We start from the raw sequence: 575,835 nt of genomic DNA on the forward strand, positions 1-575,835 counted from the left end.
GAGGAGCCGCTGGGTTGGGTTTGGTGACGGGCTGCAATGCAAGGACAAATGTCAGAGCTGTGAGAAGAAGCTACAACCTTTCCAACTGCACTGGGATGTAAGTCTCCCCGGTTAAAAAAAGGGAGTGCCACGTTTTTTTGCCAACACCTCCTGTAAAAACAAAAACCTCGGGGCAGGAAGGCACCAGGGCACTGCTACTGAGCACCGCCAGCAAGCTGTGGGGGCTCATCGGGCACCACCCGGGGCAAGGGGGCAACCCACTGTTTTTTATTTCACAGAAAGTCGGGTTTTCTTTATTCTGGGCTGAGACAGGGGCAGGCGCTAGGCAAGCTACCGGGGAGGGTGGGGAGGGCCAACATGGCGGCCGGACCAAGCCGCCTCACGCAGGGGAGGGGTGGGAGGGGGGCGGGCAGCGTGCTGATTGGGCAGCGCTCCCTCCACTTCCCGCCTGCTCGGGGAGGAGCGGGCGGGCGCATGCGCAGGCGGAACGGGCGCTGAAATTCAAACGGCGGAGCGGTTGGGGCGGGCTGAGGCAGGTTGAGGTGTCGGCGATGGACCCCTTCACCGAGGTGCGCCCGGGGACGGCGGGGGGTGGCTGCCGGTACTGCCGGGCCTTTGGGCGGCCGCCTTTCTCTTGGCCTTCCCAAAGCAGCCGGCGGCTCGTTAGAAAGCCGTCCTCTCTGGCTCCGCTGCCTCTCGAGATGGGGAACTTCAGTTTGCAGGCGAGCTTCCTCGTTTTTTAAAAAATGACAAAAAAAAACCTCGTAGTTATCATAATAATACGGTGCGTTTGGGGTGTGTGCTTGTGTTATGGGGTGGCTGGGGTTGGATGCCCTGAGTCTATGTGAGGGCTGGGGGCTTGGTGAGGATGCTGCGCTTTGCTCTGGTCGTATGTCAGGCAGATGGGAAGCCAGAGAGCGGACTTCTAACAACTCAAATAAATGTCGTAGGGAAAACGATTGGCCACGAGTCCACAGACTACTTAACCAAAAGCTAAATTAATTTTTAAAACTGAATTATTGGGAAAAAAAAAAAAGGTCAATTATGTTGGTGAAATAGTCTTTCCTCCCCTTGAAAGCCATCTACACATCAGATTGCCATGCCTGTAGTAAATTAGGTGCCTGTAAAGGTGGACTGTACAGATTTGACTTAAAGAAACTCGAGGTAAGGTGTTGATCTGTCCTGCCAAGGCAGGTTTGTGCCACCTCCTTGTAAGGTTTGCCAAGCGTAAACATCTACAGACTGCTTCCTTAATAGGAAGCGAGTGACATGATGAGGCTAGTCTTAAATAAAACGGCAAGTCCAGAATACTGAGTCAGGTTTGAAATGGTTTTGCATGCTGGGAAATATTCCAACCTCGGCACGCCCTTTGTGTAGATAACTGGCTTTGAAAAGCTAGGACCAACACAGAGGCCACTCCTTAGTGTAAACTTCATTCAAATGTTTGCTAGTATTGCCAAATGCCTAAGATGTTGTCTTGTCAAGAACATCTGTGCTGTGGAGGACACTCCTGTTATTTAAAAATCTGACCAATATTAACATATTTAAATCCAAGTTTGTTAACATTCCTCAAAAAGGTTTTCTGCAAAGGAAACTTTATTGCCACCTACTATAAAGTATCTATGTCCAGATTTTTTTTTTTAAATATGGCCTTTCTTAGCTTAACTACTAATTTTTGTATGCACATAACTTTATTCTTCTGTTTGCAGTGAGCTGGTGAGGCATTGTAAGTGGTGCTTATGTAAAGCAGTGTAATTCAACTCTTAACTGACCAAAATAAGCATGCTGTTAATTCAGTTTTCAGTCACTTGACCTTACAGTTAAAAAACAAACAAAAAAAACAATTTGTTAGTCTCAATCACTTCAAGCTTAAATCTTTCTGCAAAATACAGTGCAATGCTTTTGAACCAGACAATTTCTAAAGTAACGTTTCTTTTGATTAATCTTGGAAGCAAGGTGTCAGCTAAACTGTTCATATGGAATGCTGAGGAGATGGTAGATGGTTTTTTAGAATCACAATAAGTACATCATTTGTGACTTTCAGTTGGTAGTTGATCATATAATTCACTTTCTTGTACAAAGGTCTTAGTTTGGTAGAACAAATCCTAGTGTGCTGGATAACTAAAGAGAAAAAAATGATGCAGTTGCTTGAGAAAAGATTTGCATATGTGAAGTCTGAGAGTAGCTGTTCCTTCAGTGCCGTGGATAAACTTGCTCCCTTTGCTTCATTTTGCTTGCAAAGCCAGGGTAGTTGCAGCGCACTCTTGTAGTCACACGGGGGCCTCTGTCTTCTCTAAGACTGCTAAGTACAGTTCTTAGATGTACCTTAACACATACATATTGTTTTTTGTTTTTGTTTTTTTTTTTTTCTTCAAAGGCAAGACTGTCAGCATTTAAAGTGGGAAGATGTTTTCTCATTTTTAGAAGGTGCTTTTGCAATGCACGCCGTGAATCCTCTAAGTATGACATTATAGCTTTCAAATTCCTAGATATAAAGAAATAGGTATGTCCTACTCTTGAGTTGTTGGCTGTCATCAGAACACACAGAATATACTGATAGTAAATGCCTTTATGATGAACTTGAAAAGTAAGTCTTAAGTTCTGGTAACTGGCTTACTCATCGTGTGTAATAGCAGAGTTTGAATTATGGCAGTTGCACGGAAAACTTGAGGTGGAAAAAGCCAATGAGATTTGGAGATCAACAAGAGAGGCATGCATTCCTGTGAAATGACATCCGCCTTGTAGCAACTGAAACTCCAATTCACTCAACTACCCCAGGAAAGGAATGCAACTGCATTTGAATAGAACTGTAGAAACACTGTTTTGGAAGATGTACTCAAATTTGTGCAAGAAGCACTGTTAATCTGTACAGCCTATGTTTTATTTGTGTGTATCATTTGAATGCTTTGTAGCTCAGCCTTTTGAGGGTTGGAGGAAGAAAACTGGACACAACTGCATGCAACTTGTAGTGAAGGCACTCCTGGCACTTTGTGTTTCTGGTTTTATTAAAAATTTTCCCCCCACTTTCTTTGGAAGCTAGGGAAGAGGCTTTCTCAGAAAACTGTTGAGATTGATGTTCTGTTTGTCCTTTGTAGCCCTACAATGAAACATTGTGTAAGACTTCAGCCTTAGATGCTAAAAAATGCGAAATGTGTATTTAATTGCTATGTGACAGGGTAGATAATGGCTGGCACAGTCCGTACAATAATTTATGTGCCACCAAAAAAGTGCAGTTTATATGCTTCCCTTTAAAGGCAATTGGTTTGACCACACAGTTTCTTGTCTCAGAGTGCCTTGAAACCTAGATCAAAGTAGTAACTAAGCATTATTTAGATTACCTTGATTTATAAATGCAGTATAAAAAAAATATTATTTCAAACTTGGGTGCTATAAGGAATTACTCTCTGCTAGTGTAGAAGAACATTCATAGAAACAGTTATTTCATATGGAATATGATTATACTATGCCAAGTTCCAAAAGGTAGGGAATGAAAGAACTTCTTAAAGTTTAATTGACACCTTGTTGCAAATTTTCCTGCACAAAACAGATTGTGATAAATCTCCTGTACATTTAGAGAGACAGCTATGACATTAACTATTTCTCAAAAAGAAGTTCACCTTTGATTTAGATGGCGTAATAGCCACTTTTTTCCTGTATTTTAACAACCTGTTATTTTTCTTATGGACTATTCAGAACCACTTTAATCTTTTTTCTTTTTTTTTCCTTTTTGTTGTTAGAGGGTTAGTGCCCATCAGGTCAGTGTTCAAGAAATGCTTGAGCGTATCTTCAGCAACATGTTGAAGACAACTATTCAGACTTGACCATTCGATACTATCATATGGTGGTTCAGTGAAAAAATGGAATTACTATCTAATGTTTCTGATTACTTCAGGGTCTATAAAAGCCTCTTTTCTCCATTTTTTGCCATTGCTTGTCTCTCTAGCTTGATTTTCTTTGAAAACCAAGTTAATGAGAGACACTCATTGATTTAATAACTGGAATTTGGAATCTATTGGGTAGCTGCATCTGTTCTTAATTTAACAGAGATGTCTCAAACTTTCATCAGTTTTTGTGAAATTGTGTGGCTAGGTGATAAGACCCAAATCAATGAAGGAAGTGTTGGAGCCTGGTATCTGGTAGGCTGAAACCCTTCAGATAGCCTACAAACATGAACTGGCTGACCAGATAGGAAGAAGGTAGCTTGGAATTTGCTGCAGTGTGAGCTAACTCTTATCTAACTTCCTGAGAATGGGAGAAGCTGTGTGTGTTGCAATGGTGACACAGAAGTGTGGAGATCAGGGCTTATTGCAGTGAGGAATGGGAGGAAGTCAGAAAAACCGTATCGATGACAGTGTAGAAAACGTTTGTTTTGTTCCCTCTTCAGGAGGAGGTAGGGATAGCTAATCAGGAAATCAAACTTTAAATGTTTCTGTCACATTGCAGTACAGTGGATCAGTTATCAGCAGCTGAGAGCCATATCTGTCTTAGTGTAATTATTATACATTTCTAGTGTTGTGGATCTTGGTATATGCTTATGACAGTAAAAATTGAAATATTTTTAGTTTGAACTGTTACCAGTAAAAACACTGGAGTGTATAGTAACATGATTTACTGACTCAGAAACTGCTTGAACGAACCCGAGCAAGGCGAGAGAACCTGCAGAAGAAAATGGCTGGGCGGCCCAACATGGGAGCAAGACCTACAGTGCAGACCAAGAGAGTCAGAGAGCCTCTACTAGAAACTGGTAACCAGGCATCTTTTCCTGGTGAAGAAGGTAATTTTATGAAGTTTTTTGTAGGATGTCTCTTGATGCTAGTCTCATTTTTATTTTGTTTTGATGGCAAGTGAAAACCCTTCAGTGGTTATTGTAAAGTAAACAGCAATGAATGCAGTTACCTGAGGGAATATGGCTAATGTTTACTTAACCTGAAAGCTGCTGCTCTAAATAATTAGTAAGCTATTTAAAAAAATCATATAATGCCAAAGATCATGCCAGATTTTGAAAGGCCTATTAGATTATTCATCTTAACTTTGTTTGCATTGCAGTTTTGTACAGTCTGAGAATGTTTTGATTATTTGAATGCTAATTTGCTTGAATACTCCCACCTATACAGCGAAACCTAATACAAAACCATCACCATCTAAGAGGCTCTGCTCAAGCAATACAGAGACTCAGGCTTCCAGTATAGAGAATGTACAGCCTGTTCCTTCAAATTCCACAAGCCATCATTCTCCTGGGATGACTTCAGAGTCGCACATAACTGCATCTAACAGAGCTTCATTGGCTCAGCCTCTTGAGAAAGGACAAACAAACACCAAGTCAGAAACTCCTGCAGCCCTTTCAGTCAAAACACGTATGCAGAAACTGGCAGAACAGCGACGCTGCTGGGATAGTGAGGGTATGTTTCTAGTACTAGTGTCTTTCAGTGTTTGTATAGATAATAAAGTGTGGTAGTAGACAATTTTTTGTGTGCGTGAGAATGTTGGTGTTTTCATACAGAATTCTAGTAGGCAGAACTGGAAAAGGCCTAAAATAACGAAGCTGACTACAGCTGAATTTTAGACATTTTGCTACTAGCATGAAGCTCATCACAACAGTGATGTAATACTAGTAAACTACTTGGTTGAAAGTGTTGGCTTTGCAATGAACTTTGACTTGATTAGTCTCAGTGCTTTCAACAGCATTTAACTGTTGATAAACTCAACAAAGAGCGAAATGCAAATAATATATTAAATGCAAATAATTTATCAATATAATTTATTAGGAAAATGTGTGTTCTTTTCCAGATCCCTCTGAATGCACTTCTCTGTCCCCCCTCCAGTCAAAAGACCTGCCTGTTTCTCCACCGAAGCAGACACCTAATGCTCTGGGGAGCAATACTCCTATTGGGAGAAGGGGCCGTTTAGCTAACCTTGCTGCTACAATTGGCTCCTGGGAAGATGACCTAAGTCATCCATCTGCAAAGCAAAACAATGCACAAGAACAGCCTGGCACTACTTGTTTATCCAAATTGTCCACTACAAGTGGAGCATCTGCTAGAATCAATAGTAGCAGTGTAAAGCAGGAAGCTGCATCCTGTTCTCAAAGGCTTGTTGAGGCTTCTATTAATAAACCAGCAAGCTCAAAGATAGCGGTGAGTGTCTGATTAATTGCTGATTAATAAGTGATTTGAGTACTGGGGGGACAAGTGTTAACTCATACCTGTTTAATCTGAATGTTGCTAACAAACTTAAATGTTTAGCATGAGCAGTCTTAGCTAATTTACAGCTTTTCCTGTATTGCAATCCCATGTTCTTTTCTTAACAGCAGACCTGAAGCAGCTTAGACTTGCTTTTTTTTGAGACTGAAACTGAGTGTATGAGCCTTGTAAATTTTGATATCAAAGTAATCAATTGCTGCCCTTTTGATTATCAGAAGGGGTTTCTTAAAGTAACAAATAACCTTTGGGGGTTTCACTATAACTTCGTGTAGTTAACTGTCTGAAACTCTAAATATTAATGCTGTATAGAAATTCAGACAGCCTGCTGAAATTAATAGTGCCAAATGCTTATTCTTCCTTTTATGAAATGGCGATAATAATGCCTTATCCTGTTTAGGGAAACATGAGAAACTACCTGACCTAGCTGGCAAAAAAAATAATGGAATCAAATACTGGAACAATTTGAAACACTGGATCAAGATGCTTTAAACATTGTACAACATTGTTTGTCAGTTCTTTCTATTTGTGATGGAATATAAAACATAGTGTGCTGTGCAGAATGTTTCCTTTCATTTTCATCCTCAGAGAATGATTGTACAGTCACACTTTAATGTTACTCCTTCTATTTTTCTGGTTAAGGATTCAAATAATTTTATAACACAATCCTCGAGCATCACTGTTCTCACTCCTAAGGAATCTGAAGTACAACGGCCACTAATAGAGAAACCCTGCAGCCCTCAGAAAACTGAAAAACTTACGCAACCAGTAAAATCAACTTTGTCTCAACCAGTTCAGTCCAAAGAAGAGCCAGTCAAAGGAACACATGTGCAACTCGAACCTAAGGATAAACCCACAACACCAGGTAAGCTGTCTTTCAGCTGCAATGAATCCTTGTTCAAACCACCTGTGTTGGAAAAACTACATGCTAGTTAACTTATGGTAACAGAGCACGAAATGTACGCTATCTGATATAACTCCAGGAAAGTACTGAAGGAGTCTATGATAATTAGAAGTTGTACAGCTTCCATATTTTGCAAGGGTATTTTTTGATGTATTTTTAATAACTCTTGAAAGCAAAAACAATCCAACTCTTCTTTATGTAAAAATATATACCACTAACATTAATTCAGACTATTTAAAACTTATTTGCAACTGTTGGTTATAACAAGTATCCTGTAGATAAGAAATAAAAGAGAGCATGTGTATGTTAGAAGAAATCAAAAGTAAATACTTCCCTTCTTGATGGCCATGTAGATACTCTAATTTTGTATAGTATCTTTCCTTTCAGTGACAGCACTGGTGTTAGAACAAGTGACCTTCCCTCGTTTTACATTCAACTGCTTGCTGGGTTAGAAATGTAGACTGGCAGCCTGAACTCCTTGAAATAAGGGCTAGTAGAGCAAGTGCGTGTCTCTAGATATGCAGACTATGAAAGATAAGCTCGATAAAATGAAGTGGATTTCAAACAATGTATCCCCCTTATGTTGTAGGATGCTTGTTCAGATGAAAGATGTAAATGAAGTTGGTTTAGGGGAAATACTGGAAAAAACAGACCAATTGGAGTAATAAACTGGTGTATTGGATGTGGAACTTAGAAAGAGAAGGACATCTATTTGCTCTGATTTGCTGCTTTAATAACTTCAGTGTTCTCTTATAGTAGTGACTGGCACTTCAAGTTTGGCTTTTAGAAAATGTCTCCTTTAGAGCTCTTAGTATTGTATCTTAATTGTTTCATTGAGAACCTTCAGTGGGATATAAAACTGTTGTGACTTCCGTTTGAGTTTCTTTTAAGCAAGATAACTGTTCCTGCAGGGGGATCAGGAATTAAGCCCTTCCTGGAACGCTTTGGAGAACGCTGTCAAGAGCATAGTGCACGCAGTCCTGCTACGAATACACCAGGGTACAGAACACCCATTGTCACTCCAAATACACGGACAATCCAGGAAAGGCTTCTCAAACAAAATGAAAATTCCTCTACTGCCAGTTTAGCGCTTCAGCTTAAGCAGGTATGACTTGCTACCTTCATAGCTTGTACTTAAGCTTGAGGAAGATTCCACCTGCCTGAGGAATATGAACTGTCTCAATGTCTTAAACCTGTCAACTTTTCACCTATCCCCTTTTATCTACTTAGGAACGTGAACGAGAACTTGCATGTATTCGTGGCCGGTTTGACAGGGGCAATCTATGGGGCGCAGAGAGAAGTGAAAGTTCGAAGAGAAAACTTCCAGAAGCTAAAATGGTAATGTGCTAGCTGCATGCATCAGAAGATGTGTGAATTGCTTTTACGTGTTCTGAACATGGAGGTAGAGGCACAAATGTAGATAAGATGAAAATCTAAGCTTTATAAGTACCCAGGCTACACAAGACTGCTCCTCAAGTACACTGTATGATAATAAATGAAGCACTGGATTTTTTCCTCTAATAGAATCAGTTAGAGACAAGTGATACTGACTTGAGCTGAATAGTTATTTTTGATGGCTAGTGTGCTACTACTTATAATCTTATGTAAGAAATGTGCGCTTATTTTTAATATATAAATATTATGTCTTCCCCACCCCAAAAAAGACCATCCTAGAAGCTCTTCACACAACCACTCAATTTCGTATTTACTACTTCATCTGACTTTCTTATTTAGGGTCTTTCTTGATATTGGATAGGTAACCTTTTTTTTTTTTTATTCTAGCAGGTACTACAACGTGTTTGTCTCAGGCAGTATTTGTTAGTCACTTTGAACACTGGCACCTGAACATACTATATTCTTGTTTTTTTGCAGGATAGCCCATCTCAAGCTAGTCCAAAACGTTCTCCTCGTTCCCATGCCACTGCTTCTGGATCAGCTGAAGACATACCAGCAGATGACAGGCCACCAAAGTCTCCCAGTGTAGAATCTTCAGGTGAGAACTGTCACTGTCTATCTGTGGTTAATACTGGACTGAAGCATTGCCCTTAGCATTCATACGTGGATAAAGAGAGTAGTAGTACCGATGTCTGGAACTGGACCTCAGTATGACCTTATTTGGTTGCTGATTTGCCTAAGTCTCCTCATAAAAATCTTCTCATACAATGGCATTCTGTACCCCTGTACTGCTTGAAGGGTTGGCAAGGCAGACTGCCTTTGCCTTTTTCTCAGTAGGTTTACTGATGTTTCACATCTTCATGTATGCTGAGTTTAGTGCGTGAGAAGGGCCAGTTACAGACTTCATTTACACTGTACCTGAGTATCTGAACTTACACAAACTCTTCCCTTGTCAGTATCCTGTTATGACATTAATTATTTTAGTAGGAGATATAAAAAAAAAAAATTGAGAAGCTTATGACATCCCATCTGATGTTGAGTGAGAGCCCTGAGTTCTTCGAAAACAGTGAACTTCTTTAAATGCTGCTTATACACTTTATGGGCAAACAGGCTCTCAAACACGTGTCTATAAATGCAGGATAATATGCTGCTTTTAGGTTGGGCTTGCGCGTGGAGTTTTTTGTTGTAATTCCATTTTGCTGGAGTGGTTGCACTCTGCTATGGCTTCAGCATTTTTCTCATGCTATCAATTTTCTGATGATACAGAAGTTTAGCTGCGCTGGTTGTGGAGGATGTGTATTCTGGTACTCGTTTTGACAGCAGTGTAACTTGACTTAGCAGTGTTTTTGTAAGTTGTCAGCTACATTAAGAATCTTCCAAATCTCAGTACTTTAAATACGTAAAACAAAAGGCTAGACAATCTTTACTGACTTCTTTGAACTTCTCAGATGCTCCTAAATGTGAAGAGACTGATAATTCCAGTCCTGTGGAGACAACTCAGCCAAAGAGCCCTGTAAAAGCGGTATCTGTCTCTCAACTTGAACAACTTGCTGAGAAACGGAATGGTTTGTATTGATTAGATGCATATTAATGTGCTTAGCTATCTGTTCTCACTTGTCCACCAGTGTTAATGTCTTTCAGGTCTGAATAATGAATTCTCTACATTTGCTGACACATGTATATGCTTTGTAATTGGTTTCCTGACTTGTTTTATGTAAATCTGTCATAATTTTTGTCTTCAATAAATACCAAAACTGATGGTAAACATCTGGGAAAGGACATCAATAACTAGTGTACTATGGGAGACTGCAGTTTCAGATTTGCTTGAGTTGAAATGTTGAAACTTGTCTAACAAGAGCATCTCTGTTTTGCTTCTCTGTACCCCCATTGGGGAATTATGCAGCTTAAGGGCTAATAGTAAGTAAAATGAGGATGGAAGTAAAATTTAGGATTCTACTTGCCTGACTATAGTGCTTTTAAATTGATCTTGCTTGAAAAGTGAAAATGGTTGGTTTGTTCTGTCAACTCTTTAGTCTTATATAAACAGAAATACTGTCTTGATGCTACTAATATTTCTTTAAACATCCCTTTTCAGATGATGTATGTGAAGGTGAAATGAGTGTGGATGATGAAATGAATAGCTCAAAAGTGATAAGTGAAATCTTTGAAATTCTTCAAGAGGATGGTCCAGATATAGAAAAGCTGAAGAAAGAAATGAGCATGAACCTAGAAGGTGAAAGTGATGAGGATGAGCAGGAAGAGTCACTAAATATTTCATCAATGTCTCTGTTAACTCCTCTAGTGGAATCTGTTGGTCCAGAGGTGAGAGCTCTTGGGAGGTGGGGAAGGGCTTCTTTGTTTTCAAGAGATGTGATGCTTGCTTGTGAATGGTTATGTTTTAGTGTATTGTGATACCTGGGCAAATACTAAAGTCAAATGATGCTTTGCTAGTGACAGCATAATAAGTTAAAACTTCTGAAGTGTTTTTTTTTCCTCTGGAAATAAAATAGCACCTGCTATGCTAAACAAGTGATTTAGCTTTTGCTAAATCAAGCTTTAATATATAGATCTATTACTCACACTGGACTTGTATGCATGCATTCAATGAAGCAGTTACTAGCAAAGATCTTAATTATTTAACTGGACTAGTTTGAGAGCTAATGGTGAAAAGTGCTGGAAGTTCATCTATTAGCATCTTTAAAAAACAAAAACAGTGCCCCCTTCATCCTAGGAAATATTTGTAAACTATCTGCTTAAATAATATTCTGCTTCCTCTAAAAGTACTGCATATATGTAATCATAAAACTTATAAAGGTAGGAGGAAATACGTCATGATTAACATGAACAGATATTTGTAATATAACTTTTTCATCTCCCTAGGCCTTTGTTTCTTCTTCTAAGTCAACCGGTGGAGATAGCAGTGTCAGTGATGTAAGTCTGAAGTCTGATAAGTTCCAAAGGACTAAAGTCCCCAGGGCAGAATCTGGAGACAGTATTAGCTCTACGTCAGAAGATCGCAACCTCCTGTATAGGTAATAAAATAGAAAAGATTCTGTAAGTACATGAGTTAAGATGCCGCATGGCATTTTTTAACTCTTCTAGTGGAAGATTTAAACTGCTTAAACTACAAAAGAAGCTTCTTAAAGTTCTCAGCCTTTACCAAAGGTCACCTCTGTGACCTGTTGCTTAAATTTAAAATGAGTTAAGTACTTTTCTTTTTAAACTGTTTAATCACAATGGAAAATACTGACTGATGTATGTATGTAGGTGCATAAATAAAAGTGTGTATGTATAAAAATGCTTGGCAAGTGTGCAAAATGCATTTAACACTGTTCCTTGTTTTAAAAGTGTTGATGCATATAGATCTCAAAGACTTAAAGAAGTTGATCGTCCTTCAATAAAGCAAGTCATTGTTCGCAAAGAAGATGTTGCTTCCAAACTAGAAACAAAAAAGAATGGGCCATCTGATCAAATCAATGTCAAAAAGAAGATGCAGGTATCTAATGTTTTTAAAATCTTTCTGCTGATGTAATATTTCTTAACCTAATTCAACCTTCAAATGGCCAGAACACTTGCTGTTTCAAGTAGTATGTTAAATTAGGTTGTTGTGCATAAAGGCTTAATAGCATGGGATCATACAACATAACTTGATGAGCTAATGCATCCTTTAATAGGATCACGCTATAAAGTACTTGTCTGAAAAAAACAAGACATTGTTTTGAAAAGAGGATGGGGAATTATGTTTTGTCGTCTCTGATTCAGGCAGGATTCACAGCCACGTTCTTTCAGTAGGCAATGTTCTGATCTTCACTGGTGCCTCATCGTGTATGCTGCTGATTTTCTTTCTGTTTAGCTGCTGCCGCCAGTGGTCAAACGGAAAACTATCCTGGATATAACACACATACTCACCACCATATTTAAATTACCTCTGGGGTAGAATAAAGTTGAGCTGGAATTATTTGTTTGCAGAAGTAAAACTGTAAGCTGCAAGGTTTCTTGTGGTTTACTTCTGTAACTTTTCTGAAGCATAGCCAAAATGTAAGTCTCAAGGCATTCAGCTTCATTTTTTTGACATAACTGTAAAGCTGTTTCTTTCTAATTATTTCAATCCATGTTTTACTATAGGAGCTTAATAATGAGATTAACATGCAGCAGACAGTGATTTATCAAGCCAGCCAAGCTCTGAATTGCTGTTTTGATGAAGAACATGGAAAAGGGTCTCAAGAGGAAGCGGAAGCAGAGAGACTACTTCTCTTTGCAAGTAGGTTTTCAGATGCAAGTCAGATTTTTTTTTTAGTTCTTCTCAGAAGAACTGTAGTCTAAAAAATCCATTTATGATGTTACTTGCCTATCTATAGCTCTTAATGTGGAAAAAGAGGTGAAAATATCTATTGTCTCAATTTTTACAGTAGGCAGGGAAATACTTCTGATCTTTCTTGTCCCAAATATTCCTACTTCTTTGAAAGGTGATTAACATTTATGTTGCATTTTGCATACCTGTGGTTTAAAAAAAAAAGTTTATGTTCAGTACTACTGACCGTCTTACAACTACAATTCATGAATTTCTCTACACAGCTGAGAAGAGAACTGCTTTGTTGGAAGAATTAAATAAACTGAAGAGTGAGGGACCTCTTCTTAAAAGGAATAAAGCTGCTTCCACATCTTCTGAGTTTACTCCATCCAGGGGATCTGTTTCTATTTCAGAGATGCGTCTACCTCTAAAAGCAGACTTTGTTTGTGGCACAGTTCAAAAACCAGGTAAGAGTAGCAACTGAAAGTTACACACCTTCTCTCCAGTGTTTCCCCAATTTTCCTACATAGATTTGCTTTATTCTTCTTGTTTGCTTTTTTTTCTTGTCCTATGTGTTGGTGCTCCTCAGAACTCTGGGTGCAATGGAAAACTTAGCAAGTACACTTAATCAGTCTGTTTTTGGCTAAGTTTGCAATATATTTTTTTTTTTTTCACCCTGGTCTCCTTAGTGTCATCATCTTCTGGCTTGTGATGCTCAAAAGACATTAGAGTGACTTTCACCAGCCCAGTCTTAAAGAACCACGGAAACTTATTTTTCTAACTTGTTGGGAAGGAAGTAAAACTTTTGTTTCAGGCGTTTCTTACTGCCTTGGGATTTTTCCATGGATGCAAGTCTAGTACTAAATATCATTATGTAAATTCTGACTTCTGAGGTGCTCTGAAACAGTGACTAAATATTTTCTTGTCCTGTTAACACCCCAAAATACTCTAATTTATAAATATCAGTTATCTATTATCTGCTATATTTAAGTCATTAAGGTGGGTATTTTTTCTTTTGTTTTGGAATAGTATCTGGGAATCATAAAATCATTAGGGTTGGAAAAGACTTCCAAGATCACCTGGTCCAGCCATCATCCTACTACCACTGTCACCAACTAAACCATGTGCCTCAGCACCATGTCCAACCTTTCCTTGAACACTCCCAGGGACGGTGACTCCACCACCTCCCTGGGCAACCTGTTCCAATGCTTGACCACTCTTCTGAGAAGAATATCTTTGTTCCAGGATAGTCTCTGGACCTTAGTAAGCTTCTTTGTCAAGTGATTGTTTAAAGAATCTGCACGGCTGCAATGAGTGCTTTTTTTGTAATGATGTTGTGAAACTTGATTGTAGCTGGGTTCTAACAGGGTCGTACTTCTTACTTCACTAAAATTTGAGAGCAAAAGTCATTGGACATTTCTTATTTAATACTTGTTCCAGAACTTCTTATGAATTCGTATGTAGCATTTCTTGCTTTCTTTTTAATTATGCTATCAAATATATATTTGAAGATACTAAAAATATATTTTATATTACAAAAAACATAGATTATGTCTGGTATTCCCATTTAACCTTCTGACACCGGTATAGTTTTTGTTGTATGAGAGAATTTATCTGCGTTTATAGAAAAATCTCTTCAATGGAAAACAAACAGAAGTTTATTTTCAGTAATTCTTGCAACTGAATTGCCTAAACAAACAACTAAGAATTACTTGTCATCAAAATTGTATTCTGGAAGTGCAGCATTTGCTATATACTGTGCACCAGAATAAACTCTATGAATCATTATCTCCAAAGAGAATGTCAGATATAAAGCTTACAAACTGATGCTTACTGGACTGCAGACCACTTGTTCTGAAAGCTGACTTGTCCTACGTAACAGACCAACCAAGCTGTTTTGTTTTTAACATGACATTATTCAATGCATCAACTTGGTGCACAAACACCAAACCTTCAAGTCATCTGACACTACTGAGATATGCTCTTGTAGTCTTTTTCCTTATGTGAAAAGTTAGGGAAATTGATTGCCTTGACAACAAGCTCATTCACAGGACTGAAAATTATGCGAATGGGCAAAAAAAGTAAAAGCTGATGTGTGGTTAAGCTGGTAGGCCTAGGGAATAATGAACTAAGATTAATTTCTCAGTCTGACTGAAAGATCTTCCTCTTATGTACTGGGTAGTATAGGTCTGGCCTGAGAAGCACCAGGCCATAATGCACTTGTGAATTCTGTGAAGATGACTTCAGTAGTGGACACATTAGGAAAATAACTTGTTTTCAGAATTATTTTTTTAAGTGAATCTCAACTAAATACAAATTTGGAATACGAATGAAACAGAGGCATGTTTAATGGCAGTGTGGTACTCTAGATTTCTTTGGATACTTGGACAACTTTTGCTAACAAAACCATCTAAATCTGAAATATATTTACAGAAGCAGCAAACTACTACTATGTGATAATACTGAGATCTGGAGCAGAAAATATAGTTGCAACTCCATTAGCAAGCACCACCAGCTCCCTGACTGGAGATGCTCTTACTTTTACTACAACGTTTACTATGTAAGTATAAGTGTAAAGACACTTCTGGAGCCACTTCCATCTCTGATGGAGCATATATAAATATTTTCAATAACATTTTTATATAAGAATGCTTTATTCCCCAAACAAATAGGGTGAGGCCTTGTGATATGAGTGTTTCTAGACTTAAGAAATAGCTAGAATGTACTCTTGAAATGAGTAATCTAGATTTATTCCACCATTCATCAGCTAATTTGTCTATTGCTTTTTCTATGATTGTTAGCCCCTAGAACCTCTAATGATGAATAAATTGCTCTCTGAGATAGTGTTTCTTCTGCAGCAACTAACACTTTATATAGTTATTTGGTTTTGGTGTCTCAAAAATAGTATTGTTAAAACTAAAGCTTCAATTCTCAAATGTTAGCTAAAAGGATGTAAATTCAAATGGCTGGTTTGTTTAAAAAAAAAAAAGACAACAACAAAAAACCACTTCACTTTTAAAGTCCAGTACACTCATTTAGAAAGCAGTTTTTCTCTGTGGAAATGTGGGCCAGCAGTGGACTGAAGGAGTGCATTTTGAGAAATGGTAAATGTATTCTTTTTACCCCTTATCCCTCCTTCACTTTTGTTCTTGGAGTTCTAGAAAGCATCTTGAGGTAGTAAACCTTGGGGTTTTAGGAATAGCAATGCTGCTTGCACTGGGGAGTAGTATTGCAGAAGTGAAAGGATTTCAGACATCCCTATTGACCTGTAGGAATGAACAAACAAGGGCTTACTAGTAAGAGTGATAGCGCTGACTAATAGCCAAACTAAGCTTCTCTGAGTAGAACCTAGATATTCCTAGTTACTCCTTGCAGAGTTTTAGGGAACAGGAGGAGGGAAGAAGCAATGAGTAACACTTAATAACAACAAAAAAGCCTTCTTTGTTGCAGTCTGCGGTTTAACTTGTTTTCCACTTCTCCCTTTTAGGCATGATGTGTCAAATGACTTTGAAATAAATCTAGAAGTTTACAGTTTGGTATGTATCAGGCTCTGTCAAGAGGATACATAAGGGAGAATGATATGTCATGCTTTCTTAATACCTTCTTGCCTTACAGGTGCAGAGAAAAGAAGTTGTAAGCATAGATAAAAGGAAAAAGGCAAATAAATCTAAGGTAAATGGAACATGAAAATCACTATGTTGTATTTCAACAGAAGGTACACTAAGATGACTGCAGTTTTCAGGGATAAACTGACTAATAGTTTTAGACAATCTGTTGCTTTCACTCTTCTTGTTCTTTTATGTAACATCTGCAATAACAGATGGGTTAAAGAGTCCTGCAGCTATTAGTGGATTGGACCTTCAGCATTTTGAATCTGAAATCCATTTGGGGAGACAGTCTTATTAATTCTGCAAAATGCTGTGCTTTGCAGACTTTTTATTTAATAAGTGTGGTTGCCCTTGATAACGATTTACCCTTATTCTCCATTTTACTTAAATTCCATAAGTCAGTATGCCCTACCCTGCAGTTTGATTTGTCTTAAAAGTTCTATTGATCAACTACAATGTTTTTTTTTCTTTCCAGCGTTAAGTAAAAGCAATAGGTGCTTATTTCTAAAGCAAATGTTTTAATAGTGCATTGGAAGTAAATGCTTCAGCCTTCGTAGCACACACACTTCAACTGCTCGTGCTTCATTAAAAAGCTTCACTAAGGCTTTGTGACCCAAAACAAGCCAGCACCTCACTAGAGGTGACTTTCTGCTTGCCATTCCAACAGTTGGGCACATAGTGCTTTGACAGTTTTAGGTCCCATTTCCTCCTTGTTAAGATGTCTCACTGTAAAAATGAGGAACTTGAGCATCCTCCAAAGAAAATGGGATTAATGCTTAAAATCCTGTCTCTGAGAACAGTACATTCCTTAAATTTTTACTTCCATATTGCAGTGAAAATGTGCTTCCACCTATCCCCCAATAAAACCAGTTTGAAGTCTGGGGTTTTTCTATCCTGTGTCTTAGTTCACAGAAATCTTCACTTAATACTGAATGTTTTTGTGGCACTCAAGGTAAGTAGCTAATGTGGGGCTGATGGCATACTGTAGCTGCTTTTTGACAATATTATTGTATTTGTCTTTCAGGTTCAAGAATAGATGCATACATAATTCTAGTTCATTTTTAATATACAGTCTCATTTCAGACTTGGGGACTTTCACCTGGAAGTATAGATAACGTACAGCAGTAGCACACTGAACATCTCTGTACTTGTTAATATCTATCTTTAATAAGCAAATGTAACTTTGAAGCCATGCTGCAAAAAAGAAAAAGGTCTACCAACATTGTTTTCTCAGATACATGTTAAGTATGCGATAGACTAGTATAAACTTTTCTGCAGTACATCTTTGATGCATAGAATTTTTTCCACGGAAAGTCACTACAGTCACTTTGGGTTCAAAAAACAAGACTTATAAAAACAGCTAGTATGTGTTCAAAATTGATTTAGATGATAAGCCTTAAAGTCTAATTTTCATGTTAATGTAATGGACAACGTAAGTAGCATGAAATCCAAATGCATTCATTGTGTGTTTTTTTTTTTTTTTTTTTTGCAGGTTATCACTCCAAAGAGATTATTAACATCTATTACCTCGGTAAGTATGAATGTAATACTGTAACAGGCTCTAAATACAACTACTTCCAAAGGCTGTATTCCCATACTTAATAAGATTGTGCCTATAACAGGCTTCTTGTGTCCCTTACTTGAACCTAAACTGTGCAGCTTTCTGCCAAAGTCTTCAGCATCAGCTCAAGAAATAGGTAATAGCTCTGAATAGATGATGCTGGAAATATGCAGTTAGTGCATGTTTATCTGGATTTAATTTTTTTCAATTACTTCAAATCTAGTTTCTCTCAATGTATCTTAGTGTTCTGTAGAATTCTCAAACTATTTTCCCTCTAAGCTTTTGTTTTTCTCTCTTTCTAGAAAAGCACCCTTCTTACTCCAGGTAAGCAGAATCTAAGCATGTTATATCAAGATAAATAATAACATTACTATCAAAAGTGGTGTATTAATAAATGATACTTGTACCATGATAATTATATTTAACGAATGCAGAATTAGGCCAGTTTGCAAGTTACAATTGCTAAATATTATATCTAAGTTACTATTCTTGGAACTTCTTTGCAAAACCAAAATCATGCATCTGATACCAGATACTGTAGTTTAAATTCTGTTCCTGAAGTGATGGAATCAGATGAATTTTAAGATGTAAACTAGAGCCTCATATCAACAAAGTAATATAGAGAAAACTTGGAGATTCTTGAAAATATGAACAGATTACCAAGTATTTTTATGTAGTGTTTTTAACATGTTTTTCTGACGCTTGGGAAGAAGGAGAATAGCATCTATGAGTTTCTCTGACCACTTAAAAATGGGTTATACATTTGCCTACTTTAAGTTTGACATACTTGAGCTAGCTTTAGTACAAAATCGTAGCAATAAGGAGCTCATGAGCTAACTGAGATGTCTACAATGCTGCTGCAACTAGTCTGATCCCTGTGTCTAAGCCATGTGGCTTGTTCCTATTGGTACAGAAATGCAAGCATGCGAGTTCTGGAAGACTGCAGTGTGTTGACTTCCAAATCTCTTGACCTCTTCTCGAGTCCCTGTTGCACAGTATGTGTGCTTTGTGGTATGCCCTAGAGTGTGCTCTGTCCCCATCACATCTCTTAAAGTGAATTATCTTATCCTTTGCAAATGTTTCAAAGCTTTTTAACAACAACAAAAAAGGTCTGCTGTTGAGCAATGGGGTATATAAAGATCCTGTCTGAATGTGCTGCTGGGCTGTACTGCAAAGAGTGCTTCTTTTGCAGTACTGAATAGGGCATTTATACAGTAGTACATACGTGGCCACTTACACACTGCAGCATCTCAGTTGCATGTTGTATTACAACTTGCCTTGAACTTTTCTCCACAGCCATGGCCAGTCCAGGTGGCCCTAATGCAGTACGCACTACTAATTTCATCCTTGTTGGATCCCACAAGCTATCATTGTCTTCTGTAGGAAATGCCAAATTTGCATTGGAAAAGGTAATGGAAATTACTGTTTACTAATCTAAAGATAATCACATACTATTAGAATTAAATGAAATGAATGAGCCTGAGTTTACTGTTTCCAGGCAAAATTACTGCTCTAGAAATGAAATCATTACATAGATGTTTGTGTGCGTGTATGTATCTATATAAACATACACAGGTTTTACTTATATTAACTTCAGATGACTGAACTGTCTTTTTGAGATGCAACAGAAAAAAACTTCGTTATGACAGGTGTTGGCTCTTCTCTGTTGCCCAACGTATGGTATATCTGTGCAAAGACAGTGAATGTGTTTGGTTACTGATTGCTGTTACTGACAAAATTAATGTATGCAGGTACATAGTCTTCATGTTGCTTGTTGCTTTTACTATCAAATATTAAATACTGTATTATTAAGTATCTAAGTATATTTAGTATGTTTAATAATGAAGTTACTCCCAGGTGAATATAGTTAGGAGTATAAGTTTCTTTAGGAGTACAAGTTTCTTCTCTCATCCCAATTAAATCTGTAGAAACAAACTATCTTTATTTTTTGAGAGCCATTATCAAGTTTTATACCTTAGTTCCCTGTCTAAACAATGTTTATTGGCTCTTACCATTAAAGGTTATAAAAAAAAAAAAAAATACATTCTTGCATTCATTGTAAACTCTAACCTTATAACATCTTGCACCTAAATGCTATTTTAATAGGTGTTTATGCCAGCAGCTATTCTAAGCTAATTCAAATTAATTTTGAAGCTGCAACAGATTATGCTAGTACTAAATTGCAACTTTATCCAAATGGCCGTGTCAGAAGAAATTTTCTTCTAGACTAATTAGCTTATTGTGATGATAGTAGTATTGCAATTATAGCTTCAGACAAGAGATGACACAAGAATGGTTGTTTGTGCACAAGATTAAAAACGAGATCAGAATAATCCAAATTTGCTCTTCAGATTTACTTATATGTATAGAAGCAGACTCCTTTACTGAAACAGTCGTCTGCAGACCATATAGTTGAATTGTACTGCTACTATATGTGTAGCAGCTCTGTTTCTTCAGCACAAACATTCCCCTTACCAAGACAGATCTCATAGATCACACAGATCTCGTTTTGCATGTGACTTGGTTATTGAAAACCCATTGCTCTGGGTGTCATGGAAAACAGCTTTTACTTTATACTTGGCAATGTAGATTTGAGCCTTTTTAGTTTACTCTTTAGGACAGAACACTGGGCTGGATGAGTAAACTTATAGTATAAACACAATGTTCAAATAGGATTCTTGAGAAAACATGAAAATGTGATTTGGTTAATTTCTTCCAGGTGCATGATTTAAACAGTTGTGAATAAGAATTTCCCATTTTCAGTTAGCTTTTCCGTGAAATTATGACCTCTGCAAAGCTTCAGTTTTGCTGTGGCCTGTGCTTGCACTGAACAGCTGCTCTTAAACTTGGCTCCACTCATTTCTAATATGAAATAAACTGCCAACTCAATGGGTTTTGAGTTTCATGCTTCCCAGTTATGTCATGCACAGCTAAAATTCAGAGTAGATCAGATCAAAATTCACTTATGTAACACTTCTTCCCTCCCCCCCCCAAAAAAAAACCAAAAACCAACCAACCAAAAAAACAACCTTTAACCTTGTACTGACCGCATTGAGCGTGTTTCTTTTTTCCATAGATGAATTTTGAAGGGGAGGAAAGAGAACTATTGAGCTATATGTTCCAGGACAAGGTTGCTACAATTGCTTAGTTTATAACTAAATAGGAAACTGCTTCCTGATGCATGTTGCTTACATCTGTCTGCCCTCTACTCTCTTGCAGTTCTTAAAAATTCTAATGAATACTTAATGTCTTTGTAAGCACTTTTTTTAAAACAAGATGCTGGGAGCCTTAAAAAAGAAATACAAAGAATTTGACTTCTTGTATTGTACAATGCTAAGGATGCTGACAGAACTCAGTTAAGACCCCTAGGGCTTTTCCTTAACTAGCTTGTCTCTTGTCTTCCTAGTTGACTAGACAAGGGCTTCTCTTCAAAACATATCAATGTCTCTCTGAAAATTTGTTAGCCAGGAAATTTAAGCCAGTTTCTTGTTGAGCTGTATGGAGCTTAAAATTAGCCAATTTTAACTGTGTTGACCGAGATTGATAGAAAATCCACTAGCAGCCTAAATACTGGTTTAACTCAACTTGTTGAAGAAAACTGACATTGCTCAGGAGCTAAATCTTTTTCCTTATTTGGTCAAGACCTTGCTTGAATACAACTTTTAAGCAAACTTTAAGCAAAAAGTGATCATAAAGAACTAAAGTTTTAAAAGTACTAAGCCCATCAAAATGAGGTTCTTATCTGTATACAAATACGCAGTTGAAATATTTTGCCTGGTATACGTATTTTTGGGGTTTTAGGAATTATGTAAATTAATGTGCTTAAAAGAAATAATTGTTCTTTAATCTCTGAAAATAGCTTTATGTAGCTAACTCTGCGTGGATCTCGGAAGAAAAAGGATTTTATATGTTTTCTCACAAAATTAAGGTGTAAGCTTAATGCCTATCACCTTCTACTTGTAATTCAAGCTCTCTTAAGAAAATTACTTTTTTTGCAAAATTTGAGGGTTATCTTGAGTCTCATTGCAGATTATCTTCCTTGACAGTAAGCCAACTTATTTTTATGGTGTATATATGAATGACCATACCAGAAAGCAAGCTAGGCTAGTCATGGACTTCAGTTTTCTCTTCATTTAGCTGTTTATTCAACATATTGCTTTTTTCTCACTACTTTCACCCTACTTCATTTTGAAAGGGATATATTGTTGACTAGAATGTAATGCATACACTACATGCACAGGAGGATGTTCTGAGACCTTTTTTAATTAGTGATGGTGTTGTAGGCTCTGCATAACTGAAATGTTCAATTTACTATACAACAGTTTTACTTTACTGTCACACAACTCTTAGTAAACTCTTCATAATCCAAGTAAGTGTTTCTGTGTGACACAAAATAGAAAGGAATCCAGAACACACAAAATTGGGGAATTGATAAAATAAAATTCCTTAAGGCCCTCATTCAGAAATGCATTTTATTGCACGTTGGAGTGTTTGCAACACTTCCTGATGGAATATGTATGACTGTCACACACCTTGAGTGACAGTCAGGAACTACTTTTACTTTCTCTCCTGCCAGGCATTGTTTTATTGTACAAATATTTTTCTGAATAGGCACTACAACATCAGTATCTACCAGAAATGCTTATGTCATCCAAGTACCAATCCTGTTTAAACCCACTTTGTTTTTTAAGCAGCTTAATGTCAAACTGAGGCAGAAGCTTGTAGGATGTGGACTGCTGCCATGTGTTTTTTATAACCTTGCTTGTTGGTTTATAACCAACATCCAACATGCCTGTTGCTTCTAGACAGAGGCATGCTTGTGCATATATCCTGAGCAAACTAATAAATCTTAAAGCTTGTCAATGAACTTGAAAGAATTGTTGATTATTACTGTCCTGCTTGATCACTGCTTTCTGGCTACGGATCCTCAGAACAAGACAGAGCTAACTTTCTGGTGCAGGTGACTTGCTTGAGCTGGTAGAGTAGATGTTGAGAGGTGTCAAATTCAAATTATTAATTGTTTTACTTTTTGCAGGTTCCTGTTTTGTCTCCTTTGGAAGGTCATATTTATCTAAAGTTAAAATGCCAAGTGGACTCTTCTGTGGAGGAAAAAGGGTTCTTGGTAAGATATTCACTTCAAATTCCTTCCTTGGAAATAAGTCTGACTAAATATAGTCACTATTTTAACTTCACACATGCATTTGTGGTAGTGAATCTTAACTAAGATTTATTTTTCTTCCTGAACTAAGTCCCCACACTTTCCTAGTTTATATTCTAACGCAGCATAAATTAAAGCTATCTTTAGTACTGTTGCCTCTTACTAAAATTTTCGTTGGTGTGTTTTTATTGTAAACAGTTTCCCTGTTACTCTGAACTTGAGTTAACTTCCTTTTTGCTGTAGTCTGTGTGTCATGAGATGAGATTCTAATTTCCCTGCCAGAAACTCTTATAAGGCATCTTAGATTCTTTTTGGTCTTGTAAAAATTATTTCTATCAAAAGAGGTTTTCCTCATTGTTTGAACATACTTTAACTTAACAAGGAAGCTACGCTACTTTTTGTGAAACATCTTAAGCAGTTCTCTCTTTAAAGCTGGACTTGCATAAAGAGCACCTGAGCCTAATGGATGGCGCTGTTAAGCTTGTATCCATCAGATGGCAGTAAATGTGCTATGAAAATAATTCAGCAAAACATTAAACTTTACTGTTACTCTAGTGTATTCATAAGGCAAAATTTCTTTACTTTTTTTTCAAGCAGTTCTGTCTCCTTTCCTTTTACGTAATGAAGTCTCTTCAACTTTGATTAGATGCAAACATTTAACAAGATTGTTTGCTATCCCATATTTTTGTGCATGGATTATAAAGCATGTGTTTACTTTTACTATACAATATGTGAGACCTGGAGAATGGTGTGCATATTAAATTTTTCAGAGTGAGGGTTTGCAAACACCCTGTGCCATTAAAAAATATATAGTATGAATTACAAAGAGGGGAAAACACAACACTTTAATTGGAAGAAAGTGCTCTGTGCAAGTTCAAGAGGGATCAGGGATAGAAGGTAGATACTAAACTTTCCATTTCAATACAAAGGAAATGGGCCTTGAAATTGATGTAATACAGCATCTAATAAAATATACTGCCAACACAAACAATTAAAATTGATTTCTAATTTCTTTTAAACTGACTGGACTCCTGAATGTAGCCTGCAGAATAGCCAGACATACACTTCATAATCCTGACCTGTAAGTCAAAGATGACTCATATACCTAATCATAATAATTTGTGTTATACTAGTGCATGTCTTGTGAACTCTTCAGAAAGTATCTTCTATAAATAACCCTCCGTTGTATTAAAATGATAGGAATGATTACTATGGTCAGTATTAAAATCTAGTCATTTAAAGTAGCTGGGATAGGTGCATTTTGAGCTGAAGGCTGCAAACTTAAGAGTAATAGTGTAAGCTCGTTTTCTATGCTGTCTGGAAAACATACTAATAGAAGTTTCTCCCAGTATATCATTTCCTGCTTTTAAGTTTACTGCGATGAAGGGTTGTACTTGCAGAACCACTCTGTAGGGAAAATAGCTGAGTACAGACCAAGCTGAAGGTGATAATATTTTTCCTTTTTTTTTTTTTTTTTAAAGACTATGTTTGAAGATGTTAGTGGATTTGGAGCATGGCATAGGCGCTGGTGTGTACTTTCTGGAAACTGTATATCTTACTGGACGTACCCAGATGATGAAAAACGAAAGGTAATGCTGTTTATAAAGATCAAGCCTATAAAGTTCTGTAGTACGCTATGCAATTCACTGATCACTTTTAAAGACAGCAAATACTTTAGGTTTCAGGTAACTATATGCAAAGCATGAGATTCAAGCTCTTAAAGTTTTTTGGGGAATGGAGGAGACTTGTCATAAATATGACCTAAACCAGGGCAAACTTAGAAATTGACCATATCTGGTGGGGAAGAAGAAAATTGGAGGAAAATCCATATTCAATTTTCCTCTTAGTTTTATGGCTTTCCATTATATTTGTCAAGACTAATCTAGAGATTACTTAATTGAAATCGATCAGGGTTGTACAGCAAGTTGCATCCAGCTGGCCTAATCTTTATACCGAACACTGACTTTAGTATTCAATATGGTGAAGAATGAGACTGGACAATCCTTCTATATTGTAAAAGCATAGATGTAATTACAGACTATCTTGTTTACCATTGTTTTCTTGCAGCTCCCACACTAGCTGAAACTGGTAGGTTTAAATAGTTCTTGCAGAAACTCATGGTATTGTCTGGCTAATGCACCAAATCAGAGGTTCATCTGTCAGTAAAGTGAACTTTCTTCTCTCTTTAGCCTGTTCCTGCAGTGTGTACTGAAATCTTTCCAGTTGCTTTTAAGAGTTGCTTTCAAGAGGCTTTTTTTCTGACTCACTTAAGCAATTTGCCATTAAACATTTGCTTGTTTGTTGGCAGAACACTTTCTTTCCCAAATTCTGTGGTGAGCTCTGGTCCTTTTGGGTCTTCTATGCAGATTCAGCTGCCTGAGTTTAATTTCTTCCCTGCTAACAGAGGAAGACCATATGCTGGTAGTTGACAATGCCAAAATATATCAACGTACTCTTTCCTTGCCAGGAGACAGGAAAAATCTCTGCCTACTGTAATTAAAAAGGCAAAAAATTGATCAAGAAAAAGCTTCCTGTTCTGCTTTTGTGCACAAGAAAACTGCTTTGATATGTCTTAGATTGATCTGTTCTTGAAAATGTTATAGACTTGTCGCTGTAACTGAGAAAGGTATACTTAAAGAATAACATAGATGTGCTCTTATTTATCATCTACAGCAATATTAAACTCTCTCCTTATATGCCTGCCTCTCCTTACCCCTGCTATGTTTGTTCTATTATGCAAAGATGCATGTAGCTCAGAAATACCAGTGTTGGACAATGATTGCTTTAAATTATGATATGTTTTTTAGATAAGCTTTTCAGATTGGGTATATATGTATATCTATGGGAACTGTTTCTTAATATTCATTGAGATGGAGCTATCCTTTTTTCTTGTAACCTAGGTTGTATTAACTGTCTCTGGAATAGCATAATGAACATGCCTAATAAATAGCAAGCTTTTCTCCTAACCAGGAACTGCTTGTGATGTTTCCGTGGTGAGGTATTCTGTAGGTGTGATAAATTGGAGACAAGGTCTGTAACTAACTTTAGGCATGCAGCTGAGCCTCCCTCTGTAGTCAGTGGGAAGAAATAACTGCCTTGGAAACTGAAATGCTCCCTGAAGAGGTCTAGCCACTAACTACAGAGGGAGCTAAAGCACCTGAACTCTCCACTTAAGTGCCTTAGTTGCGTGTTTGAAGGTGAATCCATATATTTACAGGTTTTGATGAGAATGATACAAACATTCCTGAAGTGCCTGCCTTCCGTAGGCTTTAGTAGAGCTTGCTCTATTGGCTTGGATTTTATTACCAATCACTCCTGAACTTTTGAGTTTAAAAGCAAGTTTCTCTTGAAAGGAAAAAAGAAAAGGGTGAATATATTTTTCTGGTCTAAGGCTCTGGTAAGGATGGATTTGTTAACTGTATTGTATGTGACAGAGCAGGGCCTATTTCATTGTCTGTGTTATCTTGCTTCCCCTATTCTACTTTTCACATTGAAAAGAGCAATAATAGACTTCTATTTATTTGGGTGGGGGGTGGAATTCACTTCATATGGAAAGATTGTCAGAGCCATACGTTCAGAGTTAGTCTTCAGAACAATATTCTTAACTGATGATTAACTTCAATTTCAGCATCCTTTGGGCCGTATAAACTTGGCTAACTGCACTAATCGTCAGATTGAACCTGCCAACAGGGAGTTCTGTGCCCGTCCCAACACTTTTGAACTGATAACTGTCCGTCCGCAGAGGGAAGATGATAGAGAGACACTTGTTAGCCAGTGCAGAGACACACTCTGTGTTACAAAGTGAGTGGATAAAATCATGGTTTGTGTAGGCTGTGGGAGGGAGGGTGTTGGGGGGGCCATGTCTTGCCTTGTGTGATGGTTTTAATGATGTAGCCTTACAACTCTGGTGTGCCAATGCAAAGATCGTTAAAATCCTAAGATTTCTGGATGATACTTAAGCTGTCTTGATCACTTTTAATCATGTTTTGTCTTACTGTCCCATTTCTTTCTTCTGAGAACAAAGAACTTGACATTTCTCGAAGTGGAAATGGCAGATAGCTTGGCAGCACTCTGCAGAATTCTAGAATATTTTATTTCATTTTTCCCCTGCTATTTGGGATTCCATAGATCAGATTTTTCGGAACAATTGTGGGGGAAGGCATCTAACTCGTGTTCTTCGCTTTTTAGGAATTGGCTGTCTGCTGATACTAAAGAAGAGCGTAACCTTTGGATGCAAAAGCTAAACCAAGTTCTTGTTGATCTTCGTATGTGGCAACCTGATGCTTGCTATAAACCAATTGGAAAGCTTTAAGCACTGGAAGGGGAATATGAAGAAAATATATACATGCAAAAGGTCACATGAACTACGCAAAGAAAAAAGTTAAATGAAACTTTGTGGAAAGTTCTCTGGATCACTTCAGCTTTAAATTTGAGGGTACATACCTTTTATATAGGACTCTTATGCAGTATTTTTCTCTCACTTTAAGAGTTTTAAAACTTTTTTCCTAGCTTTTGAGTGTGGTAGGAAGCAATTAGCTGTTTCTAAATATGCTAAATATTTATATAACTCCTTTTTTTAGAAGTCTCTGGCTAAGTACATTCTCTTCTTGAAATAACTAAATTATTGGAGGAAATCGCACTTCTGGAGAATGAGGAGGGTGGGGAAAGCTAGTGAATACACAAGCTTACTAGTTAACTCAGCTCCTTGAAAGAAACATTAGCTCAGAGTTATATCAGAAGGATGGTGCTGAAGAAGGAATTTTAATGTTGGAGCATTTCTTATAATGATCAGGCAAAGTAGTTAATAGCAAACTTTATTCTACAACATGCAGCATAAGTATTTCTTGCTTTCACAATGTCCTTTTCTTCTGGTCAGAACAAAAGATATGCACAATATTCATACTTCTTTGTATTAGATTTTTATGCCGTTTCTCATACCAACCTGGTATGGATGCATGTATGCTATATGGTTTACAGGTATGGAATTATGTATGCAGTACATTGCACTTTGATAGAAATGAAAGGTCTTGAATATTTTTGTTAGGACTACTATATAAAAATTAGTTCTAGGTTTGTGTATGTCAGTATGTATTAGAACTCATGATTTGTACAAGCTTGAATTCTACTCGATTTGAGAACCAGAAATAGATTATAAAATTGCTTTTTCTGTAAGACACTATAAAGCTGTTATCTACCAACTAATATTCTTGCCATAAGTATGGATCTTCTGCCCCGCCATAGACATGTCCGTAAATGCAGACAAAAAGAATACTTCAGACCCATCATTTCAAATGGCAGAACTAGTCAGTTGATGTTCCTGCAGTTTTCAAAGCTTTTCACTGGCTTAGTGAAATACTATCTCATTACCCCACTATTGCACATGCAGTAGTGGAATACTGGTAAGTTGTTATTCCTGTTGTATATTCACACTTGAAACACTAAATTCTGTTATCTTAAACTGTTTTCATCCAGCCACTTTTGTACTTTTGCCTTTAAACCTAGTTTTCTTTTTCAGATGTTCTTAAATATTTCCAAATTATGTATTGAAATATATTTTATCCCTTTAAAATAAATAATAACTTTATGTAACTTCTCCTAATGTCATCTGTGCATTTGAGACGCTAGTCTGAAGACAAAAAGCTAGACTCCATGTGGTGTTTGGGAAATTCTATTCAGTATGTATATCCAAAAATACCTCCTGATTTGGGAATATAATGCAACATCTTAGGGGTAGCTAGCACCAGACTGTTTATGGGCAGTTACCATGAATATGGTTGGAACATACATGGGTGTAGAAGCAGCTAGACATGAGCGGTTCATTGAGTGTGATGAGGAAAGATGGTTCTCGTCTCACATAGTAAAGACATGGCAGCAGAGTAGCAATGGTACATGAACAGTGGCAGTGCAAATTTCATCCGTGGATTCTTGGTAGGCTGAGTTATGAAGCAAGAGTCTATAGAAAGGAGTGACATGCTTTCATTTGGACTGTATTTTCAATTTGGACTATTATCCATTGTAGAAACCTATGTGTTTTATTATTGCTGAAAATGGAAAAAATATCAAGGAAATGTATGAACTTTAACAGGTGATGCAAGTTTGAAAACCTGACCTGAACATAAATTGTCAGTGACCAAATGTACTGCTGCAGTCAGCAGAAGCACGTGACACCTGCTTAGCAACAAGCCTCCATTTACACCTCTACTGGCTTGCACTAATGCCTACCTCCTCTCTCACATCTCCCAATTCCTTCAAGGGTGAGCTGTGGAAAAATTTTTTCAAAAATGTTGTCAGGGATCATCTGTTTTCTGAGCACTGCAAGATAGGCATGAGGGAGTAAGGAAAATGCAGATGTGAGGGAGAGGGTTAATTGAGGGTTTTTTTTCTGCAAGTGTATTAGAACCTTGATGAATGTTGAAAGCGGAGAGACTACAGAACAACAGTTCAGTTTTAACTTGTACTCTACCATAACATTAAAAAATGATTGTGCTGTCTGAATCCCAGAATTCTCGAGGTCTTGCATGTTTGTATTTTTTTTTTCCTGAAGTGGAAAGCCAAATACAGCTACAGGGTTTGAAAAGTTTGGGATGGAAATCTCACTAAGATGTGAGAGCTTTCAGCTCAATAGGTTAGAGTTTTCTCATATTTGTTGTTGATCCTTTTGTAGTAGGCCAGGTCAATTGAATTCAAATAGCTTCATGTAGATGTAGCTCTATAACCCAAAAATAGTTTCTCTGATACTCTCAGATTGCAAAGCATTAAGTTGTTATAAAATAGTCGAACAGAAAAACAACAGCAAAAGCCTCCTGTGTTTAGTGCATTGAAACAATGTGCTGTAAGGCATTGATGAAATCCCCCTGTGTCCACATTGTTCAACTATGTGGGGGGGATGCCCAAGATAAGACATTCCTTCTTAAAAATCTGTACTATTAATAAAGCTTGATTTCATGGTGCTATACCTAGCTTTCCAAGAGCAATTTTTTTCTTTTATTCAGGCATTTGTCGTCGTCATCCTAAGCATCAGGAGATGGTTAAATTAGGGAAATAGACTAGAATACATAGCTCACTGCTGCTTTAGATTAAGCTTTGTCAGAACCAGCTGTTTAAAATGGGGTGTTTAAGTTACCACTGCTGCTCAAAAAGCATTTGGGCATGCAGATCTTCCACTATTTTTTGTATTTTTGAAACAACAGATGTAGTACTTGTAAAAGGTGGTGGCATAATACACCCCAAGTTCATCTTTACTGGCAAATAGTTACTGCATTATTTACAAATTAAGTTTCTGTGTACTGCCTGATCTTAAAGCTGAATTGCAGAGTTTGCTGCTGAGGCATGACATGGTTCGATTAGTGCTCCTGCAGCCAATGGCAAACCCATTTTGTGAAGTCCCTCAAAGACCATATCAAGCATGGAGTAATTACACTGCTAGGGCAAGTCTAAGAGCTTTGGGGATTTCAGGCCTCTCTCGCCTTTTTATAAATTTAGAACATCCTCTTAGTCTTCTTTTTTTCCATTATGCACAATTTCAAGATGCCTACTAATAAGAAATTCTACAAATGAATATGCTTTGCTCTGGGCAATGAAGCTTATTTTAACTGAGGAAATTTGAGTCTTACTAGCTTTTAAAACTCTTAATTGGCATTATCAAAGCCTAAACTCAATTGGGATGCAGTAATGGCTTGAAAATTTGGCTTCTAAACGTCTAAACGCAGTGTTCTCTTCCCTCCTTTGATTGCCACGTTTCTGTGTTTTGGTATAAAGGAAATTATCCAGTATGAGTCTGGAGGTATTGTCCTTGCTGTAAATTGTAAAACAATGTGGATGCACTTGCTTTTTGTCCTGCTTTTGCTTTTAATGACAGTAAGAAACCTGACTTGGAAAGCGTATATTGAATGCTGTGCTATTTGGCAGAGATTTTTGTACAGCAAGCAGGTATGTTTCCTCTTCTAGAACTAAAGGGAATAATAGAATCATATCACAAGTCGGAAGGGACCCATAAGGATCATTGAGTCCAACTCCTGGCACCGCACAGGTCTACCCAAAATTTTAGACCATGAGACTAAGTGCACAGTACAAATGCTTCTAAAATTCTGACTGGCTTGGTGCAGTGACTACTTCTCTGGGGAGCCTGTCCCATGTGTGACCAATAGCAGAGGCATGTCTGAAGATGACTGAGTTGAAACTGTTTCTTGGGAGACAATGGCTATTTTGGCAACATCTGAATGCCTTGAATGAAGTGGGACATGATAGTAAGTATCATTCAATTAAAGAATGCATTCCCTCTTGGTTTCCTAAAGATGAGTATTTCCCCAAACGTTAGTGGTTGTCCCACAAGAATTTAATCTTAGTAAAAGATGCTGCACTGACTGCACTTTAAAAAGAAATACAAAAAAATAGAGTATCTAGGATTTGCTTCAAAACAGTATTTGCAAGTACTCCTCTGCCTCTTCAAACTACAGAGCAGATGTGGCTCCTGCAGATGTGGTCAGTGTGCTTGGGCCCGCGCACAGCCAGGCCGTCTGTCTGTCCTGCAGCCTCAGAGCTGGGTCACAGCCGATGCAGCCATATACACAGGCATGTTCAGAACAAAAGAAATAGACAGAGTATAACTGAGCCCTGGCTAATTTTGATGGCTTTAGTCATGCTGTGTTAACACTTCCTATTTACCATATTTTTCCATGTGTAATTAGTACTATTTTATGCTGTCTCATCCCTTTATCACCAGTAGGGCTACTAGTACAGCTGTATCTAATTTTGTTTGGGTATTCTGTGGTGGTGTGTTTTTATTTTTTGTTGTGTTCTTGTTTGCCTTTTTCTAGAAGTATTGGGTGAGCTGGTGAAATAAATACTTTTAATTCTCAACCTTTAATACTACGTGTAAAGTAGAGCAGGTAAGAGCTGCCCATTACCTTCAGCGATTCCTTAGGTCATACCTGCAAAATGGTGGGACTTATTGTGCATATTGCATTTATTATGAAGCTAAAGAGTAGGGATGTGTTAAAGCTTTAAAAAGCAAGCTGTGTTAAATACTTGAAGGGTGGTCAAGTTACGAGCTTGTTAATGGTGGGAAAGGGAACCTGTGCTCAGTCAAGCTGAACTACTGCTGCCAGGCAAATCTAACATCTAGTGTCTTGTTATTCCTCGCACGTTTTAATAAGCAAATAGCAGCAATATAGCAAATAACATATTGACAGTTGAGGTAATTACATGTATACAACTCATAGCAACAAGATTAGGTTGGGTTCCCCCTCCCACCCCTTTTGGGATCAAATTAACTGTTGAAAGGTACAAATGGAAAGCCCAAAAATACGGTTCTGCAGGGAAAACAATGAGGTAGGGCTGCGGGGTTGCTGTACGTGGAAACAATCGCATTATGCATTTGCAAACCAGTACAATGAATGGTCTAGCTGGCAGGTATCCTTTGATTTTATTTTATTTTTGTAGCTCCAAAGAAAAAGCTCAGTCTACTTGTACAGGTGGGTGACTTTGCAGTTAAGATACAGCACTGAAAAGAATGCTGCTATGCTAACTTCAGCACTACCGTCTCTTTGTACTGCTATTTTGAATAACAACAAAAAAAAATAAGAGTGGCTCTTGTGCCCTCTGTTTTCTTTTGTTTTGGTCTCTAATCATGGAATGTACCAGGAAGCACCCCTGTAAACCGTGGCTCTGGCAGTTTGGGAGTCAGTGTCCACCTTGATCTTTGAATATAGCTTCAATCTGGTCATTGAATGGATTCTCCTTTCCAAGCACTTGAGGCCATTCATGTAGTGCCTTCTGCCAGGTAATGCTTGTTCCCAGGGCTGCAGCAATCTGTGAACAGCACATATGAGAAATTATCAATTTCTCGTGCCTGTATAATTCAGTGGCTTTATACCAGTCCCCATTAGAAGGCAGACTCCCCTCCATAAACATGTGATGGAGCGTAACCTCTAGCTAAAGAAAATACTCTATTCCAGCTGCTTGAAGAGGTGAAAATCCATTTGAACAGTAAAATAAGGTGAGGATTACATATCTGCACTTTCCTGACCAGAGCAAAAACTGGATTTATCAACAAGAGCTCATTTCTGGTAAAATGGTCGGGGGGATTCCAAAAAGGTGTGTTTTTTGTTGTTGTGGTTTTTTTTGTTTGTTTGTTTTTTGTTTTGTTTTGTTTTTTTTTTGTTTTTAAGATCAAATGTGAAGCCTAACATTGAATAACCCTTTTTAAGTTACTTATCATAGAAGGAAAACGTGACCGTATGTGTAGCTCGCAAGCATAAAGTTCTACTCTCTGTTACAGTTGTGTTTTGTCTTTGCAAAAGAGTTGTAAATTATTTTTTATCAATTACAGGAAAATAAAGATATACAAGCAGACAATCAGGTCTAATGAGAGTCTTCAACTATTTCCTGATGCCTACAGTGCATGGTCAACAAACTTCTTCTGTTCAAAAGCCATAGGGTCTCACTTTTTTCCTCTGGAGCATTATGAAAGTATTTCAAAAGCACTGCTTAGATATAAGGTATAAATCTCTTGCTAGTCCAAAGGAATTCATGCTCTTGAATTCCTCTGATACTTCTAATAACTATTCTCTTTGCTATCCTGTAAGGAAACCCCAGGTGCTAGGAAAAAGAGGCCCAATTATATCCAGGTTCAAAACTAACCACCTCTGATTCTCTATGTCCACACCGGCTGCTGGCTGTCTTCAGAGCCTTTTCTCATGAGACCTGAAGAAAATTGTAAAATAGCTTTTCTCCTCGCTATCAGAACTGCTCTAGCCTTCACAGAGTGTTTGCCCTGGAAGTTATGCACTGAAGAGAAATTGTATGTACTATTTTGCCAGGGTGAAAATCATCAAGGGTAAGAGAAAGGGAAAGAGAATAGCCTGATTCTCCTTTAACCAAATTTTCACACCCTTCTAACACATTTTTGTTTCAACTTCTGACCTACGGTTATATTTTGCCTATACAGTAACTTTACTTTCAAGTCTAAAACTCATGCTAACATTGATTATAATTACAAGGCTCAAATAGAGCTAACAAAGCCTTCGTACGAAGGCCCAAGATGGATTTATGCAATCAAACTATTTGAACCCTGTTTCAGAGTTTCAGAAAGAGACTGGAACCTTTGGGGAAATTTTATGTGCTTTTTTATGCTGTGCATTTGAAAAAAAGCTGTAATGATGGGCCAGGAGAAGAAAACTTTATTCAGAGCTAATGTACAGAGAGCCACATTTGCAGGGTGGAAGCTCTTGGACTCTTGTCATTTGCAGCCTTGTTAAGCTATCAGACATTAGGCAGGGGAGAGGGATAGGGGAGATTTTGTAACGTGGCATTTTTTTTCTTGGTACAAATTCCTAACTTGACCAAACAAGCTTCTGGGCCGCTCAGTGGCTGCCAGGCGGTTGAGACCTGTGTCAGAGTGGTCCTTTTAGGCATGGGAGTCTCCAAACCTCCCTCACAAGTCCCTAAGTCTTCCTTATGTTTTTAGCAGGATGACTTTTTTTTTCTTTTTTTTTTTTTTTTTAACAAAACCAAACCCACTATCTTTGCATGTTGTACCCCCCTGAAAGAGTGAAAGAGTATCACAGGAGATAAACTCTACAGTGTTCACGCTGCTGTTGATTACAATTTAAGATGTGCTTGGAATGCCCTAAATAACATAGGTCCTGCTCAGACACCTGCTCACATGGTGCTGATAATTTGCAGTGGATGAGAAGTGAGGCACAGAGAAAGGTTCATGACTCACGGAATCTTTTCTTTAGGTCCTTTTTAAATTCCAAACAGCTTGTGTTTTTGCACCAGTTAAATTTATTTTTATTTTTTGCATTTTTTAATTTGAATCTTAATTAAAAATTGTTCGGGATTTTATTTATTTGTTAAAGGAAATATTGCCTATTTCTTATAGAGTCCTGGATGACTGTGACTTTGAGGTGGCTGTGTTATTTTAGCAGCTTTTGGTTGTTTTTTCCTTCTGTACCAAAATGGGGATGGGAATGTTTCTCAGCAAAGAGTAAATACACAACTAATCTGATGTGTTTTGTTTCATTTTTTTTTTTTTCTCTTTCCTGGTTATAATGTGCTTTCCTAAGACTTAAAAAAGGAAAAAGGGAGAATCTAATCACACTCAAGCTGTGCTTTCCTGCAAGTACATAATCATTAAGAATCTTCCAAGCATCCCTGTTTCCAGTTTGTGATGCTCAGGGCTTTTGCGCTCTCAATGGTAACTTCATAAAAGCAAGAAATGAAGCCATTTGCACAGGATCCTCTTGAAATACATGGTCGTGTCATACAAACAAAGCAATCAGCTGTTCCAGAGAGAAGCAATGTCCTTGAAGCCATCTGGCACTCAGGATGGTTTGCAGTGAGATTTGTAGGAAGGAAAAGCTGCTGAAAGCTCCTGGGCTCCCCCTTTAGTCAAGGGGAAGAAATTTCTTCCAAGGACAGTCAAGCAGAACTTGGGGGAGCACTGTCTCAGAGATGACTTTAGAGGGATGTTGGGAGGACTCAGGCATCATGCTTTTAGGAGTTAAAAGCAAATGGTGCGACTTTCATCCACTTACAGCTTGATCTGGGTGTTTTAGTTTTTAAACTTAAGAGAAATACAGATACGCCAAGAATGAGTAATCTCCAGTTTTGCAGCTTAACGAAAACACGCAGGAAAATGCTCTTCTTCCTGTAGGAATGTCCCCTAATGAAATATAGGCCTGGGCTGGGCTAAACACGAGTGCTTAGTGTTTATTCCTTCCTTCAAGGGTTCTTAGATCAAAATACTCTCTGTGAACACTATGGAGACTTTTTTTTTTTTTTTTTCCTAAGTGTTCCAGCCTAGCCTTTTTGATGCATGAAAAAACAGAATAGGTCTGATGGGACAAATGGATGGTTGCCACCTTGCATTTTTTCCTCATCCTTCTCTTTGCAGTGATTTATCCATGGCTGTCTGTTAGGAAGGTTCAATTCCCTTCCACTCTACTGCATAATTGGAGTGATGGTCTGTTGGATATATGTGCTGACGCCTGTTTACAAAAGTGGATTATTTCTTCAATTAATGAGATGCCAGATGAATGGCAGGTGAAATCCAGGGCAGATATCAGACTTCTCCTGCCAAGTAGTGCATAGTAACAAAGGGGGAGCATGGTGTTTCTCCAGCTCACCTTGGCACAGAGTGGCACTGTGCTTCTCATACCCCATGCTCAGTTTTTCTGCATCTGAAGGCAAGAGCTAAAATGTGTATATTTTCCTTAGGGTGCTGCTCAGTTCAAATATTCATGACTGTTTCACTAATGCTTTGAGATCTTTGAGAAAAGTGCTGTAAAAAAGATTGAGTTAGAACTTATCAGTCATATTTGTTGGGCTATGTGTGACAAGTGGGGAATAGCAGCAAAGATGGAAGTAAAAGATCCCCTTCACTTGACAAGCATCAGCTCTTGTGCTAGGCAGCACTAGATGGTATTAAAGCTGTATCTGGCCAGAGGCATTCATGTTGGTATAACGTAAAACTTTAAATAAAACTTGCATGGGGAGTGAGTGAGTTGTTTATCATCTCTCTCAAGCGTACTCTTAAATATCACGCTGTGCTCACACTTCCCCTTCCTTGTCCCAAGAGCCACTCTTTCTCAGTCCCAACAGCACTGTGTTGATAACAGACTTCCCTATAATACCAGGAAAAGAAAAATGGATTTAAAGCAGTGGATGTTTGGATAAGGCTAATTAATAATTCCTAGAAGGGCAATAACTCACTTGAAGTGAGGCATATCTACAGCTGGCACCTTAACTGTATGGGAAAATGTACCTATAAAAGTATTAACGTCATCTGAACAGCAGGAGGGGGAGATGGTAACAACTGCAGGATGCCAGGCCCAGGGGGAGTGAAATACAGCAGCATGTGGCCAGGGCCTGCAGCCTGCTGCGCCAGGAGCTGCGCCCGTCTTGGTAGCTGCTCTTCCATGCCCTTCCGCAGCTTTCTTTTGGCTTAGGAAGGGTCCCTTGCAGCAGCTGGTGGGGTGCAGGGCATATATGCAAGAGCCTGGAGGGGAAGCTGTGGCCCAGTGAGCTCGGCTCCCTCAGTGGCTGGTTACTGGTGGCTATGGGAAGCCTCAGGCGAGCCTCAGGGTATTGGGGTAAGGCATAAAAATAGCACAAAGATCTTCCCTGTTCTGCTCCAGCCTCCTTCTGTGTATTTTCCCCAGGTGGCAGAAGTGGGAATGGGGTTTGTTTCATCACAGCTTTCACTCCTGTTTCATTTGCCAAGTTTTCTCTAATTGCTTCCTTTTAAAAGGCCTGCACCAAAAATATCCAGACACACTTCCCCCATGTCCTCAGGCTCTAAGCCCATGCTTTCCCACAGCTTCCTCATGGTACTGCTTGGTAGCCAAGCAGGCATTATTTCTGCTATGAAGGGGCCCCTCTGTGACCAGGAAATTATTCTGACATGGCAAAGGTGAGGCAGCCAGCATGGATGTAAAAGACAGCAATGAAAGCACTTATGCTTTGGATGTCCCTACGCCTTTCCCCACGGGCTGAAGAGGCAGTCAACAGAGAATATGTGTGGGGTTGGCTCCCATCATTAAATCGCCTCAGAAATTCAGTCTGTGCTTTTGGGCACAGGGGTTGGCCCATTGTGGCACTGTTTTCTGGGCAGTCATACAGTTTTACTTAGGACCATACCAGGAAGATGGGCCACTCTTTTGTTTCCACTTTAATATTTCAAATATGAATTTATTTTCAACTGTGTACATACCTGAAACCTGAAGCTAGCCTATAGAAAATGCATTGCGTTGCTTGTAGCTGATTGCATGACGTGCTCTCCCAAAGCATTGTGCAGGTTCAGAAAAAAGTACTCTGAAAGTGAGCATGGTGGGAACAGGGCAAACGTTGCACAAGGTCATCAAAGTGAGGAGTTACAGCCGAGCAGCTGTTTCTCCTTCCCTTTCATTCATTTCTGACTACAAACTTTCTCCTGCCACCCATCCCTGGAGGCCAAGGAATCAGGAGAGAAGTGCTTCATCATGCAGCTGCAGCACATAAAGCAGTTTATAGGTATGGCTTCAAAACAAAAGCTCTGTTCCAGGCTAGGATGAGGGGCATCCATGGCCTTGGAGGCTGAGGATGTGGGATGTAGGGGCATGGACGTGGGCAGGATCTTCACCATGGTCATATTTATGGGTAGGGACAGGGTCAGGGTCTCTCTCCTGAAAAGAACCTCTCCTCTTCCCCGCTGCAGGACACATGGGCACTGCAGGCAGTGTGAGCAGCCAACCCAACACAGGCGCTGGCATCCCTCCTGCTCTGCAACCCCTCACCTCGGGTCTGGATTTTACCTGGCTGGGGTGGAAGCCATCAACCGGCTCGATCAGCTGCCAGGGCTCGCCGCCCATCTTGCGCCACTCCTCAGCCGCTGCAAAGCACACAAGCAGAGAGGTTACGGCACCGCACTCCTCCTCCCAATGCCCCCGCTACTTTTAAGCTCACAACGGCTCTGCATGAAGATTATGATAATTTATATGAAGTTGTCAGAGCCAATACTGCATGCAATCCCTCTCTCCTTGGGCAGTATTTAAGCTTTTATTGTTTTTTTAGTGTTTTATTTTTTTTTTTAAATCTGCAATATTTATGCAAGGAAGTGCTTTGAACATAAATGCTTGTAAAAGAATTCGCTTTCCCTCCTAAGACTGATGCTGTAGTGAGTAAAGCTATAAATTATTTAATACTGATTTAATACTTTTGTATTTCCCATTTGAGTTGCAGCTTCAGCGGAGCAAAAAAAATATATGTGCGTACATATATATATATGATGAAAAGCTAAATAAAACAGTGATTTTTAGAGAAATAGAGGGTAACACAGTGTTTGCCGGGGCTGATGTCTGCAGGAATAAGATGTCATTTTCAGTTACTTTTCTTCTGAGTGATCTTTTTCAACTCCAACAGAATAACCTTTTGAATTACATAAGCATGACATTCAATGCAAATGCTGCTCTACTGTAAGCCCTGTAAGCCCCAGAGCCATTAGAGAAGTAAAAAGCTTGCTTTCTTCAAAAGGGCTGTAGAGCGATCAAATGCGGGCCTGGTGGATATAGCATTAACAGACTGTAAACTTTATATCTTTTTTTTTATAATGACAGATTAAGAATTCTTAATAGTGTTATGCAGGCAGCCCATCATGAGAAAAATGTTCTCATTTCAAGTGCTACAGTTCTGATCTGGGACCAGCTCTGCTGGCTTGACTCTGGCTGTTGTGTCAAGAAGCGATGCCTGGGCGATCATTCTGACTTTGATTTCACAGATTGGTGGTGTTCCCGCTTTAACTATAGAAATGTACTTGTGATGCTGTATTCAACAGCAAAATAACTTCTTTCAAGGCACAGGGCTTGAAGGTCTGCTTCAAAATTGCATGATACTGGACGTGAAAACATTTTCATCCTATTTTACACCAGGGAGTACACGCGCTCACAACATACACACGGTGTGAACTAGCCCCTAACCCCTTGTATGATGTTATACACTGTGTATGAGGCTGTGTGCTGTAAAACACACTCAGTAGACGCTACTGTTCCAGTCCAGAAATAGCAAGTAAGTGAGGTTTCTATCAACAAAGGTCAATTTATTCCATTATACTTGACCTCCAAAAATCCTAGAGCAATTCTGGGACAAATAGGCACTGAGTAGAGCTGGAGATTGCCTTAGAAGTGCCCATTGCCTAGGCTGGACTACAATAGAGCTTACTCACATCCCCACAAGAAAAAGCAACCCACACCCTGTATTTATTGCGCCCCTTTATAGAAACACTAAGCACTTGAGCCAAAGGCAGCATCTGAGCTTGCCTGTCCATCTAAACCTAGAATAAATGCTGGTATACCCAGTTTTCATTCCAAGGAGATTAGCAGCTGCTATGTACACATGCACAGGCCCGCCTGGAGTCAGTGTCCTCATGACAGCATGCAACCACCGCTAAATATTTGATGCCTGGAGAGTCTAGGGGAGGATCTGCGCTTGCTTCAGAAAGAGACCAGGAAAGTAGGTCAGCAGCCTCAGCTCGCTTCTGAGCGCGCTCACGAACAGCTTTACTGAGGGGAAGCTCACATGGTTGGCACCAGGGCTGCAGGAAACTTCGCAAAGTGTCTGTCAGAGCCGATGTTTGTATGTGCATGTGTGATTTTGTTTACCTCATTTATTTAACGCGATGTAATCAAGAACAGCAAATTATATTAAGATGTTTCTTTTCGTGAAAGCAAATAAATTACCTGAAGTTAGCAATTGAACTTATTAAAGTAATTTGCCTACCCAGCAGGTAGTTTGTTCCAAACCCTAATGACTTGTTAAATATTAAGTAGCTGATACAAAACCCACAAAGAGACTTGGACATCCTGAAACTCTGTGCTATGATAGCTAACTTGCAGTGAGGTCTGTGTCTCCAAGCTAAGGTAGAAAAACTCCCTCTCCCATCCTCTTCTTTACCTCTTCCCCTGTGTGGTCTGCATGAGACCCAGACCCAGCTTCATGAACTGTGTTGTACAGAATAAAACAATTTTGTGAGTTTTGATGTGATTTGGCTGCAGCTGAAAATTTCACAATAATCTTCGGTGCCTCGGCAGCTTCATGCTTCCAAGGACACCCAGACACTGATGGGGAGAGGTGTCAGAGATGTACACTTTGAAGTACTGCCAGGCTGCTTCTGTCCCTTCATGGCTCCAGATTTAGCTGTCTACATTCTGGGATTTAAATTATCATTAAAAAAATAAAAAATAAAAGAACATACGGTCCCCAGGCAAATTTTTTTTCAAGCAGGACCTCTCTTTGTGAATACCAATATAAGGAAATGCAGATCATTTTTTATTATTGTTATGTATTCTTTACAGAATCTAAAAATTAATGGTATTCAGGAGGCCCCTAGGGTGGCTGGGGCTGGAGCTTCTGCCCCATGCGCTAAGGGGTTTGCTCTGGGGAAGAGGTGGCTTCAGGGAGCAGCTGCCTGTGGCCCCCAGTGCCCACAGGAAGGTGACAAGGGGACAGGGCCAGGCTCTTCACAGCAGTACAAGGTGTGTGTGTGTGGGGGGGCAAGAGGCAATGTTGAAACACAGGAGGTTCAGGCTGGATGTAGGAAAAAAGCTGTTTTCCTGCTTTTCCATCACTGTCTACCTGCTTGAATACATTGCCCACCTCAGTCCCTCACCCCATGCTGATCCTTTGCTTAAAATGGAGGACCAAGCATACATATTCTTTTGTTTTGTTTTGTTTTGTTTTGTTTTTGTTTTTGTTTTTTTCTTCCCTTAAAATGTCAGTTACAGAAGGAAGTGAGTTAGGTAATGCACTTATCTAATGTCACTTAAGATCACATAAGGATGAGTTTTGTAAGGTCCTCGAGTCAATGCTGCAGAGGTATTCTGGTGCTTGAGGAAGCACAGGAAGGAAGCCAGTTCTTATTGGGAGAGATGCTTTTGAAAACACTGAGCTAAGGGAGGGCAGCTGTGTTACTCAGGGAGGAAAACTGGCCAAGAAAAATTTGTCTTCTGGAGGCAGTGCCACCAGGGTCACCCAGGCTGCCTTGGTACAGAGCTAACATGTACAGAGGGCATGAACAGCCCAGCACGGGACTGAAAGCTGCCTGAGAGAAGGAGAGAAAAGCAACTTACTTTGTCTCAGTGGAAAATCCATGTAGAAAACATCGAAGTTGGCAAATTTCTCAGATCTCGCTATTTCTTTCAGGACATCGGAAAGTTGTAAGGCTCTCTGAAAAAATCAAGCAATTTGATGTCAATTCATTGCTACTCATGCTGCTTTGAGTGGGCTTTGGTTTTGTCTCTGATGTGCAGGCAGGAATTTGAAAGCTAATATACCCCTGTAACTGGGGGAAAGGAGAATCAGAGTTCTTTATCATGACACAGACATGCACCAGATATCCTCTGCCTTTGGGCTACCCAGCTTGCGATGCCATGTGCCATTGCAGATTTGTACCGAGACCTCATCTGAGATAATACGATGAACACAGCATCCAGTTATTTTACCACACACCCCACCTAGCAGCAGCTCTAGTCCTGTATAATCATTCAGGCTCTCTCATTTTCAGAGGCCTCTTGACAAGTAGCAGCCCCGTCATTTCCAATCCTCTTAAAGAAAACAGAAACTTTCTGCAGAGGATAAATGTTCCTCCTTTCCCATTATCCTTCCTGCTGCTGCGTTGTGGGTACTGGCACTCAGCTAGCCAGACCACATTCTGCTCTTACTTTCAGTGGAGTAAATTAGCTCCGTCAGCCACAGATGTAACTGATATATACAGTGTAATTTCTACAGCCTAACAGAGATCAGGATCTCCTAAATATTTAACAAGTGCAGTTTGGATGATAACATAGACAATTATTTTCAGACAGGAAGCCAGGAGGAAGATTAATTCATGCCCTGCAGACACAGAAATTGTACATGGACAGCAGTTACATGTGCTGTATGTCCTGTGGTGTAGGTAACATATAAGCTGCAGTTCTGTAAAGATTTGGGAATCTTCTTAATAAGTCAAGAGGGATGGGGCATAAAATGAAACCTGTATGTAAACCTTGGTGAAATTAAGGCCATATTTTCTGTTTACTGAATGCATACATTAGTATGACAATGCACAGAGATGGCACCTTTGACTATGTCTGCTTACTGGTTCTTTTACATGGCTGCAGGGGGGAGGGTTAAAAATCAGGGAATAAGTGCCTGCTATGATGTGCCACCAGGTTTTTAGTGTCAGCTTTAAAGGACACCTGTGTCTGGCTGCTCCCACTCCTGCCTGCAGCCCGGGTGCTCCTTGGCCGTGCCACCTGGTGATTAAGGCCACAGCGATGTGCCTGAGGGAGATCAGCACAAAGCCCTGACAGAGACGGGGCCAGGATCTTGCTCTCAGGGGCTGCTCCAGCTGCCGGCAAAATCTGTGCCATTGGCACTCCGTGCTAGCAACTACCTTCTCCATAAGCAGTGTCTTCCTTACCAGGCACATTTTCTCCTCAAAGAGCAGGACCCTGAATGTTTTTTGTCTGAGGGAGATCACATCCCCCAGGAATGAATTTGGACAGCTGAGGGATCACCACAGGAGCTCATTTGCAAAGCCTGCAGCTTAACTGTGCTGCTCTGAGTGCCTGCGAGGTGTTTCAAAGGGTGGGCATGGAAGTTTCCACAGCTTTGGAAGAAAAAAAAAAAAAGAACTGATGTCTTTCATTTGGGCTATCAGGCTTAGGCCAAGAAACCATTAATCATATAAAAGACAAAAGCAAAAATTATATCACTGCATAGATTCAATTTAAACTTTATCTTGACGTGGAATTGTTGCATGTTTCTTTTGTCATCTTACATCTAAACTATCCCTTTTGTTGCCTTACATCTAGACCATGAGTTTTCATCTGTTCTGGTGATTGTGAAAGGATTTGGGGGGTCCTGTGCTCCTCAGTGAAGACACTTTGATGTACAACACAAGACACCTTGTATTTAGGAAGAATTTCTACATGGAGGGGGCGGTCAGGCATTGGAAGGGCCTGCCCTGCCAAGTGGTGAGGTCTCCATCCCTGAAGGTATTTAAGAGTTGTGTGGGTACAGCATGAGGGCATGGCTGAGTGAAGGGACTCGGCAGGTCAGGCTTGTGGTTGGACTTGATGATCTTGAAGGTCTTTTCCAACCTAGATGATCCTATCATTCTATAAAATGTACAGGGGCAAGAGGGTGGACTTATGTGACCACTGCAGAGTTGGTATTCCTCCTTACCTCTGAGGTCAGGTTCCTGAGGGTCTTGTTGGGAGTCAGCCAGCCATTGCAGGGGCTCACCTAGGTGGGCAGAGGAGACAGCACATTATCAGTGGGCAGGTGGAGAGCAGAGGAGACCAGAGGGATGCTCCTAAGGCAGCCCTTACCTTGAGGCAGTTGAGGAAAGAGTAAAGCTGGCTGTAGGTGATGTCTCTGTTCAGCTGCCCTGCGAAACACAGAGAGGGAAGCTTTGCATGGCCAATGGCCAAAGGCACCACCATCACTTTTCTTAGTGGCTCCACGTGTCCCTCCCCATGCATCAGAGCCCCAGGTGAGGAGAGGCACCCTACCACGACCATGCATGTGGGTCTGGGAGGTGCTGGTATGCCATCCCTTTGCACATCTCTCACTCTCCAAAAAAAACACAGGCATTGCACAGCCAAAAGAAAGGCTGAAGGTGAGTGTGTGTACCTTGAGCTTTGCATCTGTCTCAGAGAGGACAGCCTTACAAGGGAGAAACAATTTTGCTGTCACTGAGGGATGTGGATGCATTTCTGTGGGTGAGCAAACTCAAGCACCAAGTTTTTGTAGCTACAAATAGGATGAGTAGAGGGAGAATTCAATCCTTCCTGGAAAGGCCATATCTGGACAACGCAATTATTCTGCTGAACGTGCTGCTTGCTGATGCTTCCCACCCCTCAGGGAGCAATGTGTTTGTGGGCAGCAACCTTTCTTTCTGCTCTCCCTTGTCCTGGTGTAAAGGAGGAGTAAGGCACTACCTGAAATCCAAACCAAGGGGCTCCAGCTCTTGTGTGCTCTGGGTGTTTTCTTTCCATCCTCACGGCTCAGTCCCCTTGACACCCAGCTGACATTCCCTGAAATTCACTGCTGCACAGTAACCTTGCTTGCTAAGAAAAATACCCATTTTATCAATCCTTTTGCTTCTTTGGTGACTACAGCCAGGATGGAGATTAAATGGACACTCAGTTAGTTCTCTGAGTTTGTGGCACACTGAGCATCCCATCAGACTTCTTTATTTTTGCAGGGCTGAAACGTGTAGTTTTTGTCATTGCTGTTTCAGGAACTGCAGAGTATGACATCACCCAAATTAAACAGGCTCCTCAGGCTGCTTTGTAGGATCTCCACTGTACAGGTGCAACTCCTGCCTATCTTACCCTGCAGCAGTATCCATTCCTCACAGAAATGATTAGGGATCTCAAAGATCAAGGGTTGGTGGGAATGTCCCAAAACCACATGGCCCCAAAGGGTCAGGCTCTGAGATGGGCTGTGGGGAGGAGTGGGGAGCAAAGGGCTGCAGCAGCTGATGGGTTTGGCTGACGTGAGCCCAGGTGGGTATTTTGGCTGAAACCCAGAGCAATGTCTCGTGGTGCTTGACTGGCTGCCTAGCAGGGAAACCTCCTCACAACCCATCAGAGGATCTGCCAGAAGTGATATCTTGCTGCAGAATGCTGCTTAGGATTAATTGGTTCCCTCCAAGGCAAATGAAGCCCTCTGAAAAATTGCCAACTGGTCCTATAGCTAACCGCTCCCGGTTTGGCTTGTGCCAAAAATGCTACGTGTTATCTCTGATAATTAGATATCCAGTAGAGGAACTGCCCCTGTGATAAACATGCACTCAAGCAAAGAAGTGTATTTATGTGACTGAAAAATAATTATCACAGGTTCACTCTGTGCCAGAAGGGATGGGAGCTTTCTTTTTTTTTTTTTTTTCTTTTTTTCTTTTCTGTTTTCACTTGATAATAATATGGTGCTTATTAGAGAAAATGTGATGATCAATCAAGAAAACAACAGAAATGGATACCTCAGACTTCCTAAGAGGCATGTACTTTAGAGGGATAAAATAACATGTAGAATATTAAGAAGAATCTATGGGGCCATTGGCAATGATTAACCTTGGGAAACCAGGCACAGTGCTTCTTCAAAGCTCTAATACCCTGTGGTTGCCAAATCCATCTGCAGATGTAATCTACCATTTTAATGATGTACATTAGCTTTTCTTTCTCTCTCCATTTACTGATGAGGACTAATATGGCAACAACTTCCCACTTACTCAGATGCACTGGAGATTCATTTACCCAGAGACAAAAGGAACATGCTTTTGGTCTAAAACTTGACAGCAGAATGGCCTCGCTGTTTTCTTATGTCTCCACTTAAATGGAGAAGGTTGAACATACTTGCTTGTATAAAAGCAGGTTTTGGTAGCAGGATGAAATATTTCACATTCTTTCTTTATTGACTTTGGGGTGGTAGGAATTTGTAGAGAAGGGGTTCTGGAACATCCCCAAACCTGCCACCCCATAAACATCCCAGTTCTCCATGGATATGCGCCCACACTGACCCCAGAGGCACAGACACCAGCCTAACCACAGTGCAGGATGTGTTAATGCAACTCCACCAAGATGATGTTCCTCTTTGCTGTTTGACATAGCATGAGCAAATGGCCAGTCAATGGTCAGACATGCAGCTTCTCTGCATGTGCCCTCAGTATGCTCTGAGGAGACAGACTCCCAAAGTTAGCCTCCAAATCCCTGCAAACACTGCCTCAAGGAACCTTATGGCAACTGCCCTCTGAGAGAAAGACCCAAGATGTGTCTATACATGGCGTGACGTTTCAGTTGTCACACCTGTGTGCAGCGTAGGAGGTGCCAGACACCCAGAGCTTGTGGAAAAATTATTCCTTTAGCATCTACTCAGTCTTTTGCAACTCCCTGGATTAATTCTGTCCCAGTCCACACCCAAGACACCCATCAGTCAGTGAGTGGAGCTGTTCACCAGATGTCAAGCTCTACCTGTAACAAGACCCAGGATGAAGCATGTTCAGGCTGCCCACAATTTGGGTCCAAGGCTGAAGCAGAACATCTTGTCTTGCGCATCCACAGCATGTGTTGAGCCTGGTTTGGAGCTGATTGGGTCTGGCTGGTGGGGGCAGGGGGCATGGGCACCATAGGGATCTGCCCTCTAGGTGCTCTATTCTGCACTGGGGATGACTCTCTTACTTCTACTGCACAGCCAATATCAGCTCATATTTTCCAGATCTCCTCTACTCTGTCAGGTTTGCTTGAAATATGTCAACAGATCCATAAATTATTCAGGGACAGAAGGAAACATGAGCAGGCAGATAGCTGAGAGAACCCTGCAACATCTCATATTTACCTAGAGGATGGTATCTGTCATGCAGATTATCCCAGAGGAAGCGTCCATCCACCAAGCCTGTTAAAATCACGTGGCTGCCGTTCGGAAGCCGTGAGTCCAGGTAACGCAGAGCTTGCATGACATTGGAGAGCATTTCTTTGGGGGTCGTCATGTGAGCCAGGGTGTCATGGTTCCTGCAGAAGGAGAGGACACAAACAGGTCATTGTGTCAGGTAATACAGTGCCACCAAACAGGCACCTGAAATTAAAGTGTTTTCTTGTCTTCTGTTCTTACATGTTAGGTTAGCTTAATGAAACCTTATAGAAGTGATGCTGATGTGCTTTAATCCCTTGTTCTTATTGCCAAAACAAAAAGTGATGCAGAAATCTCCCTCAGTGTAAAAAACAAAAGCCTTCTCCCTGTTAAAAACACAGGCAGACATGCAACCCTTCATGCAACCCATTTTTGTGGAGTGACCTCCATGTAGGAGAAAAGCCTTAGCTCTCTTCCCAGTTTCATGGTAGAGTAATCCCATTGTTTGGAATGAGTTAGTCTTTATTTACACTGCCAAGCGGTGAATCAGAGCTATGAAGCAAACTATGACTATATTGGTTTCTCATGGTGCTGAGATCCATGTAGAACCACTAGAGAGCCTCACTCTTTGCAGCCGTTGCAGACCATCTCAAGCCACTTGCTACAAATCCAGAAAATTGCCAGTTTCTAGTCATTAAAAGAACATGCTCTTTTTGCTGACTGCAACGATACCGACCACAGCATACTTGTCAAACTCCAGTCTGGGACTGGTCTGATGTCTATGCAAAGTTTCAGCAGGAAAAGGAATCCCCAGACTACTGCACCTGGTGGTTTTATTTTAGCCTCTGTGATTCAACCAGGGGGAACCAGTGCTGTTCTGCACACATGGCTTCAGGGTGAGGGGTGCCCCAGAACAGATGCAAGGATGGCTTCCCCCACTACTTGCTGTGTGTACCTCACATTCAGCATCCTGTTCAATTATGCCAGGTAGGAATATCTAAGGTAGCTTTGCCTCCCACATCTTGTACACCTCCTACCACCATGCTGCAAGAGAGCAGTGAGAGGTCCAAATGAATGTAGGAGACTGGAGGGAGAAGGAGGAGGTATTGAAGCTAAAATAGTCCTCAGAAATGCCCACTAGGATGCAGGAGCTGTGACAGTGTCCCATATGGACTAAATGCCCATATTTTATAGCTTGCCAGTGGGCCTGAACCTCTCCAAGCCAGACTCTCACACTCTGGTTTGTCCTTCCCTTGCACGTAGATGTAAATGCTGAAGGACAATAAAATCTTGAAGTTGAAATAAATTTCAGCTTGTGTAAGAAAAACAAACAAACTCCCCCAGGCTACCTAGAGAACCCTGATCTAGTTATATTATTGAAACAACCACTTTATTATATAAAGGGCACATGTGTACTCTCCCCTTAGAGCTATTGCCATGTGTCTGCAAAGGGTGATGAAGAAGAGGGTGAAAGCATTCCCAGTGAGGTAAACCTGTCCTAGCAGGAGCCAAGGGCTGGGGAAATGAGGCTGGTCCTGCTGTGGTGGTGAGACTCAGCTTGACCAAGGTTTTCAGAGACAAAGGGCTTTATCTGGAAGCCTTCATCCTAAGAGCATGCTCAAGTCTTCCATGTGGTACAGGAGGATGGAGACCTTTCCCTAGAGAAGTCCTTTGAGCTCCATGCCCCCAACCTATGGCTTTCCCATGGGTAAGAGAAAGGCGAACTCCATGTGGGGATGACTGAGATGTTGGGAAATCAAGCGGGATTGCTTGTTGGTGAATGCCCTCCAAAAGCAGGAGCCTTCACAAGCTTTGCTGTTTTGTCTTGAGGACTAGACATCTAGAAATGGTTGTCCTCTGGGGTAACCGAGTTCCCTGTGGGAGAACTGCATTCCTCTAATTAGGATTTGGGGTTCTTTAGCTGCTGTATTTTGCATGCAATATAATAATTAGACATGTTCCCTGGGCCTAGAAACTTATCTTGATGCAGAATGTGCTTCTACAGCATTTGAGAATTTCTGGTCAGGGAGAACTGAAAAACAGCATTAAGATTCAAGCTCATGCTTGTCACAGACAGCCACCTGAGCAAGGTACTTTTGAGATAAGACTGTGGTTTTGCCCTTAAATTACTTCATTTTTGCCTACAGGTGTTGTGGCACTCAATTTCAAAATACTGCTCTAATGTAAGGCAGCTACGGCAAGCAAACACATCAGCGGGAGATGAAATTAATATGACATTCATAGCTCCACAACCTCTTGTCATCCTCTACTGAAGTCACACAGGTGTTCCCATGCATTTCTTCACATTTCCTCTCTGTGCCAGGCTTTGAAATTAAAACCAGCCAAGAAGCAAGCTGTCTTGTAGGCACATGCATTTTGGCTTGTGCAATAAGGGAGGCAGCACCAGGGATGGCTTCTGCACACCTGGGACCTCTGTAAGCTGATGTTTGCCACCACTCTTCGTGTCAGCACATAAGCAAACAGCCATCAATGGTAGGGTACTTGGCTGCACAGAGACCTTCTCCAGCACCTGGCACCACCACATCCTGCAGGGCAGGTCTGGTCTCACACCACCAATCCAAATAAATCCTCCCCAGACCATGTTTCATCCTCAGTGCTGCTTTCTAATCACATCTGTAACACTCCCAGTGTTTGGGCCACTGGCATACGGGGCCACCAGGTGCACGTGTGGTTTTCATTGAGAGCTCACGTGCCCATATGCATGCATGCACATATGCACATACATACACATACACAACTGCAAAGCTGGGAAAGAGAGGCTGGAGACGCAGTGCCTTACCCCAAATGCAACTAACACACAGTAACTGCACAGCATCTGGGGCTGCTGGCGTTATTTTCTTGTTGCTTTTTTTTGTTGTTGTTCCAGGTCCATGTGTCCCACATGGTGTCCCACATTTACACCTCAGTGGGCTGAGAGATACCGTTGCCATCTGTCTTTATTTTTCTAACCCCTCTGTTTGGACTCCACAGTGTGGAGACTACTGGGAACATACAACGCATGCTGCCAATTTCATTATCTTTTTCCTCTACGAGCATCCATGTAACACATCACCCCGCTCTTCACATGGGATGAAATACTGGCATTTTATCAATTCTTTGGCTAAAAGCTGTGCTCAGCACATTGCTCTCTGAAGGCAAAACACAGGATATGACCAGAAGGGCTCTATTACTGCCCTTTAAAGCTGTCCTTGAAAAGATTTTTATTTGTCTAGCTTTAGGTTTAAAGTCAGGTTCATCAGATGCTCCACATCCTCTGTAACCTCTGTGGGTATTATCAGAGCCAGACAATGACTGGATCCTCAAAAATCCCTCTCTGCTACCCACCCCACTCAATGAAAACAGTGTGTTTCTATAGGAGCTGCAGCACCTTTCCTTGCTGGAGTCACAGGGATCACCACAGCCACAGCTTCTTTTGATGATATGGGTGTTGTGGAGAAAAACAGACAGCAAAGAGAATTGGAGCAGACAAGAGTGTCTTTGCCAGGTAATAGGCACTGGGATAAAACAACAAGTGGCATTTTGAGTAATACTGTTTTGAAACACACAAATGGATGATGCAAGGCCAAAATGGTTTAAATTTTGTGGAGAGATTCTCTTTTTCTTTAGGCAAGAATAGAAAGCAGGGTTAGACGCAGGGGAAGCGAAAGGATTAACCTGAAGCATGAGGAGTTAATCAGAGGGAAGAGCAGTGACTTTAGCAAAACAGCAGAGTCGAAATACATGCTCAACAGAGCCTGGCCCACGCCTGTAAGAAGACACTTCTGAAGTCTTGTGGCAGGGTTTATCACCTTGGAGGTGGTTGTAGCAATACTCCAGAAGCTTCTGGATAACCAGATGCCCAGGACAACCATGCTAGCAGGCAGCAGGAGGCCTGGAGGGATGGCTGTGACTGCTTTTCCCACTCGGCTCAACAATAAACTTGCTGATAAGCAAAGTTTTAGGCAACTGAAAATGTTTTTTTTTAGAGGCAAAGCCTGAGAGCCTTAATAATAGCTCCAACTTAATTACACAACTTGCAGGTGAGACTTTAAAAGCTCTGAAAGGAGATTTAGCTGCATTGGCATCATTTAATAAAATGTTTTGAGTGTTTTGAAAGTGTCCATGTTAATCAGATTTATTAATTTGTCTGTCCAGGTTTTGGCTGGGATAGAGTCAATTGTCTTCCCAGTAGCTGCTATGGTGCTGTGTTCTGGATTTAGGATAAGAACAACAACACATCCATCTTTTAGCTGCTGCAGAGACAAGCGCTTGTACAGAGACAAGGCTTTCAGCTCCTGGTGCTACCGTGCCAGTGAGGAGACTGGGGGTGCACCAGAAGCTGGGAGGGGATGCAGCCAGGACTGCTGGCACACACTGACCACAGGAATGTCCCATACCCTATGGGCTCATGCTCAGCAATAAAACTAGGGTGGCTGCCACTCAGAGAATGGCTGGGCATTGGTCAGCAGGTGGTGAGCAATTGCATTGTGCATCACTTGTTTTAATATGTATATATTTATTCATTTTTCTTTATATTTTTTTTTCTTCCTTATTAAATGGTCCTTATCTAATCCCAGGAATTCTTGCACTTTTCAATTTTATCCCCCATCCCACTTTATGGTGTTGGAGCAAGCAAACGACTGTGTGGTGTTTCGCTGTCTGCAGCGTTAAACCACATCACTGGCTAAAAAGGCAATCTGAAGCTCCATCAAGGTGAAAATAATGTTAGGCCGACAAAGTGTCCATTCGGACCACTTGCAAAACCAAAGCTGGAGCGTGGGTGCACTGTGCATTGGCCTGGTTGAAAGGTGGCTTGTGTGTGAACTTCCTGGGCTGTGGATTTCTCACTATGGGAGGAAGAGAAGCATCAAAATGGTGACCTCTGTGTGCCCCTGAGAGCGTTGTTAACAGGTAGTGCCAGAACTGTTAGTTTGGAAAGCTTCAGTTCATTCTCCTGCTGAGCTTGTGATAGGAGTAAAGCCAGAAAGACAAAAAACTTTATGAGAGCACAATGAAAGCTGCAGGCAGTGTGCTCAGAGGCAGGGTGAAATTAAACCTCAACAGAGGACCACACTGTGGTTCTTCAGAAAAGGTAGGCCTGTAACGCTACCTTGTCTGATGGGAGATGATACACTGAATAAAATGGATATACATGCTCATAATGCTCTATTTTTTTCCTCCTGTTGCTTTCATTTCATCTACTTTGCAAGAAATATTAAGCTTCAAACATGCCTTTGGTCATTTTATCACTGTGAAAGAAAGACGGACAAGCTCTGAATAAGGACAGGTAGGTGGCAACAACAGATACAGGTAAGGATATAACCAGTATTTTTAGCAGAAAAATAAGAATGAAGCAAAGATCAGCAGCAAAGAAAAGTGCCATTAAGGGTAGGCTTTGAGCAATGAGACAGAAATGTCCAAAAAGCCAGGAGTACTCTAAAGAAGCCAAATTTATGACCATATAAATGTTAGTACTGATTAGACCTTACCCGTTGCAGACGTCATTCCCAATTGTAGCATAGATAACTATGGCTGGATTGTCCAACAGCTGGTTTCTGGCCAAGCTGAAAGATAAATCAGCAGCATATTAATGGGCAAATATATTCTCAATGTCTGAATCACACACTATGTGCATTGGAAGTAGCTTGATCAATTTTGGCCAATGCTCAGATGACTATGGTTCTAGGCTATTTTTTTTTCCTATAATTTTGTATTTTAATCCATATTCTTACATATTATTTTTTTCCCTTGTCCCTCTTACCCCCTCATGGACTTGTCTTTTTCACTGTTTTTCTTGCTGGATTTCTAGCTTTGCAGTATTCAGAAGCCAAATCAAGCAGCTCCATTTCAGGGCAAAGCCATAAATCAAGTTGGGAGGTTTTTAGTTAGAGTTGGGAGAAGAAGACTATGTGGGGCTGACAACTAAGTTTATGTGTAGGATTGGGCTCAAGATCAAATCAGGATGTGGCTTGCAGTTCAGAAAGGAAGGATTCATTAATACTTTCTCTGCAGCAGAGAACTATAAATCTCTTAGGATGTGAACTACATCAGCATGGAGAAGGCTAAGTTAAATGCAACCATCCCACGGCTGACCCAAATTATTCTGAAAAGGAGAGCTGCTGCCTCTCCCTATCTGGTAGCTACTCAATCATACCCATATGGAGACAACACAGCAGGCCTGGCCGTGTCTATCCACATTGCTGGGGAGTCAGGGAGACCCCCCCAAAAAAAACAAATTTAAAGAAAGACTTAGCCTCTTCCCTAAAATCACTGGAAATACTACATTGTCTTAGGGTCAAGGCCCTGGGGATGGTGAGACCCACATCCAAAAACAGCTTTTCTTCTGTTGATGAATGTTGATATCAGAGAAGAGACCGACAGTACTTAGGGCAGAATGGCCAAGTGAAGCTCTGCTTCTTGAGACACTTCTGGATAACACATTCATTACAGGGCTCTGCTTCTTCCATTTGAGGGTGTAGGACCCCAGACACAGTTCTGTACCTGCAGTCAGTCTTCAAATCCCATCAAACACTCACCTTTTCATTAAATTGAGGAGATTTCTTGAAGAACCACCTGATCACATGCAGTGGGAATAAGAGGAATAGTACAACACTGTTACAGTGACAAACAAAATGAAAAGCAAAACCCAATTTCATTGCACATTTCTAAGAATGTAGGAGTATTTTATTTTATTTTATTTTATTTTATTTTATTTTATTTTATTTTATTTTATTTTATTTTATTAAATAAAAATTGAGCAACAGGTAATCTCTAACTTTTTTGGGTGCCAGCATTAGGAAGTGAAGCCAAATCCAGTGACCTGCTACCTGTCACATGAGTTTCACGTATCAGACTGTAGAAAAGCAAATACTTTTACGTGCTGGGTTGTTTGGATCTGGCTTTTAATCCAGATCTGGCAGCTTCTTCCCATCTGTTGAACACAGTAGTCTCTTGTAAACCAGCCAACCTAACTTGTCAACAGTCAATCTACTTTTAACTTTCCCTATAAATTGCAAAAGGAACTGTTCTCACTCCTCTAACAGAGTAAGTGTCTCACAACTATGTCACGTTGGGAGAGATTCAAGCCCTAAACATAGGCACCAAGTGCCATTTTTGACATCTCAAAGTATCCAGGACACCTGCAGCAGGGTTGGCAGATACAACACAGGATGCCTTAGAGATTGTGCACTTCTGGAGAGACAGCTGGAGGTAGGAAAGATATTGTAATGCAACTTAAATGGCACTACACACCAACATTGGGGTGTCTATTGCTCTTGCCACCAGTGGCAGACTTACAAAAAATAGTATTTGGCCAGCTGCAGCCCTCCGGATTATTTACATTTAAATAGAAATTCACCCAAATGGTTGGATGCAAATCTCTCCTCCTCCAGGAAAAGAACTAGCTAAACCTAAGCATCTGTGAATATCGATCGTGTTTCATTTATGTCTTGAATCAGAAAAGCATTTCTTAATCAGAAAAGCTTTTATGCGTAAAATTTACTAGTGGCACTTCGAAGGCTGTGCATACACATCCCAGCAATACACAGCATGCAAATCAAACTCCATCACCTGCAGTGCAGGAGTGACAGCAAAGAAGCAGCCAGAAAAGAAATAATGCTTTGTTCAAGATTAGACCAAGACCATGACTGCAAGCAGCTCACCCCACAGCAGCATACAGAAACACAAACTTCAGGCGCAGGCCTTACGCTCTGTACTTGTTTCTATTTTGCAGTATCTTCATTCTCTATCCTCTTTTCTCACTCATTCTCTTCTTGTTTTACACCCCTGTTCTCTGCTCAGCTCCACTCTGGTCTCTCTCCTCCTCTTTTCTGCATTGTGCCTTGAAGCTTGCTTTGAGGAGCAAATCCTGTCCCCCCGCAGCTCTTATGGGGAACGTTGTGGGCAGAACATCATTAAATCTCCGCCAGATTGGTGTTGGGAAAAGATCTAAGAGATAAACCCCTGAGGTAGCAATAATACACTTTGCATTTTAATAGTGGTGCCTTTGTTACTATCGCTGACAGTGATGCCAACTGCATATATCAAGGATTCCTTTATGTTTTAAATAATCCAGTTCTTCCAAGCTAAAAATGAACGTATCTCTCTGTTGCCTCTCTCTTGAGGACTGCTACTCCATACAAAATCCAGTCCTCCTGTTGAGAAGCTCTTTTCAGCTGAATAAGAGCCCCACACAGTCCTTAGAAAATATGGCTTGGAACAGAACCACTGCTAGCTGATTTTTTTTCCGTTTAATATCCCTTTTTCAGATCAAATTCAGCATCCCTTTGTTAAGCCACTCTGCTGCATGAGTCCCTGGACTGAGGCTGCAGTGCTAGCACAAATAAATTAATCAGGATCTCTGGAAATTAAAGATGCATATACAAAAGGTAAGAGGCTCTTCTTGGGTAGGTATTACCTCCACAAGCGTAGGTAGTTATGAGCATCTCAGTGGAAAGCATTGGCACAGCTATAAATCAAGTCAAAGGATAAAGAAAATGAAGGGCTTTCTTAGAGAAGTGTTTTAATGGGTAAATTGAGTCATCAAGGAAATGCTTATGGTCCAGGATGTAATTTCTCATGAACAAATTCAAGAGAGAAAGAAGAGACCAGGCAGAGTAAGTATTTGAAGTTCAGCTACCTTTGCACTGTGGAAAGTCCCCCACCTCCTCCTGGACCTCTCCTGCCCCCCTCTCTGTTGCTTTTCAAACTTTTTTGGACCAGTGGCATTTATTAGTTTTGGTGAGGAATCAGGGATGGTTTTACTTCCACTTGTGAATAAACCCAAGTTTCATGAGCCTTGAAATATTTCTGAGGTGTGCAGAGCTGCTGACAAGGAGCAGTGCTGACCTGCACAGATGTGACTGGGTCCAGATAGCACCAAAACTGCTGCGTGTCTGAGAAGGGCTCCTTGCTTACTAATCTTTAGATCCTATCTGCCGTGAAAGCAATTGGAAATGCAAAGATGCAAAGAAAAAAGTCTCCAGTTTTCCCCAGATGAACTCTGGGCTGACTAGAATTTCCAAAACAGCAGAAATTATATATTATATGTTATATATCATATATATATGTATATTTATATTATTTCTTAATTGGTTTTGAAGCCACAATGAGCTATCTGGTTCTTGATTGCTCAATGAGCTATGGCATGTATTAACAAAGCTTAATTTTTTCTGGTCAAGGACAAGAATCCCAAAGAGACAGATCAGCCTATGAGTGGCAAAGAAGTATATAATATACCCACATTCTGAAATAACGTATGGTATCCATATATCTCAAGAAAACCATACATGATAATTATAAAATTGTTCTGTAATTATTTAGAAATTCATAAAGTATTCACTTTCTCCATATTTACTTAATATTTATTATTATTATTATTATTATTATTATTATTATTATTATTATTATTATTATTATTATTATTATTATTATTATTAAATATTCTAGCAACTGATTTTACTGTCAGGATGCATCTTGATAGAAGCAAGGGGTTTTCAGCAGGTGATGGAGGACATTCAGAAGAACTTTCAAACCCCACACCTGAGCATTCATATCCGTCCCTCACACCTTGGGATCTCTTTCAGTCAGTCAAAAACCAGAAATAACACATGGTCTGCAAGCCTGTGTGAAGATGCCAGGAGGCAAGACAATTAAACCATGCTGAAAACAATGAACAAATAAATTCAAATGTTGATGGAGAATGTTGATTAGGAATGTGAGCTGCTTGCTGTGCATCCACAGCCCCCCTGCTGACTCCCAGCTCCAGCACCTCTCCCTTTGCATCTCTTTGAGGAAGAAGTATTTTTGGAGGAAAATCCAGCTTTCCCAGCTGTGGCTATGTCAGGCTGGTGGTTGGCTTTTAGCTTCACTGACAACGACAGTGCCCGTTTAAATCCTCCCATTCTGGGAAACTATTATGCCAAACAAGGCAAGAAATTTGAACCTTTACAGCACTGTGTCAATGTGATGATTAAGATAAGATACTGAGGGAAGATACTCTGTGATTTTTCTATCACTTGTAATTTTCTTCAGATACTTTTGCCGTGACACAGACTCACCTCCTTTTATATCCTGCAGACGTCTGCAGTGAAAGCGTGAGAGAGAAGCGTGTAAAAAGGAATGGTGCATACAATAAGACCCCTCTCCCCCACGCCCCCATTTTTTTTTGTTTTGTTTTAAGTGTAAGGGGGAACTGGGAAGAAGGAAGAAGGGAAAGCATATCTCCTATTAAATTAAAGACAACAGAACAGGGTGATAGGGTATCAGGCACTGAGGTTAACTGCCTATAGATGATAAGAACTGTTGACCTCATCTTTTTCGGCCTTTTGTTATCCCCTCACCAGAAGGGGTAGATACCTGAGGGACTGTGGTCACAGAAGCCACCAACCCCAGTGCCCCGCGTCTGACAGACGAGGTGAGAAGTACCCATAGCCATCCAAAATATCAAAGACATTGCCATATATTAGTGCAAAAAGACAGCAAGTCAGAAATACATGTGCCTCGGGATGGAGGAAGGTGTATGGATGCATTGCCAGTGGCCTAGGTGCTGGCACCCGAGGGGAACTCTGATGAAAAAGCCCACCTGAGCCTGCAAGGGATCCTTGCACAATACTACCTGCTTGGACAACATCTTCAGCACTGTGAGACATCTGGCTCATGGAGCTGGGGGTCAGGGCAGACCCCTTCTGATCCTAAATCTGGCAGAAAACCTAATGCCCAGCATTTAACACGTTTCAGTATAACACTAGAAACGAGTGCAACTGTACTCCTCACTTGTGGCCAATATGACTCATCACTGGTGAGGAAATATATTCCAGAAACTCAAACTATCCGCCTAAGGAGATTAAATTTTCCCTAACTTTTGCAGCCAGTTTTCTGAAGAATTAAAATTAAATACATGCAAACACAATGTGGTAATCACAGAATGATCAAGTATCTTTTAAACCCACTGTTGGGGACATCACTTAATCCGACACACAATAGTTAACATCATAAGCCTTAATTTCAAAGGGAGATCTCATCCCTTCATGCAACCACTTTGGCAGATTTAATCAAACTCTGTCTTGAAACAGCTCTGGGCTTCTTTTTACCCCCACTCCTCTGTTTTGAGGGCTATTCTAGGTTTTCTCTCTTAGGTAATAACCTTTATTAATGTTCCCACTACAAATAGAGGTATGATTAATGAAAAGCCATGCTCTTGTACCAGAAGTGTCCTTCAGTTTAAACCATTCTTCTCTCCTTGTGGTGTTTATGCCTTGAAGTATTCAAAACCAGGACTGCAATCCCTTTTAATCTTTGTTTTGCTGAATTGCCAAAGTATTTTAACATTCCTTCAGACATCTCTATTGCTGTTGGGCTCAGGAGCATGTCTCCTTTCTCAAACCCAGTGCTTTTCTGCTTAGCTGTCTTTTTACCCACATTTTATTTCTTGTATTAATCTTCCTTTTCTTCACTTACATGAACATTTCCTGTGAGGTACTGTATAAGAAGAGCCTTTCCTTATTTCCGGGTAGATTAGGCCTGCTGCGTATAACCTTGCCAACACAGACTGCTATTTTATAGGAAGGTGTTAAGCCAGCCTCACAAAATTAATTATTGACAAAACAGTGCTAAGTTTTGTCCTCATTTACCTTTGTGTCCTTGATTACTTCTTCAAAATCTGGTTTACATGCACACAAAGCTGCCTGCACCACTGACTGCTGCAGTTTTGCAGAAGGATGATGGTTTTTCAACAAAGGCCTTGCAGGACATCACAGACACCCTTGCTGTGAGGCTCTGGACAGTTTCGTGCCTGCTGTGCTTGCTGGTGTGGCAGTCCTGTGAGCCTCCCTGTGTTACTGTGGGGTGCAGCGTAGGAACCCCAGCATCCCCAATGGGGGTGCAGAGAAGGGGTGTGCAAGGAAGAAGGCACCATGCCATAGCCTCCAGAGGAGGTGGGGTCAGGCCTCTTAGCTCTGTCACTACCGGCAACACCCCTCACATTCCCCATTTTGGTCACCAGGGAAAAAAATAACTAGACTTACAGTGGGGTACACTGATCTTTAGTTCAGTGGAAGTCCTTAGTAAAAGCACAGATAAAAGCAACCAAGGAAGGATGCTGAGTTAAATAAGTGATGGTCACTACTTTTTTCACAAGGCATGCATGCAATTTGGAAAGGTTTTCTCTTTGTTTCTGGAAGATGTTCATTAAAGCCACATCAAATTGTGGGACTTATAAGATTAAAAAAAAAAAAAAAAAAGTGGAATATGTTAACTTACCATTTTGGGAAATGTTCTGTAAGTCTCTGTGATTACAGCGATTTCTCCTGCGTAAACGTAGATATAGAGAGTCTGTCCAGCCTCTGAAATAAATTGAGAAAACGCAAGCCACTAAACTTTTATGTGTATGAAAACAAGTCCAATGTTTAAAAAGTTTGTTCTTGTCTCTGAACAACACTGTGCACCAGTTATGCATATACTTCCATTTTACATTTTCTTTTTTTTTTTTTTTTTTTTTTTTTTTTTTTTTTTTGAGGTCATAAAATTATTTCATTTTGAATAACACGGCCTAAAATGGAAGCCCCAACATTCTCTGAGAAACTATAAATGGTTGGAGAGTTTTGTTTGGATTGTTCATCCTGGATGCTTTCACCCTAATCTTTCAGGCTAGGTGTTTAAGAACCTTTTTCTTATACATCATTTATCAAAACAATCCTGTTGATTGCTCACTAATTGACTTTTCAATTGGCTGCTGTGGAAGAAGAAATAAAGGAGAAGAAATATTGTCAGGGCATTCATTTCCCAGTGCCATAAATCTTGGGTGGATTGATCAGAAGACAGGTTAAATTTGATTTTGGTTAGTTTTCTCCATTACTTTGCACTGTCAAGAAAAATTAAAATGCAATGAAAAGGATAACAGCCCACAGGGAAGCTGATGGGAAGGCCACGCTCCGAGTCCCAAGTACCTGGCCATGGCTATTGCTGTTGATCTTGTGTTTGAACTTAGGCACCGAAGAAATCAGATAACTGAAATACCATGGCTCAAGAACAGCCAACTTTGGCAAATGCAGAGGAACATGACAATGATAAGTTTTGAAACCAGCAATAAAAAGTAACTACCTACATAGAAACATATGATAAGACTAACTAGTAAGCAAGCAGTAGGCTATGCTAGGAATGTGGGAGGTCTTTGTCTTTCAGCATAGCAGGCAGGGTGATGAGGAGAAGCAAACAAAACTTCTTGGCCAGAGCATACACTTCTTAGCTAATCCGTGGCATCCCTCTTCAGTGACTTTTGGGGAAAGGATGGGCACAGCCTGCATCAGTTTGCATCTCTGTTTCTGCAGGCTCAGTGTAAATGGGAGCCTTCTGCAAGTTGTCCTCTCCCACAGCACATTGCCCACTGGTCTCCTCTAGATTTCATCTTTGTGCTGTGAGATTTTGAGCTGCTTCTCTTTAAAATGCAAAAAACCTTCCAAGCAGTCTTCCTTTATTTTCTTCCAGGCACGGAAGAGTTTAAAAAATAGATGAAAAAATCAGCACTGGTCCAAAGTCAGCTGGCAATGCCATGGTCAGCACTAAGCTCCTGTCACTTGCCAACTTCAGATCCTTTGCAGCCCAGTTAAGTACTGTCTATAGAGCAGCTGGATATTGTAATTGATCTGTAAAGGCTGATTTTGTTGCTATCTCTGAGTGAGGAGCCTGCACAGATCTTCTCTGTTTGGCTTGTCAGGTAGTATACAACTTTAAAACACACACCCTGTGAATGTAACTGCAGCTGGGAGTCCGGTTTATGCACAAGCAGAAAAGAGGAAGCAGAAAGAACAAGTGTATGGTGCAGCAGATATCTTTCCTGGAAGACAGCATGCTGTGCTAATTTTCTAGTTCTGTTGGTAAAGGGCCTCTGTAGACTTGCCCCATGCTTGGTTTGGCATTTCACTGTATTCATGACCTGTCCTAGACATATCAAATAAAAAATACCTAGAACCCAGGCCAGACCAGGCACTTTTGAGGTATTGTACCCTTTAGATCTGGCAGGAGGCACGGGCCTCTTAATGCTAGCCAAAAAGATGACTGAAAAATACTTTTTTTTTTTTCTCTTTTACTTCACAGTTCAAAATGCCAACATTTCAAGGTGTTTTCTTTATGTTTGTTTTATTTTCCTTACCTTCTGGCTGAGACTTAGACTTTTTTTCTCTCCATCTATTCCAGTAGTCTTCCCCATCCACATGAAGCAATTCAACAAGGTAAATCAAGTCACATACTTTTCCCTTATTCTTTTGCAACTTCCCTCTCAATGTGAAAAAAATAAAACAAAACAAAACAAAAGAACGGGGAAGAAAGATCACCTTTCCCCCCAAAAGGAACACCATCAAAATAACCTCAGGTTATCATTTATTCTACTGTTTCAACACCAGAAAGGAAACAGGATGAAAAGGAGAGGAAAAAAATAAAAAATTTTAAAAAAGGCAAATGCTGATTTTGTTAGTTTCAGCAATGCTTATTTCTCCCTGCCCCAGAAGTTTGAGATATATTTTTTTTTTACTATTTTTTTTCTTTCTTCTTCCTTCTAAGGACAGAGTAATGTCCATATATTTAAGATTTTTAAAATATGGCTAGATTACCTTGATTTCAGAAATCAAGCTTACTGGTGTTTTTTGTCTTTCCTTCCAAGCACCATTAGTCTCACAATGTTTTGAGGGCCTTCAGACTTGTTACAGCTCACCCTCCCCATCCATTAGCTTACCCAATGGTGGAGTTCAGGAACCCAGTGATCTCTGAGAACTGGGGCCAGTCAAGCTCGTCAGTGAAAGCCATAGGGAGGTTAGCAAATGATTTCTGAAAGAGAAAATTTTAAAATCAGCCTGGTTTCATATTCACAGCCCCAAACCAATAATTGTAACAATAGGTATAGTGGTAATTATTTACGCACATACTTAAGAAGTTGAGTCTTGCCTGACAGGCATACCTGGGGCACACAGAGGTGGCTGAATTGCATCTATTGGCACCCTTTGATTTTGGAGGGGTCCAAAACTCCTCCTGAGGTGTAGCACATGCTGCAGGTGCACACTGTCAAGGCAGCAGCTCTTTGCTGCAGCAATCTCAAAGGTGGGTCCACCTGGACACAGGAAGAGTAGACAGCACGGTGTCCCCAGCCTCTACTGCAGATGGAGGGGAAGGCATGGATGATGCTGAATGCAGTCCAAACTCCCTTGCTCTCTCCAACATCATAAACCATGAGCATCCAGCTTTTAAAAACCTCTAATTGGTCCTTACTGCAAATGTCCTCTTTTCCTGCTTTTGCTGGTATTACTCCCTAATGCTTTTTTTTTTTTTTTTTTGGTATTTATTTTAAGTGACCGCCTCTGCAAAAGCCTCAATGCAGATGCAAGCTCGGCTGCACATTCGAAACACTGTGCCCAGTTCATCTCCACTTTGATTTGTGAAAGTGCCAAAACTGGTGAAAGGCGAGAAAAATGGCCTCACGAAATTGTGTTGCTGCACAAGGACAAGAACATGGAGTAAATTTGCAGCTTCTCCTAGTCTGGACTAGGCTCACAAAGAAAAATGCATAAATCCAGTGTACTCAAACTGAAAAACTGTTGATGAAAAAGGTAATAACCAAAAGAAGGTCAACACATAAAATAAGAGAAATTACAGGCTGGTTTAATTGGTGTAATTTATTAGCTTCATTTTCTTTTAAATCCATTGTAGGTTTTCCTTAAGCCCGCACTGCTATCAACAGCAAGCAGGCGGTAATTCTTCCTCCAAGAGGGTCAGAGGTAACTGAGAACTAAATCCTGGTGTCCCCAAAAAGTCCTCATTCTCACAAAATTATCATTTATGTGAACAGGAGTTTAGCTTGAGTATATGGCTACAGGCTTTGTATGTAAGAGGCTGGAGGAAGATGGTGGGAAAGGGGAGGAGAGAAAACAAGGGGGGAGAGAAGGAACGAGGGGGGATGAAATCCTAAAGCTGAGCTCTGAGAAGCCTGATGCAAGCAGATGCCAGTGTAAAGCATGTAACAGTGCATTTGACCTACTTATGGTAGATCTGCATTAGTTACCAGGGTGAAAATGGGTCTGGTTTAATATCTTTCAGTTGATTCTCTCTCATATATATGTGCATGTGTCCTTAGCTGTATCTGTATATGCGCACACACACATACACATATATGTACACACACATACATACATATTTTAAAGACTGGAGGGAACTTCCAAACCTGCCTTCTTCAAATGTGATAACTTTGTGTACAAACAGGCCCTTAATCGAAGGGCTAATTAGAAATGGAGGGGTACAGCACGGCTTGGCCATTTGGAGTATTTGGATTATTTAAAGGCAACTGAAACATTGAAATAAGAGACTTAACATAGAGAGCAAGCTGTAGATACGGTCTCTTACCAGTCACAGAATGTCAGCATGTATGTGTATACAGAGAGACCAAAACAGATTAAATATTTTTTTTTAATCAAATTCTTCTATGACCAAGCCTCTCATTATTTCCATTAGCACTCCACGATAATGTTTTCCTTGGACAAGGCCCACAGTAATTTTCAATTTTTTTTTCCTTCTCCTGCAAACTTAGCTTAAATATGAATTAGCCAGAATCTACTTGAGTTGCAAATGGCTTTGAAAAGAAACGTTTGAGCCCAGAATTATAGCTGCATTTGAAAACTATATATACGTTTGGCATTGACACTGCTCCAGCAAAGCACTTAAAGCCAGACTTTTCAAGATATTTCAGAACTGAAACGTGAAGATGAGTATTTAATGGAAATTTAACAAGAATGCTAGACCATGAACTCACTGGGTTTTAATTTGGAAAGCACAGTCTAACAGACTGCATTTTGCTTAATCTCAGATGCAAATGTGACCCACACTAGAGATGGATCCATGCTGACTTTTAGTTCAAAACTTCTGAGCATAGCCTTGTTTAAACACCATTCTTTAGATTATTCTGGCTGAGAAACCATGCTTCAGCCTACGTGTCATATTTCAGCAGAGAATGATTAGAAAGTTTTCCCAACATAGCTTCAAATGCTGTATTTTAGTCTCAAATGCTCCAGATGGGTCTCACTTTGAAGGAACCTTCTCACCTCCTAGATGTGTCCCAGCTTGAGATACATCTCCCCAAACCCTCCTGCTTCTCTTGCACCAGGCAGCCAAAGCCATGGCTGATGCTAAAGGCATGCACCAAGCTGTGCTGGACAAAGTTATCTTAAATGGAAGACTGCTCAGCGCTGCCACACCAAGAGGTTTTTAAAATACAGCCTAAAAAGGACCCTGGAAACGTAACGCTCATATGAGCCTTTAGAAATGGCAGTTGCAGAAATTGTGAATGTGCTGAAGTAACCCTTAAATTGAAGGAGAATTAGGTGTTTGTTTTTATAGTATTTTTAATGATGTTCAAAATCTCTTTATAGCATTCAGTAGCTCAGATAGTATTCTAAGTGTAAAAATAAGCAGACCTTAAAGCTTGTGAGGAGAGAGCATCCTATCTTTTTATAAACCATGTATTACATTTATACTTTCTCTGTGAAGTTGCAAGGGATATAAATGTGGAATTAGTAAAATTTCCTTATTTCCTCCAATATACAGCATCTTAGTTATCACAGTGCTAGTTGGGAGAAACTTGCCTGCAAATCACTGGATTTAGAAAAAAAGCTAGAGAACACTTTTAAAAAGATTTTCACAGATCAAATTGCTGTAATTTCTAACAGGGGGAGGGAGGGAAAAGAATTCAAAGAGATAAGTGATCAGGATATCCTGAACTCACTTTTAACTCACTTATAAAGAAATTATGGTGGGATTTTTTATTTTTCACGGGAAATATATAGTATGAACCCATTATTTAAATGAAACCTGGAAATCTTTTGAGTTTGTGGGCAAGTAGACATTTTGTGGATATAGTGGATTACAGACAGATGTGGGAGTTATTTTTCTCTTTATTTAGCATGAAATAGAGATCCAAGAGTGTTTAAACGCATCTTCCTAGAAAGGGTATCTCCAGCACATTTATAAATGTATTGCTTTTATCTCCAGATAAAATGATCTCTAAAATGAGATCTAAATGTAAGCTCCTATCCCAGACGAACAACAGAAAAATGCTGCATTTAGTAGCTATTTGGAAGTCAATTGTAAGCAGATGGACAGAGCAGCAGGAGTGCAATATCCATTGCTAGACACACTAGTGTTTTTAACATTAGCTTTCCACAAAAACCATCATCCACAGACAAAACCAACAGTATATCTTCTGCTTTGTTAAACCTCATAAAAAGCATGTCTACTGCATTAGTCTTTATTTTTAGTGTCAGAATTTTTGCGTCAAAGGAATGAGCATTCAGCTCAATTCTTGCTGAACTTTTCTACAGGAGAAAGGGCTGGTAAACCCAAGACCAGTTGACAAGAAGGAAGCTAAAATAAGGGTGACTCAGCCCCTTCTTACATCTGAGTAACTCCCTCCCTCTAATTGTGCAATGACTGTTTGGGGATTTAACGGTGTGATGGGAGGTTGAGAACGGAGCCATGTGCTCTGCTGCTTCTACAGGAGCATGCAGGCAGGTATCCTCAGTGATGGTCCTAAGGTTATTTTCTCAGTGTTGCTGCACCTCAGCCAGATACTCATAGGGTACATTTTGAGACTTGACAGCACCATGTTGGTCAAAAACACTGCAACTGAGGTACCTGTGACTTCCCCTAAAGCTACACAGGGTAGTTTTTTTTGTTGTTGTTGGCTTTAACTTTCAGATCTGGAGAAATAACATGTCTATCTGAGTATAGCTTTCAAAGATGTGCCCACCTTGTAATGAATACTCTCCACAGTGAGTAGAGTCTCCATATGCTTTTGGGATGAAGAAAGTACTCTAAGGGAGATGATAACTTTATTTGTGACTGGTTCCCAGCTTGACAGAGAAATCCAAAGCCCAGTATAGAACAGCTTTCCATATAACAGCTTCCCAGCAGTGGTCTATGAGAATACAGAGTAGGGATCTGAATTCCAAAACTGTTCAGCACCAAATTAGGTGCCCATCTGGTCACTCCCCTGCTGATCAGCCGGTTACCCAAATGACACCCTGAGCCCACTTCAGTGAGAAAATTTCTCTTTCGTATTCTCATTCTTCCCTTGTTCAACTTTGCTGCTCCTTTGCATGGTAGCATAATCAGGAGAAGCACCCATTTTGCAGAGCCTCTTAACTGAATTCTCAGCTTCTCTCTCATAAAATTATTTCCCCACCTAATTAGCTCTAAAGCAGGAATTAACAGCTGCTGCTGATGTGGTGCTGATTAACAAGAGGGCCTGCAGAATTGTTAAAGTGCAAATTTTACTTTACAGTTGTATATGTAAGCACTTGTATACGTGAACAAGTGTAAGGATAAATATGAAATATAAAAAACAGATAAATATAGAGAAAATAAGTAACACAATATTAAATTTCATAAATTTGAATTAAGAGGCACACAAAGCTTTCCCTGGAACATGGTAAAATTCTTGGGGGGGGAAGCCCTATTCGCTTTTCCATGCAGAGGGCTGAGATGCCATTGAAATGGAAATTAAAGCTTTGAACTGACTCTAGTATTGACTGTAGAGGAAGCCATCTGATCAACTAATTTTTCAATGTGTCTTATCAAAGAAATTTTGGCAGAATCAAAGTGAAGTATCTTGATCTTGATAGCACCAGTGAACAACAGGTAGATGAGGCTAACACATTATCCTCATAGAGCCTGAACATCAGATTATTGCTGTGGTCCCAAACTGAGGATGGTTTCTCTGCAATTAGGATGTAGACACTCCATGCTCTCTCTGGTCACAAAACCAGCCCTAGATGTACTCAGAAATTCCCCTCAAGGAAGACTTAGTACTGAGAAAAAATGGGTGCCTATTGACCATGAAAGGTGCACTTTGACTAGCTTCAAATCACACTGCTAGCTCTTGGCTTTTACAGGGATGGAAAACCATGACCTGCTGCTTTAACCCTTTCATTTTTCCATTTGAAAGAGGGAGACAATGAGAGAGAGAAGAGGGAAAGAGGATGACAGGAAGGAAGGGACACTTCTCATGCAGACATTTCTCTGCAAAGTGTTTGCATGCAACAGTACTCCCCACTTTCATTCTTCCCTTGCTTTGAAGAAATATCTGGAATAATTTTTCAAATGCTCAAAAATAACTGTTTTCCTTTTTAATTTTAATTTGTTAATTAAACCTGCACATGAAGGACATTTGCCAACAGGATTTAACACGAGAAAGAAATATTGCACCTACAAGACCCCAGAGGAGGGTAGGCTGCTGCTATTGCTATTCCACACACACAAGGAGTGAGACGCAGAGGGCAAGCAAGAGAAGGAGGCAGCAGCAAAGTCTGAATTAGCTTAGAAATTTCTTTGTTAACAATTTTGTGCACAGGTGACAACTTTCTTAGTTAGGGTGAGCTGCAAATTAAGTAATATTTTAGAGCTCAAACACTTGTTCATTTACAGCACTGAACTCTGTATCTCTACATTAACTGTTGTATTTTTGCCAGGTCAGTAGGAAAGTTCGCAAACAGCTGTATTTAGCTTCTCCAATTCCTGGAGTGATGAAGAAAACCTAGAGGGAAATGTCTCTGTCCTCACTCATTCCCCTGGTGCAGGGCTTTAGCTCTAACTTAGAATCATGGAACCATGGAATCATTTTGGTTGGAAAAGACCCATAAGATCATCGAGTCCAACCATCATGTAACACTGCAAATCCACCACTAAACCATGTCTCTAAGCACAACATCCTCCAGGGTTGGGGACTCCATCTCCCTGGGAAGCCCCTTCCAATGTCTGACCACCATTTCTGTGAAGAAATTCTTTCTGACATCTAATCTAAACCTCCCTTGACATGACTTGAGGCACCCTTCCTGTGGGGAAAAAAAAACAACACTTCTTTTCCAGATGGCACTTGCTCTTCCCAGCAAGCCAGCCAACTGGATTTTAATACTGAGATAAGTTTTTGGATTTTGCAAAGAGAGAGCCACACAAGTTGCTCAATGTCCATCAGATTGTAACAACGGGCACCAAAACCCACTTTGTGATCTGCTCTCCAGCTCCAGACCTCGAAGCTTCTGGCTCTGCATGCCATGACCAGCTCTCGGTCCATACAACTAGTGGACCAGCAAGAAAAGATGAGCAAGTTTCAAGGAAGAGAAATGCTTTCTAAACCCTCATATATGTGATAATAAAATGCTGACTAGTCTGAAATTATTTTTGCCTACGTGGCTCTACCACCGGTGTTACTGCCAGAATCATCATCACCATCAGTGTTATTACCGTCTTTATTAGACAAGATAATATCAATTACCATTAGTGCTAATTTATTATGCTCATCATCAGCTCTGTCATCAGTGTCATTCATCTCATCATTGCTCATAAATGTATAACAAAGAAAAACAACTGCTAATTGGCAATATTTAAATCAGCTCAGCTCTGGGAGCAAAAGAAGGAGAATGCATGAAACTCTCAAACCTCCAAAAGCACCATCACTTGCTGAAATTTTGGAATAAGGATTGTTTTCATGAAATTTTCAAGATCACTTTTCCACAGAGGCCAATGGAGGAGTAGCAGGTGTTCCCCAGGGATAACGGGCAGAGGCAATCTGCTCATCCATGCAACAGGGCCCTCATACAGGGAAAGACTGTTGGGAATTGGCATACAGGACGTGGACATGTGCCCGTGGAACAATTGTTCCATTTGAGCTTGCTTTAAGCAACCCGGGGTAGGCCTTAGAAAATCTCAGGGCCTGCTGTAGCTGAGCAAACCAAGCTACCAGAGTAACTGTGAGAAGCTCCCACGGTAATGACTCTCACATCGCCCAATTAAGGAACTCAGAAAAATACTGTTACCAGCAGCTGGCTTCAAGGACAAGGTCTATGTGACTGCTAATCACATGGGGGTTGTTTTCTTGCAGGTGGGGTTGTTTTCTTGTAACTGTTTGTCTGAGTGCTTTTGACCAATGATCTTGTGTGAGACACTGTCCGCCCCTGTTAAGTTCACTATAAAAGATAGGCTATTCGGGCAATAAAATGGAGCTTGCTGATCACTCATATTGAGTGCGCTTGTCTTCCTTCCGTCGACAACAAATGTCCTCGCAACAAAAGACAACACAGTCCTCCCTGGCCAGGGAGCCACACCAGCTCTGGGTAGTGGGGCTCGTGGGAGTGAACAGCAACAAAGGACGGGAGCATGCCTGTGAATTTCTCTCTCCCCCTTCCAATTACTCTTTGCTTGAATGATCTTTTCTCCTGTTATATCATTCACATCAGTGACCTGCAACAGCTGAATCTCAGCGTAATTCACAGCCAGGCACATTTTGTTGAAATAGAAAGTGTTGGAATACTGTCCATAGACGTCACTGTGCTGGTGATACTCTACAGTTGTTACAGAAACCATTTCCTTTAGGACAAGTCTATTGCAAACCCGTGTGACCCCCACACCTCTGCAGACATATTTGTGCAACAAGCCTCAGAGCCTGCATGCTTGAGTTCCCCATCCTATTTCATATATGCCAATGATGAGGGAAAACAGCCCCGAACACGTATTTCAAAACCAGACGCCTCGATCCGTGGCAGAGGGGAGAAAGCAAGCAGCAGTTTTGACAAACTGGGTGCAATTTCTCACCGCTGACATCTGCGTGACGGTCATCCACTCAGGGGGGATGTGGAAATGCGCACCGGCTGAGTCTCCCAACAGCACAACACCTCGTGAGTCCGCACCTAATAAACACACTTGATTAATGGCATGAAATGGCCCTGGCAGGTATAGCACCCCTATAAGCACAATGAGGCAGAGCATGGAGAGCAGTGCTTGAAGAGCAGCAGCAGTAGCAGCTGATGGAGTCTGAGTACACCACCCTTTGTATGGCCAAAATGTTCAAGCCCTGCAATGGGATTTTCACACCACCTGCAGGAAAAAAAAAAAAAAAAAAAAAAAAAAAGGAAAAAAAACCACCACAAAAAAAAAGGCAACCCTAGGGCAACACCTGGGTACCCTGGGTACTGGGCATGAATACATGAATAGCAGGGAGAGAACTTGCTAATCAGAAAAAAAATCTTCGTTGTTCTCAAGGATGTTATTTCAGCACAGGCTCTGCTGTTCAGCCAACGTTTATTTTTACTACCCATAGAATATGTATGAAAAATACTTAAACATTTAGTTAAATGGGATTACTCAGGAAAGCACTCAGAGCTCTTTATAGCAGGACTTGGTGGTGGATGCACTACTCACACAAGCATTTCTGCTGGAACAATCTGGCAGTTTGGTAATTATGTATATATTATATATATATAATCAAACTTCTTCATAAATTTGAAGATCGCCTTTCACTGAAAAAAGTTGGAAAGGCTTGCCAGGCAATGACTCACGTTCAGGGCTTTGGTGCAAATGTCAGGCAAGGTGAGCAGCCAGTGGTGGTTTAGTGAGGGTGTTCTTTGTGTGCATGCACACTCCCACACACCCACACTGCTGTCTGGGAGATAAGGTTAGCAGAAGCACTGCTGTGGGTCCACCTGGGCACACATGAACACCCAACTGCTTCCTCAGTTGGGCTCAGTCAGAGGCAATGACTCCATTTGCTGGTGTCCCTGATCTATGTATTTCAACATAATAACCACACTAGCTTTTAACAGAACATTACCAGCAGCCTGTGCTGTTCACAGGTTCTTTCTGCCCATCTTCAAGATTAAACAAGAAAAAAGGATGTGTGCTATTTTCCTTTCTCATAAAGTTGTGAAACCCATTTTCTTTCCCCTACATTGGTAATGACCATGCAAATACTAAAATATTTATGAAATGAATACAAAATACAAATTGCTTCTTGCACTGACTGTAAAGATTCACCTTTGCAGAATTTCTTCTCGTAGGGAATTCCATCCTTTGGATCCACGCCCTGTTGGAGGAAAGAAAAGGCAGATGAAAGTCTCTATCAAGTGCCTGAAAAATGCTAGTGCAAAACAGAGACTGAGAAGTTATGTCTTGAATGTTTGCCTGTAGGAAGCATTGCATCATAATAGCGACACTTTCCATTAACTTATTCTAATAAGTGTGTATACATTTTAATTATAATAGCTATAATTTAAATAATCATAAACATCAATAAACAATCTCTCATATCTGCTTACTCTGTTTCCTTATAGTTTAATAAATACAGTTTTATTACTTGGAATATCCAAGACAGTAAATACATGGAATAATCCAAATCAGTTGATAAACCAGAATAATAAAAAATCCACCCATTTATGGACTAATTCAAAAGGAGGGGAAAAAAAAAAAAAAAAAAAAAAAAAAAGGTAATCAGGAAAGAATTTGAAAAGGCAACTTCTTTTACTTACCCATATGCCATTGCAGTTAGAGTCACTTTTCACATCCCAATTATCAGGACTAAAACAGAGTTACAAAAGGTATACAGTGTTACAGAAAATAAAGAAAAAAGAGGCTTTGAAGGAAATCAGATCATTTGTGCCATTTTCTATGGAGAATGGCAAATAATTAGAAATTCCTTTCTGCACAGAATGGTGTTTATTTTCCATTTGAGTCCAGGAGAGGTAATTTTTCTTGCAAAATGAAATAATCATTTGAAGTCAGTACAGGAGGATGTCAAATGCAACTTACCCATTCAGTTTGCATTTCCACTTTGGAGAAGTGAATGGGGACGACTTTTGCAGAAGACCTGTCCTTTTTTCCCACCCTTTTCCTTCTTTTTGATTTTTTGTTGAAATTCACCAAACCCCTGACTCCAAATTCATGAGGGCTGGAGCACAGCCTCCCTCTTGGTGCTGATGACAAGCATGGTACGCACAAAACACATCAGATTTTCACCCCTCAGGCTAATACACTCCCATCCCTGGTCTCAACCATCCCCTCTCATCTCCATCACAGTGAAATTAAGCACAAAGCAGTGGTGTCCCCTCCCAGAGTTTTGCCAAAAACAAATATGGAACTCATTCTTCACAATGCCACAAGTATTAGAAATAATTAAATTATTTAAAATATTTAAAAGCTTTACCGTCTGCCAGGATACACGGTTGTGTTTCTGTCATCGCAGTCTCTGCCTCGCCAGTGATAGCCCCGCAATGTCTAAAAGCCAGGAGAAGCACACAAATAGGATGGTCGTTGTTACCCTGGCACTTTGAATTTAAGATATGTAAAATGAAAATCTAACTCAAGGTGCAGGAATAAAGCCCACTAAATGGGTTGTATTCCAGAACCTAAGCTTTAAAAAATGACACCTTGCGCACTTTGGTGCTAAAATAAAACAAACTGGCAATTTTCTTATATATTCTTTTTAACTTGATGTTACTTTACCTCGTTCAAATTCAATAAACAGACCACTTTGCAGCAGAGCAATTTGCTTTTGCAGGGAGCCCAGCTTTGTGTGTACATCTCCCCAAATGACATAAATGAATGATTTTTTTTCATCCAGAAAAAAAAAAGAGGAAAAAACTCTTTAGATTTCACTCATTTTCACATGAATGAATAAGGCTTTGCAGAAAGTAGGAGGAATCTCATATACATTCTCATTATCAAGGGATTATTGTACCAAAGGAAAGGCTTTGCTTACTGGGAAAGTACTAAATTTATCTCCATCAAAATCTTCAAAAGGTAGTTTGTTTCTTATGACACTGCAAAAACAAAAACAACAAACACTGTGTTAACAGATGGAAGAAAACCTATTCAGGAAAAAAAAAAAAAAAAAAAAAAGTGTTCAGAATAGATGATAGCTTCCATGCTCTTCACAGCTCCACATTCAGTTTTAGTTCCGTGCTTGTACCTCAGCAAAGCGATTCTGCCCAAAGGAGCAAATCCAGATTTCTTTCAATATCTGCTGAGTGAGCACCAGAGGAGAAGCTGATGGACTCCTGTGTAGCTGCGATATTGAATCCTCAGTGTCTAGAACAAGCTGGGGCATCAAATCTGCAGTAAAAGTAACTATCACTTTTGGACATAAATACCAAACTCAGCCTGGCACATCTTGCAATCTGCTAGATATGTAGTATTAACAGAAGTCTTCTACCTGGGAAAGAACTGCAGAATGGGGTTTTATGATGATGGAAGCCTTCTTCTCTTACAAATAAATGGCTTACACTCATTCTGATATGTATCCTTCATCTCCTTACGCCATCTCTCTTCTGTTGTGACAGGCCTAGAAGACTTGCCATTTGCATACCAAGTTGCACAAACAAATGCTTATATTGTCAGGTAAAAAATATGCTTTAGGAGAAATAACCCAGATGATGTCCTTGGCCCTTCTTCGAAACTCTGACTCTAAGCTAGCAGTGACATGAAGCTGTTCTTATTTCATATTAATTGGTATTCCTCACAGAGTTATGTAGCTGCTGCTTGCCCTCAGCTCAGTAGAGTATGGCTTTTGGTGTTGAGCTGTGGGCAGCACAACTTGGTGAATAACACAACGGAGACATTTCTGTGACTCAAGAAGTCTCAGGAGAAAAACAGCTCACACTTGGAGATGTGGTATCTTTGTGTGTATGAAGTGAGGGCTCAAACCTACATAAGAGTATATTTGTACTCTCAGAACTGCTAACTATATGTATGCAAATATTTTAAGTATTGCAAAAGCACAGGGATCTCTCCAAGCACTCTCACCTGCCTGAACCCTCTGCAAGCCCCCTTTGTACTGCCTGGACAGTGGTCATGTGAAGAAGGAAAGAAACAGCAGTAAAGCATAGGGAGATTTGTTAAGCTGAGAATTTTCTTTTTGAAAGAAAGGAATGTACCATACTCTGTTATTGGTTGAGGACTGAAAACTTTATACGTACTATTTAATCTTCTCACATAGGTTAGCCAGAAGAGGAAAGGCACATAGATTTGAGAACCTCGTGGTGCTTTTCTGGAGGGGAAGAAGATAAAAGATGAATACATTAGTTCATAGAGGCCGCATGGCTTCGGATATTGTAACAGCCAAATTCAGAGCTACATCATGTTTTCTGCCTAATAACATCTGAAAACACAAAAAACTCCACTAAAGATGCTACATGCCAGAGGATTTGAGGATTTAGATGTGACACAGCAGTCAACTTTGGGATTTCAACTGAACATTTCACAAACCAACAACGCTTATTTTCAGAAAGCTGTAAAGCTAAACAGAAGAAGCTCTCACGAAGCTGTCTCCTGTCATGTACCAAAGTTACTTTTGTCACCTCTCATAAAAACCGCAGTTCTCATGTTGGATAAACACAACAGTGTCTGACACTTAGTGCAGAACTAGTGAATGGGAGCACACATTGAGGCTAAAAGGCTGGTTTCTGCACACTTGGTGGGGAGCTTTGGATAAGCCAAAACTCAAAAGTAACCCCAAAAAGGGGAGAAATAGGAGGATCCAGTGTTTGCATAGAATGTCCTTGATTTTTCATGAGATTTTTTTACTTGGGAATCTCATAACTAACTTTTATCTTGGCCAGCCCTGCAAGCTGTAAAAGGCAGCTGCTGCAGGATAAACTCTTTCATCATTAGTACACCATAACTGTGGGCCAATCCAGGAAGCTTCAGGAGAGAGAGACCTTCCTAGTTAATTCTCAGGTTACAGAACACCGTGCTGCATTGGAGATCAACCCCACAAACGTGCTGCTAATGTGGTTTCATAAGTTCAGGTAGTCTTTAAACACCAAGTGTTCAGGTGGCCAATAAATACAGAGGGATAGTCAGTGCACAGTCTAATTAACTGTACTCACTAAGGCTGTATTCAGCATGTAAATATGATACAGTTGAGCAGATGGACATACTCATTACTTTATGCAAAGGAGGGTAATTATTTATATTGCCATAGCACTTCTATCCTTGGGCCAATCCCTTGTGTTACACACTTTGCATACAGAAGAAAAGTAAGATGGTTCTTGTGCTAATGAGATTACAACCCAAATCTAACATAAAACAGAACATAAGTGTTGGATACAACTCAGAAGAGGACACTGAAAGACTGTTAATTGCCATGAGGGGCAGTAACATCAGCATATAAAGTTCTGAATGATGGAGGGCTCTGAGGTGTCACTGCAGGGCAGAGGCAGTGCTGCAGCGGTGGTCAGGGCACCGCCCTGCAGCTCCAGCAAAGGCAGGAAGGTGTTCGCTTGGATAGGCAACAAGGAGTGTTGGAGATGAGAGTCCCACTCTGTTCAGAGCAGGAAGAAAAAAGGAGGACTCAGGGGAGCCAAGAGACAAGAAACCTGCAGAAAACCCCAGCTAACTCTCCTCAGCTCTGTCAAACTCAAATGACATGGGGAGACAGTGGCAGGATGAGGGGGGAATGGTTTTATACTAAAAAGAAGGAAGATTTAGGTTAGATGCTGGTTGGAAATCCTTTACTCAGAGGGTGGTGAGGCACTAGCACAGGTTGCCCAGAGAAGCTGTGGATGCCCCATCCCTGGTGTTCAAGGCCAGGCTGGATGAGGTCTTGGGCAAGAGGAATGCAGCCCTTCACTTCACACTTGGTCCTCCCTCTGCAAATATCATGCTTTTACCTTGCCACCACATTGTTTGCCATCTAACCAACCACATAGCTTAGTGGCATGATTTTAGTGGAGGTTTTAATTCCGTCTCTTCTACTGTGCAATGACAGTGCCCAGGTGTGGAGGTTGTACGTGCCTATGCACATATGGCCAGGTAGGCAGTGACTGGGAGGCACAAAAGCAGGACGCCAGTTTTCTCAAAGTGCTTTGCAAACCAAACCTCTGTACACCTTCCTGGAAAGAAGAAAGAAAGCACTTCCCCCACTTCCTCCATGTAGGACTAATCCCAGGGCTGCCTAGAAAAACACTAGAGGCTCTTAAAGCTTTCCATCATGTTAAGATTTGCGCTGTCTTCATTTGAGCTGTTGGCTTCTCACTTCAGCCTAAATCACAGCAAGCAAAGTCTTTGAAGTTAAGTCATCCAGAGCCGAAACTCTGCCAGAAATACAAACTACACAGCTTCCAAGAAATAAATTAATAAAGCAGACCTCCTTTTATTCTGCTCTCAGGCTTCACTTAAAGTTTACCCTTCGCTGTAAGTAGAATAAAACCTTTCCTGCCTTTTTCTCAGCTAGTCATGAAAACTGCTGCCAACTAGAGCTCTATTAGCTTCAAACGGAGACAATCCTGCAGCCCCAGCAGACTGCCCAGCTTTGGCATGATGGTGTCCTGGGAGAAGTATGGGCTATGCTGAACTGGGCTTTGAGGACTAGCTGCAGAAGTTGTCTGCAGCAGCTGCTGGGTCCCCAGCCTTTGCGTCCTCACAGTAAGCAGGGCGTAACTCTTTGACTCTGCTTACATGGCCTTAAAAGGCAGCAAAGGAGCACAGGGATAATTTTTGTGTGCACATGTAAGAGAGAAGAGCACAGGCGAGCAGACATTCCTAGCCAAGCCATGCTAAAATTGCAGAACATGTCTTAGGGAAGAGGCAGGCTACTTTCTTTGAGTAGCCTGAGTGGGTGAGCAAGAGGCTGGTTCATGATCTGATCTGCCTTACAATTCTCTTTTGGCTCCCTCTGTGGCTTCCCACTTCTCTTGCTGCAGAGGCATGAGTTACAGGCAACATGTAGTCACTACAGGACTGTACGCATGGAGCTTACTCTCATTAAATGCTAATGCCACAACTCTTCTGCCTGAAGTATTTTTTTCTCTGTTGTTGCTGAAATATTCCTCTTCGTGTCTTCTCCATCCATAAGAAAAGTTAGTGCTGGAGGTGCTTACAGTGATTGATAACACAACTTTTTTTCAATACCTACTAGCATTCCATAATGACATTTCAGTAATTATTTTAATTGGTTTTATATATATATAAAAAAAAAAAAAGCCCCTGATGTTTGTTGGTATTTGTTTTAAAGCAGCCAGATGGCTTACTACATTTAATGAATGGAGATACTTATTAGATATTTGGATTGTAGCCTTTTTTAACAGAACTCTACATCTGGCAAATACCTTTTCTTTTTCCCAGACCTACAATGTTCTTAAGAAATGCCCAGTAAATACGATGGCCCTGGCAACCAGGCTGACCTCCCATCCTCCTTGCCAACAGCCATAATCACTTCTGTTTTATGCACACCTGCATACAGCTGCCAAGCAGAGCTGGGGACAGTTAGCTTGCAAGAAATTTTCCAGAAAGCTGGAGGGTCCTTTCCCCAAACACATCACAGTACAAAAGAACCCAGAACAGTGGCTGTGGGAAGAATGCACAGATATAACTTGTTGCCCTCCAACATGGGCCAAAGCTCAAAAGAGACCCAGTGAATGCTTTTCTACCTTCTCTGGCCTGGATGCAGAGATGTCCTACCACAGGCAGGGGGTTCTCGGATCCTCCAGCTTTCATTACACGTTGCCATTCTAGGCTATGGGGCTTATGCAGGGCAATACACACTGTGCTCTCCTGGTGACATTCCTTTCTGCTTCTTACTACATTGCTTTTCTGGGTTTCAGATGAAATTAACTTCAACCCAGGTGAAAGGGAAGCTGCAAGAGACACTTATGCCCTTAGTGTTATTTTAAGTTTTCTAGCTTTTAAATGTGTTTCTAAAAGGATCATTTCAAGAAACACACTAGGAATAACTGCAGGAGAAGCCCAAGCAATGACATGCTATTTGTTTTAATCTGAACTGACCTCATATTGTGCAGTTATGTAGGCTTAGAAATACACTGAAGCCCAGCTCCGCCACACTGTATTTAGCCAGGGCACAGCTTGCTCATCCTTCCTGCTGGTAACAGGCAAGTAGAAGCTGAAAGAGGCCAAGGGCACAGCAACAGAGAACAAGGAGGCACAGAGGCATTGCGGAGCAGCTTTGAGGACACAGGAGAGCGTTAGCAAGTTGGAAGAGACCCCATTGTGCCAAGAACTAATACCAACCTACCTTGGAAAGCCCAAAGGACATGGTATGGATGGCCCATGGAGGCCAGCCACAGCCTGCCACACGATGAATGCAGCCTGGCATGCCAAGGGTAGAAAAGAGAAGGGATCGCCCTCCTGATTCCAGCTTGTGGAGCGCATGCAAAGGAGGTAAGGAGCCTTGCATCCTGGGAAGCCGCAGTTGCACATCGATCCCTCTCCATCCCCACACCTGTGCCCAGGCTCAGTCCGACAGCGAGGTCCTCCTTGACTCAGTGTCACTGAGTGCTGTAGGCATTAGCACACGGACTTGGGAAGGGGATTAGGAATGGCATGTAATTTGAGTGGAAATCTCAAGCCATCAGAAGCACAGCACCAAACAGGAAGGAAAATGAATAAGATCCTGCTGTTTGCTGTTCTGCAGGAACTGAGACCCATCTCTCCAGTGCATTGTTTATTTCCCTGGCATCACAATTTGGCAATTGCCCGAAGGCTAATTAGGCACCTCAATTTTCATTTTTTGTGAGTAGCATCACAGTGAGGGTTCAGGAAGAAGCAACATCAATAATTTCTTCACAGAGAACAAAAAACATTTGTTCTAGGTTAAGTGCATGAAGACAACTGGAAGCAAACTTTCATAAATTAGAATAAAAGCTGCTCTTCTCTTCTCTGCCACTGAGAAGAGATCTACTATAATCTGCAAAACTGACGGAGGCAGAAAATTTCCAATCCCAGCTTTCAAGTTTAGAGGCACAGAAAGGAAAAACTAAGTAGAATTTGCATTTAGGCCATTGCCTGAATTTCAGACAACTCCAAAGAGCACTCACTGTGCTCTGAGGCAGCAAGGCAGCTCACGAGACTTCCCCCTACAAATGGCCACAAGGGCAAGGCAGGGATAGCAAAGGGGAAGCTTGAAATGAGGAGGAGCTGAGGCTCAGCAATGATAAACACTGACAGAAGTTTGAAGGAAGGATGCATCTCTGGGAGTAAGGTCACAGCACAAGGCTGAGTGGAAAATACCTAACTTTGAAAAAAAAATCTAAACAAAATGTGTATATGCTTGTATTTTTCACAAGTGAGTGTCTCAGTGCGGAGCTGCACTATGGAGCCAACAGATGCAATGTCCTCAGCTGCTGCACAAATTTCCTCTCTGTAATCTCCCTCTCCTTCTTTCCAGTCTCACTTGATAGAGATGATCCTACACAAGCTAGGAGCAAGTCAGCATCCAATTCTATGATGATCAGATGGGTTCACAATTAGACAAAATAAGCAAGGACCTTGGTAAAATGCAAATACAGTGTAAAACACCCTAGTGCCATGGATTTCTTACCAGATCCTTGGAAGTCTTCAAAATCCTTTTTGCTTTCCATATTGCAGTACTCAGCCCCACCTAGGAAAGCAAGAAAAAAAAGAGAGAAAACAAAACAACAACAACAACAAAAAAACAACAAACAGATCAGCTTCACAGTATCTCAGCATTTTCTCCCCTTTTTTATTTTTATTAGTCACAGCACAAAAATGATGTATGAGTTCACAAACGCATCATCTTCTACTTTTTATTGGACTAACAATCAATTATCTGATCACCCAATATGAAAATCCATTGGCAAGAGTTCATTTATTTTGCTCCAGGGCATCATTTATTTCCTGAGGGATAGTCCAGATCAGGATATGAATTTCAGCTTTTAAATTGACTGCATCACGTGAGCTGTAGAAAACCAGCTTCTCCATGATTCCTGCAGAAAAGTAACCCATTCGTTAGATGGTCGGAAAAGGGTTATGTTTGTGTTGCCTTGCTGTGGTAGAGTATGGTCTTGCACGCATGGGGGCTATCCTCATCTGAGGTTCATCCCAGCAGAGAAACAGCCAGAGTGCAGGACAAGAAGGAATAACACCTGAAAGGCAAATCTCCTGGTTGGACTCTAGGAATGTCATCTCTTCATTCTGGGAATACCTGTCCTGGAGGGAAAGTACTTGCTGACAACAGCAAGAATTGCCTTGCTGCTGGGTCATGTAAAATTGCATTGAAGGACTGTTTTAGGATTCTTTCAAAATGAGGATAATTGCATTTAAACAGAAAGGAAGAATGGGAGGACTATTGAAAACAGGGCTAGAAAAGACCTTGGAAAGGCACCCTTGAAAATCGAACATCAGTTGGCCATTATGAGGCCACGGAACACAAAGACATCAGCTACCAGTGATAACTCAATTCCCCAAGCTCCCCCCCAGGTAACACATATCCTCCTCAAAGGAGGAGAGGAAATTTCTCGCAAAACACACCAACTGCAAGTGCAAGGGACAGCCAGGAACCTGCGGCCAGCAGGAAGATGGCCATGCCACGTACAGTGTGGCAGGGCTGTGGTTGAACGTGCACCATCTGATGGTTACCACAGCTGGGGACTGCCAAGCACTGAGAAACGTCCCTGGGGAGCAGCAGGGATACCACACTCATGAGGAAACCCTGTTAATATGACAGACAGCAGCTGGGTGCCCCAAGATGATCTCAGCTTGCAGATTTGTGTGCAAACTTCAGGCAAAAGCATTTGCTTTTGGTGAATTATCATCACCGTGCTTCCTCCTGCTGCTCCATTCTCCTTTTTGGACAACATTATTCCATCTCAATGATGATAGATCCCATATACTGCTCTGCTTTTATAAGGCTATCTTGGCAAACAGTAATATCTATGTAGACTTGGTCTGCATGAAGGCTACTGCCTTTTCCCTCAGCATTTAGCTGAAAGAAGGCTGAAAGTACCGCTCATTTACCCTCGTTCAGAAAAAAAGAACTGCTTTTGTTCTGTGGGCTTTGATGTTTGGTTTAAAAAAAAAAAATAATAATCAATTACTTCTGAAATTCTCTCAAATGGAAAGAAAAAAAAAAAACATACCGGTGTGTAACAAACATATTAGCACTTTGATTCTTATCAAAATGGTTAGTAAGGACAAAATGTTCTGTCAAAAGATGACCTCTTATCAGTTCCTCCTACAGCCCAGCCTACAGTATAAAGTACTAAAGTATTTTTAAAAGAAAGAGAATATCCCTTAAGTGACAGCACCTTAGTGAACAGCGTGCATGCCAGCTTGGAATATTAAAGCAGCATATATTTGCATTTCAAGTAACCATTATCAACATTTTTTACTGTGGATAAAATTTAGCATGTCATGATAATTGATGTAGGCAATCATCAAAGCAAATTAATTAAGTGAGAGATTCAAGGGTCAAAAATTTATGGTTAACAATAGAAAAGCATAAGGAAAAATAAGAACAAGCAGCAAGGAACACAGACTTCTAAATGCTTTATACATATGTAAACCATCTTTGTGTCTCTAGTCTTATAAAAATGTGGGTATGTCACAAATAATAGATGAGAGATGCTAGGAAGGAGCCAAGATAATGGTTTCTAGTTCCATCCCACTGGGCAAGTTCTGTCCCCAAAATCAAACGTATATCTTGCATTTGCAACAGTGTGTGCTGCCAGTTGCTGTCGTTTCTGCAATAAAAGACATTGATGCTCAGATGAGGAAACTGGCTTAAAATAGAATACAATGCATGAAAAGTTTCCAAGGAGGTAAGGCTCATCAAACCCTTTCTGCTGGGCAGGAAGGGAGAAATGTTTCCTGCTCTTGGCAGCAATGCATCAGCACACAGTTTAGACAGCTACAGCAATACAGTGCTGAGAAAGTGTAAGAGAAAGGACAGGACTGGGCTCCCAGGGCTCTGGCAGCTGATGGACATGGGTGTGTGGAGCCCAGAAATCAGCCAGCCCCATCCACCCAAATCAGCTCAGCCTGGCCAGCTGATTGCTGCCATAGTGCATAAGGTGGCCATGCCATGGATGAGGCTAGGATGTGGGGTGGTCACTGGGATTTCAGTCACTGCCTTCCTTTAATGCCCTCCACAGAGCCCTGGTATTCCCAGCTTTATTATTATTATTATTTGTAAACAGATCTATTCCTCATCATAAACAAGTACACAAAGCAACTTTAACTGTCTCTCATTTATCATCCTTGTTAGCCCGCTCTATCCTGGCTGGATAGGATAGCAGATATTTACAAAACATTCCAACAGTTCCCTTTCTAACTCCTTTTCATCATCTTTTTACCAGGAATAGGCATATCAAGGTACAAAAACATTGCAGAGCTCGTTAAGCAGCACCAGCAAAAATAGGATTTGTTCTATAGCTCCCACCTTTCATCCTGCAGAGGCTTTAAGGGGAATCATTACAATGGCATGGGACAGACAAACCAAATTACACATGCTCAGAAATCAAAATAGGGACCTTCTGTGCAAGCCCAGATCTAAAACATGCAAGGCTTGACTCTGAGCTTTCTCCTCCATGGAGAACTAATTTGATTTCCAGCCCTTTTAATCCACTTGTTTCTTTTAGACTTGGACTCTGTGTGTTCTGGGAGCAACATTTGGATTTATTTTTTCTCCTTGGCCTCTGCAAAACATAGAGCTGGCCTCCATGAGCAACACCTTGACCTCACACTCTTGCCTGCCATTCTCCTGCCCCAAACACTGGTTTCTTTCACGGAAGGTTAGGATTCTGGTGTTTTAGTTTTGCATTTCATTTTCTGCTAATGAATGAGAGCAGAGGCAATGGTGAGAGAAAAGTGAAAGGGGAGAAACAAGTGCTGCCTTCTTTAGCTTGCCTGTCAGATGTTTCTTCAGGGCTCAGTTCTGACTGCAGCAGAAACACTTCATGTTTCAGAAGGCTTTGCCTATCTCCAAAAAGGAGATCTGGCTTCCCAGGACCCTAGCCCACCTCCGAACATCTTGCTTTATGGCCTATGGCTGCAAAGCAAGGAAACAGGGCACAGAGACAAGATTTGCCTTTGGCTGGCAGCTTGGTCTCCTCAGGAACACAGAAGCACTCCCGCCCCACAGCTTGGTTCTGCTCCACCACCTGGTACATGGTTTGTGTTTTCACTCAAAAAGGTAGAGGAATGAGAGAAAGTAGTAACTAGTAGCAGTGTTTTTATTCAATGAAACTCTAAACAGCTGCTTTCCCTAGTCAGACTTTGTTGGCTTCTAGTTTGTAAAATCTGAGCTGTAGCTGAGAGATCCCAAGCTGGAAACCTAGAAGAGCATGCCTCTCTTCATTTGGCTGAAGTGTGTGTGCACGCACTTGCTTGGACAGTCACCCAGGCAGACACGAGCAGTTTTGGACACTTCTTTATGACCAGGACTGCCACTCTCAATCTAGCCCAACTGTTTGTATCCTTTTCTTTTTTCATAACCATCTTTTGCAAGAGGCTCCTAGCAAGGCCACGGACACATCCCTATTCAAATGTGTGAAATACCTTCATTTTAGTTCTCATTTCCCTAGAAACAAAACTTCCGTTGACTCCACTGCATTGGCTTTGTAACATGACCAAAGTGCTCAGCCAGTCCATGTCACCCAGAAAAACTATGAATCCCAGCCACAGTACTCAGATGAAAGCTGCACAACCAGGCTTGCTGCAAAGATCAGGCTGCCCACAGTAATGTCCATGAGGGATGTGTCTTTTGTTTTGTTCAAAGTGAAAGGTCTGACAGTGGGAACGTGAACCAGCACCAGCGCTTGTGGCAATGAAGCTTACTTTGGTAGAATAAAATGACATTAGCATAAATATGTATATTTTTGCTGATACAAGATGACTCCCAGTAAATTTCTGCTACTGGAGATGAAGATAAAGTCTGCAGTCACAAGGCCTCTAATAATCTGGAGCAAAAAAGGCACTCTGAAGGGCAGAAAGAAGAATGAAGGCTCCTTCCAGCACCAACTGTTCAGGAGACTGGCAGCAGCAGGACACCAGTGCTGAAATCAAGCCATTATTCTAGCCCCAACAAAATCAATTTAAGTATTGCCATTTAACTGAATAGGCCAGCTGGCTTAACACAATCTAGGGAGAAATTGAGATGAGCTTCCTGCAAATCTGCTCCCCACCTGGACCAGAACATGAGGATGGCAGGCAGCACCAAAGCCTTCACCCTATTTCAGCCCTTTTCACTTGGTGAAGGAAAATCCCTGTCACAGGACCCAGTGCAGAAAGCCCTCCACCATTGGAGCTGATGAACATTTTTAGCTAAAACAATATCCTGTCATCCTAAACCAAGTAGCTTGGATAGATGTAGCCACTGGCAGCACTTCTGTGCAGTACTGCAGCCATCATTAGACTATTCTCTGTTGATGCAGCTGTAGCCACAAGGCATGTTACAGCAACTGTAGATGCTGCCCAGACCTCAGCTGCCAATGGCAAACCTACATGTCACTTCAACTGCACCATGTTATTTGGCCTCCTGACTTGGAGGAGTCCCCAGAGCCACTTTTCTCATACAACATGGAAAGGACAGCCTCTGGTAGCACAAGAAACATACAGCAGGAGAGCCTACCCTTGCACCTGCCCTTCTAGCCCTGGTCTATGGGCCACTGGTGGCAATGAGGTGGGGTCACGGGACCCCACACCAAGTGAAATCTGCTCACAGCACTGCACAGCCATGCTGGTGATCTGCACCAACACCTCATCATCCTTCCAGTTCTCCCCACCAACATCAGGGTCTGCTCCCAAAACAACCCTCTTTCAGCCCTGGGGCTGCCCTGCCAGGCAGCTTGCTGATGAGGCTCTGCCCTCCAGCTCCTTGCTGAGAGCTTTGCTCCGTGGAAAGAGAGCAGTGGTTTTTATTCACAGTTGGAGCCAAGTCTCCTAGAATAATCACAGAGCACTAATGGCTCCGGGCAGGTTGGCAAAAAATTAATTTCAGCTAATTTGTCAGAGACTGGGGAAGTGATATAGTGCATATACCACTTACATGGTATGCAACGTCTCAATTATGCAGATAGTTTGCTGGGTCTCTGAAGACATGGCTCTTTCTGTGATACATGTGATCTCAACTAGAGCAACATCACAGAAACGTATCAAAATAAACTAGACTGAAAAAGCAGCTAAGTGTTGATATTTACCATGTTAAAGACAATTAAAACCAGAACATTATACTGCTTTATAAGGGCAAGTAGCTCAGCTTGCATTTCACTCCCTTTGCCAGTACAAACACAATAGTAATTCTTGGAAAATGTGCATCCAAAAGTCTAAATGAATAAATGAAGTACCTGAAAAATCGATATTGTTGAACAAAGCAGTCATTAGTATTAAAGTCTTGCTCAAATACTTGGCAGGGGACTGAGCCAGCACTTGCAGGCTCATATAACTGAAGTGATCAATCAAATTACAAACCAAAGGAGCAAATGTGAGGTAAACTGCATTTTATGCATCTGTGTCTCTGACTGTATATTAATTTTTTTTTTTCCCCCCACCTGTAATTCATCTTTACCCAGTCTGACTTGTTACAGAGTTACTGTGGGCAATTTATCAACCACTTGAGCATGAATTCAGAGCCCTGCTCTTCTTCCATCTCACTGTGCTGTCTGGGGGCACCAAACGTGCTAAGATGGAGACTAAAGCCTGGGTAAAGAAATCATTTTGTTAATAGAGCTCCCTTAATCCTGGTGAGAAGCAAATATGCCTTGACAGAAAGTGGGATATAACCACCATTTGGAAGGGAGAGCTTTTCCTGATGCACAGCCACAAAGCAAAACAAAACAAAAAAACAGGGAGGATGGGTAAGAATACCCTGATTTTGGTGCAAAGGTTTATGACAAACTCCTAAAACTGGCTAAAAAGCTGCCCTTGCTTGCTAAAACATCCATTCCCCTTGGCTTGGCCTCTTTTGTGCCTGTGCAGGGCTAGCTGTGACCTTTAGAAATTGCCCTGAGCTTCACGGTCTGCCAAATCAGGAAAAATTTTTTGCTTACACGGAGAGCCCAAACCCCTCTTTAACTGAAGTTCATTGCCTGCATCCTCTGTCACCCCAAGAGGTGGCTTGCACTTCTGCCCCAGGCAGAAGTCAGGATGCAGGATGGTTTCAACTTCTTTTTGTTCCCCGGACACAAGCAAGGAAGTCCATATGAAAAAATCCATGTCTGGGGCTGGCACTGCAGTGTACGTGCAGCCACGGGTGCCACAGCTGTCCTGCTGCTTGCTCTGCTACACTGGGAAAGCCTGCTAGGCTCTCACCTCCAGCCTGAGGACTCCTCAGGCTGTTCTTGTATAACAAGAACAAAAATGTAAAAAAAAAAAAAAAAAAGAAAAAAAAAAAAGAGAGAGACTGTACGGTCACTGACAAGGTCTCTGCTGCTATAACAAGTGAAGAGGAGGAAAAAACCTATGCAATTATCGGGGCAGAAACTCTTGGAGACTAAAGAAAATTTGTGGGATGAATAAAGACCTGGCTGTCATTAATAGAGCACCTGCAACAGGGCAGATCTGCTGTGCTTTGGGAAGGGTGGAAAGAGCCATGAACTGTTTTACCAGTTCAGATGGAGAATTTCTGAAGAAACATGTTTGATGAAGTTTGGGCAATGTCCTGGTTGAATCAGGTCAGTGTGGGCCCTCTCTTCTCCAGCACATATTTTCTTTCATCCCTGCCTGGTTGCACCCCCGTATATCTTTATGCTAACATGGTACAGGGCACAGAAGTCATATGGGGCACCCACCTGTTATAACATAAACGCTATTGTCATTCTTGGAATACAAGTGTTTCTGCAGCTCTTAATATTAGGTGAACTAAATCTATCCTGGAGATGAACCACAGCTCATTGAAGCCCATAAAAAGGCTCTCACTGATTTCAGTGGCTGCGAGGCAAGACCCTGTGTAAAAATACCTTATGCAAACCTTTAGAAATCAGGGAGAAATTTATCCAGATGCAGGAAAAATATTTCCACAAATAGACTTCTCAGTGAATCACTTGTTTTTTTTTTTGACATTGCCAGACAGCCACTATTGCTGTCAGGTTTCAGTGCGAACTGGGCTGCATGGTGACTGAAAGCAACCACCACAACCAAGTGTATCTGTTTGCACACCTGTGCATTTGCGTTTGTGTTTGAGTGTCACAGAGCTCTGACACACAGTCAAGTCCCCATGGCATAATAACTATCCATCCCCACTGCCGTTGTAACTGCATACATCCCTAGCCTGTGGTAAAAGGTTGTGCAAGTTAGCTTAAACCTCTCCCACAGCAGACCAAGCCAAGTCAAATAACCCCACATTTGTGGTGGGAAGCTAGGGCCCACGCAGGCTGTCACAGCTGATCAGACGATGCAGGATAACTTCTTGTGCCACGGTAACATAGGGGTATAGGTGAACTGCAGCTGAGTATCAGCTTGGGGGCTATTGTGCTGCTTAACAATAAAGTCTGGAGATAATGAGTTTTTTCGGTCTACTCTCTGTCTCTGACCAGGCTAGTAAAAGGAAGGTTGGCACTGCAATTCCCACTTCCTAACAGCCACATTACTGACACTCCAAACAGCATGCTGTGTACCTTCCATTCAGACAGGCATTTTCTGAAAGCATCTGTATTAAAAATGTTTATTCCCCCTCCCCCCCAAACAATACACATGGCCTGAAAGCCTCTGTACTTCTCAATCCCAGCTTAAGCAGCCGTCCACAGCTCACAACTTTGAAAGAAGTCAAAAAGCAACTCACCTTGGGAGGAGGGTAAAGATGACAAAGTGGTTGTCCTGGATCCTGTTTACACAGCCTCAAGGAATGGCAGACCACATCAGCATTCATTTCCCTGTCTATGCTAAATGAAATGGTGCAAAAAGAGAGACAATTATGTTCTTTTGGGTGCTTAGAAGCAGAAGCTATTCCCATGGGAAGCTAAATCTCAGAACTACATGACAGCCTCAGTGCACTTCATCATAGCCCATAACCACTGCTCCGTATACTGTTAGACTGTAAATAACTTTCTGCCATGGTATCCTACTCAGCATTTAAAATTGGATGATAAAAAAGCACTGCACTTGACATGCAGCACCTGAACCAAATGCATTATGACTCTTCTGTTTTTTAATCAATCAAAAGTCTGACAAAAATTTAAAGGTTAAAGTTAATGCATATGCAACTTGGCACATATGAATGTTCAGTCATTAACTCAGAAAAATAACCAGAAATCCTTCAAAGATCCTTAACCTTTAATCACCAAGCGCAAGTGCTAGGACTGTTTCCTTCTTTTTGGGACACACCTCTGGGCCAATCAAGAATTAAATTAAAATGTTTAATTGGAGCACTTCTTCCTGTAAGCACTTTCAGTCCCTTGGCTAGTTTTAAAAATAAAAATAAAAACCCTAGGGAGGGAGAAGGTCTAACAAAGGCTCTGTTAATTAAACTAAGAACTTTCAAAGGGGAATAAAATGATCTATGTTATTTTTCTTTAATCACTTACATTACTTAGTGGGCTTCCCCAAGAGTGTGTATCAAGGTCAGGGCTAAGAGCATGTAGGGGCTGACAATTAGAAAGCTTGATTAAAGATAAAAGGGAAAATGAGAGACAAGTGTTAACATAGTGGGACTCTGTCAAACCTGTCTTGCACACACAGGTTATTCAGATTCCTCCATCAGCCAAACAAGCTGAATTTCAAAATGTAATTACATCAGGTGGGCCTGATCTGAGAGGCAAATGCAGCATGAAAGTGGTTAGCAGCAGCAGCCTGTATTTATTCACTCAGGAACAGCTGTGCCAAATACCGAGCTGGAATTGCTCTCAAGCATTTCTGCTTTAGAAACCAGGTGATTTTAGGAATGAAAACCCTGCATTTCAATCTGACAGTGCATCCATACTTCTGAAAGCACAAACTAAGCCAGGACTCAAGAAGATACAGGTATACTTACAGCTCAGCTATGTGAGGTCCATAAAGTTCAGCAAGGACGTAACAGAAACCTTGCAGTTTTTCTAGAAAACATAAGTTTTTAAAGTAACTCAGCACAGTGAAACTGGTTTTATGATAGTCAAAAAACAGCAGGATTTGCTTTAGGTGAATGATGATTTATCTAAGAGAAATGCATGTGACCCTGACTTCAGCATAGAACCAGAGAATGGATGAAATTCTGAATTTCTGACCTAGGCTGGGACATGAAGCCCTTCTCTGGCTTTAGGCAAGCTACATGGAAAGGACTGAAACGGATAACAAGCACTTGCTAAATGTTCGGAGTGTTGCATCATGTGAAAGCTGAAACAAATCATGTATGCTGCAGCATTTTCTGAGCAGTTTAAGCAAACTGTGACAGGCTTACAAGAAGAAAGAAAACAAATAGATAAAGTGCAGCAAGCGATGAAGGACTTCATGCTACTGCTTGAGCTGCCTCCGTGTCTCTGGGGGATTTTGCAAGGTAGAAGATGCTGTTTTGTATAGAGCAGGAGTAATAACATTCACACAAATATTTGACACTTTGCATGTTGGTCCCTTTCACAGTCTCCAGCCACGTGCTGTCTCAGGGGTCTTTTTTGAATCTGGGTGCAATGTGCCCTTCATGCCCTGCAGAAGACAGCTCATCAGAGGTTTCTTTGAGGTACTGTTGTAAAAAAGCAGCCCCTCCACCACTTCACAACCCCAGGGAGGAGACTGTGTTTCCCAGCCTGAGCAGCCAGGAGCTGGCTAACCATGCACACATCCTGCAGAGGAGGTGCTATGCCCTGCCAGGGCAGCACTGCTGCTGGTAGGAGCCACCAAGAGGCTGGGTTGCACCAGCAACCTCACAGCTGGTGAAATTCCTGAGAGAAGTCATTTCCTCTTGCCCATCCATGACCCTGGCTGTGCTCACCCCAGAGAAATGAGAACATGGCCCTGGAAGGTGCAGGAGGGCACGGAAGCATTATTTCCCCAGCACCCTCCTACTCATTCAGTGTTGCAGACAGCTCTTGTAACAGCAGCAGCTGATTTTTCTTATCCCATGCCAGATATTTTATTTCAATCAAGTTATTAGCTTCATTTCTTTGCCTTTTTTGCTGCATAATTCCTCTCTATTGGCTTTTTAGGAGCTATCTGTGAGTCAAAAATTGGTCTCCTGGCTGGAATTAGATTTTATTCTTGTTCACCTAAAAGGAAAGGCATCATAGACATCAATAACCCCACATTTGGTATCGTTTCTGAATACAGCACCCTTGGATGAGGCTGGGCACCTGTCTCCCTCCGGCTTTGAGGTGGTTGGCCAGAAGTAAATATATTTCCTTCTGCGCTGCTTCAGGGAAGAAATCCCCTAACTTCCCTGTTCTTACATGATAAAACCTTTTTTTTTTTTTCCTCTATAGCTTTGTAGTGTTAGAAATACAATTCCTGGCTGAGTCCCAATGGATAAATATTTGCAGGAAAGATGGTATTAATCATGTTGCCATTTCCACTCAAGCTCTAAGGTGTTTACACAGCAGTGGTTGACAGAAGCAGAGCATGACTTGGAGGCAACACCAAGACAGACAGTCTCAAAGCACATTTTGGATATCAGACACCTCTCTTTCATCCAACAGACAACCAGGATCCAGGCAAACACATATTCTTGCTAACATCCCTTTTACCACAAATACTGCCCGTTCCTCCAGACCTGGCATTTCTGTCTGCTCCTTCACTGGTGTTACTATTAATACTTTCATAGTTTTATTGTCGCTCAAATCACGTACATGGCACATACAAATATTTTCTTGCCAGCACGACTGTGTCTTGTTCTACACAGCCTATGGGATTGAGAAGGAGTGATGGGTGCTGAATTCCTCTCTTTTTCTTTAACTATTTTTGTTTTTGAATAGCATGTAACGTCACTGAAGATCTGATCCAACTCCCCTTTATTGCAATCAAAATTATAAGAGGCCCTTTAACAAAAAAAAAAAAAAAAAAAAAAAAAAGTGCTTATTCCCTTTTTGTCCCTGGAAAAATTCTCATTGCCATTGATTTGTCACAGTTATTCTTAAAAGTAATTGTAGGCATGTGTCTAATAATGAAATGGTTCCTTCAGCAGAAATGGCACGGCCTGATTTAATAGGCTTGCTCCTCATGAGTATCCAAGCTTTTCTATTGTTTCAAGGAGCGAGAGGAAGCTGATGAATCCTGCTGGGCTGCAGAGTTCACCTCCTAGGGGAGGATAAATTGGGTTACACAGTAGCTCCTGCACAATCCCTAGGATTTTTCACTCCTTTCAAGTTCAGGGTCATTTTTTTCTATTGGGTGTATCCATGCATCTCATAGAAGGTAACTGGATTATACAGATTTAGCTAAAGGGATAATAGGATTTTATGTGTGTAAAGAATGGCAGTTGAAAAGAAATATCTTGACATGTCAGCTGAACACAGTCCATGGAGTGAATCATGATCATAGACCTAGCATGTCACGTTTTAAAGAAGAAAATTGTGTTTTAATATCAGGATCAGCGCTTCTAATTGCAACTTCATGGTTATGTGCCTATAATTTAAAACACTGAGGATATTACTTATGGAATAGAAATAAGATAAGCATCATTCTGTCAATGAATGAATTCCAGTAATTACCTCCCCGCCCCATCCTGTATCAGGAAATAATGTCTTGGAAAGGAAGGAATTAATATTCTACATGCATCTTCTGTGAAACGGAGGTCTATCAAGATGGTTTCTCAGAGATACAATTCATGAAGGCCTATAAAAATGGCTCTTTAATGTAGAATCCTAAGCCACCTTTTTGCATTCATAAAGTTAAAAAGATGACATTAATGTGAGATCTAGCTACTTAAATAGTTGTAGGATGGGTCTGTGAAGCACAAAGCTATTTTGGTATTCAAACTGTTCTCTATTTAGAGACGTGCTTGGACAGAGAGACTCCCTTGGGATAAAATAAGAGAAAGAAAAGGGGGAGTCTACATATATTCATATGGAATAGCTCTCACTTTTGAAATTTTTTCTCATCAGTTACATTTCAATAGCTTTTCTGTGCAGACCAAATGGTTCACATCTTACCGCTGTCAACCTCAGCTAATTTTTATGATTTTACAATAGTGGCTTCCTATCCATGCTGAAAATATTTTAATCTTCTCAGTTGCTATAAAGACCCGTATCAACAAGAAAGAGGAGTGGCTGGACATACATCGAATCTGACTATTTTTAAGCTGTTAACAAAGAGACAAAGGGGAGACAAAGAGCAGGGAGAAAGGGACTGACAGGCATGTGGGCATAATACAATCCCATTCACTGTAGCTCTGGGACAAAATCCCAGCTCCACTGAAGCCACGTCTTTCCTGCAGATAGCACCTGGCTATCTTTCAGCCACATTGATTTTAGATGCTGCACGAGAAGTGGCTAAGGCTTTTTCAGACTCAATGTGTGAATTTTTAATTAACAGAGAAATACAGCAGTACTGATGTAACATATGGCACATTATTTGGTACTTACCAGGTATGTAGTTGCACAGTCTCTCCACGGCTGCCTTTACTGTACTGTTGTGCCACTGTGCAAGCTGTTCAATCACAGAGACCACAAGCACACATCCTTCAAACAAACAAACAAACAAACAAACAGAGTGAATACAGTTATCCCCATTGTGTGATGAAGCACCCTGTGCCATACTTCAGGTGTCATTGGGCATTTAATTTCTTGATATGCTCCATGGCAGATGAGTGCTTGGGGGAGTGAATAACTGTAAATTTCTGACTTTATTCAAAAACATGTAGGTTATCAGAGAGACATATCGATGTAAAAGGAAAGCACAGAACAGCCTGGCTTTTACAGCACCAAACATGGCTTTTAAATAAAGGATTTTCTATCCTTTCAAGGATGAAAACCAAGGAGTGCAGTGGAGAGCTGCAGCTTACAGCTGTCAGCTTTGCCTCCTGCCCTCCTGGTACCTTTCACACGAAAAAGGACACACATCTGTACCTGATGGGACTTCTTGTTCACACAAGCCACACAGAAAGCTACCAAAACTAGAAAATGAATGGGTGATATGGCTGCCTGCAAAAGAAATGTCATGGACCAGACGTGTGTGCCGACAGCCATGGGGCATCACAACCACTGTGGCACCATTTCTTCACAGGCTTTCCTCTGAAGCCCAGTGGTGTTTGGCATGCGTAGGGCCATTAGGCCCAGCTAGCCATTGCCTAAAGCCAGAATGCCACAGGGTTCTTTCTGCTCTCCCACGGTGGTAAAGAAAACATTTCCTCTGAACTACAGAGGTGATCATTTCACATCACTAATCTTGCTGCAAGCAGGAATAAAGCTTATCTGCTCCTTGTAGTGGGTACAGCTGAGACCTAAGAGCTTGCACATCATAGTAAGGTGTTTCCTGAGGTGTGAAGCACTAATTTTCTGATACTTTTAAGATGAAGAAGCTTCAGTGTCATCTGCATATACAGATAATTCCAAATTCACACAATGACCATAACCCTCTAATTTCAGGCAGATTTTAAATTGCTGTGAGTCAGCATTGCACTCTCCATTTCTGCAGTGGCTCCATCCTTTTATTAAACAAGCAAACAAACAAAAATTCGGTGATGTCAACTCTAACAAAAATAGTTACACTTCACAGCTATTGGGGAGAGTGAGGTCCCAGCATGGACTCAGAGCCTACGTAACACAGCTGGGTATCCCAGACAGCCAGGAGACAGGGAGCCAGAAGGGAGCCACTCTCACTCAAAATCCTCTGCAGAATGATTTATAAAGGATGCCATTGCCTCTCATCAGCCTGGAAGAATAGGAGAGTATATGGAGACAGATTCAACCAAGAGAAAACCCCAAAACAAGTCATTCCTTCTTCTCTCAACCCTGCAAAACACACAAGCTAGCCTGAGCAACACTCATAATCCAACAGGTTGTCCTGAGGATAAAAATACCCTTGGTGCTTCACTTTCCTCTGGAATACAAAAAGACCGCCTCCACTGAAGATATAAGACATTTTCTCTCTCATATTTGTCAAAGTACTGCAGAGGGGGGAAAAATAGCTATTTTTGGTCCAGCTCTGCCAAACAGAAACAGAATTCTCAATCACAAAAACAATCATTCAGGTAGCCCTACTCAGGAAGAGGTTTCCTGGCAATTAAATGGAAATTTTTCATGTTTATTAAGTCAGTCAGGCACTTCTGTGTCTACTGAACCAGGCCCAAGGGGAGATTTGCTTTGCCTGAGAATTAACAGAGTCATTGCTGAGATGGTGAAGTACTTAATGCAGTACCTTGGGCTACTGGATGCTATATGAATATAAATAACAATAATAGCCTGGCAACTTGGGAAAAACCCACGGAGCTGTACTTCAGGGTGCTTGGTCTCATAATGCCATTTTTACTGTCACACAGAGGATGCTATAACCCCTCCCTGCTGCAGGCACCCATCAGCCACAACTTCATTCTTCGAGTGCTCTCCTTGAATGCAGTTTCTCCAGATGAAACACTACACGTGACAGGAAAAGCAGGTGAAGAAAGACTTGACTGATTTTCAAGGGGGTCTGCACTTCCAGTTAGAGGTGTCCTTTGCCTCAGATGCTGTGGCTCTCTGCTCCTTCTGGTCTGCTGGCACTTCTTGTTGTCCCACCACAGGCCATGCCCATGGTGACTACAGAACCTTTCCTCTAGACTGAGGTCATCAGGAGCAGCTCTTGGCTTGGAGACTGTAAGTTACTCAGGAAAAGGAGAAACGTGTAAGGACTTACTCCAGTCCAGGAAGTCAACCCCACCCATGCTCCCTGATTTTTGGATAAAAAACACACTCCCCCCCCGGGAGCAATTCAGATTTATTCTCTAGGAGAACCTGTGTCCTGTGTTGAGTTATAGGTAAAGCCTCAAGGGGTTAGTGTCCATAAGCTGAAGTTAACTTAGACTATCCTTGCTCCTACTACAAATCCTTGTTTCTCATCATATAGGGCATCTTCCTCTGGATTTAGTGGTAGGAAAAGGATTCATGGCTGGCTGCAGCAGAAGAAGCCACTACCCCCTAACAAAATCAACAGAAATGTCCCTGCATGCTAAATAAACAAATAATCAGAAATGCTAACAAGTTATCCTAACCATTAATAGCTCTTAATCCTGTAGGCTAAAAATGTAAAATAGCTAAAAATGACAGGGGGAAATCATATGTCTCTGACTGTGGAAATCTCACTGCCATAATTAAGTATGATTACTTGTGTGTGAGAGTATAAACTTCTTAATTCTCTGGGATCTGTAAAAAAAGCACTTCCAGATCTGGACAGTCATTAGCAACTATTGCTTGCTTTTAATTTACTAGATATTTACATGTAATTTATTTCTCATTATGGGCTGGGCACATATAAAGCAATGTATCGTAAAATGGCTGGGGTTGGAAGGGACCTTAAAGATCATACAGTTCCAACACCCTGCCATGGGCAGGGACACCTTCTACCTGACCAGGTTGTCCAAAGCCCCGTTCGACTTGAACACCTCCAGGGATGGGGCATCCACAGCTTCTCTGGGCAACCTGTCCCAGTGTCTCACCACCGTAAGCAAAGAATTTCCTTCTAGGATCTAATCTAAATCTCCCCTCTTTTAGTTTAAAATCATTCCCACTTGTCCTATCACTATCTGCCCATGTAAAAAGTCACTCTTCATCTTTTTATAGCCCCCTCTAGGTACTGAAAGGACATGGTGAGGTCTCCCCAGAGCCTTCTCTTCTCCAGGCTGAACAGCCCCAGCTCTCTCAGACTTTCTTCACAGGAGAGGTGCTCCAGCCTTCTGATTATCCTCATGAGAGCTCTTGCACTCTAAGTGTCCTTAAAGAGTTGCCAGCTCTGATCAGTTGCCCTGTCACCAAGGTCAGCGTCCCATGGGGTCTCACCCACTAATTCTTTAAACAGGTGGGATTTTGGTCTCCTAATGTTCATGGTCCTGACTTCGCTCTTTGCCAGGCCCATATTCCTCAAGATCACAAACTCAGCCATGGTGTGGTTGCTGCAGCCCAGGCTGCCTCCAGTCTCAGCCTTGTTAACAAGTTGGTCTGTGCTGTGGAGCACCAGCAACACTTCTCCTCTGGTTGGTTTGCCACCAACCTGGGCCTTGAAGTTACCCTTAGTGCACCGCAGGAGTCTCCTGGGTTGCTCATGGCCTGCTGTGCTGCTCTCCCAGCAGACGTCCAGGGGTCGAGGTCACCATCAAGATGAGAGCCTGCAGGCACAATGCTCCTTGTAGCTGAAGCAGGAAGGCCTCAGCAACAGGCTCCCCTCGGCCAGGCAGCTGCCCAGAATGCTCCTGCCCTACTTGCTCAGGTGCACCCCATCCAGTGTCAGCATGCCCGGTCTCTCAAAGGTGCATCTGAGATCACAGAACCCAAACCTGAGTATGGTATTAGCCATGCAGCGTATCATTCACCTGATCCGTCCACCTCCTTCTTTTGGGGTCCCAGTCTCCAACTGGGAGGATAGAGAATACTACCTGTGCTCCTGATCCCTTCAACATCTTTCAGAGGGACACAGAACCCTTTTTGATATTTCACAGTCACTTCACTGTGGCCTTATTCGACCCTACATGAAAAAGTAGGGATAGGTTTTATTCCCTTGGCTTTACTAGGCTTGGTAGCGTCTTTGTGATATCGTGACTGTGGGTTCCCAGCAGGCAGAAAACATCTCTGGAGAGATTGTCCGGATGGCAAATTGGTGCTTCAGCGCCTCTCAGCAAGGAATCTCCAGTTACTAATACCCTTCACCCTAGAGCAGCTTCCTGGAGTTCCCTGCAGTGTAGGGTCTGGTCTGGGTCTGGATAGATAGGCTTCATAATTAAAGATTATGAAAAGCTCAACTTTTCTTTTTTTTTGTAGTTGCATATGAATTTTGTTAGAAACAAGTTTCAAGAAATTGACTTTGCTGTCACACTTCAATAACAACAGGTTTCAATACCTTGCCAGGCTGAAGGATGTTTTCTCTGGAAGAAATTCATTGGTGGTGTAATGCCTACCAGCCATTAGAGACTTTGGTATTAATAAAACACTTGTCTCTTTTAGTGGTAGTTTGTCCCATCTGCTATTAATTTCTGAAGAGATAAGAGAAAGCCATAACCATTTTACTCAGCAGCAGTAATCTGAAAACACACGTCAGGAAGTACTTCTTCCCGAGTATTTGAAAATAGCATGTAATAATAAAATGATGTTTCCAATATGCTTGGAAAAAAATAATAATCATACCCCAATAATAAAATCAGAGCTAGAGAGATTCATTTCTTAGCCACAAAGCCTCTGGCAGTTTGAACAGACTATTTAACTTAATCCACTTCTGCTGCACATGTTTGAAAGGATCTGTAATTAGAATTATACCTGCGGATGTCAAGGAGTGTCTGGATGCTGAGAGATGCTTTTGTAAGTTTTGGATTTGTGGATATTTTTGTCCAGTAAAATGGATTTCTGGCACCTAGCACATCATCCTTTGCCATTTTTTGCTCAAGCTCGTGAGTGTTGGAGCCTTTTCTTGCCCATCTAGCCATATCAGCATTCCCCAGCTATAAATTAGCTGTACCCCTGAAGCACAAGAAGAAATAAGCCAAGAAAAGTGGCCTTGGACACAAATAGCTCTCCATAAGCCCTACCCACTAGGCTGTGGTTGCCCTGCCTGCTCCCGTGGTGCAGGAGCTGGAGCCTTAGTTGGTGAACTGGCAAACCTCTGCCTCAAATACCTGTCTGCAGCAGCAAAGCACCTGTAAAAACAAATCCACCTATCACATTCCTGGTTCTATACAGAAGATTAAGGTTTTCATGAAACGTGGGCTTCACTTCTTCCATTTCGGATGATCATTTCATGTTGTGGGTTCCAGTACATCTTTTAAAATGAATCATACAGAGGTGGAGTTCCCAGAGGTAGTCTACAAAGTGTATTGGACCATACTGTGACTTCTCATGCTGATGCTAATGTTCTGGAGTAAAAACACTTCTTTCCGAATTTGCCTAATCCAGGTCCAGTTCAACCCAAAATAAGGCATTCCTATTTGAAATGAGTGTGGGGAGCTAATTAGAAGTCAGCAGGTCTACTGTTTTCTTCCCTGAGATGGGGAACAAAACTGTACATGGGTACTCCAGGTGCAGACAGACCATGGATATTCAATGTCCCAGTACAGGAAAGATTTTTTTTCTACTATATATACCTTTTCTAATACTTCCCCACACCCATTTTGCATTCTGCTGCTGCTTCTGAACACTGAGCTGATACCTTCAAAGAACAACCCATTGAAATCTCTGGATTTCCTTCCAACATGCAAATAGTCAGCTCAACAGATAGGTGTATAGGCAAAGTCAGGATTGTTATTTTCCCATGTGATCCACAGCATTTGTTGCTTTGAAAGACTATTTAGAAAGGGATGTGACTATGAAAGTCTTTTAACTCAGACTTTGTTTTTTATTCCATTTACAGTTAGAGTTATTGTATTTCATAGAGATACTGATGTTATGGAATATAATTATAGGCATCTGTATTCTAATATGTTGGCGTATACAAAACCTTTTTTCACCTAAATTTGCCAAGTGTCATAAAATATCCTGAAAATGCTAAATGATATAGTACTACCAAACGTGACACTGGGCATAAAATTACATATAGTATACTGGGTAAAGATATTTTTGAAATTTTGATGTCAATATAGCAGTATCTCAAGTGTATCATAGCTCTGTAACAAAAATAGCTAACCCTAGAATATCAATTATCATTTCTGTTGTTCATGCCTCTGCAGCTCATGCAACAGCAGTGAGACACTTTAGACCCTGAGCTTCAGAGCTCTACTCATTCATTATTGTTTCCTTAAGATGTCCTATGAGGACTCTGATACCGTTACGCTGGTACAGAAAATTTAGTTTCCATCTAGTGGAACACTCTGGTATCTATACCTGCCAGCTAAACGCATCCCTGGTGTTTCCTGTAGTATACTTTAAAGAGCCCTATTTAACTAGATCTATAACCCCAGGCATTTCCAATTGAAAATTAATTAATTAAAAAAATGTATGCGTGCCATTAACATATTTTTCATTTTCAAATCTGGGAAGAGTATTAGAAATGTACTGAAGCCTGAATGGTGGCAGAGGCAGTTTTATTATCTCTTGACATTGGGACTGTTCCCTTGTCCAGTGCCAAACAGTGAGCCACATGGATAATTTCATTCAGTCTGCAGAGATTTGACCATTTTAAGATCTGGAATGCACAAAACTTGTTTCAAATGTACAGTTCCTAAAATCACTGAAAATTATTGCCTTAAATATATATGCAGGTTGTTCTGAAGTTCTGTGTAGGGCTAACATATGAACAGTAGTGGGAGGCACATATATTGGGGCAATCAGCAACCAAACAGACAATACTAAATAAGTAAGATTATTAAAGAAAGCATATACTAAAGGCAATCGTCAGTGACATACAAGACTACCCACGTCTGTATATGCACATATAGATATATGTATGTGTATTTACACCCAAATGTACGTATATAGGTAGGTATGCGAAGCACACCTTTTTATTGAGATCAGTAGATATATTTACATTTTATAGTCATAAACTTTCAATAGGATTTGGGGTGATCTTGAAAATTAAATTTTTACCATCAGTTGTTAAAAAATAGAAATTGTTGTAGAAAATATTTCCTTTTTAAGAGTTGCTTTCATATCTTCCTCACTACTCATGCCTGTGGTTTTTCTGTCTGATGAACAATCATAGCAAAAAAGGCTGCAGTTAAATATGCTATTTGTTGCTGATCATCAGACCAAGTTTTGCTGCTGTGTTAACTGACCAATGTCAGTGAAGGGAACAGAGGTGCTGCAGCTTCATACCGAGTTAACTGCAATCGAAACCAAGCCCAGACTTTCCCCAGACAATATGTGCACAGCCGCTTTGTCTGAGCATGGTGATGAAAAGCCTCCAGCCCCCTTTGGTGAATTCCATAAAGTTTTGGGGAGCTCTGAATGCCACTGGTCCTGCTGCCACTCTGGGCATATTTCATCCCCATGTCCATGCACAGAGGTGAGCTGCTGGGTACATCGACTATCACACAAATCAACACAGGTGAAAACCAGTGTTTTGTACAGCTGGGCAGCTCTGAAACGTGCATTTTTTAATGTAACCAGAGCTGAAAATATGTTTGAAAACCACACACCCTCATATGTTAGGAATTATGTTCTCATGGGTGGACGGAAGAGGTAACCCATGAAGGTTACTGAGAATGGCATTATATTGAGCACAAAGGCGGTGAAATTTGCTTCCCTGGCTGCTGACCCACAGGATCTCGCTTTGCTAGCGAAGAAGATGGAAAGCGTTGCTGTCTGGGTGTATCGAGCACTCCCTGACTAATAGCCTCATTCCAAAAAGGGCAGCCAAAGTTAATCGGCAAAAGGAGCAAGGCAGCCTGCTGCTGGGGAGAAAATAAATAAACTCTGCTATTTGCAAATGATGCTTGCAGTCACAGAAGAGAGAGCCAGAAATGCCGTCCGGGAAGAAGCCATCCTACACACACCTCTAGTCTAGCAGCTAACCAATGGTGTCTGTGCTGTTCCTAAGGGATAGAGCTGTTAAGACCTCTAATGAGGTCTTCTACAGCCTCCTCAGGAACTGATGACAGTGCTTACTTATTGTTACCATTAGTACACACTCTTCCTAACCTGAATGCCCCTAATCTGAATAGTATGTATTTCCATTATTTATTGTTGTGTCTGTTAGGATCCTGGAGGATAAATCACCCCTTTAATGTTTTTGAGGACAGATTTAACATCTTTTCTCAAGTTTGTCCTCTCTAGACTAATTAACTCCAATTTATTCAATCATGCTTTATAGTTTATGTTTGTTTTCCTCTGAAATCTCCAGTCACTCTGCTTCATTCCTGATGGACAGCCCCAAAAGGGAATGCAGAAATTCCTCAGGGGCTTTGTCAGTGCTGGGAAAGGTAGTGGGTTACTTCATATGTCTTGCAAGCTAACTCCTGTTCACACATCTTGGTGTCTGCAGTGTGTGTGTTCACCCTGACAGCATGCCATCATTGTGCCACTACAAGCCCAAATGATCTTCCCTGGGGATGCTACCTAGCCAGCCATTCCTCATCCGCATACCTGTGTTGAAATGACTTTTTTTTTTTTTTTTTTTTTTTGGGGGGGGGCAACCACTCCAAGTTTTCAAGACTGTTTTGAATTTAATCCTGCCCTACACTATACTTGCAAGCCTTCTCAGTTTTATCTAAGCTATTAATTTAATAGCACTCTATTATCCAGGCTAAACAAAATATGGAATGATACTACATTCAAAGTTGAGGTCTAAGAAAGATCTGATTTTGTACATCCTTCCGCATAGAGGGTGAGCTATTTGTAATTACTCTGTGAACAAGGCCATACACCAGTTTTATTCCACTGCGTAGAAACTTACTGAGGTGGTGCCAAAAGCCTTACTAAAATCAAGCATCTACTGCTTCTTCTGTGTCTACATGTTGTTATCCTGTCATCAAAGAAAATTAGGTTGTTCTGACACTGATTCTCCATGATAAATCAAGTTAGGCTCTTATTCATATTTATTTTTGAAAGGTGCTTTGAAAAAATTTTGATTAATTACTGCATGAATTTTCCAGGAACTGATGCTTAACTGACTGATCTACAGTTCCCCAAATTTCATTTTTTTCACCATTTGGAAGAGATGAATGTAGCAGTTCCTTCCTATCTTTCAGCATCTCCCCTGTTTTCCAGGGCAACTTCTGCCTCTCCTGAGTGTGGCTCAGACACTTCTGGACGAATTTGACTTTGCTAGAGTACAGGACAACTTGCAGACACTTTAATTGCTCTGTCATAATTCAGAAGGGGAATAAAAGCTTTACAACTTTTTCAGAAATAGTATATAAATAATGAACATCGTCTTACATGTAAAGAAATATTAACATTGGCATTACTAGTTACTGGGATTACTGTACTATCTTTGGGTACATTAGTACTAGCTTAAGTAAACATTTACTTGCCTCGTGAAATGGGTGGTATTTTCCTCATTTAACAGATGGGAAATGTCAAAGGCCTGAGCTGGGTATTCAAAGGTCACACATACTTAATTCTTGAGAGAAAAACACACAGCATCTTGCTCTCCGGATGCCCCAACGAAACTCTCAGGCTGCTTCTAGCAAGAGGTTTTCTAGGTCTTGTCCTGAAGAAACCCCTTGAGACATATTGCCAGTTAACAACAAACCCAGAAACTAAAACCAAATCTAAAATCCAGCTCCCAAAACAGTGCACAGACCGTAAACTCGCTGTCTTTGCATGAGCAAAAAGCATCTTCATGGGTATTCACATAGAGGAAAACATATGAAAGCCATTTCACCTGTCATTGGGACAAAGAAGAAGCGTACATCACATGCAAGGCCTGCAAGAAGACTAGAGGGAGAACCTGAGCTGGTTTCACTACATGCAAAAGAGGGAGCATTTCCTCAGCCTGGGGAGGCAGGAGACAGTTTCATAGATGGAGAAAAGAGACTGTCAGGTGCTGGGAAGCTTTCTCTGAAGACAGGGCAAAGGAAAGACCATGTGGAAGCTCTGCTCTCTAGTACCTATTTAAAAGTAGGTTGGAGATGTTTAGGAACTACGTAGGAACACTAGATCTGATCTCAAGGCCAAGAGGGTTATCACCAGGTTCTTTCCCTCTTTCTTCTATAATTCTAAAAGGCAGCAGCATTAAATCCCTTTCTAGGGGGATTATATATATAATATATATATTCTATATATTTTTTATACCAAGTCAATTGTGAAAAGTCGTTCTTTGAATTAAGCAGACTTTTTTTTTAATAATAATTATTTTTTCCCCAAGAAAATGCGTCAAAAATGACCCAACCATTTCCCCAGTATGACCAGAACATCCTGGGGGAGATGGTGCCTACCCAGGGAGTGCCGCTAGCAAGGGGAGCAGAAAAAGGGTGACCAAATTGTAACACATTCAGCTGGGGTACCAGAGCTGTACTTCACTCTCCCATCATATAATTTCTGCATACTTCTTCGAGGTGGGTTTTACTTTCAGTGGAAAGAGTTTATGGAAAATATTTTCTGTGTTTTGTAACTGAAAGAGCATCTATTTTGTCACTGGCATTGTCTATTAACTTAGTAATCTCTGTCATGTGAGTTGAGCACACAGAGCAGTGCTCAGAAATGACTATTCAATGTGCAGACACCTCATTTCACTTAAAAGAAAAAAAATGAGACAAATGTTTTCAAAAGATTAGTCCCCTGACCAAGCATTTAATTGAGAAAGTCCATTTCTTCAAGAAAACTCCTCTATGTTTCGCAGTGGGTGTCTCTAATGTTAAAAATACTGCCTTGGTCTATATGGCCAAAAAGTCAGAGAAAGTTCTCACAGCCCTCTTCTGATGCCTTCCCAGACAGAAAACTGAGCTAACAGTGTCTGTGGTCAAGCTGTTGAAAGGAAATTATACTTGCCCTCCCAGAGATGTGGTGCATCTCGACTTCATTTCTGCTCCTAGGAGGGCTGGTCACCAAACCAGATGATACCCCTGTTCCAGTGCAACCAACACCCCTGTCCTCTTTGTGAAAGGGAAGAGGCACAGGCAGCTTGTCCTCCTTTCCAAGAGATAGCCAAAAAAGCAGCTAACCCACAAATCCCTGGGGTGATTGCTGGGGTGCCTGTGGTCACCAGCCTTGCCCTGTGATGCTTCAGTGCCCCGCAGACTTCTCTCTTGTGGTTTACAGGAGTGGTGAAGGTCTCTGGGGGTCATTTAGGGTTTTTGTGCATCAATGGGGCAACTAGGTGCTCATGAAGTAGCTGGAAAGGGCAGACAACATTTGGAGCTGAAATTTAAAAATTCAGCTGTAATAATCCCAGGGGAAGCATGCTCACCTCTTCCTCCATGCCATTAAAAATGCTGCTGACTAAAGATCTGGCCATTAAAAAGCACCATCTCCCTCTCACTACCTGCTCCAGCAGCAGTGGTCCCAGGCAGCCATTTCTGCTTTTCACCACTTGCTTTCATTTTCTGGCTGGCGGCTGAGCCCTGGCTGGAGCTACTCAAGTCCATGACTTCGCTCTGCTTTCCATTCACCCTGCCTCAGCACTGCTCAGATCCGCACTTTGGGTGGCTTGGGAGCGTGGGAAACAAACAAACAACAACAACAAAATTTCAATCAAGCTTAGAATTATTTCTAATTGTGCTCCTTGAGACACAATGAAAATTATTTTTGCTTGAAATATTGCCTTCTGAGGCATGGAGAACTGCAACGTGATTTATTAAAAATGCCCTGAAAGCTAAAAAAAAGACAGTGTAAAACATTGGGTCATAAAGTTAAGTGATGGATGTGGTTGATACATTTGTGTGCATGCAAGATGTAAGCCGCCACATCCCTCTAGGCATACAGAGTGTCACACCGACAGCCCTTCTGACGCAGAGATACCCCCAGGTCACGCTGACCAGTCACCAGTTCTGCTTTGGGAAGAAATTAGTCAGGGGTGTCAGGGCTGCACAATGCTCCCAGCCACAGCTGCTGTGGAGATCCCCACAGGCACGTTGGCTCTGTGGGAGGGGGCTGCCAAAACGCACCCCCCCCACCTCAGCTGGGCTGCCACAGTCCTGTTCAGGGAGCACATGGGAAGTGCAGGATACACTCATGAGAAGGAGAGATGGGAGGAAGGAGCCCTGGCAGTTTGTTGGCTGCACAGCAGGAGATGGGACTACCCTGATGTCCCCCCCTGCTGGCATCCCTTGGCCCCAAAACCAGCACAGGGATCAGCCATGCCGCCAGGTCCTGGGGAATTTCAGCTGCAGCATGCAAGCACCTTGGACAACAACCTTCCAGGCATTTATCTGTGGCCCAAGCGAGGATCAGCTACTCTCAGGAGTGGTCTCCTGGGAAAGGGAATCACCGAGGAGACCCTACATGAGCCAGGGGACAGCGTGTCCTCCCGTGGCTACACACCACCCAGCCTGACCCACCGCCAGCATCGGGAACTGTCGCCAGTTTTCCAGGTCCCAGACTTATAAACGCTGAAGCCACAGCTTCAGACACCATTCCCTGTAGAGCAAAAAACCGTGAACTTTGGGAAGCAGCCGCTCAAAAACAAAATCATAAAATAACTCCAGACACCACGCTGGCCTTGCAACATCTTAAGTGATAATTTCGCCAAAGGCTTTGGGTATTTTGCAGTACAGCTGTAGGAACAGATAAAGGAGTGATTTACGACATGCACAGCAGTGCTCCGCTCACCGGTGCAGTAACAAATGAAGTAGCCGGCCGGGCAAACAGAGCCTGCATACATACCGACACAGGTGTGTCTTTTGTACAGCCCGGAGGGGAGCAAAGGGGGCGGTGAGTCGTCTCCGCTGGGCAGAGGGGAGAAAGAGGCAGCCTTCAGCAGCAGCAGCAGCCAGAGGATGCAGAATAAATTAAGAAATGTCTGCCTAGAGGCCCTCATCCTAAGGAAAGAGAGAGAAAAAAAACAAAACAAACAACAATCAGATGGGAAGAGCGCACGTGCGCCTGCATTCCCTTAATGCGCGGGGAGCATCCTGCATCCCTATCACACTGGCAGCTCCCGCGGGGGGTAAAATACGATGCAGGGCTGCTCCCCAGTCTGCCCCTATGGAATGCAGGGAGCACCCCACACTCGCCCCATGGCTGTGGTGAGGGGGCTATGTCCCTGCAGCTCTTGCTGCCCTCCACACCCCCCCATGGCCTGCAGCCCCACCTGCAGCTCTTCCCAACCTGCCGGCCTGGCGGGACAAAGAGGGTTGCCTGAGCAGCTCTGGCTCAGTGCTCTCGCTTCTCCTGCACCAGCAGTGGGTGACTAACGACCTTAAAACCACAGCAGCTGCCGGAGCCACTCAGCATTAATAACGCAAGACACTCCCCTGAGCAACTAGTGTTGCAAAAAGAAAACAACCCACAAAACCCTTCCTCCCCCCCCTGGGCCCAGCACTCCTCTGCCCTCCTCCGCTCAGATAAATAAATAAATAAATACTCTCCTTCTGCTTCTTTAGAGCAGGGTTTCTGTACAGGAGGATGGGATAAAAATAAAATAAAATTAAAAACAAAAACAAAACAAAACAAAAAAAAACAGAAAGAGGCTGCCGGCAGCAGAGACCAGGTCAGGAGGATGGGCTGGCAGCTGCTGGCACGATGGCAACAGTGGGAGCGAAGTGAGCTGCACATCTGGGAGTGGGCTGGGGCAGCCCTGCTCCCACCAGCCTTGTGAACATCCCTCAGCTGCCTGTGAGGTTTGGAAATGCTGATCTGTCCCTGCTCAGGCAGGCACAACAGCTAAAGGGTTTTCCTGCCTGTGCTGTTGTTCTTGAGGACGAGGCTGCAGCCAGCCATTCCCTGGCCTGAAGACTCATGGTCGGCTCTCCCAGATGTGGGCAGGCTTTTGTTGCAGGACGCTGAAGTGCAATGAGGAGCCTGTCTCCTTTGGCACCTCTACAGACTTCTCAGGCATAATTAAAGCAGGCTCGTAAATGGCGCTGTAAAGGGAAACACGGATAATATAAATCAGCAGTTTCTCATCTTTAAAATCAATGATTCCCTACCAAATCCTCAGCCAGTCCTGCAGATCAATATGACGCCACAGCAATTGTGTCATCTCTAGTATTTAACATGGCTTTTGTGAATGGTTTCTTAAGACTTCTCTTCAGCAGGAGCCCAACCTAAGGCGCTTTCAGAGATGGTCACTAAAAGCCTGCCTCAGCTCTGGGGAACAATTTGCCTTGTGGTCCATGGTTTTGTAATCCAGTGGCTCTGGAAAAAAAAAAAAAAAGTTAACAATTTCAATATGAGTACGTATCACTGTATATATTCATTCCCTAAACCAAGACATTGGCTTGCAAATGTATGTTTTTCCTTTTTTTAGGGAAAAAAAATACACCCAAAATAGAGCTAATAGCTGTTGCTGAGCTTTGCAGGCCTGTTCCTGCTTATCGTTCTTCATATAGCTAGCAATGTTCAGAGCAGCTCCCTCTTTTTTTTTTTTTTTTTTTTTTTTTTTTTAAATAGCAGATAAACAAAAATCATAGTGCAAAGTACCTTATCCATATGCCAGCCCTACTGAAATCTGCAGGATGTTTTTCTTAACGCTGTAAAAACTTGCTATAAAAAGCCGCTGTGCTACAGTGACTGCAGCTCCATTAAACCCTTTTTAACATACATATCACTTGGTTCCCGATGACACTTTGAAGTCCTTTAAAATTGTGCGTATTGGCTCATGAGTGCTTGCTGCTAAAGCAGAGTGCTAATAATAGACAAGGAAAAAAATCTCGCTAGCACTGAGGTCTTTGGAATGGTTTCCACTTTATCACTGTAGTGAAACACAAATCCAAACAGCAGTACTTAGAAAGTATACAGCCAGCTCCCAAGCTGCTCCCTGATGTGTAAACCTGCACAGCATACTGCTCTATCCCCTCATCGGTGGGGTTATTTTCTTGCATTTGAGGTTCAAAAGAGTGGTGAGATAACCCAGAATTACGTGTAATGCAGTGCTGTTTTTTTTACTAGACCTCATGCATTTGTGAAGCTCTTACACCAATTACAGAAAAATTTGAAGCTTTAGAAATATGCAATTTGATCAGACAAACAGGGGATACGCACGTGTAGAATTAGAAACCAGCTGGGAATTTGACCCCTCCCAATGTTAAATCTTTCTTTCTCCCTCTTAAATCAGATAGCAAGGCCTGCCTCTTGCCAGGTTGGCTTTGGCAAAGGAACAAGTGATGTTGTCTCTTCTTAGCATCATACATAAATGAGAGGTTAATGGGAGGTAAAATAAAACACATCAAATCTGTCCCAAAGGAAGGGATTTGATCATAAACACTTCTATTACATTTGTGCGTAACATCTAAGCCAGGAAAAAGAGAGATGGGACAAACCTGGCTCAGGAGGTGCTGCCCTCCTCCAATACTGGGTGTGCTGGCCTTCTGCACACATAGGGGTCACCCTGCTTGACACAGGAGATGATTACATCCTTCCAGGTTATGCTTCCTGGGGATTTGTAGAGTACAAGGAGGTTCACAGAGCTAACACCAGTTGCCTGACTCCCACACGCAGGCCAGCAGTAAATGTGGTGCATGGGGGACACCACCTAAAGAGGGCTTTGGCTGCCAACAGATGACAGGCCCCAGAGAAGGTCACGAGGACTAATGGACGATTACACGCCCCACTTGGTATCTCCTGACTCAAGCTCTCTATTTGCACCCCCAAGCCTCTCTGAATTTAGGCCAATCTGAGAGAAATGTACACACATGCCAGGCTGCCAAAAAACCCGAGGCAAAGCAGATGAAGCAGAGCAGAATCCAACCTAAATTTCTGTGAGTGCAGAGGACACAGCGGCAGTGTGTGTGCACATCTAGTGAAGAAATACAATCTCCGTGGTGGGTCCTAAGAGCAGGAGTGTGGTTTCTGGGGTCCGAAGGCCCCATAACACTCTTTCATTGCTTGTACTTCAATATGAGCTAGAGGATGGGTAAAGTTTCAGCCTCCCCTGTTGTTGCCCCTGATAGAGATGCAATGAAACAGATTTAGGTCTTCTGATCTTCTGAATAATGGCTTAAACACCACTGCCAGAGCTCTTGAAGGAAACAGTCTCCCCAAAGGGGATCCTTCATGTGATTGCCACTAAAAGTGCAAAATGAGATGCAAGGAGGGAGTTATTCTCAGTGTTGCTTTCTGTAATGGGTCCCTGAAGACCTGTTTATGTGCATGGCAGACACACTGAAAAAAGACCATGAAAAGAAAAGGGGATGGAAAATACTCACTTGAGGCCACGAAATGGGACAAATAGGCATCAGTATATATGTCACCTGTCAGAAGTAGAGATTGATCAGTTGGAAAAGGGATATGCTCCCTTGAAATATGGAATAGACATCTTACGAAAGGAGATCAGCTGGCACTGCATATTTATCTACCCTATTATGTCCAAGTCACTGCACACATTACTGCACTTTTTTATACTGTTTGGTTAGATTTTGTTACATATTTATTTTTAAGATATATATATATATATATGTATATATATATATTTTTTCTTCTGTCACATTCATGCAAGCATTTTTATGATGACTAACTGTTATTTTGGGAGGTCTTCTCCCTGTCTCTCTCTCTGTCTCTTTCTCCTTATTTGACATGTTGTTCAGTTCTTAAGGGAATAGACATATGCGTTGTATTTTTCTGGCTGAAGAGATAAAACCTGCAGGAAGAAGCCTTTAGATCAAAGATCCTCTCAGTCCCTTCTCTTCCTTTTATTTTCCAAACGCTGTCCTTTGTGCCCTTTGACGCTGAGGTTCCCTCTGGTTCTTTGTGTTGTTATTTTTCATTGCTGCTCTCAGGATTTCTTGATTGTCATAATCAGTTCCACGGTTGGTGCATTATCACTGGCATGGATGAACATTTCCAAAGCCCCATGTGGATTTGCTTCTGCACCACATCCAGCTGAGTCATTCCCTCTGCCCCAGTTTCCTTATCAGTTGCTGCTTGCAGTTCAAGTTATGCATCTATTTCAGAGTCTCTCTCAATCTCATTGTCATTCAAAGCTGCAGGGAAAGCATTTAAAGCAATATTTTCCTACACTCCTATCTGAAAATTTGTTCCAAGCTATTGCCAAGCTGTAGCTGAGATGATTATCCTTTATTCTGCAACCTTTAATGAAATTAACTGTCCCAGCTTGCAAGAGCCATTGATATCTATGCATTTGGAAATGTAAGTCACTGACTGCCTACTTCAGCTTTGGATATAGCAAAATGTGGAAACAAGACTCAACAAGACTCTTAGGACTTTTAGACAGGGAACCATGAAAAATACAGCTTCATTACTGGTGTTGCATTTTCTTGCTTGATTAACCTAAGTCCAAAAAAAAAAAAAAAAACACAAACTTGCCTGTTGTGTTCTCACTATGTACAAATGTCACTATAAATTCACGAGTAATCTTACCGATGTAAATTTTTTTTTCCTTTCAAGTTGTGTGGGCACAATTTTGAGCCTGTTCATGTCTAAATAAGACCTAATTCTTGCCATCACCTAGACAAAAGAAACAAATCTGCTAAGTAGGGGGCAAGCAGGTACGGCACTGCTACTGAGAAAGGATTAATTAGAAGGGCTTAGTTGGAGCACTTAGGTAATAGAGTAACTAAGAGCCAGATGTAAATACAACTCATTCAGTCTGGGTCAGACTCTGCAGTGCCCTGCAATTTGGGTACTCATTTAAATCCAGAAGAAGTAAGAGCCAAGCATTACCAACTCAGCATGATGGCATTTTTCTCCCATTATTGCTTGGCCATAAATAGCTTGTAGCTCACTCAGCAAGCCAGAATCCAGCCTCCCGCACCAATTGCTGCGGAGCTATCGCTGTTGTGTTTGGTTTTGTCAGAAATGCAACCACCCATTAGACACAAGGGTTGGCGCCGATTGAGGGCATGTTGGTGGGGGAAAGCTCGCCCCAGGTGCTGCCAGGTTTGAGGTGTTTACAATGGGAGAGCACAATGTCAAAGGAGAAGAAAAATAAATGTTGGATGACATTTGCTCTGTTTGATCTTTCCTCTGATCACACAAACCAAAGGCATGCAGCTCCACAGCCTCTGCATCTCAACACAGAGTGTGTGCCAAAAACAAAAGGTAATTATTCCCAGTGTTTGGGTTAGGGTACACAGCAAATGGCATAGGAGGCATTTTTAGCGCACACCACATTTCACAAGATTATCTAAATATATTATTTGAGGCTTACACTGGGACTTCTTTGCTCAGAAATGGGACCTGTGCAACAAAAGTACCATTGATGGCACTTTTCAGCTCAATAATAGGAGGAACGTTGGGTTTGAAGGATGTTTTTGTCTTTTCAAAGAGATGTTTTGCTGATTTGCTTCAACATTAAAAGACCTGCAGGTGAGCTGGACAGTTTCCATCAGCAAAATGACCCTACAGGGACAGCATCCATCATCCATAGATAAATACACCAAGGCAGCACAAGCTGATTCTTCAAGTATTAATTAAGCAAGTGACTGGTCAGCCAGCCACGAACAGAATTTTCTTTCTTTGTAGGTACGTCAGGCTGCATGAAAGTACTCAATGCACCTGGAGGACTGCAAGTTCACCAGCTCAGATGAGCTAGGGGTAAGGTTATGGCCAGTGAAGCTTGCACCCTTCCTCACTGCCACTCTTTGGTGTTAGACAAACCAGACTCAGGCACCAGGTCAGCCCTTTGCTCTTGATCTTTTGGATTTATCACCGAAAATTCCCAAAGGACTTATTTGCAACAGTCTGCCTTTTCCTTTATAGCAGATTTTATGCTGATGTACTATCCTGACATCAGAGGTTGAGCCTTGCATATATATGAGAAGATGACATGGGCAGCTGGTTTTAATTACCACCATTTGTAGCCACCTCACCGTAAAGCAGAAATATGCCTCTCCGAAGTAGCTCTGTGTTAGGAGAAGCTTTCTTCCATCTTTCTGCTGCTTTACCCTGGCTGGACATCCCCCAGATTCATCTCTTTCTTGCTTTGGAATCAGTATGTACATCACTGTATTGTCATTTTTCTGGCCAATTCCCAAATTTGGGACATTAGGGAAAAACAGCTAAACACCACAGTACTTGTTCAGGCTCTTTCGGTCAGGACTGGTCAGGCATATAGCTGGCCTTGATGCAAATCTGACGAGTTAATTCCCCCCAGAAGGGACTGGGAGCTGGGTACCACAGGCACGACTCCTGCCTTCACAACTAGGAATAGCCCTGCAAGAACCAAAACCAGGGACACAAGGATTATAAAACCACATAAGTGAGGGAGAAAGCATGACATTTGTTTTCCTCTCAAGATGTCCCCTGAGTGCAGGATATCTCACCTGTTCTCCGATCCCTCAGCACACATGGGAGTCATTAAATCCTCCACCAGGACACTGTCCTTTGTGCGCGGTGGGATGGCTGACTGTTTGGCTGACTCTCATTACTGGCCTTCTGCGGTCTTTTGCAGCTGATTTAACTAGCTGGTTCAATGAAACATAAATAGCATTTCAGAGAAATATGCACTGTGTTAAAATACCTTTCTGATGTCTTTCTGTTCACACTCTGGATGCATAAAAAAGAGCTATAATACCCAGCGGTGAGTTACTGAATCCTGTTAGAAACCTGATATATGCCCAATGCAACGTTTATTAAATATGAGGGGTATGACCATATGCATTAGCAAAGTCTAGCCAACTAAATTGTTCAGACAAGAAGAGCAGACAATCTTCTGCCTTGCAAATCAATTGCTCTAACACAATGAAGTGCTCCAAGCCTGCTGATGCTGGGCCCAACTCTTTTTTCCTGCATAGATATGCACAGCCACAATAACGTGTTGGCTGGGCTTTCCTGATCATCTTTCTTCTTTTAATTTTACATCAAGATGCTGGACAGTGCAGCAGGTGAGAAGGATTATCCAGGTCTGATCCTAAACTCTCTTCTCTTTGCCTAAATGACATAAGGTAAAAGCCACACAGCCAGATAATTGAGAGGGGAAGAATCAGGAGTGTTACTGAAGCACGGCATGGAAGTAGCATCTCCCTCCTCTTTCTGGCTTAGAAAATAAATGAGTAGGTTTTGGAGTATTTGTGGATTTTGTCTCCTGGCTATTTATTTGCCACCATTCATCATGTAGACTCAGCGCTTATATATATTAAAAGTAATGGACATAAATTAACAAGCCTCAAGGGTGTTAAATAACCTCCAACAAACCTCCTTCCCCTCATGGGAGTCATTTCTCACAATGCACATACCCAAGTAAACATCTTGGTCTGACACTACGCCCAGAAGACCAACAAAACAGGGACTGAGTGACCTTCACACAGAGAGCTTCACCACCCGGAGGAGAAGTGAGCCTCTCCTGTGCTTCTGAGACTGAACAAAGTGGCTCTTTCAGCCGTACAGAGGTAGCAGGCAGACACCCCAGCAGCAAGTCTGCCACTCCTCACCGATTTCCCATCACATAAAGCCAAGGAAGAAGCCACATCAGGATTTCTGGAGATCACCTGAGCACAAAGCAGCAGCTGGACCCCAAGAAACGTGAGGCAGCATTTACCAGGAAGCAGAAATTATAGCAATCATCAAACTGTGTACACTCAAACCTATTCCATCCCTGTGCATGCTACATGGTTGCGCTGCTCTCTGGGCAGCCGTGATGCTGGAGATGCCCAGCAGTGAGACTGAATAAGCCTGCCTTCAAGCAATACAGCAGCAGTGGTGTCTGTGCAAGCCCAGATAAAAGATAACATGTGAGAGTGACAGGGAATTTCATTTTGTTTGAGGAGCTGTGCAGGCAGTAGACCAAAGTTTCTTTTGGTCTGGGGCAGAAGAGTAGCATGGCATACAGGTGTGCCATCAGCACGGGGTCACCAAGAGGGTTGGTAGCCACAATAAAGATATTAGTGCAGCTATCCAGTGATCTCAGTATCTTGATCTCACTTGGGTTTTATTTCCACCCAAGCCTTCTCCCTTTTCACCCTCTGTCAAGCAGAGGGAGGAGCATTTCTTCTTCCCCACCCTCATGCAGACCCAGGTACCTCGAGAGAGCTGCCATCCCAGTGAGGTTTTCAGGGGAGGCAGAGCCAAAATCCTGCCTTGGGAATCCTCTGGAAAGAGTGCTTCCTTGACCCAAAGGCCTGATGTGAAAGCCAAAGTGAAAACTGGTTAAGAAATTTTAATGAACCTGTGTTGCAAGTTCCTGAGCACATAGTGGTGGGGAAGTGAGAAGAGGTAGTAAAGCTAGGGTCACATTCCTTTCCCAAAATTACCAGCTGGGTGTGGACATCTCAGTGTTTGGTTCTCTAATCCCCTCCTGACAGCTGGGTTTTGGCACATACGCAGCACTGACCTTCTGAAAAATACATCCCAGTGAAGCCTTTTAAGATGAACAGCCAAAACCTAGAAGCATTGCCGTAGCAAAAGTTGCAGACGGAGATTAGGAACTATTGGATGACAAATGGGAATGTTGGCCAATTTTTTTAAGATACAGAAATAAAGTATTTTTCTTTTCTCTGAAACTGGTGTCATTTCCAGCCCTTCAAAACTAGAGAACACTTGCCCTAGATCTATTTGGTGCATCACACTATTTTAGGCAATAATTCGTGATGAAAAATTCATAATTTATGTGTCTACATCATTTCTTTGCTTTAATCCTACATTCAGCAGTTTCTTTTGATGACTAGCAAAAATAACTATCATCAATGCAGATGAAGGTAAGCTGTAACTTTTATCCCAAACTCTGTCTATATTTATCAGGCTTGTCTTTTCAGAGAGGTGACCCCGTCCTGCTCCTGCCAAGCACATCGGCTGCTGCAGTGTCTCCCAAGCCCTCACTTTTCTTGTGCACCTGTGATAGCATCCGCTGTGCTCCCTCGCACCTCCAAGGAGGATACACTTCACTGTAGGACTCCCCTTGCAGGGTGGGCTTGTTTTCTGCAGAGGATCCTAAGCATTTCTACTGGGATGCAGGAGGGAGGGTGCTCTGGGACACAACTCCTCCAGGTTTGTCTGTGGCTCTCTGGAGAGCATCAGGAAACAAAGTCAAAGGTGCATTCCTGTGACCCGTGGTTTTCACTCCCCACAACACAGTCAGTGAGTAGCCAGGCCCAAGGAAAGTGTGCTGTTGTTCCAGAAAACCTTACCTGAATGTGTGAGATTATGGAGCCCAAGTGAAAATGAATCATTCCCTTCCTCTCAGCAAGGTAAAGCTTCCCAAGTATGTGCTGAAATGCTGTTTTGGATTTGCAATAGGAAGAGTACCCAGCAAATCTTCCAACCCTATCCCCCCAAAAAAAAGTCTAGCATGTTTTACAGCACTGAATTGCTGGGACCCAAGACCTCAGCCATGAAAATCTGACCTACCAATCACCACAGTTTACACAGCACACACGTTACGGACGCTTTCCATCTTCACCTTTACTTCAGGCAGTGCTCTCTTTGGCTGGGTGCAGTCACTCCATTGTGAGGCCTGGCCTGCAGGGCTTGGCTGGTGGGACTCAGCCCCTCCGGCCATCCGGGGCCACCCATTTCCACAGCTTCCCTTCACACCCTGACTCTCTCACTAGGTATCTGCGAGAGGGAGGAAAAACCCTTCCAAGGGAAGCCACTTACTGTATTTCAGAGAATGGCTCATTTTGCCTGCATGCAGGTATTTCATCACTTAAAACTGCTTCTTCCTGTGTGTGGGCACTTGGGACATGCCACAGAGCAATGCTGCCGCAGCATAAACATGTGCTTTCAGCGTTTTCGGAGAAGGGCAAGGTGCAGGCAGAATTACAGGCTGCTTTTGCTGAAGGAAGACTGCAGGCAGACAGGTGTGAGCACACACTGGGTACATCCTGGGAGAAGAGACAACCATCTAGAAAAGACATTCACGGGGACAGAAAAACACGGAAGCAGGCTTTTTTTCCCCATGACTAAAGGAAGAAGATGTTATCTGTTAGTTTACCTATCTGCAATAGTTAATTCAAGGGCTTTCATGATTTTGTGCCGTCTCCACAATACAAAAGGAAGGAGAGATTCAATGTGTATTGAAAAGGACAATAATCTTGAAACACCTTATTGTGCAAGAATAAGAGCAAGCCTCCCATTTGAGGGGCCAGACAGGATCAGTCTTACTCAATTTTAAAAGTTAGTTTTGGTGCTAAAAATATGCCATTTTCATGGCTGTACCTCTCCCTCATGAACTAGATAGGCAAATATAAACAAATACATTTCTTTACATCCAGCACTGCCCCGAGAGATGCAAGGGGCACCACGCTAGCCATCCTGAAGCACAGCGGTGGCGGCAGAGCTACGTGGCTCTGGCTCAGGGTGCTGGGCAGCGTGGGACCAGCTCCTGCAGTAAATGTCCTTGCCAAGGTTGGCTGGGCTTGCCAGTGGCTGCCCGGGTGGGAGAGGCAGGATGCGGCCGTCCCTGCAGGGAAGCCGTGAGTGCAGGGATGGTGCATCTAGGGTGGTGGCAGATGGTGGCACTGAGCACGGTCTCACTGCAAGAAAGAGGGTGAATCCGTAGCATCGATGGGCAAAAAATGCAATGTATTAGATGCACTGGTGAAAATACGGTTTGGGTTTCCCAATTATCACTGCCGCACAAGATCCCATAGCTCCCCTCTGCTGGGGATTTGCAAAGATGTGTGCCTTGCCAAAGTCAGCTGACATCCTGCAGGATCAGGCCCTAGACTGCACATAAATCAGTTACAGGTGCTTGAATTAAGAGAATTAATTAATAAGACCTTCCCATCCCCTGGAGGCACAGACCACAATGCATTCGGTAGGGTACAAGCCAGCGGGAGACACTATTAATCCTGTGTTTGTCCCCGGTGTGACGGGCTGCTCAGAGCCATTCTTTGTGCTCATGGCAGGGGAATCGCCGGGACAGAACAGACCTCCTTCTGCCCGGGCACAGGGAACGGCTCATGCGAGACATTAAATCTCCTGATGCCTTCTGTAAATCTCAGGGTCCTCCTCAGGAGTTATTCAGCACCTGTCACTCCAAGCCTGCACACCTGTTTTATCATCCTCGCACCTACCTCTGTCTTTCTGAGTTGAATATTTATTATCTTCATTGTAACAGCAGAATCAAATCCTCTTTTGCTTTCATATCACAGCTACTTCCTTGAAGATAAGCATACTTGTCTCCCCAAAAGATTAACTGCTGGGTTTTTGTTCCAGAATATTTCAGGACTAAATCGCAGCCTGGCTCAAATCCTTCTCACATGAGGGAAGGAAAAGAACATTTAGCATCTTCGGCTGGGGTGCCCAAATAAATTCTGGACCAAACTGCAGCCAGTGCTGCACTTCTGGCTCCTGTTAGATGACACTGCCATGGGGCTACAGCATAGTCCAAGCACGAACTGGGTGCACTCATCTCGGCATTTTCCATTCACGGCCTGCTGGAAGAAGGCATGGCGCATTACGGAGCTGGCTGAGCAACAGGGACCGTTGCCCGACAGAGCCTACGTCAGCGGGCTTGGGAAGCTGTGAAACTGCAAAGGTGGCTGATGGAAATGGGCCTTCACTGACACTTTCAGGATCCTGGAAAATGCCTTTTTAATGTGCTAATGTATCAGCAAGAGAATTACTAGTCCGTTAACAACTGGCGAGCATCTCTGAGTTCTAATCACACCCTACTCTCATTTTTTTTCCCTTCTCTGATGCCTGGCATAAAATTGTGCTCCTACAGCACCTTGGATGCCTTGATATGCCATTACTAGGAGCAGACAGTCTCATTCGCATCAGGAACTTGGCCAGCCGGGCAGTGACCTCTATGCCTTTCCCTCTCTTACAACATGGGAAGTGCAGCTGTGGCCCCATCCCACCGTGCTGGGGCCCGAATGGATGCTGGCATGGATGACATGGATGCTGGCAGCAGTGGGAATTGCTTTCTCCTCCCCAGATGGCCATAACTGAGGGTCTAGTAAGCCTCATCACAATGCAAGAAGGTGGCAACTGCTCCCCTACATCTCCTGCTGGCTTGATGGGATTGGTCTTCATGGTATAAGACTCCAGGGAACTAAACAGCACAAAGCACTGGAAAATGGACAGCAGGCAGTAATGCCCCACTGATGAGGGCTTGCTGGGCATGGCAGCAGCTTGGTGCCCATCCTAGGGTGGATTGGACACCATGTAGGGCCATCAAGAGCAAGTTGGTGCTCAGGCCCAAGCTGACCACACCACCACTACTGTCTGTGCCTCATTTCTCTGCTCTGCATGAACAAAATTGTTAAATCCACACCACTTTCTTTTTTTTTTTTCCCACCAGGGTGAAGTATCCAAATGAATACTTGCTAGTCACTTGACTAATGAGCTTAATTCAGAAACCTGTCTTCAAAAGCCTGTTGCCAAGAAGCCCCTTGAAGTCTGGGAGTATAAAAGTTTGATTAAAACCAAGCTATACAATGAAGGCAGTCACTGCTTGTTCTTTTTTTTCCTCCATGAGCACAGCTTTGATTCATGGCTATGGCCATTCCTTCATATGCTGCAAAACTGGGGAGGGGGGAGGTTGGATTACTTTCTTCATCAAACCAGCTTGCCAGAAAAAAATATTTGGGTGAAAATAATGCAATTCATTCTCTTGTACTTACTGTTGAGGGACTTGTAGTGTGCACCTTATTTTTCAAGCCAGCGGTACAGGCAGGTGGGATGGTTTTCTTCTGATTATGCAGGTTTGGAGTTAGAGGTTCTGGGGCTATGCAGAGACCAGCATTTTTAATCTGAAGGAGGGTATCAAGACTTCTGCAATTTGGCTTGTTTCCTGGAAGAAAAAAAAAAAAAGAAAAAAAAAAAAAAAAGAAAGAAAAAGTCCCACAATGTATAATTTCTAATAGATGGTGAAAAACAATCTGCAAAAATCATATTTTGTTTCAGTTGTAACTTTTTACTATGCTTTAAATCTTAGAAATAAACAAAGGCCTGTAACTCTACAACTTTTCCAAAGGAGACCGCGATCCTTAGCACCCTGAGCAGCAGGTTTTGGCTGCTTTAGCTTCTCAGGTTCCCTCCCAAAGCAACAGCTCAGCTAAATTCATATGTGTTGCCCCAATATTCCCCGCGTACGTTCCCCTCCATGCATCCCCACCAATCTACTGACCTCCACCAGCATGCCCCTGGCTCTGATTATTCTCCATACCTTCTCATCTGGATGCTGCCCACTGGAGCCCTGGTCACGGTCAAGCTGCAAATGTGCTGGGTTTAGACTTTTTTTGGGGGAAAGGGACATGGAGGCACTTGTACCCTGTGTGTGTATGCATCCACCTAGGAGTTGGTGGATTTGATAAGGAATTGGAGGCTGGGAAATGACAAACTCTTACGGGTTGTATGAAAATTAACATGGAGGACTCTGTGAGGGTCCTCACCAAAGGAAAAGCTTTGGCTGAAAGCATAACCTCATATGATGTTGAAGAAGCCAACTGCAAGCTCATTTCAACCCCTTGGCCTCAGTTTTGAGGGGAGCTTGAACTGTATTGGAAACCTGAGAAGTACAAGACTTGCGTTTGATGTGAAAGCTGGCTCTGCTGGACAACATTTGGGCAATTTGTGATCGGTGCGGTGGTAGAGAGATGTAAGGTGTCACTGCATCCACCCTGGGACAGCAAGGCAGAAAACCCAGGGCTTTGAGGAAGGACTGAGGCTGACAGAGGGTATCGTGAGTTGAACAATATGCGCAAGTAAAAAAGGAAAAAAAAGAAAAAAAGAAAAACGAGCAGATATAATCCTACTGTCGCTGTTTAAATGTCATCCTGCTGGCAGAGGAACCTTTCACATGTTCCCCTGCTCACAGCTCCAAGCTACTGAGATGCACCAGGCTTCTGCTGCCTGCAGGGAGGAAGGGGGGAGCAGGCGCCTGGCGGAGGGAGCTGTGCCCTGGGAGAACCCTGTGGATGAGCCATTTTCGTCCGGGAAAGATGCAAGCGGTCAGCAGCTCTGCACAGCATGCTGCTTCTCCCTCCACAGCCACCAGCATCCTCAGTGTCCTCGTTTTAAGCACTTACAGAAGACTTTGGTTTTTGAAGCCCGGCAGATCCCTATGTCGCTTGTCCTGGCTTTGTGTGGGCTGCTTGGTGGGACAGCAAAACTCTTTGCGGATGTCCTCACCCCCTGGGGAAGGTGACATCAAATCCGAGACGTTTCAAGAGAAACTGAGAGGATATGGATGTAACAAATGCTGCCTCTTATTAAGCAAAAGACAACCATCCTTCCTCCCCCCACAGCAACCCAATGGAGTCCCAAAACACAATCAGTTTAGGCTGAACACTGGGCTGCCGACGAGATTAAAATTAGACTCACGAGCTTTCATCAAGGGAGAGTTTAACTGCGGTGCTCAATCAGGCTGCAAAATCCTCTAATGACAATTGAAATAAAGTCATTCAAGACACATCCTTACGTGTCGCATAAAAGAAAGTCTGCCCTTGTCTGCATCACTTGGCAAAGTTATATTTGGTGTCTCTTTTGCCTTCCCCTCCCTGTGTGCACTGCTGACTCGGGACCGTATCCTCCCCAGGCTGAAAGTCAAGGCCAGAGTTCTCCTTGGGACAGGCTGCTCTGGGTCCCCTGGCTCCGTGACTGTCCTATGGGCCACGTCTCATAGGAAATGGCCGATAAACAGGAGACAAATAAGATGGGAGATGGGTTTGGTGTATGGCTCTTTCAGGACAGTATAAACCCACAAAAGCTATTGAGCCCCACATGACAACTTGAGGGCTATTTCAGAGAAATTATATGTTGGAAAAAATGCATCAGTTTAGAAAACCCTTCTATTTCCAATTGCTCCACATGGAGAAGAAAGATGGCTAAGGAAATGTTTCCTGTGCCCTGTGCATGTCTCTGCAAGCTAAGCATCACCAGGACAGCTCTGCTTGTCAGAGACCTCCAAGGCCTCTCAGCTCGAAGGGAACAGAAAATGTAAATACATGTCACTAAATGGGTTTGGAGCTGCCTCCATTTCTTTTAACCTTGCCCTCATGAGGCTGCTGCAGAACTGAGCTCCCTGAATCAGCACTTTGAAATCACCTTGCAATAAAAATTCATGCCTTTTCCAACATCCGTTTTACACATGGTCCTGCCCCAACAAAACTGCACATTTGACACCATTCTCCTTTCAAGTTTCAGCCTGATTTCAAGCTGAAAGGGGTACCCCTTTTGATCATTTACCTCTGTGTAAGTCCCAAAGGCATGTGAAGCATCTGGAGTGGCACTGAATAATCAGGCAATGTCTCTGTCAGCTTCCTGAAGTAACCAGTGGCACCCAGCCCAGTTCCACATCACACAGAGAAGTGATTACTTGCTTTGCCTGCAAGCATGTCATGAAAACCCAGCAACTGGTAAAATTGCCTTTCTGCTCACACAACCCTCATCCAGCCAGGTCCATCAGCACACACCTAAATTTAGGTGCCTGTTCATCAAACTGAAATCAAGTCTCTTCGGCTGCATGGGGATAAACCTAAGTGCTTTGTTAATCAGGGAACTTGTGTAAGCCATGTGGATGTTTAATATTCAAATATAATTATCATCTAGTGAGGGAGCACGGAGCGAGTCTCGTCCTGATTTAGCAAGCTCTGGGGAAAGCAATGACAACTCAGCCAGTGTACATGACACAGGCTCTGTCCTACAAATGTCTTCCAGATCTTGCAGGGTTTTTCTCCTCAGCACCACGCAGAGGTCCTGGGGATGTGAAATCCTTTTTATTTCCAGCTCCTTGATGCTCCTGCAAAGGGAAGAGCTCTTTTCTTAGGTCAGGTGCTCACAGTTCCAAGTTTGTTTCTGACACATAAGATGTCCAGAGGTGAGTAAGGGCAAGATTTAAGGGCTAGACTCTTTATTATTATTATTATTATTTTTTTTTTTTTTTCATTCCCTCTCAAGAGGAACAAAACCTGGGTAAAATCTCACATTCATCTTATTACACTCCTTACATGAATGACTTCCACGACAGTGAAGCTACTGGCATTTACCTGTCAGCAATAAATAAGCAGTAGCAGCAACAAAAGAGAGGAAGGCAGGGATACAGCATTAAAAGAGTGTTTGTCTCCTCCAGACACCCTCCATTTCTGGTTACTGCACAGGATGATCAGCTTCCACCACTGCAGAACTGGGCACACCAGAGACACCACAGCCCTGTGCAACAACAAGCAATGACAGACGAGCATTCAGGGACATTTTGTGCACATGCCACCCTTCCTCCCTGTCAGGAGGAGATTTTTGGTCTTCCACCCTTGCATCCCTCCTCCTTTTATGAGCTTTTCAGTGGCTGGCTATGAGGCTGCTGTGGGCACTAGAGCGCCCTTGTGGCTCGGCTGCCTGCCAAAGATGGGTGGGCAGTGGATCCCACCAGATTCCCACACAAGCCTGCACATTCCCATACACACGTGACTTGCCTGCATTACTGGGAACTACTGATGTGAGAGAAATGCTGGTAACAAGCACCCCGAGTGAGCAAAATGCTGTCCTGGATAGGGCAAGAAGAAGATTTATCAAATAAAATAACCAAGATCTTGCACGGTAATTTTGCAACCCAAAAGACAGTCATCACCTACCTGCCTCTTTGTAAGAGAATGTTATTTTCTCTGCAAGTAGTAATGTTTAATAGAAGTGTACTTCATGCTAAAAAAAAAAAAAAAAAAAAGCTTCTGAAAAGAAGTCATGAAAGTCATGAGAGCTCACTCTTTCCATGACACATAGCTTTCTTTTGTGCAGGATTACTTAGCATTGCCGCTCTCCTCCTTGTCCTTACAAGCAGGACAAACAGCTGACATAAGATGCATATTCTTCTTGATTCATGTTTTCTTGTAAAGGAATATATTAACTTCCAAAGGAAAAGTCACTTCCAAAACAGGAGCTAAATTTTTTTAATTCTCTTTTTAATTCTCTTTTCCCTTTATAGCTTTTACAAGCAATTACCCTGCTAATGTTTTGAAATTATATGCAAAACTTCAACAGTTTTGTGGGATTTTTTTTTTTGCTGCTGCTGAAGCTCTTTGAATTGGAAGCCTTAAAAGCTTTTCCAGAACACACAACAGCACGAGCAAATGAATTTGCCATTTTCATTCTTGTTTTTATTTAAATGAATGGGAAGCAACGGGATACTTGTTCATCATTAAACTTTTTTTTTTTTTTGACTTTCATAATGGTGAAGAAAGCTTGTATGACAGCTCTAGAAACTGAAGGCAGGATTTGTGTTTGCACCGTGACCCTTCAGAGTGCTGTGGGAGTGCTCTTAAAATAGCTGCATGGGCTACTACGCCAACGCATCGCTCAAGCCTCTTCTCTCTTATTGCACAGGCAGGACACGTGGGGGGTGACAAATTTAGCATGCCTGCAATTTGGGGCACTCACCTTTGTGGGGGAGCCAAGTCTAACCTTTTCCTCCTGCTCAATTCGTCCTCAGGGGGAAGGTTTTTGTTTGCTCCTTTCTGATTCTCACACAGACGTGTTCCTGCTAAGATCTCCACATTTGATTGCCCCTGAGCAGGCAATGTTTGGCTCTCACCACTTAGAAGAGAAAGGTGTTTCTTTTGACAATGAGCAATACCCATCTGAAGCGCTAGCTCTGCAGTCTGTAAATAAAAAGCAAAGGTTATGCACAGCCAAGTCACCCAGATGGGTCAGAGAGATTAATAAAGCAACTTGGATTCTCTGTTCTGCTCTGAGCCTTGTCTTCAGGCAGCCATCAGTGTCTGGTAAAGAAATGTGTTCCTAACTCCATCCCCTCCTCCAAGACTCCTCCCAGATTCCCTGCAGCAGGCAGTGCCTTGCTTCCACTCATTCCTAACCCATCTACCTTTGCTATAGTCTGACAAAGCTTCACAGAATAAAATATCTCAACCTCCTACATCTCACACTGTACATCTCTATTCTCACTTGTATTGAATTTTCTCTCAGGCTGTGGTCTATCCTAACTTTCTACTCCAGCATTTAACTCAGTTTCTTTTTTCCTTACTTTACCAATTTATGCCTCCTGATAAATCAAGACATTCACAGAATACTGCAAGTACAACTTCAGGAAGGTACCTTCCTTAGGACTCTCCTGCCTGAACTCAATACCATGGTCTCCTCATCCTCTGTATAGTTGCACCTGAAGGACATAATTTCTCTTCTCACCTGGTATGAGGTCAGTCACGATGACTGCCCCAGACAGCTGGATGGAGCAAAGGCCACCTCAGCTAAGGTCCTCTGTGTCCATCTAAACTGGAACCACCCTCTAGGTTCCTCTCTAGCACCAGCTCTGATAAAACCCCTAAACCCCTTCAGTCTTTTTAGGCTGTGTCTGAGCAGGAGAGGAACCTTCACAAACAAAAATCTGTCTTCAGCTGTAAGTGCTGGTGGGTTCCTCTAGATCTCGACCCAGCACTTAATGAGGGACTGAACTTGGTGAAATACCTAGAAGAAAAGAAAGAGCAGGAGGGAACCCTCTCCATAGAGTAAACGGAAGCACAGGTACAGGTACAAGGCAGCAGCCTTGAACTGACCATGAGAACGTCACTGCAGTTTGATTTCATATTTCTGAAAGGCTCCTTGTTACAGGAAGGCTTGTGTACCTATGGCAAGTGGGGATCTCTGGACTCACCTTATCCTTGTCACCACAAACGAATAATTAAATTAAATCAGATGCAGGTGAGAAAGATCCAGCCTTTCTCTCTCCTCTTTGGAACAAACACTTGAGAATTGCTAGCAACCATAAAGAATAAAAGACAACTTCAGAAGAAAAACAAAGTTCCAAGAATCATCACAACTCAGATTTTTATTCAACAGCAAAGTTGAAGGGAATATTGTTTTCTCCCTCCAGGGCAAATGTTCCAAATGGAAATTAAGTAAAAATATTGCCCCCCCCCCCCCCCCCCCCCCCCAAAGTACTCACAATGAAATTAGTTTTCTTTAAATATATTTGTTTGGCAAAATAAAATAAAAAATTAGAACCCGTACAAAAAAAAAATCCCTTGCAAATTCTTAACGCTGTAGCAATGACAACAATGTAAACCTGAATGTTTGGCAGTTATAATTAATTTGTGGAAATTACTATTGAACTTTGGATGAAGAAAATAAAAATCACTTTGAATAGCAACAAGCCAATTTTAGAGGCAATTGAGGCTTAGGGAATGCTACAGGGACAGGACACAATGGTGGCTTCATACACAGTTTGTACTAGTGATCTGCTAGTGTAGGGCTATTTAAGAGCTGGGAGGAAACGAAGTTAAAAGCTGTTGCAGCATTGCAGCGTATGGTACAGCAAAAACCTGCAGACTTTCCATTGTGGGAGCCGATCAGTTGGGTGAAGGCTGGTGACGAGAATTGAGATGGCAGTGGAAAGAACAATGACAGTGACGAATGGCGTGAGTACTGGGAAGCAGTTAACATTTTTTTGTCATTGCATTGGATTCAGTTGTGAGCAGACTCTTGGGAGTGCCTGGGGAAATCTTCTGCTTACAGTAGCTGCTTCTGCTCCCTACCTCCCCCCTCCTTCCAGTTAAAGCCTCTGCCCTGCCAAGTGGGTGTCACAGGCATGCAGTTTGATAACATCATCCTTTAGTTAAGAATGTCTATTCCAGTATTAAAAATGTAAAAAAAGTCCTTGGGAGGGTGCTTCTTAGTGGCAGTCTTTGCCTTAAGCAAGGCCACTGGCCTGCAATTAAAAGTTAATTAAAGCAATGTGGATTTGGATGAGCAATAGGGAAGATGGGAATGGGGAAGGATGGGATGCAGGGAACAGGGAGGAATGCAAGTGTTTCTACATTCCTCCCCAAAGCCAGAATCCAAGGTGCACAATCGGTTTTTCTTTTTTTCTCACAAACTCTTCTTTTCTTTTCTTTTCTTTTCTTTTCTTTTCTTTTCTTTTCTTTTCTTTTCTTTTCTTTTCTTTTCTTTTCTTTTCTTTTCTTTTCTTTTCTTTTCTTTTCTTTTCTTTTCTTTTCTTTTCTTTTCTTTTCTTTTCTTTTCTTTTCTTTAATATCTCTCCAGTTATAATATTTCCAGTTTGAAGCAAGTTTCAATGGTGCCTCAGTTACAGTCATAAACAAAGTCGTAGTTGCTGGGCTCCTTTGGGATAGGTGGGGGAGCATCTGGGATCTGTATGTTTTCCAAGTCAAGGAGGCGTAGCTTTATCTCCATGCTGAGCAGCGTGTCTAAGTCGTTCCGCGTTAGATCACTCAACATATCCTTCCCAAGAAGGGCGTTCAGCCCATCGGTCCATACACAATACTGCATGGGGAAAATATAAAAATTATCATTAATAGACTTTCTGAACATAAATTGTTTGTCTGGCTTGGTCCTTCACAGTTACTGCTCCTTCAGGGATGTACACAGAGACCTAAAATGAGGTTGATTCATTCTACCAGCTTGTATCATGAAGAAGGCATGTTCCACTGATGTGCTCTGGAAATAGGTAAAGAACTCCCTTAAACTGAGAAGAAATGACAACATGTAGGTGGTTGGACAGTTATGTATCTCCTCCAAGCTTCTTGTTCTCAACAGTTATGGGAGAAAGAATGATACCTAACCTAGGACACTGAACATCTGGAGATGCCTCCTTCTCCCCATCTTTATCTTTGCCAAGTACTTAGAAGAGAGCCTGATGATTCTACACCGAACTTTTAATTCCAAGACTTTTAATTCTAAGTTAGGTGAGGTGAATACCAGCCAAAATTCACCTTTACTCTTTCCATAAGAAATCCTCTACCAACTATCTAATTTACAGCAAAACAAGCCATAGTAAGGTGGTGTCAACTGACATGTGTGGGAATAGGCTCTCATTGACATACCCATGCCTACTTTACCACTATTTCACAGAGCACAAAATAACATACTGCAAAAACTGCAGTCAGTCAATGCTGCATCCTTCACGAAAATTAAATGCCAAGCTACCCGGTGTAATTCCAAATGCTGCAAATGCTGAATTGGCCTCTAAAATCCCTTCTCTTTGTTGTTAACTTTTTCCTAATAGGAGGTTCTTTCCCAGTGACTGACAGCTTGAGATAAACATGGTCTGAATATTTTAAATATACAACAAAACAGTTGGAGATTGGTGATCTACAGTCAACTTAAATCAGATAAGTCCCTTTCATTTATTACTATAAGCCATTTATGCAACTATGAACAGAAGTACTCAAACGCTACCATCTAAAAATAAAGATTGCAATCATGAACTTGTGTCCTAGTTTGCAGGAGAGAATTAAATCAACCGTAACTACATTTTTATCTTACAAATACTTCTGCTAGATTTCATGCCAAAAAAATGGATTTTAAATTTAGCTGACCATTTGCTACATGATATCGACAAGTTTAAAGATAGTCACAGTTGACTTCATCCTACAGCAGAAATGAAGATTATTTTTAAGACAGAGAGAAAACCCCCTCTTGGGGTATGTCTTCATCTAGAAAAAGGGCATGTGTTTAAAATAGGATAGTTAACACGCTTCAACATCCAATGTGAAATCCGACCCATTTAAGTCAGTAATGAAACAGGAGCAGAGCTAGGATTTCACCCAGGGTGTTGGAAAGCCATGATGCAGCTTTAGTATGAAATTAGCTGTCTAGGAAAGACTTGATGGTTCAGACTGTCCTGCTCACAGTACTAAGGAAGCAATTACCTTGCCTGTTCTAGGCCCCCAAAGTATGTCACTGAAGACTTTTAAAGTATGCAGCTTTTGTGGAGTGTATGCAGAATATCAGGAAAAGAGCTATCCTAGAAATGTAATTACTTTAAAATGTACTACTTTTATTTATTTTTTACTATCTACTTAAAATCTTTATTAGGGAAAGTTTCCCCGGTATTCATTTTAAGAAAAGGAACAGAAAGGCAAAAGGCTCTGCTCAGGTTACAGAAGTGCAGTGCATCCATTCAACAGATGCAGCACCTGATGTAAATCGTCTATCACCTGCTCAGTGAGTATGGCCAGCACTTTCTCTGGGGAGGAATCGCAGTGAGCCAGAAAGCAGAACTACAGTTCTTTCCTCTTCCAGATATAACTCATTCAGGGCCCACAGAAACCAAATTCTGGCCACAATTCAGATGAGTACAATGGCCTGGAAAAGGGGCTTCCTCTCTAATCTCCATGTTGGCAAGTGCATCTAATTAAACTCCTGCACATTTTGAGCAGAGAGAAATCCTAATGAGATGGTGGAAAAACAGAGGCACTCATTCAGAAGCTTTTTTCTTTTTAATATGCAAAACAGACTAAGAGCCACTGAAAAATTAATTTACTACAGATTCATTTTCATAAAATTCCAATGAAACCTAATTATAGCCTCTCTCATCAGTTTCTCTGTCAAAAATCAAGGATAAGATTAATCCACCTTTTTGCTGTGTAGTTGAAACCAGCTATTAGTATTCAAATGAAAAACAAATACAATGGAGTGATCTCACAGTGCTGAATTCTCTGGCTAGCCGTAAGCTCCAACAGATGGCTAAGGGTATTGTCAAATTTAAGTGTGCAAGTGCAAGGTCCAAATCTCAACGACAGTGGTTCTGTAATGAGATTTTATTAAGGAAATACCTTGGGAGTCCTGCAGCAGAACCAGACAACCAGAAAGGTTGTGCAGGTTCCATTCTCGAAGGTTTTCCAGATCCATCTGGATACAGCCCCAAGCAACCTGATCTGAGCTCACTGCTGACCTGCTCTGAGCAAGAGGTTGAACAGGGGACCTCCCAAGGTCTCTTACAATCTGAATTATCCTACAATCCTAGTTCAACTTTAGTTTTTAGGTCACACTCTATTCCCAATTCAAATCTCTCTACAATCACAAGGACTGCAGAAGTATTTGAAAAAAATCACCCAGTAAGTCTGACCTTACAGATTTCATGTACCAACATAGTGCGCTAATATTTCTGGCACTTCATGCAAAGCTATCCATATCATGAGATGTCACCTATCAAATTTCCCGAGTTGACAACATGGCTAAACTAGCACTTTTATCAACAAGCATCTCAGTCACTTTGATGAAGAATCATGAGCTTCAGAACAACTTATTTGCTTTTCCTCATGGGTGTTCCCTCTGTATACTTGTAATTTTTACTATAATTGCAACTCACTCCTCTGTAGGCCATGAAAAAGTACAGGGGAAGGGAGATGCCCGTTGGGAAATGTTCACTTGGGAACTGTGAAGTAGCAGCAGAGATTTCTGCCTTTAGTCCCTTTTTTGAGCATATTCATTTTGTTTCAAAGAAGCTGCATATGATCAAAAAGAGAAATAGAGATAATAGGTGTGTTATCACAATCACTAGCAAGGGGTTACTACATCTCACAATGCTACTGCCCATCAGTAGAATGCAGTAGCAGTTTTTGAACATTTAGAACATTAAAATACACTTGAAACCTTAAGCTATGTTTGCCAGAGAAGTAGCTGAAAAATTTGTTGATTTTCATGACCAACGGCTCTTACGAACTGAAACAGACTAGAATTTAATTTCTGGAGAATTTATATCAGAAAGCCTCTAACATACATCCAGTTTAAAAGATGAAGACGATCGTGTTTGGCTTAAACTTACAGTTCTAATGGTGCATTATGCCTGAATCCTACTGCTCGTTTCTCTTGGATGAAAATTTACCAGCAAATCTTTCTCTGGAATGGACATACTTGAAAATGACACTCAAATATTAATACCCAGGAAAATCCAAATGAGCATAACCTCATTTCTTCTCCTAAAATTAACTTTTATTTGAAGGTTTTTATCCAGAATTGCAAATGTTGAAGCTGTGTAACTAAATATACTTCACTTGTAATGCAATTTCATGCACTTTAATAACACTACAGTATAATGCAGCTAAATGCAGTCTTCTGTGTTTCATCATCTCAAGGCAGTGTCCTGAACTGAGACCACATGTGACACCATAAAATAATTGTGCAGATGAAAAACTAACTCCTGTGACTTTGCAGACAAGAATGGAAAACTTTACTGCTTCTTTACTTTTTTAATATAGGTACTCTGCTAAATCTTTATTTGGAAATTCCAAGTTCTTGGAGTGAATCACTTGTGATGATTCCACATCATTAGATAAATTAGTTCCATCATCTTCCAAAAGGCAATGATGTTGTCTATTTTGTTATCAAGTAAGAGAAAGGAGCAGGGGGGAGACTGCCATTGTGCCTTGCTATTTGTATTTACACTGCCTTTATGCAAGTGAGACTGATTGCAAATTCCTTTTGCATCAATCTATGGAGATGCAAGAGAAAGGACATTCTGTGATCACCTGTCATAAATGGTCTTAAGCAACATGAAATGAAGAAAATGGGGATATGCTGTTCTGGAGAACACAAATCATTGGCTGAAATTGAGACCTAGAGATGGTATAACTTCCCCTGATTATATTGGTACGATCAAGATGAGCTGAGGACAGCAGTGATTCATGAACAGCTTGCCTGTGCATATCATTGGCGTTGAAATAAAGTTCACCAAAGTGAACACACAGCAAAATACTCCAATGTCTAAAGCAGACCAGACAAGGGGAAATCTTTATTGCACCAGGAAAAGATGAACAAGGTCTGTGTAACTGTGAGGTCTGCACCCAAGCTCTTTTCTTACTCTTATAGTATGCATTTCAGTAGGGCTTAGAAATATTGTCCTGGAATTCAGATCCCACGGTGCTCTGTGGCATTTAAATAGAAAACACGTAGCCCAGGATATGCATGAAAATTGCAGAAGGTCTTGCTCACATACTAATCCCTGTGCTTTCAGGTTGTTTTGAGATATGACACAGGTTCAGATTGTCCTGTACTCTGTGACAGGATGACCTTTCTTATGTTCTTTAAAATCTGGCTGCTACCACAAGGGAACTAAGAAGGCTTCAAAGAAGTTTCTGCACCCTTAACTTGACTTACCTCATGCTTGTCCGGAGCAATGAAATTCAACTGGCCACTTGAATCATACAATATAGAGAACGCAAGCTCTAGCACTTCCTGGAATAAGAAAAAGGAACGTATGTTAATGCACCACGAGAAGCAATCAAGCATTGAGATCTTTCTTTCTTTACTACCCCTTGTTCCCCAAAACAAGTGAGAAAATAGGTTATGATACTCCCCTTACCTGGCCAAAGGTGCAGGAGTACCAGACCACTGCACAACAAGAAGCCCAACACAGATGCTTCAAGTGAAGCTAACTCACCTTGCCTATTGCTGACTGCTACTCACTTGGTCACAGATTACTTTGAATTCATATTTGAGCTAGATGATGTTGAGGACTAAAATCAATATAATCCACAAAAGTACACATATAACAAACTCTCTGTGAAGACCCATGGTTTCTTCAATTTGCATGGATTGACTTGCAAACTAGCAAAGTTCTGTAGGTTTGATTCCCTACGTCAAAAATCTTGTCAGGACAGTTAATCTTCTGATATATACTGATGTTTTTGTTCACTGCTGGAAATCTGTGAAATTATTCATTCTCAGGAGATTTCTGTCATTTTGTCTTTACCTGAATGAGAATCAGCAGACTCAAACTGAACAATCTGGCTTACTTGGTTGTGAAGACCAAAATTAATCTTGGGAGAGGATAAATCATCATTTTTCTCCTCAGCACTAAAGATGGAATTTTAAAGGTTGCCAAAGTGAATTCATTAAGCATAGGTCTTCCCTAAAAGGCACCTGGAGCTAGGTTCCTATGGGGAAACACAACCAATTTGAATAAATAATGAAATTTCACCGTCCAGCAGTAAGCACGTAATGTTATAATGGTTACTGCACACATCACTACAAGCGCTGCTGCAAGAATTTCACAACCTGTAAGCTAGCTGATACAGAAATAATTACTTTGTGGGGAAAAAAATATGGCTCCAGCAAGAGAATGCTGACTCAGAACTACTTTGATCTGTATCATAAGTCCTATTCCTTAAGCCTCTTGGCTTCCTGAGGCTCACAATCCCAATACCGGTCACCTTCACTGACTCTCAGCTGACAACAGGCCCTGCACACCAGCAGCAACAAGAGCATTGATTCTTATATTTACTACACCTAGTTTTAAAACCGAAGATTTGACTGCAGGAACTGCAGCATATGTGTTGGTCTGGATTCCTAACCTGATCTCGTGATTCAAAACTGGCACAGATTCTTGGATTTCAGTAAGGGTTACTTCATTTTTGAGCATGTCTGATTAAGAGCAGAATCTGAATCATAAAAACTTGTAATCCTTAGGGATAATCTTGGCTGATCAGAGATCAGGATCTCATGGGAAATGCTGTTGGTTTCCTTGAATTTAGTTATTAGGTCCAATTTGCTGTATTGCCAAGCCACAGGAGACAAGTCCGTGCCCAAGGAAGCTGCAGCTACTAATACTGTTGGTGCATTAAGCAAACAAATTGCTCATGTTTCACATAGCCTTTTGGAGTTTTAGGCATGTCTCTCAGCCACACCTTATTAAGAGCGATATCCCTCATTACACAAACAAATTTACCTCTGCCCACACAAACCTGGCATTATCTCCTCACAGAGTGTTATAAATTACTGACATCAGAACATGCCAAGTCATGTAACTGAGGTTGTGAAAATGAAATACATCATTGCAAAAAGGGCTTTTACTACTCTACTATGAAGCTCCTGAATTTCACGAAGGTCAACAGTCCTACAGGCCTCATCTCTGAATATTTGTCCTTTGAGGAATTTTAAAGGACTGAAGATCTTTATCTCAAAAAAAGGTAAAGAGAAAATTCCTGCCTGAAAGAGGAACATCCCAGGGACACCCAGGTTTGGTCATTCCCAGTCAAGTAGACAGAAAGGCCTAGACTGAAGGCGCCAAACTTCCTTTTATGTGGGAAAGTGGAAGTTTGGCAGCCCTGGCTCCAGTTCAGCTTCTTTGTTGGCTGCTGTTGGGACTAAAGACTCATGGATTGCAGCTTCCAGGCTCCGGCATCTCTATCACCTCAGGCACAGCAAACCATCAAGGGAAAATGGAAGCCTAAGGAGCTGGAGTTGCCAGTTAGCCCTCCACACCGACAGTGGTCTCAGTAGTTGAGCTGGCTGACCTGTGGCTGACCACCCACATGGTTTTGTTATGTTCTCATCAACGACAGGTGAGGATTTTGAGGAATGAGCAGTTCCTAAAGGAAAAGTATTAAGTCTCCATTAGCCGTCTGTGGCTTTCTCTTCTGTTTTCTGTCCTACTTGTCAATTTTTCTCAAAGTCAATTTCCACTCCAGCCTCTTACACCAGATCTAGATCTCTTGGTCTCTGGTCTTCCTCCCCTATCATTTCTTCCTTCCAGGAGAATCAGTTCCTTCCTTCTTTGTTTTGCTTTACTTCTCCCCACCTCAACCTGACGAACTCACTCCTTTGACATTTCTAACTCCTTCCACCCTTGCACATTTCAGACATCTGTCCTTCCTTAGATGCTTGCAAGAGGAAATGGCACTGGGACCCACAATGTGCCTCTCTTTTGAGGCATGTTCATGGAAACAGGAAAAAAGAGGCCTCACCTGGTTGCTGGACATTTCAGTTCCACAGGGAATTGAATTTCAATTGGTTTCGATTTCACAGGGAAAGCTATTGCAGGTGGTATGAGGAGAAACATGCTCTTCCACTCCCCAGACTTCTCCCCCTCTCCTTCAATCTCTGATATAAGCCAATAGAAGACACACTATTTATGATAAACTGATATCTTAAGTCTCTATAGCTGATTGATCCTATGCAGCTGTAATGATCTCAGTACTTCTCCCTACTCTGTTGTCAACAGCCTCAGCCAATGTCTTTTGCCAAAGGCTGAGATAACAGCCATGTTAAGTTTACTTGCCAGAGTCAGAAGAACCTCTTCAGAGAATTACATATACATGCAGTGGCAGGGCATTTGTTCAACCAACATGAAATAAAAGGGAAGCTGCAAAGGAACAGGGAAGTGAGCAGAATCAGTTCTGCTGAATAAAAAGGCATCAAGTCTGAAGCCTGCTGCATCAGCAAATACAGGTTGAAAGAAGAATATATACAAATACACAGCAACATTTTATCCAAATTATTCTCTCAAGCTTTGTTTTGAATGCTGTGAAATCTAGTATATTTCATGTCCTTGAAATTCATTAATATTACCCAAGAAAAGATGACTTCGAATTTAAGAACACAAGATGAACAATGATGGACTCGGGTCTGGTCCTATCATGCTGTTCCAGCTTCATAAGCATGCAAATTCCAACTCAGTTTAACTCTTATTTATTTCTAAATGATCCCACTGGAAGAAGAATAGCCATGTGCCAGAAAATGATGAGATGCTGAAGCCTTTGTTATGGACATTCTGCCAGTTCCAGCTATATTCAGAGCAGTGGCATTCTGCCATTCTATTTTCTTTGCAGCCAATAAATAAACATTAAGGTGGTCTATATATATATATACACCTTATACATACATACACACACACACACACACACAGAAAGCGCCAAATGAAAAGACCTTTCAAAAAATACATCACCAAGTGTGAAATTCCAAAAAGGGAAAGGTTTCATACACCAAAATCAGCCAAATTGCATTCCATGCTGGGCTTTTTCCTTTTCATCTCACTGTCCACATTAACTTGGTACTCAGCAAACAATGATGTGTTATTCCTATGATGCTGGTTAAATTGTTGCAATATTGTACAACAGCTGTGGATGCAGATGTGCTACCTACCAACTCCTGATCTTCACATCCCCAGCCAGAAGTTTACACCAGTCCAAAGCTATTTTACCGAAGGAAATGGGGCAATGCTGATAGCTGAGAACAAAATGATCTGCAGCTCTGCTATTTAGCATTATATACTATCTAGACATTATTGCTCCATAAAGACGACACATTTCTGTCACTGACACCCACTGCTTTCGTTGCTCCTATCTTTCCTCTTTGTGAGGACATATGAGAGCTAAGACAAGGAAGCACTAAAAATACTTTATATGCATCATATAAATGCCCCAGCAAAATGCTGTTGATGGTTCATCTGTAACTTGAGGCATGAGTTGTATGCAATCTATTGTGTATGTGTGTCAGTGCTCTGATTCCAAAAATTAACAAGGAAGATACTCCTGGGACTTTTTTCCTCGTTTGGCTTGACTTTTTTTTTCATTTCTGACCGTGTAAAGTTAATGCTGAAAAGAGATGACGGTATCCTGATAGATCTAAAGCATCTTTCCTTGTGTTTCTTATACATGAACAATTGAGATGTTCTGTGTATCTCTCTCCAGCCATAGTTAAGGCAAGAAAGGTCAGCAATGAAGCTGCAACAGTGGTGTGACATAGTTTTGACAGTGTCCTTTCATTTTCTATAGCTCCTCTCAGAATTGTTTTCTCCAGATTTTATTTGAATACTAGGTGCGTGCATTTTGTTTTCAAAGTCTCGAAGCAGGAACTCTTACCTTTGGAATTTTGTCCACCAAAATCTCTTTCTAGTTGGACCTCAAACTCCTCAATTTCAGGTAACTAGAAACTGACTCAAATCCTCTAATCCATCTCACAGAGCTCAGGGTGTGGTTCTAGGTCAGACTGAATATCATTAGAATCTCATTCTTACTTATAAGGTCAGAAAGCACAACCCAATGGAAATTAATATATATCATACTATATGGTATGAATACCTTTACCATCAAATAAGTGAGACTTTGCTAGTAATTCAATTTCTTCTTGCTGTGATGGCAATTGTTACTAACAAAACGTGCAAGATTCAACTTGAGTCTTAGCTTAAGCTGAGTCTGAAATTCTGAAAGGTAGCATAAATCTAATTGAAGCTGACCACCATGTCTCCTATTTTTTTTCCAAATACATTGCTGAACACATCCTTATTCACTTCATTAACTGCCTAGCATCGACCGTACATCCTTTTGTTGGCATCAATTTTTTTACCTGAATGGATTTGAAGTTATCAACAGCTGGACATTAATTGCAATTTTGGCATATGCCTGTGCTCACTGTATGTCAGCTCATTGGAGAATACAGCCTGAACAAGCTAGTTATTTATCAGAGACAACATAAGAGTAGGTACCAACAGTCACTGCTGCTCTGCTCTATAGCAGCAGTCAAAACCGCTTGACTTTAGAGGTAGAAGGCATCACTGTTAAAGACTATCCTAATGTGCTCTGGGCATATCGCAACGCACATCTGTCACAGAATGAGTAAAGGAGAATAGGCTGTCCTAATAATTTAACTCAGATGGGCTGAAGTGTGTGTGTGTATACTGAAAGGTGGCAGGCTGGAATGAAAAATATCTGTATTAGTTTAGGGAAGGTCAAGTTGACAAGCTTTGTATTCCAGGGTATGTATTTATAAGAGTTTGAGAAACATACCTTGTTTTGTTTAAGAGCTCCTTTCTCCTTCATGTGAGGGCAGTCTTTCCCAGTCACAACAGCTTTTATATCTGCCACTGGCACTGCATTAAAAAATCCAAAAGTGATGATGAAACAAAACAAAACAAAACAACAAACAGGAAAAACAAACAAACAAACAAAGAAACAGAAAATGAGTTATAACCAAGATGTGTAAAAGCTACAGAATCTAAAAAGAGGCAAGACCAGCATGTTAAAACTGTATACAAACACACACACCACCATTTTCAGTCTGTTCTAAGAAATAAATCTGTAAGAACAACTAGAACAGGCATCAGTGGTTCCTGACAAAATTTCAAGCATCAAGCAATTTGCTTGGCAAAGAAGGACCTGGGAGTATTGGTGGATAGTCAGCTGAATATGAGCCAGCAGTGTGCTCACGTGGCCAAGAAGGCCAACAGCATCCTGGCTTGCATAAGAAACAGTGTGGCCAGTAGGTCTAGGGAAGTGATTGTCCCCCTGTACTCTGCTCTGGTGAGACTGTACCTCAAGTACTGTGTTCAGTTTTGGGCCCCTCACTACAAGAAGGACATCGAGGTGCTCGAAAGAGTCCAGAGAAGGGCAACGATGCTGGTGAGGGGTCTGGAGAACAAGTCTTATGAGGAGAGGCTGAGGGAGCTGGGGTTGTTCAGCCTGGAGAAGAGGAGGCTCAGGGGCGACCTTATCGCTCTCTACAGGTACCTTAAAGGAGGCTGTAGGAAGGTGCCAGGATGAGCGGGAATGGGCTAAAGTTGCACCAGGGGAGGTTTAGGTTGGATATTAGGAAGAACTTCTTTACTGAAGGGGTTGTTAGGCATTGGAATGGGCTGCCAAGGGAAGTGGTGTAGTCACCATCCCTGGAGGTCTTTAAAAGACGTTTAGGTGTAGAACTTAGTGATATGGTTTAGTGGAGGACTGGTTAGTGTTAGGTCAGAGGTTGGACTAGGTGATCTTGGAGGTCTCTTCCAACCTAGATGATTCTGTGATAAAAAGATGGTATTTGCTTGCCTGTTGAGATTTGAGGGTGATGGAGCACTGGAACAGGCTGCCCATGGAGGTTGTGGGGTGTCCTTCTGTGGAGATATTTAAGACCCATCCGGATGCCTGCCTGTGCAGCCTGCTCTAAGGAACCTGCTTTGTCAGGGGGGTTGAACCCGATGATCTTTCGAGGTCCCTTCCAACCCCTTCAATTCTGTGATTCTGTGATTACCTTGGGAAAAAGCTTCTCATCTAAACATGTACCTGCATCTTGATAGTTTTTATGTGTACTCGGTGTACTTGTGTACATAGCATACACTGATCACTCTCTTACTTAATGTACTATGCCTGCCCACTTTTTGCTCTTCCCCAGACATCTGGAGAGAGGATCCTGGGCATGTTGGACCCTTGATCTCACTTGATACTGCTGTCCTTCTGTTATTGCCTCTTTAAGTTTCTCAAATATAAATATGTTTTTTTCTTACTGCCATCAGCATTTTAGTCACTTCTAGTACTAACAGGAATGAGGACTAGCAAGGCTTATAACAACCCGTTCCAACTGCTTTAAGAAGAATTATCAGAAATCATTAAAAAAAAAAAAAAAAAAGTTATAAAAAGTTTTGGAAGCTGCTGTCACCCAGACTCACTCAGAGAGTAAACATCATGAGGTCATTAAAACATCAAGACAAATTTCTCTAAGCTTCAAGTGGAAGTCAATTTTCCAACTGTAATTACATTACAGAGAATCTATACAATCCACAATACAATACTGTCAGCAAGAAATAAAATTTCTACAAACTATAAATTATCTATAAATTATTCATTATCATTGCAACTTCAGGAAAGGAACATATATATAGAACAGCATAATAATACGAAAGCCTGAGACTTCAAATGGTACCAGAAGATGACTACAAGATCCTGGAGGGTATAAGCACAGGTTCAGTGTGCTCACAACGGATAGAGCCCTGAAAAAGAGGGCAGATGCTTTCTGTTCCAGCTGGAACAGTTTGTTTAACTGTGCCAACCTGAAGAGAGAAATGACATTCACAGAAGTAAAAACGTCTACAAAAAAATAAAAAATAAAATCAAGAACAACAAAACACAAAACAAACAACAACAACAAAAACAAACAAACAACAAAACAACAAACAAACAGAAACAACCAAAACCAACCAACCAAACAACAAACCAGCCACCATTTATTTTTGGAAATAGACACTAGTTATTCAGGCTGGGCAAGGAGCACACAAAATGTCCTATGCTACTTCTCTCAGCCCTCCAGTTTCTTACACACTTCTTTTCTTTTATCTGTTGACCTGTCCACAAGTACTGACAATCTTAACCATCAGCAAAAGTGAGAAAAGTGAAATCTAAAGGCACATCCTTCCCCAGAGATGGAAACCACCACATTTGGTGGACATGGAGAACATTAAACATCATATTCAGACCTTCAGAGCTCAAAATTCAGTATATACCTATCCAAAGAACAACTAAGTATTTTTTTGAAAATATTCTGTAAAATTCCCAAGCCAGTTTGGCTCGACTTGTTTAAAATAGTGCCACTTTATAATATCACATCTTGTAATATTCTCAACTCTGTTTTATTAAACTTTAATGTGGGTAAATCTTACATCTTTCACAGCCTGAAAAGTCTGAGAAATGTAAGAAATAACCGTATCTTCCTCAAACTACATCAGGACTTGCACTGCCAGCAGGCATGCACAGGGAACACATGGGTCTGATCCACTGGTTCCTAAAGCAGGATCCTGCTGTCCCAATGGGATTGTGACATTCCCAAGTAGTTTCAAGAGCATGTGCGAAACGCAAATGCAAAGTGAAGCCTGCAGTCCAGGTAGGGGTTTTGAGCATGGAAATATGCTCAATGCAACCAAATCTGGGAACTGCTGGTCCAGGAACTGTGCCTGCAATTCAAGTGTGACCTTCATTCTTTTTCTGCCATTCTCATACTACTGTAACTTTCAAGGGCAATTTCCCTAAGCCTTGTCCAGTAAAATAGTGTCTTCTAGTGCCAATGCAGCAATTTGAGAACCTGTACTACATTTTGCCAAGACTGCAGTAAAAGCCTGAAACATCCTGGAGGAAGGTACTAAAAACAAGTGAATTTGACCGTGAACTGTCAGGGCTCCAGCAGTAGACAGGTTCTTCCTTACCTCCCAGTCTGTGTCTGGGAGCACTTAGAAATTTTAAAAGGTGCTGCCTGCAGATAGGTTGGGGGACCAGAGAAGAGAAACAATTCTCTGTTTTACTAACACACAGAAAAGTTCAAATCACTGATTCTCTCCTTTCTCAGTTTGCAGGCCGGAGAAACTTCTGTCATCTGCAAAATTATTCTTTCTGTCATTTCATGAAAGAAATAGAACCACCAACTTGAATACTTGTGCAAGTGTGTCTGATTTGATAATGCTGAGAATGGCATTTATTACTAATGGCAATTCAGAAAAGAACAACTAAAAAGGATTCTTATTCAATGCTTGATTTCTTGATGTCATTTTGTGGTGATGGAAACTACACTGGTCATTGTCTCAGTCATCAAAAAAAAACTTTCCTGGGACTGCAGGTTGAACCTCTACAAATCATGTTGAAGGACTAAGGAGAACTTTTCATGAGAGCATGATTTTCTGAAGGGCTCCAAAATGACTTTGGTCCCTACAAAATATCCCAAGAAATCTCATGGCAGGAGGTGTCACAAAGGCATGTCCCCTGTTACAAACTAACTGTGAGGTCCTATCAATACCACTCACAGCAATCAATGTGTTGTCTTTAAGTCCACTTGCCATGATAATGAAAAAGACCTCTGTTTTCCATGTCACTAGATTGCTTGCAGCAAAAGAAACAGCTGTCTCCATGGACAGGAAGCACTTCTGAATATGCCAAAGTATTTTAATGTGACATCTGCAGTTAGATGAGGAATGAAAATAAACTGTGTTCCTCCCCATGAAAAGCACGACATTTCCAAGCTGAATGAAAGTATAAGCTCATTGGGAAGCTGAGCTCAGTCCTCATACATGCTTGCCAAAACCAGAACAGCAGTGTTTGAATGCACGAGTAAATGTCCTCTGCTATGTATCTTCATGAACAGAGTTGTTGATAATGTCCTGTATTAAGAAAAATCCACTACCACTTATAAAGAGCTTGAAAGAAGCAAAAGTAGCACAATCCCTGTGCATGACTTACGTTTATCTTGCAATGAATCATGAGGGACTTCTCCCTGGGGACTTTCTTCTAAGTCTCCATAGTGCAACACCTTATGATTCGGCGAAAGTCGACAATACCAAAATTTGTCTGTTAAAATAAAGGCATTAAAACAAGGTCACTGACATGTCTTCATTAGCATTATCAACTGGATACTCAAATGAGGCACTACAAGGAAGGACTGTCCCCCCCCCCCCGCTTTTTTGAAGAAGAAATATTTCTTATGTATGAAAAGCAGGGCAGGGACTTTGCCCAGTAATTTCACTTGCTTAAACATAGCTGGCATTCATTTACCATTTCTGTTTTGATTTTGCCACTGGTTCCAAGAACAAATACTAGCAAGAAGCAGCTGACTTAGTTTTACATGATATTTTGTTACCCATGATATGCATCCTAGGTAAGTAACCACTGCATTTAGCAGCTAAATTTAACACACCCATAAAAGGTTCATTATTTTGAACCCCCTATGTGAGAATTAAGCCCTGCCAGATGTCATCTGTTGCACATCCAAATATTGATACATTTGAAATACTCCATAACTTAAGAAAATTTTGACTCATGTCTTTTTGTAGTTGAGAGAACACTCCCATATTTATGGGGAGAATGAACACAACAAACACGCAAAGATTTTAAAAACATTAAGTCCATTGTCTTCTAGATAACTCAGTGGTTGGTGTGCTCACAAATGGGCATGTATCACATTCCTCTTTGCATTTTAGCCCTTCCTAGGAGATGTATACTTATGCTTCCTGCCAACTCCTGTTTCTCAGGATATAACTGCCCTTAGTGCTATTTGTTAAAATCTATCCCCTGAAGAACATCAGCTTTGCAGAGCAGGGCTACCACGCTGCCTAGCAGGCAAGGGTGGTGCTTGCCAATTCCCTTTCTGAAACAGCAAGAACAAGGTTACCTTTTCTTGTCAGGGCACTTTCTATTTAATAAATAGATCACAATGCTAAGCTGTCAAAAATACAGTCTTGTTACAGCCAAGCTATAAATCTCCAGAAGCTTAGAGCAAGGCGAGACGTTGAAGTGCTGGGGGGGGCTTCTCTGCCTCTGTGCTCCTCTCGCTGCAGGTAGCACTGATGCTGTGCCAAGCAGCAGCCGAAGGGAGAGTTTAGGGGAAATGCTAGCACTGACAAAGCCCCATCATGCTGCTGTCGCCAGGAGCGGATGAAGCCACAGCTGGGATAAACGCAGGAGGAGCTGTACAGTCACCAGTCTGGTGTTAGCAAAGCAAGGACTTCTTCGCTCCTTCAGTAAAATCTTCACAGACCCTACTCCTTTTTAAGGACCCTCGGAAGTACCCTAGCCAGCCATTTTAAAATACAATGCACTATAACACAGAGAAAGGCAATTCAGTTTGAATGTCAAAAGTGGGGTGCCATACAGCTTTTTAGAAGATTTTGTCAAAATGCAAAAATGTTTGGAGAAAATAAACCACACATTTCCAACCACTTATTGAGTGTTCAGGCCCTTCTTCTGACAAGTTCCAAAAGACCTTACTAACCACTGGCAAAAGGTCAACACAGTGATGGGGAAGATTCTGTTTACTTGCTTCAAAGACATATGCACTACTAAAAGGTGTGTGGGTAGGAGAGCCTGAGATGATGATTCTGTGATGCATAGAAAAAGAGCTGCTGAAATATAAGCATTCCAGGACCGTAAGCAGCACGTACCATATTGCACAGCATGGGGTCAAGAGGAAAATCCCACTTACAAAGCATTTGTAGGGATTTGAAACAAGAGCAAGCAGGAGCATTCATTCAGTAGATTGTCATCTGAAGAATACACACAAAAGCAGTTTGTCGGGCAGCTTGTGCATCAGAAACTTTGTGCATGTGAAACTTTTCTAGATTCAGAAATTTTACAGAGAACTCTACCAGAAGCATTTCAAAACCTGACACTTAAAAAATATATTCTGTTAAACCTGATGATAGACCATCTTGCGCCTTGTCTACCACAGAAAAGCCTCTAGTGATTGTAGCAGGAGGCTACATACCTAGCTTTAACTGCAACTTCGGTGTTTCCAAGACTGTTCAGGACAATATATCCTTCTGACACTAAGATTACAACTACCATTTTTTCCCTAATAAAAGCCAACTTGGTCTCACTACTTTGTCAATAACCTGGTGAAGATGATGATATAACTGGATAAAGTAAAGTAAAATATTATGAATTCCTTTTGACTTAGTGTGGGGCTATAGTTTTTATTGAGGGTTTGTAAAAGGTTTCTTCTTCAGCCTCCTAAGAGTTAGACCATTTTGGTAACCTTGTTCCCATTTCAACCCCCTGCTCCAATAACAAAAGGAGAAAAGGCCCAGTGAAAATTTCTGTACTTCATTTTCACAAAGAGGTGATTTTATCATAAGAAAGCCTTGCTCTGAAGGCTTGAGAAGCCTCTTACAGCAATTCCCCATAACCCAAGGTTAATTAAATAACTAATAGCCGTAGAGTGAAGCTTGAAGCACGTCCAGTGCAATCCTCCTGTGGGCTCACTAATAACTGCCATCGCACCACAGCGTGGCTGTCAGGGGGAAAGCCCTTAAATGAAACCTATAAATGGAACTAATGAGGTTCCCTCAGTCGCAGCCACTGAGCGACCGCAGCAGCCAGGCTGAGCAGGGCAGACAGCACACCAGTGATGGGGCATAACCATTCTTGCCTTCCCGGAGCCTCTACAACCACCTCAGCCTTAGCCAGCTGGGGTTCTTCTTTTCCTCTATGTGACGTTACAGTTTATCAGACAATAACCTACTTATGCGAGATCACGGCGCCTTGGAGGGGAGCAGCTCTGAATGGGATGTATGTTATTTTACTAGTACAGGTGCTGAATGCAATTTTGTTGGAAGTGGAGTATATAAAGTAATGCTGCAGTCAAAATAAATATCGTATGAAATTGTTCCCACTGACAAGAAGGGTGAAAGAAGCCTTAATTACACAAGAGCATGTGGGAGGTGGCGAGCATTTACTTTCAGCTCCAAATAGATAAACCAAAAAAACATGTAGAAGAAAAAAGAAAACCCTGAACTCTTCTCTACTATGATTAGAGAGTAGTGCTTATAAAACAATGAAGAACTACTGACCAAAACCTCCAGAGCTCTTAAATACAAATCTGCTAAGCTGAAGTGCCACGAATTCTCAACAGCCCCTGCACTCCTCAACAGAGATCTGTGTGTATGTGTACACACTGAAGGAGGAGTGGATGCTGAACACTGAGTCTTTAGATACAATGTGATTTCATCACAATTTTCAGGCACTAGCATTTAATGTTGCCACTGAGTTATCTATCTCTTAGTTCACTGACCTCTGATGCAATCAAATTCAAGTGCTAGAGATTCTTCTTTGGGAAACTGTAGTAGTCATTCTGTTGTGATTTTTTATTTGTTTGTTTGTTTTGATTTGTTTTTTAAGCCTGAAAAAGTTTTAAACATTTAAGCTTCAAACAATTGTTAAAACAGCTAGTGGGTTAAACATATCCTAGCACATTGTTAAAACAAGGTTAAAAAAATCCTGAATAGCAAAACCAGCTACCAGTTTGGATAGAAGAGTAATATTCAAAACTGTGACCAAATAGTAGGGCACAGAACATTTTGATGTTGGGCTACAGAGTGTGTGGCCATTCATATGGTATTTCCACGTGCATTAATGGCCAATGACTCATACACCCTTAACAATGCTATCCCGAGTGAAGAATTGAGGTGGTTAGTACAGAAGTGCTGTAGAGTTAGACCTCTGGAGAGAAAATAGCTCAGATGTCCAATGAAAAAAGTCTGTGAGCATACCTTTTATCCCAGGATATGTTCCAGATTACTAAAAAATGAAAGGTGGGTTGTTTTTTGTTTTTTAAAGAAAGGCTTGATCACACATTTAGCAAAGGGAACACACGTGTAATAATGTCAGTAAAACCTTCCAAATTTGGATGTAGCTTTTAGATACATGTTTGTGGACTCACCCTTTCTCTTTCACTGTGCTGTTTCTCTAAGATACTTACCACAGTGACACACTGTCACTCTAACTGGTCTTAGCTGGTTAGATGAAAGCCAACAAGTTCTGAAAAGGCTTGGCGATTAATTGGCTTGTGGTAATGCCAGAGGCACTCTGGTTAACCAGTTCCTCTCAGCATGTCACATACTTGAACAATATTATTTTTATGGGAGTGTGGGAGGGTGGAACAAAGTAGCAGCAGTAGCTTTTTGCAGAAAAAAAGACAAAGTGTGTTCTCATTCAAAAGTGTGAGTCACTTATCCTAGCAAGAGATGGAAAACTTGTCTTTGCTTGATTTTTTTAATTTAAGTTTTCTCTTTCCAGGTTACTAAAAAAAATATTCTGCCTTGTGTTTTAATATAGTAGTGTGCATCATCAGGCTTTCTTTCCCTTCCAAATATAACTGTACAAGAAACCTTGTCTTCGACTGCAAAACCACTTCGATAACATGCAATTTCTCTATAATCTTTTATAAAGCTAACAGGGGAATTTATTTCCAAGAGTACACTCAGCAACAAACTACAAATATACTGGATGACAGCTACAGAAGTATCTATTATTTCCAATAAAATGTCTTGATCTGCTACTTAGCTTTACTGGAAAAAATAACATTTAGGGTTATAAATAGCTTTGTAGGCTTTCGATTTAGTCTTCACCCCTTTCTTTCAGGAATTACCAAAGGAAGGAGAACAATGAAAAGGGCTGTCTGTCAGCTGATGTCCACAATCAGAGAACAAAGTGGGGACTTGCAGAGCTAGTCAATGAACAGTGACCAGAACAGCAGACCAGATTTTACTGTTTCATTTCCTATTGATTAAGAATGCCTAATAAAAACAGGAGTTAGTACTGCAGTTCAACCATGAAATGTTGCAAGGCAAAGGCCATGTACTCTTTGAAAGTGGCAAGGATCCTGCTGGGACGATAATACATGTAGTATTTCTGGATTTCGGCTGCAGAGAGACCCTGATGAACAATAATCCCGTGCTGGAATACAAAAGGCAGAGATCTGACTGCAGATACTTCACCGCTTAACCTTCAGCTCCGCTCCCTGAAAAGAATCACCTGTTGGACTGGATGTGTTCCAATGCCTTGTATGTAAGAAATGTTTTTCACCTCCTCTCAGAAGGTCGTAAGAGGATGCAATCTCCCTCCTTGTTTGTTTTTGTTTTGTTTTGTTTTGTTTGTTTTTTTTGTTTTGTTTTTGTAAGTCAATTGTTTCGACTTACTGTGACTAACCATGTGTGTCCTACCAAATGTTCAAACAACAGTCTAAATGGAATTTATTGTGGAATAATGCCAGTTAATTATTTTTTAAACAGGCAATTTAATGCTTTCAGCTTCTCCTCTGTAGGCAACGTTCAGGTTCCTCTTGTGTAATCTGTAGATTTGCAACATTTGTCCCAAGATTGTCTCAAGAGAAAAAAGAATTATAGGAGATGTAAACGGATCAGTACACATAGAGGTAGAACAGCTACCTGATCTCACTACTCTTACAAGGGAGGTTGCCACCTAACGGGCAAACCGTGATGCCTCACAGCATTCCCCATTCCTGTTTTGGCACAAAGTCAACCTGGATGGACCATGGCCATGCTCCACAGCAAGTGAGCTGGGGCAGTGGGCAGGTGATGGGGCTCCTGCTGATCCTCTCAGTAAGCACAGGGCACATGTACTGTGTGTGGGGTGGGTTAGGGGATAAGAGATGGGGAGGTACGGTAAAGGTAAGAGAAGGCACATTCAGGAGTTTGGGACTTGTACCATTTCTAGTAGGACATACAGGGGAGTTATCTGAAAGCTGGTCTGCCTTGATGTTTATCATCATTTGCTATGCCTCTGGTCCTTCACTTTAGCTCATCTTCTAGTTCTTGATATCATGGCAGGCCTGGTTTAGAGCTTGCTCTGGTTGGGGTACAGGCAACACTGAAGGAAAGAGGCGAGTTTCAATAGAGCTTCTTCCACTTTGTGTCAACTGCAACTATTTGCTATATGGACTATGCCAGGCACTGTACATACCTTAAAAGGGACGCTTCCCAGTTAACCAGTTTATAAACCAAACATGTTTGTGTTTACAATGCTTTTCTTGTTCATTGGATTACATAGTGTTAGACCTTGGTGAGTTTTGTCATCTTTAGTAATGGTTGTTGTGTCTTTTCCCTCCCTTTTTCCCAGGGGGATACCTTACACTTTCACTTCAGGGAATAGAGGAAGACTGACATAAGGTACACACAACTCTAGGGCATGTGGAAACATGCCCTTCTAAATGAACATTTATCGGACAAAGTGAAAAAAAATCCAAACCAGTAACCACCAAACCAAACCAAACCAAACCAAACCAAACCAAACCAAACCAAACCAAACCACCTTCAGAGAAGGTAAGTAAGCTCTTTGAGGCATGGAAACAAATATTTTGTTTCCAAAGAATCATGAACTCTTTTGGCCCTGAATAAACAAGACATCGAAGCAATCTGGTGGCCCATACAGTTCACTCCAAGGCATAGTACACAGTAACGTTCTTAACTGTGGACCATAAGATCAAGTTGCTATTATTCTTTTTCTTTTGTTTATTATTATTTTCAGGTCCACTCAAATAAGTTGAACCAATTTACATCTTCTACGGTTTTTGATCCTATGAATTACGGACTTACAACAGCTTAAGATAAAATAGTCTATCTTCTACTTGGAGATTTGCCAAAACAAGTAGGTTTGCCACAGACCCTGCTCCTTCCCTAGAATTTCAGTCATTTGGATTAAGGTTCTGAAAAGAATAAAATAAAAAACAAACAAACAAACAAAAAAAAACAACAGTACTGATAGCCAAACAAAACTATACATTACTTCAGCTAGTTTCACTCCACAAAGATGTTGCTGAAGGGAAACACATATCATGCCTTCTTATGAAATCTGTACAGAAGTCATGGTAGAATATTAATGTTCTTTCCCTAAATTCTGCTCCAAGTGCTTTATAGGTGTTTGTAGTCTTGACAGAGAGTAAATAAAGCTGCATCATATTTTTCCGCAACTTGACCCTTTGATAAAGGCTTGGAATTTTCCAAAATAACCACTCAACATTAAGGAAAATTGCCTGCTTGTTTCTTAGAAATCAGGCACTGCGGGGATTCTTCCTTCTGTGAGGAAAGCAACTTTTCTCAATTGATTTGAAGGTCTCAAATATGGCAGTACTTTGGCAGTACTTAGCTTTTGTAACTTTCTATTTTTCATTGCATTTGCAGTTGGGAAACAAACAGCAATCTGAATCTTGACAAAATAAGGGTTCTAAAGGGATTTTTTGGGATAAAATTCTAATTAATCTGCTCAATTTATACTATATACCCATTATTTTGTTTTAAGAAAGAAGCATGCCCCCCTATGAGGGGAAAAAGAACCATAAAGAGTTTAATTGTAAAAAACGAGCTGTAAATCTAGTACTGAGCAATGACTCATAGGATTGGGAAAAAGAATCTTCTCATGTCAATCATTATTCATCTGAATGTAAACAAATTACTGATCTAAGTGGTTTTTAAAAGTACATTTGAACTCCATAATATATTTAATGTATATGGTAATTCATGGCAAAAACTAAGGACAGGCAGTACCAGAGGGAAAGGTACAAAATGAGCTCATCACATGTATAAAAGTACTGAACATCTGTTATTTGTTTAGTAATATAATTTAAATAAACCTACAAGAAAATAAATGATCCAACTCTGAGACACTCAAATTGTGGATACACAAAGTTATATGTGCTATTCCTGCAGAGGTAGAAATTTTATTCTGAGAGAACAAGGAAACTGGACACCGAGGCAAAAATGGAAATACTACGTTCAGACTGCTGCTTGAGATTTTCATCAAATGCTGAACTTATTCCAGATGAAACCAAAACCAGTTCCAGTGAAACAAAGAAGATTCTACAATTGCAACCACGAGATTCTTTCAGATGTTCCCTAGTAAAATCAGTCAAGACAGCAATAAAACCAAGCTTCTTGTTAGTAAGAGCAGTACTCATCATCTCAACTTTTAGACAGAAGTGATAATAAAAAGTCAGACCCGGAAGTCTCAGCTGTACCTTGTCGACGTCGACTGTTGAGTTTCCTAAAGCAGGTACCCTCCACAAGTCGATTAAGACGTTGCTGCTTGATCAGTTCTAAGATCTCAGGCTGAATCTTCTCTTTTAGTTCCCTTGGGAGGAAAGAAAATAGACACTTTTGAGATTCAATCGAAATCCATCCTCTTTCCTCTAAGGTTGAGAGTCTCACAAGATGTTTCTGTCCAAAGGAGTCAACAGTGAGAGGCATGCCCAGGTCAGAATCTAGCCTGCTCCAGAAAAAAAAAAAAAAAAAAAAAAAGTTATGTTATAGCAAGGCATGGGAGTCAGGGTATCTCTGTTCTAGACATCTCCCCACTACAGCATCAGTGTATGACTCAGACAAGTAACTTACTTGTTTCTCAGTTTATGCATCTAAAAATAACACTTCCTATAAAGCATCAACAAGCTTTCTCTGCAGCAAATAATGCTCTTTCATTGCAGGAACATTGTGAAGCTTATTTGAGGGTCTGTCACCTTTTGTTGCACAATCTTCTGCTAGTATACTTTACTAGCATTTAGGACAATACAAGAAGGCTAAAACACACTTTGAAATAGCAAGAAAAAACAGCAATGAGCAATGCCAATGAGCCAAAACCATTACCAGTGCTATATGATTCTTATTGATCCTATGCAGTTCAATTAATTCATTTCTAGCAGAATTGAGTGGAAGAGTAGCCCATGATGGGGACTGCTCAAAGATCAAGTTTTACCCTTGCCCGGGAGTGCAGAAACCTGCAGTGCATTTAGAAATGTTATTATATATCCTTTAGGAAATCTATTTTCTTCATCCTACTTTGATAAAAGAGTTAAAAGTGTCAAGAACTAGGTGGAAAAAATATGCGGGTAATATTTAAAGCTTGAGTTCATATACCATCACATGGATTCAGAGGTGTCTGAATTCATCAGTTATATCCTCACTTAGATTCATTAAGAATACATAAAAGACAGGTTGAAACATCAACTTGACAGTAAGCCTGGTAAGATTAAAAAAATAACTGAATGTGTAGATGGTTTATAAAATATGAAGTGTGTCAGAACCATAATTTTGCCTTGCTGTGCACAGTAGGTAATACCAAAAATCATTCTGTCTGGCAGTATGTTCCAGCAGTCATCATCAAAAGAAAGCAAAGCTGTGCTATTCCATCGATAAAATAAAAATGTGTCACTTAGGAAGTTTGGTCTCTGCTGATTTCCACATTCACGTGGATCCTGTACCTTTAATCTGCCAACACCCCATTGAAACCACTGGAAGTTCTCTGTTAGAGACATCAGGGCTTTAAACAGAAATGCCATCATTCTCCCAAGTATTAACAAAATGGCTGGAGTACTTGATGCATAACCCACAGCATATTCACAAGCTGGGAAAATATGGCTGGTCAAAAAGCAAGCAAGCATTGTAACTATAGAAACAGGCCACCTTTCGGAAATGTACTCTAAGTCCTTTAGGATAATTTCAAACACTATGGTTTTCTTATTGAGAACTAAGGCAGGAAAACACTGAATAGTTAAATACTATGATCAGAACAATTTTGTGCTTGAATAAATGTCTTGCCTTTCAGAACTGTTGTGCTTCCCCACTCTTCAGGTAAAAGCTGGGAGCAGGGGCAGAGGAAAACCATGTTAAAACACAGTGCAGATTACTGAACGGTCTAAGCTATAGGCTTTGTCTCTAGCTGGATTGAATTCAAACATTCAAAATTGATAAAAACATCAGTGTGATGTTTAGGTAGTTTAATTTAGAAATTAGATGACTGTCATTAAAGAGGTGTTAAAGATATCATAAGATTATAGTTATAAGACACTACTGAAAAGAAAAAAAGAAAGAATGGGTCATCCAGCACATTAACATCTGGTTATTAAAACCCGGAGTATTCCTTCTTCTGTCCTCTAGAGTCCCATCTGCCCTTTACAAATCATAAGAAGAGAAGGATTTCTAACCAATCCAAAAATAAACAGGTAATCCCCTCCGAAGTACTTCAGTGTCTAAGACAGACTTTCCACAGGAGAAAGGAAGGTAGGAAAGAAGGGAAGCCTTTTGACTCTTTGCTGATGTGCCAGAGCTCTTTTTGCCTCTTTGCTGATCTGCATTGTATTTGTCTTCACAACAGAGAAGCTCAGAGGTAGTACTTTCTTCAGTTTTACAGTCCCCATGCTTGAGCACACAGAGGAACAAAGAGCTAAGGGAAGATCATAAATGCAAATATATTTTTGGAAAAATTTATTTATTCTCCTTCAGATGACATCAACTGAACAGTTTGTGCCTTGTGAAGAGAGAGAACAAACGAGGAAAGTCTAAGGCTTTAAAAATTGCTGTTAGCTTCCTCCCGTGTTCCTGTGATGTAAGAATGACAAAAGTCAGTGGGCTGATATGACAGAAGGGTTGAGGGAACTACAGAGTAATATATGATCAGTAATTTTCTGATCTCACTGGTCTCAGCACTATAGGCAAAATCCTGCTATCAGTTACATGCTTTTAAGATAACAGACCTGTCTTCAAATCTGAAAACTATTGGATTATTTTTTTAATTATTCAGACGAAACTAGCTCTTCTTCAGTACTAGTTCAAACCAGCAAGTTTCCATATGGACAACAGAACTTTATCGAGTATTAAACCATCCCTATTTCCACATAATGTGTCAAGGAGATCTCTGGTTCTCTACAGGCTAGGATTCCTTCCTAGACACCTTCTTCCACAGCCATTGCATATAAACCAGTGACATTTTATAGTTTTGTTGTGCAGTGGTGGTTTGGTTGATCTGTAATGATCCCAAGCTCATGAATGCTTTCTGTGCTGTACGACTTCTTCCTTTCGCTCTGAAAAAATGAGCTCCATGTGAAACAATGATCGTATAAAAGAAACAATTACTTGTTGAAAAAAAATGTTGCTGCATTTACAGGGATCTAGAGCAGTACTTTCCAACTTACATTCAAGTCCAACTTAACTGAAACTTCCCTCATCCAGCAGCTTGAAAACTCAGAACATCAGTACTTCACACAAAGAACAACAAAAGAAAGACTTTTATCATGTTAAAGGCAGGAAAAAACATCATCTGACTGCCATACGCTCAAGCAGAATTAAACAAGGCCCACTGACTTTACATTCAGCTGTGCACAATCTCTTTTAGCATATCTGTAAGGCTTTAAAATATACAGCACAGCCACGATTGCTCTCTTCACTCACGGTCTCTTTTCCTACAATGGGACCATGATTCTGTACTTCTATAAGTCGTGTCATCTGTGCAATTTGAGAGAGTTCAGTACACGGAATCAAATCAAACGGGAAAATGAAAGAACCGTTTCTTTTCACTGTCAAGAATAAGTGATCATGGATGCAATCAAAATGCAAATGCATACAGCCAAATCTCTGCAAATGCAGTTGTGATTGCTTAAACACCTTATCGATTTAGTTAGCCTCTATAGCCTTTAGGCTTAGCCTTTGTCCAGAATCTGGTAACATTTCATTTGCTTTTAACTATTTGAGTTAGCTGTTTCATTCATTCCATGATAGGGAAGGAAATTCTGCACTGTGGCAGCAACTAACCAGAGCAATACTGCAAATAAAGAGCTTGCAAAAGGCACTAGCAAGTTTAGTAGCTAGGCAATGCTGCATGAGAATATAAATAGCTGACCTGTATCATAGTTAAACAGTTGACTCATAGGGGAGGAAGCAAGGAAAACGAGAAGCTTTGGTGACAAGCTTAGCACTACTGAGTGGCTTGGAACCACTAAACATTGCAGGGGAATGGCAGGGGATTTCTGAGCAGTGTAATGATGCAAAACTGACTGGAACCATTTGTAACTGTTTAACTGATGCATTACTATGAGTGACATCAGTTCTAATTGGGCATTAAGTCCTATCTTCTAATACATTGAAAACATAAAAGAAGCATTCTCCCTTTGATCCACATTGGTATGATTAAAATTTAAGTGTGTAATTCCACTTAGTTTACGCTTCCGCTGTTGCCCGACTGCCCTTGGATGAATGTGTCCCTGGAGCTCGTACTTAGATATATCTATATCCTTTAGAAATAAATCAAAATGAGCATCTTGCATCTGAATTCTCAAATTCCCTAGTCCAAATCCTTCTGTACTGCTTTGCCTTGTAAAGGAGATTTGGAAAATCATGAGCCATTATACTTCAAACACAGTCAAGATTTCATGACATTTCAACTGATGCTTCTGGAATCCTCACTATTTCTCTGCTGATCTCAAAAGGTTCCTGCTATTCTCAGCACATCCTTTGTGCACTGCGGAGTCTGAACCTGTCCTGTGCCATTTGTTCAGCCATAAGCCTTGGTCCAAAGCCAAGTACAGCCTCCATTTTTGATATAACAGAACAAAGGATATTTTGAGCAGCAGGCAGGAGCTGTGGTGGCAATATTAGCATTTGATTCTTCGCAGTAAACAACAGAGAAATGAGAATCCCATTGTCTTTCTGCCAGAATTGATGTTATCATTTACAAATAAATAATGGCTTTTCATTAACACCAAAGATTATGCTATCAATAAAGACAGTAATACGTAACCCCACTCTTCTAGAGTCAGTCCTCTTGTTCTTAACATCTTGTCTGGCTCAGAGAAGTGGCATCTACAATTTTTAAAGGCCCTTGGACAGAAGACAAAGTTTTAAAAAATACAAATGAAAAAAGTCATTCCTGACAACAATCTCATAAAAAGGCTCATAAACACAATCATACAAAGCCAGGAAATATCAGAGCATTGTTTTTTACAAGTAAGACAGGTGAGACCCTATAGGGATAAATCTGGTTTAATTGAACTCAAAGAAAAAGTTGGGAGTCCCAGCAGAAGAAAACATACACACATTGTGCAGATAGATGCTGCACTACTGCTTTTGAGCACAGCTCCCTGGACAGCTTTCTCACTTCAGTTTCCCCTGAAGAGCTGACAAACATCATTCACATTTGTTAATACTTCCATGCAAAAATAGGTTAGGAGAGAAGACAGTACTTACAGAATTGGACGAGACTGGAAATCTTCCTGGTTCATTCTTTCAGACTGGCGTATTTTCAGTATTTCTGTGTAACTGAGATTCTGAAGCTTGCTCTTGAACTGATCCAGTGAGCTAGGCTTGGTAGTGAGTGCTCTCATTATCTGTTCTTTCACTACCTGCATTACCTGTGGATGACAAAGAAGAGAAAAGAAAACCTGTGTTAACACCTTCTGTGTTTTTGTCTCAAATATTATTGTGTGTCGGACTAAGGTTTCCAGGTTGTATTGGGTTTATGGGCATCTGTAGAGAAGTTCCCCTGTGGCCTGTGGAGAGGCCCCTGGTGGAGCAGGCTGTCCCCCTGAAGCCCATGGGTCCCACATGGAGCAGATCTCCACGCTGCAGCCCCCCCATGGGTGGAGGAGCCCCCGGTGGAGCAGGTGGATGTGGCCTGGAAGAGGCTGCGGCCCATGGAGAGCCCCCGCAGGAGCAGGCCCCAGGCCGGAGCTGCAGCCCGTGGAGAGGAGCCCACACAGGAGCAGGGGGGCTGGGGAGAGCTGCCCACCCATGGGGGACCCGTGCTGGAGCAGTTTGCTCCTGGGGGATGGATGGACCCCGTGGGATGGAGCCATGTGGGAGCAGTGCTTGAAGAGCTGCTGCCTGTGGGCAGCCCTCGCAGGCTCAGTTGGGGAAGAACGGCATCTTGTGGGAGGGACCCCACGGGGAGCAGGGGCAGAGAGGGACCGTGAGGGAGAGGCAGAGAGGAAGCATCAGGGACTGTCTGCAGATCCCATTTCTTGTGCTGTTCGGGGGGAGGAGGTGGAAGAATTGAGATTGAAGTTGAGCCTGGGAAGAAGGAGGGGTGGAAGGAAGGTGGTTTTAGTTTTTTGTTTGGTTAGTTGGTTGTTTTTATTTTGGTTCTCACTGCCCTACTCTGTTATAATTGCCGTAAATTAAATTAATCTTCCCCAAGTTGAGTTTGTTCTGACTGTGACTGCAATGGGTGAGCGATCTTTGTGTCCTTATCTTAGCCCATGAGCTGCTTCATTGTTTTTTCTCCTCCTTGTCTTGCTGAGGAGGGGGAGTGAGCGAGCAGCTTGGTTGGCACCTGGCAGCCAGCTGAGTCCAGCCCACCACCTAGGTACAGAAGATTAGTATTATCTGGTCTCAAGTCAATTTCTCAGTAGCATAACCAGAAAATTAGCCAACTTCTGGCAAGGCAACACAGCTTACAGCAAAAGCCCATCTGCTCTGTAACAAGAAAACTATTATTTTGGGGGACTGGTGGGGCAAGGGTCATTTATCACTTCACAGTCTCCTGACAGCTGAACTCTGATCACCAGTTACAGGACTGTAAATCCCATTCGGTCTGTGGCTCGTGTGCTCATGGCAGCAGTAGCCTGGCTCTCTTGGATTCTGAGCTGAGATGATAGCCCTGTCATGTCGGAGACAGGCACGCATACAACAATGTATTTGTAACAGCATAAAAAAGCTGTGAAGTCCTAAGTTGCTGAGAGCGCAGATGAACATCCTGATTTCTGCCAGCTTGACCCAGGTGATGTGTACCAGCCAGTAGATACTGCAGAGAGTTTTTTCAGGTCTTACAACTCTCCTACTGGGCCTTACAGGTGTTCTCCTGACTAAAGGGCAGTAGTGATAAGCCACAAACTGTGATCTGTTGTTTCCTTCATTACTGTCATGGTGAAAGGAGGGAGGGTCTGGCCATGTGACTGTCCTTGTGATCATTATTACTTGCTATCCAAGCACTTCCAGTTCTCTCTCCCTGTTCTGCCTTGTGGCTAAGTTGCTTCAGTCCTCAGCAAGTTTATCATGAATCTCCATGGTCTCTCAGATGGAGAGAGATCTGTGTGTCCAGTTCTAGGCTCCCCAGCACAAGAGAAAGACAGACATACTGGGGAGAGTCCAGCAAAGGGCCACCAAGATGATGAAGGAACTGGAGAATCTCTCCAATGTGGAAAGGCTGTGAGAGTTAGGACTGTTCAGCCCAGAGAAGAGAAAATTCAGGAAGATCTCAGAGTGTATAAATATCTGATGGGAGGGTGCAAAGAGGAGGGAGACAGGTTCTTTTCAGTGGTGTCCAGTGAAAGGACAAGAAGGGAACACAAACTGAAACACAGGAGGTTCCTACTGAACATCAGGAAACACTTTTTCACAGGCTGCCCAGAGAGGTTGTGGAGTCTCCCTCCTTGGAGCTACCCAAAAGCCACATGGTCCTGGGCATGCAGCTCTAGGTGGCCCTGCTTCAGCAGGGGGGTTGGACCAGCTGACTTCCAGAGGTCCCTTCCAACCTCAACCTTTTGGTAATCCTGTGAGAGCTCTACACTGCAGGCACATTACTATCATATACAGTGAAGGAAAGAGAAGTTGATTAGTCAGAAGAGAGAGAGAGAGAAATTTGCCAGGGATATTACAGGATTGTTTTTGAAATAATGCCATAAACAATGCAAACCAAAAATGAGAATGAAGGATGTCTGGGCAACAGCCATCAATCTGCATAATAATTATTTTATCAGAGAAAACTGCTGAGACACAGTTAACTAAGAGGAATTGCTTGGCTTTACTTCAAATAATTACATATCAGAGATTACTGTCTCTCTCTCCAAATTCTGGATTCATTTCTTTGGTGCTGGTGCAAATCACACACCTTGAAACACTTATCCAATGCTGTGCTAAAGTTGGCTGAAAACACGGTGTCAGTTTCAGAAAGGCCTATTCCACCCAAATCCAAAATCTAGAAAGCAGTACAAAATGGCAACCACTGCCATGGTATGAAAGCAGACATGACAGAAATTAACAGCTACACAGAGGCCAAGATCTTTTTCTTCTCCATTCATTTTCCTTTGTTCTTCCACCTTCATCGTGTATCTTAAAACAGAAGCTCAGGCCCTTAGAGGTTCCCTAATCATTCTGGAAACTTAACATATGAATATTCCATTGGTTCACATGTAGTCTTAGTCTTGTAACTGTCATTGCCTTTGCTATGTTTTTTATTTTTTGCTTCCTGAGAAATAAATTATGTCCTAGATGTGATCTAAACACTCTTTTTAGCTGTGGCCACCAATTGAAAGTAAGCAATTAAAAAATGGAAGACAGTCTCCTTCCTTACTACAGGGGCAACATCCATTCCAGAGATCTACTTCAAGAAGAGAAAGATATTTCTCAAAAAGCTGTTGGCCCGACTGGAAAGCAAATGCCTTCACCACATTTCCTTGCATCCTTGCAATTAAGATGCTACTTCAGTAAATCTTGGAAATCTGGCCCAGACAAAGCAGAGATCCTCTCCGTCTACTCTTACAAATCTAGTAGGTACATTGCTGTGTGTTTGAGCAAGTCTAAAACTTGGTTTGATGGTAAAAAAACAACTTTGAGTTCTATACTCTTCAGCTATGCACTGTGCCTTTTATAATAGAGAAATATCTGTTTTCAGATGGTGGCCATGCACAGCCAAACCCTTCTGAATAGCTCCTTAGCCTGTGAGAACCTGCTACTTCCCCATCTGAAATATAAACTCCTCTTGACTGCCACCTGATTGCTTAGAGGTAGTAATGCCTCCTTGACTACATTACAGTGCACTCACCAGATCATAGCAATCTAAGCAATAAACATGCTGTCACACCTCAGAAACTACAAACAGCAAGGCCAAGCAAACATAACACCTGAATGTTGACGAATTGCTACCCCATCCAATGAGATTCGTGACATTCTCCTAGTGGTATCACTGGGTCTTGTTTTAATAACCAAAGGGCTTAGGAAACACAACAAAAGAAACAACCTTAAAGGAATAGTGGAGAAAACTTAAGCAGACAACCTTAGCAATAAGCTGGATGTTTAAAATTATCTTCTCTCCTGCTCTTTCTGCCTTCTTGGCAATGACTACTAATTGCTGCTAATTAATTGTAATTTATATTTCATATAGTTATACATTATTAATTGCAATTAATTACTATTATTAGCAACCATACTGGTACTATGAAGGGAAAAGAGGGGAGAGACTGGAAACCAAGCTTTCCTATTGAGAACACAGTACCTCCTAATACTAACGTCTAAGCTTCCAGCGAACTGTGCTTAACTTTTCACTGTCGTAGAGAGTATGACATTCAACTGCTGGCTTCACTTCCACTTTCTCAGGCCTGCTGAGAAGTTGCACCAGACAAGTTTACTACACATGGTTTTATACTCAGGCTGCAGTCATCAATTCTGTACTATCATAAAAAAAAAAAAAAAAAAAAAAAAAAAAAAAAGAGTGCAGAAATTCAGACATTTAATTCAGACACTTACATCCCACTGCTCATGGGATCAAACTCTCTATCTGCTAGAAAGCAACAAATTATTGCCATTTCAAACAAATAGGCAGAGTATAACTGCTAAACTAAGCATACTACACTGCTGTGCTAACTACTACCACCACACTGCCCTGGTTTTTCAGCACTAAACCAGAGCTGCGAGCAAACATAGTCCTGTAATCAGGGCTACGGGTGCTCTCAGTTATGCTTAGCTGCAAAATCTTGTACAGACCCTTGTCTCCTTTCTCTGGTACTCTGTGTTGTGGTTAACATGCAAACAATGCAAATTCCTCTTCTTCACTATGATCTGGAAAGTTATTCTCAGGGTATCATCAAAGAGCTACTTGGTTTATTGGCTGCCCTTCTCCCCAGACAGAAGGAAGGAAGCGTATGCCCCAGGCCCAGCACATAAGGGGGTGATCAATTGCCTTGTAATGTTTATAGCCAACAATATTTAACTAGCTGGCCAAAATGGCAAAGCTGTTGGTTGCAGTGCGTCTCCTGAGTATTTGGGAACCACTGCCAAGATCCTCTAATCTGTCTGAATAATTTCTAAAGCTGAGTTGCCAGCCCTTGATTACTGCTGTATGAAAGACAGCATCAACCCTTCCTCCGTGTGTATCTGAAGTTACAATGAAATTAAAGGTATGCTCTACTCAGTGTAATTACACATAAACACTGTAGACAGTTCATTTAATTACATTACACTTTGCTTCTCTTACTGAGAGATGAGGGTTTCAGAGGGCACGTTTGCTTTCATTCATGTCCTTTTTATCTGATGACCTTTTGTGTGGTATGAGAATCCCAAGCTCTGCATTATGACTAAGACAGGTAAATTCACTGAAGACAGTAAGGGAAAGACAGTAGAGGGAAAAAACAACAACCACAACAAACAAACAACAACAACAAAAAAAACTTCTCTTTCATTTCTCTGGCTGATATCACCATAACATTGAACTATGCATTTTTTTTTGTTAAACTGTTTTTGTCTAGCTTTGTATTTTGCTTATTTGACCTAATCTGTCATATCACATTCTGATTATTTTGCCTCTCCAGCACTTCCTCCTCTTTTGTTCTTTCTTCTCACTCTGTCTCTTGCCACAAGGACTTTTATCTATGCAAATAAAGCTCATGCCTTTAAGGATTGTGGAGAAGTCTGAACACTTAGGCTGTACAATGAGGAAACAAAATAAAAAGTGAGAAGGCATCAATGTAAAGAAGAGGAAGTTGTCAGAGCCTGACACCCAACTATACTGCAACCTTTTCACTGACTACATTTCAGCAACTTGTCTGCAACTATAAGCAGCACAAAATGGCCACCTCTCTATTCTGCTATACCATGACATACCATACCAGTGCAAAAGCTTGTCCTTAGCATGACCTGAGAAGACTGGCTGCCATCTAAGACATCCTACCACTACCTGCAAGGCTTCTGGAAATTTAAGTCTGAGCTTTCCACTCAGCAGAAATCCTCTTTCTACAAACTTGCAGCACCAATCTTCTCAGAAATCACCCCCAGAACATCCCAGAAAGCTGCAGATTCACAACAATCCACCTGCAGAACAAGAGGTAGAAGATGAACGCTTCTTATAACTTCCCCACAACATCACTGCTTCTTTTGAATTAGCATGCCTTTTCACATGTAATGCCCCTCTTACAGGTCATTCAAGAAAGATGCAAAGACTGTCACAGAAGCACTGTGTTGCACTTTTACTGTCTTGGGGCATGTGTTACACTGATTGCTGCTTGGTAGTGTACTCAGGTATGTGTGTCTGTTGGTATGTTCTGCTAAATGATTGCCATTAATCTGACAATCTACCTTCCTTCTGCATGGTCAAGACTCAGATTTAAGTCACGAGTCCAACAATGATCTACTGGGTTTGGTGCTTTCGTAATTTGGCTCAGAATAAGCAAGTTCTGCAAAGTGTGATTCCTGTCTCTTTGCAGCGTATGATAGAAGACAACTCACTGGACAGTGCTATATCCAGAGACACCCCCCTTCTGCAACCAGACTGGAAGAATCTGAGATGTGAGACATTTTAAGGCTGTATTCATTGGCTTTTACATGTGACCACTTAAAAAAAAAATCAACAAGACAACAACCAGAAAACTAGTGGGACGACCTGTCTTTGCAATTCATACCTTGCTTCCTTCCTATCTAAACATTCCTGAAAAGAAACAGCTCCATTTGTACAATGTAAAAAAAGGAAGAAGAAAATATGATACGGTTATTGAGATCCAGCTCGATCATTTTAGTCACAAAGGGATTTCCTTCAGTTAAATCAACAGTGCAGGCAAAAAATAAGGTTGTAGAATGAAATGGCCAAATCATTCTTAATGAACAGTGCTTACTGACAAAGGAAGCCATAAAGAAAATCTAATTCTGAAGGGAAAGGAAATGACTTCAGTTTTCAAGCAACCTGTCAACCACTTTAATGAAAACTTTACATATTTAAAGTGTGCTCCATGTAATTCAAGACAATTTTTTAGGCTATTCCAACAGAAGAATTGTCTTAACTAGATCAATGGTTATATTTCCAGACTACTCAGAAGAGTAATCCTGAGAGACTTCAAGGTCCTTGTAAGAAAATTTAATGCTATTCTTTGTTTTCCTGTCTCCACATATTGCAATCTGTGACTTCACTACACTAGTACATTGGTCACAGCCTGCAGCAAGCTTTCACTCTGCATTATTTTAGTATATTAATCCAAACATGCCATCCTACACAAGTAAATTTAAGCTCAGTGTTGGTACAATCTAAACATTGATAAGAGACACCAAAATCACAGATCATTTGTTCTATTACAGTCTGCATACTTTGGAATTATAAAAAACTAACAAAACAAACAAACAAACAATCCTGAACCTAAAGCAACAACAATAACAAAAAACAGTTTTCAATCTTCTTAACTATTGCAGCATACAAGGACAGTAGCTGGAGCAAATGATAAAGAGGCAACTCTAAGCCAGCTGCATGTATACAATGACAGGAATAATTAAGTTGATCCATTTTCAGGCAGTGGGATGAGGAAGTGGCTGTCAGAAGATTTAGCAGGTATAAGCTCTGATACATTTTTATCTCTTCATTTTCTGCAGAATTTAAAATCCACTGTGAAAAAACAAATTGTTGGGGTTTTGGCTTTCCTTTCTTTCCTTTCGTTTGTGAGTATACTTTTCTAGTATGAACCAAGACATTTTTCTGTCTACAGGAAAGAAACTTGAAACAATGCAATGGTTTTGATCAAGCTGAGAAGCCTGTTTCCATGTGGTATCACTATCATTATTAAGTTCAGCAATGACCATCATTTTACAGGAAAACCTAGTATGAACAAATGAGCATACCCAGCAGATGTGATAATGGAGCTGAGAGGTAGGAGATGTGATAGCTGTTCTACACAATTTGTTTAAAAGGCTTATAGCAGGTACTTGGAAGCTCAGTGCTGTAGTAATAGATTTCTTCAATGTGAAACCTTGTTCATTGCCTCAGAAACCAAAAAATACCTCTCTTCTGATGAGGAAGAGTAAAAAGAATGTGGAGGAGCCTGACCTGGATCCTGAGGTCCAACCCAGATCTTCCTTCCTCAGTGATGAAGGAAGAAAGGCTGAAGCAAAGCCAACACATTTCAGAGTGGTTTTGATTTTTCCAGCTTTTTCTATTCCCTTGACTAATTAATCAGAGATGTGGGAGACCAGGCTGATACCACACAGTTTCTGGGAACTGATATGCTGAGACTGTCATTAATCAAAGACTACACAAGAGGGGATAGGGGATTCATTACATTCCTCCAGGGGCTCCAGGCTTGTAAGAAGGGAAGAACAACAGCCTCAGGGTCACAAGAACAAGACTGGTGAGCACTCTGAAACATGGTGAGAAATGGGGGCTGAGAACAAGGCAAGGAAGAGGGCAGAGAAGAGATTGAATATAAAGGAGCTGATGTAAAAATGTTCATTCCCTTGGGGGAAAAAAAAAAAAAAGAAAAAAAAAAAAGGCTAATTCTGCTATTGGATGTGAGCATTTTGTAAAGTTGCACAGCTTCAGTGACAATGGGCCACTAATTGCTGCATCCCCAGGATACCCCTCCTCTACAAGAAGAGCCTGTGGTCACAGCTTCACTTGCCACTTTCCGAAGTAGCTCCCAGAATTCTGTTAGTTGCACCGATCATTTTTCCCTTGGATATCTACATCCTGATAGGGAAGCACTAGGTATCTGGGAGGCCTCCAGTTATTTTTCAATATTAAAACTGATTTGCTCAATTAAAGACAAGAACAAAGGAAGAGGCTTTGGCTGGGAGCAAAAAACAGCTTGAATTTGATTGGGGAAAAAGACAAAAGCCTACCAAAGAAATTCCACTGAAGGGTAATATAAGGCTAGAGGAATGAACAAGAAAATACTTTTAACAATGACTGTTAACAGACAGAAGTAGACAAAGGAAACAGAAAGGCAGCTAGTAGGAAAGATGCTATAAACAAGGAAAAGTGACCAGACCAGAAACAGGGGTTCTAGCAGGGAGTATTAGCATGTGGAGAAAAGCATTTGGGTGATGATTTGCAACAAAATAAATGAAAGGATGGAAAAGTTTGAAGAAGAAAAATGAGAGGGAGAGACTGTGGCTCTGATAGATGTTGCATTTCAGTAGAAAATGAAGACTGAAGGTAAAAGATGAGTTAAAAGGAAATGGGAGAAGAGCAAAAGATGAAGGAAATGATACACTTATTATAATGTCATGGCTCAGAAAGCAGTTCTCTGAAGGAAAACCTTCCTTAAGGACTGGCCTGAGGAAGCTGTGGGCAAAACTGATAGTAATAGAAAGGGAAGGGAACAGTGGTCCTTTACATAGTTGAAATGCAAGTGGATTTAGAATCGTCATCAAAGAGTACATAAACACAGTCCATAAAGTATTCAAACCTTTTGGTAAACGACAATGTAGAAGCTGTCCACTGGCTTCTTGCAGGGTAGAAACCATATCCTAACCTCATGGCTGAGGGTTCAGTCCAAAACAGACCCAACGATGCTTACCTAAACATGCAAGTCAAATACTAAATATTTGGGTTCTATTAGGCTGAAACAGGATTGACTTATAGATAGGAGATGTCCTCCCTACACTTAATATTTGCAGAATACTATTTGCATCAGAAATAAGGAACATGTTTATTTCCTTTTTGTGCTTCACACCCTAAAGTAAGCAAAGGAAGAAATGAATGAGTGCTGTGTGACAAAGCTTTTCCACCCCAGTAAAATGATGTGCAAAGTTAATATGACAGTTTTTGTAAACTTACTTGTCAGTTAATTAAAGTCTTAGGTCAACTAATATTACATTATTTCCCACAATGTCTGACAACCTCCTTTGGCAAAATGAAACATGCACAAAATCATTGGTGGGTGGCATTTAATCCAGGGCTTTTCACAGACAAAATGCACTGATCTCCTCAAACAAAATGTTAAGCGAGGGGAGGGGGAAAAATTAGGAGATATTTGTATTCTTAGTCAGATATCAATGTAACAATTAACATGTCAAATAACATGCTTGTGAATTCTAAAGGCAAGTAATATGAATTACCCATGATTAGGAACATACACATGAGTATTTTTTCCCTTACAATACATGATTAAATTAAAGGACTTACACTAAGTGAAAATTAATATACTTGCAAACAGCTCATTCTACAGAAGGAAAGCAAGGATAAAATTCAAATAGGTAGTTTTCCCCATAGGAAAGTGTTTAAAAACAAATACCAACAACAAACACCAAAAGAACCACCACCAACAACAAAAATACAACCTGAAGTTTTGGGTATTGATGATGAATAAAAAAAAAGACTAAGTGGACTGAAACACAGGAAAAGCTGGGGAGAGAAATTTTTAAAAAGGGATCAGAAGAAGCTAGAAACATTGCTCAGTACATCTGATAAACATGAAAAATTCAGAACAACATGGGTGCAATAGCTCAGGTGGAATATTGACTTCAATATTAGCCTGTTGGTGAGCTGGATTGTCCCTAATCTTCTGGGCGAATCGGAGACGCACCAGCTAGCACAAAGCACCAGGCAATATAGTATATTCCCATATATGCTTTTCAGAGAAAAGGAAATTTGCCTATGAAAAATGTTAATCTTGACTAAACTCGTTATGCAAAAGCACTGTAGTTTTGACCAGCTTTGCAAACACTTCTGTGGTTCTTCAGCAAGTCTAAAAGTTGGTCCACCACTCAAACTGTAAGCACCCAAGTAAGGAATTTCAAAGTACTATCTCATTTTTATCTGTTATTCACATGAACAAAGGAAAAGAAATTGATAGGTAGAAGTCAGAAGCTTCAGCTTTTGTTGTTCTAGGCTTTAGTTAAATGGCATTCACCACTTCAATGATACCTTTTTTGACTTTTCTTTTTTTTTAAGGGCAAAGCTTTAAAAGTTTCTGCTGAATAAAACCTATTAGAAGGACTGAAAATGTGTTTTGGGCTTAAATTAGAGAACTACATTATTCGCGTAGGTTTTCCTGATGAATGTGGGAGCCAAATGTTCACTAAAACCATGTAGGACCATTTAATTCAATCCACTCACGTGGTTGTCCTCCCAGTTATGGTAACTGACTGGGCTAAACACCTAGTAGCCATACAAAAAGGCAGTCGTGCAGATTTACTTTTCCTCTGAATGAACTTACATCTCAATATGCACCATAATTTACAACAAATAGACTGTAATAATTTTTAGGTAAACCCTTGTTTTCACATTCATGTCACTGAAGAAAGCAGTGAGCTGTAAAACATGTCTACAGAACCGTTTCAAGTGATAGCTGTATTGGTATCAGTAAGTCCAGTCAGTGCCACAAGAATAAAAATAGTTACATGAATTAACTGAATGATTCACAAAAATACGTGAAACAATGTAAAGATTAAATGCACCATGACTTGTTAGATGTTAGCTCTAAAAATTATTCTGTAAATCCTGAGCTCACAAATTACTGACTTGACAGATTGTAATAAGTGCTGTCAGGACTATTACCAACCAAGAGGTTTGCTTGGATCTGACAAACACACACAAAACGTCTATATGCTGGGATAAAAAAGGGAAAAAATGTTTTCATTGCCATTTAAAAATGTTCTGAAATTATTATATATATATATTTTAAATTCTGAATTTGTGCAGTCTAGTTCAATGTGATCTTTGCCTTGCGTAGTTATATCATTACTGTACTGCTCATATGAATAACAAGAACAATGCATATTTTTTTCCCCCTTGAGTTATGGCACGTAACCAAGCATATAAAGAATTCAACAGAATTCAACTAGACTATTCTTAGAAGAAGAAAAAGCACGGATGACATGTTTTGCCATACCTCATTCTAAAAAATGCACTGGAATCGTTTATGGCTTCAGAGACCTGATTTTTGATTGATGCAAAGGAGCAATCTTTTCTCCCCCAGATCAAAGGAAAGCTTTTCTGAGATCTATATGCAGCACAGGAAAATAAACTACTCCCCGGGATAGATAACAGTGATTTATCTCACACGTAATACTAACATCAACTGTTCCAAAGCATTCAATCACCTCACCTTGATTACAAAACCAATCCGCTAGTTAGGGAAATTAGGAATGGAACAAACCTCTGAGGTTACCCAATCCTTTTCTTCAGGAATGAGATACTCTTCCATGAGCACAGGGCAAGCCCTCTACAGCTATATGTAATCTTAACTAAGACATACCAATAACCATCAGACCTGTGTGGACTGCTTTCTCTGCCCCAACCTCTTTCACTATGTGTATCGGAAGCACCTGGAAGTCATACTTTTTTCTTCCAGTGAATACGTCAATACTACATTTCCATTTTCTTTCTTTTTTTTTTTTTTTTTTTTTCTCCTGTTCCCTTTACTGATGTTAAATAAGGAACAAGGAAAAATTTCTCACAGAAAGATTAAGACAAGACTGCAGTATTTGGTTTCATGGCTACTTCCAACTATTGACTGGAAACTACCAACAACATGCACAGAAACACGTATCTCTGGAAACGCATCAATCCTGTCTAGGATGGTAAACAGTGTCTTAAAATAGTGTTAATCTGTAGCTAACTAGTGAGTTATAGATGGAGGAAAACTTACAATCTCAGTGATAAAAGACCCTTTCTCTTGTAACTTGAATGTTATCACTGCACTCCCTTCCATATGATCATAAATCACTGCACTTCTTTCCACACTGTCAGTAATCTACAATTCTAATGAGCCAGCACACTCCTCCTTTCCCACAACTCCATGTCTATTTACTCTGTGTTTTGGGGCAGGAGCTGTTTTTAGAATTAAATGCAAGCTATTTGTTTTCCTTTGAAAGGCTAGAGTCGAATTCTGTGCACTCCAGATTGCAGAAGTCAACAACACCAACAAAAAAAGACTCATTCTGAAATTCCCCCACTGCCTCATGCACGATTATACAAAGGATTTGCTTCAGTAAATTTGCCTGAGTTGAGAAAGAAGCCAAATGGCAAACATCGACATCATGATAGAACATAGTCCAGGGGCACAGGCATAGTGTGTCCAGACACCTGCATCATATTTTGGTAATGAGAAATCTAGGACTGAGGTGAAGGATACGAGGATGCTATTTCTCTTTTGAATCCTCTGCTGTACTGTGTGAATAAGAGTGCAGCATGTGAGGCAATGAATGCAGAAAGTTCTCTCAAAATCTTATGCTATTTTATCCTACTGGAAGGCAGACAGAAAGGGAGAGAAAATTCCTGTAAGGGAAATTAGTAGAATTGATGCAACCTGTGTTTCTCTGTATGAAGTGCTCATAGAGGCAGTAGGATAGAGTCAAGGGGAAACCACTGCATAGTCACAACATGCAGCGGGTGGGAACAGGCTGGAGGTATGGAGCTTGTAAAGCCAGGGAAAGGTGGTGACAGTGGAACTTGGAAATGACTATGTGAAAAACAGTCAAGTCCAGAGACTGTTAAGAGCAGACAAGCATCTCTGGCATTTTCTTTAAACAGACTCCTCTTTTACTACCAGGTATTACCGGGTTTCCACTGAGAAAATGAGATTTCAGAGTGTTTTCTGGGCACCTCCAAGTGCCCAGAAGAACGCAAAATGCAGATGTCTGCAGTGTCACTGCCCCACACCTCCACACAGCCAGTTCAATGAGAGCTGTTTTCCCTTGGAAACCCACTTCTTGTTTTTAGTATTTTCTGTTTAATTCCTGCGGCAGAGTGGGTTTTCTCTGGCCTGCCTTTCATTTTCTCTTCCCCCTCCCACCTCTTTCTAGAGTTACAAGCAGCTCCCAGGATCACACTTGATGAACCCAAATATCCCAGCAGAAGCCACACGCAGAAGCATGCGACATTCTGTTGCAGAGGAGAGACAGGACGGGGAGAGCCTTATAACGGTGCTATTATAGTAGGAGAGAGAAAAACAGCAGCTCCCCACAGCAGCTGTGAACTGGGCGAAATGCCCAGGGGCCCAGCGGCGACAGGGAGCGGGAGCCAGGCTGCTGGTTCCCAGGCAGGAGCGAGCCAGGGAGGCAGAAGAGATGGGGGGCACCGGCATGGGGAGGAGATTTACCTCCTGCCACCTCACTTGCCACCAGCACCCACGTCTTCAAATACACCTTCTGCATCAGCTTCCTCAGTCTCATCTCTGTTGGGGGAGGACCATGGGTCAGGATACATCTGTGCTGGGCCTCGTTTGGTAGGGTTCAGTGATTTACAGGGACACAGAATGCTAGGGGGGTGCTTTGAATAAATTAAATATATATATATAATATTTTATTTATGTTTATATTATATTTATATATATATATATATTTTTTTTTTTTAATAATCCGTGTCCAGAACTGACTGATCCATGGTTTTTGACACCCTCTATGCTGCACAGAGGCCCTGCAAGCTTCTTTTGCACATTATCAGTTTCTACCAAGCTACATATGACCTTAGCACAGCTGGTGCTGCAACTCAACAGCCATCACCTACCAAGTAGGCAAAAATGATGGCTGCTGGACTGCCAGCCTATGGAGAGCACGAGGCAGCCAGTTGCTATTACAGTTGGTACAGGTAGAAATAAGAAGCTTCTATCCTGATCCAGCACTGATCACTATCACTGTATCCAAGTCCTGTATCAACATTAAAGTAGGGCACATATTTGGTACATGTTAAAGCATTACTGAATTAGAGTGAAATTAATTCTGACACCCTGTAGGGCTCCCTTGCACCATATAAACCAGTGCTGTCTTGGGAATCCAACTTGCATCTGCATCATACATCACATTGTCTCTGCCGTAGCATGGGTAGGAAAGCATTTATTGTTTTTAGTTCATGACAAGAGTGTAAGATCCTTCCAGCCTTTAAAATGCACCAGTTCATCAGATAAAAGGACTTATGTAGGTGCAAACCACTATTATTAGCTGTGTTCCCATTTTTGAAAACTGTCAGAAGGAAATAGAGGGGAAAAAGCTACCTATTAGAGCTCCACAGGAAAGCAATAAACTATTCCAATAGAAATCTGGTCTAAGTAGCATCCTGTTAAAAAGAAAAGGTGTTTTGAGGTGACAGCACCAAGGTCTTAAGAACAGCAAATTGCTCGTTACCTTGTACATAAACAAGTCATCAGAAGTGCTGTTTTATACAGACACCTCAGTGTAATGCAGGGTAAGATTCAAAGACAGGTAAATATTTCCTGATGAAGACAGAATTCTAGTTTTCTTATTGAGTGTTCACAGTAAATCTACCTACGCACAGCTCTTGATATAGACTCTGGCCTGCACCGCAGCAAGGACGAACGTGGGGGATCCTTTCGTGGCTGGGCACGATGTAGAAGCCTTTCATTTCCCAAACAACCAGCTACCTGCCCTCCCTGAAGCTGTGCTTTTCATGCATCTTCAGTACACTGCTCATAAAGCTCACAAATCCTAAATTTCTGATAACCACATGAAAAATACAGGCAGTAACAACGTCTCTCCAAATTACCAGTTGGCATCACCAACAGAGATAGCAACCAGCAAGTTTGAATTCGAATACTTCCTAATTAGGATGTTAAAAAATACAACCGATGTAGCTGCTCATTTGGAAAACCTCTCTTAGCCCAGGTGCACTGTTTTCTTTTCAAGAAAGTGCCAAGGAGAAAACAAGGCAGCAAATTCCCTAATAGCATATCGTCCCCACAGCTCCTGTGAGCTTCCCCAGGCCAGCTTCCCCATCTGCACACCTCAGGCCAGCTTTTCACTGTGTGCAGAGCAGTCCCCAGCGGCTGCAAAGGAAAGATGTGGCTTGAAGAAAGGTGAGAAAAGTGCCACTGGCAGGTTTTGCATGAGAGGCAGAGTAAGCATAACTTCACCCACTGAGAGAAGAAAAACAGAACAGCTCGCCATGCACAAGGGGAGTTTTAATCTGTGGGTAATATCATGTAGTTTGTCTGTCAGCAAAAAATCCCTAATTTACACCATTTTAAGGTCTGCTTTCCAGTGCCACATGGTGATTATCAAAAAGAGATAACAGAGACAATGAGATCAAACTGACCGCTGGTGTTGCTGTCATCAAGCTGAGTTGAATAGGAAATAATTCAACATCTTCAAAATTTAAGCTCTATGTTCCCCACCTCCTTGCAAAGTAGGATAAAACTTGAGGACAGAGAAGCAGATTAAAGGACTGAAAAGAAGTATTTCTGTCTAGATTGAAGCATCTGAGAAAAGCCACTGAACACTGTGCTTAAGAACCTGGCAACTGCCCTGTTGAGAAGTCAATATATGCCAAGAGACAGCGAGTGGTGGCAGAAGAACAATCAATCCACAGGGGCTATTGCAAATTAGCCTTTCTACATGTATGCATAGCTCTAACACGTAAGAGCCTTGAATCTGGATTGCTATTGCAATAACATGTTTACCACAGATATAATCAATTAATTTGGATGATTTTTTTTTTCTTTTATCAACCTGCTGTTCACAGAAGTAGTCCAGTAAAATCTATTTTGAGGTGGTTTTGCTAACATGGGCTAGTTTTTAAGACACCTAAAACATTTATCTAAAGAAGTTAGATATCTCACTTTGAAATAAAAATATTAAAAAAATTATCATCAACCTCCTCCTCAAAGCACTTTAACAGAAGCCTTATTTATTGTTGGATTTCTGTAATACTGCAGCCCACGTATTATTTGTCATTTTCCTCTTTTTGGTCAATTTCTCATTTTAATCCTTTTCCTTATGCTTGTACCTCCAGACCTACTTAAAATATAGAAAACCACAAGCAAGGAATAATCAGTAAAAAGATGGCATCAGGAAAATTTCTGCATTTTAGGACTAGGGCTACTTAGACAATCAGTAACAAATTGACAGTTGTGCATCAGATATTCTTTTCTCACTGTTGGAGCAGCTATAGAACAGACTGGAAAAAAATCAGTAAACCCAACAACAATCAGTTTCAAATGGGTCTTACACACCAGTCGTCAAACAGCTGCCAATGACAGCACTTTCATACCTATCTAACAGTAATTGTGGGAAACAGTGAAAAGAGGTGAAACTGAGCAACAAAATCTGCACACGGGTAAGAGGTTTCTTATGGTAGAAAACATCTCCAGAGAGATGAGTTATACCTACCAAACACATCCACAATGCACAAAGCTGTGAAGTTAAAATGCTGCCAACATCCAGTAAGCTTTAGGGAGCGTGGGGCATCTGGGTGTGAGTTCAGACTATGTGCCATATGGGTTTGGGATGACCTCTGGCAGGAAAGTGGCTGCAGCTCTGGGATTAGGGACAGGAGACACAGACCAGGCACATCTCTCACCCCACCAAGAAGCTCCTTCTGCTTCGGCTTCCTGAGGGTGTTCACCATCACCTGCTGCCCCGAACTGAGATGCTGGTGATGAGGAGGGAGCATAAATCAATAGCCAAACGCTGCCGAGAAGAAAAAATATCTCAACAGACAGCTTAAAATTCAAACCTCTGAGCACAGCAAGCGGAGCAGCCTGCAGATGGAGGCAGCTCCGGCAGCTGAAGAGAGGCTGGGGGGAGGCTCTGGCAGAGAGGCTGGTGTGGGAGTTGTGCTCAAGCACTGAAGGGCTGTGGGCAGGTGGGAGGAACCTCGCTGTGCTCGGGGAGGGGAAGGAGACGAGAGGGAACAGGAGCCCTATTGTGATGTGCCTATGGTGGGGAATATAGAGGATGTAAATTACCATATTTTTTCCTCTGTGTTGTGTGTGTCTGATTTAAGAAGTCCGCTGATGGAGGGTGTTACTGGATCAGACTAATCTCAGGCTCCGAGTACATAAAATGAGTACATTTTTACTGCCGGGGAAAATTATTGTTAGGGCTCAGTGCCTCTTCAGGAAGCGCATCCTCTCCAGAACCCAGCCTGCCTGCGAGGGTCGGGGGTTCTGCAGCTGTAGCATCTTCCCCATGCCCCACCAGCCCCCACATCATTTACATCCAAGTGCTGCATGCAGCTGGAGAGCTGCTGGGCACCCTCCATGCATTTCTTCACAGCGATGCCTAAGAGGGCATCCGGAAGCCAGTCCCCCTTAGCCACAGGTAAAACCTTGGGTCACCCTCCTTTTGCTGCAGCTCCCAGCCTGCCCCTTCAAACCACCCCTATCCACTGTTTCTCCTGCGGTCCTGGCCCATCCTGGTCCTCTCCTTCCACTCCAGGGGCTCAAGATAGTACTGGAAGCTCCTGTATGTCTGAGATGCTTGCTCTTCCTGGACTGTTTTTATTCTGACTGTCAAAGAGATGCTCTTCATTCCCTCAATCCCCTAGCTGGGAGAAGAGAGAGAAGGACTTCCATGGGGATCTGGAAGTCTTGAGTGGTGAGAGGGATGGACATCAGCTGGAGCAAAGGTATTAACCACATGCTGTCCACTGCAATGTATGCAAATAGAAAGCACATGCACTTGGAAAGAGAAAACCACTTCTTGTGGAGCAGCAGAGCCTGGTGGCATTCTGCATCTCCATCTGCCAACAGAAAAAGGGAGACCCTTTGAGCTACAGGCTCCCCCAAGCACCCCTTCCCCAAGCACACCAGCCTGACATGAATTGTTGTCTAAAACCATGTTTGCTGGGCACGTGGACTTGTCCTCCCTCAGTGCTGTGCTTTTCCTGAGGCACTTTGCTTCTCCTCAGGCAAAAGCCATGCTTGAAACATGCCACATGCATAACAGCAGTGCCCCTATCGCTCTCCTTCCTGTTGTTCCTTCTCTGAAATCAGAAAAGCAAAGCTGCTATTCTGAATGAATGTTGCATAAGTAGGTGTGACAGAGATGTGTAATTTTTTTCTTCCTTAATCATGAGGAAATTTGTTTTCAAGTGCAAACTTGGCACACACATTGGTTGTACAAAACAAGTGTGGCTGCAGCACTGACATCTCTGACACAGACGTGGATGCCCTGCTGAGCAGCCTCGGTTTGTAAAAGAGTTTCTCTTTGGTATACAGAGAACATTTTGTTCCCAAGGACTGCAAAATATCTTATCCTAAAGGAGCTCAGCAGTGTGCGCCACAGGTTTTTCCCCTTCGTTTTACATTTCCTTGATAGAGTATAACAAGCTTCAGGCTCCACTGGACAGAAAACAGAATGCTAGACAGGACAGACAACTCTCCATTTCAAAGAGTTTATAAACCTGCATATTTAAAGACATCTTTCAGACTTACTAAATTTACTGCTTGGAAGGAGCAGGTGTTAAATTTCCAGTTTTCATCTTATCAGAAGCAATAAGAGGGGAAAGCTTTTCCATTCCTGAGATGCTCAAAGATTTGCCCAGCTGAGACCACTTCTTACTTTAGACTTCTGAGTACAATGTAAATGTGTCTAAGTACAGCTTAGAAGGAAATCTGTTCTGTGCAAGCACATTTCTCTCCATACTTGTAACTGTGCCCTACAGAAGCCAAGATGGCATCTGTGTGAGGCACAAGAAGGATCAACTTTGATGTTATCACTTGTCCTCTACCAGAAATCTCCATGATTTTATCCAACCATCCCATCTGCACAGGTAACACAAATAACTCGTATTTTGGTTAACTTAACTGGTTAAGCAATATTCCCTGTATCTTTACAGAAACAATAAGCAATAATGTTTTCTTTCACTTCCACTTAGAAGGAAACCTCCAAACAGAGGTGGACATCAAGCCTAAGTCCATCCCAAGAGAGGCAAAGATCAGTCTTGATCTAGTAACAGGTTTCCTAGACAACAGAATAGCAGAACTTGAAGGTCCCCTCTCATCACATAGCTTTGTAGGCCTGGAAACAATGAGGCCAAGGGCATTAAAAGACTGTGATTCCTGACTTTTAAGGGCTGGCAGTGCTTACCTCAAGTCATGCAGAGTCAAGAGGCATTAAAATGACAATGGACCCCAGGACATTTGGATTGGACATCAATCAGGCAGACTGCTTTCTAGTCACAGGCATGATTTTAGTCACATGTATTTTTAAACTTCCTAATTCCCCACAGAAATAGGATTTTGATAACATACACGTCTTTCCCAGAGTGGCATTAAGATTTTATAACCACTCCTGTAAGTGGACTGCATAATTTGATCGTGGCTTCATCCCTCCTGGACAGAGGGGCCCTGGTAAGCTCATGCAGAACCACTTATTTGCTGTACTGTCACACACATATCCTTTACGTACACAACAGACTAATGGTAGATGGTAGAAATATCTAGAAGGTGTAAGAAAAGAAGAGATGAAAGGCAAAAGGCAAAGTGAGTTCAGATAACTTAGGTCATTCAGCTTATCTGCTTGCTCACCTAAAGCTGCACTACTGCAAAGGAGCCCATTCCCCCACTGTATATCATGAGAACTAAAGTCCATAAATATAGATAAGCTTTATACCTTGCAGGATACAGTAATCATTTCACATGACTCCTCGTCCATGCACTTGGGAAATTCAGAAAATATCAGAAGGAAGGACAGCTTTCATCCTCATCTGTGCTGGAGAATCGCCTGAAGCATCCCCCGACAGCTGGGGCAACCTGCACTCAGCTATGCTGTGACTCGGGTTCCCATAGTTGCACGAGGGTGAGTGGAAAAGGTCACTAAAGGGGATAGGTATGGTTTAAAGTACAGGTATACCTCAGTTGGGTAAACAGGTGAGATACTGTGACAACCTTGTCTATATGCAGCACTGGTACATCTATGCCAGTTTTCCAGGCCCCACCTTGCTCATGTCCAGACACCACAGACTGTTGGTATGTACAAGGCATTTCTCTCTCGGCCCCTACAGCTCCTGTTCATGTGCGATAGCATCAATAGGCAGCAGCGAAATCATTTCTTCTCTCAAGCACATGGCAAATCCTACCCCCTTTCAGCGCCAGTTCTGCATGACATCAATCCTCCTTTCATCAGTCCCATGGTGCTCTCCTTTTGCCCTCCTCCTGGGAATTGCCAGGGTTCCATAATCAATTGAGCAATGGCTACATATCACTATTTGCGGCAAGTATTTACCCCAGCTGGGCCCAACAACAGCCAATCCCCATCCTTAAGAAAGCTGGTGGCATTACCTCAGTCAGGGAAGGAAATTTGGGAAATTTGGCTGCTCTGGGGAAACTTAGAAAAAAGACCCTGTCACAAACGTGCTGCCAAGCCACCCTGCTTATTGCAGCAGACAAATTACCTCCTGATTAATTCTGTCCCAACAAAAGTCTGCAAGGGCTGCCAGGCAGCAGCAACATTTGTTTAATCAGAGCCTCTGGAAAATTAAACGCTTTTGGTGCCTGGGATAGATATCACTTTCCTCCCCCTCTCTTGCTCTCTTCCCCAACCACGGAGTCAGAGCCATTCTCCTCCTCTGCAGCACTGTGAAGAATGGAATACAGATGAACAATTTAGAGCCAATAAATCAATCTTGTTTTACTTATTCTTGCTTCTTCCATGGCTTTCCTCCCACTGCTGTCCCCTGCCATACAAATACACATACATATAAATACTGCTTTGGCTAGGTCAGCGTGTTTTTTTTTCACCTTTTGTCCCACAGCAGATAACAAATTAACCTCATCAATAGCAAGACTCCCACCATGCCTTCTGCACGCTGGCTGTTACTACATTGTCTGCCTTCACACTGGCCTCTTGTGAACTGAACTCCCACTTGGACACAAAGGACAGCTATGAATTTTACGGTGTACTGCCCCCTTCTAAATAGATCTGTCTTTATAAAACACAATGTTTAGATAAGACCAATCAAGGAAGACTGACTTGGGGAAGATGCAAGTAAAAGGTTTTTCCTAATGCTCTTTGGAATACCCGTCTGGTAGGAGATCTGGGGAACACAACTGGCTAATTTGATTGCAGAATATGCCCTGCAAGGCTGTGCTGCACAAAACTATCATACTTTTGAGAGAGAGTCACGAATTGTACTTCAGTTCTAGTTGAAAATTAAGCAATTATTTTGTTGCTAAAATAGAAATATTCCATCTTTTGCTCTTTGTTGTGTGTGTTAAGAAAATCACTAGCAAAAAGCAGTTGCTTTCTCCATCCTCCCAGTAAGAGAAATAACCTATATCTGGGCTTGGAGGGACACAAAACACACCCAGCTTGGAAAGGAAAGGATTTTGCTTTTGAGGGGGGAAGTAAGGCAGATGAGAGTAATGGGGATCCACAACTTGCTAAAGAGCTGTTCACAGCAAATAGTGGGAATAGAGACATTTGTTTCTGTCAATATGGAACCTATCCCAGGGGCTTTTATGATGTTCTTTTACCAACTTGTTATGCCTTTTTTTTCTTTTTTTAAAGTCCTAAATTGCTATTTCATTTTACACATCTATCATTAAATGAATATAATAAATGAATTTAATGAATAAAATTAAATGAATTAAATAAAAATGGGGTATGTCACAGATATGTCCACAGCACCCTAATTCAGAAAGAATTAAAATAGAATTTACAGCGATTTTTACTGCGAGAGAGTTGTTATGAGCTCCTCAGGAAGGAAAGGAATGCACAGATCTGTTCTTTCTGTGCAACCTCAAATGTGTCAGAGCAGTAAAATAAATGATGCTATTTCAGGCATATTGTGCTGTATTATTTTTGGTAGTTCCCAGCAGTTTGGTAAAACAAGAAACATGAACCAACACCATGAGAGGTTCTGTTACACTTTCTATAACCAGTACCACACACGAATTTTTGCCGGTGATGACAATATTTACGATCTCAGGTGTATGATTGACATGTGCTTATTTTATTGCTGTCACCAGAGATATCTGCAATAAGAAAATAATTCCAGATAGCAGTTCATCTGAAATGTGGGGATGTGGCTTTGTAAACATGACAGGGAGCACCAAGGCCTGTATGTTAATTGTTGTAAAGGTCGCGTTAACAAACTTCAGTGGGCACTGGTGAGGGACACTTCAGCCAAAAGCTCCTTATGCTTGCTAGCAACTACACAGATTATATATGCACCAGAAGTGTACAGTCCTCTCACTCATAAACACAGAAACTGGAGAAGAAAAAGGAGAAAAAGGAAAGGAAAATCACAACGGCAAAGAATTCCCACAGGAGAGACATATCCACTGGGCAAAGTGATGATCACTAAATCACATTATAGAGCAGGACTGCCCTAATTTTTAACATTTTCTGCTACAACTGCTATAATACATTTAGCAAAACTCTCTTTTGGACTAAATATGCTTAGCTCTACTGAGTACAATCAATGGCATTAATTTATTCCAACAAAGTTCTGGCCAGTTTTTAAGGGATCAGCTAAAAGTATGTTATCTACTTTGTAGAGGCTTTGCTACAAGTATAAGCAACCACACTGAGGGAAAACTCTAGGGAACAGGCCACAGAACTTTGTTTTATATTTATGCTTTCAACAGGAATGCCATGTCAAATATATCTTGTTGTAAAAATCCTTTTCTTCCTGTCCTTGTCTGACCTGAAATTGCACCCAGCAGGTGAACGAGGCAAGCATCTTCTCTTTTGCAGCCACTGTTAATGTCCAGCTATGGCCCATGTTCCAGAGCGCTGTGGCCAAAGGAAAGGGAAAATTGACTACCTCTATTACAGGAGAGCAGACCAAATTTTGCTCTCTAGCTTAAGAAAATCACAGTGCAATGCATACTAAACTCTACTAAACTCTTTTTTTTTTTTTTATTTTATTTTATTTTTAAAACTATTATATTAGCTGCCATAGCCTAATTTCACCTTCTCCAGTCTTCTTTGCAGTTTGGCATACAAGATTCAGAGCTTTTAATTTCTGAAGGGACCATTAGATCAACTAGCCTGATCTCCTCCCTAAAAAGGTTGTTTTATTCTGGAGTTACATATGCACTGAATAGATCTCTAATACATCTTGGACTAGCATCTGGCTAAGATTTGCAGACACTGAGAGTTAGGGAATCCACCACTTATATGACTAATTTAAACAGCCTTTGTATCTCCATTCTTCTGATTCAAAAATAACCCCTAAGAGCTTATAATGGGCTTCTGCAATTGTATTCAACAGAAATGAAGTGGCAAAAATGCACGAAAACTAGGAAAATTATAACAAAATGGAAAAAAAACTTGACATTCTGGCCTAAGGATTTAGGAATGATCCTAATCAAATTTCTCTCCTTCGCATCCATATATATTAACTTATGGCTCCATGTCCTAAACTGTGTACAAGACGATTCCCAAATAATTCCCTTCTCCCTAGTCATAATTGCCTACAAGAAGAACGGAGTCTTCTGTGAGGAAAGGAGGATCATTAAGACTTTTGCAATTATGTAGCCACAAATTCATAACATCACTTTCCTTACCATATGCGCAATAGTAAAATTAACCTGAAATAATCTTAACAAGGATTATTAGGCAGGGTTAAAAACATCAATAACAACAACAAAAACAATTAATGCCAAGCTGTACCATTAAGTACTGAAACCCATTAATTTTTATTTTGGGTGTAGGAAATGCATCCAGATGAAGATATTTGTCTAAAGTCCAAATTATAGAACTGATTAGCAGAAAGGAATTGATACATACCTAGACACATGGCACATATAACATGCAGGGCCCAATTTAGATACTTTTAAGACTTAGCCATAGGTGGGAGTGCATTCATGCTGAAAGCGTGGTTTTACTGTGGGAACATATTCAAGATGCAGATGCTGCCTTAGGCAGCTTTTCTTCCCACACAAATCCCTCTTTGCCAACACTTGAATCAATCTGCATGGATGCACAGTGCTGAGATAGAGTAATGCAGGTTCACACATGCTTCTTACATTTGCTGCAAACCTGCTCTGTAACATCCTTCTCCTGATTCTTTGCTACAAAAGTGGCATGGTGTGTTTTCTCAGGTTAGATAGTCGTCAGAGTTTTGGAGGATTGTAAAATGAACCTCAAAATCCAAAACTGAGCTAGCTGCAGTTTTTGCCCATACACCTGCAGATTCACTAAGTGGTTGTGTGAGCCAAGTCAAAGCATGTTAATAACATGACTGGCAGTGGGCATTTCACACTGTGTATGGAAAAATGTAGGTCTGGAGCCTGATGACATAATAATGTGCTTGAATCGCTTTGCTCTGCTTAGAGAGAACTTGATAGATAGATTGGCTCTTGACAAATCCCAGCCATGATTTGTCAAATGTCTAAATGCCCAGAGACAAAATATAGGTACATATATATTTGTGTTCTCTAATGTAGGTATCACTTTCAATATGCCACATTCAAATATGCTATCTGTGCATCCACCCTTACCAGATGTACACTTTTTTTTGTGTTCCTGTTACTATTTTGCAATATGATTTTCACTCTTCAGATACCAAACTACTGTCTATACTCTCAGCATTTCTTCCTTCATTTGAGATTTCCAAGACTGTTTTTGGAGCTCATGGAATCCTAAAAAAAAAAAAAAAAAAAAAAAAAAAGCACCACAATGTGCTGCCAAGTAAGTAACCTCTTGACATTTTCACTCATGTATCAATCCTACCAGTTTAAAGTCTATTCCACAAGCTTCCCAGGAAAAAGGGCACACAATTTCCCTTCCTACCCACTCCACCATCCTGTTTCTGCTGCCTAGACCAAATACATGAGAAAGAGAGAACTCTCCCAACCGTCATCATGTTTTTTATGTGATGGTATGTTGCCACATATGCTGATTGCCAAGTAAGCAAGGAACATACTGTCCATGCTGAAAAAAAAAAGGTGTATTTTTGATTCGACAAAAAATAAAGTAGAACACATACATGAGGAAGCAGAACTCACAAGGCAGCTGTACAGGAGCTCCATATGAGTGGCACTGGACTGCCTCTGAGGCAAAGTCTTGGGTCCTGGCCTCTTGACTTTTATGCCCTTCCTTCAACATGCAGGATATTATAGAATCCACTGTTTCCCATGGTGTAAATGGAGCCCAGCAAATGTTCAACCACTTAGATGACTGAATTCTGTGGAGTCCCGCTAATTCTCACTATAAATTCATTATGAATATTTAAAAAATAGGTTTAAGTTTATGAAAATATGCAAACTACAGTAAACAGATATCAAAAATATACTTATCTGGGCATACAGACGAGGAAAGACCTTGAACCACGCTCTGTAGCACATACTGCCGCCCAGCAGTCATGAGAGTACAACTTCACCTCTCAAGGCCAACAACTAGCCTCAACTAGCCAACAAATGGTCAGCTTCCTGAAGCACTATGAAAGATTGGAACTCATTAAGGAGGAAAGATGAGATGCAATGTAATCTTTCTTAACTATTTTTTTCTTAAATAATTCTTGCTTACTGAACTTGTATTACTTTCACTAGTGAGCACCCCTAGTGTCGTGTTCCAGAAAACCAACTAAGCATCATTATGTTTCTTGTTACTCTTGAAAAGATTTTTGTGGATTGAGCTTACAGCTGACATGGCTTGCATATATGATAGATTCCTATTGTTCTAGGATCCCTAGGAATAACATTGTTTGACTCCTCTTTAAAAAAAAAGATGAATAGAAAGCATGTGCTGGTTCTGTAACTGATAACTATGTTTCTGTCTTAGCGATAATGTACAAGTGACTTTTACCTTTATTCATGAGCACTGAATCTCCTATTCAAAGTCTTTTACATAGTCTCATATCCAATCTACTGCTCATTGCTCTCCATCTCTTTTGGCATATGGAGCAGATTAGCAAACACTTGTCATTTGCCAATTTGAGGAGATCTGCTGTGTAGCTGTCTGGACTGTGACCCACGTTTCCTGCTTTATTTTTTGCAGTTCCCTATGACTGCAATAGCCTGCACTCAAACATAGGAATGCATTTGTAAGCAATCCGCTTATAAAACCAGATCAACAGAATTTTGGAGAATCCATGTTTTTGTTCCTAAAAACATCATCATTACAATTCACATGATTACTATACCTGAACTATAACCAATATCAGCCTATCAGAAAATGGAGTATTATTCACATCCAGGTTACTTGAGATGCTGTTCTACTTCAAGTGTCACTTAACACAGACTTAATGTATCATGCCAAAGGGCAGCCTTCACTTTACTAGTAGACATTCTGCTTCATTTTCCTCATCCCAGGGAGGACTGCCAGTACTGAGTAGGGGACAATGTTCCTTCTGGGTGCAGCTGGCATCATGAGCTGTTAGAGAACAGTGGGAACATATAACCTGGAACAAGTAGCTAAAGTCTGTAATGAACAAAAGGGCAAATTTTGCAGTCAAATTTACCCAGACACTCTGATTTTAGTGAGACTATCCAGAAAAGTAAAGGAGTTTATCTGAATGGATTGGTGCTCAACTGCTCTTAGCACATAAGTACTCTGTGAAGGGAATAATTGGGAGGAAATTAACAAAACCAGAAGAAGGCGACATTTTGGCTATATATCAGACAAGTAATGTCAGGTTGTGGAATCATCTTCCAAGACAAACAGAAGAAACAGCCTAAGCTACTTAAAAATTAACTGCAGAAGTTACATGGTAAGTTCCATGCTCACTGAGGACTGGGCAACATGACCCAAGAAACCTTTTGTCATCCACAGTGAACATAATTCTATCCTGATTACAGATGTAAAACATATTAAGCTTATGTAAAAATGTAATTAATTATATTCTACTTTGGGTACATGGCTTATTTAATGGGATGTCTCCAAGGAAAGCAATTTAGTAGTGCAGCCAATAACATTGTCAGCTGTTTAACTGGGACAGATTAGCATAAATTCAACTTAATAGGCACATGTGTAGCTTAGACCAAGTAATTGTACATCACAGTACAATTCTACAATCCAGAAGTTTTAAAACCACTGCATTAGCCTACAAAGTAAGTACATAAATGAAATACCTGACCAACAGAATGTGTTGTTTTAATTGCAGAGGTGTATTTTTCATTTCTATCATATTTCTTTGATATATTTCCTTGCTATTTCAAGTCTTTTTAAATCTTTAATATTTTCATAGTCTCTTTGGTATAAGCATTTACCCAAATGAGCAACTTTCTGCCTTGCAAGAACTGTTTCATTACTGTATTGAAACCCATGCCATGTTATCACCCCCATCTAAAAAAAGGTGGTGGATGACTGCTGCACTTCAGCAGTCTCCCAGACGTATTCAGATTCTGATACAATTGCTTCTAGTAATCCTCTCTAAACTATGGAAAATTACAGTACCACATTTTCCAGATGTTCCTGCTCCTCAGCAAGATGAAAGAGCCATCCAAATATTACTCTGTCAGCCCACAGATCTGGACAAATATTACTATTTTCTGTAGAGAAAAGAAGGGGCCTAGGCTTTGTTTAATGGCATGAGCAATCCGTTAAGAACCGGTGATCCAGAACCCAGAGAAACACATTACTGTAAGAATGACTCAAGAAGTAATCATCAAAACATACTCACAAATACAGCACAGAAAGGCATTAATTCAAAATGACTTATCACCTCATAAAGTCACCATATAGAACAAGCCATGTGCTGGGGCATCTGTGTAGTCTGCTACCTGTCTCCTATGCCAATCCTTGTTGGAAAAGTTTTTCATGCTCTAAGTCATTATAGGAAAGTTTTCTTCTAACCTTAGATGTGGACACCCGATTTTCTGCAGCCTGGCAGTATCAGATTCCGTACAGTTAACTTTTAATAGTCAACACGTAGGTTGTTGATGTAATTTTTGTATCTATTTTTCCTCAAGAACATGACAGCCAGAAGTCCAGTCTATGAATGACTATGGAAGACAATGATCAATGGTATCTCAAGCTTACTCTTCAATAAACCCCTATTTGTTCTCCAGATTAATCACAGATGACCTTGGAGATAACATGGTGATGGCAGGGGAGTCTGTGGCCTAGGTCTGCTAAGGATGGCATAAACAAATACTCATGTTTTCAAGAGTAGGGTATCTCTACAGAGAAAGCACATGAAAGACATCACTCTCCTTCTCTCCTGAAAATCACTAGCAGGAGACAGAGTTAAAAGGGGTTAGGTTTCAAGTATTTATAGGACTCTCACAACATGCCTGTGACTTCTAGCTGCCACGATGGGAGGACAAGGAGTACCTGCAGATCCCATGTTACATCTGCCCAGCCTATGTGGATGTCATGGATCTGGTCATGGAGCTGGTCATGACACTCGACCCCAAAATCTAGGCACCTAGTTAGGTCCCACAATGACTACAAATAGTACTCAATTTCCTGATAACTACTTCTGAGGTGCTCAGGGGATCTTGGAAAGAGACACATCCCCTTGTAATAGAAGACCAGATCTTTAAAAACCCAGAACCAAACCAGAGTATGGTGGCATGCTAGAATATTATACATTTCCTCATTTTATAAAAATGTTATACACAAACTTTTACTTGAAAGCAACACTAAAAAAAATAATAATAATAATAAAAAAAAAACACTGTGAACATGAGGTTCTGAAAAAACAAGAATGTCTCCAAAGCAATCTTTGGATTGTATCCCAAGACTCATCTTACTCTGGGTTATCCACAAGGTATTACAGTATTTCAAGCACCCTCTCACCCTAGGTCATTGAAAAGAGATTTCACTGTCTTCCATGTTTACCTGTAGACTGAATGGCCGACTACCGTACTCCTGAAGAAGAGGTATAATGGGTAGGTTAAATAAGTTAAGTGAGGGGGAAAGTATACAGATCTGCAGTGGTAATTTAATACCCTGCCAAACAGGACAAGAACTTGTAGGATTGGTCTATACCACTTAAAAATTCAGAGTAGGGAGTGGATCCATTTAACTGAATCAGGAGAAAAACATACCAAGTAAGTAATAATTCCGTGTTCGTCTGTTTCTTTCCAGGCTTGAAAGTTATGATAATTCATAGCATACAAAATAGGTTATAGGCAACAGATGTTAAGTGCAAAAGACCCCTGAATTAAATGAATTTAAGGTTCCTTCCAATCCAAACCATTCTGTGATTCTGTGAGTTTTGCTTTAGTGTCACAACCTACCCTCCAAGTCTATATTTTTACCATTTATCATCTGACAGGTTTCCAGCTGCTGAGTTTCTATTATCACTTAAGCATTTCATTTTTTTATAATTATTTTCCAAATCAGGATGACCAATCTTTAATTGTACATTTGTATAAATATTCAATCAGCTCACAGTATGTGAGATTATGTAGTTTAGGACACAATTTCTGGTAAGCATTTAATTCTTTCAAATCGTATTACATTTTAAATAAAAACTATAGCTGAAAAATCAGGCTTCTATCCAGATGTGATTAAAAACATCCTGAAAACAACTGTTTTTAAAATTATAATCACAAATTACTTTTACAAGGACTTTGGAAAGAGGGTAAAAGCAAAATGTGTACGTGCCTGCGTGCACATTCATATGTGTGAGATATTTTTTAAAAATGCCATGAAAACCCTAAACACCTTATTTGCTCATCCTTCACAAAAATCACATATCCGGATAAATTGGAAGTCAATCCATAGAGAAACATGAGGAACCACACTGTGAGGTGTACTTAAAATAAAACAAACAAAAAAATTCAACTGTTTCTATTATAAACCAGTTTCCATTATAATACTATCACTATTCTGGGCAAAAGTAATTTAAGTGGGTGAAGCAGGACTGGGAACAATACTTGGAATTATTATTTGAAGTCAATTGATGTAACCTGCCAGTTGGCTTTAGCCATGGCATTGTTTTTTAAACTTCGAATAAAAATACAAATCTGTATTTTTTCCTTCAAAAATGTTGTGAAGTGTTACCTAAATCCAGGTCTCCTTAGGCTTCAAGCAGTTACAGAAAACATTAAAAAAAAAAGTATATCTTTGTGAAAATCCCCCTCACCTTTGCCTTGAAATTGTAACTACTTCAAGTTCAATTTAGAACATTAGCAAGGAGTAGTGATTTCTGCATTTCCTGTACGATTTCTGCATTTCCTGTATGACATTTCCTGTCCCATACGATTGCGTGTGTGAGGTGCGAGCAGGTGGGTGACCTGGTCCGCATGGTGGCGGAGCTCAAGGAGGAGGTGGAGAGGTTGAGGGACATCAGGGAGTGTGAGCGAGAGATAGACTTGTGGAGTAACTCCCAGCAGGGCCTCAAGGAGAGGTACCGAGGTGAGACACCCCAAATGGGGGTGGACCCCCTGCCCTGTAGCCGTAGGGCAGAGGGGGGGAATCTGGGACTTGAGGAGGAATGGAAACAGGTCCCTGCTCGACATCACAGGCGATGCCCTCCCCTTCCGGCCCCGCCTTCCCAGGTGCCCTTACGCAACAGGTTTGAGGCCCTGGAGCTCAACAGACCAGTAGCTGAGGAAGAGGTAGCAAGTGTTCCCAGGAGGATGCCTAGGGCGAGGAGGTCGACTCCACACCTCAGGACTGCCTCCATCAAGAAAGACAGGAGGGTTATTGTTGTTGGAGACTCTATTTTTAGGGGAACAGAGGGCCCTATTTGTCGGCCTGACCCTACCCGTAGGGAAGTCTGCTGCCTCCCTGGGGCCAGGGTCAGGGACGTTGCCAGGAAGCTTCCCAACCTGGTACGCCACTCTGATTATTATCCTCTTTTGATAGTCCAGGCGGGCAGTGACAACATTGAAGAGAGAAGTCTGAAGGCTATCAAACGAGACTTTAGGGGGCTGGGTTGGTCAGTGGATGGAGCGGGAGTGCAGGTGGTGTTTTCATCCATCCCTACGGTGGCAGAGAGGGGTACAGAGAGGACACGGAAAGCCCACCTGTTAAACACGTGGCTCCGGGGCTGGTGCCAACGCAGAAATCTTGGGTTTTTCAATCATGGGGCACTTTACTCAGCACCTGGCCTGATGGCCACAGATGGGTCCCTATCTTTTAGGGGAAAAAGGATCCTGGGCCAGGAGCTGGCAAGGCTCATTGAGAGAGCTTTAAACTAGGTAGGAAGGGGGATGGGGCTGAAGCAAGGATTGTTGGGGCTGTGTCAGGGGGAACAATGGCAAGGCCGGCGGATAAGGCAATGGCCCAGCTGAAGTGCATCTACACCAATGCACGCAGCATGAGTAACAAACAGGAGGAGCTGGAAGCCATCATGCAGCAGGCAGGCTACGACTTGGTTGCCATCACGGAGACGTGGTGAGACCAGTCTCATGACTGGAGTGCTGCAATGCCTGGCTATAAGCTCTTTAGAAGGGACAGGCAGCACAGAAGGGGTGGTGGTGTGGCTCTCTATATTAGAGAGTCTTTCGATGTTGTAGAACTCGAGGCTGGGAATGACAAGGTTGAGTCCCTTTGGGTTAGGATCGGCAGGGACAACAAGGCTAGTGTCCTGGTCGGGGTCTGCTATAGACCGCCGAACCAGGAAGAGGAGACGGATGAGGAGTTCTATAGGCAGCTGACAGAAGTTGCGAAATCTTCAGCGCTTGTACTCGTGGGGGACTTCAACTTCCCTGACATATCCTGGAAGCACAACACAGCCCTGAGAAAGCAGTCTAGGAGGTTTCTGGAGAGCGTGGAAGATAGCTTCCTGACGCAGCTGGTTAGTGAACCTACCAGGGGTGGTGCCCCGCTAGACCTTCTCTTCACAAACAGAGAAGGACTGGTGGAGGATGTGATTGTCGGGAGCTGTCTTGGGCAGAGTGACCACGAAATGGTGGAGTTCACTGTTCTTGGCGAGGCCAGGAAGGGGACCAGTAAAACCGCTATATTGGACTTTCGGAGGGCTGACTTTGAGCTGCTCAGGACACTGGTTGGTGGAGTCCCTTGGGAGGCGGTTCTGAAGGGCAGAGGGGTCCAGGAAGGCTGGGCGCTCTTCAAGAGGGAAATCTTAATGGCACAGGAACAGTCTGTCCCCATGTGCCCAAAGACGAGCTGGAGGGGAAGAAGACCGGCCTGGCTCAACAGAGAATTGTGGCTTGATCTTAGGAGAAAAAAGAGGGTTTATAATCTTTGGAAAAGTGGGCAGGCCACTAGGGAGGACTTTAAGGATGTAGTGAGGCTGTGCAGGGACAAAATTAGGAAGGCCAAAGCTCATCTGGAGCTCAATCTGGCTACTGCCGTTAAAGATAACAAAAAACATTTCCATAAATACATCAACAAAAAAAAGGAGGACTAAGGAGAATCTCCATCCTTTACTGGATGCGGGGGGAAACTTAGTTACAAGAGATGAGGAAAAGGCGGAGGTGCTCAATGCCTTCTTTGCCTCAGTCTTTAGCGGCAATACCAGTTGTTCTCTGGATACTCAGTACCCTGAGCTGGTGGAAGGGGATGGGGAGCGGGATGTGGCCCTCACTATCCACGAACAACTGGTTGGTGACCTGGTACGGCACTTGGATGTGCACAAGTCGATGGGGCCAGATGGGATCCACCCAAGGGTACTGAGAGAACTGGCAGAGGAGCTGGCCAAGCCACTGTCCATCATTTATCAGCAGTCCTGGCGATCGGGGGAGGTCCCAGTTGACTGGCGGCTGGCAAATGTGACGCCCATCTACAAGAAGGGCCGGAGGGCAGACCCGGGAAACTACAGGCCTGTCAGTTTGACCTCAGTACCAGGGAAGCTCATGGAGCAGATCCTCCTGAGAGTCATCACGCAGCACTTGCAGGGCAAGCAGGCGATCATGCCCAGTCAACATGGGTTTATGAAAGGCAGGTCCTGCTTGACGAACCTGATCTCCTTCTATGACAAAGTGACGCGCTGGGTGGACGAGGGAAAGGCTGTGGATGTGGTCTACCTTGACTTCAGCAAGGCTTTTGACACCATCTCCCACAGCATTCTCCTCAAGAAACTGGCTGCTCTTGGCTTGGACTGGCGCACGCTTCGTTGGGTTAGAAACTGGCCAGGCCCAAAGAGTCGTGGTAAATGGAGTCAAGTCCAGTTGGAGGCCGGTCACTAGTGGCATTCCCCAGGGCTCGGTGCTGGGGCCGGTCCTCTTTAATATCTTCATCGATGATCTGGACGAGGGCATCGAGTGCACCCTCAGTAAGTTTGCAGATGACACCAAGTTAGGTGCGTGTGTCGATCTGCTTGAGGGTAGGAAGACTCTGCAGGAGGATCTGGATAGGCTGCACCGATGGGCTGAGGTCAACTGCATGAAGTTCAACAAGGCCAAGTGCCAGGTCCTGCACCTGGGGTGCAATAACCCCAAGCAGAGCTACAGGCTGGGAGATGAGTGGTTGGAGAGCTGCCAGGCAGAGAAGGACCTGGGAGTGATGGTGGATAGTCAGCTGTGTGCTCAGGTGGCCAAGAAGGCCAACGGCATCCTGGCTTGTATAAGAAACAGTGTGACCAGCAGGGCTAGGGAGGTGATCGTCCCCCTGTACTCGGCTCTGGTGAGGCTGCACCTCGAGTACTGTGTTCAGTTTTGGGCCCCTCGCTACAAGAAGGACATCGAGGTGCTTGAGCGGGTTCAGAGAAGGGCGATGAAGCTGGTGAGGGGCCTGGAGAACAAGTCCTACGAGGAGCGGCTGAGGGAGCTGGGCTTGTTCAGCCTGGAGAAAAGGAGGCTCAGGGGTGACCTTATCGCTCTTTACAGATACCTTAAAGGAGGCTGTAGCGAGGTGGGGGTTGGTCTATTCTCCCACGTACCTGGTGACAGGACGAGGGGGAATGGGCTTAAGTTGCGCCAGGGGAGTTTTAGGTTGGATGTTAGGAAGAACTTCTTTACCGAAAGGGTTGTTAGACACTGGAACAGTCTGCCCAGGGAAGTGGTGGAGTCACCATCCCTGGAAGTCTTTAAAAGACGTTTAGATGTAGAGCTTAGGGATATGGTTTAGTGGGGACTGTTAGCGTTAGGTCAGAGGTTGGACTCGATGATCTTGAGGTCTCTTCCAACCTAAAAATTCTGTGATTCTGTGTGTTATTTTTCCAAAAAGTGGCATTGTTAAAGGAAAAAAAAAAAAAAAAAAAAAAAAAAAAAAAAAAGAAGAAAGTGAGGGGGGAGGAATGGGACCCCCATTTCTACTATTCACCAGTACCCACCCGTCTGCTGGCTGCAGCAGGTATAAATGAACACTAAAACTGGGCACCATCCATCTGGCTTTTCAAAGAAGCTGGTAGATGAGAATCAAGTGAATTGGCTCAGATCCTGATTTAAAGCTTCACCCATCTGAAATCCTGGTCCTGATAATTAAAACACTATAGAAGGTAGGACCTAGCTATTTGAAAGACTTCTCCCCGTGCCTCAGAAAGAGTATGATCAAGGGATAATGTGAGACCAGAGAACACTGATCGCAGTCATACATCCTGCAGAGGTTATTGAACACAGCAGGTTTTTCAGGATGTCCTAAAAATTCTTATATTAGCACCTCAATGCCTTGACAGAAGGTGTACTAGAAACAAAAGGTAAGAGAAAAGCTGAAAGAAATGTATAACCTGATAACCGCTCCATGCTGCAGTATATGGAAAAAGTCTCTCTGACTTACGTATGAATATGTAATTTACTGTCTAGGAAATTTTGGAAACATTATACTTAAAACTGAAAGAAAAAATTTGAGCTGCACATTTTCCTGTGAACATAGGGAGAAAGGTTTTCTGGCATCTGATTGATAACTTACACTTATTTCCACTTAGGCTAAGATTTTGATTAGCCACCTCTCACCTAAATTTCTATTAAATAACCCTTCCTGAGACCCCATATTGCCCTCCTAGTATTTATTTTCCATTGCCTTTCCTAATGTTTTCTGTCCTTAACTGAAGTCTTTCAAAGTGCTTTCTTCTGGTAGAATAAAAGCCACACTGAAAGCCTTCAAATACAATACATAGGACCCAGGAAGAAAAATAAGTAGAGCTGCTGAACGTACGTATCAAACCCATGACACGTACATTCATGCAGACATAAACTTAACTGAACAAATGCGTGCTGATCTCTGAAACACTCACTGGATCATTCAGCTGCTGCCTCTACACTAAAGAAGTGTTGCCCTCTGGACTCCACACGGAAAAAGGGATGCTATTAAAAATTCAAAGAGAAGGCAGGGTTGTTTTTGCCAGTTTGTGAATTTGTTGAAAAAGTGACCTTTCAACACCTGTGGGAAACTGAGCTTACATTTTTTATACCATCGATATATGTGCTAATTTAGAGCAAGTTACAGCCAGTATGTGTTTCTAGAAATAATAAAACCTCAGACCCTGGTTGGACAGCAATTTGAAAACAGACTGCTGAAGGACAGAGGGATGTTGCTATTGACTCCTCTAGAAGAGCTCCTTCTTTGAAGTTGTATCTTTTAATTATATATCACTACAGTGGCATCAGATTTTCAAAGAAATAAGGGAACAAGAGTATCACATTGGTTTGAATACTAAATGTCTTCAATAATTTTTCTCTTACATGTTTTGCTTACAGTGCCTAAGACCTACAAACTACTTCAAACTAATCAGAAGTAACTCATCTGTTTCCATTTAGAATGGTTTCCTCAAAAATCTGTTTAATTTGGCAGCAATTTTCAAGGGGGAAAACATGCAACTTTGACAGCAATACTGATGACGCAAACCATGCCCAAGTCCTACAGGGTTACATTCTCCTATTGAACCGTAAAGACCATTAGTATTAATAGAGGCTATGAACATGCAGTTCCCTCAACACATCAATACAGCACTGCTGTAAGGGAAAGAAAGGGCATCACAAAGGAGTGCAGTGCCTGTTTCCATATGCATTACTCAGAGGTCAAGGTCTTCAGAACTAATAGGCTGGAGGCTCATGCTTACAGACTTAGCTTGGCTTTCTAGAGGGTTTGGAGAAAGTCAGCTTTCGAGAATGACATATTAACTCTGCTCAAATTTGATGAAGACACCTTTCAGAATGGATATACTGCTGTAGGTTGCAATAATCTCGTCCATGAGCATCTCTTACGTAAACAAACGAAAGACTTCTTAAAAGCAGGTGGGCAATTTGCTCTTTAATCTTTTCTCTAGTTCCTTTTTCTTTTGGATTTTATTAACTGAAGATTCTTACCTTAGTATTTCCATTAGATATAAAATTACCAAAAAATGTTCCAAAAAGAGGTCAACTCATACTAATGTTTCTGTCATTCATTATCCAGATATAGGGCAAGAGTACACTGCCTGCTGTAAATGTAGGTCAAAGACTCATCACCACAGATGCCAACAAAATAAACCCTAATGACGTTCCATTTATACAGTTTAATCCTCTTTCTTTAAAACAAACAAACAAAAACAAAGAAACAAACAAACAAAAAAAAAGAGAAACAAAACAAAAGCAAATAAGGGATGAGTCACTCTGGGATTTAAATCTGCACAACTAAGTAATTCATCATACACTATTCTGGAAGCATAGTGTACTTTAGGAAAGAAACTGAATGTTAAATAATGGGACTCAGCAAAAAAACAAGATGGGTATTGTTCATGTTGGAGTGTAGAAAAGGAATGTGATTTCTCATTATTGATCATATGTAGGAGACTGCACTTTTGTAAAGCAATCTGGTGAAGAAATGTAAAGCCCAATAAAAGAAGAGCTTTGTCCAAAAACTACAAGTAATGAACATATAGTAAATATTATCTACATATTGGAAAGTGCATGTGAAACGTTTCTATAATTAAATTCTAAAGAGACAGTGGAACATGCTTCTTTATCCTCTTATCCTCATCTGTGATTGAACAAGTGGGTATCAAAAATAAAAATAGGCATTTTTCAGCTCCAACCAGGCAAAAGCTCATCTCTCAGTTCTGCTATTACAGTGCCCATAGCAACATATTTACTGATACAGAAGCAGATTAGTGATTAACCTAGGAAAACATTCACTCAGTGTGATGCATGACATGATTTGACAGAAGGAGATGAAAAATCATTGTCCCAAGAAAATACTATGGAGGATGTACACGCCTCTCGCTAATGTATCACAGAAAAACTGCCACCGGAATGGACCTTGGAAGGTTCATCTTGTCCAGACCCACTGCTCCTGTATACCACCATACATACATGTAGGCTTGCACATTAATTCTATACACATGTAGAATTACACACTGCAATTTAAATGGTCATTCATGCAATGTGCTTACTTGTATCATCAATGGATAATGTGTTTTGTTTTGTTTTGTTTTGTTTTTTAGTTGGCAATTTAGGCATTCCTTTTAATTGTGGGAGTTTTGACTTAAAATTAATTAGAATTAAAACTACCCACTTTTTCCTCTTTTAGTTATTCTGATCCCACAATCATACATTAGGAGCAATTTTAATGATTTGCAAAAGGAAAACGTTACAGAAAAAATGACATTTATTTAAAGTGCAGTAACTACTCTGAACTAGAGTTGGCACATATATTCTGGAAAGGCTTTTAAGATGCTTTACGTGACTACATCCACTGTAGAGGATCACTTTCTACTTTTTAAGTTTATTTAATGCTCATCTAACTTTTCTGAGGCTTCATCAGTCTTACTGTTGTCATTCCAAATGATCTCTGCCACGGCTATTATGATATGCTGCATCCAACACTGATGGTTCTGTATTATTATCTACTAGAAAACACAAATTTCTCTCCTAAAAACAATCAAATAAACAACAGCATCAACAAAAGAAACATCAGAGAAGTCTGCAATTATCCTTAGATATACGAGTGACTCTAGCCCTTGTAAACTGTCCACATCACCACCCATAGAGTTATGACAATTAACAGCAGCTGAAGTTTTGACTGGCTTTTTGGAATACTTTGATGTTGCTTTCTCTGAATGAAACTCTTACCTCTCTTCTTACAGGTCAGGTTTAAGAAAAAGGACTGCAATAACACAATGATGAAAATGTCATGAACTTTACTTCAAATGAGAGAGCAAGGAAATGGTAGCTTACAGGTCACTAAGCTTCTCGGTTGTACACAGCAGTGACAACTGCCATCACATTGCATTATACTCTTACAGGGTGCCTCTTTTCTCCTTCTCTGAGTGACACAAATTGGTATTTTATTCCTCTGTTGAATCTATGTCATGAGAAATGAGATTTCAAACCAGAGCAGACTCTGATTTCAGGCACAGCTTGAGACATAAGTATTTAAAACAATGTATTTATACAATGTATGAATCCATATTTATACATTATACATGAGAAAAAAAAATCTAACAAAACACTTGAAACTTGTTCAGCAGCAGGATGGTCTATTCAGTGTAAAAACATTTAGCACACTGTATTTAGCTTCTTTTGTAACTTGCACACTTCATCCCATGCATCTAGGCATGACAGGTGAAGTGCACCAAGCTCTGGGAGGCAGACAGGGATGGCAGTAGGAACAGAGCGAGTTGTGTGGGGTTCAGCTTCAAACAGAACAGGCAACAGCATGCACACATACAAAGAAAGCTTGTTGACCTCTCCTTGTATTTGTGAATTTACTGGCCTACAACTCAGAAGCCAAGATTCTTCCAGCTTGTTCTTTCAGCAAACCAAGGCAGAACTTCAGTGTGTGAAAAGAACAGCTTTGAATGAAACGATGTAACTTCTACAAGACACACAGGAGATTTGCTAACATTTAAAAATGCTTAAAAAAATAAATCAAGGCAATAGACGTGCTGTCTCTCTAGAAATGGCACTTTCAGTCTGGTAACGTTCTGCAGCTCAGACAGAAATCTCCTCTTGACAACTCTTTGTGCCCTACTACTTACGGTTTGTCTAGTTAAACTATTATTGAACATAATTATTATACAAAGTAATGACAATTATCTCAAAAAATCCTAAGATATTTGCATGGCCCTTTTCACAGCCCTGTTTTTTCAAGCTCTTGTCGCATAAAAAACACTTGGTCTATCTTGGGAAAAATGCTTTCAACTAGGTCACATCTCTGCTTAGTTTTTGCCATCTTAGCTATGCCAGTTACTTGCAAAAAAGACCAGACCAAACAAAACAACAATAAAAACTGCACCCAGTTGTTCTGGGCAAAATCCCTAATGCAGATGTAGCTATAACAACAGAAGAACTTTCATCATCTGGGTTGATTGTGTAATTACACAGAGATTACATAGAAGAACAGCATAAAATGCCTTCAAATGGCATATGCTGTGTCTGCCCCAAGAGATACACAGCTCTGCTGACTGATGAGACTTTGGAATGAACCTGCACCGTAGGCAAACGCTTTGAGGGAACAGATTACGAAGTCTGAGATGTTCCTTTAAAAAGCAATTCCTGATATTATGCCTGTAAATCAACATTTTTGCAAATGAGACAGTGATTGTGCTGGCTGGCTGATGCCTGAAATTCATAATCCTGAGATTTAGGCTGCCCTCAAAAGGGTCATAAAAGCCAAAAACATAATCATGACAAATATAAGTATCTGCCTATTTGACTGCCATTTATTGATAAGCCTTCTGTAGCTGTTACAGATTTTTGGCAGAACCTCTATTTGCACAGAAGATCCCCCAAATGATACTAGTCCTCCAGGTTCTAGTCCTCAACTTGAACGTTAGCCCGTTACTCCTCATGATGTACAAGTTCTTTGTGGCTTCTTCATAAGCTTTCCTTGCCGTTCAAGTCCACCATGGTCTCCTGGCTCTCTGAAGACCACTGTAAACTGTATTAAATTACCTGACACAGACTGAGCAAGAGAGAGAGGTTCTTGCTGTCATTTGGTGTGTGGAATATATATATACAGTATTTTCTATAGTTACATATTGTTCATTTGTTCCTAGTTGTTTTGGCAGGTTTTCCTTTCAAATTATTTCTTCTAGGCTCTTAATCTTCATCTCCACTTGCCAAAGAAAAATGGTGAACAAGGCACACAGCTCTCAGCAGGAGCAGGAGCAACACTCTGAACGAGGAGAACAGCAAAGCTGACAGCTGTGCTTTTCTGCACTGAGCACAGTGGGTAAATCAATACCCCGGCAGCCCTGCTGCCATCTGTGGAGTTTCTGGAGCAGACAGGTTATTTATAGAAACTTGTTTGCACAAAGCCAATATTTACCTGTCGGTGCTGTCAAAATTTGCAATCCATCTTTGCTGTTACTCTGCTGTTTTTCATGTCAAGAGTGGAATTTTCCAAAGGAAAATACTGTAACGTTCCCCCCCCCTTAAATGTTCCCTTCCTGCGAGGATTGGTTACATTAATTGTTGCAGCAGGAATGCATCTGGTTTCCATGGGGCTTTGGGGATCCTCCAGAATGCTGGAAAGCTTAAGGGATGTCAACTCTGAGGAGCCCATTTCTTTGTCCTGTTCCAGCAGCAGCAGCATGGCATTTCCCTGCCAAGGCCAAACTGAGATTTTACATTACCAAAAACAACTCTTCCCCCCCCCCCCCCCCCCAATCAACAAAAAGGTTTCCTTTTTGAAAGTTTGGCTACTGTTGCTACTGTAGTAAACATAGCTATTATTTTCAAGCAGAGGAGAAGTTTTCAAGCAAAATGGCAGTGCATTTGCCTTCATAAATGAGCTAAATTTTTACAGCCAAGTCTCAGGAATGAAATGCACAGGTGATCTCAAGCCTGGCTGACATTTCCACCACCAAACGACAGCCATGCCTAAGACTATATGAAGGTGGCAAGAAAGAGTAACTAACCTCTGGTTTCTGTCCCAGTTGCTTCAGGTCAGAAGCTGGGTTGCACCACCAGGACAGCATTAGGTAGTGGGACTGGCTTCTGCCAGTACCTTTGGGTGGCTAAGCAGAGGCTGCTGCTCCAAAGGACTATTCTCAGAGATAAAGTTCAATTGAAAGTTGCGATCAAACCCAGCAAAATAAATTTACATCACTTTCCATTTTAGCTAGTACAAGAACATAACTGATACCATAAACAAACTCCTGAGAGGAATTTGGGTCAAACCTAAACAACCTGTCACCTCTCTATGGGTCAGCACTCTGCCATATAATCTATTGGCAATCTACATTTCCTGAAAACTCAAAGGACAGGGATGGAGAAAGCAGGGCAGGGCTTAAAGCAGGAGCAGTAGAAGCATTTTGCAATAAATCATATAAGGAATAAAGATTAAATTATTCTATTGGATGAGGAATGTACTGTGTGATTTTACACTAATGTATGTAGGACACCAGGAAAATACATGCCGGTCTAAGAGCCATCTAAGTGATGAGGGGAGCAGGTGAATTAGAACACCAAAGTGCATCAGAAAGTCTCTTAGATTGGCTTTTGTTTGTTTTAATATTAATTATCATGCCCTATGACTTAAACAGCTTCCTAGCCAAGGGCTAGGATGCAGAGTAGAGCCAGAAAATAGCAGGGAAATTTCTCACTTTTGTTTTCTCCACTGAGACTCGCAAAAAGAATCCTCTTTATATAGCGTGGTTTCAAATGGTTTTTGAATATTGTTTAAAGAGCATGCCAAAGATACAACAAAGTAATTCCTCCTCTTAGATAAGGTCTACGAACTCCCCCCAGGGTAAATATTAGAGAGCTTGCAAGAAAACTGCTTGTTAGACAAACGGAGCCACAGATGTGACTTTTATCTAGCATGCCAAGCAGGGATGTTACATGCAAGGCAGAGATGCCCCAATTGTGGAAAGTAACGTTTTTAACAGAGACATTCCTCCAAAACAAGAGGATTCTAGACCTTTTATTTATTTAGAGCATTTTCTGGTCTTGTCTCCTGCAGTAGGAGTCCATTTTTATTTTTTTTCAATAGAAAACAAAAACATTGAGATCTGATAATGTTCAGGATCTCACAGGATTGGTCTACTGATGACAAAAGATCTTAGAATATGCAGAGCATATCCACAACTGCTTAACTGTTCTTTCCCTTAACACATAAGAGCATCTAAGAGTATGCTATGGGACCTCTAGGGTTTAAAGTTTTTCTGCACTCAAACCAATCCACAGCCAGAGCACAGTACTGTTCTTTCAATTTCTTTATATTCTAAGTTTTATACCTGCAATGCCAATGCTTCAATTGTGCTTTCCCAGATCTGGTTTAGCTATCACTGTGCTACTGCTCCATGCTGATCTGATAAATATTTGTCCTATCGTGCCAGAAAGCAAACAAAGACCCTAGCCCAAGCCTTTGCTAGTGAAACCACACCTCATTTGTTAAGCTTTGACAGAGGTCACAGCAATAGGAATACTCCTTAAAAGAAGAGAAGATTCAAGGTAATAGCAATGAGAAAAGACAGGTTGAGTTTAAGTACTGTACCGGAGTTTGGTATGTCCATGGATAGCCAGGAATTCTTTTTAAAAATAGGTTAAATATTACCAATTTCCACTGCTTGAGTAGAGCTGAGTTAAAAACTTGGCAGAGACTATTTCTGGATACTACGTGAAGGTTATTTTCTCACTTAAAATACCAAAAAACAACTGAAAGTAGGCCATTCCTTTAATTTATGCACTGTGTCAACATTTAGGTTGCATTGATCTGACTGCTGACTGCCACAAATGCCTTTGTATGACCTTGAACACATCACTTAATCCTTCCATACATTCATTCTTTCTCCCCAGCACTGAAGACTGGCAACTGCTACATCTAAGACGTGGATGGGAGAAGGCACACTCAGGGCTTAAATCAATGCCACTTTGGACTAAGATGCTAAGGTGCAGTAGTACAACTGGAAATGATGGGTATTTTTGCTTTCCTTTGTATTACCTAGGAACTTCATTTAAGAAATGTAATCCTCAGATATGAGACTATTTCGTTTAAGAAATGAAATGTATCTTGGGACACTGCAAGATCCCAAGATCAACAGTCCCCTTGACCTATACCATGGCATATTATGTAGACAGCTTTGTTTTCTACGTAGACCTACATGGCTTAAAGGACATTGAGAAATGTATCCTGCAACATGCAATGAGACACATGGAAGAGAAGTTTAATGGTCTCTCCTGCTCTGATGTCTATTACTGAGTTGCAGGGATATGACCTGGGTGATCCACGTGATTCTTTTCAGTCCAATGTTCATTAATCTTTTTTCTTGAGCCTGATTTAAAAAAAAAAAAAAAAAAAAAAAAAAAAAAAAAAAGAAGAAAAAAAAAAACAAACAAGGAAGAAAACTCTGATTGCAGCCTTCAGCATACTTAAGTGATTAGGGTAATGAGGAAGAGACCATTTTATAAAACAATTCAGAGATTCTTCCTTCCTTTCCTTCAAATTTCAGAATGCAGCTGGTTTCAGCCTCCCAGCTGGCAAAGAGGGGACTCCTTGCTGTAAATACTCTGCTTAATCTGGGGACTTCTCAATCAGACGCAGCTGAAGTAGTGGCATGATTATAGGCCTTGGTCAAGTGTCGCAATTCAAGATGATTTATATTAATCAGAATTCTCTAGAATCAATGCAAAACAAATCCAACACAACCACAGACCTTGAAAAAAGTCTTTCTGAGCCAACCACTCTTTCCTTTGTTTGAGTACACCCTCTTGACAGATGGTAGTCAAGTGACCAGACGGTCACAATGGCAAAGGACCAGCACACAGACTGGCCCTCAGAAACATCACTGGGATGTGGTAAGGACATCCTGTAAATTCCCTTTTGGTGTTCACAGGTTGGTTTTGACCTTAAGGAAACTTATCATTTTGCAAATTTCAGTATGCTGGTGCTGTTACTAGTTGTGAAGAGTTCCAAGGTGTCATCCGTTGTCCTCCATGACAAACTAACCTGTCTGTCTGTCTCCGCTGTTACTGAGCCATGAAATGAAGTGCTTACACTAAGACATAGATGTGCCAAATCTCCTGATTCATGAAGGAATAAACTAATATACATAGAGTATTTCGAATCCAGCTTAAACCCCAATCCACAAGCAATTTACAGGGTAAAGAAAAAGGTGGTGGCAGGGGAGGAGGCGGTTGGAGGTGATTTGGCTGACTCCACCTAGCTTTCATGGCACTGAGGTAAAAGAGCCAAATGCTTTCTTGCTCTGACTGCTTTCGTGAAGGCAACTTCTTTCTCTCAGTGGTATTTAACTTCTGATGCCTCGCAGCAAAGCACCAGTCTCTGCTTGGCTGGTCTGTGGTACCGAAGCACCTGCACACTGGTAGCATAGAAGGAAGGATGCGGGAAAAGAAAGAAAGAGAAAAGAGAAAGAAAAACAAAAGGGGAAAGTTACTGCAGTCGAATTATGTAGAAAAATAAGGGGAATTTGTACTAGGTTACAATCTGTCTCTCACACTGGATATTACCTATCTTTCTGGACTTAAAGGTGGTACCATTTGTGGAAAGTGATTTGTTCAAATGTCATTAAACAAATAATCTGTTTTAAAACCTTTTAGAAGTCTAGTGTGTAGGGAAAGGAAGGGGCATTTCAGTATATCCACCCTAGAGCAAATTTCAGATGACCACATGGTTTGATGCCTTGCTTTCACTTCCAACAAACAAAACTCAACTTTGCTGGCCAAATACAAGCAATGGCCCCAAAACATAAGCAACAAGCTCCAGAACAGCCTGTAAGGAATCCAGAGTGCCCCTTCCCATGATAAAGGCTGCCCACGCAGGCTCTATCAGAAGATGTGCATTTTTTGCTCGCAAATATGACCAGGGCCATTAAATTCTCCTCATTAGCTACATTTTCCACTGTGTCTTTGCACAGGCGTGGATAGGCTGAGAGAGGCAGGGCATTGGAGCCTCCTTTATTCTGCGCAGGACAATGTATAAGCCTGGGGAATGGAGAGGGTGTTTTTAATTAATCCAACATAAACAAAACCGCCTGAAAACATAGCAAAGAACAGAGGCTCAGCCTTCTGTAGGTCAAACCCAAGGGCTACATTCATACCCTGGGGCAACTTCATTATCCTTAGCTGAGCTGCACAAGGGATTAATTTAGCCCTCAGAAAAGGGTCAAGAGAAACTGGGAGAGGAACAGAACAACCCATTAATAAGAGCTCTAAAGATACATGCTCACAGAGTAGTTCAAATTCCTCCTGTTGGTTGCTGTTTTTAGTGTGAGCAGTACATATAGTAACACTACATTTCTATTCTGTTCCCTCTGCTGTTGTCAAAGCCCATTCTTCTATTGTGTATTCTCAAATGGCTTTTAGTTTAAATCATTTATAGTCTCAGAACCCGTAAGATACAGCTAAGTACTCTGAGACTTGTTCACCTACTTGAATTCTTTTCTTTTGCTTTCTTTTAATAAATTCTCAAAATGTATCTGTAAGCTGGAGAACTTTTTTTTTTTTTTTTTTAATTAAACTGCCTTCTGTTTTATAGCTAATTGTTTCAGTTGTAGGCTTCAAGTAGTGTTCATATTCCAGAAAGATAAAGCTGTCAGGTTCTAAATGTGACTGTGTACCTTAGGTCTAAAAATGTGCAGGAACCCATTATTGCATCAGCTATTAGGCTAGAAAAAGAAAAAGGGGGGTGGAAGGGCAAAGTATTAACAGTAGAAACACTGTAGGACTCAGCATTTTTTATCCTCATGGGGCACACTTTTTGTAGTGTATTTTTACATTTCCCAATCTTTTCTTCCTTAAAGACAATTATTATTTGGACAACACAGTGAAGATGCTACACCAGCTTTTAATCATTTTGATGAACTAAAGCATCCCAAAGTAACTGGAAACAACTGTAAAATGTAGGTGATACAGAAATTAGTCAAATACCTTTTCCAATACCAGCATTTGCAGGTAAGAAGCTGGAAAAGGTCTTTGCAACAGCCATCTAATTGAAGCTGAGCTACCTACTGCTTTCAAAACAATTCACTGAGCCTCTTCTTGCTCTCTCTTCTTTTCTGGGGGTTGCCCCATTCCTCTCTCCCACAGGACCCAACCTGCAAGCTTCCCATGGCACAGCAGGCCTACATCTTTCTTTGAGAGGGGATACATGCACAGGAAGAAGACACATTGGCTCTGGCCACGGTGCAGGGCCACCCCAGTCACCTAGCTGGCTCACCAAGCTGGCATCACTGGTCTAGTCCTAAACATCAACAAGGCCCAGATATTGCCGGTCATGTGTTTTCACACATGCAATGAAGTACTTTCAGAGTCTTTCAGGGCTGAATTTGACTGCTCTAGAACAGATGAATTTGAGTTTTGAAGAAAAATGGCCCCCATTTGAACCCAGTGGGTCAGAAACAAGTTTAACTGAACATCAGGAGCAATTTCAGGGTTTGCACATACCGCTGTTTTTTCATGCTTCTCTACAAAGCCGCTTTTGTTAAAGGAAATTTCACATCTCTTTTAAGCAACTAGAATCTTGATGCTTTAATTATAAAAGTGCCCTTAGCTAATATAATGAGTTTACATTGGTAAACAGGATTTGCACTTTATTTCAGGCCACTTGCAAGGAAATCCTAACCATAGGGGCTCTAGTCTATTTTTTCTTGCTCTGAACCACATTATTGGATCTTCAGCATATTTTCTACCTGCAGCATATCACTATGTCAGGACAGCATTTTTTCTCATGCATGTCACAGATGGAGAGCCAGGGTGCAAGAGTGAAGTTTTCTTCCTTGGTTCAAGGTGGCAGAAAAAGTCTGTGGTAGATGGAGGAACTGAAGCAGACTGTGTCAGCCTGACTTAGTCAAAAGCCACACCATGAGATGGTGCTTTCTCCCCTGCTGCTTCTCAGAGATAGCGAGCCTCCCAAATATAAATAATACCTTCTTGTTCAAGGTTGGTCTTGGTATTTCCATTCTGGACATGGCATGAATGTTTGCTCTTCCCTTCACAACGCAGACTGCCAGCTACAGCAAATCTTGGCTTGCAGTTCTGCCTTCTCCATCATTAACTCTTCTTTGCCCTCAAACACTGCCGGGACTTGCCCTCTTGGCTTCTGCTGAGTACTTCGCAGCCGTCGTGCTGCTCTGGCCACACACATGGTGATTCTGACTTCACATTGCCAGATCTTTAGAGACAAGCCTCTACTGCTTTTCCCGGTTTCAAGCAAATGTAGTAAAGATCTCAGGAAGAGATGACTTTTCTTGCCAATTACATAACTTATATGTAAATTTAGTATATACATAGAAGGTAGCTACCCTTCTAGCTACTATCACATGCATCTTTGTAGATTATTTGTATGATATGCCTAGAGGGTACCTTCTGATAGAAAATCAATTTGGCCACTATTGAATTTATTATGTCTGTCTAATACTAACCTGGAGCAAATCTAAGTGATCACTGATGTCAGTGGAAAGCTACTGGAAGACATCCATGAATATCTATGATCTCATTCCTGATACCTGCAGGTATATCATACCTGATACCTGTTAGAAACAGGGCCATGGGTTTTATAGAATATCCATGTATTTATTCTTCTGATTTCCTTTATCTTAGGAATAGATTTCTAAAATAAAATTGTGGGAGAAATGCAAGTGATTTAGTATTTAAAAAGAGAATCACCTAATTCTGAAGGTTTATTAAGAGCATTTCATTTTATGGGTTTGCACTGTGATGTGCCTAAAAAGTACCTCCCTTTGTCTTCCTTTCTAGTTCCAATCTGGAACACATAGGGTAGGATGGATGTCTGTACCAGAGGTGTTGTAACCAACTCATGCTGATACTTCAGCGAAATCATTAAAGGCTACCATGAAGTATTCTCTCCTCGCGTGCCCTGTGGCAAGGCAAGCCTTAATGAACAATGCACCCAGGGAAAATGTAGACTCCAGATCAGTGAGCATAGCCAAGAGGCTGTAGACGAAAGCTCTGTTTCATGATGCTAACTGAAGTTTCACCAGAGGTGGGATTACTAAGTAGGGATACTTTTCATCATTACTCCAGTAAGGCCAACATTAAAAGATCCAAAAAAGGGAAGAATGACATCCCAGCGTTACATTGAATGGAACAACCAGACCAGCAAACTCATTTTAAAGAAAATCTAACAACACTTAATCGTCAAACAGGTTAAGTTGCTTTCTATTTAAAGACCAGGAAGACCATTGAGGCTCTTGATGAGTCCAACACCACTGACTGCAGGGGGGTGGATTATCATGCTTAGAAATCAGTGGTTACAGATCCCGAATTACCACAGGAATTAAGAGCAGAGCAGATAGAATTTCACTCAAGTGCTCAAATGCTGCTGTCAAACACGCAGGAGTTTAATCTTCCTCTCCATCAGCCCTGAAAATACACACTAAATAATAGTAGAAAATCTGCTCTCTTTCTTCCTTTTCATGCTCATTACCAAAGCCTTTTATAGGTAAAATGTTTTCAGAACTCAACTTCTCAAGGTTGATACCAGCAGGAAAATAACTTGAATGGTATGTAGCATCTTTAGGCTGTTATACTGCCTTGTTTTACTCATATGTTTGTCAGTACAGTGTATGTATTAATTTAGGTACTTTTTTTTTCTTTTAAAGAAGTCTTTCAAATCTGCCTAGAATCATAGGAAAAACAAAAATAACCTGGCAAGACAAGTGTTTTGCATGTTCTATAGAAATTCACATTTCCAGGGAAGAGCTTGTGAATTGCATTAGTATGAAGTCTTCTAGGACTACAGGACTAATCAAAAGGTGAATTATTACTAGACTATTTATTACATCTATATGCACAACATGTATATTTCCTCTTTCTTTTTACATCAGCAGTGTCAGGAATACTTGTTATCTCCTCCTACTTCATACAACTGGATTTTACAATAATTTCTAATTGGATTTTTGCATACTAGTGCCATCTTAAAAAAAATAAATTAAAAAATCTCCTTTCCCCAAATCTAAGGGACTCAGCTTTCCAAAGAACCTCAAATACTTTTCAAAGAGGCTCAAATCACATTTGGTAGCACACGCATATTGGATTGATCCCACTGAATTACATAAAATGGCTCCTATGTGTAGTTCTGCTTAGCACAATAGGGAACTAGAGAATTTGTTATTAAGCAGGCTGCTCCTAGATATAAATTAAATGTATTTTGGTTAATTATCTCCACTCTCTATCTATCTATCTCTCTCACACACACAGAGAGAACTGAAGAAATAGAAAACTGAAGAGTAGCACCTATAACTAAGGTATTTATTATATATATAACAAACCAGCAGTCTCTTTGCTATCATATTAAGACTGTACCAGTCCACTAGAGAATTAAAATAAAAGTAAAATGTTACAGCTAGAGTTAAAGAGCTAAGCATACACAACAAGGCTTGATTATCAACCTTTTATGATCTAAAGTACATACATGCTTCTGCTGAGTCAATGTAATTTTAAAAGTAGTTTATCCTTAAAAAAAAAAAAAAAAAAAAAAAAAAAAAGATTTCCTACACCTTTAAGGCTTTTAATAGGCGTCAATGAAGAGGAAAAAACCTTACTCTGCTGTCCTACTGTTCGCTGCAGGTAAGAGGAGCTTGCAGGTTTTCAGCAAAATCTCTGCTGTCACTTGACAAAACTGAAATTATCAACAGGGGACAACTGCAAGGCAGCAAGATAAATCAGTGCTATTACAGAATGACTTGAAATGATGAAACAACTTGATTGACTGTGCTGCTGGACTGTATCAACCAACTTGGCTACAAGTATGTTTTTCTCTTCCTTTCTCCCTGCATCCTGAGAGCAAGGCAAGTAGCAAGCTGTTACCCCTGGTGGAAAAAACATTCTTTTTTTTTTTTATATATTGGTAATCAGTACCATCGTTTCTTTTGCTACTGACACACACAGATGCCTTTGACATCTTTTGTTTTCCTTAGGAAGATGTGCCTTTTGTCTTCCTGCATGGTATAATTTGGCCACTTCATTCCACCAGAAAGGTGACCCCTTGATCCCCGGATGCAAACCTGGGATCACTGAAACTGGTGAGAGTCACACTGCTTGCTTCAACACAGCCCAAGTCTCACCTCCTGCACTGGCGTTCCTTTTAAACAGCTCCTGAATTTGGACCCCGGGCACAATGTTCATATAAGCAACAAATGCTACTGAGGTGACTGGAATTGGACAGTTAGACCGCTCTGCTTTGACCCACAGCTCCCACACAACCTACTGCATTCACCTTTCACAGAGGGCCTTGTGGCATCAGTCACAGCTTGATGCTCCAGACGGGCTGTGTCTTCAGAGATGTGCATCCCCCTTATTAGGTTACGTGGTTTGCTAGTACTAGTGATGCAGAAGCATGGATGGGGACAACAGATCAAGGGGCATAATCCAAAAGGATCTGGATTCAGGTCCAGGTGTCTCTCTATGCAGGAGACTGTGAGGAAATGTGTACATTTCTTTACAATCACCAGAATACTGTGATTATCTTTGGCAGCCCATTATTGCAAACTGCAACAACCTCTGGGATTTTGGTGCAGTAAAGCCTCTAAATCACAGCTCAGGCAAACTTCCTGGAACAAGTAGCTACTGAGCTCTGGTGTTTAAGTTTAAAATCATATAATTAGCTGGGGGCTTTCCTATACTTGTCCACTTTACAAATCTGTCACGTATCTCTTTGACTGAAAAAACAAGTTTCTTTCAATTACCAGTACTCAGTAATACTTAACAGAAAGGTGACTATCTCCTTGGTTGAAACCTGGCAGCAAAGTGCTTTATAATCGAGAAAACCCAACACACATCTAGCAATTGTTTCTCTTATCAAATCAATGATAAATCCTAGTGCTCAGATCTGTATGTCTGAAACTCTTGATATTTACCCCACCAAATAAACTCTTGATTACAAGCTTCTAGCTTTTACCATAAATATTTTTAAAAGTCAAAGTCATGAATTTCACTTGGGGCTACAATCTTTTGCAGTGAAAACCCTTACGGGAATGGGTGAAAAGTTCAGTCTGGAGCAGAGGCCCATGAGTTTTGAATGGTGGAAATCCTGCATGCAAAGGTGGGTTGATATATAATTTCATCATGCACGAACAAGCAAAACTTATTTTGTTTGTGAGACTCTCCTTGTACTTTTCTGTAGCAGTACAAAACAGCACAACTCCACTTGCAATTGGATACGTGACTTAAATACATTTTAAAGCACAACCCCCAGACATTTTGTTGTTATTTGAGATGGGGTGTTAATTTGAACAGGGGACTTAAAAAAGGTAAGTTAGGAAGTGAAAACAAAGGAATTTATCTGGGGAAATGACAGTGAATAAACTTTCCCACACTTTCACTAAATATTTAACTGGCTTATAATAGCATTTAAAAGGCAGAAAAAATCAGGAATCAATATTAAGATATATATAGATAGATACTTCCAACTTCTTGTTGCTGTTGCAAAACCATCAGAGGTATTTCTAACTCAAGCCCTTGCCTATATACTTTATGCACCAAAGCAGCTAGCTGTAAAGTGGGAGGTTTTCATGGACATCACTACAGCTCTGGCAGCTATATTTCAAAGCATGATGAGAGTCTGAACAGGCAGTGAAGACCCTTACATCAGGGAAGCTCACCTTTCTGCAGGCTGAGCAGAGCTTCTGTTAGCCACATGGGAGAATTCTACCCTACAAAATGTGTGTGGGGAAGAAGGGGAGGAAAAGGTCCCTTGTGAAGGCACAGAGACAGGAGAGAAGACAGGTTGATCGATGGCTCTTCCCTGTGGCCAGAGCCAAAGATATATTTTAACACCTTGTGTTGAAGACAGGGACTCTGAATTAGTTTTCCTACAGAACAAGGTTCTTCCAGCCGCAGCATTCCTTGGCACTGTGGTGAATTATCAGATGCAGAGGTGCCTACCTAGCCAGGGTGACAAAAACTGGGACAGGCTCCCCTTGGAGGGGGTTCAGGCCATTGGCTCCAGCATGGTCTAGCACATCCTGGCTTGCTGAAAGCCAAGGGCTGTGCTGTGCCTTGTAGTGCTGAGGCATGGGCACGACAGAGCCAAATGCACACCTTGACGCCCCTGGGCCTTCTGTCCTTGATCTGCACGGAGGGCAGACAGGCTCTGCAAAGTTCCTCTGCTGTTTATACACAGGACAGCAAGAAACACAAATAGCTGCATTTCTACCTCTGCAGATACCTAAAGGGACAGTTAAGGCAGTCCTTTGGGAAGCACTCACTGATAAACCTATGACAGTTTACAGCTTTGCCAGGTAAGGCAAATGGAAAGACACTACACTTTGATGAGAGGCGTCAAAGGCAGCATAAGATAACACCATCCTTCACAGTGGCTTCCATTAGACACCCAGCAGAAAATCCACCCTAAAGTTAGAAGCTTATTAACTTTCATAGCAAACGAAGCTATATTTTTAGAGATCTGGAAAATCTATAGTTGTTTATGTTTTCAAGTCTGCATAATTACCTGGGTGAGACAAACAAATAAAGAAACGTTCTGTTGCTTCTGAGCAGGAGATCTGCAGCTTACCCTGCAAGTCTTCCCTTCGTTTCCGAGATCCGTGGGTGCGTGTCTTTTATAAATGTGAACTCATTCAAATCTTTTCACCATTTCCCCCACTTTTTTTTTTTTTATATCCATTTCATTCTCACAGGTGTCAGAATAAAGTGACAGCTTTGATCTTAGTGGTGATAACCATATGTGGGTAGATACTTTTCCATGAAATACAGCCTGGGAGTGGATCCAGGGGTCAAGCCAGAAGGTTACATATATTTGAAAATCTAGTTTAAAAGAAAATCCCTTTGTGTGGCTTCTAATATGTCTTTGGATGTGAATCTTGAAATACCTATCTGTGAAATCTGCTCTCTGTATAACGATGTTCCAAGTCTTAAGAAAATTGAAGTTCAAAGAGAAGGGAAGACTAAAAGAGTAGGGTTTGTAGCTATGGAACAAGCGTTTTCTTTGCCACATCAAAAGCACTGATAAAAGCAGTCCACCAACTCTGGATAAGAGCATATTATTTGATGTATTAATTTGACAGCGTGCTAACATTAATATGAACATTAATATGAAGATCTCCTTTTTCACCCCATGACAAGATTGATTTTGTGCATTATAGAGGAGTTTAAAAGACCCAAACTACAGCTAATCAAAATTCTAGTTTATATGAAGGTCATTTATTTCCCTTGAGGTCTGACTTTTGCATCTTTTTTTTTTTTTAAACCATTTAATGCTTAAGTAGAGAAACAATTTGTGTGAAATCCACAAAGAAGGCAATCTATGTACTACGGGCTTTTCAAACTGCTACAGATTTATTGCAGTATGTATGGGCTCTGCAAGTTACTGATGCCAAGGGCGCATAATTCAATTCATGTTTTCATTTTCAGAGTGAATGTCATGTCTCCTGCTATATCTCATCATAATTTTATTTGGGTAAGGTATGTATTTGTATGATGCTACACTAGGAAGAGGGAGTCTGAAAGCAAAAAGTCCAGTTAAACAGCCTCTGATTTTGGATTTAAAAAAAAAAAAAAAAAAGTGTCTCCCTTATGTAAAGCCGATCTCTCTTCCCATCATGATTCTACTTACAAAGACTTGGCCCTAAGAATGGCTTGTAGCTCCTCATGATGGGGAGCTTCCTTAACAGGAGAGAAAAACATCAGGAGTGAAAGAACACATGGCAGAGCAGGAGGACATTTGCCCTCAGTGAAGTAGGTGAGGACCTGGATGCTCTAAGGGAGCAGATAAAAATTTCTGCTTGTGGCCATCACTGTCAATGCTCCCATCTCCTTCCCAGGGAGCAGCAAGTGGAGCAGGATGTGAATTTATTACAGTAATTCCAATTCTCTAGAAGGTATCAAGTCAAAATGTGAAAGGAAGTTTCTAATTTCTTGTTTTTAGATTTTTGCAGTTAAGAAGAGGGAAAAGTTTTTTGGTTTTTGCTTGCTTGTTTTTAAAGAGACAAAATAAACAAGCACCTTAAAATAATCACACTAGGATGGGGACAGACATGCTTCTAGGGGCCTGTGCTGGGCTACACTATTTGCAAACGATAACATACGTGAGGTAGTGACACACGATTCCTCTTTACGAGACCATTACTGAAATCCTGCCAAAAATCTTTCTGTATGCCACTTAGTGCTTCAAGACAATGAAAGAGTAATGACAGGTCTGTAAAATCTGCTAGGATTGACAGTTCTTATTGTTCTGAAAACTTTTTGTGACACACAGGAGTTTGCAGATTAGTGCTGCACAATGTTGAACAAAATGGGTGTCAAGCAAATCAATGGGCTTTTCACGATTCACTCGTCTTTGTTTTACTGCTGTTCCATTTTTATTCTGCACTCTGTGTTGCTTTGTTGTCTGTACTTGCCATCTGAGATGCGTGTGTGTGTGTACTGAGCAGGGAGAGCGAGCTTTCTGTGACTTGCCACAATGTTCAATGTAAGCCACATCCTGGCATGGAGTAACTTTTTCCAGACACAAACAAAAATAAGGAAATGTTCATATCTGAGCTTTTAGACTCATTCAGATTTATCACTGCCTGTGATTCCTTTGAACATACCAACCTCAGAAACACCTAAAGGACAGCATTTGGCTTGTAGTTTGCAGAAGAACTCTACCTACTTAATTGAATAATTGGGTGAAAATAAAAATACAGCTGAGGGAAAACTGAAGACTGATGGCTCTAGCATCTGTTTAACTAGAACACAAATGAGAACCATGTCTGTTCTGAAATGGAAGGGGGGTTAAGATCAAGGGAAATGGTGAAATATGCCAGTTTAGTATCTGTGGATGTACAGAAAGTGAAGAGCCATCACCCAAGGTGTTACTTTCTCATCAAAGCAAACCTCTCTTCTAGCTTTCTGCTCTGCATTTCCAGTACAGACAAGCAGATGGGATGAGGCTCTCTGAGTAGACAAAGGACAGATAACCTGTTAAGTTTAACGTGCAATGAACAAGCCAAAAGATGTGCACTACCCATTCTACTCTGGTTTTCAACATTGCTGTTGCTGAGGTAAAGGGAGAGGAAAATTAACCTGTTGCCTTTCAAAAACCTTGCTCTTCCAAGAAAAACTTAAGCTTAAGACTGAAGATCAGATCAGTGTCTGGTGGCTTCTAGTGTAAGTCAATGGAGGTATGCCAATTTGGTCTGGCACCAAGTATTTTAGAAGACATATGAGCCCATCAAAGCAAGTGTTTTTCAATGCAACCAATTAAAGCTACCCCAAGATAGCATTTTTCAGCTTCTGCGTCCTCCCAACTGCTGCCAGCATGCCACAGCTCTCACTGAAGCCTACTCACTCCTCTGTTGCTGGAACTCTTATAGCCCGGGAATCTGAAATACTTCTCCCACATAGATCATCCCCAAGCATTAATGACAAGCAACTGTTCTCTGCACCATCAGGTCAAAAAATCTCATGCAAATGTGGCTTTGATTGCAGCACAAATTTTTCTACCTCCGGCACTACTGTGGTTTGAAGCCCTCAGACAGACTGGTATAATGCACCATACAACGCTTAGCAGTTATAGGCTCTCCCTCTCCCTCCCCATTGCCCTCCTTTTATCTGCTAATGCACAGGGATAGACAAGTAAACAAACCTCTTTAAACAAGGTTATGGGAGATATAGGAACAGTCAGATAGTATTTGTCTAATGTGAGTGACTGAACTCAAGAGGTTTGTATTGTTTGAGCTATATCCCTGCAGCATTAACAAGAACTAAAATATCATATTAAAGTTGCAGTGACCTTAAAAGATAACATTCTCCTAGGCTCCTACATTATCAATCAGAAAATAAAGCAGAAGGTAGGAGATATAGGAAAAAAAAAATCAGAAAGATGCAATGGAGCTTCATTTTAATGTGTATCTAATGACCAGTCTGGAGCCAGAGACAAACCATGCCCAGATGTGCAGGAGTCCAAGCTCTCCCTCAGCATTTTATGGAGTATCTCAGCCTAGATGAAAACATGCACCTCTAGGATGAGGAGTGGGCACATCTCTTTGCCTAGACTGCTGTACATGATAGGATCTTCAGCTACATCAGTGCTGAGTAAATATAAGTGTATACTAGTCTCAGGGGAAGGTGACAGAGCAGCCAAATATCTATTTCAAAAAATTTATTTTTGTCACTTCCGTCACTGCTAAACAAAAATAAGTTCTGCAGTAAGCGCTAACAGTTCTCTCTCTTTTGCACAGATTAGGAAAAATACATTGCTTTTAAGTTCAGTGCCAAAGGATGCCTGGGGCCATCATTTCAATAAAAGGCGACCCCAATATCCCTGGAAAACACAGGGAGAGTGACCTGCACCCACATCTCCAGAAAAGGCAGCAAGTCAAACTTAACGAGGGGTTCTCCTGCTTTAGTTACACATCAGGTTTAACACTTGAAAGTACACAGAGGAGCTTACTATACCCTTCCACAGCAGACACTTTCAGTGATTCGATGCACTGATTTCCACATTCTGTATTTCTCTAATTTAATTTGGTCAAATGGTTCTTTAAAACCCTAACAATTCCTTTCTGCATCGACATCTGAGGTGGTGATGATTCCTTCAACAGAAGGAATAAGCTCGCACACACCTTCTTGCCACAACTTGCAAGGCAGCACCTCTAAAGCAAAGCTGACCAGCTAAGCCTTCTCCAGAAAGCACACCTTCAGCATGAGATTTCCAGGCAGCAATGCCACTTCCCAGCAGCTCCCAGCACCGGGAAAGGAAGTTTTGCATTTATTTCTAAAATGAGCACAACACACTGAAAACGGATCCCTAAAAGGCAGTCAGCTTCATCTGATTTGTACACCTGGTTTGGTTACTATAAAATTCCTTACACCCATTGACTAGCTCAGGCACAGAGTAAAAATAGAGAAACTTTTTTCTACATCTTTTTGCTCCTGTCCTCCCTCCTATGTGCTTTTACAAACCAGCTAAGATGAGAGCAGCCTCTGAGAAGGTTAAGCAGAGTCATTCACCAGCTCTGTACAGCAAAGCACTGAGTCTTATGGCAAATACCTGATAAAAGACAAACAATGTTGAACCAAATTCATAGCTGGTGTAACTCAAGTAACCCCAGAGGGCTACGTAGGGACAGATTTGCACCCTCCCACCCCCCACCCTTCTAAATGTACTGTTTCTGCTTTACAGAAGCAAATGCAGAGTCCCGACAGGCGAGGGAATCAACTTCTATCACATTCTGCAATGGTCAATAAGGAAACTCTTCCACACTTACCATGCACTCACCTGTTTCATCAACAAGCAAGAAAGCTTTTGAATTCCATACCTTTTTAAAAGTCTCCTCCAACAGAGAAATGAAAAAGAAAAAAGAAGAGAGAGGGCAGGAAAAGCAACGATTGTCTGTGCTGAGAACAGCAAGGCATAGTGAGCAACTCGTGCTTCCTTGGCCCAGTGTCTGAACAAGCGCTTTACAAACCATTGCAATAATGCACCTGTTATCATGATACACTGACAGTACAAGCGCCGGCGACTGCACATGGACACCTTGGAGTTTTGTGTCGGCACAATTTTGTTCCATGTGGCTCGCTCTCCATTTCAAACCCAGAGGGGATCCTGAAACGCCTCCGAGAATAGAGCATCCTTGCACAGACTCATCTTAATTAGGTTAAACAACCACCCAAGGCAAAGCAAACAGCTAACTAGTTTGTCCAATGCCTGGAACCATTAGTAAGAACACAGCTGACTGACTACGTGTGCAACAAAACCAGGAGACCCTTCCCGCTATCTGTGGTTGCTGCTAATTTCCTTTTGCTGCTCCTTGACCGATGACACTGCTTATTGATCCGCACTCGGGCTGCGCCAGCAAGGTAAAGTACAGGGATTTACTTACAGAGATCCCGTAGCTCCATCCTTCCCGATGACAAATTCGCCTCCCACACGACAGCGAGCGAGTGACTTAATGCTGCTTTCTGCGGAAGGCACAATGTGCGCGAGCGGCAGATGGTCTCCGACGAGGCTCTCTAATGAGATCCGTCCTCAGCATAGCCATGTGGGAGGAGGGACCCCCCCCTTTGCACACCTTTGCTCGCCGGTCCCAGCACTGCCGGGTGAGCGTGTAGCTTTGCTTATGTTGCGGGTGCCCACGGCTGGTCGGGCTCCCATTGGCACGGCGGGGCCACGGCAGCCAATGGCAGCCGGCTCCCATTTTGGGGAAACTCCTGCCCATTTATTTTGCAGCTCCGGAGACCATATTTCCCAGGGAGAGCGCCGCTCTCCCAGCATCAGCCAGGAGGAAAAAAAAAAAAAGAAAAAGAAAGCAAGGAAAAAGAAAGAAAAAAAATAATCGCAGCTCCCTGTCTCCGCATGTCCCCCCCTCCTGACTCGGATTCCCCAGGACCCGCAGGGAATGAGGCAGAGGCGGTGGGGATGCAGCACCCGCGTCCACCTTGGCAGGGGAGCTCGCGGAGCTCCACAATTACTCGCTCCATCGCCATGGAAACTGCCTGGATGCAGCGGGCTGGGTTTGCCGAGCACATCTGCTGCCAGCCTCATAATCAACTGCAATCTCGCCGCTCTCCTCCGCTCTCACTGCTGGTTTCATTGCGAGTTTGCCTTCCGTTTTCATGGGCGCTGGGAAAGTGCACGCAGGCAGAGCTGTGCACACGTTGGCTTTCTCCTTGTGCAAACACGGCTATGCACAGACGTACCCCAGGGGCACTCACTTGTACATGAGTGTGTGCTAGGGAGGCAAACTCCCTGCGTACCCAGACACTGTCCCATTACCCCTATTTCCAGTTTGAGTAATGGGCCAACACGAGCCCAGATTACTGTACAGGCCATCAAATGCTACATTTCACTCTCGAGTTCCTTAAACTAAGCCTGTCCAAATTAGGATCAAAACTGACACCACTATTATGAAGCTCACCAAGCAATCTGCTGTTTTGTTCACAATCTTCCAAAATTGCACTCAACATCCACAGGAGGCTACCTGAGCCCTCACGCGACCTGCTCTCCGCTGGGAGTCCCTGTTCTGCCCAGGGCTGATGAAGCAGGCCACCAGGAGACCTTCAGGCTCAAAAGGGTTTTTGTCCATAGACATAAATCTCTGTCCTACCCCCTGACAATACTAGAAAGGAGAGACAACTAGGTCAGAAGAGGGGAGGAAGCAACAGCTGAGAGAGAGGAGATCAATAGGCCAGCAGTGAGGTCAGCAAAGAGATCTGGCAGTTTGGGGCAATTTTGGCTGCTCTTCAGACTTTCTTTGGGGCACCCAAACACATTATTCACTGACTCCATCTTCTGTTACTGAATCTGTAAAATGAGAATAATATCTAAATACATCCCTTTATATTACAGGGCTAAAACCAGAAAGACTATGAGATACTGACATACTATTGTAATGGTGTTAGAGAAGAATTTCAGATGAAAAAAAAAAAAGGAAAACGTGTTCCTTTGTCATGAACATTTACTTTCATTTATTTAACTTAAAGAAGAACAAAAAATGAAGACCACTGGGGGGGGGAAAAATGCTGTATTGTTCTAATAAGAGAAATCCACTGCATTAACCACTGTAAGGAGCGTCGTTTTAAAACCCAGCCTGACAGAGCCCTGCAGGTGGACTCCCAGATCTCCTTGTATAATGAAGGCCACCTCTGGTTAAATTTCTTTTGCCAGCCTCCTGCGGGCCTAATCTGAAGTCCGGGCAGGTCTTTGAAGCCTGTGAGTCTAGTGCTCAAGAGCAAGGCCAAGAACAGAGAGAGATGCACCAGGAGATGTGTCTTCTCGAGGAATCTCTCACTCAATTCTCATTTTTGACTTATAAATGAGTTTGGAAGAGAACCATGTTTTTTAAACAGATCAGGATGTCCTAAGGATTCACTTCTTGCAATGCTGTACTTCTGGCTTTTCATTTTCCTTTAAAGAAGCATGACCTACTGCTTCCTGCAGCATGGTCTCTGTAATCACTACCCTGAGCCTGAAGGCTTTTGTGGTCACTACTTTAGTTCTGAAGCCTTAAACTGTGGAAAGACATTCATGTGCATTTCAGGGGAAGGGAAAGCTAATTAAAAACCCTAGATTTGCTGTCAGGACTGACTGGAAAATAAAAGTTTCTTTCCAGTTCCATCCCTCTCCCCTGCTCCTTCTACCCAAATCACACAGGAGAGAGGGTGGTTTTAGGATGTGGAGCGTACCCCATCATTTTTGTGTGAATGATAATGCAGCTCAGCCGATTCAATGTTCAGTTTGCTAGCTCTAATTGCTGTGTCTTATGGACTGAAAGTGTTGTCAACATGTAGAGCTTAAAATAGTCACACAAACCATAAATACATAAAATGACAGAAAAAAACAACTGTAATACTCCTAGTGGGTCTCAACACTGACATTTGTTTTTTAAACCAATATTAAATTGGAGAGCTTCCTAATCAAATAAATTGCTCCTTTCTGCTGTATGATACCCAGAGTTCAAAACCCTCCATTAGGTTTTGTTTATCAAAGCACTACTCTGAACAAATGTAATGATTATCAGTGCCACTTTGACGTATCTGAGAAACCTCTCCTTGGCCCAGTTTCCAAAACTCTTCATCTTCATTTGACCCACTGACAGGGAGAAAACTGCACCCCAGATTAGGGCAACCAGTCAGGAACTTGGACGACCAATTTTTAAGGCCTTTCCCTGCCATAGGAAAGGAGGAGAAGTGACAGAGATGGCTGCTTCTGACAGCAGCAAGCTGCTCGAGTTAACTGCAGGAAACCTCACCCTTTGCCACACTCATTCTTAGTAATCCCTCCTGCAAATTGCATTACCTTTCCTCCCAAGGTTGTGGTGTAAAAATAAACAGATTAAGAATTTGCTGCACTCTGAAGCAGGACAGGGTGCAAATGCATAAGAAATCTTTATAGGAGATCAAAAATTCAAGGCTAGAAAAATTCAGGCAATTTCAAAGACACATAATAAAGTAGATTTGTGAAAAATCTTCTAAGACTGTGAGATAAAATGAAGATGTTCAACTGAAAGGCTCAACAATTTCCAGGAAGGCTTCACACCAAAGATGCTTCTTGCCAATTTGACAGCCACTCTCAGAAGGATGCTGTCACGGGCAGAGACCTGTTTTTGTGTGGGAGCTGAGGAACAATCAATGGTGATATAATGCTTACTCATCCTTCCAGATTGTGGGTTTTACTTTTTTTTTATTCTAGATACCTACATGGAGAAGATGGCTAACCTACTAAAACTAAGTCACAGACTTGCTGGTCGGCCCCCAGTGACTCCTCATCCAAGATCATAAATTACCTGCCAATTTGCAGTGAGTTTTCTGGCTCTTCAAAAGTCCATTTGTAGAAGCAGCTGACTTACACCAGGAACTGCCAGTCCTATTCACTTATCCCAGGAATACCTACAGATTGCCTTTTCACACAAAGCAGAAGTTAGGACCCAGTCTGTACTGGGTTCCAAGTACAGAAAAATACTTCTGAATACTTCTGAAAAGCATTTCAGAAACTTTTAAGCATGTATTTCACATTTAGCTCAGTTTCACACAAAATCTAGTATCATAAAATCTTATGCCTCCTTTACCATCACTTTATTTCAAGCATTCAGGTTTTTTGTTCTATTTTTTTGTTTGTTTAAATGTTAATGCAACTGAAATAAGCTTTTGTGAATCTGCACGAAGGAAAAATGAAAATGCTGGGCCACAGTATAAAGAAATGTCTATCCTTTCTGCCACTGAAGACAGCCTTACTACTAAACACACAGCTAATCTGACTAGGAAACCTCAGTGACATCTAAGCTGCTGAAAACACTGTCAGGAACACAGCTTTGCAAATCAGATTAGACATGACCTTCAGAGGTGATCTGCCACCGTATAACCCAGGAAGGTCTATACGAATTACAAAACATAGAACCTTTCGTTCTGCAAAGCATGGACTGCTTTGATTTCTACCATCCAGGCACTAATGTGTATGTTCAGTATTCACTACTTCCACTTGTATTTTGAACACAGGGAGCATTCAAGTCTCTTCCTGCATCACTGGACAAGCCCCCCCCCCCCCCCTCTTCTGAGGATGCACACATATGTTAAAAGATAGATGCTGCCTGGGGGTTTGATGGAGCACTCAGGGTGGTAAAACAGGGACTGCTGCAGCAGTGAAATATTGGTTGTGCAGTGTATCACTTTCAGTCCACTGCATTCACTCTAAATCATATCACTCTGCCTTTATGATGCAGGAAGGTGGGGTAAAGACAATCTCTACCCGTTACATATGAATGAAATCAGACCTTTGGAGGTTCGTATGATGGTCTTGGACATAGACAGCAACAGTTTGGATGATGACTGTCTTAGGGGTTTTGAATCTGCAATACTTCATGTTCTTTGATAACCAAAGTTCTTCAGCTAAGCCAAAGACAGCCTACAATCAATCCCAAAATTGGCTACAGGAACTGACAGGAATATTTCTCAGTTTTCCTATTGCTAAATGATTACACACAGTCTGGATGGTGAAAGGAGACTTCCCAGTCTAGACAGCACAACTGTAGGCTCCGTTTCCACCTCTAATGTTAACTCCACACTATCATATAAAGCAACCTTAAAAAACACAAGCCCCTGCAGTCATCTGCAATGTTTGAGTCTTGCCATTTCAAGCATACGTAGCAGCCATATAGCATGAGAGGGCACTTTAGAATTTCAAATCAATTACAATAAATTATGGCACTAGACAGAAAAAGGTTTCACATCATCAACTTCAAGATTCCTTACACAGCCCTCCAAGTACACAACTGCAAAGGCCACAATTATTACCTTGTTCTATTTTTAAAATTCCTATATATTTACCCTATGAGAGTGCTCTCTGCCTAGTCTATCACATTGGGGTTAGCATTTCCCTGCTCCATCCTCTCCCATTTTGTTCAAGCGCTTGTTTGTTTGTATCAAAAATCCTTTGACACTTTGCTGAGAGAACTTTCCATCATGTCATCTTAATCTCAGTTCTTTCATTCACTCACTTGGTGAGGAGTACACATGACCAGGACAGAACAATTTCATTTCACTCAATCGTTATACCCACAATATTCTTCTACGTTTAACTACTTCTCCAGCATTTGCTTTGCAGAGCCTGCCAGACAAGAGACACAAGCTGGATTTATCTGCAATCCAAACTGAGACTTTCCTTTAATGCTTCCTCTCCGCAGGGTGGGAACTGAGAAATGAACATTGTGCTACCACCTCTGCTGAAATGGAGCATGCCACATACAGATTTGGTCTTGCCTCTCTTACACGCAAGCATGCTCCCTTCCATCTTATTCATTAGGGCATTATATTTTTCCAGAAGATGCTGATTAAATCTCTGCTTGATCATATAAGTTGACAACAGAACAATTTATTTTACTTTTCATCTTTTAATAAAATCAGAGAACAATAGGAAGGACAAAAAAAAAGCAAAAAATTATCCAACTCAGGTATCTGAATGTACTCTGATGATGTCATGGTTCACCTTTTAAATAGTCATATATGATTTTTTTTAATACTTCAATAACAAACAGGTACTTAGAAACTACTTAAACAGGAGATTAGTTACCCCACTGACTGCAGCAGTCCATGTATCAGGGCATCTGCTTCACGGGAAGGTAAAATCTGTTCACACAATTCATGCTCCCTTTTGCTCATGGAGAAGAGGTTAGTACTGTGAGACCTGCACACAACTTTAGAAATGGCGCAATGACATTAGTGAACATCTCTGGATTTCTAAAAGCCCTGTATACACTTGTCTAGACACTCTGGAAAAAGAAATTAGGATTTTTATTCAGGAGAATTTTCTACATGTGTGTTTTAATTTCAAAAGCTTCTGCTCTGTGTTATTTAGGAATAACACCCAGACACACTGCCTTTAGAGGAACTGTGCCAGTGTGATTATGAACATTAAGAACCGAATGACAATGCTGGTTGATGATGTTTCAAAAAAGAGTGTACTGTAAACAGTTCGATTAAAATTCTCTCTGCCCTGGTTCACCTTCTCAGCTGCTGTTCAAAGACCTCACAATCATTATTTTAAGAGCTGTTGGTGGGGGCCTGGCCACCATGTATCCTATTCATTGCACACTACTTTTGCATTGCAGACTCACATGGAAGGGTGTCAGAAGGCCCTGCAGGTGCACAAAGGGATTGCCAAAACTGTCCTTAATGAGAAGAAAACACAAGTCTAATCTCCAGGTTCAGCAAGCACCCAACACACTTTCTTGTGAAGAACAAACTCCATCTGCTTCCACCTCACATGTGCATGAAAGGGAAAATAATGCTCACGTAAACTGAAAACAGTTAGGACTGTTTTCCACATTGTTATTTTTTGCAAGTATATTCTGATAAGAGCAATTTACCAAGTGGATGCTAGCTTTAGCTAGGGATAGCGATACCCTCCACACCACCACAAGGCAATTCAGAGCTCACAAAATGAGCTGCTGCCCCTCCTGTGCCAAGCCCCGGTAGAACACCTTTGTTTCCGCAGCATTCAGAGCCTCCCAAGGTTAAGCTAGGGTTTGCAAACACCCCCTTCTCAAAGGCACTAACAGCCACTTTTGCAGTCCTTCCCCATGTACGTGGAAGCATGCAGCCAAATATACATACCCCAAACACGTGGTGCTTGCACAACAGAAGTGTGCCCACACACGCCCATTCACAGCCATGGGTAGTATAAATAGCCTGGCTTTATAAATAGGCTTGCTTAAATGAAGTCTCTTGCTTAAATAAATCTCACATAAATACCCTTTCTCTTTTGTTGCCTAGTGCATCTCATTTTTTAGTCTGGAAAGTGGCAACCCTGTCAGAATGACTGGAGAAACAACGCATAATAATCAAGCAAATTAAGACCCCATGTGGAAAATCAGCAGGTCTGAAGGACAGGTGAGCGCAGTGTCCTGATGTAACATACCACTGGTGAAGGCTTTCTGAAAAGGAGAAAAGGCAGGCAATTTTTTCTTTTTCTTTTTTTTTTTTTTTTGGCTTGGTGATATCAAGATAAATAATTATTAGTAAGAGAGGCAATGAGAAATTGCGAACAATCAGGGGAGATGCTTGAGCCCTAAAGCAGCAGCCCACACAAAACCAAAGTTATAAAAATAAACCTCACATTCTCAGTTGGAAGGGGAAAGAAAGGAAAAATATATTAGGAAAGGAAAAGTCACTTTCTCTTTTCTCTGCATCTTTGGAAGTTCACCAGGTGTCTGTCCATACCCCTCACTGTGTTCGTGTCTGTATTCATCTGTATGTTTTTATGGACATTTTCTACCTTATCCTTTTCAAAACATTTCAAGTATCAGTTAAGACTGTTTTCTCTGAAGATGGGTAGGAAGGACCTGCTGTCGGAAAGGACTCTCTGAACCTCCCTCCAGCAACCCTACTTCACATTCAGCCCACACACCAGGCCCAGCTCTATCAGTGTTCTGGCTCGTTTTGTCAGGACTGTTGCATCTGCTCATAACTTCCTTCCCACTAATGAGTCTCTCGCTAATCGATCTGCAGAGTGCGTGTTTCTGCAGTCTCAATCATCCACTTACTAAAGATGCCATCAATACCGCAGCATGGCCATGCTTGCCATCCCAGAGACAAATCCCAGCAAATCCCACCTTGTACTTCATCTCTACGTTGAACCCCTGTTCCCCAAAACAATGGGATTTCTTAGACTTACAGGTCTTTTTGCTGTTCACCCTGTGCTCATTTGCCACCAGGAGGGCACTCAGCAAGAATTTTTATTCTACTGGATGTATCAATGATTTGATTGGTGCAGCAGCAAGCAGCTTGCTAGAATCATTCAGTCTTTTGTTCTTTGCCATTCTTGACTGCAGATGCAGACATCAAAAATTAAAAGAGCACTTACAGGAATATTATGTCATTAATTTCCTAGGAAAGTTTTACTCACTGCTTTGTGGGTGTTTTGTTGCTGCTAATATTTTCAGCCTTTCATACACATACACACACACATGCTGATAAAAGCCAATGCTAAAAAATGGAATCAGAGAATGGCTTGGGTTAGAAGGGACCTTAAAGACCACCTAATTCCAATGCCCTGCCATGGGCAAAGACACCTCCCACTAGATCAGGCTGTTCAATGCTCCATCCAACCTGGCCTTGAACATTTCCAGGGACCGGGCATCCACAGCTTCTCTGGGCAACCTGTCCCAGTGCCTCACCACCTTCACCGTAACGAATTTCTTCCTTATATCTAATCAAAATCTACACCCTTCTAGTTTAAAACCATTATTCCTTGTCCTATCACTACACCCCTGACAAAGCATCCCTTCCCCAGCTTTTCTGTAGGCCCCCTTTAGATACAGGAAGGCCACTGTAAGGTCTCCCTAGAGCCTTCTCTCCTCTAGGCTGAACAACCCCAACTCCCTCTGCCTGTCTTCATAGGGGAGGTGCTCTAGCCCCTTGATCATCTTTGTGACCTTTCTCTGGACTCTCTCTAGTACATCTGTGTCCTTCTTGGCTGAGGGCCCTACAACTGAATACAGCACTCCAGGTGGGGTCTCACATGAGCAGAGAGGAGCAGAGGGGGGCAATCACCTCCTTCAACCTGGTGGCCACGCTTCTTTTGGTGCGGCCAGGATACGGTTGACTTTCTGGGCTGTGAGCTGGCTCATGTCACACTTCTATACCTCTGAGAAGATCAGACTTTGTAAACTCATACTATTTATATCACCCCTACCCCTTATAACTAAGGAGGGAAAAAGCCAATACTGATGAATCTAAGGTTGTTTTACTATAACCTTTTCACAATGTCAGAAAACAAGATAATATCCACTCCTGCCCAAAATACAGCTGGTATCGTTACGTCTTCCAAAGAGACTATACATCCCAACTGCAGTGAAAAATAAAGTTTCTTTGGATGATGTACTGGAGTCCCACGGCTTTCTGAACTGACTTCTGAACAGTCAGTCCTAGCTTTTTAACAGGTCCGTCGAAATATGTGAGATTGTGTTTCAAAACTGTGTTCAATGTATCATGCTCAACTTCTTTCAAAGCATTTTTTGGATCCAAATTTCTGCATAGGTCTGAAGGACCAGCGAACCCATCAACTACAAGCCTTGCTGCAGCAGAGAGGCAACACAGGGAGGAAAAGGTGGGCTTCTGGCAGAGCTCTGCCCTCAGCTGGTGCACCAGGTAAGAGGGAGAAGACAGACTGACAGATGGAACTTGATCTTTCTTTAACTTGTTCTGATGCAGCAAATGGTAGAAAGAGAGAGGAATAGACAGACCTGGGTGTTTTCTGTTCCCTCCCCCCAGTTATTTTATCCTTGTGGATGCAGATGAGTATACAGATGAGTACAGATGAGTGTACTCCCTGCTCCTTTGAAGACCGTAGGTGGAATCATTACTTCAAAAGCAAAGAGACAAATTTATAAAGGTCAGGCAATGCAGAGGCAATTGCAAAAGTGGATACAAACTCCAAGTTTTGTGTCTTCTCCCTTCAATTCCCAGGCAATTAAACACAAACATATTTACAGTGCTAAGCCAGTAGTATTTCTACCTGTTACATTGCTACTTTATACAAGGCTGTAGCATTCTCATTCCATTAATGCTTTCCTGTGAAGCATTTCAGAATTGTTAAAAATAAAAAATAAAAGAGAGAGAGGTTTAAAAAGACTTCAGACTTCCTTAATCGTGCAGGGATATATTTTCAAAGCAGTATGCCAGGAGTATTCCACGTGATTTCCATTCATGTTAAAATTAGAGTCACCAGAATAAACCCCATATGCTGCTTTGAAAAGGTACTGCAACATGTCCAAGGAAAATTTCCACAGCTTAATGGTGCTTGCACGTTTTTTATGTCTGCTTTTCTTCCTTTGATTCCTGAATATATTTTTAACAGCTCTTAATTTATTTCGTTTTTAATAGCACTTTGTACTACTTAGAAAAATAGAAGCGATTTGCTGGTTATCTTGGTCCTTCTCTGCAGCCTTCTTATTTTGAACTTATTAGTTTAATCAGAATAGGTTTGCTCTGTAGGATGCAAAGCTTCCAATATCACTCTGTTTTGATACTGTCACTGTAGACAACCTTTTTTGTTGGAACTGCAGCCCACAGTGACATCTGGCTGCTTTCTGTACCTGAGCTGTCCTATCTAGTGGGGCTTACTATTTTTGAGTCAGATTGAAACTAGATTTCAAATTTGGGCAGTGGGGAACTGTTTTGGGAAAAGGCTGGGGCACTGTCTCTCCTTGGCAGTAACAGCACCGCTGCTTGTACCGAAGCCAGGCAGTGTGAAGGTACCTGCTTCTAGATCCAAGTCTGGATCCTAGATCCAGACTCGCACATGGATCTTACACCCAATCCAGAGCACCTGTAACATCTGTGACAGCTGCAGGAGCCTGCCCAAAGCCAGCTGCAGTACTAGGCTTGCTGTGAGTACAGCTTGTCCCAGTTTATCTTCATCATCACAGCAAGCACAGTGTGTGCTGTGGTTGTGTATGTACAAACTGACAAATGCTGCTTGACTATTAAATTCATCATTTATGACTATAGCCTTCCTTGTTATTTAAAGATAGAAAAATTTTAACCAAAATTTCAGTTTCTGATAGTTCCAGTTCTCTTGTCCTTGCTCTCTTATGTTTGCTGTTTACTAAAGCTGCACATAAGAGACTGACCAGGAAGACAGTATGAATGCCATCTCTTCCTTTTTAACTTATCCTTTCTCATTACTGTCCCAAGTCCAACCCATTGTCGCTTCAGAAACCTACAACAAAAATGTAGCAAACACCATATCCAAGCATTTTGTTACTTTAACCTTTAAAGGATGCAAACAAAGGGAAGAAAATCTTGCTCAAGTGTGGAAGGTGCTTCCACCACAGGAAAAAAAAAAAAAAAAGGTAAAGGAAAAGGAAAAGGGAAAAGGGAAAAATGTCTTCTTGCTAACAGAATAGTGCATCAGGACAGGAGAAAAGAAACGAAGAAAGGGTTGTCCTGTCTTTAAAGCACTGACAAGTGAGGTGCAGATGAATTTCTCAACTCCACCACTGATTCTGCAGGCAACATGATGCAAAATGTCGCTTATCTATTCTTGTTATCCAACTAAAAAATTATTTATATCACTGTTCCTTTCTCCCTTTTAACCATTTGTATGTTCTGTCTCTTTAGATGGCACTGTCCTTTGGCCAGAAACCTGTGCACAAAAGAAATAAACTTCCCCGGAGAGCAGAGCAGCATAGAACAAATAGTTAGATCCTACAAATAATGGAAGTTTAGCTTAAAAAAAAAAAAAAAATTACAAAACTACCAAAAAAAAAAAATCCCAGACCATTAGTAGCCAGCCATCATTTTACAATGTTACACATGTTGGCTTCTCTAAGCATTAGGTCTCAAACACATGAACAGGGTACTCTGGTTAGATATTACTACGTTAGCAGAGCTGCAGTAGTGGCCAATGGTAAATATTTACTAAAATATACTTATCTAACTGTTACCAAGAAATTTTTTAGGAAACACTTTTAACCTCTCATGTATAAGGAGCTTGACCTGAGTCATAACAGGTCAGCTGTCAGAACTACAAGCTAAAACTACTTCGGAGGGGTTACTACAGTTAATATGGAAAGCTTGAGTAGTGGCATTTGGCTAGTGCACCTAACACAAAGTAGATCTTCTGCATTTTCTTTAACATTAGAAAAATGTTACGAGATTGGTTAATGCTGTATGTATCTGTGTTAGTTTTAGTGATGATTAACAATATGATTTACCGTTTCTCCATTTCCTACTTGATAAGGTGGCTCCGTTTGGTCAATCTCTCCTCTTTACTGGGGCACAAAACTGGACACACTACTCCAGATGCTGCCTCTCAAGTGCCAAATGGGGGGAACAGTCACTTACTTTGACCTGCTTGCTATGCTTTAGCTAATGGAACCGAGCATGCAGATAGCATACATCACACCAGGGTGCACTGCTGATTCATGGTACTCATCAAAACAGGGACCATCCTACAAGCAAAGACCTACAATTATATGCACAAAACATGAAATTAGTCTGAGCCCTCTGTTTGCATTGACAATCACATATCCTCAGCTTGCTGTGGTGCAGAAATTCATATCAAAGCCCTAGCCTTGGTAAAAATCAATACTAGGTACTGAAGTATTACTCTAGTACTAAAATCAAGAAGCGTAGAGAAGGAAATTAGAATCATCAAATTCTTTCAAATTATAATAACTGAAGCAAATTGAGCAGCTATGAAACATTCTGTTCTCTACAGCTTAAAAGCAACAAGCCAATAAAAACAAACAAACAAACAAACAAACAAAAAGAAACAAACAACAAAAAAACCTAACTCATGCAAAACTAAGTAAGTTTTATAGAGAGACTGTCCTTTTCTTTCTAAGTAGAAACACCAGTTTAAAGATTTTCCTTTAGCTGGTACCTTTGAGATTTTAGACAGCAAAGGGCCATTTAGACCATGTATATATCCTAAGTCATTTACAGGCTGCACACATACAATACTTCCTACCTGAAGTTTATATCACGGATTCATGGAGATAGTTCTTTTCTTTAAGTAAATTAAACCTTACCACCTACGTGAAATTAGGATGGATAAAGGCATATTCAGTTCTCTGTTATTGCTATTAAAATGTTGTGTTTATGCAGTTACTCATGAGTGAAGCCTTTTTTGTTCTGATAGCTACATCCTCAGGAATAAGAATCATGTCTGTGCATGCAATTTTGACTTTAAGGTTTTAATGCTGTCTTTCAGATTTCTACCTCTGCTGAAATGGACAGCTGCCAGTAGACACTACCCTGGCTTCACGGGCTGGCTTCCAATATTCTACAACCTCCATAGGTCTTTTCTGGTTTCACGACAGGAGATGTGGCAGTGCAAAGTAGTCAGCAGACACCCCATCTTCAAAAAGTGAGAAAAGTCATTAACACCCTCCTTATGTCAGGTGGAAACAGCTTTAAGAGACAAGCCATTGCTCTCAAGGAAAGGGGAGAGACAGAAGGAAAGACTGGGGAATAAATCCTGTTGGAGACCTGGGTATTGACCAGGGAGAGAGGCTACAGGAAGCTTGACTTAGAGAGAAATCCAGTAAGATTTGTCAGTGTTGTGTTGTTTTTTTCCCCCTAAAAATATCCAGTCACTAGTTTATGCACGTGCTTTAAAAGACAAACAAACACATACAGACTTTAAAATGCAGAACAAGTATCTGTTACATGGCAATCAGATAAATTTAGATTTATACATATATATTTATATATCCAGGAAGAAAACTGACCTTTAGCAACTTCTAAATTCCTAACTTACATAGAAGAGAGTTCTTGGAAGGAATCTGCAAATCTTGACAGCTACAAGATTACATCCTTCATCTCACATCTGATTTTGCAAAAATAGGGATGTTCCATTTTCCTGCTTGGTGACTTTTGAGATGTTATTTTCACTATGAAGGGATGATCAATCGCGTCTGAAAAGGTTGACAGCATAATAATGATACAGTGGGATCTGCAGCTTCCTTTGGATCTTTGGTTAAGTGACAACTACAAAAAAGTTCCAGGCCACCTTTACTAGTCCATATAAAATGCATACAACTGCGACTTCTAAGTCCTTGCTGCTGAGGTTCTTATACCAGCAACACAACAAAGATCAGCCACTATCTCTGAGACAGAAAACTGATGCTTGAAATCTGAAGATACATCTCTAGAGAGAAAAATTACCATAAAATTCAAAGCATGTGTGAAAGCTATTTCCCCAGATACTTCCATTCTTCCAGACACAGACTTGACATTCTTGATGCAAGGATGGTTCTCAAGCATTTTAGTTTCACGGTCATGGCATTAATATCTTCCACTGACACAGCAAGATCTTTAATCAGCTGCACTAGTGTCTTTCTCAAGGATATAACATAGAGTTTGTTTTTTGACTTTTTACCTGTCTGTGTTGTTTGGGTTAATATACTTGCATACTAAATCTCTCTCCATTCCTGCACTCATCTTCTAAGGTGATATTCCTCAACTTTCACATGCATTCCCTGGGGCCTTGTTTCTCTGCTTGTCATGACCAACATGTAACGGTAAATTTGAGGATGTAGGAGCCTATCAAAAAATTCTCTTCAAGTCATCAGTAAACCCACTGCATCTTCCATATGGCTGTCCAGATCAATAGTGTAGAGGTGAAAGGTCAAAGAAGGATGGGACATAGTGCCTTGAGAAGGATGGAGATACTTTCCTCTATTTTGCTGTGAATGGATAAATGGCAGAACCCAAGCTCACACATATCAGCTTCACTACCAATCCTAAAAATCTTGAGCCCCAAAACTCTGTGGGGCAAAACCTCACACTTCCTTCAGAAAGACTTTCAAAGTCTCTCTGTCAATGCCATGACCAGACAGGAGAACTACATTTGGTATACAAATGGCAGCAAAGCTACAGGGACACAGACGTATATCCAGCCCCTGCAAGCTTCACACAGCCTGTGCAGGACTAACTGTTGTATCTTCACTGCTGCCAGTACCCTTGGTAGCCTAAGGAAAACCAGCAGAGGCAGGTACCTCCCCCGTTGGCCCTGTGTGTGCAGTACAGACACAGCTGAGAAAACAAGAGAAGGAGAGAGAGCACACCCACACCCGCACCCCATCTCCTCCTCCTGCTCGCTCCCTCTCCCAGCAGCCCTCCCCTCCCAAATGCCTCTATCACAGCCGAGCCAACCACTCCCCATTTACAGTGGCACATTGGGTAACAGGAGTGTTTTTTCAGATGCCGGCCAGTTACCTCATCTGCTAAAAATAGAGGCAGCATGCAGCAGACTGATTGGCAAATGCCTTTTTAATGGTGACTGACGTATTCCATCAAGACGAGAGACGTAAATTCCAAACAAGGAAGGGCATTTGTGTAAGGACAGATGAGACAAAAACAACAAAAAGCCCTGGCTTTGCTTATGAGACACGTATGAAAGATTTTTACTGCTCTTTTCAACCACAGTGCTATTTAGATTACAATTACTTAAAGTGAAACAGCAATAACATGAGCTCTTCTGCTGCTCTAAGAAAAGCTATAAAAATCTCATTGTCAGCTGCATCTTTCGTCGCGATAACCTCATTTCAACTGAAACAAAATCTTTGAGACATCACCTCCCCCCCTTTCTCTTTTTTATTTGCCTATAATAAGGTCTATAGTCTAGGGAGCTCTCGGGCTGAAATCCATGCATTGTGATTCACAAAATGAAAATCTGGTATTATATGCCCACTGACATTCACATCAGCAGCAACTCATGCAGCAAAAAGCCATATGCCATGCACCTCTGATTTAACTGTGCTACAAAAACATATCCTAGAAAGAAGAAATAAAAATACAGAGACAAGAGTGGTTCCCAGGATCTGATTATTATCTACACTTTAAGTCAAGACTGACAGGGGCAATATCACAAAATATGCTGCTTTGGTGACAGTTTCAGTTAGGTTATAGCATTTATCTCAGCAACTAACACAAGCGAAGAATTCTTTCCCAGTGGAAAACATTCTTACAGAACACAAAACAAGTGGTTAGCACAGATAACCTACACTCAGCTTTTCTCCTCTGGTTATCCAGCTTTCCACTCAATCATCTTTTTGAAGGTTGAGATGTTTATTAGCTTGATCAGCACTCACAGAGATGAAAATGAAGAACACTTTGAAAATCTTAAGTACCAACAGTTTTAAAAATTGCCATCTACAGGGTGTTAAGCAGATCTGCATGTGTTTTACAGTAACTCACAGATTTCATTAGAAAGCAAGGAGATAAAATCCACTCTACCAATGAAGACAAGATTTTCATAAATAAGAGATTTGACTGTTGAAACCAAGGGTGACTTTCATCACTGATGAATGGATAAGTCAAAAAACTTTCTGACCAAGGAATAGATTTTACTTTTTTTTTTTTTTTTCCTTTTTTCCTTCCTCTTAACCAAATAATAAGAGATGCTTTGCTCACACATCCTTTCATTTCTTTAATTTCTGTTTGAAGAATCCATCTCTTTTTATATATTTTTTTTCCATACTGGAAAATAAATTCACAAAATTTCAGCTTTAAAATGCTTTTCCTTTTAAAGCCTATTACCTCCATGAAATTGTTGTATATGTGATCACTGGAGAAACATAGTTCAGCTAGGATAATAACAAGATATGACCCTGCTATTAAAGACTTGCAAAGCAATCTGGCAAAGACAGGAAGTAGTAAAGATACTACTTTTAATGAAAAAAAAATATCTTTAAACTAGTAAATCAGCTCATGAGCTATGAAGTGCAGAGAAAGGGTGAGTGCATCTCTCCTTTCCGCTTCATTATCCAGCATAAGAATTTATATTCCACAAATTACCTCTAATGTTTTTTAAATGTATTTGCATTCTTGAAAGTGATAATGAACACTGAAAAAAATCTCAAAAGGAAGTGATTAGCTACATTTAAAAACACAATATACTTGTTCATTTCCTTTGAGTTTGACAGTCACAACCTTTGGGGTATGAATATTTAAACTTAGATCCGATTTTTACAGACAGATCCCTCAGTAAATGGACAACTGTATCTTCAGAGTCTTAAACACCCCTCCTCAAGGTTCATGCAGCCAGAAGCAGCAGACAAACTCACTTTGACAAACACAGTGGGACACATTTTGAGATCTGACAGGTGTGGATGAATGTACAGAGAGCAGAGATGGAGAAGCTGAAACACTGCTATTCCCAAATGAGCAGCTGATGAAGGAATAAACTTAGAATACCCAGGCCATGAAAAGTACAGAGGAAACACTGACCAAATGCTAGAGAAAGATCTTAAAAAGGCTCTCCCTATGCTGTATTAAACAGCACGGCTTAAAACAGACTCATCTTAAGCAAGCGATTACTAATGCAATAGACCTGACAACCTTCCTGTCCCTAATTATGCTTTGCTAGGAGATTCCTTTTTATAATTGAAAAATATCACCCTGCAAATACAGTCACATTTTCTGCATAAGATACGCAGCAGACTTGCAAAACATCTTGCTCTAAAAAATGTTTTTGATAAATTCATGCATTACACAATTATTGACACGATATATTTATGGCAATTAACTGTTTCCAATATGAGCTAATATAGTGCTAATGGCCTCAGGTGTGAAAGTGTGGAATTTAATTTGCGCTAATCTGCCTAAGCCTGGGGAATACCGAATTCACTCTATGTGAAAATAATTTATTTGCAGTATCCCTGTCTGATATAAACAAAGCACTGCCAAGGGAAGGTGCAATAAAGCTAAGAGAGCTGCAATCATTCTGCCGGCCCAGCCTTTCCCACAGGTAAAACACCAACAGAAGCCTTCCAACAGTGCTCTCAAAAGAACTGAAATGCATCTGCTTCAGGCTGGTGAAACACCCACAAGAAAACACCACCTGCTTTGAAGAACATCTGTGGAAGAGCTATTTACCACCCTCTTCATTCCTCTTTATCATTGAAAGGAAAAGCAAGTAACAAACAGGTTCACAGACTGACCAAAGGATTTTACTTGCAAGTGGCTTTGGTTGAACTAATTTTTCTCTCTTCTTTAAGGTAATGGGTCTTCAATTGAGCAGCAGGACACACACACAGGCATTGCTACAGGGCTGGAGCTGTGGTACAGGTGATGGAGGAGGCTGCAGCACAGACGCCCTGCTTCTGCTTTTGGCCCTGCTGTTGCCTCACTGTCAAGGCACTTGGGGTCTGTGTGCCTTTGCCTCCTGTAAAATGGGTTTATTGAGGAGAAAAGTGAGGGGTATTGTTTAGTGCTGCTGGAGGGGATCACCTGAGAGCAGGAGGAGACCCACTCCTCCTCCTGGGCTTGCTGCGAGTGGCAAGGCCTAGCACCTAAAACTGGGACAAGATGGCAGTGAGGGGGACATTTTGAACAGTCTACCCCTAGAGCATCCCCTGCTTGCAGGGGACCCAGAGAAGCAGGCGACAGCTCCTCTGCCTCAGCCACCTCATGTTGCTGTCCTGATGCTCTCCAAACACCCCCACAGGCCTCTGCTTCCTCATGGCCAACTTGGCCTACCCTGCAGTGGTGCTGGCCCACCACACTTGTTTCCACACAAAACACCACCTGCACAGTTCCCCTCCTTAAAATCCTGCCCATGAACACTTAGTCATACTTTGAACCCAGCCTTATGCAATTATTCATCCTCTAGCTGCTGAAAGTGTGACAACACTGAGAAGCTGAGAAACCTGTGGCATGGCACTTCTGAGCAGCCATCCAGCAAAGAAATGGTATTTCTCATTTTTATGTTACGCTTGGTTACCTTTTCTGTTATCTTGTCACAGAGCAAGGAAAAATATTCACAGGGTCCAAGCATAAGCAATAAACATCTTTTGTGGTTATCAAGTGCCTTGCTGTTTGTTTTGGTATTTAATTACAGGACTCACGTAGGGCATTTATTGTTTCCATCTGCTGCCACCGTGAACAATATCTACTATACTGATTACCACACAACACAGTGTTTCCCTGTGTATACCCATCAGAGACACATATTATAACCTCGCAGAGCAGACCCCTCTCCTGCAAGGGAACCCAGTGCTAAGGTTTCGTGCATCACTGATACAGATACCACAAGCACGACTGCTCCGGGGTGCGCAGCTCTGCTGCTGTGAAACGAAAGCCAGCTTTGCCAAGGTGCTGAAATCAAAGGGTTTGGGGCATTTCTGAGAATTTTCTTCTCATTACAGCAACACAAAACAAATTTTCACAGAACAAGTTCGTATTTTATACTACAATGATCTCAAACACATGGTCAGAGGGCAAAATAGAGTTCTCAGTAATGAGAAAAATGCATCAGTGGCATCATTAGCCAGCCTTCCTCTGCTTTCCAATTCCCTAAATCTACAGTTTCAGTGAATGCAGTAGATTTTGATTTCAAACACCAAGCAGCACAGAACTTTCAAAGTTTTTCAGTTTTGGTGTCTTCTACTCAGCTTCATTTGTGCTGAAAAAATAAACTGTGTCTTGTTTTGACTAGTCATTTTTGGGCCACCAAAAACCTAAAGCTACCTCATAGACTAATGAAAGACTAATAAAAACAGCTACGACAGTGCCCATTCTCTACAAAGCAGCTTCGAAACCTCAGTAGGTGAATTGGAATTTCATTTTTTCTTACATATTGGTGCTGGAAGCAGTATTTTTAATTCTTATTCTCCTTGCTTTTTGTTTTGTTTGTTTGTTTTTAAGATGGCCCTAGGCACAGAACTAGCAAATTGTTCATATCGTCCTTCAGGTCTAACAAGACAAACTATGGTTGGCCCTGCAATTAAGGTAACCCATTTGCTCACCCTTCTTCCTATCAGCAGGTGAACTTCAAACCTATAAAAGCATCAGACAAATCTGGGGAACAGAGATGAGGATAATCTTTTCCCTTGCATGTTCTCCCATCTGTGGTCTCCTCATCTCACAATATACAATAGGTGTATTTTACAAGAAGATCACTAACACAGGTTCCCTCTTTCAATGTAAATCTTCATTAGGGCAACACAGGGGTATTTACCTAAGCAAAATTAGTGGTGATCAACACAGTTTTCCATTAGAAGCGTACTTTAATTTGGCCCCATGGGAGGAATTTTACAGTGGGGCAGGTATCTTGAATTCCATTTACCATCATGTTAAAAACATGTTAAACAAAAAATCAACCAGTCAGTACATCATAGCTTGTGTAACAGCAGGGCCTGGTTACCTCGAGCAGGCTGAGCAGAGAATAGCTAGACCTCCAGGAGGAAAAACCAACACCTATTTAAATGGGCAGGTTGGTGATGAAAGTTTCTAGATGCTAGAGTATAAGATAAATCCATTCAACTTTCTTATAGTCATCACTGTCTCCAACCTCTATACACAATGGTTTCTTTTGCAGCAATAAAACATAGATTATATAATCCTGTCTCCAAGCTTTACATTTCTAAAGTCATAAACCATGCTGTCTGTTCATATATGATTGTGAGGAAAGAGCTTGAACGTGTCCTTTGATCAACTGCAGACTCAAAGGAAAACAAAAAGGTTTCAAATGGAATTGTTGCCACTTGCACATCTGTCTACCCTATTGCATCTTAATTTCTCTAGAAAACTCACCAGACATGAATTATGCATGTCTTAAAATGTTATACAGACATAATATAAGCTTAGCTGCCTGACTGAATTATTCTATTCAGAAATCTACGAGTATATTGAGAGACTGTAAAAAAGGTTTTAGGTCTGACAGTATCATACTATCACCATAGAGATCCAAGGAGTTTTGCTAATGCAAGAGCTGAGCCTGACAAATGTGTCTGTTTTAATGAATGAGAATCAGAGAGACAAAGCATGGGATCATAAATGTCTCACTAAAACATCATTGCATTTTTCCAACTGTGAACAAAGTACCTTTATATTTTTTAAAAAACTCTAAAAGAAAATAAAGAAAAAAAGGAAGGGAAAGAAGCTATATGAAATCTCCAGAACATGGACTGAGGAACCACGATGGCACAGTATACAGTATTATCGTCAAAAGAAAGTCAATCTGTGTCTTAAAAAGCCCTTGAGAATAAGAACTGAAGTGGGGAAGTATTCAATCACCTCACTTCTCTTGGCGAGGAAGTGCAGGAGATGAGGAAATAAATCTTCATATGCGCACACAGACCTCCTACCACCTCTCATACACAATCTATGGAGATTAATCAAAAGTTCAACAAAAAAGCTCCTTCTCTTCGATTATGATTAAAGATGAAAGCAAGCAGATTAGCTTTTAAATGCAATCTCTAGGTCTAAATAAAGAGTTAGCATATTGGGAGCTTCTGATTTTGTTTTGGAGATTTTGGGGTAGGAAGCAAGGAAGGAAGAAAATGAACAATCCCATCACTCAGGTAGACAGCAAACTGTAGAAAAGTGGTGTTTCATATATTACCATGACAATCAAGTTACTGAAACTGAAAAATGGTAATACAAAGAGAGGAGAAAAGAGAACTTTTCACAGCAGCTGAACTACTGCATCTTCTAAGGCCCCTGCTTTATTCCCCTTCACTCCTGAAAGTGTGGGCTGAATGTTCCCTGTGTCCACATGACCTTCACTTGCTAAGTTTGCAAAAACTCATTGCATAAAAACAGGTACCCTTAGCACTCAGAAAGGATGAAGAAAGAATATTAACATGCCACGAAAACCAAAGCTGTTTGCCAGGTAAGGATTAAAAATGGTGTTGTGTGGTTCGGTAAAGCCATCAGCACTGGCAGCTGTCAGCCACCAACCAGATGAGTAAACCTTGGGGTACCACTACATAACATCGAATCCTCCACAAATCCAGAAGTGCTTCACAAGCCCACACAACAACATGGTTTGCTTTACTCACAGATCCCTTTAAGACGGATATCAGCTGAGTAATGCACATCACCACCACATGCCATTTGAAGTGGATAAAGAGCACAAAAATCTCCTTGTGACTAAAAGAAAAGATTCAGATAGGCAGAACATAACTACTGAACTGCTAGAAATGACAGTCATGGGAGTTTAGTATTCCCTCCCCTTTACAGCAGGAAGAAGATACTGGACCAGCATCTCACCAATTGCACCCACCATACACAAATCTCAGTAGGCTGGTGGCACATGTTTTGGATTTGCCCCATAGAGTTAAAGGGGCAACATCCTCCTACATCTTCAGTGACAGAGGCAGCAGGACCTACTGCCTACCCTGCTCAACCTTCAAGAGTTGCTCGGTGAAACCACAGGATTTTCAGTAACTTAAAACATAACTAACTTACCAGATCAGAGAAGAAACTACCTTGTGTACCACTACAGTGGTATCTAACACAGACAAGAACATTTCTGTACTTTCTCTCAGGGTGATCTGGGCTGTTGCCAGAAATAGAACATTTTTTTGTTCCCCTAATAATAATAATTCAATAACTAATAATACTCAAATTCAAGTTGTGGAAACTTATATACACAAATCCTTTTTCTACTGAGACAGAAGGCCTGTAAGCAACAGGCAGTTATCAATCCGTTTGTTTTAAACAACCACAGAATATAAAGTAGTATTTTATAAAAAAGATTATTGCTTTTAAGCCTTTGATTTTAGGTTGCTATACTTTTCAGTGGAATATCTCATCATTGCTCCTTTTGCTCTTCTTTGTACCATTTGGAATAAGAAATGTGTCAGAAATTCTACACAAGAACAAGCCTCTAGGTTATCTAGCTACAACAGCAGGCACTTTGGACTTCCATTTTCTGTTTTGCCAGGCTTCAGGTATTGCTGCTATCTTACCAAAAAGAAATCAACACAGGTTATTCCACACTGTGTCTGAAGGATTCACCTTCCTTTTGCAGTGGAAAAAGGACATTTAGATAATTTCATTAATAGACAGCTCCAGTTAGAAGGTAGGCACAATCATTCTTACTAGCTCTCGCATAGCGTTTGAGTCTGGTGGTATCAGAGCACTTCTTTGGAACATGCTGACACAATGCAGCTGCCTCCCTTTTCATTCTCAACCAACATCCCTATAATCAACATTCGATCTCAGTCAGAGAGGCGCAAGATACAGAGCTTCCCAACAAAGACAGAGATGCCAGCAGGACACAAAAACATGAGTTTGTCATTCTTACAAAATGCCAAAGATACTGTTCAGCCTCCTGGTATGTTAGAGAGTTAAACTAGGATTTCTAGAGCCCATTAAGACAGACACCCCTGTTCTCCACACCTTTGCTGTCAGTCATATGACTGTCTGAAAATTCCAGATTTCTCATACAATGAGAAGGGTGCAATACTGATGGTTGGTTGCTTTGGTTTGTTTCAGCTGGCCAGATTGTACAGCACTTTGTCATGTTTGCGTCCACTCTTTAATATTTTACTATTTCAGTTCTTGTATGAAATGAAAGGGATGCACACAATTATCACTGCAACAGTCTGTTTGCATTATTTACAACGTTAGAGGCTGCAGCACTTCAGCATAATATTGCTAACATAAAAAGGCAGAATATACCCTCAAGCCAGGTTTGTATTTCCAGTTTGCAGTGTAACATGATTGAAAAAGGTCTATGAATCTCCCTTATACTGTGGGAGGTGTAAGGGAGATTCATAGACCTTTTTCAATCCCCCTGCTTTGTAAATGCTGCCCCTCTGATGTATGAAGAATCTGAAGAGAAGACACATCACAGTATTCAGCAGAAGTGGAATTAGTAAATCCCTGTGCCTCTAGGGAAGAAAACATGGCCTTGTTTCAACATCCTGCCCAGTTATTCCCTCCCCACCCCTTTTCTTGCCTTGTTGAAGTCCTCTGAAGTTGCCCTCATTTCCTTCCATGTCTTGTTCAAGAGCTGAATGCAGATACAGAAGAACTCCTCAAATGATCTGTCATGGGTGAAGAACATGGGATGGAAATCATTGCAGGTCTCACTGGCTAAAAACAGAAAAACAAGGGGCAGTGGAATAAAACATTTACAGGCAGGAACTACCAAAACCAAACAAAAATAAAATACAACCAGCCGTAAACTTTAGTGAGTACCATAATGGACAGGAATCCTAGTTCTAGTAGCAAAGGGTGTCAAAAGAATATCCTGAAAATCCACCCTCGGACTACAGTCTTAAAAGGCAATGAAACATAGCACAGTGCCTCCCTGTATGAGACCAGCAGAAAGAGCAAGAGGAAGCAACTACCCTTTTCCCTGAATATTCTCTCAATGGGTGCTTTGTTTGTGCCAAGGTTTGTCATTCAGGCCAGGACAGAGAAGGACAGACAGAAACACAAGCCTTCTCATCGAAGTAACAGCCTTCCCCACTGCTAACAGCATGCACCATATTGTCTGAGAACCAAATACAAAACCTGATCAGTCACAACACAATATTAGATCAAAGTACACAGTGTAACGCGAAGGTCTGCTGATACAGTAGATGAGCTACCATATTCTATATGGATATACCACAGAGGCAAACAAAGAAATCTAGAGAGACATATAGATGGAAATATAACTGATTCAAATTGTTCTTTGAATCTTTTGATCTTATGTCATGTGCCCCTTATCTGAGATAGGGGGGTGGGGTGGGGGCAGGACAAAACAGGACGACAATAGCAACCAAAAAACCAAAACCCACCCATCCACCAAAAAAAAACAACCCACAACTTTTTTTTTTTCTTTTTTAAATCAAATACTGGCTTTAAGAAAGGCAGAATAAAATAATAGTATAGTGATGATGATCCCAGAAAGGAAGAGTTCAGTTTGACAGGACTGTGAATCGCCTTGTGAGAAGAATGGATTTTCAAAATTTAATGGCAGGACTGAAGCAATGCTGACCTCTTGGCCTGCCTGAGGAACTTGGGAACAGAAGGGGCTTTAGAGAAGTACAGAAAAGGATCTTTAGAACCCTGCCATGACTTACAGTGCCACCTCAGCAGGTTTCACATTTATGCTCTTAAAAAAAAAAAAAAAAAAAAAAAGTCATGTTGACTAAGGCCTTCATCATATACTTTATCCTTAAAACTCTTAACTTCATCTTTCACTTCTGCATCAGTACTCTTTTGGTCTTTTTCAGCAGTCATTCACATGTCCATATAGCAGCATCTTCCCTTCCTTCAGGATCAAACAGCCACAGCTTAGGTAGGCTTCATTCTCTTCAAGAATGGGAGAAGTATTCAGCTCTGGGATACAACACCCCTTTTCTTGAAGCTGCATCACTCACTGCCTGATACTTGCCTTCTCTCAGTGGAACTGGAAAAATTAGAATGAAAACTTTCTGCAAGAGGATGTGAATGAAGCAGGCAGGCCGACTCTTTGCACAAGCTGCAACCTCATGGTATTGGTACCTCTTTCTAGCCACAACCCCTCCCTTTCAGCACATTTAGTTACCTCTGCCATGTCAGTACCTGCTGCCATATAAACCCAAGTTCTGCTTGCAGTCACCTGAAGCTCCCAAGAAAGAGGGTTTCTGATCTTTCCCAAGATGCAGCTTTCCAATTGCAAAGCAAAACTCTGAAGCTTGATTGTAAATTTGAGGGTTAATTTTAACATCAGATTTACTAAAATCTAATCAATTCCTCAGCTATGTAGTGAGGGTGAGAGTTAATTTTGGAGCATAGGTTTCATTCTAATCAAATAATCTCAATTTACTTCAAAGGATGTGTAGTCAACAGGGAATTTGTCGAAGCAGAGACCTATATTTATGAGGTAAGGCTCAATCACTTTAAGAGAACAAAATGCCTCAGGCATGATTTGCAGAGCACCTTCAGCTTCCATTCATTCAGCTGAAGCTGCAAGGGCTCAGCACTTCCAATAATCAGGCCTTCAGCCTGTAATAATGTTAGAGACACAACAGAACAGATTCTCAGAGGGCACTTGTCTTTAAGTCATGAAATACTATAATGATGAGAAGAAATAAAATAACGCCAAGCTGAAGAACGCAGCCAGTACCTTCACTGTATAAATCACAGCACGAAACAATGCAATAACGTCGACACACACTGGCCTTTCTGATCCTCCTCAGAGCCAGAGCTTATCTCTGCTCCTACTCATAAAAAATCAATAAATCAAAATTAATGGAAAGGCTAGGGATTCTCAGAAACTTGATTATCAGTTCTAACTCATGTTCCTTATGATAATCAGCTCCAAACTGTATCTAAAATGCTGACTACTCTGCATGCAGAATCAGAGGTGCTAGCCCCCCACCTTTTATATAACTAGACAACATATTGTGGCTTGTCTTTTCAGTCCAAAAAGGAAAGTGTAGAAAATTGCTGGTATTGATATACATGGAGATAGTTAGGCCTGTTAAAAAAAAAAACAAGATCAATGTCTTAAAGCACAAAACAAATGCTAAGAAAAATTCAAAAACAAATGAGAAATAGTTTCTTCAAAATTCCCACTAGCATCCAGACAGAAGAGAAAAAAAAATCCATATTCGACTTCAAAGGCTGCTTCTTGTTTGTCGTAAAAATAGTAGTCCAAATAATCCAATTCAACAGAAACCTCACAAATGAAGCACATCAGCAATGTTTATATTATAGTATATCAATAGGCTGCAACTCAGGCCAGGCCTACATTCTGCTGTGGTTAAATATCTAATGAAAGATAACCCTTGACTCAATACTTTCTTTCTCCTTTGTATAAGCAAGATGAGGATGAAGAAAAAGGCAATACTGTGTTATTAGTGGTTTCTAGGCCAGAGTTAAGACTGAGTAACAACTTCTGGTGTTACCCTGCTATCTCCAGCCCCAAGTCAGCATCTCCACTGTCAGAGTATCACCTCTCTCTACAAAGTGGGCAAATTTAGAGGTTTCTGAGTTTTACTGATTAAAAATTTCATTGATTTGTTTCACTAACTTCCGGTTTGACAAACTGTAAACAGCAATCCAGTGTTAGAATGATTTGGAGACCTTTCACAAAAGAGCTGCATAAAAAATTTCTGGCCTGAAGCCTGGCACTCTCTAACCTTCATTTTCACAGGCAAGAACTTGCCACATTTGGGAGCAACACAGAAACATATACAGGGTTGCAGCATAGGGACATAAATCATCATGATTATTTAATAACTTCATCAAGTTTTAATTACGTCTCTGTGAGATCACCTTTGAAAGGCAAGTCAGAGAAGAAAAGTCTGGCCTACATAAATCAGGTGAAGATCTTGTTGATTTTCCTTTCTTGGCACAATTCTTGGAGCCATAGATCAATGTGCCACCTATCGGGATTTAAGTAGTCTTTCAAGCTTCTAGCTGATCTATAGCTGTGCCTTTGAGGAAGAAGCTTAGTTCATTTCTCATCAGATACTGCACTGGACAAAAAATAAAAGAAATAAAAAATAAATAAAATAAAAAGCTAATTTCTACCTGAGACTTTATGCAGTCCTTTCAGTGTATATTTTTAGTGTCTATCCAAAACAGTTGTGTCTGTCAGTTCATTTTCTAAATTATGAGAAATACATTCAAGCATCCCTGACTGTTCAAACGGTAAATGAATTTGATATGTTGTCTTGTCCCCTCTGCAGATGAGTAGGAAACAACAGGGGAAAAAATGAGAAAGAAGAGTTATACTTTCATTTTTTTACCTCTTGTCTGAATGCTTTTTCCCATGAGAAACAACATCATCAGAGCCAAATTTCTTCTAGCTGTGCTGAGAACAGTTGGGTATTTGCATATTTGCATAAGCCTGTCTTGGAAGGGCACAGATTACATTATGATGTTTCAATAACTGTTCAACTTGAAGTACAGCAGAGATGTAAATTTCAAAGTTGCTTTGGTGAACTGAATACAGACAAAAGGGATTTCTGCGTGCAGGACAGATTCCAGGAAAGGACAAGTGCACCAGACAGACACTAGGTGGGTGCATCACCTCCTCACAGCCCAAACCAGTATGAACCAAAGGCTACCCGTTCATCAGAAGCTGGTGGCAATGCTGCAAACCTATAGCTGGAACTGACACCTTTTCTACTTAAACACACAGATTGGGGGATACAGTACTGATTCCATCTTTCCCTCTACCTTAAGAAATGAATTGTTTGTAGATGTTCATACAAATGTTCCACTTGGAATGGGAAAAATAATCTGAATAGATTTTTTTTTTTTCTCTTTAGATTTATTTTGCACAATACTTGGAAGCAATAGAAAGATAATCCTTCTCTCCCCACCAAGCTACCATAACAGACAGAGACACAATAATACACCCCTCTAGGCAAGGTACTGCCCTTGATCTTAAAAAACCTCTGCTTTCCTCCTGACTCTGTTAAACCACTCTGTTGATACTAGACACTCATTCTCCACACCTTTAAAGTGACATATGGTTATTCTGATTGAATGCAAGAAATGAAGAAGGTTATACTGGAATGAAAGTGAAATAATAAATAACAGTCTTTATCATGAAGAGGAACGTTAGAAATTTGGAAAACGCTTAACACATTCTTTTCAAAATCTATTCATGATGCCAGGGGGGGCAAGTTGGGAGCAACTTAAATGGTCATTTTCCAGGAAGCAGGAGTCTTAAAGACTTCTGATCTCTTTTAAAGAGATAATGCAAAAGCATCTCAATAAGACCTGGCAAAAAACTCATAAGATGCTCAGCCTTTGCATTTGCTAAGAATCTAAAAGATGACACCCAGAGTTTTTCCTCAGGTGGCAAAATCTTAACTTCACTGCATTACAGAAGAAAAACTGCCAATACTCTGGCATACTAAATAAAAATAGAAATACCATCTCAGGGGCCAAACGTATTATTTTTTTTAGTAGGATAGAATGCAGTCTACAAGTTTATGCTCAAATTAAATAAAAATCCTAAAAAATTATAAGTAAACTCTAACATTTTAGCTTGGGTTCTGCTACTGTATGCGAAGACAAGGATCCTAGAAATCCTTGCAAATCCTTGGCCATGAAACAACTGTATGACATGACCACAAGAGCTATGCTCACATCTTACACTCAGCTCACATTCCTACTAAGAATGGAGGGACAGCAAAAGTTATACTGCCATATGTTAGCCAGCAATTAAAACTACATGCTTCCATTAAGTTTTCTCAAAATAATTCCTTGATTAATAATTATGCAACACCGGCAGAAAAAGGTTTAATGCTTTTTAAAACTCCACAGCCTACTTCCTCTGCAATCTGTGCAATTAGTTCCCCTGCAGATTGACATTTCAGTGGCTTTTCCACTCCTCTGCAAATTTAAGGCTTCAAGCCATCATATTGGGATTGTGCATCAAAGACATTTACTAATCGCATATGAAAAACCTTGTCACCGATGTCAACAATGCACAAGTGGTGTACAAAACACAAGAAGAAAATATTTTCCATAGTAGATAATGAAAGTGATAACATTGCTGTGTATTCTCAAATATTTCAAAAGCAGGCAGAGAGCTTGAATCAATCAATTTATTCAGTCAGCCATATAAATATGGTCACCCGGTATTAATGCTGTCACATGTAAAGGGACAGACAGACCCTGTGGTGAGGCATAAGCTCTGCACTGGGGGTGGTATTAACAGATACTGCATACCAAGAAAGACATCAAGAAAAAAAATCCTGAAATTGCCTCCATCAGCATGGCTTTGAGATGAGGGAATCAGTGACACAGAGCCTTTGGAAAGTGGTTTGCAAAGCTCCAGTGAGAGGGGTCTCCAAAACACGTCTCTGTCTGACAGGGATCTGGAATCTGTGTGATCGAGTCTCCACATGGATCTGTCTCTTCTATTGCAGAGCTGCTGCTGAATTCTGGGTGAGTCATTTATCCCCTATGTTGTTTCCCCCCCTCTCACAGAATGGAGATGATAATATTTGATGGGGGAGGAGGGGGGTGGCAGAATGATCCACTGCAGTTTCTGAAGTGCAGCAAGATCCACAAATGAATGGTGCAATACAGACCTTGGAAATATCATCTCCACTTGGCATGGCCTCCTCTGGGATTATTATTTGCCAATAACAGAAGACAACCAAAGAGCAACTAATTCTCACTAGCTCTCTCAGGAGGAGGAACACTAATTTCTGCTTCTCCCTGAAGATGAGATAAAGTAAAAATAACTACTGCCATGACCATTTTTATATACGCAATCAAAAATTCTCTCAGTAACACATACAGTACGTAAGAAAAAGTGCACCTAATGCTGCAGAAATACTGCAATTGCCAAGTTATCTACACCATTGATCCCTGTAGTCTGCTGGCAATAATTTAAGCAAAAACCTTTGGCTACCCTTCTCTCACATGATAGGGAAACAGCATACTTTAAGGCAGAGAAAGTCACGAACAATGGCAGTGCAATAACGTGGTAATATTGCTGTCAATTGTGTAATTGTCTTTCCTAGGGAACAGTGTAGTTTAGAAGGACTGATTATTATTCGAACAAAAGCCACTGGTCTTTTTTACTTTGAATTGCAACGGTAAGATACAAGCACCTAGGTTTCAGGACACAGTAAAGCAATACAAAGAGCTAAGCTGCATTTGTTCAACTTCAAACCTACATGAATTATTTGAGAATTTTGTTCTGCCTGCATTGAAACTAGAAGGGGATAAGAAGCTCACTGGACCAAGGAACTGTGCAAGATGTGCCACAAGTTTCCCCAGGGGTGTGTGTGTGTCTGTGAAAATGCAGAATTCCTGAGAAGGGTATCAGGAACCACTCCAAATCCCTTTTTCAAGTGAAAATTAAGAATTCATTTTGCTTCTCATTTCTATTTGCTACAAAAGAGGATCCTACGCAGCTGGTTACCATGATAACCTCAGTCCAAGAGAGGCTAAGAACCAATGTAGGCATGCTCAAGAGGCCCAAAATTCACTAGGCATTTGCAGCACCGAAGTAGTATACACACCAGTATTTGGGAAAGTGACAAGTTGATCATGTAAAGTAGGGCAAAAATGCTCCCATTTTAACAAGGTAAATAGCATTTTGAGAGCAGCAAAATTATCTAGAAATACATCGTTACAGAAAACATCTAACAGCTTACCTTACCTAACCATATACTGACTTGGAAGAGTCAGACTTGTTTTTGCTAACATGTAGCAAAAAACACCAACTCAATCTCCTCATAGAGATACAAGGCAACAGCATTTCTCTGAACCAATGAGATTTCTCACTGGGAGAGCTATAGAGAGAAGCTGGAGGAAAAGTACTTATAAAAGGCTTCCTACGGTCTCTTAGCTTTCCTTTTTCTAGGCTGAGAATAATTTCACTAGGCAATGAAAAATGAGGATTCCACAAAACCTCAAGCCTGATGAGACAGGCATGACTAGGATGTTTACAGCACATGGAAACTGAAGTGCTTCACTACTTTACTCAGATTTACTTTGAAAGTGACTACTGCTGTATGAGAAACATGCCTCCTCTCCCCAAGATATCATTAATGAAAGGAGACACTATTTAAAAATTCCCCTTTCTCATTGTCCCAAATCAAAGCAGTGAAAGAATCCTAACTACTGCAGCACAAGTCAGTAAAGCCCCACACTTAACTATTACCAACAGATCCAGTGCTTGAGAGCCAGCAATTGTTCTATGTCCATATAGAGGAGGCTGAGGAACAAAACCCAGACAGATTCACCCTTCCACATCCAGAGCTGATGATGAACAACAGAAAGAAACCAGTGCAGCCAGCGATGTCCACACAACAGACTGACTTTATAAAAGTGATACCTTTTGCAACTATCAGTCAATACAGAGATTTCACTGCACCTAGCCTACTTACAAAGGACCTGAAGACCAAACATTTCTGAACTGTGGTTCAGAAATGTAAACAGAAAATCAAAAGTCACTAAAAAGGTTCTTATGCACAACAAGGAAATGAAAAAGATTGCAGAGAATCAGTGTCGTGCTGATAAGGGTTTCCCATTTCTTTCCAAAGAAGCCTATTTTTATTTGTGATAAAACAGGTGTTAGATATGAATAACTCTAAACTGCCTCTACAATGTGTCATAGCACTTTGCTGGCCAAACAGGAAAGTACTCGACTTCCCTCTTCACTCCTCCACTACTTCCAGTATAAAAGAGCAGTGATCAATAACAGCAAGAAAACATGGCCTTGAAACCTGGTGGATAAATTGGAGCATCATCGTCAGAGGTGAGAGTGCACTTCATTCAAATCTGTCATTCAGTTCTAGGAGAAAACTATGACAGTTGAAATGGTATAAAAACCAAGGGCTTGTGCTCATCATACCAAAAAAAAAAAAAAAAACAAAAACAAAAAAAAAAAACACAACCCAAACCTATATCTTTTGTGAAAAAAGAGACACAGATGTGCAAGCACAGATCTGCAATTACGTTCCAGCATATTTACAGTATTCCTGAATAACAATGTAAAAGCCTGTTAACCAATTAACACAATAACTTTAATTAGGGACTATGCAATGTTTGTGGTCACTCCTGGTAAACAATACAGATTGAAAAGGAATTACACTTATCAAGCAGAATCTACAAAATAGTGTTTAACAAGTAGGCATAGCATGCAAAAATTTCTTACACAGGCTAGCACCGCTGCTTTGTCAGATTCCTGACATCCTGCAAAGCACACAACGGGTACGTGAAAGCTTAAAAAAAAAAAAAAAAAAAAAGGCATTTCAGACAATTCCTAAGCCTGCGGACTGTCTACTTGAAGAACAACGAACACAGGTAGAGGCATTTACAGAAGGCCAGCCAAGCTCCAACCCATCCAGGGAAACACCTTATCACATCTGTTACATGTTGACACCCTACTCCCTTCCCTGTAACAGCCTTTTTCTCCTAAATATTCATAGGAACTGGCCTCATCCGTATCTCCAGACAAATCAAGAAGAATGACAGCAACAATGGGGGAGGCGGATATTCTCAGTGTTCATAAAGAGTGGCATAAAGGCAGCCAGTTACGCTGTGTAACCACTCATTTTAGCCCTGCAATACCCACTGGCAAAGTTTATTCCTAAATGCTATGCTCTGGCGCATTTTCTGTTAACTGCTCCATCACCACAAACCCAGATCACTGAGGGCTGGAGTCAGAAGTAGCCACCTGTCCTACTTCCGCTCATGCATCTCCTCCACGTCCCCTTGAGCAGTACAGCAGTGGATTACCTTTCATGACAGGATTGCTGACTTTCCACTTCTTACTCTGACTGTTTGAGAGAGCACCAGCTTGTTGCTTGTCTTCTGTAAAGGATTCTTGCTAATATGCACGCTTACCTCTAATTACCCATTTCCTTTATTTAGGAAGCTACAGAGACTGTACTACAGGTACAGGCTTATGCCTCTCCAAAGACCTTCTCTGAGACACTTCATCAAGAAGATACTCTAGTTACCATCTGAAATACAAACCATGCTGTTCGATTCACAAGAGAGGAGCTGTCACTGAAAATTAATTCTGCTTTAAATAGGCTGGCTAGGGCTCCATCTGTAAGCAAAACTTGAAGGAGCCTGTGAAAACCTTCAGAAAAACACTGCAAATGGTAACCTGAGAAGAGTACAGATTTTTTATTATTATTATTTATTTTATGTCCCTTCTTGCTGTCTAAGCAGCTCACGTTCCTCTTTTCCTCCTACAGGCCTCCTCATTAAAATCAAATGTTTAAAATGACAATGCAAAGAAAGATGTGGTCATTGTGCAAGACAACTAGTTGGAAAAACACTTTTTTTCCCTGTTACTCAATCTTACAAGTGAGCAACAGCAGGAGAACTGCAAGGAAGAAAAACAAATGAGCATATGGAGAAGGCAACAAACAAGCAGGCAAGCCAGGAAGGAAGAGAAGACTTTTTCCTGGTACCCAGTCATTCCTCTATAAAGAAGTAAAGGTTACAACTGAATTACTCGTGCAGAGCTGGCACAGGCCAGCCGCAAGCCCTCTGCACTCACTGTCAGAGGTGTCAGTACATGTGTTATGCCTCCTTTGGTACACCTTCGTGACAGTCTGTTAGGCTGCCTTCAATGCCACCCTGGTGGGGTTTGAGGCTGGCTGCCTGATACCTCTGCCTAGTCAATCAGGCGAGCTACCAAAGTGCAGAAGCTGGAGGAGGGAAAATGATCAGTTATCTAGAAAACAAGGAAAAAGCTAAACTTAGGCTAGTTCCTCTGCCATCTCAGAAAAGGCAATAAAAATGCTCTGAATTCAACCACTTGCTGTGAATCAAGACTGGGTATACTCAAAATGCCAAACAAGGTAACAGAATGAGAAACAGAGAAAGATGACATCAGTATCAGTACAAAAAATAATTGCCTGTGATTAAGGTGAGGGAAGTGCACTGTATCACACATCCTAGAGAAATAACAGCTCATCTTTCATGTCAGATCTAGTTCTGAACTGTGCTGAAGCTATATTGCTTGCTCAAGTACCAGGAGATGCACCCCTACTAGCTCTCCTTCACTTCTTTATAATGACGTGCAGTATCACCACTACTGCTTCAGCTCCATTTAGGACAAGTTACCTTAGCAATGCTCTCTTTCCTTCTGCATCCCTACAAACTGTGTACTTCCCTTAAAATATAACGATGGTTGGACGTGATCTTGAAAGTCTTTTCCAACCTAAATGATTTTATGACTCTCTATATAATTACACATATATGCAGAAAATTCCCAAATAACATTTTTTCCCCTTTGTGAAAGTGAATAGTGGAAAAGAAGAAAACTACCACTGTATACCCATTTGTACAGGAAAATCCAATGCAATTTACCGCAGGCTGGTGACACCCTAACAGAGCTAAGCAAGGCCGCAATAATCTTGTGATCTAGTGGTGGCACTGCATGTATTTTCAAAGAAGTCAGAGAAGGCTAGTAGGGGTGCATCTCCTGGTCTATAGTCCATCTGCTATTTCATTCTAGATCTGCTGTGGGCAACCAGCAGTGCTAAGTGAGGCAGTGACAATCTAGTAATCTGTAGGAAACTGCAAACCTTGCTTCTCCCCGTTAACTCAGTCACTGTTGGAAGCCACTTGGTCTTGCTGAGGTGAAGGTCATTAACTCACTGTGAAAAATGCATCTTAGGTATCTAGCCACAACTGCCTAAATTGTTTTCTCCCCCTACAAACTGTCTTAATCTGTAAATTATGCTTTTAACTATCTGGACTATATTCCCAAAGACAACCTAGCAGAACAAAAATAAAACTGCTGAACCATACTCGTGTAACGTAGACCAAACTGAGTAATTACTACTCACAGAAAAGATGTAACAGTCACATGATAGGGTGCAAGCTGCCCAGGAGACATTGAACCCCACTGCTTGTTAGTGCATTTATTAGAGATCATTACCACAATGCACTGCATAGGTGCCAAGCATCTTCAAATAGCTTTGTGAACATCGGTCTCTAGAAGGACATTAGTTAACATTAATCTTCAGATGTCACATTTAACTTCTGGAGATGCACGCGCAAAATCAAGTTAATTAGACCACAGGCTTAGCAACAAGAGAAGCTATTTATACAGCACATTTCCAAGTGGCACATTCAGTTCATAAGCTACTCTAATGGAGTTTTACACTTCACCCACTAATACGAACATGGCCATTTGATACCACGGCTGTCACAGCATAATTTCAGATAGGCAAAACTACTGTCATGAAAAGGTATGTTTCAGGTATGTTTAATTAGGCTGTAAATCAACCTACTGTATTTTATTGCTCTTCTTTATAGGCTGAAAAATAAAATCAGCATTTCAGTCATACTGGGTAAAAAAAAAACAGTTATAACTGTATTTTAGTCTGAGAAATATCTCTTTTGCTTAAATGTATTTTGAAGAGCACAAACATATTAGAAATTATTCCTGTTCTATATCCTGAGGTATTAGCACTGAATATTAACAGCCGTAATTCATTATAACGCCAAACCTTTTAGGTTACAAAGAAGCTTAGAGAATCACCTAGTTCAGGAAAAAATGAAGGAGTGTGGGTTTTCTTCTCATTATGCTTGGTGTAAAAAGCCCTTGAGTATAAATGAAGTGAATGTGGGGAAGACTGGGAAAGAGGCCCAGAAAATGCATTAAGACTTGCAGAGGTCACATCCTTGTAAACTATCAGAATTAGTTTAATAAGGAGGAAATTTGGTCTAAGCCAGAACATCCTTGGTGTTAATAACTGCACAGTATTCCCTTGTAGCTTGTTCCACTACTTATCTAGTCTCAAGCTTTTTTGTTGTCATTGTTGATATACATTTTCTCTTTTGTATTGTAAATCCATTATTTGCTTTGTCCTTGTTGACTAGAATAACAGAATAAAGTAATTTTTACATCATGCCTTGAGGTTTCTGAAGACAGTTATATCTTTCCTATCACTTTATTCCACCCTGACCATGAGTAATTGTCTTAATTTTTCCTTGAGGGTCTTATTTTCCCAAGCGTATTATTACTCACCCCAGAAATATGTCTGTATGTATGAGAATCACAGAATTGTGACTTACAAAGATGAAAATAATGATTTCTCAGAACCAAGAAAATGCAAGCAAAAACCTTCAGCTGAGATTTCTCTGTTGGACTATGGCTGTTTTTGAAAAATAAACTAAGCTAAGCTGTTTAGAAATTCTCTCCTATTGCTCTCATTGCAGACGCTTGGCAATTTCAGGCACAAAAAATGAAAATCATCTCAGACAGGACTTCTCTTTGCTTCTACATTCCAGTTTAAAATTAGTTCTCAAAATTTAGGATTATTGCTTGGCTGTTTTTTTTCAAAGCATTATCCCAGTCATGTCTCAAGAGACATTGCATAAGAGCCAAGTGTACTAGTCTTGCTTTGTTAAAATAAACTGGTTCATCACACAAGCTAAACAATATCAATTCATTCCAAAAAACATTGTTAAACCCTCAGAAAGTATTCTTCAAATCTCTCTTGAATGAATCTGATCAGGTCTTAAATCTGTATGTATAAGTTATTTGCATCTATTTAAAAATTGTACAATAATACATCTGGAAAAGGAAACAGTTCGCCAGCCTGCTGTGAAAAGTTACTGAAGTAACATTACCAAAGAAACCAACAAGAAACAATTAAGATTTCAAATGCTTTTGGGGAGAAATAGTTAAATGTCTTCATCACCAATAGGACAGATTAGAAATATTGGTTTCAAAACCACTAAGGCAAACAAAACATCAGACTGGCTTTATGAGAAAAACAAAACATCATTCCCTTCCCATTTCAACTTGAGAGTAGTAATAGAAACTTCTCTTATGGTCAATTAAAATTCAGCAGCAAGAAATTTTTCCCAGCAAGGGATTGACCAGAGTCTAAATTGAAACTATTCTGAATCTTTGTTGTCGTTTTTTTGCAGACTGAATCCCACCTGGTTCAATACTCAGAAACTTCTGCTAAGCGCAATCTGGCACAGAACTGCGAGGTGCACTGCCATTAGCAGCTCAGAGTAACAGCTCCACTGAAAATGGAAACCCCAGCCTTCAGCTGGGACAAGTTGAGCAAGAGGAATTAAAATCCACTCAGTGCAAGTTTTTCTGCTCCTGCCAGAGGTAACCATCAGCCAAAGAGCTCCTCATGGGTACTGGCAGGTGATAGCGCTGATTTCTGTTCTCCTACAAAGTGCTATGTTGTTTTTATTACAAAAAAATACCTGCAAGCTGTATTTGTTCTGGTAATCTCAGTGGCACGTCTCACTGCATGTATCTGCCCCTCTGGCAGGGCAAACATACTTATTAAGAGGGAAAAAGGGGGCTTCACTGGTCTTTTCTTATGAGTTTCCATCTCTTGCTTGCCAAACTGAGTATTAGCACCATTCCTGTTCTCACTGCCATAGCTCAGTCCTCTGGGTCTTCCATCCCATCAGGCAGAGCTGGGAGCTGGCAAGATGTGGGGCTCAGTGGGACAGCACTAAAGGTGCCTTGGCTCTAGCAGAGACGGTGGCACCAGAGGTAGCACCTCTCCCACCACCACAGCCCCTCCAAGACACTGACTAGCCACATGTTCAGAGCAGCCTGTGCTAAAACTGAAGCAGAATAACTTCAGTGAGCAGACAAGCTCAAATTGAAGCTGATTCAAAATAGACTCAACTGATTTCTCCTTACATTATAAATATATATTTATCATTTATTTTAGAGAAGCCCAGGGCCCTTCCAAACAATGCTAGGGATTTCACTACTCTTGAGTAGATTTACTAGGAAGTTAAAGCTCCTCATGCCTGAAAGACATGAAGGAAATTCCTTTGAAAGTAAGCTCAGCACAGTCAAGCTTTTTAAGATGTGATATCAAACTATCAGAGCTTTTCAACAATACAAGTTGGAGCACAGCTCAAGCTACTTCAGTGCACACCCAGCCCAAGCAGCATCACTGCCTAAGCAGATAAGGGATCTGTCACCTCCCAGAAGCACCCTATTTAGGGTATCAAACCACCCGGGTGATACACAGATCCTGATACACAGGGCCCTGTGCTCAACACAGGGGGACGGAAAGGCTAACCTCCAACTCACAAAGTCCTTCCCCTCTGTCCTACACAGGGCCTTGCAAGCAGGGACAGATTTTTAATAAATTCGTTGTATGAGAATGTTTTGAGAGGAGGAAAGCAAACACAGTGTTACACCTTAAAAAAAAAAAAAAAAAAAAGGGGGGGGGGAGATGTGAAGCTGAAACCGTTTTTTGTCAGGGCTATTCTTAATAACAAGCAAAGCTTTGGAACAAATTTTGAGGGAAAGTAAATAAAAGAATACTGAGGTGAACAGAGACTGTAATAAATATTGCACAGGTGTAGCAAGAAGAGATCAAGTCTGACTCATCTAATCTCCTTTGACAAAATAACTATTGTTTCTCATGAGTGAAATGTGGTGGACTTTATCTGTAGTGCAGACAGATTAGTTCTCCTGCACCTGACTTGTTTTAAAAATATATTTTGATATAACACTGTGCCTGACAGAAAATCATTAGTTCATCTGGAGAAAATGGGATTTCATGCAAGAACTGGTGAGGCGGATGAGATGCTGGCCAAATTTGGAAATGACAAAAAGAAAAGGAGAGTTACAAGCTAAAAGTAGTACTACTGGAATTTCTCTAACATTAGTCTTGGACTCTTTTTAAGCATGCTTTCGTTAAAGACAGTGGCACAAAATGTAGGAGTACCTCCACAAAATTTGCTGGATCCCAAAGCAGGAGGCCCTGCTGATGGTATCCTAAGGGAAGATGTAGTGGGTTTACGTGGCAAGGTTTTGGTAGCAGGGGGCCATAAGGGCGGCTTCTATGAGAAGAATCTAGAAGCTGCCCCATGTCAGATAAGGGCTCTACTGCTGACCAGAGCTGAGCCAATAAGCGATGTTGTTTGCACCCTCTGTGAGAGCAGATTTAAGAAAGGGGAAAAAAAAAAAAAAAAAAAACAACCACATTTGTAAACACTTGTGGAGAGAGAGAGAGAGAGAGGGAGGGAGAAAGAGAAAGAGAGAGGGAGAGGGGGAGAGGGAAAGAGGCCTGCTCCCGGGTGGAGCAGGTGGATGTGGCCTGGAGGAGGCTGCAGCCCATGAAGAGCCCCCACAGGAGCAGGCCCCAGGCAAGAATTGCAGCCCGTGGAGAGGAGCCCACGCAGGAGCAGGGAGTCTGGGGGGTGCTGCCGCCCAGCCGTGGGGGACCCGTGCTGGAGCAGTTTGCTCCTGGGGGATGGATGGATGGACCCCGTGGGACAGAGCCGTGTGGGAGCAGTGCTTAAAGAGCTGCTGCCTGTGGGCAGCCCCCGCAGGCTTAGTTCCGGAAGGATGGCATCCCGTGGGAGGGACCCCATGGCGCAGGGGAAAAGAGTGACTGTGAAGGAGCAGCAAAGACAAAGTACCATAGGCTGACCACAACCCCCATTCCCCCGTTCCCCTGTGCCGCTCGGGGGGAGGAGGTGTAAGAAGGCAGATGGGGGGAAGGTGCTTTTGGTTTCCTTTGTTTCTGACTTCTCTAGTTTGTTTGTAATAGGCAATAAATCTTACTATCTCCCTATGGTGAGTCTGTTTTGCCTGTCACAATAATTGTTGAGTGATCTCCCCATCCTTATCTCAACCCGTGAGCCCTTTGCATCATATTTTCTCCCCCTTCCCCTTTGAGGAAGGGGAGTGAGAGAGCAGCTGAGGTGCAGCTTGACTGTCCACCTGAGTAAAACCACCACAGAAGATCAGATCGCAATACAGAAAAGACTTTGGGACCCATAGAAGTCAGAACATTATGAAACTGAATAGAGCCAAGTGAAAGATTTTGAGAAACGAACAGACTTCTGCCACACTCAGATACTCATCAGTTATAAAAAATACAGCAGAGAAAAAACAAACAAACAAACAAACAAAAAAACTTGTACACAGAGCCATAGCCTTGACAAAAATCCCAAGACAAGCAATGATATTCTAACACAGGTAGTGAGTAGCAGTACCACCATACGAGGAACATGTAGAATACAATCTGGAATAAATTTGTGCAGTTCTGGTCCCCTGTACACACAATGTGAAACTTAACTGAGAACAAAACGCAAGGAAGGACTTCTATAATGGTCAGCAAATGGAGAAGGATATTTGAATGAAATGAGTGAAATAGGCTGAAATGCCTGTGCTAATTTAATCTAGTAGGATGAATGCTGAAATGAAATAACATCAATACATGGAGGGGGAGGGGGATGAGAAAAAGAAAGAAGAGAGCTATTAAAACATAGAACGAAGCTAGCACAAAGATAAACAGGTTGAAAATCATACTGAATATATTGAGGTTGGAAATTAAAAGGTTTCCAACCTTTTAATGAGAAGAGTGGTAATTAGTACAGGGATGGAGCTCAATAAATCCATGAATGGGAATTTATGATGTGGCTACCTGCAATGGCCAATGATCCAGTTTAACCCTTCGTTTTCAGCTTCACAGTAGTAGTGCAGAGCAGTACATGCAGAGTACTGTTCTCTGCATTTACATCATAAAGCCTAGGCTTGCTACTTTTTAGTGACTGGCTCTTATGGCATAACTGCATTAGTTTTTTCTACCCTAACTTGAATAACGTTGATTCACTGAATACACAGAAAATGTACTGACCACATGTGTATACATGAAAAAACCCTACCTTTCAGGAAATTGAAGTTGCTCATTCTGCACAACACCACAAAGACTTTTTGCTTACAACTACAAACTGCACTAACGATGGTGTTACATCATTGGTCATAGCAAGCACTAGAGAAGTCAGGGATGGTTCAAGATATTTCAGTAATCATTCCGACATGGCTGTCTTAATGAATGATAATTACTTACACTTACAAAATGCATAAAATGAGAAAGTTAATTAAAGATTACTCCCTGCACTCAAACTAACATACTTTCCAACAGTTTCATAACGATTATGAATATTGCTGTGTTACTTTTTCCCCTTTGCGACTTTCAATTACTTTCTTCGCAAATACATCGATGAAATTGCCAATATGTAAAGATTTCATATTTCTAGAAGTCTGCATCGTGCTTTCAGCTGAAGTAGCTGCAACTCTAGGCAGATTCTGCCATAGGCTATTTGGTATTGCAACAAAGCACAAACCCCCCTCTGCACTGTGACTGCTGTGGGGATGGACCAAAACCGGTATTGTCTTCAGTAAGCTTTCCTCACTAACTATGAACTAGGATATATCGACAGCGACTGAATTGAGCAAGCTCTTTTTCCTAACTCTAGAACAATACCAAACAACTGTTTCCCAGGGACTCAGTTTCCTCAAATATACTATAAGGATAGTATTTCCTTTCTTCCCCTGAGAGTGATTGTTTAGCTGCTCTAATGTGTTTCATTTCTCATGATAAATCCACTGGTATGTTAGAAACAACTTTGCCCTGGGCACCTATAATTCAATTCAGCTTTGACTGGAGGAGGCTCCGCTCAGCTAGTCTAACAAATAGGCTCTCCATTACTCCAGCAAGGTGGGGTAAAGTCAACTACATCTTAGGCTCTCACTGACAGAAAGAGAACAGACTTCAGAAATGAGGCACAATCTTTTTATTATTAAATAGATTATTCAGTATTACCAAATAGATGACTGAGATTTTATTATTAAAGAGATTAACTCTCTGATAAATCACCACAGAAAGTCTTAATAGTCACCTCTCGTGTTTAAATACCAGATTACGAAAGTCAGTGCTTTATTTCTGAAAGTAAATCTCTAAATTACATAAATGCGGGGAAATGTTAACTCCAGCTAGGCACTGCATAATGATGGCAGCTGCCATATCTTGTGCTGAACCTTCCAGAAGCAAGACTCTTTCATTGCTCTGTGAATGTATTTTTTACAGCTTAAAACCTCCCCCTTTCCCCTCAAACAATGCTGCTGCTGAGTGTCTGACTTCCCTAAAACTCTCATCAACCAAAGCTGCGAGTAACCCCAAAATCACCTTCTTTTCAGCTTGCCACGTTATGCTAACTATAGTAATTTCAGGAGAAGGAGGAACAAAACAGTCTTAAAAGAGTTTGAGCTGCATTTGAGATGAACTATTATGGCAAGTAGCCTTATAAAACCAGAAATGGAAACTTGTTTGTTAACAGAGTGCAAGAGAACATCTGCTCAATCTCAACATTTTTAGAGCAGCTCCAAGGTGAGCACATTGACTGCACCAGAGACAGAACTAAGTGGAATAGCCCAACACATGTGGATGGGATTAATCTTCCTATTTTATTACACACCCACACCCCCATGAAAAGTAGTTTAGCTATGATAGGTTTATTGGCGAGACATTAAAAATGACTTATTTATATCGCAGGGGAAGCTTATTTATTGTTCTTAAATATCCTCTAGGCCATTTTTGATTATGAATGGTGCTGATCTCCATTTTGCATGAATCATGGCATAAATGTTCAGCTAGCACGCCTGCTACCGGATACGCTTTGTTGATAATAATGAGCCAGGCATTAATGATTCACGTTTCACCATTTTGACACAAAATACCGACTCTCTCTCTCTCATTATTGACTTCCTAAGGTGTCATTCTTCACGCTGCACTAATGGAGCCTGTCAGAGGTCTAATATGCAAGCAGAGGAAGAGCTGTAGGACACAATTCTATTAGACCAACTGATATGCACTGAAACAATAACAATAAACTCTCAGGCTTCAGTAAGAGGTTGGGCACTTGAAAGCATCTCCATTCTGTTTTTTGTAATAATTAAAAAATTGTGGCAAGCTTTTTCTACAAGCTTTTTCATCATCTACAGCCATGTGTAAAAGAACCCAGAGACTCTTGAATCACACTACTATTCGTACCAGCAACTTTTCAAATGCTCTAAAGGTAGAGAACAAGTAACAGGTAACATTTTGGGGCAGTTATGGTACCTTACCCACAGCCAAAATATAAAGTGTTTCTGTTACATGCAGGTAAGACTCCATCAGACCCTACAAAGTCAGAGATAACTGGACTGGCTGAAAAGGGCAGTTCTGGCACAAGCAAATGGGTGGTTTTTAGTTAATGCAGTCCAGGTACTTTCCAAGTCACGTAGGAGAGAATATGGGCTTAGTTACAATTAATAAACACAAGAGTCAACAGAAAAATAAATCTGAAAAAAATCAACAGCACATACTTTGTGGTATGAATGTATTGGGGGTGGGGTATGGGAAGCAGTTGGAGGGTGATGTATATGCATTTGTTTTGTTTTGTTTTTTTTTTTTAACTTTCTTCTTCCACTTTAGAAAACAATGATTTGTGTTGATAAAAGCCGTTTTTCTGAGTCAATCCTTCCTGCTTAACAACATGAAAAAAAAAAACTACACTCTTCTTCTAGCAGACACAAAAAAATTATTCACACGCACACACACATACAAAAAAAAAAAAAAGAGTAGAGTATTGCTTGACACAGTTAACACAAAAACACTGCATGGCATGGGTGAGCATTTGTGGTCAGGGACCTGAAACATCAAAACAAATCATTTGAATGATAAAACAATGCAAGGCAAAGGAAAGGTGAGAAATACTTTCTCCAGTTCTCTTAGAATTAATAAATCTCAAGATAGAGTATATACTGCAAACTTTTTCAGGGGAAATTTCTTCTAATTAATTTGAAGAGTTAGCATCAGAAGCCAAAGAAACTATTCACATAAAAACTCTGTTCTTGCACATCTATTCAGACAAGCATCAAGAAGTCTTTTGGAAACAGTGTTTGAAGAATTGCAATAATACATTGCTTTATGTACTGGTTTTTCCTTTGCATATTCAGTGAAGAATAAGAATAACTCTTGTACAGACAGCAGATAGATATTTTAAGGGACATCTACTTACTAGAGCATTTGGAGAGTTTTCTTAAATGTACGGGACTAATTGTGGCAAGCCAAGTCTAATTATACAGGCTTAGATTTTAATTCACTTATACATAAAGGAGTAAGTTTCACTAAAAATGATGAAAAGGAAGTTCCATGATCTGGTCTGCAGAGAAAAGATGAAAATAAATTAAAAAAAAAAAAAAAAAAAAAAAAAGTATTCCAACCCAAAACTCAGTAGGTTGTATCTTAGTTAACACATGAAAGAAGATTAATTTCTGAGAATACCCCAGGTTATGATCTGAGCAGAATCGGTCAGGATGCCACTTTCAGGGGGAGAATTACTTAAATTTACTTTTTAATTTTCCATGAATTATTTCTTCTATTAACATAAATGCAAATTGTTCTAATTTTTAGTTTTTCAAAGCTTTTTGTAAATTTCTTTTTAGGTCTTTTCAAGGGGAAGAAAAAGCAAAGCAGATTTTACAGAACAAAAGTCACCCAGACTTTTTTATTGGTCCACATAACCTACATATGGTGGTGAACTTTCTTTGTGAAATGGTTAAATATAAATGGCGCGTGATACTTCAATTAAAACGCTCGAGTAGTGAGAAAAAAATAGAGATTTTTCTTCACAGAATCAAAACATGCAAAACAATTATTTTGAATCAATTGTAATTTCCTAATTACCATCTGCTTAAGACTACACATTTCAGCATTGGTTTACAAAAAAAAAAAAAAACAAAAAAAAAAAAACACAGCACACAAAAGCCACAACAACAAAAACCACATAGACAAGGGGCAGATTTTCTTCTAGAAATGGAATTTTGACATAATGGAAGGAACTGTCAAAAACACCCCAAAAGCACTCAGCAAAGGAAGAAAGGATGCGAAAAATCTCTGACTGATTTATCTGACCTTGCCTGTGTCCGAGAGGAAGACAAAAATATAAAAGTTGATGAAGGTAATTTGTCAACATGTAGCCATAAGCTTGAGCTGTGCGAAGACCTTATTTATCACTGGTTGACTTGGCCTAGAAGCCTTTCAGAAGTATGCCATACATAAAAGAAAAAAAGAGTCCTTTACCTGTGTGAATTCAGGCTCTATTGTAAACATGTATGTGGGAGACCCACTCTCTAAATCTCTTTTCCAGAATGTGCACTTTTCACCAGAGAAGGCTTGTCGCCCTTTACATCTCCTTAAAGGTTGAACCACCTCCTGAAGGATTGCATCTCAGGAGAGCAGGTCTTCGGAGTCTACATGGGGTTCAGATGGTACCTCCCCATCAAAGGAGGGTGCCTGGTCAGTTCCTCTAGATAAACCAGATTTTGCTATATCTGGTTTTGCCCAAGCTTACAACAGTATTTGCAAGTGCTGTCATCAATCATTTTGGCAGCTCAAATTTACAAGGGTGTTGCATTCCTGTGCCCCTAGATCGATAATTTTCTATGGATGCAAGTCAGGCTGGACTCTTTGCTCTTCTCAAGGGAATGCACATTTTCCTCTGCATTGCATTGAATACAAGGATGAAATCTTGCCTTTTATGTTCCACTGTATGGTGTCATTTATATTTCAGCATTTCACTACAGGAGCAACTTCCAGAAGCACAATCATTTCCTTTTGTCATGTGTTCAGATACGTCTTCTTTTGCCTAGAATTACTTTAAACTTCTCATAATAAAAATTGTACATTTTAGATGTGGCAGTCCATGGTTGGCTATAATGTAGAGCAGGTCCAAACCAATTGAAATGATTAATGTTAATGCAAGCAAGTTAATAACTTTATAGAAAGCAACAGACACTTAATTGCATCCATTGGATAAAATACTTCATAGCACCTCAATCAATTGATACAGGTAAAATAAAGGCACTGTATGGTGGTACAGTACTAGAGGATCAATATCTCCTCCTCTGCCTGGCTTTGATGTTAACTGCCCATAAATGTCTTCATATTGATATGCCAGTGGCAGACCATTATCCTATGACAGCATTTAATAACTCTGGCATTCGCTGTTAACATTGACTCTGCTGACCCTACCCCTCCTGACTGCCTCCACTTCAGCACATCTCTCATTTCCATTGCTTTCCACACAGACGACTTGCAGTCATATCCCTCACCTCATGCACTCTGCTGTCCATCTTCTTTTTTGTTGACAGGGATGTCCATCACACTTGGAGGCTCGTGAAGTTGAGCCCACAAACAAGGTGCATGGTAAGTGGCATGAACTCCACTTAGGATATTATGTTCTCTGCCTTCATGTACACTTTGCGTAACAAGTCATTCACATCGCCAGCTCTCAATGTTTACCTAACAAATGCCAGCAGTTCTCTTTGGTCTGTGATGGCAGCAACACTGAGCTTTCACCTGAATCCCCAAATCAAAAGTCAATGGCATAAGAAAAATCAACATTGTGGAACTTGTTATTTAAGTTTTCCAGTGAACAGTGGGATCGATGAGAATTGTTTTCCTGTGGATCTAAGTCTCCATTTAGATCCAACATGAATCTGTTGATATCTAATGAAGAGTGATATGATTCTTCTTGCTATGAGGAAGATACAGTGAAGAAACCCAGTGTGTTCAGAAAGCTTTTTTCTCTAAGTTTATCAGAACTTCATATTCCCCCATTGCCAAACTAGGTTGAAAATGTCCTGTGCCCAAATTATTGGGAAGGGCAGGGACAGGTACAAAGAGACAATCTGATCACTTCTGCTTCATTTTCTTAAGAAAACAGACTAAAAATAACAAAAGACCTTTGCCTTTGTAAGTAGGGAATTACATTAAAAAATAAGAACTTGAAAGGTTGAAACACAAGAAGGCAAGAAAGTCTAAAGAGAAAACAACACCTCGTGCCAACACAGAACTATAAGCAACTACCAGGGATTTAAAGCTGCCTCATATCTTAGGGAAAAGAAAAAAAAAGTAGCATGAGACATGAGTTTGTGTTTTGTTGAATATCTAAAATACTGTCATATGAAGTGAAGCTGATGAGGATATGCCAATGAAGCAGACTCGGCGAGTTGATGAAAATCATCAATCTTGGAGTTGTTTCTATGGGTTGTCAAAAAGAAGCTGGTGAATGCAACAACACTCACAAATATCCACAATGAAAACCAGTTGGAACATATTCCCACTGAAGAAAAACAAAACAAGAAAAAAAAAAAAGTGCCCCATTTTCTGGTTGCTTTCTTCACCTGCAAGAATCTGAGTTTTCTGAGTGCCAATACTCTCACAGTTCACACCACCTCCAATCCTACACCTTTAGTACAGCACCACTGTCTCTTTACTCTGAAATGGAAAAGGTATTTTTAGCTTGCAGATGGCAGAGAAAGCTCTTGCTCTGAAAGGTAGAAACAGATGATTTTATATATATGCTCACTGAGCTATTAAAAACATCCGGCACAGTTGGGAGTCCTCAGTCTGTCCAGATTATTTTTCAGATTTCATAATCTGCTTAAAATATAGCAGAACCAAGGTATTGTAACATGATATAAAAGCAGTCTTAAACCTTACATTGGCTAATTACAAATAAGATCCTTCCATATACAAGTAGAAAAAAGCAGCTTTGCATATCACAGGTCTTCTCTGATTTAATTATAGCAGGCCATTCTCTTAACAGATCAACAAGAGACTTTGCATGCCTGTTTTTACTTCAGACATAGACACATCCAGCAAACATAACAGTAAGCAAACCATAATCTCCATTGAGACAACGGATGAACTTTACATGTAAATTCAAACAGGTAAAATATATTCCACAGTATTGAATAGGGCTGTTTTCTGAATAATTCAGATACTCCATGCCAGATGTCTCATAGACAAACACTTAAAAAAAAAAAAAAAAAAAAAACAGGCAAGTAGTCCTTAAGTTTTTCTTAAGTTTTTGAAGACAACTGAAAGTCTGCCTGTAGGACACGGCTTTTCCCAAGCCTGTAAAATAAAACCTTGCGTATATTCCTGTAACATTTTTTTTCCTTTTGTGAGACATGGGACAAGACAAAAAAAATCCTAAGGAACATTTCATACATCACTGTTTTACAAAATAGCACAAATGCTAAAATGTTCAGCCGTATTGCTTTTATTCATTGTTTTTTAATGTTATTTTTCCAAAATTCCAGTTTGAGCCTTGCCAGCACCTTGGGATGTAGACTGAATCTTTTTTTTAGTGTTAAGTCCTGTAAGGTCATCGGATACACATTTGACCTTTCATTTGCTTACACTAAAAGCGAGAAGCATCAATACATTAAAAAGCATACAAGTTGCACAGAATCCCAAATAAATTACTAACACCCTACTCAGGCTTTAGATATTTGGATTTCTACTACCTACAAATTTAAACAATTCAGTTGCTGGCTTAATTTTCATTTCTCATAAGCAGACAATTAAAACTGCAACATAATTTGAGAGCAGCTATAAAATGACCGAGCAGACCCATTCGAACAAGCCCAAAAAAGACACGAACCACTTTTAAAATAAATATTTTAAAATAGTAATAGTTATTTGGCAAAAGGTTAACATACAAAAACACTTATCAAAAGTAGGCTCCATACAACCACGTTTCCTTGTCAGAAGTATAAGCAATGAACTACAAATTTAATGAAGACAGAAGTTCAAGGAGCCAAAATGCTTGTCTACTTTGTGGATTATGTTCATCTCTGAATTGCTATTGCACATCTTGCTTAATTACAATACTCACAGCTAGGCACCCAGGTTCCTGCATTACTCACCCAGTGCAAAGCCTCAACACGTATAGGAAACACAGGCTGTGTCTTTACATTCAATACTGAGTCTACATTCACACACTTTATTTTTCACTTCTGTTTGTGTGCAAATGGTGTCAGTCTAACATACATCATCATGCATTTTATAGCGTGAAAATACTCATTTTGTGGAAGGATACCAAGCTTTGGTACATGGGAGAGAAAATAAGGACTATGTTCCAGTGTCCATATGCTTAAGCAGTATCTTCCTGTGAGCTCTCATGGCTTTCTCCTTAGGGTGTATTCAGCACACGACAGTGCTGTTCTGACTATGCTGGAATCCAAGTGAGAGACACCAGCTTCTGAGGACCATCTGTTGTTGCTCCTCAGTGAAGTGTTTCAGACCCAACACATTTTCCTACAGTGGCCAGAGAACTTCATGACTTTGTGGTTGGAAAGAGGCTGTAACAGACAAATAAGCTCAACATCACCTGTCCTGCACATGATGTATAAGCTGCATTGATTTGTTTGTCCTAGCATAAAAGACTGCCCTGAGCATCCTTTTCTGTCTGCATCGCTACCCATTTAGATTATGAGAAAGACAACACCTAGTGGGTCTACTGTGCATCACAGTAATCCTGAGAACTAACAAGTGGCAGAACCTGGCCTGTAGTGTTTTATGTTGGGTTAGACATCTTTTGGTTTGGGAGTGATGTTCTTTTCTTCACTTCTTTTTAATCCTTAGGAACAAAACTCTTAACATATTAAAGTATAGAAGCATTTGTTAGTGTCAGTAGTGAGCTCTAAAGACCAAAACCAAGAACAGCCAGTTTATCCTAAGTTATCTTGATGTTTTAACTAAAGGAATATTAGCAAGCCAGGTGATTAAGTTGTGTGTAATTTACAAACAACGGAAGATATATTGAAGTCTAATAGCCATGCAACATAATAATACCTTATGCTTTGTCATGCTCTCCTACAAAACCTCAGATGAAATTAAATAGCTTAAGTCAAATTTAATGATGTAGCCCATGGGACTATCTTACACGTGTTCTGAGTTCATGGCCTGTTGTTGCAGTTTAGCATTTTCCGAACAATGATAAGCCACTATCACTAATGTAATGTTACCTCTTAAAAGCATTTCTAATAAGCAGCCGAGAGACCAAACTCAAATAAACTGTGCTTTCATTGGAACTGAAGGTTGCATTAGTCACCATCTTCCTTCACATTTTCTGAATAATCTGGAGAACCACTAGATTTGTAACCATTTTTAACCCCTATTAATGGATTCATGGACAATTTTGCATGTCCCTGACTGCCAGCACTGCTCAACTTCACAACAGTGAATCAGATTCCCTGGGTAAGATTTTGATCATTAAACCATTAATGAGAGAGAAGTAATTTTAAGGGCACTTCAAACTCAGCCTGGTGGTATTTCAACACCAAGCTGGGTGACTGAACTGATGTCTCTGACCTGGCTACTACAGCAATTTGCCTCTGCTAGAGCAAGTTCAGTTGTAATTGCACATGTCCACACAGAGCATGTCTTCATGCAAAGCAGAAAATATACTGCAGTGACAGCCTTAAGAGATAAAGAGCAGCATTTTCCTGGAAACTTGCAGAAGACAGAAGCAGTGAAGCAAGAGAATAGAAAAGGAGGAAAACAGCCAAACATACCAAAACCAAACAAACACCCAAGCTTGACAGATACCAGTGTGTTCAATTATTTGACTTCAGTGTCTGATCTGCACCTAAATTTGTAAGTGCTTAATGAACCAGTCCCCCTAAAATAATTCTATATACTCTTCCTGAGTTTAGATGTAAAGATGAACTGATGCCTTTGTTTCTGGAAGGGTTAAGCATCCTGCCTCAGTTTAAAGCCTGACTTAGAGAAGTGGAAATTCTCCTTGGAGGACTTTCAAAGAAACTGCATGCTCTGTTAAGGTTATGACAGCAAATACAGTTTAATAAAACAATTGGAAGGTACATGAGGTTTAGGTGTCTGGTAAGTGCCTAAGTTTAGTGTAATTATCTTTCACATACTTTCAAAAATGTAAGCTAGCATTGAATTAGGAGAATAGACTCTAATCATGCTTTTGCTTCAGAAACAGTCCTCCTGGACAACGAGGCAAACTGACTTTGCTGAATCAGCACTCTCAAGTTTCTTTTAGCAGGAGAGATTAAATGAGAAGCTTTGCACATTTATACTAGAAAGCGAACACAGCACTTTCAAGGAATGCCTTCACTAACTAGTTAGGATAGTTCTTGGAACACATGAAAAACAACTGCTATAAGAAAAGGAGATGAAACTAAGCACAGTCCAGCTTTTTTTTTTTTTTTTTTAAACATCTCATAAGAAATTTCCCTCATCCTGCCTTTAAAAAATGCACAGTAGTTGCAATTATATCACCTCATTTCAGCTACAGATTTAAGTATATTATTTAGCATAGTATCACCAGACAGAAATTTAAAAAAAAAGAAACAACACAAACAGAACATGCCCTTTTATGTTTTATCCTGCAGTGAATCTTACAATAGAATTATACAATGGTTTGGGTTGGAAGGGATCTTAAAGATCATCCAGTTCCAACCCCCCTGCCACGGGCAGGGGCCCCATCCAACTTGTCCTTGAGCACTTCAAGGCATGGGGATCCACAGCTTCTTCCTTTTTTGTTTGTTCTTTTATTTATTTATTTATTTATTTTTCAGTGACAACTCGAAATGTACTACTCCCAAAACAACCAAACAGGCAGCAAATACTTAGACTAGATAACTGTTTGCATTAATAATCGTACTGGCTCTTAAAAGAAACTAAACTTCTCAATCTAGCTTGAGATCCCTTAGTCTTTCAATAACTCATGACATAGTTAGATCACTCGTTACCATAAGCAAAGGACCCTATTTTAAAAGGATTATTTATTAGATTCCATATATTCCTCAAATTGCTTAGTCATGTATTTTTTTTTCCAATTTGTCTTCTGTTCTTTCATGAGCAGGGAAGAGAAGAAACTCCATAGGCAAAATCCAATGTAAGACCCCCAACACATCCCCATAATCTTTTATGAGCGTTGATTCTCAAAGTATTTGCTCAGAGACCCCTGGGGAGCCAAGCAATTCTGTTTGCCAAGGACTGCTTCAAGCTCTAGATATCAAAGACATGCTTCCTTCTATCAACACTGCATCTAGTCTGTAGACTAGTTTTCTGTCTACATCCATGCCAAGTTGTGCCTTTCAGACCTGGCTCCAAGCAGGGCAGTGCCCCTGTGCTTCCTTAGACAAAGACTTTGTTGATTGAGCCCTGTACTATCCCTGTGTGTCAATTGTCCTTTAAAGTCAGTAAAAGGGAAGCATGTCCATGGCATCTTTTTATTCTAGTACCAATGCTGGAATAGGATGAGGCTCCCAAGAGCAAAGCAAAGCATCTAGGCACTCTCATTCCAGTGTGCATCGTCATGAACTCCAGGCACACTGTAATCCATTAAGACTTCAGTGATACTGCCTTTATTAAGAGGCTATTGCCTAGATATTCTTATTACTTCAATTATGTCCAGCAGAGTAACCTACAAGATCACAGTAATAACATTGAACTTTTCTTTATATAAACACTTTGAAAATTAATGACATAGAGTACTATATATAATGTTATGGTAGTAATAAATTTGTATAATAATGGTCACTGTTATCTCAATAGAGTCCTGTGAATAACTTGATTTATCCATCCTAATAAAAAGAATTGGATGAGAACAGAAAATTCCCCCTCCCCTCCCCCCCCCACAAAAAAAAAAAAAAAAAAAATCCAGATTTTAACTGAGAAACGAATGAAAACCTTGAACATACTCAACCAGTATAGACATTCACCACAAAAACACCAACTGTGAAGAAACATCACTGGTCACTTCGAAGAGCTGAAAGGAAAATGTGCTCTGGTTGTTTGAGATGGTAACCCTGTGCCATCAGTCCATATGAATCATGAAACAGACCAAGCCGTCCAGCCCAGGAACCAGGTGGCACCAGCCTGTGCATGTTGGCAGCATTCTGTGACATGCACAACTCCAGTCTCAGGCAATTACAACATCAAACCTCTCCTGGGGCTGCCAAGCTTTGTTTAAACAACCCTAGCTAGCTCTGTACCCATGCATGACCTCATCTCCCTTGGCACTGATAAGTGATAGGACACTGGGAGAGTTAATGCTCTGGCCCTGAGTTACTTCAGAGTAACCGGATTAGATAGGATTAAGGTATGTGTTTTTATATATATATACACACACACACACACACACACACGTATATATATATATTTATATATATATATAAAAGAGAGAATTATATTTATAATTCTCTCTTAATTTAAAAATTTATATATATTTTTATATATATATAAAAGAGAGAAAAATAAAAGTAAAACAAACAAAAACCTGAAAAATTTCACATCAGAAGTTAAAAGCTTACAAAAGGACTGAAGTGATAGGACTTATTACAAGAACATTTCGGCACAAATAACATTCATTGCACCTCTCTTAAATGTGCCTTAACTGAGTAAAAGCTGGACTAGAAGCAGGCCCTCAACAGCCAAGATTTAATTTAAATAATCTCTTCCAACACCTGCCGCAGCAACATCTGGCTCCAGACGCAGAGTGCCAATCCCAGGCAGGTTATAATCCTGCCAATTAGAAGTCACACACCGAAAAATTAAATTTCATTAGTGGAATGGAGTTTGTGAGCTCAAGCTGGCAAATCTGCATCATTTAATAAATCAGCGAGGGTCTATAAGCATCCAACATTAGGAAGACTCAACCCATTTTCACACAAAGTAGCTCTTCCCCTTTGCCATCTTAGCCACATTTGCATTAATTACTCATCCAGCTGTGCCTCTACCACACCTGCTCATCTCTGTTTTTCTGAGTGGCACAGAAGAATGTGATTTCTGCTTCTACCATCACAAAATCCATCAGTTTTCCTTTTCTTGCCCTATGTATCTACTCAAATCCACTTTCATTCAACACAGAAGCTAAACTGGCTTGCCAGAAATCATTATCTCCGGGCCAACTGACCAGTCCACATTCTGAAAGAGTTATTTTAAATATAAGAGACAGGAAGGAAGGACAGAAAAACTTTACATTTAAGGGAAAGCTGGCTTCTTTTTACATGCAGTCAGCATCACTGCTTACATTGTACATCAAACACCCCCCCTTCCTGCAATCCTTCTCCCTTATAACGCAGCGTTTGCATGGTTACTTGGGATATTCCCTTCTGTTCCAGGGGGCTGCATTCCCTACTCATCAAGAGGAAATGAGATCCTGACAGCCTCATGCATTTTCCTTGAAAGTGATGTCTCAGCACAAAGATTTCAATTTGATACAACGGTGATATTTCACCTCCAGAAGTAATGACTCCATCATACTTAATACTGCCAGTGTTACATTTTTCCTAGATGAAGAGAGCTGCACTCAAACAATGTATTTCAAAGAGACTGTCAATGTCTCAAGAACTGAAAAATCTCTACTAAGTGCATTGATCTTAGTTTTCAGAAGTTAATTTCTGGGGCTTCTACCTCTGGGTGGTAAAGTGCAGCAAAGGCCTTGCTTTCTGACAAGGTGATTTGGCACTCTGAAAATCGAGCCCATAAACCCCAAAGCGCTCCAGAACTGAGGCATTCAAAGCCACCAGTCACTGCTGGACAAAGCCTCAGTCACTGACTAATTCCTAGTTATTTTTGCTGTGATGGAACCATGTCTACCACACTTAAAATGCACCCCCTACCATATGCAACTTTTAAGCTTTCATGTAAAAGATAAACAGTTTCCAGTGCATGCAATGCACTCCAGATGAAATCTTCTCCAGAAAGCCTAGAATAACCCACTGCAGAGCCACTGCTACCATGATGCGAACACATGTCAGGTAGGACAGGAATGACAGCCATCATTCTGACATACCAGAGAGCTAAAATTTTTGGAGAAGTAGGTCCCATATATGTAATACTTTTTCTACACCTCCTCTTTTCCCTGAATATACTGCAATATTACAGGTCACAGTCATATCAATGAACGTTAAACATGTCCTTGATCTGACCTTAGACATTCAAGGTTTAATGTATACCAAGGGGGTTTTAATGAAAGGATCATACATCTGTGAGAAATGCAAGTAGGTTGCTTATCAGCATTAAAGATTTGTCACTAAATAGGTTATTTTGCATCTTAAAAACACAATCAGCTTTTTCTACATGCACCAAAACAAGAATAAATATACATTTGTAAGGCTACAAGATTCAGAACACCATCAATCTGCTCCAAGTAAATGGTGCTCCTGAGATTTCTGATCAGGCTGTAATAAAACCCTTTGGCACTTGAGAAACGCAGGTGGTAAAGGGAAAAAAAAAAACCTGCAATCTTGCTCCTGGGAATTCTCAAGCCATAGCTCACATCAGCTCAGAAATGTCTAAGTAATAAAATGGAATCCAGAAAACGAAAATCCTACTGCTGTACGATTCTTTTCATTTCAGAGACAGAAATGAGGGAGAAACACTCCCTCCCTCCCACCTCAAACAAATCATCCAATTGCAATAAAAGGGACAGTGCCACGAGAAGTTCAGTAATATGGCTTGTGTGGATGGAAATATGGCAAGACTCAAGGTATCAGAACAAATATTTCTTTGAAACACTCCATATGGAGTGTTTCATTCCATGTTGAGCTGGGCACAACTTGAAAATAGGATAAAAAAGTCCATGATATATAAACACATGAAAAATAAATCTTGCTTTGCTTCCCTTAGAGCCCAGGTACAATCAATAAGAACCATCCTTACCAGAGCTTAACTGAGAAAATTTCTCATTACTCATATATGCCTGGCATATGAGGGAGAAGAGCTAGGCCATTCCATACAAGTTTTGAAGTGCATGCAACTTTCTCTCCTTTTCCCAGATCATTACTCTTCCTCCTTCTGCCTGAAGTCCAGTGGGAATCAACACTGACTGGAACTGGAAACCTTTGTGTTGTGTACATGTATATGCACGCGTGCAAAAGAGTAAGGCTATCTCGGAAGAAATGTGAGCAGATGGGCTGCCACTAATGAGATGATTTACAGAAGCATACCCTTCCAAATGAATGTTTGATAAAAAGGAAATAAAGAAGGCTTACTCTACATGAATTTTTTTCCTAATGTAACTGTACCAGGGAAGAACTTTTATTATTATTATAAATTATTATTTTTGAAAGACAGATATACTAGATATGGTAAGTCACTGGGTTCTCTGAAACCATCAGTAGGGCACAGTTCAGGCCTCTTCTTCTGCTGTCCAATGCATTTTGGGCTTCCTGACAGGAATATAATCATTAATTGCTACCAAGAGGCATCATTCTGTGCATCAGAAACTGAGGGTGGCATAGAGAAGCTATACATACAAAAAGATAGGAAAGGAGTTGGAACATGTCTCGGCTCCGTACAATGAGAAAAGTACAATGAGAAATCCCAAAAATGTATTGGGAATATACCCTTTCTCAGGTGGCATCAACATTAAACCTCACTGCACAGAATGTCATTTTTGCTTGAGTTTTAATTCTGTTAGAAGAAATGTAGATTAACTACCTAGCTTTTGTCAGGCTTTAAAGAAAAAAAAAATTTTTTTTTTTTTTTTTTTCCTGTGAAACTGATACTGGAAGAGCATGCAGGACAACAAATTTTTACATAGCTGTGATAGCTGTGGAGCACTATCGACAGCGAATTTGGAAGCTGATGAAGTACAAACTTTTCATTGATCAGAAAAATTTGTGATACTATAGACACATCTGTACAAAGCTGTGTTTGCTGGGGGAGAAGGTAAGAGCATTTAGACACAACGAGGGTGGAAACAGACTCTTAGACCTAGTACAACCCAGTTCAATTCTGAACTCGTTATACCAATGTAAAGGCTTCCTGCACTGGGGTTGCTTAGCTTTGTGAGAATGAGCCGAAGTAGGAAAATACCATAACAATACTCACATAACTGTGCCCATATGAAAACAGTACAGGAGAAATTTAGCTGTATACCTCAAAATACTTCAATTTTGCTTTGCACACAAATCTAGGTCAACCCACCCTTTAATATTTTTTTTCCCTTTCCCATGAGGAAGGAGATTCACTTTACTTTTGTCTAGATTTTCTTGTATCTTGCTTTTTCAAAAATAATGCATAGGTTTTGCCTTACCATGGCAGGATCATAAATACTTCTCACACAACATATATACTGTAATTCAACTGCTTATGCAAATCATATGGTAGTACTTCTCTTTTGTGAATGGATAAACATTAATTTTACAAGTCAGGAAGAGTTCATGTGAAGGATTACTGCAACTTAGAATTTTTATTTAGGGGAGAGAGAATTAATATCCGGGTAAATTAGCCATTATGCAATGCCACATTTTGTATATACATGTGTGCTGAGCATAACCTATTCCTGAGAGCAACATCAAATCTTGTATCCATCCTTTATAATGGCCTCTATGCCAATGCTCTGGCAGGGCATTTTGGGAATTCAGTACCCTGCTGTATTAAGTAAAATCCAGTCTCCAATAAAACACACCACTTGTGGTGCGACTGTCCACGCATGTGAAGATCTGCTTTCCATTAATACTTGTACAGTAATATTGGATTTTGCAGAAGTTCATTTCATGGGAAAACAAAAGGAACACGTACACTGCAGAGGTAGTTTTAAACAGGAGTGAATAACAGGTCCCCTCCCCGAATTTGCCCAGTTATGTTCAACATAAATGTGCCAGCTTTACCAAAGCATCTGTAAAAACATTTAAAAATTCATAATTCAGCAGTGACAAGGAGAAACACTTTTCTTTTTTTTTTTAATTTTCAAAATGAATAGGTACCTGAAAATATATCTAATCACTTCAAGCTGTCACCACCCACCCCTGGAATCTGGGGGTGGAAAAGAGGAGGAAAGAAACTGCTGATGATGGAAATGGTTGGTTATTTGTTCATTATCAGTGAGCAGAGACAGAAATAGCTATTCCAGTGTGCTGAGATGATGCGTAAATTTGTCTGAGGGTCAGCACAGCTTCTCCAAAGCTAAGTAATACAAGACAATGTTTCTAATGCAGCTAACTGGCAAGTCTAAGGGGTAAAAATTCAATGAGATCTTAAACCTTATTTTTTAAGGCAGTGGAACAGGTTGCCCAGACAGGTTGTGGATGCCCCATCCATGGAGGCATTCAAGGCCAGGCTTGATGTGACTCTGGGCAGCCTGCTCTAGTGGTTGGCAACTCTGCCCAGAGCAGGGGGGTTGAAACTAGATCATCTTTAAGGTCCTTTTCAACCCAGGCCATTCTATGATTCTATGATTGTGTCCAAAAATTTCAGCTGAACATCTCCATCATTACCTAGTGCTCCCTATGCCTAATCCAGAACTACAGAACAGAATTACAGAATCATTAAGGTTTGAAAAGACCTCTACAATCACCTAGTCCAAGCATCCAAAGTTCCAGACCTGTCAGAAGTTCCAAAAAACAGTTTTTCTCATGTCACACCATATTTGGTATCACCTTGAAACTCCATCTAATCTACTGTGATCGAGAGAACATGTGAGACTGGCATATCTACTGTATATTTCTAAATTCCAACACATGAACAGTATCTCAAAAAACATGTCTAAAAAGGACCAAACAACAGAGATCATGTGATTTTTAGATCTGTCTGCCTCTTCCCTTTGCTCTCAATTGCCTGGTAAGAGAATACCTTTTACATATAAATTTATTTTTTAGGTTGCAGATGCAGAGCCTGGAATAGCTCTATGTCCTCAACTTGAACAAATAAAATAATAAATTGAAATATACAACTGTAACTTTACAGAAAAAAAAAATATTGGTGGAAAAAAAGAAAGAAAAAAAAATCAGTGAGATATGCCTCCTCTCCAACATTTTTCTGACATTACTGAAATGCTTACATCAGTTCCAAGACTTTGGTACTTCACTGTACAGGAAAAGAGAAAAGTTAAACAAAGTCAAGTTTAATCTCCCTAGCTGTTAGTAGCTTTCTATAATTACCCTTAAAGGCCATTTGATTTGATAATATATTCACCATGATATAAAACTTACACAATGTTTTTCAATGGCTTATTAATATGCAAATATTAGGGTAAAGATTGAAAATGCAACTCAAACATTCCTAAAACATGATGGTGTGCTATTTAAAAACAGAGAAAAAAAAATAAATAGCGCATCAGCATTACACAAAGTACAGCCAGAGAATACAACAGGTTGAGTTCTAGACCAACTGCACTGCAATTCCTGCAGCTATGCTAGGTGTTCACAAAAATCAAGATGTCTGATTTTCAAATGCAGGGAAATAAGTATTAAAATTACCCTTCACAATACCTGAGGGGAAGGAAATGAAGGGGCAGCTGATGGCTCTGCTGTTGAAAGCTGAAGGAAATGAAGAGGATTCACCAAATATCTGTCCGTAAAACACAATACCACCTCACAAAGAATCCTCAAGATTTTCAATGCCTTTACATATAGCACATAAATAAAATATTATTGTAGACTTGTGACCCTCCAGCCCTTTCAGATGATAGGCTTATGACAAACCTGATCATGGATTATTATATGAAAAGACAGTGAACTTTCCAGACTACAAGAACATCAGACCCTACAGCATTAAATTAGGCAAACAATATCACCATCAGCCGTTACCAGAATAATGAGATCACACAGCACCTTCAGCTGGTCCCTATGGGAATTACTCCAAGTTGATCACAAGCTCCTCATAAAACATTATCTGAGAAACTAAGTCTTGGAGAGAAACAGGCAATAGAAGTAAAAAGCTGAGGACTAAATCATCTTTAGAATTTTCTGATTAATTTACTTAGGGCCTGGATAGCTACACTCAAACTTTTTTTCTGTGGAAAACCATTCATTCCCTTATAATTTCTATTCAACATTACTGGCTCTGATTTTTTTCCTCCTCCAAAATGGTTTCATCTATTTTGATAATATGCTCTGCTTTATACAACACTAGTTTAGCATTAGCATTCCTTTGCTATGGCCAAGCCAATCTTTCTCCCATTTATGCCTTTTGGTAACTTTTCCTACATAGGTGTACACACTTGAAACGTATGGTTATAAGGTGATCATTTTGCTTTCTGATTTGGTAAATTTGACACTTAATTCTCACTGAGTGCTTGCAGGGGCACAAAGATCAAGATATTAGAGGTTTTGCTTTTTAATTTTACTGCTCAAGTACCAGCTATATTCTGTGCTGAGGCTTAAAACTTCAAATTAAAAGCACCCAGTCAAAGAGCAACCAAAGAAAGGACTCACTAACCACAGGACTTATTGCAAGAAGTTTAAGAAAGTCAACATCGTGCCAATAAGCTTTCATAGTTATAAGTACACAAGCAATCGTATTTTGAGTCTTGATAACCTACTTCAGATGAACAAAGAGTCCAATGCTTTTCCTTAGAGTCCAATGCTTTTCCTTAGCTCCTTATCAACTGCTTCATAAAGCATCATAATATTGGCTATAATTGTGCTGTGTTTTTTGTTGTTGTTTTGTTTTGTTTTTAAGTGTCTGTCATCAAGTGTCTCTTTGATGTGAAGAGAGCGTGATGGGTCTTTCCTTGGATACTCAATAGAATAAATAAATTGATACTCTGTAGTGATAATTAGGAGAGAAAAAAAGAGCCCACCAGCCACTCTGGGGCATTGTTAGCAAGCATATTAGCAAGCTGTGTGCATAAAAAATAAAAAGGACCAGAAAAAGCAAGCTTGGCCATGAAAGAGTTAAGACCTAGTTGTGCTAGAGGCCAGAAGTTTGTTAAGACAGCATTTGAAGCCGCAAGAAGGATAAAGCCTGTTTACATACATCAGTAATAAACGAGACTGAAGGCAAAAGAACAACAACAACATCTCTAACTTGAGCCACATTTTTTTCCTTCAATAACAACTTGCAAAGATCCAGAACAAAGTCACAACTCTCCATGCCAAAGGAGCGCAGGGGCAGGTAACAACTCCTCCATTAAAAAATCATTCACATATCTAATAACTTCCCACAAAGAGTTTCATTTTGTTCTGATATCCCTAGTACACGAAACAAAGTATTATGGGAGCCTAAATTCATACGACAACCTGGTTTCAAAGACAAAGACTGGGAGTCTGTATGGGTGCATGCATGCACACCTCCCTATTAATAAATTCCCTACTGTGACAGGCTCCTCGAGTAGGCAGCATTTAATTACAATTCCCTTAATGATTTATCAGCATACAGAGTCACACAACTTGTGCATATGAAGAGTACAGCTCTACTTTGCCCAAGAGATGGTGAGAAGGAGTTATGGGAGACTGCTTTATCTGAGGGCCTGTCCTGAGAGTACGGACAGACATACTGATACGTATGAGAAGAATTAGATGCCCTTGAGAAGAACTAGGGCCATCCTCTGTCAAAACTATCACAAAATAATGAAATAGAAGTTCTAGCTATGCTAGCTGTAAAATAAATGGCTTTAAGTCTGTGGAGAACAGGGACATGTGATGAATGTGAATACTTGGGTTGTAATTAACTAAGGAAGTGCAATCCCATCTTAGCAGTTGTGAGGACCACAACGCTCTGGGGACTCTTCCATCCCCATCTCCCCGGCCAGCAGCACCAGAAGCCAGTTCTGCTCCCAGCCTGCCAGCGTCCCTTCCCTGGGCCTGGCACCGGCAGCAAAGGTCCTGTTTGGAGGGTCACAGGGTTTCTCCTTCAGGAGATGCCACCCTGGCACTGCACTCTCATCCCTAAGGAGCCAGCAGCATGCTGGAAAAGTGCCCTGCAGGCCCTGTGAGCAGCTCTATGCAACCAGGGCAAGGAAGGTACTGGGGAGGAGAGCATGTGGCCAGCCCCAGGCTCTCACAAGAGGGTAGGCTGAGACCCAGGCCTGGCTCCACCAGCCCTGATATTTCTTACCTTGCTGATGGGGAGAGGTGAGATCCTGATGAAAACTTGTCTAGGAGCCAGGATTTGCCCCCTGGCTCCACTCCATGACACAAAATCACGTTTACATTTGTTTTAGTATCATAAGTCAACTCTCCAGGTTATTTGGAATTCTTTCCCAAAATTCGGAATTGTCCTTACCCTCTCTTAATAAGAGGCATTAAAACTTTTACTTAAGAATTACACTGAAATTATTTTTTGATTCACACAAGGTGGCCATGACAAAACTTCAGCTTAAATTGTTCAGACATTTTACAAACCAAGCAATTCACTTTCTTGTCATACATAAAGACGTGCCCTGAAAATGCATTCATCACATTTAAACACCTGCTGCAAAGTTTCTGCTAACCCAGGTATGCAGAATGCCAAATGCCAAGTAAATAAGTACAGCTAAAGAGACCGTTTCAAGGGTGGTTTACTCACTCTTTGAATCGTTCATCATGAAACAGACTGCTGCACAATTAAAAGCTCATGCTGAAACACGAACATCTCTGTGGTCTGTAAAAGGCCTGAGGGTCTACAGCTTTCTCCCATCACAGTTCCAGCTAATTTATATTTCTTCATGAAGGGCAAGTGAAATTTAGTTGTTAGAAGCTAATTTTCTTAAACTTTTCATTAGCAAGAATTTCAGTGGAAACCAAAGTGACAGATGGTATTTCAACACGTAGGCAACGTTAGTAACTCAATGTTAAATATCCACATCACCTTCAGAGTGTGGATCCAATCCTTCAGGTTACTCACCTTTACTGTTACTTTTACTTGCACACACAGAGCATAAACAGTAAAACCTTAAAACAACGTACATAAGCAGTAAGATGTTTTATATTAAAGTACTGCTAGACAGATAAAGAAAATATATTAAGATCTAGACTTTCACTACTCTGTTTTGTTTGCTGTTTTGATCAACTCCCTGAGAAAAAAAACTCATACAAAGAAATACATCAAGGACATGCCCTTTTTAATTCATCAGGAATCAGCAATGACCCCTCCTTAAAAAGGTTCCCCCATTTTAACTGGGTATATGATCAGTCAGTATAAAAAGTAGGTTGCCAAAGTATCAGGTGGTACAATCATTTGATTGACAAAAAAATTAAGTGTGATTATATGAAAAGAGTATTATTCTCTGCTTTGTCGTCCCCCCACCAAGAACATCCTTATTTATCTGTTCAGTCCAAGCAATGGAAGGAACCATCATGTCTTCCTGAGCAAACACAAACAGCATGTTTACAACACACAGCATGCAGTAGGAGAAGCGGGATGTGCTAACCAGAGAAAAGCTTCAAAGAAACATAACTCTACTGTTCTGTGCCTGCCTTACCCTTGGTTAGTACTACATCAGGACATTGTACCTGATCTCATTCCTTGGAAGCCTGACAATCTGAATTTTAAATAACTTTAAAGCTCTAAAGCTCCCCTCACACATGCAGATTTTTAAAAAGGTATTTACTGTGAGTCAGAAAAAGTTAAAAAAAAAAAAAAAAAAAAAAAAAGACAAATTACCAAACAAAGGTAAAAAGCCTAAGAGAATAAAGGTTTCTGACAGAGGACTCGACTACCCAGTCAATAGCAATCCAAAAGTGCCTCCAGTGCCATGCAAACATCCATGAAGCTCCATGTGTCGGACCACCTGGGACACTTAGTATATCCACTACCTCAGAGCCAGTTCAGCAAGAGGTTGTTACAAGGGTATTCACTTGCTCAAGAAAAGGAATGTTACTTGCAAAACCTCATGTGTTTGTCAGAACACTGCACACTTTTCTATCCTTTGCTAGTACAGCTTTGTCTCAGGAACAACGGCTACTGAACAGTAAATGCTGGTTCTCATTTTAGCAGACAACCGGCTAATGATTTGTCCTCAAACCCCCAAATCATTCCATCTTTTTTCATACAGCAAAACCTCTAGTCCCTCTTTTTTCACCTGTAAAGCTTTCTGCTTCCATCCTGAATATCCTTTAGCGTTGCCCAAACATTTTTGAAACATACAAAGCAACAAGATAGATACACTGAAAGTCGCTATTAAAGCAACGCTGAGCTTTTACAACTTATTTGATTCTATGTACAATTCACTTAGCAACTATATGCCTCTTTTAAACATAGCAATTGCAAAATTTTCAGCCTACTGCATAGAAGAGCTATGAAACCATGAGAGGTTACTGCAAATTTTAAGCACAACTTATTGCGAAATCTAGAAGACTTTGGCTATTTTTAACAAATCTGTATTTATAAAATAATAACAAAAGTGAAATAAGGAGGCCCAGAATTGATTCCAAGATTATTTTTCTCTTAAGTACAATCTGCTCAGCATTAACCTGTCACTGAACAAAGAGCAACCCTCAAAATGTCCACAAATTGTTCCAGGAAAGCAAAAAATATTTGGCTATACCTAAGCTGTCTGAAGGAACTTGCAAACCTGCAGGCAGAGGGGAACTTTAAAAGCTTGAACAGTTCCCCAATGCCAGGAAGAGATGCAGAGTTTTCAAAATGGGACACATTTTGAAGATTGTACTTAATCCCCATTTTTTTCTAAGGCAATAATCCAGTCTATCCACATCGCCTGGTTTGCTTTCACACACAAGCCTAGACTTAAATGTTACTACATCATCCGTATAGCTTAAAAAAAAAAAAATTTGGTTCCAGTGACCACATTAAGAGAAATTACAGCTTTTATTCTACCATGATATCAAGCTAGCTAAAGCCATAGCTTCCACTAATTACAGGAAATCAACTCCAAGATTTTTCTTTCTCCCCATCATTCTTCACCTTTGTTCTGCTAGTTCCCTAGTTTAGCATCCTCAGCAGCTAAGGTCTACACCTTATTCCCAATTTGATTTTATCAGGCCTTAACTTCCAAATCTTCCTGTCCCTTTCATTACCAGATAAGAGAGTTCTTCACACCTAATCGTATTACCTCTTTGTTGTCTTTGGAAAAATAAATTGATTTCTAGAAAATCTTTTCCATCCATGCATCTTTCTTGCCCTTAAGTGTCCATTTTTTTTTCCCACATTTCATGCTTATTGTATGAATAATATTATTGAAAATTAAGTAAATGTAATTTTAAAGGACATAAGGAATCCTGTATTCAGGACACCCACCATAAGATTAAGCACTTTGCACATATGAAACAAGTTATAAACCCTGCTCCAAAGAGATCAAAGACTTATAAAAGCAGACATATGGCTATAGACAATAGGAAAAACATGAGTGGGGTGGCTAGCTGACTGACCCAGCAGCCAACTTTGTATTGACTTTGAAGCTAACAGTGCCACATGTAGAAAGCAATGTTCCAACATCTGTCTCACTATCCCTCAGGACATAGGTAAAACCAAATCATCTTGCTCAAAAGGTGCCTGCAGCTGCTCATGTTCTCAGAGATTACACCGGATGCTTTGCAAGAACATCACAATTTACCATAAGCGTGCAGAGATTAAGATTTTTTAGAGCAAGTAAAAAAAAAAAAAAAAAAAAAAAAAAAAGAGCATCTCCCTAGGGAAAGGGAGTTTTATTCTCTTTTCAGAGGGACTGTGCCAACAGGACAAGGACTGTTTGACAAAGACTGATGTTCTGCTGTTGTACAAAAGTACAATTCAGATGACTCCACAAGTTACTGGCTTTGCATTAAGAAGGACAAGCATATTTAATACCCCTAAAGTAAGGAATGGCTAATTTGCTAGTAATGCTTCCAAAGTAGCCCTTAAAACTCAAGATCAATATGGATTTTAGGTTTTCCCTCCCCACCTCCCCCTCCACTGCTACTGATTGTTTTCAGAGTTAGCTGAATGGTGTTTATCTTGTGACCTTCACTTGAGATCTGATGAATTTTTGCTCTGACTGGGTGTTACCTGATGTGGTGATTGTTTGAGCAAGAGAATAAAGAGGTGGATATATGAGAATGAATGCACTGAAAAGCTAAGACAAAGGAGGTTATGATTTCTTTATAACTATTTCATTATGTTCTAAAGATAGGATCAAAAGTTCAGGATGAAAAAGAAAATTTGCTACCTTTTACTAAAACCTCCTTGGTAAGAAAAGTGGTTCAGTTTCATAACATACACTTCCTGACTCCTAAAGTGCTTCAGTCTCCAGAAGATGAAATTGCAAGAAGAAACCTCAGTAAATAAAATTAGATATTTTTAGTGTTCTATTTCAGGGGGTTTATTCTATTTAAATTTAAGAAAAGAAGGAGAAGGTAAAAATTACCTTTCAAGGCAATTACCTTTCAAACAAGGGGAAAAAAATTATATATGACATTCAACTATAAAAACATTGGATTTGCTGTCAACGAAAAAATCGAACCACATGAGTCCTCAAGTCTAGAATGCTGACCCTGCAGTGACCAGTATGGTTTCAGGGAAAGATTAACAGAAAAATCCTACAATGCACATTGTGGATTGTGCAAAGATGAAAAAGTGCTTCCTGACCCTTGCAGCAATCAGCTTACTCCTTGAAGCATGAGATTTGATTACCTTCATCTCGGCAGGCACAGCACTATATACCTATTAAGTACTCAGCATGATCTATTTGATAAAGGGACAATAACGTAAGAATTTCTGAACCAATTCAATTCTGCAACCTGGGCAATAATTGCTATGAGTAATCCATACCAAGAACATGTATGAACAGCATCAAGGGCATTATAACGTGTTGACATTTACATCTTCTCCTTTGAGGAAAAAAAAAACTATAAATGGATCAAGTCTAACAGAAGCCCATGACAATTAAATTCTCCACAATAAGAAAGCAAGAAAACCCAGCGAAGAAGTCATCTGATAAAAGCTTTAGGACAAATATTCTCTGACATGTGGCATATATCCCTGCGGTCTGTCACAAAGCTTGAGTGCTGATTTTTGCTAAAGCCCCTAAACACCACCCATCAAAAAAATCACATGGGAACATTTTCAGTTCAACATCTGTGTCCTGCTCAAAAATACACTAAAAATACTCAAGGTCTGACATGCCTTATATATAGAATAGCTCCAGGCATGCAATGATATTGGCATATAAACATATTCAGACTGTAACAGTGGCAGCACTGAGGAAAGCTGTCCGTCTGCACACATCACTAATCTACTCTTCATCTATTGGCTACAAGCTGGTATTTCTTTTTTTATTATTATTATTTGTATTTATCTGCAGTGTTACTGTCTCCCTGCAACGCCAGCAGACTGTTTAGGAGGCATTCCTCTAAGCACTTACGTCACATACCAAAACCTGCAGAAAGAAGAGGGAAGGTGGAGGTTACCTTAATTTTCATAGCTACTAAGAACGAAATATGGAAGGCCTTATTTTATCTGCTCTTTGTGAATTTGCCCATGTACCAGTATTGCCTAGCGTCAAGGCGCTGTAGGAGGGGAAAGAGTGCGAACGCTGGGGTGAGAATGTTACTGGCTGATGTCAGCTCTAAGACACAGAGGACAAGACGCAAATCAGCTTGCTATCCAAGGTGTACAAAGGAAATTATTAGTGGAGAAAGGAGAATTATCAAAGCATTTGCCAAGGTGAGTGTCTTGGCAAGTAGTCCTTAAAGCCATTCTCTTCAATGCCTTTCTAACAGCAACAGTTAAGTAAGATTAAAAGATTTAAGCCAAATATTCCACTCTTCCCAGATTCAGAGATTTCACTGACTTACATATGTTTCAATAACTTCCATGTTACCTAAACACTACACCAACACTCCTCCCAAGTTTTTGGTTCTTCTGCTTCACAGGTCCACCTCTGTAAAGCAGTTAACATATTTTCAGCTCACAGCTTATACTTGAGCTTTCTTTTCTTGCACAAGATTAAACGTGTGCTTAAGTGCATTGCTGAAGAAGAAATGAATTTCTGAGTTATGAACATTTGGGAACCAAAGTCAAAGAGTGAAGAAGTCTGGTGCTTGGATTTGGAGAAATGCAAAATCTGGAGGAGTGGCAAACCTTTCACATTTTCTTCTGAGTCCTTTTCTGGAATGAATGCAGTGCTTGAAAGGACCAAAAAGAAATGGTAAAATGCCTTCCTCTTGCCTGAAGGTATTCAATACAATGGAACAAGGGCGGTATAATCACCATGAAAATACTCTTCATAAATAATGGACAGTCTAGTAGCATTTATCTACTCTGCACTTCAGGAAATTTTCTACTGCTGAATATTTCATGAATAAAAGGTAATTTATTGTGGCTTTTAAATTATACACTTCAGAAACTATTAGAAAAAAAGTTCTGTGTTCCTGTGCAATAATGACTAGTTATGAATTTCTATAGAAACACTAGCAGCCTAAATGCATATTTTGAAACATAACATATACAAACTACCAGGGACACCTTTGCCCTAGACTGTAGCTACTGATTTTTAATATGTCCAATCCTATTCAGCAATACAGTATTTATTTACAAGTGAATGATACTCTAAATGAGTGATGACAAACTTTTCTTTCTAAAATGAATAAGATAGCAAAAATAACTTTCCTTTCATATTTTTTTTATATGATAACAAAGCTGCCATACCAAGTCCTCTTTTTTTTAATTCACATTCCCTATTTGAAAAGGCCAGAAAAATGAAAAATTTAAAACATGAAAGCTTTTATCTCCAGAAGTTAGAAGCAATCAGAACAAACAGTACCCAACATGGCAAACAATCTAATAGCCCCCGCATGTGGACAAATGTGTCTGTGGCAAAAAGATTTATTTACTGAATGACTTCTCATGACACAGGCAAGGAAGAAGTCTGAGACACCTGGCTCACTCCTAGATCAATCATCTTTCTTAGTAGCAAAATGCACTGCAAATCCCATGGAGGGATGGGACATCTACAAAAGACATCACACACGAAGCAGTATTTCAGGTATTTTTCTGTGTATTTACAGAAGTAAAACAAAATTAATCTTTAGCACTTAATCCAAATAGCCTCACAGCTTTGGCAAGGTATGTCCCTCCTACATTTACTAGGACAAAAAAAAAAAATAAAAATCAGACAGACCTATCATGGATAATTTGGCTTTAGACACCTCAACTGCAGCAATAAAGTAATTTTGAGGGAGATGTATCTGCTGCAGTCTGCACCTTACACAACATATTTTTGCTTTTGAAGACATCTAGAATAGTTGCTAAGCTGTTCATTTATAGACATAGTGAGTGCAATCCTTAATAACTGGTATACTTGGTATGGTACTCAAAAGTAAGCATCATATCATTTGTCTGGGTCTGTCAAATACTGAGTATCAATTTGGAAGCTGTAAGCAATGCATGGGTTTTAGCCCGTCCTATAGCACAAAGAGTTTTTTCCCCTCGGTCAATAAATTCTCGCAAGACACCACATTTAAAAATCCTGGATGTATTAACAGTCAAATCATACACTTAAAACAGTGCTTTTGACGTCTATTGAAGAGCTGTTAGAAACAAGAACCAATGATACCTATATGCTTGTTTGCTGCTTCCTGAGTTGCTCTTCTCATTATATTTTGTGGACTTCAGCGTAAAGGTAAAAGAAAAGCATTTATTAGGGGGAAAAAAATCTTGAAGGAAAACAAGCATCTCTGTTGTGCCCCCTGCTCATGCAGTGTGAAAATGAAACTTGTGGTAGTGTTTGCCAAACAGACTGCAGCAGGACCCAAAACATTATTGATGGATAACTTAAGTTTACATATATAGATAAACACCATCTCTCTACACTAATGAAGATACAGAAACGCTCTTCTGTTTGATAGTATCTAACAATTTGGCAGGGGGCTGCAATCGAAGCCAAAGACAGCTTTACAGAATGCTCGTTTACTCTGTATTAAAATACAGTATTTTGTATCACAGTGTTAGAGTAAATGATACATATAATATCTGGTGTTTATGTAGAGCTTTACATATCCATATTTACATAGCCCTCACTATCCACGAAGAACTGTTTGGTGACCTGGTACGGCACTTGGATGTGCACAAGTCAATGGGGCCAGATGGGATCCACCCAAGGGTACTGAGAGAACTGGCAGAGGAGCTGGCCAAGCCACTGTCCATCATTTATCAACAGTCCTGGCTATCGGGGGAGGTCCCAGTTGACTAGTGGCTAGCAAACGTGACGCCCATCTACAAGAAGGGCCGGAGGGCAGACCCGGGAAACTACAGGCCTGTCAGTTTGACCTCAGTACCAGGGAAGCTCATGGAGTAGATCCTCCTGAGAGTCATCACGCAGCACTTGCAGGGCAAGCAGGTGATCAGGCCCAGTCAGCATGGGTTTATGAAAGGCAGATCCTGCTTGACGAACCTGATCTCCTTCTATGACAAAGTGACACAGTGGTTGGATGAGGGAAAGGCTATGGATGTGGTCTACCTTGACTTCAGCAAGGCTTTTGACACCGTCTCCCACAGCATTCTCCTCAAGAAACTGGCTGCTCTTGACTTGGACTGGTGCACACTTCGTTGGGTTAGAAACTGGCTGGACAGTCGGGCCCAAAGAGTCATGGTAAATGGAGTCAAGTCCAGTTGGAGGCCGGTCACTAGTGGCGTTCCCCAGGGCTCGGTGCTGGGGCCAGTCCTCTTTAATATCTTCATCGATGATCTGGATGAGGGCATCGAGTGCACCCTCAGTAAGTTTGCAGATGACACCAAGCCATGTGCGTGTGTCGATCTGCTTGAGGGTAGGAAGACTCTGCAGGAGGATCTAGATAGGCTGCACCGATGGGCTGAGGTCAACTGCATGAAGTTCAACAAGGCCAAGTGCCAGGTCCTCCACCTGGGATGCAATAACCCCAAGCAGAGCTACAGGCTGGGAGATGAGTGGTTGGAGAGCTGCCAGGCAGAGAAGGACCTGGTTGATAGTCAGCTGAATATGAGCCAGCAGTGTGCTCAGGTGGCCAAGAAGGCCAACGGCATCCTGGCTTGCATAAGAAACAGTGTGACCAGCAGGGCTAGGGAGGTGATCGTCCCCCTGTACTCGGCTCTGGTGAGACCGCACCTCGAGTACTGTGTTCAGTTTTGGGCCCCTCTCTACAAGAAGGACATCAAGGTGCTTGAGCGGGTCCAGAGAAGGGCGACGAAGCTGGTGAGGGGCCTGGAGAACAAGTCCTACAAGGAGCGGCTGAGGGAGCTGGGGTTGTTCAGCCTGGAGAAAAGGAGGCTCAGGGGTGACCTTATCGCTCTTTACAGATACCTTAAAGGAGGCTGTAGCGAGGTGGGGGTTGGTCTATTCTCCCACGTGCCTGGTGACAGGACGAGGGGGAATGGGCTTAAGTTGCGCCAGGGGAGTTTTAGGTTGGATGTTAGGAAGAACTTCTTTACCGAAAGGGTTGTTAGACACTGGAACAGTCTGCCCAGGGAAGTGGTGGAGTCACCATCCCTGGAAGTCTTTAAAAGACGTTTAGATGTAGAGCTTAGGGATATGGTTTAGTGGGGACTGTTAGCGTTAGGTCAGAGGTTGGACTTGATGATCTTGAGGTCTCTTCCAACCTAGAAATTCTGTGATTCTGTGATATATAAGAGGAAACAGGATGTGTCCATTTCGATGAGCAATCCCACGACAAATGATTGTACTACTCAAAAAAAATAACCTAAAGACAAGCCCATGGAACAGTAAGAGAAAGAAGTCTGCACAGAGGATAACTAAGTCACCCGGTGGGACATGAGCATACCTCTCTGGAAATGATGCAACAGACCTGCTTCACGCAGAAGAAATTCAAAAATCAGCTGCCCATTTCCTCTAGTCCACTCTCATTCACGGAGTGCCAGCAAATTAGTATGAGAGACAGAAAAGGCAGAGTCATTCGAAGTGCTGGTATTTCTCGTAACCATAACGAGAAATGATTCACAGAATGAAATGCTTGCACTGAAATAAACTTCAGGTATCACTGAGCTCACTCAATGTTTCTTAGATGTCAAACAAACAGGCCAACTTACGCAGCTCTCCTACTTTCAGTATTTCGCACAGCATCTTTGTCAGCTCAATGCTACTTCGTCCAAATGGGCACTCATGCTTGTCTTCTCGACTACTGTTCTCCAGGACAATCTAAAGTAGGAATTAAAATGGAAAATAATCAGTTTGAAGAATCCATGAGCTGAAGTATTATACGCCACATCCAACATTTACAGTACACACCAGGCTGAATTCAGGAAAGTTTTCATAAACTTTAGCCTTTCCCCCAGCTAAATGAGAGGAGAAATGAGCTGACAGGAAAGCAAAACAAATAAACAAAAAGAAACACACACAAAAAGAGAAATGTTGCCTCCCTATCCATGAAGCAGTGACACAGAAGCAGTGCAATTCCAGGACCAACCCAGACGGTTTCCCATTCCTATACAGTGTTGCTGTCGTGCACCAGTCCTGGCTTGAAGAAATTGCATCAGAAGCCGAAGAGAATGAAATATTTAAAATATTCAAGAAACATTTCAAATTGCAGGTTAAAGGAAATTAAATATGATGACTCATAGACATAAGCACACCTAGGAGGAATCATAAAAAATATATGACAAAAATTGCATAGCTGGATTCAGGCTCCAAAAAAGATCCAAGTGACAATAATCAAACTCCAGTCCACAGAGTAAGAAAATGTGCTCAGTTTCTCCATTACAGAAGACATTTGAATGCAAATCATTCCAGTGTTTTCACTCTTGCATCAAGCCCATGAATGCCGCAAAAACAGCTCAAGGAAAGTCTTCATGTTATCAGTTGAATTACGGTGCAAAAACATGAGAAAAGAACTTCTTGAACATTTTTGCACCATTTTGCACCTGAAATAATATTTTCCCCAGCACTACAACTAAACAAGAGATTTCACTGTATATGAAAGATGAGTTATGAAAATACTGTAGATTTCATTGAAGGTGTGTGCCTGAAAAGGCAGATAAACTGGGGCTGGAGAAAAGGAAAAAACAGTCAAAACAGATTTGCAGTAAGATTTGTCTCAGCAGTAACAAACTTTGCCACCAGCTTTAAAAAAATTGGAAAAAAAAAAATACAACCTAAACATCTGCTGCACAGCTTGGGGGTGAGGGAGAGAGAAAGAAAATGAATTTCAAAGGTAAGAGATTTTGCCAAGCTCCAAAGAACCTCAGCAGCTCTCTAAATTTTCTTCACAAACAAGCGTTTAGACACTGCTCTGTGATTTGCATTCCTCCTGTCTCCTTAGCTCCTATCTTCACTATGTTTTTTTGTTTGCTTTTTTAATCTTTCAACTTTGTCAGCAAGGAAAGCTTCCAAAACAGTAAAACAACATTGCTTTCCATCACGACAGAAAACGTTGTGCTCCTTTCTAAAATCCTAGAGTTCCCACTAAATCTTCATTTATAAAAGGCTCCAAGGCTGGAACTTCGCCCGAAACAAGGTGGTGGTGGCAGAGAGGAGGACTGGAACCATCACTGGATGCCAGCAAAACCTTCCCTCTCTCCCCAGATCTTAGCTGTGATTGTTCGTTATCCATGCTCTATCATGTGCAGAAGTCTTCGCTGTCAGGCAGTTATGGTAAAAGTGGGAAAATGAAATGAAAACCCAAAAGCAAGAGTGAAAGTTATCTGCTTCACATAGCATGCTGAAACCTCCTCACCAAGAAGTATCTACTCCAGTCCTGCTCTACAAAGGGCAGCTCCAAAGCCATCCCCCGGGGATGTAAAAGGATGGTTGCTTTCTGCATTGTGAAAATGGAAGATCGCTTTGTTTTGTTTTTCGTTGTTGTCTTTTTATCACCTAGATATAACATACTTGCCTCGATTCCCGCAGATGCTTAGAAACTAATTCAGGATGTGATAAATACCTGACTCTTACTGCTTTTCACTGGGCCTTTCCAACAGGGTATGTTAGAATCACGGTCACCGCTCTGCCAAGAGGACTTACTTTTCCTTGTAAAAGTTTTGGTTTAAATTACACCTAATTGTTCTGTGTCACATCTGGGTAACAGCTGTATCAAATCAAAGAAACACCCCTGCAATTTTTGTTTTACGTTGCTGCAGCCACCCTTCAAGGAACATGAGAATATGATTTTGCCTTCTGGATGAGTCATCTTGCTCCAGTCTCTTTCATGGAGGATAGTGCTACATTTCCACATCCAAACGCAGGAGCTATGACAGATTGGCACACATGCAATATAAGGCTGTGTCTTCAACACCTCCCTGGGATCACTTCTCTTGTTTTATTATTATGTGTTTTATCTCTCACATAATAAAACGTAAAATCTGCATACTGGAGCAGGGGGCTGCTTTGACACAGATTTAGAAACAGCAGAGAAACACTGGTAATAAAATCAATGAAGAGGCAAAATGAAAGGGTAAGGGGGAGGGGATGAGAAGCTCTCAAATCAGCATTTCTACTGGCTTCTGGCAAATGCATTTTGTTGAGTTTCACATTAACCTGACATATTAACACTTCATGAGCACATAGATATTTAATGGTGACACCATATATGCATATAATGTAAGGCAGAATTACAGCAATCTGTAATAATGCCAGAGAAATAGTTAAGGAACTGTGTATTGCTATACAGCAAATTAAATGGCAATTTCAGTAATCAATATGTAAAGCAGCTTTGAAACAATCCTCACTCACACTCTCTCTGCAAGCATCATCTTTCAGAGTTTGCTGTGCAAAATAAGGCAGAGCTGACATGTTACATTGCTGCAGGAAAGGAAGATGGAAGACTCTTTACTACATCTAAGGCAAATTTGTAGGCAAATTTGACTAATATGGATCTTCCATAAGAAACAGCAATGGTAAAAAGGTGTGTGGAGGGGTGTCCTTATAAAAACCCAAAGGAAAATTATTCTTAATCTTGGCAAGAGATTTACAACATTCTTTAGGATATTTGTAATATTCTTTTCATGACTTCACGACTCATATCCTGTTCCATTAACATTATAAATATGAACATTATAAATATAAAAACATGAATATTATGAACATTATAAATATAAAAATCCTGTTCCAAACATTATAAATACAGCTGATAATGGCATAATTTTAATCTTACTTCCTTTATCAATCTGGTTATGGAGGAGAAATAAGCAGAGAATAGACATGTTTGCTCCATAAACTGGTGAAAACTGTAGCAGGGGAAAACATAACACAGCTCTAAACAGAAAATACTTGTGAATCAAGCCATCAGTACACTCTGTAGACATACACATTTCTGTCACAGCAGTTATTTTAGCAAGGAAAGTAAAGCAGTGAGGAAGTCACCAAGACCAAATAACGTTCATTCAAATGGCGGTCTATTATCAGTGCCCCCCCCCCCCCCCCCCCCTCACAAATCCACCACAGCAAGCTGCAGATCTACCAAATGTTTAACTATCAACAGGTATGATTGCTAAATTTTACTCTGGGGAGAAAAATACTTAAAGGCAGAAACCATGGACGTTGCAGGAGAGCTCTCAGCACCTTGACCATCTTCCCTCAATCCTATCTCGGCCCTTGTCTGCTTGGTAGCCCTTTATTTTGATATTAGGCATCTACTTCTGCCAGCTTATCCTCTGTTTGCAGAGCTATGGAATTGGGAAGATGGAAAAATGGCTTTTAATACGCTAGATATTATACAGACAAAATCCAAAACTACCTTGCAATACAGAGATACGAAATGCTGCACATCATTTTTTCTTTCTCCGTTCCTTTAAACTCTACAGCCCATTACTATGAGGCAAGGCAAAAAACAAGCATCATGTGTAACACACAGTAAATACAGAACAATTTTCTTAAAAATCAACAAAAAATACAGACATGGATCTCAAGAAAATGAAAACAAAAGGGAAAAAGTTACCCGGAGAGGGCAGACAGGCAAAGTTTGAGTGAGGATAAGATACTAAAGAAAAAGACAAGATAAAAAGTTGGTAAAAGGAAAGTGAAGTAATTTAAAAAACAAACAAACAAAAAAGAACACAAACATTCTTCCTCCATGTCTCTGAGCTGCAAGAACAAGATCCATAGAATGAGAACAGAGAATAAAATTAAATCAGAAGAATGAGATTAATTGACTAGCAGAAGGGGAGAAAGGAAGAATTTAAAAAATAAATAAATAAATAAATAAAATATATATATATATATATTTTTTTTTAATCAAAGGAGCTGAAATTTTTAGGAAAGCCAGCATTACCCATTTTCTTGGTTTTTCTACAGTTGAAACTTTGTAGCCTGTTAAAGCACAGGAATTTGACAATCTCTGTAATAGAATACAGATCTGTACAGTTTTTACTATTTTTAGGTTACCTCATGTATGTACTTCTCTCATTTACAAATTCCTGTTGTAAATAGAACAGGAACATTTCCCAAATACAAAAATAAGTAATAACAAAGCAAACAAACAAAAACAGAAAACAAACAAACAACAACAACAAAACACACAAATAAAACAACTGAAGTGATCAGAAAGAGAAATGATGGCTTAGGGTAATGCATTTCAGGCAGTGTTGTTTAGCAGCTGCTGACAGCTGAATTTCTTCTGGGATTTAGCCATATGAATTGCCTGAAGTACACAGTTTTCTCTGAAGCCAAAAGCGTTTTAAAGAAGAGGAAGGCAGCCTTCAAGTGTCCTATTGTCCAACAAAACATTTAGAAAGTAAGAGGAAGGAATAAGCCTCCTTACAGAATATATTTAGTTCTTGTTTTTGAAATACTTTTTTTTTTTTTTAGTTCCTCTTTGTATTGTAGTTAATGTTACTCAGCATCACCCAGAGAAGGCTAACCTACCTTTACGAGATATGTACTAATAGCATGGATATATATTTATAATATAAATATAATAATAAATATAAATATATAATATAATGGCATGGATATTTTATAATATAAATTCAAATGTTATGCCAACATCACAGAGGAATAGTGTAAAACCTCCAGCAGCAGAAAGAAACAAAATCGAAAGATTTTCTAACTTTACAGCAGGAAACTTCACATTGTTGCTTTATGATCTTCCATTGAATTATTCATTGAGTCCATGCCTTCCTCGGGAACAGACTCCTTGGGGAGGCTATGGACTAAATGAAAATTTTTCCATACTTGACTACCATGGTCTTAAAAGTCTGCCATCAGCCTCGATAATGAAGCTTATGCCTGCAACTAAGAGTTAATGATTGACAAAAACCTAAAGTTGTAAAGACAGGTATCATATTCAAAAGCTTCCTTATCAAAATTCATAAGGATGAAACTACCTGGAAGAAGTATTGCTCCTTCACCAGGAATATCAACTTAGCCAATCCCTTAATCCCTCACATTAAAAATTAAATTGGCTCAAAATATACTGCCCACAGCAATTGCAGAAGTAATACCTGAACCAATCTCAGAGCTTGGCAATAGAATAGAGATTCATTATGACTGGGAAGTAAATACAGAGAGTGAAAGACAACAAGACCCACTATAGCTTCAGCAATACTTGTAATAAATCCCACAGCTGAGAGTTCAACAGGCATTGCTGCACTGTTAGGAAGGGGAATTTCCCCGGACGTATTTCATTGTACTGTCTAAAATCATTCTGCGTTAACAGAGACCAAGTTTTCTAGCAGTAGGTTAGTATCACGAGGTTCAGAGAGCAGCTGCTTAGTAAATATGGTAAAAATCTACCTAGACCCAACATGAAAATCTGGCAGCATTTTAATAACCAAAAATTACAGAGATGCTCTTCATTTTTTTAATTTTAATTTTTATTTTTTTTGTCACTGCTTTTCCTGCTCTTAAGCTTTCTTATCACATATGGCACGCTTCACCATTCCCATTTCACGTAGATGCCTTAAGTAATTCTAGGAAGCAAATCCTAAGGATATACTTCTTGAGGAGGATAAGGGACTCTGCTGCAGGCAGATTCAGTTCCCATTTATCCTCATCTCCATTTTCCTCCTAAGGCAACTTGCCATTTTCCTCAGCTTCAGCACGAGCATTCTCTTAAGATCCTTTGCTCAGCACTGTCCCCTCTAACCCCTCTTTATCTCTGTTGTTTTTATTTTCAATTTGCCATGTTTCCTCTCCCCCTTATCTCAGCCTTCCTTCACATTCCTGGGGCAGATCAGAAATTCCTTGTGGCAAAACTAAAACAAAACAACAATTTTGTCTGTCTTGCTCAGGTAGGCACTAGAATTGCCATTTGTTAAATCAAAATTTGGAAAACAAGCTGAGACCTACATGGGATGGGGTGGGGTGTGGGTGGGTATCCAATTATGTCCTTGTATAACAACATACAGGTTACAGGATGGATTCAAACTGGCCTGGTAACATTACAGCCGGTGTTTGACTCTGCAGCCATAAAGCACTTTAACTCGGATGGCTAATTCCAATAGTTGGTTTTCTTTTTAGAATATCATGGTGATCCCCTCCCACACCCCCTTCTTTTAAAACAACCCAAAAGTTAGTGTCAAACTATCACAAGTGAAATTTGGATGGTTCTGCTCCACATGAGCAGCTGCACCTAGGGATGAATTTTGCTTCTCACATAATCACCTTAACATAAAGCACAATCATAGTGTCTTTACTGTCTATCAAAAACTATGTACACTGCAACTTGTCTTCATATATTATACAGCTTCTTTCTCCCTTTGCCACTCCATGCAAAACAAAAACAAAAAAAAAAAAAAACAGATTACTGTAAATCTTGGTGGCAAGGCCCAAGAAAACTGAGAAGGCCCAGCTGCCACGTCATCATCAGAAGCTGCACCAGGATCTGCTCTTCACTTCTCACAGGCCCCAGCTGGGGCTTGAAACTGCTTAGGGACACAGTTTAGTGGGTGATATTAGTAATAGCATGATGTTTGGACCAGATGATCTTGGAGGTCTCTTCCAGCCCTAATGATTCTAAGATTCCTCCTCCCTCCCTGCCCCAAGCAAATGTGAGAGGGCAATATTTTCCCTCAGTCCTCTCCTTGCTCACCTACTGCAGAGGAAGAGAGCAAGAACTTACAGTACCTGCATAATGTAACAAGTTTTTGAATTTTCTTTTCTCTCACAACGTAAGAAGGGCCCTATTAGTGCTCTAATGTTCTTGTGGTATGGATATATTAGAAAAGCTTCAACCTTTGTCTCACTTCAATGAGACCGGCAGCTAGTGTAGCATCACAAAAGCTCTATGAAAGAGGAAATGAGAAAAACCTGTGAGACTCCATAGCTACTCTTCTTTTCTCCCCAGGTATGACAGAAAAAAGAGAAAACAAGAACACATTAAGCGACTGGGAGCCACGAGGCATAGACAATTTGGCCTTATGTGGAAAATTGCATTGTCTTATGAGACACACCAAGAAGACGTGCATAACAAAGCTCACTTTTCTCACTACCTTTAGCAGAACAGAAATAAATTACATCCCTTTCCAATCATTTCTGGGAGGAAAAAAAATAGCATGGCACAAATCAGGCTCAGTTTTATTTCAGAAAATGCTGAAATTATATGTTGGACTACTCATATCTGATCAGGCTAGAATGAGTAGGCATGAGGAGACTTTGTGAATTGGCGGAAGGATGTGTAGGCAGCCTCCTATACAACAACTGCATGGGTTAGAAAGTATATGGCATGTAGTCTGGCTGTGACTCAACCCATTAAAGTTCTGAAAGGTCTCTGCAGAACGCCAGCAATCTTCCCACCTGCATCTCGGGGGCTCATAAACAGCACCTGCTCCTCCAATGTGACTTCTGAAGACTTAAAAGGAAAAGACATTCTCTCTTCAACCTCCCCAAAAGTGGCAACTCAAGTAGCTGCTGGGGAAGAAGTGTCACTGCATCACAGCTGTATGAATAACTGATTTTCCAGCTCAGCAGATGCAGAGGAAAGGGGGATTTTCTATTTGTGACCCTAAACCAGCTCAATTTCTAATTTTCAGTTAATCAAAATAACTATTGGCTTAAAGTCCTAATGTTGTTTTTATTTGGAGCATTTTGATAACTTAGTACTTGTCTGAAATACAAGAACAGAAAATTTAGAAACATGCCACTATCTTGCACATCATTCACAAAAATACAGCACGAATGGATCCACTATAAAGTACACCATAGGATCAGTAAGCCCAACTCCACAAAATAGATTTCAACACTGGTTTCCCACCCTGTTGACAATACTGCCACTTCATATCTGCATGAAATAGATATAGTCCGTGGGAATAGGGAGAAACCATCTCTTCTCTTGAATTTCAGATTATTGTAAAACAATCTCTTTCCAAGGAACACTTTTTTTTTTTTTTTTTTTTTTTTTTTTTTTTAAGGCTGAATGTATGAAAAGCTTACTCATCTAATAAATGGAGAAAAAAAAAAAAAAAAAAAGGACATAAACTTGGATGGCCATCTGATCAGAATCCAGACAGATAGTTAGCCAGTGCTCAGACCTGGAGCTGCAAAGCTTATTTGTGGTTTCTGCCTGAAGCAGCAATCTTTTCATAGAATCATAGAATCATAGAATATCCTGAGTTGGAAGGGACCCTTAAGGATCATCAAGTCCAACTCTTGACACCGCACAGGTCTACCCAAAAGTTCAGACCATGTGCCTAAGTTCACAGTCCAATCTTTTCTTAAATTCAGACAGGCTCGGTGCAGTGACCACTTCCCTGGGGAGCCTGTTCCAGTGTGCAACCACCCTCTCTGTGAAGAACCCCCTCCTGACGTCCAGCCTAAATTTCCCCTGCCTCAGCTTAACCCTGTTCCCGCGGGTCCTGTCACTGGTGTTAATGGAGAAAAGGTCTCCTGTCTCTTGACAACCCCTTGCGAGGAAGTTGTAGACTGTGATGAGGTCCCCCCTCAGCCTCCTCTTCTCCAGGCTGAACAGGCCCAGTGACCTCAGCCGTTCCTCGTACGTCTTCCCCTCCAGGCCTTTCACCATCTTCGTAGCCCTCCTCTGGACACTCTCCAACAGTTTCATGTCCTTTTTATACTGTGGTGCCCAGAACTGCACACAGTACTCGAGGTGAGGCCGTACCAGCGCAGAGTAGAGCGGGACAATCACCTCCCTTGACCTACTAGCGATGCCGTGCTTGATGCACCCCAGGACACGGTTGGCCCTCCTGGCTGCCAGGGCACACTGCTGGCTCGTATTCAACTTGCTGTCTATCACGACTCCCAGATCCCTCTCTTCTAGGCTGCTCTCCAGCGTCTCATCGCCCAGTCTGTACATGCAGCCAGGGTTTCCCCGTCCCAGGTGCAGGACCCGGCACTTGCTCTTATTGAACTTCATGCGGTTGGTGATCGCCCAGCTCTCCAACCTGTCCAGATCCCTCTGCAAGGCCTTTACACCCTCATTTGAGTCCACAACTCCTCCAAGTTTGGTGTCATCAGCAAACTTGCTCAAAATACCCTCTATTCCTACATCCAGATCGTTTATAAAAATATTGAAAAGTACCGGCCCTAAAATGGAGCCTTGAGGGACCCCACTGGTGACCGCCCGCCAGCCTGACACAGCCCCATTTACCATAACCCTTTGGGCCCTGCCCGTTAGCCAATTGCTCACCCATCGTATGATGTTTTTATTTAGCTGTATGGTGGACATTTTGTCCAGTAGGATCCTATGGGAAACCGTGTCAAAAGCCTTGCTGAAGTCCAAAAAAATCACATCAGCTGGTTTCCCTTGGTCCACCATACGGGTGATCTTATCATTTTGTGCTTGAACAAAAAGAGGAGACACAGCATGATTGTTCTCAAGGAGGAATCTTACTCCACAGAAGAGAGACATGTTAGAATATAGCTGGTCATAAGCACAGAAGAAAAAAAATGTATACAAGTCACCAACTTGCAAGTCAACAAAAGCAACTTCATTAAAACGAGACTCATGTACCCCACCACAGGCAACGGTGTATATGACTTCTCTATGATTCAGATGATTTTCTGTGAAATACAATAACCTATAGTAAAATCCTCCATTCCTTCCCAAGTAAAAGTTGTAACTATATTTAGACATCTGTGAGGAAAATGTAAAATAACAGAATATTTCAATAGTTGCACATTAGAAGCAAAGGTATAGTTCCTGTAAGTTCAGCTTACCCTATGGCATCTTCTCTTTCTGCCTGAGAACACTTAAATTAGTGAAGATACAAGAAGAACAGCAGTCCACTCACAACAGGAGAAGTAGTGCTGTTTTTACTGCCTGCTATGAAGAACATCTAAACTAATATTGACTGCACGTGTAGGAGTCAGCTTATCAAAACTGCAAAATTATTTTATCTATAGAAGCATCTCAGGTACAAACATGTCAGATTTAAATACACAACAACAGATAACTCTCAATTTTTTCTGGATTACAAATAAAAGAACTGCTCCATTTTGGTTCCTTCAGCTTGCCCTCTACACAAAACAAAGTAGATCTCATTATTTTACAACAATATTGGCAAATAATGAAGTGCATGCAGACAAAAAGCAAAATAAAAATCAGGCAAATGAATGTGTGTGTGCCTTCAAACACATGCATACAAAATATTTCAGTTTCATATATTTATTCATCACTCCTCATTGTATTGAAAACAAAATGAATCTGCAGAGTCTTGTATCATGAATTCCCAAACAAATCAACAACAAAGCACCAATAAATTGAGATACTGATAGCATGATAGGATTTCCATGGAAAGGTTTTTCCTCAGACCCTTTTAAAAACTCAATAAAGTTTCAAATGCACACTGCTACAAGTTACCAGCATGAAAAATCTTAAGGTGTCTACATTGAATAGTCTGTTTTAAATGGTAACTTATAATTTTATTTTTAAAATAGTAGAACTTGAAACTAAAGTAGTTTTGGAAAGGAGAAAATTGCGACTAGGGTTGAAAATGTGTCTGCTCCAAAAGAACAAAAAAAAAATTATCTGTCACAAAGCTTTATTCCCATCATTTTCTTCACTGTTAACTTTAATTATACACTCTGACTGTCCTATAATTATGTAGCTTGGGAAGCTGCCAATTTTTTCCTGCGGAAACTTTTATAATTTCTTGCAGAGACTCAACATTACTTCCATCAATACATTCCATATAGTTTATGTCACCACCTTTTAAAAGCAAAGCCTCTGATAATAGCAATTGATTACTTAAGTGGAACATGAAAAAAATGCATGCACTTTACTAAAGTCACTGATAGCACCAAACAATTAATTTAAAAAAAGAAAGAAAGAAAGAAAGAAAGAAAGAAAGAAAGAAAGAAAGAAAGAAAGAAAGAAAGAAAGAAAGAAAGAAAGAAAGAAAGAAAAAGAAAAGCTAATTCAATAAGAGAGTAATTCAATAGGACTTCAGAAAAAATCCATATGACAGCTAAGGACACTACACAATCAAAGCAAACATGCACAATGAAAACATGCTCCTTCACACACACACAAAAAAAAAAATGTTCTTCAGGAGACACCAATCATTTTATATAGTAAACAAAGTGAGATTAAAAAAAATAATTAAAAAAAAAAGTATAAATAAAGAAAAATGATTTGTTTTATCTGAATAAAGACAGCAAGAAAAACCAAACCACTGTAGTTTCAGGAGTAAATGTGCAATAGGCAAAAGAAATAAGATAAATGAAATGTTGGGAAATTGTTAGGATCAAAATTGAAACTAAAAGTTTCCTTAATCTTGTTTACATTTTCACTGTGACACACCTATGTTTTCACCCTCAAATGCTTTCTGCTTTCAAGATGCAGAGTTACCCATCTGCTCCACTGCCTTCATACTCATGTTCTTCAACCTATTGCAAACACGTTTGCTGTCACCTCAAGTACTTTTGCTTGGCACTGGTCTTGGAAGCCTTACTGTCCCCCTTCACTGAAGGTCACTGCAGCTTCAAACATCCTTCTCATCTAATTAATCCATTTATTACGCAAATTACTCCTAAGTGGAATCAGCTATGAGAGCCATAACAAAAAGACAAAAAGGAAAGAGATCACTGCCTGCCTTCTCTTCTAACCTCTCCTTACCCAGCTTTTTCAGTATTACTCAAAGATACCTTTCTAAGGGCCATGCAGCTGGGGCATCGTAAGAACTCAGCAGGTCAGACTGCAGCGATTTGTACCACCCATTAAAATACAGCACTGGCAATAGACTTGGTGTAGTCATCACAATTTCCTGATAGTATCTTCATTTAATACACTGCATGCTGTCAGGAAAAACTTTGTATTTTCCAAGTTAATTTTAAACCAATGCTGGTTTCCAATCTGAATTTTAATTACCCCACAACACAGATATTATCTCATTTTGGGGCTTAGGAATTGACCCATGGTACAGCAATTAACTGCATTGCAAAATGCAGTTTCCTCGACTCTGGAAAGACAAGTAGGCTAACATATTCCCAAGGTGTGTTAGCAGCTCCCACAGCAACTTCTGGCAAGCAATTTTATCTCAGCATGCCTCAGCATAGCATTTCTAGTGTACACATACTCTTTTTGAGGTGAGAAATATATAAGGCACACCCAGACATTCTTGTAAAAAGAATCCTATAAGTATAAAGACAAGCATCTCAAAATAACAACAATAATTCTCAGTAATGCAGCAACAAAAATACTGCATTAAAGAAACAAAGCTGAGGAGCACTGAAGTCCTTTTTAAAAAGTGGCTAATTACATGCTATACCAGACCCAATTTTTAAAACAGCACCTGCAACTTGAAAATGAAGAAGAAATAAAAAATAAATTGAGAGAAGTCAACGAAAGCTCATTTTCAACAGTGCCTGTCCTCTTTAAATTCTTTTGAACTTCTTCAAAATGCATGTGTGCTATGTGGGATACATGGGCAACCCATACTATGTGTATCCTCTAAATTTAGAATTTTAAAAAGAAGCCTATGAAGAAACACCATCCAGATCTTACCTAAATTTAAAATGAGAAATCCAAATTCTAATGAGAAAATGTAACCATGTACCTTTACAGAAAACCACAGCTCAGCATAGTTTACCCATAAAACACACTCACTGCTCAGTATATGAAATAACCCTTAATTTCAGGCGTTGATCAGGTTCAATAACTATTCCACATTGCAGACTGCCACAGTCTGTTACTGCTATGTTCAGACTGAGGCAGCAAGATGAATTTACAGAGCAAAACTGACAAACTTGTGGTCTCCTATTATATCCATGGATAATCCTTTCTTGGATATCAGTACACCCTTTACAAACCTATTACAGCCTTAACACTATTCTACTTTGAACAAAAACAAGATGATAACTCTTATAGCTTACTTCATATAAGTTCACTCTTCATTATTTAGTAGAAACAATTGATGTGCTTACTGTTGCTATATGCAAACTTCCTCATACAGGTCCCTGGGCACACACTTTCTGGGGGTAGTTAAACCCATCCCTACCAGCTCAGGACTGACTTCCTAGACTATCTTCTACTCCCATCTGTGCCAGATAAGTTTGCTCATGGCAAATATTCAGTTTCATTAAAGGTCGGGAAAAGTTGCTCTATTTGATGCAGCTATTATTCTCCTGTATGCCTCTTCCCATAAGGATGTAACAATACAACTTTTTTTAACTACACTTGAAATACTAAATGTAGGAAGTGAACTGGGCAGGGGAAGGAACAGGTTGTGCAAGGGAATTGTGATGTTTTTTTACCTGTTTTTCTACAAACATTACTTTACCTAAAGCAATAGTTTTAGTTTAGGGAGCATCTTAACTTTCAGGACACTGTCAACTCAGTTATCATTTGCTAGTCAAATCTTCCTCCCCACAGAAAATCCTCATAATTTTTGGTAGACTTCAAACAGAGCAGAGAATTCTGCACAAATAATCATTTCTGAGCTCATAGTCATCCATCATTCATCCAAAAAAGCACAAGCTCATCTCTCTTCTCATTGCAGGCCTAAGAGAATATCTATAATATTTGACAGCTTATACAGACATGACACGTTTCAGTGTTACATGGTTTGCCCTACTATAGTTGTTAACAGTGAACCTTCCTCTTCAAAGTGAACCATAAACAGGACATTATCAGTATATACAGGGAATTGCACATATCTTGGAGAGGAGAAGTCTTACCCGTATATAAGCATCCTGGTGATGTTTAGCGAAGTACAGCATATTGTCAAGGGCTAGCATTCCTGGAGGAGTCTGTGTAAAATCCATTGCTGGGTTTACATGATTCTGCAAAAAAAGATAACAAGATCACTTTATCAGTACATTTCCATAAACTATCCACTCACCTGTGATTTTTGATGTGCACCATGTTAGCATGCTGTGCCAGAGGACAGCAACACAGGCCTTTTTGCTGAGTAGAAAACTTGTAACACGGAAATGGTGCACACCTCAAAGAACTTCAAAGCCAAACACAAACAGTATGAGATTGGCTTATCAGTCATTTACTTGTCTAACTATGCAATGGAGATCCAAAAAGGAGATCTGTGCTTCTATAGCACTCAACCAAGTCTTTCATAACTGATAGACTCATTGGCGGTGTTAGAAACTAGAAGTAATAATTAATGAAAATGCAGATACACATGCAGACAGCCTCCACAATACACATTTATTTTTCTTTTTTTATTTTATATTCTTTTTTATTTCTTTTTATTTTATTTTCTATTTCTACTTCTATATAATATATTCTATTTCTATTTTTTTATTTCTTTTTAAATTTTATTTTCTACTTTTTAATTTCTTATTTATTTCATAAGTATATGAAATTAAATAGATTCATCATCTGGAATTCAAGTAAATTTTGTTAAGTTTTAAATCTATGAACTTAAGTATGAAATTAATGAATGAACATACCAAACATAACTGAAACTTGTCAGCTTCTACATGCACCTAAGTTTCAAATGTTCAGTTTCACTTGTTACATACAAAATGATATTTCCTCAAATATTCACTAACACCATCAGTCTTTTGATGGGATGGAATTAAATGTACATTTGAGCAAGTTTCATGTAGTTCATGGTTCTGAACATTTCTGAACCAATCTGAACATTTGTCTGGCCACGGACAGACTTAACACAGAACTGCTCAGGAAAACAAAGACCCAAGGGTATGTCTCCATCAAAAATGCTTATCTCCTGCTAGTCTCTTTTATCACTATCACCTTTTCGGTGTCTGCAGCTCCACTCATTCTGACACAGAAAGATTTCCCTAGTCACTTTGCGATGGCATTTCTATTCTGCAAGACTCAGCTGTGAGAGTTTTTAAAAGTGCATTTCCTATCACAAAACTTACTATATATCAATGGTTAAGATCAGCATAGATTTCTTCTTCTGTCAATCTCTTTCTGAACTGTACTTGGGGTCTGATCCGCCCACCTCACTGACAAAAGCATAGGCTGACTACTTTGCCTCCTGTTGATTCATGAAGCTGTAGAAAGGTAGGATTCCACTCTCTTGCCTGCCTTATCTTTAGATGTATGACATGTTGGTTTTAGCTGTTCAATAATTCATATTCACATGAAAGATTAGAAATACTAGAAAGTTAAAATTATATATTAAGGCAACTTCTGCCACTTTAAAAGCAGACAAAGATTTGGGGATCAGGATAGTGTGCACAGTCTATTCATTTTACATGTACAACAGTTCACTGAAGCAAGACAAGCAACACAATCAGAGGCTCACTGCTTCACAACAGAGAATCAAGCGTAGGTCTGAAATCCTAGACTTTTATGGGGAGATATCTATGCAGTAGAGTAGTTTAGAGTGGAAAACAAATGTTTAGTGACTTAACTTCATTTTCAAAAAAAACACCACCCAAACTCATCAACTTTAATTAAAAAACAACAACAAAAAAAAGTCCTTTAAGACTGTTTCTTCAACTCAACCTTCCATTTTCGACATGTAATATATTTATCAGCCAGAACACTTTTACGGTCAGTACAAGACTGTTTCTCACAGATGACAAGCAAAACAGACTTCAGCTTCTGGGAGAGGAACATTTCCCTTCCTGACATTTTCAAGCATTCCAGAAAGCGCATCTTTTGAGAGGCTGGGTCTGGCAGACAAATGCTCCCCCTTAGCCCTGCTAATCCCAACATGAACGTCTTGGTAAGCTCTTCTACACATTTGAAGTTCTCTTCATCATGCATGCAAAGTCCTGGGGAACACCACTTTATACCTAGCCTCATAACGAGTACTTTTCCTCAGGAAAGCTGCTGAGAAGCTGTCCACAGGGAACCTCACAATACCATTTTTATAACACCTTTTCCAAGTACAATTTCAGCACAGGGATGCGCATACTCTCTTCATTGCCATGCTACAGCACAGGCAGAACATAGATAAATACTGGCAAGCAGAGAGTATCAATATCCAGCTACCTTTCTGCAGCTATTAGAATATCAGCACTCATTTTACTGGTATTTACAAGCAATGTTGAAATAAAAGCAGGATACCAAAATAAAAGGTTGACCCACAGTTCCCTGAATAGTTCTCTCCTTCATCCCATTCTAGCATCTCAAGTTATGTGGAAACATGGACAAAAACAAATGGGAACAAAAGAAATCTCACAGCTTTTGTAACAAGGGTTCGTTTTGTCTCTTATCCTTGATAAAAATCTGTTCAATCAGAAAAGTCATCTCCATCGCATTACTTTTTCCTGAGTCAAGCCTATATATCCAGCTATTTTCAGCTGTTTCAAAAGTTCTTTCACTTTTCATGATCCCAGGATAATGAGGGCTTGATCTTCAACTCTATTAAGTCAAATCACTGGAGATAACACCAGCTGACAATAACTCAGGATCCACAATTCTGGCATGTGTGAGACAGTAAATTATCTTCAATTATTCTTCAAAAACAAAAAGAATGCAGGCTGCTTTGTTCTATTACTGCTCCATCCCTCCCCAAATTATCCTTTTTTTTTAACATGTTGAATGTTTGTGATTGAAATATTAACTGATTGAGAGTGGGTTTAGAAATGAGATATAAAGCTAAATGACCTAAAATGCTGTAGTGAATAATTTAAAAGTATTCAAACATCCCCACCTACAGCATAATTTATTAAATATACGGAAAACAACACTTCAGGCAAATTAGCTGCATCTGTTTAGTATAAAGCCTATTCCATTTTTCTCTTTATAAAAAGCCAAGAAATACAAAGGGAACAGATTTGTAACCTACAATTTTTCAAATGATTTTTTTTCCATTAGACTGAATAATATCTACATAACCTTCAGCTTCTGAGCAGTATTTAACAGCTTTTGCTCTTATGCTATATACGTTGACATACCAAAAACACCAAGAATGTTAGCCAGCTTAGCGTACTGTGAAAATGAAAGTTCAGTCTTCTGGATAAGATGCAAATCCAAAATCACGTCTGCTTGTGGCATTATCAAAAAGAGTACATAAAATAAAATCATGTGGCATGTTTCACAAGACTACAGCTATTCTGGATAAATTCCAGTGTAGTAATTATAATCAGACAAACAAGTATTCTCGTGCAGCCCTAGCTGCATAAAGCTTTCCTCTCTATCTATCCTGAATGGCTCCACTGTCTTCCTTTTGGCTTCCAAGGCAATCTCTGAGGGATGTATAGATTTCAGCTGTAATACCGTGTCCTGACACTGAGATGCTTAATCACAGTAATGGTGCACTGTCTGTAGATAACCACTAATGGAATAAGCGATGCTAGCTCCGTGTATTAATCCTAACAGTGCCTTCCACATGACTATGCTGAAGCACAGAAACCATCTATTTCCCTGAATTCACAGTCTACTAAAGGTACAAACTCACTTATTTCTGCCTTGACAGATACTGACAGCCTATCACAGGTTATTCATTAGTGCTGTGTTCAGCTATATAAATCAGTTGCCAGGTTATGCTAATTATTCCTGAATGTTGCTTATAGTCAGTGCTAGACCCAGTAATTGTTGTTCCACACAGGAAGAGCAAACTTCTGTTTACCCAACCCCAGTGTAGTTCATGTGAAACGTTATTCTGAATGTCTCCATTCTGAGGTTTGTATGACAAAAACAATACAGGAGTTCCCAGGGAGGAATTGGGATTGTAGAAGAACCGATGATAAAAGAACTTCAGAACATCTAAAGAAGAGACCAATTTAAGTAGTGTTGATATAAACTGATGCCCCTCAGAATTGGTCATGTTTTTTCTTACAGAAGAAGGAACAATCTGGCTACAAAGATAGTGCAAAAGGCAGCGATCACCTCCTTCCTTGAATTACTTGCAGTTACTTATTTTCTTTTTGCTTTTAAATCTAAACCACTGTTTTGTGGGCCAGGAAGGAAAGCAATCACCTGGTTCTATATCACTGGAGTACCTACACTAAAACCTTCCTTAGGTCAAAGGCGTAAAGTACAGTAATAGATACGTGGATGTTTGCTCAGAGCCAGAATGGCAGGAACATTTCAAGTTGTATTTTCAGTGAATTATGAATTGGTAAACTTACGTTAGAATCAGTAAGCCCAAACCCTCAACATTTACCTCTTCTGTAAATGCTCCTGAAGTTTTCCACGCAAAATGTTCTCATCTGTTCATTTACGCAAAAATTACAAATACGAAAAAAAGTTACATAAAAAATTGTGAAGTTAGTCAGCTAAAATTCTTAACGAGGAAGTAATTTTCTCATTTTATTTAACAACACTGTATTCAAAGAGATGATGCATACAACTTCCATCATTCAGTTTAATGAGATCTAACAATGACTTGGGAATTTTCAACCTCTATGCATTCAGTGAAAGCAAGAACTAACAAACAGATTTGTTTTTCCCTTGATAGCTATTTAAATATGCAAATGTGCATTTTTTTCTCTTCCAAAGCCAATTTTTTGAATTTTACAACACAAATCTAGGATAGAATGACTTTTAATCTGCAGGATCACTGAATTAAAAAATAAAGTACTAAAAACACTGTGTACCTTGAGTCAGATGTCTGCAACCTCAGCAGCTGTTACATCTTAAAAGAATATGTAGAAATTTTTTTTAAGATACATGCTGTTCAACTCATTTAAATCACATACCATCCCCACCCTTCTTTGCATTTAAAGAACTCCAGTGTATTTCTACAGGATATAATTTTCATAAGACTTACAAATTATACTTGCATTTTTACAGAGCAGTAATATTTTTCACTTTAACATCTCTAGCTTTGTTCAGCTTCATTCATCAGCAAATACTTGAACATTTCTACTTCCTTTACCATTTTTTATGACAGCTTTACCATACGTGTCAGTAGACTGTGAATATTATCCTCGATAAATAAAGCTCATTCTAACATACCTAACACATTAAGCAACAGTCTTTCTAGGTCAAGTTTGAACTCACCAGTACAAAAATGACATTCTTAACAACAAAGAAATCTAAGTGCAATCTGCACATTGAAATTTCAAAATTTGACTAACATTCGCTTATCATGGAATGTCTCGGGTTGGAAGGGACCTTAAACATCCAATCTCCCTCATCTAACTAAGGTACTACGTAATCTGATGTAAGGCACCACAGCACCATATGCGTCAGCCCTAGATGTTTGTCCCAGTCATGAATTCAGTCTGCAGTGGTCAGAATTGACAAAATCTGAATGTTATGGTGACATAACAGAACTCACCTAAAATCATCAAATAAGACATAACAGAGCATGGGAAAAGACAAACACTGCATTTTTTCAGACATGAATAAACTACACTTTGTAAGCAAGACATAAAGTTCTTGCACAATACTTCATGTTTTCTAAGTACTTATACTGCAGCTTTACAGTTATATGGAGCTAATGCTTTGTATTCCAAGACCTTAAGCCTTATGGACAGAGGCAATACTTTGAAAGCCTCAAAGAATCTAAAACAGATGCTACAACACTGAGGGATCACATCTTGTCCAATGCAAGATAGGAGTACAGTTGTCACAGGGATAGTAAACAAATAATAACAATAAACTATTACAAATAACCCCACATTAAATGTTTTCAGCTAAACAGAAGCCAGACGAGGCACAATCAAAATCTACCCAAGCAATCCTATCTTCGCTTGTCTACACATCACGTTCTTAAGTCCATTTTAGGCATGAAAAGCCTTTTTTTGAGTTCAGGTAAGTTTTATGTCTGCTGAGTAAGGTACACTGTGACTTTTCTTATTTAAGCATAATGGCTGGCACTGTTTGTATATTGGTGTACAAGCATTAATTGTTCTGGCTGATACTTCAAAGACTACTTATTAAAGAACAGTTCAGAGCTATTTAACAAGCACTTTGTATAAAAGTTAATGAAATTATACAAAATGTTTAGCAAGTGTACATAAATATTTATTTTAGCTTATGGCCAAAACATGCAAGTTGCATAGCCTATCAATAAGAAAAAGGAGCTCCTGACCATTTTATTAAATAAAATGGAAGGCTCAAAACCAAGTTCTGCCAAGTCTTTGGCTTCTTGAGACAGAATTTTCTAAGAATAGGACTGAGACAAGAGCATCTTTTTGATTGTTTTATTTACACTTCAGGCAATTTTACCTAACCTCTTTACAGTAAAATTTGTGTCTAATTTAAAGCACATTAATTAAAACACCTTTCAGTCATCATTCCCTTAGAAGAGAAAGAAAAAATAGTTAGATAAGGATTTGAGTAACATCATGGTAAAAATAATCATTGCAATTTTCCCGAGGATGTGTTATCTACAGGAAAACCACATGGGAAGCAGCTGACTTAATTGCTGCAGTTGCCTCTCCCTTACATCATCACTTAGAAGACTTGAGTGGATCTCTGACGGGATCCTTCATACCATAATGAGCAGCTCCAGTGAAGGATATGATGTTTGTTATGGGAGGAGTGGCACAACCACAGAACAGCAACTGATCTGTACTAAAAGAAACTGTAAAATCTATATTTTATCTGTCTTTGGACCTAAATCCCCATATACAAAATGACTCTTCCTACAGTCAAATCTTCCTACAGCTCAAGCACAAACAGCCACGCTTTATAAATATCAAAATAAAAGGGTTTGGAAAATAGGACCACACTCTGAAAGCCTTCGAGTCCATTCTTTTGTCTTAAACCAACATTAGTCTATGCCTGTACTATAGCATACCTCATTTGCCTTCAGTAGTGCAGCAATTTTAATAATAATAAAGACTGGATCCATTTGCTGTGGAATTTCAGTTCACCCAACTTCCATTTTTCTTTGCCTCCCTCTACAGGAATGTGAAACATGAAAAGCTAGAGCTGTGCTTTGCAAAATTTGCAACTTTTTGTATGGCCTGAGCATTCTTCTGCTATACCTCCTGGCTCCTCCAGACTAACATCAAAAAGAGAATGGAGTTGCACCAAAATGTAGGAAGATTAAAAGAGTTAAGGAGTTTTTAAAAGAATATGGATTGCCTTCTGTGTAGAGGCTGTGTAACAAGCAGACTGTATCAAAGAGTCAAAAGATTCAGAATTCAGATATGGAGGTGTTTTTAATTTGAAGGGGAAAAAAAAATCAATTATTCCCAAAGGAGTTGCTCTACTCCCCCTCATCTCTTAATTCATTTACAGGCCTGAGTTCATGAAACTGTATATTCAGACAGCATCTCTTACCCATATTATAATTCTTCATAACTGAACAAAATCCAAACATTTTGTGTGCTCTATTTACTATCCTTTACATCTTACAACAGGCAAAGAAGCACAAGGAATGAGAGGAGGGAGGAGCAAAGCAGTATGTACATATAAGCAACATACACACTGAAAACTGCATAGGCTTATGGAAAAATAAGTATTTGTAATAATGAACACTAAATTGAATTTACAGTGTTTCACAAAACTAACATTACTTTGTTACTGAGCAAGGGTTTGGCAGGCGATCAGCTACCTGAGTGAATCAGATGAAGCCCATAATACAAAAGAGAACAGATGTCATTATATCTGACTAGTTTCTGGGAGTCTGTTTCTTCAACTTAGTTCTTTTGTTTGCAAATTCTGAGGTATATGCAGTATGTAGCATCTAGAGAAAGAAGTCCAAGATCTATCTCTAAGAGAAGGGGTTAGAAAGCAAATAGTGGTAAGACAACTCTTCTTTAGTGATGAACAGAGAGATCATTCAAAGCTTTACCACATCCAGATTTACGGAGCTGGCCTGCCCCCAGGAGTTTAGAGCTGCAATGCACACAGTGGGTGAGTGGCAAACAAGATTTCACAACATAGTGAAATCGCAAATAGTAAATATAAACATCAACAAATGCAATGATCTGATGACCCTAAGCTTACATTAGAACATTATATCCGTTAATGGATTTTCTTCAGAACAGGCATACTCTTTTAATCAAAAGCAGCTTTTACAACTTCACAAGTAAAAATATTGGAAAGGCATAAAACCCAAACAAACAAAAACTTTTACTCTCCCTTTGGAAGGGAAAAAAAAAGCTGGTATTATCTTATTATTAAGAAACTGATTTAAAGGATGATAATTAATACTTATATTAAGCATAAAGTTATAAAAAAGTATTAAAAAAGCTTGTGATTATACAGACTCAGCTCGTTCACATCGACACAAAACTACAGATATTTCATTCTGAATAGTTTTAACTTCATTCTTATATTGATAACAGGAAAGGTCAAAGCATATTGGCAGCCCATCAAAATTATTTTTCTTTATTTCTTAATTTATTTCTGATCTGTTCTCTTTTGGAAGGACTAAAGCTGAGAGGAATTCAGCAGTACGTGGCAAAAGGCTCATTTATTCATTTTAACAATGTGCAGATTGTTAGATGCCCGTAGCTTCTGACAAACAATTCTGGTAAATTGCATGCAGCTGCATGGTAAACAAGAACAATGGATTCAACATATGGATTTTCTGGCCCCCAGTTCTTGGTTGCTGTAATGATGCGTCTGACCTGGGCACCTCTTTCTGTGCGATCACTGGCTCAGACCAACACTACCACTTTCACAGAAGCTTAGTAGCTCATATAACATGGTCTTCATCAGACTTTTTTTTTTTTTTTTTTGTCATTTTCCATTGTACACCTCACTGCAATCACATTTGGCTGAGAGCAGCATCTATGCCACTGCCAGAGCCAAACATCCCTCTCCCTTGGGGGCTGTACCTCAAGGCCATCTTCACCAGCTCTGCCCTACTCATATGAAGGGCAACCAAGATGTTCCCTGCTCGTGCTCAGCAGGCTTCTGTGCCCTGCTCAAAGTGGTTTGAGAGCTCAACAAAAGAGAACTGTGGATCAAATGCTAACCCTAGGGACTACCCCACTCTAAGTCATACCAGGAAGGTATCTTCCACAGTGGCAAGTTGACCTTGAAGGACTCTGCAACGTGACTTCTGTCCTTCACTCAAAAACAAACAAAACCCCCCACACAAACAAGGAACAACAACAAAAAACACATAGCAATCCTATTTCCATCACAATTCCAATCATGGGATGCTTGGTGCATGGTAAATGGTAAATTTCAAACTGTGCTTATGGGTAAGAATGCAGCAGGTTGCACACCTGTGGGCTCCTGTCAGAACCCAGCTCTATTATGAGATTAAGTGCACATGGCACTTCAGGGATGCCCTGTTTCTGCCTCTCAAGTTTTGAGACAGAGTGATGGTTTGTTGCTGTCACTCACAACGTCAACTTGGGCCACGTTTACAAATCAAACCTAAGCTTTTCTGATCAGACCTTAGACTATGCTTACAATCTCATATTTTACAGATTTGCAGAGACTGCTGGAAAAAAAAAAAAAATCCAGATTGCGAAAAAGTATCCCCGTCTTGGTGCATATCAGTCTTGCATAAACTCTAAGACACAGGAACAAACTAGTATTTCAGAAAGAAAATATCCCATCAGTGACAGACAGAAAAGAAATCATGCTTAGAGTTCTGTGAGAAACTGATGTGCAAGCCAGTTTAAGTAACTTTTTATTCTCCCAAAAACATATCGTTTAGCTTAAACATCAAACAATTGCTGGCAACTCAGAAATACGAATTTACACCATAAAACAGTGTTTCCTAGTATTTCTAAGGCTGAAATAATTCTGTAAGTAATTGCATGCAACTGCGCTGTTCAACAACTTTTGCTAACAACCTTCATCTAGTGGGATGCTAGTGCCCTCTGCTGTGTGATGTTAAAAATTAGGTAGAAGCTTTCTGTTGAAACAAGGTTCAGCTCTATTCCAAGTAATTCCAAGATGTATAAATACAGTAAATTAACAACTGGGCTTACTGATTGTGGTGCTCCAAATGTCAGTATACAGTAGTAAAACCCTTAATTACATGCTTGGTGACGTCATCCATTCACTTGTATTTCTTTTACCCTTTCCATTTTCCTGTAGTTTAAGTATTTTGTCTACTTTTCTAGTACAGGTTTCAGTACCTCCACTTTTGGTTGCTCAGCTAGGGATGTATCAAGCAGCAAGAAACCCTCACCTGTGAGGTACCTTACACCCTAGACACACAGAAAAAAAAAAACAATAATAAAAAAGTAAAATAATAATTAAAAAAAAAGAAGTAAAATACAACTAACTTCTGAAAATAGCTAACCAATGCACATTTAAAACCTCAAAGAGGAGAACTACAACTTTTCCTCCCTTTCAGTCTTCCTCCTTCTGATGAAGAAATGCATGCAGGCACCTTCCAATTCAGATATTAAGCAGCCAAATAACAACTTGACTTGGAAGTGGCTAAAGTTTCCACGCATCCTCTCTTTCACATCTTACAGCAATCTTTGACATCTGCTACCACTATAGTTTTGAGCTACTTCTAAAACTTTTTTTTTTTTCTTAATGTCAAAACAATGATCTCTTAAGCCATGTTGATAATACCTACATTAAGTCACAGTCAAACCCATCTGTAGATGTTTTTCCAGGTATAATCCTTTACCTCTCTGGAAGAAAACGAAAAGCATCATCAACAGTAAAAAATACTTCAACGCTTTCGCTAAACCACTGGATGCAGACAGAAACAACTGCATGATTTTTCTATCAAAGTCTCCATGGAAAACATGTAGTGTTCTGAAAGGCAGAGGTTTATTTGGGAAGCTCAACACTCAAGTGAGAAATGCTTCAGAAAGCTCTTCATTATCCCAGAAATGCAAAGGAACAGTATAAATCAGTAGGGAAGCAAGATGTCGAAAGCAAACAGAAACAATAAAGATGTTTAATTGCATATGAAACTAATCTGAGCCACAGGTGGCACAGTCATCTGACACTTTCCATTTTGAGACTTTCTTTTGCTTCTGATACTTTACAACTACTTTGTTTGGACTGAATGCTTAGCACTTCCTTTAGGTTTTAGCAGAATCTTTGATCATCTGTAGGAGTGTTTTATTAAACACTGCATTGCTCTTATTAACTTTATTTTTACACACTTGTTTTGCTGAAGAACTCCATCCCAGTCACACTTTGTAAGAAGAGGTTCTAGTTTAGGAAAAGGCTTGTTTTTGTGCCAGGCTTGAGATTCCTCTGGAATGTAGACTATATTTGGTCATATTATAAAAAAAAACTCAGGATATACTGAATTTCGCAAGTATGGGTTTTGTTTTGTTTTTTCCCCTGAAGGTGATGCTTGTCCTGGGCATTATTCCTGGGCCTCGTCTTCAAGGCTTAGAGAAAAACCAATGACTAGAAACCAGGAGTTGAGTGGACAGAAGCTAAGTAGAGGGATGCACGGTAAAAGTGTGAGGAAAGAGTCAAAGCCAGGCACTTGGAAAGGTTTGGAGGAAGGAGGAGTGCAATGCTTCATGGTGCTTAATTATTAGCTATCAGTAATAAAGGACAAAGGACTTTACTTTAGAGGGGGCCATTGCTACATACAGTCACTAAACTAAGTCACTTCTGTCTCAGGGCAAAGCAGCCTATTCGAATAGCTCAGCAAAAGATTTTTTTCCCAAACTGATTATTTTTCCAGCAATAAATTATTTCACTAGTTTTGAAACAGTAGATATGGAAACAGAGGGTTGTGATGGTAGAGAAAACAGTGGAGGATGGAAAGCTACAAATAATTTTCAGGAGTGCAGAAAACCTTCTATCTATGCCATTCTCTCATTGAGCTACAGACTACAAGCTTCTCCATCTCAAGCATAAAGAAAGGATTTGATCTAGGCTGACACACAGCGACACTCTGAAGGCATTCCTTTGCCACTGCCAAATCCAACAGTGGAATCTGAATGTAAGAAAGCATGACCTTTACTGTAGGTGAAGCTTCACCAAAGGATAAACAATGCAACACTTCTTATCGCTGCCTAATGACTGACACCAAGAGGAGTAAATGTTAGAAAGGTATGAACGGAACAGTTGCAAATGACTACTCAAATCCTTCAAGATCTCATGAATGACTCAATCTCACCTGCTCAGGGAAAAAAATCCTGACTCACTACAGTCACTCTAACAGATAGATGGCTTGTGCTTGCAAAGGCAATGTCCTGAACAAATAATTCCCCTTTGCTGGTGGAAGAGAGACTACTTACACCTCAGGCCAAGCCTCTCAGTTAGGACAACCATGGACTTAGCCTGGTGAGAAAGCTATGTCAAGAAATGACAAGGCAACTTGCACCTTACACAGTCTTCTGTAAGACAGTCACTATATTCGTAATTTTGCAAATACTTGATTTGACACTCCCAGCTCTGCTCTGCAGAAAGTAACAGTCACATGGGTGTAACTGAAGAAGGAAGAACGTGTTCTGAAAAAAATAAAGTGTTCAGCATCTTTCCTCAGCCAGAAACGTCTGGGGGAAAAACTTTCCCCCTTATCTCTAAATGGGGACTATCTCTAGGCTTCAGCTAGGGAACTATTCAAAGAGATTATGAAGAGCACCACAGGACCCATGAGGAAACTTAATAGTTTTTAATCTTCAAAGCACTATTTGGAAGTTGTGCTGTGAAACAAAGGATTTTTTTTTAAGAAAAAGATCAAAAGAAAAAAAAACGAAGTAGTTACTCATCTGGGGCATGAAGATTGGGGAGCGAGGTGCGGGGGAGCCAAGTCTGAAAAAAGTCTCATCAGCTTATCAGGCCTACATTCTGCCTAAGGAAGAATTGAGTATGCTTTAATTACTCTTAACTATACGTTGAGTTTCTTTTCTAAAGATCTCTGCATGACAACCCTTCTAAAGTATCTATTATAGATAGCTTATATTAGGAAGTTTTTGTAATGTCTAACAAATCAGATATGCTGCACATAAAGTCATTATTCATCCTATTATTCATGTTTTCCTTCAGACCTCTGTAATAAACCCCCTCACCTTATTCCCAGTCTTTGTATATGTTTTTTTTTTTTTTTTTCCTGGATCCACCACTGTCAAACACAGTATTGTGTTTGACAGTGATCCTTTCCAGGTTGATCCTTTTCATAAAGGATCCCTTTCATAAAGGATCAACCTCCATCTTTAAACTTTTAATGAAATTTGTCCCCATCAATCCAATTAAAAAATAATCATATTTTCTTTAAATGCATTGCCATCACTGCCTTTTAGCTTACATATGACTGCCTCCCTCTCAGCATGTGTGAACATGACATTTCCATGGTGTTTAGCCTGGTGGACTAAGCAAGGCAACCTTTTTAAGTCACCTCTTGTAAGACATCTCTCTTATCGCTGCACAAGTCTTGCTCTACGCACTTTTCCTAAATTCAATCAGTCCCAAATCACTGCATAAGCAATTAAAATCATGCAGTGCTCTAAATGATGTCACCAAAACACAGAAAATGTTCTTAGCAGTTCAGCTGCTAGGAAACTAACTTTCCAGATATATTCTAGGCTAACATTTGACTTTTTTTGCAACTACAGTGCACAATCTCCCCTATTTTTGCCTTTTCCAACAGATGAGATTTTGAATTGCCTGCAGAATAAATTCTTGCCAGTAGTCCTAAATTAACACCTTTGTACTTAGTTCTACTGAATAAAATTACATTTCTATGTCTCTGCTCCCAGAGGTCACCTAATTTGGTGTATGACATGGTGATTGTTTCCTTGATATCTCCCAGATCTGTTTCATCAGGAGATTTCAGTGTGTGTTCACTCTTACATCACCACCACAATTGTTTTCTAAGTTAAGCCCATGTTTACCTTTACAAGAACTACAGATCATTCTAAAATTTCACTTTTAATTGTCATATTTTGTCACACAAGTCCTTACTGGCTTCCCATCTCTTGTACTAATGTCCGTTTTATTTGTCTATACTAATAAATTCCAGCAAGAGTAAGAAATCATTATCATTTGCATCAATTTTTGCATGCATACAAACAATTTACATTTTATTGAAGTCAAAAGAAAAAAAAAAAAAGTTCTACACACCACAAATGAAAAAACCTCAAGCAGTTTTTCTTTACTTTTTAACTTATTTAAATTTCTTAGAATTTGGTTAGATCTACCTCTAACTTTAAACACATTCACTACAACTTATCACAGACAGTTAATGATATTTACAGAACTATGAGAAAATATAACTCAAGAAATTGATATTATGTATAGCTGTTGCCTACTTTAGTTATAGGAATAAAGTTTACTCAAATGCAATAAGATTTTTGAAGCTTCACATGCAGTGAACTCTACAAAACTGAAGAGCTTGGCAATTTCAAGAGCAATTTTATCATTACCAACACTTGTACCTTTATCTATTAGCTATCTCCACTACAAAACTACATTATTATTTGCAAGTCTACAAAACTCTACTTCTACTACAAGAATTGCCATAGATAAACTGCTGAAAGAGATTTTAAGGCAGGAAGGAAAGAAGAAACTCAAGCTATTTAATTTGCAATTGCCTAGAAAAAATAAATCATTAAGGTGAAAAAAAAAATAATTCAATAAGGTGAAATGTATCTTACATCTCCTAATTGGGTCATCTTTTGTTGTATTTGTCAGTATTTTAGTAAATCTCTTGAAAACTATCTCATCTGAAAATCTCTTTACCCATAATAAACTTCACACTGAACATCTCAACCATCTGGAAAGGCCCTGTGGTTGCTTTAACTGAATATAGGTTTCTAACTATGTAGTTTTACAAATGGTATTGTAAACTTCTGAAACCATGTCTGGACTTTCTCTTTTGTTGACATTACGTTTGCAATGTGGCAAAGCTTTTTCATGTGGCCAAGAAAAATGAATAGAATTCCTGCGTTTCCCATACAGAAAGACAAGCAGTCCAGGAACAACTGGATGGCTAGACATGGTTTTGCTCTCCTCCTTGGAAAGAACATACAGTCAGATCAAGAAATTAGCATCCTGACCACTACCACCAGTGGAATGAAGGCAGAATTGGAAGGCAGCCACCAATTTGGCTGGGTTTCTTCTCGTGTTAGACAGCCAAAAGAGGAGGAAGAGAAACCTCCCGTTATTCAGGGCACAGTTCAGTTTGCTTATGTATCCTTCTACCTGCACTCTTCAAAAGCATTGAAGACATTTTCATGTTAAGAGTTAGAAGAAGTAGATGGGGTAACAACAGCCATAGGCTAACTGGAGGCCAGTCAGAACACAGCCCCTGTGTGAGGCTCAGTCAGATTCACTGTTTGAGAGCCAGCCTGAGCTCTACAACAGGCACTTCTCCAGCTCTGCGAGGAAAGTCCAATTCCTTTTCAGCTATGGGAAAAGTCATACATGTAGAGTCACCTGTATTCTCAGCTCCAAGAAAAAGTTCTGCTCAAGAGCAGAGTAACTCTCCTCACACTTTACAATTAACATATTTATTATTTGTGCATTGCCTCATTATTCTATTAGGGGAATAACCTGCCTCCCATTAGGACCCTTATCATGGCACTCTGAAAACCTCACTTGCCTGTATTTCTGACCTCCCATTATGCTTTCCTTCTATTTATCCTTCCACATTTTCTTAATTGTTTTGATCCCAGTTTCCATTCCCTCCTAGACTTTAATCGTCATTCCCTGTTGGAAAGGCATCAGAATTACATAGCCAAAACTGCTGTTGTTACCCCTGACAACTGTTGATTTCTGTAGGCTTCCCAATGAACAGCCCAAATGAGAGTAATGAAGATAACAGAGACATCCCTGCTGCACACGCACAGCATGAGTTCCTGCAAACTCAGACAAGACAGCAACACATTTTGATTCACACCAAGCATCTTCCGTACAATGTTATCATTTCAAACATGCTTTTGTTAATAATGACTTCAGTTCTGCAGAATCAAAATATATCCTGTGGGACAAACAGAAGCATTGGAAGAACAAGTGTCAGCCCATAACCCTATTGATCTTTAGTCTTTCCATGTTAAGCAGCAGAAAAACAGGACTAGAATTCAGATCTGTGTGCTAGACATGGTTCAGCTTATGTTGGATGCTTTATTACATAGACAGAGTTTTCCAGCTCCACCTCTAAGAAAGCAAGATAAGACTTTCAGGAGTGCCAGCGACAGCAGTGGGATCTGAGTGTCTTCAACATCTCATAACACATCCTGGCTTGCATAAGAAACAGTGTGACCAGCAGGGCTAGGGAGGTGATCGTCCCCCTGTACTCAGCTCTGGTGAGGCCACACCTCGAGTACTGTGTTCAGTTTTGGGCCCCTCGCTACAAGAAGGACATCGAGGTGCTTGAGCGGGTCCAGAGAAGGGTGACAAAGCTGGTGAGGGGCCTGGAGAACAGGTCCTACAAGGAGCGGCTGAGGGAGCTGGGGTTGTTCAGCCTGGAGAAAAGGAGGCTCAGGGGCGACCTTATCGCTCTTTACAGATACCTTAAAGGAGGCTGTAGCGAGGTGGGGGTTGGTCTATTCTCCCACGTGCCTGGTGACAGGACGTGGGGGAATGGGCTTAAGTTGTGCCAGGGGAGCTTTAGGTTGGATGTTAGGAAGAACTTCTTTACCAAAAGGGTTGTTAGACACTGGAACAGTCTGCCCAGGGAAGTGGTGGAGTCACCATCCCTGGAAGTCTTTAAAAGATGTTTAGATGTAGAGCTTAGGGATATGGTTTAGTGGGGACTGTTAGTGTTAGGTCAGAGGTTGGACTCGATGATCTTGAGGTCTCTTCCAACCTAGAAATTCTGTGATTCTGTGATAAAACTGGAATGCACAGCTAATATCCAAAAGTGATCAACCACAATTAGAGAACACTTATTTTAAATTTGACCTCTTTTATTCTTCCATGTGCCATAATCTCTGTATGTACAGATGCACAATGACTTCACTATACCTCAGCATTCCCTCTTGCCCCCTGCCCTGAACTATGTTTATCACCATTTCTTACTTGCCAGTGGTTGCTTTTCCACCATGTACAATGGAAGGTCTGCAAGAACCGATCTCTGTTCTCATTCACCACAAGTTTGAGGGTCTACATTCAGCCATTTATCTCTAAACCATGGCATGCATTTTCCTTTAGTTCTAGCCTTGAGGGCCCAAAGTCCTCTGCTCATCTCACATAGGAATTGCCAATCTTAAAAGCTGAGATAGCAATGGTCTTCTATTACATAGAAACAGAAAACAGATTCATAGTTTTTGTTGTTGTTGTCTATTGAGACTCAAAAGCTTCTTCAAAGCATTGATTTTACTATCATGCTTATAATGCCAAGTTCCTTTCTTTCCCCTTACTTAAGGCTCCTTACAGATGCAACAGCACTGATACATCAGTAATTTTTCCTCACTCATGAGTAATGAAAACAACTATCAGAACCCAGAACACCTCCTCCCTAAACCACAGAGGAACTGGGTAATCCTGAGCTCTATGCCACAGAGCTGAGCCGAGCACTCAAACTGCACAGCAAGCTTCAGCTTGTACCCGTGTTTGAAACCACCCTGCCTCTAGCTGTGGCTACTGTACCACATGCACTGTCTATCTGCCAGGCCAACAGCAATCATGTACCATTCAAAGTATACAATTTTACCTAAGAAGAAAGAAAATTGCATACTAATCTAGAGTAAACAATAAATCAAGATACTGATTGCAGAGTGTGCATGCATGTGTTTTTTTTTTTTTCCCTTTGCTTCCAGAGGGGAAAAAAATACACATTATTCATTAGTATAAATGCATGCAACAGTTCAGCCAGATTGTGTTGTTTCAGCCAAGACCAGAACTCTAAGTGGTTTGAGTAGGTCTAAGAGGGAGTTTCTGAATCCTCTACTCACAGATGAAAAGACTTCAAACAACCAAGACAGAAGATGCTACAAATAAATGCTATAGATAGCATCCTACCTCTGATTTATTGTGCTCATCAGTCCACATTATTACTCAGAGTACGATAGCTTTACAGGTCTGCCACAGATCTGTTAGACAATGCTTGTTCATCCAAGATTTGATTAAGTTAAATTAATTATGACATGTCATGCAAAACTATGTTCTTCCACATTAGATAGTTATTCTTCCAATTAATCCTAACTTCTGATAAAGCAACCCCTTGGGGTAAAAAAGATCTGCAAAAAGATGAAGAAATTATTCTATACTCCTAATAGCCAAAGGTCAAATAAGAAAAGTGACTGATTAGATAATGTACTACAACAGATGCATTCAACCACTTCCAGTGTCCCACCATCCAAAAATACTCACAATAAATCCAAGTTTTTTATAGTCTCGCGTATACATGGATTTGCGTTTCTCAATACTGCCACTACTGTTGTTAGGTTCAGATTCTGCATCAAATGCAATTCTTCTCAGTTCAAATATGATATCCCGTTGAGCCTGGGTTCAAACAAACATTAAAAAAAAACGGTTAAAATAGCTGACCTCTCACTTTAACCACCAATACCACAAGGCTGTTTGAAAATGCTGTATTCCCTCCATTGCCCAACCTTTATCTAAATTCCCTACCTTCTTACTCGAAGGTCATCAGCAAGAATGACTTTGTGGTTCCCATTTTCCAAAGGTCTCATATTTGTGGGGTTCATGCAGAAATGTGTAAGAGTTGACTTCCAGAAGCAGGACCCATGTTAGCAAGGCCACTAACTACACACTTAATTTTAACCACAGACACAAAACCACAGAAGCCAAGAGATCACATCACACACACTTCAAATTAAGCTGGTATTTAGGCACTTTGCTGACTTAAATCAAAATGGCTCAGTACTCCGATTCTTCTGGTGACTATTTCTGCTGACAAGGGAATGGGCAAGAGAGGACTTACTGCAGTTACACGTCACTGGACATGCCTCCAGACAGTGATAACCACCCCACCATCTATAATAACAACACCGTATCAGACAGTCTTTGGAGATACGCACGAGGTACCAGTTCAGGATGACACCAAACTCAGTTCATGAAGCTACGTGCTAAGGAGAAAGGCCTGGCCATCTTGCTGTACTTTTGCACATGGAACGCAATAGCCAGTTCATCTTCCAACAGCCAGAAAACAAAATCCAGCATCACAACCCAAGTAAGAGAGATTGGGTAAGAATTCCTGCCAGTGTCTTTTCCTCCATGAAGAGTTTTACGCACAGCAACTAGTAGCTGTCCTGTCCCTGTTCTGACCAGGTTATGTCAGATGCTTACCTGATCCTGTGGATCCATTTTTGTCATCATTCTGTCTTCCAGAAGGTTAAAGGTAAGTACTTGGAGAACATAAAGCTGATGTGCCATTTCATTATTTATGGCCCTCTGTGCCCTGATAACATGCTGCAAAAGAAAGGCAGACTCCAGTGAACACCACCATATCAGAAAATCCCAGCAGGTGAACTCTGGTATTTCCATTTCTGAAAGAACGTGTTGATACGCAATGGTGTATGTATACTCCAGAAAAAAATTAAACCAAAACCAGCACTACTGATCTAGGTATTCATCTGAACTACAGGCTTCATAAGAAATTCTAAGGGGCAGGACTTTACAGTAATAATGCACTGAAGCTTTCTTCTTTTAGCCACTAGATAGAGCCTGTGCATGTATGAGAAGTAGTGAAATAATAAAAAAAAAAAAAAAAAAAAATACAGAGTGAGCCACTGAAGAAAAATTAACTCCTTAGCAAGAACATTAGAGTTCTGTTTAAAAAAAAAAAAAAAAAGTATTCAGAAAATATTTAAGTAGTTCCCTGAGTGTAAAGTATTCAAGTTGCCAACACGATCAGTAGATACAATGATACAACAGCGCTACTGCTACAGCAGCCAACATCATACCGCAATCCAACTTTGTTCGATATGAGGAAGATGGCTTGGAAATGCATTAGTGTACAATACCTTATACATGCAATAGAGGGCTACACACAGCAGTTACCAAGCTGATGGACAATTTCACACAAAACACACACACACACACACACTGGCTCTACAGGGGAAACAGGCAAAGGTATAACTAAACATCTCAGGGCATACATAAGGGAAGAATCATCATGTAGGAGATGGATACAAAAATTGATATTGTACAGCTCCAGGAAATAAAAGAATCTGTCTGCCAAAAAGTACTTGAGCATTTTATGACAGTATATGAACATAAGGATAACATTCTTCAGTGCTTATACCAAATTTTTATAAACACAAGCAATGCAAAAACATGCCTTCTGAAACAAATTCCCTGTTTTGTTTTATTGTTGTTTTGTTGTTGTTGTTTTTGTAATTTTGTTTGTTTTTAATGCATCACTAAAATAATGACAGTGAGTGAGAAAGGGCAAGGGTTTGTTTGTTTCTTGTTTGGTTTTGTTTACACTGATATCTCATGACAGATACTGAACTCCTCCCTTTTAAGAAGAATTTCTCCTTGTTCCCTTGAAGATCTGTTCTGCGCTAAGGTCAAAGACAAAATCCCTGTGATTTTCCAAGACAGCAGAAGTCTTTTGCACTGCATTCATTAACTTCACTCTGGACTATATACCACACTTTTGTGTAAGTGGTGACAAATTGTATGCAACTTGATATCAAGACACAAAATCACCAATAGAACCAAAAACACAGAAACTCATTTTGCAAAATGGAAAGCCCCGTGTGGCTTGCATAGCTGTCGTCAGGTCCAAACCTTAACACAGAGAACTTACTATTAATGCCTCAGACATTCCCTAGTCTGCACAATTAAGTTCACATTCTCCATGGGAATAAAACCCTTGAGGTATTATTTTTTATTCAGTATTGCATTTTCATGAAGAAACCACAATTTATTGGGCTGGAAAGATACCCGTTCTGATCATCAGTTTTGAACCCACCCAATGACCAGATCTTTAGCTTGTGTATCACAGGCTTCAAAATGTATCTTGTGAGATATAACAGTGCAATTACAACATATGAAGACAAAACCTCTACGCACCAAAAGTCAAGCCTGCTTTTCTCTCTGTTAGTGAAAAGTAACATTGAAAAGTAAATACTTACAGTTAGGATGATGGAGCGAAGCTGCTTTTGTGCCAAAATGTTTGCCATTTCCTAAATCAGAGAAAAAAGTAATAGCTAGAAGCAAGTATTTTAGTGTTACACCTATAAGACTAAAGCTTTTTAAGGTGTTCTTCTTATGTTTCTACAGTGTTTCTTTAAGGCAAAATGAAGCAGTGTAGCAACTACAACTATGATAGTTATTTTGGGGGCCACAAACTCTCCATGAGTTATTCTGCTAAGAAAAAGAGGGGAAAAAAAAGCCAAGTCTTCATCAGCTGAGGACTTCAGTGATACAAAAACAGCAATATAAGACCTCAGAGGAGACCTTTGCAGGTAAAACAGAGCATTTGCATATACTTGTTCGAGCACAGCTTCCTCCTGCGCCTCCCACTCTACAACACAGCATTAAATGTTTTGAATCTGTCAGCCAGGGCTTTAAAAGCAGATGTCAAACAACACACATACTAATATTTTGGCCGTTTCAAAGTCACATGTTCTAAATTTTAGCCTAGGATTCAGTACTGTTTCCTCTTAGCGAATAATACTTCTCCCTGTATTTTGGCAGCAGTGCTGGCATTGGTCCACTATTTTGCCTTCAATTTGCTTCTTTTTCTAGAAATAATGGCCAAATCACTATCAACCAGGATTTGTTTTGACTTTCATTCTTAGACATTTGACTAGGAGAGAATATTTTATAGTGATCAAGCATGAGAGCCCAGAGTCCTGAACCATACCTACAAGCACATACCTGTTTTTAACTTTCATGATGCTTTCCATCATGAATATGATGGAAAATAAATATAAATATAAAAATGTGTGTGTGTGTGCATGTGAACACACACTAGCATATGCAATGCAAACATCTTATAGCACTTAGCAATTATCATGGAAATACTTTTACATTCCTGTTTATAAAATATACAGTTTAAGGATTTGGATAATTTGGTTAACATATTGCACACTGCTTTTTAGACACCGCTTATTTATACGTACACAACAGTGTAATGTTTGGCATTAGCTGTATTTTTAGTCAATGATCTACTTGTGTATCAGCCTTACATAATGCAGCACAGCAAATCAACGCTGACACACACTTAAGGACATTCTTAGAATGCGCTGTCACTCTGTGTAGTTGGCACCACATCCAAATATTGTTCACATTCAGGAGAAATAACAAAACATCTTGCTAATCTTTGTGAGAGTTGGAAAGTAATGTAGAGTACATACCAGCTGGTTTTATATTAAAAAACGAAACTATAAAGGAGTGAAAATGAGACTATTGTGTAAAAATGAAGAGCTAGATTGCTGAAATGTGGTTGCAGAAACAATGTAAATAAAGCTACTGTTAGGGTGAGAACTTGCTTGCAAGAAGAAAAGAATTTTAATTCTGAGGCAGGAGGCAGTCCTGGATGCTGACTGATTTCTTTACACCAAAATACAGGAATGGTAAGGAAGAAAGATGGGACCAAAATCCTATGAAACTCAGCTTTTATGCCTTTTCTGGTAAAGCTCGTTTCAATTGCACGTAGCCGCTGAAGAATGAACGATACAGATGCTTCCATCCCCTTTGGAAATGCCCAACTGAACTGCAGAGGGAGCTCTAGGCACATGGTAGGTACACCTTACGTTATAGACACCAGACCGGCTCTGCCTTTTCAAACAAAGTACGTCCACTGCAAGGAAGACGGACAGGTAAAGAATGAGGTAGGGTTTTTTTTGTTTGTTTTCCTCTCTGCATTCAAGCCAAAAACTGGAAATTCATTCTACTTTTTGGAAACAATCGAATTCTCACTTCACTCTTACACCTGGAAATTAAAACGCCATTACCGGGTTGTCATTTTTGGTCACTGAACCAGAAACTGTGACAGGAGCAGCAAGCATTCACAAAGCCTATTGCTACAACAAAACCAACTTTGTCTCCAAGAAGTCTGCTGGGCTATTAGCAGCTGATGAGCTGCCTCTTCTATAACAAGTATTGTAGTAACAAATGAGAACAAGAATTATTTGACACCTCATTTCCCATAGCAACATCTCTGAAAATGCAGACAATTTGGGGACATAGGAAAAAAAAAAGTGCTTCAAACATTCACGATATTATTTCATTGCTCAACAGGCCTTTTCTGATATGTAAAGGGTTTGTGCTATTCTTCTCCCCTCTCCCCCCCCGCTTATTTATATAACCTAGGTTTCTCTAGATGATTTAGTCCTCAACAGTGGCACAGGAAGCAAAGCAACAAGGGAGTCCTCATTTAGAAACTAAAAACCTTGAAACCTTTGACTTTTTGCATTACAGAAATAAAGTAAGAAGAAAGTAGAAGACCAGCAACCAGACTGAAATCCATTCCTTAAATGCAAGCCAATCATTCACATCATACCAGTCTCCAGCAGGGAGGGTGCCAAGGCTGCTGAAATCACACGGAGTTTGGTGCAGGGTTAGTCCAGAACTTGGGCAAGTTCTGGCAGCCTGCAGACGTTTCTCACATGCTCTGCTTGTAGCAGACATTTTTGCACAAATGCATGCTCTTGGTAATTCCCAGTGCAATGCATTAGTCAGTTTCATCTACTATCAGCTATTTCGAATGCCACAGCTTCTCCCTGCTAACCATACTAGTGGTGAATGCTGAACTGTAACTTTTGAGTACCCCCAGTCCAATAACTGGGAGATAGACATAGAACTTCATCAGCTTGGTTTTCTTAGAAAGACACAATCCAATAAATAATATCATTCACCCCTGTAGATAGCTAATAGACACCTCTCCTTCCTGTACACATGGTTTGCTAATTAACCACTATATGGATCCTAACTATTTATCCTAGGATTTTAAAAGTTGAATGAAATTTTCTTTAATGGCAGAGCTATCAGTCTTTGAGCCAAATCAAGTCATTATGTTCTGATGATTATAAACTCTGTAACATTTTTTTTTTTGTCATGACAGCAGGTACTAGTGTTTAAACAATTTTGTTTAAACAATCCCTGCCATTTAAAAGTATAAGTAAATCTAAGAAGACTTGGTCAGAATGGATCAGCAGCTCCCAGTGAACTCATTCTGGACACTAGGAGTATGTCATACCACAAGAATTATCATTACTGTTTCTGGTGATGCAAATACTAAATAAATAAATGACTAACTCTGTTTTGACACAAGCTAATGACTTGATAAACAAGGATAAAACTCCTCTATTTCATAACACATCACATTCCATCCTCATTTAATATCAACTAGCAATCCTAAATCTTCCTTTTGAGGCTTCTGATCTCTGGCCCTAAACTTAACTTAAAATAGTACACTGACAGTTATGAAATGCTTACATGGCAAGATATTTCCATTTTCAAAAGGAACACACTCTTTATTAAGAAATCTAGGGGGGAAATGACTTACCAAAAAGTATTCTGAGTTTACAAGCTGTGCTGGCAAGGAGTTCAGTACAATAAATACTACAGCCAGCCACAGTCAATATGGTTCATGTGAGGTTACAGGGAACTACAAAAACACAGAAGAATGCTTAATCCCCACTAATACTGGTACAAGATGGAAGCAGCTCCATTAAAATGCATGATATTATACCTGTGACACTAAAAATACAGCAAGTGTCAGTCGGAACTAAATGCAGAAAAAATGTGACTGGGACAACTACAGGAGTAACAGTTGGACTTGATGATCTTAGAGATTTTTTTCAACCTAAATGATTTTATAATATACTTTTCTTACAGATATGGGGATTATACACAAATCCCAACAACTTACCTGCCTCTTGTCATCTGGTGCCTTAAGGAAAAGTGCATTTATTACCGCAATGGTATATGTCTGGATTTCTTGGTCTGTCCTGTTTGGAAAAAAATATATAAACAAAAGAGAAGGTGACGAAAATACACAAGCTGTAGAAACTAATCTTCCAGTTGCATAACTACTGGTAGAAGTCAAGGGACTGTTTGCACTTAGTGTCACCCATGTGTAAGTTAGGTAGTTAAATCTAGTCATCCAGGTTCTCTCTATTACTCATATGATAAACAAGATGTTCCAGAATGAGACTCAGCACTCAAGAACGGTGCACTGAATCACGACCTCAAAGTGCCACTGACTATGCCTAAACAAACAGCTCCTGTCAGATGTCCACCAGCTACAGGTAGAATGAGGAATCCCTTAAAAGTGCTATGGAGAGGAACCTGTTGGTATTAAAAGTGTTTCAGGAGAGTAGAGGCATGGATAGCTAGTTGCACAATACATTACCCTATGCTAAAAAGGAGGTGGTTTTCATCTGTTTAACCAGAGCATATTCCTGTTAAAGAGAGAGCTTCTCCCTTTCCAAATGTACCTTCAATAAAAGTTGAGTAGTTTTGTCTTAGACACTTCCCAGAGCAAAGAAAAGCAACCCCATCTGTATGCTAATGGCTCTAAAGCCTTTAACCTCTACTCAGTGCTCTTCTTTTCACTCCCCACCTCCAACCACACTGGCAGCTTAGCACCAAGAAAAAAGTGTATTAGAAGCAGTGGTAATAACAATAGAAGTCTATGATCAAGCAATTCCAGAAAACTGCTAACCTGTCATTCAGCCACTTATAATAGATGTCATAGAAATAGAAATCATGCAGGAGGCTGCTAGTCTTTATACCACTCTTCTTCTAAATGCTGTGCTCATTTGGAAAAAAAAAAAAATCACCATACCAAGTGGCATTTGAAGACACTCACCCTTGGAGATGTGGGATTAACTGGCCAATTGTGATCTCCTGTGCCACCTTCTGGTACAGGTCATGGCTATTGAGCACCATCGATTCCAGAATTGCTAGCGACCGTTGTAAGATAGAGATGTCCGAGGCAAACTTGTTCACGTAGCTTGCTATCTACAAATTAACACATTTTGAACATTGGCATCTTGTCATGAAACCAGGGAAAGGGAAGAAAGAAAACTGTGGAAGTGGCTCAGGAATCATCAGAACAGAAGTAGTCTTGCCCAAATGCCAGGCATCAGTGAACACCTGAAAGCACTCAACAAGGCACTGCAGATACCTTCAAAGGATGCAGTGGCACAGATTCTTCACCTGGCACAAATCACCACATCTTTATGTCAATATTAATGGTCACATGCCTCAAGACGAAGTTATGTACAAGATAAATCAACATTAAAGAACTCCATTACATTTTTTGTGAGGGAAACTTTGGAAAGGATCACAAGAACTCTGCTCATTCTCTCCAGGATCTGTGCAGCCAATGCTCTCTAAACAAATTTCTAGGCTCAAAGCAACTGCTGCAGGAGAGAAATTTACATCTATATCTCTGGAAAATGCAACTCCAGCAAAATATACTTTTTTTTTTTTTTTTTTTTTTTTACTTGCTGTTACCAACATTAAAAGCTCTTCCAGATTGCAAATTAAAACTCAGTTGATTATCATTTATCAGCACAACTGATTGTGTAGCTCTATTTAGAATCCTGTCTTGCTAGCTGTTCATGCATTAATAACCCTCACTCTTACCGAAAGCTGCTATGAACAAATGGCACACTAATAGAAACCACATCTGACCTACACATTTCTGCAGCGTGGCAATAACTTAATGCATGCTCACATCTGCGGAGCCAACACAGCTGTGTGGTACCATGTGGCAGCATATATTCTTTCTTCTGCATGCTTCCCAGTCTGTAGACACAGCTCCCAGGGGAAGCCTCTCACCTTCTGCTGGCAAAGGAAGCAAGAACCGCTTGGGTTTTCTTGAAACATACCTATACCAGCACAGAAAAGCAAAAAGGTACCCAAGGAAGCACAGACAAGAAATGTCCTGTGACTAGTTATTTACTCGTAGACTTGAGATGGGGTCACTGCAGTTTATATGATGCATTCTTTCCAGAAACCTTAAAGTCCATGCCCTTCTTAAGTAGTCATGCTACACGCCACTAACATGATTATACTGTTTTGGATTCTAGAAGCTCACTTAGACCTTGGTATCATTTTCCTTTTAGAGGAAGAAAGGTATGCCCTTTGCCTGGAAAAGCTGCCTTTCCGATTGTAAAATTCACAGCTAGATATCAACATGGGGACAATGACACTGTTTTGTTCCTGTGACATTCTGAGTAGTGCTGAAGCAGCAACACCCCCCTCCCTTTTTTAAAAAAATAACTTTGGTAGGAGACTATGAGGAAAGAGGGATGAATTTTTGTTCTTTTAACCTATTGCACCGCTGTTTGTTGCTCTGCTATTTGCTTTGCACTGCCACAAGAACATGCGATGCAGAATGCAAGTCTGTTCACAAAATAGGCATTGGATTTACAGAACAACAAAGAACCAACCCATGCATGTATGGACAACAGCAGGAGAGGAGCAACTTAACCAGCCTTTTTCTGCTCTGGGCTTTCAATATCTGCTATCTGCAAGTCTTGAGCACAACTACTATTTACATTAATAAATAATGCACATTGTGCTATTTAGGGTGACAAGCTGCATCTCTGCAGCCCTGTACTACCCTGCCTCTCTTAATGTTAATCCAGTTGTTTTCTGATACACTGCAGCCAGGACTGCCAGATGTCCAGAAATCCCACAATATGGACAGTGGGCATGCACAGATCAGCTCTGCGCTATTCACACAATCAGCCAAATGCACTCCAGATGCCTCAGCCACCAGGCACACATGGATCAATTGCGCAGCAGGAATACAATATGCCCAGAATGCATCCCAAGTTGTCACTCTGTTGTCACCATGCTCTTTACAAGCCTTGACATAAATCATTCTTGGTGCAGCAGCTCTTTTCCATGATATTTCAAGTGCCAATGCAAATGCTTCACTAGGATATAACAATCTTATTAGGGGCCTGCTCTAATCAAACGGTATAGATATCTGAAACCTCAATCTAAGAAAGACACATTTATTCTCCTGATCCTGGACCATACAGCCTTTTACCATCATAAACACAAGCCCAAGGTGTAAGTGAGTCTGGCTTGCGTGTTCAAAGAGCTGTGACGTCTCACACTGGACATACATTACATGCAAAACGTCTGCTGGGTAACTTGCATGTCAAGCTATGTATATTCATAGCCACCTTGCTGAAGCATGAAATCGGGCCAGAAATAATAGGCTTGTCTACTCTGAGAAATAAGACATGCCATTACCAGAGGGAATACAATTAGTTTAAGAAGAAATTTGATTACCATATCCGAAGTTCTGGATGTAGAAGAAAGACCTTTCCTGAGAACAGACAAGAATCAATAGGAGCTTGAATTTGTGTCATTTGCTGTTCTCTAGAGAAATCTGCTTATTGAACACCATGTGCCAGGAGGGCTTTCAACATCCAAAAATAATCTGCACTCATTTATCAAAAATTCTGATGATTAAAATAATGTAATCTCACAGAAATACAACCTCCCCTCCAGAAACAAGAAACTTAATTGCTTTGCACTTTCACATGAAAACCTGTCACGCAGATGTGTGTCATTAAGGATAAAACTATTTGCTCAGCAAAGGTACCTGTAACCTTAATGTCTGCATAGCCCCACTGGGACATGTAGCCACATACAATAGAAGCAACTGGGTGCTGAGCTTCCTGCCAATTTCAAGGGAAATTAGAAATCAGGATTCCTTTACAAAATCAGCCTCAGTTCTTTGATGAAACAGGACCTGTAGAGTAAGGGCAGATAGGAAACCAAAATAAACAACATATTCTGAGCTCTTCTCCTGTTTCAGCATCACCTAAATTCAGGAAGGAATTTAAAAGTTACAATAGCAACAACAACAACAAGCAAACAAACACACCAATACCACCACAAGCCCACAACCACCAGGGAAAAAACAGGGAAGGAAACTGATCTAACTTTTCAAAGCAGTGATATGTTTATTAGTTATTTGTCTGTACCATTTTGATATCAGTAAGTGAAAATAACAGGGAAATCTGAGGCAGTTTATTTCTGTAGAGTCGCTATGCCTATTAAAGTTTTCAAGCTTGTATTTCAATTTCAAGGAAGGAACTGGAGTTCCACTTGACTACAGAAAAAACAACTGGCAGCTGTGAGACACAAAGATAGTTACCCTGCTGCCATCCCCTTTTCCTGCACTGTACATCTTGGAAGGCAGAGTAAGCAACTCATCAAGAGTAAGACTGCATCACATCATTATGAAACAGCACTTATATAAATAATTCTAAGAGATGGTTAAGAATACTTTAACCAACATTACACGCCTTTATTTTATTTCTCCTATTGTAGAAACCAAAGAAGAGTACCTTTTTTTTTCCCTGATATCCAATTATCATGATGTTTTGTAAAAACTGGACAGCCAAATCTTTTAGGCAACTATGGAAGTTCAACGTAAATAAGCTTTATTGTCATGAGCAAGAAAAACATCTTGAGAGATGCTTGAATACTCTAAGAAAGTTTTTCAAGTTATAACATTTTCCCTGAAGATAGGGAACAAAGCTCTACTTGAAGGTGTCAACTCTTGTTCGCTGCAGATGGAATCTTTATGCAGTTGGAGTCTTTTTGTACCCAGAGGATGGGAGAAGTTGGAGTGCATCCAACACCAACTAGTTAGTCATAAGGAGCAGTTAGACCTTCCCTTAAGGTCTCCTCCAGCTTCTACAATCCTAGTTAGGAAACTATTTATTCAAGACAAAAAAAAAAAAAAAAAAAAAAAAAGTAACTCATTCAGCCTAATTCTTTCCCATTCCAGTTTGGCTTCCATTTAACGTGAGAGACAGCTTCAAAGGACAGAAGCATTTGAAGTAGGATTGCAGAATTCCCTTTCAGCTAGAAGAAACTTATCAGCTCTCTTATCCATCCTGTCAGCCTCAAGTGGCCTGCCAAAAGCCAAGGTCAGAGTAGCAAAGGAGAATAAACTGCAGATTCCCACCAGAGAAACACAGTCCCAAGATGCTCCTTTAGCTCTGCCCCTCACCCCCACAGCTCCAGAGAGCACAGTTGTTCGGCCTTACAAATGCTTGGCAGATCAGGACGTGTTTGTGCCTCTTTCCTGTATTTTTGTCTTCCTTTGTCCTTCTTTCCTTTCTGTTTTAATACCCCCCTGTGGGAATAGAAATGTTGTTTTTGCAGAGTTACATTGTTTAGAAGGAGGGAATGTGGTACTGAGATATGCTTACAGTGATAAGAAAGCTTAGCAGGCGACCTTGTAAAATGCAGACAACCAGACTCCTTAGGACAATTAGGTGAAAATCACGGTGTCAAGTCAAGTCAGATAAGTGAAGAAACATTACTACTTCAAGCAGTAAAAATGTCAAAAGAAATTTGAAATTTAACAGGCCGGCAACTGAAGGCCATGCATTGTTTGTGAAGCATCAGATAGATTGTGAACCTGGATTACCCACTCAGTGGGGAAACAGGGGAGGGTCCTGTCATCAAAAGGTATATAAACTGTGTTTTGGAACTAGTAGATGCGCTCTCTCCTGCTTGTGGGGCGCCCGCCATTGCAATCGCGAATAAATTACTACTTCACTGAGATCCTCGCCTGAGCCTAAGTTATTGGCTACGGAGTGTTTCTCACAATTTGGGGGCTCGTCCGGGATCCAGTCACCTACTGGGGAGCCCCACTGCTGCAGCAGCAGGAAGGCATGCCCCGCTGATTTCAGCAGTCCTGTGCATTGACGGTGGCGGTTCTGCGGAAAGCTGACAGAGGGCCCGAGACTGGTTAAAGAGGCAGGATCCATGAAGTAGTGGGGAAAGGAAGAAGGTAAGCACTCCGGGTTTTTAAGAATCGATCCGGTAACTCTGTGCACAGACCAAGGTAAGAAATATTAAGTATTGCCTTGGGGGTTGGGTGATCTGGTGTATGGTAAGCCCTTGCACGGGGAAGTGCTGGCACTACACCAGGGGAATCTGGTGTGCGGTAATCCTTGCACGGGGAAGTGCTTGGAAGTACACCAGGGAATCTGGTAAACTCATAGGTGTGCGGTAACGCTTGCACGGGGAAGTGCTTGGCGGTACACCCCCATCTTTCAGTACGTTGGTGTGTGGTACACTGCAGAAGGGAAAATTCTGTAGCACATACTGGCGAGGGTTAGGAAAAATGGGAAATATGAGTTCCAGGGGACAGGGAGATATCCCTGGGGGAGTGCCTACTAATAGTTCTTCCTGAAGAATGATAAGAAATTGGAAACATAATCCCAAAATTAGAGGGATTGTAAAAGAAAAATAATTAAAAAAAAAAAAAAAAAAAAGGGTTAAATATTGTGTATCAGTCTGGACAAAAGAAACAATTAAGGAAACAGCAGTATTTTGGCCAAAATACGGGTCTGATGAATTCAGGGCTTTAAATGTATGTGTAAACAATAAGATTCCTTTTTCAGAGAAGGAGCCAAGTTATGCTCCCTATAATCTTAATATTGAACTGGTGGCAGCAGCAGTCACTCCAGGAATGGAGACAGGGACTGGAATTAACACTGTATTAACACTGTCCCTAAAGAAGGATTGTACTCTAGGCTCTGGCAAGAATTAGAACAAGGTAGAAGATATGTTGAGAATTTTGCCTTCCCTGATACTAACAGTACTAACACTAACTGTGTATCCTCTTAGGTGAACTACCCCCTCCTCCTTACCAGCAGAGAGGTTAGGACTTTTAAGAAGAAGAGGAAGTCTTTATTCGAGGACCCCAACAGCCTAGTTGAACAATTAGACCAGTTCCTATGACCTGATTTATACTCTTGGGGGAGGGAATTATGTCTATAAGTATGTTGTTTACAGGGAAAGAAATGGGAATGATCAGGAGGAAAGCTGCTATCCAAGAATGGGAAAGAGCTCATCCTCCAGGACCAGGGGTAATACCGGCAGGGCAGAAATACCCACTTGCCAATCCTGGCTGGAATAATAATAGTGTGCAACACAGAAATCGTATGAGAGACTTGGGGTCAGAATGAGAAAGTACTTGGGGATGAGACCTGAGGACCCAGTATCCCAAGGGCTCTTGAAAGTTCATTGTGTGATTAAAGCCTGGCAAAATATGCAGAAAATGCTTCAGAAGGTGGGGGAATGTAGTGAACAGTCACTGGGGGACCCTCCTGCGGGAGGCCCTGGAGGTGTGTGTCTGGAGGGGAGATAAGAAGGAAAAAAAAAGAGATCAAAACTAATGGTATTGACAGTGCAGCGGGTAGTGAGGCAGAGGGTTGGAGAAAGATGAAGAAAATCTTCAGGGGGAGTCAGGGCCAGGATGGAAAGGAGAGAAAGAGAGATGAAGGAATGGCAGGCAAAGAAGGCTGCCTGTGTTGTGGCCCGCGTCCTAGCAGAGACAGGCTTTGATAAGATGTTTTAAGTGTGGCCAGGCTGGCCACTTCGAATAGGAATATCTGGAGTGGAAGAAGGAGGAAAGAAGGAAAATGGGATGAAATATGCTATATTGTTATGTTGTTTCAGTATCTTGGAGGGAAAAGGTATGGAATTAAGTTGGACCCTGACTGAGCCTTTGGTGCTAGTATTAGAAAAGTACAGGCTGGAGAAAGATAAAGGAAGTGTTAAAAGGGTTGCTGAAGGTGTTAAAGGTGTGGCACGTAATATTTAACAGAGCTGTTTGAAGTTGAATGAGCAGGGAAAGGGGATGTAGGCATTATCTAAGTAACAGTCTAGAAGTTTTGGTATATTTGCATATTTGCTGTGGTGTTTGGTCAGTTTCCCAAGCATCGGGGAGGGGGACGGTGGGGGGAACAGCCTGCTCCACCAGGGGTCTCTCCAGCGGCCGCAGGGGGGCTTCGGCTCCAGCGCCTGGAGCGCCTCCTCCCCCTCCTTCTGCACTAACTTTGATGTCTGCGGGGGGGTGTTTCTCACTCTCCCAAATACTGTTGAGCAGCAGGTTTTTGTTTGTTTCTTTGTTTGTTTGTTTTCGTGGATGTGCTCTCACAGAGGCACGGACTGTATTGCTCATGGCTTGGCTCTGGGCAGCAGTGGGCCCCTTTGGGGCCAGATGAAATTGTCCCTTATCTGCCACGGGGAGGCTTCTGGGTTTTTCTCACGGGGGCTGCCACTGCAGTTTCCCACGCCCCCCCCACTCACAGCCCCCGAACTTTGCCATCAAACCCAATACACTGGGGAACAGCTAGGTCATTACTGACCTGAAAAGTATCAGGGATTAAATTAACTAATGAAACCCTAAAAAGTGATGGGGGTAGAAGGGGCTGGGATAACAGTGCCACTTTGGGGGGGATACCAAGCTGAGACTAGGGGATAAAATGATCACTGGGTAATTATTGTATGTACCCAAGGCAAGGACTAATTTGTTGGGAAGGGATCTGATGATTAAATTGGGCATTCAAATAGTAAATTGTTAGACTGGAATAACTGTTATTAATGGAGTGCTCTCTGGCCCTGAGAGCAAACATACATGTATATTCACCTCTGACTGGAAAGACCCTGAAATGGGGGCGGAAGCAACAACATAGGTGGACAATTTTACCTCAGGGGTTTACAGGGACACCTATCTATTTGGGTAAGTTCTAAAAAAAAAAAAAAAAAAAAAAAAAAAAAGATTTTGGAGCAATTACAACCTCCCAAGGAGGTATTAATGTTAACAAGTAGGTGGATCGTTTTCTATTGTCAGGACAGGAGAAAAGAGTTGGGAAGAAAGCTACTAACAAGCTATTCAACTTTCTGGGAAAGCAGGGCTTGGGAGTATTGAAAAATAAATCACAATACGAAGAAAGAGAAGTCAGGTATTTTAAGGCATCTAATGTCTGAAGGAAAACAAAGAATAAATGCAGAGAAGATTCAGGGAATTGTTGAAAATTAAGAAAGAACTAAAAAGTTTTAAAAAGATTTTTTTTAAGGAATCAAGAGCCATGAAGTCTGAAGGAAAATCGATACTCCCTGATGGGAGAGAAATGCTGAATAAAGTGATAATGAGGCAAATATTAACTGTTTTACATCAGAAGAGTCATTGGGAGGTGCAAGCAATGTGTGATGTTGTGCTAAGAAAGTATGTCTGTGTAGGAATATACACTTTAGGGAAGCACATATGTAGAGGATGTACCATATGTCAAAAGGTAAATAAAAAGGTGTTCTGTAACCCATCTAGAGGGGGACGGGAGCCAGGGGTCTGACCTTTCCAAAGTATACAGGTAAACTTTACTGAGTTACTTGTTTGGCCTAATTGACCACGTGACTAGATGGGTGTAAGCTTTACTGCAAGGGTTAAAGCAGGCCTTAGAGATTGAGTGGGATTTTCACAGCCCCTGGCACCCCTCCTCTTCTGGGAAGGTGGAGCGAATGAATCAGACATTAAAGAAGCAATTAACTAAACTAGTGTTAGAAACCCAACTTCCTTGGGTAAAATGCTTACTCCTACAGGTTTAAACAGCACCAAGAAAGGATATAGGAATTTCACCATATGAGATGCTGTTCAGATTGCCCTATCTGGGCAGAAGGGATGAGACACCACAATTCAAAATAAGAGAGTTTCCTTAAGAACTGTATTCTGGGGTTGTCCTCTTCTTTGTCATCTCTCAGGACCTGTGCGTTGTTGGCTCAAACCCCACCTTTGGAATTCCCCATTCACCACCATCATCCAGGAAACTGGGTCCTGATTCGGACCTGGAAAGAGTCAACTCCGGCCTGAATGGGAAGGACAATTACTGACCACTGAAACAGCCGTAAGAACTGCGGAAAAAGGTTGGACTCACTATACTAGAGTGAAGGCATCCGTCGACGCTAGTACCTGGGAAGCTGTTCCTACAGAAGACTTGTTGGAAGGTGAAATTGAAGAGAAAAATCTCATAATGGACTCTGAGTAGGATAAAAGCTTACAATTGTAATCTAACCTTTTATTTTCACAGGTAAGTAATGAGTGTGACTTGTGATTGAGAGAAAGGACAGACCTATAGCGAATTGCAGTGCTCCCAAGGGGGAGGTTGTTATAGTAGTAGTGTACATCTTATTCTTTGTAGTGATAATTATTTGGAAACCTAAGGTTTAAAAGTAATGACAGGAAAAAATTGATTACTAATTTTGTTTTTAGTGATTCTAGGCCTCAGAGAAGGCCTCGGTCAATTGGTAACTTGGAAAAGGCATGACCAGATAATAGCAAAAATGGGATACCCCATCAAAATATGGGTGACTGTGACAGAGGGTTATGTACCACAAGCCGTCACGTTTGATGTTTGTGAGGTGTTAGCTTGTGGAGATTTAAATGCCCAACGACAATTGAGCAGACAGAACAAATAACTGGGAGAGACCCAACAGCCAGATTGAGAATAGCTGTATGGAAACGATCCTCTATTGCCATCAGAGAAAGGGAGAAACTCAAGAAGAAAACAGGAGAGAAAACAGGAGGCCCTCTGAAATGTGGCAGTTCAAACATTTGAGATTCAAACAGGGTATGGGGACGTGAATGCCTGGATAGAATGGGTCAAATATACCGTCCAGAGTCTCAACCGTAGCAACTGCTATGCTTGTGCCTCGGGATGACCGATTGCCCAGATAGTGCCCTTCCCATGGGGGTGGACCAAAGACTCCCAAGGGATGCAATGTATGATTGCATTGTACCAAGAAAAGACTGCCTGGGGAAATGAGGCCTGTAAGTCTCTCTTTGCCGTTCCTTGCATGATGGCAATATCACGGTTCCCCCTGCATTCTCTACAGCTATAGGTAACCATACAGCTTGCCTCTCACGGCAGGGTGTGACTGCTACCTGGCATCTGGGAGAATTTGCCTTGTGCTACCAAGGACTTGATGGGAAACTGCTCAAGACTAGAGATCCCCAGGGCAGATCTCTGGTGGTACGGTGGAGGGAAGATCTTACGGTCCACCCTACCATCTAATTGGGGAGGCACTTGTGCACTTGTTCAATTAACTATACCCTTCACCCTGGCATTTGAAAGAGAAACATCACAAATACCCAGAAGAAGTAAAAGAGGCTTAGGAATATCATTTGATGATAGAGTATACATAGATTCTATTGGGGTACCTAGAGGAGTTCCGGATGAACATAAAACCAGAAATCAAATTGCTACAGGGTTTGAGACACTGTTCTGGTGGGTAACAATAAATAAAAATGTGGATTGGATTAATTATATCTATTATAGTCAGCAGAGATTCATCAAATATACCAGGGATGCGATGAGAGGAATCGCTGAACAAGTAGATGCCATCAGCAAAATGGCTTGGGAAAACAGGATAGCATTAGATATGATGCTCGCGGAGGAAGGAGGTATGTGTGTGATACTGAGCAACCATTGTTGCACTTTTACACCCAACAATACTGTCCCAGATGGCTCAGTAACTAGAGCATTGCAAGGGCTTACCACCCTTGCCAGTGAATAGGCAGAAAAAGTAGGCGTATTTACATCCTTGATCGTAGTTGTAGGAGTTTTGACAGCCATTGGTTGCTGCATTATCCCCTGTGTAAGAGGACTAGTACAGTGGTTAACTGAAACCACACTATTGAAACAAATGACCATGGAGCTACCACCTTACTCAGATAAGGTGATAATGAGGAGATAGAAATCAAAGAAAGCAAAGAAGAAGAAGAAATCTACCAAATTACACCTTAGAGAAAGGTTTTGCAAAAATCAACAGTTTATAAAAAAAGAAAAGGGGGGAACTGTGGGAATAGAAATGTTGTTTTTGCAGAGTTACATTGTTTAGAAGGAGGGAATGTGGTACTGAGATATGCTTACAGTGATAAGAAAGCTTAGCAGGCGACCTTGTAAAATGCAGACAACCAGACTCCTTAGGACAATTAGGTGAAAATCACAGTGTCAAGTCAAGTCAGATAAGTGAAGAAACATTACTACTTCAAGCAGTAAAAATGTCAAAAGAAATTTGAAATTTAACAGGCCGGCAACTGAAGGCCATGCATTGTTTGTGAAGCATCAGATAGATTGTGAACCTGGATTACCCACTCAGTGGGGAAACAGGGGAGGGTCCTGTCATCAAAAGGTATATAAACTGTGTTTTGGAACTAGTAGATGCGCTCTCTCCTGCTTGTGGGGCGCCCGCCATTGCAATCGCGAATAAATTACTACTTCACTGAGATCCTCGCCTGAGCCTAAGTTATTGGCTACGGAGTGTTTCTCACACCCCTATTCTTCACTGTGGTCTCTTTCTTTTCCACTGGTTCCACCAGAAGACAGCCAGTCGCAGGGGTGCACAGCACCTCTTTCAGTTGTTACTATACAACTAACAGTGCAAGACATGTTGAAAGGGTAAGACAAAACCAATAATTCTGAGTCACTCAGTAGACTGATTTCAAGTCATTTTTAGCAAATTTCTTAACACGCTCACGTTTAGCCTCCTCTAGCAAATAACACATTCTGGAATTGACCTTGTATCTCATGAAGTCAATTAAAACACGTGGATAATTTTCTTTGTCATGGTAAAATAATAATAATAATAATAATAATAATAATAATAATAATAATAATAATAATAATAATAATAATAATCTACATAGCCTACAAGATTAGCAAACAATCAAAAAAGTCCAAAACCTAGATCAATATTAATTTCTCTTACAAATAATATCCATCATTTTAATGACCAAAACAGAACTTAAAATCTAACCCTCTTTTCATAATTGTTTCTTTCTTTCACTCCTGACAACGAAAGTAAATTTGTACTTTCTTTTGGTGGTAGTAATTTTGCAACCAAATTTAAAGTAGAAGTCTGATACATTTGGTTAAAAAGGAAAGCAATCTTTGTCACAGGTTACATTAGCTCCACTAGCCCCTGCTATCATTTTAGTGAATTAGCTCTGGTGTCTTTTGAACTTGTACAAGTGCAATTTAATCATATTGTTCCAACCTGTTTTGAAAAAAAATCTTCAGAAATAGTTTAGTTTGTTTTAATAAATGAAAGAGCCTCCCTATTCAATTTCAACCTGTCAATAGTTAAGATGACAATAAGTGAAAATGGTTAAATCAGTAACAACAAAAGCTTTATTTTCTGAAGTGTGTTAAACCTCTGCATTTAAGGAGTACTCCAGTGTTTCTGTTGTTTTTGTGCAACTCCTACACGTAAGAAAAGAAAAACATTGCAAATCGTGGAAAAATCTTTTTTCAAAACCATAGAACTTAGATGCAGGACTCAGGGGGCTGGAGTTTAGCTTCACAAACTCAGTAGATTCCATCTTAATAATTTCAATTTGTAAACGAACTAATTTCTCTTCCTTCCATACCCCCAAAGGAAACATGTCAGTGCTGTTTATGTTTCAAGAGATATATTATTACTCATTGCTCGTTTATATTAAATCTAAATACTGATTTCTATTTTAATTGCATGGTATATGCACAAGAAGGTCACACCGTAACCAAGTGAACAATTACCCACGTAATAAGCCTAATATAGCGTTGATCCAATTTCGCTCCCATAGAATTCAGTAACAGTTGAACTAGATCTTGCAATTAAAAATATTTGTAATTTTAAATAGCACTTTACTTCCATTTTCATGTACCTTTTTGACCAAGCAATCACCTAAATAATATATCTGAAAAAGAGAAAGCACAACTCACCTTAAAAAAATTAAATTGTGGAAGCAAACTGGTACAAAATGCATAGCATTGATTACAAATTTACCTTTTTAATGAATGCCACAGAGAATGTATCCCACGATACAATCCCATGATCCATCAGCTCAACAAATGCAGTCAGTGTAAAGGACAACATATCTCCAAAGCTGCAAGAGACAGGAGTCGTGACTACAGTTACCAGTAATGCAGCAGAGCAATGACCGAGGGAATAAAGCAGCAGGAAGCTTTCAGAAAGGCAGGAAAATGCAGCTAAACATGGACTAAGAGGTAGCAGAAGAGCGAGAGAGGCCATGCAAAAAATAGTCTCTCAAACAATTTTGCATGGACATCAAGAACGGTCATTTGGAAGAAGCGATTTTGCAAGAGAAGAACTAATACCCAGGAAAACACCACATGCAATGTTCAAGGAAATCAGATAGTCTGACTAAACTTCTCCTGTGGAATTCAGAGTTTTAAAAATAACAGAAGAAAATAAATGAAGTTTTTCTGAGCAACTTCCAGAAATGCTCTTAGTTGAATGTCACACAAAGACACCGTGATACTGTACCTCTATCAGTTAGGTAGAAAGTTAGTCTATTCCTTTTCTTACAAAGAAACAAACATATCTAAAAAAAAATGCTCCTGAAGAAATTGAGCAGTGATTTTGCAATAGTTAATGCCTCACTTTCCTTCTTTTAAATAAACAGATACACATTTTCAGGTTACCTATGGGCAACCATGTCAAATGGTCTGCAAAATTCCATCCACTCATCCAAGCCCGTAGCTCAAGTTGCTTAGGGTTTGCAGGCCACTATAGCGGATAATTACCTGTAAAATTGAGATTCGGCACTTCTTTATATTAACTACATTCAAAACTGGTTTAAAATCAACATAAAGAATATGCTTTTAAACTGACTAGCTAACCCTGATCTTCCACATTAAAATCAGCTTTTAAAAATTTGCTTCATTTCTATTTATACACATGGTACACAACAGTCAGCAGCCACAATGATTTCAAAGAAACCATTCAACGAGGTAACTACTCAATACAAGCAGCAGTACACAGAGCCCCAAATGAAGCAGAATTACCTTTATGGGCACGCCAAAGTGCCTGCGAGGTATTCTGCCACTAAGCCATTAACAGGCACAAGCATGCAATCAATCTAAACAGCATGAACAGTCCCACTGATTTTAATGCAGCACTTTACCTAATAAAAAGACAAAATTAAAAACTGCCAGATTGGAACTACAATGCTCAGTCTGTTGGGAAACTGAGGCTAGTAGTATAGACATAGTTAAAGAATGTAACTGGTAATCCTTCATGTGTGATTTGATCCCCTGCTGTCCTATGCCAACCCAACCCAAATTAGTGAACATCTATGCAAACAGAAGATGTTTACTGCACCACAGAGGAATAAGGCAGAAAATCAGTTTTAACATAAACATAGCAATTCCAAACATCATTGTTTACTGGATTTGATACAATCTGCCATTAAGGGTGCATTTTGCCACCAAAATAAGCTCCATAGTGGCCCCTTCATTTAAGATAGCTCACCTTCGGCAAAACTCTGCAGCAGCCCTCTGCTAAAATGAAGCTTGACACTCTTGACATTTTGTAAAGTAAAAAACACAACACCCCCCAACACACACACACACAAAAAAGCCTTCTTTTCCACAGTAAGGGTATCCACAGCATCTCTGATTATTTATGAGAAAATGAAAAGGTTATACCAAAGAGCAAACAAGAAAAACACTGTCTTAAAAAAAAAAAAAAATCCACTGAAATTCTACAAAGAATAGTTTGTTCAGCCATACATAATTTGAAAGTGTTTTGTTTTGTTTTGTTTGTTTTCTGCTGGGGGGGGGGGGGGGGTGCTTGTTTTTTAATCCTGCAAATTTTTTAGGAATTAAATTAGATTTAATCATTAACATCATTAGCATTCCAAATAACCAAGGATTTATGTTAAAACTGATTTAATCATTAGCATCATTAGCATTCCAAATAACCAAGGAATTCATACAAAGAAAACAGTAAGACAGTGTAGGAAACATAATCAGCTCCAGTACTTGTTCTCCCCAGTCCAATCCTTTTGTGCACAATGGTTGTTCATTTATGTCCAAATAGAACTGCATCCCTCAGAATGGCTTTCTTTTAAAAACTTGTACCATGGATCTTCATGTCAGAATACTTCAATGAATATGTGAAATTCTGTTATTTTATAAAGCTAGACTAAACTAGATGCATATAAATAGGAAAAATATTAAAAACTTTTTTAAGTTAAAAGGAGATAAATTATCTGCTCTGTGTAACTGGGAGAAATATTTTATTTATTTATTTATTTATTTATTTTTTTAACCTGGGCAGCCTGCTCTAAGGAACCTGTTTTGGCAGGGTCTTGGATCCAATGATCTCTCAAGGTCCCCACAGTTCTGTGATCTTTATCTACCCTGGATTGCCCTATATATTTAAAAATCTAGTAAATGTACCTGTATTTATTACATAAATAGTATTTTATAAAGTAACTAATACCCATTAACAATGAGTATATATCAGAGGGATTCCTTATTAAACCTCCATATGCATATTCTCCTTCAGAACAGTAGTAGTCAGAATTCAGTTCAATACAATTCCTTTATATTTAGCAGTCTCATTCTTCTTGCCAAAACTATTCATTAATTTCACCAACTAATCCATTCTCCTGCACTGCTTTGGAGGCAAACTAGATAAATGGAGCCAAAACCACTGGTATTAACATATAAACCTGTTTTTAGTAGGCGTGACACTGATGCAATTGTTTGGGATCCAGACAGTGAAAGTTTTTTCAATTTAAAATGATGATGCAGGCTGCCCCACTGGGTGTCACTCCTATTACACTGTTTCAAGCAGTTAATGAGAGTGAAGAGATGCAACACTGGGAGTAATCAAGCAGAAAGGAATACTCCAACTCTACATATTACACGGCACATATAAGGAGTATGCATTTTTTAAAAATATCCATCTATCCATATGCATCTGTACACATGTATACACTAAGTAGCATCGCAAAAGTCAAAAGCCAGACATAAAGGATAAGCACAAGGAATAGCACAGCTAGAGATGAAATCAATCTCCAGGGTAACTAGCAAGATAAGGATTAAAGTAGTGGTGTTGATTCATTGTTATGTGTTTAAACACAAGCAGATAGGTAGAAACAGACTTCCAAGCATTTCATTTTCAATCCACACACGCACAGACACACTGATACTATTGAGTGGCAGACAGAGTAGATGCAAGAAATTTCAAGGGAGTCAAAGCTTGTTCATAAAATGTAATCATCCTAGAAAATAAGCAGTAGGCACTGTTTAACTCAAAACCTCAGTATTTTAGTCATATAAAAAGTTTGAAAAATGATGGGGCCTTCTTCATAAAATCTTCCTGAGGAATGCACAACACAAGGCACGATGGTTCTGTAAATATCAACATCTTGCCACTCCTGTGAAATGACCTAGTAGTTTGACAGTAATTCCTGATGAAGGTGCTTTCCAGTGCATGTCATTGCAGCAAGAGGGGAGAGTGATCAGAAAGATGCACCGTGTAATTGCAATTTCACCTCTCACCATTGCTGACATTTTAATAATCTGTCTTATCAGGCAAGCTGCTTGTACAATCCCTCTTCAGGGCTCTGGCTGGTAAGTGGCTTCCACTGCGACACAAGTTTCCCATTCTCTGCTGTCTGGCTCCCCTCTTCTAATGACCATTGCAGGTATGGATGAGCTGATCACAAGGCCCTTCCTCACCCAAAACAGCTGACAGAAAAAGTTTCAGACCTGCTGAAGAGTGAGTCAACAGCTGTTTTTCATTTTATTTTTACATTATAGGCAAAGATCAGGTCAATGCCTGCTAATTTATGTTCCTAAGAATTTTCTGCTTTCTTACCTTCTGAAACTGAAGAAAAAATCCATACATTTTGACATTACTCTTTCCTAAAAATGAAAAGAACGTGTCTGTGACTCTGACTACCATGCCTGTCTCTCACCTGCCTGCATATTATTATTTCTACATGCAAAACCATCTTTTTATCATGTAATTTTAATCCTCAGATGTAATGTATGGAACTATGTCTGATATTCTGAAATATTTAAATTGCCTGAAGCAATTTGGATTTCTTCTCAAATTAAATTAATGGGACTTGATCACTCAAATTCCATAGATATTAAAAAAAAAAACTCAATTCATGTTTATACATTGTATTGCTATAGAGGATGGAAAAATATTCAGCTGTCCAAATGATTCTGTAAATCAAGATAATTAATCAGGGTAAGCTGTCATCAGGTCACAGAAAAATCACTAAGAGCTTTTACAAAGCTTGGTGGACTGTTTCATGTTTTACATGATAGAAGTTGCATAGGAAAAACTGGAAATTAACAGTTACTTGTCCATCCTGACCTGGATCCCGCTACCAGCCCATTAGGACTAGAACCCAAAGCCAGTATTCCTTCGCACAATGTTTTTCATAGACAAAACAGAATTGAAACTAACTGTGCAGAGGGAAGACAGCAAAGAAAAGAACCTGAACTGGGCAGCAGGCAAAAAAGGAGCTGCAGCCCACCACCAGCTGCAGGAGTTAAGGAAGTGGTTAGCTTCCATCCAGCAACTGTGCTCAGCTGAGCAGGCCTGACTTCACTGAGGTTAACATCAAAGAGAAAGAACAGCTTTGTAAGTCAGAGTTGTCAGGGATAAATGGCCACAAATAAATCTAAACAGGGCAGAGTTTATCTAATCATAAGAGGACAAGAGCTCTGGAAAAATCATGGAGGCAAAAGGAAGTCCAACGATGCAGCAGGATGCTCTGTAAGCATAGCGTGAACAAGTACCTCTTTTATTGCTATGACTCTTCTTCATTGCTTCTACACTTCCTTGCTTCTCTAAGTAAGCTTTCCAAGGGTGAAGATAAGCCACCATCACATCAAACTGGGAGCAATTCACACTTGCTTGCTATTTACTCTGATATACGGCTGAAAACGACTGAACAACCTGCAGGGTAGCTGCTCCTATTTTTCTAAGTGATGACAGAAAGCACACTTAACTGGTACAGTGCAATTGACAGATTATTTTTTGCAATGTGCCAAGCACCACTGAAGTATTTCTTTGTGGTACAGTTTCACCATGTTCATTATAAGGGATCAGCCCTACTGAATTTAAACCACTTGCATTCCAAAAAAAAAAACACTGAAATAGCTTTGTAACCCTGGTATTAGCACTTCTCTAAGCTTGAAAATAAACTCTGATAAAAAAAAAAAAAAAGACTGAAATTAAAACAGAACTTTAACTATTCTTGAATAAATCCAGGTGTAGATACATTATTATGGAGTAAGACTTAATCCACTTTTAGGTAAATTAAGTAATTGTCAACATGAGAAAGTAGCCCAAAGGAGCTATTACACAGTGGTTCTTTGTGAAGATGTGATTAGAGTTACCTTTTCTCTTATTCCTCATCTTTTAAGTTCATGTTTTTGCTCATTTCATGGTAATTTTCCTAAAAAGATAAGCCTTTCTTAAGACTAGGAATAACTACTTGCACAGGAATATCATCACTCCATTCAGCGTGGTTTGACTACAGTTCAGTACTACAGCAGAACGGTCAACTGATATAGCTGTTCCACAGGGATTTTCTGTTTTTAATTTTTTTTAAAACCCAAGCATTAGTCAACATGGGATAAATAAAATCTCAAAATAAAACAGGAAACTGTAAGACTGAAAGAACAGACAAAAAAGAAACTCACATTTTAGAAGAAGGATTTCCTTCAGTGGAGAAAGCTATTAAACATGCCCTCTCTGTGAAAATCAGGTTTTAATTAAATCAGCTTCCCCAGGCTAGCATATGCAAGCTAACAGAGATAAAGTGAAATATTTGCACATAATGAAATATCCCATCCTGTAAATTGAAAGGTTTTTGTTTGTTTGTTTGTTTGTTTTTGTTTTTTTAAATTAGTATTTGGTTTCTTTAAAGTAACTGTTAATAAAGATAGCAGGTGGAAGCTGCAAAGTTTTAACATTTAGTTTTTCATACCGTGATCTGAGGTTATTTGTATAGTTCTTGTTTCGTTGGACCTTCTCCCACTAATACATGGGTGAAAAGTATTGAGGATGTTTGACAACTACAGTCATACAGCACTAGTGTATGACTTTACCTTCAAAGGTTATGAACAGACCAGGTTCTGGAGCTACTAGTTTCATGTCTTGCCCGACAAGGGTCTGGTATCTTAGAACAAGTGCCAAACTCAAGAATTTGTTATTTTAATTGTATCGTTACATGCACTACTGATAGAAATCAAAATATTGAATTGTGTGTCCTGATATAAGTTGAACCTTACTGTATCAGCATTTAACATTCAAATTTGGAATAAACTTTAGTCACATACACATTCTTTTCTAGTGTATTCAGTGATGCACTGTATGTACACTGATCAGTAAGTATCCTCTTAAAGTGGGAAAGGCCTATTTCCCATGAGTAAACATAACTAAACTATGCCATAAACAATTAATTCAGATCATCAGTATAACCAGATCCTAAAACCAGGGCACGATGCACCTGTCAGTTAGTACTGTACTACTGTCTTGAGACTATTCAGAGGACAATCACGTAATTTAATGTAAAGAAGCCTTCAGGCTTAGAAATATATTAATATATTAAACATATTCAGGCTTAGAATTTGGAAGCAGACAGGTACTGAAGGAGTATAACTACTCTTCCACAAAAGAAAGAAAGAAACAAAAAAAACTACTTTCACATCAATGAGGGACAAAAACCCGCCACCTAAATGCATAGGAGGCATCTTAGAAGGGCTGATGCTGCAAAGAATTCTGAAAGCCTCATGACATTTTAATTATTTTCCTCAGATTCTGAGCTTTTCTATTAAGAAACAAGTTATTCTGTATTAGAGGTTGAGAAAGAGAATGTAGAGGAAGGATTTAAGCTTCCTGCCACATTTATTCTTACTGTTTAATATATTAGGCAATGATTTAATAGATGTTTCAGAACTTGGTTTGCAGCAGCTTTGTGAAAGCATGATTCAGCGTGGATTTGGATGGGGACCTGTATTTCCTGCATGATAAATCACATCAGAGTGATGTACAATTAATCAATTAATTATTCTTTTGCTTGCTTAGTGTTTAGCTACATTTGACATGACAAATTTGCAAGTCAACCGAGGTACTATAGAACATCTCTTGGGGTCCCAGTTTATTAAAGCCTATGAAGTATGTGTTTAACTTGAAGCACGGAGAATCGCATTCAAAATCATTAGGGCAACAAGCATGCTTCACAAGTTTCTGATAAGAAGTCCTTTACTATATTACGGTCTCTCTTTATGCAGTTATCTGAAATAATCAGCACTAACTGGGACCAGCAAATAATAGGAATCCAAAGTGGCATGATCTCTTATCTCACTAATCTCAACAATTAGAATTGCCTACTATTGATCATATAAATCACATAAATTTAAGAGAGGAACATGGGGAAAGCAGGGAAACAATTTGATTGCTTAAGTTCAAAAAAAAAAAAAAAAAAAAGTGCGTTTTTTTTTTTAGGAATAGTAGAAGCCCCCTGTAGAAGTTACAGAAACAAAGCACACATTCCACAAGCAAAGCAAAAAAGGCTCCATAAAATATTATTAATAGGTATCAAAGAGCAGAAAACAGGTTGAAGATTGGCTGAATGAATATGCACAGACACTTTTACATATAAAGATTAGCGCAAGGGCCTGAACTCAGTCATGCAAAAGAAGAGGAAGTGTGCAAGGTGATGATCTAATCAGGTTCTTACCAGGGCTTCATTATCTTCTGCAATTTCTGATATCGTCTGTAAAATTAAAACTTGCACGTGAGGAGAGACACTTTAAAACATCTGCATGCTATTTACCTATGCATACACACACACACACTCAATTCATAGCCTAATTCATTAAATTCCAAAGACAAACACACAGTAGCAGGCAGTAAGTTACTAACAACTTGCTGTGAACAGAAACAGTTCAGTACCCATTAAAGGAAAGTACATTGAAAGTTAATTTCAAATACTTGTTCAGAATATTTCTGTTAACAAAAAAGCAAAATAGAATAGATAATTGACAGGGTGAAAACATTAAACATTTCTCTTAACCATTAAAGCATTCCTAGGCATCCTAAATTGTTTAAGTATTTGTATAAAATAAGTCTTTGGTAGAAAACAACAAAGGTTTACACATTAGGCATTTTCTGTATCATTCTTATGACATGTAATCACTTATCTAACAAATTTATTTACTTTCAGTTTCCATCACTAATACAGAGGTCAGAGTTGTCAGCACGGTTGAAAGGTGTTGCTTAGCTAGAACCAACACAGACCAAAATCCTGATCTTCTGATGTCAGTGGTAAGTTTTCCATCAACTTCAAAGGCAAACAAAAATTACCTTGGCTTTTCAACCACGGAGGTGTGTTTACTCAACAGCTCAAAGCCACCTCATGCCAGCTCAATGACAACTACAGTGCAGTGGTCTGATTCCAACAAAGTGTGTAAACTCACCTGCTACCTTTGTTACGTTTAAATTCACAGCCTGATGGACATGCCTAGACCCAAAATGCTGAATCAACCCACTTGAGAAAGACAATGACCTGCTTACAAAAATGTACCTTACTGTTTCAGATGCCAGCAGGTTCACCTACATAACTAGCTTTCAGCATCATGCTGTCACTTTCCTAGTAGCTTCCAAAGCACTTGGTTCCTAGCTGTGGCAAGAGGTTTAATGTATACCAGTTAAAAGCTTTTTTATTTAGACATTTCCTGTGTTTTTTTTTTTGTTTGTTTTGTTTTCCCTGAGATATAGGGCTGTGCACACTCAGTGAACAAGAAGCTTTGGCATCATATTACTATATATTCAAGAAACTAAAAGTCAAATGTGAAGGGGGGGTGGAGCAATAAGCACACTTGAAAGCTGTAGTGCACTAATCACAATTGTCACCCTCCTGGTAAGCATTGGCTTCAGAACTGCTGGTTATGCTACTAAGGAAACCAAAATAGACACAATCAATGGTAAAAATTGCATCCAACACAAGTAACTTTTCTTTTTGGTAAAATATCACTTGAACCAAGGGGAAAAAAAAAAGTCAGTGTCCTACTTTGCCCTTTCCTATGTCCCCTAAGTCTGATTCACAGACTTTTTTCAGAGGTTTGGCTGGGCAGACTAGTGCCCAACAGGAAAAGAAGGTTCCTCCTTCCTCCCTGTCCCCTTCTGCCAGGTCTTCCCCTTTGCATTTGCCATTCTGCTCTCAACAGCTCACACTCCAGTCTCTCCAACTGTTGATTCAACTTGCTGTCCCAGAACTCGATTAGATTATTTTATTTTATTTTGGTACAGCAGTGACTCCTACCACCTTGCATTTTCCATTCTTTTTATGCATAAGCAATGTTGTGCTTTCTACTTAGACTGCTTGAATTTATGTAGTGTCTTTTCAGGAAGAAGGACCAGCCTCATACAGAGCAACTTTAGGGCTGGTTTGTGTAATCACACGTGCAGAAAACACAAAGACCACATTACAGTGACAGCAGTTTGACATCATTCAGTGCTAGCTATGAGCTTCAGGCATTAATATTTCAATATTAATGCCTGAAGAGAACGATGGAACGGGTTACCCTGCATCCAGGCACAGAATAGGCCATAGCCAGGCTCAAATTAAAAATATGACGGGATTTTTTTGTTGTTGGATTTCATGGCTTTAGTTTTTTTCTGCTGCCTCAGCTACCTGTGTAGCCAGCAGTAACAAGCAAACAAAAAGCATCTGGAGGATCAGACAGCTGTAAGAAGGGGAGAAAGTTACCCTTAATATGCTTTTCTTAGCAGAAAAGCTCCAAGCATTTCCTACAGTAGGAGAGCCCATCTTTAGCAGAACATCCCTTCCCGTGCTTCTGCCAACACAGTGAGCTGCAGGAGACTCTGCTAAACCGTAACAAGCACACACCAAAAAAAAAAAACATCACAAAAGCATCTTGTCAGCTCCCAAACGTGTGTGGATCCAAGCAACCTTATGCAGCACATGCCAGCCAAACCTCTTAGCATCCTTCTGAAATAAAAATAAAATCTAAACTTGAAATAGTTGATGTGTCTGCTTGACATCAAAGAGAAGAATGAGTGGCGTTTACATACTGGTAGCATTTCAATAGACAGGCTCAATTTTGCCAGAGATTTTTCACAACAGGATATAATCAGGTGCACTTTCTGCATGACTAAACCCAGAGATTAAAGAACAAATACCTCAATCCCAGAACAAAACATTTAGACAGTGACTTGCTTAGCATTTGCAGGACTCTTACCCACCTAGAGTTAACTGGTAATTAGTTCATTTGAGAAGAAGATAAGCAATATAAAACAACTTTTTTTTGTTTTGTTTTGTTTAGAAAAATATAGAGAAAATTAAATTATACAGATCTTTTCTGGTGAAGCAAATTTTGACTTGAGAGGAAAAATAACCTTCATATTAGAGCAAACAATTTCTATTAATCTCTGTTGCCTGAATGTCTGACAAAAGCAGCAGTCAATCAATGACACCAAGTGTTACAGTGACACTGTACAGTATGGCTACAGATGTACTTCTTTCATCACTGAACAGGTGGAGGCTGTTACCAAAAGAAGCACGTGCTGTTTTCATCCTATCATCAAAGCAAAAGCTTATAACCTGGTATTAACAGCAATACTGCTCACGTTCACCCACAGAGCATGTTAAAGTTAATGCTCAAAGAGTAGTTGAGCTAACTCTTCCACACACAACTGTTGTTTCTTCTGGTGGGCTGGCTGTGGTAGAAACCAGACAGTTCCGTAAAACACTTCCTGGGTGAGTTACCCCAGGCATGGTCAAAAATGCTGAAGATCTTAGTGACATAGTCGAGACACCATAATTAGCCAGATACCTTTATTTATTTATTAAAGAAGCTGTCCCTCAGGTGCACTTGCACAGATGAGAATAAAACCATGGCCAAACATTATGAGGGCAAATTAACTAGCGTTTTTGAAAGGTTCAGGCACTGTAGTGGTGAAAGCCATAAAAACAGACAGCAACTTTAATACAGGGAGAAATCACAAAACAAATGCCAACATAATGCAGAGTAAACATTAACGACAAGTTACTCATTTAGACATTTTGCTACCACAGTATTTTCCCTGTCTGGCCTCAAATGAACTTTGCAATATATTTCTGGCTGAATCCCAAGGAATTCACAGTTCCCTGTGGACCTTCCCAAGCCATACAGACCTAAACTTGCCCAAAGTGCACTGTATGTTGTGTCAAGAGTGGCTTCCAGCTGCGACCATATTAGCAAGGACCTAACTGGGTCAACTCCTACATGTTCACATGCAAAAATTGCTGTACAGTAACCTAAGATGTCCAAGTCTTGATCACACTGGGATAATGTGCACTGCACAATAAAGGCTTGTCTGAACTGGAGAAAACTACTAAAAATTTTGTCCCATTGAGGTAGCCAGTGCAGACCCCCTGGAGTTAGAAATGCAGTGAGCTAAAGTAGTCACATCACGGCAACCCATATTTCTGAGCCTGCACTGTTCAAATATTTGCAGAGCTGGATAAAAACACCAGAGGATAAAAGCTTTCCATTCAGCATGGCCCTGGCCATGGCCATTACTGGCAAAGGTAGAAGATGCGAATAAGAACTTCCTCCTGCATGTAACAAAACACTGACTGGATGATGGATGAAGGACCGGCTAACCACAGTAAATCTGGACTTGGATACTGTTTTTCAGGCACTCAGAATGATAGCCCACAGTCTGGATAATAGGCAGCATTTGGGAATCATAAGACAAATACACAGGAGTGCATTTTTATAGATTCTGTCTGTATCAGGTGTGGTGATCACATAAATGAAGTCTGGTGAGGGTTTGAAAACCCTGTGGTGAGGGTTTGAAATGTATTATGTAGATGAAATCTGCAAAATGATTTTTAATGCATGTAGCAGCACTCCCACTCCTCACAGCCACTGCAATACTCCACAGTCACCATAGCTTGAGATAAAAACTCTGGAAAAGTTGCAGAAGTGGAGATTTTAAGCTTTACTTCTAATTTTTGCTATTTCTTTGAATACTATACTTTCATACGGATTTAAAAAAAAAAAAAGATGAGTTTTGTCTAGCACTTGGTACTTTGAAGAATATTTGGAAACATAAATCTGCCTTAGAATTACTCTTTTTAATGACATTTTACAAAAGTGGTTGCCAAATCAAAACCAGTAATACTGTCTCCTCTCCTCTGCCTTGTTCCTGTCAATAGGGTGTTCGTATCAATACTTAACAGGGGTCATTTAAATGTTAATATTCTTAAGTGCAGGCCAAGTAAGAAGAACCCCAGAATGAAAGCATCCGGAATGAGGAGAGAGCAGGCAGCAGCAAGTCTCCCCCTTTCCCCTCCAAAGGTGTGATCTTCAATGGTTCATTCTCCTGTCGTTACCATCTCCACAACAGAAGAACTGGATTAGCTGACTTTTATAAACTGTTCTATATTTCTGTCTTACAGACAACAGGTCACACACTCCCGACATTACAGAAGCACTAAGAAATGAAGATTGCACAAAGCCCCTGTTGGACACGAATCAATGTTGGCAGCAATGTCAGATTAAGTAATCTATGCTTCCAGGTGAAGATTCACAGGAACGGCTGAGCTTGACAGACCAGTGCTGTCAAAATAAATAAATAAATAAAATTATTTTCCTCCCTTCGCTAGCTGGTTTATTTTCTGTCAGTTTAGCAATACGAATTTGCTCACTAAGGAGTCAGATGAACACTGGAGCTGACCAAGTGTTGAGATGACCAAAAGAGGGAACATGGACTATGCAGCCAGCAGCAGGGAAGGGTGGAAAAGAAGTACTTTATTCAGCAAAGACCTACTAGCTTAGTACTGTGCACATCTGAAAAAACTCATTTTCCATTTATCCAGTCAATTGTGCTTGTATAACTACTTTCTGGGGCAACATGGTGAGCTCATCAATGAAGGAGCTGAACTGGGTTGTGGAATATTGTATTAAAAGTAGCCTTTATTGTCACTTTTAATAATCTAGACAAGTTTTCCAGTCCAGATTGCGATAAATATTATTGGCATAACTCTTCAAACAAAGAAGGACAGGAACAAGAGGCTGTGAGCAACAGCAGCTTAAGTGTTTTGACAGCAGTACTGAAATACTCATCAGACTGAGATGGAAAAAAAAACATTAGCAGGTATGCGAGCAATTGTCCCAGAAAGTGTGGTTTGGAGTTACTCCAACTTTAACAATCTGTCTTCAGCTTTCCACTGGGCTGGTATACAGCATTATCTCTGTAAGACAAGCCAAGAGCTAGTATTTCACTGAACAATACAATGTCCTTAAAGAATGCACAAATGCCATCCCAGAGATTTCCAGCTGTAGATCTGCCAACTCCACAACTGCACATGTTCAATAGAAGACTCCTCTCAGTTAACAGGTTAAAAAAAAGAAAAAAAGAAAAAACAACATACAAATACATGTTTGTTGAGAAGTTTGTATAACTCTCATCTAGCTACATTTATTATTTCCAGTAGGAAGACAAAACTGAACAGCCACTACAATTTGAAGCAAGTTTTCCATCTCTAATCCGCCCATAAAACAGTTGCATCTCCCTTAAAATTAAAACCAGACAATCTGTAACCATGTCTAAGCAGCATCAACCAGCACGCTCCTGTGACACTGCTGTGCTACAATAAAGCTACTCAGCACAGCCACATCTTTGAAGTGGACCTCTGAAGAACTCCCTTCCCAACAGCAACAGAAACAATTCTGCTTACTGTCAAGGCAGCTAGGCTTTGCATAGGCTCAGCTTTTTGGCAAAAGCTATCTGTGATTTCAGCCAAATGACAAGTGACAGAGACAGTGATACTGCCAGTAAAAAAAAAAAAAAAAAAAAAAAAAAAAAAAAAAAAAAAAAAAAAAAAAGAATATTCTGAAAGAGGTCTTCCTTTTTTTCCTCCCAATCATGAGCTTATTTTTACTGATAATGACAAAAATAAATTCAGATTCCTTTTAACTCTTTACAGCTTTCATTATTTATGGTCTTTGACTTGTATTTTCCTTTTCTTATAGGGGCTTTAAAGAAACTATCAGTTGGGTTCTTTTTTCCCTTTTAAGGAAGGCTGAGAGTCTGTCCCAGTCACACAACTCAGATGACATGTCAAGGAAAAAATCCACATCTTTACCAGCCTTCTGTAACATCAGAATGGCTGCCTATACAGCCATATTTTTCCCAAAATATTAATTCTGGACTAGACTATGGAATATATCTCAGAGTGAGTGAACTACATTATCTCAGATAGGGTAGCAAGGAGACATGACTATTTCTTCCAGTTTGGTCTCTAGCATTGTTTTCTTTCTGCCTTTATTATTATTATTATTATTATTAGCATATTGCACTCTGTGGGGGGAGAGAGCAGAAGAAACCCACCCTCACGCTTCCCTTTTACATTGTCCATACATCCAACCAGATTGACATCATAGTCAGATTCCCTTAATTAGGTACAAACTGGGCTTCAAATGTAAAAACAGTTCTAGAAGTGCTATGGAAATCCCTTTCTGAAGTCTCTTAAAAGGAAAAAACTTTGTGTATGCACACACACACCTCTTTGGTGATAACAGAGGCACCAAGTGTAAGAAATGATTCAGCATCATGGATAATTATCAAATGGAATCATCATTTACATGCTCTTCATGAGCAAACTCGTCTTGTAGCTTCTACTATTATTTATGAGTCACCTGAACCACAAAAATAAACCTTAAAAACAACTGGTTGTTGTTGTTCTGTAAGAGACTCACAGCATATTCTGGAAGCAAGAATGAGCCTAAAGGAAAACCAGCAATGAGCCACCTCAAACAGCAGGACTGAGATAGGTAAGGACAGTTGCTAAGACATGTTGAATCTCTGCAATATAAATATATCACTATTGACAAGATTCTTTCTCAGCTTCACTACAGTCCCACGCATCTTACAATCCATTCACCAGCAACCCCTATGGCTTTGTCCCAGCACACACCATGCCTACAGTTTCTCTGCTCTAAGCAGCAGGCACTCAAGGAGATCTGGCCCAAATTGTGGAAACTACATGTAATACTAAAATCAAAATAATATTGAAATAATATTATTTATTGAAGTAATAATAAACACTAAAAAGACCTCTCAATTTGTTATTTTTCAACCTATACTATCATCAGAAACTGGAAAGGCATTTTTTTTAACTGCATTTTATTTTTCTTCAACATTCGGGGATATAGCACACAGGAAGTTAAATAACAAACACTGCTAGCTCTTGTCAACTTTTTGTATTACTACATCTTTCCATCACCAGCAAAATGAAGCAGAGGTAACTAGAAACCCAGGGCTTTACATTCCCTTGCTCTGACCACTGTATTTTTACAAGCATCAGCTTCACTAAAATAACGAGTAAGTAGCACAATAAATAACGCCAAGTATAAATGCAGCATAGGCCTTTTCCTTGGTGAAAGTTGTAGCTGTGGTCTTGCTTTCCAGAGGCTGCCCACTAAAATTTAGTTACAGACTCAAATTATAACTTAAGAGCTGCCCCTAACATGAGCTCCACGTGCAAAGAAAACCTCAGAGCAAACTTATACTGAGCATGATGGTACTTTTAATGACCGCTGTTTGCCCCTTTGGGGAATATAGAGAATAAAGCCTGAATTAACAAAATTCATCAATTTCTAGCACAGCTGCACCACACCATGAACAGAGGCCCCACTCAGCCCAAGCTCTACCCACCACAAGGCTGTCCCTCAGCTGTATTAACCCACGGGCAGCCAGGAAAGCACCCAGGGGAGCTCTATGCAGAGCAGCACCAGACTCACGGTGTGTGTCTCATTCCCTGTGGCCCCCCAGAGGCTTCACACCAATCTCTGGGGCTGGGCTCCAATATCAGAGCATAAAGAATGGTGTTGGGGGGGGGGGAAATGGACAGGGTGGACAGACCACATGCTCTTTCTGCATCCACTCACTCCCACTTTGCCTCTTTCTTCTGCAAGTCTCAAAATAAGCAAAAGCTGACTGTGCAAAACCCAAGTGGATATTTCTCAAACAAGTTAACGAGCTGGATGGGCTTTGTGAAGCATCCAGATAGACCCAATTCAAGGAAGACAGCGGGACTGGGCTGCAAAGCAGGGGTTAGCACACAAAGAATGGGAGAAGAGGGCAGGGAGCCAGATCATCTCATAGCAGCATCAAACCATTCAGGTTCCTCAGCTGCACGGTTGGATTGTAGCCTCATTCAAGCCAGGCTGGCTCAACAACAACAACAACTCAAAGTTGGGTAAGATAACTCCACATTAAAGACACGTGGCCCATCAAAGAAGTTTCCAGCCTTCCCTCAAACTTCTGGATCCTTCCTCCTCCAACACAGCCCACCCCTACGTGATGCTAACATAACTGTTTGAGGAGGTCAACCTATGGACACCGACATGATCTGTTCAAAATACCACTAAGTGGCAAGTACTAGGAAGGGGAAGAGAAGGGAAGAGAGCTTTTTGGTGACCTGTTCAGCAGCACAACCCCCAAGGCCACGCAACTGAAGGGGCAGGCCCAGTATGGGAGCTAACAGCAAGGAGACCTTCAGTCAGGTTGGCCATTTCAACCAGCATCTTGTGGGATGTCTCATGAGTGGCATTGCACAGAGTCCAAGGAAAAGCAGGACTAGAGAATATCTGAGAACATTTTACTGACTCTGGTTGGTTTTCCTTGACAGATTAGGGAACTCAAAGTGCTGTTAGTCCTTGTCGTCCCACTCTCTCCTCCATATATTTCTCTTATCCCCCCAACACACACTTTGTTCGCTCACAGGACATTTTGAACATTTGTTTTTCTACAATAATGAAGTTTTTTTTTGTTGGTGGTGGTGGGTTTTTTGTTTGTTTTGTCTTCTTTTTTTTTTTAAAAAAAAAAACAGTATTGTTTTTGTTTTTTAAAAAAATAATAATAATAATAAAAAAACACAAACAATACTATTACCAATGATTCTTCCCCAGAAGTACTTTGTCTGGTGGCTTAGTGTGTATAAACAACAAGAAACCCAATGAGTGACAGACCCTGAAGTAGGAGGTCTGGATCAATAGCTTGAAGTCAAACCCGAAAGGGAAGCAGCAGCACCACAGCAGGTTGAGTTTGTTGACTCTCTTTAATGAAAGGAACAAATCCTAATATAAGTCTCAAGTTCTGTTAAACATGTGTTTATCAGACAGTGATGCATAGCATAAAAGTAGAAGGGAATGCACAAATATCTGTAGCGCAGATGTCCTTGCTTTACAAAGTCCCTTCACTAAGGGAAACTTGGAAAAAAACAGAAATACAGGTTGTCTAGATTGATAAATATAAAAAAGACTGCAGTAAGCACTGAGTGTTCATCAACATGTGAAGATGCTGGAAATATTTAGGATGAATCTTTGCTCAATGCCTAAACTAGACAATGTTTCTCCCCACAGGCAGAAACTGGGAGAAATAGATTAGACAGGTAGATCAATCAATGCCTCTTTGGTGATACATTGCACCAGTTACAAAAGAAGAAGCTGAAATTCCTCCAAAGGAAATCCACTTACAAAAAAATAAATAAATATATGCAATGGGATTCTGCTCATATGTCCAGTCTACAAGCCTGCCATGTGGTCTGAAAACTCGTGCCCTCAGACATGAATTATTACCAGGGTGTAAACTGCTGAGCATTTTTTTCAGCAGCAGTGCCGGCTTAAGTAATTTCCCATCCCAGAAAACTGTTAACTATTAAACCAGGCCAGCATGGTACAGCTTGGCCCAGCTCTCAGCTACAAAGCAATAGTACAGACACATCTGAAGGATGAGGAAGGCACTTTCTTTAGCCTTGATGAAGCTAAAAGCAGTGCTTTAAAAAAAAAGAAAAAAGAAAAAAGTGAACATTCCACATCTGTTTCAATACAAAATAAAGAGCCTTAACTTAAATACCTTTCATGGTGTAGAAGGTAAACCATTTAACTAAATCCATGACAAAATAAACTACAGAGGCAGTGACTTTTAAATTACTTGTGATCTTCCTAGGCACGTACAAGTTTGCCCATTTGGTGAAATTTTTAATTAGTTCAGTGGGAAGCAGTCGATATAACTGCATTTATACTTTTATATTAACTTAAATTTATCTTTAGTTTTAATTTAATTTGGTCCTTAAAGAAAAATGTATATGAATATAAGATGATTTGACTAATATATAGAAAAAGTTTTCTATTTATTAAAGTGACATAATATGTGCCACAGACCACATCACTGCAAAAAAAGTAAAGACCGTAAACCCAAAATTCTGAAGATGAAACCATGACATACAGGAACTGCAGTATACCACAGGAGTTAGGCAATGGAGATTCAAAGTCCAACAGACCATTAGCCACACAACAGGCTAATCAGCAAGAGTAAGCACATTTTCCAATCTAAAGATTACTAGATTTTAAGAAGGTTTTTTGGTTGGTTGGTTGTTTTTTGTTTGTTTGCTTTTGAAAATTCACAGTACATTTTGCATGGGATCATCACCGATGATTCCATTTCAAAGGCCACTTACTGCTTTTGCTTTACTCCCTAAATTACTTACTTTCTTGAACCTGAGGGAACACAAGCAAATTTGAGAGTGGATTTAAACTGATTTCAGCAACTGACTTCTGATCCCTAGTCCACAAGACTGAACATCCCCAAGGAATGTGGAGGGGTACCTGCAGCATGTTTATTTTCTCTCAGCAAAGGGTGTGGGAACTCTTGATTCCTCATATATAGTAGAGGTTGACACTGACTGCAAAGCACTAAAAACTCAAATTCAAAAACCTACTTGAAGCAGTAACTTAAAACATAATTTAATAGTGCAATAATCCAATTGATATATTTGTTGTTGTAGCATCCACATTAAGACAAGGGAAAATCATTTAGTACCACAGTCCAAAATTTCAGCAGCGGTTAAAAACGATAAGATGTTCTGGTAAAGAATAGAAGTATTTTCAGAGATAACTTCTTAATTTCAAAAAGACATTGTCATTTGACAAACCTCTGCCAGAACTAAAACAGTAAAAATGAAAACAAAATGCAAGCACTAGATATTGTCATTACATATTCTACAATGTTTTGAAAAACATTGAATTTAAAACACAGTTTTCATGCGACATCACTTAAATATCAGCCTTTTAATAAACTATCAATGATTTATCTAAATTCTAATGAGAAAGGGAGAAACTATGACCACGGTTTTCCTCAAAATTTTGTAGCATGGAGGGTTACTTGTGACATTGCCCACCTCCCTTTCCCACCATTCCAATGTTAGGGAAAACTAAAAATACTTAATGTATTCGCATCGATAATGGTATACTATCCTCGCAGCAGAGAACTATTTAATTTGACACTTTATGTTATCTTAGTAGTTGTAGAAATACTTCAGGCACTCAGAAAGAGAGTCTATCCATACACCATATGGGAGAAAGATCACAATTTAAGCAGAATACTTACTCTGTGCCACTTTCAACCATTTGTGTTAGGAGAGAAATGCCATCTAGGTTTATAAATTCTTGGGCAAAAGTAACATCCCGTGAGTAGTTTGCTAAGTCTTTCAGTGCTTCTAACTTTGCATCCATACTAGAAGACTGGATCCTTTCATGGAGCTGCTGTGCATTTTGAGCCTGAAAGAAAAGACACACAAAACAAAACCAAAAGAACTTATGTTACAATGACTATAACAAATAAAATGTTAGTGCAAACAGGAACCATGGCCATGCTTAATATTAATATTTAACATTTACATTCTCTGACACGTTCAAGTAGCTCAAACACACATTACTTTTACAAAATTATATTATTCATTTATTACTCCTCTATTATGTATAATTATTTGGATTGTTGCAGAACTGTAAATTGAGCAATGGATAGACATCCCATTGTGGCAGTCAAAATGCAAGCGTTACAAAATACAGCCTTTGGCTTGAAGAGTTAGTGTGTCATATCAATAAAAGTAAAAATGGAAATAAAACAAATCACATCAGACAATATCAGTATAGTAATGACAACATTTTTTTTTTTTTTCCCTGGCAACACTTCCTTGGTTTAAGCATTTCTCATGAGCTTTATTAATAAAGGCCATATACTGTCCTAAACAGGTTATGTCAAAAGAGCCCAATATCAGGCCTTCTATTCCTTCCTCCCTCTCTTCTCTTCCACTTGCTCTCAATCAATTCAAAAACCCATATTCTCTCTAAAAAAGCACAGGAATTATTACTTCCCACATACTATATTACCACTCATACATATTTATGTAACTTCAATACCACATCTATGAGGCTACTCGGACCATTAACACTTTAAATACAGAATGAGGGGTCAGCAACATCCAAACATAACACCAACGATTAAAAAAAAATAAAAATAAAAAAATCTAAGGGGATATATAAGTAAAGCATATTAAATTATGAATTTGTCCTTCGGTTTAGCTGTACAAATACTTTACATCTCACAGTTTCAATCTGATGCTTTCACTTACCTGAACACAATTCCCAAAAGTAATAGTTAATAGCTAGCCAGTACTTCTCTTAGAAAAAGAATCCTCCTTGTTATATGCAAATACTTGCCTTTTTTTTTTTCCCCCAAAAAATTCACTTCTTACCTGCACTGAATGAAAAGTAAATAAGAAGCTATGTGCCATTATACCATTAGGATTCTGGTAAATTCTGTTCACTGTTATTTTCTCTGAGGTTTTGTTTATTCTTTCTCAGCAATAGAATAAGAAAAATAAGGAAAAAAAAAGGCTGCACTGACAATTTTCTGTTCAAGTAATGAATACAGTCTTCACCAAGCTGATCATCTCTGTAGATAAAGATCCTCAGATAGTAGACATTTTTAGTGGAAGTGAACATTTAAACAGAGAACAGAGGGAAAAGTAAAACTACTGTGTTATAGATAAAGTTTCCTATCAACATAATCTTAACTGCTTCACAAACATTAATAAATTAAATGTCCCAGTATCCTCTGAGAAAAAAAAAAAAAAAAAAGTTACTTCCTTTCTTCCTTTTTTTTTTTTTTTTTTTTTTTTTTACAAAGGGAAAAAAAGAATGTATGGTCTACACTCAGGTTCTCTCAGAACCGTTCTACTCAAGAGAAACACATACAGGGAGGAAATACTTTCTAGTTAATACAACTGAGGTTAATATCTTCAACTAAGACAGTATTGAAGATAAATAGAATATACTTTATTTCGGGGGTTTTCTATGCCTTAAGCATTAGGTGCTATAGCCATAGCAGTTATATTATCTATAAGGAGGCACAATCCTGTCATCCAAAACACCCCTTTGCCACCATAAATTTCCTACTCTCAAATTGGCTCAAGCTGTAGGAGAGAAACAGTGACCTCTATCTTGTCTCTGTAATGGACAATGACTGTCTGAATGGTATATCTATCTACCTATATATTCTCTCAAACATAAGCAGCTGGTAGACTAAAATCATGTGCCAAAGCCTATTGAAGAAATAAAAACAGATCCCATTAACTTCCAACATCCAGGTTAGCCACAAAATAATTCCTCCGAAACATCTCTTTCTTCAGAGTATGCAAAGGAAATTTTGAAAAAATGCTATTGTACAATTAGCCACAAAAATTGCAAGCTATCACTACTACTGCATGAACTGGAAGTTCAACAGCTACCTCCCACCTCATCAAAAAAGCCCTACATTAAGCTTGATCTTTTCAGGACTCCCTGGTATAACAAGTGAGGAAGATCCAGAGAAGCAACGTATCCTCAAAATATTACTCTTTCTCAGAATGCATGCAATGTCTGAATTCCCTCCTATCTCAGAAAAGAAGCACTTTGGAAAGTCTTCAGTATCAACCTAGGAGCTACATTCCCCTGACTTTGGAAATGATTGCTTAAATCATTTTTCTCGTTAAGGTTTGTACGTGTCCTCTGTCATCTGCCATGGTTCTGGGAGGTTGACACCCCTGCTCCCCTCACTGTCTGAAGGCTAAAACCCTACCATCTCTCCATGGGAAGCAGGTCTTCTTCTGAAGGTTTCTGGACCCCGTGAAAATGAAGCAAACAGCAAGGATGAACAAAACATTTGGTTCACTGCGACTGAGCAGCACTCCTGAGTTGCTCAAACAGTAAATCAGAGGAATTAAAACAGGCAGCAGAGCTGTGCCCAAACATGTGGGGACAGTAATCTCACATGTAACACAGCAGCAAGCAAAAGAGGATATGTGAGCAGAGCCAGGAAAACGTCCTCCTCCCAACCCTTTCACATCACATCTGCAACTGCTGTATGACCAACACCTCATCTCCATACACTTTAACTTATTTATTGTCAAGTTCACCCTACCTCTTGAGAAGGGATTCCTACCCCCACCATAAACACCTGGAACTGGGAACTGCTGCTGCCCATTAGACTTCCATTACATATGAAACAATACCCAGCTGGGAGAGAGCTAACCTTATCTCTCTCCAAAAAAGAGAGGACCAGCACAGGGATGTGCAATTAACAGCTCACCTACACTGCAGGACAGCAGCAGGACCAACCTTTCAACAGAGAGATGTTAGTCCTAGTTCCTGTGAAGCTAGTGAGAGCTTTGCAATCCACCACACTAAAACCAAAATAAAATTATGAATCTGAGACAGTTTGGTCTCTTCTAAAGAGCACAAAATCTATAATGCAATGTCTCTTCATTACAAAAGTTGTTCGGCCCTGTTTTAAGCACATAGAAGAGAATTTAGTAACATCTCATGCTTTACCAAACTATGCCATTGCTAAATGCCCCATCAGAAAAGTTTCTACATAGCTGTACTTGACCTACATCAAACAAGTTTCGCAAGCTACTGCATTCAACAAACCTCAAGCCTTCTCATATTGGAAAAAGGAAATGGCAGAGAAGATCTTGATTAATGGGCCACACAAATATTTGTCTCAACAAAAATGTTGGTACATGTCTCACTGGAAACATGTCCAAAAGTAATACCGACCGTTGTCATTGCAAGTGCCTGACGGGTGAAAACATCGCTTCACTGAATGCCATGCAGTTCTCTCAAGCCTCCTACTCCTTGTTGCCATAGCACTCGTACATGCTTATGGAATGTACAGATCAGTTATGACTGCATTAAAAAATGAAACCCAGATGAAATATACTTGGAGTACTTACCAGGGAGCTATTTTAATGATTTACAATCCATCAGTGGATGGACAGAGAGCACAGCTCATTAAAGCAACTATAGCACTAGCTGCCACATCTCTGCTCCTGCTGAAATATCATTCAGGTGAGAATAATAAATAAATGTATAAAATCTGCCCAGCTGAGAACTGTTATGAAGGAATTAACAGAAACACAGTTGTTGAAGTAAATGTAAGATGGCATTGAGTGCTCTCCTGGTTAGAAAGGCAGGAAGACAAGAAACTTCTAGAATGTGTGCTGTTGAAGACCAAGCATTTCAAAAGGCTGTCAAGAGGCATAAGCTACATGTGTCTAATCTGAAATGACTTGCTCTAAGGACAGACAGAAAGAGGTTTTTTTTGGTTGGTTGGTTGGTTGTTTTTTGTTTTGTTTTTTTTTGTTGTTCTCGATGGTTGTCCTTAGAGAACAGCAGTGCTTAAAAGAAGCAGCTTGATGGGATGACAGATTAAAAAGAAAACTAATGACCTAAATCCAAGATGTGACTTGATTAGAGCCCCAGATAGCCATCAGTCTACAACTTCCTTGTAAGGGGGTGTCGAGAGGCAGGAGACCTTTTCTCCATTAACACCAGTGACAGGACCCGCGGGAACAGGGTTAAGCTGAGGCAGGGGAAATTTAGGCTTGACATCAGGAGGGGGTTCTTCACAGATAGGGTGGTTGCACACTGGAACAGGCTCCCCAGGGAAGTGGTCACTGCACCGAGCCTGTCTGAATTTAAGAAGAGATTGGACTGTGCACTTAGTCACATGGTCTGAACTTTTGGGTAGACCTGTGCGGTGTCAAGAGTTGGACTTGATGATCCTTGAGGGTCCCTTCCAACTCAGGATATTTTATGATTCTATGATTTGGAGGTTAGGAATCCCACGAACATCCTAACAAAGGGTTCTACTGATCAAATTATCACTTGTTTGGCACTGAAGATTTTGTGCATCAAACTTTGAAAGCAAGTTGTTACACAGATGCCCACGAGGCTTCTGTACAGAACACAAAATACAGTAAGCCAGGGCAGAAGGGAAGACACACATTCCAAATGCAACCACAATCAAACACTGATGTGCTATGGAAGAAATCTGGACTGTATTGATTTTCTTGTCTGTGGCTGTTTTAAGATTATGTTATCCGTTTTCCTCTTTATTCTTTACAAAAAGCAAAAAATAATAATAATTAAAAAAAGAGTATTTTCATCTTCCCTGTAGATATTAGTCACATTTTTCATCTTTCTGCTAGAAAAAAAGACATCAGTAACTAGCAAATACATTTTTATTTTACTAACCAAATATGCACTTCCGTGATTTAAGTGACTTATCAACACTAATATCGATAAGTGTTGAAACTCTGTGGTGGTTTAAACTGCTACCTTCTCCTGGCTTGTTACTGCCACTTCACCGACGACTGCATACACGACAGCAAGCAGTGGAGGAGCAGACACGTTACATAACCATCATTATATGCAAACCAGATTCAACAAACCCAGCAAGACTGGCTAGCATGTGATGCCAGGTAGGCAATGAGATTCCACTTTAATTAGCAAAGGCATTAATTTTTTAACATTTTTATATTAATACTCAGCAAGCACAATTTCTACCACCCAAAGCACTGTACAAATGTAATTCACAGAGCAGTCCTGTGCAACCACTACACGTAGTTAAGGAGGCAGAAACAGAGAAACAGGGAAATGGTCACGTCTAGAGCTGTGTGCTAAAACAGTGATAAAATCATTACAGATACATAGCTGTACATATTATGCAAATATGCCTAAAAGACGTTTATACAATCCGTAGCCACTTAGGAGTGTTTGAGAAGCAGTGCTTTTTTCCTACCCCTGCTTTTGAAATAATCATTTTTTCTTACTACTTAAAATATAACTTTGAAACCTGAACACATGACACTAAACCTTTATCTATTAAAAGACAGAAGACAACTCCACTTCCCAAATCTTCCTCTTGTATTAAGTGTAGACAAATATAAAAGTAGCTCAACGACCTCCACAATCAGTGCTCTTGGTATAAGGTTTAATAATAACTAATTCACCACTATATAACAAACGTAATCACAATCATAGACTTGATCTGCAAATATGCATGTATTTACCCAACTTAAAGGTTATTAAGTCGGTTGAACACAGATTAAGGCAACTGTAGATGAATTGTAGATCAGATTCCCTGACCTTTTACTCATTAAAGATAGAGGACTTCAATGCATAAGTAAAAATAAGTTGAAAAACCCACTCCTCCCTTATATGCGTCTTATATGGGTAGATCGTAGATGAAAAAACAAAACAAACAAAAAAATCAAAAACATGTTATTAAAATCTGTAAAAGCATTCTGGGAAAATACTATGATGACTGTTAGCAAACACCCCTATTGACATGATTGCTCATGCTAGAAATGCTAATACAGCTGCTACAAACAACTCACAGGTTTGAGAACTCAATCAATCAATCTCCAACCAGGGGAGAAACAAACAAACAAACAAACAAACAAACAAAAACACATGATAAAAGCAAATGATCAGGCACTGTAAATACTACATTAGAAATGGCTACCCATTGACTCAATGTTAAAGGTATACGGTTCATGGGCAAGCCATGTCTTCCTAAGTACCCAAGAAGCTACTTTAAAACAAACAGCTAGCGGTCCAATAATCAGTTCTGTTTCAAAATCATTAAATTAAAGGCAGAGGGAGAAAGAGAACAGTTCCCTGAGCTTAGTCTTCCCAGCATTTTAGCAGCCTTTCAAAATGATTAGTCATTACAATGAGGATTTGCAGGTTGGACTCCATTTGCTGCATTGCAGGACAGAGCTGTCCTTTTGGAACAGTCTCACACTCAGGAGCAATTACAGCTCATTTATACACCTACCCATCATCCACGGGAATAAGGGTAGCACAAAATAGACAATAACAATCTGGCATTTCACCTGTCACATATGTTCAAATACAACAAAGATTGTTGCATAAAAAGCATTGAATGAGACCCCTCAGAAATGCAAATGGACAAGGGGGGGAAACAGGTCATGAAGAACAGCAAAAATGCACAACAGCACATTCTTAACAAAGAATTGTTAAGAAAGATGATAGGATGGCAAAAAAATAAATGAGAAAGATGATATAGGAACAAAGATAATATGAGAGAAATTCAATCTGTATTCAAGTTACCTAGGAAACACAGTGTCTGTGTGGTGAGTGGTTTATAGAGGAAAAAATAGCATTGTTTAGAAAAAAACAGCCTTTCAGAGAATTGCACAAACTTAGCAAACAGACCTGCGGAAACAAAGAGGCAGTTCAAATTCCCACCAGGCCCAACGACTGGCGTTTGCAAAGTTCTAACTCAAAGAAGTCTAAAATAGACACGTCATAAATCTCTGAAGGCAAGCATTTATAATGGATTTAGCAGCACACCAGAACTGCAGTTTTGCTCTTGCAGTATTAACAATGACTTTCAGGGGAAAAAAAGGGACTTATACACACACCCGAAATTATCTAAATTTGAGATTCAAAAAGAGAAAGTATTTCATTTAGATAATGGGAAGTTGGATTTCTAATCTTAATTTTAAGGAAGCCAACCCAAAAATACTGTTGTGTTTCTCCTAGCTTTCTCCTTCCCCTCACCCCACCATTTAAATCTTTAATAGTACCTATAATGGGTACATGAGCAATACACAACTTGAGACTAAAAGCAACAGAACTCAAAAGATCCTATCTTGTCCTTCTCACTCAACTCCAGCATGCAACTGTGAATGGGTATAGCCTGACTTTTGCTTCTGATGCTATTATACTATATGAAAAGTAAGAACTAGAAATGCATTTTAATTTCCTGCAGCCTTCAGAGCTGGCCGTAACTATTCCTCCCAACTCTTCAAAAAAGTTTCCTCAAAAGGCTTGTGAAGTTCAAGACAGATTTTGCTTGCCCACGATAGCCAAAAAGTAGAAAGCTTGGACCTCTCTGAAGCTACATGGACACATCCCAGGCACCAGATAATTTGTATGGGGCTCCTCTTCACTTCTTTTAATCTTTCTTTTCTTTCTTTCAAATTCCTGAACCTCTACACAGTGTTTTTGCTACTATTTTCTTTGTCTGAGGGGAGGAGGAGATAATTTCAGTTTTATACTGATACAGAGTGGGGGGGGGGAGAAAGGAAAAAAATAGAATCTTAATATTATCACAGGATGAGAAAAACATTTTCTACCTGGAAGCTAGGAAAGCATCATTCCCATATTGCACAATTATATCTTTCAGCCTGCACTTTACATTATCTCCTCCATCTACAGTTGCTTTCACATAGAATTTCAGAGGAAAAAATGGAAACAGATGTCCTGTTAGCTTCTCAGGGTTAAATACAAACATTGTGTGGGTCACCAGGCTAAAAACCACAGCTTGGAAGCCTTTAATCTATCTATTTTAGGTACCTCTATGATGACCACTTCAGCAGTACCTTCAAAGCAAAGACACTATTCTAGTACGGGAACATTCAGAACTTTATTTTACCTCTATTTAAAGAATACAAATACTCTTTAATCTGACAAAAAACAACCCAGACCTTTAAAACCTGCATCCAAGTTACTTCCCTGATTATGGGGAAAAGTTAACTAAAAAAAAAAAAAAAAAAAAAAAAAAGATAATAAGCCCTGGTTTAGTGATAAATGTCAATACTGACAACTAGAAACTAGAGCGGCCTTCTAGCTCATAACAGGATGGCAGATTAGGATCCCTGCGTCACTCTTAACTGTAGGCTTGTGCAAGCATGGTCCCTAACTTGGTAGAAAATGGGTAACAGCCCAATATCCTAAGGAGCCCTGTCTTGGCTGACTGAACCTAAGGCAGATGACCAAAGAAACAGAACAAGCACAGGAGAATCTTATGCAAGGCCCTGCCTTCCGGCCCACAGCTATTAGTAGAAAGAGTTATAAATCCAAAAGTTATCTTCTGTTTGAAGGTCACATTTCCAATTGCACAAGTGACCATGCAGACAGACAGCTATTTCCACAGATGCGTCAAAGCACAGCCTCAGTTCAGTTTTGCATGGTGCAACTCATTGTGGATTTTGTGATGGGGAAGGATTCCATGAGTCATCTCATACTGTCACTCCACGTTGTGGTTACACAGAAGAATGATGCAGTGCATTTGGACCACACTGATTCCTGATGAACCACAGATGTTGTTTTGCTTTCACGACATCCTACATCTGGCCAGTAGATAGCCCTTTTTCAGTGGAGTGGATATTTGGATATTTGTTCTTACAAGTCCCAAAGGTTAGGAGCTGGTGCCAGGGCTTTCTGTTTCTTAGGAAGCTCCACCAGATGGGGTTTCCTCCACAGGTAAGTGGTTTCTCATGTACAAGGCTGTTCTGATGACATATAGCAAGAAGCTTTGGAGTCAGACTGGCAACAGCAGCTTAAGACCATGGCTCTTACTCCTACAGCTGTAAAGCTCTGTATATGACCGTGGAAAAGATGACAAAGGATAATGGAAATCTCTTGTCTTTGTTCAGACAGCTGCTGCTTAGGTGTCCTTTCTGTTAAGAGGACACACTCACGTAGATACACTTAACCAAAAACTTCAGAGGCATGCATGTGTTTTCATAATGGCTTCTTCAATTTCTGTGTATACACAAACATGCATTACAAACTCAGTCACCTCCTAAGCTTAGTATAAATCACGGTCAAGTTAAGCATGCTGGGGACAAGTGGAAATGCATATGGTATCTGGAGGACCTAGGAAATTTTTAGCAACATACATCTCTTTTTTTTTACATTGACGGTAGGTCCTACAGCTGAAAAGTGACCCATCCAGTATGTATCTCCATATGACTTCTAGATAAACAAGATTTTGCATCTGACACCACTCTTAACAGGTTCAACAGAAGCCAAATTTAAAGCACCACAGCTCTGTCTTCCTTGCTTAAATGAGCTGCAGTACACGGGGGCAGATTTTGGACATAAGAATGCAATGATTCTGCAGAAGCTAAAACACCACCACAAAGAGGTAAACCATTTTAATGGCACACTATGCTTGTCAGTAAGGAAATGTGATTGCTGCTGCCAGAGAAATACATCTTCTGGGACTAATAGTGGCTTTCAGCATGTGGCAACAGCATGGTTCAACTCAGCAGGAAAACAGGCCATTACAAGGCAACCAGCAACTCTGCTATGCTTTTTGAGGAGCTGGCAACGAGGTGGTATTGAAAAAATAAAGACAAAACAGTAAAATCTCAACATTATAGCTGCTGCTCAATCAGTAGAAACCCCAACAACAGGAAAGCTCTGACCTGCACTGCCCAGAAGAGCTCTCCCAGATCCAACCCTCAGGCTTTTCTCTTGGCTCAGAGCTCTTGGGCAGGACAGGAGAACATGAGTGATGCTGCAGTTCCAGCAGGGAAGCAGAGGTATCTTGGACATGAAAGCTCTTCCCAGTGGAAGAGAAGAAGCGAAAGACAAAGAACACCCAACTGTGACAACCCTGCCACAAAATTTGACTAGAGAGACACCACCCCAGCCCACAACTCAAAAAAAGAGATCAACACAGTCTTCTTGTGACCACACCATCACTGTCCTTTGTAGGGGGATTGTGGGATACGGTGTAGCTAAAGCCTGAAAATATATAACTTGCTTCACAGTGATTCTACTAATCAAATCTTTACTTTGAAGGGAGAGAAGAACAGAATGGTAACTTACTGGAGACGTTGTTAACCGAAGGATTGCTCCATTTTTTATCTCATTACGATTCTGAAAGAGAAAAAAAAAACACAAAGATTTCCTTAAGACATATAAAAAGATGAAACGTGCATTAAATAGAATGCCACACTAAAATAGCAACGGTACTTTCCCTTGTCTATGTGCAAAAGCTTCCCCCTTCCACATGTGAGCTAACATGCATGCAGTATGTTCCTGATTTAGGCATACTAACATTAGCTTCAAGAAATAGGTGGCTATTCATATGATATTTAACAGATCTAAACCCTTTTGAGAATGACTTCATATTTTGCAAAGTTTAGCTTCCACTGGCAACTTCTAAATATTTGTTTGAAATATACTGTCCATGGTGTCTGGCTCTGATACTGTGCCACATAGTTGAGGAGTTCGTAAGTTTGCTGAAACCTGTCATTAAACATCTGCAGGACTTAAGTTTTATCCCACTGGCTCTCTGTTTTCTATAACAAGAACATGCTGACTTAAACCACTGGAACCAACCACTGAGTTCTGCCACCACAACCTTGCATTCTCCCTCAAATTAAATACAAAATAAATAAATAAATAAATAAAGCCCTGCTGTTAGTGGTAAGTAAAGTTCAAACATGCCATAGGCCATTCTCCTTACCCTGCTGACAGAAAGAGAAGGCATTAAACATTTTCTCTTTGTTAATCTCACATAAGATGTTCAATTAAACTAAAGCTACGTGTAGATGAAAAAGTTACCGTGGCACAAGTTATGGTGTATGCTTACAGTGTCCTCACAACATTATGGCCAGTGCCCGTGTGCATGGCCTTACCCTGTGGTAAGCACGAGGGAGACGTGCACCTCTATCAGTAAGCTCCCTTCTGTTCACCACAGGTCAACATTGCAGAGGTACCCAGCACAATGAGCATGCTAACAGGTACTGGCCACCTCTGCACAATGCAACACACACTCACAGATGCATTCACGGTTCATTAGTTTGTTCATGGGCCAATATCCTCATTTGTCAAAGGTATGTGAGGAATCCCTAACAGTTTGAGAGCTAAGAGTTCATTTTGTTCTAAAAACCGCAGTGCAGGCTTTCTGCAGACTGATGTTTACACAAATAAATCAAGGTGTATTTCTTCTCAGGCAACTTCTCCCAATTTCATTTAATCCTTACAGCTCACAGTTAGACAAACCTCAAATCCAAAATGCTAAAAAAAGGATAAATCTTGCTTGAAACCAGGTCAAGCAGTCCCAAAATAAAACTCCAGTACATTGTCTCTTTCTTGGTACCTAAGTCCTCTGTGGGATTGGTTCTAGCAAACCCGCAAGATCACCCTCCGCCCACAACATTTCTTCACTCTAAATGAAATACTTAAAGTGTCAGACGACACAGTGGATACAAGAGAGACATTTTTTATGGCATCATTGCTTACATATGCAGCTAACTCATCTGAGCCCCTAGCAGTCTCCTCCTGATAGTGTCATTGCCTTCCTGCCAGAACAGCCCAATGGATGTGAGCCAGACTCTACTCCAGAGAGGGGTAAAAAAAAGTAAATAAATAAAAGGTGAGTGGCTAATTACACAGCAGAGATGACACTAACAAAGTGCCAGATTTGCTCCTCCTGTAGTAAAACAGCATCAGACAAAGCTACACCTCATCACGTCTAAGGAATCTGTATGAGGTGGCAAGAGTGAATTTGTGTGGTTAAACCCAAATCAATGTTGAAGCAAACTCACTTTCCAAACACTTGTGGCAGCTTAAACTGTTACCACCTCCTGATTTGTGGAATTGAATATGAGTAATTGCTTCAAGACACAGTTGGCATAGGCTAACTTCATCTCAATCAACATCTTAGGCTAAATCACTGGACATCAGTTGGGTTAGGCTACAGTATACAGGTATGCACGTGCACATCGAGTTACATCAGTTTTACTTTTAAGGCAGCAAATCCCAGCATGCAACAACGTTAAAAAACAGAGAATCAGATAATACTTAAACAGCTTAAACCGTACCAATCACATGCATAAATAAATAAATAAATAAAATAAAAGTGAAGGACAACAAGGCAATCAGGCACAGCCAGCATGGGTTCATGAAATGTAGTTCCTGCTTGACAAATCTGATCTCCCCCTATGATATGATGACATGTTTAGTGGACAAGGAAAAGGATGTGGTCTATAGCAAAACATTTGGTACTGTTTCCCACAGTGTTCTCCTGGAGAATCTGCCTGCTCCTGGCTTGGACAGAGGTATTGTTCATTGAGTAAAAATCTGTCTGGGCAGTCTGGCCTAAAGGGCCACAGTGAATGGAGTTAAATCCAGTTGGAGGCTGTTCACCAGTGGTATCCCCCAGGGCTCAGCACTGGGGCTGGTTCTGTTTAACATTTTTATCAGCACTCTTGATGAGGGGATTGAGTGCACCCTCAGTGAGTTTGCAGACACCACGTTGGGCAGGAGTGTTGACCTCCACTTGAGGGTAGGAAGGCTTTGTAGAGGGATCTGGATAAGCTGGATTGATGGGCCACATCCACTTGTATCACTTGTATGGGATTCAACAAGGCTTAAGTGCTGGGTGCTGCACTTGGGTCATAACAACCCCATGCAGACGTATAGGCTTGGAGAAGAGTGGCTGGAAAGTTGCCAGCAGAAAAGGACCTGGGGGTGCTGGTTGACAGTGGGATGAACATGAGCCAGTGGTGTTCCTCGGTGGCTGAGAAGGCCAGTGCCATCCTGGCCTGCATCAGAAATCATGCGGCCAGCAAGAAGGGATTGTCCTCCTGTACTCAGCTCTGGTGAAGCCACACCTCGAGCGCTGTGCTCAGTTTTGGGCCCCTGACCACACAAAAGGTTTGGGTTGCTTGAGTGTGTGCAGAGAAGAGCACCAAAACTGGTGAAGAGAAAACAAGAGGGGTGAGGAGCAGCTGGGGGTGCTGGGGGCTGCTCGGTCTGGAGAGGAGAAGGCTGAGGGCAGAGCTCCCCACTCTCCACAGCTGCCTGACAGGAGGCTGCAGCCAGGAGCAGCGTGTTGCTCTCCTTGCTCAGGAGACAAGCGATAGGACGTGAGGTGACAGCCCCAGGCTGCACCAGGGGGGTTTGGGCTGGGTGTCAGGAAGGATTTCCTCTCAGAGAGCGTGGCCAGGCCTTGGAAGGGGCTGCCCAGGGAGGTGGCAGGGTCTCCAGCCCTAGAGGTATTTAAGAGACGTATGGATGTGGCGCTTAGCAACATGGTTAAGAGGTGGTAGTGTTAGGTTGATGGTGGACTTGATGATCTTAAGGTCTTTTCCAACCTAAATGATTGTATGGTTCTATGAAAAGTGAAAGTCCACTAATATCATTATGAAAGTGTTGGAGCTAAGTAAATAGACTGTTCTTAAACAAATAAAGAGCACCCACGCAGGTTTATTCTTTCAGCAGAATAACTTTAAGCACAGAGTTTCTCATGTTTCCTGTTACAATTAACGTGAACTACCAAATGAGATGAACAAATGAGTTTGTGGTTTAACAAGTTAAGTCACTTCATCTGGGCCACAACAAGCATATGTGCAAACACTCTTAGTCCGTTGCAAACACAAGTTAGACTAAATCTGAAATGCTCTCTACGCAGTCAAGTAAACAAGTTAAAACAAAAAAACTAATTACATAAATCCACAACCAACCTAAACAAATGAGAAAGATCTTGTTAAAAAACACCCTATTCTCTCCACAGTCCAACGAATTTAAAACGAGCATAAAAAGGGAAGCTGATAACCTCACTGAAATTCAGATACCACAAACAGACAAACAAGGGCAGTACTATTCTCCAGAGTGACTGTACGTCAGCAGGTGCTATATAAAATAGCACGGGAATAAGAGAACACACAGTACATAAAAGCGTCCTTGGAAGTTTTGTTTAGGGTCTTTCTGTTTATTTACCAAGATGAATCTGAAACACCACATACTCCAAATTCCACCACATGTCTGAGCCCACAGCCCACAAGACCTTTCTCTAATCACCCCTGGCTCACAGCAAAACACATCAGTCTGTCCTGTGCAGTGCATTCAGTTGCTGCTATCACCAGCAGCTAGTCTTCAATTTCCGATTTAGACAAAGGCTTAAGGAAAACTGACAGTGCCTTTTATATGTAAGTTTTCACAGTATCAAGTTTCTAATGCAGCAGGCTAGCCAAACCTTGCAAAGAGTTAGATATTCCCCAATCAAAAATCCAATTTTGTTTATCCATGCTACATAATGACTGAAGCGCCTACCACGAAACAGCATCTAAGTGTACAATTAAGCCAAGAGGATTTCCTACATGAACTGTGTGGTGCAGTATTCAGCATGCCAGTTAATTGCAATCGCAACATTTATACACAGTTAATCTGCTTAGCATTAGGGACAGCATCCTGTGGATTGCCTTAACAGAATAACAGAATGTCATTCCAACACAGCAGCCTGCCTTTAGTAATCGCCCTTGTATGCACCACAGCTATTCAGGACAGGGCACACCACCACCTGAGGGGCCAGGGTAGACCCCTTCCAGGATATTTCTGATCTCATGTGTACATTGTTTGTAGATGTTGTTCATGATGTCAATCTGTATTAGGAAAGCTTATTCCTGAGCAGAAAGTAACTACTTAAACATCACTATCCAAAATGCCCCTAAAGAAACTCTGCAACAAGAAAATAGACTTGTTATGTTACCTAGGCCTAAGACAGCAGTTATATTATGGATACAAATAAGCTCCACTTGAAATATTACACCGTGCAAGAACACACACTCACAAGATTTTATTCTAACCAAATACATAGCATTTCCAAGCACCATATATTTGCATGACACTTTCCAAGCTGAGTTTTCAACAGACATGCAAATACAATCGCAGAAATACAAAAACTACAAAACACTGCAGGAAGTAGAAGATACCTGGACTGTTTGCTTCGTGTTCTCTTTTTAGGGCCATCTGACTTCCACATCCACTGGCTGGAGCAACACAAACCTATGCTATCTGCCATCGGATTATGTTCCTTCCCAAAGATTTGCCTTTATTGTGCCACAGACAATTTTGTCCAAATCACATGCAGAAGGCTTGCATTTAAACAGCAAGGTTAGCAGAGAATTAGGAGTCCACCAAACCCTGACTAAAGGATGAAGGTATGTGCATTTGCTTTCAAAAATTCCTATCAAAACAGTCAAATCATTTACTCAGAGTTTTTCTGGAGACACACTTTGGAAAACGTATCAAGTAAAACTGAGGTTTATTTTGCCATGTATTTGTCTTATCACTTTAATAACCTGTTACACCCAGCAAAATGCCTCATGATTCAGCCCACTGCAATTGATTGGAATGGAATGTTTGCTTAACATATTTGAGGATGACCTACAAGCGTTGGTTCCTGTGGTTATAGCTCACTCAGCATTATTTTTACCCTTGACCAGTTTTCTTCACAGACACCTCTAGCCAAGCTAAAGAATAATAGCCAAGAAATTCAGAATTCTTTACATATTTACATTAAGCAGTTAATTGTTCCCTATTTCCACACTACTGTTATTTTGTTACATCTTCCTTCAAGCTGACCCAGCAACAAAAAATTAGAGCTATGAATTATACTTGATGTTACAGAGTTATCAAGTCTAACGTTTTTACCGGGATGAGTATGGGCAAGTAGTAAAGAAGAGCAAAAATGCTGCATAAGTTTTGTTGATACATAATGATAATTAAAGTTACAACTCAGGAGAAGTGGAGTCCATGCTGACAAGCCTCCCTTAAATCATTGACTCAAAGTGTTGCAGAAGCCAGCAAACATCGAGTATCACAACTGCTGTTGTGAACTAGCCAGAGAGCTTCTTTTTGCCATGACACAAGAAATTGTGGCAAAGGGAGACAAAGGTCTGGATCACTGCAACTGTTCAATTTACAACATAGCCTCCAAATAGTTGTCTTTTCAGATCAGAAGGTGTGATGAACCACAATGCAGGGGCCTTGCAGGAGTATGGGGCTGGGAAAGAGCATTGCTCATGCTAGCTTCACTGCTAGAGACAGAGGATGTGGTGACTCTAAACCTTGCATCAGAGCAACTATTGGGAATACAAGCTTACTCGCTGAGGGGTTTTGTGAGCCAGTTCCAAACTATGTTCAGCCCATGATGATAATGGTGCCATTTTTAATGTTGTCTTTTAAATATAAGGACATTTCATTCATCTGCTTATTGATAAGAGTCTATTCTTAGTCAGTCACAATTTCATCGCTTTTTTTTTTTTTTTTTTTTTTTAATCTTATGCCTTTGAGGACTCCCTATGCTTTTTAATTCTTCTTTCCTACCACCTTCATCATAGAATCACTTAGGTTGAAAGCGACCCCAAGGATCACCCAGTTCCAACCCCCCTGCCATAGGCAGGGACACCCCCCACTGGACAAGGTTGCCCAAGGCCCCATCCAGCTTGGCCTTGTGCACCTCCAGGGATGGGGCATCCACAACTTCCCTGGGCAACCTGTGCCAGTGCCTCACCACCCTCTGAGTGAAGAATTTTGTCCTTATAACTAGTCTAAATCTACTCTCTTTCATTTTAAAGCCATTCCCCCTTGTGGTATCACTACACTCCCTGACAGAGTCCCTCCCCACCATTTCTGTAGGCCCCTTTAAGCACTGGAAGGCCGCTATAAGGTCTCCCCAGAGCCTTCTCTTCTCCAGCCTGAACAACCCCAACTGCCTCAACCTGTCTTCTGAGGAGAGGTGCTCCAGCCCTCTGGTCACCCTCACAGCCATCCTCTGGACATGTTTCAATACATCCATGTCCTTATCATAGAATTATTCAGGTTGGAAAAGACCTCTAAGATCATAAAATACAATCTTTAACATAATACTGACAAGTCCACCACTAAACCGTGCTACAAACCTATACCTAAATGTTTCTTGAAGACCTCCAAGGATAGTGGTGACTCAACCACTTCCCTAGAAAGCCTATTCCAACGCCACATGACCCTTTCAGTAAAGAAATTTCTCTTGATATCCAATGTAAACGTCCCTAGTGCAACTTGAGGCCATTTCCCCTCATCTTATCACTTGGTGGTTCCACAGGCCCACCTCTCAAACCTGTCCAGGTCCCTCTGGATGGCATCCCTTCCTTCCAGCACGTCAACCGTACCACACAGCTTAGTGCCATTGGCAAACTTTCTGAGGGTGCACTCAGTCCCACTGTCCATGTCATGATGTTAAGATGTTAAACAGCAACAAAACCAGTAGCAACCCCTGAATAATGCCATTCATAACTGGTTTCCACTTGAACATGAAGTCATCAACCACAATTCTTTGAGTATAACCACCCAGACAATCCTTATGCACCGAGTGGTCCCGCTGTCACATCCATGTCTCTCCAATTTAGAGACAAGGACCTCATACAAGACAGTGTCAAATGCTTTGACCAAGTCCAGGTAGATGACATCAACTGCTCCTTTTCATCCCTATGTGCTTGTTGCATGAAATGGAGGAGAGCAGATGCTGAGTTCCCTCCATTTGTTTTGAGAGACTTTTGTGCGATTCTGCAAAGGGAGTTGCCTTCATTTTTGCTTTCGTTATCATTACTCAGCTCCTTGCTGTGTTTGCAGACAGGACATCTTTCTAATTCCTGCCTTCCCCAAGCTGGGTGGAGTCACTAGTATTTGTTCTTCTTCAGAGGTGCTTTTGCTTGTGACCCAATTTTTGCTGAATACAACTTGCAATTGTACAGTCATGTGAAATTCCACCATGCCATTACAATCTCCCTGTGTGGGAGTATATGCAAATGATAGGACAAGAACTGAACCACTTATAGGGTTGAGGTTTTTTGGAGGTTGTTGGTGGTGTTTTGTTTTGTTTCATTTTTTTCCATTCACATTTTAAGCACTTATCTGTTCTCATTGATCAACTGAATTTCACTGAGATAAATACTAAGAATTTTCACTTTCATGTCTAATTTCAATCCAGACTTGAACTGGACCAAACTATGTCCAGCCTTTCCTTTTCTCTACATTCAGTGTGACATGGTATTCCCCTCATATTCTTAAACTTCTTACTGTTTTGGGGCACCTGCAAGATCTTTTAGAAATTGCTAACACTACAGGTAGCAGACAAGATCAGACTGGCCATGCTCCTTCCTGCTTGCTGCTAATACTACCCTATGGACTCCAGCAATAAACAGTGGACATTGGTGTATTTCTTCAGTAGGCAGAAGCAAAATTTGAGTATCTATGTGTTAAATGACTTTCAATCCTACTTCATTCAGGCTGATTTCAGTAACAGTAGTCATCCTTATCTAGCAAGTTAGTCCAAGTTTTTAGGACTTACTTTTTAGGACTTTTGGCTCAGGCTAAATTTTCCAAAGAAAAACAAAATCATTGTGTCCTGTCAACCTGCTAAACTTTCTGTCCCACTATGAACAACTTAATTCTTCTTTTGCTTGCCTCTTTTTTAAGCATGTGGTATAGCAATATATTTAGTTATGTATTTAGTTCCACATCAAGACTTATGAGAACCAACAAGTGTGTTTTTTTTTGGTTTGTTTTTAAGGCTGCATACACGTTTATTCTTCTGAAAAAAAAATAATGTCATTTTGCCTCACGTATAATCAACTAAAAAGGAAAGGCTCTGAAAATATGTTTGTTATAGCAATTGAATGTAGGTACAAGTACACCACAAGCACTGTGTAACTGTTCCAGTTCAGCTGATACGAAGCAGGTCTGTATAAGATCCATTTGACAGAAAAATCATAGAGTCATAGAATATCCTGAGTTGGAAGGGACCCTCAAGGATCATCAAGTCCAACTCTTGACACCGCACAGGTCTACCCAAAAGTTCAGACCATGTGACTAAGTGCACAGTCCAATCTCTTCTTAAATTCAGACAGGCTCGGTGCAGTGACCACTTCCCTGGGAAGCCTGTTCCAGTGTGCAACCACCCTCTCTGTGAAGAACCCCCTCCTGATGTCAAGCCTAAATTTCCCCTGCCTCAGCTTAACCCCGTTCCCGCGGGTCCTGTCACTAGTGTTAATGGAGAAAAGGTCTCCTACCTCTCGACACCCCCTTACGAGGAAGTTGTAGACTGTGATGAGGTCTCCCCTCAGCCTCCTCTTCTCCAGGCTGAACAGGCCCAGTGACCTCAGCCGTTCCTCGTACGTCTTCCCCTCCAGGCCTTTCACCATCTTCGTAGCCCTCCTCTGGACACTCTCCAACAGTTTCAAGTCCTTTTTATACTGTGGTGCCCAGAACTGCACACAGTACTCGAGGTGAGGCCGTACCAGCGCAGAGTAGAGCGGGACAATCACCTCCCTTGACCTACTAGCGATGCCGTGCTTGATGCACCCCAGGACACGGTTGGCCCTCCTGGCTGCCAGGGCACACTGCTGGCTCATATTCAACTTGCTGTCTATCACGACCCCCAGATGTTCTTTAACTCCTCTTCATACTTGAACAACCACCCATTTAGAGGGATGGATGGTTTTACAAGGTGCAGTGAACAAACATAATAGCCCAACGCTAAATGGGGATGTTTCTGACTTCTCTCCTTCCCCATGAAATCCTGCAACTTCCAAAATGCTGGCTATAGTACTTTTTGGACAACTTTTCAGAGTGGTGGAGGAGAGGAGAATCATCTCATACCTTTTTAATTCATCATATCTGCTTAACAAAAAGTTTGCATGATCTAATATAAGGGATGGTGCAAGACCCTTGAATCATGTCCAGGGAAGGATTGGAGAGAACCAGTCAAAACCCCAGATCAATAAATTCTCAGCTGGGTTTGTTCACACATGGGCTCATCAAGTAGTTATACAACTGTTTATACAACACAAAAATGGAGGCAGGAAAGTGAAAGAGACTGAAAAGCAAAACTGTACTTTATCATAGCAAACTGTGATTTTATTTGGCAAGACCAACTTCAAACCGCCACCTTGGCTTAGGTCTTCAGATTTTTATCTCAGTAACAGCATTTGCTTAAGGAGCTACAGCTCCTGCACTGACCCCTCTTTGCTAGGGGTAAATGCATCGGGTAAACTGCATCAGAAAACTGATTTCAACTTAGCAAAAACCCACATGTTGTTTTTAGTTGTTGTTCTGTTGTTGTTTTAAATGTCCGTTCCACTTCCCTGTTCTCACTTCCCCACATGATCTCACCAACAATACTATGTGCCCAGCTAAGTCAATCATTTCCTGATGTTTACTTTGCAGGGTGCTGCTCTTATATTTCCAACTTATCAGAGGACGATGGTGCTGCTTGTTATCTGGCTCCTGCTTCCGTCTTATTGGGACAACTCTGTGGTTACTTGAATTGGGGAACCGATGCAGGTTAAAAATATCTTGCAACTTTTTTTTCTGCAATCCATAAGAAGGATGTCTGCCTACAGTGTAATAGCTCTGGTGCTTTGCAGAACAAATGGTACCTAATGATGTTGTCTTGGTAGATCACTCCACCTGAAGATGAGTAAATCATGCAAAGTAGGGACTTTTTTTTTTTTTTTTTTAAATAAAATGGTGCAGTTTCAACAGTATTCAAGCTGGGGTAAGTGTAGGTTGCTGGAGAAAATGGTAGTTCAGCTTTTTTCATTCCCTTCTCTAGTACCTCAGTGACTGTATTGCTAGAAAGTGAGTTAGTTGAAATAATGGATCAGGCAGAAGAAAGGTCTGGATTTTTTCCTCCTTTTTGTAAAAGAAGTGGGGGAGGAAGAGGAAATTTTCAGATTAAATGATTGACTGTACTGCTGCATGGCTGTAGATCTCAGGTAAGGAGAGTGTTGGTAGCCCACATGCTAGAAGGTTATGCGCAGAATCACGCTGTTTGCAGGTTGTAGAATTGTACAGGATCAGGTACACCCTGTAACCCTAACATGGGTGCAACTTGGTTTATTTACTAGCTTCTGCAGTCTTTGTATAGGGGTAGTTAAACAGTATGCAGAAACTGCTAGCGATTCATGTTTTTTCAAGGAGCATGCTATCCTTTAATTCTGAAGTGAAGAACTGTAAGATACTCCCTGTTTCCAGCAGCTTCTTGGAAAATGAATATTATTACAGGATTAACTACCTCAGTATTTCTTCTAAAACACTAGAGGCCTGTCATGCCAAGACATACAATGTTGATAATTGCATCCATATCTTTTAACTCTCACCTTATTAAAGCTTTTGGTGACCAAAAATGAACCCCCCCAAAAATTGCTACCAAGTCAGTCTATTGTAATATCAAACCCCATATTCTACCTCCAGCTGTAAGAAGAGCAAATGCCACTCAGGATCATGATCTGACTGTTTTCACTCTCTTCATGCTTCCACAGCAACCACATTTGTTGCACTACATATTTTTGAGGCTACATCTATACTTCGTCCATGCCTGCTTTTACAACCTTTTGTGACAGCAAGTTCAAGATGTTCATCGGCTGCTGCATGAACCTTCATCTGTTTTAAACTGACACCCTAACTGCTTTCATCAAGCACTCCCTACTTCTCATCTTGCAGATTTCATAATGGCAGCTCCACATTCAGCTTGTCCACTACTTTACTGACTTGGTAAATGTTGATCCTGACCCCTCCTGACATTTTTCTCACCAAACTGAGGAAACTTTGCATTGTGAGGCAGCTGCTCAATCCCATTAATCATTTCACTTGCCTTTTTATGTATTTTATCTGACAGTACCACGTTCTCCTTAAGATGTGACAATGAGGCATACCCTTAAATGCACTGCACAGAGCCACTCAGCCGCCTTTCCCCAAATTCCTAGTTTTGCCACCAAAGAACACAATGGACAAATACCCAAGCTGTGGTTTTCAGCCCAAGAACACTTTTAGCATACACAATTATACAGCCATTTTCTACTCCTCATATAACATTTTCTGTCCTCTAACTGAGCTTGCCCAGTCTATAGTGTTCCCGAGTTGTTACACCTGATATACACTAGCATCTATTCAACTACAACTTGGACAGAATGATGCAAAGGTGACTTTTTTTTGTTCTCTACTGTACAGCACCTAGCACAATATGATCCTGATTCAAGAGGCAGGCTTTTAGATGTTTGAGCTATCAGGGAACTCCTCTTCTCCCTGATAACAAAGGCCTTAAAAATATATATAATAATACGCATCATAATGCAATACTAGTCAAAGACATTATGATTAAAACACCAACTAGACTTGAGCTTAGGCACTATGCCTGCTTGATTTTCTTGTTCACATAACTTCTTTCATTTCTGACATTTTTTAAAAACAACTGCCAAAATAAATCATTAAATTTTCCACTGCCCTTTCAGGGGCACAGATATAGCCAAACCAGAACCCAGGAGGCAGCAGTCCAGACTGCAGCTCCTGTGACAAGCCTCATCTCCAGGAGGAATACAGCCTGGCTCAAGATTTGTTAGAAGCCTGCCTTTAATACAGTCTGAGGGAGTTATTGTTACTCCTGTAGAGGCATTTTTTTCCAAATACAATAATAAATAAAAAAGAAAGAAAGAACTGTATGGGTGTTGTTTTTATTTATATATGGCATAATCAGGAAATATAGGTCAGCTACAAAAGATAAAGAGTTCTGTGTATGACAACCAAAACACAGATGCTCTGTTTGTCACCCAAAACAAAAACATAATTGTAAGCCATGTGTTGCCAGTCCCCCATTTATAACATTTTCACTTCAAAGTTTCTTGTTACCTTGTACAAGATTTCCCTAATTGCTTTTCTTTCTGTTAATTTTAAAAGTAGTGATATTTTAAAGTCATCCCTACCTGCAAGGCCTCAAAAGCCGGAGTTACCCAGGCTCTGCAGAAACATTACCTATAAATACAGTTTTCCTGCATATGTACAGACATACATGTACAATTATACTTCGAGAGCAGTGGAAAAAAAATACTTATTTGAAGTTGTTACTGGAGCAAAGGAGCTCTGCTCATCTCATAGCAAGAGGCAAATTAAAACGTGTGCTTTAACCACCTAGTCATTAGTGCTGTAGCTTCACTGAAGTGCACGCGTTTGTCCACATCCCTGGTGTTTTTCATGTTTCTCAAGCAACAATATCTTATCACACACAATCGAAGGAAAATATGCAGAAGGGGTCTCAGCCTGTATAAGCCTCTCTTTATAGCCTCCATCCAACAAGCAGTGATAAACATTGAACAATATCTAATAAAAGTCACAGACATCTGAGTAATACTGGTGGCATTTAGAACTCTTCTCATATTTATGTGACTCAGAATCAGACACTGCATATTTTCAGTAGAGAATAAACAAACTCAAAGTCCTCTCTGCAGTACAATCCAAAATATTCTAGAAGTCCATCCTTTTCCACCCTTGTTGCAATCTAAAGGCAGCCAAAAGCCATCACACTTCCTTTCATGCAGAACAGAAAACATCTATGTTCTCCAAAACAGGATCCTACCCACCAAAGGTAGAGGCAAAGCCTCTTCTGATTGCATTGGGACAAATTCCTTCAACAAACCAGTGTATTTGCTCAAACCTTCTTCTTGGAAATATTCACTGTACAATCAGAGTTTAAATGCCAACAGGCAAGTTCAGTTGGGTCTAGCATATTGAAAAATGCTGTGTCACAAATCAGGGCAATTAGCAAAGCAGTCCCACTATTTAATTTGGGTGGGGGAATAACAGCAACCAGTAATTACTTTAACAGTTTTTCTTGACAGACACTTCAAAGGCCATGACAATTGAAATTAGAGGAGAGAATATATTAAAAAAAAAAAAAAAAAAAAAGAGAGAGAGAGAAAAGGGAGATCCCAAAACAAACTATGACATACTGAGAAGGTTGGCTGGGGTTACAAACAGTTAAATGAAAAACTGAAACTGGTCTGTTAAAAAAAAAAAAAAAAAAAAAAAAAAAAAAAAAAAAAAAAAAAAGCGCTGCACTATCTCATGAGCAACTGTTCTAGCTGTCTTGCTAAATTTAGTCTTTCTAAATGCTTAACTGTATCTAAGTTCCTTTTATTTCTTGGGCGTGGATAAGAATTACAGCAAGAGAAAAGTTAGTTCATGTCTCAGCTGCGTTTAGCAGCTCCAAAACATCTGTGAAATGCAAAACAGAAACAAAACACCCTTCAGCTTAAGAGTAAACCAAAACTGAACTGATAACAAGACAGTAGCAAGGGTTATCTGCCTCTATGCAGCTAAGCTCAGGTCTATTTAGTTTAAAACCTGAGGTTAGGGAATCTTCATGCTGACCTCAGCAGGTTTTGAATCACTCTCTTTTTTTTCATTGATTAGAAATGGTACCTCTGCAGCTCTCTTTTGTGCAACTTTCCAAACTTTTTTTTTTTTTTTTTTTTTGCTGATTTCAGCTTTTCTATCAGTGATACTAGGAACGAATGTACTACTTTGTCTAATTCAGATTAACATGTCCAATTTATTCAGACTAAGCATTCCATTTTTATTATAGCTACAGCCATTTCATTACTCTATGCTGAAATCATTGCATCACTTCATGAATCACCCACTGCCATGCTATCTGCAGACCAAAAAGAGGCAGCAACATAACTTACAGAGCAGGATAGCAACAGGACAGCAGGCAGGAAGGAGTAGCAAATATTACAGTCAAGGATTATTTCTACCTGATCAGCCAAAGAGAGAAGCAATATGCACTGAAATTATTCTCAGACTTCAAAGAGCCCTTCGTGCTTTACATATTTCAATTTCCTGCACACAACTTTTCAGCAGAATACTAAATATGCACAAACATGAAAGCTGATGGCCTCAGTGCTGAAGCTTGATTAAACTTGATAGACATGAGGGCCTCGGCACGTTCAAACTTTTATTTCACCTTTCTGAACAAAAGAAATTAGTGCAAAAGCATTAAGTAGATCTCCCAGTACCTACCCTCTCACTGACAGTATATTATGGAAAAAGCTTCATATTTTTTATAATTAGTATTAAAAAAAAAATGTGGCAGTTGTTTTGATAGTCTGTGCAAGAGGTGTGTTGAATGATTTACCTACCTTCTCTGTGATGTAGAAGTTAGAACTGTCAGCATGTTGCAGTGCAAATTGATCATGATTTGCAAGAGACCACCTTAGAAAGATGAAAACAAGTTAAATCACAAAATGAAACCTTAAAATAAAAAACATTTACACAACTTTACCATGATGAAACAAGTGCCTGTATGTCCCATGTATTTCTCATACTTACTCAGTCTTCAATTATGTGCTAAAAAAAAAGAAAGCACGCTTACATGGGGAAAACCTCAGTACAAATATATCCCTTAAGTTAGATATTTTCCCTTTTCATAAGCGAAACAAAGCTCTACATTGTCACTGCACTGACACTTCAGTGCTCCAAAAATAAATTGATAATGATCTGATAATTCATTCCAGATCTGTTAAAAAAATAGGAAGTATAATTCTTCGCTTGCAGTTAGCAAGATCACTATATTACTAAAAACATTTACAGTACCAGGATTTTATGCTATCTTATACAATACCCAATGCATATAGTACTAAATTGATATATTACATTACTCAAAATATTGTCTCTCTAATTCAGCATCAATTTGATGAATGTAAACTAGCTTTTTCTCTATGGTAGCGCTTGCTGGAAACAGCATTTTTTCAAATATTTGCATACCAAATCTAAAGCAAGACATTTCCCTTAGCCAGTTATTAATTCATGCTGCAGGACTTGGTTGCCACATTTTAGTTTCACGTGAGCATTCATGTCAACTAGACCAGCCTACAGCATCCAGTAGGTACTGTTTATAAATCCAAGCCACAACCAATGCAGTACTTCCTTAACTGTGGTCCTCTGTTGATCTGTGATACATTGCAAATCCAAAAATCTAAAGATAAAACAACTGCAAGGTTGAAAAGTCTAATGACTTGTCATAAAGGATATCTAAACTTTCTTCAGAATACTCATAACCTCCTGGTTGGCTTAAATCAAAAAAGTATAGTATCTAGTATGTCGTGTATGGCAGAACTTACCCATCGCAGACTTCTTTTATTATTGAGGACAGTGGTTTTTTCTGGTTAAGGAGAGAAGAAAAAAATAAAAATCACTGAATTAGAAAGGCCTGAGGTCTGAAAATAATTCCAAAACTACAGATTCCGAATAAGAAAACAAATTAGTAGCATTTATTTTTCTTTTCAATATTAAGCTTGGAAGGACCCAAAAGTTTTCTGGTGTTTTGGGCTGATAATCTAAAAAGACAGCTATTCTATACATATTCTCCATGATATTATCAGTCCTTTATGTCATCGTTAACCTATATGGCATCAACTCAGCTTCTCCACTAAGAAATCAAAGGGTCTTTTGTGTGTACTGCATCTCACTGCAGCAGAAACAGAAAATTCAGATATCAACAAAAACATTTTCCAGCAATGACAACTGAAGCAAGATGACATTCAATATTTTTAAACCTTTTAAACCTTTTTTTTTTTTTTTTTTGGCCTTTTCAGATACCATACATGTGATGACAGTAACCCTCTCTAAGTATGCATATACAGGCTCCCCTCTGATAAAACAAACTGGAAGGTGTTACAATCCCAGATGTATCAGTTCTGCTTTATTTTCTGCATCTGCAGGCACAAGCATTTGGACTGACTGAAAACAGCCCTGCTGCTTTGGGTCCCAAAGAAGAAGGAGCAGTCTAGTCTGGTGATGGTGCAATACTCTGAATGTTGCTCTAAACATAGGGTGCACACACAAGTGCTTTTAGGAAATTTCTGGGTGAAAGAAAAATGCATGTTTTTAACCTAAAGTATAAATGAAGTTAAATGGGAAAAAAAATAAAATAAAAAAGAAACAGAAAAATTTCACTTTTGGATGACTACAGGGTCTTTTTCCTCCAAGACTGGGTGACCACACAATCTATCGCATACATCTGTTGCTTTGTGAGAACTCCCCAAATGACCCACGGAGCCTCCTCTTTACTTTCAACAATCACAGTTCAACAGTTCATTGAATTCTTAAAAAAAGAAAACCGCACAGCAACCTATAAACAACCCAGAAGCCAACACTGTTACCAAAAGCAGCAGACTCCCTTTAGTGTTTATGGAAAATTGATAAAGCTAAAAGTCAGCTCAGTAGCAGGGTGTACTATGGGGAGGGAGAATTATTTTTCCTTTTGGATTTGTTTTCTAAACAGCACAGACAGAAAACAAGGGATGAAAAATCCCTGCTCACACCAGATTCAGGGAAGGATGTGTTATTTCAAGAGTCTACTGTCAACTAAATCTTTTTATATACAGGTTAAAATGTAAAATGAGCATTTTAATGGAAGATAAATGAAAGCAACTGCTGAAAGAATCCCGTCCCCTCTTGCCATACCTTCTGGGTCCTTGCTTTCCACCCTTCCTCTTTCACTGCCATTGCTGTTTTCATGTGACCACGCAGATGAGTCACACAAGGGAACCTGATCAAACTAAAAAGCGACATAGGAAAAAGCAAAGGAAAAGAAACTTTCATCTGGATCTATATCCTCATCTGACTTGCTATGTGCCTAAATGAAAAGCAAATGCCAGTACACAAGAGAAAAGGCAAGAAGCACAAAACTGTTCTCCTCTGCAGCAGCCAGCATGCACCTTCTCCATAGCATCTTCTCGCCTTTGTGTCTGCAGCTGGGACCAGATGAGGCAGATCACACAAAAGAAGGTTTTCCTCCCCACAACTTACAAAGAGAAGAGAAAAAGGAAAAAAATCCCACTGATGGAGGAGCACTGGGCTGTCCAGCTCTGGATAAGGCCCAGTTGGTGTCCAATGGGCACGTGCCGGCTTGCAGGTGAGCTACCCCAAATGGAGTGTGCAGATCTGCTTGCTGCCTCCCCTTCGCTCCACAGGATGCTCACATGTACCCCTCTGACATATTGGCTTATCTCAACTGAATTTGTACCTGGGGTATTCATTCCCTTCACAAAGTAAATTGGTATCAGCTAACAGATTTAAAACAACAGAGGACAAGAATAATTGCCTCTCCTCCCCACCTACTACAGGAAACCAGGATGAAAAGGAACTGTAGCAACCTAGACCTGCAATGATACATAGGTTGAATACAATTACTGTTAAAATCAGGATATCAGTACTTCTAAATCCTCTACCCCATCAGCTTCCACATCCTTTCTCAATGCCACCCATTTCCCTCCCCCTTTTCCAATACTATGCCACCTTTGTATTATTATTTGACATTGTTTTTTGTTCACTTTTCTAAGTATTTCATTTCAAACAAATCAACAAGAACCTGTAAGGGACAGTTCAAAAATGAAAGCAAGGATCCTAAATAATAAAAATTATTAACACAGGCAGCCTTTCAGGGTACTGCTTTGTCTTCCTGTGCTATGTTGGGTTTACATAGCAAGGTTTTGGTAGTGGGGGAGCTGCAGGGCTGTCTTCTGTGAGAAAAGCCCATCAGCTGCCCCATATTAGATAAGGGCCAGTTTCAGCTGGCTCTAAAGGGACCCGGTGCTGCCCAGAGCCGAGCCAGTGAGGGATGTTGTTTGCACCCCTGTGAGAGGAGATTTTGCCCCGGGCCAGAGCTGCAGCCCGTGGAGAGGAGCCCACACAGGAGCAGGGGGTCTGGGGGGAGCTGCCGCCCACCCGTGGGGGACCCGTGCTGGAGCAGTTTGCTCCTGGGGGATGGATGGATGGACCCCGTGGGACGGAGCCGTGTGGGAGCAGTGCTTGAAGAGCTGCTGCTGTGGGCAGTCCCCGCAGGCTCGGGTCGGGAAGGACGGCATCCCGTGGGAGGGACCCCATTGTCAGGGAGGGACCATGAGGGAGCGGTGGGGACGAAATGCTATAGACTGACCACAGCCCCCAGTCCTCGTTCCCCTGTGCCGCTTGGGGGGGGCGGAAGTGGAAGAGGGTGGATGGGGGGAAGATGTTTTCAGTTTGTTTTCTCTGTTTCTCACTTCTCTAGCTTGTTAGTAATAGGTAGTAAATTTCTCCGGTCTCCTTACTCTGAGTCTGTTTCACCCAACACGATAATTGTTATCTCCCTATCCTTATCTCAACCCTTGAGCCCTTTTCATGATATTTTGTCCCCCTTCCCCTTTGAGGAGAGGGAGTAAGAGAGGGGCTGTGGTGGAGCTCGGCTGCCCAGCTGGTAAAACCACCACGTGTCACTCTTGCCACAGTACTGAAGTGACTAAGCACAAGTCAGTTAACAGCAACAGGATGATGAAAAAGTGGAAGTCTTCTGGGACACAAAGTTTGCAATCAGTAATTCAATAGCACTAGAGTGAGCTTTACAAATTAACAAATGTAAATTAATTTACATTTGCAATCCTAATAACCTCCTGCTCCTCATAATCCTTTGGGCTCTGCTCCCCCTGCAAATAACTCTCCAGACAAAACTTCACCCCTTCCCGCAAAGCAGACAAATTGCCATCAGCACAGGAACTCCCAGCTGTGAGCAGGGCACTGCTGAAAGCAGGCAAGGGCTGCCACAGCCTCCCAGAGAGACTCTGCACATCTGCCCTGGGGCCTCCACACCAACAACCTTATTTGCTCTGCAAGGGGCAGAAGGGTGAGTGATGGGCTCCTCATTACAGGTCAATTTTATAGATATGTTTTTTTGAAACACGAAAGATGAGGTAAACATTTACCTTTGCTTTCTGCAAAGTAAATCTACTCTGCAGGCCGCTGAAAGATATGTTTGTGGGTTTTTTGGCCCAGATGTAAATATTTGCCTGATGTCAAGGAGAAAGAATATTGTTTTGATTATTTCAATCTTCACACAACTATTTTTATGGAAATATACATCATATTTTTGCAGCATTTACTTGTAAAAAGAAACTCACCTTAATATGCTTCAAAGAATTTCCTACCATCAGATAATCCAAGACAATCTCAAAGTATTCTCTTCATCAAAACAATTATTTTGTACTAGTGTCTTGTAATTGTTTTGGATGTTTTTTGCCTCTATATCCTCTCCTACACCAGGAAAATTGAAGTGTGCTTTTACACATGCTGAGGTGATCTTCTTAAAGCTTTCAGAAGATCACCTGATCTTCTTAAAGCTTTAAGAAGATCAAGCTGTAGCTTTAATGCATGAAATAACACAGATCAAAGTAAATCTTATGCTCGCTATAGGAGATAACCCCCCTTTTATCTAACATATCACAAACATCTGCACTGAACACATCAGTTAGTATAAAAGTATTTTCCTAGTGTAGGTATTAAATTGATAGCTGAAATCCAGTGGGAAACAATAACGAGGAATTACGGCCTCATGACCTGTTGATCAGTGTACACATGGAGAACACTAAGCATAGGCAGTGTTAGAATTGACAAATCTGCACACCCGGTAAAGCTTTACCTGCGTTGTCTGGTTAGTACAAGTGTCTGAGATGCTGGCCAAGTCTTGTCCTAATGACATCTACCATGCAGCACTACCTAGTCACCATGTCTGCGCCACCTGCGTATTCCTCAGAACACCTCTACAGGCTACACTAAGGAGAACACAATCCCCAGCTTGGTCTACTTTGGTACCACCCCTGCACTGTGCAGGATGCTGCTGCCTGTACAGTATTTTGTACCTCTTCTAAGGCAACTTGGAGAGCACAAACTGAGATTTCCCGCTATTTCCCCATCAGCTTCATCCTTTCATGCCTATGCCTTGGGTTTCCCATAGAGGCAACCACTCAACAGGTAGCACTAAGCATGAGCATGTTGGATGAACCCAGACCGTTGCTTTGATTTAGGGAAACTGTGGAACAAGCAAAAAAATAAAAATAAATGCTCAGACCACTCAGCGCTGCCCACGCCCTAGGTCCATTTCAATCAGCAGTACGCTGACCTGGGCTTAAAGCACTTCTAAATCACACAAAGTATTTACATGTGTGAACCGTAATGAGCACAGAAGCTTAAATCTGGGTGGAATCCTGTGTTGTATGTGCAGTTCAGATATGCTCTGATGATGCTATATTGGGGAATTGTAGATATTAGTTTCCTTTAGACCAAGGCTGAATACATTTCCTTTTCAAGTAGCCAGCAGATTCATAGCTTTGTTTTGGATAACGATCAGGATATCACTTTCCTTGCCTGAAACCTCTTAATTAGAGAAGTAAAGAGAAAAACCTTAACCCTTGCTGTTGTTAAGCCGATCACAGAAAAACAGCAGATGCAGCACATCTGTTAGCAGAAAACACCCAGTGTGAAACAAAGTTCTGTTGCTGATCTGTACATCTGTCAAAAAGCAGAATCTCAAGCCAGTAAATGTACCATTCTGTCTGTTATTAATGCTACCATTCTGCTAACAAATCTTTTAGTGCAAAAGTCATTTTTATGGCTATTACAAAACAGAAAACCACCTCTTCTCATGATCACTAGAGGCTTCACCTGTTAACTATCATATGGCAGGGACTACAGAAACAGCAGCAGGACTGTCCAGTGGCCAGCACACCAAACACCAGGAAGCCTGTCTCCTTGACTCAGTTTCACTGCTGACTTCTCACTGTGCAAGATACAAGGTCTTTCCCTTCAAGGGGAAGATCCTGGACAGCTTTGGACTTCAGCCATCCCAGCCTGCCTTCCCTGCTGTGAACCACTTTTGGAATCAACTCTCCATTGGCTACAGTGAACCATCAGTGAGACTTGACTTGTTTGTTAGGCACTGGGCAGCTGTACAGGATGGAAAATAGGATTTCCATCACTTGGGGGAGCACTGAGGGAGTGGACACTTGAAGCATGGGGGCACTGCAGCAGCCAAGACCATAGAAGCCAACCAAGACCAGGTTAGCACTACAAGGTTTTGTCAGAGCAGCAGCACAACCCAAGGCAGGAAACATTCACATCCCAGAGGGGAAACGCAAAACCCACAGTGAGTTCTGCTTGCTGATGGGAGAGCTTTTACTGGCTTAGCGTACAGCCCCTTAAGGTGGCCATTTTAATGTGCCAGGAGAAAAACTGGTATAAATATAGCAGTAGAGGTTCTGAAGAACACACGAGACTGGAGAAAAGCAGGCATTGGTTTCTTCTTCCTCTTCACCCTCAGCTGCAGTTTCCTCTGTTTCTCCCTTCCCTCCCCCAAGGACATCTTAACACTTAAATCTGTATTTCACTAGATCTAAGCATTGCCCTGCAGATCGTATATTTAAGATAAACCATCTGTAAAACAAGAAGCAGTGCTCTGGTGTGAAACACATTACTAAAACAAGCAAAACAGAATTTTACAAATTCTTACTCCACAACCTGTCATCCTAATGATCTGTAGTATCCCTTGCTTCCTTAAGTAGTTTGCAAATAGGGACACCAAAAATCTCAGTCAAAAGAGTACTAAAAGGTAATAAAACACCTAAGGCCCCACAGTTCAGTGGATTACAGGAGATTTACAACATACTTGCACCACATATTTAAAATACAATTCAGAAGACTTGAAGAGTTACAAAGCAGGACTTTAAGATGTGGCTTTTCATGTAACCACTTCATTAGGCCTGGATCCCTTTGAAAACCAATTTTAAATTCCCCCCAAACCCACAGCTCATGACTGACACATTGCTGACCTACCAGCATAGAAGGGTCTCCACATGAAGAAACTAAAATTTATACTGTAGTGTTTTGTTTTTTTTTGTGTGTGGTTTTTGTTTGTTTGTTTGTTTGTTTGTTTGTTTTAATAGTGGTCTCTTTTGTAGTACAATCTTGGAGTCCTGGAAGGAGAATTATGAAACTGAATTATGAAGTGTTCCTGGATACTCCAGTTAGCCAGAATGTGAATGAGGTTATCTTGTAATTAATTCAAGTGGTGTGTAACTCCAGGAATTTCATGATTATACATACTGTTTCCTTTAAATACAGCAGAATTAAATTTTAAGAGAAGAGACAACTGCTGTTTCTTAACAAAAATAATAATAATAATTTTAAAAGTTGCTACAAGCATCCCTGTGTCTCAATGCATGTGCTTCTGTGCAGATGCAATAACCTTACAGTTATGTTCAGCCTTCACCTTAAGAAGGCCATCAGCTGAGGGTACCAAAATTCAGGCTCCCACCATGAGGTTCTGGCTAGTAATATGGTGCTAATAAAATCAGACTCAGAGTAAAATAGGTAGAACACCATTAATTCTCATCTTGTTTCAAAAGGTGCTCTTCCTTAGCACTGTCTGTGCCATGGGTCAGGAACACTGGGACACTATTTCTCCAAGACCTTAAGGAGGGACACTATTTCAAGTGCCTTCAGGATCTATTTTTGCTTCTATAACTTAACTGTTTCCTAACATATAAGACAGCAACAAGTAGAAAATAAATAGCATTTATTAGACTAACTCAACATTTCCATTTCATTTTTCCCCATTTCTTTCACATTTTCTAACCCTTCCCTACAGCTATTGCCTCTTCAGTCTGTTAAGCTTTCTTGCTGTCTCTGTATTCAACAGTATACAACAGCTGGGTTTTTTGTGTGTTTTTTGTTGTTGTTGTTGTTGGTTGATTGGTTGGTTGGTTGTTTTTTAAGATATATTTTTCAGTCATGAGGTCCCAGCCACACAGCATAGGATGTCAGTTTGCAGCCTTAACAGACTAACCTGCCAGTAGGAATGTGGCTTTGGACAAGCCCATGGCCAGATTAATAAAACATAACATGCAACTATAACATCTTTATCCAGGATGGCTGTCTGCCACCACAGCAGAGAGCTGAAGCTCTGATGACAAATGCTCCAACCCTATAGCTCTGTACAAAAAGAAACCGTATTTTTCACCATCCATTGCAATTAACAATGATTGATTCATTATGTTAACAAAGTACTGTTTCTGTATATATGTCTTAGTGCACTGAATTATAATCAATGTATTAAAAAATCTGCATTATTCCTTCTAATATTATTCTTGTTGCTGAAGAATTTTTTTTAATCCAGAAATATAAATAAAATTGAGACCTTTCGTTATTCCAACAAAGAAAATGGTACATTAAGTTAGCGGATATGATTTCCTTTACCAGTTCTATTAATAATCCCTGATGATAATAAAACTAAAAGGATAATAAAAAATGTTAAACACTTTCACTATGATTATATGCTGGTTACTATCTGCTTTATAATCAGTTTCATCTACTGTTTTGTGAAGCTGAAATACTGACAGTAATATAACGCATTAAATGATTGTTTGTCTTTGTTTAAAACCTGGAAGCTGGTTTTAAATAGGCCCTAGCATTAGCTAACTGACTTAAGTTAGACAAGTGGGTGTTTTTGAAACATCAGCCACCTTTTGGCTCATCCACTTTTGGATCAATTTCCCAATTTTGGAGTAAGATTTCATATCGTTTTACAGGTCTATGGGAAGGAGGTAAGTACCCCTCTCTTCCTTCATGCCCTTGGCACTAACCGCTTGATTTTAAGAGTTGAAGTCTGCGGCCAGCACTAAGGATTGGGAGTTACACTTCACGGCACAGCCTCTTGTATAAGCAGAAGTCAACGTCTCTTCCTTCTTCAGTACCTGAACAATTTTGGTGCTCACTAATACTGCATACATTTAGATTCATGCTGCTAGGATCATATTGGTATACTGCTATTACTAGTGACAGCACTTGCAGGAACTACAGCTGTTCTTAGTCAACACACATTGTAGAAACGATGTGCCACTTTCTCTTCTCTAATTAAGCATTTCACAACCCCTTTTGAACTGCATCTCTCCCTGCAGTTTGAGAAACACTGAACTAAATCAATTAACACTCCCTAAGGGTCCAGATTTAAGGTCTGAAACTCCAAACAACTTGAAAAGTCCCTTTAAAAAATCTCTTTGGTTTCCTCTTAATATGCAGTGAAGTGCAATGACTTCTCTGAAGAAAAGAAACAATTAAAATGGCATTTATAACATACACTGGCAGAAGAAAAGAGACAACAATAACTTGAAACACACTCGTAAAAGAAACTTGCTGACTAAGTCTAAACCGTAGAGAAAGCGTTAATGTAAAGCAGCCCCTGCTTCCCCCCACCACATGATGCTCTGCACTGTTTTAACAAGAAATTTTAATTTGACATTGCTCCTGTAAATATTGCCCACTAGACCAGATTATACTTTGAACAGCATTGTACAACTGTTTGGGGTTGGTTTGCTTTCTTTCGTAGAGCAAAAGTAAAGATTCACATCTGCTAAAATTAAATCTGGAGGAAGAGACTGCACGGCCAAGTTTAATTATAAACTGCTCCTTTGTGTAGCACCAGTGTTTACCTCCAATGGTCAGGAAGTTCATCCCAGAGTTTAAAGAAACCCTGGTTTTAGTACAAAACATTATTATACAAAACACAAATGGATTTGAATGGGTAGGCTAAAATAGTTATCATCCCCAAATATCCATCTTGTGCCTCTCCTGGATGAATGAAAAGAAAGGTTAGGCACTTAGGCTGGCTCAGCAAAGCGCTTTATTATATATTGTTAGTGCAGGCAAAGAGCCTCCCTAACTTAGTGAGACAAATTTTGTCTGCTTACCATTAAAACCATCATTGATGAGCCCAAGTCAACAATTACACAGAAACATAGTACAAAGCATCAACTAGAAAAGGTCTGTACATCAGCGTTCAGGTTGTCAGAAGTCATGCACCTGAAGGAGAGATATTCAACAAAGTTCACTAACATTTGCTGGGAAAAGAAGTACTCATGAGCTCTTCTCAGGCCTAACACCTTCCAATACACCGATGTCAATTACTGTGGCTTCACAATAACTATTTTGAAACTATCTTACTCTCTTCATTGCTAAGCAAAATATGCATAAAAGCAGAAGGTGAACTGGGAATACTGTGCAACTGAGTATAAATAAATGCTTCCATGCATATACAAAAAGCAACCTTAAGGTACATATTTTTTGTAGTGTTTTCCACGGTGTTTTTTTCGATATTTGGAATAGTTTCAGTACACTGAAAGACAAAGAGCTTGCATTATGCTAGAGTGAGGTGATTTTTTTGCTTTGTTTTGTTTTTGTATTTTGTCTTTAATAATACACTCCTTTTTAAACACTGATTTTCTTGCTGGTAAGAGATAAGAAAGGGAGGAAAATGGTAGAGCAGATCAAGTGTTTGGTGGTTTCAGAATGTGTATCATAGGGTGCTTGAATGGGCAGATCCCACCTAGGAGGCAAGCACTGTACTCTTTGGCTGCAGTGCCTTGGCCAATGGGCAATTCATTTTTCTGCCTTCCTTTTCCTTGCTGCCCTTTATCATCTCAGGGAGCAAGCCATCTGAGGTACACATCATCTTCCCCACTAGAACTCTTCAATTAAATATATGTTTTAAGAGAAACAGATTGGGAAAAAGTTAGCATCAAGTTAACCAAAAGCAGAGCTGTGTGTTTACAAGTATGCAGTACCCCACAGGTTTTTAAGGCTCATGCCCACATTTGTCCCATTCCCAACAACAGCAAACATGCAGATTTGTGTGTATGCGTATGAAGAAAGGATGCGTCTCTCCCATCTTCATCTCTTGTCATCATATCCACATTTGCCACGTCAGAAAGGCAAGGGGTGAGCTCCTTAACTCTCATTCCTCCTTTTCCCCCCAAATGAGGAGTTAAGTTGCTGTTAGCCTTCTCCCCTTCAGCCTCAATTTCCCTCTTCTCTCTTCCCACAAAGTGGCATGAGGAAACTGGCCAACAGCCTGGCTGGCCCTCACAGGCTGGCTAAGAAGAGGGGCACCCCACACAAATCAGCACTCCTTTTCCTTGTCCTCTATAAATCTTATATAACAAAGGTAAAAACGAAGGTTCCAGGACAATAAGCTTGCATTTTAGATAAGGCATGAGTTTCGGCTGGAGAGTCACTTTAAGGCCTTTTGTAAATTAAAAACAATCATTTTGTTATTATTTTGCTGCTGCTTGAAAGGAGACTGAAAACTATTAGATCCTCTTCATCCCCACCGTACTTGGTAGCAATGAGCTGTTGTTCACCATGACTAACATGCATCTTTCTCTGAACACAGTGTGCACAGTGTCTCTCATTTGTTATATAAGAGGGAAAAAAAGTAAAACATTCTTCACTCCAGAAGGCAAGAGATTTGTATCTGCACAAATATGCTTACTAAAAAATTTTAGCAAATGAAAATGGAAAAGCACAGTGGCTCTGGAAAACAAGCCACAAAGTACTAAATACTGGGCACCCACCACAGTGGGGTTAACTAGAAGTGAAACTGCACTGCACAAAGAAAGTAGGATCCTATTTCAGTAAAACATTTTCAGCATGAATTCAGATTTTCTCCTCTTCAATAGAGCTTCATAATGTTCTTGGTCCCTGGATACATTAGGGTCTAAACACACTATTAAATACTTGCAAGCTTTCCTTCACTCTGAATACTATTTACAGAAATAATTATTCTAAACAGGTAGCATTCTGTAAGATTTCAGTACATTATGGGTACGTAGTTAAATTTTAAAGAGGTTGCTTTTTAATATTAATGCATGTGCCACAAAAAACAATCTCAGGGAAGTCCAGAACATAAAATGCAGCACTTGTATAACTTGAGCTCTTCCTCCTGTGCCCCCCTCCAAATTACCTACATGAAAGTTTAATTCATAAATTTTATTTTATTAATTTCTGTACACTGCCTCAAATCATTCTCATCCTTGTGGCCACTGCACTAGAAATGACCGGGGAAACAGGACAACCCATGAGGAGCCCACAAGGAACAGCAAAGACTCCCCTGCTCAGAACATGCTACTGCTCAAGTTCCAAAATCTGCACTTGCTGCAGCCATTCAGCATGATCATACTACAAATACATAGCACTGACTGTAAAAATTTGAGAAGACTTTCTGCCAATAGATAACAACATTACCACAATTTTACAGCTGAACAAACTAAGGCACAAAAGTGTTAAGTGGGTCACACAAGCAGTGAACGTATCATTTAAGAACCTGTTTAAAAAGAAAAAGCAAATCCAAAAACGTGGCAGAACACATCAAAAATTATAAGCAGTAACACAGGAAAAGGGTTACACCCCTTATAAAAACACCTTATACTGCATATGTACTCACAGAAACATGCACATATAAACAAACATAATATACATATACACACATACATATGTACATGTCCCGTCTCTCCCTATAGATGTACATAGGAGCACACATGCACAGGCACTTACTTGATCAATTTCCATCAACTTGGGGAAGGCACCTGGCCATTCAATCGCCACCTTCACTATATCAGCAGGAGGGGGCATTGCGACGCTGCTGTTCTTCGGAGCCAGTACAACTGGACACTAAATACTGCAGAGAGCCTCTCTCATTCACACCTGCAGGGAAAAGGGAATTAAAAAAAAAAAAAAAAAAGACACAGCAGCTCAGACAGAACTCTACCACTGCTGCTTCATTTCCTACATTTTGCCTGGCTGGGCAGGTGCATGAAAACATCTATGTATATGGATGTGCAAGAGCACAAGAATCACACATGTTACAAAAGCAAACAGAGGACACAATGCCACGACACACTGCACAGCCAGACAGCCTGTTCAAAAGATGGCTGAAACACTGAAATGTACAGTGAATAATAGGCATGCATTAGATTTAAATAGACAAACTATTTTTAAATATTATTAAATATGCTATTGGGGTAAAGCGACAAACTAGAGGAAGCTTCTATTACGGTGTCACTCCTTGAGTCCCAGGGAACGTGATCGCATCGGTTACAGCTCGCGCTCCAGAAGAAGAGATTGCCCAGGAAGTTATGGCCAGGAAACACTGTTTCTTTTAACTATAGCAGTGATCTTCTGAGTGTTCACAAATAGATCACTGCACTATAGCAACCAGGATGTCAGGAAGAAGGCAGAACACAGCAGTTTCCACATATACATATACACACACAACCTCACCTAAGTAAGTCAAAGATACCGTAATATAAATACCTCTTTATGGTAAATCTCAGACAAGAATACACAAGGATACAGTATACATCAACAATGATACCAGACAGCTACATAAAACATTCACAGTTCTGCAAGAACATGAATGTCAATACGATCGTATGTCAAATAGGACAGCCTGTGAATTTTGGAGAAGAATAGGAAAGCGGAACAGGCAAATCCTCAGGCTTTGCAGAATTTAAGTTCTGTCTCTTTTTGGCTCACTGAAGTTTGTAACCTTGCAACAACAATATGTATTTTGCAGAGAGGAGCAGTGCATCTCTGAGCTTGCAAGCAAACCTTCCTTACCCCTCTCCCAGCTCAGCAGCAGGATCGCCACTGAATTAGCAAAGCTCTGCAATTGTCAGGCACAGCACCTTGTGCAGACAGCAACATGCTCACTTGCTTTGCCGAGCCCTCCATTTAGACTGTGGCATTTCCCACACCTTCTCTTGAGACCTAACTGAGCACTACCACATTGGGCAAAATGAAAGAAACGGCAGAAATCCCCAGAGGTGCAGCCCCCTTCTTCTTAGAAGAAAAGAAAAGGAAGTGGTGAAAGCATGGACACGTTCTCATACATACACCCTTTAGAAGAGCTAAGGCAAGGGATAAGCTGACAGAACATACCAGACAAGACATCCAAAAGCCACAAACAAGTACAGGAAATGAAATAAAAAAAGTCTCTAACCACCTTCCACTGCTGCTTCATCTTAACCCAGACTAACCATGAACTCTTCTCCAACTACAGCAGAAACATAAACTTGGAGCAGCCTGAGCAAAACCATGAAACCATGCTTTCATCTAGAAATTTTGTACCTCCATCTTCCACTGCTTACAAGCTGGCCCTGCCTTCATGCATATGGCTCTATCTAACCCCCAACATGTGTCTTCTGGTCTAGTCTGCAAAGGCCCAGCCCTCCTCAACCTCCAGCCCTGCTACATTCTATGTGGACCTCTCAACACATACAAAAAAAATATATATATATAAAATTATGAACTTCAACGCTGCAGCAATTTATTTTCAACAATGGCAGCTCTGATGCTGACAACATCACACATCATCACAAAGCAAAGTGCAAGGCAATAAATAAGACAATGGATGGTCTCTAAATAAGACTGTATTGCAGGAAACGCCTTGAAAGGCAGAACAACCTTATCAAGAAACGCAGTGACAGTGTCTGCATTGGTACATGCACAGAAGCTCCTGCTAGATATTAAAGGGACCAGGATTAAACACAATTAAAGCAACTGACTGGCTTGCTGGTGATTAAGAATGGTCAGATATTCACTGCTGATTGCAGCTTCTCCATTAGAGCCCAAATAATACAAAGCCCCCATCACCTCTCCCCTAACATCCCTTGCTCCCACTGTTTGCATCTTGTGTGAGTGCTCCCCTGGCTGTGTAGCATGCTGACTCAATTCATTCTAACTAGCAAAATAATAATAATTATAATTTTGGTTGCCTGCTTTTTGCCATGTTTTCCAGTCAAACAGCTTCCCAGGGGTGGCCCAACTTGGCAGGGAAGAAGCAAGACCTGTTGGCAGCAGTGAGCTGTTAATCCACCTCTACAGTAAAATGAAACTGAGACCTTCGCGCCTTTTTGCTGACACACTTACAATGACGGCATTTCCCACCTCCACAGCAGAAAAGTCCCCGGTAGTTTCAGTCTGGTGGTTTGGTGTTAAACTGTCTGCAATGATTCAGCCAAGCTGGCTGCCAAGGTACCTGAGAGACCTCTCCCTGCATTTCCTGGAAAACACGGGGTTCTCTGGCAGGAAAGACACTGGACATTCCCCCTAGGGGGTTAGCTAACATAAAGCTCGCTGTGAATGCTGGAAGAAATGCTTTGATTCACAACTACTAGCCATGACTGTGAAAGCAAAACAACAGCACACAGTAATAAATTTGCAGAAAACTTCCACACTCACATGCAAATGTGAACACTAGCCCTCATTTTCCTCTAGCGAGTTGTGGTCCATCTTAACAAGTCCCACAGAAAGGAGGCAAATGGTTTAAGAAACAACAGTCGAGAAAAGCAGATTGTAAGTTAATCACATTCAGCAATGGAAAATGATCATTTGCATTCCAAGGCATGGTGCTAGAGAACTCTGTCACAACGTTCAGAAGGCAATTTCAGTGTGTCTAGTTTTTAATGCAGGCTAGCACTAAAGATGTCCTACATAATTATAATTAATATATGCATGCTTATACGGTTACAAAAGACAAAGCAAAGTGATAGATCTTTAACCAATACAAATGGAGGTAATTCAACTTCTCCCACTAGGAGAAGGCCACCTCAGAAGCATCTGTGTACTCTGAACGCTGAAAAGCATATACAGAATTGTCACTACAAACTTCTTTCCTTTCTGTTTCTTGGTGGACGTCCTAGTCACATGTGCTCAGACTTTTTTCCTAGCTATTAGTCTTATGATTTCCACACAGAATCTGAAAGGTAATAGAATCTGAAAGGTAATGTGGTTTTGTTCTACCTATGTGTCAATGCCAGAAACATACATGTATATATATATATTTTAAGTCAAAATAGATGTTCATTTGTCATCACAAAATTATGATTGCAAAGAAAATTCTGCAACCTACAGTGCAGAAAATTATGAATTACCTACTACTTATTCCACTGGTACACTGTGTTAGGCACTGCCCAATACAAAATGAAGGCACGGTCCCTGGTGAGAATTTTTTACTAAACTGGAATCAATTCAAATGACATGAATGAAGAACCAGAACCAAGTTCAACTGCGTTTTGTTATGCCAGCAGCAGTCAAACAGCAGAAGGACAAGGACATCACTGAAGGGTTAGTAACATATTTTTCTCGAGTACAATTCCCTTCTCCCTCCTAGTGGGATCTGAGAAGCATTGCTCATTTTTACAACATTCATCTTCAAGTTAAAACCTAAAGGCAATACAATGCATGTGTGCATACAACTGTATGAGGTAGAGGAGAGGTCTGAGGGAAAAGAGGGCACATATCATTCGCCTCAGTGCATGCATGCAGCTGTAACCTGGAAGAGATTTAAGCAACTTCCACACTCAGCAGCACACTATTTTATAATTTCAAGGAGGAGAAAAAACAAACAAACAAACAAACAAACAAACAAAAACACCACAACAAAAGATCCCTACTGCTTTAGCATGCCTTCTTACACAAATATATTTTTCAGAACTATGACAGATTAGTCCATTAAAGTGCAAATTCTGCAAGTTATTATTACCAACTACAGTATATTCCTGCATCTCAACTACATTCTGCAGTGCTTCCAGTTGTTTACTAAGTCAAAGTAATAAACACTCATGTTGGAAATCAAGGCATGTTAAATTTAATGCAAAAAATGCATCAGCACGCACATGCCAGCTCTCACTTTACCTACCTGGGTCTGAAGGATTAATTCACTACACATGTCAATAAAACTTATTTACCTTTTACCTTATTTACCTTTCCTGTCTATCTATGCCTTGCATGTGGAGACCAGGATTTTATTCGAGTATGAAATTAGCTTTCTCCGAAGAACATGCTTTGTCTTAAACTTGCTTTGCCATTTCCCTGGCACATCCCATACAAGGATCCAAGTGCTTTAATACTTACAGCTATCAGAGTACGTCTCCAAAGAAACAAACTGTATTCTTACTCTATGGACATGAGAAAAAATGAAGGCTACGAGGAGTTACGTGACTAGAAGTTTTAGTTGTGTGTGAAAATAGCAGCCTACAACAGCTCATTTCTTCTTTTACAGAAAAGAAGAAATGCGACATTCAAACACGGAGCCAGGTCATTTGATGAACAGCAGAAGTAGGGAAGCAGATGATTTAAAAACAACTAGAGGAACACCACATGCATTCGGGAATGTAATAAAACGAAGCATGTGTTTCACCTCTCAGATAAAAGGCAGCGTCTGGAGGGATGACCTGAAGCCTGCCCTCCCCACCGGCAGGCAGGTTGCCCCACACTGCTCTCTCTGTGCCGTGAGGCAGCTCCACGGAGGCGGCTGATGGCCGAATGCTGCCTGGCCGTGTCCGAACCCACTGCACAAACCCAGCACTAGCGCTCCTCCCAGGCCCTTACATAACCGTGTCCTGTCAGACCTTGTCAGCCTCCTCCGCTGCGCTCCGGCGGCCCCAGCCAACAGGAACCAAGTGGCAAGCTCTTTCAAAAGGTCCCCCGGGGATCACGTCTGATTAACCATTTTAGAAAGGTAATCCAGCACTAGATTAATACCCCCAAGAGAGTTATTTTTGGAGTTAGCCTGCATGACTGAGCAGCCGAGCCTAAGGAGCACTAAATACGCTCTGCCATCTCTGCAAGGACTGAAAACAAGGCACAGGAGCCAGGGGGCTGGATGTACACTTCATATACATAAAAAAGCTTTCATGCTGGCTTCTTGTCTGTTACAGGCTCAGCGTTATCCACCTCAAACTAGACAGAAGTCACAAAGGCCCAGCAGACCCACATCAAAAAAAAAATCCCCAGATGCTGTGCCACAAATGGAAAAGAAAGGTCTACAGGAGCCATGAGCTATATTCAGCCCAGAAAGCCAACCGTACCCTGGGCTGCATTAGAAGCGTGGCCAGCAGTCGAGGGAGGTGATTCTCCCCTTCTGCTCCACTTTTGTGAGACCCCACCTGCTGTACTGGGTTCAGCTCTGGGGCCCCCAGCGTAAGGACATAGGAATGCTAGAGCACAGCCAGAGGCAGGTCATACAGATGATCAGGGGCTGCAGTACCTCTCCTATGAAGATAGGCTGAGGGAGTTGGGGTTGCTCTACCTAGGGAAGAAAAAGCTCCAAGGAGACCTTTCAGCAACTTTCCAGTACTTAAAGGAGGCCAACAGGAAAGATGGGGAGAGACTTTTCATCAGGGAGTGTAGTTATGGGACAAGGGAGAATGGTTGTAAACAAGTGTAAATTTAGACTACATATTAGGACAAAATTCTTTACTCTGAAGGGTGGTGAGGCACTGGCACAGGTTGCCCAGAGAAGCTGTGGATGACCCATCCCTAGAGGTGTTCAAGGCCAGGTTGGATTGGACTTTGGGCAACCTGGTCTAGTGGGCATCATCCCTGCCCATGGCTGGGGGAGCTGGAACTGACTGGTCTTTATGGTCCCTTCCAGCCCAAGCCGTTCTGTGATTCTACTTGGAATACAGGCAAGCAGGCTGTCTGGTTTTGCTTCTAGAGACCATATTGAAACATGCTAGAAAAACGTGGGTACTTAATTAATTTGAACTCCCCTGCTTCTTGGAATACCATGCTCCTTCTACTAAGAAAATCTGAGTTACACACCTATAATTTAGGAAATTGAGAAGAACTAAAAACTTGGTTGTGATTATTCAAAGAAAATGAACTATTCTAGCAGTTTAATTAACACTCATATACCATCCAGTCAGCTAAAGATACTGTTTACTAAAGATGTTAATATCAAAACTCTTCAAGCTAGAGATCAGGAAAGTACCAAACCACTCACTCAAATATTCAAAAAGCTATTCCAAGGGGAAAAAACAGTTACAACATGACAGTCAAAGAAGTTATATTTAGCTTCACAATAAGTTTGATTTTTCAAATGTGTTGAGAACCTATCTAGCATATCAAATCAGAACAGGTATTAAGCAAACAAAACCAAATACTAACCTGCACAAAGTGTTAGAATTAATCTAAACTTCTCACAGTTTATCAGGGCTTGCTGCTTAATTTGGAGATGTTTCTTGTCATTGGGTTCTAACTCCAGATGTTTGTAAACTGAAGCAAGCAACAACAACAATAAAAAAAATCAAGAATTCCATCTGAATAAAATTTACTTTTCCTACCTCTCAATGTAGTCTCACATAACCTGAGAAATAAAAGCAATGGGGGAAAAGATTAAATCTCAACTCCACCCAGTGCTGCTGCTCTTACTGGTAGGAAAAAAATCAGCAATAAGAAAGCTATGGAGAAAAAGAAAAAAGGGAGTTGGTACCATGAAATTAACTAAAATAAGGCAAAGTAAATATAATGACTCCAAAGAACAGGTACAATTTCTTGTGGAGTTCGCAATGTTTCACCTAAGAACACTCCAAAGGAGTTCGTTGTAATTGGAAATAGAATAAGTTTATTACAGGTTGGCTGAAAATGCATCAAAGAGGTTCAAGAGAGAAAGTTCATCAAGAGTTCTGTGACCCAGGAAATCAGTTTTGAATTGGATTCAACTAAGAGTAAAGAAAGAACAAAAGGTCACAGTCTTCCTTTCTATCACCAACGTGATCTGGCTATGGTACTTGGGATTTTCCTGGCATTTTGATAAATCAGAGGGTTAGAAAGAGCACACAAAAGAGCATCTTCAGTCAAGATGATGACACTTGATTGCTTCATTTCAGCAGAGACTGAATCTAGGCAGCGATGACTGGCTATATCCCAAAGAAAGCAGCAGATACAAGAAGATAAGCTCAAGGTTGGGAGACGTTCTAAACCATGCTAGAAGCAAGATCAAGAAATAGCATATAACAAACTGCGTGTGCTTTTTTTAAACCTTATTGATGCTTATGACATATGGAAGAACTACTGGTATAGTCAGGAAGTTAGCAGTCAAATGGAGGAAGAGAGGACAAATGCATGAATACTAAAGGAAATAACCAAGTTAGCTGACAGTACACAGACAGGATGTCAAAGGCTGAAACAAACAATTATTTTCTGAAGAAATCATTCTGCAAAGAAAAGTAGATTGGAAAAGAGATGCACACTGATACTCCACAGTAAGTCAACTGAGCCAGATGCTTATCATCATGCTCACAAGAAATAAGAGAAGCAGCAAGCAAAATATCACTTATCATTATGAGTCTGATACGGTAACAAGTTTAAGAATCCAGCCTTCTGCTTAGGGCATTGATACTGCACTTCAAAGATGACAAAAAGCAAAAGAAAAAACACATTTGTCAATCTTGCAGCAGAAAGCAGTTCTGTCTACACAGGTATTCCTACCAGTGCTGTTTCATTCATAACTACTGAAATAAATGCATCAAAACAGCTAACAGTCAGACACACACACACACACACACACACAAAAAGTCCATATGTTCCTGACTTAAGACCACCATACAATTCCTAATTCTATCCCTGTCTAGCAAGGCACCTTGCTCTCTGCTCTTAACACACATATTTGCAAAGAACAACTTGCCCCATCACTTACAGACTTTCCAGTGCCTGCACTCCGAAGGACGTTGAGCAAAACAATGAAACTGCACATGGAAAGTAAAGTTATGGCCACCCAGGGGAAAAAATTAAAAAAAAAAAAAAGAAAAAAAAAAGATACTTAATATTGGAGACCTTGTCTATTCCTAAAACTTGTGGAATAACTTGAACTATTGTGCATTAGAGAGACCATCTCCAACAGATATTTGTTGTTGAGACTAATCTGGCATTTTAATGGACATTAGCAAGCCCACTTTGGAAACAGGAATACAGAGATGCTAAGGAAGGAAATGTCAACACAGTCGCATCCCAAAACAACTACAGGGCAAGCTCCGGGTTCATCCAAGCAGAATGCAGATTGTGATTTGTCGGGAAGCTAGAGACCATTCAGAAGTAATGTGACGACAAGGTAACAGCCGTGCCAGCACTCTGCTCACCCAGTACACTTCCAGAGGTGATGAACCCTGTGTGCATCTTGGTGAACTGCCTTAAGCATGACATTTGGTAATGGGAGATTTGAGTGTTTTAACAGGAGACTATCCCTTGCTCATCTGTCCATTACAAAACCACAAGTAACAGTGACCCTGCTTGAGCAGGATGGTTGGCCAAGATGACTTCCACTAGCCCTTTCCAACCTCAACCTTTCTGTGATTCTATTCCGTACATTGATGTAATGACCCCAAGCACTCGAAGTCGTAGCCTGCCCATCTGTGTTCAAATGTTTTGCCTTTTCTGCACTCAGATGTGTGTACAATGAGCAAAAAGGGCAGCTCTTTTAGCAGGCTGCCTTCCATGTGATAGCAATGTTCTCTAAATATAATAAAAATGGCTGTCAGTTTTAACTTCAGAACAACAATCTCTCTAACTCTTACCAGCCAGCAATTCAAGAGCACTCATTCAAATAATCCCAGTCTTCTATAACTTGAACTAAGATCTTAAAGATCAAGATGAAACTATTTCTGACAGGAAAACTACTGTAAATTGCTTTTGTGTTATAGTCCAATACATCACATTCAAGCACTCAATATAGTCTGCGGTCACCCCCTAGTTTTATTGTGCATTATTTTCCATGTTAAAACCCACAATGCACAGGGAAGGAGGATGGAATGATGCAAACGTCATCCATTGAGAGATTTCAGTCGTGAGCTCCAGCGATTCAAGCTATTTAAGCAGTGGACACCAGTTGAGAAGATTACTGTCTCTCCTTTCTCATGGGGACAGTAGAACATGTGATGTGTTCACTCCCAGATTAAAACCCACATATGAATTTAAAAACCCACTGAATCTAATTTATGCTAACATGCCAGCCTATGATAAAAAAAAAAAAGGAGGGGTAGGGGAAAGGGCACCAATTCAGCCACTGCTGAAACCAAAGGCAGCTGTTAATTTAAACCAAAGGCAGCTGTTAATCAGTCCTCTGTGTAACTATCTGAAAAAAAAGCAGCAATAATTTTACAGTCAGAATCACCATCTTGAACATAACTCATTAAAAATATTAGCCAATTTACTTCACTGCTCAGGTAAGAAGCCATCATCAATTAAAAAGCCACATTTGTAGGATATATGATCTGCTTTGCTAGGTACCTGACTTCTATCTCATAAGTAACTATAATTACAAAGGTTCTCTAAGACTCCCCAAATGGCTTTGGCTAATGCTCACCATCAAAAGCTGATGGTGGCACAGCTGTGTTTCTGTCTCCAAGCTCTGGATGAAGCTCCTGCTCCAGCGTCTCTGGGAACATGCACAGCTATGCCAAGAATGAGCAAAACACTTGCTGCTTCCAAATTGTCTAATCTACGAACTGCGTGCTTAAACCTTCCCACAATACACCCATAGAGATGACATGACCAGCACTGTCTGCATGCTGAGGACTGAACTGTGCCAGCCACACTATTCTGCAAAATAACTCGTGGCAGTTTCCTTCTCAGGAGCCAGAACATCAGTTGTCACTGATTGCTGCTGCAACTCAATTGACTTCTATCAAAACATCCATTCAAAATGAACCACCACTTGCTGTGTGATGCTGTTCTGTATTATCTTAACAACAAATTGAGTGCCTCAAATATTTTAATACTCTCAATTCCACCCCAGAGCTATTACCAAGTATTTTACCTGCTAAGAACTTACAAATGCCAGCTACAGGACAGGGAGAGCCTGGCAGCAACAGCCAAGAGGACGTGATGTCCTTGCTGTATAATAACCTGAATACCTCTAACTAGATAGAAAAAATGAATCCTCACAACCATTCTATGTTAAAAATATTGTAATACATAGCATCATCCTGAGCCATCATCCTTACGATTTCTGCTAAACTGAAATCTTTTCACTCCCACACCCTCAGGCTCCTGCCATTCGAGGCCCAGTTCCCCAGCAGCTCTTACATCTCCATTGCCCCTGTGGCACAACCTGGCCAGCAGGCTGGTTCAGAACGATGAAGCGCTCAAAAACTAACCCCAGCAAAACAAAGACACATCCAACACTCATCCACCTGAGCATCATCAGGACAACAATAAAGAATGGGTAGGGGCAAAGAGAAGAGCAGGAATAATCTGCTTGTCTTAAACTGTCATGGAAACACTCTGAGCCTGAAAAACAGATTTATTTCACCTGTGCACAGTCCATGGCGCATAGCTGAGATTCAATTCAGTAGCAGAAAATGATGTAAAAATATGCAATTACAAGCTCATTACAGTATGTTTCATTAACTCAATGAGCTCCTTTATAATTGTAATAGACATTAAAAGATTAAAGTATTTGGATAAAATCCAAATACATTTATAGTGCTCTGCTGATTGCTGGAGTTCATAATTTTCACAAATAAAGTAACATCCCTTCACTAACTCCCCTGTGAGCATAACCACTGTTTTATCATTCTTGCTTTCAGACTTCAGCGTTCCCAAATTAAATTTCGCCACTGCACTTGGGGTTGAGGGGTAGCAAATCACTGTTCACTTAACTGTCTAATTCAATATGACACAGTTAGAAGTGTTTTCAAATAGAGTTTCTGACTGAAGTTGGCAATTTTGAACTTCCAATAGGGTTAACACCTGGCTGAAAACCTCTTTGTGTGAAAATGCCAACACTAAAAGAAAGCACAAAACAGTATCCCTGTCACTTTTTTTTTTTTACCCGCTTGCAATAGTAATATAACATCAATAGATCTCTAATATTCAAGTAATAAATGTGACTGTTGTTAATCACTTTAAAAACAGAATGGGCTCCTATTTCTCCCTTCAGTACAATACTTCTTGCTCTGTTTTGAAGATCAAAACTTGGCTTTTATGGGTTTGGCAGCATGGTGACAACACTAAACACAAAACTCTACCCACTCTCATTTTACTCTACGTTATGTGATATTCACATTTGCATTGAAAGCATAAGCATTTCCAAAAAGTGGCAATGCCCACCTCTACTAGAAGGGTGCTCCAAGTCATCATCCCCCATTCATGCTTCCCTACAGCACAATGATGCTTCACATTAGAGGCTGTGCAGACTTGATGCTGTGTCCACAGAACTGTGGCCACAGCCTACCAGAAGACCAGCTGTGTGGATGGACTCCTCATCTCTGAAGATCAGGAGTTGAGTCCCATTTGTATCTTCCTATCATATGAGTTCTTCATAGTTCTCCTATTGTATGAGTATGATATTCCCAACATGGGATTTTGCTCTGCTGTGAATTAATGCAATTTCCTTCTACTTTGCCTGGAAGACTACCCCAGTATGTAGGGCTCCAAGATACGTTCTCCGCAGCATGCAATTCCTCGTTGCCTCCCCCGATCTGGCCATGCAAAACTTAAAACAGACTGTGTACATGGGAATATGAAGGAAAAAAAGTTTTTCAAGTTCCATTTTCGCAAGTGCTACTCTCCAAACTCTGGAGCAGGTTCCTACCAGCCACACCTTCATAAGCTCTTTTCTTGGGGTGTAACATCAGCAAAGAATTAGGTGGATTTCAGTGTTCATCTCTTACCTTGCTGGTCTCACCTGCTGTCCCAACAGCTTTGACTAGGACTAGAAAGAAAACTCCACATGAGGCTGAAGGTCTGACCTGAAGGGAATTCTGAAGGAGCAGTATACCCGAAGTACCAATATGCCACGTAAGTGTCCAGGACAAAGTCTAACGCTCCCATTTAAACAAGGGAGAAAACCGTATTTTTGCATTTGCAAAATAAATCCCCTGAGACACAAAAAACAGATTGTTATTCAACCTTAGTGTCATTGAGAGAATGTAATCTTGCCAATTCATTAGCAGCTAGTGCAAGATACACCAGAGAAAAATAATAAACTGGGGAAAAAAGAAAAAAACTGCAAACAGATCTTACATCTACCAAGTTTATTCTCTTTAATCAGTGCTGTGGGGAAAAGAACTCCCTACCACACATAGGTAATTACACTGTTAAAAATGAACAGAAAGGCTGCTTCAAAGAGTAGGATGTTAAACTTAGGACCAAGAACACTTGTGTTTAATTGTCTTTTATTCAAAGGCTGTGTGTGTGGCCACGTACTTGCCCTTTGGCCCTCTGTGCCTCCACCAACCCACAACTATAAAATGGGGCACTACACTTCCTTAGAGAAGTTGTGAGGCATTTGGAGGCTACAGGGGTGTGTATCTAAATCAGACTGACTGATCACCCAGAACAGGCAGCTGCTTTATTTATTCATGTGTTTGGACTGACTACTTGCCTGGTTCTTTCTGCATTTTAACCTCGCCAGCCCTCAAGGTCCAAGGGGAACAGACTGGCTTACATCCCTATTTCTTGCTACTAGACAATTTGAATATGACACCTGTCATACAAATAAGTAATAATATATATTTTTTTAAAGATGTAGAAGTGAAAGATGTTTCTGACAGACTCTGAAGATGCAATCTGTGCTTCTCAGCATCTCAGAGCACAATGCTGCAGTTACCCTTCACACCAGGCTGCTCACAAGAATACCAGCTTTTGTGCTGGGACAAAAAGGGGTAAACCATTTTGTGGCTATATTTATTGGCCAATGCCTTCGAATTCTCACTCTGCCAAATTAAAAAGTTTCATTACCAGCATAAAATGAAAAATATATTTCTAGGTAGAATAATATAAAACAAATTAGCAAGGGAGACTATTTTTTTTTCAGGCAAAATAAAAGCATCACCACTATATTCATTTGAGACAAGACAGAAAGCACAGAACTTGCTGTAGGGAGCAAGCCCGAAGTCTCATTACTAATTTTCTTTACATTAAAAGCTCTTTTTTGTCACCTGAAGAATCCCTGAGGCATACACACAAATGTCTGCAGAGCCAATCAAAATGCAAATACTCCAAAACAGCCCAGCAAGCAACAACCACTAGGCTCCTTACTGCCTTCTTCCTTATCTTCAGGCTTTCACCATTTAGCACAGGGGACTTTGCAAAACACCATATGCTTTGGTTTTAGAGCTCTGAAAGTTTAATCTGTCCTCAACTGAGAAAAAAAACTTGTCATCTGGCTCTTTAGCTCAGCCATTCCTGGCAACTGCCTTATTTTCATTACATACACATGACAGGAAGAGACCGCTGTCCTGTGACAGTTACCTCTTACTGGCCCCAAATAATTTCTGGAGATTTACACAGTGAATTAATGCGTGGCTACTGGTGACACCCTCTTTTGCTTTTAGCCGTTTAATTGCTCAAGTGGAAATACAGATGTTAAGAGATGGGCACATGACAGGAAACACTGGCCCCTTGCTTTGAAGACACATAACATGACATCAAGACGAAAAATCTCACAGCTACAAAGGATCCCAGTTTTCTCAGGGTGCAAGATTATGGGGAAAGCATTCAAGGTTTCTTGCATTCTAACAAATCAAGCTGAAGTACTGTTGGGAAACTAAGGAGCTGCCTGATTTTAAGAGTTCCTTTCATAAATTCACCACTCTTTATTCTGCTTCATTAGCCATCCTTATTTAAGAAAAAAGACTATCTAAAAAGGAAGAACAAGGCAAGGTAGTTTTGCATGCCCCCAGCCAAGTTAACCACGATATGCATTGCTGCTTTCCGTTGAGAAAACTCAACCATGCAGTTTCTAACAGCAGCCGAGAGCTACAAAGCCTTGCTGAGCACGTTTTCCCATTGCACAGCTATGCGTGCAGAGATGTACGCATGGCTATTAGCTTGTACATGGGAAGGAAGGGCTGCAGGTCTCCACTGCTGGGCTGCACCCCTTGAAATTTCCATTCCCAAGTTTGCAAAAAGGTATTATGCTTTTATATAGATGAGAAACCTAGGAATTATATGCTTGAAAATAGCTTTCATTTTAGATTAAATGTCAGCTAAAGCATGATTTAACCTGGATCTGCATTTTTTTTTAATTTTTTTTTATTATTATTATTAACTTACAACACATCTATTAAAAGTCAGAGGCCAGAAGTCATTTGTATTTAAGACACTATTTTTGCTTTTGTACAACGAGGTGATGACAGCTTTAAAACCCACTAAAGTCTAATCCCTGCTTACTCTAATGTTCTTTCCTTGCTTTTAGTACCTAAAAGTTTCGCACGATCAACTCTTAGAAACGAGCAGCAACTGTCAGGAGTTTCACTGCGTTCTCTTCAACATGGACAAAAGCATAGAAACCTTTGCTTATTTATTTATTTATTTATCATTAAACATGACAATCATTCACAGGAAAAATTCGAGCATAATGCTCACCTTTAGCCTAGGCAGTACAATTCATCCCTCTCATCTTTGGCAGTCTTTTTGTTTTCTTTCCTTTTCTCTCCTGGAAGTCCTTTATTTCCCTTGACGTGACCCATTCCTCAAACCTTCTTCCTCCCTCTCAAAATTACATCCATACACACGGACCATTTTTCCTCAGGTGGAGCTTTTCTACCAGCTGCTGCACTCTCATTTCAGCCCGACCACATCCTGGCACTGTTCAGGGGCTGAGAGGCAGCAAGGACACTTCACTCCTCGCCAGTCTCTCTGCAGTTCTGAAGCTTTTAGAGCACACAGAAGCAAGATCTTCACGGGCAATTTGGGAATTTCAGAAGTGCACATGGATATTTCATTCTTCCTGTATTTTTTGTAAATGTCAGATTCAAACAATCTATGCTCTGCAGAAGCCAATTACTGAAGCTTTCACGAAGGTTAAAAGTTCAAAAGGAAAGCTGGTTTCTTCATTTAGCAGCCTCTTTCAACTACTGTGTAGATACAGCAGCAAGAGGGATGATGGGATGGGTTTCAAAGTGCCTAATTCCCTTATTCATGACTCTCCCTCTACCAGGTTCTGATCTGAGCCTCTTCTGGGCACACCAGCCCAAAGACTAACCAGGAGCACTGAGAAGAGCCTAGGAGAAAGGCTTTTCGTGCTGCCTTCCTCCCTAAACACATAGCAAACAGTCCCCAGAGCACATCTTACCCTGAATCCTTTGGGAAAAAATGTCCCTTATGCATAAGGCACAACCATGAAAATCATACCTCATTCTCTAGCTTGCAGGCTTACTGTGCCTTTTCTCAAAATCCCCTTCCTGCTGACAGATATAAATCAAGCAAGCAAATGTACTCTGAAGCTGAAACTTCACATTGCCACAAAAGGCTTTTTTCCTAACATATTAACTTTGCACATGAGCATAAGCACCAAGAGTAACACCGAAATCAGTAATGAAGGGACTGATTCATACGCCCCAGAGAACAAGTGGTGAACAATGTACACTCAGTGAGATTTCAGCTTTATCCCCTATTAAAATAAAACCACGTGCCTGATCTCTAACCCACTTTGATTTATTAGTTTTTGCTTTTCAAGATTATGAAAGTAATCTGGAACAGAGAAATCAGAAGAAAACAATTTATCATGAAAGCCTTATATACCAAATATTAGAATAGCTATCAATCTTACTTCCTCTCTCAAAACCGCTTATTAATAATTTTCAATTCCAGTTTGAAAATTGCAAACTTGGAATTCCAGTTTGAAAGTTGCAAAAGTAGGCTAACGCAGATAATAAAATACTACATCCCAAATGTAACACAGCTTCTGCTACTGTACATAGACATCAGTTGGTCATCTATCAACCCACTGAAATGCCAAATGCATTTGGAAGATATTACAGTACTGACAAGAAAGAAGGAACAGTCCTCTGAAAAGGTCAGAGATGACTGATGCCAAGTTGTGCATGCATAAATCCTCACATCAAGGAACGACTGTGTGCCTTACATTGCAATATCTGCTTCAAACACCTTCCCAGTGCAGATTGTTTCACTGGGATGAAAATCTGGATTACAGCCCCAGTGCAGAAAGAGGGAAGCCATTCTTTCAGTGGCATCCCATCCCAGCAGATGTTTGTCCTACATTCCAAAGTGGGTCAGACTTTTCTCTAGGCATTCAGGAAACTCCTAGCTCTAGCACAACGCCCAGGTTGTTGCAAGCCAGGAGGGAACTGCACTGATTGATCAAGAGCATCTGGGGGGGAGAAAAACCTTGCACAGTCCCTCCCTTTTATCACTCAGGGTCTTTAGTTCCAGCCTCTCTGCCTGACAGAGAGAGAAGAGAAGCTTACTTACAGCCCTCACTTGGCCACAGCTCGCCCTTGTTTTTATAACCTTAAAGAAAACTCAATGCCCCAGACAACTTTATAGGACCCTGGCAACCACAAGACAGCCACGACAACTTCAACCAGTCAACCCCAGTTCATTTTCATGCTCTTGGACAATCTGCACTCTCAGCAACTGCTTGTCTGCTAATCGACTCAAACCACAGGTCTGTGGGCCTAGAGGTTTTTCATTTATTTCTTTGTTTTTTCATTTATTTCTTTGTTTTCAATGTTTTTTGGAACATTGTGGCCAATAACATATAGTTGTGTGGCTGTTTGAAGCAATGTAAAAGTGCCAAGGAGAGCAAAGGAAAATGAAGAGACCACATCTTGTGTTCCTCACGAGGGAAAAATAAAAAAGGTGTAAAAGTAAAATCTTATGAGAGTGACAATTCTGGAAGATCACCTAAATGTTTTAAGCATTTAATTCAATTTCTTTTCAGACGTAGTCTCAGTAAAAACGTGATAAGGTTTTGCCTGCCAGTTATGTGAGCCAATCAACAGGGTATCATGATACCTAGGCTGAGAGTGACAGACTTTTACCCAGTCTACACTAGTATTATGCTTCTATGAAGGCATTTTTAGACGTTGTATGACAATATGTTGTGTATTATCCAGTATATATGTATCTATATACATGCACGTGCACAAATGGACAGAAGCACAGGTCATGGAATAGCTCATCTACACAGTTTGTTCCCTCTTTCATCTCATTCTTTTGAAGTTAGGAAGCAAATGTGCAAGCAACAACCATTTAAAACTTTGTTATAACACCACGTTGAACGGTAGTCCTTAGTTTCACTTAAGTCTTACACATACTGAAGCTAACCCTTAGCTCTTACCAAAATTATGCAGCATCATTAACCTAAATAGAGCTGAGGACAGGGCGCCTTTTTCCCTAAACACTAACGAAAAATTTTGCAAGTGTTCTTCTGAAATTAAGTAAAGGGGATGCTTTGAACAGTCACCTCAAGACCTCACTTTGCATCCTGCTCACCCGTTCTGACCCGTTACTCACACAAGGCAGATTCAGAATGAGTTTCTGCAGCAGATGAAACTGCAGAGCTGTACTGCTGCAGTCTGTCCCCTCTGCCGTTTTGACTCACCACCACCCAGTTCAGGGAAGCCTACTGGCAGAACAGTAAGCAGCAGAAAGGAGTGGAAGGCTTTCTTGTTACCGGGTTAGCTCTTGGAAACCACTCACCACAGGCACAGTGCAAGTGAGGGGGCAGGACTAAGGCAGCTCCCATCGGTGTAGAGTATGGTTGTGGTGGCAGGGCAAACAGCCCGCACCTCCCTATAAACCTAGCTCTTGATGGATTCCACATCAGGAATTTGGCTAACACACCCACAGGTGGTGTAAGTGGAAAGGACCACAACTCTCATCTTCCCCTGAGCCATGCTGGCTGTATGAGGAAGGAGCAACTGAGAGCCCTAACTCTAAGAAAATGGCGAGATGTAAAAATCAGTGAAAGTACCCGAAGAGCAGCCAGCTCCTGAGCACTGGTCCCAGCTAGGAAAGCAGGGACCTTACTTCACCTTGCTTTTGCAGCAACGAAGCCCCAGTAAGCATTTGCAGCAGCACACGCTTCTAGCTTCCCCACTTCAGATCTGTTTTTATTCATCAGACTTTCCACATGGTAATCCCAGAAGAGCAATTATAATGCAATACTTTCAGCATCAAATTGGAGAGGACAAATTTGTGGCCACAGCTGTGGCCTGTTATCTGTACTTCATCACTCCAGTTCATCACAGCATAAACTCCGTAATTCTTCAAACTCCTACATGCTTCTATGCCACAACAGCAATTAATTTGTCTCTGCCATCCTATACCATTAAAATAAAACTGTAACATACCTCAATCTGAAAAACGTACAGTCCCAGCCCTACCCAACCTCTTCATAATTTAAAGAGGAACTCCACAACTTCAGCATTTAAGAATTAGAACTTTTGTCAGAAATTATCTTTATTCATATGCTTATTTTCAAAGGATATGGGTAGATCTGACAACAGCACCCTCTCCATTAGCTCAACTTTTTAGTGAGTCACAAAAAAAAAAATAATAGTTTTTCTCCTAAAGTCAAAGCATAAAAATAAAGCTTACTGAACTGTTTTCATAGTTCTCTTGACATGGAAAATAAAAATCAGAACTAATCCACTATAAAGAACTTAAGATTAAGTAGTAGTTTTAAAGATAATTCCAGCTAAGATACATCACCCTATAAATCTGTGCATAGGGAATTCATTTGATAATGCCCTCATTATGTGAGCACAGCCCTTTAATACTTTTAGTTAAAGCTTTTCCTGATAACATTGTAATTGGCTTTTCATATCATGAAAAGAGGATTTCCTTTCTGTCATTTGAAAAAAAAAAAAAAAGTTAATGGCTTTTACAACTCCACCCAATATTAAAATAACATTCATTAGCTGTAATAACAATTCCTAGTTACATCATAAACAGATACCTCACTTCAAAGCAAAGATAATTTTAAACTTGAGTGACCGAGGTTTTAATCAAAAAGAAAATTCACATTCAAGTCACTCCAGCTCTATTTGAACATCTATTCCCTCAGCTTGCTCAGTTCCATTCTCAACTCTTGGAAGCAAGCATAGTTCATATTAGTTCACTTATATTCCATAAGGAGGACAGAATGGCCTTGATATTCCTCTTAGCAATAAGACTAAGCCACATGCAGGTTTCTAAGCAGGAACACACCATTTTCAAAATAAAACTGGATTTCATGATGTAATTAAATACCCCATGCATGTGTCACAGCCATACCACTCAATAAGCTCAGTGATATAAGAGTGAGCTCAGAAAACAGACCCTGCAATAGGAAAAAGCCTAAATACAGCACACATCCCTTTGTGTAAAAGCCATCTCAGGGAAGGAGGAAAAAAAAGGAAAAAAGCAAACCACAATGGCATGGCATAGCAGCCTAGAAGACAACAACCTAAAGGCCAGACAGCCTGGGATAAGAAGGCATTGGCTTTCAACCTTGCACACAGCATTTCTCCCTTGGCCTGCCATCCTCTCCTAACCGGTGTGCTCTGCTCTCCTTCACAGTGCTGACCTGGATCCTGAGCTTCATGTCTCCTGATAGCTGAAGATGCTGCCACTCCACCCCAAATATGAAAGCATCTCCTGTTCCCTTCCACTTGCCCCCAAGCCTGAGAGGGAACTAAAGAACAGGTTGGTTCCCCACACACACCGCAGCACCAAAGCCACTAGCCAAAGCCTGGACCCAAGAACCAGAGCTAACTACCATGTCAGCAGTACCCAAATAAGAAGCCATGAAGCTAGTTTTTGTTTTTTCCCTCCACTGAAAAGATTTGTGAGTCTAGTTAACATCAATATTTTTCTCATCTGCACCACTTGGAAAAAATAATAATAATAAAAACACTGAAGCCCTAACAGTGCTCCAGCTCTTTGTATCGCTCTGACATGCAGAATGATGTACTCATGCAATAGAAGACAGCAACTTTAACACATTCAGTACATAATAGACTTTACAAAGTATTAAGGCATAAGGCTTTACAAAGTATTAAGGCATAGCTTCCAAGTTCAGTGGACCTCTACAAGTTTTCCTGAGGCTTAACTAAAGAACAAATGCAGCAAAGTCGAAATGAGCAAGCATCTCAGTTGCAGCAGTCTTCAAAATAATTCTTGCTAGCTACCCTGCAGGCCCTTTTCAAATTATTTGTGCAAGACAGTGTGCGCTTTCCAGATTTTCCTTTCCACTCTGCTGGGATAGGTGGATTATAAAGGAACATATTCAGTTTGCTATCCTCAGTACCTAAATTGGAATGAAAAACTATTTTCCTCAGCTTGAATGCATCATCTTCACTATGACCATGACTGTTTAAATCCTGTTGCTTTAAAAGAATAAGATGTATATTGTTTTGTTAAATGGTTTTACGTGACAATTCAAAATGAAATATAGCTAAATGCATACTGCTTTGTACCTGAGCAAACTCACATGGGTAACCAATTAAAAAGAAATCTAAAAGAAACAACCATTTATCTGCGGAGATTAAAAGAAACAAAACACCAACAACCTTCCAAAAACAAGCCTTGGCTCATAGTCGGAATACATAACAAATTAATGAGATTCCAAAAAAAATGAGCTTCAGAAATAATAGTTTTACTGCACATTATAAAGTACATCTCCGTGTTTTACAGACCTTCTGTTGACTCATTCCTTCCCACAGATGACAGCCTTCTTTCCTCTTTTGCTTTATCATCGTGCCCTTTACTCTGCAGCTAACTATCCTTTCCTGTCAGACACATACCTATGCAAGTTCAAAGATATATTCGCTAACTTGAATTTAGCTTTGAAATCTGCTGCTTGCACTTCATGACTGAAAACAATTTTTGCAACTCAAATTGCTTACCTAGTCCGGTTCCATAACAATTAGACTAACAAGAGTTATTACCTCTGTGAACAAATGTTGTTTTTTTAATGTAGTCATTTAGCTTCATGAGCTCAGGCTTTTAGAATAACATCAGGAGTTGATATTTGCAATAAAGCCCCAGGAGATGGTATCACTGCTAACTTTGTGACCTCCAAATCTCAATAGATTTTCTGGGAAGTTCTGGAACTTGCCAGTTTACGTGTTACTGACATATACTCTTAGGCATGCAAATATGAATCATTGCCTAGGTACAACCAAATTCTGCGATTTGTCCATGGGCTTATGCTCACTGCAACAATTTCAGGGCTGATTTGCTTAGCATCCCTCCCACAAAACTACTGACCCAAGCCCATTCACGATAGAAACCAGTGCAAACTGAATAGGTGAGGCACGGAGGTTCAGGGCACAGACCTAGAGCTGAGATAAACATATCTTTTTATTTGGCAGTCTCCCTACATTTTGATGAAACATGAAGGACCTCATGCATCCTGAAGAGTCCTACCACATAGGAGAAGGAATACATTAACTGCCCAACATACCGTTTACTTGCATGCAACGTTGCAAAGTGGCAGCCCACAATGCATTCCTGCCCTGGTAGATCCTGGTGCAGATTATCAGCATGAACTCTGCTGATAAGACTTTCACCGAGGTCATGCAGAAAGTGACTGGCAGAGTTTAAAGTATAAAATACAGAGAAAAACTCTTTGCCTTTGGTTTCCAGGAGGAAAGATTTCAGCACTCAACTCCTTAATTCAAGTCTTCTGCTGCAGCTGTAAGAGCAGCTTCTCACACACACAGCAAACAGTACAGGAATCAAGAAAGATACAAAAGGAGACCAACTAACTACTGAAATGTGCAAAGTCTTTATTTCTTTAAGATATTGCATAGATTCTGAAGATGACTAAGAATTTTATTCATGAAAAATCTACCCCAAATAACTCAAAGAACATTCAGCGTGGGAGGTTCTTTTGCAAAAATTAAATAGCAATTGTGATGAAGTAGTATCTTGTGTCGTTACCAAAGAATTTACATTTTGCTCATGTTCTTACCTAACTGTGTATAGCCAGGAACCATACACAAGGGATACCAGACAAGTTGTTATCTCAAAATGTAGAGTTATTTAAGAAAAAAACAAGGGGGGGGGGGGGGGGAGGGGGGGGGTAGGTGCAACAGTGGGGGGGAGCAAAAGGAAGGTTGATTTTAAAAACAATCTTAGGGCAAAATTCTCACTTTGGAGGTACCCAACAGATCTCACTTCTAGTTGATATCAGCTAACGATCTGCACAGAGCCAGTTTTAGCTAGCATTTTCTGAATTGCTAAGTACAGAGCATTTTGGATCTATTTGTACTTGAACTACATATCACTGAGTTACCTGTATCCGTAGCAAATGCCTCATGATTTGAAACCTTGTGCCTCAAAAGACTTGCCAGAAGACAACGAAGGCTATTGGCACAAACCAGTATTTGCTATAGAATTTGTAAAGTATGCTTTTTAGAATTCTCCCATTCTCCCTCACCTTTGCTATATCCACAGGAACGTGATTTTAGTAAGTGAAGCCGTGAGTCCTTTCCTTTCAAGAGCACCATCTAGACGTTTCATGAACATCATCAATAGTTACTCTTACAATACTGTCATTAAAGCATGTATATTTTTTCAGGATCTCAGTTTTCAAAGCTGTTGATAACTTAGAAATAAAACTAAATAAAAACTTAAAAGAAACCTTGAAAACCTTATTATACACACTGGGTAGATAAAAAAAAAATAACTGGCTTTTGAGGGGCACAGCATTACTACCAAAACTACTGTCCCTTAAGCATTCAGCTTAGGGTTGAGGGCATAATACTTATTTGTTGTCTTACTTCTGTAAATCCAAAAGAAAAAAGTATATCATGGCTATATCCTGATTTGCTTTTTAAAATGTATAAAAACAGTTCTCCTATTTCAAATGTCTTTTGCTTAACAGTAAAACAATACATCTGTTCAGTTGAGATCAAACACTGTCCTAAACTGATGGAGTTAGACAATGTGCTATTATGCTTCAAAGTCACATATAGCACATATCAAATGAAACGTCAGAAAAGCAAGGCATTTAAATGCATATTTGACATACTTTTTGCAACTCAGTATGTTTCACTTCTCAATGGGGCTGTGGGTGGGAGAGGAAAAGGTTGGTTTATTATGGATTTGAGAGTAAAGGCATTGCTTGGCAATTCAAATCATCAGATGCTACAACTGCCCACTGCTAGATGTTGCCACATTCTGGAAAAATACATGCCAGAAATCATCATGCTGCATATCCAGAGGGAGCCCTTACAATCACTGTCTGTATGCTGCAACATTATACAGCCCTCATGCTGTAATTCCAACGTGAGTAATTTCTGAGGAAACTTTCAAGCCATTCATTCTTGTTTGTGCATAACAACATTTACTATTCCCAAGTACCCCACGTCACTGGATTTACATCAAGCCTTGAACAATGAAGCAAAAGTAGTGTCTTTTGAAAGGTCCAAATCTGCTGCTGCCATTTTGTAAACTAACTTCTACACTACTAGGTTCTGGTCAGTCAAAGCAAGGTTTCTCTCACATTTTGTCTCCAATTCTCTAAGGGGGAAAAAGTATTTACCACCTCTTGATTAATGTGAGTATACTTTACTCATGTAAAATTATGTGTTAAAAAAAAAAAAAAAAACACAAAGCACATTTTAAGATTACATTAATAAACTAGGCCAGATGTAGATGCCTGAATTCCACATACATTAAATCTGCAGTTTGATTGTCTTCATCACAATTTCATTAAAAAAAAAAAAGCTATATTAATGAGCAAAGTTCCTGAAAATCATTGATTTTCCCCAGCTCCTTTCTCATCCTTGCATTAATGAACAAAGCCAAAGACAAATTTTATATTTCAATTTGGATGCTAACCAAGTACCATCACAAAGATGTTATTTACCATTTCTCACATAGAGGGCTCTTAGTCTCTTCTTGAAGATGTTAAAATCAGTATCATTAATTTATAAATAAAGGATCTGAGACTCAGAGGACTGAACTGGGTAATATAAGTTAGCAGAGGGAGCTAGTCAACATGATCATGGTAATGCACAAGAAATACTATCCTTGAATTTACACTGAACTAGCTACTCTCTTCTACAGCTCATTTGAATGTCTCAATTTGCCTACAAGAAAATAGTGAAAGTAAATTCATATAAATGTTACTAAAAGCAGATTAATAAAATTACATTAAATTTTTAGAGCCATTCGGTTAAAATGTAAATGCTTTTAATTTGATTTAATGTACTTCACCAAGGAACTAAATGAGCTAAACCCACTTAAGTTGCACTTAAAAGCTCTTGCATAGAACTACTGTGTAATTTTAAAAGTTCCATTTCCAAAGTGAACCTTAATACAGATTATTTTTTCCAAGTGCTAGTATGGTGACAAGCCCTCTGCATACACTAAAGGTCACTTTTTCAAAGAAGCTGAATAACCTTATATGTAGCATAATAGATGGAGATCACTGATGATTTGCTGCAGACCTCAGACTATGACACATCAATTTCTCACTTACCTACCCTCAAATAACAGAATTCAGATCACCTTGATCTGAGGTTAAATGTTACCCACCTACTAGAAATCAAATCTTCATTTTTGAGCTTGTAGCAAAAAAGTTTCCAACTTGGTCTCAACCAGATTTATCAGTTTTATGGTCTCTTAAATCTGAAGGGCAGATTTCACATAAAACAGCTAATCTTATTTACTAATGCGAAGATTGGTCGTCTACAGAAGGATTAGATTTTGCATTGTTTAATTTCACATATGTCTTCACTTCAGTTGATTGAAACGCTCCTCCTTCAGAAGCAGTTTTCCAGCTTTCCTTGTGACAAGATGGTATCTTGCAGGAGGTTCCTTGAGGACATAAGAAGTAGGCTGATTATTCTGTGGGCAAAGCTTCCTCACATCTATAAAGGCTGCATGTGTAAAACCCTTCACCAAGATGACCATGCTTGAGAGTCAGGCACCAGCCCACAAACTCCTTTGTGAAATCACAGAAGGACTCTGCCTTCCAGTTCAGAACATTTAGTAGTACACAACGAGATCTGGAGATGCAGTTCTTCCTAACATTGCCTTTTCACCTGACAGCTGCTACTCCACAGCAAAGCTATAGAAACTGTTCTGTAGGTCAGGTCTTTCATGCAGCCCAACAATCACCTCACCCAACCTACGCATCAACATCCTGGAGGGTGGTGGCCCAGGGGAATAGGTCAGCAGCCAGATTTGGAGGGGAAGGCAAGGAGACCCAACCACGAAAGTGCAGGAACTAGTGTATGGCAAGTTGGTATTTGACATCTTGGTCTTGATGGGGATGAGAACAACAATCACAACAAACGCCATACACATTCCTAATATTGTCAACTAATGAAAGTAAAATAAATATAAAACTAAAAGAGGTTGCATAATGCATACAAGCCAGCATGCAAAGGTAAATCAGATTCTTCTACAACTTGAAACCTAACCTGTTAGCTTGTGCAGAAGACTATGAACTGTTTTCACTGAGATTTTAGCTTAAATTAGTTAAATTAAGAACCCACCCTTTTTCATAGTTAATTCAAGGCTACAGATGAAACCAGAAATGCATCTCCTCCCACTCCTATCACCCACCTCCACAGAAAAATATTTAAATAGCAGAGATTTGTAATCTAGAACAAAGAGTAATATTCTATTAAGTATCAGCTCATTTAAATAAAACTCTCTCCAGCTTTAATGCATTCTGAAATGCCTCCTCACTGCTTTGTTATTTACTTGATATGTCACACTAGGTCTCTCAAATATTAGGATACATTTTTTTATGTATACAAGCCTGTAATAATAGATATAAGGTATTTATAATTTCAAATAATTGCCTGAATGTCTTCTGAATATCAGTAAAATATTCTGTAGCTACATAGCTGACTTTTTGTTACAGCTTCATTACCTAAAGAATTCTTTACTGTTTGCAGGTATTCCAGAATTCCTGATCATTTTAACTGAACGCACTCAATCTCTTTCCCACTAACCTCTTCTGTGGGCCATTACTACAGAACTAAATCTCACAACCTGATGTATTTATTCTCATGATATCCACCTTAGATAGCAATACCAGACAGCATTAGTTACTACATTGAGAGAAAAAACTAGTAGGTAATCACATACACCAGAAGCATACAAAAGCTTAAATATAGGATCAGTAATTGAATGGAGCTGAAATACAAATTTACCCAATTTTAGGATAAAGCATCAAAGACTAGGACATTCTCACGTGACATACAAGGGTCAAACCCTATTGTTCTCATGGCGATGACTTCAGATTGGAAAGGTCAGAAAAATACAACTCACTCTCCACAAAATTGTTCAAGCAATATAAACACAATGTGAAGTGCGTTCACTCCGTGCCTATTAAGCATAACCAGAAACTAAATCTGGGGTGAAATGAGGATAAAAATATGCCATTTAACTGAACACAAACAAGGTGATACCCCAGAGAAACCAAACTTATTTTTTCCATCATAAATCTGAAATGACTGAATAAACTGTAGCGAAACAGAGATGAGTAGCTCATCCAGCTAATGGGATGTGTGCAGTATAATGCGTCACAGGAGTAGCCAGAAGCATTCGCTGCACAGAATGAAGTATTCGTGAGTACTTTGGTCACATCAAGAGGGACTTTTGAACCTTGAGAACTATTATTCCCTCTACAATAACTAACCAGACCCTCTTTCCTGATGTGAAGCTTCCAGATTAAGCTTGGAGCACATTCACTTGCCATGTAACTTGGTTGTAGTTGTAGTGTCCTGAGTTGCCAGCTCAGCGCAGACTGACCTTCCTCCCAACAGGCTTTTCACAATGAGCACTGACCCAGGCTCCAGCAGAACAAGAAGGCAGACAGCAATAGCAGATCAATTAGAAAGCAGCAGAAATGCCCTAGCATTTGTGAGATAAGGGCAGGGAGATCAGACAGCTCCCCTGAGAGAGGGAGTTAGGAGAATACAATATACAATTGTGGAGTCCATTTTCCCCAAGTCACCCCAGCAGCAACTACCCTGAAGGGACCGAGAACAGATGGCTTCACAGTTTTAACAGGCTACGTAAGGTAAGATACAGTACCATCCAAACAGCACAGGACTGATAATATCTTTAACCTCAATGTAATAACCATTTAAAAAAAAAAAAAAAAAGATGACAAAAAAAAAAACACAACCCAGAACTGTACTAAATCTACTTAAGTGTCTGATTCAAAAATTCAAAGTAGTTTTCAGATGGTAGATTGCATTGTGTAAACACTCCTTTGCAGTGGGGAAAAAAGTTGGGATTTGTAAAGAACAAGGATGTGATTTTTGTAAAAACAGAGTATTATGTAGGTATCTATCCAACCCCAATGGTAGGGGGGCTGGAATTAGAAGATCTTTAAGGTCCCTCCCAACCCATATAATTCTATGATCAATTATTTTATATATTTATATAAATTATTTGATTTTCTATTTATCAAGTACTTGTAAAAGTGCTCAGTGTTATCACTGAGTGAAACTAAGTTAAACAAGAAAATGTCATCTTCTGTAAGAAACTGAAGATCTAACTGACAAAAGGGGATAGAGAAGATGCAGTGAGAACCCCAAGATGAAAGATGAATATTTTGATACCTTTGCATTTGATTGCTTCCTGTTTGCACATCTGAGCCAGTGTTCTTGCTACAAGGTGGCTGACACTTGGGCAAGTGTTTCAGAGCAGACTATTGGTAAGGCACTTCAGAAGCAGAAGTAGCACAGAGAAAGCCAAAGTCAAGATGAGGCAAAAAAGACAAATTTGGAATCACTATTAGCACAGGGAAGAGAAGCATGAAGGATGAATTAAGTAATCTGAAAAGAGCTGAGGATAAGGAAATAAAGCTGCAGGGACTTGACACTTAGAACATAAAGTTAATAGAGAGCCGCTGTAAGAACTTGCAGCTGATGCTGATGTAATAAGAGGAAGATAGACCAGAGCTACCCTGCTCTGCAGGATGGTTAGAATAATCATCACGGCTATTCAGGAGACCTACCGGATGAATGCAGGCAATGAAGGAATTCAGTACCTCCTGTTTAAAATGAGAGAAACAGTAATGCAGTTAGAGAAAAAAAAAAAATGAGCAGTTTTGTTGTTGGTGTTTTTTGTGGTTTTTTTTTGTTGTTGTTGTTTTTGTTTTTTTTTTTTTAAGCCAAGCTCTCAAGACTTCAGAGCACATTCATTACTAGAAGACCAACATGTCACATCTCTTTATAAAAAGTTTGTGAGTATACTAGCCAAGAGTTATTTTGGCAATGTAAAAACACTGCTGTCGCAGATGGGCTTCATACAAATTAGTTATTATTTTCTTAATAAATGTGCTTTTTCCCCAAAATAAATTCTCAACCCATGCAAGCCCTCAAATTTATTTTTCTCCTCACCTACAAATATAAGACAAAATAAGACATTGTTTGTTTGTTTTCTTTACTTGATAGGAGACTGATTTTTTCTCCAGTTTGGTGGTACTCCAAGTGAAAAGGACAGCAGATACACTTTTGGCAACTGTACAGGGTGTTGTATTTTTCCCCCCATAAAACACTTCACTGTGCCAGCTTTCTGTGAGTAACCTCAGAAATAATATACTTTTTCTGACACATGACAGTAGTGCAGTTAGTAAATAAATTAGACCCATATGAAAACGTGATTCATGTGCAGTGTCATTACTCCAAAGAATAAGGTGGTGCAGGGCTATCGGAGGTCATCCTATACACAAACCTTCAAATGAAAATTCTTCCCCCAGACTTTTGCAAAGCCCTTTTTGCAGCTCTTCAACACTTCACAGTCACTGTGCAAAACTTTCAAGCCACATAAGCGTCCCTCTCGCAAGGAAGCATGAAGTTCCAGCATAAAGCTGATCAGACAGAACTGCATCCTCATGACACCTCACACACGGACAGAGTAAGAGGCATCAGTGGTTTCACTGCAACCATACAAAAACAAAATGAGTTTGAGAGGTTTCAGATAATTATCTTTTTTTTTTTTTTTTTATCTGCATAAAGAACAGGAAGGCGCAAACAAGCATAAAAATCTAGTATGGAAGCAACACTTTCACCACAAGACATACAAATGACTGTTCGTAAGTCTGGCTACATTACAAAAAGTTTGTAACATGCACACGTCATAGTTTGCACTGAGAGTAAGTATTTCAGTATTTGAACTAGGCTAGCAATTCTTAAGTCAGCATTGCCTGCCATGCCATGCAAGTGCCCTCAGTCAGCATATGTAAAGGATCACCCTGCTGAAGGCTTTTCATGCTGAGATCTCACACACATGCTCAGAGCAAGTAGCTATTGCTGGCACCATCAGCCAGAACACATGCATGCCTGTGATTTTTACACAAATTGATGTCACATCCAGAACGAGCGAATTTCAAGATGCCATAGTCTACACAGAGAAGTTTATTAATACCAACCCTTTTTACTTCCCCCTCCTCTCCCACATGTCAGCAGTTACAGGTCCAGATCTAGAAGATGAAGGGGATTACTGCAGAAAGCCGAAGAGCTTGGCAGTATAACCAGACTGGCAGTAGGAAGCCAGGCAGATGCAGAAGGCCTGGCCTGACACAGCTTCTGACCCACTTTATCAGCTTGGCCATGCTGCTTTCCTTCTTGGTGCTGCTGCTTCTCTCCATCTCTGTACGAGCTTACACAATCAGGCTGAAATCTTCAGGGCAGCGACTGCCTCTCCACATGCTTGGCAAGCAACAGCTTATAGGCTTGACTCATAGCTTAGTGAAAGAGAGGGGCTGATTTTACTGGGATCTGCCATGCCAAGAATAAAACCATCATTTCACTTAAATAATGAAGAGTACCCACAGTTCAACCTGTCAGTATTCTTTAAAAATATGTACATCTGGAAGAGTGGCATGTTGCTCTCATTCACTAGTTTGCCGTATCCATATTGACAGCCACGATCTCCTCACAAGGTCTATTTGGGGAGATGTTGCTCCCAGAGTCCGTGTTTTCAGTCTCTGTCCTCTTTTCCCCCCACCTCTCCTGCTTTATTCCCTCCTCCTGTATAGCCCCTCAGTCACGTCAGGCAAACTATTTGTGGGACAGGGAGCTGGTCCAAGTCTCAAGTGAGCAGAAAAAAAAAAAAAAAGCGCCTAAAGAAAAACAAACATCTTATTTTTAACCTGGATCCGTTCCCTGACTGAGCTTATTCCCCACCACAACAGGTGTATCAACACACCTGAGGAAGACATGGAGCAAGCGAGGCTGCAGCTATTCCTGAAAGAGATGAATGTATCCATGACAGTGGCAGGAAGGGTTTTAAAATATTAGTCTTAGAGTAGGGGGGTCTTGCACTGGGGAACTCTTCAAACATCACAAAACAGACTAAATACATATTCCTTATGTTTTTCACAGTTTCCTTTGCCAGTTTGGCTAATTATACGATATTTAAGTTTAAACATATGTTGCCTCCCTTGCAGTGAATCCTCTCCTCCTACATGATACAGCAGTGAAGTCATCTTGCTGACTTCAAGCTGAATCCTGCACCTTCTCACGTAGGTGGGCATTTTTAGTTCATCTGGAGAGCAGTCCAGCCCCAAGAGTGCAATAATTCTTGTTGCAAGAAGCCACCAGTAGCTCTACCAGCCCAGGTATCCCAAAACACACCATCCAGGTGCCATATATTAAAGAACCAGCATAACTTCCACTATCCCAGACATCTGTTTCTTAAAAGCTAGAAGACACTCAGGACACATCTGCATTGGTGGGAAAGGTGAACCAGCAGACCAGTGGCTTTTACTCTCCTTCCCTCTATACCATCAGCAATTCACTTGAAGATATTTGAGATTTATTTTTATTTTTTTTAAACCACAACACACAAGCAAAGAAAATTCCAAATGGAAGGAAGTGGCAAAATAGTAAGCCAAAAGAAGTATTTAGAGGAGGAAAAAAATCTCGCAGGCCTTTACAAACCATCATGTACTGCTGACAGGAAAATCTTTGTTATTGTATTCCACATTACGAGTACCTTGAGTAAGAGGAACAGCAGCATACACCACAATAGCTGCATTTCATTAGCTTAGCAGAGCAGAGGATTTAAAGGGAAAAGACAGCAGCTGAAAATAATTGCATTAAATTAACATTAACCCACAAACCAAGAAGAGGCATATAATATTCAGGATGACTGCAGAAGCAGTAACTCAGAATTAATGTCTGTGGAAGACGAATAACCCCACTCTTGGAACTCTAACTGGGATTCGGAATCCTAAAGAAAGAAAGTTCACCCCAAACAGTGTTCCCCCAGAGAGGAAAATAAGGAAGGAAAGGAAAACATGGCCTAGTTAAAGATATCAGTAGGTAGGAAACACAGACTGCAAAATCATGTGATTCCCAAAGGACTAACATTTTTATGGTTTATAAACACATTCCCACACATTCCTTCTCAAAAAAGGACTTAGAAAATAAATCTGATTTTAAAAACTATAAATGAAACAGACATGTGAGAATTTAAACACTTAGGGCAGAAGAGAACAAAACCTCAGAGACTGGAGCAAAAATGGCAGTCAACTTTGGAGTGGGCTAAAACACAGCCAGAAATGACAACTGTAATTCAATCTGTGGATGTACTTTACAACAGCCTTGATGCCACATGGGCTTAGAAAAGAACAGCATCACTAAAAAAGGTGCTTAATAAATTAAACTGTTGGAACAGAGAGACACTTCACAATCTTGGAGTGTGCTTTCCTCAAGTTGAAGAGGGAAGTTATGCTAAGCTTGGGAAGGGAGGTAATTACTTCAAATAAATAAGTAAATAATATTAAAGATGTCAAGTTACAGCACTCATTCATTTCATCTAGGAACAGGTATCAGAAGTAAGCAATGATGTTACTGAATAACAAAACTCCCCAGTTCTTTCTCCCAGTTCCAGCTGGAAAAGACACAGCCTGGTCAGACCCTTGGCTAACTATGAATCAGAAGGAAAAAGCAATCCACAAAATGAGGTCTGAAGAAAGTCATGGCAGAAGTTACCACATGACCACCAGAACTGATGCCTGGTTAGCCACTTGCCATCTGAATTTACATGGCTTCCCCAGTTGGAGATGAGTAATAAATTCTAATAAGCAAGCCAGCATTTGGAAACAATTAACATCCCATTTTCCTTAACCATCATGTTCAGGGAAGTTTATACGTCCCTTCCACAGCCCTGCAGGACACTACATTTTAACCTGTGGACTTCACAATTAAAGCAAAAACTAAGCAGCAAGGTGTTCATGCTGTAAGGTGTTTAAGTTCCAACAGATTCCTTATCAAGCACATAAAAATAATTTGTAATCCATCTTTACTAAGCAGAAATAATATACTTTTTAGTTGAGCTTCCCAACAAAGCAAGTTTTTATAACTCTTCATCTGTATTTGTCTACCATCTGGACACCGCTATTCCATATGGACCCACAGAAAAGTTTTTTTCAGGTTTCTGTTAAGTCTCCTTCATCAGCAGTATCACTCCCCAGTTCTGCTCTTTCACTGACTGACCAGCACAGAACTGCCTGAAAATGAATAGAACTTTAATTAAAGTCTTGAAGCTTATGTTTAAAGTAAGTGCTCCCAAATATTTTTATTTGAACATTGATGACAATTTTAGAGAAGCCTGAATCTCACTTAACTGGAAGCCCCTTTAAAACTAGTCTGGCAGTGAGGCTCTGTGAACAAAAAATAAAATAATAAAATAAAATAGAGAGAGAAAAAGAGAAAAAAATCACATCCTACACATTTCAGGGTACAATTCAGGTAAGTTGTGAGATGGCAATCTGCTTTTTGCAGAAGTTTTGGCCTTCAGGCTTTTCACATCTTAAAGGAGTGAGAGATTTCTTTATTTCTTAAAGAAGTGAGAGATTCCATTTCTCATACATCTATGTAATCCAGCAAAGCAAACATCTTCTCTGTGAGCAGCAGGGTTAAGGCATACTGACCTGAATCCCTACTGTAAGTTTTCAGATGTTAAGGCTCACATTCAAGTCTTCCCATTGCAGTTTCTGCTCCATCTAGTTTCCTACTTTCCCCAAACTTGTCTGCACTTTGTATCTTTGGGACTTCTATTGTTCTGCTGACTTGGCTTGAATCAGACAACAATTTACAAGCTACTGGAGAAGGGAAGGGGAAAAGACACAAACCCCATCCATACAAGCAATAGACTGTTGCTGTTTCTAAGTGTACCAAGGTAAAAATTAAGAGGGTGGGAGGATGACCTGACTTCTGGAACAGAAGCCCTTCTTGCTCTCCACACCTAACAGAACATTTCACCTGCATAAATCCATTCCAAAGATTTGGCTTACAAACGTTGGAAACATTAAGCAATGAAGAATTAAACCTGATGCTGTCTTCCATGTATGATTTCAGTTAACATTTCCATTTCATTGTACAAGGCCTATTTCCAGTCCCAGTGAAACACAGCATTTATTACCATCCTTTGCATTTCCGAATTTTTCAAATAAATAGAACAGTTCAATTGGAAGGGACCTTCAAAGATCATCTAGCCCAAGTGCCTGACCACTTCAGGGCTAACCAGAAGTACATTATTGAGGACATTGTCCAAATGCCTCTTGAACACCGACAGGCATGGGACATCAACCATTTCTAGGAAGCCCATTTCAGCATCTGACCATCCTCACAGTAAAGAAATTGTTCCCTATATATAATCCAAAGCTTTGTGCCATTCCCACATGTCCTGCCTTCGGTGACCAGGAAGCAAAGACCAACACCTCTCTCCGGTCTTCCCCTCCTCAGGATGTTACAGAGAGCAGTGAGGTCTCCTCTCAGCCTTCTCTTCTGCAGGCTAGACAACCCAAGTGTCCTCCCAGGACAAGCCTTCCAGCCATTTTACCAGCTTTGTTGCCTTCCTCTGGGCACTTTCAAGTACCTTTATATCCTATTTATACTGTGGAGCCCAGAACTGTACATGGTACTCAAGGTGAGGCCACATCAAGGCTAAATATAGCAGGAGAATCGCTTCTTTGGACCAGTTGACTATTCTGTGAATATCCGAAGCTAAAAAAAAAAAAAAAAAAAAAAATCTATAGCTGTTCTAACAATCTGTAAGTTTTTCTTCCATTTCCAACAATTGTTTGCATAGCCACTCTCTCATCTAATCTTTCGTTTCCCAGTTACTTAAGTCCACACACAAAATGAGAACAGTAAATCAAATGACGTGCTTGGCAGGCTCATGTTGGTGTGATGACAGCAAGATCCTGGAGCAGCACAGGCCTCTTATGAAGAAGGGTCATGGAGTTCCTGGGCAGTTTCTGTAACTATCATCTGACCAAATGAGCAATACTGAGTCAGACGCGGCCCTCGGTGGACACTGGCTGTCAACTGGTAAATACCCAGGGAGGGGACAGAGTTGGCATCCAAAGCCCCACGTGTCACACTGTACGGCCTGCCCACGTTACCGCATTAACAGGACTGGTGAGCTTTTTAATCTCATCACATCATTAAGCACTGAGGTGAAAATGAGAAGTGGGGCTGCAGAACGCCTGCTAAAGTAAGCTTGAGCACACCATTTTGTTTCTCAGGTTTTTAGTTTCCTGACTGAAAACATAAAAGGTATTATTAGATAGAAAAACAAGCTATTGTTTAGGAAAGGTGTACTTGACCCAAGTGGGATGACAGAAGGATTACTTAAAATATTTGTGATTCATCACAGTTCAGTAACTTCGCATGAATGCTAAAGCACTTCAAAGAGGTAGAAAAGCTTGTGCAGGTGCAACAGGAGCGATGAGTCAGTTGTTGCAGAGCTGCTCACTTCAGTCGAGGCCATGGCGCTGAGGAATCCGTGTGTGGCAAAGAAGGGATCATCAGCAACTCCCCACAGACCAGTCGTATTTAGACAGCAAGCTATAAATGCAGGCATTTACTCTTGTCTCTCCATGTTTAGCTTGCCTCCATGGTAAAATTTACAAGCATACAGCATGTAACTGAGTCAATGCGGTTCCTCTTCAGGAGCAAGCATAAGAAAAGAACCCAGGTTAATCCAAAATCATCTAAATTCTCAACTAAACAGTAACTCACTGCTTCTTTTCTTCCAGATCTTCTAAAAAGAACTTCTGAAATCCTCCTCTCAATATATACACCTATTTAATTTAATTCGTCTTCAGCTTTCAAGAAAATACACCATTATCCCTTAATTACAAAGGATGCTCAGTCCTTTAAAACAGGACCCCCCCATGCACATGCTTGTGGATATAAAAGCCAAATGTTTTGATTTAAAGAATGTTTCTTGAATACAAATTACCATATCTGTCTCCTACATATTAAAAATCTTCACAGAAAAACTTTCCAAGTTCTTTAGAAAGTAGCTATTGTCAGAAGCATAACTGCAAAAGACCAATACTTCCCACTCAGCTGATCTGACCCGTGCATTCATTTTCTCCACCATTATTCATGCTTATACTGGGAAAAAAAAAAAAAAAAAAAAAAAAAAAAAGAGTGACCATATATTTCTTGGTTTGTGCAGAATCAAAAGGCTTATTTACACACAGACACATACACAAAAAGAGAGGAATGAAACTTAAGGACGTTTCACCCTAATCTAATGGGAATAAGAATCTTTCCTGTCTTCACACACACACTCCTACCTTATAAAACCCACAATAACCTAGGATTGGCCTTAAAAGATCAAGAGCCTCCTAGCTCAAGACCTTCCTTACTCCCACTGCTGCCTTATGGTAGACAGCCCACAGAGCTGCCTGTTGAGGACTCAGACAGGCTCTGCAACAGCACACAGAAAGATGGGGAGGAGGAAGGAAAAAAATAAATGAAAGCACAGTTACAGTTCTGAGAATGGCCATTGCGTATGGCTCCTGACCTGCAGGGCAATGAGCTGCAACAGGACTTCGCCATCGTCCCCAAGAAGATGCAAAGGTTGTTAAAGAACATGTTATGGTCCTGCCCTGTCACCAGCTAGAGACTTCAAACCTGGCTGGACAATCTATTATATAAAAATAAGCCCACATTAACTCTTAAGGAGAAATTAGGTGTTGCTGAGGAGTATTTACCTGATGACTGTGTAATTAGACATCACTCTTCCTTTTGTCAGAGCCAGTAGTAAGTTATGCTACAACCCAGCAATATTCTATCTCAATTTCCAGAGTCCTTACAGACTAAGCTTGTGTGGCCAAGTCTAGGTAGAAATAGACTAGCATAATTTTGCATCACATTTGAATTACTGAACTAAAACACTAGGGATCACCAACTCCCTCTCCCAGGCTTAATCTGCAGAAGAGACTTTGCCCAAACAAACTGGCCAGTACCTTCTCCTGCCCCTGTCAGGCTTCCTAACACTTTCTCCTTCTGCTTTATTTCTCCTTCCTCCTCCTTTGTTTAACCTTTACTGTTGTCAGAAGTTTTAGGGAACACACATGATTATTGAGATGTTTCTCTACTAAGTTCTGCCTCTTGCTACCAGCCCTAGCATCCCCCAGCCTCCGTGAGCTAAGTGCTATTCCTTCAGGAAGTGCACCTTTTGCTGACAGTGTTGGAGGCCAGGAAGGCTTCCGGCTGCACAGCTCCAGCAAAGAGCCCAAAAATGAGCAAGCCTTGGGTTTTGCAAGAGAAGATAAGAATTTATCTTCTACAATTTCTGCGGGTTCTCCCCAATGTATTCTTGCTCTTCATTTGACAGCTCCACAATGCAAGCCACTGACAACTGCAGAAAGATGCCGGGGTTTGTCAGAAATAGCTTAAAAGAATGACTGCAGATAGATGCATTATTTTTTGCAGAAGTTTCAGCAACCAAATATGCTCGACTACAAGGGTAACAAGGTGGAAACTGCTCTTCCTAAGACAGATACATTGTTGCTCTAATGAGACAAAAATCATGAAATTTTTTGTTTCTTAAACAGTTATCCTGCTTTGGTAGCATACCAGTGAGAAAGAAGTGAACAACTCCTTCCCTTACAGTATACAAATTATTCTGCAAATAATAGCAAAAGCCTTTGCAATTACTCCATGTATTACCCTCAACTTTCACCAATTTCCTGAATTCATCAATGGGACCAGATGTAGTTGAAGGTCACTATTAGACCTTAGGAAGGAAAAAGTAACTTCACAGATATTTTAGTGGCTTGCATCTACTTACCATTAAATTCAAGGAAGGCTTTCTCCTTTCTCTTAGCACAAACTAAGATTTTTGAGTTTTAAGTTTAGGTATCCAGACACGAAATCACTATGAAAACAAAACAGAAAATTATTGAAAGAGAAAATATATATTTTTTTTAATTACATCACATTGCTACTTCATTATTTTCACCTTAGGACAACCTGTAGTAACACACATAGACTGCTACCCAAGAGACAGTGCAGTTGCATCACTGGAACAGCAACTCTTTTTCAGTAAAGACAGAGCTGATGGTCCCTGACATAAATCCAGATGGCTCCAGAGAGTCCCTTCCTTCAAGAGTTTATTCTGTCAGGGGCTGAGTAACACTTTAAAGCCAACTTTGTCCACAGCTGTTGACAAAATACCTTTCAAAAAGCTCCCTTTTCTTTGGCTTCATGTTCATGAGGCTTGGTGCCAGCACCTGATTAAAAACTGAATGCAAACAATAGCAGGTGTCTCCAACAGAATTCAACCAATGCTTTTCTTCTTGCCTTCAGCATACACTAAAAGAGTTCCAGAATTTTTACCTACAGTTAATACACAGATTTATTCAATACTGGACAGTTTGGCCTAGACGGAGCTGTTCTGAGCTCCTCCTGATGCTGAGGAAGGGCTCTTCTACCTTCCAGTAGATTGAGCAGAGATTTTCCATCTATTCTTATAATATACAGGTAGAAATAAACTGTTCAAGCTGATTCAGCTCATTGAGGCACTACAGCTGCAGCAGTAACTTCACGTTACAATTTGGAAAAACAGTAGGAAAGAACATGAGTTCCCACTGCTGGTGCATACCATCCGTGCTTTCCCTAGGAAAGGCATATTGGGCATATTGCCAGCTTTTATTCAGACAATAGCTTGCAAACACATCCCTTCAGGTCTGGATTCTGCCTACTATCGCTCCTTGAATATTTAACTTAACTTTGTGAAGATCCTCAAAAAAAGGTCCAAGTTTTCTAACTGATTCAGGTTACCAATAGAGAGAATACCCATGTTTTGCAGCCACTTGCATCTTCTCCAGAAAACGGGCAAAGATCAAGTATCTGTGCTGACCTTACTAGACATACCTGTTCCTTTTGATAATTACTATTGATTATAATCAATAGATCAATCAATTAGATCTTGCTGCAGCTTTCACAAGCTAGTAGAATTACAACCAATTACTCTTTTGCAATGGCAATTACTTCTGTCAAAACAACAAATCCAGATTAATTTTTAATAAGATACTCTTCTCCCATAGATTCTCTTAAAGTAGTGTCTCTCATCTCATTCAGTATGCGTGTGAAATGGCAACAGACTTGGACTGGGATGCTTGAAACACACAATTTTCTTCCCCTTTGGCCAATACTCATAATGCAATCAATTGCAATCACACATCTCAGAAATGGAAGCTGTAGCAGAAGACACTGGGCCTGCCCAGGCAGGGAGCAAGTACCCCCTGAATTCAGGTGTAGGACACACACATTCTGAAAACTGCGGTGACTTGGGTTTCCCATTTCCAATGGGAATTAAACCGACTCTTTTCTGAAGTGACTCCAAATTGCTTGCCTGGGAGGCTACCTCCCTTTTCAATCCACATCGCCACAGCTGGAGTCTCTTTGTTACAGAGGAGACAGCTAGGGACAGGACATTCTCTAAAGAGGGCCCTCCGCTCTGAATTTCAATGGATCAAGAAAGAAAAGCCCCAAGACAGGAAAGCAAGGCTTATCCGCTTAGTCAGGCTTATGGGGACCAATGAACATGGTCAGAACAATTAGTTGCAAACAAAGGATCTGCAGGTTGACTTAGGTTTGATTTTTCTAGTCTAGTTTGGTGGCTCTCTATTTGCTGATTTAGGTGATAGAAGCTTGACCAATTGCTCTCTTGTTTTCTTCCCCCGTACATCATCATACTTTCCATTACAGAACAGCAGCCTACAGGCTAACACAGGTGCTTTTTTTCAACCTTAATATACAATTTCCACATTAAATATATTAATTCATGGTCAAAAAGCCTTGCTATCTCTAGAGTGAGGTATTTAAATTCATAAGATTATTCAACTCAAAACAGAGAGAAATTCTTAAAACATACTGTTTTAGTTTGAATTCACACTCTACCACCGAACAGTGGAAGCTTTGATCCCTCTGGCATATGGACCAGAAAATCAATTTGCAATTCCAGTTTACAAACAACCCTAGACCTTTACTTATGCATTTGTTTTAAACAGAACTTCAACTTCCGACTTGGATTTAAAATTATGTAGATTATTTTCTTCCCATCTTTGTCTGCACGCATCCCCTTTACCATAAAGTACTTTCTGACTCATTTGAAGCTGCAGGGGATGGAGTCTTCAAAACCTCTGCCTTCCAGAACATCCCAACACAGAGCAATGCCACCAACTCTTGTTAGAAACAAACACACACTTTTCCAATAAGCTAACTTCCTATGGTAGCTGAAGAAAAAATAGCTGATTTTTTGTAGGTCAAGAAATAAAAGCCTAGGTCATTGCTTATTATAAAGCTCATTATAAAGTTATGTGTATGTTATAAACTAAGGCAAAACCAACAAATCAGACCGAAATTGCCAGCATTTTATACAAAGGGAAGAACAGATGCAAACGATTCATTAAGTCAAAATCATCAGACAAGAATGCCAGAATGGAGAGGCTCAGACCAGCACAGTGCAGAAGTTATGATTTTTTCCCTTTCCAAATTGTATACCTTGTTTTCCACAAATGGACTTCTGTAAAAAAATCACTTTAAATGCAAAATACGAAAATTAGTCTTTACAAAAAAAGACCTCATAAAAGTCTGACCTACTTCTAGCATAAGCTACAATTTTAAACAAACCACCCCGGTACTTTTGTTCAAGATGTGGGCTATTTTTCATATACTTACTCCTTCTTTTCTGGACCAGGCATCAGCTATCAAGTCTTTAATTGCTTGCCATAAATATGGTTAAAATTACATTAAGTGGTCTAAAGCGGGAAAGACCTCACATTTTCTTTCAGCTTTGTAGGCTTTTTGGTTGGTTGGGTCTTTTTTTCCCCTCCTCTAACCGCCACCAAAAGTTCTGTCTGATGCTGACCAATGAAAGCTCTCATTTGTTCTGATTTTCTGCCTCCCCCCCTCCTTTTTTTCATGAAAAGAAGATTAAACGCAACAAGAAACTTGTATGCGTATCTATAGAAGAAGAGCTTATAGACCTACACAAAATAGAGATCAGACTTAGACCCCACATTCAGACCTGAATTTTGTTTGAGTTTAGTTAACAGAAGGGATGTCAGAATGTTCAAAGAGGGATATTGGGAAGTGGGGTGAAAAGGTTGATAGGAGGAATGCACTTGAACCATGGGGGGTACAACTTCAACAGCTGAGTGCCCTGGTGGTTGAAGGGGAAAAAATAGCAAATTTGAAGGAGGAGAACTGAAAAAAGGCCCATGTTCCAACATTTTAAAAGCCCAGCAACCAAATGGTACATCCTTTCCAAAATGTAAAGATCAGTACTTATGTTTGAGGAAATTATTTTTTAGTTGGTTTGGCTCAGAGCTGGCAAAAGAGTTTATCCAAAAGTCCATGCACTGAGCCAGCACTTACCAGGTTTCAATTTCCAGATGAAGCCACAACTGTTGCTATGAAAACTAATGTGCAATTGTATTCCAGAAAGCAAAGCAATGGAAAAGACTGCTTTGGAATGTAACAAATATATGCATTGGCACTAACAGTAAAAATCGTATTATACCAACCTGTGTCATAACCATTTTTCTCTTATTATTATTAGAGGAGAAATGTACGAATCAACTGTATTATCTGGCCAGAGGGTATTATGTGAATACTTATAAATTCCTCATTGCTCTACCTTGACAGATTATTCTCTCACAAAATATGAAGCAGCATTTTAAAGAGTCACCCCCACTGCAGTTACTCCATTAAGATTCAACAGCCTATACAGCAGGTTGCCAGTCTGGCCAGACAAAAGCCTAAACCATCCACATGAAGCATCTTAGCCAAGAACGACACAGACCTGACACTTCTACTGGAGTACACAATCCATGCACGTTGGCAGAAGAGAAAGAAAAATAGTCAGCAATGCTTTCACTTTGACTACAAATGCAAGCATCAGAATTCATGTGCTTACTATAAATATATAGTTTGCTAAGATAGTTCTATATCCCTCGAAATACAGGTTAAAACATCCACATTTTGTAGAAGTTTACCAAAACATCAGTTTTACTAACCTTTTTCCATCACTCCAAAACACAGCAAAAACTGTTTTAAATAAATTATTTTAAAACTACGATCGTTCTCCCATTGTCAGAACATTTATGCATATCCTGTTACTACATGAAAAATCAAGTCAACATCAGAAGCAACAGATACAGGCTCCAAGTCAGCAAAGACACAAAAGATACACTTTACTTTCAGCATGTACATCATCACAAGGAGACAGCTACATGCTCAGCCTCATGGAAGTTTCTAACAGACTGAACTTCTTGGAAGTTTCTCACAAACCAGGTTAGGAGCCCCAGTTCTTCCCACCAAGCTGACAACAAGCTGTAAGGAAAACACTGTTTAGCAGCACCAGTCATGTATGGTTCTTGAGACTAGATGAAATTTTAACTGAAGCTGGAAGGTCAACAGGCTGACCTTATGTGTGCCTGCTGAAATACCTTGCATATCCCTCCTTTTGTCTAATGTCAAAATGTTTAATGTGTTTGATCTACAAATTGTCAGCTTCGCACATTAAGGAAAAAAGGTCCATATGGAACATTTTGAGTATATGTAAGTATGAACAAATTTACAAAAAGCTCTCAGAAATCAGAACATCTTCAAGCAAGCATTTTCTGCTTTATTAAAGAGTGCAAGTTTAAAGTCATCACATCTCCAGAATGTGAAGTTCTCTTAGAAGCAGTGACCCATTCTCCCTTTCAGGTGAAGCAAGCTCAACAAGAATTCAATTTTATAGTATTAGTATTCATGCAGCTACTAAAAAACTACTTAGTTACTGACAACAAGATATTTCATAGAGCTTTACACTTCATGTGCTTCCATAAATTAGGGAATTGGAGCTAGAGACTTTGAAAGAACATTGGAGGTGATAGACATTGCAGTCCACAGTTTTTCTTGCAAATTTTAAATAAAATTAGTTAACTGAATAGGAATATTGAGGATATCTGGGAAAATTTAAGGACAAGACAAAGTTGGTGAAAACAGCAAGCTGGGATAGATAAGTAAATATGTCAAAGACCAAAAGAATAAACTACCAAGGTAGGGGTGGGAAATATGCAGAAAGAAGTGATAAGGAGTGTTTAACTTTTAGAAATAAAATTAAGAAAAAAAGAAAAGGAAGGAAAGCAGAAACAAAAGTCAAGAACATACACAGCTATGATTTTGTAATAGATCCGTTTGCGAACAATTCTTTCTTTTTTTTTTTTTCTTTTCTTTTTTTTTCCCCTTTAGCCACTTTACTGAATGTGCTGTTTCACAAACACTTTAAATCAAGTCAGCCTGAAAGGGGCAATATTTCCCCTCAGCACTGACTGATAGTTCCCACTCCCTCCCTTGTGCTAGCTGCTGTGGAGCTTTACAGTGTTATTTTACTGTAAATGGGGCAGAGCAGAAGCATCAGTAAGCAAAGTATACTCATGTCCTCAAAAGCAGTGAGAATAGGTCACTTGCCACGTTTGCATAAGGTCTCCAAGTAGTATGTTCAGCTTCCTAAAGAGCTCCAAAGGCCACTGACTAGAAAGATACCAAAGCAAGCTCATTTGCACATGGGCTAACACACTTCACTAGGGGCATCCCCAGCAGGAGTGGCTTCGAGCCTTCCTGGCAGCATGGTTTAATGCTGAACAGAGAAACAGCTCACCCGTCACTTCCGTGCTCCCACAGCCAACTTCCTCTCCTAGCAGGCACTGAAAGCAAGCCTAGCACAGCCAAAACAAGAGATTGTTTTCATGGAATTGTTTTCACAATTTTTTTCATGGAAAACCGCCATGAGGAGAAGCAGTGATGCATTTCCCAGTGCTTGCAAACAAGTGCCACATGAATCACAGTTCACCTTGCTCCTAACCACAACCCCATGCTTTACTAACCACTCCACTCAGCAGCTTGAAAAAGTAGTAGCCTACTGATGGGTACCGCATAGGCAGCACCTGCCTAAGTATATGCCGCTAACAGAGAAGTTTACCTCTGTCAGAACTGAAAGGGAGAGAAAAGGAAAGAGCATTCATTAGCTATCCCTGTGGCACATACTTCCTGTTAACGACCCTCTTAAATGCGGAGAGTGATCAGAAAAACAAGGAAACTCGCAGAAGGGCTGCGACCTGCCCTTTGGTCTGCTTTTCACATCTCATGACACTTGCAATAATGAAAGGTGACACCTCAGAACCAAATCCTCACAAGTATACTGATGCAAAAACGTGGACTGAAAGACAGCTCTGCATTTCTGTGATTGTTCTCCCATTCAGCTCTTAAATGCCAATCTGTAACAGCAGAAGTATACAGCTTATTTTATGGTAAGCGTCATATATATTATCACCTCTTATGATCCGTACTATCAAATGCCTGCCAACACACTGGCTTCTGCCAATTGCTTTTAGTTTCTTTCTCTCCTTTTCCAGTGTTATATTTGGAGAGAGGAAAAAAGGAGAAAAGAAGGTGACTGACTCAAGTAGAAGGAAAATAATCTGAAATCCCTTAAACAGTTGCTCTGTTAAATTGACACAAGTTTAACAACGTGTACTTGGCAGGTTCCTCCTGCCACGAATACAAGAACCTTTTTTTTTAAAAAAAATAAAATAATAAAAAAAAATCATTCAAAGCAGGGAAATCTTTTAAACATACAGCACAGACATGACTGAATGATGGCCTGATGGTTGCTAAAGCCACTTATCAGTCCTGCTCTAATTCCTAATCACAGGGGTTCAAACAACACTGACTTCATGACCATAAAACAGTGTCCTTTCAGAATGTGAGAATTTTTAATAGGATAATGACTGAGCAGGGAGGAAAACCTGACTGCCTCATTCTCCTTCAAGCCAGACCTTCACAATAGTGCAGGGATGCAGCAGAAAAGAAAGCCTGCTAAACCTCATCAGAGCTGCACAGACAAATAAACCAGAAGAGACATTACTTTTGCCTTCTCTAAGTATGCTGTATGATGTTTTGTAGTTCTCAAAATCCCACTACCTTCTACAAAGATGTTTAATGCAAGGGCATGCTGCACGTTTGCACCACAGCACAACAAAGAGAACTGCTAAATTGTACAGATGATTTACTTCTAGAAAACTTTAACAAAAAAAAAAAAAAAAAAAGAGTGATAGCAAAGTCAGACGCAAAGATCAAAATTATACCTGATGGCCTCAACATCCCAAGCAAATCCTTATCTGAAAGTCACACAACTAGAAAATTGTGGTTGGCAATCTATCAAAAAAGAAGCCTGCCACTGGAACAGGAGGGCACTGCCTGTTAGCATGCAGGTGCGCTAGCAGAGCTCAGTGGAAACATTTCCCAGTTACGGTTAAATCTACAGCCATTAAACCTCCCAGCCAAATCCATCCGAAGCATCAAAATAGGAAAGCCACACATCTTATCTGTGAACGTGAAAGCTCCACGGTCTGTGTGTCAACACGGAAAATATTAGACCATAATCCAACATCACTTCATAGGCTGGACACTGTGAGAAAAGAAGTCTATGGGCCCAAACCTTAAAATCAAAGGGGTTTCTATTAGGTAGAAAAAAAAACAAAGGGCGGAAGGAAGGGTGGAGCACTACGTTACTCTCAATCTGCAATTTGCTGCAGAACAGTATTGCTGTCAGGAAGTACAGCACACACAGCAGTGTTTCACCAACAGTTACACCTTTATAATGCCGTGTAACTTCTACATAAGTTTTTTTAGGTTAATACTAGGGCGAAGGGCATAAAAGCACTTCTCTTAGGAAAGTGCATGCAATCTGTTGCATCTCAACAGTGAGAAAACAGAAGTACTAGCTTTTAAGAACAGAGGGTGTGAGGGTATCTCTTTATATAATGACTTCTGAATCACAGATACTCTCAGTGACCATGTAAGACTGTTACAGAATAAGTAGATATGAAGAATTTTTCCTATCCACTCAAAAGCTACTTGAATAGTACATCTATTAAGTTTTTCCTGGCATGCGTAGAATGTTAGGAAAAAAAAAAAACAACTGTAAGGGTATAAACCTGCTCATTATCCTTTCCCCCTTTCTTTATAAAAAATAAAAAATCAGACAATGACATTTGCACCTAATTTGCAAGCTGCAGAGAAGACAGCACAGTGACTTTCAGACTGATTACAAGACAGAAAAGGAAAACAACTTCCCCTCTGCAACCTCCCTTGGGCATCAGGTACACCCCGTAGTGGTCCCATACACACGCTGGGACCCACAGACTTACACTGACAGCAGTAGCTTCCTATACTTGCTTTGCATCCTTCTGCTGTTTAGCCATGTTAATCTATTTGCTGAATGGTGAGTTTTTAAAGCTGCTGCCGGACTTTCAACAGCTGTGTGAAATGTGAGTTGTGGATATTTTCCTGACAAGCACGCAGGAGGGACTTAAGCCAGCAAACAGACACCGCTGCTCTTCCTCTTCCTTATCTAGTTACCGGCCATCAGATTAGATGTCTACCACCTACTTACACAGCTTCAGAAACAGGAGGGGGGAAGGGGTAATTAAGGAAAGACAGCCTTCAAAGAGAGCACGCTTGCAGCTCTAACTGAAAGAACTTTGCAAAAATGAAAATGCATTTCTCTTCACTGTGTAACATGCCACATACGTCACTCAATCGTACAGGAACGACACAGAAAGAATGGAACGGAGGAACAATGAATGATCCATAAATGCAACAGAGATTATATAACAGAGGATGCGACGGCACACGTGTGTTTGGGCATCTGAGGGCAAAGGAGGAGAGAGCTAAGAGGAAGAGGAGGAAACGTCCTCAGACGCTAAGACAGGGCGCCGGACAGTTCTTACTCAATTTCCCCCTCTTCCTAAAAGATAAATATTTTAACAGCAGGCAATCAGGCAGCCGAGGGACAACAGCAGGAGCAAAACTGCTTACGAACCCTCTTCTTACGAACCCTCTTCAAAACATCCCTTGCTGAAATTGCACCGTAAACGTACCGCGACAGGCAGCTCACAGGCAACCATGTTTCCACTGGAGCAATTAACCCACGGCACGCTTCCTGCACTGCTGTTGCCGCTGGGCAGGATCTCGCCGGGCTTGTCGCACACGCGGAGCTCCGGCAGGTTGCGAGGTGCTCCCCTGTGAGCACCACCACCACCACCACCACCACCACCACCTCCACCTCCACCACCTCCACCGCACCTCGGGCGAGGCGCACTCACCGTAATTTTTCGGGAGCTCCTCTATCTGCTCCACACCATGCTCGGGGGCCAGCCAGCCGGTTGCGTTACCTCTGCAAGGCAAGAGAGGCTCAGAATAAACTCCAGGATGAAGCCTTGCAGATCTTGGGATCCGCCGCCCACCTCGCCTCGCCACATTCAGCACCGCCGGCACCCCAAACTCCGGGATAGGGGGACCACCCCCAGACACCACCCCCCCGAGTGCCCAAGAAAGAGGGGGAAGGAGGGCTGGGGGCGAGCCCTTGGGGCCGCACTTGCTGCCAGCTCCGACCCCCCCGCGCCCCTCGCCTCCCAGCACCGGGGAGGGGGGGGGACGGGGACGGAGCCGGGCAGCCCCCAGCCGCCTACCTCCCTCCAGCGGCGGGCAGCGGGGCCAGACAGACCCCTTCCCCTTCCTCCTTCCTCCTCCTCCTCCTCGTCCCCGGAGCGCAGTGCCGGCGCTATCCCATGCCGGGGCGCCGCCGGCTCCCCGCCGCCGCTCTCACTTCCTCTTCCTTCCTCCTGCCGGCCGGGCCGCGACGTGCAGGCCGCCCGGGGGCCCCCGCGGCTCGGCGGCACCTGTGGGACGGGGACGGGGACAGACGGGGACCGGGACGGGGGACACGCGGGGACCGGGCGACCCCGCCTCTATCCCGCCGCCCTGCCCGCCGCCTGTGACGGCCGCTCCCCCTCCCGCACAGGTCCCGCGGAGGGTCTCCAGCCTCCCCCGCCGCCCTCAGAGCGCGGCTTTGGGGCTTTTTTAGCCCTTTATGGCCGTGTTTCTTCCCCGACAGCCACCGACCGGCCTCGGTTCTGCCGCGGAAGACCGGCAGAAGTGCCCCCGCCCCAGCCAGCAGAGGGCGGCAGCGGCCTGGCTCCGCCGACCCCCAGCCCTAAAAGCAGCTGGGGAGGAGAAACAGGGAAATAGGGCATCCCCGCTTCTGGTTCTCAGTCCCCCTCCAAGAAAAAAGCTCCCCCAGGCACCAGGCGGTTGGGTTTTTCAACGCCTTGACCTACTGCTGCTGTGTGGACTATGCGTGGCACATCATAGGACAACCCATTAAATTCTTTACATCTCACTTCAGCAAGAACTGATGGCACAGCCAGGAAGCCCTACTGTCCTGCATCGACTTCTGACCTCTGCCAGAACAAAATGTACTGTTGGTCAACTATTACATGGCACCTGAAGGCCAAAACCTGCAAAATGCTGGCTCCAATCTTGCAAGGAGCTGTGCCTTGGAGTGGCTTTCTGCAGGTCAGAAGTCCCCAGGGATTTTCTACAAAACCACCCTCCTGTGACACCCAGGCCTCAGACCACAAAACCACATGCTGGGGCATCAGTGGACTTTCCTGTGGCTTTTTGCCCTGAGGGCTCTGCAGTCACTCGTGGGGGCTCTTACACCCCACACAAGGGCTGGGGGCTTTCTAGAAGGAGAAGCAGCCTTTGGGTCTCCCCTTAGGTGCACCGTGTCAGTGACACACGGCAGCTGAGCAGATACTTGTGTGTGAGGCACAAAGTGACACGACTCCCCGGAGTCACATGTCACTGTATTTAATCTAATGTAGTGTTGACTGACAGCACACCTCAACAGCCTGGAAGCAGGGCTTCCTAATGCAGGGCTCCGCATAAGGTCTGAAGCTTCTTCACAGCAGGAATTCCCCACAATCAAGAGACATTTCCTTAAAGCCATTGAGTTTTTGGCCTCCCTCCTATGGTAAAAGCCATGGAGAAGCTAGACTGAGTACTTCACACTGGGAATTGCTGTTTCCTGTGTTTAATATACATTTCAAAGCACCTTATTACACTGCTTTACTAAGGTAGAACTCCAAAACTGAAAGCACAAGGTCCATATAGATATAATTCTTTCTACATGAAGCCACTTATCAAACCATTCCAAGAGTTTTTTATGGCTGTGTAGTTTATTGAAAGAAAGACAACGGCAACACCAGGTGAATGGCTGTTCAGTTGGCAGCTGAACTATTTTTGTAACACTGAGTTGTTTTTTTCTGTGTGTACATGTACCTGCGTTGTGGTACCTGAAACAAAAGCAAGAAGTGTTTACAAAATAGAAAAGGGCATTGTAAATGTAACTGAGATGTACAAGAATGACTCGTTTACCTCAATTTCCACTGTTAGTGTAGGGCCAGTTTCCCTGTATGCTTGTTTGGGGGGTTGGCTTGGAAGATGAACACACATATACATGGTGGTAGACATATACATGATGCTTGGAAGAACATTAAGAATGAACACTATTTGAAACGCAGAATTTTTAACACCACATTTTTGATTTTCCTCTTCTGCCTCTCAGGCTCAGCAACAAAAATGATTAAAATTGATTACAGCTGTATACTACCACAATAGTTGTATTTTTAAAAGGGGCGGGAGATTTTTTATTTTTTATTTTTTTTATTTACAATGCTATTGTTATCCAATTTAAAAGAAAAAAAAATGAAAAAAAAAAATCTACCAGTTTCTGGGGACAAATTTAAGAACACTGTTCAGTTGCAACATTTGTGAGAAAGAGCAAAGAAGAAACCCAGAGAGCATAGCCCAGCAAAGCCCCCTGTTTATCCATAAACAGTATTGCACCAGGAGTAGTAGTATTTCTGTTCTCCAAAAGACTTTACTTGGAATGCATACGTACAGAAGACCTTGGCTGCTATGGGCATTTCCTCATTTATGTAATAGTAGTGCCTTACATGGTGTCTTTCACCAAAACACGTGTTGTCATTACAACTGCTGCTTTTCATACTGGCGTTGTTCTTATGTTGTGGGTGTAAGATGTTCACTAAATAATTCTAGAAAGCCAGAAGAGGGAGCGCAGGAACAGAAAACACCAAGAATTAGGCATTTTAACTTGTATGGCTATTTCAGCTGGGACCTTAAAAAGACAACAAAACTAAAACAAACAAACAGAAAAATGTTTCCAGGAAGAATTCCTGTCCTGTATGGCTCACCTGACAAGGATGTATCAGGATCTTCCAGTAGGTGCTAATCACCTGTTGAAACCTGGCCTGGAGAAATCTCAGCTTGACTATCCCAAAACTGTAGAGAGCATCAGAGCCATTAATCACTTTTGCAGTGAAAACCTTAGCTCCTGAGATGAAAGAGCCTCTGACAATTTTTGAAGAAGTAGAGTTTTGTCATAGTGTTTCTGGCCAAGGCCTTGCTGAGGCACTGATTAGTCAAGATAGCTTTTGTTACAACCACTAGCAAAGATGGTTGGATTTTACTGTGCTTATGGACTTTATGAATTGCCCTTCATAACATCAGTATTTTATTTGTATATAATACAATTACTACAGAATCTTATTTGTAACCATCAAACCACACAGAGGTGCCAGTTGGGATACAGAAACAAAATACAGGGATATTGTTGCATTTTGACTTTTTTGAAGTCACAGATAAATTTATCTTTATTTTGACAGTGTGAGCTATCTCTTGTGGTTGAGTGAAAACATTTATATATGCATGCACACATGTGCATGTAAGGCCTATTAGATATTTCTGAATAGGTCCTGAAGATCTGACCTAAATTCACAAACAATGACACTGATAAAAATGGACTGTATGAGAAACTCCAGGCTTGTTTTTCGGTGCCGCAATATGCTTGCAGATCTCCATAGTCTGGCCCCTAAATTATAGCTTCCAGTTTGCGCTAATAGACATAGATACGTATGCATTTTGTATTCATGTATACATCAATGTGAGCATCCTAGGGAAGGGCATTCAAACAAGGTCACTATGACATGAGGATTATTATGAGTCGGTTTTAGTATATCTATTCAAGCTGAAAATCTGCTGCTTTAAATACATTTCTATACAATATACATACAAAAAAAAAAAAAAAAGGCAACATTTGCAGAATAGCCAGCCTAAGGAAGAAGTAAATACATCTCATAAATGACACAGTTAACCTGTGAACAACCCCACACTAACAAATAGTTTAGGTATTTTTATGCATTCATTTTTATCTCATCTGGACATAGATTTACAATAAAATCGATTGCTAAAAGTTATAATTAGGAAATAATATTTATAATCATCACACCAATTATGAAATTTTGCAGATAAAAGCAGGAAAACGAAGAGGTCAAGAATTGCTCTTAGAGTGTTCATGCCATTAACCTATTGTACTTCTACAAAGAAAACTACATCTTTACAAACTGGTTTTACTGTCATTTACTTGCTGATCTATACTTTAGCATGCCTATAAAGGACCTCTTCAGGAGCTCATGAGCAATAAAGTCCAGAAGCAATTTCATTACATTGTTTGAAGGAGAAAAACTTGGGAAGAGCTAAAAGTTTGACAAGTTAAAAAACAAAACAAAACAAAACAAAAAATACCAGACAAATAGTAATGCAATGCTGAAGCTCAGCAAGCTGCAGATGGAAACACAGCTTCTGTCCTGTCTCAGTGAAAGCAGTTATTCATTAAAGCTGCCCAGTGGCTGTCAGAGATTGGTCCTAACTATAAATGTTTAAATCAAACTAGGCATTTTGCTGATAATGTGGTCCAAGCCAAACTTCACTTTTATTACTTTAAGCAGGAGTTCAAGGGAGTTAGGTAATCTTCAGTGTGGAACAACTGCAGTAATACTTCCTAGCTTTATCATTTATTTATTCCTAGTCCTCTCATTGATTTTGATAAGAAGTTCTGCACATCAATTTTAACACCAAGGAACCTGCACAGTTCTCACCATGGTTACTCCTGAACCTGGGCAGAGCAATTTAACAGAGAGAAAAGCTTACCACAGCATTGCTACCAACAGGAGTGACCACGTGGGGTTTTCACTCTCCGTTCCCAGGGCTCAATTCACCACTCATGGAAATGAGCAGAAATCTCTCTGTTGATAGGGTAAATGTCTAACACTGGTGGCTTAGCCACAGTGACTGAAGAGAGGTTAGCAGAGATGGCAAGAGAGCTTGAATCCATCGCAGCTCTGAGTTCAGATGCCCGGCAGGATTTTGCTGAACGGAGAGCCACTAAAAGAAGTCCTTGGAGAAGTCAGAAGAGGAATTCTAATCATTTTTTCAAGACAGAACAGAGTTGTTTGCTGCATGCCATGTCTCTTTTCCACCACACAGTGACATTCCTTACATCTGTCATCAGATTAACATGTTATGATGAAACCTCCTGCTTGTTGCAACCATATTTAAGGATCAATATCTTTTCAACTCATTTTGTTTTCCTCCTTTTGAAAGGATAGAGCTGGGCAGTCAGGGAATTGGGACTCTTGAGTTTTGACTCAACCCTGAGCCCTTAATCCACCATAAAACTGTGGCTTCAGGAATGCATTTCATATTCTTTCTCTTTCTTTCCTTTTCTTTTGTTCCATATTTTTTGACCTTGTTAGTTTAAGCTATAATTTTTCCAAGACAGATATTTTCTTCTCTGTATTTTTGTAGATAACATAGATTTTAGCTCCAATTTCATTTAGGGTCTCCTGACACAACTCCAGCACAGCTATTGTTAATAAAACCAGCCTTGTGAAGAAACTCACTGCATTGTGATTTATCCAGTTTGCCATCTGGTTTGATTTGTAAGTAATAACATCACTGGGCATTGCACAAACCATAGAAAACTTAAATGTGAAAAGGCCTGAAACTTAAAGGCTGCTTACTCTTTCTACAGGCTGCAAAACTTCTTTAACATGCACTAGATTTTCAGTCACCTTGCATTCTACACAGGTTAATATTTGATAAAAGCGGCCTATTTTAATCAATTGAGCAGCTGTGTTGTATGTACAGTTGAGGTCTGACTGATGAAGAGTGATGTCACGTACCACTACAGATCTTTAATATTAAAAAACACTTCCATCTTTTCTGGGCATCAGCAGTGTTATTTATTTTGCAAAAGGCTAGAGAGACTTCAGCTAGCAAGAAAGCTCAACACTGCACAAACTCATGATAAATGCCAGTCCTTCTCCTAAACACAGACTTTAACAGACAGTGAAAACAAACAGGTACAGAGAGTCTGATAGAAGTAACACAACGTCCTTCTCCTGCAACAGCACAGCACAGTTCACTATCAGTGAAGGCCAAATCCTCCTGTCCCAAATTGAAACACAAAGAACACTGCTGCACTAGTAAACCCTTCCAAGGACTCACTCACAAGTCTTATGACAGCTTTGTGACTTTCTTGCTGCAAATAACAGACTGTTTTTTCTATCACCCACTTTAATCCTTTCATAATATTAATTGATAAACAGTAATTGCTGACAGCAAAGTAGCAATAAAGTGTGTAAGCTCACTGTATGCTGGATGCCCACTTTCCTAATACAGTGATTGACTTCAAATGCTTCACTGAACGAATTCACATGAGCAAGTGACATTCCAACAGCTGCAGATGCAGTACAAATATACTCGTGAATGCATTTCAGCATTTGCACTTAGCCTTTCCCCCTTCTGTGTTTATTATTCCATTATTATGGAAAGTCACTTTGCCTATAAAATATTTTGTTCTGCTGCCATACTTCATTTTGCACATTTCTTGAGAAGTGCAGTGTTCATGGCGGAAAGTAACTGTCCATCACAAAAATATCCACAAGACTTCAGCGCCAGTTACAAAGCGGTCTCCTAAACACCCTAACCCTTGAACACGCATTCTTTAGCATGATATCCTAAATAGCGTTCATTTTGGACAAACGTATGTAAAAGTTGGGCCACAGTTTTTGAAACAACCCACTTCAGTGTATGTGACTCTTCAGAGAAATTGCAATGCCATAAATAATGTGTTTGATTCACATCATTGTTGGACTGCAGATTGATTTACAGGAACTTTGAGGAGCTGAGGCAAAGGTCATGTAGGTAACATCCTCTCATATTATAAACTGATGGAGGAGGATTTTGGGGCAGGTTTTCTTCCCAGATGGCAGTGATAAGGGATGAGGGGAGGACAAAGGTTGGGTAGGGCTCCATGGGTCAAATCATGATCCAGCGGCCTCAGTCCAGAGCCTGGCATTTAAAGAAAAACTGCAAACTGGTACTTACAATAACGTGTAAGATGATGTGTTTATACAGCAAATTATCTTTGCTGCAGAGCCGGTAACCTGCAGCCAAGGGGCAAGGCAGATGGCTGGAGGCTGCAGTCCCTGAGGTGCCCCAGCCTGCATCATCAGAGTGTGAATCCAAAGCTTTCATTGCAGAGCAATCACCGCTCTATGAGTGTCACAAGTTCAGTTCCCAAGCCTGAAGTTAGACAGGAGAGTGGTTTATTTGCTGAAATGTGAAGTTCTGAGTCAACAAAAACTGTTCATATATTAATATCAAACTTGATGCATACTTTAGGTCAAAAAATGATTTATTTTTAAAAAATGCGAGTTTTTAATCTGGCATTTCTAAATGACAGAACAACAAATCTCATGATCTTTTAAGACTGAAGCTGACTGAAGTTCTTTAAAGCAATGCATAAAATGAAATGAAACATTTTATTCAACACAAAATATTAACAAAAGAAAAATGCATGGGAGCAGAAGGTCATTTTGATTAAAAATAAAATATTTTTCAGATCAACTCAAAAAAATTTAGAGCATGGGAAGTATTTTCCAGTTCAGCTAACAAATCAGTGGACACTTTTACTTGAGTAGCTCTAATTCACACCCTTTCTAATGGCATAATATTCAAAGGATTGAGCACCTGCAGCTCCTATTCAAGTTGAACATTTAGTATTTATAAAGTCAATGGGAGCATCTGGATGTGCAGCAGTTGTGAAAAAAAATCCAGCCTTTCATTTGTCAGGAGTGTGTAAGCAGGGTTAGAAGTGCCTAACTTCACACACCCCCACCTGGAAATGTTGTTGACTACTACAAAAGGATTACAATTCTCCTGCCTCACAGGGAGCCTAAATTCCTGCCCCAGGATGCAAGATGCCCCTGCTGACTTCCCACTCCAAATTGGGAAAATATCAGTCCTCTTATGTCACAAGGACCAATTAGTCAATGTCTCTAAAGCTTTCTGAAGGTGAAAAGCATATCTGCTTTAACATGACAGATGGCTATGGTTTTATTTTAAAGGTTTTCTTTAAAAAGAAAATATTTGTTTTGTGAAAGCACTTACTCTCTTCACTGTCCACTAGTGCAGACGATTTTCATTTTGAAGCAGGGTACAGATGGAGGAACAGGATGGCAAATCTTCTGTTCTGGCTGTGAGCATTCAAAGAGTAGAAAGTTTAATATTGATCTACTTGATGAACCAGAGTCCCCCACTATCTTGCAGTAGTGTAAAATATAATAAAATGCTGCCAGTTCTGCTTTCTCATCTCATTCCTGTCTCTGATAGTATTATGGAATACCTTCCCACAAGTAAATGAAGTACAAAACCTTTGGGGATTTGGATCGTCTCTATGTCACTGAAAGTAGCTTACTAAACTGTGTTTCCACACCTGTCCTTGTGCCCTGCTGCAATTAGCGTCTTGCACAGATCCTTGAACATATGTTTGCTTTGTCATCCTGTGGAATATTCCACTACTCTACACAAAGCAAGCTGTTGAGGGCTTTACTGAAAGCAATAATGACTAATGATTTATGATAAAATCAGTGCTGTGATCTTCCTCTGAAAAAAATGTGTGCGGCACAAGAACAGCAAGAAGACTGCTCTCAAGCTTTTGTTAATTGGCTTATCAATTCTGATGCTCTTCTCAGGAAATATAGCCTCATATACCAGCTGTGATGTATGGAAAAACACAGAGGAAAAGAGCGCAACAAATACAGGCAGGACTTTGCAGGTTGAATTTGCTAAACATATCAAGCCTGCCCACTCAAACAGCACTTTCAAAGGGACAATATTGTAAAGTCTGGATTACTCCTACAAACATCACATCATTATAGTACACTCGTTGATAAAGGGTGAGATAAACCTTCTAAAGGAAACGACAAAGATCAAAGATGTTTCTTAGTGGCAGAATACAATCTTTTTTTTCCTTTTTTTTTTTCTTTTAAGCTCATAAATAAAATAAGTCATCCCCCCCCCCCCCCCCAACATGTTTTCAATAGTTCTGTTTTCTGGGAAACTTCTCTGGGAAATTTGCCCCTTCTCGGACTTTAGGGCTGGCCAAATTACAGGAAGCTTGAACATGCTAGGATTACTTGATTTTCATGTTGTTTTTCTTCCCTTCTCCAACCCCCCCTCCCCCCTCAGTTTTTGTCCTTCTGTATATGTTAGGTATACATGTGTTAAGAACAGCTCTTAGTCCCCGCTCCTGGTGAGGCTGCACCTCGAGTACTGTGTTCAGTTTTGGACCCCTCGCTACAAGAAGGACATCGAGGTGCTCGAGCGAGTCCAGAGAATGGTGACGAAGCTGGTGAGGGGTCTGGAGAGCAAGTCCTACGAGGAGTGGCTGAGGGAGCTGGGGTTGTTCAGCCTGGAGAAAAGGAGGCTCAGGGGCAACCTTATTGCTCTCTACAGGTACCTTAAAGGAGGCTGTAGCGAGGTGGGGGTTGGTCTGTTCTCCCACATGCCTGGTGACAGGACGAGGGGGAATAGGCTAAAGTTGTGCCAGGGGAGTTTTAGGTTGGATGTTAGGAAGAACTTCTTTACCAAAAGGGTTGTTAGGCATTGGAATGGGTTGCCCAGGGAAGTGGTGGAGTCACCATCCCTGTAGGTCTTTAAAAGATGTTTATATGTAGAACTTGGGGATTTGGTTTACTGGACGACTTGTTAGTGTTAGGTCAGAGGTTGGACTTGATGATCTTGAGGTCTTTTCCAACCTAGAAATTCTGTGATTCTACTATTGTGTTGGATGAACTCCCTGGCATCTGGGGGGTGACAGTTGACCTGACGTGAGCATGATCTTGGCTCCTTTTTGATTTCTCTCCTCTCCATGGGGAGCACTAGCAAGGAATTTAGTAGAGAAAGGATGAGGAGCTTTCTCTGAGAAGCATGAATTAAGCAGCCCTACTGTATCAGGCCACCTATTTGGAGATGCAGTTGGTCTTGATGCTGCTCTTTCAGCTAGGAGCTGGACCTTTCTGACTTCTTCATTTCTTGTCACGAATGCTCATCCTCCTTAGTAGCAGGTAGGTATTACCATGCCAAAAGAGGGAGGTTCTCAGATTGCAGTCCCAAATCCACATGGTTCAATATCGGGTCATGCTGCAGGCGTGGTTGCTCAAGCCTTAGCCTGAAATGCTTCTCTAGGCTAAGGATTTTTGTGTGGCTGAAATTTCCCCTGTACCTACCCACTTTCTTATTGCTCCTACTGAGAAATCAGGCAATTATTTGTTTGAAAAAAATTATGGTCATCAAAAGAAACCTCACACACTTTGCCACGATTTCAACTGGATATGATCTACCACATAAGGTCTTTGTGTCTTGTCCCGATGCTGGTTTTATTAGCTACATCTTCTACACAGTTAGCTGAGTTCATGCTGTGTCCTGTATTGTTAGTCAAATACTTCAGACATCACAGGTTTTATATATATATATATATATATATTATTATTATTATTATTATTATTTTTACATTAGGCAGATGTATTAAAGCAGTCAGCTTTGACACAGTTTTATTTATTTTCAAATAGTATAACTGAAGTTATATTCAGAGAATATCACTAAATTGCACTGACAAAAGTTAAACAACAAAAAAAGACAAGCTGATGGAATAGAAAACTTTGCTCATCTATACTTAGGCCAAAAGCTTTCTCTGCATCTTTTTCTCAGTGCTTGTTATGGCAGCCTTGTTTGACTGTTCCGTCACTACTTCTTTGATGTGTCATGCTTTTCATACGCTTAACTTTCCTCTAGTGAATGCCTCAATGTCATTCCATCTTCTTGTATTGTTTACCCCCAGAAACCTCTCTGGATCACAAGGAATGAAGTGAGCCTGTTTACAGTTGGTCTAGTTCAACAGTATTTATGGCTTGACTTCCCTGTAGCTGGTTCTCAGTGTTATAAAGATCTGTCTCATCACTGAGGTGATTTAAACACGTTTCGTTTTTTTTTCTCTCCTCTGTTGTGGATTTTTCTCTGAAACCGCTGTTGAGAAAGGGTAGAAGATAGTTTCCAAAGCAGCATTACAGTCTCATAAAGTGGGAAATTAAATCTGACTTAGGAGTCCCCCCAGACAGATGAGCATCATTCTTTTGCAGCAGGATGACCCACTGCCTCAGTGGCACTATCCCCAGCCATGCCAGTTTTTCCTTTTGTTCAGATGTACTTCCCTAAATATACTTCCTCTCACTATTTTGTTCTCCATCTTTATCTGAACTGTTTATCTTGCTGCTTTATCAGTCATCAGGTCATCTTTCTCTCTTATTTAGTCATCACATTTGTTCAGGACTTTGTGGTTTTGAAATGATAGCAGGGGACTTATTTTATCTCAGAAAAGCAGCAGCTCTGTGGCCCTAGCCCTACCCCCCCTTGCATCTTCTGTCACCTATCTCATCATCAAAGAGATGTTTAGACAAGAGCCACACAATTTCCTTTCTTTTTTCTCCCAAGCTCTTCCTTCCCATGACTTACTGCCATCCCATTACACCAGCTCCTGGGTTCTGACACCAACACTCATCAATAAAACAACAAGACACAGGCACCACACCACAAAATCCAACTTAGTGTTTTTTACATAGCTGATAAAATGTTGCTTTGTGCTCATGCTATGCATTGGTAGAAGCTTTATGCTCAGTGACCATGAGCTCCCCCATGCTGCCATTTGGATTTTGCAGTGTAAATTCTTCCATATAGAGAAAAAACAGCCAACCCCACTGGCAGCTGCTTGCTTTTACACTGCTTTGGGCAGTACCTCTTGGTCTATTCCTGCAGCCAGCACAAAAAGGAATTACCTCCCCCATGATGTGGGGAATCCCCCTCAGCCCAAAGCCAAGGCTTGCTGGGGATGCAGCCCCCTGTAGGTCCTCTCAGCCCAGGACCACAAGGAAAGAGAAGGGCTTTGGGCACCTGCTCCCTGCCCTCCCTACAGGCAAGAACAGCCCTTTCTTCTTCTGTTGTACCACCCCAGAGTTCAGTGCATTCAAAAGGGTCCTTTTTCTCTCCTTTAATCTGTCACTAAAGCCCATTACAAACTGTAATTTGGAAAACAGTAAGTTGCTGAAGCACTTCAAATACATTTTCCCAGGGATTAGCTTTATACAATCACAATATCAAAATGAGGAGCCTACAACATGTGTCAAAAACATGGGCATCTCAAGAGAAGTGGGAAGGGAGTGTTCATGCTGGTTTGCATCATGCAGTTTGATGCCCTGTGTGTTGCAGTTCACTTGTGAGCCTGAGTGCTGCCAGCTGTGCTGTAATTAACACAGCATGCCTGGCACAGAGCAGGCAGGCACTTGTTCTTGGAAATCATTGTGTTGTGTGTCCTTCCCCTTCCCCCCAGCTCCAAGAAGGGCTAAACAAACTGTTACTGGACTTTTATTCTTTTGCAAAGTCCACTTATTAGCATGCTTTCTACAGGTTTTCTACTCGCTCCAAGGAAAAAGAGCTCTCCGTGAAATCTGAAGGTGTTGAAAAATCTATTTGCTCCCCCTCTAAATAATTTAGAACTAAAGCCATGTGGGGTGTTTTGTTTTCTTAGCCAGATGGTAAGAATGAAAATACGAAGAACTATTGCTTTATAGAAACACTATGGGGAAAGGGCTACATAGCTTCTGAGGGTGCGGACGGGCTACTGCTGCCAAAGTACTAAAACCAGGTTACAGAATGGATCTGGTGTGGATGAGGAAATCTAATTACTTGCTGTAATTAGTTGCATCCTAGTATGAGGGAGGTGGATGCTGGAGTGGTATGGCTCTGCAGCCACCCATTAAAATCAAGAGGCCTCACTCAATTGGTTTTCTCCAGCAGGGGTCTGGTCCTTGGCTGCCTGCTGCAATCATGGATTTTAAACAGACCTGTCTGATGTGGGATGTTGTACATACTTGCAAGAAAAACAGAACACTAGTACGCTTCTACAGGATCAAAGAAACTGTATTATTCCCAGCCAAGCCTTTTGGCTCAATCTCTGGGGTATTTTCTCATGATGAAAGGATTATAGATCACACTATTGACCTAAACTGTACAATATGCAACCACGTATAATTTTCATAGCAGTTCATTTCTGGAATTTGTGAAAATCATATGTTTTTACAAAACCCGGTATCCTCATAGTACCTGCACAGCTGTATCAACTTTTTGCCCATTTCTCTCTACAGTTTGTTCTCAAGAGCCTTTTAGTACATTTTCCCTAGGTGATAAGCAGTTCAGGGCTAGTTCCTTTTGAGGTGTTGCATTTACATTTATCTCTTTGTGAGAGATAGAAAGTAGACCTCAGATGAAAGAATACCCTTGAGGAGAGTTCTGGAAAAGGCAAGAAAAAATTGGGATCTGAAAAAAAAGGGATCCTAAAAGCCCCTAGGAAATGGCTCTATAGCTTTTAGCAAGGTTACTGGGGACAAAGGAGCCTAGGCAAGCTTGATTTATTCTGCAAAGCCTATCACTGAAACGATTGAGAAACAATATGATTCATAGGAGAAGGATTCACACTATACATCTGCTCACCTGGGGACATAAAGCAGCTTCAAAACATTTTCACTTCACATGAGAAAACCTAGTGGCAGCTGTTCCCTCACTCTTGTTGCATTTGGTGTAAACTCAGAGTGATCTCATAATTGACTCAGGCTCCTAATCATGCTTGTCACATATGGATGCTACTGAAAACAATTAGTAATTAATTTACAGAAGATCAGAAATACTGGAAAAACATTATTCATTCAATTAAGACAACTGGCTTTGCTGGCTCTGGAAGCATAACTGCTTATTAAGCAATAGGAATGGATTTCTGCCCTGTTCTTCTTTTTCCCATTTATTTCCTTAGGCAAGAGCATAACCCACAAATGGGATCTACACTAAGATTTTCTGCTAGCTAGAGGGGGCACAAATCACTTGGAAAGGCAAATTTAATTTTCCCCTGAAGTTTGCTTTTTTTTCCCCAGGAGAATGAGCAGCAAAGCTTTTAAAATATGGATGAGGGAATCCAGGCTCCAATCAACCCAACCAAAACCTTGCTACTAATTTCAGCAGGGCCAGAATTTCCATCTTAATGAAAATGCCTTTTCATTTAATATTCTCAACAGGAACTGCCACAGTAACATCATTAGCAGGCCTGCATTCATAAATGTTGCTTCTAATTTTTCCATGTCTGCCTGGAGAAACCTCAAAGTACCAACCACGTGTCCTGACAGTGGTGCAGCTTTTTACAGTAGCACAGCTGGTGGCTGCTGCTTGGACAGAACTTAGTACAGTTTTCTTCTGTGCCTAAGAAGCAGAACAAAGCAGAGCACAATGGGCTGAATTTGGTATTGTTTTGCTATGTTGGAAATCCAGAGTCACTCCACTGGGAGAAAGGAGTATTTTTTTGGATGTCTCATCTCCAGGCAGGAACAGAATTTGGTCTGGTATCATTACACTTCTCATAGCAACAGTGGCAAATATAAGGTTATTGTATTTTTTTTTTTCCTTTGTTAATACCTGGATGAGTGAACAGTACCCTACAGCGTGCTGGATTGCACAACTAGAAGCCTTCTCAGAATTTTTTGTTCCAGCAGAACACAATGTCCCTGGGCAACTCCTGCTTTCATACCATCTCTTGCTGCAGAACCAGCACAGTAATAAACCTGTTGGAAAAATAAGTTCCTGGCTGTTGACCAGAAGGTTTGTCCTAAAGGCCACAGGCAGGAGGTCTCTCCATGCCCATCTTACTGCTGTTTCTGACCAGCATCACACTGGGAGACAGCACAAAGCCACATGAAACTTTTTTTTTGTAATTTGTTTTGTAATGTGGTACTTGGGGGCCCCTAACCCCTGTGGTGGGGCACAGTTCCAGAAGCCAGCACAATGCTTGAGTCCACCCTTGTTTTCAGTCTGCATTTGTTATGAAAGCATATCATACTGGTAAGTATACCAGTATACCTACATGAAGAGGTAACAGGCGGTCCCCCAAAACTTTTTCATTCCTCCTTTAATCTACATTTGATTTCTTTAAGGCTTTTTTTTTTTTTTTTTTTTTAATAAGAAAACATATTTGCACTAGCAAAACACAAACCACCATTACTCATCCATCATCCTGGGGAGTGAAACAAATGTACCTTCCTAACATCTATTTTCAGGTCTCACTTGAGGAAATCTTATGAATTTCTTTTATTGCTTATTTGATCTTAAAGGGATTAAATACAATTTATCTTCTCTAAACAAAAGTCCACAGAGGAATTGCAGATTTCATATTGCAGAACTGATAGGCTGGGATCCATAGCTCTGCCTTAAAGGTCAGCTTTTTTTTTGTTTGCAGTGTTTTTAGGTGTTCTTATATATCTGAGCACTAGGAACTGATGCTAGTGGTCCACAGATAACAAAGGTTTCTTACCTGTGTCCTGTCTTGAGGAATGCTATTAGAATTTTCTATATCAGCAGCTTTTCCAGGTTTCATATTATGCTAGTTATAACCTCCGGGATAGTTCAGGGGATCTGAAAAATACTAACCCTAGAAAAACATAACTGCCTAGGAAAGGAAGAAAGCAAAGTAGACTTATTTTGTCTCTGATAGCTTTCTTTTCAGGGAGCATCAGCTGCAGAACAGCAATACAATCAATAAAGACATCTAACAGTTTCCTCTGGTCTTTGCTAGTTCACTGACATACAGTACACATTCACTATGTGGTCACATAAAAAAGCTGCAGGCATACAGGAGCACAGGAGAGATGCTTTGTTCTCTATATTTCAGAGAATGTAAGATGTGTCATAACAGATTGTAACACTCCTGTATCCAGCATCTTTTTCTTAGCACTGACCAGAACAGATGCTTTAGAAAAATGTGGCAAAATTATAATGCATGAGAGCAATGGGTTGTGCTTTCCAACAGTGAGAAATTCCACTGTTATACCTGCTACTGATGCTGTACCTCCAGAAGCCCAGCTTTCCATCACCCCTAATTTAGTAATCGTTTGATACAGTGCTGGAGCTCTTCAGCACTGGAGCACTACCTGCTCAGTGGCATACTTTGCATGAGGAAAGTTTGCAAGAACAAAGCAAAACATTGCAACTTTCATTGTTTACGTTAAAGAAAGACTAACTGAATATCGGTGAGAAGTAAGACTATGTACATTTATCAGGTTACTAGCCTCCGGCAGGATCCCTCTGAGCAGATTTCTGCCCATGAGCCATACCTCAGCGAAATTCACATTAGCTTTAATTGCACATCTGAGCTCTCAGCAAAAGACTGCACTGCTGTTGATGGTGGAGAAAGCAGAGCTGCCTTAGTTCCTCCTAGTATTTGTGACTGGCTTCCTCCTGTTACAAAGAAAGGAGAAGTGTTCTTGTGTGCGTCCTGTTCTGGGAAGAGTGACAGGGCTGCAGTAGCTGTCAGTCACTGAGCTACAGGACATTTACAGTGAGCTACTCAGCTGCAGCAGGGAGGACAAGAAATACACAGTGCTTCATACTAGAGCTAGAGTGAAATTAGGCAGCCTCCCCTTCTGTTTAGCTGAGAACTTGGTGTTCCTCTTGCAGGGCAGCTAAAATAGTAGTAAGTATTCAATGCTGGAATCATCTTTGATGAATAACGAAAATGTTAATCTGCATCTCCAAATGTTAATAAAAATGTCAAAATCTGGGCAGAGTAGGATGTTGCCTAGAGCCACTTATTTCAATGAAAGTCAAAAGAAGGAGGGAAAGGAGAGCAAGAATATAAGTGGAAAAGATGCTTACTGTAGCCTAAGGAGAAAATAAAGTGGTTCACACAGTGGTAAGGTATAAGTGCATTTAAGTATTTTTAAAACTAGCCATTGGGAAAAACAGCTGTAAGCTTTTATTACTTAAGAGAAATAAAACCTTGCTGTTTAAAAATATACATTTTCCCCAAATTTCATGCTGTGCTTCAACTGCGCTCCTACATAGGCACAGTAGCTACTTTTTAAATAAAATTTATGCCATTTGCTGCCTTCCTTAAGGATTTACTGAGCTCTCAGAGAAGTGAATACAAACTCTGTATCCCATTGATTTCTTGTGAGAATGCATCAGGCTCTGAATACTGATCCTTTCAGCAGGAAACAGTAATGAACTTAATAATATAATTAGCTGTTGGTAACGACACAGTGTCTTTCCCACACACATCTCCAAGTGCAGACTGGTCACCGCAGACCTCACTGCTGCCCTTATCCACTGAAACCCTTATTACAATTAGCAATTTCACTGAAATTAATGTGGCTTCTTGCTGAGGAAGGCATGAAGAAGGAAAGCAGAATCAGTCACTGAATAAGTGTCACAGACAACCCAGTGTGAGCATGGGGACAGTCACTGTAGAGGTTTCAGTGCTGGGAAACAAGGTCCAGTGTACTCACAGGACTTGCCCAAGGCTGCACAATGATCCATGGGCAGAGGTAGTCTGGCAGCTCCCACAGCTCAAGCTGGACACTCATGCTTTGCCAGAAAATGCTTTTATAAACAGGAACAACAGTAATGACAGTCCAGAAGGGCACTGGAGGGCACCTATTCCCCACCAGATACTGCTTTTGAGTTCTTTCTGCCAGAGATAGTGCTTGAAGAGACTATATAGACTTGGAATACAAGCTGTCTGTAACAAAATAATCCTTTCCTAACAAGCAGCTTTCCTGAATCATTTATGCTGCACTCTTAACTGCAATTAGACTTGTTTTAGCATATTGCCTGAGGCCTTAAACATTTTTTTTTTAACATGGTGTACGCCAAGCTTGTGTGAAGCATAGTAGGAATAAGCTCAAAACTCTGAGGTAACACCAGTTCTAGGTGTTTTTCTCTCCTCACGCACGTAGGATTTCAACAGTTTCCTAGGGAAAAAACCCTTAGAGCTGCTCTGCAGACCCATGGAGCGGCAGTGCCTCAGCACAACATCCCCAGCACTATTGCATTCCCACTGACTGCCACCTCTACCAGCAGGGCAGCTTCGGCACTTGACTATGTCTTACCCCAGCACAGGCCCACCAAGCCATTTCTCCAACTGTGCTTATGCCAAAAAGTAAACAACCAAAATTTCAAGATGATCTTGCCAAATAAGTGGATTCTCCCAGCAGCAGACCCATTAGGATAAAATCATGCAGGGATAAAGAGGAGATTTTTCCTCATGTTTTGAGCATGAGCTAGTGCAGGTTCTGTCCACAGTGGACAACAAGGCATCAGGCTGTGAAGGAAAACTTCCCTCTTGCTTCACTGCAGCTGTTGCCTTGTGAACTACATGCAGCAAGGGGTAAGACCACAGACCCAGTAGCATGGGGACAGTGGCAAAAAAACAATCCCACTCCCCCCCCCCCCCCCCAAAAAAAAAAAAAAAAAAAAAAAGCCAAACTCCATAGTGGGACACCAAAAAGGCTAAATCCCTTTTAGGGGCTTCATACCATCCTGGGTAACTGTTCACTGCAGTTTCAGATAACCCCAACAGAAAATCATGCAAAGATGCTTACCCATCAAGCTACCCCACACTTAAAAGAAACTGAAGACTGATGAAAAGCTAGGAGAAGTTTCTGTATTAGAAAACACCATGGATTTGTTCCAATTTGATGGCAAGAACAGTTCAAATGATTTTTCAAGGACTGTGTTTATCCAATGAGTGTTTGTCACATCTTTCTGGGGTTGGGTGATTACACTCACAGCTGAGTGTTGAAGATGCTTATTGGACTCTCAATGCACTATATCTTTCCTTCTTGATTAGGCATGTGCAACTGTTAAGTACATCTTAAAAGGAGCAAAGAGGTGAGCTTAGTGCCATTGCTACACCAAGGGGCACAGGGGTGTTTGCATGCACACCAAGTAATGCACAAAGCCCAAAGAATACAATAACTGCTAGAGATGGAAAATGCCAACCTCAGTGTGTACTTGAGAAAAGCCTGAGGTCAATAGCACAGAAAGAAAAAGTCAGGTCTGATGCAGGCAGATCAGTACTTCCTAAAGTGTGTGCGAATAGCAACTGTGTGTTCCACAGAGCTGAATCCCTTGGAACATTTCCAAGGGAAACTTTGATGCTATCGGTACATGCTGGTCTGCAGCAGTTGTCTGTGGAGAAACAGTTCAGGAAAAAGCATGAGACCTTGAGAACAAGCCTTTGTTTTAGTTAGTGGCAAGTGAGAAAATGGCCTGTTTCCTTTCCCGTGCAGATGGCCTGGCACAAGGCAAGTTGCTGTAGTCTCAGGGCTGGAGGCAAGCAGTACCACACTTACTTCAGGTGCTGAGCAATGGCTAATACAGCCACCCTTACCCCTCCACCTCCACCTTTTGCCTAGAAACCAGCTGAAATCAGAGATGTGCTGTACACAGAAGCCTAGGCAGGGGGCTCCCAGTAGCTTGTGGAAGCACAAGTTGCCTTAACAGGTTAATTTCCCAAGAGAAAAACACTAGGAAAATTCAATCTGGGATAACACAGGCAGTATAGTCTTTACCTGAACCTGGCGAACTGCAAATTGGCTCTCACAGAGCCTCTGCTCACCAGCCAGAACCAGAAGGTGCCAAGCATGAGGTGGGAAAGGAAGCAGATGTGGGAGAGGAGACCAAGCATGTGAGTGAGCTGAGCCGCAGCCAGATAAATCCCCAGACATCTCATGGCAGGCAGCTTCCCTCAGAGAGCAACGCTGAAGCTTGCTGCAAGCCTGCTGGAAAATAAAGCCTGATAAAGAGGTTGTTTATTCTGGTTCACTTCCTATAACTGACTTGGTGACCTTCAGAGCTTGCCGGCTTGTGGTTTGAGCAGCTGGCTGTCAGCACAAGCACCTGCCCTACAGACACCTATAAAACACAGCCCTTAGGAAAGGGAAACTGAGACCATGTGTTTATCTTGCTGTGAATTGTTGAGACAAGCAGCTCAGCTGGACTGTGCTCACTGAAAGCTTATCCTTCAGTTCCCAAAGGTTCAGTCTGGAAGGGAGCAGTCCCTGAGCAGAACAGCACTGCTTGCTCAACCTGGTGATGCAGCTGAAGGGCAGGCAGGAGCTCCAGATCTAAAACCAGACCCCAAACTGCAGCTGGTGAACCCATCCCAAAACAGCCCATCTGAGCCCATTAATTGCTATGGCTTTTCAGAGAGGTGGAAATCATCAATAGGATTTGCTGTTCTCTTGAAAAAAGACCATCTTCAATAAAACACTGGTAACAAATTGAATGCTAGGGAGAAGGTGGCCTTCTAAATCCTACAGGGCAAGATGCCCCTTGAAAAACAGTGCATGCTCCTCCAGAAACCTTCTGACTAATGGCATCACTGAGCTAACTCTATCCTTGCTTACAGCTATAACTGCAAATCCTGTACTTTTGATCAGGAATCACCAGGTTACTGGTTATCACAGACCTTATAACTTGTCTGTTTGTAAGTGTAAACCCAGGTTCATGTTTCAGCTCTAAGGAGCTAAGAGCATCAGTCCCAGGATTCATGCATTCATGCATTGCAGCAGAGCACACATACCCTTGTTTGCCAATTTTCTAAAATTACTGTTTATCTGAAACAGGCAACCCACTGTTAGCAAACAGAAGTGGTGAAGAGAGGCAGAATAATTCTTTTAACCCAGCTGCATTTTGAATTCCTTTTCTCTGAAAGGCCTACATACCCTGAGAAGAAACAGCCTACACAATGCCCTGAAGCACTCCTTGGAGAAAGTGAGCAGTCCTTCCTGCTTGGTACATGATGAGGATCTACAAATGAATGATCAAGCGGGCTGTTTTCCAAAATGCTCAGATCTTCCCTACCAAGGGCTGAAGAAAGAGGTGCAGCGGTGGCATGATAGTTAAGATGTCTGATTTTCCACATACTGTGAGTAACAAGTGAAAATATCAGAAAAATAGTTTGCTTTTCTCTGTTCTGAACCTGGTGCAGGGTATCCACCCCTTTAGGTTCCCTATTGTGAGGATTGTGGAACTATGTAAAAACAACACAGGGCTGAGCCCCTCTCTGTACCTGTGAATGAGCACAGGCTACAGCTGCAGCCTGCCAAATGCTCAGGGATATGACCTGTACTCTCCATGCCACAGTGGATCTCATATCTTGTTGGACCCAGTGGAGACAGGGCTGTTGTCCTTCTTGCTGTGCAGCAGTTGAGTAACCAACGCTCTGGTCCCAGGGAGCACTGGGTTTGGATCAGCACTTGCAGGGCAACTCATTTCCTACAAATGTTTCTCTTGGTACCCACTCAAACTTCAGAAAAATCATATAGCTCCCCTTAAAGACATAGTAAATTAACATTTCTTATCCCTTATTTAATAATGCCCTGCCTGCTTTCCCATTCTTTCCATAGGCTATGCTGGACTGCCCATCTTCTATTTGCATTTATGCAATACTGCAATTTCTTTTTCTCCACTAAACTAAGCACTTAAATTCCAGAGGCCTCCACTGGCTATCCTCATTGCTCAGCTTCCTCATTCTTGTAGGGGCAAAGGAACTGTCATCACCAGCTCAGACCCATTCATCCATGCTGTCCTACGTCCTGCCTCCAACACTGGATTACCCTGGATTTTTAAAACGCATCCCCAGGAGGAATACTTTCACTTCTCTTGATAATTCTCTGGTCTTCATTGTTTAAAGCTCAGCTCTAGGTGTATTTCTTCTAAATAACCCCAGAAAGTAGTCACAGCTGAAATGTCTTCAAAGGCTGGAGTCCTACTTTTGCTTTTAGCACCCTTTGCTTGTTGTCTATCCTCAAACCAAAACGAGCACAGCTGCTTATGCTTACCTGTTGCCATGGTCCTCAATGTGACTAGAAGTGACCACAGCTGATGCTTGTGGCTTTTCCAAAAAAGCCAGCATGCCTCAGTCTGCTGGGCCTGAGTACAGAGCACACATGAGCAATGTGTTACACATTACTACCACACTATACTAATAGGAACATGCCTTCAATTCCAGGCATGATTTATATCACCATGTACTGTAATGGTATCTTAGACACCGTTCTTGTGCCCCTTTCCTCCCTGCCATGCATAGCACCTCAGCCTGCAGTTTCCCACCTGGTCTCCTTCTATGCCCTTCCAAATATTTCTGTTTCTGCAGCTTTACCAAGGTGACAATAGAGCCTAGGAGAGCAGAAATGCCTGTGGCTGAGCACAAAGCACAGAGCTGTAACCATACCACAGCATCATAATCCCAATACATGCGGTTGATACCCAGCAAAAGAGCCAGACATCCACATGACTGGACTGGGTCTGTGCCCACCCCCCCACCCCCTTTCTTTCCCGTCCCCAAAGAAATTCTAAATCCAAAGCCACTCTTGCCACCTAAACAGGCAACACTCAACCTGGATAGGTGATGTCTGGTACCTGCTAATGAAGTGTGCTCAGGCTAATGGGATTTCAGACACTTTCTCCCTTATTCTGCTGTTCCCAAGCAAAACCAATCTTCTCATACTCTAACACAACTCAGTACAATGTACAGAGCAAGTTCTGCAGCCCACTCATAAAAGGAATTATGAAAGCATCCCACATTCACCACAACCCTGAACACATTATTGTGGAGAAAAGCACTTCTCCCCCATCAGAGAGGATGTTGTACAGAAAAGCTTCCTGTGAAGGGCTAAAAGGGCTGATAACATCTCCAGGGAAGCAGCAGCAGCTCTATCAGTGAAGTAATTTATAGCGAGTCTCACTGAAGTCCCATGAGGTCCTGCACTGATGGAACAGGTTTGGTGCCCACCTCCAAAGTGAGGCAGCTCAGACTGTGCCTGCTTTCTGCCATCTCCAATGGAGGAAATAAAAAAACAGCCCTTTGGGGCTGGTGAGCTGAGCCACACCTGTTGGTAAAACACTCAGCCACGCAGCCGTGCTTGCTGCTGGCACCAAGCCCACCAGGCGCCTGGCTGGGGACACAACACACTCCTCCTGCTGCTGCTGCCTGTGGGGGAGTGGGGAGGAAAGCATGCCAAATGCATGACTCACACAGGAGTGAAACGGGGCAAATATCAATATTAGGCAAGCCTCTGACACTGAGGGGATGCAGTCCTGGCAATGTTGATTTATAGCCTGTTAGAGTTGTTTTATAGCTGCTGTTGGACTTGCTTATTAGGATTTGTGAACTGATGCTTCACCATTAGAAGTATATGGGCTTGGGTTTTGCAATTCATAGAGCTTGAAGATTCTGGGATTTTGCAGTCTTTTCTTTCTGCCAGGAGTGTTTGTAATATGGGCTACTGCTCTCCTTGAAGGAGCTATCATACCCTTGACTGTTGGACTCGATGACCTTGAGGTCTCTTCCAACCTAGAAAATTCTGTGATTCTGTGACTGCAATCCAATCCACATCTAAATGGAAAAAACCCTGCTTTTCTTCCCCTAGTTTCTACTTTCTGGAGGACCATACTCATTTTGGGTTTTCCAGTGAAAATAAGTAATACAGTGGATCTTAGGTATTACCTTTCTTTTTGCAGCTCAAACTGTCTCATTCTATTTGACAAACTGCTTGGCAGCAACAGTTGCTTGAAAAATTAGATAATTTAGGAAAGATGAAATTATCTGTGCTGCTTGCTGTCCCACTGGGATTCACAGCATTCTCTGCTCTTCAGGGGGGTTACCAGGTGATCTTTTTGCTTAAGATAACTCCAGAAAAGCAGAAAGCAAAAAATAAACAAGCTCCTTGCCAGGTGTTATTCAGTAGCACTGAACAGTTAAATCATCCACCCTTGGTGCCAAAGAAAAGCTGCAGAAATGAACACCACAGAAAAGCCCCATATAGGGGAATCTGCCCCTGCCTTTGGGGGCAAGCATCAACTTCTGTCAAGAACCACGTAGGAATGGTGCTTTTACAGCAAAGAAGTAGCAGTCCCCTGAGCATTTTTACACTCTATGCCTAAAAAATCAATTTGCTTTGCTAAGTGGTAGAACTCCCTCCCTTCTCCAGAATTTCTGGCCTCAGTGTATTTAACTTTGCCTTTGTTCCCTGAATAGAAAGCCCTAACTTCAAGCACTCAGTGGTGGAGAGTACCTTTGAAATTCAAGCCCTCAGCACCCTTGAACACGATGATAGAAAACAGCAAGCCTACAGTAAAACAGTGCTCATCATCTTCCCCTGCTCTCAGGAGCACCTTTCCTCAGCAGAGCTGGGTGCTTTTCAAGGCCTAATTAGGATTCATAATTCCCTTGCAAGGCATATTAAGGTCACCCAGCAAGCAGGTCAGGCTGCTTGTTGCAAACAATTTTTTATATGAAATCTTTTTATTTGGTTACTGATTTGAAAAGGCATCCTGACTTCTCATAGTCAGATTGCCTCCCCCCATATTTTTTTTTTTTTTTTACTTTCTTTCTGCTCACCAGGTATTTCTGACAGTTATCAGCCAACACTTGGGTTGTGCATGGCTCCTGACATGGCTTCTACCTGCCAGGGCAAAGGAACTATGCAGTGCCATGGAACAAATAGCACTGCTTTGCAACCAGAGCTTGAGGTGGAAATTTGGACTAGAAGAGGAAAACAAATAGCCAGACTTTAGGTCTGTATTATCACATCTTTGTGCTCCTGATTCACAAAGTCAAACAGCTGTTTGGACTGCCAGTCTTGTCATAGTGTTTCAGAGCCATGCCTCCAAAAAGCACCAAAACTCTCAGCTGTAGGAAAATCACACTCCCATATAGTACTCCTACCTCTGTGCACAACCATCTTGACATCCTCAACATCAGAAGCTTCTTTTAAAAACACCTTGCTACCAGCTGGTCAGTTACATACCAGGAATGAGATTCAAGGGGAACCAAGCTCCCCTGAAGCTCAGGCTTAGGGCAGAGAGATTTCAGCCCATGCTCTTCCCCTTTACAGGCAGCAAGCAGAGCCCTGTCAGCAGCTTCCTTTTAAAGCAGCATACCAGCCCTCCACCTGGGAGATGCACAGGCCAGTTCAATTGTTTAATTAAAATGGCTTTAACAGTCCAACACTTTAATTTTTTTCCCCTTTTTTGTTTTAAAGGGTCATTTGTACACACAAGGAAAATTATTTGAAAGGTTTTGCATCAGCCACATGGGAAATGTTAAACATCATGTCAAAATATCACTCCTGTTCACTTAAGCAAAGTGAGTTTGAGCTTTAATTTCCTTTACACCTTAAACCCCATTCATGATCAGTTTTGCCCAGCATCCTGTTCCTTCTCCACTTTGACTGCATTTCATATTAATTATGAAATACTGCAGGACAAGCTCATGGGTTGCTCTCTGCTCTGCTGTGTTATATGCTGTTTTGTCATCCAGCCCTAGGATAACCAAACATCTCTGCACTGCAAGCCCTACATTTTAAAAAGTTTGCAAAAAATGTCAGTGACAGGACACAGCTGGCTGTAATTTAATGGCTACAGAGTATTAAGAATAGAAACAACTTCAGAATGCACCAAAATAGCTCGAAATCTAAGACCCTTAGCTGACTTAATGCCTAGCAGTCTCTGTGTGAGAGGGATGAATAGAAGAGCTCTATAAGACCCTTTAATTCCAGCAAGCAATTGGCAACCACACTTTAACCTCCTGATGCAGAGTCCTCTTGGCTTTGCTTTTTATCCTGGCTTTTAAGATAGATCTAAGCAAGACCTGGCTCACATATGCCGTACTTCGAGCTTATTTCCTGTAGGGTTTTATTACTGTCAGTTGCTGTTGCTGCTGCTTCAGAGACAAATTCAGATATTAAACACAGTTCACTTAAGCTTTGAAGCAGAACAAAGCTCTATGCAGACGTTTGACAGGAAACTACAGTCTTGGATTCCTAACAATGTTCAGAAATCGTCGTTTCTGGTAGCAAAGGATGTTCAGGAACAAATACAAACACTGCAAATGGAGTATACAATGGACAGCTAGTCATGGGACAGTCTCCTTGGTACTCCAGACAGATACATTCACAACTTTTTTGGATTTGAATTCTTCCATTCATAAATACTTTGAACATTTCTAATTCCAATTGAACAGCTCACAAATGTAAAAATTTGAACATTGAATTTAACAGGACTTCTCTTACTCTTTGCAAGCTTTGTACATCAACCATTCCCTGCCCCTCTACACCCTCCAAAACAAAACAGAAGAAAACACCCAAACCTGAAAAAAAAATGACAACCCCCAAATCCTTTTCCAAGTGGTAAAGAATTTTAGCCTTTCTAGCCTTTAGCTATTCTTCTGAGTATCAGCCTCTCAGGAATGTATGGTGTTCCCTTCACAGCTTTCTGCTTGGCTCTTTCGGATGAATGAAGGTGTAAAGTCCCCCCTCCTCCACCAGACTACATTTGCAATTACATTCACAGCTAGCTATAACAGCATGCAAACACATGGCCCAGGAGCTGCAGGTTGTCTGGTCCTATCCATGGGTAGGGGTGAGCAGCTTGAGGTCAAGCCATTGCCACACAAGTTTGTGACTGTAAAAGGGGCTAGAGCCACAGAAGTTTGTAGTAGGTACCTTACAGGCCAAGAACCCTAAAGGAACAACACCAATGGAAAGTAACAGGGAAAAAAATATATATATATATTTATTTTACTTTACTTACATTTTTTTGATGAAAAGCATGTGCTTTGCACAGCTCCCCAAGACAAATGAAGAAAGGAAGCTTGTGTTTTTAATAAATCTGATGTACAAGTGTTTTATGGAATAACAACACATCCCCTAACTGTCTGAAACCTGTGACTTATGAATGCTAGTGACATTTTCATCTGCACAGAAGCCACCATCTTACAGTCCTCCATGAGGCTGGGCAGCAAAGATGTGCCTAGCAGTGGCCAGGCAGCAAGGGATGCAGCCCAAGGTAATTTAACGGAATATTTAAAGTATACTATTTTGATGGTGTTAGTTATATATAAAATATATCTGGGGTTAATAGTCCTCTATTGCCTCAAAAGTGGGGTTCCTAGTGAGGTAGGGACTTTTTAGCAGTAATAGATGGTCTGTTCATGCTGTCAAGAACTTATGATATTTATAAATTAGGGAGGCCAACTAACCACAGATATTCTGGGCTTCAGATTCCTCCTCCTAAAGACTAGAATAAACTCATGTTTGTCTTCCTCAGTCCTGTAGACCACAACAGTCATGCCAACTATACCAAATCCAGCTATCCCAACTCTCACATTTCACTCAAGCACATTCCCAGTCCAACTCAAGACTCCCAAAATAAGGCCACTTTTCACTCTGGAGGAGAGCCTGGGAGGGGCCACCAGAAGTGGTGCAAGGCTAGTGGAAGTCTGAACACTAGCCAAAGGTGCAGCACTAATATTGACTAGGGAGGGGAGTATATGTGCATGGGGGAGAGAAAACACTTGCAGAGGCACATGAACATTCCCCAGATCTGCCCCCCATGGTAAACATGGTCCTTGGAGATGAGGGGACACAGAAGAGTGTTGCTGAGGCTAATGCATCATGTCAAGGCACATTGCCAACATGGTAAGAAACTGCATTGTAGCAGGATGCTCATATAAGGATCTGAGATAACAGGGTGTTAAAACAGTGTATAAAAAGACACATTACACTAAAGTGGATAGAGCAGAGTTCTGCAATGAGGCAACAGCCCATAAAAATAATGACATTTGCCAGCCCAGAGTCATTTCCAGGGCAGTGAAATTGTTTGCTGGAAAGAGTTCGAGCAGGCTGCCAGCATGAGCAATTCCTGTACTGGGATGGGTACATAGGCTCAGCTCTGGAGAAACCAGCAAAAGCAGTTGCTGCTAACCCTGCTTTGGCTGAAAGATTCTGGCCTGGGAAGCAAGCACTGGCAAACAGAAAGAAAAGCAATAGGAAGCCTAAAGGTATTTGACCTGGCCTTAATTTTTCAAGGTGAGATTCTTCTTTTTATAGAAGTTCCTTATGCTGTTGATTTTTCAAACTGGAAATAACACGAGAGTCATTCTATTTTTCTCCTTTTTCAAGAGTGGAAAAGAAAATAGTCTTTCTTGTTTTCTTCAATGAAACTGAAACAATGCACCCTTGTTTGCCTTTGTTTTGATAGCTCCCATGCTGATGCACCAGCATCTCCATTTGTGCCAGCACAGCTGTGGGAATACACATAATCCCTCTCTCTCTGCTGGTCGGTGTGTTCTTCACAAGCAGAACACAAAACAATGTAGGCCCTATATTAACAATGTATTTTGTGTGGGAATATAGGACAAGGAGAGGAAGGGGGAAGAGCAGAATGGCAAAGTTGTTTTTGCACAACAAAGTGCTAATATGAAAACTCACCCTTCTCCTCCCTCCCCAAATGAATGAAACTTACATTCAGGACGTATTATTTGCCATTATATCTTAATTTATTTTCAAAAATCAAATGTTTGAAGATGGACGGAGGGAGAGAACAAGAAAAAAGAATCAGGATATGAATGCAATCATTCTTATTTATGCAGAAAAGTACAGCTCTGTGGATTTCCCCCATCTGTTCTGTTATATAGAACCAAATTGCAGTTAAATGAACTTTTAGAATAAATCATTATGGCCTAAATTGAACATGATTTGCAGGGAAAATAAAGGCATATGTGTTACATTAATTTCTTGTTTTTCCTCTCTCCCACTTCTGCTTGGTTAGATACATGTTATATTCTTTTCCTAAATGGTGTCACTGATGCTGAAAGCAGAAGGTAACACTACATTTTCAAAAGCGGGCTCAGCCTTTCAGCTGTTTTACTGAAATCAATGGGATTGTCCATGGTGTTCAGAGTTTATGGGGGAAAGTATCATTTAAACTGCTACAACCTAGAGGAAATGTGATCATGATGATCAAAACACACCAGCATAACACCCAAAGAAGAAGGTGTTGTAAGATGAAGGATTAAAATAAATTAAGACCCTCTTGTCCCTGGATGATTCATAGTTAGTTCAACAGAGCAAAATGAGTGTTGCACCAAACCATCATTGATAGGAATGTACTTCAGAGCAGCACCTGTTTTTTGCAAGCCACATGTGGAGATTTCCCAGTAAGTTATGTGGTATGGGGGAATGTACTTTGAAGGAGCTTAGCCTTGGAAATAAGTTTGGTAGCTTCCTCTGTGCACTAGTGAAGCTACAGTAGGAGATGGTCAGTGACTCAAAAGATCTCCCAAGGATGCTGGTTCTAGAGCAATACCTGAGTAGTGCTGGCTGTGGGTCCCAGTTTCACTAAGACCACTGCAAACTACAGGTTAAACGCATGGAAGGCAGAGTGGCATGAGTGAGCAATGCATCTGAAGGAACAATTTCTACTGGAATATCTTGCAAAAGAGGAACAACAGGCAAAGAGAAACAGCAGCAGGAAGAGTCACTGCAGACTCTTCTATTACATGTTTACTGGTGATTAAGGTGAAAAAAAATATGATGGGGAACCCCGTGAGAACTTTTTTTTTGCAGAGTACTCAGGCAATTTGGAATCCATACTATTTTCCAAAATGGGCAGGATAGATGCTAAATTCACTTTTTTTTCTTTTTTTTTTCTTATTTCTTTTTTTCATTCCAGTTCCCACTATGTCTATATGCATCATGAAAGACACATAGGGAAGAGAGTTTTTTGATGTGTCTTGGGAAAATATTTTAGACTGCATTTCCCCTGGAAACTGACATACCCAAGTTTTATATGTATTCAAATTCCACAGACAGAGAAGAAGAAATATTCGTGTTTACAGCGTGCACAAAGACATTGATTCACATTTTAATGAGAAGTGACAGCAAACAGTCCTTTGTTTTCTCTTAGCTGCAGCAATATCTGAAATATTATCATAGGACCACAGAATTGGAAGGGACCTTAAAGATCATCTAACTCCAACCCCCTGCATAGGCGCCATAGATAGTGGGATCTGGCAATCCCACTAGATCAGGTTGGCCGAGGCCCCATCCAGCCTGGCCTTGAACACCTCCAAGAATGGGGCATCCACAGCTTCTCTGGGCAACCTGTGCCAGTGCCTCACCACCCTTCCACAGTGAAGAGTTTCCTCCTAATGTCTAGTCTATCCTCTTTTAGTTTAAGGCTATCCTCTTCTAGTTAAGGCTATTCCTCCTTGTCCTATGCCTTCTTACAGGTAAGAGGTATAAATGGTATAAAACAGGCCTGATTTTTACTCCAAACAGAGCTCCTTTCATCTGAGAAGTTTCCTGTGCTGCTCTGTGGAGAGGAGCCCATGCTGGAGCAGTCTGCTCCTGAAGGACTGCACCCTGTGGTACAGCTCCCGGGTTGGCACTTCTCAGGCCGGCAGGCATTTGCTTCTGCCCCCGCGTCAGGAGACTTCTTCAATCAGCCTTTCTCCCAATAGGACATGGTCACCTTTATGGCTGCTGCCCTCATCCAGTCACCTAATGCCATGATAATTTCCCATCCCCCAAATTACTTCCATTTGGGTTGATTTTTAGGATGTATTTACTTTTTTCTTAAATACCAGGTGCAGGCTGGCGACCTCCATGGTCACCAGCCCCCTGCTCCTCCTGCTGGGCCCTACGCAGCCACAATGTGCCCCCAGCGTTGGTGTTCAGTGGGGACTGGGTCTGTCTGCGCCCATCCTGCTTCCAGTGCCAGGAGAAAGTGCAGATGAGCTGTCATGGCATAGAGGGGCTGCAGTCCTTGTGCCTGGGTGAGACGCTGCGGGACCGGGAGCTGGAGGGGTTGCACTACCACTGTTGCTGCCAGCAGCCTCCCTGCAGCAGGCTCTGGAGAAGTGGCTGACTACAGTACAAAGATACCCACAGTATTTCCAGTCCTACTTTAACACTCCTTTCCAAAATGCTTTTAAATTCCAGGGTGAACTCACAGTGTATTTTTTTGCTCCTCCAAAGCCAGTGGTTGCTGCAATATACCTGTCTCCCTCCTGGTCACTGTTCAGGTCATCACCACTACCAGTTGCCAGTTCCAAGGGATGAAGCTCTGAATTGCAGACCCATGTCAAAATAACAGCTTTACGAGGAAGGTACTTGGAGACAGAGGGATGGATGGGTAGTCAGGAGGGAAACCTAACATATGAAGAAGAGAATTTCACTTTGTGCTAGGATTTTCTAACAAACACTTTCCTGCTTTCTGCTGTTGAACTGTGACAACTGGGAGAAACTCACTGTAAATTGCCCTTTGTCTGTGGGTGTCTCCCATGTGCCCCACTGCTTTGTTTGGCACACTCTCCCACTCATCCGCTAACTTTACATGTTACCACGGACTCAAAGGAAACATCCCACAGCTACCAAGTAAGTTGCATGAGATAGATATTGTTCTGCATATCATAGTATTTTTTAACTTGTCTTAGCTGGATACTTTAAGCCACATAATAGTTATAAATAAAGGTGGTGTTCAGTATTTCTTTCTCTGCCCAGATTTCACTTAGCAAAACGTAATCAACTATGGAAAAACACCACTGTATGAAGTCCCCCTGCACACTGGAGTTATTTGCTCTTGAACAGTTCTTTAATCCCAAATTGTCCAAACACACAGAGTTGTACTGATCAGTACCACCACTGTATGAGGTTAAAGCAATCATACAAGCAGACAGCGCAGTATTAGGCACTAATGGCAAATGGGAACTCTGGTCTGCTGGCTCCAGGCCTTTCTTCCATCATCGCTCATGAGCAAATGAAGTGCACAAACTCTCTGATTGGGTTCATGTACCTGCCACCGGCAGAATTAGCTGTGTTGGCTTTCAACGCTCATCTGTCTGGATGTGGATAATTTGCAGCCTCTTAAACCCGAAGATTATTAAATGCTTCACCTTGGCTTTCACTAAGCACAGCAGGCCAACAGGCAGCTTCCTTGCATTGGTTTCCCTTCAGCACAGAAAGTATTTCCATTATCCTGAGTAGAGCCTTTATTTTGTTATATGGTTCAAGGTACTCTTTCTGTAAAATGGGATGAAGCTGCATGGAGTAGCTGAGCCAGCGCGTTGTGGTTCCTCCTGTTGACCTGTGATGGACAATAGGCCATTAGAGCTGCAAAGACCCCATCTTCTCCTCAGGCTCTAGATGTTCAGTGAGTGCAGGGAGTTAAGGAAGCTGCGACAGCTTTTCATTGTATACACATGGTCATGGCCATATGGCTAAATCGTCCCAATCTTCCTCGCCCTACTTCTGTTGGGTCTATGTTGGTCCTGTCTGAGACTCTACAAAAATGGTCTTATGATCACAAAGATTTCTCTTGGGTGGTCCTTCCTACTTTCTGTACTTTTAGGATTCATTTAATCTCTCCTGCCTTCATGTATTTTTTAGCTCAGGTATTAACTACTAGCTGAACCAGAACTATACTTGTCTGTGTTGATTTAGAGAGCATTTTCCTCCATTTAAAAATCTTTTGGCAATAGGAGGTTGTGGTAGGGCTGAAGAACCACTTATCATATGTCTCCTGGTGGCCTAATCCCCAGTCCAAGGACAGAATTTTAAAAAAACTGGTCTTCCTCAGCTGGCTGACCTCATTAGGCACAGGAGCTGCTTGTGGGGAAGCACTCAGATTGTGGCCTCTCTTACTTAGCTGAAGCCTAGGATTTTTGATATCTGTTTGCCTTTTGAGGTGATGTGTCTGGGCTCCCAGGTTTGAGAACATACCTTGGGGACGTACATCGTCCCCAGCACAGCTCATGTATGGTATGAGTCTGCTGTGCAATACGCCCTCCTTTCTCTCACCTCACCCCTCCCTGCTCCTGGCTCAGTCTTTCCCTGATCTTTATTTTTCCCTGGACAGAAGCTTGAGTCTGTGGGCTGGAAGGGATTCATGGTATGTGCCAAAAAAAAGGTGGCCTGGATACTCAGGTAACTGAGATCCAGAGGTCTGCTATGGGAAGTACTGACCATTCAGTCTAGGTGTAGCCTGAATCTGTGCACAGATTATAATCAGCGCATCCTTACATGTCCATATCCAGTGGTTGATGATTGTTCAATAGTAATTGCCTGTGAACAAAAAATCTGTGTTATTCAACCTTCACTTTGCGAATCTGGTCCAGAAATGCCATACCACTGCATAGGTTGCTCTTTCTGGACATTCTGTTTTTCTGATAAATCTTTGCCTCAGGGGTGCTGTGGAGCAGGAATCCCTCAAGCTGTAAGCAGCCAATTCCTTATAGAAGAGGGATGCAGATCCATAATAACAATGCACCTGAGAAGAAGGGGTGAGGGTAGACCTACAGAGCAATTGCTACATCAGCTGAGGCCCACCACCTCAGATAACAAGTGTATTATTTGCTAGGACAGGCACAGGGGAGTACAAAGAAGCCATAAAATCCTCATTACAAAAAATGATGTTTTCTTTTTCTGTGGTTGTGATAGTGCCCAGAGCAGAAACATGATAAGGATTATCTTTTAATATGGATGCAGCAATGCTTAGGCACTTTCTTAAGAGGAATACAGTTATCGATTCACAGAAAAATAAAATGGGCAATTAAGGCTTTTCCTCCATTTCTATCCATTAGAAAGCATGATGCATCCAATAGCCAGGTCTGGAAGGTGGGATAACCAGCTTGTATTCTCATTCATCTACTGCATTGTCTTTGCTGTGGCAATCAGGGCAGTGCTGAAGCCTTGGCTACATCAAATTAGGCACAAACATAGTAATGACCTACTTTCCAAAGGCATCAAGTGCATGCAGCTCCCAGTAGGTTTGTGTGAACAGGCTCCTTTTTGGAAACAAAAACAACAAAACGATGACAAAAAACAGGCCTCTTTAAATTCACATGCGAAAACATAGCTGCAGTTTTTTAACTAGGGCATGATATTTTGTCCCTGGTGAAGTCCACAAAACCAGGCTTTCATCAGTTTTACAAAACCACCAAACTTCAGTTACTGCACATATTGATTTGGGACTACTGCAAGTAACTCATACCCACTGCTGCTTGGCTCAGTGGATGAAATGCAATATGTAAAAGACCAGCCGCTATGGTTAGCAACAGGTGAAGCATTGTACAGTAGTGATAGGAGGTTTGATATCCTCTTCTATCAGTTGGAAACATGAGCTTTACTGACAAATCCCAGTTGCTTTTCAACATCTAGATTTCACAGCACATCTGTTGTGTCTTTGCTAATGAAACTGTTCTTGTTGATTTTGTTGTCTGATCTTGTTGCTTTTTTGAGAAATGCACTCATGTCTGGGTGATTACACAGGGTACATCTGTTATGTATAAAATAACCAACTGGAAGGACTAAATTAAATAAGATTTCTCAGGCTATTGCTGTACATTCTTATGAACAACATTTGATTTTCCTGATTCTATTTACTGTCGACATTATATTCCAGAAGAAAGAAGAGAGAGGAAAGAGAGCAAGAAGAAGGAAAAGTCTATTGCTCAGCAAGAAACCAGTCTATAGCATCTCGAACATGGGGCAATAATGCTGACTACGTTGGCATTAGAGAAATGCTTCCCCCTGGCTTTTTGGTTAGGTATTTTTTCCAGGAGAAACCCCCAGATGGAACTCTCCCTTAAGTCATACTGTGAATTGTATTATCTAAAAAGTATTTCTGTATTTCTGTATGGACAATATCTTGCTAGAGAGTGAAGCATGTCAGAGGAAGACTGTTTGAAGGTGAAACCATGATATGCTCAGACTGAAACAGAAAAAAAAATGGTGGTTAGACTTGGCAAATAACTACCTTGCTTCTATTTCTAGCCATTATTCTCTACTGCTACCTTTCCATTGGTTGAGGTTAAGCATCTGGAAATAAATTAGAAATCCTTAAGAAAGTGTATTATCAAGCTCCAAGAAATTTTAATTAGCCATAGTCATATCTGTGCCCTCCCTACTGTGCATCTTCCACTGTTACTACCTAGTTACATGAGCAGAGATTTATGCATCATTGATTTTTTTCTTGCAGCTGACAAGGCCAAAGAAAATGGCTATGGGGAAATTAAAAGTAAAATGTTACCTTGACTGCACCTTTAAAGGAATCACTCCACTAACAGCACCAAATTAACTCCTGCAAAAAATCATAACTCAAAGCCCCTTGGGCACGTGTAACATTTTGTATCACAGTATGAAATGCTAACTTTTATGTCTTATTATATACATGCACTGTGACTGAAATACAGTTGCTGAGGGTACCATAACCTTGAATTATCCTGACTTACTTCAGCATGCCAAACCTCAGCCACTGGATTGCTAATGCACGGACTTTCCTATATTTAGTGAAAAAGAATACGCCTTGCTGTCTTTTATTGGCCAAACCTTATATTTGTACTAGAGTCATCTTATGGGGCAGCAAAAGAAGACAGCAGATTCAGTTTCAAGAATTCAGCTGTACTGATTGCAAGTATTTACTACATTGTATACCTATATTTTAAATTTAGACAGATGATGGTAATTTTGCTTGCTTGGTTTTAAATACCAGTATCCTCGATATGTTTTGTCTGGCAAATACAGCAACAGAATAGATCCTTGCTGTCACAAGTGCCAAACCTCTCATAATAGATATTGAAGGATAGAAATCAATTCAATAATTACTGTAACAACTGTTAATATAATAAAAGCCTGTGTGGTCTCCTACTGTTTAAGGTTACAAATACCTTGCTAAGTGCACTTACTTCAGTGAATGGGTCCTGCCTTTTTGTGACTCCCATACAAGACCAGGAACTAGAATTCAAAGTGTTTTTCCTCCCCCCCACCCTTTTGTTTTGTTTTGTTTTGTTTTGTTTGTTTGTTTTTTCTTCTTTTCTCCTCCTTCTGTTTAACAGGGAATTCATTAAATTCCACAAATTTGAACTTGTTCTTAACTTTGTGGGTATGAACATAATCAGCTCTGACACATGCTTGTTAAGAGTAGAGTTTCAGTGAAGTGAAATCATTTAATCAAGCCAAGGTCAGAGAAGCCTTGTTTTCAATTGAAATGGCTGTAAAATCATCTGAATGAAAGCCTTGGAGGAAACACTCACTTTTATGACTGGTGTCTCAAAAAACCCTAATGCTATGTTGCCCATAATGTCACCTTTTCTAGTGTGGCACATGGATGAAGCTTGTCATTTGGTTGCAGAAGTGGTTGCTACCCTTTCCTTGTACCACTCCCTGCTGTAGCTGCAAAAGCAGCCCAACTTTCCCTGGCTAACATAAATTTTGTTTTTTGGGAAAGGCAAAAAAAGGTGACCACCAAGGTGGGAGTGGTGTTCGTTCTGTGCCACCTCAGTCTAACAGTGGAACAGAAAATACCCCTAAGCAAAACCCTTGATGATATGAATTGCCTTTGTGTCAAGGACACCAGCTCTTATTTTATGCCACCAAAAAAACAGCCCTCCCAGTAATAAAAAGCTCCAGACAAACCACAGCAAAACAAGCTTATGTACAGTCTTCATGGGAAAGCAAACAAAACGTGATTCTCCCAGAACCAGGCTTCACATACAGCTATCCCATATGGCTCTGATACTTTAACTCAAAGATATAACACAGGGAAAGCAGTTGTAGCTATCAGCTGTGCATGGCAGACCAAGGTCTTGCTGATGGAAGAATCAATATTGCCTGGGGTATTTGAAGTCTCCTTCTCAATCCAAGTAAAAGTAAGAAACAGTGATGACAGTTTGAGCAATTAAACCTTTGAAGAAATAAAATCAAATTGTATTTTAACAAACTGGTATTACTTAAGAAAGTTCCTTTGTACTTCCAAACTTCCAGTGTAATTCAGTGTAGTTATTGTATAGCCCAATTAGGAAATAAGAACAATAGCTTCTTTACCCCAGAACTTCATAAAGTAGTTTCAATCATGTTAATATGTGTTACTGAATAACAGAAAAGCTATCATCAGGTGGAAATCTTTCCTATCTTTGTTCTCACAATTCAGATACTTCTGGTTTTGATTTGTAAAACTTTCTCGATCCAAAACCTTGAGGCATACTGCAACCTGAACCTTGGAAAAACTCCTGTGTACTTCTGCTTCTAAACTCTGCAAATGCACCTAATCTTTGCTGACAGATGAGCCAAAAATCTCTATCCGAAGATCTGCAAATGCTGGGAAGTATTACCTCTAATCCTCAAATTCTGGACCCATCTCTAGTTATATTAAAAATAGAAGAGATGGGTGGCTTGACATAAAGGGTCAGACTATGTAAACCACCCTGAAATTGCTTGGGATGATTCATTCTCCCAGTCCTCTCTTGCTTCTCAAAGCCTGGATTTATGAAATCTTATTAAAGTCAAATACACCATTTTTTGTCAAGTGGCATTTGCCCTTCACCTACAGTATTTCCAATCGCCTTGAGCCCAGTATGGTCCAATAATCCTCAGGATGTCCTTTGTGTACTGCTGTTGTTCTCTTCCAGAATTCATTTTTCCTCCACTGAATTTCCATAACTATTGTAAAACTTCTGTCACTGCAGGACAAAAAGCTCCCAGTTTGCAAAGAAGAAATTATTTTGCTCAAGTAGTCCAAGAAGCAAGAAGCAGAGCTGAGCATTTCTCCCTCTATCTTGTTCTCTCTGTCTCAGAGAACTGTTTTCCAGTTGAAATCATGCCTTTGCAAGAATGTTGAGTCTGAAAAAATGAAAGTGTATCAGGATATGAAGCATTAAAACTTTAATCACATGAAGCTGGAAGGACAGTTTCCCCATTCTCACTCCTGTGAAGAGCATTCTAGATATTCTTTACTGTGCCAGGAGGGAGCAGGGCACAGGATCTTCTTGGCACTTGTGCACTGCACACACTGTGCTCCTACAGTGGTTATCAGACTGTTATCCTTTGCAGGTAATCATGAGAAAAATGTTTTTATCAGTCCTTCCCGGTGTTGTACCCTTCAAGTTCTCTCAGGCAATGCAGAAGCATCCCAACTTTTGTTGCATCCCTGGCTATCTATTTGTCCCTCAGCTGAGACAGAAGCTGAGCCCTGGGAACTCACAGATGTCCTCTGGGACGGAAGGGTAAAATTAGAATGGGGAGGGGTGGAACTAGTTTAATCAGCCTGGTAGAATAAAGTGTCTCTCCTTCTGACCAGCCCAGTTAGAAATTGAATTGTCTTGTCCACACTGGAAAGGTGCATCTAATGATCCCATTACTTACCCTGCTCTGAAATCGCAGTCCCTGAATCAGGACTGTTAACAGCAAGGTGGGATGGATATAACAAGTCCTAAAATAAGAGCATTGAAGTGTCATGTTTTTCTCTGTTTGCTTGTTTAAAATAAGCCATATAAGCTACCAGCACTGAAAAAATAATAATAATGATGGATACCAGTACTTAGAGCAACTTTGGCGAAGCCCTTACATTATCCTTGTTCTCCATTTTAGACATCTCATTTTGCATGCAAAAGTCACTTGAGTAAGACAGGGGTCACTGTAGACAGATTCAATTTTTTTGAGGAATTGAGGAATTCTGTTGGCAGGTTTTTACCATTCCAAGTATCACAAGGTGGCTTATTAAATGCATTGAAGCAAGCCTGCATGAAAACTGTTCCAGGATCTACCAGTGAGGAGCATCTCACAGTCTAGGTCCTGCTCTGCTGAGCCCCCATACTCCACTGCAGTCCAAGCTGTCCTTGCGTGGCTTGAATTGCACAGGTGGATAAACAGGAGGGTTAAAGTCTGATGGTTTGTACTAGAGCACAGGAAATGCAGCTTCAAATTCAAGACTGTCCCTGAAGTGGTGAGAATCTTTTTTTTTTTTTTTTGTCTAATCATGAAGAAATACTTAAGATTTAACTGTAGAGAAAGAATATTTATACAAAAAGCTGTGCATCTGCAGAGCTCCTTCCTCTGAAAAGGGAGATAATGGTTTAGAGCAGAAGAAGAATGAACTGCTGAGTATAAGGCAATTTCTATATTTTTTTAAACAATATTGCCAACTGACTGAAGATTTAGACCCTATCCCTACCTATTTCTTTGCAAATAACTTGTGACAGGGCCAGAGACAAATTTTGTTTCATTACAGTAATTGCAGCCATAGTCAGTCCAAGAAATTTTACAATATTTATCTGTCAGCACCATCCACTCAGCCCCTGACACTGTGGCTGCCTGGAAAACTACTGCAGCTAAACACCATAGTATATGCAGATCACTTTGATTTCTTCAAATACTTTGCTGCAATGCAGAGGCAGTTTCTCTACAATTTTTTGTGTACTCATGAGAGTGTTTGCCATGGAGTCCCAGCCAAAAGCCTTCCAAGGGACAGTCTCCTGTATGGGTTTATAGAGGGGAAGGTAATTTTTTTAAATGATTTTTCTTTATTGTTTGGAAGATTTATTTATACCTGAATGGAAGCCTGACCTGCCAGACAGAATCGGGAGACTGCCAAAACAGAGGTGATCACAGCTATAAAAAATATAATGCAATATAACAGGCCTGAGCCCATACCTCTGAATTACTGACAATTTTGCCTCTGACTTTTGAGAAAAAGTGGACCAATTTATTCAATATTTATAAGCCCAGGAGAGTGCTGAGAGTGAAGTCCTGCACAGTAAGAAACAAAGTCTGCAATAAACCAAATACTGCATCCATGGCAACTCACAACTCAGTTAATAATTTTTCAACATAAAAAGAAAGATATTTTTCATGGCCACTGAAACAGAAGCAATTTACAAAATTGACTGAAGTGAAGGCATTTTTGCATCTGCTGTGTTTTTCATGGCCTTGGTCTTTTGTTTGAACCTCAAGTGCTCCCCAGGATGCTCAGGGAGCAAGGATTGCCCCTAGAGAGCATCCTGCCATCTCTGGGTGGCAGGAGGAGGGAAGGACCTACTGCCTATGTTTTTGTTGCACCAGGGCTTGATGCCTTGCCTGTGTGGGGCAAAGAGCTGTGCTGCAAGAGGTCTAAAAGGATTTCAGTCTTCTTCTGCAGAGAATTCAATGCAGATGAAATATGTATTTTTTTCTTTGCTTTCACAGTCATTTGGGACAAGAAAACATTGAGAGACAATGTAGCTGCAGTCTGCCCCTGGAGGAGCATCTCATGGTCCCTCTGTCCCCTTTTCTGAAGTAGGAGAGAGGTTCATCTCAGCAGCTCCAGGCAGAGCAGCGGAGAAGTTCCTGTGTGAAGCACAACATCAGAGCCACAGATCTTTCAGGAAGGTACTAATCACTCATTTTGGAGACATTTTCTCCCCTTCTGTTCACTAGGGACAGCTATCTCACTGTCGGGGTGCAGTTGCATCTGGCACTCCTCAAACACACAGTCAATCCACTGCTGACTGTATTTTAGACTTATAAAGTTTTGAAAAACAAAGCAGAACAATTAAATAGGGTCAGAATTTTGTAGGTAAGATACTCAGGCTCACCGGAACTAAATAATTTACCCATGGCACCAGGCAGAAGTGGAAAGACACTTGACATATCCAAAGCGTTAAGCCAAAGCCTTAACTTAAAGACAATCTTTTCTTCAAATAAACATTTGTACTAGTAATGTTTAACACAGCATTTCACATACCGGAGAGATAAAATACTTCTGGCTGTTCTGTTGGACATCAGTTTTGGTTGTATTATTCCCTACTGCGTGCAAACAACTCCACAGACAACAGGCAGTAATGCTAATGGTTTCCCAGAGTCATTCAGCTTTCCCTATGCTCCTGGTGAAAGGCAGAAAAATTGTTCTCATCCCTGAAAACAGAAGTATGTCTCTGTAGTTTTCCTACTGAGCAGTCATACTATATTTTCTTTCCAAACTGGGGTAGTTTATTTCTCTTCCAAACATTTACTGTAAGATTGGGTCACCAATGAAAGTCAGATGAAAACGTCAAGTCTGTACCATATGTTGATGCATTTGTTATTTTGTTGAACCTTGCTGCATCTGGAAAAGTCAATTCAGGTTAAACATCCCTTTATCAAGACAGTCCTGGTTGCTGTTAAGGACATCAGCACATCTGCTTCTCCTCACACTGTTGAATTTTGCTAGGCTGTATTGATTAACAGTAAAACTGAAATACTACCACAGCAATTTGCTTGAAGCAAAAACAATTATTCAAATTCCATTCCGTATTTTGGACATATCACTGTAATAAACACTATAATGGGCTATAGAAACTCTTTTCCTTAGTCAGAGATCATAAACAGAAAGAGAACTAAGGATATTCAGTTTCTGCTGGAGAGATGGTTGTGCAGGACCTGTTCATCTCCTTGCAGCTGAACTGCTTTCCACAGAAACACAGTAATCTGTGAGTAGCCCTCCTCTGTTATGGCTCTGTGGGCACTAATTCTGCAATTTCTGTATAAACAGCTATGCGCAATGTCCAGCAGACCTGTACTGGATAAATAATCTCATGGTAATGATGCGTTATGCTTTGGACACAAACTTGAAAGCTGCACAAGGGAGGGAGAAGTATTAACCAAATCCTCTGCAATGAGGAGGTCTTTGCAGAAAGTAACGAGGAGGTTTAATGAAATTACACACTGCACAGCACTGGCAATATCTTCACCATGACCACCACGAGAATCAGGCAACTGGACCTCCATTAACCTTTGTTTCTCTCAAAAGTTTTTCACAGTCAGAAAACAGTGCTTCAGTCAGTCAGCCTACAGGCAAGAATGAGTGAAGCAATATCATCTTCTTCACATTAAAGTTAATATATATTTTAAGATAGAGGGGCATGTGTGCTGGGATCCACACATGAAGATCAACACAGCTAAAAGGTCTCAGCAAAAAATTGCTCTTCGGGGTGTTCTTCAAGTTATTTAGCGTGAAAAGGTCGTATTCAAAGAGTTTCACTCAGGTGAAGCACAGTGTAGTTAAAAAAACATACTGCATACAAGGGCTGCTCAAAGCCATTTTAATCAGTAGATAACAGCTGTACCTTATCACCACATTTTCCCTGTACCTGGGATTTTGGAAACTGAATGGTAAATTGACATGAAAATGGTTCTTGGTGATGGGAAAAAAGCAGCAAAATGACACGATGAACATCTTTATGAACCATTTAATTCTTTATACATCATGATTTAGGAGACTGAATATGCACTAAGGTGAATAATTTTTATGACAAGGTGAAATGTGGAGTTGCCAGTCCGGCTTAAGTGATGCTCACAATCACAGAGACAGATTAAGAGAGAAGGCAAATAAATAGTTTATGCACATAAATTCATTGTAAGGAAAACTAAGATACTGAGGCTAGGCAGAATAAAAAGGGAGACAGAAGAGAAGGAGAAAAGAAATATGTTCTCTCTGACCATATGTTTTGGGCACTGAGCAGTGACAGAACCAGATGGTGTGGCTCAGACTTTAAAGTATAGTTCTCTTAGTTATTGGAAATTACATTAATAAGTCCTGGAATTATGATATGTTTTAGGAGACATTAGGCATTTTCCCCCTGAAAATGACAGAAATTATTTCATCTCCTTTTTCCGAATCTAGACATTTCTTGCTTGCTCAAGGTTGGCCACCTATGGCTTTAAAATATGAACCTCATCCCAGAGCCAGATTTTTCCTTAACAAATTATCAAGGCTTCTTTAAGAAGATTAAGCTGTTACTTTGATCTCAGGAAGAAAGCAAAAAACAAAAAGCACCCGTAACACTTAGAGAGGGAAATGTCTGTTCTGATACTTATTCAAAAAGCCCTTTGATATGATAATCATTGGCTTTAACTCCTGTAGCCTTAAGCCTCTCCCCACTAATTCAGATAATGTATGCAAATGCCTGGACACTAGCCTACTGTAATCACAGAGGAACATGATTCCTGTCCCTCTTTGGACTGTTCCTGTTCAGACTCATCCTTTGTGTCTTCTCTCTGGCAGTATCTGAGTATCTCCACCTGCCAACACAAGGATTGCATTTGCGCAAGACCTGAAAACCACTGTTGCTCATTCTTCCAGGCCTGCAGGTACCATCACAGTGTATGCAAATATCTAAAACGGAAGCCATCAGCATATCTACTAAGATGCACCTGAATAAATGAAAATGCTGTATCACCACTGCATTACCTGCCAGCAGGCTCATTTTCCGACTAAAGTGTTGTCCTGAGGGCCACCTTAACATGTTTGTCTGCAGTAATGCTCCAAGATCTAGCCAAAGGGGCTACAACAAGACTACCACTGCATCCACCCTGGGCAGTGAGCCTCCACCACCTGCAGAGGTAGGGAAAGGGCTGCCCAAAGTGCCCACAGGGTCTGCATGTGGGGTGCTTTGTGCACTGCTGTTGGGCAACCCATCCCCGGTGGCAGTGCTCCTCACAGAAAGCCATAGTCAGGCCCTTTGCTCCCGTCTCTGACCAGTGGGGCTAGGCTGGCCCAAACCATTTCATTTTTGACTACTGAGCCTTTACTTCTCTCCTTTTCCCCCTCCTACAAGGTGTCCTCCCGCCCCCACCCAATCATGAATTATTTTTACATTACGACCTGAGTTTTGTGAGGGTGAAGGAAAATGTGTTAATTTTTGTTAGGACTGATAGCACTGATAAATGTGTCTAATGTGCAGAATGTATAAGAACAATGTCCATAAGCAGACTCCACAGACAATAAGAACAGGACAAAGATACATGACACTTCCCCTGAGTGCTGTCCTCCAGCTATTTTCAGTGCACAGGATTTCCTGAGCTTGATGTGGTTTCCTATTTAGTCACCTTCAAGAAACTGCTCTTCCAGATACTTGTTCAGGCTTTCAGATGTGGACCCATCTAAACTTCTTGCATGCACATCACTCAGTCCTTTGTGGGCTGAAGGTAGGGGCAGTGTTGTTCTGGGGAGCGGGTCATGCAAATATAGCAACCACACAGGTACTTGCCAGCCATAACAAACCTCAGTGAACTAGCTTTATTTTTTTTTTTTTAACCCATCCAGGGCAACAACAGTAAAAGAAGGGAGAAATGATAACTGTCTAGGACCCCTAGAGTGTCAATGTTTGGGTGGCTCTCCTGCACACAGGAATCGGACCCTGCTTTGCAGTGTGCCTGGTTATTCATCTGTGCCCTTCCATACCTCCAGGCTCTTTGAGGAGGGTCTGTGAGTATTCATTAACACGGTGTTTCTAAATTATAAAGAAAACCCTTAAATACATTTCCCTGGTTCAGAGAGAAACAGTTACAGATATTTGGAAGGATCTATTGGACAATTCAGTCTGAACCCAAATGACCACATCACCCACCTGGTTTTAGCAACCTTTTCTCCACCTGAGAGTGGAAAAAGTAGCAAAAGGACAAAACCTTATAAAAGAGATCAGTGACACCAACCATCAAGACACAGTAGACAACAGGACAGTGGTGCAGGCCACACGAAGTGAAGCCACTGCTGATCAGGGGAAGCAGGCTGGGGCACTCCTGAGCATCCCAACCAGCATAATGGTGAAAATATATCAAACAATGGTATTATTCCCTGGTCCAGGCAACTGAGACCTGCTGGCAGATCCAGTAAATCAAGGCAGATGCATTTGTAGCTATTTACCAGGCTTCAAAAGGCAGCTCCCAGCAGCACCTTTACTACCAATTCCACTGTGGATCCTGGAGATACTTCCATCCAGTGTCCCATCCAGTGCGGCATTGTGGGGATGACACAGAAAGTCCCTTTCCTCCTGCCCAAGCAGAGAAGGAGGAGCTGACAGTTGACAACACAGGGAGATTATTTTGGCTTCTAGCAGCAAAGAGAGAACTGATTTCTCCTGTACTTCTACCATTGCCCACACATGCCCCCCCCCGCAGCAACTTCCACCCACTCCACCTGGCACAGCTGCAAGCTGGGCTGTTAACGTCTTTTCTTTCCTGTCACCATCAAGTGCCATGCTGCTTTATCTTGTGTTTTAAACTCTGTTGTCAATTGGCCACAAAGATTCACACTTACAGGGCTGAACAACAGTACTAAAATTATTCCCCACTGCACTTTCTTCTATTAATGACTTCTGTCACAAGGATCACAACTGATGGGTTATGGCAATTACAGGGAATAATGTAAGCTTAGGACATTTTTTTTAAACGGAGACAAGCACAGATGTTCCTCTCAGAGCACACTTCCAAATTTCCCCTCAGGTTACAAGAGTCCCGTGCAGTGTGGCAAGTCAGACACAGAGTGCCTGTGTGAAAGGCATGCCCTGAGCTGCATGCAGGAAAGCAGAAAGCAGCAGAAAATATAGCATGCAACATTTCATGTCAGTTAGATGACATTTTCAGACTTTCACAGATGTTTGTCATACATTGAGGCTCTCCACCAGTTCCTACAGATGTCCTGTCTCATAAGATGGGCTTCCTACAGTCCTATTTCCTCTTCAGATCTTTAGTGGATTTTCTTTTTCAAACTTGAAAACTCTCACTTTCTACATAAAAACAGGACATTTTGCTGCCATGGTTTGCTTTCAGCACACGTTCTCTCCATCATAAACATTCACATGTATTTGCTTTCCCAGCTTTTGGTGCTTCAGCTCCTTTTGCACATCAGGTACTTCCCATGAAAAGCAACTGGGTATATGACAAGACAGCCCTGCAAGATAATGACTTGCTAGGGAAGAATTTTCATGTTCCTCCTAACCAGGAGATAACATAAAAAGGAATTTAAAACCATTTTCTGAGATATTTTAATCTTCAACACCTCTAATTCAGTGTTGCATGACTTAGTAACCACAGCTAGACAGGACTGTCCCACAGCTCTCATGCAGCCAAGGAGCAGTGAAGTAGGAAGACGCAGGGAAGAATATTATCAGAGAGACTTGGAAACAGTGATACCAGTTGATACTTGCTGGAGTACTCAGACAGCCTTTTAAAACCCAGAAGCAGTAACATCTTCTGTATGTAAAGCCATCCTGGTCTCCTTTTAGATATTTGGCAAGAAAATTTGTAATGAAGACAAACAATCTGCATGCCCTACAGTGCTTCCATACGACATTGCCATGTAGTATGTTTTCCACAGTGATTAAAGAGAGTCTACTGATTCAAAGATGGATGGTGAACGTTAGCTTTCTGGAGAGTAGAAAATCTGGACATGAAGGCCTTTAGGCAGCCAAGCCTAAAAGGAAGTCTTCTTTAAGCAAGCACAAAGAACTGTCCTGTGGGACCAGTGAGAGCTTGATCAAAGCCTTCTGCATGCTGTGGTAGATGGGGATGGCCTGACCACTCGGTGAAGCACACAGAAACCATGAAGGGCATTTGAAATCTGAAGTCCTGTCACACACGTGGTCTGTGCAGAACAGAGACTTCCAAAGTACACCACAGCTTGCTGTAGATAGTCCCTACACTGTTAGCAAGGGTGGCAACCTAACATCCTTCATGAGCAGCTTGCTGTGGTTGTGCAGTGGTATTGCTCTGTGTGGACAAGTGTGGCCATTTGCAGGTCTTCTGTTTTTAGACAGCAAGGAGGTCAATTGTCTGCAAGTGGCATTTTTAGAACAGATTTTCAGCTCCTATCAGTTATCACTGCTCTGCTTAAAATGGGGTCATTTTAATTTGCATCAACAGAAGATCCTATTTAGATTTAATTACAGATTTCCATCTCTCATGCTTGTGCTAATAGGGGCAGGACACTTGGGGACTTGGGGGGTGGATCAGAATGTGAAAGTTGAAGCAATTTTTGCATCTCAGACCCACCTCCAGCAGCAAACAACAGAATGTATTTGAGCACACACCTTCTTACTGAGGTACACAGTATTTAGTTTCTTCCTCTAAGGGGCTGATGCAGTTCACACAGGAAAGACAGACATCACCACGTGGTTTCAGCATTAGTGACAGCTTTATTGTAAAGTGGTGTCTTCACAGAAGCAACACAGCAACCATACAAAAGCCCAGTGTGGAGTCCTTAAAATTTTCTAGGGTTAATGTGGCCATGCACAAGTTTTGAAGTACTGCTGGGAGATGTTCTTCAGTAGACAACATATCCAGGTAAAATCAGATAAGTATTTGTAAAATAAAAGCAGTACTATAAAAGAGCAGCCAGAATGTAGCAAGAGCCTGCCAATCCACCACAAACTGTTCCTGTAACAAGGAAGACAAGTGCACAGAGGAAAAAATAGAGACACTGCAAAACAGCTCTATTAAAATTAAAGCCTATTGGAGTATTGGAGTATTGGAGTATCTGATCTTGTATCTCTTTGCCCTGATCAAAGCAGACTTCTTCCTTCCTGGTGCTGGCAATATTACCACATAGTCCATCAGTGAGAAGTGTGTAATACTTTACAGTAAGTGTAATACACTTACTGTGTAAGACAGCTCTTGCCACCAAAGGTTTTGTGGTGTGAATACATGAGGAGGACACAAAATGGAGAAAAATAAAACTATTGTCATTTTACAGGTGGGGAACTGAAGCCTAGAAGGAAGAAATTTGCCTGAGGTCATATTTGAAATGTGTATCATTCATTGTGAGCCCAGCCATGCTCAGTTAATACAGCTTTTCCATTGTTTTGTTCAAAGAAACCCTATGTGTTTCTACCTGTTCCTTTTGGAATATTAGTTCCACAGGTGAATGCCCTGTGTTAGCACTAACAGTTTCCTGACAATAAAATGCACAGATTTAAATGGAAATGAAGCCTCACTGATAAAGCAAGCCAGAAGCACTTTTCAATTGTGTTTGGTCATGCAGCAGTAAAAATACTTCTCCATCCTCAGGAGGGGAAATAACAGTCAATCCATTTTCTGGACGACTACTACAAGATCAAACCTAAAACTTCCTACCACAGAGAGGAAAATTGAAGGTTGTTTTCCTTTTAACCACTACAGAGAGACAAATGCATGTCAGGAGATACTTCTGTGGGTGCTGGAGTGATGTAAGGGGACAAAGCAAATGAGCAATATTTGGTGACTCTAACACCAATGGCCTTAATGAAATACACATAAATACCTTCAACAGTAGTTCTGTGGTGACAACAAGATAACTAACTGAAGATTTTATCTATAAATATCTCCTTTTCTTCAAACCACCTTCTGCCAAGACTAAGAAAATAGAGAGGTGGCATCACTTGCCCTGGTGCTTAGGTAGTCCACATTACTTTAGCCCAGGCAGGTGAAAGGAGAACGGCCCCCATGAGGAGCTGCTCTCAAGATCCATCTCATGGGGGAAGTACTGCAGAGAAGTGGTTTAATGGAGGGCTGACAACAGAGCACCCAGGAGAGAACCACATGCCCAGACTTTAGGCCTTCCTCCCTTTCCCCATGCTGAGGGAAGGAGACGTTTGCCAGCTGCAAGTTCTGCATTTTCAGAGCTGGCAGGTGAGCAGATTCATAGCTCAACATACCCAAGTGCCAGAACAGAGTTTGTACTCCAGTTACTTCAGTATTTAATGTTGTTCCACTGAGCTTGTACACATAAACAGCACTACTCTTGCAGCACATTTCTCTTCCCTGCTTGTGCTATTTCTCCCATGATGTTGCAGCACTAATCAGAATAATCTCAACACCTTGGTGCTGTACGTGTAACTAACCAAATGTGCAAGCAATGAAAATATTTCACCTACCTAAGACATGAAGATATATTTTTTAGGTAGCCAGTCATTGATTTCTGTGTCTAGAAAGGAAAAGAAGAAATATGAATCACTTTTAAATGAATTTTTCTCATTTCTAGGACAAACACTGAAGAATTCTAAGTGTGATACAAAGTAACAAAACTGAGTGAGGAGTAGTGAGCCCAAGACACAGGGGCTGACATGAGGAACCACTGGGGCCGAAAACCTCAAAGATGAATTCTTCTTATGAAACAAGAAGGTTTCCAGCTTGGAACAAAGAAAGATAGAGGAGGCCCTGCAAGAGCAGGTGTAAGGAGTATAATGCTCTTTTCTCTAACCTCTTTCACCATGGATGTCTTCTGAGTGGGAGAGCTTGTGCAGTTGTCCACCTTCTCTTCTTGTTGGCTGCAGAGCAAAAAGAAACATCAATGGAAATTGCACCTGACACAGCTCTGTGAAATTCATGCTCATTAATGAAGACTACAGCAAGAGTAAAAGCTGCAACCTAACAGATGCTTGGATTGTGGAGAGGACTTTCTTACAGATTTTTATTACAAAGGTGATTTCTTTAAAAATAATATTGCGGAGCAACAAATAAAGAGTAAAGACTAGACATGGCACAACCAAGAATTTCCTTTGAGAACTTTATAAGAAATGTTTTATTCTCCTTTCCTCCCATTTCTCCCCATCTTAAATCTCATGTCTCTAGGTTGGTCTTGTTTTGTTCCTTCTTTTCTTGAAGTATGTGTTGCTATGCTTCATGTTGGACATCTCTACTTTGCTTTGTCTAGGCATAAGCAAAGACCTCAAGAGCATGGCGTCTGGGGGCAGTCAAATTCCAAAAAAACATTTCTCTCCAGCATCACCTTAGGCAAAGGGGAAGCAGTAAGGATTTCCAGGCTGGAGTCATCCTTTAGGAGCAACAGCAGAGACAAGGAGAGGCACATGCTGAATTTCTAGGCCAACTGTTGATACCAGCTGACTGTGCTAACAGGCTGAAATCAGGATTTTGTTTCTTGTCAGCTTTTATTGCCAGACTGCTCAAATGTCTCCCTCCACCAAACCACATGCCTTTTATCTTGAGTATTCTTTTTCATCCCTTCTCTTTTACCTGCTTCCTGCTCCCAAGACTTCTATTTGATTCTGCAATTGCTTTGAAAGTTTTCTGTAATCAGAAAAAAAATAAAGTAGTGACCATCTACTTAGTTGTTCTCAGTATTATTTCAAGGCTGCTGTGCTATACATTCTTCTGCTGCATTTTATACAATCACTAACGGAGAGTCCCAAACTTCTCTTGGTGAGATATTGTCCCTTCTCATGTATTTATAAGCTTCTAGATTAGGAACTCATTTACTTTGTAGTAATTTTTAGGAATTACTCTATAGAAACTGAATTTGTGGGTTCATCCAGTCTTGGACAATAAACAAAACTCTGCAGTCCCAAAGAACCCACACAGTAGTAAGAGTGGATAACATTGGCATTGAGCTAACAGTTTTTAGATTATTGCATTGTAGGAGAGCAGCATTAGTATTTCCGGAATCTTCCCATCAAACGTACACTATCATGGCAGCAAGGTGGGAAGAAGGGTCTGTTATTTTCTTCTGTGATGTCCTCCAACTTTGTCTGATGGAGACACTACAGCAATTAAAATTAGAGCATCTGAATGTCCCATGAGGTGTGGGACAGCTCTAACAGTGTAAACAGCAGAGGAGCTGCAAAATTACCTCAAAAAATCTTGTTAATTTAAACCTTATATTATTTTTCAGCCTTTGTAGTTACAGTTCATATGCCATTACTCTTCAGAACACAGAGAACAAAGCTGAATCTCAAATCACTTCACGTGACTGAAAGAGGAGTTTTTAAACGGCTCATACCTACTGCCAGCACTTCATACTTTGTGCATAATTAGGGAGTGATTGCTAGGAGGAATACTTAATCCTTCGCATTTACTGAATTTAGAGGATTTCTGAACCATAGAACAGTGGAGAAAGGGAAGAGTGAGAGTGAAAAACCTAGTGCTTAACGCACATGGGCTGGTCTCTGTATCTATATCATGCTGTGAGGATGTGGTGTTTTGAAATTCAGAGATTTTATATATTTCACTACATACAGGCAACTACAGCCCAGTAGTGTGGCAGGACATGATTTTAATGACACTTGAACTCTGACTAAGAAAAGAGAGCTGTTACTCTGAAACTAACTCTCTGAAAATAACTATGTAGCTGCAGCCTTTACTGCTGCTGTTCAAGCTGTTGTTTTTGCTCTTTATTCTGCAAAGTAATAATATGAACCTGGTACAGAAAGAGAATTGAAATAAATATCCAGGATCTGCCCTGCAATTTGTCTATTCTGAGGAAAAGATAAGCTGCTCCTGGAATCTGCTAAGAGTGTGATGAGGCTTTCCACATCTAAATTTAATTCGCATTTTTGTGGTTCAATGGTTAGGTAACAGAAAATAAGCTAGTCTACATAAATTTGAGGAGCTTGTTTGATACTGCATAAACTGTATTAACTTATAATCAATAACATATGTTTCAGGTATGGCTGATGTGGAAATATTCTGGATACTCTCAAGTAAAATAGAAGGCATTGCTAATACTTACAACCCAATTAGTTCAGAGTTCTTGAGCTGCTCTTCTAAGTGGCTTATTTTTATCTGCATGTCCTTAAAAGTTCAAAAGAAAAGCAAATATTCTAAATATTAGTCCATCAGTCTAGTGTGAATTAAAAGTCAAGTCAGAGCTTATTAGCATGTGATCTGCATCTGTGCTGTCGTTGGAAATACCTTATTCTCCTCTCCCAAACTGTCTCTGATAGAAATCTACAGGAATCTGCCCTCCCAGTATTAGTTTGGATTACAGTAACTTTCTTGATGACTTAAATTCTCTACAATACAAGCTTAATCATTTTAAATGCATAGTTTCTGGTTTGCTGGCTACTGTCTGCAAAATTTCTAAACTAAAATTTCTCAATGTTGCATTATTTTTTTGTTGTTCCTGAAACTAACAAGAGACTAACTCCCTGCATTCTTACTTGCACTGTATTTCATTCTATTGCTTTGTTGTTTGACAGCTTTGTAATTAAATTTGCAAAAGGCTAGCACTGAATGGTACTGGTCTAAACAAAGAAAGAAAATGTACTGTGACATGTAATAGGATATCATACCTTTAAGATGTTGTCCTGTTGTATGACTAGTTCTCTTTCTTCCAATATTTCCCTTTTTTCCTAAAAATCAACAAAATCAAATATAACATGTTAGGGGAAAAGCATTAATATTAAAACAGTAGCATTGGTTAAAATTTTAAGGTAAATAGACTGTATTAAAAAGCTACAAACAAGCACTTTCTATCCATCAAACATTTATCAGAAGTGGGGATTATGTGATCACACTGTGTGTTTGACAGTCTTTCTAGCTTCAGAAGTTATGGCTGATATCAGCAATGAAGAGAAATCTCATAGGAATTAAATTATTTTTAGTAAAAATAGGCAATGGGATGAAAGACAGAAGCCGAAGCTGGTGTCCATGCTGGGACAAGGACTTTGGGGGATCATGACTATTTTAGCAGGCCCCGGAGGATCTACACAGGAGCAAGCTCTGGGATGATTTTTAATCAATATCAGTAGAAACTAATGCAAACACATGGGTGGTGGGCTCAGTAGCCGGTGGGATGCAGAATGTCCTGAGCATGAAAGCATCCTCAGGAGGTGGTCAGCGCAGGAAAAGACTAAGGATGGTCAGCAGGGAGCTGAATGTGAGCTACCAGTGTGCCCTGGCAGCAATAGAGGCCAGCAGCATCTGGTCTCTATGGATGGGAGCACAGCCTGTAGGTCGAAGGGAGGGATTATCCACTCTTATTTAGTGTTCTTTAGACCATGTGCAGGTATTGCATTACCCCCAATACATGATGGATACCAATGAACTGGAGTGAGTTCAGGGGAAACCTCCAAGGCAGTTGTCCAGGTGCCTTGGAGGTTGTGCTGGCTCTGTCCTTGGAGGTTTTGCAGACCCATCTGGATACAGCCCTAAACACATTGGATTGAGCTTTGAGCAGGAGGTTGGATTAGAGACCCTCCCTGTGTTCCCTTCCCACCTGAATTACGCTGTGATCCCATGGCTCTGCTGACTCATAAACCAAATCAGCTTGGTTTATATGCACTATTTCAAAACTTTGCTGGAGACTTTGTTATTACAAGTGCTTGCACTTAATTGTTTTGCTGGGAAAAAATAATCTTTATTCATACTGAACAAAAAGAAAGTATCAACCAGTCAAAGCAGAGAGGTAGGAAATGCAATCTGAAAGTCAAAACAGTCTATGTTGTTTACCATAGTGCTTTTTCAAGGTCTTATGATGATTGATGGAATATAGAGGATTTTGTTTCCAAGAAGCTAATTCAAATCCCAGCAGCATGTTCAGAAATCTGAAGCCCTTTCCACTGGAAGGACCAACCAAAGTATTAGCTACCCAAGAGTTAACTTATGCTCCTGTGGTAAAACAGGAGAAGAAAGTCCGTTGGCATAGGGTCATTATTATGCCCACAGAATAAGAGGTTAGGAAAATGCACAGGTGAAAAATGGTCAACTACACTGGTATTTGTGAAAGAAAGGTGTACCCCATACCACCATACCCATGCCCATACCTTCATGGATAAAAGCATGCGACAGGAGCAAATAATATATGATGCACTTTGGGCAGCTTCAGAAGCAACCACAAAGAGTAAGTCACAAACTCAAGGTCACTCTGACTCATCTGAAAGCCAAGTCTTATGCCATCCCAGCATCAGTGACAGCAATGATGGGGGATTTTTACCATGCCAGTGACAGCCAACAAAATCTTTGGTGGGCCTGTCTGGGCAAAGTTAAGCCTCACAGACCTACCTAAGGCAACACAACCTTTACTGCTCTGAGTCTAAGCTTGTAACAAACTGTTAGTAATCTTAACGTAGACTCTCACACTCTTTCTTCATATTTCATGAATATTTCTTTCTATATACGGGCATTTTGATACCTTTATAATGTCCCTTTCCTTTTCTTCTATCCTTTTCATCAGCTTCTGCAAACATACCTGTCACAAGAAAAGGTTAGGAGGGGGTGAGGTTGGGCAGGGTGAGGTGGAGGAAGAAGTCACAGGTTTGACAAGATGGGAAAAAAAAAACACGAGCTATGCTGTAAGATTTGCATGTCTCAATAACTGTCCACACACATTCTAAATGTTAACTATGACATTTGGTTTTATTCCTCTCAGAAAATGATGAATCAAATCGTATCTGTGCCAGTTATTTGTGGATGTTTTACAGTCAAAGGAAGATAGAGGAAGTATGCACGTGTGTGCATTCATGCATTCAGCCAACAACTGATTCCTTACAGCAGATATATGTAGAAACTAATGGAATAGCCAGCCAAATGAAAAAAAAAAAAAAAAAAAAGAGTCCTCTTGATAGTTTTTACCAATATCAGCAACTCTGGTCTCAAGTATTCTTCTGCATCTGTCTAAACTGCAGAGACTTTAGAAGAGGAACTGGATTTTTCCTTCCATGGATAAAATATATTATGTACCAAACACCATCCCTGGTTAAGAGTCCTGCATTCCACAGGTTACTTCTGGCTTAATCGCTAACCAGGGTATCTTTCACTTGCTTTCTTCTGCAGAACAGGTGCTCTCATGTAAATTAATTAGCCCTTGGGAAATAAGGATGTCTTGGTTTGAACATTTCTGTGCATCCTGTAAAAATGTAAAGTCTGCATATTACAGATTTTCTCAAAGCTTTAATAGCATAGCAGGATATGTTGTTATTAAACCAGTTACCTTCAAATGTCTTATGTCCTCAAAACAAGGAACCTGCTGATGCCTATGAAGTTTATATTCATAGAATTCAGAAATCTGAAAATTAAAATAAAACATGCTTGAAAGAGAAACAATGCAGTGGGAAGTATTTTTTTCCCTCCATTTTCTTCATACAAGCATTCTTGATTCTTCAGACTTACAAGTTTCTGTTCAAGTTGACAGAAAGTTTCCCTGTGAGGCCTAGTTATGAAATAAAATAGAACAAAATGTAAAAAATGTCTGAAGGCGTGTCTTTGCAAGAACTGCCATTTTAGTTATGCTTTTGATCAAGGACATAACTTCATTTTCGAAAGATGCCTGAAATATTAAGATAGCAATAAGTGTCTAATGACACTGGAAAGATGAAGACTGTTTTCCAAGTAAGTCTTCAAGTACCTTAAAATATATTTTGGTCATATTTTTCTGTTGCCTTTAGTTGTCAGGAAGTTGACAGCATTTGGAAAGCACATAAATAAAACTTTTTTTTTTTTTTTTTTTTTTCAGAGTGCTTGCTTCTTTGCAATTAGCTGAGGGCTGAGGTAAACATGCCCTGACCTTACAAGTTATCCTTTATTGTGATGCTGTTGGTAAGCATTTTGATGTGTGATTGTGTGCATATTCCCTCTCTGCCCAGAAGCACAGGAAGCGGAGGGTGAAATCCATTTTTAAGCAGCTTGAAAAGTTCTGCTAATTGCAGTGAGACCACGGGAGTACAAATGTACACACAGGTTCACCATGAACCAGCTGCAGGATCTATAACACTGTGCATCTCCTTGACCACAGACACATAGGAGCCCCCTCCAAACTGCAGTGCCCTACCTCCTCCACCTGCCACTCCAGTTCTTTCCTGAGCTTTGCAGAAGTGGAGCCCACAAGATCCTTCTGTCCCATCTCAGTCCTTGGAGGCACAGGTGATGTCTGAAAACTAAAAAATTACAGTGTCAGATGAAAGATCATGGCTTGGGTGACCATTCTGGTTACATACAAATGCACAAGGCAGGAGTGAGAACATTAAGACCTAAATTCAAACTTCATGTTCTTCTACTTTTGCTGTCTTTTCTCCCCTCATCTGAGGGTTTTGCTGTTGTTGTTATGTAACAATTTCAAACTTTTTTATGTAACACCAATTTAAACCCATTTTTGACTAATGGAAGGTTTTGATGAACTCCCCCAAATAGTTTTTCACATTCATCTTTTTCAGCACTTTTCAATTGCCTGACTTCACCAGTTAGTAGGTGCATCAAAATACTAAATTTCCTGATTTAGTGGACTGGGAAGTACATGTCTTTCTGCTCAGGCCTACGTAATGCCAGACAATGTCCACCTCGTAATCTTCTTATGCTAAATACTCTAAAAGTTGTTTGCTTCCCACTTATTCTAGAAGACACAATAATGAGCACATCTGTTCAAACAGCATTTACCTCTTGAAACATCTGTTTTCACTGGGGGGCTGTTTGTTTTCCACATGAAATTGAGAAACCATCTTGCCGAGATCTGTCTTCGCACTTTTTAGTCTCTGTAGATAAGGTCACATGTGAAAACAGTATGCTCCTACAAAAACATTTGCACAGAAAAATCTGTTGTTTCACACTAAACACTGTGTCATGTCCCATCTCCTACAGAGCTGGAATGAGATACTCAGGTGGACCATATAATTTTCTCTTCCAAATTTTTCATGTCTGACAGACCTCACAGTGGGTTGTCTCATATATTTAATACCTTTTGTTGTTGTTGTTTTCAAATTTTGAGACAAGCTTGTAGAAAAACAGTCCTCATACCAAGCTCCTCTAACAAAGCAATAAAATATATTTTATAGCAATGCCTGTTATGAAACTGCAAAAGGCAAATACAAAACCTGTTTTGTCTTTTTTTATTTAAGCCATAATAAGGATAGTTAAGGATAATTTTAATTTTAGCACTGTAACTGCTGAATTTATACCATTTTCCTTTTCTAGACAGGGTGTTTGGGCACAAATAGGCTTGAGGCCGTCATATAGGATATGAGGGACTTGGCCAGAAAGAGAAGTCCCCATCCAGGGCTTTGGCAGGCAGGATCCCACAGGTACAGGGCTGTGTGCCTGTGCCTGGAGGGACGCTACAAGCACGATGAGCTCCCGCTCAGTGGTTGAAAGTATTGGGTGAGGCCGTGGTATGGTTTTTGGTGTTTTTCTTCAAAACTGAAAAATAACTTTGCTGAAATTCTGCACAGTCTTTAAAGGACAAAATAGTCCACACATAGGCACACTATGCAAACTGCATTTTGCAGTTATGCCTGCGAAACACTTTTGCAGGCGTTTTGCAGTCATAACTCTGCCAGTCTGTTTATACAGCAAAGGCATCGAGCTCTTCCTCTGCAAAGCAGCAAAGATGTCAGGTACCAACTGAGGGACAGACCTTGGACAGCTGCCCATCTGAATGCTGTGACCACATGTGAGGGTCTATGGGCTGGACTGGTGACTGCATGGCCCCAGTGATGTGCCCACACAACCTGTGGGGTGCAGCACCAAAATCCCTCAGCTTGCTCACTGCCTATGGGGTGAGATGCAAAAGGCAAGGATGCAAGTGGGGTTGCCAGAGGAAATGCAAAAGTACTTGGGCACTGTGAGTCTGTTCTCTAGATGACTAGTGTGAAAACTTGCATACACCTTTTTTTTTTTTTTTTTTTTTTTTTTGACTTCCTAGAACATGTGAGAACAAAGATTAATGAAGATTCACACAAAAGATACCAGGCACTTAGATACCGTGTCTAAAATGCAGGATAATCTCAACTAATTCAGATACTCAGACTTTGTTCCTAGGGAGGACAAAATCCCCCATGAAATCCTCTCTCTAAACACAACACTATCTGTACCACTTTCTGTGCCTTCATTTTCTTCAATTTGGCCATTGAGACAGAGAGACAACCTTAGATTTTTCTAGAATTTTGTTCTTTGTATTCCCTTGTAAGTGCACTGTGGAATAGAGGGGAAGGAGTGGAGGGACAAGGGGCCCTGAGAGATGTTTGCATTGTCCCTGGACAAAAATTCACCAAAATTCACCATGGACCAAGAAAGCGGAGAGACAAACCAGGTAAGAGCTCACCAAAAAACAAACAAACACACAAAAACCAAATAAAGATCTCTTGTACACCTGCACACCATCCTGTCATCAAGTCTTACTTACACATTCCCCCAAAAGGTGGATGCTACACTCAAGCCAGAAACAGAATGCAGCAAAATAAGGAGAGGATGAAACACCTGACATCGGAAGTAAAAGCTAGGGTCAGAGGGCTGCACTCTCAGCCTTCAGAAGGTAAAAGATGAAGAACCCTGCCCTGCCCTGCCCTCCCCTCTTTTCCCCTCCTTTCCTTTCTTCTTTCCTTTCATCTTCTTTTCTCATGATACGAGGCCCAATTCTAAAAGCACATGGTTATAGTTATATCTACACCATCAAACTTCCTACGGCCATCAGGTACTGATCTAGCATAAAATAATGATTTCTTAGTTAACAGACACTACTTGGTATCTTGCCTTAGTATTTCTCCAGGCTCAATTTTGCTCCCAGCTGAGAGGGGACATCTTGCTTAACCACCATGGCAAGAGAAGAGTGAAGATGAACTTTAGCTCTGTGGCTTTCCCTGGCTCTGCCTGCCACTGGCCCCTCAGGCTTCCTGCAGTGACTAGAGGGACCTTACTCAGTGGTGCCTGAGCTCCCTCCCATGAGGTCAGTGCTACGCAGTGGGATTCAGAGTGGCCCATCTGTGCCCTGATGGCACTAAAGACCCAGAGGTCCACAGCTGAGAGGACATGTCTGGTCCCTGCTTTGGCTTTTGCAGCTATAGATCTGGTGCAGGTAGGTTGATTTCCATGATGTCCCCGACAGAAGGCATTTCCCCCTACAGCAGTCACATGCTTGCTCACTGGCTGTTCAGGCTTCCTGTGGGCTTTCTGCTGCATGAGCACAGCTCTGAGGGGCCAGTTATGAGGGATCTGGGGCTGCTGTTCCTCGCATGGCCCCCTCAGCCCCACCGTCATAACACATCTGGCAGCTCCTGGTCCCCAGCCTCCATGATGCAGGATATTGCTCTCAGAGTTGCAAGGTCTCAGATATTGCAGGTCTCCTCAACCCAACCCTGACCCCCAACACGATCCCCAACAAGATGTAGAGCTCATTGGGTTTGGCTTGTTAATTTTCAGTTTCGCTTTGAAACCTCTTTCTCCTGATAGTCATTCTCTCAGGTACCAGTCATATACACAGCACTATTAATTCTCGTGCATGGTGTATATAATTTCCCTGTGTTGGTTCTGCTAGCAAAGCAGCTAAACTCCTGGGGAAGAGAGGCATTCAGGAAATTAATTTTATAGCACAGGGCTGCTTCATATTCAGGACCCACTTCAACAAAGCACTTAAGCAAAGGAATAATGACAGACTTGAATGGGAATACAAGTGCTTAAAGTTAATCATGTACTTTTAAAATTGGGCCTTATATTATGACAATCAAATCATTAATCTACTCTGTTACAAGCTCCAGCTAACAAATATGTTCTCTGGACTTTCTTACCTCAAAAGGGGAAATAGAGGCAGATAGTGCCTAGAAAAACCTATCAGTGTTCAGTGGTAATGTAGCAAAGACCAAAACTGTGTTGTTTTGCCTCTTGGCTATTTCTTATAAACCAGAATATGCAGTGTGCCAAAACTTCAGTGATAACCAGTCAAATGCTTTGATGAACAAATGGACTATATGTTAAAAGAAAAGAAAGAAACAAGGAAGGAAGGAAACTAGGAAAAAAGGAAACAAGGAAGGAAGAGAAACAAGGAAACAAACAAGGAAACAAGGAAAAGAAAGAAAGAAAGAAAGAAAGAAGAAAGAAAGAAAGAAAGAAAGAAAGAAAGAAAGAAAGAAGAAAGAAGAAAGAAAGAAAGAAAGAAAGAAAGAAAGAAAGAAAGAAAGAAGAAAGAAAGAAAGAAAGAAGAAAAGAAAGAAAGAAGAAAGAAAGAAAGAAAGAAAGAAAGAAAGAAAGAAAGAAAGAAGAAAATGTATAAAAATTAAATCTGAGTGACAGAAGCTTAGAAGGATTAACTGAGCAGGCAGGGAACAGCAAGAAAGCTAGGATGTTGTCTTCAAGGTTATGCAGATACAGATTAAGATAATGATTAGAAGTGACACAGTCATGAAGCTGAAGCTATTCTAATACAGTTATAGGTTACAAGCAGGCTCTTGGTAGGAAAAAAAAAATAAAAAAATTAAAAAAAAAAATCCACAGCGTTCTTGCTTACCTACAAATGAGATTTTTACAACTTTTAACCACATACACTCTAACCAAAGTAAACAGGCTCCTCAGTGAGTTTATAGATAACCCACATGCTTCTATAATAGAAGGCTGCAAAGTCAAAACTTTCAGCTCTTTCAACAAAAGCCATGTGATAGACAAAAGCTGTGATGCACCTGTGGTTGGAGTGGTTCACATGACTAGGTACTGGCTCAAATCTTCCTGCTATTGCAGAGGTGTGTGGTGAGTAGCCCAGCTAGGCTGTCATTTTTCAGAGCCTCTGAGAAACTACAGATGCTCAAGTAAGATGCAGTGCTACATGCTGATGTTTGGGATTCAATAACCTGAACAGAATTATTGCTGCAGCCCATGCCTGACCAGCTGGAGCTGGCATCATTTCCACTAGTCCCCAGGTGAATTCCTTGGTTTCATTTTAACCAGAAGAATGATTTTGCTGTTATTGCTGTTGTTATTTTAGACCTAGCACATAGTCTGCTTTTGTGCCTGTTTCCATTTTAGAGATGTTCTCCCTGTCAGCCTCTAGGGACAGGACGGTGCACTGCATTAAGTCTTCTCTGGAAGTTCACTGCCATGACTGCAAAATGGGAACTAGAAAGCTGGCTATTATGATAATCAACACTGCATTAAGTTTTCTCTCTCTTTTTATTTTTAGTTCAGATATATAAATTCTGTATTCAACCATGTTAAGCTATGGATTATGAAGCAAGTCTGTCTAAAACAAGACATCTGTGTGTTTGTGTGTGCATGTATGCACATGCATGGGTGCAAGAATACATGCATGTAAAAGGACAGGGAGAGAAAAATAATTGCTGTGTAAGATTAAATACTTTCAGCTTTGCTTCCAGTTCTGAGAAGACCTAAAGATAGGAACTGCTTCAGCCTTCCTGGAAGAAGCCATGTGTTTACAGAGGCAGTGTAAGTGAAGCCTTAAGACTCTTTCCCCATAGGCAGGGTAGTAGAAGGGGTCACTGACCAAAGCAATAATGGTGCAGAAGGTGAGACAAGGGCCCTAGGTAATTACCAGATCAGTCTGTGAGGTCTGACAGGCAGCAATTGTCTCTCAGCAATGTGCAAAGTTCAGGCAGTTTTATGGGGCTCTCACACCAAAGGCCAGTCCCTGATCAATGTCTGTAAGGATTTCAGTTTTAGCTACTATAGCTAAAGCAAAGCATGTTCAGGTTGACTTAAAGTGGCTCAATAAAAAGTGTCAGCCTGAACTTTCCATTCATCAGATCTAAAAGAAATGTCACCGAACCAATGTGACAGAGGCAACTAAGGGAGACATGGTCTTTAGGCTGTGCATCCCATACAGATCTGGTTGACTCCAGCAGCTTGTGGAGTTGCCAGCCCTCCCCACTTCTCTATCTACCTAGCTAATTAAAAGCGCTGTCTCTCAAGTGGAGGAGTGCAGCTCTGAACAACCTAGAAAAAGAAAGTGAGCTTTGTTCTGCTCAGTTTTCTCTCTTTCCTGACTTCTGAGTGCCTGATTTTGTACTGGGTGCAAAACTAACTCAGTGGTGACACACTGACTCAGTGGTGTCATATCTCCAAATTAATTTCTTTACTTCTAATTTCTGTTTTTCTGCTTTGTTCTCCCTTATATGCTATGGCTGCTGCCTTTCTTTGGGACATCACTGTCTCTGTACAGACAACGTACTTCACCTTGTGACAGTACTGGGCTACTGCTCGCAGTCGTGTACAAAACAGTTGTCCCTTCCTTGGGTGAAGGTAAATCTTGCGGCCTCCAGATGCAAAATCCTCATTTAGGAAGGCAAGATTTTTGACTGTTTTGTGGCACAGATGTCTGTCCTATTACAGCAGCTGAATGGTCATTTATATCTTGTTTATCCAGAGATTTTTTGCTTGTGTATGGGTAAGAAACCCTAAATCTGACTTCATCACTGCTCTGCATCCCTCATGAGTTTTCAAAATGCAATTTCCTTGTTTATTCAATGGTAATTAAAAAAATAAATAAATCCTCTGTTATTCCCAAGTATGCCAGAAATGCTCAGATATTGGATGGCTGCATGCTGTTTCTAGTAGACACAGTGCTTAAAGTACCTTGTTTTCCCTTCCATGTGGCTGGAGAAACTTGATTTTCCTATAGTACTTTTTTTTCCTTAAGCTAGATTTGGAAACCATGACAACTACATGCCAGAAACTGAACTGGGAAAAAAAATAAGGATATTTTTATGTGTTCTTCAGATTAGCTCTTCACCTCAGACAGTTCACAGAGGCATGGCCTATTGCTTAAGATTTGATCCTGAGAGCGATCCACCCTCCCAGCAGCCAAAGACTTCTGTGCTTGTTCCAGGAGAGGATACTAGAAAAAGTTAACTCCACCACAGAAAGCTTTTCAGTTCCTGGCATTTCCAGTTTGATTTAGAAAAGCGAGTCACTCACTTTCACAGCCAACCAGCTGACATGCAAAATTTCATGACATATCTTTTGCTCTGAGTGTTTTCAGTGGTTCTACTATCTAATCTTTCTTTTGCATGTCTAAGTTGCTTCCTTCTCCTCACTGACCAAAGAACATGACTACGTTTCACTGATAAGCTGCACTGGAGAGCCCAAGCATCAGAAGATAGTTTGTTGTTGCCTCAGAACTGGTTCTATCTGCTCATAGGCAAATCTATTCCCAAACACAGCCACCACAACAGCAGAAGCAAAGCTTTCTATTTTATTCTCTGCACGATAGTGCGCAGCAAAAGGAACTAACATTGTTCTTCAGACATTGCAGCAAAAAGCATGTCATCCCTCACCATAGGAAAAATAATCTCCAGAGGATTCATCAAGGAGGATAACTCAAGGCTTCAGCAGCAGCTCTTGTCCACTGCCTCTTCTGCTCTTCTGTGTTGTTGTTAAGATGGAAGATACAAGAAATATTGGTAAAACAAATCCATGCCTCTTCTAGCTGTTAAAGGTCATCTACAATCAACTGTGCACTATTGTAGCAGATATTATTCACATTTTTCCTCTAAGAAGGCAATTTCTTCAGCTTTTCTGAAGAAGTACAGTAATCTGTTTCAGTGTTCAAAGAGTTTGTACATGAGTCAGAGACTTTAATAGTTATCATTGTATCAATAACCTCTGATTTGCAGGGAAAAAAAATTGAGACAGTAGTAAAAGCTTATTGCAAACAACAAACATCTGCCATATTTACATTCAGTAAACTTGTGGTGAGGCCTATGAACATGCAGAGAAGTCTTGCTACTGAGGACATCTCCTTGAAAGTTGGGACCACACCTTGATATTTATTATTAAAACTCTTCAGTCTCCTTGCAGCCTTCCCCAGTCTAGACCAAACTGGGTTGCTTACTCACTTGTAATCAAGAAGTCACAATGGGCAATTTCTGTTTACCAGCTGAGCCTCTCAAAGGCTCTTCACTGCTTACAATGGCACTCAGAGGCAATGAGGAGATGCCCAGTGATCTGTTCTCAGCAACACACGCAGGATATATGTTTGCCAACACTATTTTCATTAGATGCAACTGTAGTACTCATACAGATGTTGTACCACTCAGAGTAGGAACAACACTTGGATGAAAACTAGCTGCTCCAAGCCTTTGCTTGTGCTTCAACACAGGAGCACTTCACCATTGGTAGTATTTTACCTTTACAGTACATCAAACATTTCCTCACAATACATTAGACTTTTCCTGTTCCATTTTGCTCCAAACTTATGCTTTAATCCATCCTTACTCCTCCACCCTGCTATGTTATAATACTCTATTTGCACACAGGGGAAAAGCACTGGACAGCAAATAAAGATAATAGAAAAGCCATGAAAGTTAAATGCTGTATTAGTTACATATTTGCTTCAACTTTTTTCTCTCTCTTTATGATTCTGTAGTTAGTAAGAAATAGTCCCATTGTTTTTCTCTGGAAATAGTAGTATGAATAAGGCAGTTTTCCCTTATAAAGATTAAGGATGTAGTTGAAGTCTTTCAGCTTTCTGGTGTGATTTATTGATGGACATGGTCAAGCCCCTAGGACAAATTATTTCCACAATAAAGCAGACGAGCAGCAGCTGTTCGCTTAATGCTGTATTTTTCAGTGCCCACCTGAGTGATGTTTTACGATGGCAGAAGCATGGACATATCTGTGCCTGCAGCCTCCAGGAGATGCCACAGCAGGGTTTCCAGCCCTTGTGATGCAAACAGTGGGCAGGGCAGTGAGGTTCCATGCCTGACACCCACTTTGATGAATGTGTATTCATCAAAGATCACTGACACCATTGACTGCTCACATCATATGTCCTACAGGGTCCAATCCATGGGATGTGATGTTCATCTAAGGTTGCCAGGTGTTCCTACAAGGGTGACCTCAATCATCTTTTGAAGACTGTGGCAATTGCTTATGGAGCAAATATGCTCAGAAATAGATGAGGGGACAGAGAACAGTCAGGAAAGACTGACTGAGGACAATGTACAACTAGCAGAACTTCTCAGATCATATTGAGGTCAACACTATCTAACATCTGCATTAATGACACAGCTGGAGGGATGCCAAATTAAGATGGGTGCCTAGTACACTCAAGGGCAAGGCTCAAAGGCATTAAAGGGGACTTGGACAGGCTGGAAAAATAGGCTGACAGAAACCTTATGAGGGACGGCAAAGGTCATAATGCAAATCCCTGCACCTGGTAACTGAATAAAACCCATGAGATGAGTAAGGGCTGGGCACTGCCAGTCTAGCAAGCAAGATTTGCAGAAAGGAATCAGGATGTACCTTGTGCAAGAAGCTGAACATGAGCCCTGGCAGCCAATAAGGCTAACCACATTTTGGGTTGCATTACCAAGAACACAGACAGGTTTTATCACTGTCTCCAACTACCCCATGAGAGGCAAGCAGACAAGATGGCGCAGATGCTTCCCAGACTTACATAGTGACAGGACAAGAGGCAATGGATATAAGTTGCAGCATGGGAAATTCCAATTACATGATAGGAAAAAAAAAATCACCATAAGGAAAGTAAAATCTTGGAACAAGTGCCCATAGGTGGTAGGTTCTGCATCCTTGGAGATATTGAAACCATTGGACTGGGCTCTGAGCAACCTGAAATGAGCTTGTCCTGCTTTTGAGTGATGAGTCAAAACAGGTGACCTCCAGAAGCCCATATCCTCTACTACCCTAGTACTCTTGCAATTAGATCAGTTCTTTAAGGGTCGTGGAGAAAAGCCTACATTCCTGGGGACAACGCAAACTTTACTCATCTAAGTGTTAAAGTCTCTCGGGTCTATTTAATGCTGTATATGAGCAGCTCCTTAAGAACTTGCAACTGTTTTTTGGCTTGAAGTAATAGGGAGGTTACTGCATTTCACAAGTTAATGTGACAAGTTTGGCTCTGTAAAACCCTCCTTCCTGATTGTTACTGAAGGGAAAAATACCCCCTACAGGTTAAAGCACAAGACACAGCTTTAGAAGATATGTAGTCTAATCCTGATTCAGTAGCAGACTTGCTATGTGACTCTGAAGAAATCATCCAAGCTCTTTACACCTTACCTCACAACATATAATATAGGACTAGTAGGGTATTGCACATTTTTCTGTACTTTTTATTTTATGAAAAGTATTACTAAATTCTTTTTAAATTGAACTGGTTTTAAGTTTTAAACTGCAGATCACTAAAATCTTACAAGAATATTTCATAAGCTCAAACAGTAACTGCAGCAATAGTTTCCCTATTAAGCACTAAAAAGAGCAGTTAGACATTGCTAGGGATTGAATTATATTTCCCACACTATTGCTTTTTATCTTGGAGAATCTTGACAAAGGGATAAAACAGAACATTTAATGAGCTTTTGGATTTAAATGTCCCCAAGTTCCCTTAATTTGGAAGAAAGTTAAACACCTTTACTCTGAAACACTTCTATTATTCATACTGAAACTCCTGGGAACATTTCTTCAAGTTTTTGAAGAGAAATGAGTTTGTCCTGCTACTTCCTGCATAGTCAGGTATTGCAGATATCCTGCCACAATACTGATGGTGAACAATGTCTAGAAATTAAAGGGGGTGAGGGAATTCTAGGACCTTTGTATGTATCTCTGCTGCTCTGCCAGATTACTGGTTGTAGATATATACATTGAATACAAATTAGGATACAGCCAACAGTGTATAATGAAGAGGGATCATGATAAAAGCAAATCCTGTCAAACTTCCTTCTCCTTGCATACCTTATTCTCGTCATTTATAAAGAGACTGAGCTGATACTTTTCATTTATAAAAAGATTGTAGTGTAATACACTACTATATACATACAGAGCAGGTACTCATCTCTATTTCCTGCAATTGAAACTGCTTACAAGCAGATATATTTTGCAATAAGTAGACATATTTAATATGTATTGAATAGAACAAGAATTAAAAAATATATATATATCAAACAACCAACAACCAAACCAAACACATCAACTCAACTAGACATAAGAAGATCAGAATTGGTCCGAGCACATTTGTCAGCTGTTCGTGGTTTAAGGGCAGTGGGTGATATTTCAGGAAGCAGAAAGAGCTTGGTTGCAGTTGCAGTTCCTTAACAGCACTTCTTTGCAAAGTCAGTGAGTTGTTCAGAGTGACACAAGTCTCCTGCTGTCCTCACGGAGAGTCCACAGGTAAGTGCTGCAAAGGTACTCAGCAGAGGTATTGGAGGCAGATATGCAGAACAGAGGATTTTTTTCCCTTCACCTTAGAGAGGAGGATGGAAATGTTATTAAACTCAGATGAAAAGGCTGCAGATTTGGGTGAACTTTAATGGTTCTTTGTGAGGTAAGCTTCGGGAGGTAAGCTTAACACTTTAAGCTGGGAGAAAAGTTGTAAGATTGAAGTTAAAAGTGCTCAGGTTTTTACTTCACTGCAGCAGTTGTGAACATCAGATTTTGTGCAATTTTTGGAAGCAAAGTAAAAGGCAGTTAAAAGTGCATTATGAGAGTCAGAGGTGAAGGAAGTGCATCCACGGTCCTTTTAAAATAGCATCTGCACTTCAAAAATCCTTCCCCAAAATTATTTTATTAAAAGAAAATGTAAGCCAGAAATACAAGACTAATACTACCGGTTTGGGTGGTCCAATCTTTAAGCAAAGAACAAGAAGGAAATTTTTGCTTTTATTAGCTCTCTCACAGGCTTTGATAATCTTTCATGAAGAGTCAAATTTACAAAATCACCTCAGCTGCTGAGAGTCCCAATGCCCCCTGACAATTAGGGGGCTGGCAGATCTGGCACCACTGTGGTGCTGTTGGACACCTTCCCTGATGATTTCAGACACATAACTCAGCAAAAATGGCTGGTGAGTGATTTAGTGGACGCTAAACCGTCCACTTCTTGACAGGCTTTGGGTGGCTGATTTAGCCACTGGTTATCTGCTCCGATACTGTTTTTTACATCACTGCCTTCCTGTTGCTCATTGTGTACAAGAGGCTATTAGGAGAGCAACAAAGGCATCATGGATGACAGGGTTTTTTTTTTCATGTTATTGATGTTAAAGATCTTTCTCTTGTTAGCTAGGAAAAGCAACTGAGTGCCCTTCCCAGTGATCAGGGAAAAGAAAAGCATGAACTGAGGTGACATGGATAAATCAGACAAGGCTGTGGCTGGAGGGTAGAGAAATGTAATTGGAAGGTACACCAGTAAAAATGACCTGTGTCACCAGATGTACACAGGTGTACGCATATATTATTCAGATAGTTTCTGTTTGGACTTTGGAACTTTTCTGGGTGACCATATATAAAGTAGGTTGTTTTTACTTCTCTAGATAAAAAGCAATAGCAGTTTTTTTTTCTCACCTTATTGTCAACCCACAGCTCTATGCCCCTTCCTGATAAGAAGATATGGAGTAGCAAGTTTGTTTTTTCACCTTTGAACTGTATTTTTGCAATTCTCATCTTTGTGCCAACATTATCAGCTGAAGTATGCAAACAACCTACAGTAGGTAAAACTAGGCTGTAAACTTTGAAGGCACCACATAACACCTCAATAACTTGCTTCTGTCCAGGAGCTTCTCACTACATAAGAGCTTAAATCTCCCTGGTGTTCTTAAAACACACAGAAAGGCATCACCCCTTTGAATATGCTGCATATGTTTGGCCCCAAAAATATGTCTCTGCTGCTCTTCAGGTTGTGAGCCAAGCACAGATACATCTTTCTAGGAGAACTGCTGCTAAAACACACATGGTTCAAAAGTGATGCTGTAGGCAATAGCATGCGTGATGGCTATTTTACCTTGCTTTGTTGCATGATTGTGTAATATAGGACTGCACTCCATTTTGGTATGTAAAGTTACCAGCCTTTCCAGTATGTTGTCAGAAACATCTAGAGTCTGAGAAGATTTTTCTTGCCATTTTGTAAGTGAAAAAGGCACTTTTATAAGTGAAAATGCCACTAACCAGACAAAATAGTTGGAATTCTGTTCTGTTATGTTCTTGAGGATATAAGAAAATATTAGCAGTAAGTAGCACTGTTTGAAGTAAATTTTGAGGTCAATGGCTATCAAATGATGAACAAATTGGTGTAAAAATTGTTTCTTTAGGAGAAAAGTATCTACCAACCTACAAAGAGCATTGTCTTTAGTTGCCATTATAATGATGCCTTCCACAATGAATCAATTTGCTAAGTAGCTGAGGAGAGATCCGTGGACATCACCTACTTTGAATTTAGCAAGATCTTTGACCTGCTCATCCTCAGTATCCAGTTGTCAGGCTGGCAATATATGAACTGGGCAGACTGACCATGAGTTAGGTAGAGAACTGGCTAAACTGCCAAGCGGAAAGTTTGGTGGTTAATGGCTGGTGGTTAACCAAGAGCCAGTCACAAATGGAGTTCCTTAGGGGTCAGTTCTGAAAATATTCAATAGCTTTATAAAAACTCAGGATTGACAGGTCTGAGTGCATCCTCAGCAAGATTGAAGATGACACCAAATTGGAAGCTGAAAGATGCTGAAAGAAAGGAACACCAAGCAGAGAGATTGTGACAGGCTGGAAGGTTGGGCCAACAAGAACAGCATGAGGGTTAACAACGATAAATGTTAAATCCCACACCTGGGACACACTAGTCCCATGTAGCAGTTTTGGGAAAGCAGGGTGTTTGACTGACTAGGGTGCAACCTGGAGGGTCCTGGTGGATGGGAACCTGCACGTGTGCCAGCAGTGTGCCCTCACCTATGAGGGGAAATCTTGTTGTGCTGCATCAACAAGAGTACAGCTAGCAGTCAAGAGTGTGATTATTCCACTCCAATTAGCACCTGCCTGGCTACGCCTGGGATACTGTGTCCAGGTTTGGTCTCCCTGGTTCAAGACAAACACTGAAACATCAGAAGTGGTGGAATCTCCCTTGCGGGAAATAGTTAATGCTTGGTTTGATGGGATTCTGGATAACCTGGCCTAAGGCACTGCTTTCAGCGGGTGGTTTGACTGTAAAATTTCCAGAGGTCCCTGCCAACCTGGATGTTTTTATGACAGCCCCAACAGGCACAAACTGGGAAGTGCACAAAACTAGCTTTGAAGGACCTAACAGAAGCATTGAAAATACTAATGCCTCTAGGTCTGGAAAACCGGAATAAATTAGACCAGAGGGAGCATCATACCAACACAGACCTATCATCAACTCCCTGTTTAAAGCTAGCTTAGATACTTCTGCATTATGAACATACCTCAGATTCACATGGAAACATGCACATCTTCTTTTGACAATGCAATACTGAACAATTGAATGAATTCTACCCTTCTGCCCCTAAAAACTCATGCTCAGAATGCTTCTGAATCTGGAAAAAAAAAAAAAAAAACTCAGGGAAAAATACTTCAAAAAAGCATAATAAAATATAATGTTGGAACCCCTTAAAAGATTAATTGACTTCTTTCTAACCAAGAAGAGCTCTCTGACACACAGCTGAAATTAAGGTAATGTGAGGATAATCTTAGGGGTAGGAAGAGAATGATCACCAGATGAGCTCAGATGTCCAGTAACTTCTCTAGGGGAACATGAATCTGAAAATAAAGTGGAGATAGTTCATGGTGCAGAATTCATTATTTTATTGTAAGCTCACAAAACAGAATGAAATCTTCCTTCCTAAGGAAAATTAAGTGGAAACAGGTTTCAGCCAAAGTAAGATAGACATAAAGGAAAATCTGCAGTGGACACTTAATAGGCATTGTTTTATCTGCACTTTTGTGTTAATGATACTTTACAGTGAATGGTGAGATCTCTCACTGTGAGAGCTGTGGAAGTCATTGAATCACTTCCAGTAATGATCCTGATTTGATGATGCATGGAGAAAAAAAAGCTAGCAATGGGAATCTCTCCTCAGTGAGTTGATGCTTCTTATTTCCAATTCAGTAGCACAATTAAACACATTAACTATGTGCTTTATTTTCCTAATCTCATTGAATCCTTAAAACCACTGAAATCAACAGGAAAACTATTTTTGGGATATCTACAAACTACCTAACTTGAGAATAAGTTACAGTGGGGCTAATGAAGTCTGTTGTTATGTCCAGTCTAACAGATACTGTTGAAGATCAGAGATCATATCTGCACAGGCAACACAAACTGCTGTACCAACTTACACTGATGCTATTTGGGCCTTCTTTCCGCCATGTTCCACTGACTCGAGATGGAGGATGGATTTTACTTTTTTTTTTCTTTTTTTTTTTTTTTTTGTATGTCTATCTAGTAGGGCTTTTAATATCATAAAGGAATGTCCTTCAGCAAGCAAAAATCTATAAAGTACTTATAGCAAATAAACTGGATGAAATGAAAAGAAGAAAGTTAGGCAGGGAAGTTAATTGATAATTCAGTGATTTTACTTCTTCTCACAGAGAGGTCTGTGGTGGTTTTACCACAGAACAACCAAGGCAGGAGCCCAGTGGCATGGTGCTCTGTGCAACATCACAGGGCAAACCATGCTCTGCACAGCTCCGAAACCAAATAAACAGATTGAAGCAGGAACTGTGTGACATGATTTAGGTGTTCCTGCTCCAGCAGGCAGATTGGACTAGATGATCTTCAAAGGTCCCTTCCAATACCCAATATTCTGTGATTCTGTGATTCTGTGAACTGTCATCATGGTAAAACAGCATTACGGCCACGAGCAGCATGCCCCAGGATTTTCTGGGGAGTCTTGTGTCAATGAAACAGGGAAAGAGGCTAAGAGGCAAGCAGACAGTGGGCTGAAGGGCAGATATGGGTACTGCTCCACACAGCCTTTACTCTAGTTGTTTCTACAGCTGCTCCTGACTGGTCTCTAGCTGCGTCCTTAAGAATTTCAGCAGTACATCAAATAGGCAAAAATCTTAAAAAATGACTCAGTAATGTGCTTATTCCTAACACAATTAGCTTCGCATTTCAGCAGATACACTGAAGATCTTTATCTAACACAAATGCTTGTCATTAGTTCAGCACAGAATCCTCCAGATTTAGCAGTAAAATGAGCCATTTCAGCCCAAACAATTTGATGTAATAGAGCAGTTGTACGCTTATAGTGCTTCATTTCATTATGCATTCTTTAGCTTTGCTGGTCAGGAAAGGCTCTTGCAAATGAATATACTTTTTGAATGCAATGCAGAACATTTCTCTTACAGTAAATTCCTCTTTTCTGAAAAAGATATCAGGGACCCTGAATTCCAGGCTTCTCTCTTACCCAGCTGTAGTACCAAAGTCATGTATTTCATTATGCCTATGGTGATGTAGGGAAGTATCTTCAGCATCAAAGTAGTATTATTGGCAATAAGCTTTGCTTTCTGTACTTCTATGCAGACAATCTAGGCTAATGTAGGGAGGCGTATTCCTCTACCAACATGAAAAACACATTTTAGCATACCAAATTTCATAAATATTTGGATGTATATACGCAGCAGGAAAGTGATCACTACTAAAATGTTTTTTTCCCTGCATTTGGTAATACATCTGTGGTCAGAAATCAAATGAAATATGAAATAGAAGATCTGAGAAAAAAATAGCATTAGCAATTTCGGTAAATATTTTGAGGATGATTAGCAATAGACTTGTGCTGTACATTAAAAAAAATATTATTTAAAACATGCTACCTGCCTCATTAGGCAGTTAGTGAGAGGCTAGCACATAGTTCAAACAAATTTTAGGATGAGCACTGTCTTTTCAGGTGAAGGGAGTGTCTTTTTCTTCTCAGAAGAGTATATATACACATACAATTTGCACAGTAGTGCATATATGATTTCATTCTCTGCAGTTTAATGCCATCCTTATGGCAGGAGCAATGCATCTCCTTGTCAATCAGCTCCTCCCTCCATTTTTTTTTCATCCTGGTGAGAACAAGCTCTGATAACAAATGAGTAGCTGTGCTGGTTTACTGATGAAAGGCATATCTCCAGAAAAAAACTACTGACAAGCCAGAGATGCGAACTAGTAAAATCCTGCAGTACAAGATAATATTAAAGCTGGTGACAGACTGCTGGAAACGTGTCGTTGTTAAAAATAAAGAAGATACCTTCTCAAAAGGTCCCTTTAGACTGAAGTCTGCACAGATAGCTTTTGCATGTGGTTCTGATGGCTCATATCTTCAGTAATAAACACTGAGGCCAAAGCAGCATGCCATCAGAAAGCATAAGCATGTAAGGAGAAAATAAGGCAAATTATTAGCTTTAGAACAGTCGTTTTCTAGATTCAAGATTCACACACCCCCTCCCCCTATTAAAGAAGAAGTGCAACAGATTTTTATGTGGATTTAGGGTTTTGTTTGTTTGTTTGTTTGTTTGCAGTACTCCTCTACTGAAAGATTTGGGTTAGGGAAAGATCTTAATAGAAATCAGAGGCAGTTTCATTGATACACTGTTCTTCAACAAGGAATGAGGTGAATGTTGTTGCTTGTAAAGAAGGGAAAGGTAGTGATACAGACAGAGGGGGAAACAGCCTTTATTTACATCACTCTGGCTCAGGTATTTTAAAGTGGATTTCTTTTGAGTAACAATGCCCAGGGATAGTAAATTGCAAAATGTTTTGTTTTGTTTTGTTTCTAAGTTAGAAAAGGGAACTAGGAGGAGGCCTCCAGATATATTTCCACTTTTCAGAGGAGCTTGAATTTATATCTCTGCTGTGCAAAGATGTGTGAAATGAGGAATTACAAGTCACATTTTTCTCCCTATACGTTTTGCAAAATGTTCTTTCAGATGTGTCACAGGCAGTATTTCTCTCTTGTAGGATGCTTTACACCACCTGGGTGACAGCTGTAAATCACAACCACTTCAGAACCCAGATAGAGACATTTTAAGAAACCTATTATCCATAAAATGTTTCTGGCTGATACTGATACTGAACATTTCTCCTTTCATGGATAATTATTACCTTTCTATGCAGGTGCTTCAAATAGTAAGGCCCTTTAGAAATATGAGTCAAAAATATAACTTTTTTAGTAACAACTAAAAGTTACTCATTCTAACTACGTATTAACTTTCAGCTATTCATATTAACAGCTGATCTTTTGCTTACTGATAAATTACAATTAACCTGTCACAATTACAACTTCATGACTGATTCAAACAGCCTTACAAACTAGGACCTGGTCCATAGCTGGCACTGGGACGGGATCTGAGGTCTGGGCTTTGAGTAAGGGAAACAGAATGTAGCAGAAGATGCTCTCCCTGTGTTTCATCCTTTTTCCTAGGAAGCAGACACTGCCCTTGCTTGAGGACACTGCTCTGACTCCATCCTACGAAAAGGTGTGAGGAGTAGGACCATGCTTGGTGTTTGTCAGTCCACAGGTACATTTATCAAAACCAGCTCTTCAACAGTCAAACATACATGGCAATGTATGTATGTATGTTCCCCAGCTCATGAGAGAAGTTAGATCAAAATCAGATCAGCTATCAAGAAATTGAACTTTGTTTTATCTGACCAACTCCCTGATCTCTCTACTGTGGGATTTTGGAAGGTGGTTTCAGAGGAAACTGTCTTCATGTTGTAGTTGGCTGATTTATATTCAGACATAAATCAAAGGGAAAATTGAAAAAGCAGGGCCTTGATCTGCTGTCCCACCAGACTCCATCAGAGGTGCCATCAGTAAAAGTGGAACTGGGCTGTATTTAAATTATATGTTAGAGATGACAGTCAGGCTCGTGGCTTATTATAGGACTAGTAAACCACTACGGGACTATGCCTCAGTTGATATAAGCAGGTTTATATTTATTAATGTAACAGAAGGTGAAGTGCTGGCTTTGAATACATACAGAGACAAAGGAGGCTAGAAACCAAGTATTGAAGACCTGTTTCTTCCATGAATGCAAGGGAGCTACGCCAATGTAAAAGAAAGCATTATAATTTGCTATTTCTAAAGACGCTTTTAGCTAGCAGAAGTCTGATCAATTGTCCAGCAAAGTTGATTTATACCAGCATTTTGGATAATATTTTGAAACTAATATATTTATAAAATAATATTTTGTTCCACTTCTAAATTAGCACTTCAAATCCTTGAGTTCTGGCACAATAAATGCAGAAAATCAAAACATCTGTGTTGCCATGGTTATTCTATGTACATCTCCAAGTTCAGAACAGATGAAAAAATCACTGACAGTATGTATTATGTCTGAGCATAAAAGACATAGTTTTCATTTCTCAAGGACCTTTCACATAATTCAGAGTAAAGGAGTCTTGATGCTACTCCGATCTCAGAACAAGTAGTCCTTGAAAACTGGGACAGGTTCTCAACTATTATTAAGCAGCCTTGACACACAAAACTGTTGCTATAATGCAAATTTAAACTAGGTGAAGGTCTCATATAGGTGATATAATGGGACTATGCAAACATGCTGTTTGTCATTCTTCTTTAAGATTTTGGGTTATTGCTCAAACCCTCCAAAATTACTCAAGACTTATGAAATATGTACATTTCCAGCACCTGTGTTTAAATTCAGCTGATCTGTCACCAGCTTAGTATGTTACTGGTGAAAATCTAAACGTAGCAGTCTGAATTCTATTCTCTGAATCACAGTTAGAGAAACATATTCCAGAGACACTATTGCTAAATCTTGGACAAAATTACATCAAATCTAGCAAGGAAAATGAATTGCAATTATGTGAATTAAGCTTTTTATATCTATCTATAACTTGACACTAACTTCAGCTTAGAGACAAACAAAGATAATAAGGATGTCTGTCCCAGAGCAAACTGGTATTTCATATTTATTTTCAGTTTGATTTAGGAAAAGAACTGTAATTTTTTTGCAGAATGCAAACATATGGAAAGAACTCAACACAGAAATTCCCGTTTGTGATGACCACTTAGGAAACCAACACTGTTATGTATCAGCAATAATATATAACTGTATAAACATATTGTATGCATCAACTTACTATATTTATCAACAATATTATATAACATCCAAAAAGAATCATTAAGATGCTACCTACAAATTTTTGAGATATTTTTGCTTTCTTACCACTATTAATTGGCCTGTATTTTTTTCTAGAACAAGACCTACAAGAACCCAAGACATCATGACTAACCTGAGAAAGCAGAGGACTTGATTTAAGGATATCTGGCATTGCCAGAGATGCTTCAACTTTTCAGCTGTAGCATGGGGAGAATGGTAGGTATGCCTTTTAACAGAGCTTTGAGATCAACTGAAGAAAGATACTAGGTAAGAGCTAAGTATTATTGTTTTTGTCACTTTTTAATATTAACTCAATATCTCTTTTACTGTTAACCACTGTTAGAATTGTGAAATGCAAAAAGATGGTCTCCAACACATAGCAACCTGTTGTGAAGTACCACAGAACAGTATGTCCCTTGTGTTTTTTAACAAAATGTGAAGCAATAGGATGTAGTCAGTTAAAATGTTCTTATGTAAGACTATATCTAAACATTGAATGTTAATACCCTTGCTTTCAAAAGTATTGTACTCAAATATAACTGTGTCCTGGCAGAAATGAGTAAAGCCTGCAGGAGGATAAAATTGTCCTTGCACAGACTCATAACAGAGATTCAGTCCTGCAGTAAGTCATCTTTTACTATATGCACCACACAATAACCACCACTTCCAATGAGTTCTCAATGCTGACATGGCTAATATTTATTTACTAAAATCTCCTAGTTTCATTTTGCCAGCACTGCTCAGGTGTTGCAGTATCACCAAGTCCCAAGAGATCCAGATGCCAAACTACAGTCTTGGCAGACAGAAGGGTGGAGAAAAGGTGCTGGGCTATAGCATGCACTTTGTTTCACTGTTTTCACTGTGATGTCTAGACTTTAACCATATCCATAGATATGGTTAATCCACACTTTGTCAGGTGCAATATAGATCATATTTTGCTCCTGTACTCCTGGGTTATCAAAACATTTTTTCAAATAATCCCTTCTACCCTGGGCAATAACCTTCCAAACAAGCATCTCTGTGGTCTGTGAGGCTTATGTATGTGTGTAGACTTGATTATTTTAAGCAGCAGAATATAGCTGCTCAGAAATGGGAAGCTTTGAAGACTTCCAAAGTCTAAGAAATTGCTGTAAATTAGGAGATCTTGTGTTAAATTCTCCAAAGACCTGTTCTGATATGGTATCGGATGATGGGTAGGGGATAGTAACATGCAAGGATAGTAACAGCCAAGGGAGCATTTCTTCTCCCCTTTCTTCCTTCACAAGGAATGCAACCAAAATCTTCCTGAGGTTGCGTGCTTATGGACAGCCCTGCCCTCCCATAGCTGAAGGCCTACGGTTGTTGCTTTGTCATGGGTTCAAAGAAAGAAGCAAGGCAATGGCACTATAAAATAGCGGGTGTTTTCCTTTTTGTTCTTTGAGCTTACATGAAGTGAAGAGCTGAGTAAATAACACTTGAAGAGTGGAGAGAAACTCTAATGTGTATGTATACACAGAATGAACAAAAGACTTGGTTTGCAATGCTGTTAAAATGGGTTTGCATCTTCAAAAAAAGTATCAATTTTTCTAGTTGGTTTGTTATGAACTCCTTCTAAAGCTGTCCTGCACAACTATTTTCATCATTTATGTTTGTAATTTCCTAGTACAGGAAGACATTGCTTCAACCTTTTTTGTAATGCTATCCTGTAGCTCTGCACTGCCTCCTAAAAGCAGGAGTTAATTCTTTTGGTTTTCATCCATCTTTGAGCATGTGTTTGGTATCATCCAATACCTATGAAGACCAGAAGGTTACATTTGTTCTCTTCAGTATGATACAGCTTGAATAGTAAATCATTAGGAAGGTTCCATGGTTTCCATTTTTGTGTAAAAACAGTGAAAATATCAAACAAAAGAGGACTCAACATAGGTTTTTCATCCCATTCATTCTTCAAGAGACTAAAAAGTAGTTTTATAATACCAATCTGATGACACAGTTACAGGACATAAGTAAATGAGTTAGAGGAATCACTAAATGTTGTTTGAAAAAAAATCAGTATCTAAATACAGGGTAAATATACGTTTCATATTTAAATATATTATGTTTTACTTTAAGCAGACATTTATACTTCAAAATTCAGGTGTGTGTAGTAATTTTGAAATCAAGAGAATACTGCAATTATTCTAGTGGCATTGCATACATTACCATAACATGGCATAGAATGAGAGTAAATTGAAAAGCAATTACAATGCTCAACAGAAAGCAGCTCTGAGACTAAATGATGATGTTTATGAAACAAATGCACATTTTAAATGGGTTTTTGTTAAATATTTGTCTTTTGTACTGCTACCAATGTAGTTTACTTTGATGCAGAGATGTCAGTTTTGACAAACATTCTTTTTTCCATTTTATTAAGTCTGTCAAAAATAGAAATCTTTCATTTGAATTGAATTTTTTCCCCCTGGAAATTCAAATGAAACTTCTCAGTTGGCTGCATGCAGGCTGTAAATGCTTCTTATGCAGAACCCAACTGTCAGAACACATGAAAATCTGTGTGAAGCCTGACAGTCCCTCAGCAGATATACAGGGGGATAAATTTTGCAGACACTTGTTATACAGACAGTAGAGCTCACTGTTTGGCAGAGGTTGTAGAAGTATCATCATTTTTGACAAATGTGATTAATTTATTTATTTTTGGATATGCTGATATAATGTTGATGTAACATAATGGTGACTGATGAACCTGCTTGGGAAAACATTGAGCAGTGAAAAGGACAAATCAGTGACAGACTGATTTGGATTAATAAGTCAGAAGCATTTTAGTACTTTGAAATGCAAAGTTGTTCATATAAGAAGAAAACAATAGGAGAATGATGTTGATGGCATGGAGGATTTCAGGGAGGAGCCACAAGTATGACTGAGACAAAGAGAAGATAGCTATCTCTCACCTCTACTTTTCTCTAAGTATCTATTTAAAAAAAATCTAAACATGAAAAAACTACTAAATAATGAGAAAAAAAAAAAAAAAAAAGCAAAACTTGAGAAAGGTTTTTGAATCCGAAGGAAAAATCATAAGCTTGTATGATATCTGGAAGTTGAACTGGTACAAATTCTGTCTGGAAATATAGTTTGCCCATAATTATTTTAAAACAGTAGGATAATTGACAGTAGGATAAAAGAGAAATGATTTCCTAAAGGTCAGAAGAAATATGCTTTTGCTGGGAAAATGTTGACAGACTGAGTCATATTTGTAAATGACATACTCTGTGTGACCAGGGTAGGCCAAGGAAGTTCTGTGGGCTGTGCTGTGCAGAAAGTAACAGGAAATGAAAGTAGTGGCATTATCTGCCCTGAAAACGGATGGATCTTGAATACACATGAATCTTTTGGCTGATCATATTTCTGAAAGTACCCAGCATCTAGCCTCTTGGCAGTTTAACTCCTTTGTCAAATTAAAATGTAGCTATTTTGGCAATGCCTCTGTGCCCTTGGCACCAGTAGATGTCTCTATAACCGCTATGGCATTCAAATAAAGTGGTCGCCCCTCATTACTGGTCAAAGCACAACAGAAATTAACCGAGAGACTTCATGCACAGGAAGACCAAACCTTGCTCCAAAACTTGAGCAATATCACTGAACTGGCTGTGGTTAGAGGGGGAGGGGATAGGAAGGCACAGACATTTGGAGGAGAAAACCCCAAGCAGAGCTACAGGCTGGGAGATGAGTGTTTGGAAAGCTGCCAGGTGGAGAAGGACCTGGGAGTATTGGTGGATAGTTGGCTGAATATGAGCCAGCAGTGTGCTCAGGTGGCCAAGAAGGCCAACTGCATCCCGGCTTCCATAAGAAACAGTGTGGCCAGCAGGGCTAGGGAAGTGATTGTCCCCCTGTACTCAGCTCTGGTGAGGCCGCACCTCGAGTACTGTGTTCAGTTTTGGGCCCCTCACAACAAGAAGGACATTGAGGTGCTCGAGTGAGTCCAGAGAAGGGCAACAAAGCTGGTGAGGGGTCTGGAGAACGAGTCCTATGCGGAGTGGCTGAGGGAGCTGGGCTTGTTCAGCCTGCAGCAGAGGAGGCTCAGGGGCGACCTTATTGCACTCCGCAGGTACCTTAGAGGAGGCTGTAGAGAGGTGGGGGTTGGTCTATTCTCCCATGTGCCTGGTGACAGTTCGAGGGGGAACGGAGTAAAGTTGCACCAGGGGAGGTTTAGGTTGGATAATAGGAAGAACTTCTTTACTGAGAGGTTTGTGAGGCATTGGAATGGGCTGCCCAGGGAAGTGGTTGAGTCACCATCCCTGGAGGTATTTTGAAGACGTTTAGATGTAGAGCTTAGTGATATGGTTTAGTGGGGACTTAGTATTAGGTCAGAGGCTGGACTAGGTGATCTTGGAGGTCTCTTCCAACCTAAATGATTCTGTGATTCTGTGAAATACTGGCCAAAGAATGTGTTGGTTGTAAAGCAGGTCAGTGGGCTGTAGCTATGTGAGTGTCAGCACAATAGGAAGCCTTATCTTACCAGAAAGCAGCATCTCCTCTGTGAAACATCCTGTGTCATCCAGAGTGTCAAACACTCTGTATCATCACACAATGACATTTCGGTTGGATGTCTGTAGTAGTGGCGAGCTGATAAGCTTATTTCCTATATAATATCTGCTGGTAACTTTTTTCTGAAGATTAAGGAAAATGAGATCTCCTGCAGAATCTTACAACAAAGGGACTTAGCAATGACTGTGGAATTCTGCAGAAGCCTGCATTTCACTGTCTAGGTTGATTTTTTTGTAGACACAAATAGGTTTCTTGCTGTTCACCTAATAGGACTACATGAGGATAATATCAGTTATCTGACTTCTGCGTATCTTTTCCTTCCTGTCTCAGATCAAGTTTCTTTGCTGGACAGTGACCACGAGAGGTCCTTTCTCTACAAGCACATCATTGCTGTGTGGCTGCTAACATGTACCTGCATTTGCAGCTTGTTGCTTTTAGGGCTGTGACACTTTTAAAACTTTAAATATGTATTTTAAATTAAAACAGTGTGATAATGCCACTTTTTAGGGACATCTTTTCAAATTAAAGTTTAACAGCTTGATAAACCGATGAGTAGCTATTGCTAATGACTTCTGGCTTTCATGGTGTGAGGCTGAAACAAACACATCTCAGGAACGAGAACAAAACTGGAAGGAACTTCTATGGTTTCTGATGCAAGAACTGCAATGTGCCAATAAGCAGCATCCTTAAGAAGAAGCTCTTTCATTGCATGTCATTTTACTTCTCATAATGCACTGCACTTAGTTATCCATGAAATTCAGAATGACTTTTTCAAACAGAAAAGGTCAGTATATACCAACAAACACCATATACTACTTAAGCTATGGCAGTTCTGTTTATGTTGAATACGATAACATATCTGAAGTCTTAGTTGCATTAGGATAAACAGAGAATAACTGATTTTTCAAAGTGTAAAGAGATTTTGATTTCTGTAGTGGCAAATGCCTAGAAATACTGCTAAAGAACAATAAAAATATGAGACATATCAGATATTAATGCCTCACTGTGAGCAAAAACAGTTTATAAAAATGTTACAGGTGTTTCCTCTTTTCCACAAGAGAGAGAAATGCTAAATAACATTTTTCCCTCCCAACTTATTTATGAAAACAAGGCGAAATACCAGTCATACAAAGAGGTATAAATACAACTTTGTGAAGTTAATATCATTGTCATATTAAAATAAAAGATTTCAAAAACTCACCCAGGAAGAAAACCTTGTATTGCAGGATTCACAGGTGAAATGGAAGATATACTAGAGCCAGTTTTAAATGAGATTTTTCAGGTTGCATTAGCAGTATAACCAGGATAGTACAGACCCCAGAATTGTTCATTTTTTCCAGCTTTCTTTCTGTGACTGTAGCGTGGACATCCTCTTGATACCTTCATAAATGCAAACAAGCTTCAGTATGACACCCCACCTGAACTTTTCTTCTCCCACATACTATCATAATACTTAAAAATACTAACAGAAAATACATTTAGAATAATCAAAATTGTATTTAATCTCTCTTTGCAGAAGCATTATATTAAAAACATATGGCATATGTATTAAACTTTTCGCTAACTTTCAGTTAGCCTACATCAGTTCCAGACAGGAAAGCTCATTTGCACTAACCCAAGATGGCCTTTTCTAGCATTTTCTAATATTTTGTAACACCCTGTCCCCACACATTAGAGTGAAAGGGCCCTGAGCACCGGGACAGCACTGCACATGCTGCTCAGGCTAGCAGGATCTGAGCAGAATCTCCACTGAGCCTGAGTATCCATGCTATTTAATCCATTACTCAGATGTCCTGTCCATGGAGAAGGAATTGACTGAAATGTGTGCAAAACCCAGCACACTGTAGCAGACAAAATTTGTAGCTTTGATAGAACAGCATATGGTTATTTTCTGGCTCTGGGAAGGGCAGATTTGTGCTTCAAATAAACAAATTGATGAATGAGTAGCAGAATTAAAACAGTATCTCTGATGTTTGCTGAAGAACAATGGAAATGATCATAAGAGAAGTAAACTGAGAACACAGCTCAAAAACAAAATCATGATTTCTCTAAGAATCTTTTATTTTCACCTACTACTAATTCATGCTTAAGGGTGTGGTAACATCTCAATTACTACAGCAGTTCCTCCTCCCAACCTTCTCAGCTTGGTTTCTCTAGACTGGGAGATGTTTGAATAACCATTACAGATTGTTCCATGTGTAAGAATCCACGTTTACTCCTTGAGTAAGAGCCAGATGGAAAGCTCTGCTGGCATTTCAGATGGGCTCTGTACACTCGTACTCTTACCCAGTCTTTATGTATTCTTTCATTTTTAGAATATGTACAAGGAAGATTTCAGGAATATGACTGAAGAAAATATGGCTAACAATGGCTCCTCCTCTTCCTTCACCCACACGAACTCCATGAGTGCCATCCTGATTACTGTCTACTCAGTTGCCTTTGCTGGAGGTGGGATAGGGTCCATTGCAATGTCATTTGTGCTGGTCAAGATGAACACTCTGTCTGTGACCACTACAGCCATCGTTAACCTGGTTGTGGTGCATGGTCTCCTTCTCCTCACAGTGCCCTTCCGCCTGCACTACTATGTCAACAAGGAGTGGGTCTTCCAGATGCCATTCTGCAAAATGGTGAGTGCTATGGTGCACCTCCACATGTACCTGACCTTCCTATTCTATGTGATTACGCTGGTGATACGGTGGCTGATCTTTTTTCAATGGAAGGATAAGGTAGAGTTTTATAGGAAGCTGCATGCCATTGCCGCAAGCATTGCCGTGTGGATCTTCGTCATTGTCTTTGTGGTGCCACTCTTCTGCATGGAGTACGGACGCTCAGGGACATATGATAATAAAACATGCTTTAAGTTCCACAAAGAGCTACAGCAGGACAGTGTGAAAATCCTGAACTACCTAGTAATTGTGGCTGTCGCCTGTATTACTTGTATTCTCTTGAGCTTGCAGATTTTCATTCTGATAAAAGTGTCAAGAAAATTCTCCACCTCCCTCTGGTCACACCAAGAGTTCTGGGCCCAGGTGAAAAACTTGATTTTCATCTGTGTCATCATAATTTGCTTCCTTCCCTATCATCTCTTTAGGGCCTACTACATACGGCATGTGAATGACTATGAACAGTTAGAAAGCTACAATGAAGTTTTTTTAAGTCTGACTGCGCTCAGCTGCCTGGATCTCCTGTCATTTGTGCTGAGCGGAAGCCGCCTCTTCAAGCAAAATGTGGCTGTGCTTCGAAGCAGGTTGCCTTGCTGCTAGCACCAACCACCTGCAGCACGCAGACTGGTGGAGCATGGTGCTGAGCAGATGGAGCAAACCCACTTCCCAGAAAGTCGTGGTGGGCCCTGGAAACAACATAACACACTCATGCAGGGCTCTGCACATCTCCTCCCCCCAGAAAATGGGGTGATCCACCACCCACATCTCAGCTTGTAAACTGGAGGTCTGCCTCTGGGATCTCCTCACAGCGATACCTAGTGAGTTGTGGATACACCTTGAGGAGTGGGGAGAAGTGGCATGAGCCCATGGCTCATAGATTTTCCTTCTTTTAGATCAAGTTTTGTGAAATCTGAGGCACTAGAATGAGACTTAAGAGAACTCGCAAAGTATGTAGAAACACACACACACAAAGTTTTTCTAGGGAATTAAGGACTGCATTTTTGAAATTCAAAGATCTATATTGTTTTCCACATACATTTCTTATTTATTGCCTGCAAGCATAAAATATTGGTGAAACTTCTTTCTACTTCTTTCTACTTCAACGTCTCTTGCTCATCAGACAGCAATAAAATAACAATTGATATATCTTGCTGTACCTGTATGATCTTACTGCCATGCTCATTGCTTTTGTCCCCAACAAAGACCAATGTCCAAGATGGTTCCCATCAGGAATCATCAGACAGGATCCCATCTCTTTCTTCCTTGTCTTCCTTTCTGCTTCAGGCTCCACTATATCCCTTAGGAGGTTTGACTATGAGAAAGTATTTTCAGGTCAGAGACTGAGTACTGCTATATAACAACAAAAGTTGGAAACAACTGAAGTTCATAACACAAGAGATTTGTGGGGATACTCACATGGCCCACCCTTGACAAAGTGCCTGAATCACAACAGCTGATTAACAGAGGGAGATGTGAGAGTTTACAGTGTATGTGAATTTGAGATAAAACTGACTGAGAAAGTGTTTGCCCCAAAATAATTATGTTAAAACAAAGTAGACCACCAGCCAGATTAAACAGTAATTGAGGAACTACAGAGATATTTAAAACATGGAATGAATCAGTTTGAATGTGTAGTTCACTGACTGCCAGTTAATTATGTGTCATTAAAAAAGCAATAAATTTTTGGTTTAAAAGTATGTTAAGCAGTTTTACCCTGCAGCAGAAGACATGATTGGGATCAAAAAGTTATAGTAAGTGGGGTTATATCAGGGTGGTGGTCAGTCACTAGAGGGATTCCCCAGGGCTCCATTTTAGGGCCAGTTCTCTTCAATGCTTATGTAAATGATCTGGATGCAGGACATAGAATCATAGAATCATTTAGGTTGGAAAAGATCTCTGAAACTGTCAAATACAACTGTTAACCTAGCACTGCCAATTCTAGCACTAAACTATGTCCCTAAACAACACATCTACACATCTTTTGAACGCCTCCAGGGACGGTGACTCAATTACATGCCTGAGGAGCCTGTTCCAATGATTTACAACCCTTTCAGTGAAGAAAATTTTCCTAATATCCAACCTAAACCTCCACTGGTGCAAATTGAGGCTATTTCCTCTTGTACTATTGCTTGTTGCTTCCCCTAAGCCTCCTTTTTCTCTAGGCTAAATAATTTAATGCATAATAGTTAAGCTTATAGATGACACTAAATTATAAAGAGCTGTTGAATCCCTTAAGGGTAGAAAGGTCTTGCAGATCTTGAAAGATCTTGACAAACTGCAAAGATGGGTACTCACCAGCCATATGAAGTTTGACAAGAGCAAGTACTGGACTTTGTACCTGGGATGGGGCAGCCCAGCTATACATATAAAATGGGCAATGAGAAGTTGAGAGCAGCCCCATGGAAAGGGATTGAGGGGTTCTGGTCAACAGCAAAATGAACGGGAGTCATCAGTGTGCCCTGGCAGAAAAAAGCCACCTCACTTCAAGTACTGTGTGCAGGTTTTGGCACCACAATGTGAGGAAGGCCATCCACCATTAGAGAGTGTCCAAAGGAGGCCTACAAAGATGGTGAAGGGTCTAAAGGGCAAAACATACGAAGAGAGTCTGAAGTCACTTAGTCTGTTCAGTCCAGAGTAGAGCAGGCTGAGGGGAGGCCTCATGGCGGCCTGCAGCTCCCTCAGGATGGGAGCAGAGGGGCAGACGCTGAGCTTTGCTCTCTGGGGACAGCGACAGGACCCAAGGGGACAGCATGGAGCTGGGGCAGGGGAGTGTCAGGCTGGGGGTTAGGGAAAGGTTCTGCACCCAGCGGGTGGTCAGGCACTGGAACAGGCTCCCCAAGGAAGTGGTCACAGCACTGAGCCTGTCAGAGTTCAAGAAGTATTTGGACAATGCTCTCAGACATAGGGTTTGATTTTGGGGTGGTCCTGGTCGGAGCCAGGAGTTGTATTTGATGATCCCTGTGGGCCCCTTCCAACTCAGAGATTCAGTTATTCTATGATACATTTATATTTCCTCTTATAGCAACCTTGTTGGTGGATGGAAATGTCTTACATGCATTCTGTAGGCACTGCATACCTTTGTAACACTATATTATAAACCTTTTTTTTTGCAATAAAGTTGTTAACACACAAAATATCTATTTGCTCAAAAAGTTTGAAAAATAAAACACATATTTTCAAACAGCACATCTTGACCATTGAGCTTAACTGATCTGGTTCATTAACGCGTTAAAATCACAAGTAGTTTAATTCTTGTAAAAATGTACGTGTTTGCAACACCCTGCACCATGGCATCACAGAAAAAAAGACAGACAGAGTTTTTATTTTTTTTTCCAAATAGAAATGGATGCTAATAATATTAATGTTAATTTGTGATGCTAATGAGCAGAATTAAAGGGATATAATTCTATGCTTTGAGTTGGTGATACTAGTTGGCATTAAGTCATGATTTCTATTGGACTATCTAGACAAACTTTACATCTGCCACTCATCTCACATTGTGAGTCTAGCAGAGAAAGCCTTCTCCTATCCAAAAAGAATGAAGTCTTGGTTAACACTGGTGGGAATTGCACTACCAGTTGGTGATGGAAGTGGTGCTTCCAGCAAGGGTGCTCACAGGGCCTGTGGGGACGACTGAGTACTGCTCCCTCCAGCCTCCCCCTGCTTCACCCCTCAACAGCTTCTTGTTCTCTCCCACCCTCCTGGGCACCCTTCCTGCTCACTCTCCTTGCAGGAGCTGAGGAGGAACTGGAGGTGCTGCTAAGCAATGCCATGGAAAAAATCTCTGAAAAGCTCCTAAAAACAAAAGCATAGACAAGGCCAGAGCAGCATCTGAAATGTAGCCAAGCAGCTCCTGTGAACAGTGATGGTGGAGGCAGTGGTGGGGAGTTGCAAATATGCAAAAGCCAGTCCACAGAAGACCAAAAAAAAAAAGAAAAAAAAAAAGAAAAAAAAAAAGAAAAAAAAAAAAAGCTCTACTACAGAAGAACATAGAGGGCATAGGCCTTGGAAAAGGTGTTGGGGAAGAGGGTAGGAAGGCAGAATATATGTATGTTTCTGCCAAACATAGACTGTGCCTCTGGACTTCATCTCATGTTGTTTATTGAATCCTTAATGTTGCCAAAAGTGCAACTCTCACTGACAGGAACAAACTTGACCTCCACTGCTCCATAATCCCACTTCCACATTGCCAGTCCATAGGGTTGGGATTCTTCTCCTGCATTGCTTTCAATTACATCTGTTCCCTCCCTAGTTCACCAGTGCGCCATTCAAAACCATGTTGATGCAAGGATAAACACAGCAAGCTTGGGTTTTGCAGCAATGTTGGTTTGGGGTATTTGCCAGAGTTTAGTCCTACTTTTCTCATCCCTCTTAGGCTCCGGATTTTTTCTTTCCAGGCAGTTTTTCACAGACCCACATCACCTGACATTTCCATTTCCATTTCCATTTCCATTTCCATTTCCATTTCCATTTCCATTTCCATTTCCATTTCCCTATGGTTCCAAGGACCAGGACATATTGGACTAGCAGTGCTGTTAGAGAAAGGGGGGATCTCCATAGCTGCAAGAGAAACAGTACTTTGTTTACACTCTCCCTGTAAGTAAACACTATGGATAGAGCTTGATTGGTGACAAGGGCTGGTTTCAAAAGCCAAGGAGTCATTAATAAAACACCAGTTTGAACTCCCAGCCAGAAACTTCATGAAATGAAACTAAATTTTCGGTTACTTAGTAAGACAATTTTCTCCACCTGCAAACAGTTGCTTAATAAATAAGATTTTTTGTTGAAAAGAAAAATACCTATAAGGATAATATACATAATCCACTCCCTGAAGTATAACTGCATTATATAATATATATATCTGTAATGGAAATGGTGCTAGGCTCAGAGATGAGCAGTGTAATATGCAACTAACTGGGCGGCACAGCTCAAATCCACAGGCAACCCTATCTGTAGTGGTATCATGGTAAAGAAAGACCACCTGCCCAGCACTGACAAGAGTTAAGACTAATGTTAACGTAGAAATTCAACAGTGTGTCTGAATCCTTCATCTGAACTTGGGAAGCAGGACCCTGACTTCTGCCTCTACAGAAGTAGCATACTAAAGGAATGGCACTGATGGAAAAGACCCCACAATGTCTAATCTATTTTAGAAGTCTGCAACAGAGAGAAACACAACAATCTGACAAAGGCTGAGGCAGGGAAAATGTACTAGTGGTGGCATCGTGACCACTAACAAAGATGCAGAAGCACATGCTATAAGAACTGCAGATAGCCCTTTGTCTTCCCAAAGCTTTTCTTCAGAAGAGGTAAAGACTACAGAGATTTCACTAGTCAAGTGCTACAGGAGCATGGGAAAAAATAAGAAAATAAAAAAGACAACAAAGAGTGTATTAGAATTGCTGGAAAATCCTATGGTGGACAATCTTGAATCATATCCTTGGAGAATGGGAGAGACTGTGTGTCTGGGAGCTGTGTACAGAGAAACATGAGTGTGTGAACTCCACATGCATGGAGACAGACACCAACCTATTTTCCCTACTTCTGTTGCAGTTCCCATCCTTTGCTATAGAAGGAGCAGTTTAATCAGTATCTATTCAGGACTGGAAATGTATCTCTACACTGGAAAAAAGCATTATGAAGTCTGACATAACAAAAAGAGGCCTGCAAGTTAAATTCAACTTGCAAGAATAAATTATTCCTGAAGTTAACTGGCCTTCAGAAGTTTAAGCCCAAATGGCATGCAATCTGTATGTATTATGATGATACTGTGGAAGCAACTATTCTGAAAAAAAAAAAAATGAATGGAAATTTGTTGTTCCTTCATGAAATGATTGTTTCAGCAACTTACTACATTAAATGACTGAAGGTTTAATGCATTTCAGAAAATACTGGCTATTTTATTCCACTGTCCAACTCTATAATTTATTTGGCCATCATCTGAAATGCCTAATGGCCTCAAGATCACCTAGTCCAGCCTCTGACCTAATACTAACAAGTCCTCCAGTAAACTATATCACTAAGCTCTACATCTAAACGTCTTCAAAATACCTCCAGGGATGGTGACTCAACCACTTCCCTGGGCAGCCCATTCCAATGCCTCACAAACCTCTCAGTAAAGAAGTTCTTCCTATTATCCAACCTAAACCTCCCCTGGTGCAACTTTACTCCGTTCCCCCTCGAACTGTCACCAGGCACATGGGAGAATAGACCAACCCCCACCTCTCTACAGCCTCCTCTAAGGTACCTGCGGAGTGCAATAAGGTCGCCCCTGAGCCTCCTCTGCTGCAGGCTGAACAAGCCCAGCTCCCTCAGCCACTCCGCATAGGACTCGTTCTCCAGACCCCTCACCAGCTTTGTTGCCCTTCTCTGGACTCACTCGAGCACCTCAATGTCCTTCTTGTTGTGAGGGGCCCAAAACTGAACACAGTACTCGAGGTGCGGCCTCACCAGAGCCGAGTACAGGGGGACAATCACTTCCCTAGCCCTGCTGGCCACACTGTTTCTTATGGAAGCCGGGATGCAGTTGGCCTTCTTGGCCACCTGAGCACACTGCTGGCTCATATTCAGCCAACTATCCACCAATACTCCCAGGTCCTTCTCCACCTGGCAGCTTTCCAAACACTCATCTCCCAGCCTGTAGCTCTGCTTGGAGTTATTGTGCCCCAGGTGGAGGACGCAGCACTTGGCCTTGTTGAACTTCATACAGTTGACCTCAGCCCATCAGTCCAGCCTATCCAGATCCTCCTGCAGAGCCTTCCTACCCTTAAGCAGATTGACACACGCATCTAACTTGGTGTCATCTGCGAACTTACTGAGGGTGCACTCGATCCCCTCATCCAGATCACTAATAAAGATATTAAAGAGGACCAGCCCCAGTACTGAGCCCTGGAGAACGCCACTAGTGACCGGCCTCCAACTGGATTTGACTCCATTCACCACAACTCTTTGGGCCCAGCTATCCAGCCAGTTTTTAACCCAAAGAAGCATACGCCAGTCCAAGCCACAAGCAGACAGTTTCTTGAGGAGAATGCTGTGGGAAATGGTGTCAAAAGCCTTGCTGAAGTCAAGGTAGACCACATCCACAGCCTTTCCCTCATCCACCAAGTGCGTCACTTTGTCATACAAGGAGATCAGGTTCGTCAAGCAGGATCTGCCTTTCATAAACCCATGCTGACTGGGCCTGATCACCTAGTTGCCCTGTAATCCCGCATGATGACACTCAAGAAAATCTGCTCCCTGAGTTTCCCTGGCACTGAGGTCAAACTAACAGGCCTATAGTTTCCCAGGTCTACCCTCCAGCCCTTCTTGTAGATGGGCATCATGTTTGCTAGCCACCAGTCAACTGGGACCTCCCCCGATAGCCAGGACTGTTGATAGATGATGGTAAGCAGCTTGGCCAGCTGCTAGGCCAGTTCTCTCAGTATCCTCGAGTGGATCACGTCTGGCCCCATCGACATGCTTACATCTAAGTGCTGTAGCAGGTCACCAACCATTTCCTCATGGATAGTGAGGGCCACATTCTGCTCCCCATCCCCTTCCACCAGTTCAGGGTACTGGGTATCCAGAGAGCAACTGGTTTTGCAGCTAAATACTGAGGCAAAGAAGGCCTCATTTTATTCCACTGTCCAACTCCATACTTTATTTGACCATCACCTGAAATGCCTAATGGTTTCTAATATTTCATGAAATGACCATCCATATTGTTCTAGTAGGGAAGGTCAGGTGCTTCAAATATCAGTCTAGTGAAAGAAAATAATTAAAAACAGATGCAAATTTTACAAAGCATAAATGACCTCACAATAGTCTCTGTTATAGAAATCTGCATTTGTTCTGTGATTTATTGTGTATTTCTATATAGCATGGGGAAAAAATTAAACAAAACTATTTCTATTGTCTTTCAAGCTAATAACTTTAAAAAGACAGAGATTAGACATTTTGCATAATACCTGCCTACTATTTTGTCATTTTGCAAAATAATTTAAAGTCATTTTGAGAAATGACTGAAGATTTTAGTCATTTTGCAGAATGACTGGTTTCATAATATGACTGTAGCAATTCGTCAGCAATTGGTGCAAAAACAGTTGTACATAAAAGGAGGTACTTGGATCAGATTCCTCTACTTGCTAAGTAATACATTCTGAAGATGTCTCAGGACTTTGAAGTTAAATTTAAAGAACTTTACAAGATCCAATAGAAATGCTCAGAGTACATGATCCTGAAGACAGAGTATTATGTAATTACTGCTGAAATAGAAAAGGCAAACCAAAATCCCAGGTCAAAGTCAAGACATGAATACTATCTGCTTGCAGAGTAAATATGGAGAGTCCACCCTTTTTTTTTTCTCTCTCTTTTTTTTTTTTTTTTTTTTTAACTGTAAGTGTATGCATTGCTACTTTTTCCCCTTAAGAGATTCAGCTTTACGGCTAATGAAGAGTTTCCTTTTTCCTTCATTTCAGATGTGAAATTCTATAATGTGGAGACACTGAGAAACTGATTAAGAGAAGGCAGACAAAAGAGGAATCTCCCACATATTTTGTGAGCATTAAGGATACGTATGATAACATCAAAAAAGCACATATGGCAACTGGCCATGGTGGACACATTCATGTCGTAAAACACTTGTCATCTAACTATGTAAACATCACCAGAGATGCCACTGAGCTCTTCAAATCCTTCTGTACAGTCTGCCAGGAAAAAAGAAGGTAGCATTTGGCTGAACGGCTTGCTGACCAGTCCCTTCTGAACAAGGAACACTTAGTACGGGGGCAAATTGACATTATTGATGTGCAGTCAATGTCTCTAAGCAGCTTGAAGTGGATAATGATGCACCAGGACTGTGTCACCAAATTTTGTTTTCTCTGTCCACTTACATGAAAAAATAGAGCTGAGCTGATTCTACAGTTTCTTGACATCTTTCTCATTTTTGGAGCACTTGTTGTATTAGAGGGTCATGATGGAATTGAATTCGTTACTGAAGTCATGCAAGAACTGAAATATTTGTGGCTTCAGCTCAGCTTGGTGCATGGAGAAACAGGACACTCAAAGTCAAGAGCTGGTAGAGCATTCAAATGGCAATATTAAGGAAGTGCTCATGGAGTGAACGGCAGACAATAATTCATGAAACTGGTCTATGGGAATTCACTTTATGTGGTCTGCTAAGATTCTGCTCACCACTCAGGAATAAACTGTTCACCGTAGTCAGCTCTGTCTGGAGCAGATCCTGGGTTTGGGATCACGTCAACCTCTCTTCCATTTGATATCATCAACTGCCTAAATGCTGAGGAGAACCTGGTCTCTGTGCTGACTTGCTGTGCTTCATCACTCATCCCATGAGCCCAGGCAGCTCCAGAGCACCCCACTAGTACTGAGGCTGTAACAGAGCCTGCACCCTGGCCTCCATTAGAAGAAATCCATTCACAACCTCTGAAATCTCCACTTGCAGAGACCTTACAGACGTGTAGCCTTTTGCCAACAGAGTCCATGGCTAGTGCACAACCACTAGCTACCCCAGCCTGCAAAGCCGACCTCTGGTTTCAGCAGCAGGGCAAAGGAGCACAGGCAGGCCAAGCTGGCCAGGTGGAACAAGGCAGGTCAGCACCCAGGAAAAGAGCATGTGGCCACCTTCCAGCTGGCAACAAGGGAGCCAGTGTGACCGTCTCCTAGACTGTCCAAAGGACCAGCAAGCAAACCAACTGAAATGTTACAGAGCAGAATAGATGCATCAACAGCCCTCCTCACAAATGTATCAATCATGAAAATAAGTGTTAGCTCAGTGAGAAAAAATGTTGTGCTTCTAACCAAAGCTTACATTTTGAGGTTACGTTGCTTTTAAACATTTCATATGTGCAAATTAATGTGTTAAGATATTTTTCCAAAATCAACTTAAAAAATTAGAGATAATAATAGTTCACAAACTTACAAGCCTGGAGGAGAGAAAGGGGGAGAGAGAAGGAAACTATTGTTTTCTTTGGTGGAAAAAGGAACAACCTCAGCCTACCAACAGAAAGTCCCTCTTCATCCTTATCACTGATTACTGTTACAAGATAACAGATAATCATGATATTGTTTATGTCATCCTGCCATAATGAAGGGACCAGAAACTGATACAGTTTGTTTTTGTATTGACTTTATTCTAAATGTATTGTACTACATGAATTTAATTTCATTAGGGAGCAGAGTTAATTAGCATAGCTGTTTCTCATTACTAATGTAACCCATATATATGGGTCTCGTTAGCTCTGTTGTATCTCCTCTGTATGCAACCTTGAAATAAATAAAGAGGCAATTTACCACAGCACTGTTCTGATATTCAAGAACATGCTCCATTCAGGGCTGCTGAAAGGATATTGTACCCTGTGTGCATTTTGTTTTGCCACAACAGTAATCGACCTGCAAAATCAGTCACAAAATAATAAAAAAAAAATAATGACATGAAGGTAGATTTCTCGTTCTGTCCACCAACAGCAGACTGCAAACATAAGCTGATACATCTTTCATTGAGAAGTATTAATCTTCAGTCAATTAAACAGTTTGAAAGGCTGAACCTTCTTTGGTGCTTTAGGAGAGAGCTCTTGCTAATGCAGCAGTGGGGTGTGGAGAATAAACAAGGCTGGAAAACAATACTAGCAAACTTTTCACCCCAATAAATGTGAAGTACACAAAGCAGCGAAACTACAAGAACAGATGAAAAACCTGACAAGTGAAATTAGGCAGTCAGCAGTTCACGGGCAAATAAGTAAAGCCAAGCTGTGAGACAAAAATGACTCGCAAGAAAAATTGGTTGCTCCTTGGCTAAAATCCCTGAACAGGTCACTAGTGGGCATATTTAACTGTATGAGGGATAAAAAAGTGGTAATGGAGGGACATAGAAAAATACAGCACGTGAAATAAATCACCATAACAACATCTTTTACAAAAGTGTGTAGGGGTGTGAAAACACTGCAGTTAGAAGTGAGGTAAAAATGAAATATATATATGTATTTATATATATTCATGCTGGACTGAAACAGTTTCAGGTCTTTTAATGTGAAGACGTATTTTAGCTATTACAGAAAAACCTTTAACTGATAAAATATTAACAAGGACAAAATCTGGATGTCAGAATGTGGGTAAGAGCAAATGGTGACTTAGCTTTGCGTTACTAAATGTTCCATATTAGTAATTGCTGCAAATTAGTAATTTTAGTACCATACTTAATACCTTGAAACTTTACAGAGCTACAGAGTATGATCTGATTTTTGTGTGGTCCTCTGCAGAGCCAGAAGTTGGACTCGATGATCTTTGTGGGTCCCTTTCAACTTGGGATAGTCTCTGTATGATTCTATGATTCTGAAGATGTAGATAGGAGTTTGACCTCTGTCTTCTGTTGTACTAAGACTAGTTAAAATTACAGAACCACAAGAAAAGTAGATTGGAAGTGATGTCTTGAGGTCACGTAGTCCTATCCCCTGATGAAGTACGGCTAAACTCAAAGTTAGATAAGACTGCATGGGACTGTCTTGTGTTCTGAAAATTTCTAAGGATAAAGAAACCAAACACCTTCTCTGAACTACTGGCCCACAGCTGCACTCTCACATTATTATTATTTTGGCTTTTATGTATCATTCAGATTTGGAGTTTCCCTTACTGAAACTCATGACTTGCCTCTTGTTCTTTCGTCCAGGCAGCCGTGATGCATGGGATTGTTTCATCCCAGGTGCAGGATTCTGTAAGATTCCTGCTGGTCCACTTGCCAGTCTGCTGAGGAACATTCCTGACTTTCAGCATGTTTCCAGTTCCTCCAGTTTGGTGGTACCCAAAAGCTCTCCTATGTTATGCAGGTCATGGTGAGAATGTTGAAGGTTACCAGACCCAGCACTGAAGAGAATTGCTTATAACTTAATGCCACCTATTCCTATCTGATCCTGGTCAGTGGTCTGTCAATGCCACATCTGAACCTCACATCTGAGGTCCTTGCTCACCTGATATGCCCTGTCTTCTAGTGACTGAAGTAATTTCCCATCACTACGCCTCACCCCACTTCTGCTTTCTACTACAAATGGTATAAAGACTTTTTGCTACTTTTTTCCCCAAAAGCGAGATGCTTTGGAGAAAATGTTAAATAAATAGTTCTTCAGGCAACAATAGCCTGTATAGTCCTATCAGATGAAAACTGAAGTCTAGAAAGATTTTTTTCTGGAGTAATGTGTACTCCAAAAAGGCTTTCTGAATTAACTTTCTTCCTCTCTCTTTCTTTTTTCTTTCTTTTTTCTTTTCTTTTCTTTTCTTTTCTTTTCTTTTCTTTTCTTTTCTTTTCTTTTCTTTTCTTTTCTTTTCTTTTCTTTTCTTTTCTTTTCTTTTCTTTTCTTTTCTTTTCTTTTCCCTTCTGTCTTCTTTTTCTTTCTTTTCTTTTTTTCCTTTTTTCTTTTTTTCTTTTTTTTCTTTTCATTTCTATTTTTATTTTTCTTTTTCTCTTTTTTCTTTTCCTTTCTTTTTCTTTCTTCTTCCTTTCTCTTTGTCTCTTTCTCTCTATTTCCCTCTTTTCTCCTTTTCCTCTTCTCTGCTTTCAAATCTTTTCAAACAAATCTTCGATTTTGAAAAGCTTCATATTTTATTAATATTTAAAATATTTCATCTGTTTGCTTCAAAATTGAATTTTTCCTTTCTGTACTGAGTCTGGCTTGGATGAAGCTGATTTTATTCACATCAGCCTATATGATGCTGTATTATGGATTAACAAACAAAACAGTGCTGATAACACCAGTGTTTTAGCTCTCAATGAACAGTGCCAAAGCTTTCTTTGTTTTTTGGCCATGCTCCACCAGCAGGTGGAGTTGGGGTAGGCAAAAGTTTGAAAGGAGACACAGCCGGGACAGCTGACCCAAACTGACCCAAGATATACCTCATACCATGTAATGTGATGTGATGTTCATCATGGTGGGGGAGCATCTCCAAAGTAGCTGTTGCTCAGAGGATGGTTGGGCATTGATTAGTCCGCTGATGCTGAGTTTTTGCATCAGTTATTTAACTTTTTCTGTTCTCTTCACTTATTAAACTGTTTATCTTAACACATGAGTTTTTTTTTTTCACTTTTACTTTTCCAATTCTCTCCCCTATCTTGCTGTGGGAAGTGATGGGCTGACTGGATGGGGACTCAGATGTCAGCCATGGTCAACCTTCCATACTGCTGAAATTAAGCCACATCTTTAAAGGAGTTAAAATACTGTATAATTCTTAAAATTGGTGTTTTGGACTACACTAAGCCCAAAAAGTTTTAGATTAGGAATTAAAAATGGATTTAAATACAATCCTACTTTTATTCAAATTGTTAAATTTGAGCATGCAAAGCAAAGAAGTCATAAAGCTCAGACAGGAAAAACCTGCTATGTATTCATATTTTAATCAGGAAGATTTTAAAGTATCAGGAGAATCTAACAAGCAACTTTTAAATAAATTATTTTTTCATCTTTTTATAGGTAACAACTGGCTTATACTGGTTAACAAAGGTTTGAAAGTCATACCTAAACCGTGCCTAGTGGGAAAAAAAAAAAAAGAAAAAAAAAGAAAAGAAAAGAAAAAAAAAAAAGAAAAGAAAAGAAAAGAAAAAAACAGCACCAAGAGAATTAATTGCCTCTTTCACTGGCCTTCTTTGAGCTGATTATCTAATGCCTGGATTTATTTCTGAGACTTTACATTGTCTGATGCAAAGGAATGTAACTTTGAATTTTTAGATGAATTAGGCCTCCAGCTTTACAGATAAAAATAATGTTTTTAAATACACTTCTTTCTACTACAGTTATTTCAGCTAATCTGCATATTGAAAATGTAAAAGTGAAGCATATAAATCTGTGTACCTTTGAAACCTGCAGGTAAACTCCATATCTGATTTTCACTTGAACTTTAGATCAAATTATTAATCCCATTTAAAACAGCTTTTTCTCTCTCAGATACAAAAGTAAATTCCGCAATAGGTCAGGGTTTTCTTAGAGAAAAAGTAGGGTCTCTTGTAAAGAAAATCTTCCTCATGAGATTATTTCTTATAGCAAGCGAATGGCTGCTGAAGGGATGTTGGAGTAGATCAATGAATGTGATACTTAGAATCATAGAATCATAGAACATAGGACCCATAAGAATCATCGAGTCCAACTCCTGGCTCCACACAGGTCTACTCAAAAATTCAGACCATATGACTTAGACCACAGTCCAAACACTTCTTAAACTCTGACAGGCTTGGTGCTGTGACCACGTCCCTGGGGATCCTGTTCCAGCACACGACAGCCCTTTCAGTGAAGAACTTTTTCCTGATACCCAGCCTGAATGTCCCCTGCTTGACACCATTCCTTCGTGCCCTATCACTGGTCACTAAGGAGAACAGATCTGTGCCTGCCCCTCCACTCTCCATCATGAGGAAGCTGTAGGCCATGATGAGGTCTCCCCGCAGCCTCCTCTTCTCCAGGCTGAACAGGCCCAGTGACCTCAGCTGCTCCTCGTACATCTTCCACTCTAGGCCCTTCACCATCTTTGTAGCCTTCCTCTGGACACTCTCCAACAGTTTCATGTCCTTTTTGTACTGTGGCGCCCAGAACTGCACACAGTACTCGAGGTGAGGCTGCACCAGCACAGAGTAGATCATGGGATACTGTCGTGAATTAATGCCTCATGCAAGTATGTATGGCGGCTGTTATCCTGAAAGCAAAGTACTTTGAGAAGTGAACACGGGGCAGTGATAACCCTGGGGAAACAGTCACCTGCCCAATTATTCTTGGAAGGCAGCTACATGATGCTAAGCCACTAGAAGGCTAAAGCCACCAGAAGGCTTTTTAATGAACAGAGGAAAGATCTCCACATGAGAAAGAAATTATAGTCATAGGGCAGAGAATTGCTTGTGCTGTTTTTTGTCTCCTATTTATCTCAAACATATACTGGAAATAAATCTAAGAGTTGTGATTTCTAAAATCTGAGCTGGTTGAGCCAGTCCTATGAACCTCTGTGAAGTGCAATCACTTTTTTTTCCCTCACAGGTATTTAAAAAGAGAACTGATCAAGGACTGCAGGCCCTTTCAATTATTTCATGGTACAAATTTCCTTACAGAAAGGTGTGTGCCCTCCCAGGTCCTGGAGATCCGTACAAATAGCCAACTGACAACACTGTCACTGTGCAATTGATTAATTAGGCAGGTTTGCAAGGATGTTAGGAGTCCACTGACTATGATTAAAGAACCACCAACTTCTCCTTTTAATGCTTGCCAGAATGCGCATTTACCTTGTGGATGAACAAATACTAACACAGAAGCCTTTTCAGACTTGCAGCAATCTAACATGGGTGCTGTCAAATCCTGCCTCCTGCTGTACACAGGCATGAACAAGACAAAGTTCTTGTTTCCTCTCACTTGCTTGAATGAACAGACTTGAATTTAAGACTCGTCCTTGACCCAGGGATGTTTACCTACCAACTTCTTGGATAAAAAGCAGCAGGTTTTTAATCTCTGCTCCACTGGATTTGCTCAGAGCCTTTCAAGCTGCAAGACTTCTTGAAGGTCAGGAGCACTGGCCACCCCTCCAGTGGAAAGTGGAGACAGAGCACTAGAAGCAGAGCTGCCTCCAACCCCAAAGGGAAATAGCTGCAGAATACTAAGTGTCTCTTTCTGCTTTTTGAGGCAGCTCTCTAGTTGTCTCTCAGGAGCCAAGGCTGATTACCAACACTGGGACAATATACATGCCCTGGTTTTGGCTGGGATAGAGTTAATTTTCTTCCCAGTAACTTGTATAGTGCTGTTTTCCGGACTTAGGATGAGAACAATGCTGACACCACACTGGTCTTGCAGTTGCTGCAGAGGCTGGGGGTGCACCAGGAGCTGGGAGGGGACTCAGCCAGGACAGCTGGCACGCTCTGACCACAGGGATGTCCTATACTCTATGGTGTCATGCTGAAGAATAAAACTGGGGGGTTGGCTGGAGTGCAGGTGCCACTGCTTGGGGTCTCACTGGGCATCGGTCAGCAGGTGGTGAGCAATTGCATCATGGATTCATGTGTCACTTGTTCTGTATATTCCTTTATCATTATTATGACTATTTTTTCCCTTCCTTTTCTGTCCTATTAAACTGTTTTTATCTCAGCCTATGGGTTTTACCCTTTTTCTGATTCACTCTCCATCCCACTGGGGGGGGAGGGGGGAGGAAAGCAAATGGCTGTATGGTGGATGGAACAGTGGGATGTGGGCTTTGCTCTAGACTCCCTTGTTTTCTCCTTCAGCTGGCAATTGGTGCCTTAAAATTTTCAAGTGTTGAGCTTGTGGCATTTTGTATTAATTTGAGTTTCACTCATTCAGAAATGATTGGTAGTTGAGTACATGACTGTATAAAGTAATTTCATGTTGCATGTGCAAAAATAGTTTTCTACCACTGTCACTTGCACTAACAAAGGCTTCCCACATCCTTCACTTTGAGTAACTGCTGGGGGTTGAAAGAAAAGCAATTAAGTTAATCACTTTATTTTAAACATTCCCTTCTATCTCATTCTCTTGTTTTACAGTCTATTTTTGTTACCATGGAAAGACAAGTCCAACAAGACTCTGCTAAATGGTTCATTTGGAACAGATCACATATTTCATTTTCATAGAGTTAGCTTAAAGTATGTTAATTAGTTACATGGCCCATCTACGCTTGAGGGTAGAAATGTTCTTACAATTACAGTAATTGCTCAAATCCTTGAGCTGATAAAACAAAGAAACAGTGAAAGCCATTGAATCAATCGATGTAGACAGTTTGACGATACTTAGGATCATGATCATTTTAGTCAAACAGGATTTGGATTGGTTGTCTATATTCTCTTTACCATGTGGTGAGAGTATGGGGTATAAACAGACATACGGCATGGCATTATTTTTATTTTGTTCCTGTGAACAGCATGTATAATGGAAGCACAGAGCATTCCAAATTAATAAAAGGGCAACAGAAATGACATTGTTTTTTCATTTTTCTAAATGCTGGTTGTGGCTGAATTATTTAGTAATATGTATAATATATATACATTTTAATATATAATCTAATATAGTGAGCAAAAAGCCTTTCTGCCTTTTCTGCCTTTGAGACATGCTCACAAGTAATGGTTTCTCACATTTTTCTCACATTTCAGCAAATAGCAATCCTGCGTAAGACCTAAATCTTCATACAGTCTGCTGTATTGATTTTAATTCATTTCCTCTTAAAGGCTATTTTTTGTTTTCTGTGAAAGAATAATTTTCTGTAAGGAAGCTGTGGTCATTTCTTTTTATCGTCACAGCAATAGAAGCAGCAGAAGTGCTGATGGAGATGTAAGTCAGAGCAGCTGGGGTAGTCACTGTTGTCATTTAAGATGTCTGCAACCTCCTCCTGAGAAGAGGATGAACTGGGTGCTTTGGACCCAAAAGAAACCTGAGGACTAGAAAGAGACCCCAACAGACATGCTATATTCTTGGTAACTTTGACAGTCTTTTATTAAACCACTGAGTTTCTAGTTCTGATGATGCCAGTGAGATTTATGATTAGAATATAAAATGACAGCTCTGTCCTGAGAAATGTCTGTTGGAACTACTGGTCTTAACATGGGTGATGGACTGGCCAGATCAAACATTCATTCCTGGTCATTACTGACAGAAAGTTTTTCAGAGGAAGGCAGAGAGGAGGAATACTTTAAATATTTAATCAACATCTCCTTTTAAATCCCTTGAGATTATTCCTGTCTGAACAATGCTGTGTTTCCTAAACCACCTCCATCATTGAACACTGCAGAACTGTTTTTTTCTCTTTTCACACAAAGTGTGGCCATGCTGTATAAGGCACTCTGATGGCGAAGGAGTCTGTTTTTGTACATAGAGAACTTATTTCACTGCACAAATGGTCTCAGCTTTGGAGGTTCCCCTGTTTGTGGATTTGCCCAACTGTAGGTTTACCAATACCAAACCTTGGCCTTTTTTTTTCTTTTTTTTTTTTTTTTTTGAGTTGAAGGAAGCAGGTTGTGTGTGGAAGCTACTAGCTGAAATACTCAGATTTCAAACTCACCATTGCTTCTCTGTGATTTTTTAGAAATCCTATTGGAAATTAAATAGGAAAAGGCTGGTAGACTACATCACCAGATTTGTATTCAGATTTCTAGTTAGTGAAAGGAACCAAAAAATCTTCTAGTTTTACAATCAATCCACTTTCCCTCGCTGACAACAGCATAAAGTATTATCACTATACATTAGAGATGTGCTAGGTCTTCTGCTTTATATACTGGTATACTTTTTATATTCTTCTTATATACTGGTATATTTTTATATCTCAGAATTCATACTATTGATATTATCATTATTAGTTTCCAAATAAGGATAAATTATAATCTAATCTTTTTTTTTTTTTTTTTTTTTTTTTTTTTTTTTTTTGAGTTGTTCATGGGTTTGGGTTCCAGAGAGCTGAGAAAAAGATATAACTGATACTTTGAGTTCTCAAGAATTCAGAATCCTCTTTTGTCATTGTTTTTCTAGTAGATGTGCGTTTTGGGGGGTGTCTTTTGACAAAAATGGGTGACAAGTCTCTAGACACTGGAATCATCAAATCTTAAAGTAATTTTCTGACAGATGCATATTTTTTATTTTCTGAATCCTAGTCCCTGTCTTCTAGAGCTCTTCCTGGGGTTCCATCCAGAACATGAGCACTCATGTTTCTTCCAGAAAAATGGGAAACTTTCCTCAGTAAAGGTCAGGCTTATTTTTGTGGGACATAGTCACAAACACCAAAATGCGAGATCATTGAAAGCTTAAGATCAGTGGGAATTTGGAAACAACAACACCAAAACTGACATCTAAACCCACCTTAGAAAGCACCAGCTCTGTGTTTAGGGCACTGCCTGTGCTTCCTGCAATTCACTGAAAACTACTGCCCATGTGATGACTCTTCTTTTCTGCATGAGTCAATTGTTTTATATGTTTTCTTTCTAATTACTTTTTAGTTTAATAAACATTAAGCCTTGTCCAAATCTCATCAAGAAAATATTTGTTGCAGGGATTTAATCCCTGCAGAGGCCTTGTGGATTGTGCATATTGGTAGCAGAAAAGAAGAATTTGGAGTCTGTGGCTGTGACTGTATTTATCAAGCAACAGACTATGAGAAACAGGGTAAAGCAGCACCGAGTGTGGCTACCCCTAGAAAAGCAGACTTCTGAGAAAGGATGTGGTACACTAAAAAGAGGAAATTAAATTTGACAAGGAGGCAGGGTGTTCAAGTGGAAAGGAAAGAATCTGGAACCAGGAAAAAGTTATACTATCCATGTCAGAGCCTTGCCTCACATGAGGTTCTCTACAGCTGTTCACCTAGTACAAAGGTGTTTCAGAGCTGGCAATTATCAATTTGCTGGAATAATCTAAATCAGAAACAACTTTAATTGCATTTATAGGTGTTGGAGACTAGATCAACCAATAGTATGAACCTATTTCATAAATCTAGCTTACTATTAAACTGGTTTATACCAGCACAAGAGAATAACGAGTACAAGTTCCTGAACTTGTAATAATAAACCTTATCTCCACTCACCAAAACCAAGAACTAATAGTTTTGTTTCAAAAAGCAACATACCGTCTGCCTGTAATATACCCTACTACACTCCCTTGTAGAAACCCATGATATATTATTTCTTGTTATATAAAGCATAATACCTGTTTTTGAAATATATTAAATAGGTATGACTAAGGCAACTATATCATGATTGTTTCTAATGAACAGAGAAGCCAGATTGTCTCTTTCATCATGATAAAGCATGAGAAACTTCTCAACGTATCTCCAACCAACAAATAGAGGATTAGTATAAGAATCTCAAATCTCTTCTAAACTTGTTGACCACTTACTGACTGAAATTTTTCATTTCTTCGTGCAGAATGGGTGGGTGGTATTTTCAAGTTAAAGCATTTATCCTAAAACTACAATGGAGTATGATTTCCTCATTTTACAGTACCTGTGCCTCATGTATGACAGACAGGGAATAAGACAGCAAGAATCACTTGCAATCAGAGAAAGTGGTAAATTAAAATGCAACACAAGCATTCTCTGTCCTGCTGTTGTTTATGACTGACCTGTATTCAGCTTAATTTCCATATCAGTCTAGCAACAGAGGATTGAAATCACGAGCAATGATGACCCTAGGTTGGAAGCAGCTAAAACTGAAAACCTATCCAGTAACACAAGGTAGCTTTATGTTTGTTCCTAGACAGAAAGGAACTCTTCAGCTCTTGTAAAACTATAGTTTCTATTCTAATGACCAATAAATACAATATATTCTTACACAGTGACACTGAAAGCAGGGGAAATCATGCAGAAATGAAACAAAATATAAAAACTTAGAATTCTACTGGAGATCTAGATCCTGCTTAGAGGAACTTCTCTACAACCATGCATGGGCACATTCAGAAACATTTCCAGTCTCTGAACATTCAGCAGGTCTTGTTCCTCATCTCTCAACTATCACGTCTTCTTCTCTTTAATTTTCTCTTCTTAATGATTTAAAACCTCAGCTTTCCTCTTCATCTCATCTGTTTTCCTCAGTGTTGAGCCAGACATGTCCAGTTCTTTCCCTCCTTAAACTCTCTTTGTGATACCTGTCTTGACATGGATCTCTAGTGTGTATTTCTCTTTCAACCTTCTCACTACTGGTCCAGGCAAACTATGCAATGATGAAATAAGAAGCCGAAGAAAGATCTCAGAGTTCATTTGAAGAGTCTGAGATGACTCAATTTCCTGTTATACTCGAATGGGAAGCTGACCTAAAATTTAAGACCTCATTTACAAAGTACATGATTTATTTATTTATGTTTTTCTGAACAGAAGAAGATGAAGATAAAAGGTCAACAGACTGAACACTGAACGGTTTCAATGTACAAACTTAAAGGAATACTTTGAGGATATAGCAACTCAGAGGTATGAAACATCAATTCAGAAGTTCAGTTTCTGGCCCCCTGCAGTTTTGTGTCAGCCAAAACTGGTGTTCTTCCCCAAGTGACAAGAATTGAAAAGAAAACCTTAGTAGGGTTTTTTGAACTACTCTACATCCAAAGAGCTCAGACAGGACTGGATAAGGTAAGAGACTTTACTAAGCTCTTGATATTATATCCTGCTTTGGCTCTGTCTGGAGCTGGCTGTCTTATAGTAGTTATTTCAGGAACCCAGTTTCTTCATGCCTCTTCTACATTGTTGCATGACGACTCAAGCTGTGGATTGCTCCAGACCCTGTGGACAGAACACAAGACTGCAGGCATTTGCCTGCTTTACCTAGAGATTGTGGATATAGTTTCATGGTCACGTTAACCCATCTAAAGCATTATGTCAGACACCCAGGCTGCTCCCTATCCTCCTATATATGTTTCTTCAGATCATTTTGCTGTCTAAACATCATTACTACCATGTCAGAAGCCTGTCCTTAAGTGGGATTAAGATGCTGGAACCGTACCTGGTGAGTACCATTATTCATATATCTCTTTTCTTTTGGTGCCCTGTTGGAACAATCACTCATTTCTCTTATCCCCAAGCCAAGAACACATGCAGTCTCCAGAACAGGGTTTCTCTCCTGCTCTGAATCCTAGTCTAGATGAGATGGCAACTGCTCAAAGCTTTCAGAGATCATCCAGAGAATGTCCCACAGACTGTTCTCTCTGTGGTTTTGCTTACATTCAAAATCCTTTCAGTTTATCTCCCTGACTTTTAGTGCCCATGTTGAGTCTTTGTATTTGTTTACTCTCTATCTTGTTCTTCCTAATAACTGTACTTAATAACAGGAGAGAAGACTCACAAAGTGAACCACCCTCACATTCCACAGAAGAAGATGCCTGCATATAATTGCAGAAGCAATTCTAGTTCAGACCTGCTGAGAGAGCGGTTTTATGTTACTGCTCACAAAACCTCATGTACCTCATTCTTGTTTGAGTACTGCTAATTCAGACTGTGGTCTAGACCTCTAATTGAAAAAAAAAATAAAAATCACTATTTTTTTTTCTCTTTCATTTCTAGTCAGGAAACTGCTTTTTGCTGTCCCTGGAAGATCCCCAACATAACGCTTTCCTTTTTACCAGTACTGTGGTTTGGGGTCAGCATTCATTCCTGTTGTTCAGACATAACCTTCAAGGTCACTGGCCTCTGCCTGTTTTTTATCTTATTTTATTTTATTTTATTTTATTTTATTTTATTTTATTTTATTTTATTTTATTTTATTTTATTTTATTTTATTTTTTATTTTTAAACAGAATGAACTCTTAAGTTGCTTTACGTACATGTGTGAGGTTTATTTTACTTACACAATTTAAACAGTGGGTAATCTCCTCTTAATTCTTGAAGATAGTACATTCAAGTGACTTTTTTTGTTTTTGTTTTTGTTTTTTTAATCTGCTAAATGCTTTGTTATTCTGGCACATTTTAATTAACTATTAAATACAAAACAAGTACAGCTTTCCAGCATTTTTTTCTGCATGAACAAATGCTTGCACCTTCCTGTATGTGGGCTGAGAAAACTCTTAACCATTCTTGGGCAAACTGTAACAACCAAGGCTGTTTTATTCATACCAATTATGCATGTTGTATGCTATGGATGCATGAAATGGCAATGAAGAAGACGGAAACAATACAAATCGGAGACTATAAGGTAAAATTTAAGCATTTTATTTCTACAAATAGCAAAAAAATATAATCTATTTCTGAGTAACATAAACTGTTGACATTCGGACTGTAACAATGCTGTTTAAAATAAGAAAAAATGATTGTGTCTACTTAAGTAAGTTTGAAATATTAACAACATACACTGAAAAGTTATTTTGTGTCAGGAGCAGATAGTCATCTTTTTAAAGTTCATAAAGCTTTTCTTACAGCAAAGTTGATAGAAAAGCAAATTCATCACGCTTGTCTCAAGAATATTAGGTAAGCACATAATTTTAAACATATGACTTTTTCTAAGAACATGCATTTTGAAAGAGATTGAACAGAATGGTTTATATCAGTTTTGAACACAGCACTTCAGCAGCCTTCTAAAGATGCTTTGAGTGATGCTTTATAAAGAAGAAGTTTTTCTGAACATTCGTCTGTAACTGAAGAATGTTCTTCAGTTACAAACAATTACTAGGAAAAATGTGATCCTAATATTGGAAATACGCTTGTAATCACAAAATTGATTTTTTTTTTTCACTCACTTTTATAGATGAGTGCAACAGAATTAAGATTTTCCAATTAAAGCCACATTTCTGATTTCAGACTCAAGAAGAAGCAAAGAAAGGGCACATTAACTTTCTAAGAAAACATTTCTTAGCTATTACTTCATTTTTTGAAACTCTTTCTAAGGTAAGGACAGACTCCATTAGCAAAATATGCTTGTAACCTTCATGCTATCCCTGTATACGTTTGTATAAGGAGAAACCTGTGTGCAAGCCTTATATTCAAATACAAATGCAGATGTCAACAAGTGCCTATAGGTTTATATCCTTGGGAAGAAAAAAAAATCCCATATTAATTTGTAGCTTTTAATTATTTTTCATAATAGAGTAGTACAGGTGAAATTCTGTAACAAAAAGACTTGAAGCTGAAGCAAGAAGAAACTATTTTTTAATCTGCAGATCTGTATTTTCACTGTGCTCTGTGAATCCAGAAACTGAAACTGTTGCTGCCTTATGGTTGCCCTGCAGTCACCCAGCAGGATGCTAAAAAGATGGCTTTGGTGTCTTCAGAAATTATGCACAAATTATACGTGCATTTCTTTGCATTTCAGTATTTTTCCTACCTTCAATTTTAGCTTTATAACATATGTGCAAATTAAACTTGTAGAGTTTACAGTCAACATCTTGACTATGTCAAAAAGTCTTGATTGAGGCAAATAATTGCACAAATATCCTGGTATGCAGTTTAGTAACTTAAAAACTCATTCATTATTATATATAATATGGTTTTAACACCAAGAGACACATCTTATTGCTGTCATATACAGCTTGACAACTATTATAAGGTTGTATATAAATGGGATAAAATTATTTCAAACACAATTCACTAAAATGTCACTTCATGAATCTGTGACATTCTATAATTAACAATAACAGAAGCAACAATGAAAGCATGTCTGTTTTAAAAGTTCACAATTTTAATTTTCAGTAACCTTCAGAAGAGGTGCTTAGGAGGATGCCTAATAGCAGCTTGACCCAGCAGAACCACTCCTCCAACGAGACACTGCTGGACGCCTCAGTCCACTCTGTTCTCATAATCCTGTACAGCATTGACCTGGCTGGCGGCACCCTCGGGGTCATCGTGATGTCCCACCAGTTGTTTCGAAGGAAGTCACAATCTGTGATGACCATTATCATCATCAACCTCCTGGTGCTGCACACCTTCCTGCTACTCAGCATCCCCTTTCGCCTCAGCTATTACATTTTACAGGAATGGAAATTTGGGACATTCACCTGCAGGCTAGTGAGTGCCATTATCTACTTTCACATGTACACCACCTTCTCGTTTTACGTTGCTATCATCGTAATACGTCTCTTCCGACTTGAGTTTAAGAAGTGCTACACTACAACGTGGGTGATTGCTGTCTGGCTGCTGGGAGCACTGGTGATTGCACCTGTTCTTCTCTCTTACTATGGCACTTCTAAAACATACACGTCCTCCCATTGCTTTCACTTCCAGCAGGAGATACAAGAGTTACGCATGACGATCGTAAACTACTGCTTGGTTGGAATTTTGGTGGCTGTTTGTGCTGTGCTCACTGTCATCCAGCTATCTGTGATCTATAGACTGGCTGTGAAATACTGGCCTGACATCAACTCCCATGTGGAATTCAGGGCTCAGGCAAAGAGTTTCTTCTTCATCTTGGTAATGTTAGTGTGCTTTATGCCTCATCATGTATTCAGAGTATATTACATCCAAAACTACCACCCGGATAAAGATCATAAACTTCTCCCATACAATGAAATTTTTTTAGCTTTAACAACAATGTGTTGCTTGGATATGTTGTGCCTCATAGCTGGAATAGCCCACTAAACTCTGAACTACCAGGAAATCCAGCCACTCTGTGTCAATACTGGCTCTCGGCTGAAATATACTTGTGTCAGGACTTTGCTGTGCCAGGGAGACTGCTGAGTTTTCAGCAAGGCTATATAGGATTGTCATAGTCTTTGGCTTTTACAGGCTAGGAAGATCCATCTTTCTGAAACTACTAGTTTTTATCTTCTCTCTTGAAGACAGACATATGAGCATTACTTTGGTCTTTGACCTAAATGTCACGTCACGAAGCTTCATTAAGATTTTCCTCAGTCGTTCCTCTTTTGCTCATTAGAGCACAAGTATCCATCCCTTCCTCTTTTTTCCACAGACTGTCCCAATAACTACAACCCACTGTGTCTAACAAGTTTTCACTGTGAAAGTAACAATTTCTTCTGTCAGTTGTGATACTGATGGGGAGAGGTAAGAAGGAAATTCCTTTACAACCTTTTTGTACAAGTGATTTTAGATAACAAGGCCACAAACTATATTAGAAATGTATTCAAGGCATGAAACAGGGCATGAGTGAAATGTTTTAGTGGAATATTCTAGCATAAGCTTCGTTTGTTCATCTATACAAAGTATACATTAAATTAAATGAAAACATTTAACATTCTCGTAGCTTCAACTTTACTTGATTCATTTCAAAAGCACAAGCAGCTCCCTGAACTGAGGTAATTACACCTTCAAAGTGAGTGAGAGCTGAACAGGTCACAAGTTTCAAAACTTTTGTCTTATGTCACTCTCCCACCAGGTCTGGATCGGTGGCTGTTACCCCTTAAGTCCATTTCAGCCAAAGAAATCCAAGTTACCATTGTGCCCTGCCCATAACCGGAGCTGGAATTCAGGACTGAGGGGTCTGGTCCTTCATGGAAGGATCAGCTTCTCTCTAGGAGAGGGAAATATTTAACAGCCTTCAAAAACCCTTTGAGCAGAAAATGTCTTTGATGTCTGGTCACTTTCAGTTGCCTGTTGATTTATTATCAGATGCCATATTTTTTCCATTTACAGATGTAATAAAGCAAAGCTAGAATAAACTAACTGAACTGTGTTTAATCAGTTCAAAATACGCTTGTGCATGTGTATATAAACTTTTGCAGGAGTGTATATTTTTTCCATTAGATGGATTATATTCTTTGTGAACTTGGAAAGTAGAATGAAATGACTGGGTCTTGCTCCCTCAGGAACCACATCCGCTCTGGGAATCTCCATTTTCACTATGTAAAAATTATTTTCAAGCATGCTGCTTGTTCTGCTCAGTGTAGAAGGTTTCCACCCTTCTGGCTAAGGCCTCACTGCATCACAACAGCTTGAGGCCAGCTTTCTCCCATTCCAAACTCCCAGGACTCACAGAAGTGTATACTTTCTCCTTTGTAACCCCATGAGTTACCAAAATTTGCATAATTTGCAGTCTGTCAATCTTTGCTATAGAAGTGCTATGATGCCCAGATTCAGACAGGTCAAAAGTTGATTTGGGAGGGTTGAAAAACTACACCTATCAAGGAATGCTAATGATGCCTCAGATTGATGGTCTTTTTTTGAACAAAAGAGCATACACTGACTTTGCCAATGCTAAACAAACATTTTTGCCTTTAATCATTTCCATAAAAACCTTTGTCCAAAATTCCTAATGGTGCCAGAATTCTTTCTGCTGCTTTTAAAAAGTGAAAGTCCAGGGGGACCATCACCAATTCCTGAAGCCTTCCAAATATCCTGACCTTCCCCTAGTGTTACCAGGTCCACTCCTGCTCTTACAATACAGTCTTTTCAGTCCATGATTTTCAAAGACAGAAGTTAGAGGTACAATAAAATATAATAAAACAGAGATACAACACAAAAGGCCAGATTCTAAAAAGGTAAATAGGTCCCAAAACAGCAGCTTTTTGATATTCTTCTCTGGGCAGTGGGCTGCATATGTACCTAATAAGACAGCTGGGAACCCTCAAGGAAAAAAAAGCTTAAACAAAGTGTTGGCCCTTCAGAAGGATTTGGAGGGAAACACAGCAAGAGGCAGGGCCCGCAAATAACCTATTTGTATCTCTGCCACCAGAAAGAGTTTCTTTTAGTTGAACCTATCAAAGTCTTTAGAAAAACTGGCAAAGCCCTAAGTGAGGCAATTTACTGACTGATTTACTGATTACTGACTCCTGTAGCTAAATATTTTGTTTGAAGAAGTAACCATTGTCACTGCCTGTTCTTACTGACCAGTGCTACCAAGCTGGCCTATCTGGTGACGAACAGAGTCGTCTGGTGTTGCTTATGAGTCTGCTCATAATAAAGCAGTCCAGGATAATGTCGTGCAAGTATGGGATAAGGAAAGGGAAATTACACAGTCTTCAGCTATGACATTGTTCCACACAATTCCTTCAAGGAGATTTTAGGGAAAATTGTGTAAGGTCTTAGTTCTGGTCAGACTCTAACTCCTATGGAACTAAGTATTTATCTTCAGCTCCTCAAAGACCAGGGCTGACATGTGGTCCATGTGCTGGTATAATGTTGATTACACTATCTATGTATTTAATACATCTACATTACACTATTTATGTATTTAATATTCAACTCCTCAAATACAGTTGAGGAGTTGAATCGCTAACACATTCTTTTATGCAATGTCTGTATTCAGCCATATTTCATAATCAATTAAATCCTTCCAGCAGAATAAATCTAAGGAAAAATATTTTATGCAATTCAGAAATTAGCTGTGAAAGGTTTTTCCTGAGCAAGTGGGCAAAGCAGAATTAATTTTATTCCATCCAACACACAGGTGGCTGGACCCTGCGTGTACCAACAAGCTCTTCAACCTCTCCCCACTATCTCCTAGAGGTTTGGCTGCTAGTGTTGAAGGCTGGCTGTGACGTGGTCCAGCTGTCTAATCTTATGTAAGATGCTGTTAACATAGTGGTGTGAGAAAGAGCTGTAAAAACCACTACGTTGGGGGCCTCCCCACCTTGGCTTTGTGGCCTATCCATCTTGGTCTGGTGGCCTTGCCCTCAGCTTTTGCTTGATATTTTTTCCTGTGCCTGTCCAAGAAACTTGCTGAAATAATCTTGACCCACTGACTTGACTTTCTACCTTGATGCTGAAGCTGTGTTGTCACATCATATTTGCCTGGCAATTGCTGATGACCATCCCCAGACCTGCTCTACTTGCATTGCTTAGGTTCTGTGGGCTTGCACACTGCACTCGGTCCAGCTGGGATGGAATTAACATTCTTTGTAGCAGCCCATACAGTACTGTTCTGGATTTGTGGCTAAAATAGTGCTATTAGCACAGTGATGTTCGACTGCTGCTGGACAGTGCTTGCACATCATCAAGAATTTCCTTTTTTCCCACTCTGTTCCCCAGTGAATAGGCTGGGGGTGGGCAAGACACTGGGAGAGGACATGGATGAGGTAGCTCACCCAAACTTCCCAAAGGTATATTCCATACCATCCAACATTATACTCACCAATAACAACTGAAGACGAAGAAGAAGACAGAGAAGAAGAAGAAGAAGACAGAGAAGAAGAAGAAGAAGACAGAGAAGAAGAAGACAGAGAAGAAGACAGAGAAGAAGAAGAAGAAGAAGAAGAAGAAGAAGAAGAAGAAGAAGAAGAAGAAGAAGAAGAAGAAGAAGAAGACGAAGAAGAAGAAGACGAAGAAGAAGAAGAAGAAGAAGAAGAAGAAGAAGAAGAAGACGAAGAAGAAGAAGACGAAGAAGAAGAAGAAGACGAAGACGAAGAAGAAGAAGAAGACGAAGAAGAAGAAGACGAAGAAGAAGAAGACGAAGAAGAAGAAGAAGAAGAAGAAGAAGAAGAAGAAGAAGAAGAAGAAGAAGAAGAAGAAGAAGAAGAAGAAGAAGAAGAAGAAGAAGAAGAAGAAGGGTGGTTGGTGGGTTTCTGGGGTCAGCCCACCATGCACTACTTCTTGGTGAGGCCGATGCCAGCCTTGATGGTACTTGGCTTCCAGCCCTCTCTTGCTGCTCCCCAATAGAAAGCCAAGACAAACTTCATTAATATTATACATCAGAAAAGGATCAACTGTGAAGAATAAGCATCACCAAGTAGAATCTATCTTCATGTTATCTTCACTTCAAACCTGGTGTGATATTTTGCCAAGGGAGATGGTGGAATCACGATCCCTGGGGGTGTTCAAGGAAAGGTTCGACGTGGTGCTTAGGGACATGGTTTAGTGGGTGACATTGGTAGTAGGGCAATGGTTGGACCAGATGATCTTGGAGGTCTTTTCCAACCTTAGTGATTCTCAGATTATATGATTCTATGAAATTTGGACTTATAATACTTCCTTGCAGCCACAGTCAAACAATGATAACGTTAACCATTGCAATGAAGAGAAACATGGAAAGTGAAGTGTATCTTGTGCTTCAGCTCTTTCTCATAGCTCTTAAAATCTAAAACAGGTTTGCACCATGGTTTCAAACATAACTTCACTCTAGTGCTTGCTGTACCATCCAGATCATACCAAATCCCCATTCCTTCTTCTACCAAACAGTCACTTTCTTTAACACTGCCCATAAATCACACTCCCCTGACTCTTGGTCTTCATCACTGATCTATCTATGCTGTATTCAAATCTAAGCTCCTTTTTCTTTTTCAGGCTTGACCATTTTCTCTGTCTCTTCTCTCACTGACTAGCTCAGTCATGAAAGAACAAACCACTCACTGGTCTCAGTATGGTCCTTTTAACTCAGAGAAAAATGGATTGACCATTGATCTCAGTATTGTTAAATATGAGACTCACATTAAAGTGATAGAGATTGGCTGTATTCAATATCCAATCCCTGGCTGAAATCTGGAAGCACTCTAAATACTGGTTGAAGTAGGAAGTTATTCTCCAGGACAGTAATCTAAGAAGTAAATTCTGAAAGTGCAATAATACTGAGTTCAGACTGTAGAAGATTGTTCTTACTACATACTATGTAATGACACATCCCTTGGAAAACAGTTAAAAATGGTTGGTTTGAATGCCATTTATATGATCAAGTAATTCCGGAGATAATTATACACATTATTAATTGCTTTCGTGTTAACTGAATATGTAAAATTATAAAAAATATATATATAAAAAAATAAAAACCATAAAAATTATATAAATTAAAATTTAGTCATTCCATTTATTTTTAATGCCATCAAATGAACACAGGGAAAATCCCCAGACACCCTAACAGAAAGAATATCAAACTGCTAAATGCATCTTCTGTTATTTTTTGCATGAAATGCTGCTTAAGAAGAATAGGCAAGCAAAACAAAACCAAAAGCCTGCTTGCACACTTTGACATCCTAAATTGGTTTGATAAAAGAAATCTATCGGCAGAGCAAGAGAATTCTTATTGTCAAAAAGCAGTGTGTCAACAGTTCTCCAGGTATATTTTTTCTCCTCACAGAGTTTGCACTCTGGCAAAATGAACCTGGACAACACAAGCACAGTAGGTTATTTTCTGTGCTATACTCTCTGCTATGACATATGCTAGAAAACTAGATAGACCAATAATCAAAAGTCCAGGCACTTCTGGAAAATGCAAAGTTTGACCTTAGCTTCCATCTTCATTACTGAAACCATGACTCTGAGTAGTCTACTTCCATGTCAACCTTGATCCCTCTGAAAAATTAGAATATAAATGCTATCTTCTGCTGTGAAATTGCTCTGAAGATCTCAACAGGAATGTAAAAAGTGCAAAAAACTCATTTACTACACATGCCTAAATATCCGTGAGCATTTCTGGAAATTCCTGCTGTCACAGCCACAGTGCTACAACAGTTGGCCTGTTTTTACCTAACTCAGGCACATCCTTCTGAACAAAACTGAGGGTGATGTGAGCCCACCCACAGTCAACTGCACAAGGGGCATATTTTTTGTAATTCAAATCCACTAGTATCCAGGACAGCAATGTTCAAATGAAAAAGAAAGAAAGAAAGAAAGAAAGAAAGAAAGAAAGAAAGAAAGAAAGAAAGAAAGAAAGAAAGAAAGAAAGAAAGAAAGAAAGAAAGAAAGAAAAGCAAACAAACAAAAAAAACCCTCTCCATTTCCTTCAGATGCATCTGTTCCTTCTGCTTGCTTATATAGAAAGGTCATATTGATGATGCTGTCAGATGAGCATGCCCCTCTCTGTAAGCCAGCAGAAAAGCAGAAGGAACAGATGCAGTAGGAGGAAACGAAGCTCTCCTCTCTCTTTATTTTTTCTTCTCCACATGAGCATTAGCATTTTGAGTGCTAACAGATTTTGGTGGAGAAAATGAAAGGATGATCAAGTAATGCTATTTGTCTCAGACAGCCCAAGCTGCGAAGTCCATACATAGCAGGACGCTCGTTACCATTTACATTGCCCATTCTGCTGTCTGCAAAAGCTGAAGATATTTCCTTTGCAATTTCACAAGCATGAACTAAAGAAAGTGGTCTGTAAAAGACTGTGGGGAGGATGGTGTGGGGTTGACACACTTGCAGAGTGCGTGTGGTAGATGGACACACTAACTTTGTCTCCATGAACAATGAAACTGTTCACCTGATGTACTCTGCGAGGAATTCAGGATTAAAGCTGTAATCTGTCTTCAATTTTCACTGTTTGAATCTGAATTGCTTGTATCCTGACGCCCTGAGTTTCTTTGATACGAAGTGGTTGGTCCCCAAACCTAGGATTCACTTCCATCAGGGTGCCCTTGTTCAGAACTGCAGTTTTCACAACTGTATCTTCATCTTTTCCAGTACAATCATAAACATAAAAACACAATACAGTTCCTGCCTTTTATCACATATAATCCACCTCAGGATCTTTAGTGCTGTGGTATTTTATAAACAATAAGCAAAGTATCAGCTATCGAGCATACAGAGAAAATCCACACATGAGTAAACTTGTGATAGGAGTTTTGTGTTGAAAATTACTTCTATCCATAAATGCACGTATGTAAATGTTGCAGAAAAGCCCTTGGAGGGCAACATTTATAGCAATGATTATTACACAAAGAATAAATATCAGACAAAACTACACCCACAGAAACATGAAAAACAATTTAAAAAGAAACAAAAAAAACAAAACAAAAAAAAAAAAAAAAAAAAAACAGAACAATCAAAACAAAGCACAAAGCTACAAATGAGCAGCAGAAAACACAATTTCTTTGTGTCTTTTTACTACATTGTTTTCAGCTATTGGTTAAGGGCCATGTACTAAATCCATAGTAAGGCATGACCTGTTGTCATGCAAAGGGTGTGACATACAGAGATATTTTATTCATACAGAGATATTTTATTCATCAGCTGACAATTTTGTGACCAAACTGACAAGGAAAAGGCAGAAGTCTTAGCTAAGGAGGAAGAGACTGATGTTGTAGAGGCTGAAAGAGCTGCAGCACAGAAACCATATAGTGTAATGGCAAGGTTAACATTGCAAAAAAAAATCGGTTTCTAAATTCTGTCACTGATGATCGCAATTGCTTACAGTGATCTGTGCCCCGACATTATCTTAACAGAACAACAGGCAAGGCAAAGATCTGCCAGCAAACTGCTTCACTTATTCCTCAGTGGTAAGGAGATTTCTCATGTCAACAAATGGAGAATAAAAACTGTTGGGAGTTCTAGGAAAGAAAAGAGACTGACAGCACAAAATGAGGTGCCCTGAGCAGTCCCATTTCTGAATGTTTAGGTTCCACAGTTTGAAGTACAGAGTGTCTTCCACAGAGTACCCGGGCTCTTGAAAGGATTCGTATTTTGATCCATCCAGTAAGCTCCCAACCAGTCCCAGGCACTTCTCTCCAAAAGGATGCGAAATCCTCAGCAAACAGGTTTATTTGACACAAAAAAATGTGCTCCTTGGCAGCCTTGGTTTTGTTTCTTGTGTTTCTTACGAGTCTCTCCTCGCTTTAGACCCTCGAGCACACATCTCGCCTCCTAGCTTCTGACCCACTTGGGACTGAGATGGCATCCCTGCCTGCAGAGGCCGTCCTGCTCCAAGCAGATCTATATAATAATTTATGGAAAACCACATAGGACCACTGAGGGACATGGAAAAGCTTGTGAATGTAGTCTGTGAAACACCAGACTTGCACACAGCAGAAGGAGGAAAAGCTGGGCTCCAGCTGAAGCAATTTTCTCTTTGTCAGGGAAAGATGTGACGGTAGCTGTTAGTGTTCTGCCTCAGTGTTTATAAGAAAGTATCTGCTTGCTTTTAGGTCTTGGCAAACAAAGAGGAAGATGACGAATATTTCAGAGGAAGGAAGGCTGCAGGAGACAGACCAGAAGGCATTTGCCTTGCACACTAATTCTTTCATTCATGATTTCTCTTGAACACTTGGGAAGGTTGATTTATGCTACCCGTGACATTCTATTGCCATGTAAAACAGTATTATGTTCTAACACTTGGTGACAATAAATTGCATCAATCCGTCGGACAACATGAAAATAAAGAAGCCACTGCAATAAGGTAGAGCCTCTACATGATACTGAAAAACAGCATAAAAATTCACGCTGCTTTCATGTCATACTTTGCTTGGCAAAACTGTCTTACACTAAGTAAATCCAATGGCACATCCTCTGTCACTACCCCACTAATATTTACCTAAAGATATGATGAACAATACTTCAGCTAGGTTTTTTAATAAAACCTCTTCCTACAGCAATTCTTCCTCTTTCAAATTCATATCCTCTCTCTGCGAAAACCCCCAACTAAATTGTGCAGTAGAAAAGAAAGAGCAAGCAGGTTCGTGAGAAAAGGTCTACCCATTAAAAAAAATAAAAATATCACAACAACACAACATCCTCCTTGCACCAGATTATATAAGGAACTGCAAATACAGCTGTAATGTCTCTTCCAATCTCAGCATTGCTAAAGGAGCCAATGTACTAGCAAACTGAGAGAAACTAGGAGAAACACAGACAACTGCCCCTAGTTTTGAAGAAACACTGTAAAAGAGATCAGAAACAGGAAGGGGTGGCTCTGATTCTGTGCACCATGCTTTATTTCATGCTTGGCTCTGGCATATCAGCCTCCCTTTCCAAAGCTTAACCTAATCAAGTGACCGCCTGTGTACTGCGGATGGAGTGAAAGAAGAAATGAATTCAGGAAGAGGCTTTTCCCCAGTGACAAACATCATGATGACTATGATGTAGTGACAGGACAAGGGATAACAGTTTTAAACTGCAAGAGGGTAGATTGAAATTAAATATAAGGCAGAAATTCTTCACTATGAAGGTGGTGAGGCACTGGTACAGGCTGCCCAGAGGAGCTGTAGATGCCCCATCCCTGGAGGTGCTCAAGGCCAGGCTGGATGGGGCTTTGGGCAACCTGGTTTGGTGGGAGGTGTCCCTGCCCATGGCAGGGGGGTTGAAATTACGTGGTCACTGGGGTCCCTTCCAACCCACACCATTCTGTGACTCTAGGATTCTCTGACTCATCTGCTGCTCATGGTTTCTCTCTCACTATCCTCTGGCTTTTCTGTAGAAGCACAAAATGTCAGTGCATAGACTACAGAAGTCTGTCTCATAAACAGCCGTGCAATGTAAGTCACTGGGCACACTCCTGCTTTATTTCTGCTGTTACCCAAAAAACTTTCCTATCTGTAAAAAGACATTTATCCTAATCACTAATTATCTTTCCTCTTAAGCCCTAGAACTCTGAAAAGAAGAAATGTATTTTTCAGACAAGTAGCTCTTGAAACCTGCCAACCTTTTTTTATCCCAAACTTCCCCTTTCCTTTGAAATATTACTCTTTGGATCTCTCTGAGAAGAGTAACATCAGCAAAAGCTACTACTGAATTAGTTACAACTTTCTAAAATTTTAGACAACCACCACCGTAGTGCAGGGAACATAAGACTTAGAATCCCTAGCACATGTCAAGGTCAAAAATGTTTTGTTTTTTCAAGCAGATAGGGGAGCTGGTGCCAAGAAGAGAGAGAAGCTCCCAGGCCCCAGCATGGGGGTAGGAAGTTCAAAGATGAAGAGCTCTCTGTTGGTGTTTAGTGAAGAGGATGAGACAGATAGAAAGGACCAAGGTGCAGGATAAGTACATGTTTGGTTTATACATATATTTTTATTCATTCAGAAGGCATTTCTGCTTGAAAGGGTAGCCAGCCACACAATGGAGGAAACAGATAACAGTAAAAGTCTGAACTAACTTTCTGTGCTTGAGATAGGAGTGTTAGGAGTAAGAAGTCACACAAGGTTTTACAGTGGTAGGTGGGGAACAGAATTTGAAAGAAAATGCATGGGAGTCTTTCGGGGGCTACTACAAGGTAAGAATCCAAGTTGAAAAATCAGGAGAGTGTACTTAAGAGTACAAATGTCACATGCACTGCTACGTGCTCTTTGCTGAAGAGCTGCAGTAAGAGACACCACTAGCAGAGTGACAACTCTTATCCAGATGAGGTAGTGGTGCTGGAGCTGCTGCAAGAGGCAGGAGCAGAAGTAGGACAGCTGGCAGATGCAGCCACCAGAGCATCAACTTGAGGCAAGGAAGGGACCAGTACAAGGGCAGTTTGCATCTGCTCTGGCTACCCATCCGGAGAGGAACAGACTTTGGGGATGTAAAAATTCCAAACCATGCGTGACATGTTGGGCAGGAACTGGGAAGCCAGGTAGGTAGTGACTTCACCATGAAACCAGAGAGAAGGTCTGTAAATAGTTCTTACTGTTTTTTAAGGCAGGACCAGTTTGGTATCGTATGGTGTGTGGTTTGTCTCCTCATTGCCTTTTCTTTTTATATATCTAGTGAAATGCTTTTTTTCTGTTTGTGGCTGAGAAAACTAACTCACAGAGCGCCAGTGTCATTTTTCCCTATTTCTAGATTTCAGCTGGTGTTTTATTAATAACCACAATACTTGACTTATTGACTTGTTGCCAATCAAGCTCTGGCATGAGGAGGATAAAAAAGTACAAGGCTTGGGAACTTAAACCAAAATTATGGTATGATTACAATCATTTTCCAGAAGATTTAAACCACTTTAAATTTCACTTAGGTAAACTAAAACTCTGATATAAAAGTCTGATATATGCTCACAGACATGACTTTTGCCATATAAGAAGACTCCCATTATGGAAACACCCCAGAGAGAAAACTTTTTTCTAGGAACCATATCGAACGTGCAAAGGACATGGTCCTCTGATTCATGAGATAATCTTTGTGCAGAAGCACAGGCTTTTACTGAAATTTCTGAACACTGTTGATGGCTGTTTCCACTAACTTTACAGGCTCTAAAAATATAAGAATCGTTTTCAAAATAATCTCACAATAGTGGTATGTGTGTGTTAAGCATTAGAGCATGATTAGAGACACTTAGAGGAAATGAAAGAACTCGGAAATCTGCAAGAATGAGACAGCAACAAAAAAAAAACAAATTAAGAAGAAACTTAGGTTTTATAAAAGGGAAACAGCTCTATTACAAAACTTATGCCACTGTAAGTCAAAACAAAACAAAGCAAAGGAGAATGGAAGGAGAAGGAAGCATGTAACTCATAACAATCTGCTTATTTATTATTTAAAATAACAATGAAATTAAGAGAGCTTAAGAGAGAAATAGTTTCAAAAAGGCAAAAAGAAAAAAAAAGAAAAAGAGAAAAAAAGAAAAAAGAAAAAGAAAAAAGAAAAAAGAAAAAAAAAATAGAGGCAGGCCAAAAAGGTTTCTCTGAAGAAAGCTAGACAAATTCGATGGGTCAAAATAAACAACCATTGCAGGCTGATAAGCAGAGCTAACAGAAATACGTGGGAACACAGAGTAATGGTGAAGATAAAGTGTTAGGAAAAAAAATATATATATATTTTCAGGAGAGTCTTAGTTCACCAAAATCATAGAATACACTTGCAGAAGTTGAATTGATCTCTGAAGTTATCCCAAACAAGAATATCTCTATTATAAAATCTAACAATACCCAATTTCATTAGTTTTCTTCTATAATCATTCTTGTCTTCTAGAATTATTCTTTTACTGCTCACAGATCTTGAAAAGGAATTTGGTTAAAATGAAATGCTCTTCTGTCATTATCGGACGGAATAAAATCTGTTTTATCAAATCCTGTCTGATCAGATACAATAATCTAGTAAGAGAACAATACATCCTCTTTACATATTTCTGCAGTGGCTAGCTCCTGATGAAACAGCTCTTGGGAAAAAGCTTTCAGCTCACCTTCTGTTCTTACACAACCACGCCACAAAAGCCAGTGGGAGTGATCAAAGCATTCTGCCTTTTCTGCCAACAGGTAACAGGCTCTGGCTGTGTTACTGCCTTCTCATGCTGAGGTTTCCCTGAGCTGTTGTCATCAGAGAAAGTTACCATTGTTGTGTAATGGAGGCAATTCTATCCCAGTGGTGTCACTTTGCAATACAACCACACAGCACAGCAATGTGCCTGGAATACCTCTGCCTGGGAGATCACTGCACAGGTACAAAACAAGGAGCAAGACAGGTGCAAGGCCATTAGATGTCACCTGATTAAATCAGAAGACATCTAATATTTGCTGGTTCTGTCAGTCACCATATTGTAAAGGCACAATCCAGGGACTTAAGAAATGTTGTTCAAGATACGTCAAAAACTGCAAGAAAGATGTGAGAGTGGATACAATACCTTAAGGATATGCCTGTTCTGGGAGTCTGGCTCATGCCCGAGACCGTGCTCTCTTTGTAACTGATTAATACTTCACACAATCAGACTGCAGCCTCAGTGCCCTCAGTGCCTCCTGGGGCCATGAGAGAAGAGCCAGCATGCAAGTAGGAAAGCTAGAGCATGATAACTTCTGCTGATTTGTTAAGTTAGAAGAGAGTCTGCATGGCTTCTCACCTATAATATCTACACAAAAATGATATCCAGCAATTTTGGATTATCAAGACTTTCTCCTCCTGAAAAGCCAGATGAGAATAGCCGTCTTTCCTTGCCACTAAGGGTAACCCCAGCCTTTGTTTTCTGGTGAGTAATTGTCCTTGCAGTAAGAGCATTTTATGAGATGCTGCCAGCTGGCCAGTGGAATACAGCTGGGCATTTGTTCCTGGGAAGGAGTGCAGTGGGAATATAAGTTTTTAAGCAGTCAGCAGCACCAAAAAATACACTCAATGAGAGTTAAATAAGACGGATATTAACCAATGAGAAAAATAATTATGTGAATGAATTTAAAAAAGCTACTGTAAGACTTAAAGTAGTCAAAATATGCCATTAATCCATCTGGTAACCTGAGAAATCCCTTCTACACAAATTAAGAAGAGGCACTGGTAAAACATCTCAAATAAACCCAATAGACCCAACAACGACCCAAAGACTTATTTCTTCAATCATTAAACAGCCATATTAGTTGCTATGGGATATGCCTCTTGAAAGATGCATTCAACTTCAGAGGAAATAATTCATTGACCACTGAACTGAGGAACAATTGTGCCACATCACAATACCATGATAATGTCCTGTCACTCTGTGACTCATTACACTTAATTGGAGCCCTGTTACGCCACTACTTGTCCTCAGATAAACCAGTAGGCAGTATGGAAATGCATATAAAAACAATCTTCAAGATGTTCAATGGAGTTAAAGGTGAAGACTTCTTTATAGGATTAACATCTTTAGTCTCTATTCATCAGAGCTGTAAAGAACTTCCCCTCCTTTCTTGCCAAATCTTCTGTGTCATGTATTAGCATTACAGTAGTAGTTTGATTCTAAATGATGTTGAGGAAGACTAATATTAGGCATGGCTATTCCTGCAACATATACAGTACTCGTATCCCGCTGTTCTGCTTTGCATAGCTTAGCACTGCCTTAATACGCGCAAAAGCCTGAGCAATTTTAGCTGCATGATCATTCAGTTCAAGCAATGGGAAAAAGGGACCAGTAATGATACATATTCTATTTCAATACTCTTAATTTTTCCTCTGTAATGCTTAGAGCTGCTCTTCCTGTCCATCAAAATGCCAGGACACAGTACATGTGAAGCTGGTTGGTTCTCCGCAGGGAGACCTAACCCTGGAAAGAAATAAAGCAGCATATGCCTGCAAGTTACTTGATATCTCTGAAAGTTACAGAGATATCAAATACCAACCAGCAAATTCTCACTGGAAATTGAAACACCAGCATTTCACACGGCAACCCTATCAGTCTTTGGCTTTAGTTTCTTTTAGTGCTTTCACATATAGTGACCAGCAGACTATCAACCTACCTGTGGCAGATTGTGGATTTCCTACTTGTTACAGGGAAAGCAATGTTGCTGTTCAAGATATGCGGAACTGCTGTTTTGCCTAGGCAGCACTTCTGAACATCCATGAGCAGACCACATAAACAACCATGTCCAAATTAGACTTTTATTATTTTTTTTTTTTTTAGAAGAGCTTTGGGGCCATCTGTAGGCAGACCTTTTGATTTGGAGCTTAGATTTGTAGACTGAGAAACTCTCTTGACTCTTCCCAACTCCTGAAAAATAAAGTGAGACAGGCAGAAGAAGCACATGGTCTGATAGCGTGTCATGTTGTAATTTCCTTCTTCATGTGCCAATCAAGTTGATTTGTGTTTTCGAGTTGATTTGTGTTTGGGTTTGGATTTTTATGTAGTGATGTTAATAACAGTTAAAAATCAGCTCCATGTGACTGTGTATTTGAACAACAGGCAGCAGTGAGCACAAGGCAAGTTGAGACCATTAAGGCTGTTGGTTGATATTGACAGCATACTGGAAAAGCCAGGATGCCTTCACAGTTCTGCCAGACTTTGGTGACACTAACAGTGAGAAGAACATGGTAAGACTATCTGTGCTGCAGGGTCTGTGCTGTGGAAGACAGCAACTGCCCTGCAAGCTCTTCAGATGTATGTTCTCCTTGTACAATTAATTAAATTGTGTTGCAAGTGTCAAAGTTGACCAGAAATAGGCTGCATTAAGTCTCTAACAGGAACATAGTTTGTCTCTGGCTCTAAAACTGCCACAGTCATGATGGTACATCAGAATCTGACTTTATATCTTCTTTGAAACAAATTCAGACAACCGAAGAAGAAAACAGACAAACACCTTTCTCTGAACATTGGCTGAATCAACAAGATGCTGAAATGAACCATATCTAAGGAAAACAAGGGCAGTCTGGTTATACTGCTGGAAAGTAAAATCTCAAAGATATGTTATAAAACACTGAATTTATGTCAATATGAACACAACTGGAAGTAATGCAGAGGTGGTGCCAGCACCACTTGATTCACTGATGAAGGGAAAAAAGAGCTGTGAACACTCCCCCACCACAATAATTTCAGAGGCAAAGAAATACCCACTGCTCTGTGGCAAATCTCCAACAGGTAATGTGTGATATTTCTGGAATTATCTGCAGTCTAGCATGCCACCAACCTCATCTCAAGCACCTGAACACACTTGTTCTTTCATTAAAAAGAAACTAGGTTAGGCGCAACCATCATAACAACTGGACACCCAATCACATAACTGTTTCTTTCTTTTGACTTGAGCTCTGCTTTATCAAGAAGCTTTTCCTGTAATGTCACATGAAAAGTCTTCAGCTTTGTCACTGTAAGAAGCATGCTAGTTTTATTGTGCAGAATGTTGTATGTGCATAGGCAATAGCTGTGACAGCAGGAAGAGCACCACATTATGAAGCTTTCATAACAATGCAATTATTAACTCAAGTCATTCAGACACATTTTCCTATAATTGCTTTGTATGTTTGATACCATAATCAGTTATGTTAGATGACTCAAAATGTGCCACCATTAGAAGGTTTTTGTCATAACTCTTTTCAACTCAATTTAATAGAACTGTGATACTTGGTGGCATCGTGACATTTTTTGTTGGTATGGGTGCCATGGAAAACTCAAGTGGGATCCAAGTGGGATTACTCATTAACACTCCCTTCCTTCTTCAGCATTCTCAGATGTGTCTGCTCACTTGTCAGGTCCTCAGAAAGCCTCTTACATGCTTCCAGCTGTATTTCCTCCCTGGCCGTAGCCTAGGCACCATGTGATATTTTCGAACTTGTCTGGATGGTTTCTGTGCTTCCTACATTTCAGTCCCTCTTAAATGTCCAGGTCTGTAAGGTTCCTCACCATGAGCCGAGCTGGCCGAACAGACTGCCTATAGCTATCCCTCAGACACCTGTGCACTTCCACAGATAAGAAAGCCACAAAAAAAAAAAAAAAAAAAAAAAAGGAATTGAGTGTATTGCTCATACTAGTGGAGCTACCATATAAGAATGATGTCAGGTTATCTACTGTTTGAAAAGCACGCACTGAGAAAGAGTACCAGTGCATAACATTTAACAGTGTGTTTTAAAAAGATTAGCAAAGGTTACAAAATCTTTTTTTTCATTTGGCTGCAATGAATCACACTGTGGTTGGTGTTATCTCTCCTTGTCTTCCCAGTGTTTAAACTTCCCCTTCATCACGAAGTCACTCACTGCAGCTAACTGTGGCCACACAGAAGTTGGCTGTATAGTCTAAGCCAGTTCTGAAGAGACAGACACTTTTAGCAAGCAATCCATCTCTTCCTAAAGTGGGTGTTTAATATAAAGAGGAAAATTAACATCTGGAGGCACCAATCTAACTATCTACTGAAGGATTCCAGATATCTGCCTTATTCTTTCTAACTTCTGGAACCCAGTATGAGGAAAATACATGTACTACTGGCAATATAAGGGAATTCACATTTTCCTCACCTGATCTCCATCCAACCTTAGCTCTAACAACCAAACTAACAGGCCTTAAAAGTTATAGTTTGCCCCTCTGACCCTCCCAGACCAAATGTCTCATCTTTCTGCAATTCCCATTGCATATCATCAAGAGTTGATTTGGTCTAATTTCCATTTTTTTACAATTTAGTTTTCGTGGACTTGCTAGACCTTTTTGCATTATTTGGGAAATATTTACAGTAAACTAGCTATTCTGGGCAGTACGATGCTGTTAAATTTGTCAAGAATTATCTGAGTTACCACAGTTCACTGAAAGAAGCTATGTAGAATCTGTAAGTGACATTAATCAGATAACTGTGAAGCTAGTAGAGGAGTATAATACAATCTTAGGTTCTTTAGTATTAATCACTAATCACAATGTATCACAAGTTGTAGCACAGGTAGAGGCAGGGTATGCTTGAAACCAGTTTGATATTAACATCACTACATATAAAAACAAAAACAAACACAAAACCTTAAGGAGATTAGAATCAGAGGTGAGTTGCAAGTAATTTGAGCTGCTTCATATTTTATTTTCACCTCAAGAATTTATTCCTTCCCTGTCCCACCTCTCCTTCAGATTATAAGCTAATCATCTCGGAAAGGGCACAGAGATTTCTCATGTCTGCAGCAGTCCTTCTGCCCTTCCTCAAAAAAGGTAGTCTTCCACTCATTATTTTTGATTAGTAAGCAATGTGTTTAGAGCGATAATCTTCACTTTACATAATCCTCTCCTCTCCTACATCCACTTTTCTTTTCATTTGGGATCTAATACTAAGTTGATCGTGCAAAGAGTCATACATAAATGTCAACTAATTTGGCTGTCTTCTTCCTTCACTGTTCAGTTTTACTGCAATAGTTGATGTTTAAGTGCATCAGTGCTGACATTTATCCCATTAAAGCCTTGAGAATCCAAATCAGTGCTACTGCAATATTATAATTCTTTACATTTTTCCCTGCTGGCTGAACAGGCAATGTGATTGATGACAAAGCCTGGTTATGCTGAAAGTAGCTACTAGTAAAAGACACATTTCAGTGAGTCATGAATAAAGAATTAAATGAAAACCAGAACGTGCAGTTAGAAACAGGCTATTAATCAATTTAAATCAATTTAAAAAGCAAATCCCTCTGTTCAGTTGTGACTTATTTTTCTAGTTGAACCAAAACTTCAGAAGATAAGTAGACATGCATGAGCCATGACTACCCAGCGTGAAATCCAGTGAGGCTGCATGGTTCCTAGATCCTGAAAGATATCCAAACACAAAACAGAATCAAGATGTGAAAAAAAAACATAGCATCCTCAAAGATTGGGGGAAAAAAAAATAAAAAGAGACAAGAATGGAGAAGAAATATCTCCACCACAAAACAGACTATGCCACTGTGGCAACTTTTTAAGGAACGTTTGAAATGTAAGTTTCTTGTGTGACAGAAAAAAGGAAGTGTGAGAAACATGGATTTACACAGTAGCTACATTTCATTATTTTATTGTATGCTATTTTTATAGTTATTTTTGAAATTACTATGTTTTTAGCTGAAAGATAAATATATAGGGTTTTCTTGTATACAGAATTAAAAATAGATAAATAAATAAATAAAAGTTATGAATATCCTCCAGTCTGACTGTTAAAAGAGAATGTACACAGGAAAGAACATACTCTTTTTGACCTCAGGTGTTTTTCATTTAAAGGATAACTTTAATTGTGCCAGAGAAGGGAGTTATTTCTGTGATGTATGTATCAAAACATTTTTACATTATCACACACAATCTGTAAGTTTATGAAGAATACCCATTGCAAGTTCCTACAACTTTTGCCTGTAAGGAAGCACTCCCCTGATGCTCTGTACCAATGCAGTTAATGCCACCTTCTGGTTTACTACCTCCAGTACAGATTTCAGCGCTGTACTCAGCTCCGGGGAATAAACTCAGCAAATCCCACTCAATTCAATACATTCTGAAGTGGAGGTTATGATAAAAATGAAGCTCCAAAAAAACCAAACAAACAAACAAAAACACATTATTTTAACTTAAAAAAATTTACAAATTCTCTCAGTAAACAGACTGGCAGTAGAGGTAGACGCTGCATTGTAGTGGTACCATGCAAGCAGGCTAGTTTTGCGTTAAACCACCCTAACCAGATGTGTAAGTCTTGTGTTAAATGTGTCAGGACAAAATTTCTACAGCTGTAGGAAGATACCAGTGTGAGAGAAGAAAGTGTAACTGAACATATGAATCCAAGAGTAGACTCATTGAGGAGGTTACTCGAAGGTGTATCTTAATTATGCATGAAGTAAAAAAAGTTTTTGACAAGATGTATTAACAAGGCGTGCCTGAAGAATCCACCTAGATGATGAAAATTAAAAAAAAAAAGAAAAGTTTTTTCCTTTCTTTCTCCTTTTGGTTCATTTTGAAGGACAAAACAACTCCAAAGAAAGAATCTGAGAGCCTGCAGGAAGGGAGAAGCACTGCTAACTGCACTGCTGCTCAGCTGTTCATATGAGATCACATGTCTATCACTCCAGCACAGCAAGAGAAAGTGTGAGGTTTTAGTACATACTCATTCCTGCCCTGTCAGCTGTCACCATTTCTTCACTCCACTCCTCCACCATTCATATTTCTCATCAGGATCCAATTCTGCTGGGATTCTGACACAATTTATGAGCTGTTCGGGATAGACTATATCCATTTTTAAAAGCGTCTGACATGATTCATATCCGCACGACTTTGGTATTAACCACACCATGCACCTTCCTGATCTTACTGTTTCCTAATTTTAAAATAACAAAAACAAACAAACAAACAAACAAACAAACAAAAAACAAACAAACAAACAAACAAAAAAAAAACAGTACAAACAGGATAACCTCTGGCAGGATAACCTGTGGCAGCAATAGGTAAAGTATGGAGGAAAACTCTTACCTCCTGCGCTAACATTGCAGGGAGGCCAACAACAGACACGCTCAGAGAGAATGGCAGGCAATCATCCTTGGCAGAATCTTCAAGAGATCCCTGACACAAATTGATAGAACTTTCTTTCTCTGGATTCTGGATGGCAAATCTATCTTGCTGCTTTTTATCTGGTGCAGATTTCTTATCAAAATCATTGTGAGAAGTAGGGTATTGCACAGTAACAGAGTCCGTTTCAGTGTGGACTCCTTTACAGTTGAAAATAAATTTCCTGAGTTGCAAGAGCACCTTGAAAAACTGTTCAAATAATGAGTAAAATTTCAAAGTAGCTTGCAACTATTTGGAGAATGCCAAGAAGGTCTGAATGTATAACAGAGATAGAAATTTACCGTCTAAAGGATGAGAATATCACCTAAGAATATCAGGCAACAAATCTCTAGGTGCAAAAGCTTTCTTCCTGTGGCTGACACAACTCTTTCATTTGCCTATCGACTGCTTCATCAACCTGATGCTTTTGTAACACTTCTGGGATTTCTATATGACATTTCAGCACTAAGAAACAGAAAGATTTTCCAAGTATGACTTTACAGGTTTTTAGTGGTGAACTTGCAGTACTAATGAGCACCATCTCCAAAAAGCTGCTCTCAAAAGACACCTTTACAAATTTTCAGAGGACCTACGACTCACAAACTGTGCAGCCGAACTGTGTATTGCCCTAGTCATCTCGAGCAATTCTGGCATCTGTTGTGGCAGCAGATAATCAAAACATATCTGCATCTATTCTAAGACATAACAGGCTCATTTAAGTGGTTTAGTTACTTAATCTGCTGAAAATGACATTGACAAAAATCTCAATTTTCCAAAACTGATTGATGAATGCAATGTAGAGGAAGCTTGCAAGTGGCGTTAAACATAATGAACCCAATGGATAGCAAATGACCATTCAAGGGTGTTCAAGATGATTACTTCTGACCTATGGTATGCAAAAAGTCTAGATAGGCAGAACCCCAGATTCTCATGAATTTTGTTCATTGTTAAATTGGCCTTCTTGTTTGGCAGTGACAACTTTATTTCAAATAAATCAGTAAGTACTTTTCAAAATCTTATTTGGGATTCACTTCCTTTCCCCAACAGCTATGTAGGGATAGAAAACATATAATGTTATACATTGACTGACTTATTTACATAGTTTCTCAAGAGCCAGAAACAACTGGCTAACAAGAAAGCGCAGAACAAATAGTTGCCGCAAAGTCCTACCTCCAAGACCGATTTGGAAAAGGCTGCTTTCTCAATTTACCAAAATGTGAGTTTCAGTGTTTGCAATATTCAGTTCCATGTATTTTTAGAGGAGATGCAATTATCCACAATGAACTTATGAAAACAAAAGCACACAGCAAGTTTAGCTTTGGAATGTCTCAAAGGCCATTAAACAATTGCAACAATTGGCATCAAGATTTACAGAGTTTGTTGCCCAAAGTGTCAGCTTTTACCTACATTTCTGAATTTGCAAAAGCAAAAAAAACATCTCCTCTTTGAAAAAAAGAACACATTCAATGGCATTTTTTTAAAAGTAAGAAAATTCTTGAAACAGAAGTATACTTCTATAAGATTGTGAAAACCAAATACCTAAGCCAAAACATGTAGTGAATTGCAAACCAAAAATACATTGCTCTAAGTTACTTCAGTTTATAAACTATGTACATTTTTAAAATTCATCAAAACAAACAAACCAACAAACCATTTATAACAAATTGTGCTAATCAGTTTAAGATGATGGAAAGCAGACCTCAAGAGAAGAGATGAATAATTCTCTTGTAATCTGTCCTCAGTCTACTTATTCTTTTGTGCTTAAGAAGAGGCACACATGACGTCCTTGGGATTGTTTTTAACAACCAGATGAATCATCAGATTCTTTTTCAAGACATTCTGTTGATGCAGTAAGTAAGCTTCCACTGGACATGAAGAAAATTATTGCTTAAAGCAAGCAGGAATCCATCAGTGAATTCTACAGATGGTACACACTAACTGTGACTGTCAGATTTTTACACAATACTGCAAAAACTGCCTTAAGCCATTATTTTTGGCACAGAAGATTACACAATTACCACCTGCTAATTAAAAATAAATTGCAAATTAATAACTAACAGTTACAAAGCCAATCAGCAATGGCTTAGAAATAATATAAATTTTCATTATGAAATTTTCATGAGGAAGTTCCATTTCTTAGATGCTGCTTCAAATTTCTACAGAAATTGTGTTTTCTTTTGTGTCTGCTGATTAGATAACCTGTTCTGCTGCAGTTGCTAAAGTCTCTTCTGACAGCAGTGTTAAGATATGTTTCTTACATCCTGGTGAATTAAACAGTGACTGACTGATTTGGAATTACCTCCTATTACTGGTCATGGATGGAAGTGAGAAAGTGACACTTCCCCAAACTCTACATTTACTTTGTGCCCTCTGTCTTATCTTGCATAAACCAGGCTTTTCTCCTGAAAAGGACTGAAGGAATACATCAAGGAATAAACTTTTGATATCATGACAAAATCCAGATGACTGTCAGAAAAAAAAAAAAAAAAAAGACAAAATTGTTTGCTACCAGATGAACAAGATAACCAGAAAAGTGGAGAAAAAAAGCAAGCAAACAAACAAAGAAGAGAGACAAAGACAAGAAATTGTGTTCCAAGAATGGTTTTTCTTTCAGTCACTGAGATTATTCCATGCCTAAATCTAGCTGCTTAACAGATTTCCTGACTTTTTGAAACTGACTGCAGATGAAGATGTTTTCTGCAGTGATTTCTAGGACTATTCCACCAACGAGAAGGTAAGCAAACAATCTCATAGATGCACAGTAAAAGGCTTATTTTTCTCATGGCAAATGCAATTTCCAGTATTGTGCAGATCGTTCTGTTATGTACTTTTGTGCCATGTGGTAATGCATTTGTTCAGTACATTTTCAATTCAATCTGATTTATTTTTTTTTATTTAAAAAGAAAATATTTATTTTTTGATTGAGAAAAGTTAGTTCTACATAAAATACAAACTCAGCTATCCCTGCCAGTACTTCTACACTGACCTCCACCTGAAGTGTCAGCTGTGGGGCCCTGTGCAAAGATCTGGCACCAATCACTGTATGCCTTCAGGGAGCTCATCCTGGTGGAGGACAGCATTGTGTTATCATCAGGGACTCTTGCTGGCTCTTATTGGCCTATGTGTAGCGTGTTAGTGGAAAAGTCCAATGGGCCATGTCACAACTGAGTACCACTTTAGAGCAGATGCTGCTTACACACTTAGATCTTGTACAGGAATCACACACCACAGAGGAATAAACATTGGGGAGATAACTGGTGCAAGTGGACATAGGTATATCATTTAAGGAATTTGAGATCACTGTGGTAGGATTGCGTAGGAGACTGATAAATGAGTGGTTTTAAACTTTGCTCTTATTCCAAGTTTAGATAGTATGTGATAATAAGGGACATTTGGTGATGAAGATCATTTGGTACCTAACTGCAGTTCACATGGCAAATTTTCATAACACATTCATAACAAGCCTAACAGACCAGGCCTGGAGCCTTGTGTAGTTAGCATAAGGCATACTAGCACCTGTTTCTGGTGATTGCAGTAGTATTTTTTTACCCGGCCATTGGATACAGAAACACTTAGATTTTATTACCTGTTCTGGTATGTTAGTGTGCCTGTATTTGAGCTCAAAACAAGTTGTTCTTAATTATATCCTGCTTAATTGACTTTACTTTTATGAGTGCAGCAGGCCACTGCTGTGGCTATGTATAACCATAAAGATGTAAGATCTCAGCAAAGGTTGGACAACAGTGTGGCAAGAAGCGTATGCCTCATCACCACCCTTCTAACCAAATGTCAGTGGAGAAAATGGGACCTCCAGCACCTGGACACCCAGCCCAGCCCCACTGGCCTCCCAAGACCTGACAACAGACAAGTAGATGCGGGTAGCTGTGTGCTTTTGGTTCAAGATAGGGCTAGTTTCACCACGGTACTTAAAACACAGCACCTTGCAGACATCCTACTAACATTTTGGAAAATAGTTAGATTTCTCTTTCAAATTTGACATACTTTGTAATTATAGCCCAGTCAGTGCAAAGGCCTTGGTTTGCACCTCTTCGACCTGTGAACATTTCTTCAGCACTGTACAACGGATGGGCACTCCCCAGGCAGCCAGACTTTTCCATACAAATGAAGATAGGCTGTATTCCGGACGTTGCTCCATCTTGGTCTGCTCATGCCTTTTTTTCCTGTGCCACCAAGTATCTTGTCTGTGGTAGGTGCCAGAGTATGACAGACCTGGAAGTCTCACATGCAGAGGAAGGGACAGGCTATGAAAGTTACTGCCATGGGCTCAGACAGAGTGAGAGGGAAATTATTGGAAGGTTGTGGTGGGTGATGGGGAAGGGCCACTGTGGTGTTTGCTGCACTCACGGGTGTCAGGTATGTCCAAAGGTCATTCTTGTCATTACTGCTCCTTGTTTCCAGGAGTGTGTGAGAGGGACACATGCATCCCAGGTGCATGGTGCCATTCTTGAAAGGGCCACAATGTGCTCTGGTTAGGGAGGGGAAGGGGGACTGGTTCATCTGGGGCCACACACACAGTCTCTGTGTCTGTCAGAGCTGATCTCAGCTGGCCGTTGTAGGCACTTCATTGTGCTTGCCACCCTGGTGCTAGGCCTGGTAGGGAGCAGACATCCCAGTGGGGACCATGGCTGGTTGCCAGCAGTCTCTGGCTGCTGCTGTTTCACCTGCTGCCATTGCCAGAGGAGACTCCCAGCTGAGGAGGAGCTGCAGAGTCCCCTCTTCCACTCTCCCATCTGCTATCACACATTTCCTAACAATGCATAGATTGCCTCATGTCTACAGACATTTGTCCCTAAACCATCCCAGTACTCAGTTCCCCTCTCTTCCACAAAAGAAATTATGGTTTAAACCTCAACTATATCAGAGGAAACCTTATGATACATCCTTTTGTTGAGTGGGATGCTCTGAGCATCAGCATCAGCACATGAGAGACCAGCCCCTCAGCTGGATTGTTCTTGGAGTGTGCTGGAGAAGTCACTGCTGGAGCAGAATGGCACAAAGCCCAAAGATGATGTGGAGGCTGCACTCTTGGGACCCCCTCCTACCAGGCCAGGCCTCGGACCTGCTGCAGACCAGCACAGTACCTTTAGAGGCATTCACAGGTAATTCACAGAGGTCACAGGTTTACTAGGTAAGCCCAATGCCAGGGAATATTCCTGGAAGAACAAGGAAACATTTATATTTAAACATGCAAACTGTAAATGAGTTCGATAAAGAGAGAAAAAAAAAATGCTCTGGATCCAGAAAGTGTGTCACTTAAAATTCTATGTAAATTGATGGCTTTATTATGCTATATACACCAGTGACTTGCATGAAAAAGAAAAAGCTACCAGAATTTTTATACAAGAGACAAATACACTTCTACCATCTTAAACTGAATTACCTCTCTGCTTCTTTAAGTGCTTCAGATGCAAAGTGGTGGAAGTGGACTTAGCAGTAGAGTCACATGGAAAAGTCCTTAAACTGGAAGTTTTAAGCTTGAGTTAATGGAAACTTAAAAAGTAGTTATGAGATGTGTTAACTGAATAATTAGGGATAACTGAGAATGTTGGAAAAAATGTAGGTGAAAAATGCATGCACTCAGATTTTAAAACTAATTTTATCCTTGTATGTGCAAAAAGTTGAATGAAAAACTAAATTTTTAGATACTTATATAAAACAAATAGACCTGTTCTGTTTAATAAGTAGTAATAAAGTACTGATTTTAAATATACATGTACAGTGCAACACCACTGCAGTTTTACAGAGCAAAAAACTGAAACTAATCTGTCATTTTGGGAATACCTGGAAGATTATTTACAGGTTTACTGCTTTTATAGTCTGTTTCACCACTTACACAAAGCTAGAACATCTCTCATATAAGGAACAAACAACTGCCTACAGCATTTTAGAGGTTGTGTACACAAAGTAGAAGAGAGAAAATAATTTAAAAGAAATTATCATCAAAATTCTCCTGGACAGGCAGGATGACCATATGATTGCATTTATATCGTCAGATCACTTCCATGCAGAACTCTACATCTAAAGCACATAACTGAAAGAGAAAAGGTTATAAACTTCCACTTGGATTTCAGACTGCAATTCATCATCTTTGGACATGAAGTCCATTGAATTTAATCAATGAGGGTACCTCTCTGGGATGAGCAGCTTACTTTATTAAAAACAAACAAACAAACAAACAAAAACCACAACCAAACAAAACACAACCAAACAGAAAACCTCCACAGACCTCTGTGTTAAGTCCATGGGAATGGGCAGTTCTTTGGCACTTGGGCTGTATACAATAGCAACCCTTATACTTGTGAGCACCTCCTATGTACATGAAATGTACATGTATGCGTGCACTGTGTACAGCCAGAACACAAAAAGGAAGCAATGACAGCAGAGACAAGCCTGGTTTTGAGATGATTTTTGTGGTGATTTCTGATCCTCTAACATGTTTCTGTTGGTTGGGACTATACTGGAGAACCCAAGCTGCAGATCACAAAGAGAATGAGTCATATGGCCAAGGGCCTGCCCTGCAGCACCCTTTTCCAAAAGGACCCCTCATCTATGGATAAAAATACATCTCCAGCCACATAAATACTCATTTCTGCTAACCAGTGCCTATACTTCCTCTCCCAGTGGCCACTCTGTTTGATACATGATCGCTATGATCAAAATCCATATCTCCTTTTACCATCCACAGGAAGATGTGACAGGAATGATCACTTGCAGTTTATCTCATGCTTGTGTCATATACTGGAGATGCAAATGGCATTTATCCCTCTAGGTTGTGTGGCCTGTGCCAGGTAAAAGCTTGGCTACCATCAGCCTGTGCAGTACTTCTAAATGCAGATACATACCACACGCAGAACAGAACTTGGCATCCATTAGAGAAGTAGCCTTGAGTGTCGATATCTGAAACTGGTTGTAATACCTATAATGTCTTTGAATGTGACACTAGCATTCACAACTTCTAACCAGTTGTCTTCTAGGGTCTGTGCTATGTTTTTGAAAGCAACTGGTGGCTGACTGTTGTTCTCAGTGTTACCTGTTCAACTTTCTTTGCTTTGTGTGTTTATAAAGTCCCCACTCTCTTACTTTTTCTTTCAAATGACCACATAGTGCTAATAATAGGGAATTCAAATACAAAACCAAAGCAAACTCTTAAAACAGCCAAATCTTGCTCCATCTGCTTGACTATTTTGTTCATTATGGCCATAAAGACATACCCCAGTTAGTCTCTGGTGGCTATTTTGCTGCTTAGTTTCCACCCCTATCTTAAGAAGGACCAGTATTTCATATGCTTTCATATTTCCACCCATTAAAGTTGTGCAGATACTAGCCTGTCCGATGACTGGAAAGTAACAGCCTGGTCTGTCTGAACTATGTGACAGTCTGAGTACTTATATAAATCTCCATAATATTTTAAGGTCTGGTATTATCTCAAATCTTAAATCTTCAATCAATTAAATTTTGGTGCCCACCGTAATGCATTAAGATGATGTGATTAATTGTCTGGTCCCCTATTTTTTTTCTGCTTTTCACATATATCTGTTCAGATTGCGCAGATGAAATCTCCAAGTCAAAAGAAGAATACACAACAGACACGTTAACTATTCAGAAGGTCCTGCAAGCAACATCTGAAGATCTTTAGATGAGATAAACTAGAAACCACCTTCATATCCTTATTGTTTAACCTTGATTTATATTATATATATACATGTATATTTACATATACAGATACTTAAATACTTATGTGAATCGTGGTTACAATCTGATCTTGGTTACAATCTGATCTTTGTTACCTGGTATCACGGGTTTTGTTCCTCAAAATGGTTTTGTTCCTCAAAATACAGGAAATTACTTTGAGTCAATTTATCTTCACTGACCCAAACTTTTCAGATTCCATTCTAAAAACCAGTCTTTTCTATTTCTCCTTATACAGAGTCCTGAGCAGGACACATGAGTAAGAGGGAAAATTGTACATGGATCTGGTGAATCAGTGTATTTCACTCTGCCAGAAAACAAACAAAAATTTGTCTGTTTTCAGCTAGCCTAGATATGATCCAGATCAGATTTACCCATTACGAATTTCATAGGTGACGGCTAATTTGGTAGGTTAGAGAGTGTGTACAAGCCTAACAAAAGTTTCCTTTCCTAAAGGAAGAAAGGCCCTTCTTGGAATATGTCCTCTCAAAAGCCTACCTCCTACCTGCACAAAAATATCAGGCTTCTTTCTGTGCATCCATAAACTGACAAAGTGACTAAGCAACTGGATAGACTGCCAAGTGACTCAGTTAGGTGTTCTGAAATGTGAAGTATTGTGAAAGAGAAGTTTTAATGTTCTTGACAGGATTTTCCAGACCTGAAGACCTAAAATATTCTGCCCCAAAGCGCTTAGTCATACCACCAGCTAAGGAAGAAGAAAACATAGGTATTCAATTACACTGAGCAAAAAAAGAGTTCAGAGAGAGTTTTTGTTCTAAGTTTACACTCAAACGCCCAGCCTCAGGGCTTCAGCACCCATTCAAACAGCATCATCTATAGACATAATGCATATTGGGGTCAGCAGACAGCTCTGGCATCAGGCAGCACACAAAGCTGTGGAGGACATATAAAGAACAGCTGCATCCTGATCCATAGTAACAGTAACCTTGACAAAACACTTTAGTACAGACAGTGGAACTATACAACCTCATTCACTCCAACTTCAGGCTAGTTGCTGCTCTTTCTTAGTATGCCATGCACTGTTGTGCTGCTTGGGTTTTGTTTTGTTTCTTAATAATCCCTCCATTTCAGTCATGTTACTTGAGCTTTTGAAAAATGCTTACTTCTTGTTGCACTCTTGTATTCGTGAGTGAAGGCATATTACAGCTACAAAGAGTAAACCCAACATTACAGTCTGGTACTCAATAAATCATTATGTAAGATGTTGTTTATGTTTCATACAACCAAAAGTCAAGCCAATGTACACAGAAGGTCTGACAAGTATATGGGAGTATTTATATACAAATTACCAAAACCAAATAAAAACTTCAGCAAAAGCAGAAATTAAAAAATACATACTCAAGTGTACTACATGCACAGCTATTAACAAAGACATTCATATCATTTTGAGATTCTAAGGTAAGGTAGAATAAAATATCCCTGATTCTTTTTTGTCCAGGGCACCAAGTCCCAAAGATGACAGCCACATTACTTGGAAGGATTAATGCCTATATTTGTAAAAATTTGTAAAACACAAAATTATCTCAGTTCCTTTTCATGTGCACATTTTCTATATATTCAATACTAGCATTCATGAACTTCTCTTTTGTGAAAAAATGTAGGCATTAGTAACATCCTTAAGGGTTATTATTTACGTTATCATGAATCGGGGGGGTGTGCCTACCACTGACCGAGCCAGGTCAGTCTCTGAAAGCAAGTTGCTAATTCCTTCATGATAGTTACCATTTATGGGAAAAATTCATATTAATTACCCGTCAGACCTTCACACCTGTAACATGTAGCAGTCTTGGACTGCCACCTAGAAGCTAACCGTATGCTTTTGGAGTCATCTGGTCTCTCACATACTGGTGTGTCACAGTAAATCCTTATGCAATATTTCTTAGATTGCTCATTTATTTTATCTTGCTTCATTGCCTATCAATGGTTCTACCACATAGAACTATTACTCTAGCAACAGCCTGGGCAGTAGAGATCTGCACATGCAGCAGAACGCAGCAGTTTCTTCAGTTTTGCAACTTTCTGAACCAACAACTGTTTTTGTTTTCAAGAAATAATAATCTCTGACATTTCAGATATTTGCTTTCTGTATTCCACAACAAAAGAAACAAGAAATCCAGAAGGTTTTCCATTGCTGTCAGATCAGTTGCTGTCATTGGGCAATACAGAAAAAAACATTAAATACTTACAGAGCTACTACATGGCCGGTTATATCTCCAGGCTCATGGTTCTACACAAGAGCTAGGAAGGTCAGAAGTCCTCCCACCATGAACAATCCTTGAGTGAATTCAGGAAAGAGGAAAAACAGGAAAAGTCCAGGAAATCTAGGAAGCAAAAGACACAGATTGAATCATTTACATCACTAGCATGCACACAGACTATAGTGCTACAGAAGAAGACATGTTTGAAGCACCAAATCATGAGATTATAAATACCTTAAGGTGATTAAGGTTGCCACTATGTTTATTAGCAGGTAGTCTTCACAGCTACATATGCACTTGCACTCAAGCATGTACTTGACCACAAAAAAAGACTGACTTGCAGGAAAAATCCAACCCTAGTTTCATCTCAAAGTTTACTTACTAGTCTAGCAATGTCTACAACTGGTTTTCATCACTTTGTAAAAGAATGTTAGTCATTTGAAACTAAGTCGCTATTAAAAACTCATGACAAAGAGCAGACAAACCTGAAATCAATTGTTATGGACAAAATGGAGTGAAATAATTGTAAACTTACTAAGAAGAATTGCAGAGTCATTCATCATGAACCCATTCTGCTTTATCCATTGCACATTTTCAGTATATTTTCAGAATTACTTTGATTCAATAAAAAAAAAAAAAAAAAAAAAAAAGGACATTCCTAAATTCCTTTTCTCTGATGTCATTTATAACATTTATAGCAACCACTAAAAAATCTAGTCTGGATAAGCCAAGCATGTCATCATTAAATTCTCTGAGACTTTTACAGGACTATAGACTCTAAACTAAAGAGATATCTTTTTATTATGCTTCTCCACCCACAAGTGAAGATTTGCAGAGTCTATTAATAGTGTTTATTATTGCATAGCACTATATTCAATCAGTAAACTGAGCTGAAACTGCATAAGCTGGCAGCTAAAACACTCTGACAGAAGAAAGTCCCTCCTGTGGGGAAAAATAAGGTGTCACTGAAATCAGGTACAGCTTCCAGTCAAGGAGACCTTTCATGTCTGTACAGACAATGCTTTAATCATCACCCAAAGGATCAAGAGAAGAGTCCTTTTCCCAATCCAAATCCACCCCAGCCAGCAATTACTAGACAGTCCCATGTAGACTTAATTGCTCATTAAAATGTTGAAGATCAGAAAAAAATGTGGGATCTACAGCACAAGACCCAAGAGGAAGAGGTTCAGCTGCAGATTAGCAAGCATGGCTCTGATGTTCATTTACTACTTGTTTCTAAACTTTGTAAATTTGTCAGTGGGGATGGGTGCAGTGAATATCAATCTCTTCTTCTGAAGTAGATATTTTAAAGTATCAAATTTATTAATGAG

At 40.5% G+C, this 575,835-nt stretch overlaps 5 protein-coding genes and 1 long non-coding RNA gene across 11 annotated transcripts; 4 read left to right on the forward strand and 2 right to left on the reverse strand.

Moving 5' to 3' along the window:
* The first annotated feature begins 517 nt into the window (after window positions 1-517).
* On the forward strand, window positions 518-28,309 carry ANLN (anillin actin binding protein). 2 transcript variants are annotated; one of them, XM_032181810.1, is made up of 24 exons: window positions 518-569; window positions 4,621-4,774; window positions 5,115-5,399; window positions 5,788-6,134; window positions 6,840-7,062; window positions 8,013-8,206; window positions 8,332-8,439; window positions 8,974-9,094; window positions 9,945-10,061; window positions 10,592-10,818; window positions 11,377-11,528; window positions 11,845-11,992; window positions 12,622-12,757; window positions 13,072-13,254; window positions 15,221-15,347; window positions 16,275-16,323; window positions 16,403-16,459; window positions 17,888-17,926; window positions 18,259-18,280; window positions 19,253-19,365; window positions 22,992-23,078; window positions 24,596-24,703; window positions 26,743-26,915; window positions 27,303-28,309. In XM_032181810.1, exons 1-24 carry the CDS (start codon window positions 552-554, stop codon window positions 27,424-27,426), a joined length of 3,312 nt encoding a protein of 1,103 aa, XP_032037701.1. In that variant the 5' UTR covers window positions 518-551; the 3' UTR covers window positions 27,427-28,309. The 2 variants fall into 2 exon arrangements, with proteins under 2 accessions (XP_032037701.1, XP_032037702.1); XM_032181811.1 differs by having other exon boundaries at window positions 6,894-7,062.
* A 4,137-nt stretch (window positions 28,310-32,446) lies between these two features.
* On the reverse strand, window positions 32,447-105,882 carry AOAH (acyloxyacyl hydrolase). Its single transcript, XM_032181071.1, is given in 24 exon segments — window positions 32,447-32,924; window positions 38,411-38,487; window positions 41,720-41,816; window positions 43,818-43,877; window positions 43,964-44,022; window positions 46,971-47,143; window positions 52,472-52,546; window positions 53,519-53,555; window positions 59,241-59,323; window positions 61,708-61,799; window positions 69,603-69,697; window positions 70,821-70,869; window positions 71,312-71,360; window positions 71,986-72,056; window positions 72,541-72,601; window positions 73,757-73,827; window positions 79,117-79,176; window positions 87,313-87,412; window positions 88,501-88,561; window positions 92,015-92,110; window positions 104,807-104,961; window positions 105,209-105,339; window positions 105,342-105,476; window positions 105,823-105,882. Coding segments are annotated over 24 exon segments (2,076 nt in total). The 3' UTR covers window positions 32,447-32,795.
* A 19,044-nt stretch (window positions 105,883-124,926) lies between these two features.
* On the reverse strand, window positions 124,927-438,697 carry ELMO1 (engulfment and cell motility 1). Of its 5 annotated transcripts, XM_032181431.1 has the most exons (24): window positions 438,666-438,697; window positions 438,300-438,370; window positions 428,927-429,013; window positions 391,874-392,023; window positions 379,801-379,841; window positions 378,820-378,892; window positions 363,902-363,952; window positions 353,532-353,701; window positions 341,806-341,841; window positions 334,068-334,167; window positions 321,271-321,422; window positions 320,329-320,407; window positions 316,583-316,633; window positions 314,787-314,909; window positions 313,848-313,979; window positions 295,529-295,633; window positions 281,551-281,659; window positions 233,748-233,884; window positions 152,490-152,653; window positions 147,497-147,609; window positions 139,432-139,539; window positions 135,238-135,320; window positions 129,830-129,907; window positions 124,927-125,212 (listed from the first exon to the last, which is right to left on the reverse strand). In XM_032181431.1, the coding sequence occupies exons 4-24, from the start codon at window positions 391,949-391,951 to the stop codon at window positions 125,012-125,014; spliced, it is 2,184 nt and encodes a 727-aa protein (XP_032037322.1). In that variant the 5' UTR covers window positions 391,952-392,023; window positions 428,927-429,013; window positions 438,300-438,370; window positions 438,666-438,697; the 3' UTR covers window positions 124,927-125,011. The 5 variants fall into 5 exon arrangements, with proteins under 5 accessions (XP_032037322.1, XP_032037321.1, XP_032037323.1 ...); XM_032181430.1 differs by lacking the exon at window positions 428,927-429,013; XM_032181432.1 differs by lacking the exons at window positions 428,927-429,013; window positions 438,300-438,370; window positions 438,666-438,697 and adding an exon at window positions 419,838-419,873.
* LOC116485796 lies at window positions 152,596-169,964 on the forward strand. Its single transcript, XR_004252896.1, has 3 exons — window positions 152,596-152,655; window positions 159,516-159,520; window positions 169,954-169,964. It is a non-coding gene; the product is annotated as an uncharacterized LOC116485796 (long non-coding RNA).
* A 72,436-nt stretch (window positions 438,698-511,133) lies between the features above and the next one.
* Window positions 511,134-520,576, forward strand: LOC116486746 (probable G-protein coupled receptor 141). The gene is made up of 3 exons (XM_032183195.1): window positions 511,134-511,187; window positions 512,892-513,062; window positions 519,629-520,576. Exon 3 carries the CDS (start codon window positions 519,632-519,634, stop codon window positions 520,574-520,576), a length of 945 nt encoding a protein of 314 aa, XP_032039086.1. The 5' UTR covers window positions 511,134-511,187; window positions 512,892-513,062; window positions 519,629-519,631.
* Window positions 520,577-544,114: 23,538 nt separating this feature from the next.
* On the forward strand, window positions 544,115-544,972 carry LOC116485583 (probable G-protein coupled receptor 141). The gene has a single exon (XM_032181072.1). The coding sequence runs from the start codon at window positions 544,115-544,117 to the stop codon at window positions 544,970-544,972; it is 858 nt and encodes a 285-aa protein (XP_032036963.1).
* Window positions 544,973-575,835: the final 30,863 nt, after the last annotated feature.

This window comes from Aythya fuligula, chromosome 2 (assembly GCF_009819795.1).
Source record: "Aythya fuligula isolate bAytFul2 chromosome 2, bAytFul2.pri, whole genome shotgun sequence".
In the NCBI taxonomy this organism is placed as follows: domain Eukaryota; kingdom Metazoa; phylum Chordata; class Aves; order Anseriformes; family Anatidae; genus Aythya; species Aythya fuligula.

What these genes read in the sequence shown, in the direction of transcription:
- ANLN (XM_032181810.1), top strand. An exon ending in AAAAGGCAAATAAATCTAAG is followed by an intron (nt 16,460 to 17,887) that starts GTAAATGGAACA and finishes TTTTTTTTGCAG; the next exon opens with GTTATCACTCCAAAGAGATT. An exon ending in TATTAACATCTATTACCTCG is followed by an intron (nt 17,927 to 18,258) that starts GTAAGTATGAAT and finishes CTCTCTTTCTAG; the next exon opens with AAAAGCACCCTTCTTACTCC.
- ELMO1 (XM_032181430.1), bottom strand. Translation starts at nt 391,951, where the DNA reads ATGCCCCCTCCTGCTGATATAGTGAAGGTGGCGATTGAATGGCCAGGT. An exon ending in TTCGCTCCATCATCCTAACT is followed by an intron (nt 314,910 to 316,582) that starts GTAAGTATTTAC and finishes TTTCTTTTGCAG; the next exon opens with CATGTTATCAGGGCACAGAG. An exon ending in ACCAGGATGCTTATATACGG is followed by an intron (nt 281,660 to 295,528) that starts GTAAGACTTCTC and finishes TTCCTACTTTAG; the next exon opens with ATTGTCCTGGAGAACAGTAG.
- LOC116486746 (XM_032183195.1), top strand. Translation starts at nt 519,632, where the DNA reads ATGTACAAGGAAGATTTCAGGAATATGACTGAAGAAAATATGGCTAAC.
- LOC116485583 (XM_032181072.1), top strand. Translation starts at nt 544,115, where the DNA reads ATGCCTAATAGCAGCTTGACCCAGCAGAACCACTCCTCCAACGAGACA.